Source organism: Gopherus evgoodei, chromosome 9 (assembly GCF_007399415.2).
Source record: "Gopherus evgoodei ecotype Sinaloan lineage chromosome 9, rGopEvg1_v1.p, whole genome shotgun sequence".
Classification (NCBI taxonomy): domain Eukaryota; kingdom Metazoa; phylum Chordata; order Testudines; family Testudinidae; genus Gopherus; species Gopherus evgoodei.
Genome location: NC_044330.1, coordinates 19,627,660 through 20,204,375, shown reverse-complemented (window position 1 = coordinate 20,204,375; position 576,716 = coordinate 19,627,660). Strand labels below are relative to the sequence as shown.

At 40.6% G+C, this 576,716-nt stretch overlaps 3 protein-coding genes and 1 non-coding gene across 8 annotated transcripts; all 4 read right to left on the bottom strand.

Moving 5' to 3' along the window:
* Positions 1–207,170: 207,170 nt before the first annotated feature.
* Positions 207,171–266,661, bottom strand: LOC115657626 (maltase-glucoamylase, intestinal-like). Its single transcript, XM_030575681.1, is given in 46 exon segments — positions 207,171–207,607; positions 212,091–212,264; positions 214,829–214,878; positions 215,770–215,858; positions 216,623–216,747; positions 217,691–217,747; positions 217,858–217,942; positions 218,411–218,559; positions 219,084–219,200; positions 219,295–219,329; positions 220,492–220,625; positions 221,650–221,788; positions 223,656–223,714; positions 224,460–224,569; positions 226,835–226,897; positions 227,334–227,444; positions 227,582–227,710; positions 229,589–229,714; positions 229,820–229,932; positions 230,042–230,138; positions 232,206–232,374; positions 237,093–237,247; positions 240,710–240,763; positions 240,765–240,864; positions 240,866–240,915; positions 242,408–242,557; positions 243,859–244,029; positions 250,340–250,389; positions 251,255–251,343; positions 252,107–252,231; positions 253,175–253,231; positions 253,342–253,426; positions 253,884–254,032; positions 254,552–254,668; positions 254,763–254,797; positions 255,958–256,091; positions 256,944–257,082; positions 257,763–257,847; positions 259,748–259,882; positions 262,131–262,193; positions 262,630–262,740; positions 262,877–263,005; positions 264,854–264,979; positions 265,085–265,197; positions 265,307–265,403; positions 266,614–266,661. Coding segments are annotated over 46 exon segments (4,776 nt in total). The 3' UTR covers positions 207,171–207,529.
* Positions 266,662–267,456: 795 nt separating this feature from the next.
* On the bottom strand, positions 267,457–449,028 carry LOC115657624 (maltase-glucoamylase, intestinal-like). Its single transcript, XM_030575679.1, has 75 exons — positions 448,948–449,028; positions 446,135–446,252; positions 443,617–443,690; positions 438,451–438,571; positions 436,643–436,752; positions 430,948–431,099; positions 423,761–423,932; positions 419,005–419,104; positions 417,755–417,867; positions 415,643–415,768; positions 408,238–408,369; positions 407,932–408,051; positions 405,037–405,150; positions 397,432–397,516; positions 392,712–392,829; positions 391,541–391,712; positions 389,835–389,951; positions 389,151–389,305; positions 388,539–388,623; positions 386,976–387,032; positions 386,152–386,276; positions 385,015–385,103; positions 380,428–380,477; positions 376,615–376,785; positions 375,474–375,623; positions 374,207–374,413; positions 373,061–373,215; positions 367,951–368,119; positions 365,850–365,946; positions 365,613–365,725; positions 365,386–365,511; positions 363,936–364,064; positions 361,881–361,988; positions 359,650–359,712; positions 357,171–357,305; positions 352,177–352,261; positions 350,928–351,066; positions 337,354–337,487; positions 336,772–336,806; positions 336,565–336,681; positions 333,385–333,533; positions 330,916–330,997; positions 330,778–330,834; positions 329,401–329,525; positions 329,018–329,106; positions 325,905–325,954; positions 324,621–324,685; positions 316,287–316,455; positions 314,837–314,986; positions 312,936–313,142; positions 309,342–309,496; positions 304,610–304,778; positions 302,485–302,581; positions 302,263–302,375; positions 302,032–302,157; positions 300,031–300,159; positions 299,783–299,893; positions 299,294–299,356; positions 294,906–295,040; positions 292,899–292,983; positions 292,080–292,218; positions 290,926–291,059; positions 289,730–289,764; positions 289,519–289,635; positions 288,845–288,993; positions 288,293–288,377; positions 288,126–288,182; positions 287,057–287,181; positions 286,204–286,292; positions 285,272–285,321; positions 278,731–278,901; positions 277,279–277,428; positions 275,577–275,783; positions 271,857–272,011; positions 267,457–267,646 (listed from the first exon to the last, which is right to left on the bottom strand). The coding sequence occupies exons 2-75, from the start codon at positions 446,250–446,252 to the stop codon at positions 267,457–267,459; spliced, it is 8,817 nt and encodes a 2,938-aa protein (XP_030431539.1). The 5' UTR covers positions 448,948–449,028.
* On the bottom strand, positions 400,045–400,146 carry LOC115658141. The gene has a single exon (XR_004002175.1). It is a non-coding gene; the product is annotated as a U6 spliceosomal RNA (small nuclear RNA).
* A 63,543-nt stretch (positions 449,029–512,571) lies between the features above and the next one.
* On the bottom strand, positions 512,572–520,535 carry SLITRK3 (SLIT and NTRK like family member 3). Of its 5 annotated transcripts, none has more exons than XM_030576171.1 (4): positions 520,458–520,535; positions 519,607–519,633; positions 518,937–519,028; positions 512,572–517,974 (listed from the first exon to the last, which is right to left on the bottom strand). In XM_030576171.1, the coding sequence occupies exon 4, from the start codon at positions 517,954–517,956 to the stop codon at positions 515,104–515,106; it is 2,853 nt and encodes a 950-aa protein (XP_030432031.1). In that variant the 5' UTR covers positions 517,957–517,974; positions 518,937–519,028; positions 519,607–519,633; positions 520,458–520,535; the 3' UTR covers positions 512,572–515,103. The 5 variants fall into 5 exon arrangements, 4 of the variants coding, with proteins under 4 accessions (XP_030432031.1, XP_030432029.1, XP_030432030.1 ...); XM_030576169.1 differs by lacking the exon at positions 520,458–520,535 and adding an exon at positions 520,259–520,338; XR_004002079.1 differs by lacking the exons at positions 518,937–519,028; positions 520,458–520,535 and having other exon boundaries at positions 512,572–514,544; positions 514,859–517,974; positions 519,607–520,123.
* Between the last annotated feature and the right edge of the window lie 56,181 nt (positions 520,536–576,716).

Here is a 576,716-nt window from a genome sequence, read left to right as displayed (position 1 = left end):
AGCCCGGGAAGACCATATAAATTCTCAGTGCACCAGCATAATTTCTCCTACAGAAAGCCTCACAAGAGCAAAGTGAGAATTTTTTAAAAGTCCTATTCCAAGGAATTGTTGGTCCCTATTCTCAGCACATCCCTTCTTCCTAGTGTGTGGGCTGCAGAGAATGCAGCGTGTTGTTTAAGTGTATGGGCAGAGAGAGAGATCCCTCTTCTCTCCATCCCTTAATCCTCACTGAGGAGAAATCATTGGCCTTTTGGGCCCTGTTAGAGCCTTGACTGAGTCCCAGCAGTGGATGGTCAGTGGTCTATTATAACTGGACCTAACCTTTGAAACCCATGTACTTCCAATCCAGCTCAAATTTGGGCAGAGTCTAGACACTGTTTCTAGCTGTAGCTTCTAAGGAGCATCTCAAGGTGCGGACCACCTATCTGGCACCCCTCCTTGGGACTCTTCAGTCCAACTTCCCTAGACTTTGAAACTAGTGCTGATCCTTCCTGTGGTCTGTCCTTGACATTTTTAGGCCATTATTGTTACATACTCAAAATGTGGGTCACATTCTTAAAAATGGTGGTCACAGCATCAAGAGAAGGACCCTACATGATAAACACTTGTACAGACATTATGCCAGTCTACCACAGGCTCCTCTTCATCTCCTGGGCTGTGGATCTCAGTTTCAGAACTGCAAATGTGGGAGAATGATTCAGGCTATGTAACCCCCTTAACACTGCCTCCCTAGCGGATTGCAGGTTAACCATGTTGAAAGTGCCCTCCCTGTTTTCTCTTCCCCTTCCATTTGGCTAAGATGTCAGGAAAGGTATGTTGCATTCATCAAACTCTGTGCATCTTCAGATTCAATTCCCAGTGGCCTGGTTAAGGTCCATGGGCAATACCCTAGATGTAGTCACAGACTTCATCCCAAGGATATGTTTGTAAATCTGTATAATGCTGAAATTGCTTTATGATGCTGCATTCCTGTCGGGACCTGTCCCCTGAGAATACATACCAGTTGTTGTGGATCTGGAGCTCATCTGGGCTATACAACTGCAGAGGAAATTATGGGCTAGATAGATTTTTATAGAGACTAAATGTTCTGAATTTGTTCGATCAGTGAGACTGAAATAATTCCCTTGCCCCGAGAAAATTATATTGGTTCATTCTGTCTCCGAGAAATATATGGCTATTATATCTAAATTAATCCGCAAAGAAAATAATTAAAAATATTATTATGCATTTATACTGATGCATTTAATTGAAGTGTACATGCCTAGGTTTTGATCAACTCCTCATATCAATTATCTCGTATGAAAAACAGTGAGAAGTTATTCTAATAAATACAAATATGGACTGAAATGACTATTGCTACAAAAGTGTTGGAAGTGGTAATATGTTTGAATCCTGAAAATTTATTTACTTAATTTACTAGTTCTGGGTGGTAGGTGTAAAAAGATTTTATAGCAAACAAAACCATTCATGCACAGAACTTGCTAGAATGCAGCTTAACTATTCGGTTAGGCTTGAAATTTAACATATGCTAGGAATAATGTATTTTAGTAATAATGCTTTTAAAGCAGCTATTACTGCTGTACCAGAGCAGCCTAGAAATAAGAAACATTCACTCATCATTTCCGGAGATTATGGAAATAAAGCATCTGAGAAAACAGATGATAAATTTAAGGCTTTCATGAGACTGGTTTAATTTTCTATCATTTCTCATTTTCATTACAATCATTCCCCGCACCCCAAGAGTGAATATCTCTTGTTCTCAGAAAAATCATACTGCTCCTTCTACAGGTTGTATACTAAAAGCTTTGGCTGGGTCTCCCTGCACTTTAATTAGTGACTTCAAAGGCTGCTCAGTAGGGAATTCACCTTAATCCACTCTCTTCTGAATTCACTTGCAGAAATCACATTGTAATATTGCCCCTTGCATGTGTGCACAGGATGTTGGGAAGGGTGCAAAGAGTCATTTCCACCATTTGGGTCCTCTGTGTAAGGGACAGACCCAGCTGCAGTGCCTGCACTTGGAGACTCAAAGTATCCCAAATGGAACAGTGAATGTTAGGGAATTGATAGGATCATCTCCACTGCACACTGGCCAGCCAGTTTGGCTAGGCACATAGAGGGAGCATGTGGTTCTAATGATGGTGATTCCCCTGCATATCAGTGAAGGCCTGGGAGACATGATGCCAGAACTCTCCTGGAGCAGAGAAGTTGCACAGATCCTTGAGCGAGGTTCTATATGCAGCTTCTCTGCTCCAGGAGAGATCTGGCATCATGTCTCCCAGGCCCCCACTGATATGCAGGGGAATCACCAAATATGGGGAGCCTCAAATATGTACCCTTTGCACATCATTACATGACCCATGGCCATAAAAGATGGGGTAGGAATCCTGTTTCTGATAGATTAGTGAAGTCTGTTAATTTGAAGGCCTCTAACCTGAGGCAGAGGAGCCAAATGCATGAAGAAGGACCTCATCCCCTTTCTTCAGCCACCCACAGCAAGAATTCCACCTCCCTCCCTCAAACAAGATGCCATCCCAGTGAATAAGGTAATGGGAGATGGAGGAGTATTCCTCTCATTCCTTTGTTAAAAGCAGAGGAGACCAGCTGCTCTCCTTAGCCTCAGAGAGTAGCTCTCCCTCATCTATTGCTAATGCAGGGAGAGCTCTTCCTCTTGCTTCAGTCTGCTTTAAGCATTCTCCCTTCTACCTCTCAAACCTTGTCTTAGCCATGTCTGCAAACTCTGAAAGATATCCACTTGAGTAAGCAGAACTTATACTGGCTGGCCTTCTCCTCCTGACACTTCATGGTGCCAGCAGTATACTTTTTCCTCTTTGTTTCTGTTCTCAGCAGTTAATACTGCTTTCCAGACTAATAGAGGAGATAGGACCTATGTGGAGGAGGAGAGGGACAATAGATAAGACATTCATATGGGGGAAAGAGAGAGGTCCTTTCCAAGATGTAGTGAGATGGGCTGGGCTGTTTTCTGTCCAAAAAAACTCCCAATTCTGCCTCATCTCAAATACCTTCTAACTCATCTTCAGAGCCACCTCTGGTAGTCCATCTGAAATGTGAAAAAATAGTATGTGATCATGTAATTAAAGTCTGTCATATCATGCATATGCACAAGGGGAGTGAGTTAAGGTTATACAGTGCTTGACTTTGCCACTTTAATTTTCTTTTAACACCAGGTCCAATCAGGACTGGAAGCCCTAGTGACAGATGTGGAAGTACTTGGTGGGGAATATAAATCTTTACCCCCAAATGTGTTTTTATGTATGGGATTTCTGAGATAGAGATTTGGAATGTCATGGGGAGAGGTTATTTTGGGGAAGTTCTATGTACTATATAGGAGGTCAGACTAGATGATCTGCCCTTGAAATTGAGGAAGATAGTTTTCAGCAAACTTCCCTATGGACACAAGCCCAGTGATTACAAGCCATTAAGGCGAAATGGGTCTTTTTGCCCAACATACAGAGAAAATGTATGATGATAGGGTTCGGCTCCTGTTTCTGCTCACCTGACAAAGGTTCATGTGACACAGTACTGGGTACAGGGTGGAATTGGTCCAGAAAAAATTGGGATGGCGAAGAGTAAGTCTTAAAATCTCTTTTCCTGATCACTTTCAGATTGGTACCAGCAAGAAATTTTGGAAAAACTTGAAGAACTTTAAGTTAGAGGTTCATCAGGTGCAAGAAATGTCTCCTAACCCCTCATGGGGGTAGAATCATAAAGGTGTCAGAGTCGAAAGTTATGGCCCCAAGTATAACTGAGATGCCCGCGTTTTAATATGAATAATAAGGGATATAGCCTATAAATAACTTTCCCAAATCATAATATAAGGTAGTCTCCATTCTATCATCTTTGTAATATGGGTTGATGATATGAGAAAGTTATCACATAGATTTGATGTGATTGTACTATGGTTATTCAAAACTCTAGCAAGACACTTCAGAAATGAACTGACCCCTTTTTATATTTCTCCCAAATACTTCACAATCAGCTAGCAGGGTAACATAAGCCTTCTATAAATGAAAAAACTCTGTTTTCCTATTAAAATATAAGGAAAAAAATGAAGAGCCATTCAAGAACAGCTACTGAAAAACTATAATGGGTAATATGTATCCCTCCCTATGTAGCTTCAGTCATATATTTCGTTTCTGATCTACAAGAATTCATAGGCCATGATTCTCCTTTTGACTGCACACGGCAAACCACTGCAGAGCAGCAAGGATTGGGAGGTCAGTATTTAGAGACTTCAAAACATTTCTAACTGCATTAAGGCTTTTGTGATGTTGTCAATGCCAGACATTTATTAAATGCTACCACCCCAACTCAGTAAAGCATTTAAGCATATACTGAAGTCCCATTGGTATGTGAGCAGATGCTTGAATTTAAGCACATTTATTTTGCCAAATAGGAATGGACTGCAGAACTGGGGCCTGTGGAAAACCAACTGCATCCTTTTATCTGTGAACTTAATAAGAATCAAGATATTTAGAGTTCAGAAGCTATTGCATTAACCTACCTATTACATTGTTTTGTCCTAAAAAAAAGACATTTCACAGCCTTCTGTATTTAATTGTGCTTCCATCTTCAGCCACTCTGCATTTTTTTTCTAGCCTAGAAATGTGAGAAATAATTACAGTATCTAATGAGTGTTATAACCTAATGTGGAAGAAAATTTTCAAAACCATCTTCAATTATGAAAGTTGAGGATTGTACAGAAATTCTTTATTATATATTGCAGTGCACTTTGTGCAGTATGGGCTGTTTAGTACCCATTTATGTCTAATATACAGCACACATTGTCAGCCTCATATTTTAAAAGGGGTAAGCATTGATGGAAAAGTAAAACTGAAATTACTTTCTGAATTATTTAGAACAATGACAGGAGGTAAAAACTGCTTAGTAGTTTCCATCGTGTACATAATGCATCATGATCAATAAATGCAAGCTCTCCTTAACTTAAAACCCAAATTTATAACTGCATCAATAAAGAAATATGAAATTGCTTGGCTTCATTACTTATTCAAATACTCTGGAAAAAGGTATATTTTAAAATTAAATGCAACCGAATTTCTAATGGAGCCTCCAGAAATCATGGGATACATTACAAAATGCTTGTAAATATGTACTATAATCCCCATGTAAGGTTTAAAAGGATACTGTAGTAAAACTATGCTCACTTATACCAAAATGATTGAAAAGAAATCCTGTCTGATTATTATGAGATGACTGTCATTATCTAATAAAAGTATTTTAAGCATGCAAAGTACCGAGTTATTAAGTAGCCTATTTATAAGAGTACAGGAAGTTTCTAAAAATTCTTCTTAGTCAATCATCAACCAAAGAATAAATAAATAAATATGGGAAGACTATGAGACTGTCTTCAAGCATGATATGTCTTTTATTATGACTTTGTACAGCACTTAGTACAATGATACCTCAATGGAGATTAGAGCAGCTAGGTACCACTGTAAGGAAAATAAATAATTCTGATACAATTTACAGTGGCTTTTCGCTGGTGTAACTCTGGTCACTGGAAAAGACATTGAAATCAGGCTTTCTCAATTTTTCTTCTAACCTACCTTAACATCACAAAGGAGGCAAGATAGCACTACAACTCTCTTTGATTCATTTAGTCACCAGAAATGAGTCAGCTGATAGTGTCTTTGCTTCACTTGGCTTTTTGAAAATTGTTAGTTTTGCATTGTAGTGCAACATTTTAAAAGTCTGTAAAACAAATCTATTAAAATGACTGTGATCCCTGACATAATGGCAAGCAGAACCTCAAATTAAATATGACCTATGCAGCACAAATGAATGTCGTTTCAAACTTTTCAGAGATGAATTGAATTCAGTTGGCTAATATTGTTACTTTGTTATAAGAGTTGGAAACATTGAACACTTGGTTTCTCATATTCGCAAGTTTTGTCAATCAGTGGGTGGCACAGAACATTTTAGGACTAGGATGTGAACATTGTTTTGGCTCAAGAGAAGTAGACTGAAATTTGGTCTAGGTCTTCACTGCCTGTTACTCAAATGCTGATCGCTATTCTTAAAGCTGTTTGAACCACTGTGTAATTTCACAGAGCTAGTCTTAAATATAATATTCTCTGTAGGGATGGTAACTCTCCAAGTATCACACAGCACATAATGTTTGAATGTATCTTTGTCCAAGGGCTGTGAATTTAGGTCTGGGACATAATTTAGAAGCTGCTGAATGTTAATCTGTGTTAAAGAAAGCAGATAACAGTGCTATCCTAAATTTGGATGCATTACTATTAAGCTACGGGCACAATTTGAGGATGCTGATTGATTGTTAATATCCACTGCAATTAATGGGATGCTGGTAAACTTTCTGATGGTGCCTTAACACTGCTGAAATTACAAGTATGAGAAAAAATTACAAAGAGGAAAAATATTAAAAATAATACACAAAATGATCTTATTTAATATTTTTACATGGAGTCAGAATTTTTTATTAGAGCATCTCTCTTAATAGCCATGTGCCTAAATAATTTACAGAACTAAATAATATAGATGCAGCATTTTATCTTGTAATTTCTAGCATTCCGCTGATGATATTTAAGAAGAAATGGAGCAGACAGAGTTTTCAAGAGAGGCCTGGAATGAGACGGGTGTGGAACACTTCAGTTCTGGATCTAGGTTATCTTGCCTACTAAGTAGGGTTGCCAACTGTTTAATCCCAGAAACCCTAACACTCTTGCCCTGCCCCTTCTCCTAGGCCCTGCTCCCACTCAATCCCCCACCCTCACTCACTTTCACTGGGCTGGGGCAGGGGGTTGGGGTGCAGAAGGGGTGTGGGCTCTGGCCTGGGGGGTGGGCCTGAAAGGTTTGAAGTGTGGGAGGGGGCTCTGGACTGAACCTGCGACAGGAGTTGGGGTACAGGGAGAGGTGTGGGCTCTGGGAGGGAGTTTGGGTGTGGTAGGGGGCTCTGTGCTGGGGCAGGGAGTTGGGGTGCATGCTGGAACCAGGCGGCTCCCTGAAGTGACTGGCATGTCTGGCTCCTAGACTCAGAGGTGGCCAGGTAGCTCTATATGCTGCCCCTACCTGCAGGCATCGCCCCTGCAACTCCCATTGGCCATGGTTCCTGGCCAATGGGAGCTGCAGAGTCGGCACTCAGGGCAGGGGCAGCATGCAGAAACCCTCTCCCACCTCTGTGCTTGGAGCTAGAGGGACTTGCAGTCTGCTTCCAGGAGTCACGCGGAGCCAGGGCAGGTACAGAACCTGCCTTAACCCCGCTGCACCTCTGGACTTTTAGAGGCCTAATACCTTCCAGATTGACTTCAGTAGCCTTTAGAAGATCAAGCCTGATTCCAAGAGACTCCCGGCCAATCTGGGAGGGTTGGGAACCCTACTTCTAAAACAGGACCAGCTGTTCCCCACAAGGAGAAAACCCACAGAGATGAAAATCACTACTAGAACTCTCACAAAATTCTCCTCCAAGCTTTCTCACTGCACCCTTCCTTCAAGCGAAGGGCTTTGCTGCTTACAAAATAGAAACTTCAGACCTCAGGGATCTACAGGAAAAGCCCAGAGTGTTCCTTCACAATCCAGTTTTAGGGCAGTTTCCTGATGGAGCCATGCTGTAATTAAGTGGATATATAAAAGTATGCTCAGTTGTAGTGGCATAAGGGATTAGTTAATGTTGCTTCTAGCTGCATTAACTTCTGCACACATAGCCACATATTTACAAGGGAAACATGCCATGGAATGCAGCTTGTTCCCAGCTCCCCCAGTTCCTAATAACACGAAGGAAATTCCATAAGCTCTTGCAGTAGCAGTGTGTGCATGTGTAAGGAGATGGGAGGAGGGCAAATGCATGCAGACAGCTCCCTTTATCCATGCTTCCTACCAGTGTATTGCCCACTGTTAGTTCTCTGCAGCTTACATGGGACAATAGCACTGGGTGCTCCAGTTTGTTTCTTTGTTTGTTTATTTTAGTTTTTTGTTTGTTCCTCTGTTTTCCTCTTTGAATAATTAGGTCATGCTACAAACTATATATGTGAATACAATGTAATACCTTCTTTACTCTGTGGGTGAAATCCTGGTTCAACTGACATTAGTGGTAAAATGGGACTAGGATTTCACCCCAATTTTTCTTTGTTCTGCTTTCTCCATAAACTGCCATCTTTGTCTGAGTTTTCTTATGCTAATATAACAACCTAGTTTTAATTAATACAAAGTTTGAATGTGCATGTGCAAAAGATGTTAGTTTCGTAATCGGTCTGTGAGGTTTAATGTAAAGGAATAATTTCACTTTCTGCATGATCCCATTTCAATGTTATTTTTAATGTATATAGTTTTAATTTAAAACATTCTGTCATTGATTTAAAAAAAATAAATGAAAGTCTAATCCGTTACAGTAGTAGCAAACAGTATTTTCAATGCAACAGCTAAATTGACTTATGACCTCCAGAGAGAACTTCAAACAGGGCTGAAATTCTTTTTTAATTAATTTTTTGACTTTTGAAGATGTATTTGCATGTTAGGCCTCAAAGGCCGAGCCAAGTAGTAGGTCTGGAGCTGACTTATGCTTTGTGTTGTTGTAAATCCTGCTGTATCTCATGTATATTAGAATGTGAAACAGTACTATTGTATTTTACTAGGTGAGGAAGGACTCAATTTGTATAGCATTTCAATAAATGTACGGCATGGCATATGGGGGATTTCACAGTTTTCTGAGCCGTTCTTGGAATCTTTGCAGATGTTTTGTTTTATGTGCAGACTTCAATGTATAATGTCAGGATCGAATGCATGTAGCTTCTTTTAAGTGACGCATTCCCTAGGTTGAGCAGAGCTCCAACAAGTTCAGAATTATGCCTCTTTGTCCTTGGGGCTGCTTTGGATATTGCAGGTAGTCAGAAATTAACTAGTTTGCTCCATTTTGATGTGGTGTCTAATGCTATAAATTTCATCTTGGCCTTAGAGACTTATTAGTCATATATATTATGTTGCAGTCTATTGGCTGGTGGTGAGGCAGCTTCTTTCAAGATATGGCCTTTGCTTTTGGTTGATAGTCCTACTTAAATTTGATCCAACCGGAATGTAGTGTATTTTAATTATATGAACATTAGCGGTGAAATCCTGACCCCATTCAAATCAATGGGAGTCTTTCCTTTGCTTTCAAGGGGCTAGGTTTTCACACTAGTTTTGGGTCACTCCCATTTCCACATGCTCCTTTTGGGTTTGGTAGCTCTGGATCTAAATAAATGAACCCAGAAAAAGAATAGCAACACAGGTGGACCCAGAAAAGCTGATTTACAGAACATAAAAATTCTTTCTGTTTCTTCAAAAAGTATTTTAAATACTGGGGGATAAAGCAATTTCTTGATTCTTTTTTAACTATATCTTTGTATTTTTCAAATTTTCTGTTTATAAGCAAAAATTATTTACACTTTTTGACAATTACTTCGGTCAGGTATCAGCAGGCCAGAAACAATTAGACTGGACTTTTGTGTATTTAGAGTTTTCCACAACTCTAATCCCATATATGTCATCATCTGGGACTGATTTATCACAGATTCTGAAATGGTGACAGAAATTTTGCCTTATGCCTTTATACTAGTTTGATAGAATACATGTATTTGTAGTGTTAATTCTGTCTTTTATTATGTGTTTTTACTAGACACTTTCCTATGAAGGCGAGACCTCTGAAAAGGCGCTTTATAAATCTGATGATGATGTTCTGTTTAGTTCTGTATATTATATACAATAGTGTCTATCAAACCCAGTCATACTGGCCTGGCTATTGTATTCTGTTGCGTGGCTGTATATCATGTAATTATAACTTTCTTTTGCATTGTAGCACACAAGCTAATGAATTCTACTTCATACTTACTCCTGTCAAATTTTACAAGTTAGCATTTTTATTTCATTGTTTGCCTCTTCCTCTTTTTGCCGCTGCCTTTGTTCTTGGCATGATTTGTAAGGCTTTATCTTTCCCATCTCCTTTGTTGCTCAGATGCAGAGTAAAGGAGTGCATCTGGGAAAGACTAAAGAATCCTTCAATGTTACAGGAAAAGCCTGTGTGGTGAGGACATTCCATTATAATGTACACTATACACAATATCCTCATGTAACAGAATACCCTGAATGTATAAACTTCACATGAAGTAACTTCCTCTGGTTACAGGATGTTAATTGAAGGCCCTTCATATTCTAGGAGTGCTTTTGGTTCAGTCTCACTTATTAGAAAATAATTCACTATACTAAACCAATAGTGAGAAGTAGATTTAAAAACAGTGAGAATGTTCAGAGCTAAAGTTTCACCTTATCCTACAAAGGAACTACATCACATATAGGAAAAGTTGTAGATGGTCCCATGTGAGTGTGCTGGAAGTGGATGCAAGAAGATTCCTTTCCCCTGGGCAGGTTGCAGGAATAGTTTGGATAGCCCCATTCAAGACAACAAGGTGTGAAGGCTGGTTAGAACTGCTGTTGGTGGTTATCTGCCAAGAGGAAATATGTCTGCATAGAGTTGTTTCAGCCCTGCCTGCCTGAACACCAGGCAGCACAGGCAGGGGAGCACAGAGAGGTAAGCAGTGACTACACTTTTATAAAGGCATGGCATATGCAACTGCCCAGCACAATCCTCCCTTACTGCCTAGGAGGAATTATACCCAATATGGGCATCCTACCTCTCTGCACCGCTGCTGAAATTCTAAAAATCTTTCATAGCACTCTTCCCCGCCACCACCACCACAGTTCTCCAGAGGTTGGTATAGCCATTGTTTCTCCATAGCTCAGTTCTGCCTGCAGAGCACTATCAAGCACAGCACAGTGAGGTGGCAGTTTCAGTGTAGCTTCTTCCTATAAATAGTTTTTAATATGCTACTATGATAGCATCTAGTGCCCCCAGTCAGGATCAAGGCCTCATCAAGGCTAAGTGTTGTACAAACAAATAGGGTAACAGGGACCCTGCCCCAGAAAGCTTCTAATCTAATTTACATATGATGTTATCATAGGTGCTGGAACTAGAAGTGTTGGGGTGCTGCTGAGCTCCCTGGCTTGAAGTGGTTTCCATCATATACAGGGTTTACAGTTTGGTTCAATGGTTCTCAGTACACCCACTATAAAAATTTGTTCCAGCACCCCTGGCCGTTATCCTATATGCCCGAATTCCTGAAACCTTAGTCCCAGCAATCAAATATAAAAATCTGAAGGGGCTGTGCTAATGTGAGTATTGGATGTACAAAGCTTCTTGTAAACCATAATTCAGTTATGGCTCATATGAGCTTGCAGTGCTACAGTTTTGCTTTGAATATCCAGTAAACCTGAAAAACTCAACCTAAGATGTCATGTATAAGGAGGAACGAAAGGTGGAGGAGAGGAAGTTGATCAGGAATAGTCAACATGGATTCACCAAGGGCAAGACATGCCTGATCAACCTGATTGCCTTCTATGATGAGATAACTGGCTCTGTGGATATAGGGAAAATGGTGGATGTGATATATCTTGATTTTAGCAAAGCTTTTGATACAGTCTCCAACAGTATTCTTGCCAGCAAGTTAAAAAAGTATGGATTGGATGAATGGACTATAAGGTGGCTAGAAAGCTAGCTAGATTGTCATGCTCAATAAATAGTGATCAGCTGCTAGATGTCTAGTTGGCAGCCGGTATCAAGCGGAGTGTCCCAGGGGTCAGTCCTGGTGCCGATTTTGTTCAACATCTTTATTAATGATCTGGATGATGGGATGAATTGCACCCTCAGCAAGTTTGCAGATGACACTAAGCTGGGGGCAGAGAGAGATACGCTGGAGGGTAGGGATAGGGTCCAGAGTGACCTAGACAAATTGGAGGATTGGGCCAGAAGAAATCTGATGAGGTTTAACAAGGACAAGTGTGGAGTTGTGCACTTAGAATGGAAGAATCCCATGCACTGCTACAGGCTAAGTTCTGCAGAAAAGAACCTGGGGATTGCAGTGGATGAGAATCATAGAATCCAACCCAGGGTTGTAAGGGATCTCAGGAGGTCATCTAGTCCAACCTCCTGCTCAAAGCCGGACCAATCCCCAGACAGATTTTTGCCCCAGATCCCTAAATGGCCTCCTCGAGGATTGAACTCACAACCCTGGGTTTAGCACACCAATGCTCAAACCATAGAGTTATTCCTCCCCCCAGCTGGATATGAATCAGCAGTGTGCCCTCATTGCCAAGAAGGCCAATGGCATATTAGGCTGTATTAGTAGGAGCATTTCAACAGATCGAGGGAAGTGATTATTCCCCTCTATTCAGCACTGGTGAGACCAAACCTGGAGTATTGCATCCAGTTTTGGTTTCCCCACTACAGAAGGGATGTGAACAAATTGGAGAGAGTCCAGCAGAGAGCAACAAAAATGATTAGGGGGCTGGGGCACATGATTTATGAGGAGAGGCTGAGGGAACTGGGGTTATTTAGTCTGGAGAAGAGAAGAGTAAGGTGGGATTTGATAGCAGCCTTCAACTACCTGAAGTGGGGGTTCCAGCTAGGCTGTTCTCAGTGGTGACAGAGGACAGAACAAGAAGTAATGGTCTCAAGTTGCAGTGGGGAAGGTCTAGGTTGGATATTAGGAAAAAGTTTTTCACCAGGAGGGTGGTGAAGCACTGGAATGAGTTACCTAGGGAGGAGGTGGAATCTCCTTCCTAAGAGGTTTTTAAGGTCAGGCTTGACGAAGCCTTGGCTGGGGTGATTTAGTTGGTGTTGGTCCTGCTTTGAGCAGGGGATTGGATTAAATGACTTCCTCAGGTCTCTTCCAACCTTAATATTCTATGATTCTATTGTTTGTTTATAACAGCTGGAAATTTTGCTAATGGTTATATTAGCAATTTGTATGTTGGACAGAGAGTGGCTATCCTTGAACTCAAGATTTACCTGTTATTGATATTAGTAATTGGATAAATACTGTATGTCTAACCATCCATCCTGTTTTTTTTTTTACATACTACAGATGTTTCTATTCTATGTGTGGGAAAATAATTGTGGCACTGGAGAACCCACCAAGTGGTAACTGGATAAATATTGACTTTTTAATGGCAACCAAAGTAGGAGTAGGTAGGACATGGTTTTCCCATCTGTGATGAGTACTGGATCCAGCACTCTGGTCATTGAAACTCTAATTAATTACTCCAAACCAGACCTTATTAAGAAGAGCTGTGCCTAACTGATGGGCTGAGGAGAACTAAAAGGTTAATTAGGCCACTAGACAGATGATACAAAATGCACAGGAAGGATGGGGAAGAAGGGCAAAGCAGAAAGAGAGAAGGAGAGAGAGTGCTCTTTCCAGCTTGCCCAGGAGCTGCGGGACTCCCTTGGACTGTAGAGATGAGGCTGTTTAGCAAATAAAAATGATGAAAATTAATATTATAAATAATCTATAGCAGGTGTTTTACTAGGACAAAAGTATCTGAGCTGTTGGACTTGGGCAGAGACAGGAATAAGTGAGCCCTGCCACAACATCCCATGAAAATTTAAGATTTCAAAAACAAACCAACCAATCCTGTCCTGAACTGGGAGGAAAATTTAAAATCTTGAAAAATTTCATGAACTAACAAATGCACAAAATATTTTGATATTATTATCAAACCTAAATATTTCACACTGATTTTAACCTTATTTTATAGTATAAATTAAGTTAAATTTTGAAATGAAGTCATCTTGAAATGAAAAAAAATGAAACTTTTCATTTTGAAAATGAGATCTTTTTTGACATTTCTGAAAGTTTTGTATGTGTAGTGTGTGAACTTGTTGGGCCTAGTCCTTTCCCATGAAGAGTTTGGGGCTTTTGGGCACAAATATAAATAAATAAATAAAGTCAAAAAATCTCTGACCAGCTAGAGGTCATGGATTGCAATTTATTTATTGCAACTAACAACCAATGTTTGTAGTTAGGTACCTACGTAGTCAGACATACACAGAGTGTAACCGAACTAAAAACCAGAATCAACCTAACTGTTCAAGATGGGGGAAAATATGCCTTGCGGTTACAAGAGTTGTGCCGGTCTGGGAAGTAACCACTAAGAGCTCATTGTGCTTTGAGTCATCAGTGTATCATTATTGAGTTCCTGCTCCCTGCTAGTCTTCTGTACAGACAAAGATTTAATTAGCTAGCTCTCAAAGTTCACAGGGAAATTGATCAACTTTTTACTGGGAAATCTAGCTAGACCCAAAAAGTTTCTGTGTAGGGATTTTTATTTAAACAAAATAAGCCAAAAAAATCCATTAACATCATAGACCTAAGTAAGAGATGATGTTTGACTTAAATCTGTGAAGAAGTGCCTTTTTCCAACCTGCTCCACAATAAAGCGCTCACACTGTAATCAAAATGCCAGTACCTGAGGTTTGAAATTACCAATAAGAGAAAGTTCAGCTAAAACCTTCTCACTAATTCAGGATAGCTCAGTCTATAACTAGATCCAAAAAGCCACTCCTACTTGCTTTATATCTAAATATACAGCTTGGGGTAAAGAGTCATCTACCTTTGTGTGTGAATTGTACCCATGTATGCCTTTCGCTGCAGGAGGAACACCTGCTATTAGGACATGGAAGTTTCAGGCAACCACTGCTGACCTCTGACAGAACCCTTTACAGTGATTTAGATGGAGTTACATTCCCTTAGACCTACTTACTGAAATCTACTGATGAGTAAGGAAGTCTAAATTGGTATAACTGACTTGTTGAGAAAAAGAAAGAAGGTGCAAGTTAAGGTATAAATTAGTTCAGAGCACCATGCAACTTCTAAAGGAGAACTACAATTCAATAGCAAGTGGAAAATTCCTTAGAAGAAGCATGCTTTACACCTTCTTTCACTAACATAGAGTCCCTTACACCTCACCTGAGGGAATATAAGTAGTCCTAAGGGAGTCTAAATTATTGTAAGGGATCCAATTTACCCCATTTCACATACAACCTTTGAATTTGTCCCCATGACTCCACTGTTTGCCATGACCAACACAGCCTTATTCATTTTTTCATGTGATGCAACTTGTCTCCTCTAAAATCTGATATAGTTCTTGTTCTCTGTTCTGTAAAATCCCACAGTGAGTCCCTTCTAATTCTATTCTCTCTTGATTTGTACTTTAGAAGTTGTAGTAGTCTTTTAGAAATTACATGGTGTTCCTAATTAACTTCTGTGTAACGCCCTTTATTCCATTTGTACTAAACCTTTTCCCCTTATTGTTTTCAATGTCACTATGGCATCTGTTTGTTCTACACCTCCTCTCCCACTCCCCAATTATAGGAAGGGGAAATAAAACCTAACCTTGCAGGGATAAGCATTAATATTAAACTATTCCCCAGATAAGCCTGTACATCTTTAAGCTGCATAGTTTTTGTCCGTACCTTTCACAAGAATTCACCTTTGGAATGAACGTGGATTTATGGTACAACTTAGTTATCATTTCCGGCTTATTTAAATTAACTGTTCAGTTTAGATGCCTGAAGTGAATTTCACCAGTGTTGTCATGCTGAGGATTATCAAGGCTAAGAAGTGTTCCAAGTTTAATGCAAACTAAACAAATAACATCGCAAGAGATTATGTGAATATAGCACTTTAACAAGAAATGTAAAAGCTATTTGTAAGGGTATTGTCTTTGCTGTAAAATATACATCTATATTTTATTAGTAGTATAATCAGTGCTAAGTATATAAGTTTATATCAATAAGCATAAAAACTAAGAGCTGGATACCCTTACTCATACAGAGTAATACCTTGCTCCACAAATAGGTCCATTGATTTCAATGGGACTGTTTCGAGAAATGAGGCCCTTTGTCACAGGTCAGTCAGTCCTCTTCTATTTAAAAGATACAAACTTTAATGGAAAAAAAAACCCCTGAGATTACTTTCTGAATTATTTAGAAATAGCACAGGAGATGAAAACTGCTCAGTAGTGCAGATAATGTATCATGATCAATAAATGAATGCTATCCTTAACTTAAAACCAAATTTATGAATTAATTATTAAAGAGGCGTAAAATTTGGTGGTTTCATTATTCATGCAAATGTTATGGTATAAATTATATGTATGGCTGAGGAGGACATAGAGTACAAAGAAATCATTTGGTTTCCTGCCTTACATTCTTTACAATTTTAGAAGGATGGTTGATGACCAACATTCTGTTTTAATTACTAAGAATTCATCACATGCTTACTAGTCTGGATTCAGTACATGTTATTCCATCAAAACAGTTCACACATAGGGTTGGATTGAAACTAATTGGGATTCAGATTCAGCAACATTTAGGAGAAGGAGACCTAAAACAGAATCTCCAGCTTCCAGCAGACCCTTGCTCACATCCCTACATAACTTTGTTCTCCTTGCCACAACACCCACTCTCTGCACTCTCATATCTTTTCACCCACTTTCTCCATGTTAATTTTTGCATCCAGTAAACTCTTGCTTTCTGCTATGAACAGATCTTCAGCTGGATCATGTTCCCTCATACCACCAGGTCCAGATTTTGTTGATTCTGCCTTATTCTTCCTTTGTTAAAGTACAGGATCTGCTTCATCTCTACTCTTTTTTTGCTCCTAAATATTTTAGACACTGCTATTGCTTTCAACAGTATTAGTCACACATTACTGCTTTCTAGCCTTCCTATGGTTAGCTTTGAGGGGCGAGTTCCAGACTGACTTCTGTTAAACCTCTGTCAGTTTGTTCTTTTAAAATTATTTTGTATATATCATGATATTTATAGAGGTACCTCAAGTATCTGTTCTTGGTCCTGGTGTATTTTCGTTTTATGATTTTCTTTTGTAGTATAGTAAAGTCCAAGAGGTCCTAACCACGATCAGAGGCCCATTGTATGCATGTAGTAAGAGACACTGAAGATCTAAGTAGAGACAAGCCAGAAAAAAAAGGGGTGAAAGGAAGAATGTGTTGAAAATACTTGAGGTTGGTCTACTTTGGTGTCTATGCAAAAGCCAGCAGTTGCACCAATACTGAAAAACAGATACAAGCTTTCTTCATGCAGGTATATCCTCATCTCTGAATTTGGCCCTTTGAGTCATTTTAAGACTTCCCTTCATCTTTCTGGGCTACGATTCCTCCTATTGCTTGGAGAGCAACAGCACTTCCTCAGTAGACTTTAACTTTTGTAAATTTCAATTGTGTTGAACTTTCTTTGCTTGGTACTTCATTGCACTGAACCTGGTGCAGACATTTACACAGTGCAAAGTGGGTGTAACATGCTACCAATTCAGAATGGATTCTCTACCACCTTTGCACTGGTCTAAGTGATTACATGTGACAATGGAAAATCAGGCAGTATCTTTCTTCCAAAGATAGTGTTCGTTGTTCAAAACCAGCAGCTTGATTGATTTACTATTTGCCCCAGGGCTCACTAGTTATATCTCTTTTCACAAAGCTACATTGTAAGACACAGTACTCTGCTAGCAGTTGACTGGTGACAGGTAAACTTCAGAAGGAGTACCCCATAGTGCAAAGTACTTATCTGAACTTACATATCACTAATTGATATCTTGCTAAATCAGACCATCCTGAGATTTCCAGTATTTCTGGGTTCTAAACAAGTAAAAAATTATTGAGATAAAAGGTTTTCTCAAAAGTCACATACAGAAAGGTTAACAACGTGATCTCAACTTTCATGTTAACTATTCATTTTGAAACAGTGCCTGTTAGACTAGACCACTTCCACATTTTCATATTCTTCTGCAGAAGATAAAACCCTTCTGAACATCTCCGAAATATTCAGTTTGCAGTAAAAGTCAAAGAGCTTGTTCTCTGTGATAACATGCAAGACTTTTAAATCTTTTGCAGTATTGCTCACAAAGAAACTTAGAAAATGGACAACATGGAAACTGTAGCGTACATAGAGTATGGTGTATAAATAGCTGAAATGAACAGTCACAGTGAATCCTTTCACAGATAAAACAGAACTCTATCATTTGAATTCCTACAGAATGTGTGATTTATAATGTCAGACCTAAAAAGCTGCATTAAAGTACAGCTAAAGTGCAAGAATGCAAGGACTTTTAAATTGAAGGCTGGTATCTATCATGCCAGTACCATATATTATCTATGTATAATGGGGTTCATTGTTTGTTTGTTTTAAAAGAAAAAAAACACAGTAAACATGGATCCATGGAATCTACTCTGATCCATCACTGGAGTGTTCCTGGATTACCCCAAAAGTGACCTATGCTGCTCCCAAAGTGGCTGGTACAGAGACCAATTGCATATCCATAGAGATGTGCAAAGTCACCTTGAGTGTTTGCCAACATGGGCCTCCTTTTCATGCATCTTGTGTATGAGGCCTTAAGTTAGTGATTCTCAAACTTTTGTATTGGTGACCTCTTTCAGACAGCAAACTTCGGAGTGGGACTCCTGCCCTCCCCCCACCTTAAATTAAAAACATTTTTTTATATTTAACACTGTTATAAATGCTGGAAGCAAAGTGGGGTTTGGGGACTGAAACTGATAGCTCACAACCCCCAGTTTGAGAACCTCTGGCTTAAGTGGTGCCAAATTATTTCAGCTGACTCTCTGCACCAGATGTTAATTTCATGTTGTTGCCAACAAATTTATCAGATCTTTCAACATTTTTTTTTGTTCTTTAAAGCCACATGTCCTAGACTCCTGTGATCTCAAAGACATGTGATATCCATTTTCTTTGTTAATATAACCAACTTCCTGACCCTGGTAGTCATCGAGTAAAGCGTGAAAACATGAACACTAAAGGCTCAAAAAGAAGAAGGTAATATAAAGAACCCCAAATGGTTTTTTTAAAAAATGTTGTGATTTTTAAGCCTATCTCATAATTTTGGGGGCCCAATGCATTATTTTTTTGAAAGGTAGGGATTGGCACTGTCAATTTCACCCAAAATAAATATTAGTCATGATTAACTTCTATTCTCCATTGCTTTTATCCAGTTTTAGGTAACAGTGAACTATTAGTAAGAGTTTTGTACAATTTAAACCTTTTTCTCCTTGAGGACATGGATTGTATTGTCCTCTGTTGTTCCTGTTATGTAAATATAGCAAGGCTAATAATTTGCTTATTTGTTTTAAGTTTAACTCCTTCAGTGCCAGTGGAATTGGACTAATTGTATTGTCCTCTGTTGTTCCTGTTATGTAAATATAGCAAGGCTAATAATTTGCTTATTTGTTTTAAGTTTAACTCCTTCAGTGCCAGTGGAATTGGACTAATAGGATGCTTACTGGACTAGAATATTCCAGACTTTCCTGTTCTCTCTAGAATAGAATAGAAGCTTTGCTGCTTCTTGTGTAAGGCAAGATTGTCCCTTGCCATTAGGCCTGTATGAGGCTCTAGATCTGTAGTGGAGAATGACCTGCAGGGCCATTATTTTTCCGATGAGCAAGTGGATGTGGTGGGGCCAAAAGTAGAGGGAAGAGTAGACAGTTAGACCGTATCCCCTTCCTCAATGAGCCAGCCAGCAGAGCTGTGAGGCAAGGAGAGCATGCTGCACCCTGTAATGAACTGTAACAAAGTAGGAAGCAAGTAGTGAGCTAAGAGAGTAGTTATGACTCCAAGCTGTAATTAATTCCCCGGGTTCTTCCTGGGGCAGTGCGGCTGCAGGCCACCCCTTATTAAGTGCTAGTAGAAATCTCCTGATCTAGTCCTTAATGATGACACTAGAAACAAGTTAAAGAACTAGATTCTGTCAAGAGGATTCTTTCTGTTGTAGGTCAGTTCTATTTGCAACAGTATATTTCACATATTTAATAATACAAAGCACTATTTTTTAAAGAGTGGAGCAAGGTTTAAATAGCACAATTCAATAGCACGATTCAATTCAAAAGGAAGTTACTTATCTGCCTCTATGTGTACTGTACATTTAAGGGAAAATGTTCTGTAATTCCTAGTAAGTAGGTGATTCCTACAATGAAAACATCAAGACTGTTAGACTTTGATCCAGGGATGACTCATTCTCAAGGGCTCCAAATAAAAGTTGAAAAATATAGAAGGGTGGGATTTTCAAACGCTGTCAGGATTTGCCTAGCTCTGCTCCCTTTGAAGTAAAGTTTGAAGCTCCCCAAAGGGAGCAGAATTCAGGCAATCCTGAGGGCTTCTGAGAATCCCACCCAAAATACCATGAGTCATTAACAATAAAAATAAGGATGGTTTTTGTTGATATTTGTATAGTATAAATATTAGTATAGTATAAATAGGGATTTAACTATACAATTGTCTTTTTCATGCTTTTGGAAAGAGTGAGGCTCTTAATAATTCCAACATGGTTAGAAATAGTGGGAGAAAGAAATCTTTATCTGAAATAAGTCTTAGCTCCTTTAGAGAACTTCCAGCCATTCACTGAATTTTCAAAAGTCACTGCTATCGATTAAGTGGAATGTGAATGCCAATAAAATAACAGGCAATGCTTACTTACCTACCTCACTTAATTTATTTTGTGGTGGGGGGATTTGGTTTAAGTATTCTTCCTTTTTGTTCTGCATGTATTATTCACACTGAGAAGTTATCATTAAACATGTGGCTGAAACCAAATTTCAAGTGTGATGGATAAAATTGATTAGGTATTCTTACTAGAGATAATAGATTCCAAGGTCTCTGGCTTTTTCAAGGCCACAAGCTCTGCTGAAAATAGAATGCAGCAATAAACTGAAGGAAACCAACATTTCAACCCTAAGGCTCTCAGAAAGCCTGAAAAGTAACATTTGTGCAAGACTTTTACATATGCTGGTAATGGTTGCATGTGCACATGGATTTTTGATGGTATAAGGATGACAGCAGATCCTGCACTGACCAAAACTTGCTAGCGAGGGAACTAATCTATACAAGACATGAACACAATACTCCCATTCTGGGCAGAGACAGTTCACCTCTGATTGACTGCTTTTACTATAAAAGCAGCAAAGAGTCCTGTGGCACCTTATAGACTAACAGACGTTTTGGAGCATGAGCTTTCGTGGGTGATGCATCTGACGAAGTGGGTATTCACCCACGAAAGCTCATGCTCCAAAACGTCTGTTAGCCTATAAGGTGCCACAGGACTCTTTGCTGCTTTTACAGATCCAGACTAACATGGCTACCCCTCTGATACTTGCTTTTACTATGTATCTACTGTTGCATAAAAAGAAAAAAAGACGCAAGTGGACTATTTTATTAGAAAATAATTTCAGTCTGCAAGCATATAGGATCCTGAAGTGCCAGCTCCTGAAAGAAGGTAGGATCAGGCTCTGAATAGCTGCTTCAGTCTGGAGTTTTCTCTCTGTTCTCCTGCCATCCCTTGCCTCTTTGCCACCTTATCCATCATAGTGTAAACTTTGGGTGTGATGAGATTGAGTTGGTAACTGCTTCAAATGTGCTTATAAAAATCTAAATAAAATAGGAAAACCATCTCTTCGTAGGTGAGTAACTGATCATTATAAAAGTAACGCTGTTATAAAAGTAAGAACACACTAGAGACTTGAAATGGCAATTAGTCCTTGAAATGTTCATGTGTACCTACGTGAAGCCCTTCTTACTTTCCTCCATCCTAATAGCTAGGTCGGAGCTCTATTGTTTCATGTATTCACTAACTGAACCAGTTACCTTGGGTGATTTATGCTGCTTCATTATACTGATGCCTTTGGAAGTATGTGTCATATTTTAATCAACCTTTGTATAAAGATTTTCTTTTTAATTTGCGTAAGGGCTGGTAGCTACAGCTTTCATCCTTGACCCCTTGGCATACAAGGTTTTAATCAGTTGCTCTTATGAACATCTTATTGGCATCAAGATCTCTTATATATTAGCAAATATTCCTCATATATTCCATAGTTCTAGGGTTTAGAGGCTAAGTCTAGCTAATCTGTCCTCATAACTCAAATTCCCTCCCCCAAATCCTGGATGAATTGATTGCTCTGAGCTGCACCTGCTTGATCTCTGCAATGTCTTTATGTAGTAATCAAAATTGCACATAATTTTCCAGATGAGTCTTCAATATATATTGCCAGAATAACTTCCCTGATCTATGCTGTGTTCTCTTGTTTGCCCAATGTACTACCTCCTACTATTGCACAGATGGTTTTATTATCTGAAACCACCACAAGATCTCTCTTCTGGTCTCTGTATCTGACAACCGAGCCCTGTGTTTATTTTTGGTTCCCAGCTTCATTACCTTACTTTTGCTAGCACAGAATAGCTTGAGTTCTCTCTTTGCCCATAAACCAAATCTATTCAGGTCATATTGAGTTTGGTTGTTCTGTTCTGCTTTACTAAGAGGCTACTATTTTTGTGTCATCAAAACTAGTCGCCACATAGCAACACTACTGGCTTTTTGTAAGTAGGAAAATATTTTATTTCATTCCTGTATCTCTGTACCTTTCTTGCTGATTTTATGGATCAGGCATTCATTGTTGACACAGTATCAACCAGTTTTCTGAATTTAAAATCCTATCAAACCTACTGCCTCTTATTTATCCCTCAGTACAGTAAACTATTAAAAGAACTTGAGCAAATTTATTAAGTGTCTTCTTTTGGAAAATCCATAATTAATATCAGATTGTTTGTTTCTGTTATGTGTAAATACATCCATAACTTTCCTTTGGTCATCTAACATGGGGTTCTTCTGCAGTTCAGTCCCAGTTAGCATGGTTGTCCCTTGTCTTAGATAATATAATTTGCTCTCTCAGTGTAGTTATGTATACCATGTTTTAACTCTGCCCCCAAGTCAACCTACATCCTTAGCCACAATAGGAATGATTATGGAAAATGATTAAAATATCTCATTTATATCTACTATGCAATACCAAACATTTTTTAATCAATGGTGGAGGACAACCATGCGGTAACTGGGCCCCAGGACCGGTTTGTTTTTACAGTATAGTCTGGCCCATTGTCAGATATGGAGTGTATATCACAAGCTCTAGATTTGTCACCTTCAACCTCTATAAGCTATCAGATAAGTTTATCAGAAACTTGCAGCTTATCAGGGAATTCTGTAGTGAGGGTATATAAACAAATTTTCAGACTTGATGGTTACTCATATTTATGAGTTCTAGTGCGCAGGGAAATATCAGAACATCCAAATATGAATGCCATCTAGATCTGATTATGATTCTCCCCGAACTCTTACCTAGCGCTGTCTTGTGGAGACAGGGAAAGCCTTAGTAGATATTCTAGGGGGCAGTGACTAGTCTACCTCCCTGCCCCATCTTGTCTTTTTTGGGGGAACTCTGTGTAAATCCATCCTCTCTTTCTGCTGCAGAATGGTCCTACTTCTGTTGGATTTTGTCCTACTTCAGCACATTCTTTTCAAAGATTTCAAAACATATAGTAAATATTAAGTAATTAAAAGGATAACAGCAAGTTATGCCTGCAGCGTGATAAATAAAGACTCAGAAAGCATCTACAGCCCAGGTTTTTAAATTGATTTAGGTGTCACTTCACTCCATGGTATAATGCCTAGTTCCCATTTTCAAAAGTGACAGGAATTTAGGACCTTAGTCTCATTGAAAGTCGAAGAGGATGTAGGAGCCTACAAACCAAAATCACTTCTGAAAATGAGACTTAAGCTCCTAAATCAGTTAGGCATTGCAACACTGAGTGGAGCAATATTTAAGTACCTTCAAAAATCTGGACCTTAAATGCTTTTGAAATCTTTGCCCTCCCTCCCACCCTCTCTGTCCTTAAAAGCAACCAATCTGAAAAGACACATACAAGCTGTAGAAAAGAGATGTAACATGCGAGGAAAGGGTCGGATTTTTAAGAGCACTTAGCATGGGCCTAAACATACTTCCACTGAAATTAATCTGCTTTTTAACCATTATCCTTAATGCTGAGTGCTTTTGAATATCCTACCCAAAATGATTGGGCTGAAGATAAGTACATATTCTTGCTAGTCACATAAATTAATGGAGTTTAATATATAAATATATTTATAAAATAATCTATTCTCTTACTATTGACTAGATTGTAAAACCCTTGTTTATCTTAAATAGTAACCTATTATGCAAATGGTCCTGCTGGTTTGATTACTACTTGCATAGTAAGTTGCTACTCAAGTTAAGGAATTCACAATCTGCCCCTGCATTTGTTTTAGGCTAAGAAAAGCCAATCATGGCCCAGTGTATTTGGTGCACCAGACTCTGTCATGTCTAAAAATTAAGAGATTGATATGTAGAAGCAGTACTTCAGCTCTCTGCAAATTAGTATTCTTCAGTGTTAGTAGAGTACAATGTACACAGATCTCGAAACTGAATAGCTGATAGGAAACACTGAGCAATTGCAGTTGTCTTTGAACTGATTTGATTAATATGGTATTCTAATTAGAACACATGATATGCCTTATAAAATTTTAAAGGACATTATCGATATAAATTACAGGAAGGCTATGTCCTTTCCTGAGGAAATATAAGAATCCATTCTGGAGAATCAGTACACTGATGATAAGGTTGGCTATTAAGCATTATTATGCTGTGCTCTGGTATACAACAGCATTTTGAAAACAAAAAAACCCCCAACATTACCATTAAATAATCATATATACTTGAGGCTAGATGATTATTTGCAATCTACCCTGAGCAAGAGGCAATGCATAGTTATGTGGCCCCTGGACCACTCTGGGAAGCAGATTATGACTCAAAGAATTGTAATCAGCCCCTCCTCGTTCTGTGGAAGAAGTAAGCCTGGCCAGGCCCGTAACCGGTGCAGTATCTGACACCCTATGCAATGGTGGAGCTGTGCTGGCTGGTGTGTTGAGCGAGGAGAGACAACGTTCCACCCAGTTCCTGTCTGCTTTGGGGAAGTAAGAGGTCTGAGGAGCCTGCTTACCCACTGATGAAAGGGGATAAAAGGGTGCTTGTGCAAATATATAAGGGCTAATCGTTACAACACTGAGCAGAGCCACACCTTTAAATACCTTTAAAAATCTGGGCCTAGGCACCAAACTCATTCCATGGGAGTTAGTCACATATCTCTCATTGAATGAATTAAATATCTCAGTGCTTTTGAAAATACCACTAGGCACCTATCTGTATATTTAAATACCTTTAAAATCTGGCCCTAAGATTTTATCTAAGACCTCTATGACCTGAAAAGAGACGACAATCACACAACTGTGTTGCAGATTTGCTAGGAAGTTATAAGTTTGGGAGTTGAATGTCGTCATATAGCATTCAAAAGTGACCAAATATGTGTCAAACTGGCATACCTAGTTCTAGCAATGGACCAAGCCTATTGGTTAGTAGTTTGTATTTAAAAGCATACCACCTACCACTGGCAAAAGGTTTTGCTGTCCATTTGAGCTGTCCATGTTTTAAAGGATTTTTCCCCTGGTGTTAATTATTTGGAAATAATGTTAAGGACAGCTTTTAGAAAATACAGCTGTTCAGTGCTGACCTCTTATAAAACTCTCTTTCAAAATTTGGGCTTGTCCAATGGGTCAGGCTGTCTTTCACAATGGCTACATCTAATTAATAGCATTGGGGGAGGTGCATGCATGTGTGTGCAAGACAGTGAATAAGAAAGAGAAGCAAACAAGGCGATAATGGAAAAAAAGGAAGAAATATGTTAAGATTTCAGGATTTAGTTTCCTATTTGGATGATTTCTCATTTGGATATAATGTTTATGTGGACAGAGGCAGAGGCATGAGAACTACTGCTTTCATAAAGATACTGTGAGGCCAACAATTCATGTCTATCTAGCCTCTGCTGTTTCTCTCCACACTGCGCTCAGGGTCCAAGCCTCTAGACACACTTCAGTATATGTCCATCTTGAAATCTGATCTTCTTTCTCCAGTGTCACTTATGATGTAACATAATGGAACATTATTTGAGACTTTAAGGATATTTCTTGTCTCTCCTATATCTAATTCCAGAACTCTTACATTATTATCTTTACTCTCAATCAAAAAAAAAACATTGGACATGCCTGTTGTTTGATCCCATTTTGCTAGTTTTCTAAACAATAAGATTGCCATTTGAATAAACTCTAAATCTTCCAGTGCTGCATTTGACTATTTCCGATTAGCTTGAGCTTCTGATTTATTTACACCACAGCAATAAAATTTGGCATCGATAATTTCCAAAGCAATAAACAAAATGAGAACCCAGAAGAAGGCCCACAAAGACAAAAAATGCTACACTTTGTGCTCGTATTGCATATTTTTGTCTCTATTATAAAAGCATTTTAACCTCTCAGATGGCCTCTTACATTAAACTGCCTTCCATTTCCACCTGTGCCTGGGAAATATCATTTTATTCATGTGGTGCTGTGTATAAGAAAAATGACCATTTAATCATTGTTGTTGCCACTTTTATACAACTGCAACAAATTTTATACAAAGCGTAACGTGTGAATGGAAAAGTTACAATCTATCACGTATCATTATCCTGGTTAAATCCATGTATTATCTTTTTATCTGAGATTATGAATATTCGCTTTTTATCTGATGACAAACTGACATCCCACGGACAACTGATTGGTACTGCAACTGAAAAATGGGACCAGTTCAAGCCGATGGCGACTGACACAGCAATAACATCTCTTGGACCAAAGAAAAGAACACATCAGGATTGGTTTGATGAGAACCAAGAAGAAATATGCTCAGTTCTGGAAGTAAAGAGAAAAGCCTTTATCGAATGGCAGAATGATCGCTCCTTAGTCTTCAAACGGGACCATTTCAAGTACCTTCAGAGCAAAACACAGAAAGCCTTCCGTCAGATACAAGACAACTGGTGAGAGAGCAAAGCCAAAGAAATCGAGCATTATGCTGAGACCCACAACTCAAAGATGTTCTTCAGTGCTATTAAGACTGTCTATGGACCTTCTAAACTAAGGACCACCCCACTGCTCTCATCAGACAACACAACGCTGATTAAAGATAAAGAAGGCATCAATGAAAGATGGCAAGAACACTTTAACAACCTTCTCAATAGACTATCAACCGTGAATAATAACGTCCTCAATGAAATTCCACAACAACCTGCTCTGACAGATCTTGACTCTCTGCCCACTATAGATGAGATTAAGAAAGCTGTTAGCCAGATGAGTTCAGGAAAAGCTCCTGGAAAAGATGGGATGCCAGCATAGATATACAAAGCAGCAGGTCCAGCAGCACTAGCAGCATTACACAGCATGATCATCAGCATCTGGGAGGATGAAAACATACCACAGGACCTCTGCAACGCTACTATTGTCTCTCTTTTCAAGAAGAAAGGCAGCAAAGCAGAATGTGGAAATTATAGAGTAATATCCCTACTCTCAGTTGGAGGGAAAATCATCGCCCGCATCATCTTGAACCGCCTAATAGCCAGTATTTCCGAGGCAAATCTACCTGAAAGTCAATGTGGTTTTCTACGTGGCCGGAGCACAGTCGACATGGTGTTTGCTGTCAGACAAACACAAGAGAAGTGCATTGAACAGAATATGCACCTGTATGCTGTCTTCATAGATCTGACAAAGGCATTTGATATCGTCAACAGGGAAGCCCTTGGGACTATTCTAACATGACTTGGCTGCCCAAGAAAATTTGTCCAGATTATACACCTTTTTCATGACAGCATGACAGGCGAAGTATTGTCTGATGAAGCCACATCTGCCCCCTTCAGCATCACCAATGGCGTGAAACAAGGATGTGTTCTCGCTCCTGTCTTATTTAACCTGTTCTTTGCATGCGTCATCAACCATGCAATGAAAGATCTGGATTGAGGTATATATTTGAAATACTGGCACTATGGTTCACTTTTTGACCTCCATCTCCTGAATGCAACGACTAAGGCAGTGCAGAAACTCCTTCTTTAGGCACTCTTTGCCAATGACTGTGCCCTCATAGCTCACACTGAAAATGATCTTCAGCACATTGTCAACAAGGTTGCCGAGGCCTTGCAACTCTTCGGACTAACTATCAGCCTTGGAAAGACAGAAGTTCTCCATCAACCTGTACCTGGATCAAATGCTTCTGTCCCAACTATTTCCATTGATGGCACTCAGCTTAAAGTAGTGGAGAACTTTAAATACCTGGGTAGTGTCATATCCAGTGATGGATCACTGGATAATGAGATCAACACATGAATATCCAAAGCAAGCCAGGCACTTGGCTATCTGTGTGTCAAAGTTTTAAACCACCACAACATCCAGATGTCAACAAAACTGCTTGTGTACAGAGCTGCTGTTCTTTCATCTCTTTTGTATGGGTGTGAAACATGGACACTATATAGGCATCACATCAAGCAGCTCAAAGCATTCCACATGCGTTGCCTCCGCAACATCATGAAGATCTGCTGGCAAGACAAAGTGCCCAATCTTGAGGTCCGTGAGAAAGCCCAGATGATAAGCATCGAAATGATGATCATGAAGTCACAGCTATGTTGGACCATCATGTTAGCCTCATGGATGCCAACAGAATCCCCCACCAGTTTCTCTTTGGTGAGCTCTCCCAGGGCATCCGACGTATAGGTCATTCACGAAAATGTTACAAGGACACCATCAAAGCCAATCTGCAGTATAGCAGTATCAAACCCAGGGACCTTGAGGACGCTGCCAGCAACAGAACACAGTGGCGTGCAACAGTCAGAAATACCTGTATCGCCTTTGAGGAAGACCGTTACCAGCGTCCACAACAGTCATGCGAACGACGTCACAGAGCACCAGCAGCACACAACCCACTGACTGCGAACTTCCTATGCATCATCTGCAGCCAAATGTGCACCTCTAGAATTGGCTTGTATAGCCATCAGAGGGCACACTATGAGACCAACAATAGATGATTTGCTCAGATTTGTCATCATTGGATCGATGGACTACCAAGAAACATGTGTGTTGTTCCTGAGTGACACTCTCCAGATAGATTTACAGCAATGCCCCTCTGCCATGTACATTGTCCAAACCAGACAGTCTCTTCGTGAAAGAATAAATGGACACAAATCAGATATCAAGAACTGTAACATTCAAAAACAGTAGAACACTTCAATCTCCCTGGACACTGAATAACAGACTTAAAGTGACAATTCTTCAACAAAAAAACTTCAAAAACAGACTCCAAATAGAAACTGCAGAACTGAAATTAATTTGCAAACTGGACAACATTAAATTAGGCATGAATAAAGACTGGGAGTGGATGAGTTACTACAAAAAGTAATTTTCCCCCTACTGATACTCACACCTTCTTGTCAACTGTTGGAAATGGACCACCTTGATTGCATTGGCCTCATTAGCACTGACTGCCCACTTGGTAAGAACTCCCATCTTTTCATGTGCTATAATATATATTCTGCTTACTGTATTTTCACTCCATGCATCTGATGAGGTGAGTTTTAGCCCAGGAAAGTTTATGCTCAAATAAATTTGTTAGTCTCTAAGGTGCCACAAGGACTCCTCATTGCTTTTACTGACTAACATAGCTACCACTCTGAAACTGTCCACTCTCACAGTGGGTCATTGAAGAAAATCATCCCATGCAGACAGGTCTTCCTGCAAATGCCTCAGACAGCAAGGAGCCAGTGGCATGCCCTGTGATTCAGCAAACCATGTAAGGATATGTGATACGCTCATGTGACCCTGGACTCCATCTTGGGCTAGTAACTTTCCATAAACAGAGGCTGTGGGATTTGTTTGGAACAGTAAATTTCCAAAGGATGTAAAAATACACCTGGGACACCTCCACTTTGCCTTTTTGCTGCTCTAATTTTCTGAACTATGGATTACAACTCAAAGGAGCATCTTGAACTATGGCCTGAGGACCTTCCAATCTTTTGGAAGTTACCAGAGAGACTTTTGCAAGCCGGACATCTATTCCATCACTGCTATGAGGACTTTGCAATCATTTGGTATGTGTATGATCTATTAACCATTTATAACTCTTTTTTTCTTTTATTAATAAACCTTCAATTAGTTTACTAAGGATTGGCCAACAGCATGATATTTGGGTAAGATCTGAAATTCATATTGACCTGGAGTAAGTGTCTGATCCTTTGGGATTAGTAAGAACCTCACATACGGTTAATTAGGTTTTTAATAACCCCTCACCATATTAGATCTTTTTGTCTGGATGAGAGCCAAGGGCTGGACTGCCTAAGGGAGACACTGTGTTTGGTTTCTGGTTAATCGGTGTGGTACTGCAGAAGCTCTTTTGCTGCTGGTTTGGTGAATCTAACTCTAGAAAAAGACACCACTTTGGGGAGATTGCCCTGATTCTTGCAGTGTGGTCCATGCCAGACACCCAGTCACAATTCTTGCAACCGTGAAGCTATTCTTATTTTGAAAAATCATTTGTATCCCTAAGTTACCACAGGTGGTCAGCTTTGGATCTCATCAGAATGATCTGGTTAAAAAGGTACACTTGGTAATATTGCTTAGCCATTATTTTGTTTCTCTCTTTCCAGTAATTCTTTTATCCACCAACTACCTTTATCAGGAGTCCTCCAACATCCAGAAAATCAGTGCACTCTAAATGTCTGTCGAAAATCTATCTGTCCACATCTACTCTCTCTCCTCTCTGCACTTTCAACTGCCTCTGATCTCTTTTCTTGGATGTCCTGCCATGTCCCCAGACTCAGCTGGAAGGAAAATGACATCTGCAGTTTCTCCCCACAATCTATCCCCTCTTCTTTCTCTCTCTCTCACTCTCTCTCCCCCAAGAGAGAGAGAGAGAGTTTCTTCCACCTCCTTGTGGCTCATATTTCCAACAATGGCTCCATTTTTTATGCTAGATTCCCTTTATCCTCACTGATACTTCCTCTGCAGTACGTTACCTTTCAGTCCCTGCAGCCAAATCCTGACTAGTAACTCTGATAACCTCTGGCATTGGCTACTATCATCTGCACCTTTCTCCATGTCCTTCTGGCTCTCAATTTACTTCCCTTCCATCCAATATGCTCCATCTTTCTTGCTTGGAATTTTTCATTGGGTACCTGTACCCTTCCAAAACTATTTTCCAGCCTGCATATCCAATCTCTTTTTGTCCCTAATGCCCTTGGCATCCTTCACTACCTCTGTTTCTGTAATTCTAGGACACCAATTTCCCCTAGTTTAGAAATAGTCTAAATGCTATCTAGTCCATCAAGCTATCATTGCCAAAATGCCATTTCTTTCTTCTTCAAAATGTAATGCAAAATCTGAAGCCAGATCCTTAGCTTTGTGATACCCACTCATTCCAATAATCTTAACATCTGCTAATTACATAAATACAAAATTACATATTTACAGCAATAATGAGTATGTGGAGAATGAGGGAGTTATGTGTATTGCTTTTTATAAACATCATATGCACCTCAGTTCACTTGTTTGATATTATCCTGCCTGACTTCAAGGAGTTAAATCAAAGGAAACTGTTGGGGAGAAGCAAACAGGAAATGAAACAATAGCAGAGATAAGGTTCCTTAAGGGAACTATGTGGAGAACTATTAACTGGGGGATGCCCCTACCTGACTCCCACCAGGCTGGCAAGATTTCCAGAAGGGTAAAGGTGACAAACATATCCCCAAAAGGGTGGGCTTGAGAGGGACTAAAAGGAGTCTAAGTGTAACTCAGCCTGTAATTAAAACAATAACTGCAAATATCAGGAAAGTATAGGGAGTTCCTTATTAATTGTACTTACAGTTTGAATGCCAAGATGTGCAGCAGCAATTTTAAACTTACCAAAGAACCCGAAGGAGACAGGATATAGAGATTTTCTGGAAATCACCGGAAAGTTAATAAGCAAATCCTACTCTTCTAAATCAAGATACTGAAGGGCTGCCAATTTCCATTATAACTTTTGAGATGTAGGCACACTTTCTCAGCCTGTCAAGTAACATCCATTCCTCCCTGTTCTTAACAAAGTGAATTAACCAAACATAATAAAACTTACATCATTGGATTCAGAAGATGTTCTTGCCAGCTGCTACCATGTTATTGAGTAATACATTATCAGGATGATAGTGTGTTTGTGATGATGTATTACACTGATACATCATTAGAGCAATTGCATTCTTATGATATATTAGTCAATAACAACCCCAGCTAGAAAGAAAACATTTTGGAAACTCAAACTCTAAAATCTTATTTTAAAAGTTCTGTACATACACAGTAAACATATTAAAAAAGTAATGGAAAGCATCTATTTGTATGTTATAGAAGCTTCACCTATGGGTGAAAGGCACACTTTTATGTACGTAATTTATGTACGTAATTTTTATATCAAGATGTTAAAAACTTTTGTTTTGTAATTTTTTCCTTGTTATGGCTTCTGGTATAAAGGTGCGAGATATATATATATATATATATATTTCAGTAGGATTTCGATGGCATACTGAGCACCCAGACATCTCCTCTACAACTCAGTATGCCATCTAAATCCTACTGACACTGGGGTGCACAGTCACATATAAAAAGCAACAAAGAGTCCTGTGGCACCTTATAGGCGATGCATCTGACGAAGTGGGTATTCACTCATGAAAGCTTTATGCTCCAATACGTCTGTTAGTCTATAAGGTGCCACAGGACTCCTTGTTGCTTTTTACAGATCCAGACTAACATGGCAACCCTTTTGATATAGTCACATATAAGGCATTCATGTGAGGATGGCATAGGGTGCCAGCCACTGCCAAGAAGTGTGAGGATCTGCAGAGGGACTGGCTAATGGAAAAGTTTGCCTTCTTATCACTAGTCATTTGGAGTATGTTCATGGCCAGGAACATTGTCAGAAAAATAGGTCCATATTGTGACTGATTCACTTCTATTCTTCCAACACTTCTTCCATTCACCCTCAGCCTTTCCTCCTGCCACTATTGAAAACTGTCAGCTCCATTGAAAGAGCTGAATTCAGGGCTGCTCTACTAAAGTAATACTTACAAGTTAACAACCAGGAATCAGAATCCTACAAGATAATATCTTCAGAGAAGAATAAATAGAAGGTAAATAACTTTTCCCTTTCCACTTTTCTTTCCCATTAGAAGACACATCCACCTACAAAACAAGATCCGACTGCCCAAAACGTACAGTGGGTTTTGTTTGAGAATAGTCACAGCATGTGCAGTGAATTAGTTGCATAATTTATTCAAAATATGTACAACTACTATCCTGCTACTGGGTCAAATTCTTCTATGTTATACACATGGAATCTCTTAGATGTCAATGGGGGTTATCCCAAGGTATAAGGCATAACATAAGGTTCTTGGCTATGAATATATAAACTACTAGGGCCAAATCTTCCCTCAGTTACACTTATGCCACCCTATTGAATTTTAATATAATCATGAGTGTGCTAAAGAGCATAACATGTACCTTTTTATCTTGATAAAGTATGACATTCTTGATACATTTAGTCCAGTACAGGGATCATTTGGTAGCACCATAGATTGGCCTTAGTTATGCAATGAATCTATTGACAAAGTGGAAGTCATAAAAAAATGGATCTTCTTCCTTTCTTTCTCCCAATATAATAATCATTTTGGCCCCTTTTGTAGTGTTCTAGATACAATGCTAAATTCTGCATTTGTTTACACTGGTGTAAATATGTAGCAAATTTAAAGTCAAGAGTTTTGTTCTGATTCAAACAAGTATAATGAATATGACCCATTGGGTGATATTGTGACTCCTTTGAAGTTAATGGCAAAACTTCCAATGACTTCAGTGGAATCAAAAATTCAGCCATTGTGTTCTCATCTCTTTTTCTCTACTCATATGTAGTAATGTGCCTGAATTTAAACTCCAAATAAGACACATTTGGATTTTGTGGTGGTTTGATCAGAGCCTGAAACTGAATTTTGCAGGTAGGCCTCATTTCTGCTTTGTCGTGTTGTACTTTTTGTGCTTTTTCTTTTTTTTCTTTTAAAACCAATCTAATGAATTATCAACAGCTTGAGTAGAAAGTTAAGTATTATAAAGGTCAAATCCAAACAGGATAAAATGTCCCAGATTAGCACACTTTGTTTTGCAGTAACATGACTTAAGCTGTAATAGAATAATTAACTGCAATTAATATGTTATCTTAGCAAAACCCAGCTTTGTTAAGTTAATGGTGTCTAAATTATAGGATTTAATATAGATTTATATAAACCCAACATAATTACTAGTGAATGTTTCCATTCCTATGATGTGTTATATTGGTTTCTCTATGTTAATGTTTTATATTTAAAATGAAGGATTAAAATTTAGAAACAGAGACTTCATGAGTACAGAAATACCTTCTTTGTGGGTACTTGAATATGTACAATGGAGATATTTGTAGTGTCCTGGTTACATGATAGCCACATATCCTGAAAAGTGAAAAGGCTAGATTCTTTCTATGGATGCATGTAGATGCCTCCCATAGACTTCCCTTGAGACTGTTTTGCTTGTATTACATGGTAGAATTTGGCCCTGTGTTTGGTGATTATCCAAACCAAATTAAAAAAATCTTCAGATTACTTATTGGGATTCAATTTAGTACTATCTAATCAGCATTCGGTTTCATGAGTATTAAGCAGTATGAAAGTGTTAAACGAAATGGGAATGTGATTGAAAATCCAAGTATAGAAGGACATAATGGCAGAAGTAAAAGAAAATAAATGTATCTTAACTGAGCTTTGGAGAAAGGAAGAGGTCAATCTCCAATGAAATAAGGACCCAGTTCTTCAAAGCCTCATTCAAGTGTCTAGTGATAAAAGAGTGTTTGCAGGACTGGGCCCTAAGTCTGTATCAGGTTGAGCTATGGTCTCCTTATTTTCCTACTTTAAATTATTTTTGCTGAATAGGAGTGGCTTTGACAGATTATAATATACCATCCTCTCTTCCTCTAATTAATGGGCTCTGCTGTTGATTGAATTCTAGATTGTGGCACCCACTCCATTATTTATCTCTAGAAAATTACCATACCTATAGATGTATCTGTTAGAAGCAAATTAAAAGGGATAAATGGAGTTTAATGTATGCACTCATTGCCTTTTACTGAATAGGGCTGAACATGAAGTGCAGGTGAATAATTACACGGGTCAAAATACTCATAAAAGCAAGAGTTTGTTCTATTTATCAGACACAAAGGCTCTTCTCCTTGTGGTTTGTCATCATTTTGAAGACAGAAAACAAAATACTGTCTGGGACTAAGAATTTAACTTTCTGTATGCAAATTGTTTGATAAGCATCATGACCTTATTAAAGCAAAGTTTTCCCTCCATTCTTGGCTCTTCGGGTGCCTTTCAAATCTGGACTGGTGGGATTAACAATAACATTATTCTTCTTGTAAAACTCTGGGGGAAAAAAGTGGTGACGTCTATTTGCTCGTTTTAAGCAGTATTCTTTGCAAGGCTCTTCTAGAGAGCTTCTGATTCAACGGAAGGCTCTCAGATATGTACGCACAATATTATTAAACAATGCTAATGTTCATTTTGTTTTGACTAATAGAAAAATATCAATTAATGCTTGAGCCTTAGTTTTCTTTAAAAAATTGTCATGCGGTTGAACTAGCATTTACTAATTTTGGCTAAAATTGTCAAACCAACATTTCTAAAGTGTTTTGAGATCTATGAATAAAAATTGCTAAATAGTTACAGAACCTCAGAGTTGCGAATGCTTTGGGAATTGAGGTTGTTCGTGACTCTTAAATGTTCATAACTATACAAAACATTATGCTTGTTGTTTCAAAAGTTTACAACTGAACATTGACTTCATACAGCTTTGAAACTTCACTCTGGAGAAGAAAAATGCTGCTTTCCCTCTATTTTATTTTATAGTAGTTTCCATTTAACACAGTACTGTACTGGATTCAGGTTTTTTATTGATTGATTGTCTCTGCTGCTGCCTGATTATATACTTCCAGTTCCAAATGAGGTATGTGGTTGACTGGTCAGCTTGTCACTCTGGTGTTCGTAACTCTGAGGGTCTCCTGTAGTCGTAAAAACCATGCAGTTCAGGCCTCCTTTAGGAATCAACTTACTTCTGTAGCCAGCACCTTAGCTGACTGAGTGCCTCCTTTTAAAGAACGATGAATGAGCCTCGAAAGGATCAGAACTCATGTTTATTTCAGATAAGTCTGTATATATTCAGCTTTTTATATGAGCTAATCAGATAGAAAAATGTTAAGAACAAGTTTTTGTATTTTTTTGACCAATTTCTTGCTCTGCTTGGACAACAGAATTTTAAAAAATTATGTGGTTTTGGTAGGTTTTTGATTGTGGGATGGATGTTTGGGGTGGGGTGCTCTGAACTTTATCCACACCAGTTTCCATATGCTTACCATTTACTGAATTGACATAGAGGGTCTAAAACACCCTTCTTGCTGACAAACTTTGTGGAAGTTCATGTTGTGGTCTGATTCTTGATTCTAGATTCAAACTTCAAGTCTCAGCTGTGTTTCTGTCTTTTAAAAATTATACTCTAATGGCCTGTGGTATTGGTACAAGCATTTGACTGCAATTTTTAAATGGCATAAGGGGCCGATCAAAAACTGTTGTAGACAATTGAAATACTTCCACTGGCTTCAATGGGTATTGGATCAGGTCCATAATAGACCTGGACCCAAACTATTCCTGGTTAGATACAATCTGCTTTATATTCCAATGCTTTTAGCATTGGCAAAGGATTCGAGCTATAATATTTTATATGGCAGGACATCCCCTAAAGTAGAAAGATTTGCTGCTGCCAACTAGCAACATGGCTACTTAGCTACTTACCTTATTCCAATCTCACGTGGCTCTGAGCCGCCATGCTAACTGATTTATTCCAAAAAGAGTAGACAGCGAAGAATAAGCTCTGCTGAAGTTAGGGTGGCTTAAATCAAAAATTGGTCTTCAGAAGTTGTCTTCAAATTTAGCTGCATGCTTTGCACAGAGATTTCACCATCTCATGCCCTGGAACTTAGAGTATTTTCATATTTAGTCTACTTAAAAGATGCTGTGGCCCAATTATAACATAAGTCATATAACATAATGGCATTTGAAATAAAAGAGACCCCCTGGGCCCAGACTGAACACCATATTTTTTTTTTAAATCTGCTTAATTCAGGTCTCTGCTTGCACATGGCACAACTCCGACGTGACAGAAAAGCTTTATTCAGCAGATACTTTAGGCAGAATCCCACAGTGTGGAAATTCATGGACCTAGATATTTTTTTACATTTGGACAAGATCCTAAAGCAGGGATCTTGGCTATGCTGCCGACTCATTTTGTCTGGTCTCTCCAGTTAACTCCCTTTTGACAGCCTGTTGGAATAGAGCCTCCCCTTCTCCTCTGTTACACTTGCGCCGATTCACCACAGCCAGTAATTGGCAGCTGCTCCTGCAATTTTTCAATTAGAGCTAGGTCATGAGCTGGACTACACATTGCATAAGGGATTAAGCACCCCACTTCCACCTGTCCCTGAGGCAAGCTACCTGCAGGCAAGTAGGAGACAGTCAGTGTGCATTACATGCACTTCACCCCCTCCACCAACAGCAGGTGGACAGGGATGGAGAGGGAATGAGTGGAACTGCAGCTAATCAGTAGCATGGCTATTGTAACTTGTTGGTATAGGGACTTACAGCTGGGAGAGAAACTGTTTTCCTATCCCATGAACATTTTCAAGATTTCAACAAAATTTCCTAAGCAGAATTGAGACAAAATGTCAATCTCAAAAAATTATAGGAATGAAAAATCCAAACAAAATTCCGGTTTGGGTCAATTAAATTTTTTTCTTCTGATCATTTTGACACTTGTTTTGATTTTGACCATTTTCTTTTTTTTTTGTAGTTATACTTAATTTAACTTTCAAAATGAAAAGTCAGTTCAGACTAGAAAATCAGATTTGTTTTCATAAATGGTCAAAATGGGATGTTTCAAGAACTTTGAAACTTTTCTCTTTTGCAAAAAAAAACAAAACATCAAAATGAGAAATTGATCAAAATAGACCCTTTACAGAGAGAGGTGGTGGTTGAAAAATTCCTGACCAGCTCTAAAAGTGCTTTTCCCCCAATCTCAATCAGGGAATGAATTGCCATTCAGAAAATTGTGTCTGAGTGACAGTGTTTCCTGGGACTACTCCAGGGGAGATGCAGTTTCTTCAGTGTCTGTTGGGCTCTCTAGAGCACGTGGACAGCTGCTTTGTTGTAAATGCCTTAAATGAGCTTTCTCTTTCAATTCGAATGGTAAAGTGTAAGTAGTTACTGCAGTTGTGTGAAATTCACAATCTTGTGTGCCCTTCAGAGACAATGCTGCCATGTCATTGTGTATTTCACATGACCCACCATTTGTTTTATTTGCAATTTTCGTGTAATATTAGCTTTTGTCTCTCAATTATATTAAAATATGCCAATTTCCATCTCTTCCTGCTGAGTTAGGTCCTTTTTCATGGTCATTTTGACATGCAAAATTAAAATGATTGGAGCATATTTTAGTATTGTTTTCACACTGCTTCAGTGCTTACCTTCTGCATACTTCATATCTACTGGGACGCTAATATATTGATACTTCTGGGTGGGCAACAGTGGATTGTCAATAAATCCACCTGTCATCGCATTCAGCCAGAAATAGGCAGATGTAAAGGTCTGTGTAACAATAGGCTGTTTCCTAACAACTATATACCCACTGTGGTGTGTAGACAGGTAGGAAGGAGCTAGGTTATTAGCAGGGTCACATGTTTATTTGTTTATAGCCACTATATACCTCTTTGAATATCAAAAGTTATGTCTCCTCCTCTGGGGATTGCTTTCAATCTAGGCTCAACTCTCACACCCAACTGTAATGTCTCTACTTTCAGCTCTATAGTCTTTCTTCTTAACTCTTCACTCTGGTTCTGCACCACACTGGCTATGCCTCTAAAACCCACCTTGGCTTTGTCTTTGTACTCTCTACCTCTGCTCTCCTCCTGTATCATTCAGGGTATGTCTACACTATGGGGTTATTCCAATTGTACAGAAACCAGTTTTTTAAAACAGATTGCACGCGGCCACACTAAGCACATTAATTTGGCGGTGTGTGTCCATGTACCGAGGCTAGCGTCGATTTCCGGAGTGTTGCACTGTGGGTAGCTATCCCATAGCTATCCCATAGTTCCCGCAATCTCCCCTGCCCATTGGAATTCTGGGTTGAGATTTGAATGCTTGATGGGGTCAAAACAGTGTCGTGAGTGATTCTGGGTAAATGTCGTCACTCAATCCTTCCTCCGTGAAAGCAATGACAGACAATCATTTTGCGCCCTTTTCCCCTGGATTGCCCTGGCAGACGCCATAGCACAGCAACCATGAAGCCTGTTTAGCCTTTTGTCACTGTCACCGTATGTGTACTGACAGATGCAGTACTGCAGTGCTACAGAGCAGCATTCATTTGCCTTTGCCAGGTAGCAGAGATGGTTACCAGCCCTATATCACCATCTGCAATTGGAAATTGGTGATGACAGTTATCAATCCTTTTGTACCGTCTGCAATTGTAAATTAGCGATGACGGTTATCAATCTTTTTGTACTGTCTGCTGCTGTCATGGGTGCTCCTGGCTGGCCTTGCTGAGGTTGGCCGGGGGCGCATGGACAAAAATGGGAATGGCTCCCCAGGTCATTCCCTTCTTTATGTTTGGTCTAAAAATAGAGTCAGTCCTGTCTAGAATATGGGGCAAGTTTACTAGAGAGCCAGAGAGCCCAGCCGCTCTGGGTCACAGCCCCAGAGATCCCCCAGAAATGATAAGCTGCATGTCATTCTAGGGGGTGCCCCTGCAATAACCTCATCCATTGCTTCTCTCCTCCCACACCCCTCCTGGGCTACGGTGGCAGTGTCCCCCCATTTGTGTGATGAAGTAATAAAGAATGCAGGAATAAAAAACACTGACTTTTTAGTGAGATAAAATGAGGGGGAGGCAGCCTCCCACTGCTATTATAGTCCAGGCAGTACAGAATCTTCATTAGACATGAAAGAGGGGGGTTGAGGAGCTCAGCCCCCAGTTGCTATGATGAGGATGATTTTCAATCCTTTTGCACTGTCTGCCGGGAATGACCAGGAGTCATTCCCATTTTTGCCCAGGAGCCCCTGGCCAACCTCAGCGAGGCCAACCAGGAGCACTCACGGGAAGATGAAGACAGTTTCCAAGCCTTTTGTACCGTCTACCATCAGGAAAGGAAGGGGAAGGGATGCTGCTAGTCAGTGCTGCAGCACCGCGTCTACCAGCAGCATGCAGTAGACATAGAGTGACATTGAAAAAAGGCGAGAAACGATTTGTTTCCCTTTCCTTTCAGGAGGAGGAAGGGGAGTAAATTGATGACATGTACCGTGAACCACCTGGACAATGCTTTTGACCCTTCAGGCATTGGGAACTCAGCCAAGAATGCAAATGCTTTTCGGAGACTGCGGGGACTGTGGGATAGCTGGAGTCCTCAGTCCCCACTCCCTCTCTCCATGAGATCCCTTTGATTCTTTGGCTTTCTGTTACACTTGTCACGCAGCACTGTGTTGAGTCCCTGCTGTGGCCTCTGTCTGGAGATTTATTCAAATGCTTTGGCATTTTGACTTCTTGAACGGAGCTCTGATAGAACAGATTTGTCTCCCCATAAAGTGATCAGATCCAGTATCTCCCGTACAGTCCATGCTGATCAGCGCTCCACGCTGAGCAAACAGGAAATGAAATTCAGAAGTTCGCAGGGCTTTTCCTGTCTACCTGGCCAGTGCATCCGACTCCAGATTGCTGTCCAGAGTGGTCACAATGGTGCACTGTGGGATAGCTCCTGGAGGCCAATACTGTCAAACTGTGGCCACACTAACCCTAATCCAAAATGGCAATACTGGTTTGAGCACTACTCCCCTCGTCAGGGAGGAGTACAGATATCGATATTAAGAGCCCTATTGAGAGTAGGGTCTTTCAGCAACAAATTGGGAAGATGGTGGGACCTCCGGAAGAAGAGGGTCACAGAATATTACTCTGGGAAACAGCCTACTAGAGACTTGTGGTAGGAATTAGTCCATCAGTTTTGTTAGAGTTGGTATGGAAAGTCCCATTTTTTCATGTTCTGTGTGTGTGTGTGTATATATATCTTCTTACTGTATTTTTCACTACATGAATCTGTTGAAGTGGATTTTAGCCCACAAAAGCATATGCACAAATACATTTGTTACTCTCTAAGGTGTCACAAGTACTCCTCATTCTTTTTCCATTGAAGCAGGGATAAACTGGTTCCAACTGCTTCATACAGGCTCCTGGATTGGCACTCAGAGGAGCTGGTGGGCTTGGGTTCCCCTGTCAACCCCAGCAGAAGGGTTACTTAAACTTCTAGGGCAAATGGGTCAGAACCACCCAGGAGGTTAGAGACTCTCTCTCTCCTTCTCTGGGATTGCTAGACTCTTGATTTCCCCAAGAGGGGACAGACTAACAATGACCTAGCTGGAATTCTGACAAGAAACTCCCAGACATGGCTAAATGGTGATTGGCTGAGCAAAGGGGAAACTGAGACAGACTCTCCATAACACCTGCTCAACTGCAAGGGGATCACCAGTATCTGAAAGCCATCCCAGCCACTGCTTCACTACTTCAATCTATCCCTTCCTTTACTCACTTAGGCCTCATTTCCCTTACTCCATTTATCAGTCCTACCAGTTATTTTATATTTACCTTTGACACTGTTTTTGACGCTGTTTTCCCTGGATCCTCTTGCTCTACCTAAAACCATGCTCTCTATCCCGTTTGTCTGAAAAACACCTTCCTTGATTTCATCTTTATCTAACTTCTGTCCAACCTCTCTCTTCCCCTTTGTTCACAAAGTTGTACCATATAATGACTATTCACATTGCCTACACATCCCCTCTCCAATTCTCTTGTTGATCCCCTGTAATCTGGCTCCCATCCTCTGCACTCCACGAAAATATCACTGACCATTCAATTCCAAAGGTCCAATGACCTTCTCATTTTAAAAGGTAATTCTGATAGCTGCTCTTTTTGCCACAAAAGTTAGGTACAAAGTCATTCTTATTCAGTTAGCTGGGGAGATAAAATGAAGAGGTGGAGGGTGAAACGTATTGCTACTTAAATGCAATAATGTAAACAATATAGCAGGAATGCAATTTAAGTTCCAGATGCACTGGATAAATAACAGAAAACCATCTCCATGCCTGAGAGATGGCTTCATTATGAAAGTGAATGCATATAGATGAGAGTAACATGACAAGACTAGCAGAACTCAGCATACTGATATATTAATATAGTATGTTAGGAAGGTAGGGCAGGATGCCTAATAATTGATTATGACAATAGCCCATTAGGATAATAATATATTGACCGTGAAGAAACAGCAGAGTATAGAGGCTCAGATTTAATGGAAATATCCAGCAAACAAATGAGAAATGCTCCAAAAGGACCAGTGCCCATCCATGTCAGGAGAGGAGAACTGGAAAGAAAAACAAGAAATCGCTTATCCCAGCACTTGGTATATAGCACTAGGCAGCTTTCAAATTCAGCTCAGAATGATCATGAATCAGCAGCGGATGATGATATTGATTATTATAATTTGTATTACATTAGTGCCCAGAGGTCCCAATGGAAACCAGTGCTAATTGTGTATGTGCATAATATGAGGCTGTTCCTGCCCCAAGCAGCTTACAATCTGAAGAAACAAGAAATAGTAGAGGAGGAAAAGGGGAACTGAGGTACTGCTTGATTAAATAACTTTCCCAGGATCACGCAAGGAGTCTGTGGTAGAGCTGGCAATCACACAGAGCTCTTTCCCCACTCCCTTTCCAGTGTCTGTATCAAAAGACCTTTCTATCTTCTGTTTTAGAAACAGTGATAGCTATTAACGCCCATCTCTTTCCACTGAGTCAGTGAGATTTTTGTGTTTGATTCCTATAGAAGTAGGATCAAGTCATTAATCAGTGCTCAAGTGTTTATGGTAGTTTTCTAATTTTGCTTTCTTTGTTCACCAGTTTCATGTTTGGTAGTGGGGATTACAAATCATTGTCCTTGAATTTCAGTAATCCTGTGATGAGCCTACATGACGCCAACATTATCACATCTGTAACTATGCTTACCTCTGTATCCATGTATTACAGTGAGAACCAAGAACAAGACATGAGAGCCCTTTATTACCCTTGATCCACATGTGAAATGCCCCGAGCAGTGTATAACCCTTTGCAAATAATCCTAGTTTTTACACACAGTTGACAAAGAGAAGTGGACAGAGTACTAAGGAGGCTGGGATATTGTGTAAACAACAGTGCTATAGGTCCCCTCTGGGCTGACCCACATAGAATATGAGTTGTTAAAGCCATCAGCTGAAAAGCCTGGGTTGGTTAGCTCATGCTGTAACAGCTCATGCTTTTAGCTTTGGAGGTCCTGATGTGTTAGCCAAGATGGCGACTGTCACATAAGTGGGGGTTCATCTGGGATTTAAACTGTGGTGGGCCTCAGATGCTCAGGATTGGCTTGAATTCTAAATGAGCTGCTATTTATGTGATGGATAATGCACACTTCAGGACAAGTCTTCTTCTAACGGTTACTATTGCTCTTGCTGTACTTTTTTTTCCCTTTAGCTTCAGAAATAACTTCTCTTCCATGATTCCCTATTTGTTTTTCAAAATGGCTTACAAAATTCAACTTTCCCTTGGCACAAATTGATTCACAACATTTGGGTACGTGTTGATGGGGGTCACATGACTGAAACACTGCATGATTCTTAGAACATTTATTACACTACTACCATCACAATTACATCAAAATACTTTCCATATGTTGTATGGAAAACCCACTTCTACACTAGACATTTTGCTTCTGTCCTGTATCTTCACTATGCATGTTGTACACAATAAGAGCAGTCATTTCTGCAGGAAGGCTTATATGTATATTTAAAGTGAATTGTTTAAAGTACATTGTTGTTGGTATAAATAGTGGGGGACACATTTTGACAAATAGATCCAAAATTTCACTCATGAAATATGCATGGATTGGCACACAATTACCAGTTCCCCATGATCATCCACTCATGTTGCAATGTGATGACTGCCTGCATCTGCTTATTTGCAGATGCAATTTAGATGCCCAGTTTTGAGAGAAAAAAAAGTGTTTTAGAAATCATTGAATAATCCATTTGAAATTTTAAAAGACATTTCCTGTTTGTAATATAGCAACTGCTAGCTTATATTTGTGAGGAAAGTACAGCATAGACCTGAGCAAACACTTGGAAACATTTCCTTTGACCATTAGCTTGACTAACGCAATTGAATCCCCTTTCAACTGCATTCATGCCCTGTTCCGGTGCACTTTCCACAAATATTTTACTGAGCTTCCTCACTGGCAGGCATTTTAATGGGCAGAGCGAAAAGTGATTATTTGCAGAAAGCAAATATGTAAATATGAATATGAAACATGAGCGATGAATACATTTCAGAAAATCCTAAACTGTGTGTGAATAATCCACAAATGCAAAAGGGCTGTTTTTGTGTTTGCTAGATAAATGATTATTTGCTCAGCTCTAGGATTGTACACAGAACAAAAGAACTGGGCTACTGAAGAAACTGTGAAGTAGTGCAAGTCCTTGCTGTCAACAAAGTAGCTGAAATACTTTAGATATTCTGGAGAATGAAGATGCATGCTCAGATACCACAGTGATGGGCACTGTATAAGAATCCAAATAGAACAGAATAATTCCTTTGTAAGTGACTTGCTATTATATAACTACTCCTGACACTCCGTCCTTATTTAAAAAAGAGACTTTCTAAAGTTTCTTTAACCTCCTCTTCAAGAGGTACCAAATGTAGTTACTATTGCCTAGCAACAAAGCACTGAACTTAGCTCACTTCTTTGTGTTTGTTTTTTAAGCAATACCTGTTTTTACGTACTCATGCATCAAGCTGATCTGCTGGAGAAATTAATATATTAGATATAGCCAGCCAGCTCATTTGTCTACTGTCAATTTTTTCCATGATTAATGCTACAAAAGACTGTTTAGCTCCATTGTAAATGATACTTCTGGTATCACTCAGTACTTGGATGTTTGGGGGGTTGTCATCATTAACTAAAACATAAATTGAAGTTAAACTGCAATGGCAGATAAAACAATTTCCTTTTATTTCTTGTATATTTTTGTATTTCCTTCTGGAATGACTGCATCTACCTCTTCATATGTTTTGAAAATGTCTTGCAACCTTAAAGATCATGCAATTAAACAGCAATTAAACTTACTGTGTTTTATTATTTAGGGTGGATATATTGATATCCTTTTAAGTAGATGTTTTCTAGCTTTTATAATTATTAATGTACTGAGAGAATCCTGGGCCCTGAAATTACTTGCAAATGAAAATCTGTCTCCCATCTCATAAACCAGCTTTAAAGAGAATCAATACATAAATCTATCACATGCTTTGTAAAAATGCGGTGCACTATAACCGAGGGGAAAAAAGTCAAGAAACATTAAGCACAGGAAACATTTCTAACCAGGTTTATTATAAGCCTCAAGGGAGGAGAGGGAATGGAAACATATTGTAAATTGGTTTAAGAGAAAAAAAGAGAGAGAATCTTAATATTGGAATGAATGTTCATGCAAATTCACCTCTGTACGGAGGGAACTCTTGTGATCCCATGCACTAGTTAAGGTCCATTGAAATCCATAATGGGCTTGTACAACAGAAGTGGTGTGGAGGGCCTTACACGAGGGTAAATTATAACAGGGCCTTATGTGATGACCTGAACCATATCCTACCTTTGGTGCAATGGGACATGGATAGGATATTCCCAGAAGAGGCTAGATTGTCACAGCCTTCACTCAGACTTCAGGCGGTAAAGGTTCCCTTAAGTCCCCTGCTCAGATTGTAAATCTACTCATGTGGAGGAGAACAGGAGCTACTCATTCATTGCTCCCCACTCAAAGCATGTGAATAGGAGTGGGACAGAGAGAAAAAGGAGCCCCTAACTCTGACCCCTTACTTGACATCCAGAGTAACTGGCTGGGTGCAGAATGGGAGAGTAAGCTGCTGCACAGAAAGTGGCAAAATAATTTATTCCTCACCAGAGCAAGCAAAGAATAGGAGAGGACTGGTGATCCCGAGTCATAATTAACTTGATGCAGACAGAGTTCAAACCTCCAGTTTTTTGACAAATGTAAGCAATTTATTTGAAATACAGCAAAAAGGAAGGAGGAACACCCCCCACCCCCATCATATTTACAAACAATATCTTGAGATATTTACAGGAAAGAGTAAGACAAAAATTGAGTTATTTTCCTCCACTGCACTCTTCTTTTGATTTAATGAAGCTCAAGAAAGATTTTAAGTTGTACATTTCCATCAGTAGAGAGTAATAGCAATTTCCAACACTTGCAGTTTGGGGGTGCATTTTTAATATTCTCACACAGATTACATTAAAATAGCTTTGAAAGAGATGCAAGGTAGCTAAATGCTTTCAATGATCCCCATTATAAGTCCATAATAGATAATGCATATTATCCACAGTGCATATTTACAGCATACAGTAAGTCTTTTCACCTACGGCTCCTGAACCCACAGGCAAAGCAAAACTTATTAAAGTGTATTACTTCATAAGCAAACTTCTCATCAACTAGCTGGCAAAATAAAAAATGCATTATTAAGGCATATCGTTAATACTAGGGAAACAACTCATCCACCAACTGACAAAAAGAAAATGTGAATTATTGATGTGTGTTATTAATTCTACTCAAAATCCCTTAAAGAGAAATGAAAGGTTTCAGCATTCCTTTTGAAGAGATTTTAGAGTAGTAAGCCTGGTATATGCACAGCAATCTTCTACAGCACATTAGAAAAACATAAATTATGAATGAAGTATGGAGCATCAATCCCCAGGAAAAGCAAAGTGTGCATTGTTAATGTATGTTGGTTTTCCTTAATGAAATCCCAAAAAAGGGGCATTTTTAGGAACTGGGAAATTATTGCAAAATTATTCAGTAATCAAGTGGGAAAGTGAAAGTATATGTAGGCTTGGCAGAATTTGATTTTTATTTTTTTATAATTTTGGTGGATAACATCAGTGTGTTTAAGTATTTTTTCTGTGTTTATTTATTTAAACTTTTTCAGTCACAGGAGATTATTGGGAGTCAGATGGGAAGGTCAGACAATAATTATGTGATTTACGGATAAAAATTAATCCTTCCAAGTCTAAATATGTCATTAATGTGCTTTATTTGTCTTAGCAACAGTGTGAGACGTTCAAAACCACACTTAAAAATTAATTTGACTCAGGGCAATTACTGTTAGATGTCACAGCAGAGAGAGGAGAGGAAAGTCAAGAGTATGTTCCTGTCTTCTCAAATGGAATGTTTCCTACGCCATTGTCAGTGAGGAATATAACTTGGGAAAGGAAGAAGGTAGGGTGCATACAGACAAATAAGTGCAAATGCTGAAACATAATTTGTTAAATCCATGCAAAAACCATATCTATAAGTTTAAGTATATTGGACTGTATTTTAATTTTCATTTCTTAAGATAAGAGTGTGGGAAATAATGAAATGGGGCAGGGTGCATACAGATGCAAACAATGAAAGGAACAATGATGAAGGAGCTGGAATGTGTCCTTCATTGCATTGTGCTGTGTTTCCAAGGAGGGCTTCTACTATCCTTGATGCTAAAGGATGTATCTGGGCTTTGACAGAACAAGAGTGGCAAAGGTGTGCAAACATTCCTAACCAGGGCCTGGACTTTGAATTGCTCAGTACTTACATGAGCAGTTTCAGTGGTATTTGGTTCAGTGGTATTTCTTGTGTGAGTATAAGGTTCAAAATCTGCTCCCAAGAGACAGTTGAGCGCATTGTAACTACATGTGTTACAATAATATTTAATCAAATATTTTAGGTGGAAATGTTATATCAGGTCATATTGATGACATAGAACCTGTTGGTCCCGGACCATTTAGCCCAATTCTTAAACTCTATTGAATATTTTCTGTCATTTTAAAACAAAATAATGAAATCTGTTTACTTTGAAAACCAAGCTATATTCTCAATATAGCTAACGTGTTGACAGTTTGCCCAATACTGAAGTTCCTACTCAGTCTGTAGTCAGTTCTCACTCAAACATAACTCCCAATCATTAGAAACTTTGCCTGAGGAAACACTGTGGGCCAGTTTTTTACAGGTATTGAGGTGCCTACAGATGCAGATAGATGCCTAGTGGGATTTTCAAAAGTGCCCCAGTGCTCAAATTCCATTGAAAGTAATAGAAACTGACATCTAGGCACTTTTGAAAAACTCATTGGGTGCATCCTTAAGGGCCTAAACACCTTTAAAAATCTGGATTTGTGTAAAGACTTCAGGATTTGGCTCAACAGGTGTTTATTTACATTAAGATACCAATATTACCTCTTTCTCTACATTCTGAAGTAAACATTAATATTAGCCTTTGCTCAATGCAGTGGTGCTGTAACTACTAACAGCCAGATGATTGACATCCTTGTTACTGTACTATCTTACTCCACAAGTAGTTCCGCTGATTAAATTCTACTATCATTATAAGCCAAATTGTGGAATACTTACTTATCTGAGGGACCCAATGAAGACTGACTTTTTAAAGTACGTACCTGTCTTCTATTACCATAACAGCCTTTAGTGTATTTATCCTCACAACACTCCTGTTAGCCCTGTTGTTTACATAGGGAACTGAGGCATCAAGATCCTAAATGACTTGCCTATAGTCACTCCCAAAGTCTGCATTGAAGAAGGGACTTGTCCCCAGGTTTCCCGAGTCCAATGGTAGCTCCCAAACCAGTGGACTGTCCTTACTCTCTGGAGTAATTGTGTAAGTAAATCTTGCCAGCAAAAGTAAGGGTGCCATGATTGCACAGTATGGCTAGTTTAGAACTGGACTTGGCTCCTGCTGGGCACCAAGAATTAATATGGGAGCAGGGATGAGAGCAGTCAGGATTTTCAGTCTTCAAATGGTCAGTGATTTCACAGCAACATTTCCTGGGTCTATTTGATAAAGGGAAGTGCCACAAGTGGTAGCACCTATTTCAGTTCCCACTGGACATCCTCAGCTCATGACATATCATATCCCTTATATAAAAATGGCAAGAGGAAAATCTGCCTTGCCTTGTGTCATAAACAGATGGTTAAGGGTTAATGTGTCTTTTACCTGTAAAGGGTTAAGAAGCTCAGTGAACCTGTCTGACACCTGACCAGAGGACCAATCGGGGGACAAGATACTTTCAAATCTTGGTGGAGGGAAGTCTTTGTTTGTGTTGTTTGTTTTGTTCATTGTTCGCTCTTGGGGCTAAGAGGGACCAGACGTACACCCAGGTTTTCTCCAATCTTTCTGAATCAGTCTCTCATGTTTCAAAATAGTAAGTAATAGCCAGGCAAGGCGGATTAGTCTTATGTTTGTTTTCTTAACTTGTAAATGTGTCTTTTGCTGGAAGGATTTTTACCTCTGTTTGCTATAACTTTGAATCTCAGGGTAAGTGGGAGGGGGGAGGTCCTTCTAGGCTATATTAATCTGAATACCTTGTAAAACATTTTCCATCCTGATTTTACAGAGATAATTTTTACCTTTTCTTTCTTTAATTAAAAGCTTTCTTTTTTAAGAACCTGATTGATTTTTTTCCTTGTTTCAAGACCCAAGGGGATTGGGTCTGAACTCACCAGGGACTGGTGGGGGGAAAAGAAGCGGGGGTGGGTTAATTCCTCTTTGTTTTAAGATCCAAGGGGTTTGGGTCTTGGGTTCCCCAGGGAAGGTTTTTGGGGGAACAGGAAGTGTGCCAAACACTATATTTTTGACTGGTGGCAGCGTACCAAATTTAAGCTGGTAATTAAGCTTAAAAGTGATCATGCACGTCCCCACTTTTTGGATGCTAAAGTTCAAAGTGGGGGAAAAACCTTGACATCTTGATGCTGTATTTCATTACTATATCTTGTTTGTAAGCTCATGTTTTACCTTCACCTTTATATTGCAAAGCAGTTTAAATTAGTTCACCTGGTAATGTATTGTTTTCAAATAAAGAACATTGCTTACCTGGAAGGTTGTCACAGCTCTAAGAAACAGGACACATTTCACTTTTTATTCACTTATTTATTTTGCAAAAAAGGAACGAATACAGAACAGATAGTTCAGCTAATAATGGAGATTGAGGGTTCAAGTCATAAAACATTTCTTAGCCATTTCTATGATTTTTGTCAACTCTTTGGCACTCTGCCCTACATTTGCACATTGCCTATCATATGAAATAAAATTTTGCACTAATAGAAATTTGAGCCCTGCAGAGACCTAAGAAGCACAGAGGGTAACTGCCATCTTGAGGGTAAAGCCAATGCTTAATCAAATGTGTTGCCAGCTGATCACAACAGTGCAGGCCCATACTTTCCATGGTCTCTGAGACGTTGGTACTTTTAGAGTTCTAGTGACCCACCTAAGGAAAGTCTGGAGATTGCTAGTTCATCAAGGACTGTTTTCAAAATTCTGCAGTCAGGGAGAGACATCTGCAGTGTTCATTCTGAAGAGCGTTTAGGTAAAGACCTTATGCCACACAGTTTGCAAAGGACTGTGAGTATTTCACTGCATCTTTACAGCTTATTAGTTAAGATTGTGGCACTGGGACCATGTCTGTCTTAACAATTAATTATGGTAGGTCTCATGCCCAACATTTTCTTACTGAAGACTAACCTTTGGTACAGAGAATGGAGAAAAATTTAACTAGGACCCTTATTCCCCCAAAATAATTTCTTATCAACAGTACTTTTTTAATGCATATTTTTTCAGAAGTTTTAACATAACCATACAGACATACTTAAATACAATGACAAAGAAGACACAGCAGGAGTATGGATTTAACAATAACACAGTGAGAAATATTCACAGATGAATACTCCTGAGAGATATAAAATAAATATTTCATAATAACTTTTCCCCGCACCCAGCAAAACAAAACATCAGAAGTCTACCTGCACTATGTTTGTAATGGTCTCGTGAAAGTCCAAGTGTCTTCATAGTTGGACCTTGTGTTTCTATAGATTAATGTCAGTTTTTCCATGAGGGTTGTGTTGGTTAGCTCAGTGAGACAATCAATGGAATGTGAGGCAAATAGTGGATTTCCATTTTCCTAAAATGACACTTTGGGCCATTATAATGGCTTCATCCCTCTCCTGACATCACATAAACAGGGTAAATCTTCCAGAATGCCCAGAACACAGAGGCTTGACATAGAGGGAAGATAGAGCACCACACATTTCCTTCCAAAAGATGGATATACTTTAATTTTCAAAGATTACGTGAGACAGGTTTGCATTGGAGCTGTCATATCTCCAATATTTATTATGTGGGGCAAGTCCAGCTTTATGCAATCACTCGAGTACAATACTATCTAATTAGATTATTTTTTCTGAAAGAAATACAAAAACAGAGAACTGGATGTTCTGTGCATATTGTGCCAGATATTATTCCACCTGTCAGAGCAAGTGGAGATGTTTAACTCATTGCCCCATTTTTCTTTGAAGGAATAGTCAGTAGAATAAATCAAGGAGTTCAGCTATTGTATGTGTTACCCACAAAATGTTTTTGGCTCAGATACTTTTCAAGGTGCACATCAAGTGATGTGTTGTTTGTAATCTGCCAACAATTCCCAGCTCTTTCATAATTTGGAGTAGCAGTTTACCGTAGAATAACCTTGGTCTCTTGGTAACAGGTATTTATTATGAAGATATGTGAAGGAGGCTCAAGTTGTCCATTCAATAATATCTTTATGATGAATATGCCCTGGTTAGTCAAGTGGGTTTGAGTTTTGAATTATTAGCGGATTTAAATCCAGGATTATTCTAGATTGGCATGGAAAGATAGCTGATGAGATTAGAAGTGCTAATGGACTTGATTTTCTGAAGAACACCTCCAAGAGGAGGTAAATATTTCCTTTTTCCTTAAAAGGCAAGTAACTGTTGTTGCTTTTTTTAAAATGGAAGTGCAGAGAGAGAGAGCCAAAGAGATTAACTAATTTTCTTCAATCTCAAATCACACTGGGGGTTTGGGACGTGTTAGTGGGACAGAATGATTTTATTTTTAATTGAAAAGCCAGATAATATAAATACAGATCAGGTAATTTCCCCCACTTTAGGAGAGGGGGCAGATTTATTAAATATCTTGTGGGATGTCTGCGGCATCTTCATATTCCATAAGAATTATTGAATAACTCTATTCTTATAAAAATTGAAGCAGGAAATTTAAGTGGAATTAAGTTAAACATGGACGTTAATCTTAGTCCTTAATTAATCTATAATAGCTTCTACCTTTCCCAATAAAGATATTGGTGAACACCATTTCTCCGTGTCTTTTGTCACTTCTCTGAATATCATCCACATCTGAGGATACTAGCTTTGATAAAGCAGATCATATCATGATGCCGAAGTAAGTTATCTTTTTGCATGAATGAAAGTAGAATGATAGCAATTGAGATGGATTTGGTCTATGAGAAATATTAATCAACTTGAGACTTTTTCCAGCTTATCCAAAATCCTGATAGCTCACAAATTTGTTTATTTCAGACTGTAGCAGTGGAATTGAAGAAAAGGGATTTCTGAGAGTGATGATGGTAAAACCTTCAATGGAAGGTGTCTGTCTGATATGTGCTGTTAGCAGTTCAATGGTTATGTCAAATAGTAGCAGCAACAGAGGGCATTCCAGATGTGTTCCTCAATTTTACTGAAAAGTGGAGGAGATAACACCATTTCTTAGAATAAAGGCAAGGGGTAGTTTGTAAATAATATCAATCCATATCAGAAAATGAGGTCTAAATCCTAATTTTCTCAGAATCACTTGTGGGCATGGTCATTCCACATGATCAAAGACCTTTTCAGCATCTAACATAATATAGCAGCTGAATCATCAGTTTTGTATGCCTGGCAGAATTAAAGGGAATAGCTTCTAACTATTGTATGCTACTAAACTGCTGCAAATAAAAGCCATCTGGTCCTCATGAATGGAAGATTGGAGCAATGTTGTTTAAGTATGAAGTGGGAATCTTTTCAGAATTTTTTCATCTGTACTGAACAGAGAAATCAGGTAGAAATCTCCACACTGAAGACTATCCTTGTCTTTTATTAGAATTAGGATAATTATCGTTGCCCTTATATCCAGTGACATTATTGCTTTTGTAAATATTTACTATAGATTTCTGACGGTGTCAGTACTAATTGATTGATAAATATGTTATAAAATTGTGTTGGAAAGCCATCACACCCAGGTACTTTGCCTGCGTTGAATTATCCAATTGCCTGCTTAGCTTCAAGTAGAAAGATATCTTCCTCCATGTAATCAGTTTGAGGTAGTAGCAACAATGTATTCAGGGGTAGTCCATCCAGGAAGTGGTCAGATAAATTGGAATTGAATTTATTTTGAAATGTGCGAAGGGATTCATAAAAGTCTTTAAATTGTCTATAAATTTCATTAGGTTTCATTTGTATTTGTATTATGAGGTAATAAAAAAGTGTAGCAACTCATCATTCTAAGGGCTTTCAAGTTTTTTTCAAATTTAGTAACCCCCTCTCCCCCTGCCAAAGAATTTCTTTCTTTCTTTCTTTTATTCTTTCTTTCTTTCTGCAAATGTTTTGAATTCTCCCCCTAATATAACCATCAGTGCTTCCCATAAATTTGTAGAGGAGTCAGTATTTGTATTTTCCTTCAAGAAGTTGGTACTGGAAGTTTCAGTTATCTGAAAAAAATTAGAGTCTCTAAGCAGAAGTGCGTTTAACTTCCATCTTGAGGATCTTTTAGCACTTTGACCAGTATCTTTGTGAAGAGAAATTGGAGAAAGATCAGAAATGACAATATTACTTGTGCCTCCAGACCTACAGGAGCTAGCACTTTAGACATTCATAAAAAAATTCTAATCTGGAATAGGAGGCATGAACCATGGAGAAATATGTGTAGTCACGCTTTGTAGGATATTTCAGTCTGCAAATATCCACTAGTGCAGTATACTTTAGTAGGGATAATAGATGGTTTACAAAGGCCTGAGATTTTCACATACAACACAGAGTTCTGTGTCTAGGATATTATCCTTAACAGTGTTCTAACCTCCTTGTCCTAGTACCACTGGGGAATCAGCTCTGTTGGAAATAATATCAGTTATTTCTGCAATACAGGATGCATTCCCACCACTATGATTATATACACCACCCAAAATTAATCTCTTAGCATTGAAAATGCCTTCAATTGTTATGTATCTGCCCTCTGAATCTGACCACAACTGAATATATTGAAAAGTTAGGCTCCTGTGGATTGCTATCACTATTACCCTGCTTCTGGAGTTGAAGGAAAAGAAATGTTCGTATCACACCCATAGATTTTTAATTTTGTCTGCAGCTTCACTCCTTAAATGGGTCTCTTGAAGGAAAGTTATGTGACATGCATTTGATTTTTAAGTGCCTTGAAGTTTTGATTGTCTTGGAGGGTTCATTAAGCCCTGTATATTCTAGGACTAACACTTATTAGAGTTCATGTGGTTGTTCCACTGCTAATTGATGCCTAGTAGATTGACAGCCTCTGTGTGCCTTTCCATGTAAAATAAATAAAAAATACACAACCTTTACTCTTAACATTCCAGACTTCTGATACAAGCCCATTCAGATCCCTGATGGCATATGCCTACACACACCTTCTCCCACCAAGCACAACATGAATCAGTTGGGAATTTGCCAGGAACATACTTATATTTACCAAAATACATACATATGCCAAGGTATATAAATGACTGAAACCTATCGCTTCATAGATATGAATGCATAAGTAATAGTATATAGTACATAAATGCTAACGTGCACATGATATATAAATATTTATACTGATAGACTAATGAAAAGGGTAAACTTGAAGTGACAAATGATATGTGTGCAAATAAATATATATGAATATATCATTACCATATTATAAATATATAAACTTTCAGTATAGGTAGAAATGTAAAAATAAATACACGTGAGCCCATATTAAGAGATATAGGCAGTCACAAATAACATCCAAATAAATGGTTATGAATATATTAGTATCATTTATATATAATAAACATATACATATACTTTTAAATATGATTATGTAAGGAGAAATAAGGTGATAAGAGTATTATAGTTATGAATATATAGATATACTTATGCTGGCTTATCAATTTATTGAGAGTATTAATTACCAAGTTATACTACATATCTTGTCTATCAGTACTAATTACATCCTATAACACTATTAAATATATCAGATATGTCAAATATATGTACATGAGTTGCCTGGTTTTCCCAATCACAGTTCCTTTTCTTCAGGGCTTACACTCTTCATTTTCTTTTCCTTTATGAAAGGATCATCCTGTTACCCATCGTGAGATCTGGTCTGAGTTTCTGTAGTGCTTGCCAAGCCTGCAAAGAGGTATTGAAGTATTTCACAGAATCTGTCATCTTCATTATGAAGATCGAGGATTTTTGAGGCTGTATTTCATATCTGATCCCCTGAGAGTTCGTTTAATGCCATTAAATCCTGCTCTCATCTTGCTTAAATTTACAGGAAAGTCTGGATACAAAGAAAATTTAAAATGCTGGCACTTCAGTTCCTTTTTGCCTCCTGGCAAACATCAGCTTAACTTTGTTTGTTAAATCTTAGCAATTCCAAAATTATGGGTCTGGGGGTTATTATTGTTCTCTCTCATTTGGCTCCTGCCACTCGACGAGCCTTTTCAGTCTCCGGAGAGGCATACAGTGAACTCAATGAATTTATTCATGCAGATATTGTGATATTTAAGTGACTCACCAAGACTCTTAGGCTACTGAGATCTCAGGGACTGTGGGATTTTAGAGGGGGCTGTACTCTTGTGATAAGTTGAAGATTCTCATTTTATCAGGCTCTGCCTTTGCCCACTCCTTCATACTACAATAAGATTATGATGTATACATTGTCTGGGCTATAGATGGTTGTGTTACCTTTAAATGTTTTCCTCTATTATTTCACCCTTATGGGAACATTAGGTGGTGTAAACTATTTCAGAAAGGGGAAATAAAGTCCTCCTCACCCATGCCCCGTCCATCATGCAAGCACTCTATGGAGGGCATAGGTGGAAGTGAATCTTGAGTTTTCTGGTGCAAAACCAGGATACATTTATTTACAAATCTTATTCTACTGTATTATTTGCCAAAGTAATAAAACCCTTGAAAGAATCTTCCTTCTAGAAATAGCTTGAAGTTTACTCAGAGCTTTTTAATACCACTCTCTTCACTAAAATGACTATTCAATAGTGAACATCAATCTTGAACAGGCACTTTGTTTTCCTGGATGGTATGGCCTCACTTCTGCACTGCAGTTGTCTTACGCCTTTTTTTCTCTTTATAAAAGGCATCACAGGTGATATTAATAACACTCAACCTGCTCCCAGGAAATGCTATCAAGCTTTCCGTTAACAAAATAGTATCTTTTATGATGTCAGCTGTACATACACTGCATGTCAGGTAATTATCAGTGAAAACATCTGTATCAGTTATGCCAGCAAGAAGGATATTTGATTGCATCTTTTGTATCTGACTGCTGAATAAGACCTTTGAGAAAATTACTTGGTATCTTTAAGCCTCATACGTGGCTCATGGTATACTATTTATAAGGAGATGATGATCATGATAATGTTAAGGGAATCATTCAATAAAGAATATTGCTAATTCTTGGGCCCAAACCACTTAGGTATGTGATGCTTAAATCTACGCATGTGAGTATTCATTTTCTGAAAGTTAAGCGCATTGTTTTGCTGGGTCCAGACCTTTCCTCCATATGTTGTGGTGCAGAGATGTGAACAGCAGTGAGGACTGTTTCTGGCCTGCCATCTGGTAAATATATGCGGTACTGTTCCAAACCTCAAGAAGCAACACAGTACCTAGATAAGGAATGAATATATACTGTTTTGGAGACACGGCAAAGAGTTCTGTGGCACTTTATAGACTAACATATGTGTTGGGGCATGAGCTTTCGTGGATGAATACCCACTTCGTCAAATGCATGGAGTGGAGATTTCCAGAGGCAGATATAACAATGTTAGTTCAATCAGGGAGGATGAGGCCCTCTTCTAGCAGTTGAGGTGTGAACACCAAGGGAGGAGAAACTGCTTTTGTAGTTGGCTAGCAATTCACAGTCTTTGTTTAATCCTGAGCTGATGGTGTCAAATTTGCAGATGAACTGAAGCTCAGCAGTTCCTCTTTGAAGTCTGGTCTTGAAGTTTTGAAGACTGCACTAATCTTTTGGATGCTTTAAATGCTTCTTTGTGTGTTGGCCTGGGTATTAACTTTTCTTAGTGTAGTTAATGTATTAATGCCAGAAAATGTGCTAGATTTGGCAGCAATTTGGTGAAAAAATTGATTTCACCACTGGAGTTACTCTATTAAGTCCCATCGAGATTGAGTTAAAAATAGCTTTTATTTGTTTGTAATTCTGTTTGTAAGAGGAGATCTGCAGCTGCTAGATTCTTGCCTGTGAATATTTACCCAACAGGAACCATCCCATTTGTTTTGCTTAGAGTCATATAGCTGCCATTTTCAAAAGGTTTGGTTGCTGCCCCAAATTCCCTCTGCCCCCATGTGAGTTTAGTATTATGGAGGAAGAAAGCAGACAGAGAATGTCTCATCACTCCTAACACTCTTGCACAGCCACAGTTATAATTTGGCTGTGTGCACTCATTGATTTATATTCTCAGCTCGTGTAAATTAGCATTGCTCCAGAGGTGATACATAGGGGAGCACCCAAGGTCACATGTCCCCCCAGATTTGCTGCTTGGCTTGTAAGGAGCAGGTACACGCAGACTGAACATACTCAGTAACATCTGCTGAAGCTGCTGCTCTGATTCTATGCCCTCCTCCCCCATCCCCATCAGCAGGTGGGGGTCCTTTCTGCATGCCTCCATTAAGTGCGAAGAAGCACCAGGTTTGCCAGAAGGATTGAATGATTCAGAAGAGGTCTATCTGGGTGTAGCAGGGCCCACAGTCCCTCATGCACCAGACACAGACTGGAGCTGTTCCCTTCGGGAGGGGTAGATGTTAAACCTTTTCACAAGGTGAACATGCTTCCCCAGTGCACTTGCAGTCAAGTTCTAGCTTGCTTTCAGACACTGCTGTGCACATTACACCATCTTCACCCCTTACTTTCCAAGAGTGGCTCCATTTGTAAATATATTTTATTCCTATACTGTCACATATATAGATATGCAGAGAGAGTTTTTAACTCAATATGAAATCCAGAGGAATAGCAGTCAAGAATCCAAATACTTAAACCCTCCTTAGTTTAACTAAGTGTTTATCTCTGTGATTAAAAATTCTGGAGAGTTGTTGTATAGAAAAACCTTGAGGTACTCATTAAAATTAATAGGCATGGGTTATTTGTTCATCTGTCAGAAAAAGAAAACAAACAAGAATGTTTTCAGATCTCACTGCTAATGTGCAAGAGGTGAAAATTGTGATGTAACATGCACCACCAACCTATTTCAAGTCAAAGCCTTGTGAATATGTTTGAACATGCTGACAGACTGAAATACAAGGGAGGGAAAATTTACTAACAATGAAATACCAGAAATAAACATGAAAGGAGACTAATTTAAATGTAATTATAGGATAAACAGAGAAGAGATTCGGGAACGGATGATAAAAGGATTGGAATGGAGGTGTGACATTTCTATACATAAGGACCAGAGCCTCAGCTGGCGTAAACCATTAGTTTCAGTGGAGCTACACCACTTTACACTTTGAATCTGGCCCATAAAGATAAATTGTCCAAAACTGACAGTAAATTTTAAAATCAAGGGTTTAAATAGTAATGCAACACTATCAAAACAGAGCAAGACTCCTTTATAATCATTAAAATTATGAATGCTTTCAATTTGGAAACACACATAGAGGATGAAGGCAGAAGTTTCAAAGGAGTTAAAATTAAAATAAATTTGTAGCTCAGATTAGCAAAAGAAGTGTAAATACATATTGATTGTATAGTAAATATTCTGCTCAGAGGTGAATATCAAGCAATGTTCAACCATGTCCTTTGTATTTCACATGATACTTCTATCCCAGAGACAGTATATATGATCTATCTCCCACCTGTAGAGTTTTTCAGACTACCAACCAAATAATGAGGGCTTAGTTATACATAGCTCATACGTACTATATATATACTGCACACTGACTGTCTGATTAGTCCATCAACTGCATAATATTATCCATACTCTATACAATAACATTGCAAAGTTCTTCCAGAATTTTTAGAGAGAATAGGTTTGTAGTTTGGATGGCAAAAGGATCGTTTTTCTATTATTTTAATCTCCATGATAAAGGAGAGCACAGACATTTTTTTTCTTTTCCTTGGTCTACTAAATTTTCACAACATCTTTATAAGGCTGGTCTCTCGCTTTCCCACTAACTAATTATATATAATGTTTCTGGATAACTCTGTCTAGAGGGTTAAATGTCAAGGTTGTTAATATTGCAATCAAAAACATTCTTACTGTAGGCAAGTATCTCTGTTAGGCAGGACGTTATTACTTTTATCCCCAGCTGAGCTGTCGTCGTGTTATTCTGACATCTGAGTCTAACTGAAATGTTTTAAATAGATTGCAATTTGCTAAATCACAAAACAGAGACAATAACAGTCTTTCAAGGAACTGTGCAGAAAAAAAAGAATATTTAAAATTGGCTTATAATGATTTATAATGTACTAGATTGACGGGGCTTAAGGGTACTTTTGGAAGGAGCAATGTAATTATTACCAGCATTGATGATGATGACAACATGGCTGATTCTAGAATGATAGTGAGGATAAAGAAAGTTTGACGGTCATTTGAATAATTGGATTGAGACATGCAAAATAAGCAGCCAACAATTTAGAAAGGAAGGGATAATTCCAGATTAGAAGTGGTAGGTTTGGGAGTTTTCATTAGTCAGAATACAGAAGAAAGTATAAAAGGTTTAAAAGGTTAATTATTATCAAAACCCATTAAATGGCCTAAAAGTAAAATGAAAAGAATAGGAATTTGCTAGATAAAGTATTAACTTTACAAAATGATTTTACAGTGCATAGATTGGTTGAGTTCCCTATTAAAAAGACAGTACACGTATTTCTTAGGATTCTTGTAAAGGAAGAGTTTTGCTGCTTTACAGATGTAAGGTCCAATAATGGATTTATCAAGGAAATATTGACAAGGTACCAGGATTTCTCCAGGATTATGGTAAAAAGGTACCAAAACAAGTAAGAAATGGGAAATGCAGTGACCATAAAAATTGACTCCAGTTGGACCAATATTTCACTCCTGGAGAGGAAAATTCTGAGAAAGAGATAACAAGAGAGTCCAGAAGGTTCCACCATTATTAATTCTAAGACTACACAATTGTGCAATCTTTACTCACAGTGAGTATGATTTACCTTGCCCTCATGTTAGATACCACTGAATGTCACTGCATTGGGAAAAATGAGATACATTTAAGGTTGATCATGCAACAGTTGACATCAAGGGCAACTCTCCTGTTGACTTAAATGGTGCAGTACCAAGCCCTTACTGTGCGAATAGTCCCATAGACTGGCAAGGCAGTACACATCGAAAGGTGTGCAGCACTGTGTATATTAGGCTCATTTGTGCCATTTAGGCACAGCTACTAGGTTATGCATATGAAGGTGGGCTACATCCTGAGCTTGGGTATGTAGTTCCATTGAAGTCAAGTTTACACCAACTCAGGATCTAGCCAAATGACTGTAATTCAATTTATCACCTTGGAAGGGTGAAGAGTTAGGTTCACATTGTTGGGATTTAAATCTTTGATTCTAGGCAAGCAGGGTAAATTGTTGACGCTGATCTTGGATTTTTTTCCCCCTTATTACAACCGTAGAGTGAGCTGAAATATTGTTGTAAGGGATTGGAGCAATAAAAACAATACTAATGTTTCCTACATTGAATATGTTGTATATTTGAAATGTCATCTAAGTTCCCTGTAAGTTGCCGCTTTGCATAGCTAATAAGCAAAGGGACACATAATGTATATAAACTGCATGTAAAAAGGGGAACATTTAGACTGATTAAACACTACTGTGGTATTTGCAGCAACAAACAATGAGGATAGATCTTGTGTGAATTGGGGACTCCTCTATACTGCAGGGAACTCAAGAACATACGTGCAAGATTGCCTTTTATCTATAAAGGGGAAGACAGTCGGATAAAGCACAGAAATGTCCCCCATATTCCAGAATGAAGAAATGTGCTACCTGATGACTCCCAAAAGTTGGTACCTAAGTGACTGAGGATGAAGGTCACACAATTACTATCAGAAGAGGAGGTCACTTCCCCCCACATACTGCCACGTTTCCCCCCCCACAAGAAAACATATCACTGTACGTGTGATTGATAGGGAGAGGATATAGGGCTTTCTAGGCACCGCCACTAATCACATTTGAGAAGCGGATGGATTGAGAAGCAAGAGGAACAGCCAAAATAGATGACAGTTTTTTAAGCAATAATGTCAAACATCCATATACCCAGTTTTTTAAGTTATGTTTCAGATGTGTGAACAGGTCATTCATTTTTGCACTGTCATTTATATTCCTAGATAACTAAGGCCCCGATTTAGTAAAATAATAAATAATGAGTAGTCCCAATAGGGACTATACTAATAGGAACTACTCATATTGTTAAAGTTAGGCACATGCTGAAGTACTTTGCTGTATCAGTCCTTGAATGTTTATGTGGGTGGCCACACTCAATTTGCAAGCCAACATGTAATTAATAAAACATATATATCTAGCATCATGCAGATTGCTGTGCTAGTATGTTGTATCCTAATCCCTTTTCTTTGTTCAGATGCTGTGCACTTTAGGGTAGTGACTTTCTTTGTGTTGAAAGTGCTAGAACACTTTGGATTCTACCATGATCTAAATAATAATTACGCATCAAACCAGAAAAGACCTTGAACAGTTGTCAGGATCTAGAAGATCAGGAGCTATGGTATTCCAAAAGAATCCTCATCCTCACAGCAATTGGACTTATCCATAATAATCAGTCTTAGTCCAATGACCTTGATGAAGAGGAAAGAGAGAAAACCAGTATTAAGGAAAATGTCTTCAGATGCTGCTTTGGTTTCTGATGCATCAATGAATGCAATTAATTTTTGGCAAGAGCTATAGCATTAAATATTATGTTCAGAATATTACTGTAGCTTTACTTGGGAGGATGGACAAGTAAAACAACTATTGTCATCAAAATATACAGAGAAAAGATGTTTGTTTAGTGAAGCACTAGATGAAGAGGTATTGGACTCAAAGTGGGATGTATCATAGTAGTCAGATCATCTTTTTTGACATTCCCAAGCAGAGGCAAGATAGAAGAGGCTGCTTGTTGTAGGGATAGAGGCTGACCTGCAGAGGAGGCAAAATGGAGGAGAAAATGCAGAAATCATTCTTCAGTTCTATAAAGTGTTTTACTCAGGTCACATTCTACCTCTAACCCATGCCCCCACCCCAAAAAAGCAACCAGGAAAAAAAGGTTAAGAAGACATAATCTGATACATGCAATGTAAAATATGCCTCAGTTTACCAAAATATGTAACAGTTTTCTAGATTTGTTAATTTACTTCAACAGAAGATTAACTGGGCCCTTAAATAATACAGAAAAATGAAAATTTGCTTACTGAGATATTGTTCTTTAGCTAAATCTGTGTCTTAGTATTTTATTAAAATTAAAATGATGTGTGCATAAAAGCAAATGAAAACTCCATAGAGCTTAATGGACCAGAACCATATTGTTTAGAATATATTTTGTCTGACAATATCAGAGATGTAATATTTGTGACCTTAATAGCTTTATGTAGTTAATGAGGTATTTAAAAAAACAAAACACGCACACACAAATACCATAATGAAGTCAATAGGAGCTCTTGGGTGTTCACCCTTTGGAAAATCAGGTAACTTAGACCCCAGTCCTGCAAAAACTATACATTGGCCTAATTTTAAAGAGGTGCATAATCATTTGCAGGATGCAGGCCTTAATTAGGTGACTAACTCATGGTGATAGTTATTTAAAATAAAACATAAACTTAAAATGAAAATAATACTGTACATTTTGCAAATAGAAAGATCAGAAAGAAATACCTAGTTCAAAGATTGGATTTATCAACCCTGAGTGTGTTTCCTGTGATGGTACAGGAATATAAATAGAAATAAGATCTTTTGTGCATTATCTGAACAAACACATTCCATCTACTTCTCCAAAATAATGCAATATACTTGGACTCCACAAGGGGGAAAAGGCAGCTGCATAATATAAGAGTTCCTTGATATTCATATTCACACCCTTTTTACCTCAGCAAGTCATTTATCATCTAAATGTGTTATTCATCACTACTACATATGTCAGCCATTTACTATATAACAATTAAAATATTACATTTGACACCCACTATTAAGTTTTAATATTTTATCTCCCTCAAGCATAAATTCCATGTATTACTTTCATAATTTCTTTTTTTATTAGCAGTGTCTTACTTCATACCTTTCACATCTAATTGTTCACTTTTTCTTCTCCTTGAGTTTCCCACAGAGCATCCCAGACCACGACTGAGTGCGGCAGACCCCATGTCAGGTATAGTTTAAATATCCACTGGTAACATTTATAAGAAGCTTGACAATACAAATTATAAATATTGCCATTTATCTGAAAATGAATTAACTTGTTCAGGGTATTCTGAGAGCAGCACAAAGCCTCCCTGATATTTTTTATGCTACTTTTTTTTCTCTCCCTCCCTCTCTCTCTCTCTTTTGCAATGGGAGAAAATCTTGATATCTTTAAAAAAAATGCAGATAATAAAAATGATGGTCATGATCCTGCGACATTTAGGCATGGAAGCAACTTTATTCACATGAGAATTTCCATTGACTTTAACGGAGTCCTCCTGCACTAAAGTAGTTGCATGCCAAAGTGGTTGTAGGATCAGGCTTCAGGTGTGTTCATACAATGGCTATCATTAAAAACTTCACAGTTTACAGCTCAATAAATGTTAACAACAGTCCCAGCAATCCTGTACATAAGGATGTAGCATACCACAGTAACTGTCCAATTTTTAATGTTGGCCTGCGTGATATCATGAAAAATCAAAATGCTGGAGATCATGTTCCACACATCCCTAATATGTATTAAAATGTGACTTTATTAGTATAAAGATGGTGTTTTGATTTTTTTTCTCCTTTGTTGTATGTTTGCTCTCATTTTGGAATTTCAGTAGCTTCAAGTTTGGTTGGGTCCTTATTGTTCCTTGGGGTAGCATCTGACAATATCAATTGTTCAAAACATAAATTACAGTTGTATGTTCTATATCTAATATTTCAGTCTTTCAAACAACATTTAGTTACTCTAAAGGAAATATGGTTTTACATATGTACCAGGTGACACTGCAGTGTTCAACACAGTAAGAATATGAGAGGTTCAAATATTTAACCCAGCAGACATTTGAGTGAAAATGTTCTTGGCTGGGGTGTTGTACTGGAGACAAGGAACAATTCATTACTTTGCTCCAATGCACCTTCATGGCAGAAGGGAGTGTCTGGAGTGTAAGAAGCATGTGGATACATCAGACCCACTTCCACTCCTTAGCCCATTCAGCCACTGGTAGGGTGCAAGGTGTTTTCATGAACCATTGCTCTGTAACATGCAGAGGTTACATATTTCACAGACAGAGTCCGCTCCCTTGAGCAAAGCTTTTATTTAAAAACAAATCAAAAACCCTCAAATTGTGTTTATCTGAACCTCTTCCTAACTTAAATTGTCCCCGAAAGATTCAAAGTCCCAAAATCTTCTCCAAGCATTTCTCCTGATTATAGGCCTGATCCTACAACTACTGAAGTCAATGCCAAAACTCCAGTTGACTTGAGTGGTGCAGGATTGTGGCTAATAAGAGTTATGCTCCATAATCAGGAAGTAGAAACAATATGTGGCTTCTGCGACTGATCATTACTAACCAATATAGCTTGAATTTTGAAGATAAACTATTGGATAATTGTGGTGACCTGTCTGTGATAAATGCATAGATTAAAACTTGCACTCACAAATGCATCATGTAAATTCAAGCATGGAATAAACTTAAGGAAACTGCAATTTGCTCATGGAAGTTCTGTGAGCAGAGGAAGAGGCTGAACTCACTGAATAATTTATTTCCTGGCATCGGACGAAGTGGGTATTCACCCACGAAAGCTCATGCTTCAATATGTCTGTTAGTCCAGAATGTGCCACAGGACTCTGCTTCTTTTACAGATCCAGACTAACATGGCTACCCCTCTGATACTTTCCTGGCTTGGCGCCCATAATCATGTAAAGGAACCATCTCACTAAAATGGAAGATGGAAGGTTACTATTGTTTCTTAATTCTGTATTGCCTATTAGAATTGTGTTCCTCACTAAGCTTCTCCTGATGAAAGGAGATATGCCTGCAAAAGTTTTATCTTAAGCAAAGAAAATACTTCTTGAAACAGCCATATCTGTTGCAATATTAATTTGATATTGGTGCTATTAAAATATTGATGTGTTAAAGTTCAGCTAAAGACTGTTTCCATCTAAGTAGTAAAACTCATAATGTACCTTGAGCTGTGTAAGCAGCTAGACATTTTTGAAGCCTGTAGTCTGGCCCATAGTATCCCAGAAGAAGTTGCTTCTCCTCTTCTCCTGCTTTATTTTAAGAGTTTTCCCTGTTCTTCTCAATTTCCTATTTAATTTTCTCTTGATGAAGAAACCAGGCTCATAGGCCTAGAACATTCGTAGGATTCTGTTGTAACTATGTATCTGAATCACCCCAACCAGCCAGGATTTATATTGGATATAAACCCAGAATTTTTGCAGAAAAAAAAGGCTGTACAACAGTAGTTCTTAAGCATTAATTTCACTCTAGCAGGCTGTAAGAATTACTGACCAGGTGGAAGCTCCAGAGCAGAGGAAAAGTAGGGAGAATAGAGATCTTGAGCAACACCAAGAGATTGAGGGGACACAGTTGTTCCTAATTCCTTTTTTCTTGGTTTCATTTCCAAATTCTCTTCTTTAAATAGACTGGTTTTTTTCCCCTCAAAATTAATTGTTTTAATTGTGGTAAATGGCATGAATGGCTCATTTGTAAGAAGGGCTTGTAAATATTGGGGCAGTTTAGTATAAAGAGGGGATTTTTAAGTTAGCACACAATGGAGGTATACAAATAATGGCAAGTAAATCTGGTGTTTTTACTTACCCTTTCTCTCACTATAAGAAAAAGGGACTTTTAATGAAACTGAAAGACAGCTAAATTAAAACCATTAATGGAAATAAACAAATACATAATTAACCTGTGGAATTTAATTCCCACAAGATGTCACTGAAGCCAAAAGCTAAGCAGGATTAAGAAAAGGATTAGACATTTATATGGATAATGAAAATATTCCATAGTTGTTTGGGATGAAATAAAAAATGTATAATAGATATAGGGTTTGATTCAGTTCTCATTAAAACCAGTGTGAATCAGATCTGGACCATTAACCCTCATTTTTCAGGGCATAAACCAACCACTAACTGATATGGTTAGGAAGAAAAGTCTCTAAGGATAGTGTAATTGGGTGTGTACCCCATTCAGGCTCCAAAAGGGTAAATCTGGTCGTTATAAACTCTGTAATAAGAGAATTTCCATAGACATATGCTGCCTAAAGTTTGGATTGCATTTTCATGCTGGGGATCTCTACCAATATGCTGAACCAAAGAATTTGGATGACCTAGATGGCATTATTTTAAGCCCATTTCCTCTTTACTAGTAATACTATCTAAACTAAGTTTGTGAAATCTCTATATACAGTGCACGTAGGGAACTGTTCTCCACAAACACAGATGTTGCTGAAGAACAGAAATGTAGCAGACATATGGTAGGCTAGAGGTGCATCCCCATTTCTTTCATTAACCTTTTCAGGCTTTTTGCCAATAGATGCACATAACTTTTTGACATCTGCCCCAACAGTATTCATTAATCCAGTTCTGTTGGGTACGATTTTGTTGATCATTACTACTCTAAATCAGAGCATAATGTCCACTGTACCATGATAAAAATTGAAATAATGAAATCTTCATTAGTGCACAATTAGTCTATTAGCAATATTCATCATCCAGATCACTTATTTATGACATCCTGTATCTTACATGATACTTGTAAAGCTTTGTAAACTTGACAGGTATGGTCTAAGATATCCAGAATCCTCCTCCTGCCCCCCCCCACATAGCTGAATGTCAAAACTGTAATTTCAACTGTTATGTCATTAGCAATACAAACTTGGTTATTTTTTGAGAACTTCAAGAAACAAAATAGGCTAGAAGGAACTAGGTACAAAGAATGTGTAATTCAATTAGCTAACCTCATTTAAAATCCATTCCTCATGTACGTATTTGTTCAGCTCTTTAGATTTAAAACATCTGTTTATCTTGCTGTCATTAAAGCTGAGCTGCTGTAAGTTATTAAACCCAGCGGTGACTGTTTTCACTCTCGCACACTGCCTTTTTCAATCATAGTTGAGCAGAAGCAAGCAACAAATGTGAAGCCCCGTTATCTCATGTATAATTAGAATGTTTAGTTTTTGGAGTACTTGTAGAATTTCCCTCTGGGTTGTCCCTACATGGCTCACTAAAATGCAGTTTTTTTAAATATACTTCTGGCAATATAAACTATTTATGTACTGGTATTCCATCTATTTTATACATTACAAGGCTGATGGCACAGCAATAATGTATGAACAAGGCTATCTGTAGATATGTTACTCATGAATGAAGATACAGTAGTAGAAAAGCTTATCCTGCCTCCTGTGGAACATTTACATGCAAAAGAAGTAACTGACAAGCAGCTATGCAAGTATAAGTAATGGCTGGTCTTGCAATCTGAGTGACATCCAAGTCTTAACTTAGTTATTATTACAATTAATATTATTTTATTTTGGGCCTGTAGGTTCAACCACACTACAATCAAGAATGTCACACCATTGTGCTAGGCACTGTACAAACACAGAGCAAGACAGCTCATTAGCTCCCAGAAGTAAGAGACATGGGATTTCGCTGGTGGATCTTGGGCCTTGAGAAAAGGGGAAACATGAAGTATTAGCACACTGAGATTCTTCTTTTGGTACCTCTGTCCATATCATGGAGGGGGAGAGGATTCAGCAGAGTGAGCTGAATCTTAGGGCTAGGGAGTGGAGAGTTTACCCTGGGAAAATTTTATGACCACAGCCAAGCTGAAACCAAGTTCCCATACAAAATCTTCTTCTCAACATCTTGTAATCTAACTTTTTTAATAATCTGCAACATGCAACTAGCAAGTGTGAGAGAACTTTCAACATTACACTTCACATCTGTTTTCTTCTCTCCATGATACACTACGGAGTTCAGCTGTAATTATCATTACAACTCTACTATGCATGATTATGCATAGATTTTGTAGTCCCCATTTCACAAGCTGAGTTCCATGTTAGTAACATAACATGGGAACTCTCTTTCAGTTCCTAGGATATCTTGCTTCCAGTTAGAAATAGTTAAAAAACCTATCATGGCTCACTGCTGAGTTCTGGTTGAGACATCATGAAAAACTGAGGGCTTGTCTACAGGAGGGGTGGCATGTTAATCTGAACTTTTTTTGCAGAATTTGGTAATATTCATTATGTAAACCACAGTGATAGAATGCACATGGGATAGTGTGCCCTTTGTCAATGCAAATCATTGTGTACACACTCAGGCAGTTTGCTGTGAACTGAGTGTATCTCATGTCTGGTATTCTAGAGTGGTATCCTATGTTGCTTTGCTGCTAAATAGTGTGTATTATGGGATTTTTCTTGTACATTGTGGAACTCATAGCAGAATTCAGGCTAGTTCGAATATTTTTTAACATCCGATGATTTATCTGTCTCTGCCCTGTACTTCCTTTCCAGGCAGTCTAGCACCATTTTAAAAATGTTTTTGGCAAGTGTGTACACAACAATTCTCCACGCCACTGTGCTGGCAATATCTAATATGCAGAGGCTGCTTAGGTTGTATTTTAGCCCTCAAAGCTGTATGAATTTGGTTTAGAACTTCACCAGCTGCACCACTGAGCAGATGTATGTAGCAGTAGGAATATACTACGGACCACCTGACCAAGATGCTGACTGTGAAATGCTCAGGAAGATTAGAGAGGCTATAAAAATAGAAAAGTCAATAGTAATGGATTTTAACTATCTCCATATTGACTGGATACATGTCACCTCAGGAAGGGATAAAGAGAGAAAATTTCTAGACATCATTAATGACTGCTTCTTGGAACAACGAGTCTTGGAACCCACAAGAGGAGAGGCAATTCTTGATTTAGTCCTAAGTGGCGCACAGGATCTGGTCCAAGAGGTGAATATAGCTAAACTGCTGAGTAATTGTAACCATAATGTAATTAAATATAACATCCTTTTGGTGGGGGCGAGAGGGTGATACTATAGAAGCCCAACACAGTAGCATTTAACTTTAAAAAGGGGAACTGCCCCAAAAATGAGGAACCTAGATAAATGGGCATTAAAAGTATGAAATGCCTGCAAGCCATGGAAACTTTTTAAAAACACCATAATAGAGGCTCAAAGTAAACATATATTCCAAACTTAAAAAAAAAAAAGTCAGAGGACCAAAAAAATGCCACTTTGGCTAAACAACCAGCCACTTGGAAAACGGCACTGGACCTAGACTTAGAACAGAGCACTTCCTTAAACAGTGTTTGAACAGTTTGTCTGCTTTGACTTTGTTTTCTGGAGGAGGTGGTTTATATAGTGACCTGGCCTGACAGCCGAGTCACGAAGAGAGGAGAGGGGTCACAGCATTAGTAACTAAAGGCAGGGAATGCCAGATGGAGTGAGAATTAGTTTGCAGACCTACCAACAAGGAGGAGCACCTGCAGTGAATGGAATCCCTTTATTGAGTATTTCAAAAGTGACAAGTAGTTATTGTTCATATTCTGAACAATGAGGCTGTGATAGCATTTCTTAACATGCATTTCTGCCTTTACCTCACTGAGATTTTTCCCAGTCTTGGGGGAACCTTTAAAATGGCAAATAGTGTGTGCATTGGGATTTCTGCCTGTGAAACATATGCTGTTGTACCTTGGAGGCGGGGATGGGATGGAGTGGAGTGGGAATTACGTTCCCACTCTGGGGATGGTGTTTGGTATCATGTTTCTGGTCTGGCTGTGCAGTTTTGTATCACTGTTTCAGGAGTGGAAGGGAGTTGTGAGCTGTATCAGTGGGCAGCTATTCCTCATAATCTCTGAACAAAAACTGAGCAATTTCCAGCATTAGATTTTGATTGTGTCTCCTACAGATATGTTGATAGTGAGGAGAAAAATAGATAGGATTCTGCAAAGGTGGCCTGAAGCAGTCACTGTTACCAGTCCCTGAGAATTCATGTTACAAGGAAGCTATACTCTTTGTGTCTTTACAGGCATACAGTATCAGAATCTATCTCATACAGAGTAAGAATATTACACATACACTTCTCTTCAAATATGGCATAGGGTATTATAGGCTGTGGCTGCACCATGTTGCCGGTTGCTATTTTGAGGTGGAACATGAGGTCTGGGGGAAGCAGGCCAGTGTTTGCCAAGCAGACCAACTGAAGAAAGGGGAAAGGAAAACAAGCCCAGGGTCATGTGTCTTCCATGGCATAGTCATTATTCATGGCTTTAGCATGAGATGGCATAGAGTAGATGTCATTTTGGAAAAGTATACAGGGTGGTTGGTGTGAACAGACCATGCGAGCTGATGTGGGAAGAGAGGCAGGTGTAGACTTCTAGCTCACATCCACCTACAATGGCTGAGGTCCTGTGGTACCCAGAACAAAGGCTAGCACAGCAGCATATCATAATAACTAAGGCTACAATTTAGTCACAGGTATTTCTACTACAAGTCATGGACAGGTCATGGGCAATAAACAAATATTCACAGCCATGACCTATCCATGACTTACACTATAAATCTTAGAGTGGGCCCTTCGGGGGGAGAGGAGGGAGCTGCCAGGGGTGTGTGGACCTGTGGCGCCAGCTGCTGGGAGGGGCACTGCTGGGGTGACAGTGGCACCAGCTGGGGAGGGAGAGGGCCTGCGAAACCAGCTGCTCAGGGGCCGCTGGAGCAGTGGCTGCTTTGGCCACCTGGGACCGCTCCTTGAGGTGTCTCTGGGGCCAGTGGCCGGAGGTCACTCGAGCAGCAGCAGGAGCAGTAGCAGCTGGTGCGGCTGGCTGCAGAACCCTGTAGCCATCTGCTTGGCCAGCCCTGGAGTCAGTCACAATGGCTGCTGTAGAAGTCACAGAGATCATGGAAAGTCACGGAAAGAATCCATGATGTCTGCAACCACTGTGACAGACATGGAGCCCTAATAATTAAACACATTAAAGGTTAAATAATACGTTATTTTAAAAAAAAAATCTTGCAAGCTGAGATTCCCTCCATAGAATCAGCCTCAATCCCAGTCTGGATTTCTGTCTGAGATTTAGGATTGGTGCTGTAAGGAAGGAGTTGGGTTCACCTTCTTCCTGGCCAGCATCAGGGTCCTGATTCCTGAGGGGATCCTGGCTTTCTGGAGAGAACGCTTCATGGCCCCCTCATGCTCACCCCACAGTGACTCTTGCTGCTCATCCTTGGAGAGGAGACTAAAGATGACCAGAAGGTTCTGCAAGCTGATTGGGAGGATAATCATGTAAAATACTGTCTAGTGCCTCAAAAATGGACTAGTTACTTGTGCCCTACTGGATTTTTTTCCTGTTATCCCTGATTTTAACGTAGGCACTCCTGAACTGCTTGCTCTTTGTTAGCACCATTCAGTGTTCCGATGTTTGGACTTTAAAGCAAATTTGCCGAGCAAAAGAGCACAAAAAGGTATTTTATCGCTGTGGCTGGCCACAAGATCTTCTTGCATTGATGCTTCTTCCCAGATAACTGGGATCCAGAATCTCAGGGCAACTCAAACTGGCTACTTAAAGCATGTTGAAGGGCTTCTGGAATAGTATAGGTGTGATAAACTGGAATCCAGGAGTGAATGGACAAAATCTGGCTATGTGCCAGCTTATAAATATGGGGGAGTGGGACATTTTAGTTAGAGCAGGGGAGGGCATGCAGGTAAACCAACAGGTCAGTAATGGTCACATGCAAAGCAGTATGGGATAGCAGCTGGAAGACTGCCGAAGTAGTGTGTAGCAATATTGCATGGACACAAACAGTAGACCGGACTAACTCGCCTAGAAGCAAAATGAGTTCACTTTGAAACAGGCCTATATGGTTCACAATAAATGCAGTCAGTGAGCTACAATGAATTATGTGTATGCAAGTGTTTTCAAAGCAGATTAACTTGAAAGTTGAAGATTAAACCCTCTGTGTAGACAAATCCTGAAAGTTTTATTTAGTACCTCATGTACTTTACACCTAACTTATATTATCAAAGAGATCAAATGGGATACTATAGGGATTACAGAAACATGGTGGAACAGCATTCTTTCACTAGTGGAATATAGATATTGGAGGGTTTAGGAGAGAGAGGAATAAAGGTAGTGGGATACCATTGTACAATAATGAAGCTGTCTGGACAAAACAAAATCTGTTTGGATCAAAAGCACTTTAAGGAAGGATTGTAAAAAGAGGTTCTATTAGAATAGTGTTAGGGGTCCCCTATAGACTCTTTGGGTTCAACTCAGATATGGACAAAGATTTGTTTAGTATTACTAGAGATAAATACTACTGAGAATTGTCAGAATAGAAGACAACTTTCAGGATACAGTTTGGAAAATACATGCTACTAAGGGTGATCCAGCTGCATTGCTCAGAGGTGTGAAAAAAAACATACCCCTGAGTGACATAGTTAAGTCCCTGTGTAGACAATGCTAGGTTGACCACAATTCTTCCATCAACCTAGCTATTACCACAAGAGGAGGTGGATTTCTTATGCCGATAGGCTTAGGTAGTGTCTACGCTGAAGTGCTACAGTGGTGCAGCTGAAGCTGTGCTGCTGTAGCATTTCAAGGATAGACAAGCTCAGTAAGGTAAGGCCCAGTTATTCCTGAATTTGATAGACAACCATTTTCTTCATCAAATAATCCCTGAACCAGCAAGAGGTGATACAATTTTAGAGTTGGTGTTGGTAAGCAGTGAGGATGTCATAGAGCTAGTTGCAGGAAATAACTTTGGATAGAGTGACCATGAGTTGATTCAGTTTATATTAAATGGAAGGATAATCAAAAGCTAGTCATCAGCTGTTTTTATTAGTATTTCAAAAGGATAGACTTTGGAAAATTAATGGAATTCGTTAAAGAGATCAAGTAGACTGAAGAGAAGGAATAAAGTGAGAATTGCTAAAAAGCCAGCTGAAATAACTCTTGCCAAGGAAATTAAAATAAAGAGAATCAGGAAGGAGGGGGTTGGGCTCCTATGCAGTGTGAATGGGACGGAGATTAAAGATAATCTACACATGGCCCCAAAATTAATACTTTGCTTTGGTTTTCAGTAACGACAATAATATGTAACTGGGGAATGAAGGCAGGATGGCTGATGGAAATGAGTTTATAGAAATGCAAATTCCCACATCTGAGGAGGAAGAAAATCTTAGCAGAGTGTACTCAAATGGGGGTTTCCATCCCAGAATACTCAAAGAATTGGCACAAGATTGCTAGTCCAATAACAAGGATTTTCAATAAATCCATCTATTGCTAGAAAATCAATAACATCATATCCCTATTTTAAAAAAAGGAACAAAGTAATCCAGGCAATTACAGGCCTGCTATTCTGACCTCAATAGTATTCAAGCCTTTAGAACAAATTATGAAGGAAAGGATGATTAAACAGTAAAGGGGATGTAATATAACATGGGTTTACCAAAGATGGGATAGAATTCAGTAGTACAAAGTGCATGATCTTGCATTTTGGGTCTAATAAGAATTTCTGCTACAAGCTGGAAGCTGATCAGTAGGAAGTGACAAAGGAGGGGGGAGACCTGGGTGTGTGGGTCAATCACAGGATGACTGAGCCACCACAATGAAATGGCTATGAAATAGGCATATGCAATCCTAGGAGGAATTGTGTGAACAAAACAGTAGAGCTAGAGAAGTATTAATGTCATTGTACAAGCACCTGAAAGGCCTTATTTGGAATATTGTGTACAGTACTAGTCACTCATCTTCAAGAAAGATGACTGCACCTTGTCCAATATTTATTCAAGAACTATTAGGATAAACAGGAGAATCAAAGTCCTATCATAAAGAGGAGACTAGAATTGCTTGGCTTGTTTAGCCTAGCAAAAAGAAATCTGATATGAGTATGTCCATGATCTGTTTATAGAAAGCAAACACCAAAGAAGGCAACGAACTATTTAAGCTCAAGTACAATGTTGGCACAAGAGCAAATGAATATAAACTTGCCATGAATAAATTCAAGCTGAAAATTAGAAGATGTCTCACTATTAAAGGAGTGAGGTTCTGGAATAGCATCTCAATTATGGAGGCTAACAACTGATTAGTTTTGAAAGAAAGTGGACACATTTGAGTGCTTGTGATGGGCAGGGGGCAGCAGCCCTGTGGCCCACCCCAGATGTATTCTGGGGTCATTTTTTATCTTTTTTTTTCCTCTGAAGCAACAGGGATGGCCACAGCTGGAGATGGGATACTGGATGGGATGGATCAATGCTCTGAGCATGCTCTCTCTCAGGTGCTTGACTGGCTGGTTCTTGCTCACATGCTCGGGGACTAACTGATCAGCATAGGTGGGGTCACAAAGGAATTTTCCCCAGGGCCAGATTGGCAGTGATCTTGGGAGGGTTCTGCCTTCCTCTGCAGCACGGATTGGAGGTCAGTTACCTAGATTATCTGTGTCTCTCTCACTTACTCATTTCCTGCCATTTCAGGTGTCTTGGGCATTGGTGTGTCTAGTCCCTCCTATTTTTCCCCTGTTGCACTTTGGTTTCATTCCAGTTGTTGGGTTTAATGTGTATGGGTGCTGGGTGGTGTTGGTGGCCAGCAATGTACAGGAGGCTAGACTAGGTGATCGGTGGGCACTTTTAAGCTTAATTACCAGTTTAAATTTGGTATGCTGCCACCAGCCAAAAATATAGTGTTTGGCACACTTCCTGTTCCCCCAAAACCTTCCCTGGGGAACCCAAGACCCAAACCCCTTGGATCTGAACCCAAGGAGAAATTAGTCTTCCCTCCCTCTTTTTCCCCCCAGACTTTCCCCTCCCTGGGTTACCCTGAGAGGCTACACTGATCCAAACTTCTTGGATCTTAAAACAAAGAGGAATTAACCTTCCCCCCACCAAACCCTGGTGAGTTAAGACCCAATCCCCTTGGGTCTTAAAACAAGGGAAAAAATCAATCAGGTTCTTAAAAAAGAAAGCTTTTAATTAATGAAAGAAAAGGTAAAAATTATCTCTGTAAAATTAGGATGGAAAATGTTTACAGGGTACTCAGATTCATATAGCCTAGAGGGACTCGCCCTCCCCCACCCCCAGCCTGAGATTCAAAGTTACAGGAAACAGAGGTAAAAATCCTTCCAGCAAAAGACACATTTACAAGTTAAGAAAACAAACATAAGATTAATCCGCCTTGCCTGGCTATTACTTACTATTTTGAAACATGAGAGACTGATTCAGAAAGATTGGAGAAAACCTGGGTGTACGTCTGGTCCCTCTTAGCCCCAAGAGCGAACAACGAACAAAACAAACAACACAAACAAAGACTTCCCTCCACCAAGATTTGAAAGTATCTTGTCCCCCGATTGGTCCTCTGGTCAGGTGTCAGCCAGGTTCACTGAGCTTCTTAACCCTTTACAGGTAAAAGAGACATTAACCCTTAACCATCTGTTTATGACAATTTTATTTTATAATTTACTTGCAGTTAGATTATGAAATGATCCTGATCTGTCTCACATGAGTCACTGCCCTACTGGAAATAAACACTAAATAATGTGATGGAGTTGATATACTTCAGAGAAGAATTCATACTTTCCTGTAATGGTTTTTCCTTTATCATTGATGAGTCAATGGGTTGAAGCATTGTATGACTAATTTTATTTCTTCCTAAAGAAAGCTGGTATTTCTTGGTATTTATCAATCTGTTTCAAATCTGTATTGAACCCAACTGGAAACTTTCACTCGATGGGCCAGTGTTCTATTCAGTGGCATCTGCACCTGTGCAAACAGTACCCTATCCAACCCTGGTATTTCAGCTGAATCTGGCTGCCCATCTTTTGACAGCTGGTTCATCAGATCCACATTGTCTGTGCAGTGTAGCTTCATTGCACAGAGAGCCCAAGGCACCTATTTGGCGTTATCTAAATCTGTCCACTCCTATCCTATAATGATGTTCACAGTGGAAACTAGTCACCAGTGCTGAATTATTTCCTTTTGCTACAAAAGAAATATGACTGACTTTCTTTGACAAAGTTCTATCCTTTAGGGCCTCATTAGGAAGGACATTTATAAACTTGTTACACTGAGGGAAAGATTTCTATTAAGGAGGTCTGATTGTTTGAATTCATCTAGATAAGCAGAATATTCAAAATACAACACGTATGTAAATGCTATTTACAAAATCTGATGATAAATCTTGTACATCTCATATCATCTGGAGTAAAAATGCCCCTTTTTGTTACAAAATATCCAAACAGCATTTGAAAGACAAATTTGTTTTGATCTATTCATAATGCAACATTTATTTGCAAAATGCTCAGACCTGATCACAAATTTCATTTGAAGCATATGAGACTGTCCTGGAAAATATTAAAGTTCTTTAGACTGTAAACCCCCCAGAGCAATGATTGCTATTTCTAAGTTTGTGTGGTGCCCAACACAATGTGGTCCCAATCTTGCCTAGTGCCTATTGGAGCAATAGTGTTTAACAAAAGGGATTCTGGAGAAAAATCTGAGACACTGAAGACTCAAATCTCTATTCTGACACTTTTTAAACATAAATTATTTCACAGGCCTCCTATATGTAACTAACATAGTTTTGGAGGAATTCTAATTTTCTTTCATCTCTGTTTCAGGTTTTATTATTTTCAAATATTTTAAACATATCAAGATATCTGTGAAACTCAAATTCTGATGCAGCCTTGACAACAGTCTCAAAGCTCCACCATAATTAATCTCTCAAAAACAATTAGACCCCTGTACTTTACACTTTCTGTACCTCTAGGCAATACAAAAAACAACAATGTTCTGACTCTTGTTCTACAAAAGACATTTATTCAAAGAATCAATTGAAATTTAAAATTTCTCCAGATCATAAAGACATCCTGTAAAATGTTTCTTGGATGAACTATACATGAGAGTCATTAAAAGGTTTTTAAGGTAGTACATCTTTACAGAGAACTATTGAATCTTTTCAGTGATCTAATGTTGCAAATTCTCAATTTAACCAGTCATGGGAGTGCTCTTTTGAGAATCACTGTGGGTGGGTGGGTTGGTTTGTTAAAAAACTGTAGTTGATAAGTTTAAATATTGTAAAGAATTGGTCTTCTGAAAGTAATTTGCCAACACAGCTACTGAAAATTAACCCATCAACTTTATCGTTTGGGAATAATACATATCAGCAACACTCTCCCCCCTCCACCCCGCTCCTCCCTTGCTAATGATTCTGCATCTTACTCAATCAAGTAATCTCATTGAGGTCAGTGGGATTAATCTGATAGGGACTGTTCATATGAATAATGGTTGTAGTCCAATAGTTAGTACAGAAACTGCAAGTTTTTCTTCAAAACAAAATCACTGGGAGGGTCAATTGCAAACCATGAAATGTTTTATTATGTGGTCACCATTATAAAAATATACTGACTCTAGGGATGTTGTCACACCTACTATTTTTCTTGTATATCTTATTAATTATGGAACTTAATGCAGCATAAATAAGAGCTTGGTGTGAAGGCCTTCTGCTGTGTGTGGTTACTGTTTCATTAGGCCTCAATCCAGGAAAACATTTAAACACATACTTAAATTTAAATCTGATTAATTTAAGTGATTAACATTAAGCACATGCTTAAGTGCTTTGCTGGACCAAACCATTATTTCCCATATTCTAGCTCAATGCACATATTTCTGTTGGTATATACTCCTGCTTGTTCCAACAAAAATTAAAGAATAGGAAATGCAACTTTTCCCCTAATGTATTATATAATGTCATTCATTAGAGAAATGAGTTTATCTATAATGTGTTTCTGCTGATAGAGTTTAAAGTTTTCTCAACCCATATTTCCTTGTAATAAATATGTTCAAATATGAACGGACCATTTCCCTAATCCATCAGACAAGTCACGTTCATCACCCTCAGCATATGCTTTTTGATAGCAATTTTGCCAATATTTTATTTATTCTCTCTTGATTTGTAGACATCCAAGGAGCAGGGAAAACAGACCACTTGAAATAGCAGGTAATAGATATGCTAAAGGTATAAACGATTGATATAAAATCTGGGATATGCCAAGCACAGAGTCTGTATTAAATATATTCTTGACTTCATGGGCCTGCTCCTGCTTCTATTGAAATCAGTGGCAGAAATTCCAATAATATTATTGGACTCTTTATGTCCTTATACAGTTTAAGATCCCAATCTGCAAGTGATCTGAGGCCCTAGTCCCGCACCATTAAAGTCACTGGGAACTATACCATTGCCTTCAATGGTAATAGGGGGCAAACCCTAAATGAAGTATCCCCACTGAAGTCAATAGGCATGGGATATATTTTCAGATTGTTTAACTGGGTATAGTTCAGTTGAAGACATGGGAACTATGATTTACACTGAAAGTCTGGCCCCATATTCTTGTATCTATTTCAATGTTGGGGACCTTTGGATTGCTATTTTACTTTCATTCACAGGCTTATATACAGTCAGCTAGGGCCCCATCCTCAGAGGTGCTGAGTGCTTTCAAATATCATTTACGGGTAAATTGTTGGGAGGAGAGGGTGCTCTGTATGCCCCAGGATTGGGGAAGCTAGAGAATTATACACAATCTCATTCTCAGCTTGATCCTGCAAGTTTTAGGGCCAAAAGGAGAGAAGTACTCACAGTGACCCTGCAACCCTAACTCAGAGAAATCCCATCTCTTAAACATCTGTACTTTTTATTTAAAACATTAGTAAACCATTGTGTTTAAAATAGCTGCTGTAATTGGGTAGTCTAACTGGGATGGACAGAAATAGACTAGTGGCTCTATTATTGTGCTCAGGTGGGTACATTATGCTGTATTTATCATAAAAAAACCTTCTGCTTATTGCCCTCCGGCACAAAATTAAATTTACCTTAGTCTTAGAGGGTTTTTTTTCTGTTTTTGCCGATCTCCAGTAAAAAAGCAAAACTTTCTCTACATGATTTCTAGTGTTCATTTCATTATAGGTTTTCTATTTTCCTTCTTAACAATTCCAATACTAGCACACAGTTCATTAGTGAAGGCACGCTAGGCTTTTCAGTGAATAATGCGCCAAACACTTCAACTAATATAAGAGGATTTCCAAACATGGGATAGTCTTTATTAATCAGCCACTCTCTTCATATCTGAATTGCAGATCTCAACAGGTGCTTCACTACAGTGAGACATGCAACATGCTGTGAAATACTACATCTACTTAAAAATTTCCAACCCATGTAGCACTTCTTTTTGTACATCTATTATTAGGAAATAAAACTAATGAAAGGAAATAGCATTAATATGCCCTCCGTGACCAGAGTACCTTGTAATCATTAATGTAGTTATTCTCAGAGCACCCCTGTAGGTTGAAGAAGTAATATATTATGATTTTACAGATGGGGAAGTAAAGCACAGAGAAGCGAAGTGATTTACACAGGATCACTTAAGAAGTCTGTGACAGCGCGAAGTAACCTCAGTCTCCCAAAGTACCAAGTACTCCCAATTACTTGAATAACCCCTTCACACTATGTTGACCAAATCTGCCTTAGGTGCTTTCTACAGCAAACACTTTAAATACAAGCATAGAGCCAACGCCCATAACTTCAGATATAGAAATGATATATGCATACAAATAGGATGAATACATGCAGAAGAACATAACCTTTGCAAAGATATGTTACATGACATATCTAACATAAAACATGTCCAGTTATCATATTTACACTCATAAACATTTCTATAAAGCATTGTGAGGTGCAACATCACAGTCACAGAAACATTAAAGTACTAAAAGCTAGCAGCTGGGCCTATTTACATGTTACAGTACATGCTTTAAAGTCCAGACTGTAGATTACCAGCAGATGTAGAGGAAACTTTCACCCTTTGGGCTTGTGCAGGGGCCAGGCATGGTCCCACCATGTGACTGTATGAGGCTTTTTCCAGTGGTTCAGGTAGGTACATCTCTGCATTTGCCAGTAGAGCTTGCATACTAGATCTTTCAACAACTGTAATGAGATCACACTAGACATTCCTCTTTCAACTAGAGTAGTAGGACTAGAACCTGGATTTTCTATTCCCTACATGAGTGCCCTCACCAGTGGGCTATAGAGTCATTCTCAATTATTATGGTCCAATGCACATGTAATTAGTTATATGCAATAGAACTGCTTCAACAGTGAGACAGACATGGACCCCAGAATACCATAGCAGTGATTAGGACACTCTTTTAGGAGGGGTTGACTCAAATTCAAATCCGTTGTCCACATCAACTGGAGGGTGTGGGAAAGGGGAGAACTGAACCTGGGTCTCTGGTCTCTGAACCAGATGAGGGCTCTAACCACTGGGTTAGAAGTTATAAAGGGAGGCACTACCATCTGCTCTGGTTATTTTTTAGAATGGGTTTAGGTGTGCTCTGGGAACAGCTTCTGGATTGGGACCCACAGGTGATATAAGCAAAGGAATGCGTAATTTGAGGATCCATCTTCAGAAAGAGCATGCATCAATCAGTGCAGAGCAATAGAGATAAAAACAGAATATTAAGTCTACTACCCTTGTTGTAGTACCCAGACCAGTATCAAAACTTCCAAGACGCATGAATCTTCAAAGAGGTTTCTTTTATCTAGCTTTATGATTTCCTGGGATTAAATAACCCTTTTTTAAAAATTAAGGTAACGTAAAATTTCTCCAAACTGATGTTCTTTGCTGTAAACCTCAGATAAAACTACAATGTGATTTTTTCTAAGGATTTATTCTTAATTTTGTCTTCACTTTCCAAGCACAGAAAAAAAAATCTAATGGTTTATCCTTAATCTGCTCTGTTCTGGAGCAATTGTTACAAAAATAGAAAGGATACCATTTTAAATATAACTATTTAGGCATGGAATATATTTTTTATGAGAAGGGTAGTGCAGTAAAAGAACATTTAATTGATTTCTAACTGTGTTACATGGGTAAAAAAGCAGATTAAGATATAATTGTTCAAATTGCAAATGGACAATTTGTATATGAAGCAATTGTATACTGCAATTTATTTGTTACTGCTATAATGTCTTCAAATAGGATTGTATTGCTAGCAGAGGACGGCTAAGGTAGACATAGAAAAATGTAGATGGACAAATTTTATTAAGTCCTAGTGCACATGATAACATCCCTAAAGAAGATGCATTGCTTCTTAAATTAATATTAATATTGATCTTCAGCATAAGGTGATCAAGTATTCATTATTTAATTGTTGCAGTGACTAGGAGCCCCAGCAATAGACCATGATCCCATTGTGCTAGTAGCTCTACTAACACAACAAAAAGACAATCCTTGCTCCAAAGATCTTACAATCTAAGTAATTACACATGTTAGGGAAGCATTTGAGGTACAGTTCTCAAAGAATCCTACAACCACCTGGCTGCAGTCTGGTAACAGATGGCAATCTTGGTTTTGCTGACTCACTGTTGTAGGTGGCATATTAGCCCACTTAACTATAAAGGGAAGTGGAAGTGGGCCAAAAAGGAGGAGAGAAAGAAGAGAGGATATGGATTGAATCCAGAGTGCAGCCAAACTTTGGAAGCCAGCTTGAACTAGACGTTGTGTGATTCATTTTGAGTTATTTTTGTAACTAAAGCCAAATTCCAGGAAGTAGGTCTGATTCAGCCTGCTACAACCATTGTAAAATGTGTTTGGAACAGGGTATGGCACTCTCTTGCCCACAAAACACTTGGAATGCTGTTCTTGAGATCTCAGAGAACTTTAGAGCCTGGGTGGCTCCCAGGGGGAAAAGTGCAGTATCAGCAAACCCATGGGGAAGTGGCTCATGTAAACATAGAATAGGGATAGGAGATTCATTTAGATGAGTGGAATACTAATAAGCCTACACTAATGAATATTTTTAAAGCAATATGCCTCATATTGCTTTTCCTAGGGTGATGTGTGGCTTCATATGCCTCTTAAGAATCTGTGCTGAAATGGCATAATCTAGTCTTTTGTTTTTAAGAGTTAGTTATCACTTTTATACTTCCTGGTTTCAGTTGGCGGAGGAAATAGAAATCTAAATATTACAAAGAACCATGCTTCCAACCAAGGTAATGTCAACAGATTTTATGAATCTAACAATGTAGTCTATGCTGGTGAGGTTTGCAGACTGATTTCTAAGAACAAAGGAATCAGGATATATTTGTATAATCATAGAAGAAGACACATGAGCACTTAAATATCATGTTACAACTTCAAAACATAGTACATATATCTAACAAATCCTCAAAACTTCCTGTGAGGGAAGTAAATATTTCCATTGGCAGATGGAAAGATTAAATGTATTAACAGTGTTTCAAGTAACCATCTGCCTCCATGCCCAGTGTGAGAAACTGAGCCAGATTAGAACCCAGTAGCCCTGTGTTGAATCCATATTTGTGTCTGTTTATCTCAGACCAACTTCTGAATCCTTTGCTATTTGAATCTCAAATAGTTGTTTCATTTATTTGTTTTGCATCCCAGAACAGTTGTGTTCCTCATCTTTGCCCAGTGAGATTGGTCCTATTGTAATCCTGCCAAATTTATGAATGACTTTAGGACTATCACTAATATGTTCTAAATGAGACAATTGTAAAAAATTAATAATATATATTGTGTATTACATATGCAATACACAAGCCAAGCAGAAACTTGTCTCTGTCCTCCTTCCTAATGTAGGAAAGTGTAGTGCTGGAATGTAATTGGAAAAATTGCTGTGCAAGCAGTAAAACCGTAATGTTTGTAAATAGTTTTCAGAGACAGACAAAACGATTCACATATGTCAAACATTTTATTTTGCAATTACAGCATAGAAACAGAGAGATAAGATGACTAAATAAATTAGTTTCCAAAAGATGGAGTTCTACCTGAGCAGAATTGGTTTGATGCCTCTTCTTTTCAATAATTTGCAAAGTAAAACAATGGCTTACAGTCAACTCAGTGGTAGCTCTCTGTGTGTCTACATCTTGTCTAGTGCAGTAACTTTAGAACATTACATCTGATCAATTTCAAAGCTTCAGGGAATGTTCTGGGTATTAGTGTGTAGAATCCTACTGATTTTTTTAGAAATTGTTTACTAAAAAAAAAAGGGAAAAATTGATTTTTTTAGAAATTGTGTACTAAAAAAAAAGGAAAAAAAAAGCAGGGAAAAATGGGGGATACATGAAGCCTTTCGCGTCTGATTAGCTGCAAGCATAAGCAATGTAAGTGACTCCTTAGACAAGACCTAGCCAGACTGGCTTAACTTCCAACAGCAGATAAGACTATGTTCCCACTTGGGATTTTTGTGCCTATTAAAATAATCATGAAGCTATACACTCTATATTGGAACTTCTACCTCTTTGATTTTAGTGACATTCCCAACATACAGAATAGCATGAGGGTGTTTAAGCCTGTGGTGCTAGGAATGCACAGTACTGGTTAATAATTGAACTCTTATGGCACAGTGAAATCTTTGCAGTTGGAAATCACTAAAAAAAATAATAGCTTCTTGCTTGCTTGCTTACAGGAAGTCAGTGCTGCTTTATCCTTTCCCTTTTAGCATACATGTATTGAAGACTCACTAAACCTTGCCATTCTATCACTGATTGTGTTGCATTTTTGAAAATTGGTGCCTGCAAAAAGAAACTTTGTCTAGAATTATTGTGTCTAACCTATAATCTCGAGCTGTTGTGCACCCCTTAGTATGATGATTTGCAAAATAGGCAAGATGGTGTCAGCCTGTGGTTGACATTTAAGCTAATATTACTTTCTACTCCGTTTCCATGTGGGAATACAGTGGAGAAGGCCTCTTTGGGTTGTTTTCCTAAAAGTCTGATCCAAAGTTTGTTGAATGCAATAGAAAGTCTGAGGAGAGCTGGTAGTCTTGAGGAGACAATATTAAAAAACAAAAGTGCAAGCTCTCCTGATGCAAAGGAAAGAGCCATATTTGTCTCTTACTAGTCTTCCTGTCAAAAGCTCTTTAATTTGAAAATCAGAAAGGAGTCCTACAAAAAGTAGAAACATGAAGAAATTGTAAAGGAGGAGTGCAAAAGAATAGTAGAAGCATGTAGGCACAAAATCAGAAAAGCAAAGGCAATAAATGAGTTATACCTAGTAAGGCTTATAAAATGCAATATGAAGTTGTCCTTTAAATGTACTGTATTAGGAGCAAGAGAACTATGAAGGATAGTACAGGTCCTCTACTTAGTGGGCAAGGAGAGCTAATAACTCATATCAAGTCTTCACTGGAAAGGTTAGTGGCAATCAGATACTCAACACAATTAATATTAACCATAAAGGGGAAGGAATGAAGGCCAAAATAGGGAACGAACAAGTTAAAAAATATTTAGATATATTCAAGCTGACAGGGCCTGATGGACCATTCAAGCTTGATGGGCCATTGAGAAGAATCGATTCTCCAGATAGCTCTTCCTGAGGACACTTCAGACTGCAAGGACCAATGGCCACCTCTGTGATTCAGCAAAACATGTAAGGGCATTTGATGTGGACATGTGACCTCAGACTTCATCTTTGTCATAACTTTCCATACATAGGAGTTGTGGGCTTTGTTTGGGACAGTAGCTTTCCATGCATGTGGCAGAGGATGTAAAAGACACCTGCTCCAATTCTCTGGACTGTGGATTTACAACCAAAAGGAATATTTTGAAAAATGGACTGAGAACCTTCCAATCTTTTGGAAGTTACCAGAAAGACTTTTGCAAGCCAGCAGTCTATTCCATCACTGCTACAAACCTGATCTAAGGACTTTGCAATCCTTTTCATGTATATGATCTTTTGTCCATTTATAACTTCTCTTCTCTTAATCAGGGCGGCTCCAGGCACCAGCACGCCAAGTGCGTTCCTGGGGTGGCAAGCCACAGGGGGAGCGCTCTGCCAGTCGCCATGAGAGCCACAGGCAGGTTACCTTAGGTGTCATTCCTGCGGAGGGTCCCCTGGTCCTGCGGCTTCAGCGGACCTCCCGCAGGCATGCTGCCCAATCCACGGGACCGGGGACCTCCCGCAGGTAAGCCACCAAAGGCAGCCTGCCTGCCATGCTTGGGGTGGCAAAATACCTAGAGCCACCCCTGCTCTTAATAAATTCTTAGTTTACTAAGGGTTGGCTGACTGTGTGATATTTGGGTAAGATCTGAGATACATATTGATCTGGAGGTAAGTGTCTGATCTCTTGGGGTTGGTGGAGTCTCATATATGGTGAATGCGGTTTTCAGTAACCTGTTACTATATAAGACCAATTTGTCTGGATGGAAACCAAGGGCTGGAATGCCTAAAGGGGTCTGTTTGTCATCTTGTTAACCAGTGCGGTGCTACAGAAGCTCTTTTTTCTTACTGGTTTGGTGAATCTAATTGTAGCATAAACCACCAGTTTTGGGGGTGTGCCTGCCCTATTTCTTGCAGTCTGCCCTGGGTGTGGCATTCTCAGCATGCTCCATCCCAGGCACCCAGTCACACCAACTAAGATAATTTAGAGGAGGAACCCATTAGAAAGAACCCTTGACACAGATGTTCAGCCTAAATTCCATTACAAAGAAAGATTGAAAGGCAGAGAAAATAGGCAATTTATTGGATCTTTTCCATAGAAATATTTCTAGGTTCCGCATACATTTACATATTACAGTATCACAGACGGAATTGAAAACTTAGCACTTGTATAAAGATGCTATGTTCCATTAAGTAAAATTCTGCGTATCATGTAAACCCTGCAGCTAAAAGTCAAATATAATTTGCTGAGAGCATAAATAGAAAGGACATTAAACTCATCAAGAGATGGTTATAAACAACAAAAAGGAAGTTTATAAAGCTTATTACAAAAATAAAATTCCCTTCTTAACCAATTCAAAAATAGAAAAGGTTACTCTTTTTTAAAATGAAAATATGGATTACCAGGCAATAAAAATAAATTGTCTTGTAAAGATATACATTTCATTTAGAGCATTTTATAATTGTCCTATTTTTGATACAAGTGATGAAATGTGATTCCATTACAGAGTACGACTGTCCATTTGTAGAGTACTTCTGTTTTTACCGTTAATGCTCAGTCTAGTCTATTTAATATCTGATCCAATCGAATGTACTATTTCAGCTTTAAGAGCTCAGAAGAAAAAATACACGTTAGTGTTAATCACTTGTTTTTCGATCTGAGTGTTATTGCAGATGCAAGAGTGGGAAAAAAATACACTGTTCACTTACAGGTTCCAGAAAGTTACCCAATTTTTACATTTAATCCTATGTAGTGATTATCTTCAATTTGTGTTGAGGGATAAATACACAACAACTCATGTGAAGATACAAGATTTGTAATTAAAAACAACCTTTCCGAAGAAACCTGATAATTTACAATGGAAACTTATATTGAAAACCTCTTTTTGTTCAGTTATTTTTCTCCACTATAATTTCTTCTGAAAGATATCCATGCTCCATAATTTCAGAATATTCTTTCTTTAGTATGTATTTTTCCCATTAGTGATTTGGGGCCTAATCTAATTTACTGGAGGAAATGGAAAATCTCCTATGATTTCAATGAAAGGATGATCAAGCCCTTAGAAGGTTGCTTGTTTATCTTTGTCAGTATCTCTAGTATGCCTACCCAAATATCTCCATACACATGCAAGTCAGTACAAAGCTCATGTTCAGATAGAACGCTCACTGATTCTACTGGGAGTTTCATGTACAGGGCAGGCACAAAAGTGCCCCAAAGCAATAATTTCTGAAAGGGGCAAAATTAATTCCAGAGAACAAGTGGGTTACGTAGCATTTATGCCCTCAAAGTAGGGCTTCAGTGGAACATGAGTTCTGCATCATTGTAGTGATGGCCCTCTCAACTGAAACAAATGCCATCCAAACTGGCTGACAATGTGAAATCATGGGGCCACTCTGGTGAACTGTTGCTCACATTTGAGAAGAATGGGTTCACAGTCTGGCCTATAATGTTATAGTCTTTATCCATAGTAGACAGCTTCACATTCATAATGATCATTTTCACGGATTACAGAGAGTCGTCAATGATGATAATCACAAGTTGTGTACTCAATTGTCAAAGATGGGATCAAGTCTTTGGTAGCAACAATTTAATGTTGATGGGACAAATCCTGGCTGTTTATCTCTAGAATGGCAGAACTACCACACTTACCACCCCCCCCCAAAAAAAGTCTTGATGGGATTTCTTTTCTGATAGTGCTATGCTTTGATTACTTCCTATGATTTCACACAGTTTGAAGCACCGCTTACTGTAATCTTAGTTTAACAGCCTCTTCAAGACTGGCCACATTTCCTGCTAAGACACTCTTATAAACCTCAGCTAATGCCTTTTGTCTAACAGTGCTATAAAAGACTTTGTCACCCTTGATTGTAGCTCTAACATAAAGTGGATCAAATATTGCCTTTTTAACACAGTTTTCCTGAGAATTCACTCACATTTTGTCACCTCATTCTTTTCAATTTAAAAAAGCTACCCCTTGATCTATGTTCTTATATATTTATCCATTATTTACTGACTAACATGGGCATTTCACTTCTTTTTCCTTCCTGGTATTTACAAGAGCTTCATCACAATATTGTATTCCTTGCCAGTTTGAACCTAATTTATAGTTTCAAAAAAGGTACAACCACACTCCTCATGTCTTCAACAGCTTCTCCCTTTTTAGAATAACTAATGACAAATGTAGAATTGTTTTAACTCAATGTATAACTGACTCTCAACAGTCAAACCATTTTACAAATTACTGTCCCGATCCTAAAAAGAGTTATGCACTTAGTCAATGGGGTCATACATGCATAAAACTCAGCATGTGTTTTAAGTATCTGTTTGCAGGGTTGAGACCTACTTGAGTAGTAATAAATCTAAAAGATCTTATAGTCAAGCTATAGAGCTTCTGTATTTACTTTAGGAAGACTTATTGGTATAGAAAATAGGGTCCTAAATCCTTAATTCTTAACCAAACTATGAGACAAAAAGGATTAGCCTTAAATTTCTTAAAGCCTTGAAAAATTAAGCTTTTTTTTTTTTTGGCTTGCTGAATTTGTAACCTATAGTTTAAGAAGGTTCCCCCAGCTTACTTTCCCAATCTCACCGAAAGTTGCTTTTGCCAAAGGTCAGTAATTACCCTGCAAGAAATATTTCATGGCTTATTGCTTAACTTTAAACATAAGGATGGATAAACTTGTTCAGATAATTTAAGAAACAACTCAAAGTTTCATTCAGTGCTTATATCAGAATTTTGGTATTTAAAAAGTTCTGTTGTGGTGTATCTTTTTACTGTGTGTATCTGTGCAGTTCTGCAACTTGGTCTTAAGTGAGAGTGGTAATACACTCTGAGCAAAGCTGCTTTTTAGGCTTTCTGGTCTGGCTTGCACTAAGAAAACCGTGTCCTTATGAGGTGTATACAGCGATTTTTAAACTAATAAGGATTAGCTAAGCTTGGCTATGCTTCATATAAATATTGCAGTGCTCTTCAACAGTGACTGAGAAATCCAACTGTGAAAGAGAGAGGGTATGGAGAACTCCCCACTTACAACAGTGCTAGCCTATTCAGACTTCCAGGAGGCAGGGACCCATGATTACACTCTAAACCCACCGTTCTTACTTGCTACCAAGTTAATGAAGCAAAGTTAGCAAAATCTGTTGTTGTCACTGGGCTCTTCTGGGTGGAAAAGAGCTCAATTGCTAAATGCTATTTGAGCAAGAGTAGAAACAACATAGTCTCTCTTCAAAGCATCCTGAACTGGAGATGCCATGTATGGTAGAGCTCTTCCATTATGTTTATATTTAGTCATGGCACTAAAGGCAAGATTATCCCTGTTGAGCATATCCAGGAGTTAAGGGTAATGCAGAGTGGGGATGGGGAAGCACTAAGAAGCTACTACATTCATCCAACTTTCCTGCTAGTCCTACTGCAAAGATTGGGGTGGAGCTATGATGCCACATACCTTCACCCCTCTTCTCTCAGTGTTACAGGGCTAGCTGCCCCAGGGCAGTATAGAGGGTGTAGTATCTGCTCTTCCTTGACTGCAATTCTGCTGACCCATAAGCAGGCCGTGCAAGTGGCAAAGATAATGATATGATAATATACTGGCTCAGTTTGTGTAGTGGTGCATCTGAACCATTAATAGATTTTTTTGTGGATTTTTAATTACCGTCTTAAAATCCATTGTAGTCTACACATGTAGTGAATCAGTTTACATAGATTCAGCCTATAAATCAGACCTGCTTAAGTCTCCAATTCAAGCTGTGGAAGTAGCAATTATAGAAGGTGTGAGAGAAATACAGTTTCATAGCCCAATAAAAAAAAAATTGACAAAGTTTCACAACCAAGTCATTTTTTAATCTTTGAGTTGCTATCACTATAAAAATTAATATTCAATATTTCATTAGTACATGCTCTTTGTTTATAAGAGTCAAATATGCTGGGTTGTCTACATTGTAGTGAGAGGTCTGATTGCAGCATGTTTTTCATAGATTCATAGATTCTAGGACTAGAAGGGACCTCAAGAGGTCATCGAGTCCAGTCCTCTGCCCTCATGGCAGGACCAAACACTGTCTAGACCATCCGTGATAGACATTTATCTAACCTATTCATAAATATCTCCAGAGATGGAGATTCCACAACCTCCCTTGGCAATTTATTCCAGTGTTTAACCACCCTGACAGTTAGGAACTTTTTCCTAATGTCCAACCTAAACCTCCCTTGCTGCAGTTTAAGCCCAGTGCTTCTTGTTCTATCATTGGAGGCTAAGGTGAACAAGTTTTCTCCCTGCTCCTTATGACACCCTTTTAGATACCTGAAAACTGCTATCATGTCCCCTCTCAGTCTTCTCTTTTCCAAACTAAACAAACCCAGTTCTTTCAGTCTTCCTTCATAGGTCATGTTCTCAAGACCTTTAATCATTCTTGTTGCTTTTTTCTTGACCGTCTCCAATTTCTCCACATCTTTCTTGAATTGTGGTGCCCAGAACTGGACACAATACTCCAGCTGAGGCCTAACCAGCACAGAGTAGAGCAGAAGAATGACTTCTCGTGTCTTGCTCACATCTGTTAATGCATTCCAGAATCACGTTTGCTTTTTTTGCAACAGTATCACACTGTTGACTCATATTTAGCCTGTGTTTTGACATGCCCAAGGTAGCTCTGATCTTGCTAGCTTTAATACCAATAGCAAGGAATCTGCAGCAGCATAGGCTGGTTGCTTGTGTATATACCTAGGGTGCTATTGTACCACCTATGCTGCTGCTGCTTCACTGCTATTAATCAAAATAGCTCTATCAAAGCTGCCTTAGGTATGTCTACACCCACTGCAGACAGAGCCTGTATTAGGAGAGTTTCCATGCCGTCATTACCACTCCTAACACTGGTAGTTCCTGAACTATGTAGGTAATAAAATGTTTCCAATAACAGCCCAGCAGCTTGATATGCTAACATGTATATTAATGTGTAGGGATTCAAAAGGATTACATGGGTAATTTATTTAATCTATTAAGGGGAGAGTTCTGGGGGCTCTGGCTCTTCTTGTAAGAAAGATATGTGAGAAGAAATAAGAAAAATCACTCATTCAATGTGGGCAGTAGTAAAACAGGCATACCTATTGTGGGAGACACACTTGGAACTGTTGCAATGGCGATCAGGGAGATGCGCATGACAGGATTTCTGATAATTAGGAGGGGATTGAAAACAGTGCCCTCTGCTTCTCATAATTTCTGTTCTCAAGTACTCTGGGTTTTGCTTTTTGCAGGGGAGAGCTGACATGGTGTTTGGCTTGGATGGTGGGAGGTGTCCTGCCCTAAGGTGACACCTGTCCTTACAGGACTAATGATAGGTCGTTTGTTGAGGTCCTCATATAGTAGTCTGTTACAGGCTCAGCTGATGAGTTTAGCTACAATATCAGGTGCAGCATCTCAATGGTACCTGTAGGTGGCCAGGATCTTATAAAGATTGTGGAGAGGTAGGACCTGTTAGGGAATGGACCTGTAAAATGTAGATAGTCCCAAGTAATGAACAGTTTTATTAATCTGAGCCAAAGTTCTAGAATATCCCAAGCAGAAGAGGAGTTCCAGGCTTTTTGCCTTGCCCAATATAGGGGTTTTCGTAATCATGAGAATGCAGTGGTTCATTGCCTATGCTGCTGATAAGGATTTGTTTCATATAGCTGTTTCATACTTTTGTGCTCACAGCAGTCTCCACTTTGAAGCCCTTTGGGCCAAAATCTGATATCAATGTGGCTGCCTCGGATAAAGATCAGGGCATATTTTGGCCATTTCTTTTGCAAGAAACACCATTATTTTCAGGTGAATATGAATACAGTTTGTAATTTCTCTGGTTTATTGAAACTTGGTATTTCACCCAATTTTAAAGCTTCTATCTTTCAAATTTCTGCTAGTGTTCATATTCAGTCTACTCTATCCCCTACTGTGTGAACTATCTGCTGTTGGTACTTAAGCTTATTACTAGTTTAGTCCACTCACTCTCCAAATTGTCAGCATCCTTTATTACTTTGATGATAAAAGTCCTGTAGCTTTCTCTGTGCTGCATAGCATCTAACTTCCCACTGGTTAAAAGCTTTAAGATTATCGGCAAATGAACAACCCTATCATTTTCTGTGATTGTATTTTAAATATTATAATGTACATCTCCAGTCTCAATATTGTCTCCTGTTCTCCAACTTCTTTTGTAACATTAACTAACCGTGAAACAAGCCCTAGTTTTAAACTCTTGCTATGCTGGGAGTGTTTCCAAAGAAAGTTTAATTTGACATTGCTGATAAGATTAAAAGATAGAGCTTTAATAGAATTGGCTTTTAGCAACTTTAATCTATCAACCTTCCTCCAGACCAAATATTTGTTGGCACTTGGAATAGTTATGGATATTGTTTTTCCCCACTCGCAGCACAAAGGGAATGACTTTTACCTACACCTTGAAAGCTTCATTAAAGGCAACATGGTTATAAAATGATGATCGCACAAGTAACTGATAATTCTAAGGATTTGGGTAAGATTACTTTCATTGTACCTGTTGGTTTAGCAGGAGCATTACAAATACTTGGTGTAATTTCTCATACAGTCTAGTGTGTATTGCCCTATCACATGGTAACCATACTATGATTTTAGGACAAGATTGTCCCCACAGAAGTACATGCTTTACTCATATTAACTTCACTAAATATTAAACTAATCCATCCGGGGGGGCAGTTGGGACCTTATTGTTTCCTATTACATGAATAACTTATCACACATTTTTTATTAATGACCAGGACTAAGCACTGTGGGACCTGTTTGTCAAAAGTGAGACTCCTGAAGATATTTGATTATCACCCAATTAAAGAAAAATACTTGCATTTGCCCTATTATTTATTCTGCCTATTTATGAAACATGCGTTTCATGAAGTAATATCTGCAACAGTAATAAAAATGAAAAGGCAAAAAAAAAAAAACCAGTCTCTGGGAGTTGATTGTGAGAGCAGATGGCTGGCACTAAGTTTTACTCCAGAGCACTCACAGTGAAGCAGTAAATAGGAAGGCAAATGGCATTATTCCCTATGGAGTTCAAATTACATTCCGATTTGTTTCAGCAGGGTATTAATAGAATTCCTATGATAGTTGCTATACTGCAAATCCTCGAGACAAATCTTTAGTTTAGGTTGTTGCAGATTGTGGCTATGAACCCTTCGATGTCAACGGGCAAAGAGGTTAGAATAATATCCTGATTCTGGTATGTATATGCTGCCTCACCAAAGAAAGTCATATAAGGTTTCAAAGGTGTCAGTATCACAATGGTTATGCATATTTTCGTAACGTATGTACTGCTAATATGTAAGAAGTTGTGTGTATATAATGAAAATATGTTCGTATAGTTTATATCAAGGTGTTAATCCCAAGCAGAGGTGAAAAACTGGTTTCCTGCCAGACCAGAGATGTATATCCATCTACCTATTGAACTGTAAATTGAATATTGTCTCATTCACAATCACCAGTCTGAGCTAAATGTAGCTGTAGGGTTGTGAGATTTAACAGGAAGAGAAGAACAACAGGAGGGAAAATGCCTTATCTTGGGGTGTACTTCAGTTTTACTGACCTATAACTAGAGGACAAAGAAAGTACCTGTTATCCTGCACCTAATAAATAAGTAGCAGACCTATGTTCTTGAGAATAGGTTTGCAACCAGCCTGTTCAGAAGGCTTTGGGCCAGATAAGACTGGTCTAGACAAGAGTTTTGCCTGGTAAATTAAGTTTAGGGTCTAGAGAGCATATATAGATTTTGTATTTATATGTAATTCTTTTGTTTCCATTATCCTCACTCTCTTTTCAGTTTTGATCTTTGATGATAAACTTATCATTGCTTTAAGTTTATTTCAGCGCTGTGGTGTTATGCAAGGCACTGATCCTGAGTTGAATTGTTCAAGCAAGGGTGTACACTGTTCTTTCAGGATAGCATACCTGGTATTACTCTGAATTTTCAGTAGCTAAGGGGCTGAATAGTACAGGGGAATGTTTCAAAAGGGCTTGGGGACCGGGATGCAGCTATTGACCTGCAAGGCAAAGTGAGAGCTGGCATAGTCCACAGGAGATTGATTGGGTGGCTTACAGGCTGCAGGTGTCAAGGAGCTGACACCCAGTTAAGCCCCAGCAAGTCTCCATCTTGTGGAGGATAACAAGGTGACTCTCACTCCTGGGCACCCAGAGAACCATCACAGACTACATATTTGTAAATATGTATGTCTCCATATTTGGGTGTGATACTACTTATCAATTTTTGGAAAGCACTGGATTTTTTTTTTACATACTAGAGCTACGTTTAATCCTAAATAAATATTGCAGGTAGTGGTCATTTTAATAATACATTCTGGCAAGATCCACCCTTATTACTTCAGACCTTGTACCACAGTTGACAATTTCATGCTTCCATATCATGCTAAGTTCATACTGCCTGAGTATACGCCTTCTGTAAGTACACCTCTACCCCGATATAACACGACTGGTTATAACATGAATTCAGATATAACACAGAAAAGTAGCACTCCAGGGGGGCAGGGCTGCACATTCTGGGGGATCAAAGCAAGTTCACTATAACGCAGTTTCACCTATAACACAGTAAGATTTTTTGGCTCCTGAGGACAGCGTTATATCAGGGTAAAGGTGTAATTCAAAGAAGGTGCTTTGACTTAAAGTGCTAACTCAGCACAAGTAGAGAACAGCCATTGTTAGCATAGATGTTTCACACTACTATGAGGGGTGTTTGCGGAGGAGGGGGGTTAACAGTAGAGCAAACATCTTGTTTTACAGTTAAGACCGTAAAATAGTTTCTATTATAACATTCCGCTTCATGTGCTCCATTTTCTATTTCATGAGTTTCGGGCTGAAATTTATCCTTGGTGAAATTCTCTCGAAAGTTAGAATAACTCAGGCTGTTTTAAAGCATAGGACCTCTAGGCACATGCTTAGACCCACAGTGGCTTAGAGCCATGTGATAACAAATTGTTTCCAGATTTCATAATTGAGGGGGAGGAATCTTGAAAAAGCTGACAGAGTGCAACTGATGGAACAATGACCGCCTGAATCTGCAAACAGCTACATTTCTGATTCCACGAAGCATGATTGTGTGTCTCTCATGCACACTGGGGTTCTCATAATAAATCTAATACCTCTGGGTATGATCACAAGACAGGATCCTACCAAATTAGTGTTAATTGGCATTTCAAGTTGATCAGCATAACCAATGCCCAATCAGGCAATACCCTGACAGGGCCCGTAAGTGAGTGATGCTGTGATCTGGGTGGCTCTGCAATCCTGCACACTAGTCACAACACTACTTGCTCAAATTTGGCCTGGCTGCTCCTCCATCATGACAGAGGGGTAGCCAAGCCCAGCTGGAGTGGTGAGCTAGACTCAGCCCAGCAAAACAAGAGCCACCACTGTGGGTGAGGTAGGATGGGCTTGTTCTCCAACCCCCCCAGCCTGGGTCTCCCCTAAGTCGTAATTTTGTTTCAGTTTCAGATCTTACCCTGGACCCCCAAAACACCTGTGTAGTTCTGGGGTGGGTCAAGCTGAGGGCTGTCCTCTGCTCTACACTTGTGTATAAAAGTTTGTACAAGCTGCTTTTGGGGGGTGTGTGATTTCCCCCATCTTCCTAAAAGAAACCAAGGTGTTAGACCCTTTGTGTTTACAATAACCTTGGCACTTGCAAATTATGAGCACTTGACCAGTAAATAAGTAAGTTCTGGGACTTTCTTTTCATATAATGGGACTAGTATTGCAATACAGTAGCTTCATAAAGGAAAACAGGAGACGTGAGTATTTATAAAGATAAACCTTTCCCATATTCTAAAAGGCCCTGCTCTATTATTGAAAAACATGTGCTTTCTGCCATTCCAGTGTGTTTAAAATGTTGGCACAAGGAGTTTTTAGCATTGTGTTTGTTTGAATTGAAAAAACATGAGTACCTCAGGGGCAGATAATACATTTCTAATGGAGATTCCTCACAGTTCTTCAATACATTCAACTTGCAGCTATACACTATTGTATGCAGCCAACCTCAGGATGATCGTCTTACTCAATTAAGGACCAAAGAAGCTGGTCATATATATTTTTTGATTTTTTCTCTGGGCTGGAACCATTCTTTATCTCCTAATACTTGGTATCCTTACATGCCTGGCTCTGGGCCATGTCACTGCTTAAAACACCTTTCAATGAGTCTTAAAGGAATAAAATGTAGAAAGTTCTAACCTCAACAGAAAAGAGGATAAATATAGCTAGCTGTCAAAAGACAAATACACACAGAAGAATTTCATCATAATCTTTCCATTCTCAGTACTTTAACAAATGGATTCTTTCTCCTGCAACACATAGCTCTTATGTTGAGGACAATGTTCAAGAATGTCCGTATGGCTTTGACTTGACGGTACTGTTCTTTAGCCATTTGTACTCAGGGCACAGATTACTGTACTCAAACAATTGGCACAAATAATGTGGAACTGGATTTTAGTATTTTATTTATTATTGCTCAATAATACAAAAGATTGCTTGAGAATTCAGCATCACACTTATATTTATACTTTTTTCTACTTTGGGTGAATACTGCTCTGTGATGGACTACTTAATTGAATACAACTTTTTCCTCTTCAAAGAGTCCTCTGACTCCTGTCTTGTACAGCAGTCTGTGTGCTTTTAGTTTAACAGTGATCACTAGCATGGTTATTGTTCTGATGTAGATTTGAATCAGTCTAAGGGTGATAGCAGGTGGTGCTTTTTGTGAGTCTGCAGAAAACGAATAGTGACAGGGGAGTGGGGAAGTGGCTATCTTCTCTTTCTATTTCCTGACTTTCAAAGATTTGTTTCACCGCTGTACACATTCTGGAAAGCCATTGGACATTATTGGGCAACCTGAAGTCTGTATTACAGATTTTGACCATTTAACTTCCTTCGGTTTAAAAAAAAAAAATTCTCCTCCTCTGCATTTACCACTTTAGATAAATCTGTTAATGAACGTCTACTGTTGTAACATCATAGAAGTTGTACTCCAATAATACACACAAACGTAGGATGTGTGTCAGACTCAGGCTGGGAAAACTGATACCAGACTGGTACTAGACTAAGTCCAGGAAAACTGGTATTAGACTAACTAGCATGAAGTCCCACACTTAAGATCTCTTTAAAATTAACTTTTCAGCACATCCACTGTCACTCATGAATTAATGAAAGTATGACAGTTACTTCCTTGAATCACAATAAAAAGTGGAGGGCCTAACCCAAGTAAAAGTTTATGAACTACTTCAGTGACTTAACCTAGACACACAGCTGCTTTTTACATTTTTTTCTCTCAGCATAAATCCCATTGTTTTATTGCGAATGTTTGTTTTTCCCAAGTCCAGCTCTAATATGGGTTTATCTCATTCCCCACAGTAAACTCTTCACAAACCACCCATTGTGTTTTATAAAGAAATTCAAAAACATTCTATGGGCAGAAAAATTCAAGTGATAGAAAGAATCAGAAATAGCTAATGTTCATGTACCACCTTCCAACTGAGGGCAAGTCAATGCTTCAGAAGGGGAAATTTTCCAAAGCGCAAAGGGAATGAGATACCAGTGGTGATTAGATGCAAATTGTTATTTGTACTTCTGAAAATCTCCCCCTATCTACTAAGGATTAGATCAAGAGTTAGTTTTGGATGTTGTGCAAGGTCACATCATTAGGCTGCCACTGGAGCAGCCAAGGAGGGAGACTAAATCTCAATTTGCCTTCTAATCTCCTTATGGTCTGGGGACAGTAGTCTGCACTAGCTCTATACCAGGGGTAGGCAACCTATGGCACGCGTGCCGAAGGTGGTACGCAAGCTCATTTTCAGTGGCACTCACGCTGCCCGGGTCCTGACCACAGATCCAGGGAGCTCTGCATTTTAATTTAATTTTAAATGAAGCTTCTTAAACATTTTAAAAACCTTATTTACTTTACGTACAACAATAGCGTAGTTATATATTATAGACTTATAGAAAGAGACCTTCTAAAAATGTTAAAATGTATTACTGGCACGTGAAACCTTAAATCAGAAAGAATAAATGAAGACTCGGCACACCACCCTAAAAGGTTGCCAACCCCTGCCCTATACTCAGCTTCCTGTATACTTCCCCAGTGTACCAGCACAGCTACTGCTAACAGGGGCATTGAAGGAGCAATGTCAACATAAAGTCTCTGCCCTAATCTGCCCCCTCCCCCATCTGTGTGAGGTGGTACAGAGTGGCTCTATGCGTTTGCTTTCCCTCCCTTGTAGCTACCCAGGATGCAGGGAACCACATAGAGGACCCTCTTATTCCTTTGTGCCACTACAATAACTGATACACAAACTGAAAGTTTAGTTAGGATCGCAATACCCCATGGGAGGGTATAGTGAGTATTCTCCCTACTTAACAGATGGGTACATTTATCATAGAGGTTAATATGACTTATCCAAAGCCACATGGCAAACAAGTGTTAGAGCTGAGACTAGACCACAGCTCTGCTTATTCAGACCCATGATCAAACCAATAGACAAAGGGCCTTCAAAGACATGAGCTCTTAACAAAAACAAAAACAACAACAACAAAAAAAGCATATGGCTAATTGTTGATATACCTATAATTGAAACCACAGAACAGGTTCCTAGGAGTTCTACTTAGTGCCTCTTTATCTTGATTGTATTCCACACCAGTCTTTAGTCTGAAGTCTAGAGGTTAATAATTTTTTTAACTAGTAATCAAATTGCAATCAGAGTTAGTTATAATCCATTCCTGAGCAACGTTTTTTCACATTTTCCTCTAAGTAGTCAAGAGAATTAAAATTTGAAGCACAGACTATAGAATACTTAGTCTCAACTTCAGTTTAAGACTGCTACCAAAAGACACAGATGTTAGCAATAGAACATCTGAAAATATCAGGGATACATTCTGTTTTGCTCATGAATTGTATCATAAACACACAAACAGATTATGAATCACACCTTGGGAGTGATGGTGAGAAGATAAAATGATAGTAAAATAAACTGGGGGGAGAGAATAATTAATTTAGTCTTGCCACCATCTCTTACTGAGATTAATGAAGTGATAATTTGAAATATGTTATGAACATTTGTTTCACACAAATGGTTATATATGTAACTTTATACATAATTTCCACTTTTTGAGAGGTGAATGTATATACTGGCATATTCTGGGGAAAATAACTTATTTGATAAATAGGGCCTGACCTACCCACTTATCTAGAAAAAAGGCAAGAGCTTCGGGAGATTAGTATCTGCACAAAAAAACATGAGTAAAAAGGGTTTCCCCTTTTATTTAAAGAAGCAACATTTTCTCCCTACATTCTTCCTCACCAACATTAGTCAAAGTCTTTGCAATGAATTTAATTTTGAAAATGTTTCAGTAAAAGGCTGAAGAAAATTTTCTTTTTCTGAACCAGTTGTATTTCTAACACCAAAGTTACGTAACCTGAAAACACATAGGCATGTGAAAATCTACTCCATGGAGGACTCCCCTAGAACTTCATGCAAGTGTGTGTGAGTTTCCATGTCTAAGGCACAAAAGTTCTATTTTTGGAAAGCTGGGCAGTATGTGCTATATTTGGGAATATCATTGTAATTACTGGTCTGTACATACTGCAGTGTACTAAACAATAGCTTACATCAAATACAATGGTCACCTATTCAATTTCTGAGTAGAGGAAGAAAGATGTGTTCTGAAAAGATGTGCTTTTTAGAATTTTTCATGTGTCTTTGGGGTTTTAAGAGATTTTGATAGTTTTTTGTATAATACATCTAAGGCCTCTCTTTACTTCAGGGGAGGAGGAAAAACTCTGTTCCCCCTCCCTTGATCAGTTGTACAACCAAAACTAAAAGTGGAAAGAATCTGAGTTACTTAATGTCATTCTCAAATCAAGATGAATACTAAATTGCAAAGCAAACCATGAAAACTTGGGTGGCTTTTTTCTTACTAAAGCATTTTAAAATAATCATTTAGACATGCTTACCATATTTGAGAGCTGACTAAGAAATGAAGCACTGCACTACATCTCATTCTAGACAAGCCTCAGAACTTGAGTTATAAGTGTATATATCTCTTGCTCCTGTTGTCCAAAATCTTTGTAGTCCCCTCAGTGTTGATCGGTTTGCTTTTTGTACAATCATATCATGCATAAGAACCTTGGCATTTAAGTTATTAAAGTACAAATGAAGACATAGCTAGCTCCCTGAATGATTGTAACAGACTGCTGAGCCTCATCAATCATGCAGCAGCCCATGCTGGACTGATAAATGAAGATATAAGTGTGTAAATATACAAAAAAATGCTTTTTGGCTGAAATTCATGTGCCCTCGTCCTCCAGCAAAGCCTAAAATCTGATCTATGCTACATGGCTAGCTCGAAGTAAGCTACCTTGCATTCACCTAGCTATGAAAGAGTCTTCTCTTAAATTTGCCTCCTGCCAACATAAGTGCATCTCAATACCAATTTAATAACACTATCCGGAAAAGTCATAGTCCATGTTATGAGGTCAACACAGTGTCAGTGTAAACATTGCATTGCTTATATCTACTGTCACTGGCTTTCAGGAGCCGTCCCACTATACCCCACGCTGACAATACAATCAATACAAGCACTCCTGGTGAGGCTGTGCACCCTGACACAAGGAGCCACGTGTGTGCACCCACAAGTGATTTAATAAATGGCCTAAGTAACCACAATTTATACTAGGAATTCTTATGTGTGGGGATTTTGTGCCACTGAATCCACATAAGAATGTATCCTGTGGCACCCATCTTTAATACATGTACATCTGTATTAGCATCAAGCATACTGATTTCAATGGGAATCAGGGACCTAAATCCTTTTGAGGATCTGGGTCTGTAATCATTCCTACAGAGCACTGGCTGTGCAGAACATTTCTGGTTGGCTGATCTCAACCAATATCCCTATCCACCATGGTGCCATTGTGGGACTTCAATGTGGAATGCTTGTGTGAGCTGTTTGTGCTTAGGTGAATTTCACTCTTTGTTTTTAAATGAGCATTGAGCTAAATATATGGATGATAAGAGAACAATATAGCTAGGACAACTTTACATGGAATGAAATAATATCCTTCAGAAGAACATCACTGATGCAAAAAGCTTGGAATCACTGGAGTTAGTCTAATTATTCTCTAATATATGTGTCATATGTAACAAATTCGCTTGTAATCAGACTGAGAAATACATGTTAAATACAGTCTGTATTTCACAATTCTATTGGTGTCAGTCAAAAGTTGGGTGTGCCATAGAGAGAAAAAATAGTGACTGGTAAACTTAATCGATTTTGACTGACACCATCGTGGTTGTGATATACAAAGATTGTAGCTAACATGTATTTCTCAGTCTAATTACAAGCAAGTTTATTATAGAATCTTTCTTGTACAACAAGAAATGTAACCCCTTTTGAGCCTTAGACTATTAAAATTGGCCCAAACAAAATTTGTTCATGTTCCTTGTGTAATTACAAAGCCAGAAATATATCAACAACCATGCTGTTCATGCCAAGAGTTCTATTACAAATGCAAATAGTCATTAGAAAAATAGAAACACTAAGCACAGCTCCCAGATAGGTAATTTTCTGAAAGTTAAACTTGACTGATAGTTGGAGGCAGCTCTGCTCAATTCTTATGCAGATTTCAGCAAGTAAAACAGTAGTGTGATAAAATAAGCAGCTGAAATGTGTCTTAGGAAGAACAAAAGAGGCTACATACAGTAAATACTGCATGAACCAGAAACAACTGTATGCTGATGATATTGTTTAAAGGTTTGGCTTTGACTGTAAATGTCAGGGAATTTAGAATTAAAATATAAACAATGGAATTCTCAGTAGGATAGTAGGGCACAGGGATGTAGTCTCAGAGGTTTGCAACCCAGAAGGGCTGTCTTTAATTGGATTCAGAGGCCTTGTTCTTGCTATTTTTTTGAAGTCTTTTACGATGGGTGTAACACACATGAGCTATCTTGAAGTAAAAGACAAGGCATTTTGTTTTTCTTGTGAGGTAAACTCTCAAAGGTCAGCCTTCTACCCCCAGTTGTGGTTGACCTCAGTAAGTTTACCATTACCCTGTGGTGAAATGCCTTGTCTTCATTATCTTTTTACTTCAGGATAGCTCACATGCATTAGTTACCCTGAAATTAAAAACACATCTTTATTATTAGTGGAGACAAGTCCTGAGACTGATAAAACACCATGAAGAGTGACAGGATGGGAATGTATGCTCTTATTTCCTGGAGTAAGACTAATTGAGCCAGTTCATTCCACAGTCTTAAAAGTTTAAAAGGTAGGGAAATATGGTGAAGGCCCATTCCAGCTTTCACTGAATTCAAAGGGAAGGCTTAGTCCCTAAAGATGGATTGTGACTGCTGAGGTGGGAAGCCATTAATATATGGATAAGAATTTCAGCAAGGTAAGGAAAATATTTCAAAGTTTGTGACACAAAGTCAAGGAAAATAACGTCAGTGTCACAGGATGTACTACCCATTTAAGAAATGGTCATGATCCACCTTAGTGTTGTTCTTGTTTTGTTTTTAGACTGGAAAAGAGGCATTTGGGGGTTTGTAGTTTGAGAACAAGGCCTACTGGAAAAGGAAGTTGCATAAAATGGCTCTTCTTGATAAGAAAATCAGCAGTAGGACACTGATGTATTAAAACCTTGAAATATCAGTCACAGCTGTAGGTTCCAGAAGAATTACATGGAAGCATGAATTCTCCAGTAGTTATCTTACTTTTACCTTCTCTAGCAAGTAGCGAAAGACTCCACTTTTAACACTAGTTCCTCTTAAATGAAATAGAAAAAGAAAAATTACTTTTTTAAAAAACCATCTATATATGTGAATTTACTTCTAAAAATATTCAGCCGGTTATACTTCTTCATCATGTCAACAACAACAAAACTCTTTGGAAAATTCAATCACTCAGATGGCATAAATTCCTTTACATTTCTAATTAAATCAAACATCCTGTAATGTAGAGCCTTATTATCTACTTGTATAGATTCTAAACTAGAGTTAAGAGAGCTTTCTTTCATCCAGCATGTTTCAGAGATACATTGTCTGAGCAATCCTATTCCAAGCCTGGAAGCTCTTGATAGATCTCATCCTACAGCCTGCCCCTAGATAAAACTCCTATTAACTTCAATAAGGGTAAGCCTCTAACCTTGCTTCCCAAATAAATTGTTACTTTAAAAAACGTTCCACAAAGTTGCCAAGGAAATTCAAACTGCTCCTAGCATGGAAATCTCTAGAAGCTGTTAACACAAGGAAATAATGTTCATAGCATGATCACTGTGTCATGGTCTCATTCTAAATGTAATTTCTTTGAGATGTGAGCTTTGGAGAGCTTTACGAAGAGGAGAAAATGATTTTAGAAACATGAGAGTTCTTTTCATGGGTTACTTCTTTTCTATCAGTGCCAGACTCAGAGGAGACAGGGAATGAGCTCCCCACAGAGCATTGTCTTGTAGTTATATTTAATTTAGTACTTGAGTGTTTCCAGAGGGAAACATACTTTGATAAGAGGACAAAACACAAAGTGCAGTAACTGGGTATAATATGTTCCTTTGCAGCTCAAAGTCTTATGAGAGCAAAAGTAACTAGTTAGAGTAAGGTGAAAACAAAAACCACCAAATTATCAAATCTGTCTTAAATCTGTGTAATACAAGTAGAGTAGGGGCGTTAGGGGACGAGAGCTGAGGAAGCGTTGTTCTAAGTCAGCCATAAAAATGTTGGTATACTGTGGGGACATGTGGGTACCCATAGCAGTGCCGCTGACTTGAAGGGATAAATTGTCCCCAAATCTAAAAAAGTTGTGGGTGATGACAAAGTTAAACTCTGGCCCAAAATGCCTTTGATGGCAATAAGGAGTGTAGGGCCATATACTGAATTCAGATAGTTTTTCTTTAGTGTACAAATAGTTAGTTTGGCCCTCAGCTCCAGCAGTGGTTTAACTAACACACAGACCAAGTAGCTGAGTGAAGACTTTGATTTCAAGTCTGGCATGGAGTCAATGCACACAGGCTTTGTCTAGATTAAAATTTGTCTAGAAATGTGCAAAGCTATTTAGATGAATTATTTGGTGGCTAAAAATGCAGTTTTGGTCAACCTGAAACCATTCATGAATTTGACACAAATTTGCCAAAATCTGCCCACCATCATCCCAGAGGAGAAGGAGGTGGTACAGACTAAATGCACAAGGGGAATTAGGTGCCGTTTACAAAATGCATGGATGAAGACACGGTGGTGGTGGTGGTGCCTGCTATATTACTCTTAGCCTGGTGGTTTGGTCACTTACCTGGGATGTGGAAGACAAGTTCAATTCCCCCCTCTGCTTGATGTATTGCAGAGATTTGAATTTGAGAGAGCCTTAACGAGACCGTGGTCCCCCTTTCTGTGATGTGGAAGATCCCTTCAGGAAGTTTCTGGTAGCATTTGCAGACCAGAGTCACTTGATAGTGTGGATGCACTGGAGTTAGTCACAGGGTGTAGAGGCTGAGTCAAAGGGTCTTTGATAGGATAGATAGGAGAAATCTGCTAAAGTTACATGGATAGTGTAGATGTGGGCTGCAGAAACCAGTCTTGCACATTGCACAGTGGGAAAGACAATTTGGGATGATTCTCATTCTTGCATGGATGCCTGTCATTTCTTTACAAGAAATGCAAATGAGAAGTGAAACAAAGCAATATGCTGGACAAACCTCATACTCTCAACTGGCTCAAAGAAACTTACCTAAATGGAATTGTTTTTAGGAACTAAAAAGTCATGCTTTCAAGATTTGACAATAAGCCTTTACTTTTAAATCCAGCTTCAGACCTAACATCTTTAAACTTGACTTTAGTTCTGAATGCAGAGCTTTTCTGGTGCTATCAAAAGCCTTCAAAATATTCTCTCTCTTTCCAGTTCTTTCCAAGATGCTTCCCTGGCTATTTTAGCTGCTTTCTCAACCTCCATCCATTTTGACTACTCTCGCCTCTTTCCAGTATACCCCCCATGGCTCCCCCAGAGGTAATAGCATTTGGCCTGAAGCTTTAATTTCAGGATTTTAAAGTCATGTTATTTGAATGAAACAAAAAGTTTCAGCTTGGTTTTGTGATATTCCCATCAATTTGAAAGGAAATAGTGCAGTTCTTTTTACACAATGACAGGTGATATCGAAGCAAGCAAGTGTATTAAGATGCCTCAGACTATTGTGAGGAGTCATACTCCTTTTTTTAAAATGTAATAGACACCAAGAGAAAGTAAGGGAGGGTTCTTCTCTTTGGCTGGATTCCCCAACGCACTTGGTTTTCTTATTGGTTCTATGACCCCTTTTTATCCTATTTTAAGTACAATGGATTTAACATGGTGATAAAGCTAAAACTCTATGGAAAGACCTACAGAAAAGTTCAGGGCTGCCGGGGGAGGTGGGCAAGTGGGGCAATTTGACCCAGGCCCCAAGCCCCTGGAACAGGGTCCTTTACTCACTCCAAGGGCTCCAGAGATTCTTCCGCTCTGGGTCTTCAGTGGTAATTCGGTGGTGGGGACGGTCCTTCCGCTCCAGGACCCGCCGCCAAAGTGCTGGGTCTTCAGTGGCAATTTGGCAGGGGGGGCCCCCGCTGCTGAAGACCCCAGGCCCCCTGAATCCTCTGGGCAGCCCTGGAAAAATTCAGGTCTCACACCTGATTTCAGTTTATTGGCTCTTTGCTGCCTACCTAGTTATAGCTGGCTTCGTCTGGAGGGTTTGTATAGAGTGAGTATTTAGCATTTGGCATCTTTGTGTCACATGTTAGTTTTTAACTGGCTGAGCTGTTTTATAGTGCCTTTCATATTGATATTTTATCCTGGGGAGTAGAACTTCCATTGGAACAGCAAACTGACACGTCACTGGAATCAAATAGCTGAGTATGCTAACTCAGTGGTTCTCATCCAGGTGTACACGTACCTCTGAGGTACATAGGGTCTTCCAGGGGGTACGTCAAATCATTTAAATATTTGCCTAGTTTTCCAACAGGCTACATAAAAAGCATTAGCGAAATCACTATAAACTAAAATTTCATACAGACAATAACTTGTTTTTACTGTTCTATGTACTATACTGTACACTGAAATGCAAGGACAATGTTTATATTCCAATAGATTTATTTTATAATTAGATGGTAAAAATGAGAAAATAAGCAGTTTTTCAGTAGTAGTGTGCTGTGACACTTTTGTATTTTTCTGTCTAATTTTGTAAGCAAGTAGTTTTTAAGTAGGTGAATCTTGCGGTATGCAAACCAGATCAGACATCTGGAAAGGTTGAGAAGCACTGTGCTAACTAAATTCCTTATCTAGCACAAACATTTCAAATTAGTATTTTGTGAAGGAAAATAATGATAGCAAATGGTGTGAAATGGTAAGCATGGGATATTACAAGCAATTTTGCAGTTTTCAGGTTGATATGAAATTTTTGCTCTCACTTCAGAAACCCAGGGTACTGCTTATCAGAGGTACTGGGCATGCAGAACATCAGGTGATTTCATCTGGAGCTGCAGGAGCTCAGCACTTATGGAAACTAAGCCCTAAAAGTTTGTCTCAACTCCAAATCTTAAGTCTTTGTAATTTCATCATTAACCCCTTGTGAAGAATAGTAAAACATCTAATAAAAGCTAATACTGGGAGACAGGGAATGCTGGAGTTATGGCTTGTCTGTTTAAGGTGCTTAGATTGTGATAATACACATCTTGTATCATTTGATCACTTTTGAGTCCATGCAACGGCTTTCATATCGCTACCAGAATGAGTCATGAATGCCATATTTGCCATCTAGTACCTCCAGACCAGATGTAGATAACAATATGAGAACCATAAGGTAGAATAGGGCATGGGTCAGTTGCTTTACGTGGAGTAGTTTGCATGTAGAGAAAGTTTTTGTCATCATTGGGAAATAATGGGTGAAATCCTGGCTCTATTGACTTCAGTGTAGCCAGGATATCACCACCCCCGCTTCCAAAATAAAATAAAAAAATTGTTGCTATGTCCTGAGGGATGTTGGGTTTTTTCCCTTCTACAGAGTATATATTTGTTCATGTTAAAACAATGGACCTGAAAAATGAGACAACATTTTATCTAGGCCCTATCATTCAAAATTAGGTTATTAATAAAGGTACTGAACCAAGTTTTGATTAGGTGAATACTTGGTGGGTCAAGTTACCTGCTTTCCTGAAGTTTATTTGGATGAGTATCTGAAGTTAGGAGATATCTGCCTTAGATAACTTTCTTATGAGAATCTTGTTTGTTTGCTCCACTGCTGGTGTTGCTCAAGACAAGAGAAAGCATTGGAGACTATTCAAGAAGTACAGAAAGAATATAATATGCAGTATAAAGAAGAGAGCAGTTCAGTAATTCTCTTCCAATAAGAAAGTTTGCCTTGGAAAATTACACATACTAATCGTTGCTTAGGGAGACATTGTCTTATTAAAATGAAAACACAGTTGTGTACAAACAGAGAGTGTGTGCTCCTATCACCAGCATATTATATAACAAATACTTGATCCCATCAGACATGCCAAACCCACAACAACAACAAAACACAGAAATTGGGCTTGTTTTTTGCTTAATTGGCTTGTGAGTTGCTTGTTGGTTAGTTTTTGGCTCGTAGCTTGTTTGGCCTGTAGGTTGTTGCTTTTTTTTTTTGGCTCGGCTCCTGGTAAGCAGGCGCAAAGGGGAAGAGAGAGTCAGAGGTGCAAATTGGGCCCACCACAGTCCCAGACTGCATGCTGGGAAGATCTAGTAACAGAGTGTTGGGGTTCTTAGGGATTAGTTTGTTTTAGCCTTGTTTTGAAATGAGATTAGCTTGATTTTTGGCTTATTGTGAAAGTTGGGGTGCTTATTTATTGCATGAAAATAGGCAATTGTGGATCCCATATGCACACATTACTACTGGCAAAAATTGTAAAGAATTATTTTAGAACAACATAGGAAAACTAGACTAACTTCTGTTTTCCAGTTTAATTGAAAGACTTTTTGCTTTGCAGGCTTTCTAACCAATATGTTATACATTTGGATAAGTAGAGCTCATGCAGAGTAATGCCAGCATATAAGGGTCTAACTAGCAACAATGTAAACTTCCTTCAATAATACGCATCAAACCACTAGAAACCAGCAAAATTTGAAATCTCCATTGCACAGGTGATTCCACTATTTCAGCATTTTGTTTTTTCATCCTGAAATGGGATAAAAAGTTGTAATTCCAAAAAATCTTAAATTGGGAAACGTCAGTTTCATTTCAGTATTTTGATCAACACACACTGACGTTCCTCAAATCAAAGGACTTAGTTTCATTTTGGTGAAATGCCACAAAAGGCTTCTTTCTGAGTCAGATTAATTGATTGCATTTCTCTAGTATATTGCCTTATGGGAGTTCTCATTCAGGCCCACAATATGGGCCAGACTCCCTGGAGGACTGCATCTCCTACAATGCACTACGGATTCAGTTGACTAAACTGGCCATATAACAGCTTTCTTCTCAGACTCTTTAAAACAGTAATTAATCTTCACAAATATCTTTTAAAATAGGTAAGACTTACATGTGTCTTGCAGATGAGGAAACAGAAAGGGAGATTAAGTGATTTTTGCCCAGGGGTATCAGGGAAGTCAGTATCAGAGCTGTCATAGATAAGAACAAAGTTGTTGATCCCTGTCCACTGTTTAGGCTGTAGGCATACTAGTGCAAGCCCAATTACCAGGCTGCCATGGTCACTGACTGTGCTACTCAGAAGTTTATTAGCATTCTTGAAATGAAAAATCCAATCTAAGCATTTCACTTTTTGTATACTAATAGTATCTCCAATTCTGTTAGATTAACTAATTAGTCCTTAGAATGAGGTGATGATACAATATGATAAAGTAAGGATGACATATTCATTTCAAAACAATTTACTACTCTCTATTATTTTCTGATAAAGCTTCAATGTGCATAGAGGCAGTGCATAATTCAATATGACCTTGTAACTCTGTTAATATTGTACATCCAAGGCAAGTCATGTAATGATACTTATTTGTTAACTAAATAAGATGGCATAAAATACAAGCATTCACAGTGAAAATAACATTAAGCTTTCTTCATTTCTTTCCATATCTCCATGTAATATGAAAAAAAATCCCTAGTTGTGTTCTCAGCAATCTAAATTTACCCAAGCATAATATAAGTAGCCCACACACTTCTCATTTGAAAATTATATGTGGAAAATGTAATAATGCAGTTTTTCTACTGCAGAAATGTACATTGCTTCTGAGTGCAGCATTTGGACCCAGTATGCAAATATCACATGTGTTTTTTTTTCTGTACCTGAATAAGTATGCTCTTTTTAGTTTGTGTTTGGGTGCAACACTTTGAAAAGTTAGCATGGTATTTAACATAATGATTCAATTTCATTTTTTAATTTCTTTTGTTGTCTTTTAATACAGAGCAAACACAGATGTAATAGTAAATCAGCACCGTGACAGAGTATGGTCTTGCTGTAGTCTGCATTTACTTAACAGGATTTGCTTGCATTTACTTACAGGATTCAAAGTGGGTCGCACTGGAATTCTAAACAGCAGCTCAAACTCATTCCGCTAAAAATTAATATACTGTAGAAAGATCAATAAAAAAAAACTAGGGAAAGTGGGGATGACTTGGTTTGAAACAGTAATGCATCAGAACTGGCAGTCTGTGTCATGTATATGAAACCTGTGTACATCAGACCTATCCCTGAACAAAAGAAAGCGGCCAACTTGTCCACTAACGACTGTAATAGAAGTACAGAACGTAAGTAATTTTACCCCCTTTCCCTCAGGAAATGCAGTTATTAAAGCTGACTATATACATATTTAAACTTAGAATGCCATCCTTCAGCACTGAACATAATTGTGTTATACAATTAATCTTTCATTTCAGTCTAAATGTTTTGGTTTCACCGTATTCTGAAATGAAAATGCAGCCCAACTCAAACCCATTCCAAATATAGCTGCACTTTATTTTTTCTTTGTGACTGTGCGCCATTTTATGCCCAATGAACCATGTTCTGTTCTTTCATATAATCCTCTTTGTAGTAGCATTAGAGCAGTAACATTACATCAATATTTTTTTTTACTAAAGATTCCTTTTAATCACACTTAATTGTTTTCTTATGATCTGTGTTGTTAGACTAAAATCAGGGAAAACCAGAAGTTCAGCTACTGTATAAAGTATTTCTCTTTTCATTCTCATTACCTACCGGATATATGTCTTGTCCTTATGATAAGACTATAAATGGAAGATAAGTAATTGCACGACCGCTGTCTTCCTCACTGGGATTCTATGACACTTCTTTCCATTACTGAACCAACCTTTTCATGTCCTTTACATTGACACCTCTTTCTGATCAATATCTGATATTTGAGCAGTAGGATCCCTTAAATTGCATAGTACAGTCATCTCTGCTTCCCATGAACGCCTGCATAATTCTTAAGTTTTTTCTACATTAATTTTCTAATCAGATTTTTAATATTTTTGCCATAACAAAAATACAATAATTTTACAGTGTTGTATCAATGTTACTAATTGATTATATTTATCATACTGTCTTAATCCTCTCTACACTTATCTGAGATCCATCCACTTAATTGTTGGTCAAATCTCAATTATTGGTTATATCCCAGACTGACTGTGTGTTAACCTGATTGAGGTGCAACAAAAGTGGAAGAAGAGATTGGAACATTCATTTAAACTTTTTTCTAATATGCGATAATAGCATCAAGAGCAACAAAAATTCAGAGTAGGGGGGAAGTAACAGCAATTACAGATTGTGTTATAATAGTTTCCTTGGGTAATACATGTTGAATGCTCACTGTGAAATCACTATGAAATTGCAGTTATTATTCAATATGGTGTGCACAAATTCTCTAATACAGTCTCTGCTAGCAATTTATTTTGAGGGACAAGCAGGTGTTCAACCATGTTAAAATGCAATTTCAGTGGAAATCTTTTTCCTATTCCAAGCCATTCTTGCATTCTCATTGACTGAGTTGTGAGCTAATTTTTCTTTTTAATAAGGGGCACCTGACTATCGTACAAAAAAGCAATTTACCTAAAGTTATATTAAGGCATATAGGGCCCAAATAGCTTTTAGCACACACTGAAAATGGATTTCAAATCAAGTATTCTTCATTTAAATTAAGGTAAAACATACCTTTAGCATGCTTGGACAGACTGTGCGCAGGGAAATGTTCTTGTTAGGCAATCTTATTTATCCTTTAAACTTTACATTTGAAACTAAGTCAAATTGAGGAAACCTATAGCTACTTATCTAGTACTGCAAGGAAAATGTTCCTAGTTGCTTCATAATATCACATAGAATGCATTTGGATTGCAATCAGCGCAGAATACTTGTTTCTGTATATTAACACCTGCAGGATTGTATCAGGGGAAAAAAAATCTGCAACTGAATTTCTCTTGTGGTCTTAAGCAGGTGTGTGCTTCAATTCCATTAATTGTTTATTTCAATTTAAATAAAAAATAGACTTTGGGCCTGATTCCCCATTCTGCTACAACAGTTTTATTCCAGTTTAACTCCATTAAAAACAATAGAGTTACACTTAGGTAAAAATGGAGTGATGGAATGGAGAATCAGACCACCATCCACAGATCTAGGAGCCCAAACAAATATGTACTTTAAATTAAAGCAAAATAATAAAGCACACAGGGGCATAACAAAGCCCCTCCCATCACAAAATTAATTTAACAAGTAAAGTAATTAAAACTTGGAAAATTATACCTACAGCAGGAGTTGGGGGGCTAGATGCCAGGGCCAAAGGTCAGAACAGGAATCCGAAATCAAGACTGAGAGCCAACGGTCAGAACTGGAATCAGTAATCAGAGCCAAGAATCAGACTACCTGCAGTGAGGCAAGGTAGCAGTAGAAACAGGAACAAGCCGCTATTTAGTATTCTCTAGCAGTTCCTGAGACAGTCATCCAGACCATAGCCCTCTCAGTCCACCAGGAATTAAAGCATCCTCCTAATACCCAGAGAGTCGAGGATTCGGTAGACGAAGTACTCCTGCTGTCTGTGAACAGTTATGGGTAGCAGTGGTGGGTTGGAGGAGTTTAGATATGGTCTCTTAGTGTTGGGCTTTAACAGTGAGATGTGAAAGATGATGTGGATCTTCAAGAATTCTGGAAGCTGTAACCTGAAGGCCATTTGGTTTACCCCATTCTGTAATCTTACAGAGGCCCAGGTATTGGTAGTCTAGTTTATTAGATGGGTGACTTGATTTAAGGTTGTGAGCAGAGATCCACACCTTGTCCCCTGAAGCCAAATTGGGGGCAGCATGATGATCTTGATTTGTGTGGTGCTGATAGGTTTTTTTGGCAGACTACACGTGTACATTGAGCTCCTACTGTACTGTGGCTAAATCCATCGTGGGCGGTACTAGGCAACATGTGGGTACATCTGGGTGGAAGTAGGGCAGTGAAAGCCATAGTTTGCAAAGAATGGGCTACGTTGGGTCCGGGCATAGATTGCATTGTTATACACAAAATCAGCATATCACAGTGATGGGGAGCAGTCATCAGGATAGTAACCTGGAAAGCAGCAAAGAGTTTGCTCCAAGATTTGATTGACTCTCTGTTTGCCCACTAGTACTTGATGCCAAGGAGTCTGAGAAATTACTGTCAGAATCAGGATATGAATTGCGTTCCATATCTGATACATCACTTGTTAGTAATCTGTGATCCTGGAAGACGTTTCCATCTCCTTTGCAGTAGGAATAATATGGCATCTTTGTCAGGCGGTCAATGGCAACCAGAATTACCTGGAATCATGGCAGTTCTACAATTAAGTCCATTTATGATATAGTAGACTGTTAAAAGGTGTGGCTCCTCATCTGCCTTCTCCCCACAGAAACTGTAGGGAATCTAGTGGTTGTGCCTTCACCATATTATTTTATTTTAAGTTCCCTCCACCATTTCTACAACAATCCCTGTGCAACAGTCTATTGCCAGTGCCAAAATCACTTTGGCCTTATCCCCAGGATCTCAGGGAAACGGAGTTCTCCCTCCCTTCAGGCTTCGTGTTACTGAGCTCAACTAACGCTAGTCTCCCTTCCCTCCCTGCATCTTTATCAGACCAGCCAACCTGATTGTTTAATTACCCCCATCAGCTTTCTCAAGGGGAAGTAACTAACATCTGAGTGATCAGAGTGCAGATTCGCCTGTTCATACCCTGCACTCTGTCATACAGACCAAGACTACAGAGGTGTGAGTAGAGGCTAGAAGAGACCTAGCGGGGTTGATCATGGGTTCTTGTTAAGGGTGTAGAGTTTGCAGGGTCTTATATAATTCTTAATGTAAACCTGTAGGCATGGCCACCAGAGGTTCCTTGAGACCATATATCAGGTCTTTGAACTGGCTAAAATGTCCCACAAGAAGCAGGAGTCATGATGAGTGGGTTGGAGCAGGAGTCAGTAGCAGGAACAGGAGCCAAGAGTCAGAGACAAGGATCAGAGTCGGGTTACCAGGGGTGAGGCAAGGCTGGGTCTGAGGCAGGAGCAGAGCTGGAGCAAGGCTGGGAACAAGCAGGCAGAGGAGCTATTGCATCCATAAGCGAATGCTTTGAGCAGAAGCTGCTGCTGGGCTTAAGAACTGGTACTCATTCTTCCCACCAATCAGGCAGCCTAATACAGGCCAGCTGCACATGTCAGGTGGCCTGGAGACTGGCTCTGCTGCAAGCCCTGAAATCTAACAGACTGTGGATATTGCATATGGAGAATGATTTGTCTCTCAAGTTCAGTCTCAAGCCATTTAAAGCTTCATAGGTCCTTTGACTGACCACCAGGGTTTTCCTCTTAACAAGATACCATTTAACAAGGAGGATCATCACACTAATGTAGTGCACTAGTCTAATGTAATATGAATGTCTATTTAAATAACTACTATCTTACATTTATAGAATGTGATTCTTAATAATGGCTCCAATCTTCCCCAGGCAGGGAATTCCCAGTAATTTTAACTGGTTTATCTAAATCAGAAATACCACATTCGGCCTACAATTTTGTAAAATACTACAGGATTCCATAAGGTTCAGCTCAACCCAACCCAAACAATTCCATACTATTTTACAAAATTATGTGATCTATCTTGTATTTCATACTCAGACAAACCAGACACTGTTGTCATTGGGAAGTTTGCTTGAGTGGAAATTGGGACATTATCAGGAATCCCTGCACTATATAATTCTAATCTACTGGTGTCTATTTTCTACTATGCATCCATTCAGAAAGTGGAGTAGAGCAAGATCCTTTTATTTAATGGTGTTGCTCATTGGAGTGCAACTCTTTGCCAGTATTGGGAAATGCCGCACACACAACAGAAATATACCCAGACACCACCAGGGTGGAATGTGGCAAGTGTCTTCCAGCAACAGATTAGGATAGGAAGTTCTGAATACTGGGTTAAATGAGAACTGCATAGGGAATGTAGATGGGCATAATGTAACTGGACTAAAATTTATTGTAACTGGACTAAAATCTCTGTACTTGCAAAATCAAGAATATCACTGTATTTTGAAGACTACAAGTGTGTAAGACCTTGGTTTTGTATCTTCCGAAATCCAACAGCACACTGAAGCATTAATTGATGTTAATTTAAATGGAGCAGTAGTACCCCCTGCGTGACCTTTCTGTAGCATTCTGAGTCCTTTCTACTGAACTTCCATTGAAATAGCTAACATCTGTATAGTGCTAAGTACTACAATAGTAAGGCCGAATTATGCTTAACTTGTGAAATTTAATAAGATGAAGCTCAATTCAGGACCTGTAAAAATGATAACGGATGACCTACATTATGTGTGCTAAGAAAGCTTTGCGACCAGAGGCTCCTAACAGGGAGTTTCGCAAGGGAGTTCTCCAGGTAAAGGAGGAACAATTAGAGCACCCTTGGGGTAAGTGGCTGTCTGTAGCATGTGTTTGTGCTTGGGGGTTACTTGCTGTGTGTTGAGCTTGTCTGTTTGCTTGTTTTGGTTGTTTGAAGGACCATGTGCTGTGGCTGGCTAGAAGCCTCTGTCAGTTGGCTGAGCCTTAGACAATGGGTGGAGCCATCAGGATGGCCAGGGCTTTATAAAGCAGTATGCAAGTGACCAGGGGCTGCTAACAGGGAGTTTCGCAAGGGAGTTGGGAAGGGGGCAAGGTTCACTTGCTGTTCTTTAAAATCAATGGGACACAATCATTCCAGTGTACAAAATATATCCGAAGGACAGAACAGGTCATGCTGGGGAGGGCGGGAGTGGAACTATATGTGAAAGAAAATGTAGAATCAAATGAAGTAAAAATCTTAAGTGAATCCACGTGTTCCGTAGAATCTCTATGGATAATAATTTCATGCTCTAATAAGAATATAACATTAGGGATCTATTATCGACCACCTGACCAGGACAGTGATAATGATGATGAAATGCTAAGGGAAATTAGAAAGGCTATCAAAGTTAAGAACTCAATAATAGTGAGGGATTTCAATTGACTGGGAACATGTCACCTCAGAGCAAAATGCAGAGACAAAATTTCTTGATACTTTAAATGACTGCTTCTTGGAGCAGCTGGTATGGGAACCCACAAGGGGAGAGGCAATTCTCGATTTAGTCCTGAGTGGCGCGCAGGAGCTGATCCAAGAGATAACTATAACTGGACCACTTGGAAATAGTGACCATCATATAATAACTAGTGGTGTTCCCCAAAGGTTAGTACTAGGACCAATCTTATTCAACTTATTCATAAATGATCTGGAGAAAGGGGTAAAAAGTGAGGTGGCAAAGTTTGCAGATGATACTAAACTGCTCAAGGTAGTTAAGACCAAAGCAGATTGTGAAGAACTTAAAAAAGATCTCACAAAACTAAGTGATTGGGCAACAAAATGGCAAATGAAATTTAATGTAGATAAATGTAAAGTAATGCACATTGGAAAAAATAACCCAACTATACATACAATATGATGGGGGCTAATTTAGCTACAACGAATCAGGAAAAAGATCTTGGAGTCATCATGGATAGTTCTCTGAAGATGTCCACACAGTGTGCAGAGGCAGTCAAAAAAGCAAACAGGATGTTAGGAATCATTAAAAAGGGGATAGAGAATAAGACAGAGAGTATATTCTTGCCCTTATATAAATCGATGGTGCACCCACATCTTGAATACTGTGTACAGATGTGGTCTCCTCACCTCAAAAAACATATACTGGCACTAGAAAAGGTTCAGAGAAGGGCAACTAAAATGATTAGGGGTTTGGAACGGGTCACATATGAGGAGAGAATAAAAAGGCTAGGACTTTTCAGCTTGGAAAAGAGGAGACTAAGGGGAGATGATAGAGGTATATAAAATCATGAGTGATATGGAGAAAGTAGATAAGGAAAAGTTATTTACTTATTCCCATAATACAAGAACTAGAGGCCACCAAATGAAATTAATGGGCATCAGGTTTAAAACAAATAAAAGGAAATTCTTCGCACAGCGCACAGTCAACCTGTGGAACTCCTTGCCTGAGGAGGTTGTGAAGATTAGGCCTATAATAGCGTTTAAAGGAGAACTGGATAAATTCATGGAGGTTAAGACCATTAATGACTATTAGCCAGGATGGGTAAGGAATGGTGCCCCAGCCTCTGTTTGTCAGAGGGTGGAGATGGATGGCAGGAGAGAGATCACTTGATCATTACCTGTTAGGTTTAATTCCTCTGGGGCACCTGGCATTGGTTACTGTGGGTAGATAGGATACTGGGCTGGATGGACCTTTGGTCTGACCCAGTACGGTCATTCTTGTGTTCTAAAAGCAAAAATCACAAAAGCGGTAAGGCTGCTGAAAAAAGTAACTACTTTCAAATTTCAGTTTCTGTGTATGTCAATGGCAACTAAACTACCAGCAGGTCAAGAATTTTCTCATCATGCAACTGCTTATGAATGTCAATAAATATCATTGCAGTTTGGGGATGAGCAACAGGAATGTGCAATTTTCCTTTACAAAGGGATAATACTAACTATGTTTATTACAGTTTTAGAAAACTTAAACATAAAGAAACAATCTGGCAATCTAGCAGTTCAGCATTTTTTATTACATAGTGTTTGTAAAAAGTTCACAATACATATAGTGCAGGGTGTGCAGAATGGACAAAACTTCACTAAGTGCCTATGAACTAGACAAACGTACAAAAGTCAGTGAACTTTCCTTTTCTGTTCTCTCTCTCTCTGTCTGCTTCCCCATCCTCCTGCCCCTCACAACTATATCGGGTGACCAGATGTCCCAATTTTATAGGGACAGTCCAGATTTTTGGATCTTTTTCTTATATAGGCTGCTATTACCCACCACCTCCATCCCAATTTTTCACATTTGCTGTCTGGTCACCCAACAACTATATCATACTTGTACGGGGGAAAAAAAACTGTTTACACTGCTTTGGTTTCTTATTTTTGGTTTTGTGTGGTTTTTTGTTTGTTTTTCAGGAAGGTTGATATGTGTTGGGTAAAAACTGAGCACTTTGTCAGTTTGTGGGGGGTAAGAGGAGGAGAGAGGGGAAATCCCAGCCTGGTGTTAAGTCTAACTTTTATTTCAAAATATGGAAAAGATTTTTTTAAATAGCTATTCTTAGTCATAACACAGTTTCAATATTACTTAACCAATCTATCAAAAGCAAAGCATTTTATTACGCTGTTGAGATTACACTTTTTTATTTTTACAAAATTGAAAGTAGACTTGACTAGTAAGGAAAAAACAAAAACCTAACTTTCCCTATGACACTCCCATCCTATTCTTTTATGCTCTATTTGGCGTTTTTTTCCAGAAATGACCTACATAGGGTATAACTGTGTAATGTCAAATAATGGGGTTAACTTGGCAAGCAGTTTCAAAAAACAATATTCTACCCTCAGTTACACTGTGAAATCCAGGTAGTAGAGTTTATCCTCTGCTTTTTTAAAATCTTATAACATTAAGGCATAAATACACATATGAAATATTTAGTACATAGATCATTATTCTGAACAATAAATTCTAAGTGAAGTTTCTTACCCTAAAGAGTTGCCTGTCTGTGCTCTCATCTAGAGTTGAACGCATTTTGGTGGAGCCACACAAATTTTCTTCTCTCTCATGGTTAGGCTGACCAGATGTCCCTATTTTATAGGGACAGTTCCGATATTTGGAGCTTTTCTTATATAGGCACCCAATACTCCCCCACACCCCCTTCCTGATTTTTCACACTTGCTATCTGGTCACTCTACTTATGGTCAGCACAGGAAAGAAGACGCAACTGAGCATTAAAAATGAAGAGAAAAGTGAAGTTGGAAGAAGAGGGGATTTAAAAATGGAGCTATGTGGATAACATTCGTTCCTTCTTGCCCCACTGGTTGAACAGCACCTGTGGAGTTCTAAAGATGCAGATGGTATTTGGAGAAAATGTTCAGGTGTAAGGGGCTCATGACATCTTTGAAGTGACAGCTGGGTAGTTCATTTGATGGAGGAGACAATCAGAGGAGGAACAGAAGCGTGGACACTTTTTGTTCTGAGATTCAGAACCTGAGGTCTTGGTCAACTTGGTAGAGGACGCCAAGTCAACTGCACCCAGAAAAGGAGGCATTCTGAGTGAATGAAGGTAACAGAACAAGTTAGCATATCTGGGGAATCCTTCAGGAGAGTGCAGTCTATGCTTTGGAAGATTAAGGTCATCCTCAGCTTTGCCCTTTCCTGACCTGTGAGCGCGTAAACATACAACCATAATGTTCTCTAAACCTCAGCTTCTTATAGAACTTGTGTGTATACACACATACAATTGTAGTCCGAGATGCTGGAACAATTTTTATAGTGGGGGTGCTGAAAGCCACTGAATCAAACTGTAAACTGAGAGCATCCCCAGTATCCCTAGTTCCAGCACCTGTGATTGTAGGAGATTTGGGGAAGAATGTCCATGTCTTTACAGGATTAAGATCTTGTTTTATAATGGGGAACAAGTCAAGTGTTCTTGTCACAGAATATTCAATAATGTATTGTTGCTATAAATGTGTGATAAGAGTGAATCAGTCAAGCAAGTCATGTTAATAGCATGCATTTCTCTCAGATGATGTAATTATATCCTTTGGGACAGACTGTGACAGGTCTTTGCAGAGGTTCATGGCAGTAAAGGGAAGGTATACAAAAAGCCTCATTTCCCCTTGGATAGCCCACAAAGAAGCCTGTATCAACTGTAGTCCTTATGGTTGCTGTCCTCTCTGAACTGGCATTAAAAGCAGCTGCCTGTCCTGAAACAGATTGCAGCACCCTGAAGAACAAAGTCTGCCTACGTACCTGACCAGTCAAGGAACAACTGTACCTCTCTGAGGAATTATACTGCCCCGAGTTCTCCATGAGGCAGTGCAACTCTGCACAACTCTGGCAAATGGCTAAATGCAATTATTCCTCCCCCAGTTTGTGAAAACTGTGACATCCAGGGATTCAAGAAAGGAGCTATGTTCTGTTCTGAAGCAAAATGGAACCTTGGATCTGCAAATACACTAGAGAACTTTTAAATGATATTACAATAGCGATCTTATTATGTATTGTTGAATAGTTTTTTTTAAAAGGTGAACATTAATCATTTATTTCCAGGAAAAGAAGAATTCTATCTCAAGAATTAGTTCTATTTTACATTCTCTCTTATACACAGAGTGAATCAGAGCTGCTTTGCAAAGTTGTTTGCATCACAAACTGAAGACTATGTGAAAGTAAATACTTGCAAACTGTTACATTTTAAAAATCATTTTAATTAATATTTGCAAATCTGAATGTAGTGGAAAATGTCACTTTTGCAGTGAACCTGGTGCTTTTGCAATGTATGATAGCGAAACTCAAAATATTTGTGACTTAGGCCTGGAAGTAGATTTTCACAACAAAATTGAGAGGAAAGTAGAAGCCCAGTAATAGTCTGTTAAGGAATAACTTGCCCTTGCGAGAAACTTATTCCTAACCTGTCCAGTTAGTGGCTAGCTTATGTTCTGAGAGATCACTTACTATTTTTATCCTATGAAGTATAACTCTGGATATTCTCTACCCTATAGAAGTCTAGTATCCCTTAAATTCTACCAAGCTTTTGGCCTCAGTGATGTATTAAGGCCCTGAGTTCCATAGGTTACTGATTATAGGGTGTGTGGGTGTGGGTGTTTATATATATGTATTCCTTTAATGAATTTTAAACTTATTTAAACTTCCTGTTGACTTTAATTTGCTCGTTAAAGTAGAAGCAAAAGACCAAGAATTTGAGGCTACAGACAAAGGCATGGACAGTATGTTATCTGGAAATCGTCCCTTGAGATCTGGGTTGAAGCATATTGTCAAGACTATGTAGGGAGGTGTACATTAGTACTGCCTTATGCTGTAACTTTCCTTTAAGACAACTAGAGAATTTTGGTATCTAGTTCTATTAAAACAGCACTGAAGTAGAAGTCAGTCAATAAAGTGAGACAACTAAATTTCTTTGTGTGGGTCAAAACATGAAGAAAAGTGATTTCTCTAGTTTGAGCAGTATTGGAAATTTCTTCTTGCAATCCTAGAAGATACTGTAATTTTGTAGGAAGTCAAATCTTATTGTACCAAGGGTTATTATAGCTGACCTGTAAGGAGAGGTGTCATAAACAGATGGTTAAGGGTTAATGTCTCTCTTACTTGTAAAGGGTTAAGAAGCTCAGTAAACCTGGCTGACACCTGACCAGAGGACCAATAGGGGGGGGACAAGATACTTTCAAATCTTGGTGGAGGGAAGTCTTTGTTTGTGCTTTTTGTTTTGTTTGTTGTTCACTCTTGGGGCTAAGAGGGACCAGACATACACCCAGGCTTTCCCAATCTTTCTGAATCAGTCTTTCATGTTTCAAAATAGTAAGTAATAGCCAGGCAAGGCAGACTAGTCATATGTTTGTTTTCTTAACTTGTAAATGTGTCTTTTTGCTGGAAGGATTTTTATCTCTGTTTGCTGTAACTTTGAATCTCAGGCTGGGGGTAGGGAGTCCTTCTAGTCTATATGAATCTGTAAAGCATTTTCCATCCTGATTTTACAGAGATAATTTTTACCTTTTCTTTCTTTAATTAAAAGCTTTCTTTTTAAGAACCTGATTGATTTTTCCTTGTTTTAGAATCCAAGGGATTGAGTCTAAACTCACCAGGGATTGGTGGGGGGGGGGAAGGAGGAGGTGGTTAAATTCTCCTTGTTTTAAGACCCAAGGGTTTTAGGTCTTGGGTTCCCCAGGGAAGGTTTGGGGGGAACAGAAGTGTGCCAGACACAGACTTCTGGCTGGTGGCAGCATACCAGATCTAAGCTAGGAATTAAGCTTAGAAGGGTCCATGCAGGTCCCCCACATTTGTACTCTAAAGTTCAAAGTGGGGGAAAAAAACCTTGACAAGAGGGGTTTTTTTTCTCATAGGTGCAAAGCAAGAATATATCTGACTGACTAAACTGCACCTTTCAAAATTAAAATATAATGGTAATATTCTTATGTTAAGCAGTAGCTTTGATTTAACAAGAAATCAGACACATAATTTCACTTAGCAATTATTAAAATAGTTTAAAAATCTTCATAAACATCTATGGGAACTTGAAAGTTTTTGTTTATTTTTTACTTGAATTATGTTTAGGTGATCTCCAAATACTTTTGATTGTAATGTATTATCAATTTTTTCTTTGTGTGTATGTGTATCTGTGTGTAGTGTGTGATAGATTTTTAACAGACTTCAGCAAAAACTACACCTCTACCTCGATATAACACTGTCCTTGGGATCCAAAAAGTCTTACCGCATTATAGTTGAAACCATGTTATATTGAACTTGCTTTGGTCCACTGGAGTGCGCAGCCCCATCCCCCTGGAGCACTGCTTTACTGCATTATATCCAAATTTGTGTTATATCAAGTGGCGTTATATAGAGGTAGAGGTGTAGTTGTAGCCACTAAGGTAATCCACATTTGTCAGCTTGCAGTACTTTCAGATGTCACAATATTACTCTTACTCCTATGGGAATTCTACACCAAAAAATTAAAAATTCTGCATACAATAGTTTTTTTAATTCTGCAAAATTCTGCATATTTTGTTAAACTAATGCAATATAATCACTCTGATTTCAATTATTTTGGTAATCTATTTAAATTATAAACCAATGGATGGAAAATAGCAATGGGGAGCATTGGATAAAATCCCCAGACCCTCTTGCCTAATAGTAATGTAGCTAGGTTTGACACTTTTTTCCTAGTTATTAGTCAACAAATAGATGCATTTATATGCTCAGTGTTACAAAGCAGGCAACTGAAGAGCAACTGAGGGCTGGTGAATCAAACACAATTTATATTGGCTGCTGACCATTTCCAGAAAGGTGGGTATAAAACCATTCTTGTAGTTTCCCTACACTTCCCCGTCAGAAGTCATTTTTCTGCAGAGAAGCAAAGAAATTTGTGAGGGATGTGAAATCTGCACAACCGCAGTGACACAGAATGCTTCCAGGAATAAGTTGCTGTGTGATTTAGCTGGAATAGACTACTTAAAAAAAAAAAGCAGTTGCTATGTTGTGACAGCTTTCTAGTGTGACTCTTATTTTTGCATATTTACTTTAAAAAGCTTCTGAAGAGGGAAAATGATAGCACACATATTCATTCTCTCATGTTATATAATTAGCACTGCGGAAAAAATGACAGTTCCCAGTTCAAATTTACATGTCAAAACTGATTAAGTCAATACTTCTCCTCTACCTGAGTTCACCAATGTTATATTTTGTAAATCTGGTTGGGATTGTAAGATTATATCCTAAATTAGTTAGGTGTTGCAAAACTGAGCAGAGCAACACCTAAATATCTTTAAAAATCTGGGTTTTAATCTCTCAGTATCTCAGTACCCCATCCATTAAAAAAAGCAGGTAACATAAGGATGGCCATACTAAGTCAGACCAAAGGTCCATCTATCCCAGTATCCTCTCTTCCGACAGCGGCCAATGCCAGGTGCCCCAAGGGGAATGAACAGAACAGGCAATCATCAAGTGATCCATCCCCTGTCGCCCATTCCCAGCTACTGGGAAACAGAGGCTGACACTATCCCTGTCCATCCTGGCTAATAGCCATTGATGGACCTATCCTCTATGAATGTATCTAGTTCTTTTTTGAACCCTGTTATACTCTTGGCCTTCCCAACATCCTCTAGCAAAAGTTCTACAAGTAGACTGTGTTGTGTGAAGAAATACTTCCTTTTGTTTATTTTAAACCTGCTGCCTCTTAATTTCGTTTGGTGACCCCTAGTTCCTGTGTTATGAGAAGGAGTAAATACATTTTCCTTATTTACTTTCACCACACCAATCATGATTTCATAGGTTTCTATCATTTCCCCAAGCTGAAAAATCCCAGTCTTATTAACTTCTCCTCATATTGAGGCTGTTCGATATCCCTAATCATTTTTGTTGCCCTACTCTATACCTTTTCCAATTGCAATATATCTCTTTTGAGAACAGGTGACCAGATTTGCATGCAGTATTCAAGATGTAGGCATACCATGGACTTATACAGAGACATTATATTTTTTATATTATTATCTATCCCTTTCCTAATGTTCCCAACTTTCTATTAACTTTTCAGCTTGCTGCTGCACATAGAGTAGATGTTTTTAGAAAACTATCCACAATGACTCCAAGATCTTTTTTTCAGTGGTAACAGCTAATTTAGACTCCATCATTTTATATGTATAGTTGGGATTATGTTTTCCAATGTACGCTACATTGCACTACTTTGCATTTATCAACATTTAGCAGTTTTGTGAGATCCCTTTGTAACTCTTCACAGTCTGCTTTGGACTTAACTATCTTGAGTAGTTTTGCATCATCAGCAAATTTTGCCACCTCACTGTTTGCCTCCTTTTCCAGATCATTTATGAATATGTCAAAGAATACTAGTCCCAGTAGAAACCCTTGGGGGACACCATGATTATATCTTTCCATTCAGAAAACTGACCATTTATTTCTACCCTTTGTTTCCTATCTTTTAACCAGTTACTGATCCATGAGAAGACCTTCCCTTTACCCCATGACAGCTTACTTTGCTTAAGAGTCTTTGGTGAAGACCTTGTATACACTATCCACTGGATCATGCTTGTTTACCCCCTCAAAGATTTCTAGTAGATTGGCGAGATATGATTTCCCTTTCCAAAAACTATCCTGACTCTTCCCCAACAAATTGTGTTCATCTGTGTGTCTGATAATTCTGTTCTTTACTGTAGTTTCAACCAATTTGCCTGGTACTGAAGTTAGGGCTACAGGCCTGTAATTGCCAGGATCGCCTCTGGAGCCTTTCTTAAAAATTGGTGTCACATTAGGCATCCTCTTGTCATCTGATGCAGAAGCTGATTTAAATTATAGTTTACATACCATAGTTAGTATTTCTGCAATATCATATTTCAGTTCCTTCAGAACTCTTGGGTGAATACCAGTTGGTCCTGGTGGCTTATTAGTGTTTAATTTATCAATTTTTGTTCCAAAACTACCTGTAATGACTCCTCAGTCTGGAGCATTTCCTCGTATTTATCACCTAAAAAGAATGGCTTTAGGTTTGGGAATCTCCCTCATATCCTCAGCCATGAAGACCAATGCAAAGAAATCATTTAGTTTCTACACAATGGCCATATCTTCAGTGAATGATCCTTTAGTCATCTCGATTGTCCAGTGACTCCACTGGTTATTTAGCAGGATTCCTGCTTCTGATGTACTTAATTTAAAAAAAAATTTTGCTGTTACTTTTTGAGTCTTTGGCTATCTGTTCTTCAAATTCTTTTTTGGCCTTCCTAATTATATTTTATACTTCACTTGTCAGTGTTTTTGCTCCTTTCTATTTTACTCAATAGAATTTAACGTCCACTTTTTAATGGATGCCTTTTTGCCTCTAATTGCTTCTTTTAGTTTGTTTAGCCACAGTGGCACTTTTTTTGTCCTCATACTATGTTTTTTTTTTTTTTAATTTGGGCTATACATTTAAATTGAGCCTCTGTTATGGTGTCTTTAAAAGTTTCCAGGCAACTTACAAGTCCCAGTAAATGGGTTATGTACAGAGAAGGTTGCGTGGTGTCATAAGATGTACAATCCTTTGCCAGGTCACTCAATTGCAGGACTGTATTTTATCCCAGTTATCTGTCTCATCCTTACACATATGGATGTCTGGTGGATATGCAATGCTCCAGTGCACTCCTCTACCCTTTTCCAAAGTACCCCTCCACTCTAGATAATTATGGGGACCACCCTGTGGATCTGTTATCTGCAGCACCTGGAGGTGCAGACCCTTGTTCAGGCTACCTACAACATAGCTCCCTAGCTCTGTGAAACTTTTGCAAGTCCACCATGTTCAGGGCTTTCCAGGGCTGTGGACGTTCAGGGGTTTGCTTTCATTTTTTCCCAGTGTAATATGTCATTAGTAATTATGTCTGTGCTCACTGACTCTGGAACACCCCAGGACATATACTTTAATGGTAAATTGCTGGTTGGTGTTTTTTGAATTTGTGAGTGCTCACCATGATACCAAACATGTCTCTTAATCTTCCTGATAGTTATTTTAAGCCATTCTGTGGATAAAGAGACTCCAGCAGAAATATCCACTAGAACCTAGTTTTTGCTTTTGTAACGTAAGCCACTAAAAGTTCTGTCATGCCAGTGTTGATAACAATTAGTGCAGCAGATGAACCAAAGTCTTGATAATTTGAACTTCCCCCTGCAGCCTTCTGGTCCACAGATGTCAGGAGTTTGTAATAAACAATGAAATTTACAGAATTCTAAAGCAGCTTTAGGTAAATTTATGACTTGGATTGCGTATTATATGTTTGGTTCTCCTTTGTACCAAAAGAAAAACTTAGAAAGGTCATTCTGATAAGGTAGATGTTTTATCTGTGTTTCATTGGTTTTCAACCATTTTTAAGACTTGTGATGGAGGTCTCCTAAAGCGCCTTCTTTTCCCATCACTGATATTAAATTTTCTTGATGGTATCCAGATGACTGTGAACATTTTTAGGTATAGCACATTTATTTCACTGTTATTCCATCCTTGCTTTTGTCTGTGTCATCTACTTGTTGTGACTGTCATAATCCTAGAAATATGACTTCTCTGGGTAAGGATCTGTCTTTTTATTAATATTTGTTTATATAGTGCCTTGCACAGTGCGGCCTTGATCCTTAATTGGCACCTCTAGGTACTACTATAGTACAAATAATACTTAGTGGTAATTGCTCTCTTCTCACTATTCTAACAGCTAGTGTTGACAATAGCTTTGCACCTAAAACAAGACAAAAGAGAGGGGACTTCTTTTGACATAGTCTCTAAACATAATTCAAGTAGAGAGAGGTTGAATCTGGAGATTTTTCTCTGGATTTAGAACTGATATCCAACATTAAACGAGGTATTTTGCCACATGCCATCCCAGAAATACAGTGCAAATATTTTGAATTGTACTTATGGGTATGTAGATATTCTGGGGATACCCACCATTAATAAGAAACAGATGGAGAGCCACATTCTTTCCATAGTGGCATATCATTGCTACATAATAACTGTTTGGTTATTGCTACATAATAACTGTAACTTACAATTTTTTTTGTTTTTTAATAAAGAAAAACTTTATTTTATTCTCAATGTCGTATTGACCAATATTTTACAGTTGTGTTCTGGGGTCTAACATAACACTAAAAGCAGTTTAAATTTCCAGAAATGGCTTCTGGAAGATGTGGTCTGGTGCTGAGTTCCTAGTAAAATGACTGGCTGCAAACATTGTTCAGCAGCATTTAAGAATTATTTTCCTTCTTGAAGTCCTTTTCTAAATTGGTCTGTAATCTAAATTTAAAAAACTCCAAGTAAAAGCTCAGGGCTGCTATAAGCCAGGAAATTATATACTCTTTAGTTTAAATTCATTAAATAGTTATGTGGAAAAGAGAGTAAGCCATCTGTAATAAGCTAAAATTGCTGACACAGTACTCATAATAAGTTCTTTCCCAGAGGTTTTTATTGCAGTTATATAAGAGATCATTGACTTATGAAGTTCAAAGAAACTTTCAAAATCTTTTTTGTTATATTTTTGAGAGCTGTAACAGGAGAACATGAAGATATTGCTCATAATACTTAGAGCAATGAAACAGTGGGAAAATATGCTAGGGAGTAGACACATTTTGTGTGTGCTCACAATGCTTTTAAACTGAGGGATTTACTTAAAACCTGAATGGAAGTGATCTTTGAGTATGGAGACTACCATAATGAAGTCTCTAGCCTTCCTAGTAAATCACACGAAAATAAAAGATACTAGTATAAACTGGGTACTAAAGGTCTAGATTTGCAACCTTTATACACACTGTTACATACTTACACACATAAATAGTTCCAAGGTGAAAACAGGACTGACTTTACCTATGCAAGTAATATGAATATGGGTTGCGATCTAGTTGACGTTTGTTAATCCTTATTTGTAGTGGAAAGCGCACACTTCATCTTCCAAAAAGGAAACTGGATTTTAATAAATAAACTGCCTTTTCCTTACATATAAGACTGGAAGGTTTTCAGAGATTGAACCACAGAGTGCTGGCAGCCATTTTGTAGAGGAGGGCAGTGGAAAGAAGGGAACTTGAAGGCTTATTTCAGCACATCCAATTTCAGGACAGAAAATGCCATTTAAATTATATGGAGAATTGTGGCTTTTCCATATCTATATTTGTGTAATATTTATGAAAGAGGAAAAGAATCCCAATGCATTGTTTTGTAAACTAATGGAGAATCTAAGTAGATATCTGGCCTTTTTAGTCAGATTTTCTATTTGGATAACTGAACTGAAACCAAGCATGCAAGAAGCCTCCGAGGTACAAGGGAGGTGGAATTAGGCAATCCCTAGTGAGATGCTCTGCACTAGCATAAAAAGTGACTTTCAATTCTTGGCCTCCCTGATTTCAATGCCACTGGTGGAAGTGCACCTGTGCAAAAAGAACCAGCGTTGTCAAGCATATGCCTTTGCTGTCTCAGTGAAGGGGAGCATGCTCCATCTACACAGTCCTGATGTCAAGAGCCTGAAAGGAAAGGCTGGGTTCTCTACTCGCCTTCCTTGAAGGATGAAATACTTTGGGCTTGACTCAATAAATAGGCCTTCTTATTGGACAAGTGAAAAACCCAGCTTGACTTTCACATTCCAGATTCAGTTTTCAGGTCAGGTAGCCACAAAAACATTCTGAACACATTTGATACAGGAATCATGGTGAAGCAATTGTGAGTCTCAGGATGCCATTTTATACTAACTTTTCAGAGTAGAACTCCATTTTAAGTGAATCCATGAGACTTATTTAACATTAAGCCCTTGACCTCCACTTCCAGGTAAAACTCCATGTTTAAGCAGTCAAAGACTTAAATATTGTCTCTGTTTCCATGTGCTTCCTCTGTCTGTTTATGATGTCAGCCTGTTGTTTATAGTCTTATACAGTACTTAGATTGTAAGTTCTTTAGAGCAGGGACCACTGTTGTTTCTAAAGTTTCCTAGAATGGGGCCCTGGCCATTAAGCACTGCACTGCAATGCAAATAACAAAAAAATAATTGTAACTTTAGCATTAGTAGGCTTTGGTATTCACAAAGGAATATCTTGGAAGAGAGTGGAACATTGTACCCAATAATCAAGAAAAATAGGCTGCTCTGGCCATTTTGTTTGATAGTAGAGTTTCCATCTTGCACAGTGGCCTGTCCTTTATTTGCTTGCACTTGCTAGAAATAAAGTGACTGAAACCTATAAGTACAATAAATCTCTTGAACTTTGATTTTATAAAAATTCTCACTGCTCATATCCATTCTCTCGCTATGCTCTGCAGCACAGAAGATCATGGCAACTTCAGCTGGGGAAATAAACCTTTTTCATAAACCTCTGCTTTTCTTTCTCCCTTGGGACTCTGCTTTTTGCTACATTGAACTCCCTGCCACAAATATTACAAATATTTGATCTCCTTAGTTCTTATTATCCCCTGATTCCAAGCACTGATTGCCTTAAATTCCAGTCTGTACTTTCACCCTCCTTAACCATACATCTGTTAATGTTGTTCTTGGGCCAGAATTATAATGCAACTGGAATTAGTGTATTTAAAATGGTCTATATAGTACACTGCACCTGACACCATGACCTCTATAATGCCTAATCATTCATTTGTATTTAAACAATAGCTAGGGGTACATCTACACTACCCGCTGGATCTAGCGTAGACGCGATAAAATTGATCCCCGATTGCTCTGCCATCGACTCCGGAACTCCACCGCGGTGAGAGGCAGAAGAGGAGTCGACGGGGGAGTGGCAGCAGTCAACTCACCACCCTTCCTCACAGCCAGGTAAATCGCTATTCGCGTAGCTGAAGTTGATATCTTAGGTCTACACTTCCCACCCCACCCCCATCCCCCACAGACCTAGCCTAAGACACAGATCATTTCCTAAGGATTGATTAATTTTTGAGGTTTATAAATTAAGCACCAATATGAATCAACAAAAGTCCATCTTTCATTTCCCTCTTCAGGGGGAAAAAAGATCCAACTTCCTTCATTTCACATTGAAAAGCCTGAGTAAAATGATGAACCTTGCTCAAAGCCTTGGAAGTCAATAAAAAAGAATTGAATTCTAATGAATCAACAAAGCAAATTCTGGTGGCTGTTACTGCTTAAACATTTTGTCTCTAGTTTTGGAAATGCAGATTTAGAAGCAGAAACACCCAGCAGGTAAGCAAGATGCAAACAATATAATTATACTAATGTCAGTACCTTGAGTTGCATCCCAAAGGAATCAGAAGTCAGTGTAGTTCACAGAGAACAGGCAAAACATACTTTGCATGGCTCACATCCCTAAGCAAGCATTCTATACTAGTGGAAGGTCCTTTACAGTTTTAAAGGGTAAACCAGTAACAGCTCACTGGAGTCACAAAAACATCAAAGTAATATTTTAAGTGTCTAAAGTCCAGCTGTACACATGTGCTTGGGTGCCTAGCCTTCAGGTTTAGGTGCCTAAGTCCTATTTTCAGGTGCGACTACAAACCACCACACCCCTGCCTAGCTGCCACCTAACGCTGCAGGCACCTAAACTCACTTGACATCCAAGTTTTTGCAGTATAAGGTCCCTTGGTGCCTATGTTTCTGCCTCTTGGTATGTGCGCTGCTGCCTCCCTCTAGGCATCCTGATGCCTATCTTCCACCTATTCCCCAGCACAATCCACTGGACAATAGAGTGATTCTTGCTCTTTCTCTGGCCTCATTGATATTAAATTATTCACTCATTTAATTAAAGTGGAACAAATTCAATGGAGAGATTGAGGGAGCCCTACATCAGAATGTCCATAGCCCAGTGGCATGCACTGGAGAGGTGGCAGATCCCTTTTCAAGTCCCTTGTCACCAGGCAGAGGAGGAACTTGAATTAGTGGTCTCCTATATCCAGAGAGTGAGCCACAACCACTGGGTTAGAGGTTAAAAAGGAGTTGGAGGAATATCTCTCTCCTCCACGCTGCCCCACTCCCACCTGTTGTGTGGAATTAAGTGGTCTGTGAACACAGCAGACTGCTGGATTGGGCCCCAAACACAAGTTAGGCAAAGGAATGTCTGTCTTCCCCAGTTCATGGTTTGCAAGTAGAATGATGTGCCTCCCTGCAGCCTGGATTTCGATACCTATTTCCAAGAGAGGGCAATGCTTAGGACACAGCCCTCTTATTGGCATCTCCCACTGGCTATCTTAGGCCGGCTCCTGCCTGGTATGCTGGGTTTGCGGCTCATATTCTTGGCATCTCACTCCCTATTCATTGTATAGAGAGCCTAGCCATGGAACTCAGATTTTGTGGATCACAGTGGTGTTCTTGTAATTTTTCTAGGTGCCTAAAAATTAGGCATTGTGACACTCTGTGTCTCAATACTTAAGTCCTTTGTGGATCTAGACCACGGACTCAAGACTGCATCAGCTAAGTCTAATGACAAAAGACCTAGACTTGAGTTACCAAAAGGATGAAGATGATGGCCCAAGGCAGAGCAGTGCATTGAGAAAAGATCCTTGAATCAGATCACTGTTATAAATTGAAAACTAAAATTAAACCATTGTATTAGTTGCTAATTAGTTTTCCTAATCTCTTCTCAATTTAAAATGTTACCTTTTGTTACTTTTTCATATGCTAGCTCACCATAGAGCAGTTGATTTGGTATTTGTTTGTGTAATCCATTTGTAGAACATGCCTGTGCATCTTAATCTCCTCCATCAACATTGCCTGTGTACTGATGAGACCAGCACACACTAATACAATATTATTGAAAAATTTGGCCCATATTTTCTACACTTGGCCAGGGCCGGTGCAAGGATGTTTCATGCCCTAGGCGAAACTTCCACCTTGTGCCCCCTCGCACCCCCTTCCACGGCAGCTCCCCACCTCTGCCCTGAGGCACCCCTCTTGCAGCAGATCCCCACCCTCTGCCCTGAGGCATCTCCTCTGCCCCAGCTCACCCCTGCTCCACGCATGAGCACCCCGAGCATGCCGTGGCTGCTTCACTTCTCCCACCTCCCAGGCTTGTAGTGCCTAAGCTAATTGGAGCTGCAAGCCTGGGAGGCAGGAGAAGTGAAGCAGCCATGGCGTGCTTGGGGAGGAGGTGGGGCAGGGATGAGCTGGGACAGGGAGTTCCCCTGCATGCCACTGCCCCTTAATTGCTGCAAGCAGCCCTCCGTGCACTCCCCTGCCCCTACTCCCTCCACCTAAATGCCGGTGGCAACCAGGGCGGCCGAAGAGCCAACTACCACGGTTGCTGCTGAGGAAAATGGTGCCCCTCAAATGCCAGTGCCCTAGGCAACCGCCTAGGTCACCTAAATGGTTGCACCGGCCCTGCACTTGACATCTCTTTTTAAGCATCTGCAATATATATGCACAAATTGTTGCATGTGCAATTTAGGCTATTTAGACATCACAGTTCGTGGCTGAACCTACAATTCATGGTCAGATATGTTACAATAACTTAACTATTGTCCATAATTGTTTGTATTTGCAAAACTGAGGTGCAAAAGGTAGGCCTAGTTAAACCCTGGCTGAAAAATCAGGACATCTCTTTTGCCACTTTAACTTATGAATGACTGAAGATGTGGCCCAGGAAGTCTTCTAGGATTTTCATATGGTGCTGGTAAGGGAATGTCTTCACTCCACGGACTCTATAATATGAGCACTATTATAGTACAGAGTTTCTTTGTTGTATGTAGATGAATTGCCATATCAAATGGTGTATACTATAAGGCACTTTTTGTGTGTGTAAACACAATACTTTGGATTTTTTTTTTCATACACAACTTCAACTTTTCCTGTTCTTACTGTTATGGTTTGTTCAAGTTTTTTAATACTTTCATTTTCTGAAAACTGGCATGCTACAATTTCCCCCATGCATTTAACTGGTCTGTTGCATAAAATCTGGGAAATATTTGCCTGCATCCACAGTTTTTAATCCTCCTATTTTGCCTTTAAGCAACCAGACAGTTTCATTTTGAAGATTTTAAACTTTATTATTCCCATTGATTAGTTTCTTCAGTGCAACTAATAGCCATCCAGTCTCTGCTTCAGTCTCTGTGGTTATTGCTATATCATTGTAGACGGACACCCCACAGGGGTTGCTGTACTCCTGCCAGCACTGTACCATTTCCATCTCCTTCTGCTGATATTACAGCCAAGTTCATTCCTGCTGAAAACCAAATAACTTGCTATGTGTATCATATTATCATTCCCATCTTCACTGCCTACCACAATAGTTTTCTGATCCCTTGTAAACCTTAGAATATTTTCTTTAAATTACATTTTAGCAAGCTGTTGCATTACTATTTGCCCATTACTTGGGCCAAGGAAAAGAGAAGAACTTTTTCTTGATAGCTAAAGGAAGGTAGTGGATTAACATGAATGCAGATGTTTGATGTTTTGTGTGAATTGTTTTCACTGCAGGCAGTAGTTTGAGTGCAAACTTTTTTTAATTTAAGGTTGACAATGTTGAAGAAAGTAATTTTATTTTCAATACATGTCATATAAACTACATAAGGAACTCTTGGAATTATTTTGTAGATAAGACGTTCTTGATTTAAACCTTGGGAGGTCTGATGAAGAAGACAGCCAGTTTGATAATGGACACAACATCAGTCTTGATACCACAAAGACTTTATGAGGAATCTCAGTAACTTCAATGGGACCCATCACAGTGCATGAAGTTTTAACATGTGTGTAACTCTCCACGGGACTGGCACTGTGGTTAGTACCAGTGAGCCAGATCATGTAGTCCTATTCCTCCAAGTAGTCCCATTGAAGTCAATGGGTCTGCCATGTGAGTAAATATTGAATGACCCAGTCCTATAATATGTGGTTCCTATCATCATCTACCTAAAAACATCACCTTAATAATAAAAAAACCTCTCACTCTTTTCCTCTCACCCTACCAATTTTCAGGAAGAGGAAGGGTCCTATTTTTTATGTGCTGTGTATCGCTTAGGCCACAGCTCAGCAATGGTATATTACACGCTTAAAATTAGGCACATGTTCCTTACTCAACGTGAGCCTCATGCTGTGCTTTTCCTGTAAAACAGATCTGCCTATATGTTTTCCGTCCCACTGCACATCCATAGTTGCTGAGGTCTCCATAAGTAGCTGAATCTGTTTGGATTCCAACTGATGGGAATAAGCAGGATTTGGGGAAGGGGGAGGTACCGATAGAGACAATCTGCAAAACACTCTAGCACTATGGTGCTCTGTCAGGCAAGAGACATTTGGCAGCGTGGCAAGAAAGGCACAGTAGTGAGGCTGGCAGTTCTGAGACCACAAAGATCCATAAGACATTACCCCTCCAAGGCGGGGTGTGCAGGAGCTCCAGGGATAGTCTTATGGCTGTAATAGCAGCCCATGGTGGGGCAATGTCACACCATGGTCTGCAGAAAGGCATGGTCCTCCCAGCATGACTTCCATCCTCTGCCACCACACTCCATAGATATCCACAGGTGGGTGCTGGTTCCTTTAGACTGCAGACTGGGGCTAGAATTGGGCCTGAGAGAATGATCATACTTTTAAATATATATCTTTTAACAAACTTTGCCCCATGTTCATACTGTAGCTCCCACCCCAGACCATCCTCTTTTCTTAAGATACTCACTACTAATTATGATCAAATGTATATTTAGAAAGTATTTCTGGTTTAAGAGAAGATCAGATACAGGTAATTTCCTCATGACCCACTTCTTTTAAAAAAAATATTACCATAATGAACAACAATAAAATATCTCTGGCAGTTTTGAATAACAGTCTATTGTTCAAGCAACTGCAAATGTGGCTATGTTATAACCACATTTGATACATAACTTTATCAAAACGTGTACCCTGAGATGAGTTAATTAAAATATTGAAATGGCTTAATTGTTTAGAAGCTTAGCCAACCGGTTAGTTGTGATGTTTTCAAACAACTCATATTGCTGATTAGCCACATTTTGTGTTTTGATTTACCTCTTGAAATATGACATTGCTGTAGTCTTTCAATAGGCGATATCAGACCATTTGATGCCTGAAGAAAGGAACAAATAAAATAAAACACAGTATATTCTAAAAACAGGGAAACTGGAGTTAGAGTTTTCAATTGTCTTGTGTACAGTTTGTGTACATTTGATACAAGATGAAATCTGATAAGCATAAGTTCATGATAAGGTGAATTTAAAAGGCACCAATGACTTTTAACAGGTAAAGGACATATCATAAATACATGGTTGTGAGTAGCACTGTGAGGTTTGGGGATGACTGTATTGTGTCCTACTGCATAGACATCTCACCACTCCCACATCCACATAGCTTTTCTATGACATAGATAGCTAAAAGAATATGTTTTGAAAACATTTAGAGTTTTAAAAACTGTTAAGTACTGTTTTATGATACTTCTGTCTGTTCAACCCAGTTTTAATAATCAGATGCTCAAACTGTACAAATAGTTGGAAAGAAAAATATATATTAACTTACATGGAGCTTGTGAAAGATGATAAACATTTTTATAAATATCTTCAAATATTTTTTTAATTAATATCCCAATGTGTGCTGTTGTAATTCTGAGAGAAAGAACTTGGTTAGGCTTATTCTTTCTTTTTCACCATGTCAGTTTCAAAATGTATAAATTTTCAAAGTCATAAATTATGCTGTGGCCAGAGATGGCTTGGTAGGACGCACATAGATGAGCTGGATGTCCCGTGGTTAAGGTGGATTGAGGTTCAATTCCTTACTTTGTCACAAAATTTCCATATGACCTTGGGCAAGTCATTTTAGTGTCTCTGTGCCTCAGTTTCTCTTCTGAAAATAGGGATAGTAGCATGCCTATCTCATAGCAGTATTTTGTAAGGACAAATACATTAAGGATTGTGCAGTGTTCAGATACCATAATAATGGTGACAATATAAAATATGTTATTAAAGCTGTAAATTTAAGTTTATACCATAGTTACAAAAATAAAGGAGCGTATTCTTTGGTTCTCATGACCACATATGTGGTACAAATAAGATGTCTGAGGCCCTGTTATGACTTCAGTTGACAGCAGTTCAACACCCAATAAGGTCAAAATGTGTGTATCTACCTAAATGTGAAGAGAACTAGGCTCATGGGACAGGAGGCATAGAGTTTATAATCACATAATTTACTTGGTTTGAAATGACACAAAATTAAGCAGATGATCATTTGAGGGAAATATGCTCCTTAGCAAAGAGATAAGCTGATCTTTCAAACAAACAATTATTTGGTTCAAAAGGTCATCTCTCTCTCTCTCTCTGTAGATTGTTATTGGAGTGTATGTTTGAGACCAAACCACAATTAGTGTTTGGATTTGTTTATCCTATTATTTCACAAGACTTCTGCCATCTGTTAGAACTGCAGAGCTGGTATATTCCCCCTCCATAGTTCCCTCCAGTCTATGATAATACAGGAAAAGTAGTAGAAGCCTGGGACCTACAAATTTTGGACCTCAATCCTCTGATCCTCTGTCAGACAAACATTGTCCCTCTGATTTTTCTCTTGTGCCCCTCCAGTAATAGCAGCAACAAAGTAGCCATTCTGTCAGTGATTACCAAGCCATGACAACATCACTCTTAAATGAGAGGAAATTTTAGGGCAAACCTTGATTGTTAATACTGTGACTTCATTAGGAGCAGGATCCTATACTCTCCTTCTCTTCCAGTCAGAGTAGTCTGCTGTCATAAAACTAACTACAGTTATAATTTCAAATAACATTTCTACCTACTTCTTGAGGTAGTTTCATAGCTCCAGTCATGAAGTGTGTCTAGGTAGAGATACAGACATCTCAGAAACACAGTCCCAGTGATCAGTAACTAAAATCAAATATTTTTCTATCCTCTATGTGTGGGATATTTTAGTATTCTCTGAAGAAATGAATGATGTCCTTGACACTGTGTACCTGATTGTAAGAAAATGCTAGGAACTTAGACTTGACAATTGCTCTGTTTAATATAGAGTAGTATTAATAATATTGTTAGTTATATTTTGTATGGTGCTTTTCAAAACAGAGGAAAACTTTGTCTTTATCTCTGAGCTAATGTTCTAAGGCACTGATCTTGCAAACATACATGTGAGTAGCTTCACAAATATGAGCAGTCCCCTGGAATTTATTGTCTCATATGTCAGAGCATGACTGGGATCAAATTTAAGAAGATGGAAGAAAAGATGTGAAGATGAAAAGCTTGACATTTTTGTAAAGATGCACAATCTGTGTTTCTTGCAGATTGAATGAATATATCAAATTGTCAAAATAATAGTGAAGTAGAGCTCTGAAAAGTGGCTCTGTGAGAAAGCACCATGCCATTCCATGCAAATAGTCTCTCAAAATTCCATATAAAAATCATTTTACAATTAAAAAACATTATTTTCTAAATATCAACACTGATAACTCAAACTGGGATCAGAAAGTCATGCTGAGTTTTTTCCTTCTTATTATCATCACCAGTAATAAAGGTTCTGTAGGCCAAATTCTGCCCTAATTTATCCTTCTGCGGCCTTCAGTGTATTACTTAGGTATAATTGATTCACTCTAGAATTGTTTTAACAATGCGTAAGAAGAAATAGAATCCAGCTCATTCTGTTAATTGCATTGGCTCTGATGGATCACAGGAATGAAGGGTATTTTTAAAACAAATCAAAAAACTTATTTTTGTTCCTGAAATCTACAAATGTGACTAAATATACAAAGATAACAGTTCTGTTGAGCATGAAGGGGCCATTTTTTCTGCACACTTTTCACAGTGTAACCACAGTTTAAGGTTGATAAATGATGATGCTCTTGAAAAACAGTTGATTATGCAATGTATAAGCATAAGAGTGCATCTGACGAAGTGGGTATTCACCCACGAAAGCTCATGCTCCAAAATGTCTGTTAGTCTATAAGGTGCCACAGGACTCTTTGCTGCTTTTACAGATCCAGACTAACACGGCTACCCCTCTGATACTATGCAATGTATGTTAGTTGTAATTACAAAGTTAGGTTAGTTTAACAACTGTGGTTAACAGCTATTACTAGAAATATTAAAACTTTTTAATGTATTGTGAATACAATTAATTTACGGATGATACTTTAGTTAGGAGTGGTATTTGGATGTGCCTGTATTTGAATAGATCAATGTAACATTGACCATAGAAAAACAATTACAAGAAAGACAAATTTTGATTCAATTGATATTTTAAACATATATTTATCTAGGTAGGCAGTTGACTTTATAGTTAACTGCATTGGATGTCACAGAAGTTTGAATGACTCTAACATGATCCAGTTCTGCAATGACATTTGAATCTAATTATTAACATCATAGTTATCTTTTCAGAATGGGATTAGATAAGAGTCAAATTTTATTGTTAAAACAATTAATTGCACTAATTTTATAAAACTTTACTATAGTCTTTACTATAGATATAGTTTACTATATCTTAAAAACAAAAATTGGGGGAGAGAGGAAGATTTGAAATCTTATAACATCTTGCTTTTTAAATGTTCTGTCCCTTATTTTAATGTTTATTTTAGTTACTAAAATTTATAAAATCTAGACATATACTGATCTGTTTTCAATGTAAGCAACAAGGATCCAATTAATAACAAAGTTATAATTATGAAATGCTAATAAAATTGAAACTATAAATCATAATAATTCTTAGCTTTATTCATTACTGTTTCTACATATAGCACTTCATAAATCAAAGGGTGCACACAGCTATTCCTACCATCCCAATATGGGATTATGTAATATATTGCTTCAGCATAGTATTGTTACATTCTGTTTACTTTTTTGCTTCTTCAGCAAATCACCTTTGCCCCTCAAGTGAACTCAACAGCAGAGTTCTAATTCTGTCACATGATTAACTAAATAAGATTTATTAGAAAGAGAAATTACAGATTTTGAAATGCAAATTAATTTCCCAGAAATGAGAAGTTATGCAACTTTATAGTTAACATCCTTTTACATTTCAAAATAAAGTGTGTAAGGACATCTTTGTACCGCTTGCCTGTGAAGCATCTGTTTTCCTCATTTGTTATATAAAGGTTTCATTTGAAGATTCAGATTTTTCCAATACATTCATTTTCTTGGGTGGAAAAAAATAAAGTTTCAATCAAAATAAAGCTCTAAGCATAGTATCCCTCTTTCTCCAAGTGGACTGAACTGCAAATGGTTGCACAATTATGTGGAAGTATAAAATGACATACTAGCTGACTCTTCAGTCAGAGACCTCTTTCATCGTAGAGTCAACTCGCACGGCAAAATCTGCACTTGCAGTTGAATTGCTGGTATAAATTGTACATTCAATTCAACTATAGTCATAGCTCTGAGCCGTTGTATCTCTAAGCCTCTGAATGTGAGCACAAATCAGACAAATAAAAGCTCAAATTCTTCACTTTGCACCCACAAGTAACTCTTATGAGCGCAAAGTTTTAGGCACAAATTGTACCATCTTAAACCATTCCTACTCAAAGATATAGAGAAAGTGTGTCCTCAAGATCAGTGGACTGTATCAGACCAACTTGGAAAGAGACTTTCAAAGTAAAAGGTGATTCACTGAAAATCCTTTGCCTCAGTGTCCTTCTAGTTAAATCTGGGACATATTAGCTTGAGTGTCTCTTCTGATTTCATCTTGCATGGTATTACACAGAGAGATATAGTCTGCTGGGTAGTTAAGATTCCTGTAAACAGGGTCTAAATGAAATCTCCCCTGGCATCTAATGATGAATCTGGGGGGAAAGAATGTATTTGAATAGACATACTGGCTTTGCCTAGGTGATCACTAGACAGTCCTGATTTGTCAAAGTGATCATTTTTGGCTGTTTTGGGTTAAAATTCACTTCAGTATTGAATGCAGGGGTAATGAAATGTTGTTGTTATCCTTATTGTAGGAGCAAAGGGCAGCAGAACTATCCTTAGCATGCCTTGATTGAGGGAGTCACCCTAACTTTAACCTCACTCACTAAGTAGGTGGTAGGGATGCCAAATCCAAATGAAAGTCAGAGAGGGTGGGAACAGGTTTTCCTAGATGGCAGTGTGCTACCATTTGACCCTCCCCTTTCCAGTCTTTAACACACAGCTGATCAGACTCTATTGAGAGTCCTTCTTTTTGAAATCACTACAGTTAGGTCTAGGAGCGGAGCCTTACAGCTAGTGTGGCAACAATGTTGCAATGAAAGACAATGCAGAGACTATAATAGTAGAGAGGTTTCCTACTCCCTAGTGAAATCACTAACAGCTGAAGTCACTAGGAGCTGGCCTAAGGGGTGGAAGCTCAGAACAATGCATGTCAGATGAAGCAAGTGGAGGCAGCGGCGACAGGGTGCACAGTGGCAGCAAGCAGCAGCAGCGATGAGCAGTGGCAAGTGGCAGCATAGGTTGTTAGCAGTGATCACTGCAAAAGTGACAGTGCGAGGCAAGAAGTAGCAGAGACAGTGAGCAGTGGCAACAGCAGAGGCATTACTAATTCATCAAGCTGTGGGGTGTGAACCCACATGAATTCACTCCTGAATTTTGGGACTTTGCTGGCCTCTGATAACGGTGAATGTACAGCAGAGGGAGAGGCAAGTGTCATTTTAAAAGGGCATTCGTGGGTCGGACTTTCACACCACAAGGTGAGAAACTGAGGTAAAGACCACTGATCAACATACTATGGAACAGGTGTTTAGTTATGGTTTGTGCTTTTGAATCATTGTTGCAATGTTTTTCCCCAAACTAAAGCTGGGTTCCCTGTCCCTTTTATTAAAACATTTATTTTATTATGCACAGATTCAGTGCTTGTGAGTGGGGAAGTTTTGCCTCTTTGAGGCACCAATGGATGGTGTTTAGTTTTCCAAATTACTGGATGGGGGCTTGAGTCAGTTCTGTTTTGCAATGTTAGGACGAACCCCTAGATACTGAACCTGGCCGTCGTTGCTGCTGACACCACATTACAGGGTTACATTCCTAAGTGATTTGGAATGTACCTGTAGAAATCCAAAACCTGGTATTGGAACAAGAAACAAACTGGAAACCAGCACAGATCTTGGAACATAGTGGTAACATAGTCCCTGTGAGATGCAATTGAGCAACCACTTTCTACGTTCTCTGATATTTGAGAATCGTCTTCAGGAGCAGTTACGTGCACAGCTAATCACAATCCATATGTGAAGTGTCAGAGTTACAGATGACTGTAGCAATGTGGGCTCTGTGAGGGTCACAACCTTATATCCAAGATCAGAAGGAAAAAAAGAAGTCCTGGCATTTGCTGCTACCTTGGCTCTGTCAGAGTAGCAGGGGATGAAGGCTGTAATCTATACCACCTGTTTCAGACCCTCAGGATTGCCAGGGTGCAGATAATACCATGGTTATTCTCCCTGCACCAGGATCCAGTACGTAGGATAAAGTAGAGGCCGCTATAGTGGCCATACACCACCTAAGTGTAGGGTGAATACTTCAGTAGTGTTATCTGACAGCCATAAGGCTGGTTTGCAACAGGAGAGCAGTGCAATGCTGTCTTAGCACAGTGTAGAATCAGGGACAATGTGAGTAAGCTGTGCAGAACTTTAGACTGTGTCTGAGTGGAAGGAATCATCTTGGCGTTTTCTATTCTTCACCAGAGAAACCTTATCCTTATTCAGTTAAATGTGAATCAGTTACCTGTTTATTGATAGAAGTAATTCACCAAAAATGTTTTCTCTAACTTTTTCTCCTAACAAATGTGGATGCTGAGAAGCCAGTATTGGTCGTTGGTTAATGATATTGAAAGTATTTTCCCTATTTTCCTATGTGTGAATAATATTCAGAATAATCAATGTGTAGCCTCTAATTAAATTTAATTGATAGTTTTGTGCTAAACCACAGTGTCCCTAGTGAGTGAGTCTGGTTCCTCTGTTGCTATAGTTCTAAGATCAACAGGGTGAAAGTTACTCTTAGTGATTCTAATTAGATTGGGAGGCTCTAGAAACATACAAAGACAGTGACCACAAACACATCACATGTTTGTTATAAGTTACAAATTACACTCACATACACATATACAAAACTGAGAGAGTCCGTGCAATAGCTAATGCTATATTCATACTCACATACCCAAAGATATCAGAGTCTGGTGGATGTCTCAACAAGTGGTCTTTGACAGAGGGGTGATTCCTGGTGGGTTCTTCCCACCCTATTCATACCAGGGAGCCCTTTTTTAAATCTCTTATTATGTATGACCACCACCTTATGCATATGCATAAGGATTCCAACCTCCTTTTCATAAGACCACAAGAATGGCCATACTGAGTCAGACCAAAGGTCCATCAAGCCCAGTATCCCGTCCTCTGACAGTGGCCAATGGCAGGTGGCCCAAAGGGAATGAACAGACAGGTTACCATCAAGTGATCCATGCCCTGTCACCCAATCCTAGGTTCTGGCAAGCAGAGGCTAAGGACACCATTTCTGCCCATCCTGGCTAATAGCCATTGATACACCTATCTTCCACGAATCTATCTAGCTCCCTTTTGAACTCCCGTTATAGTCTTGGCCTTCACAACACCCTCTGGCAAGGAGTTCCAGAGGCTGAGAGTGAATTGCATGAAAAAATACTTTCTTGTGTTTGTTTTAAACCTGCTGTCTATTAATTTCATTTGGTGGCCCCTTGTTCTTGTATTATGACAAGGAGTAAATAACACTTCCTTATTTATTTTCTCTATATCACTCATGATTTTATAGACCTCTATCATATCGACCATTAGTCGCCTCATTTCCAAGCTGAAAAGTCCCAGTCTTATTAATCTCTCCTCATACAGAAGCCATTCTATACCCCTAATAATTTTTGTTTCCCTTTTCTGAACCTTTTCCAATTCCAAAATATCTCTTTTGAGATGAGGCGACTACATCTGCATGCAGTATTCAAGATGTGAGCATAACATGGATTTATATAGAGGCAATATGATATTTTCTGTTTTATTATCTATCCCTTTCTTGATGATTCCCAGCACGCTGTTCACTTTTTTGACTGCCGCAGCAGATTGAGTGGATGATTTCAGAGAACTATTTCCTCATCTCTTCTTCCACACTCCACACATTTTGGAGTACGCCGCTTCTCATAGTTTGTTCTCTTAGTTCCTCTTATTCTCATTAGCATCAATGTAAACTTGTTCCCGTGGTAACCTGCAGTTAGAGCAGAACTTTCCGTGATGTTACAGTCATGCATCTTGTGGTCTGGACAGGTACATTGTGGCATATTTTCCCAGATATCACCTATTGGCACATTCTTTACAGTAATCTTGTAACTTTATTGGCACAGGGCTATTCCTGGGTCACCTACTTATGTCAAGCCTCCTTAAGCCTGAGGCCTAATATGGCCAAACTGAAATCTCAGCCTGTAGGTCTTGCTTACAACCTTACTTTACTTACATACCTAATACACACTCCTCAGTCCTAAATACTCATCAGTCTTATACTCTTGTAATCGTATACCACTTACTATACCTATAATTGAACTACTAATCACACATAAATTGCATATGAAATAACATGATTTAACCACAACAATAGATGGGCATTTCAATAATATTATGAACTAATTGGCTACAAATGTTCTGCTGAAACTCTAGCTGCTAATTTACATGACTGAACAGAAGGCAATACAATTTCTATCCATTATTACCATTTATTTTCTAATTTTATAACCTGATTTTCTGAAAATACTTGTTTCAGTGTGCACCAGTTCAAATTCTGTAAACTTTATTAAAAATATGGTCCTGATGACTAAACACCTCAGTGTTGCTGCTTTTTAAAACAATCAATCAATCAATCAATCAAAACTGGATTCTTATTTCTGAGGTAGACTCCATTTTTTTCAGATACCAGAGGCCTTTGTTCAACTGAGGATTTTTTGTAGAAAGCTGCTTTTGTGTCCTAGCTACTAAAGACATTCCCATTCAGATAAAGTTCTACAAAGTTTGTAGTACTAGACATGTGTCAAATGAAATTCACCAAAACCTAGAGGTATGGGAATATAGACTAATATTCTTGACTAAACTGTTATACCAGCTGACAAAAATTCTATTAAACCCTGTAGGTTTGTGTCAGTTTTAAGATTAATGTATGTGTAATTCAGAAATATAATAAATCATATTTTAAATGTCACATCACTTATTGCTCACCACGTTGTAGAAACCTCAAGCTACTATAGTTCTAAAATCCTCAAAGTACTGTAATTCACAAAAGTCAAGAAACAGAGTCAGGAAAAAGTCAAATTGCAAGGTCTGAAATGGATCTACACCGTTTCTTGTAGCCAAGAAAAGAAATAGAATTTCTCTGCATAGGTTTTTTTCCTTTATCTCTGTTTTCCACATGTTAGAAAAGTTGCTTCCAAATTTTACCAATATATTTATGCAACACTGTATCTGTAGTGCCTTCTAAGATACCTTTTCATCTGTGATTCTATGATCCTATCTATATTGTGTACAAGAAAAGGGGAATCTTATAGTGAAGCCATAAAAATAAAATTAATTATATTAGAATTGTATACTTTACTATATGTGAAGCATCATGGCAGCAATGCTGCATTGCAGCAAGGGGAATACATGTATTCAAACTGTGCATATCTTACTTTTTACTAGTATAATTTGGGGAATGTTATTTTTGCATTCATAACTTAGAGCAGAACAGATGATGAACATTAAGTTCAAAGTCATTAATCTATTATGTTCCTAGTGATTCCTCACTGTAGGACGAGTTTAGATTGCCATAATGTGCTTTTTGTTCTGCTGGAGAAAATTCATTATAAGAGAATTCAATAAAAGTGGGTAATTTTAATCGAACTGCTGTTTTTCTTCCATACCACTATATCATGAATCCATGCTAGTGGATTCATAGTTAAGGGTGTAACTGTGTTTCTGGTACACAGAAGTGTCTGTGACTCTTATACCTCAAGGTCCTGGAGGGCAAGGGGTGCATAAAAACTGCTTTGTACCTGTAATTACTTGCTAGACAGAGGACAATTTCACTTTCTTAAAGTTTGAAGTTAACAAAAAAGGAAATTCAAACAAAAGTTTAAAACTGAGAGACTTTCACACTAAGAATAGTCCTTAAAATTTATCTTAGTTAGATCTCTATCTAAAATAGCTAGGTCAAGAATTCAAAATGTGTTTTATTCTGATGTCCTCCATGGGAAATACTGTCTTTGAGAACATATATGAAGGTTGAAAAGTACATTTTAGAGAGATTTGCTACAATATGTGAACCTTATAAACTCTGCTAATGGAGTTTTAAAATGACAGTGTTTAATCCTGTACGTCTGTACTGATTTTTTTTAAAAGTGGTAAAAAAAGTTTATAACCTCCTTTTTATTATGGAAGATAATTTTGGAAAGGCTTATACTAAAACAGTGCTTTTCATTTGTAGATCTCGGTGTGTTTGACCAATGGCAGTAAGCATGATTCCCAAACTACGCATTGGGAAAAGGAGGCACTGAGAGGGAAAGTGACATGCCCAAGGACACATGGTGAGCCAGTGCTAGAGGAGGGACTAGAACCATTTATGCTAAATGTCAACTCATCTCTAGAGTTCAAAGTTTGCAATGGAGATTTCTATTAGAAATCATAGTTATTCTCACCAGGACCTACTCCTCAGATCTCTCAATATCTGTCATCTATAAGGGGTCCTTTCCCAAATTTCTAGTTTTGCTATCCTTACTCACTCACTTGCTATCCAGTAGGTGGGGGGAGGGGGAGAATCTTCACACCAACATACTCCCCTCACATCCATGCTCTTTGATTCACTGACTACTCCAGGAGAATCACCACTATGAGAGAGAATACAAGTGCCTCTACTCATTCTTGTGCTGCCACTACTTCCCTGTACTCCTTCCTAAGGCAATGGAATGAACATTTCTTGCATTACAACTAGGGCTGTCGAGTAACTCAAAAAAATTAATTGTGATTAATTGCACTGTTAAACAGTAGACTACCAACTGAAATGTATTAAATATTCTGGATATTTTTCTACATTTTCAAATATATTAGTTTCCATTACAACACAGAATACAAAATGTACAGTGGTCACTTTATATTATTTTCTATTACAAATAGTTGCACTGTAAAAATGAAGGAAAAAGTATTTTTCAATTCACCTTATATGAGTACTGTAGTGCAATCTCTTTATCGTTAAAGTGTAACTTACAAATGTAGATTTTTTTTTTTTTTGGTTAGGTAACTGCACTCAGAAAAACCCAACAATGCACAACTTCAGAGCCTACAGGTCCACTCACTCCAAATTCTTGTTTAGTCAATCACTAAGACAAGCAAGTTTGTTTACATCTACAGGAGATACTGCTGCCTGCTTCTTATTTATAATGTCACCTGAAAGTGAGAACAGGCATTCACATGACACTTTTGTAGCCAGCCTTGCAAGGTATTCAAGTGCCAGCTATACTCAACATTCATATGCCCCTTTTTGCTTCCACCACCTTTCCAGAGGACATGCTTCCACGATGATGATGCTCGTTAAAAAAGTGTGTTAATTAAATGTGTCACTGAACTCCTTGAGGAAGAATTGTATGTCTCCTGTTCTGTTTTACATGCTTTTTGGCATATATTTCATGTTATAACAGTCTCGGACGATGACCCAGCACATATTCATTTTAAGAACAGTTTCACAGCAGATTTGACAAAACACAAAGAAGATACCAATGCGAGATTTCTAAAAATAGCTTAAGCACTCGACCCAAGGTTTAAAAATCTGAAGTTTCATCCAAAATATGAGAGGGATGAGGTGTGGAGCATGCTTTTAGAAATCTTAAAAGAGCAACACTCGGATGTGAAAACTACAGAATCCGAACCACCAAAGGAGAAAATCGATCTTCTGCTAGTGGCATCTGACTCAGATGATGAAAATGAACATGCGTTGGTCCGCTCTGCTTTGGATCATTATCGAGAAGAACCCATCATAAGCATGCATGCATGTCCTCTGGAATGGTGGTTGAAGCATGAAGGGACATATGAATCTTTAGCGTATCCGGCATGTAAATATCTTGTGACGCCGGCTACAACAGTTGGGAGTATAAATGTTGATTAAAATATATTCTTAGCATACAGTCCCTCTAATGAAAATATAATAATGACCAGAAGGGGCAGCTATAATTAGAAATTTAAACAAGAATGATTATATGTATCATTGCAATTGTTGCTTTGCCCTTAGAAGTTCCTGAAAAGGCACTGGCAATGTCTTCCCTGACCTTTTTTAGTTTAATAACAATCAGAAGCACTGTGAGACTAGATTCTTGAAAACAAACATTAATGCATTGCTTTTTGATCAGCAAGGATGTGACTATGCTTGGGCAGTTTAGAGAATTCCGTAATTATTTTGGGTGACTTGAAAACAAAGTATCTGAGTGTGACTGTGAGATGTAAGTAGCCTGAGAAGATCTTTTGTATGTATTCCTTGCTGCTGAATTTTGAGTAATTTCAAATTTCGTTTTGGAAAAGACCTCTCTAAATCAATTCCAAGATAATGTCAAAATGTTGCTTTTCTCTAACTAATATGGTTGACCAAGAGGTAACTAAATTCAGAAACTACTGGCAATAAATAAGGAATAGAGTCAGTAGCATTTGGCAGGAAAAAAAGAATAATGAACATAAAGCAAAACTTTTAATGTTTGAGCCAACTGAAATATTCTGACCACCCAAATTCTGACATACTCTCTATAGTTTGAGTGCTAAATCGAGTGTAAGTGAATAGGAGCTGAAAATGTTTATCCTTATCTGATGTTCTTTCTATAGCAACAGAATGGGAGAATTTTGTTTGTCAAAAGCTGGCTAAAATCTTAAATTGAAGCAGTCTGGGAGATTTAGAGACCTATCTTCTATTAATTCTGCAAAGGTTTGAAAATCTCAGTGCCCCACTGCCATATATCAACAAATACAGAATCCAGGATATGAAACTAGAAGAACTATGCGTTTGATATAAAAAATGCCACTAGCTTAAATTATTGAAAGCCTTCTTTATATCTAACAAGAGTGAGAATTTTTATTTTGAAATTTGCTTTACTGGATTGACAGTAAACTGTAATCCCACAATAGAGCCACAGTATAACCCTGCTCAGGTTAGTCTTTGTGAATAGCGTATAAACAGACATGGACAGTCCACATGTAAAGGGTGAGGGAGCCATGGCCATACAATACTGGACATTTTTTCTTCAAATAAGCCTCTCTGGCAAGGGTGGATTAAGGCATGCAGTATCCTTTCCAAACTAATAAACATTATGGGGGCTAAAAGGGAAGTTAGTGGATCTATCTGAACTGTGTTATCTACACATGGTCTGTGACAATGCACTTCTTCCCTCCCATTTCCTGCTCCATGTGTGGTGGCACAGATTCTGTCACTATATTCTACTCAAACAGACATGTTGAGAGAAGGGTTTGCTGGAGAAGCAGAGAAATGAATGTGTATTAGATATGTAAGTAAAGTAAGATTATAATTAGGGTTATCAAGTGATTAAAAATAATCATGATTAATCTCTCTGTTAATAATAGAATACCAGTTATATACATATTTTGGATGTTTTCTACATTTTCAAATATATTGTTTTTAATTACAACACAGAATTCGAAGTACACAGTGCCCACTTTATTTTATTTTTATTACAAATATTTGCACTTTAAAAAACAAAAGAAATAGTATTTAATGTGTATCAGCAGAATTAGGCAATAATAAGAGAGCATATTGGCACATTTATCTAGCTTTTAGAAATTGGTGGTAAGAGCTGTTTGAAAGGTGTATGACAATACTTTGATATGTACTGGATAATAGAGGGGCTATTTAGAGTGGCAATGTTGTTATAAAGGTGTACAGGGATGACATCTAAGACCTGAGCCTTATTAGAGTTCATGTCATTAATAGTATCAATAATTTAGTTGGGGCTTCTAGAATGTAAAATTAACCAAGTGTTTTTATTGAAACAATTTTCTAGAGTTGAAGAGTCTCTTCGGTTTATGCTTCCAATAGAACATTAAATCTGTGTTCTTTATATTTTTATCATCACACAGAAAAGAAACCTTGTTCAGCAGTTGTATAGTGCATGGAATTATGAGATTTCACTTGTTTTAATTTGAAGACTGATACTTTCTCATCTTTCTCCTACTTCCCAAAATGGCCTCTGTGATCTGAACAGAAAGGCATTTCATAGTTCACATACCTGTTTTAAAAACATGTTCCCAAAGAAATTAGCATCTTTATTGTTCACTTACTAGGGAGTTATTTACATTGTAATCCAGTAATGGACCAAATTCTGTTTTCAATTACACAGAGTAATCCGCTGACTTTAAAGTGGTTGGATTACATAGGTATAATTGGGAGCAGAGTTTGGTCTATTTTACTATTATTTATATTGATTCCATTAGAGTACATTTGAATCTAAGTACTGAAACTAATATGATCATCATTATAAATACAGATGTACTTATCTGAACAGGAGACTTTTCCCTACTTTTTTTTTCTCTTTCCTTCATGAGTTTTGAGCAGATTTGAACTCATGTCAGTCAAGGAATGCAGAGGTGGAACTTTAACCAACTATTCTTGAAAGCAGTTGAGTGGAAAGAGTTTCTTCATGATTCATGAGTCACAAGTAGGTGTAAGGGGTTTCAGCTAAACTTATGCAAAAGCTATGTTCCACAGGGATGTGAGGGCTGCAGAGCTTCTAATTTCCCGAGCCTGGATTTATTCTAAGGGCTGGTCTACACTGAGAGTTAGTGAGCTAGAAGACAGAGTATGCCTTCCCACCCACTCACTCATCATGTAGACCCCTGCTCTTGCATACTAAAAGTTCTCTAGCACACTCTGATATACTCCCATATGAAAGAACACTATGGAACTTCTTAACAGTATGTTAGGAACAATTAGGAAAGGGATAGAACATAAGACATAAAATATCATAATGCCACTGTAGAAATCCATTATGCACCATCCACCCACCCCTTGATTACTGTGTCCAGTTCAGGTCACCCTATCTCAAAAAGGATATAATGGAACTGGATAAGGTTTAGAGAAGGGCAACAGAGATGATCAAAGGTATTAAAAGTCTTCCATATGAGGAGGGACTGAAAAGATTAGGGCTGTTTAGCTTAGAAAAGAGTTGACTAAGGTGGGATATGATAGAGATCTGTAAAATTATGAATGATATGGAAATGAGAATCATGCTGTTTACCCTTTCACACAATACAAAACACAGGGGTCATCCCATGAAGCTAATATGCAGCAAGAGGAAGTACTTTTTCACACAATGCACATTTACCTGTGGAACTCATTGTCATGGGATGTTGTGATGTATATATGGTTCAAAAAAGAACTGGATAAGTTCATGGAGGATAGATCTATCAATGGCTATTATCCAAGATAGTCAGAGATGCAACCCCATGCTTGGGGTGACCCTAAACCTTTGACTACTAGAAGCCAGCAGTGGAAGTCAGGGGTAGATCACTCCATAATTGCCCTGTTCAGTATTTTCCCCCTGAAGCTCTGGTATGGGCCACTGTTGGAGACAGTATATTAGGTAAGATGTTCTGACCCAGTATGGCAGCTCTTATGTTCTTTTAGAGATTACACTGGAACACAGACCTAAGGGGGAGAAATAAGACTGGATAAAAATGGCTATTTCTATCAGTGACCCAATCCTGCTAATGCTACATTGGAAGTTTTGTTATTTGTTATTGATTTCAACAAGAGGAAGGGCAGGCCCTTGATCTATTCTTGCTGGATGAACAGGAATGCCAGTTCATGAATAGTCAGGATATGATTACTGAGTATGGGTGTCAGTTTTATTATGCTAGCTTCCATCTTTCTCTGTAACAAAATTTTCCAACAGCATGAGCATATCTTTTAGATTGCTCAGTAATGCGGTTTCTGCATATTCGTATCCTGTATATGTTTCCTGTGCTTTCTGATGTGCAGCCTTTTAAGCAAGGTTAAGTAATTACGTTCTCTTCAGTTGCATTATAGATGACAACATCCTCCTACTCATCTTTCAGAAGCATGTTGCCCTGTAGAGAAACAGTCCATTAAATAGGCCAGTTTGACTCTCAGACCCCAGAGCTTAGACATATTTTCCATGCCAAACTAAGGAAACAGCAGTGCCTAAAAACTAGGAATTAATTATTATTATTACTGAAGTGCAGCCTTGGATGTCTCTTAGAATTTAAGCCTGTGTCAGTTGTGGGAGCACTGAAATAACCTGATATTGTCATAGTATGAGTACTAAAGCTACCTTAAAGAAAGCAACAAGTGGCCTTAAGTTGGCTAGTCTTATCATCATAAGCAGAAATTGTGAAGAATTGTAAAGGGAAGGGAAAATTAGGTCAGGAAGCCAAAACCAAGATTTTTCTCTTTATTTGATTCTGTCAACTTTCTGCTTCATGATTCCCTCTCAAAACCAGCCATCAATCAGAGCAACTGTCAGAGATGTCATGTTCTTAAGATGCGATAGTGCCAAGTTATGTAGCTCAAAATATCTTGTATCTGTTTGTTCATGATGATCTCAGCTTAACTTTGCTGTCAAAGGAAGACTTTGCTATCAAACAACAGCTTGATGTTTTCTTAGTTATGTGAAAAACGTATTCTAGTCTATTTGACCATTTTCACTAATTTTACTACTGATTTTTTTTAAAAAATGTGTAGACCCCTCAGCCCTTGTTCTGATACTTTTTTCCATGTCAAGCTGACATTCTTTGGCTTGGAAACTACGAAGACTGTCATCTCATTTCCACAAAGCCTAGTCTTCTGGAAATGCTTCCAGTTCATTGTTGTCAGACGTCTTTTTCTACATTAACATTACACAATTTAAGAACATAGGTCTAGTCATAGTCAAATCAATTTTCTGAGTATATTAGGGTGGGGGGATGCTGGAGCATTAACAAATTTTAAGAGCACATTTAAATCATTATATATGTATAGGGTTGCATTACTTTCTGATTCATGCGGCACTGTAAATGGATGATTCAAAGCAGTGCAAAGTCTCTTGCCATCATTTGGAGGCCCATTATTTGAATCTATCACTCTCTGTATCCACCCACAGACACTTCTCAAACTGCTGAGGCCAAAATCATTATCATGTAGATAAGAGTGAGCCTCACAAAACAAGTAGAACAGTTTTAATTAGTCTAATGTATTTAAATTTTCCAAAGATTTTTTTTAAATGAACTTCCAGCTGTTTGGAGCATAACTACATAAAACCCAGAGTGAGGCAGTGGACTGTATTCATCCTAGGGCAAATGGTAGAATATATCCAGACGCACCACCCCCAGTGGCCAAAGTCATCAGAATTCTCTCTCTATGAAGGGACCCTTAATAAGCCAGGATTAACTAAAACAGTGCTGGCAGGGAAAGGACATGCTTAGGATAGCAAAGGTATGTGCTGATTCAGCAGCCCCTTTTGGCATAAATTCTACGTGTCCATAGGTTTAAAGGTGGAAAACCCCTAAAAAGTGTAGCAGAGACAAACACGGAGAACATCAGGGGCTGCAGAAAACCAGGCTGGCATAAGGAATAGTAATTTGCAGCTTTTCATAAGCCATCTTTGGTAAATCTAGCATTTTCATCTACTGGCAGTAAAGACTATTCCTGTAGTCTCTTAATATCACATGTGAGGATAAAGGTCATTTCACTGTGCACTGTTGTTGTTGTTGTTTTTTCCTTTTATTTTCTGTTTTCATTTAGAGATGGGAGAGTATAACCAGGCAGAAATGTGTGTGCATCCAGGAAGGTTAAAAGGTAACTATGAATGGAAATGAAAGTATTTTGTTTCCTAAGAAACAAATAATGTAAATGGCTTCAATTTTATCTCCAAGGATAGGATTAGATAGGTGAAGTGTTTCAGGTAAAATAAGACCTCAAGCTGTGGGAAAAGGAGGAAATTTTTTCAGTAAAATGTTATGTGAACATTTTTGTAATATCTTTCTGAGCTATTACTTGACTCAGAAAGTTTGCTTTTTATTAAATTTCTATACTATCTTTTTTCGCATTGAAAATACAAAAAATGTGAATTTTTTGATGCAAGCTGATCTTTAATTGTCTAAACAAATTATATTTCAAATTTTTAAAATGTTTTAAAAACAATTTATTTGTTCACCCATAAAAATAGGAGCCTATAGTCTTAGTTGCTCTATATCTGATCATAAAAATATTTTTGGAAAACTAAACTGTATTTGAGAACATGTTGGCTATCAGCCGATGTCTGATTCTCTGGGGCTAGGTTCCACATCTATATATAGACTCTTATTTGGCCCCCCAAGCATCTGGTCACCTCACAATCTTAAATGTCTTTTTCCTCACAATGTCTCTGTGAGGTAAGGAAGTGCTGTTAGCCCCATGTTACAGATGCGCAACTGAGGAATAAAGAGACTAAGCCTTAATGAACTTGTGATCCTAAGTCTCAATTCGGAATTGGAGCACTCAGAGGAGCATACATGCCTTTTAAAAATCTGGCCCTAAGTGACTTGCCTAAGGTAATATAAGAAGTCCATAGAAGAGCAAGGAGTTGAACCTGGTTCCCTTAAGTCTAAGCCTAATACCTTGACCAGTGGACCATCCTTTCTTTACTGAGCCTTGGTTAGTCCCTCAGTTTTTCTATTGACATCTAGTTCCATTATTCCTTCTTAGTCTTATGCCATATCAACCTACTCCTCAACTTCAGCCTCAGTTGCTCATTTGATGATTCACTGGGTAAGGAACTAGCTTTTCAGGAAAGTAACTTCTGACTCTTAAACTAAGAAACATGTTGGTTTGCCTAAGGCCTTCTACAGTCATGGGTCTGTATAGTGTGCACTTGATGTCTCTACTCACACAGGATGAAACCAGACTCTGTGGTTTCACTTAGCTTAGTATATAGGTATCATGACTAGAAAAAGGCACCATCCTCCAACATAAAAGTGATTGAAATGTCATATTTCTCTATTCCAAATTCAGTGGTGACATAAACAATTGTGTAACTTAGAGATCATAGGCCAGATAGAGGGGACTCCACTTCCTGCCCTTGACATGACCATGGCCCTCATCTCCAAAAATCCACCTTCACTGAGGTTTTCCATGAATGGGGAGTACAGACAGCATCCTGCACCAGGGGTATTCCTGTGTCCTTTTTACTTGCTGCAACTGGCATAGAGGGTCTACAGGGCAGGGATTAATTCCCCCTGGTCACAAAACAGATGTAAATTGTGGTGACATTTACATGAATATGAGAGTTGAGCGTATACCAAATGACAGAATTTACATTCTCAGCCTGTCCCAGAAACCTCCTTGAGAATTGCACCTATTCCTCTAGGCTAAGTGTGTCCCTATATATTTATAAACATCCAACATAATCGTCAGACAGTAGATGATAGTTAATAGATGGGTGAAAATTTGTTTTTGAGGATAGTGCATGAATAGATTAAATTATTCATTTTTGTCTAGCTTATACTTTTGAATTCATGGCACGATGGTCATAAATTCTGTGAGTCAAATTCACCCTGGCATTAACAGTCACAGTACCATTGAAATCAGTGGATTTATTCCTCTTTACAGTATTATTGAATTTGGCCCAGATTCTTCAAAACTGTGCTGTGCTGCCCTATGAATGTGCTTGTATCTGTTATGGATATACATTATGGGAAAACAGAATTTATAACAAAACAAAAAGCCCACATTATAGTATTATGCAAAATAAATGCCATTTTTTTCACTGTAGAGTCCTTTAGTCCATTGCTTCTCAATCAGTGACCTCCAGGGAAGTTGCTAAAGGTAAAGGAATGGGAGGAAGGAGGGAGGGAATAGTCATGAAGTGTTGAACTTAGTTACAATTAAAAACAAAGAAAAACTTGCTCTCCTACTCCCCACATACCCCTACTGTTCGTGGTTGAGTACAGTCTGTCAGTCTCTCAAAGCAAGTGCACAAATAAATTACACAGGCATATCATTCTCAATGATATATATTATTACCTTACTTTTGTAACATGTAAAGAGGATGTGGAAATTTTTAACTTCATAATAAGGGACCACCAATCTAAAAAGGCTGAGAAACACTGCTTTAGTCTGTGGTACATTCACTATGTGCATGTAACCTCTGCGTGTACAATCCTAACTTCCAGATCTAGGCTAGAGGGCCTAATACAATTCATTCACAGGAATAGTCCCATTAATAAGTGTTTTTGTCACTGCCCACATGCTCATAAATTTTATCCAGTTGTTTAATTCTATTATAATGATAGTTACATTTTTGGCCCATTTAAACTGAAATTACATATTGTACTTTTAACTGATACCTTGGCTAACATTCTTTGTCAATAAAAACAGCTGCTGGTACCCAAGCCTCTGTGAAAGCTATGGTTGCAAACATAAGAATTGCTGTGTTCACCTACACAAGTCTCTTTACTACCAATATTTTGGGGTACCATCATGGTTACATAAAATCTAATTACCGGTATATTTTTTTCTGTTCCATTCTTTCATTTAGTCTACATTTCTACTTCAAAGTCCAAATCAACCCAAAATATAAAGCAGAGAATTTTGAAAAATATGGCTTCTTATTTTAAAGATCTGGGGTGAAATTGTGTTTTCAGTTTCGTAGGTGTAAATCGGGGAGGGGAGAGGGCTACTTTACTAATTTCAGTAGTTACCCCAGTCTTACTGAGAGCAGAATTTAACCCTGGTACATTTAACATTGGGAAAGTTTTTGATAGTCTGTGACTTCTGCAAATGATTTACTTACAGGGTGATATTTTGGCATTTCTGTTATAGCCCCGAGTAGGGGCAGTGTGGAAATGCACAGCCCAGGAACAGCACTGGCAAGTCAGTGCCTTATGCTAGTATAGTCTCTCCCAGCGCTGCTCGTAGTGCATGGGGAGTGAGCTACTTGCTTCATCCGACAGAATGTTCCCCACCCACCACTGCCCTAGCCTTTCTCTGCAGGAGGGTAGTGTAGGTAGACAGTGCCATAACTCTGGCACTTCCCTATCTGGATCCAACCCCATCTGGATCCATCCTCCTTGACATCTTTCTTTGCTGGAGAGCAGGGAACTAGCAGCGCCTGTAGCCCAGCAGTGCTGCTGTTTTGACAAAGCTCTATGTAAGCTACATAACAGAAGAGCTTTTTATAGAGCCCTGTGCAAGGACCTCTCCTGCTACAGCTGTAATGAGCATAATAGATGCATAATGCACCTTGAGATTCCATATCTGTACAGGAGCTAGTTAAGGGAGTGTGGAATATTTTACAATAAACTGCTTCATATCAACTCCATCAAGTGAAAAAATGTGCATAATCCTTCTTATCCACCAGTTCCTTTTAAAACTTTGCAAGCAGTCCAACTGGTAATACCGTAGATGATAGTTCCGCTAATAGACTGTATCTATTTTTCGTTTGTTCCAATTACCTCATAATACTACCATAAAATGAATTAATAATTTTGTAGCTTTTTTCCTCAATCTGTTCAGTGCCAGCTCCTGTGTAAATGAATCTATTATTGCTCTTCCAAAAATAATAAAATGTGCACAAGGAAACAATACATGAATATGCAAATAATACAGAAGGCCATTAATATAATAAAATCTGGTAGTTCAGTGCCTGGGTTCCAAACTACAATGACTCTATCTCATACATAGCCAAACATAGGCAGCAATCCGTGGGTTTCCCCAGGGAGCAGCTGGTTATGGAGAAGTTATATTTTTACTGTATAGTATTTGCATAGAAATGACTGTTCTCTAAATGTGAGCAGCTGTAGAAACAAAGGAAGAAGAATAAGTATTACAGAGGTGGAACACCAACAACAGTCTTAATTTTCAAGGGTTAAAGGGGTGATTTAGCTATACCCATATATAGTAGCCATGGTGGTGTCAGTATGAGGCCACTTCAGCCTATAAAGATGGCCCTCAAACTTAATAAGGGTGAAAGAATTAAAATAAGTGCATTATTGATCAGTAGTGTAGGAAGGCTAATAATTGTCTGGTGTGTGAAAAAATAAGGTTGGTCTTGTCCATTTCCTCATGTACAAGTGCTCACACATCTAGGAAACCATCACTAATTTTTCATTCCTTCTGCAATTTTTCAATGAAAAGGTTGAGAATGAGGGCTGTGTGTGTTTGAATGGGCAGGGCATCATTTCACACTTAGATGTGATCCCTCCAGGCCAGGGCTGAGACACATCAGTGGGACAAAGACTAGGAAGCTTTCACAGATGCTGCCTGTGCTATCAATTTTGTGAATAAATAGAGGAATTCAGTATCCTGGGGTATTTAACCAGGAACATTCAGGTTTTTTTTTTAAAATGTTTAAATAGAAAACAAAAATATGTCCATTACTGAAACAGTATATGACCTTTGAAGGAACCTGATAATGATGATGGTTATTTTATTTTTAACAGGGAACTTACAAACTTAGAATTCTTTAATCTTTTTTTCATAATTTTATATTTTTTGGTCTCATTACTCATACCTGTTACAGTATTTGGATGCCATTTTTACAACCCAAATGGGCAACAGGCCACATCCATGGCAACAAGCACCTGAAGTAATGCCATGTTGATGTTGATTCAGCACTATTGTTTTCTTAATGGAGAGATGACAGACAAATCAATCATCAGATGAATTTCTCGCAGTGTAGAATATGTCAAAGTAGATTAAATTGCTACATAGTCCAGATTGGGAGGCATATGTTGCTATATAGAAGGACATTTAAAGAGGACTGGAATCTTCTCATTGTAATGTTTGCTTTGAGTGCAGATTACATTCTCCTTCTCCATTCTCATTAAATCTCTGTCAAAAAGAAGCAGTTTCTGAATTGTAATGTGTTTGTATTTCTTGTAAATCACAGCGCTTAAGCTGTAAGAATCTGACCTTTCCAGTATTCTGTGATTTGACTGGTTGACTATTTCTTCATCTCCTCACCACCCATTCTTTAAAGGCTGCAAAGAGAGGTAATTAAAAAAGATTTAAATGTCTATCAATTTTTCAATTATGTAGGTTGGTCTACTGTTTGACTAAAGAAAAATACAGTAGTAATCACTGCAGGTGAAATTTAAAACTCTGTTTTTTCTCTCTCTCCAACAAGTGATCTAAACTAAAGCTAAATATGCTAGCATATTATGTACTCATACTATTCATAAAGAGAAAACTAGCACCAGGTCTCAGAACCCTGTTTGTGGCCATATAATGGACTGTATACACGGCAATGGAGCGTATCTCCTTACTGAATATTCCCTCCAAAAAATCGAATATTTTCCTTTAGTATTTTCAAAACTAATTTCTGATAGTACGAAAGCTGATACTTGCCATCGTGCAACTTACTCCCCCTCCTACCTACTTATACATCACCTCTAAATTTTGCCCATTGAAGCTAAGGGAATTTAAGTTGGTTTAATTCATGTGATGGTGTCATAGCATTCCCTCTCAGATCTGAACCTTAGAGTTCAGAAAATGAGATACTGGCACCTGAATCCTCTAAGCTTAATTACCAGCTTAGATCTGATAGCACTGCCACTACCCAAAAATATAGTGTTTTGGGGCACTCTGACCTCCCCAACCTTCCCTGGGGACCCCAAGAACCCACATCCCTTGGGTTCTTAAAACAAGGAGAAATAAACCATTCCCCTACCTTTCCCCCTCCCAGAATTTCCCTCCCTGGGCTATCCTGAGAGATACTGATCCAACCTCTTAAATTACCATACAGAGAAGCATCTCCCTTCCCTTCCACAAAGAGGCAAACAGATTCAAGGAAAACAGAGAGAGATTCTCTCTCTCCCCCCTTCCACCTCCCCCACCCTTCCTGGTGAGTTATCCCAATCCCCTGGAATAAACAAGGGAAACAAGAAAAAAAAATCATCAGGTTCTCTAAAGAAATCTTTAATAAAAGAAGGAAAAAGTAAAGAATATCTCTGTAGCTTCAAGATGTAATAGACAGGGTCCATAGCTTACAGACACCAGAAGAGACTTTCCCCCAGTACCAATACAAATCAAGATATTTCCAGCAACTACACATATAGAAGTTACCACCAGATCCACACTTGCAAATAGAGTAAAACAATCAAAAAGCCTAAACAGCCTGTTTTACTTACTATTTGAAAAGAAACTAGAAGAGCCTGTAGTAATGTCTGGTCTCCCTCAGACCCTCCGAGAGAAGAACCACAACGGACAAAGACACGCACAAAAGCTTCCCTCCACCCAATTTAAAAGTATCTTGTCTTCTGATTGGGCTTCTGGTCAGTGGTCCAGTTCCCTGCTTGTACCCTTTACAGGTAGAAGAGACAGTAACCCTTAACAATCTTTTATGACAGATGGGGTCGAAAGAGACTTCTTAGCAGGAAAAGCATCTAACAGGTGAAAGGTTGTGAAAGTTAAAGTATCTTTACCTTACAGAAAATTGACTGTGGCCTCATGGGATTTTTGTTGCATGTCTCGTAGCATCACAGAGACACAGTTAGGTTAAATAGATATAAAATTTAGGAATTGTATAAACATTAAGTCATCGCAACTTGTGTCTAAAAGGCTATCAACTAGAAAATAAGAGACTTTAGATTTAACTGGTGGACTCCAGGTCTATGAGGAAAGGGGGGACCTGAAGTTCTTGCAAACTGGGGTCACTCTTTGGTAACTTCTGTCCACTCCACAAAGGGGAAAGTGAGAGGATCCAGGAGAGGACACTGAATCCTTGGGGTGAGCTGTGCAAACTCTGCCCTGAGTTATGGACTGTATGAGAAATGCCTTGTAAACCCTTTGCTGGACCCATCTACATCCCTGGCATGGGGACATGGACAGCTAGTGCCCCTTTCTGATGTTAAATTGTAATAAAGTTGCAGCCTGTCCCTTAAAATCTATCCCTGCATCTGTCTTCATTCATTTGTAAGTCCTGATCAAGGAGGCAGAATTAAAATAACTGCATAGTAACAGTGATCAATTGATTGTGGAACTAGTGATCTTAGAAGGGAAATCACTGTATACTGTGTGGGAGAAGGTGTAATCTTGCTAAGGTCCAGGACATAGTCAAACGCATTTAAAACCCCTTAGTAGATAGCAACCAATATTTGAACAGGCATGAGTTGGTGTAGATGATAACCTTTTGCTTACTGTCCCTAAAGTTTGTTGCTGCTGCTTCTCGATGGAATTGCACTGATAAGACACATACTTTGCAATTGACCACCTGGAAAATATCAAGCCCTTTCTACTTGTAAAGAAAGCAAAATTAAACCACTAAGAAACAGTTTTTTTGCTTCTGTTTTTGCTTGGACAAACTCACAATGAAGTCCTTATAGGGTAGATTTCTCTATCTTTCCTCCGGAGTAGTACTGCCTATTCAAGGAGTAACACGGTGAAAAGGAACACAGAACGGCCATACTGGGTCAGACCAAAGGTCCATCTAGGCCAGTATCATGTCTTCCAACAGTGGCCAATGTCAGGTGCCCCAGAGGAAATGAACAGATTAGGTAATCATCAAATGAACCAGTCCCTGTCATTCATTCCCAGCTTCTGGCAAACAGAGGGTAGGGACACCATGCCTGCCCACCCTGGCCAATAGCCATTGATAGACCTATCCACCATGAATTTATCTAGCTCTTTTTTGAACCTTGTTATATTCTTGGCCTTCACAACATCCTCTGGCAAAGATTTCCACAGATGGACTGTATGTTGTGTGAAGAAATACTTTGTTTGTTTTAAACCTACAGCCTGTTAATTTAATTTGATGACCCTTAGTTTGTGTGCTATGAGAAGGAGTAAATACAACTTCCTTATTTACTTTTTCCAACCAGTCATGATTTTATAGACCTCACATTCCCCCCCTTAATCGTCTGTTTTCCAGGCTGAAAAGTCCCAGTCTTATTCATGTCTCCTCATACGGAAGCTATTCCATACCCCCAATCATTTTTGTTGCCCTTTTCTGAACCTTTTCCAATTCCAATATATCTTTTTTGAAATGGGATGATCACATCTGCATGCAGTATTCAAGATGTGGGCAATACCATGGATTTATATAGAGGCAATATGATATTTTCTGTCTTATTATCTATCCCTTTTGTAATGATTCCCAACATTCTGTTCACTTTTTTGACTTCCGCTGCACATTGAGTGGATGTTTTTAGAGAACTATGCACAATGACTCCAAGATCTCTTTCTTGAGTTGTAGCAGCTAATTTAGACCCCATAATTGTATCTGTAGCATTGGGATTATGTTTTCCAATGTGTATGACTTTGCATTTATCAACATTGAACGTCATCTTCCATTTTGTGGGCCAGTCACCTAGTTTTGAGAGATTCTTTGTAGCTTTTTGCAGTTCACCTGAGACTTAACCTTCTTGAATAGTTTTGTATCATCTGCAAATATTGCCACCTCACTGTTTACCCCTTTTTCCTGATCATTTATGAATATGTTGAATAGGGCTAGTCCCAGTTCAGACCTATGGGGGACACCCTAGGGACCACTCTCCATTCTGAAAACTGACCATTTATTCCTAACCTTTGTTTCCTATCTTTTAACTGGTTACCAAATCCATGAGAGGACCTTCCCTCTTATCCCATGACAGCTTACTTTGCTTAAGTGCCTTTAGTGGGGGACCTTGTCAAAGGTTTTCTGAAAATCTAAGTACACTGTATCCACTGGATTATCCTTGTCCACATGCTTGTTGACCCCCTCAAAGAATTCTAGTACATTGGTGAGGCATGATTTCTCTTTACAAAAATCATGTTGACTATTCCCGAATTATGTTCATCTGTGTGTCTGATGATTTTGTTCTTTACTATAGTTTCAACCAGTTTGCCCGATACTGAAGTCAGGCTTACTGGCCTGTAATTGCTGAGATCACCTGTGGAGCCTTTTAAAAAAAAATTGGCATCACATTAACTATCCTCCAGTCCTTTGGTACAGATGCTGATTTAAATTATAGGTTACACACTACAGATAGAGTTCTGCAATTTCACATTTGAGCTCCTTCATAACTCTTGGTGAATACCATCTGGCCTTGGCAGAATCTGGTCCTGTATTAGTTAGATATGGTTTTTAATTTTCAACCTGAGAAGTCAAACACCTGAAAGATGGGATTTTGTTCTAATTAGGAAGAGAAAAACTGACCTTGGGACAAAGCAAGCGTGGAATATTTCCTTGAAAAGATGTTTGTTTTGGAAAGTGCAGTTATGAATCCTTGCGAAAATAGGGTTATAGTCTAAACTGTTTTGCAGCAGCTACAATAAGTGCTATTAAGCACCTGCGTCAATATGACAGTTTCCTGAGATATAGGTTTTATTTTCCTTTTTCATTTACTTGCATGTTTTAAGCAATTTGCTGTTTAACAGGCTGCAAAATACCATGTCTCCCCTTGTTGATATAATCTCACTAAATTGTCCATTGTTTTTAAGGGTTCGGGTTTTTACATTTTTCTTTAAAGTTTACTAGATTACACTTCAAACCTGCCTATGAAATTACCTCTGTACTAAAGTCATTTTCTCAAGAACCAGCAATCTTTGTTTCTTCTTGTTACCTGTAGCTGTAGCAAGGAATTCTTCCCATTTAAACGAATGAGAGAAGTCGTCATAATAGATTTATTCCTGCCTCCCCATTTTTTCTTATTTATTCCTAACATTCTGCCCATTTACCATGAACTTTCTGACATTTCACAAACCACTAGTCGTCTTTGAAAACAAATTATGCTATTTACTTCTCTCCTCAGAGGAAACTAATGGTTTACTGGGTGAAATGTCCAGAACAATAAGGAAAAGTGGAGCTGTGTATTACCAATAGAAGGATACATCTTCTGTAAATAATTCCCTGTTGAAATTATGGGATGTTATAGAATTAGACACATATTTTTATTCTTCTTGTATTTCAGCAGTATCAGAGCCTATCCATGAAAATAATAAATTAACCTGGCCATTGCTATGCAAAGACTTTTTTCTTCATGTGGCAAAAAAGTGCATAGTTGCAAAAGTTTTTTTATTTCACAAAGTATTGTGTGTATTTTCCCATCTTATTAACTTGTCTTTAAAGGGACATCATCTCAGTTCTGAACCCCAGAGGCAAGCTATAACTTCAAAGAGTAACTTCAAAGAGGGGGGAAAAAAGAATTGACTGAAACAAAGGCATTCTTAATTCCACTATGCAAAAGTGCTTATTAGCTATTGCAATGGAAAAGAGAAAAACAAAAATGTTAACAGTAGCAGTTGTCCAACAGTGGCCTATGTCCAATGCAAATTGGACACCATCAAGCTAAGCTTGAATAAAGTCTGGGAGTGGATGGGCCATTACACAAAGTAAAACTACTTCCCCATGCTTATTCCCCCCACCCGCACACACACACACAGTTCCTTACATCTCCTTGTCAATTGTTGGAAATGGGCCATTTTCATTACCACTACAAACAGTTCTTTTTCTCTCCTGCTGATAATAGCTCACCTTAACTGATTACTCTCCTTATAGTTTTCAGTGTAGCAGCCATGTTAGGATATGGCTACACTCACATTTGTACAGCACTGGGAGTTACAGCTGTCTTCGTACAGCTGTGTAGGGAAAGCGCTGCAGTGTGGCCACACTGACAGCTACCAGCGCTGCAGTGTGGCCACATTTGCAGCATTTGCAGCGCTGTTGGGAATGGTGCATTGTGAGCAGCTATCCCACAGAGCACCTCGTCCCATTTTGGCGCTGTGGGTTGTGGGAAGGGGACGGAAGGATGCGGGTCATTCCACTTCCTGTCCCAAAGCTCCATGGTGCATCACTGCACATCCCAGCAGTTTGGCACCATTGTGAGTCTGCAGCGTGATTTCTGTTAGAAATGGAGCCCGAGCTGCTGAGGACTTTGCTGATGAATGTCGCCAGCACGTCACGTTTGGCAGTTGAGCTATTCCTTCAGCTCCAAAGTGACATTGAGGAGTCCAACGATGATATCGATTTGCATGACGTGCATGACAATAAATTGCTTGTGGCAGTAATGGATGTGCTCAGCACCGTAGAACGCTACCTTTGAGCTCGGGAAACAAGTACTGAGTGGTGGGATCACATCGTCCTGCAAGTCTGGGATGACGAGCAGTGGCTGCAGAACTTTCGGATGAGAAAAGCCACTTTCATGAGACTGTGTGCTGAGCTCACCCCCACCCTGCGGCGCAAGGACACAAGATTGAGAGCTGCCCTGTCAGTGAAGAAGCGGGTGGCTATTGCAATCTGGAAGATGGCAACTCCAGACAGCTATTGATCGGTTTCGAACCAGTTCGGAGTGGGAAAGTCGACCGTTGGAATAGTGTTGATGCAAGTTTGCAGGGCCATTAATCCCATCCTGCTAAGAAGAACCGTGACTCTGGGGAACGTGCAGGACATTCTGGATGGCTTTGCACAAATGTGTTTCCCTAACTGTGGAGGGGCGATAGATGGGACGCTTATTCCTATTCTGGCACCACCCCACCTGGCATCCGAGTACATTAATCGGAAGGGGTATTTCTTTGTGGTTCTCCAAGCGCTTGTGGATCACCGTGGACGTTTCATTGACATTTACACAGGATGGCCTGGAAAGGTCCATGATGCACACATCTTTCGGAACAGTGGCCTGTTCAGGAAGCTGCAGGCTGGGACTTTTTTCCCAGACCACATCATCACAGTAGGGGACGTTGAAATGCCCATTGTGATCCTTGGAGACCCATTAATGCCATGGCTCATGAAACCGTATACAAGGAAGCTTGACAGGAGCAAGGACTGGTTCAACTACAGGCTGAGCGGGTGCAGAATGACTGTGGAGTGTGCTTTTGGCCGTTTAAAAGGGCACTGGAGATGTCTTTATGGGAAGCTAGACTTGGGGAAAACAGCATCCCTGCGGTTATATCCGCATGCTGTACCCTCCATAATATTTTTGAAGGGAAGGGTGAAAAATTCAGTGAGGAATGAACATCCGAGGTTCAACACCTGGAGGCTGAATTTGCACAGCCAGAGAGCAGGGCTACTAGAGAGGCCCAGCACAGGGCTACAAGGATTAGGGATGCCTTAAGGGAGCAATTTGAGGCTGAAAGCCAACAATAATGTTTGGTGCCTTGCATGGGAGTGAAGTGCAGTGGTTACAATGATTTGCAGCGCCTGTTTTTCCCTTGGGGTACAGTATGTTTCACTTTCTGCAATAATAAAAACTATTTTAAAAGCCAAGGAATCATTTATTCAAAATATAGTACATAAAAGGGCGGGGGCATTGGGTGCTGAACTGTACAGTCAGAGGTTTGAATATGTCCTGCCTGGAGTGCTGTGCAATGCCTGCTGCACTTCAGGATTAATATGCTGCATAGTGATGGAGGTTGAGTGCATAGGGTAAGGGTCATAGTTCTCAGGGATGGTAGGTGAACATATAGGTGTTGGGGGCAGCTGGTGGTGGTAAGAACCAGGATGCTGGAGAAGGGGATTTTGAGCAAGCACTGGGGCACAAGGGAGAGAGCTTTGGGATGGGCGGGGGGGTTAGCACTGTAGTGATCTGCCTGCATGGCTACGAGTGACTGCATACAGTCCGTTTGGTGCGCCAGGAGGCTTATCAGCTGCCTTGTGCTTTTCTTGGTAGCCAATTCCTTTCTCCTGCTTTGTGTTTCCCTCCACTGATGCATTTTCTCTTTCCAGTCCTGCAGCCTCTTATTCTCTCTGGCATACTGATTCATAACTGCTTTCACCAAATCTTCTTTGCTTTTCCTTGGTTTCCTCCTCAAGTTCTGTAGTCTTTCAGCAGGCTGTGATAGGGCCGGAGGATTCAAGGACACTTAAAAAAAACAGAAATAGAAACATTTATTACAGAGGCTGCATTGTTTATAATCACAGTGAAGGAGTTTGTAGACTATTTGTAGCATCATTTACACATAGCAAACATAGCACAGAGAGGCCACAGCAGTGAAGACATGGTGAGTAATGGGGAATGAGTGATTAATGAATCCATGTTTCTGCCGCGACTCACCTGGGAAGGGGAGCTGCTTGAGTCAGGGCTCACTGGGGTTTCTGTGCATAGGGGAAAGCAGAGAGCAGCTGGGGGGGGACCTACACTGAACACTATCTCTACATTTTCCACAGGATTTTATCCTGCCAGGTATATCGCTGCTGCGGGTTACTTGGGAAGAGCGGGAAGGTCTTCTACAGCAATGTGGATTCCGCCCTGGTCCCTATGCAGCTTGCCTGTGTGCAGCAATGGTCCCCCCACCCCTCACGGCACAGTGGTGCGGACGCATTAGCCTAACTGGGACAAGGACCACGGTGGCTCTCCCTATAAACTTGTGCAAGCGCATTGCCCACACTCTGGCTGAAACTTTTGAAGAGATTACAGAGGCCGATTACCGCGACGTGATAGACCACATCAATGGGCTATTCCACATCTAAGCATGCATGCTTGCAGCCCTAACCCTCTCTGCTCTCCTGAAACATTTCCATCCTGAAAATAAAAGCTGCTTACCGGGAACCCGCTCCTCTGCTTCTTCTTCACCAACAAGTTCCAGCTGCTGCGACTGGCTAGCTTCCTCCTGGCTTGAGAAGAGCTCCTGACTGCATGCCTCCTGGGACTCTGGGGTGTCTCCCACCACCTCAGTAGCCTCACTCTTGGTTTCCTCTACACCCTCCCCCTCCTCTCCCTGCTCTGAACTCTCCATTGTGGTCCTCGGATTGGCAGTGGGGTCACACCCAAGTATCGCATCCAGCTCCTTGTAAAAACGGCAGGTCATGGAGGCAGCACCTGAGCAGCGATTTCCCTCACGGGCTTTGCAGTAGGCACTCTGCAGCTCCTTTACTTTAACCTTGCACTGCAACACGTCCCATTCATGGCCCCTTTGCAGCATGGACTTTGATATCTGGCCATAGGTATCATAATTTCTATGGCTGGAGCGCAGCTGTGACTGCACAGCTTCCTCACCCCAAACACTATGAGGTCCTGCAGCTCAGAAGTGTTCCATGATGGGGCTCGTTTGGGGCATGGAGGCATGGTCATTGATTGATTGATTGATTGATTGCACTCCACACCTGGCTGAGCAAACAGGAAGGGGATTTTTAAAATTCCCGGGGCATTTAAAGGGCGGGTCACCTGAGCTCAGGGCAATGGAGTGCGAAACAACGAGCAGAGTGGCTGAAAAGGTATGCTGGGATACCTCCTAATACCCTGGAGGCCAATAACAACGCTTTTGGTGGCCACACTTGATGAGCAGCGCTGCATCACCAGCGCTGGAATCGCTACACCCCAAGCAGACCAGGTGTACAGCCAGCGCTGCAGCCAGGGAGTTGCAGCGCTGGCTGTGCTTTGCAAGTGTGGACACAGAGTGAGTTGCAGCGCTGTAACCCCATCACCAGCACTGCAACTCTCCAGTGTAGCCAAGCCCTTAGTCTGTATCTGCAAAAAGAACAGGAGTACTTGTGGCACCTTAGAGACTAACAAATGCTGAAATAAATTTGTTAGTCTCTAAGGTGCCACAAGTACTCCTGTTCTTTCTCCTTATAGTGTGTATGGTAATACCCATTGTTTCAAGTTCTCTGTGTATATGTATCTTCCTACTGTATTTTCCACTGCATACATCCAAAGAAATGGGATGTAGCCCACAAAAGCTTATGCTCAAATAAATGTGTTAGTCTCTAAAGTGCCACAAGTACTCCTGTTCTTTTTGCAGATACAGACTAATACGGCTGCTACTCTGAAACCTGTGGTTACAAATGTTTTGTTTCTTCTACAATGGAACTTTGTGGCCTCAATTGCTAACATAATATACTATGGCTCTGATACACAAACTAAAGAGTCTGATCATGCAAACGGTTCCTCCTGGTGAATTGTCAGGATTTTTGGACAATCTGGGCAAAATCCATTTTCGAACTCTAAATAGATGTTCTGTGCAGCATAAGATATTATTACGTACCTTTGAGTGAATACAGTTTAAAAGTTGAGATGCCTGAATTTTGCAGAAAGGCAGCTAGACCAGCTGGATTTCATGGATGAGATCCTTAGAAAAGGGGTATCAGGAATGTTTTGCAAAAGAAGGATAACCTACTTGGGAATGGAGTGAGAAATTTCTGTCCATTGCAGAGTGCCGTAACAGGGAGTGGGATCAGGAAAGGGAGATTGGAATTGGAGCATGTTCTAAGTGCATGGCCCTGCCAAAGCCTTCACAAAGAGTTTATTTATTAGCTTGCACTGTGTCCTACTTATATCTGTTTGCTATTACTTGGTCCTGTAATGTAACGTAAAAAAAAGTTAAGGGACAAATACCTAGCAAAGTTAAGTAGGCTTATGAAATTACTAAGTACTCCATGTCTGCAGTTTTCTATACAGCATTATGTCAGATGCTATATTTGGACAGTTGCTGGTATTTCACAGGGAATCATGATTTTGGATAGTCGCGAACATGGAGTCTTTTCTCTTAAAGCGTGAACAAAGCAATTATTTTAGTTCCTAAAACACTTGAAAAACAGTAAAAAAAAATATATATATATATATATATATATATATATATAAATATAAAAAAAATGAGACGTCCTTGTGGCACCTTAGAGACTAACGAATTTATCTGAGCATAAGCTTTCGTGGGCTAGAACCTACTTCATCAGATGTATGAAGTAAAAGATACAGGAGCAGGTATAAATACATGAAAGGATGTGGGTTGCTTTACCAAATGTTGTGTCAGTCTAACGAGATAAATCAACTAACAGCAGGATACCAAGAGAGGAGAAATAACTTGTGAAGTGGAAAGACAGTGGCCCATTACAGACAGTTGACAAGAAGGTGTGAGTAACATTAGGGAAAAATTAATATTGGGGAAATTAAGTTTAGGTTTTGTAGAAAAATATCAGCTAAGGTCTGCTCTATTCTTTGCCACCTGCCAATTTTCCTCAAGATACAGCATACTCCAGCCATTCTTCCTTCCCAATCTCTTACATTTGTGCCAATAATTATGGGAAGGTGCTAACCCCACCCCATGCTGGAAGAACCTCCAACTATGGGGATGCAGCCAGTCACTACTTGTTTTCTACTGCCTTTTTAGCGTGAATGGAACAAAAGGAGGTCAGCAAATCTGCCCATATGTAGCCTGTGCAATATGAACCATGCAACAGAGACACATTAACTATTTAGTCAAAGGTAAGTTTTTAAGGAACAGCAGATATCTGTATGCTGATTTTTTTGGGTGTCTGCACAAAGCAATGTCTGTATCTTCAGGTGTTGCCTTCTCCATGAAATGTACTGTAGTGCTACACAATCTACGGAGCATTTCTCATAATGAAATAGATTAAGGCATACAAAAGATTACTAACAATTGTTCTGCCTCAAATAGAAAGAAGCATTTGTCTTTTCACTGCATCAAAACTGAGCATAAGTCTGTTAGGAAATGGATAATCAACAGCAAAATTTTAATTTCCCTAGGATCTCATCATCCAGACCATTTCTGCATTAAGGCCCTGATCCTGCAAACTCTTGGGCACATGCTTGACTTTAAGCACATGAGCTGTCCAACTGACCTTTTGGAGTGTTGCTAGGTATTCAGTACTTTTGAAAATTGTCACTTATTTAGGACCATAACTTTAGTCTCCTATTTTTCTGAATTTTGACCTGCAAGTTTTGACACAGAGTTCAATGTCTTAAATAAGCCCCTAATTCATGATCTGATCTCGCAAGTTGCTCCATGGTGGCAGCTCCTCCTCCTCATTGACTTATACTATCCAACACGCAACCTTTTTAGTGATATTTTGCAACTTTTTTATTATTCTGTATATTTGGAGGGAGGAGGCCTTTGTATTCCTTGATGAACAACTTTATCTCTGTTCTCATGAGTATGTGCATTATAATACCATCTAAAATGACATGATGACCTATTATTCCTCAAATAACACAATATGATACCATAGCTTTGTCTACAACCTTAGATATGCAGGTGTACTGACTTCTAGTGGGATGTACTAGAAAAGCTGCTCATGCCAGAAAAGCTTCAGTGAGACTACTCACTTTAGCAGGAGGTACAGGATCAGGTCCCTGTTTGTTGGTTTTGCAAGGATATATTTGACTCTTAAAATCTTCCAATGTACTGTTAGAGACTTGAGAGCTTTAAATTTCATCCTCCGTTCACCTGAATTTAGGATTTACTAACACCTCCCAGAAATCTGTGTGTGTGTGTGTATGTGTATATATCTGTCAAGGTTTTTTCCCCACTTTGAACTTTAGAGTACAAATGTGGGGGACCTGCATCGACCCTTCTAAGCTTAATTCCTAGCTTAGATCTGGTACTCTGCCACCAGCCAGAAGTCTGTGTCTAGCACACTTTCTATTCCCCCAAAACCTTCCCTGGGGAACCCAAGACCCAAACCCTTTGGGTCTTAAAACAAGGAGAAATTTACCATCCCCCTCTTTCCCTCCACCAGACTCTCCCCTCCCTGGGTTGCCTTGAGAGGCTTACACATATCCAAACTCCTTGGATCTTAAACCAAAGAGGAATTAACCATCCCCCCCTGCTTTCCCCCACCAATCCCTGGTGAGTTTAGACTCAATCTCTTGGATTTTAAAACAAGGAAAAATCAATCAAGTTCTTAAAAAGAAAGCTTTTAATTAAAGAAAGAAAAGGTAAAAATTATCTCTGTAAAGTCAGGATGGAAAATGCTTTACAGGGTACTCAGATTCATATAGACTAGAGTGACCACCACCCCCACAGCCTGAGATTCAAAGTTACAGCAAATAGAGGTAAAAATCTTTCCAGCAAAAAGACACATTTATAAATTAAGAAAATAAACGTAAGACTACTCAGCCTTGCCTGGCTATTACTTACTATTTTGAAACATGAAAGACTGATTCAGAAAGATTGGGAAAGCCTGGGTGTACGTCTTGTCCCTCAGTCCCGAGAGCGCACAACAAACAAAACTAAAAAGCACAAACAAAGACTTCCCTCCACCAAGATTTGAAAGTATCTTGTCCCCCTATTGGTCTTCTGGTCAGGTTCAGCCAGGTTTACTGAGCTTAACCCTTTACAAGTAAAAGAGACATTAACCCTTAACCATCTGTTTATGACAATATCAATATACATTATATATCAATCTGGTTATTTCTAAATGTCAAAGTAAATATGCTTCACCCCCTGTTGTGTTGCCATGCCATGCCAGACCATTATTGAATCTGTTTCTCACATGGGCTTTCTAGTACATATGTCCTACTTATTACATCTAGGAAGTCTTTACCTAACAAACAATCCCTGAAAAATAATTTCCCTTATATTTTGTGCCATTTTATTTCCCTTTCTTTGCTAGTGATGTATTTCTTGTGAGCTAATCTATAGCTTCGGTTGTAATCATTATTCAGATTAATGTGAATTAAAATGTGAATGTTCTAGAGTGAGATGTCTACTAAAGACTTGAACTCTGATGACTAACTCCTTGTAGGCTTGCATGGAAAAGCTTGCAGTCTCACTGCTGTGTTAGCCACTGTTTGTTAGATTTCAAATGAAAACCACCCTGAAAGCTACCAGTAGCTGTATAAATGTATTTTTGTAGAGTTGGTTGTCTTATTTGAAAGGATGAGTCAAGGAGCAGAAAAGACATTCATTTAAGCTTGAAACAAACACACCATATTTCTGTGCTTATTTTTTTCTAAAAGTTGTCCATACAAAAAGATTACTGTTCAAGAAGGTTTCTCTCATATTAGAATTGACTAGAAAAAGATGTAGTGTAGGTGTAGCTAACATGACATATCCCAATCCTGTACCAACCCCTTTGTGTTATCTCAGCATCTGGTTCTAGCAAATCCCCTCACAGAGCCAAGGCAGTTGTCAAGGGAAGGGGCATGGCGAAAGCCCTGCCGCTTCTTGCCAGTTCCCTTGTGGGGTTGGTACCAGATGTTGCTGGTGCAGACCTGAGACTGTTTTCAGACAAGGGTTCAAATTGACCCATACAGCTCTGTCAGTCAGAAGTGTGCAAAGAATAAAACTACCCTGCTCAGGTCCTGCACTGTGCCAAATAGTTTAAAAGGTGGTTATTTATTGTTATAGGTATATTGTCAGGTAACAACACTGGTAAATATACTTACAAAAGTAGATATATTTGTTTTAGATGTGTATATAGATACTTGGCGCAGCATTGTTTATCACAAATGTGTTATTGCTAACAATATTTGAAACTACATTGTTGTGGGTGAGCGGGTGTATTATCGTTGCATACAGGTATATGGTGCAACATGATTCTACGGGTATATGCTGAAATATGTTAACAGTGTATTGGTGGTTGGTGGATTGTTTTACACATACATGCAAAGTGGATGATTTCATATGATTATCGGAAGCTTAGGCTATGAAAATGGAACCCCATATCTCAGTGGGTACTTGATTTCCATCCCCACCCCCCTGCCACTCTACAAACACACACACATACTTGATTTTATATAATACAAGTGTCTGGCATCATACTCTGGCAGATAATAATTTAACAAGAAAGACAGACATTTGCATTTTTGGATACCTGATCTAAGTAAATAGAAAAAAATGTACAGTAAATCAACGGTTTTGTTGTATTCCTATTCTCAAGCTATTTTATAAGCTTCAACCTCCTCATCTGTTGTGAAGTCAAAACACCTTGACATTTTGACAACTGACAGGGATTTTATGAGTAAGGGAGACAAAAATTCACACTCAGATGCATCTGACATTAACTGCACTCTGTATTTCTAGTCTGTCATTGTTTACATCTGAAGATTGTGAATTGCCATACTGTTTTTCCCTTCCATGCAGCATGATTAAAATATATCTCTTGCTAGCTATTTCTGTGTGTGTGTGTGTGTGTGTAAACACTCACACACATCAAACACTGCTGCACAGTAAGATCTTGATTTAAACTGACAGAAGACAAGGGATCCCAAGTTAAATCTTCTATGGGATTCACATTTTGAACAGACATTTTGTAGCACATATGGTTTTTGAAGACAACTCCCTGTTCTGAGCTCAAATACCTATGTTAAACTAGATGAACTTGAGATGGTGCACCAATTTTACAACATAATTTCCATGGTTTTGCTGGTTTAAATCAGACTTTTAACTTTATGGTACCCTATATTTAATTTCTTGTATCCAATATATTTTTATCAGGTCTTCTCCTGATAAATAATAAAATTCCCCCAGTTTGTTAATAATTTAATTAATTTTGCCCTTATCAAAAACAAACAAAAATGTGGGAAAATTGAAAGAATAGTATTTTTACAATCTTTTTTTAATGAAGTAAGGGTTGCTGGCAGTCATTGATGTCTTACAAGGTTCCATTAATCCCTATTCCACTTTTCTATCCTTTTTCTTGACTTGCAAACCAACATTAATTTTAAGTAAATTTCAGTTGATTGCAAGCAAAATTGACATGGACTCTCCAGTGTAAAGCCTTATGAAATAAAACTAGAGAGAAATAAAGGAAATGAATGAAATTCACTCCAATGACTTTTCTACTTTGTGCCTTTTACCTACAACTATGAGTGGAACTCATGCAGAGCTATTGGAAGGAACATCTCTGTGGCAGGTTCTTGGATCTGCAATATGCTGTCACTGGAAATCCACTGCATTCGAAACCTGACCACTTTTAGAACATAATGCAAGAAAGTGCAACAGCTACTGTGAATAAGATGAACAGGATTTGTTCTAACTTTAAGTCTTTGATCAAAATTTTATACTATCTGTAGCAATTCCAGTTCTGCAGCTTCTAGATAAGTTGATCATCTCAGAGAGATGTGCAGTGTGCAACTTAACATTTTCTTGATCTCTATTAGGTAAAAAGTGGCTAAACATTAGTGATGCATTGCTTAAAAAAAATCAGCCAATCGTTGTTAGTGATCAAAAAGTCCTGCATAATGTCCATCTCATCGCCAATATAGGATTGTTTCCGATCTAATGTTTAGACACATTTGCATAATTTTAGTGATGTCTGGAGCTGGATAGGAAATTTTCAGTTAAATACTTTTCCATTGGAAAACTCTGTTTCAACAAAACATGATATTGTTCACAAAATCATATTTTGACAATTTTGTTTTGGGGGAAAAATTGGATAAATGTTTTGAAAATGTTATGATCTCATTGTCACATTTTCTGATTGAATTTTTTTGTTTTGTTTGAGAGCTATTTAAATGGGAAACTTTATTTTATATAAAAAAGATTATGAAGGGTCAGAATCAAAATGAAACTTTCCAAATTTAAGATGATTGGTCCAAATTTTTTTTGTTAAATTTTGTTGCATGAAAAATTGGCTTTTCAGTCTGCTTTGGAACAAAACAAAATGCCAAAACCTTTACATTTTTCACTGGATGGCACTCCATTTTTTGACCACGTCAGAAGATGGCCTTTTCACTGTTAAAAATTATATAACTTACAATATAAAACCTTTTCATACTTCCAAACACTGTGTCTTATTTAAGGATTTTGTATGCCAGCTCTTTCTATAAGCGAAGAATGCCATATTGCATGTTCTGTTTATTTAAAATTTTCTTTTTGTTAATGGCATATAAACGTTAAAACGGTAATTAAATTTTCCACAAGAAACCCAATCAAAGTATAATTACAACTTTTATAAATATCTATCATCCCCTGTAACAGTATGTTCACCCTCAGGACCTGTTGCTATTCTATCTAGCATTATATAAGTCTCATCTTGTTATTTAAACAATATTAATCCCATCAAACATGATTCACATAATGTCATAAACTGTGATATTACTGTTCACACAAAAAAAATCTTGCTTGTATTTTATAACATCTAGATAGTTGTAATAAATTGTCAGGAGAACTTCTTCATTACTAATGAAAACTTGCTATTTGATTACAACATTGTTTAATTTCAGCCTAACCCTTCACTGCAAGCATCAGAAGACAGTTTATCTTTTCCTTTCTTGTTTGGAATATTATGATAGCTTTATTCATTCATCCTTATTGAAGACTCTGCCAGCAATTTTATTAGGATGGGAGAAGAAATTTGAGTAAAAGAAAGAAATGGAATTTTTCTTTGAACTGTGGTTACGTGGTGGATCTGCTGAGCATGTAGATATGTTGAATTAGAACAGGGAGAAGATTGATCTCTGGGGGACTCCACGAGTGAGGGGCCTAGTGGCAGAGGTGCAGTTTCCCATCACAAGTTTTTGGGTATATCCCCCCAGGAAGGACTTAAATCACATTAGCACATTTCCCTACATCCCTGCCTGATAGCTGCCTGGTGGTTAGGATACAAGTTCAGTACATGCATTGAATCCAGCAAAATGGGGATTTGAACCCAGGTTTTTCCCACACCAGTGGAGTGTTCTTACCACAGGGATATAGGCACTATCCCCATCTCCTCTTCCAGTGATCTTGTGAATTATGCCTAAGTCCCCTTGTGAATCACTACCCCGTTATTTATTTATTTATTTTTAGAGAGGGGACAAAACTATTTGGCAAATTTTACGCAAATTTGGTTGAACTGAAACTTCATTTTTCAGTGACTAAAATAATCCTCCAAATTTTTTTGCCAAGCTCTAGTTCATCTGTCTTACGTCATGTTAAAAAGTATTTCCATGTATAGTGCTCCAGTTGCTTTTGAAGGTGTGCTGCTTTCTTAAGAAAAATATGTAGTGTCTGAAAGAAACATTATTAGGTATCTTTAAAGTCACTGTATTGATAGCTTATATTTTCAGATTAGTTGTTCATATGGATAAGCCCTAGGGCCAGAACATTTAAGGGGCTGAAATGCTCGGATTTATCTTCAGGGGAAAAGGGAAAAGCCAGCTCTGGTCAGCTTCATTTACCCGCATTATGCTACTTACCCATAATTCCACTATTGAGTTGTTTTGGTTGGAACTTGTTGATGGTCCGTTAGTATAAATGATGAATGTATTACCGGTACTACTGTACTCTTGAACAGATGTAGGAATTGTGCCCTTATGACCAGCAGAGAGTAGGTTGCCCTGACATTACAGATATGAACTTTGGTTTGGTAACAAAATCCAAGTTGAGTAATGAAGTAGGAAAGGGCTATTTCCTAGACACCATATTGTCTAGTTCAAGAAGCAGAGGTTCTGTCTGTAGTGCTCTGGGTTCACCATCTGGAGATTCTACGTTCTCTGTGGAGTGAATCTGTGGGGCTGGATTGGTGATGACAGCCATGAGGCCTGTCTGCACCAGCAGCTGACTGCACAGCAACCCAACAGTGCTGAATTGACTTTGTGCTACCTTGACCCATGAGGCCAGTGGCAGCAGAGGTGATATCACAGAACCGGACCATTTAACTGCACACAGGAATGGGACCTAGCCCAACTGAGCAGACTGACAGAGAACACCAGTGTTTAGGCATCCCTTGATTACTTCTAAGTCTAATTGGACCTGTGGCTGAGGTTTGTAGTGGAACTAAGAATTCTAGACCTAAGTGAGCTGGGCAATTGCTATTTGATCTGTGGGGCTGACCAAACTCCTGATGCACTGATTTGGGTTGCACATTTCCGCTGTGGTTTTTGTTTCTTTAGATTTATTTTTCACAATGGCCCTATGTCTTTAAACTATGGACCCTACTGTGCTCATCTTACTAATTCAAACATTGCCTTGACTTAACTCGGCTGAAGGTCATACAACGGTGCTACTAGTGTGAGGAAGAGAAGCAGTATTTGGTCCCCTGTTAGTTAGTTATTAGTGTAATCAATAATACCAGCAGCTATTTATGTACTGCTAAGTAAATTAAATCAGACATATTACACCAATATTCACTATATAAGATGCCAAGCAAATAATTACAGTTGATGTTTTCTCTCTTTAAAACTTTAATTGTTGCATTTGTCAGTTAGAAAGAGTGTCAGTGTGCTATATCGCATCATTATAGGTGAATAGTTCCTTACTTTCTTCTCTTCATTTTTTTATTCCTGCTGCTGCACAAGTGTCTTACGATGCCCTCATCTACTAAAGATTCAGGTGTCTGTTTAGATATAAAAATGGTGCTTTTAGTACAGCAAAGGCTGTGTCACTCTCTCCTATTGGCAGCCCCTGTTTTTAGGCATTTCAGAAGAAAGATACAGGTGTGTTCACCAGAAATTGGAGCTGTATCAATTTCAGAAATGACAAGTGTTTGGATCGATTTTCTTTTTAATTTTGGGAATTCTAAAGGTAAGAGCCCATGACGATCTGTGTTCAGATTTTGCACATCCCCAAAGTTTGAGGTGTTGAGATCTGGTGGTTCAGTTCATGCCCATCTGTGCTACAAAATTAACGTTTTTTTTATACTTCATCTGATCCCCTTCTTACCATTGTGCACAGTGTGTGTTGTGAAAACAAACTGATCAATTGTCGGGGGGGGGACAATGAGGAGTCCTTGTGCGCCTTAGGGTATGTCTACACTTTGGGATTATTCCGATTTTATGTAAACCGGTTTTGTAAAACGTATTGTATAAACTCGAGTGCACGCAGCCACACTAAGCACATTAATTCGGCAGTGTGCGTCCATGTACCGAGGTTAGCATCGATTTCCGGAACATTGCACTGTGGGTAGCTATCCTGTAGCTATCCCATAGTTCCCGCAGTCTCCCCCGCCCATTGGAATTCAGGGTTGAGATCCCAATGCAAAAACAGTGTCCCGGGTGATTCTGGGTAAATGTCGTTACTCAATCTTTCCTCCATGAAAGCAATGACAATCATTTTGCTCCTTTTTTCCCTGGATTGCCCTGGCAGACGCCATAGCATGGCAACCATGGAGCCCATTTTGCCTTTTGTCACTGTCACCGTGTGTGTACTGGATGCTGCTGGCAGATGCGGTACTGCAGCGCTACACAGCAGCATTCATTTGCCTTTGCAAGGTAGCAGAGATGGTTACCATCCCTATTGCACCGTCTGCCATCCCATTGTAAATTGGTGATGAGATGACGGTTATCAGTCATTCTGTACCATCTGCTGCTGTCATGGGTGCTCCTGGCTGGCCTCGCTGAGGTCGGCCAGGAGCGCATGGACAAAAATGGGAATGATTCCCTGGGTCATTCCCTTCTTTATGTTTTGTCTAAAAATAGAGTCAGTCCTGCCTAGAATATGGGGCAAGTCTACTAGAGAACCAGAGAGCATAGCTGCTCTGTGTCAGAGCCCCAGAGATCCCGCAGAAATGACGAGCTGCATGCCATTCTAGGGGGTGCCCCTGCAACAACCCCACCTGTTGCTTCCCTCCTCCCACACCCCTCCTGGGCTACCGTGGCAGTGTCCCCCCATTTGTGTGATGAAGTAATAAAGAATGCAGGAATAAGAAACACTGATGTTTTAGTGAGATAAAATGAAGGGGAGGAAGCCTCCAGCTGCTATGATAGTCCAGGCAGGACATTAAAGGGTGGCAAGGGAGAGGAGCCCAGCCTCCCGCTGCTATGATAGTCCAAGCAGTACAGAATCTTTTCTTCAGACATGAAAGGGAGGGGGCTGATAGAGCTCAGCCTCCAGTTGCTATGATGAAGACAGTTACCAGCCATTCTGTACCATCTGCTGGAGATGACCGGGAGTCATTCCCATTTTTACCAGCCAGGAGCACTCACAGACTGATGATGAAGATGGATATCAGTCATATTGTACCTTCTACCATCGGGAAGGGGATGCTGGTGTTCAGCGCTGCAGCACCCCGTCTACCAGCAGCATGCAGTAGACATAGGGTGACATTGAAAAAAGGTGAGAAATGTTTTTTTTCGCTTTTCTTTCGGGGAGGGGGAGAGTGTAAATTGACGACATATACCCTGAAGCACCCAGGAAAATGTTTTTGATCCTTCAGCCACTGGAAGCTCAGCCAAGAAGGTAAATGCTTTTCGGAGACTGCGGGAACTGTGGGATAGCTGGAGTCCTCAATACCCACTCCCTCTCTCCATGAGCGTCCATTTCATTCTTTGGCTTTCTGTTACGCTTGTCAAAGAGCACTGTGCTGTGGACTCTGTATCATAGCCTGGAGATTTTTTCAAATGCTTTGTCATTTTGTGTTCTGTAACGGAGCTCTGATAGAATAGATTTGTCTCCTCATACAGCGATCAGATCCAGTATCTCTCGTATGGTCCATGCTGGAGCCCTTTTTTGATTTGGGACTGCATCGCCACCTGTGCTGATCAGAGGTCCACACTGGGTAAACAGGAAATAAAATTCAAAAGTTCGCGGGGCTTTTCCTGTTTACCTGGCCAGTGCATCTGAGTTCAGATTGCTTTCCAGAGCGGTCACAATGGTGCACTGTGGGATACTGCCCAGAGGCCAATACCGTCGATTTGCGGCCACACTAACCCTAATCCGACATGGCAATACCGATTTCAGCGCTACTCATCTCCTCGGGGAGAAGTACAGAAACCAGTTTAAAGAGCCCTTTATATCGATATAAAGGGCCTCATTGTGTGGACGGGTGCAGGGTTAACTCGGTTTAACGCTGCTAAATTCGGTTTAAACGCATAGTGTAGACCAGGCCTTAGAGACTGACAAATTTATTTGGGCATAAGCTTTCATGCGCTAGAACCCACTTCATCAGAAGAACACAAAACTTTAATACAGCAAAAGATCTCAGCATGCACAGGTAATTCATTTGTCTTCATTTTGGAACAGAAGACTTGTCCACATTTGTGCCTACCCTAAACTGTTCCCCAAACTTATCTGAGTGTATGTGGAAGGCATTTGAAAATAATGCATTACCTGAAGTTCGGTGGCAAGCTTTCATTATTTTTAACTGACACCCGCATAAGTTCATGTAGGTTTTGAATGGTTTTTGATAGGCACAGTAGGATATGAAACACTCTGGTTTGAAAAGATGATGGACAAATTAAGACATTGAGAGCCCTAATATTTCATCATCAGTCATAGACTGTCGACTGTGAGAATAATACTTTAACATATCAAATAATTCATAATTGTTTCCTTTCAAATTAGCCTGTTGATGGGAAACATTCAAACTTTTACCATATTATGACTGTGGATAAGGAATAGGTGGTAATATTTTGTGGTGATTCCTGCAGGAAGCTAAACAGAAGTTCTCAGCAAAAGAAATGAAGTGCATAACAGATGAGCCTGCACAGAGAATTCCAAATTGTAATCCCTAATTCTTCCACAGTTTGAATAAATCTATAAAATGTTTAATGCATATGGCATATATTGTATGTAATAAAGCTAATTGTTCCTCATTTGTTTCTCTTTCGGATGTACAACGAATGTTGAAATAGATACTCAAAGGCTAAGGTACTCAAAGGTGGAGAGGGGAAAAAAAGCAGGAACTGCTTACAGTGAGATGACGTTATATGGGAAAATATACCAGAAGAGTCTAGAACTAAGTCTTATTCAGCTCTTATTGACTTCAGTGGGACTTGGATTGAGTCTATGGTGACTAGAGAACATAATATATACAATAGAGATTGAGGAAAACACTCTGCAAACTTTATATCCTTTATCTATGAATAAAATATGCCTTCAGCTCAGGAATTCTTTCCTCTACACACATGGACTTTATTTCAATCCCCATCTAACTCCTTAGACAGAAACATCAAATCCATTAGGGAGATCTATAATCCATAGATAACAGGCTGAAAAGAATGTTAGAATTTCAAATAGCAACTTATATTTCATATGGTTTATAACATAGCAATAAAAATGTATCCTAGCCTGAAATTTTGCATTAAAGTTTTCCACTGAAGCCTGGTGATTGTTTGTTTGATAGGATTATAAATCACTGGGACATTTTTGAGTAATAAAATTACAAAAAATGTAGAGATGCAGATTTTTAAGACTTTTTTAGTGCATGTAGAACATGATGTTTCAAAGTAAAATACAATTTTCTGAGTCTACATCATTGAAAGTTTGAGAAAAGAAAACTTTGGTTGATGGTGTCAACAAGGACTCATTTCCCAGTTCTGCAGAAGAGCTCTGTATAAACTCGAAAGCTTGTCTCTCTCACTAATAGAAGCTGGTCCAATAAAAGATATATTCCCTCACCCTGCTTATATCACAAAAGGACTCATTCAGAAATAATTTTTACAACCATATCCCACTGCTATGGTAGTAATGAAAAGAACCTAACTCTCTTTTGCCATAGATGTGGTAATGTTATGCCTTGCAGAAATTTTGTGCACTGTAAATTGCTTTGTATACACAGATTAACTCCACTCCGTTTCAGAAACACTACACAATTCACAGTGAGGAATGATCTCACCTGCTTCTGGACTTGTCTCAACAGCTGCTAAAAACAAGCCAACAGGAGCACCATAAGAATGGCCATACTGGGTCAGACCAAAGGTTCGTCTACCTAAGTATCCTGTCTTTCATCAGTGGCCAATGCCAGGTGTCACAAAGGGAATGAACAGAACAGATACTCATCAAATGAACCAATCTCTGTCATTCATTCCCAGCTTCTGGCAAACAGAGGGTAGGGACACCATGCCTGCCCGTCCTGGCTAATAGCCATTGATGGACCTATCTAGCTCTTTTTTGAACCTTGTTATATTCTTGGCCTTCACAACATCCTCTGGCAAAGATTTCCACAGACGGACTGCATGTTGTGTGAAGAAATACTTTGTTTGTTTTAAACCTACTGCCTATCAATTTAATTTGGTGACCCCTAGTTTGAGTGCTATGAGAAGGAGTAAATACAACTTCCTTATTTACTTTTTCCAACCAGTCATGATTTTATAGACCTCACATTCCCTCCCTTAGTCGTCTCTTTTTCCAAGCTGAAAAGTCCCAGTCTTATTCATGTCTCCTCATACAGAAGCTGTTCCATACCCCCAATCATTTTTGTTGCCCTTTTCTGAACCTTTCCCAGTTCCAATATATCTTTTTTGACGTGGGGTGACCACATCTGCATGCAGTATTCAAGATGTGGGCAATACCATGGATTTATATAGAGGCAATATGATTTCTTCTGTCTTATTATCTATCCCTTTTGCAATGATTCCCAACATTCTGTTCATTTTTTTGACTTCTGCTGCACATTGAGTGGATGTTTTTAGAGAACTATGCACAATGACTCCAAGATCTCGTTCTTGAGTCGTAGCAGCTAATTTAGACCCCATAATTGTATCTGTAGAGTTGGGATTATGTTTTCCAATGTGTATTACTTTGCATTTATCAACATTGAATTTAACCTGCATTTTGTTGCCCAGGCAGCCAGTTTTATGAGATCCCTTTGTAACTCTTCACAGTCTGCTTTGTCTAAATTATGTTTTGTATCATCTGCAAATATTGCCACCTCACTGTTTACCCCTTTTTCCTGATCATTTATGAATATGTTGAATAGGGCAAGTCCCAGTTCAGACCTATTGGGGACACCCTAGGGACCTCTCTCCATTCTGAAAACTGACCATTTATTCCTAACCTTTGTTTCCTATCTTTTAATTGGTTACCAAATCCATGAGAAGATGTTCCCTCTTATCCCATGACAGCTTACTTTGCTTAAGAGCCTTTGGTGGGGGACCTTTTCAAAAGCTTTCTGAAAATCTAAGTACACTATATCCACTGGATCCCCCTTGTCCACGTGCTTGTTGACCCCCTCAAAGAATTCTAGTAGATTTCTGAAGCATGATTTCCTTTTACAAAAATCATATTGACTCTTTCCCAACAAGTTATGTTCATCTATGTGTCTGACAATTTTGTTCTTTCCTACAGTTTCAACCATTTTGCCCAGCACTGAAGTTAGGCTTACCGGCCTGTAATTTCCAGGATCACTTCTGGAGCCCTTTTTAAAATTTGGTGTCACATTGACTATCCTCCAGTCATATGGTACAGAAGTTGATTTAAATGATAGGTTACAGACAACAGTTAGTAATTCTGCAGTTTCACATTTGAGTTCCCTCAGAACTCTTAGCTGAATACCATCTGGTCCTGGTGACTTATTACTGTTTAGTTTATCAGTTTGTTCCAAAAACTCCTGTACTGCTGCCTCAATCTGGGAAATTCCCCAGATTGTCACCTAAAAAGAATGGCTCAGGTTTGGGATCTCCCTCACATTCTCAACCTTGAACACCAATGCAAAGAATTCATTTAGTTTCTCTGCAATGGCCTTATTATCCTTGAGTGCTTCTTTAGCATCTTGATTGTCCAGTGGCCCCACTGGTTGTTTAGCAGGCTTCCTGCTTCTGATGTAGTTTAAAAAAGTTTTGCTCTTACTTTTTGAGTCTTTGACTAGCTGTTCTTCAAATTCTGTTTTGGTCTTCCTGATTATATTTTTACATTTCATTTACCAGAGTTTATGCTCCTTTCTATTTTCCTGGCTAGGATTTCACTTCCACTTTTTAAAGGATACTTTTTGCCTCTCACTGCTTCTTCTACTTTGTTGTTTAGCTACGGTGTTGTGTTTTTTTGTTTTTTTGTTCTCCTCCTATATTTTTTAATTTGAGCTATACATTTAAGTTAAGCCTCTATTATGGTTTCTTTAAAAAGTTTCCATGCAGCTTGCAGGGATTTTACTTTTGGCGCTGTACCTTTTAATTTCTGTTTAAACTTCTCATTTTTGTGTAGTTCCCCTTTCTGAAATTTAATGCTACAGTGTTGGGCCGCTGTGGTGTTTTCCCCACCACTGGGATGTTAAATTTAATTATATTATGGTCACTATTACCAAGCAGTCCATCTATAGTCACCTCTTGAACCTGATCCTGTGCTCCATTTAAGACTAAATCAAGAATTGTCTCTCCTTTTGTGGGTTCCAGGTCATTGAAGGTGTCAAGAAACTTTATCTCTGAATCCCATCCTGAGATGACATGTACCCAGTCAATATGGGGATAATTGAAATCCCCCATTATTATTGTGGTTTGTATTTTAATAGTCTCTCTAATTTCTCTGAGCAAATCATAATCACTATCACCATCCTGGTCAGATGGTCTGTAATATATCCCGATCGCTATATTCTTCTTATTTGAGCATGGAATTACTATCCATAGAGATTCTATGGTACAGTATGGATCATTTAAGATTTTTGATTCTATAATTTCTTTTACATATAGTACCATTCCCCTACCGGCATGACTTGTTCTGTATTTTTGTACCCTGGTGTTACTGTGTCCCATTGATTTTCCTCATTCCACCAAGTTTCTGTCATGCCTATTATATAATATCTTCATTTAATAGGGGGCATTTTAGTTCTCCCATTTTATTATTTAGACTTCTAGCACTGGTATATAAGCACTTTAAAACTTGTCACTTTTTAGCTATCGGCCATTACATGATGTAACTGAATGAGACTTTTTTTCATTTGACTGTATCTCATCTGATCCTACCTGTATTTTATCATCTTCCATCCTCTCTTCCTCATTAGGACATAAAGAATCTCCATTAGTAAATCCTCCTTTAAGGGATGTCTCTGTCCGAACCACGGGCTCCTCCGCACCTGTTGGCTTTCCCTCAGCCCTTAGTTTAAAAACTGATCTATCTTTTTAAGTGCCAGCATTCTGCCTCTATTTTGGTTTAGGTGGAGCCAGTCCTTCCTGTATAGGCTCCCCCTTTCCCAAAAGTTTCCCCAGTTCCTAATAAATCTAAACCGCTGCTCCCTACGCCATTGTCTCATCCACACATTGAGACCCTGCAGTTCTTCTAGTCTAACTGGTCCTGCAATTGGAAACACAATGCCTTCCTTCCTAGAATTCTGCTGGAGCAGGGTGTGGAAACTTGAATGGGAATTGTATCTATAGGATTGATAAGCTTTTTATTTACTTAGAAAGAAACCTGTAAGCCATTCTCATCTCTGGAATTCCCAGGTCTCTTACCTTTTCTATTGTTATCTTTATAGTGTAAGCATATCTGGCTTTATTTATAAATTCTGCATATTGTTTACCTCTAATTTGCAACCCATGCTTTCTCTTTCCCCAATTAAATGTCTTCATGAAACCCAGGGGTATTTTACTATTGCAAAAAGGGAGCTATTTTTGATAGTTCCATACCAGATTTGTAGATTTGTCATTTTTTTAGATGTTCACATTCCCTATGATGATTACTTTAAGCAAATATGAGAGTAGAACAATTATTTTACATTTTATAGTCAGCATATACAATGGTAGTGATTCACAAAAGAGAAAGAGAGGGGAAACATGTCACAATAGTTAGTGATAAGAGAGTTGCATTTATTTCTGTTGAAAATTGACTTATTGTATCAAGCCCACATAGATCTGTGGATAGCTTAATCTAATATTTCTGTAAGTAAATACATGTTTCAAAGGCTTGTACCTCTTACTGAAATCGTTCTTAAAATCATTAGATATATATTTCAAGTGACATTGCTGTACAATTGAAGTTTAAGTTATAGTTCTAATTTGTTCACCTCTTGGAACTTATTTCTGTCAAGCTTCTATTCACAGCAGATGTGCCATTATCTCTATATCTAAGTCCTAGTTCTATCACAGAAAATGTCTGAGTCATGTAGGGCACTCTTTTTTTATTAGTTCTAACTCATAAGGGTTCATTTTCCCTTTGAGAAAACATAGTCTTTATGGATGTGAGCTCTCCATAATATCAATAAGGATCACCTTCAATTAGAAGATAAGCACCAGTTGCTTTGATGATAGGTATTCCAGGTGCATCACATTCAGTGTTTCTTTTCCCCCCTCTCACTTTGAATCCTTTTATTATGGCTTTATGTGCAGCTGAATGTCATTCTGTATATCCAGTATAACAGCATGGAGAAAATACTCAAAATGACATGGAGGAGAGACTTTAAGCCCACATAGATCTGTGGATCTTTAAACTGCAGAACACTGAGTAAATGAGTAAACTGGTTTAATTATACTTAGAGTGTGTGTGTGTGTGTGTGTGTATATACATAAAATCAATCCTTCTGGGGTGTGAAAGTTTTAAATGGCCACGCTGAGTTTCTGTCTAATCAACCCACCCATTCAAAAGATAAGTAAACCCACTGCCCAAGGAGAGGAGAATACATCACAGTTCCTCTCTCAGCAGAATTTTAGTGCTGTTCAGGGAGGTAGGGAGCTGAGGTAAATGGACAAATAATCCTTGAAGGCCATGAGCATGATATACCTTGGTGAGGTCAGAACATGTAGGGATAAAGTGAGGAAGGCTAAAAGCCGCATTGAACTGGACCTTGCAAAGGGAATCAAAACCAATAGTAAAAGGTTCTACAGCCACATAAATAAGAAGAAAACAAAGAAAGAAGAAGTGGGGCCGCTATACACTGAGGATGGAATGGAGGTTAAGGATAACCTAGGCATGGCCCAATATCTAAATAAGTACTTTGCCTCAGTTTTTAATAAGACTAGTGAGGAGTTTAGTGATGATGGAGGGATGATAAACGGTAATGTGGATATGGAGGTGGATATTACCGCAACTGAGGTAGAGGCCAAACTTGAACAGCTTAATGGGACAAAATCGGAGGGCCCGGACAATCTCCATCCGAGGATATTAAAGGAACTGGCGCGTGAAATTGCGAGCCCGTTAGCGAGAATTTTTAAGCAATCGATAAACTTGGGGGTTGTGCCGTACGACTGGAGAATTGCTAACGTAGTTCCTATTTTTAAGAAAGGGAATAAAAGTGATCCGGGTAATTATAGGCCTGTTAGCTTGACGTCTGTAGTATGTAAGGTCTTGGAAAAAATTTTAAGGGAGAAAGTAGTTAAGGACATAGAGGTCAATGGTAATTGGGACGAATTGCAACATGGATTTACTAAAGGTAGATAGTGCCAAACCAATCTGATCTCCTTCTTTGAGAAGGTGACGGATTACTTAGATAAAGGAAATGCGGTAGATCTAATTTACCTCGATTTCAGTAAGGCGTTTGACACGGTTCCACATGGGGGACTGTTAGTTAAATTGGAAAAGATGGGGATGAATATGAAAGTTGTAAGGTGGATAAGGAACTGGTTAAAGGGGAGACTCCAGTGGGTCGTATTGAAGGGTGAACTGTCAGGCTGGAAGGAGGTTACTAGTGGAGTCCCTCAAGGATCGGTTTTGGGACCGATCTTATTTAACCTTTTTATTACTGACCTTGGCACAAAGAGCGGGAATGTGCTAATAAAGTTTGCGGATGACACAAAGCTGGGGGGTATTGCTAACATGGAGAAGGACAGGGATACTATTCAGGAAGATCTGGACCACCTTGTAAACTGGAGTAATAGTAATAGGATGAAATACAATAGTGAAAAGTGCAAGGTTATGCACTTAGGGATTGATAATAAGAATTTGAGATATACGTTGGGGATGCATCAGTTGGAAGCGACAGAGGAGGAGAAGGACCTTGGGGTATTGGTTGATAGCAGGATGACTATGAGCCGCCAATGTGATACGGCTGTTAAAAAAGCAAATGCGATTTTAGGATGCATCAGGCAAGATATTTCCAGCAAGGATAAGGAGGTGTTAGTACCATTATATAAGGCACTGGTGAGACCCCATCTGGAATATTGTGTGCAGTTCTGGTGTCCCATGTTCAAGAAGGATGAATTCAAACTGGAACAGGTCCAGAGACGGGCTACTAGGATGATCCGAGGAATGGAAAACCTGCCTTATGAAAGGAGACTCAAAGAGCTTGGCTTGTTTAGCCTGGCCAAAAGAAGGCTGCGGGGGGATATGCTTGCTCTATATAAATATATCAGGAGGGTTAACGTTAGGGAGGGAGAGGAATTATTTAAGTTTAGTACTAATGTAGGCACAAGGACGAATGGGTACAAACTGGGGATATTAGGAAGTTTAGACTTGAAATTAGACAAAGGTTTCTAACCATTAGGGGAGTCAAGTTCTGGAACAGCCTTCCGAGGGAAGTAGTGGGGGCAAAAGACTTATCTGGCTTTAAGACTAAGCTTGATAAGTATATGGAGGGGATGTAATGATAGGATAGTTTAATTTGGGCAACTGATCTTGGATTATCACCAGATAAGTCTGCTCAATGGTCTGCGGGGAGATGTTGGATGGGATGGGAACTGAGTTACTGCAGAGAATTCCTTCTTGGGTGCTGGCTGGTGAGTCTTGCCCACATGCTCAGGATTTAGCTGATCGCCATATTTGGGGTCGGGAAGGAATTTTCCTCCAGGGCAGATTGGCAGGGGCCCTGGAGGTTTTTCGCCTTCCCCTGCAGCGTGGGGCATGGGTCGCTTGCTGGTGGATTCTCTGCAGCTTGAGGTCTTCAAACCAATTTTGAGGATTTCAATAACTCAGTCCTGGGTTAGGGGTTGTTATAAAAGTGGATGGGTAGGGTTCTGTGGCCTGCCTTGTGCAGGAGGTCAGACTAGATGATCATATTGGTCCCTTCTGACCTATGAGTCTATGAGTCTACAAAGCAGGCAAACCAAGAGCTAGACCTGCTGCTTCTATCTGCCAAATACCTCAAATTTGCATGGACTCTGAAAAAACACTGGAGTATTTAACACAGTGGCTCCTTGACCTCTGTGTTCCCTAATACCCATCCTTCCTGGAACTGCACAGATGAGGCTATGGAAAAGGTAATATAACCTGGAGATGCACTAGCTTTCCCATGGTGTGGCCATTCTCTGTACCACTGCTCTGCTCACAGTGGATGTTCTATTGGCTCTGACATGGGGACAGTACTACAGAGGAGGCTTATCCCTATTTCTCTTGGAATGATAAGAGATCTAGACATGGATATTCTTGTTCATATGAAGCTCTATGGTGAATGATCACCTCTGGGATGGTAGCTTTGATTAAGAGAAGGGGAGTGAGGATTAAGGACAACTAGTTTCTGTTACAAGTCATAACTACAGATAGCCTACAAATGCTTTTGTTGGGGTTGTTCCTCCATAAATAAGCATTTTCAAAGTTCTAATTCCTGCTGACCCCACTGCCACTGCCTCTATTTTTTCAAACACTCCTGCTATGAGCCTGTACTTGGCTCCCACAGGGTTGGATCATAGGGGTTTCATGGGTCTGCTGCACTTTTTGAGGAATGGCACTGAGTTACAATCACTGAAAAGTTCACAGTTCAGTCCTGCAGGGAATCTCTATTGCAAAGCATTGTCCTACCCTGCAGGAATCTGTATGCCCTGCAGGAATGGACTTTGAAATGGTAATTGCTATGTAATTTTCACTGCATTATTTCAAGTCTTTTAACTCATTTTTTTTTTTAGGAAATAATTGTCCAATCAGCCTCATATAGTGTGTGTGTGTGTGTGTGTGTGTGTGTGTGTGTGTGTGTGTGTGTGTGTGTGTGGTTGGAAGCGCACAGGGGTTGTTCATTAGTATTTTTCTTTGTTTTTTTCTGATGGAACCTTATAAGCAATGGATCAGTCAAAATATTTTGTGTATTATGTATATTGTTATTTAGGGGTGACCTTCACTGCCCACCATGTAAAGCCCAGGTATTCAAACTCCAAGCTAGAGAGCTTGGGGAGGTGAAATTCACCTCTCGATCCAGGACAAGAATGTGGGGCTATTGTATTCATGCAAATTGGAATCTTTTTGAGCCCACCACCAACCAGCCCAAAAATGCGTTCTGTGCCAGCTCTACAAAGGCTTGCACGTAACTATTATTTAATAGACAATGGGAATGTGCTCAGTTTGCTGACTCCCTATGCAGTGCTTAAGGGTCACAGAGGGTTGGCACAAGATCCTCAGCACCACAGCTGAACTGCTACCAATTATATATTTACACTTCCACTATTTCACATATTTCAAATTCACTAGTATGCTCTGATGGTTATGGGCTGCTCCACCCCTGAAAAGCACACAGAGTGTCCTGGTGAATCTCGCCCAATGTACTCAATGCTAGTAACCATTTTTACATGTGATGGATTTGGAGCTGTTTTGTAATACTGATTGAATACTGTATGTTGGATTGGTTTGATATAAGCTGAGGGAACTGAGATTGTTTAGTTTGCAGAAGAAAAGAATGAGATGGGATTTAATAGCTGCTTGCAACTACCTGAAAGGGGGTTCCAAAGAGGATGGATCTAGACTGTTCTCAGTGGTGACAGATGACAGAACAAGGAGCAATGTCTCAAGTTGCAGTGGGGGAAGTTTAGATTGAATATTAGGAAAAACGTTTTCACTAGGAGGGTGGTAAAGCACTGGAATGGGTTACCTAGGGAGGTGGTGGAATCTCCTTCCTTAGAGGTTTTTAAAGTCAGGCTTGATGAAGCCCTGGCTGGGATGATTTAGTTGGGGATTAGTCCTGCGTTGAGCTGGGGGTTGGACTAGATGACCTCCTGAGGTCCCTTCCAACCCTGATATTCTATGATTCTATGGTTCTATGATTGCATTAGAGAGCTGTCCTGAAAAACAGGCAGGAAGGAAAAGAATGGCTCAAGATAGCCACCTCTCATGTCACTTAAGAATTGTTAATAGATAATGCCAGAACCTATTCTCCTTGTCAGTTTTGCCTCCTCTCCAGCTGATGTACAAAACTGATTTGAACTAGGGCAGGAATAGAGCTGTGAACACAGAAGGACAAAGTAACTTGGCCAGGATCCCCCTATTCACGTGTATATGCAAATAGCTAATGCAGAGTTGTATGGAAACAATGCACATCTGCACATTTTGCATAACACTCTTGTTATAGGTTGCTTAGGCAATTTGCCCCATAGGTGCAAATATTATTCTAATTTGTAAAAAGTAAAAAATATTTAACTCAGTAAAATAATTCTCTTCCCGTGCTTCTGTTCCAAGAGGTGAGAGCTGTTTGGGGAAACAAGACATAGACAGGGACTTGCCTGCCTAGGTCACTCTTAAAGGATGGTAGGGCTTTAGATAAAATAAACATGCATGTAGACTGCTGTTTTAAATTCCTTATTCTATAAAAGCTTTGTTCCTATTGCTAAAATAGACATTTTTTTTTGTACAAAAGCTAATTTTTCATTATATTCCACTGGTCACAGATTACAGAAGAGAAGAATTGCAAGTGCCTGAACTAGATCAGACCTCAGGTTAAAAACTGTTGATACACAGGGCCTGGTCTAGGAGTGGGATAAATTTGAAATTCTACCTCAGGTAGTAAAGGTACAAAGCCTGACACCTGTGAGTTTGTACTCAGAGACACCACAAAAGTACACAAGTGCATATAGGCGTGTAAGCATGTCATATTTCATATATTCAGACAGTAAACATCCTGATAGCTCCGCTAACATACAATATTCGTACATTATTGCAGAACAGCTCCAAATCCATCACAGTATTAGTTTGGATTCATTATGATGTATGTACCCTGAGCTGAAACCCTTTCTAGACAGTAGTTCTAATACCTACCTAAGTGATCTTTTGGTTAATCACAGTATCTCACCAATATTTTAAATACCAAAAGAACCAGGATTTTTAGATTCAGACAGTAAGGGAGTCATATAAAATCCCTGAAAACCCCCATACCTCTGTGTATAAACTACTTTGCACATGCAGATACCTAACGTGTGGAAGCAATGCTTGTCTGTACATTTTGCATAACACCGTTGTTACAGGTTGCTTCGGCAATTTGCTAATCTAATTTGTAAAAAGTTAGATGTTTTTAACTCAGTAAAAGCCGTCTTTTCTCTCTGCTCATATTTTGTTTAAAGGTTGCCAAAATACTTTGTCTATAACCTTGTAAACAAAAAAAATCTACTTGTAAAAACTTGGTATGTTAAATTTTCATCACAGGCAGATTACTGTTTGTTTTTATGGCCATGGTACAAAAATTCCTGAAAAAAGTGTTTAGTTACGAGAAAACAATTGTCTATTGACTAGTTAGTTAACAAACTATCACTTCCTCTCCCACGCTTATGCAGTATTGTCATCACTAAGCATTTCAAAAAAAATTATCATGAGTCAGGCTCCAAAATATCATGAGATAGACACAAAAATCATGAGATTTTTAGAAATAATAAATGTAGGGTTCTTTTTATTAGACTGTTTTTTTTCAGCTTTTAGGGAGTCATGTTTTTATGCTTTTTTTCCTGCATCCATTCTTTCTTTTAAATAAAATGAGATTCTTAAATATCACTTAATTCCACAAGCTGGGACTTTTAATAAAAATATTAATATCAAGAGTTTTGAGATTAAAATAATGAGTTGGCAACACCTAGTATGTTTGCAGTTGGCTGTTCACCCAGTCTGTCTTTTAACACTTTTGCTCTAATAAGTGAAGACAGCGTTCCCTTGGTTACAAACACACACCATATGTCAATGATGCAGATGACAACACTAATGAAAATAATATATAATTTAAATACTTTTCACTACTTAGATTTATAACACATCTAAATTTTATATTAGTCTTCATTCTTCTCCCCCTGTATTTACTGAAAGTTTTGTCAGGATCGTTCTCTTTTGAAAATATTTTGTCAATGAATTATAGCTAAATTGCTTGCCAAAAATTGCTATGTAAACTGATATTCCATGCCAAAAATGGTACATTAAAACTCAAGAGTCAGGAAACAAGGTTTAGCGTGCAAACATCACTCTGTACCAAGGACTTTTTGTGCTACAGAACATCATGATGTCAGAACAAGAGCTCCCAAAAGGACCGTTATACTCAGGGTGGGGTTGGAGATGAGCTCCAACACCTGTAAAAGGCTGGCATCTGTGATTGCCTCTGACAGCCAAACTCCTCATTACTTACTTTCACATGGCAGAGGCATTTTTATTAAAAGAGGGGGTGTTAAAGGTGGGTATCTGGCACTTTTAAATTACCAAATAGCTCAGTGCATTTGGAGCCCTTTAGTCTGGGCGGGCAGCCTATCTAGGAAAAGGAAAATTCTGATTGCAACCCCCCAAACCATGGGTTAAATGAAGCCTGGTGTTATGCAGAGACAGGACTATGTCAACAAGGTGGGAAGAGATTGGACATGTACTTAATCTAACTGAGGAAAGACCCTCTCACTGAGACGTCAACTAATACACTACAGCAGTGGTTCTCAACCAGGGGCCCAGAGTTCCCTGGGGGGCCACGAGTAGGGTTTTTTTGGGGGGAGGAAGGGGCTGTCAAAAGGGGCCAGTATTAGACTGTCTGAGGCCCAGAGTAGAAAGCTGAAGCTCCACTGCATGGGGCTGAAGCCCAGGACCCTGAACCCTACCACCCAGGGCTGAAGCAGAAGCCTGAGCAATGTAGCTTCGCAGGGGACCCAGGCAATTGTCTTGCTTACTACCCCCCAAGGCTGGCCCTGACTTTTATATGCCAGAAAACTAGTTGTTGTGGCACAGGTGGGCTGTGGAGTTTTTATAGCATGTTGTGGGGGAAGAGAGGAGAGGTTGAGAACCCCTGCACTATAGAGCTTATTGGTGCAAGGTGACTATGTCGGTGAAAGCAGTTTTCTTCTTTTTGTGCCTAGTTACCAAAGGGCAGTAGTAGATATGGGTATAAGAAGGGGTAAGTCTGTCCTATATGATTCTTCAACAGGAACTACAGCTTTCAACTCCGCTGGCCAGCAGCCACCTGCACAGGAAAAAGCCCCTCCCTTGCAAATTTTTGAATTTCCATTTCCTGTTTGGTCAGCATGGAAAGCTCACCTGCACTTGTTGACTCCACACTCCAAATGCACTCCTGCCAGAACTGACACAGGAGATGGTGGATCTCCTGGGTCAGTAAATAGAAGATGCTGTCGAGGCACAGCTGTAGAAATGTGGACATCTACAAGCAGATTTCTTGGGCCTGGTGGAGAAAGGTTACCAGAAGGACACACAGCAAGGAGCTTTGAAAGCCAAGGAGCTGCATCAGGCATGTCAGAAGGCAAGCACTCGCTCTGGTACAATGCCTCAGACATGACACTTTTACAAGGAGCTGCATTGTATACTCTGCAGAGACCCCCACCATCACCCTGAAGAGTATGGTGAATACCTTAGACAAGTTGGAGTCTTGGGCTACTTCGGGCAACTCTGGGAAGAGGAGGAGGAGAATGGGAGACAGACAAATGAGAGATCCATTGTCCTGGAGAACCAGTCGCAGCACACCAGCCTGGGGGAGCGTGTTACCAGGGAAGGCAACTCAGGTAAATATGTAGTTGCATTAATATCATGGGGGCACATCTTCTCATTTGCTATTTTTTATTGAAATAACCAATGCAGGTACAGTAGCTAATGGCTTCTAATTGCCTGGCACAACTAGGCAGAGGGGAACCTGCAAAACAGATTGTTTATGTGCACCGAGATGTCCCGTGCATTCCCTCCACGAGGTCTCAAGGAAACTTTCCTGAAGGTGGTCTGTAATCCACTGCAGAAGATTTCTGGGGAGGGCTGCCTTATTTCTTCCACTGTGGAAGGGCACTTTCCCACACCACTTCTGTATTAATTTGGCAGGCATCACTGCAGCACACACATACAAACCCAGTCCATAGCCAGATGCGGGCAGCAGATGTTCCCTTTCTGCCTCTGTTATCCTCAGGGAGTGAGATATCAGCTAAAATCTCCTGTAGGAAACTGTGCCTTTATTCAGTTCAATTGCCTGAATCGCAAACACTAGTACCTGTGTGCTCTCCCTCCCTGACTTATGCCAGCTCACCTCTTCCCTGCCCCCGGGCTGTACTCACTATGGCTGGGACAGCCTACTGGTTCAATGAATCCCTGGTAGAAATGAAAATGTACTGGTTTACACTTGCATGGGTTCAGGGGAGAGTTTTCAATATAGCAAGTCTCCACTATAGCCTCTGTGTGTTGTATGTTTTGCAGCTAAAAATGTGGCCTTCAGCTCTCCCTCCACACCAGTAGAGAGTCAGAGCTAGACAAGGAGAAGAAGAAAGAGAATGCACAATGACATGTTTGTAAAAATCATGCCTCTGGAACAGCAGAAACTGAGCAGAGGGTATGGAGGATTGCTTTCTCAGAAAAAATGGACTTTAGCAACAAGAGAAAAGTTCAGGAGAATGAGCATGACACACAGCAGGAGATGTTGGTGATTCTGAAGGACCAGACAGACATGCTGAGGTGTCTGGTTGACCTTCTGATGAAACACCCATCCAGAGCTGCATTCCAGCACCACTCTACTCCCCTCCTGCTCCTGCCCCCTGCCCCGCCACATTCCACATAGTGACAGGGACTGGTGCCCTATCACTTCCATGCCACCCTGGGGAAGGGTGCAGACAATCACAGCTGCAAAGGAAGGAAATTGCTATATTCCATGCAATAGCTCCTCTCACGGCTCGGGAAATACTGCAGGATAAGGCACATGGTGTTTGCAACACTCACCACAATAGTGCAGAGATGTGTGGGATCCATGCTTCTCTAGAGATGGTGGTGGTGCGAGCTTGCTAGCCTTTTGAGAACAGGTTTGAAATATTATGGAATGCAGATGAAATCAGTGCAGAGAGAAGACTGTATCATGGGACATCCACGCCATGTTCCTGGTCACCCCTGCGAGAATGTTTTGCTCCCAGGTGACATTGCAAACCCTTTCCAAAACACCCTGCAGTGAGTTGCACTGTGGGAAAGCTACCCATAGTGCACTGCTCTCTGCACTGATGCAACCGCTACAAGTGAGGACTCATTCCATTGACACAAGAAGCATAGTGTGGATATGCACAGCCAACATAATTACTGTGGTGGCTATATGTTGACTTAAGTCAACTTAAGTGTGTAGTGTAGGCATGCCCATAATCCTTTTGCCTGTAATATATGCTGTTTAAACTTGCATGTTTAAACTGTTAAATATGGAAGCTGCTGTGCTCTAAAAATATTTAAACTGCTGTCTTTTTAGGTCTTTATCACTGCTGTCTAAAGGCCCTTCAAAAGGGTGTTCATTGTTTCTGTAAGCACTTCTTGCTGCTGGGACTTAAAGCTGTATTCCATTTCCTTCTCAAATGTGTGCCTGTATGATGCTGAAGATTAAAAAGAATGCTTATTTCTAATTAATAAGCAGGCTGCATTTTCTGACAGACTATATTCACTAGAGCAATATCATAACATACTTCCTTTGATGTGTATGTTTCCCATGTTGTCAATGGGAAACATTAGCTGAAGAGAAACTGTCACTCTTTCCAGTGTCTTTATTTCCATGACCAGATATTGTCTGGTACATCATTTGTCAAAATGTCAGCTATGTAATTTTTTGTGTCTGTCTGAAAAGATGTTCTTTCATTATCTAATATAAACCCAACGCCTTTGAAGTAATGTTGTTACGCTTTAGAAAACTTCTACAGATGACACTGAGAAAAGACTGTCGAGTACATGAAATTTTTTTTATTATAATAGGGAATATTTTTTCTTTTAAAAGATAGCTAAACATTTCTTTGCTGTCCTCTTGCCCTCCAGCTTTGTTTTATATAAAATTCTCTTTTTCTGGGTTACAGAAATCAAAATATATTAAAGATTTTTATCTTACTGTGGGATGGCACTAAAAACTTTAATTGTGTTTGAAAGTTAAACTAAATATCCTCTGTTAGTCATCCACCACTAAAAGCTCACATGTTATTTTATTTCAGAGATCATGTAATGGTGAAATTTTTCTAAAGTCCTGTATTGGTCAAGAACAAACAAAAATAACCTAGTCAACCATAGCTAGGATTCTGCTACTCAAGGGATTAAGGGACTATGCTTTCTTAAGTATATTCTATTACTTTACAACAGCTTTTCTTTTATCTCTTTGATAGAATACTATCTCTGGTCCTTAATAAAAATAATGATAATTAATAGTGTAATGTGTGTATATATAAAACTTTACATTTGTACAGTACATATAGCCTTCTCTGAGTATCTCCTATAACTGATTAAAAATAATCTCTATTTCTACCTCCTCTTAAAATGTAGCCATACAAACAAACAAACAAAAGCTACAGCTATTTTATTCAACATTTTTTTTAAATCTGGAATATCAAATTGTACAGTATAAAATATTGAAACAGTGTGCTTATTGAATTCCTTTCATCTGAAGTTTTGTGTACACTTTACAGACATCAGTGAATTAGTCTGCCAATACTTCAGTAAGGTAGGCAAGTAATTGTACTATTCAGATTTTATGGGTAAGGAAACTGAAGTGCAAAGAGTGCAGTTTTCAAAAGCATTCAGCATCACCCTAACTCTGCTCCCAGCAAAGTTGCTTTTTAGAATTCCAGTCTGTTTTATTCAACGGCAAATACCAGCTTGTTGCAAAGCCAGGGATAGAGTGCGGCTTCCGTAAAGCAAGACCACCTTTCCCCTACTGCTACAAGACATCCAGCAGGGGGAAAAGAAAAACACGAAAGTTTTGCATGACTTTCCCAAGGAGGAAATTTCCCCTGCTCAATGCATTCAAAATGAAGTTCAGTCAGGGATAAGAATAAGATAGTATAAGGCTAATGACTTACAACACATAGGACCAGTCTACACTGCAGCACTACATTGGCACTGATGCAACTGTGCCGCTGTAGCAGGTCTGCTGAAGACGCGCTATGCTGACGGGACAGCTCTGTCCCATTGGCATAATTACTCCACCTCGGCGAGAAGCGTAAGCTATGTTGGCAGGAGAGCATCTCCCACCGACATAGCACTGGTATGGATAGTGCGAAAATTGTGTTGCTCGAGAGGCAGGAGGGGGGCTTTTTCACACCCTGAGTGATGTAAGTTACAGCAACTTTAGCAGTAGTGTAGATCTGCCCACGGAGAGGCTCTCTGAATTTAAAGAACCTCTATTCTTTTCCAGCATTCCCACTTCAATCAGCAAGAAATCCAAACATCAACCATAGAGTGCCAGGTAATTTGAGATTTAACTCCTCCCTCCATCTTCATCCTCATATAAAAGAAATGTTTTCTTGAAATTTTAAAAAAGGCCTAGGCTAGGAACCCTCTGTCTCCCCTCCAGTGTGACTGTAGCAATTACTGTCAGTAGGGGTTACGAAAGGTAAGAGTTGGAGAACTCAGAATGTAGGAAAGTTTTGTATGTTACCCCCTTTCCTGCTGAGTAGCTTTGGAACTTCTGGCTGCAGAGCCGTGTTTCCTTCTAACATTTTGCCATTGACAATAGTCTGAGTTATGTCCTGGGACTTTTGTGCCTTGGATGGTAACAATTTTTTCTCAAGCTAAAGTCCACTCTGTTGAGAAAGAAGAATAAAATAATGTAGCCAACCCTATTGTCAATTAAAATTATCTTCTGACTTTGAAGGTCAAAGGGGTATTAGAATTTGAGGGAGGGGGAGATACAGAAAAATACTTTGTAGAAAATAACAGCAAATTTAAAAAAAAGCTTGTGATCTTCATGGATCAAAATGGCTTTTGAAAATGCTTTTTAATGTTTCATATATTTTTGTAATCTTTTCCGGAGAACAGTCAGAGCTATCACAAATGTTCAAATGTGCTGTTTTGAGCCTTTACTCTGCAGATACACAGATTGCTAACTTTGGTAGTTTACTCCCGAAAAGTTTCGTTATTCCTGAAAATACTTTTTTTTTTGTAAACTCAGACTGATGCTTGGGAAGCTGTGAAGGTGAATGTGAATATATAGTATTTTTGTATATATATAATTCTCTGTAAATATAGATAGCTACATTCTCCAATGAGTTAAACAGCCGTATTCTTTCACCAGATGCATAAAAATGTTTGTAACCAGATTGTCCCCCCCCATCTTTCTAATTGCTGGAGTAAAGATTATATATGGATCGTTTGTATATATGGATCATTTGTATGTATGGATCAACAGGAAGTGAGATCTTCCCTTCAGTAATGAGCATGGGAGAAAAAAGCTAGATACAAACACTTTCATGCTATGATGGAAGAGTATGGATGATTTAGCCCTTTACATACATATGTATATTCCATGAAGGCCACATTTGTAGTTTATAAATATACAGCAGAAGAAAACTATTTCCTTTGCTTAGTGTCTCCATCATAACTGATTTAAATCCACATATAGAGTGATATGAATCCACCCACAAGCCAAGCAGTCCAAGAGCTTTCAGTAAAGTAGGTTGGAATATATTGTCTGCAAAGCGTAATTCCTCCATATACTTTCACCACAATATAAAAATGGTTTTAGCTCTTATTTTTTCTTCCTAGTTACAGAAGGAAAGCATTCACATATATGGGATGCACATGCACGCACTCACACACAGATGCCATACCTTTTGGTTGATATAATTTTTGTTTATTTATGTTTACTCTGTGCCACATACATTGTAGTTAGTGAATATGTAATTCTAATAATTGAAATTAAAACAAAACCATAAGACTCAGTTAGTAATTAATAGACTATTCCAGTTGTGTTCTTGTCTTGGAAGGACCTACTTAATCTCAGGGGTAGGAGGAACTACCTCTATTTAACAGCAATGAATGACAAGCAAATTGCAGTGCAATGGTGAGAGGCAATAAATCAAATCCAAGTCTGTCTTGAGATTACAATGCCAGTTTTGATGGAGAGTTCTCTCTTCAAGATACTGTGAAAGTATTTAGAAGTCACTCCATTTTTCTATCTGATTCTGCTAGCAAGAGAAGTTTGAAAACATACTGGCTCATCTGGCTGGCCTTTATTTTTTTGAAAGTTACAGAGACATAGAAATGGCTGAAGAAATAGGAAAAGCTTCAGCCTATTCAAATATTGATTTACATGCTTTAGCATAGGTTCCAGTAATGGGAATATTGACCTTAGGGAGAAGTTTAATCATTATATAGATGAGATCACGCCAATTCTTGGGCAAAGTTAAGCTACATCTCAGTAAGGAAGGAAATAGGCAGCCTGAGTTTCCTTTTATGGTGGTTTTACATCAGTGAATTTTATTGACTTTAGTAGAGTCATTTCTGATTTATTCTGAGATAAGAAAATCAACCACTAAAAATTAATACAAAATTTTCTCTGTGAAAATACTCATAGATTTTTTATTAAACCTATGAAAATCACATGTATTTCTACAGCTTAAAATTAGAGCCAGGAAAATTGATAAATTTGCTCTGCTGGGGTTTCCGTCAATAATTCTAATCAGTGTACGTTTGCTTCTTTATTAACTTTCCTAAATGTTATCTCAAGTTTTAGTTTCAATGAAATCAATATTTCAAATCACAACCAATTAGAAACCACCATAGTTCCTTTGGGTGGTACTGAAGCCATGTGCTAATGTGTTTCACACATGATTTTTACTGAGAAACTACTTCCTGATTTTGCTAGCTGCAGAGACTAGCACAGTTTTTCTCCAGTGTGCAATTTGCAGATAAAGCAGAGGTGCAAATTCAAAGTGTTTGACAAAGCAGAGGGCAGTACAGTTAATGAAGATCTGGAATGCAGAGATATTATCAGATTGAGTAAGTGAGTGCTCAGGTGAGTATGGAGCTTCACTGGTAGCTAGAATCATATAATCATAGCACTGGGAGTTGCCATAAGGATCTTCTAGTCTAATCCCTTGCCAAGATACAGAGGGATTTGTTGTTTCTAAACCATCCAAGACAGATGGCTATCCAGCCTCCTTTTGAAAATCTCTAGAGAAAGAGCCACCACAGCCTCCCTAGTTTTAAGCCGATTTCCCGGAATCGGGCCCCTAGTCTAAGAGGGCCTCGCGCTTTAGGCGATTTTTTAATTTTTTGATTTATTTTTTACTCACCTGGCGGCTGGGAGTGGGGTAGGGGTGGGGGTGTCCGCTCTGGATCTTAGGCGGCATTTTAGCAGTGAGGGGTCGTTTGCTGCCAAAGTGCCGCCGAAGTCCTGGACCGCCGCTGGGTACTTGAATCGGACCCCATCATTCATAAAGCTGACCCTGCTCCCTAGCCAGTCTGTTCCATTGTTCTACTGTTCTTACAGTTAGAAAGTTTTTCCTGCGATTTAATCTAAATCTGCTGTGCTGTAGTTTGAAACCATTGCCTTTTGTCCTGCCCTGTGCCTCAAGAGAGAACAATTTTTTCCATCTTTTTATGGCAGTCTTTCAAGTATTTGAAGACCGCTATCATGCTCCCCTTAATCGCCTCTTTTCCATACTAAACATACCCATCCTTCAGCCTTTGTTCATGTGGCTTTCATTCCATCCCTTTGATCATATTTGTTCCTTGCTTCTGAATCCTTTCCAGTTTTGCTCAATCCTTTCTGTACATTGGTGACCAGAACTGGACACACTACTCCAGCAGAAGCCTAACCAGCACCAAGTAGAGCAGTACTATCACCTCCCATGATTTGTATGCTGTGCTTCAGTTAATGCAACCTAAAATTGCATTTGCCTTTTTTGCAACAGCATCACATTGTTGACTCATGTTGAGGCAGCAGTGATCAAGCACAACTCCCAGATCCTTCTCTGCAGTGCTGCTACCAAGCCAGTTATCTCCATTTGTGCATTTAGTTTTTCTTCCCTAAGTGTAGCACCTTACTTTGTTGAATTTCATTTTGTGGGTGATAGCCAGGTTCTCCGATTTATCAAGATCCCTTTGAATTTTAGCTCTATCCTCCAAAGTGTTGCCAACTCACCCTAGCTTTGTGTCATTTGCAAATTTGATCACTGTATCCAGGTCATTAATAAAGATGTTAAACAACACAGGCCCCAGAACAGATGCCTGTGGAACTCTACTCAAGATCTCCCACCAATCTGACATCCTTCCATTAATAGTTACTGTGTTTGCAGTTGTTTAGCCAATTATGTGTCCATTTAATTGTAGTTCGGCCAAGCCTTCATTTCTCCAGCTTACTTAGCAGAATGTCATGTGGGAACTGTGTCAAAAGCCTTGCTAAAGTCCAGCTATAGTCGGTCCAGCACATTCCCCTATCCACCAGACCAGTAACCTGGTCAAAGAAGAAATTAATTCAGGGCTACCCAGAGGATTCAGGGGGTCTGGGGCAAAGCAATTTTGGGGGCCCCGTTCATTAATTAAAAAAAAAGTTGCAATATTATAGAATATTATATTCTCATGGGGGCCCCTGTGGGGCCCAGGGCCTGGGGCAAATTGCCCCACTACTCCCACCCCCAGGCTGCCCTGAATTAATTAGCTTGATTTCCAAGAACATGGCAGAGCTCGTCTGATTAATTTGAAAGAATTCAGTGACATTGATGCATATCCCTACTATCTTCAGCCTTGCTTGCCATAACCCCCATTGACAGCCTTCTGCTTTGTGACCCTGTGAGAGCCTCAGTACCTTGATTGTGGCCCTTACTGATCCCAGACATTTCCTAATTGACATCTCTGTGAATGTCTCCAAACTTATCAGTGACCCCTACTACCCTCAGCCTGGCTCTGTAAGACCCTGTGTGACCCCCCACTGGCATGATACTCAGCCTCAATGCGCTTCCTCCAGACACTCCCTTATTGACCAGTCTGCGTCCAAATGTATTATTTATCAGTGACCACTGTGTGATCCTCACTACCTCACATGTTGCTTTCTGGGAAGTTGTGAGACCGCACTGCCTTGCTATTCAAACCCAGTGACACCTGCATGACCCCCCACTACATTCAGCATTGCTCTCCATGACCCATGTAACCCCAATGACAGCAGACATAGCCTCATTGTCCCATGCATCACTCAACAACCTCCAGACATTCGTCCAATTGCCTCAAAACTTATCAGTGGCCCCCACTGCATGACCCCTTACTACCTCCAATTGTGGTAAGTGTGACCCCCCCCCGCCCCACTACTTGCTACTGGTCCTCTCTAGCCCTCCCAGCTTCATCCTTGAGCTACATGACCCCGCCGCACTGTCTTGCTAGGCAGCTGCTTTGACTCCTACATGACCCTGCTTCCTCCAGTGATTCCCTGACTGCCTCCAAACTTATCATCACTGACCCAAGTGTGAGCCTCACTCTCACTATTGTTGTGCTCCAGGACCTCATTTGATACCCACCGCCCCCACCGTCATTGATACTGAGGTCCATTGACTGATGCATGACTGCCCCCGTGCCCACTACCTTCAGCCTTGTGCTCCATAATTGTGTGTGTCATCATTGACCTGATACTCAATCGCTTTGATCTCCCCACATAACTGTTCTTTCTCTAGAAACGCCCTTACTGACCCCGTCAGCCTACAACCATCTCAGGAGTGATCCTGACCATGTCTTGAGTACCACAAGTGTTGCTTCCTGGGGACCCTCCCCCTCAACTTCCTGGCCCTCACTGACTCCCTCCCCCCTCATGACATCCAATCAGTTGCTTGTCACGACCCCACTGACTTCATACTCAGCCTCAGTGACCCCCTGCTAACCCCCCCCCACAGGGCAGTCTTCTACTGACCCCTTTGCGACCTGACTGGTCCCAAAAGTAACATCATGACCACTCCTGCCTGACCCGCATGAAACCACTTTGCCACGATACTAAGCCTTATTGACACTCCCACTACATTCAGCCTTGTGCCCTTCCTTGACTCGATAGCCTCGTTGGTGCCTGAATGACCCCACTTTCTGCAGCCATTCCCTAAATGACCCCTCTGTGACCATGCCTGCCTCCAAACATATCAGTGACACCCCCGTGCCCCGCCATGAACCGCACTACTTCCAGCCATGCTATCCACGACCTTGTGTGATCCCATACTTGCTGCTGGCTATCATTAATGTTCCCCCTCCCCCCTCCACCGGCCCCCAGCCTTGAGCTCCAAGAGCTCCCTGTGTGAGCCACACAACTGTTGCTCTCTGTGACCTTTGACCCCCCCTTGCTAGGTGGCCTCATTGACCTTTGCATCTTCGCACTTCCACCAGATACTCCGTTATTGACCCCCCCCACACACGCACCCTGACACTATCTGCCTCCAAATGGACCATCAGTGAACACTGTCACAAGTGTTGCCCTGCATGATCACACAGCTGTGATATGCAGGCCCATTGCCACCCCCCCATTCCCCCGCATGACCCCCCCCGCTCTGTGCCTGACTCCCTCAACACTTACCATCAATGACCACCCACCCCACAACTTTGTTTGACCCGCTCTGCCCTGCTATGGAATCCCATTGACCCCTTTTATGACCCTCAGCCGTGCGCTCCATGATCTTTGTGCCCCTCACTGACATGATAGTTTCATTGTCCTCTTCATGACCTTACTTTTTCCAGACAGTTCCTAAATGATGCCCCACCCCCATCCCCACGTGATGCTGACTGCCACCAGACATAATCAGTGACTCCTGTGTGAGCCTCAACTGTTGCTCATCATGCCCACATGTGAACACCCCTTCTGCCTTGATACTCAGGCCTACTGAACTTTGCATGCCCCCTATTTCATCAGAGTTCTTAATTGACTCCGTGACCCTGACTGCATCCATATTATCACCACTGACATCTGCTTGATTCCCCCCACCCCACACACACTCTTGTGCTCCATGGCCCCAACGTCTTTAATACGTGCCCTCACTGAATCCTTCATGACCCCACTCACCTCCCCCACACACTATCCTCAGTCTTACTCTCCTTGACCCCACTAATCTTTATTCTGTTGGCCACAGATTTCTCCTTGTGTCCCTTTGCTTCCCATATCAATTTGCTACAATTTCTAACATCAACGTTATAAGCACTACTAGTGCCTTCATTTTTAATTCTTCTTACAGGGAGCTTGGGTTATGAATACCACTTGCCCACCAGAGTAAGACCCTTATGCAGCCATGCTGCATAAGCACTGTTTGATCAGTCAGTAAGTTATATAGCTTCAGGCAGTAAATTGTCAGAGATTTGTATCATATTGCCATTATGCTAACAATTGCATCATCTGTTAAAAACATCAGCAAGTGAATAGCTGTATTTATATCTGGTGCCTTTGTGTAGCAACACTCAATCAGCTGTTTGTGAGTGGGATGCTCATATCTTGGATCTGTAAATAAAGGGTGATGACTCTCAAAGGGCTGTGATTGGCATTTTTCTCCCCCCTACATTACCACAGGGGAGTTTGTGGTACCAGTAGAAATTCAAGAAGGCAAATAGGCACTTGAAACTCCCAGAGTGGAAATATCAATTAAGTAGTCACCATGCAGGCTTATTATGGTTGTCTCTCTTTTTTTATTTTGAGATGCCTGATGCATAGCATGAAAGACCAGCCTCCTTAATGTGTTTTCACTTGCAGGCAATAACAAATAATCATACAAGTTAGGTGGGCACGTTCATCTATCAATGGAAGCCTTTTCTTTCTTGTGTATTTACTAGTGTTATATTGGGGTTAGGTTTAAATTTCCCATGGGCCAGAGCACTAATGCTTTTCTTGGGTGACATTTCCTCGGTCTACCAGATATTACTATTAAGAAGTTTTTCTTGATATTCAGCTCAAATATTCCTTTTGTCCCTGAAAGCTGGGCGCCAAGACAAGATGCATGGAAAGTGGTTTAAAGAGGGCACAACTTTATTACCTTCACTTATTGGAGAACTATTAGGCCATAAAGTGCAAGCCACCCCTCCACAACTGGTCCAATCCTATTGCTGGGCCCTCACCCATTCATTGGCTTTATGATTTAAGGGATATGAAAGACAGGATTCTCACCTCACTGTACCAAACATTAGGATCCCAGACCCGAGCTCCACTTTTTAGGAAATGCCTTCTCTGAGGTCCAACGCTGAGCCTGGTTTATCAGGGAACCAACATTCCCCCCAACCACTCCGGGAAGTTGCTGTGGACACGCACTTGGATTTGGGTCGGGGTGTGAGGGTGGCAGCTTAGACTAGAAGAATGTGATTGATAGGTCTTTTTTCAGATGACCAGGGCCAATGGCTTACCTCAGTGCCACTTGCCCACGCACCTGCCACATGGAAGCCCTCACAAAGGGGAGCACTTTATTCCCCTCTTAATTACCCTACTGACCAAGACAAAGTCTTAGAGTGCATCTTTATGGAGCTTAGGTGCTAGTCCAGGTGCCACTGAACCAGGCTTGTACAAAGAGAAACCATAAGTTAGGTCAGTGATTCACCTGAAAGGTAGGCCACTCACCTTCAAATCCCTGCTCCAGATCAGGCAGAGTGAGGAATTCAACTGGTATTCTAACACCATGTGCTAAAGGTTCTAAGGGAAGCAGGTGCTGCTACTTTTTCCCCCTACCCTGGCTGCTCTGCAGTGATGCCTTTAGCAACTAATTCCAGGAGACTGTAGTTCCCACAAGGCAATAAGCACCTAATTCCCTGAGGTGTGGGGCTTAACTCACACCCCTCTTTCCTACTGTCAGGCTTAGGCTGGCCTTTGTGAATCTCATTTGTAGGTACCTAACTCTTCCCAGGCATTATATAGGGAGTTTGCACAACTGATTCAGGGTTATGAATTTCACTACCAAGCAAGGCTCCTAAAAGTTAGACAATGCAATGATTAAGTCCCTTTTATGAATTTAGCCTTTAAAAAGACACTTTCTCTCTAATTCGTTAGTGCATTGTCTCTACTATTAATAATAATCATTTAGTGAAAGGTCTTTAATAATCAATGATTGCCTGTTGCTCATTAATATTTATGCCTCACATTAATGAAATCTTGCAAAAGGTGCTCTTCTCTCTTTCCAGTCCCCTCCACCACTGCCACAAACACTTTTGGTCCCTCTTTCTTCTTGGCTCCTCATTGGGAGGGAGAACAGAAGAAAAAAAGATGGAGGTGCACTTCTAAGATCTGCACAAACTAAGCGCCACCCATCTCAGTTGCCAAAATGCTCTGAGCTCTGAGTTTGGATTTTGAGTGCAGCTTTGAACATGCCCATAAGCTCTGCCTTTCACTTGGCTTTGTCCTGAGCTGGCAGAAACAAAGCAGCAAAGGAGCTCAGCCAAATGCCATTCATGTATAGCAGGCCTGCACAACACGTGGCCCGCAGAGGCTCACTGTGTGGCTCGCGACGGGGATTCAAAAGGCTCTGAGCTGTCCGCAGCAGTGGGGAGCCCAGAGCCCTTTAAATCCCAGCTGCGGCCGGGATTCATAGGGCTCTAGGCTGCCCGTAGTGGCGGGGAGCTCAGAGTCCTTTAAATCCCAGCCCTGGCAAAGATTCAAAAGGCTCTGAGTTGCCCGCAGCAGCAGGGAGCCCAGAGCCCTTTAAATCCCAGCTGCGGCCGGGATTCATAGGGCTCTGGGCTGCCAGCAGCTGCAGGGAGCCCAGAGCCCTTTAAATCCCAGCCGCGGCAGGGATTCAAAAGGCTCTGAGCTGCCCACAGCCACCGGGAGCCCAGAGCTCTTTAAATCTCAGCCGCAGCCGGGATTTAAAAGGCTCTGAGCCCTTTAAATTTCAGCCACGGCTGGGAATCAAAGGGCTCTGATATGCCTGTAGTGGCGAGGAGCCCAGAGCCCTTTAAATCCCAGCTGAGGCCACGAATCAAAGGGTTCTGGTCTGCCTGCAGAGATTCCCAGTCGCAGCTGAGATTTAAAGGATCCCTGGCAGCTGCAGGCAGCCCAGAGCCCTTTGAATCCCAGCTCCAGTGGATGGGCTGGGGCTGGGATTTAAAGGGCTCGGGCTTTCCTCAGCAGCAGGAGCTCTGGGCCCTTTAAATCCCTGCCCCAGCCCCGCAAAGCTCCAGTTTCCCCCAGCCACCCGAGCCCTGGGCCCTTTAATTTGCCCCTGACAGCTCCCAGCCACCTCTTCAGCTGGGAGCCCCTGATTGATTTAAAATCAAGTATCACCTCCCCACCCCCAACCTTCCTTTTTGGCCCACAGCTGTTTTGGTCGGGCGGCGCTGGGGAAGGAGGGTTTGTTTTTGCAGGGCTGGGCGGTGCTGGGGCGGGGTGTTTCCGTGGACCGGGAGGTCCGGGGGGGGAGTTTCCGGGGGGTTGGGGAGTTTCAGCCCTCAGCTGTTTTCTTTGGAATAATGTGGCCCTCACCGCTTTACGAGTTGTGCAGGCCTGATGTATAGCATCAAAATGAAATGTTGCTCATAGACAGCCATGAAGCTCTGAAACCCTCCCTCTCCTTTTTTATGTGAGGAATGAAACAGTTCTGCTACATTCAGCTAAGCCCCTTGCTGGTAACTTTAAACTATTATTCCAGGATCTCTGCTGACTCACTGCATCAAGTTGAAAACTACAGTATTGTTTCCACTAGTTAAAGTGGACACAGCAGCAGAAACAGCAATATCCTATTTAACTGAATATTTGTAATATTAAAGATGAACCTGATATCCAAAATTGGTTCAGACCATTATATAGAAAGGATATATGCTGCATCTGTTTGTAGGACAAAGAAGTGTCAGACCACACAGAGTCAATTTAGCTAAGCCTGGCTGAAAGGGTCCACACTAAATACATCTATCTGCAGGATACAACATGAGCTCAGGATCTGCATTCAGATTAGGTCCCTGCCCTCATGGATTGGGATAGATAAAGTGCACATTATGATTTGGACTCAATTCAACTAAAAATTAAGTTACATCCAAAATAAATCAAAATGTATTTATTTATACATTTTTATTTTCAATACATAGTAACTTCATAACTTCAGTTCTTTTGCACACAGTAAGATAAATTATACTATTATATTTCACTGGCTTTTTTCTCCACCTCAATAACCTGCAAAAATTAAGCTCTCTTTATTACTCAGCAAAAGATCTCAGAATTCTTAACATGTGTTTTCATTAATATGACATGTATGTTTCAAAATGGGCTCCTACCCATGTGTGCAAGCTAAGCAAACATCCCTACTAATCATGTCAGAATTAAGTGGCACAGGCAAAATTACATGTCTTAGTGCAGTAGTATGCACAACAGAACTTTTTCATTTCTTTGGTTTTTTTGCTATTAGTATAGCTGAACAAAATACAATAGCTGATGAAAATATGCCTCTGGAGATGCTTTAAAACTGCCTCTTGTCCACAGATGGTTAATTGCTTGTTGTCCATGTAAGTTGTGTAAATTTTTCAATGCTGAATATTTTCTCAGTAAAATCAATTTGTAGCACCTGCAAGTAGAGAAGAGGCCAAAGGAAGAAAATCGGTATGAGTCTATAATAACAAATCACAATGGAGGGGAGCGCAGCCCAGTCATTCTTAGGGATTTGGGGCTAGATCCACAAAGGGATTTAAGTGACCAAACTGCCACTTTAGGCACCAAAATCTAAATTTTAGTTCTTCAAAAAAAACTCTTCAGCTGCCACGTAAGTCTGAAGTCCTCATCCACCTAGATTTCCACTGGTAAACTCCCCTCAGTGCCTACAATTTCATTAGTAAAGTGTTGTAGATATTTAAAAATCTGTTAGTCAGTATATGATGCCTCACTCTAGATGCCTGGCTCCCAGCTCATGTCTAAGTTCCAACAGGATTCTTAAACTAAGCATTTTCCTGCCTAACTCATTTGCTCCCTTCATTTCTAAAGTCTCACCTGAGTGCCTCATTCTCATATTTTCTCCATCCAGTGACTCTTTATTATACACAGAGAGAGATTGGGAGAAACCCATGGGCCAATGGTTGGGGCACTCACTTGGGAGGGGTGAAGATCCAAAATTCAATTCCTTTCTTTATATAAAGCAGAGGAGGGAATTGAACCTGAGTCTCTCTCAGCCGAGGTAAGTGCCCAACCACTGGCTAAAAGTATAGGGGGGCACCACTACTTCCTCCTCCTTTTTGGTGAAAAATGACTATGGTAGCTAATTCCAGGAGAGAGTTCAAATCTGAGAATCCAAAGCAGAGGGCAGCACTTCCCTCCAACCTGAACTTAAAATACCTACCTTCCTTTTGTGGGGGAGGGGGAACCTAATTACTCACCCTTCTCCTCAGCATTTCCTACGGGCTAGCTTAAGTGGCTCTACATTCAATTTGCTGGCTTTTGTAGATTCCGTTCTTCAGCACCTAACTCGCCCCATGCATTGTATAGGGAGCATGGGTACCTAACTTGGGGCTAGAGAGTCCACTAGACTGCAGGGTGCCTAAATGTCAGGCATTGCAACATTGAGTCTCAGTCCCCTTTGTGGAACTAGTCCTTGGTCTATTGATATGTGTTTTCACCCAGGGCTAAATAGAAGTTATGCCCATTTGGAGTTCATTGCAGGACCTTGGCCTAAAAGACATGACTGTATGTTGTGTAAAATACTTATAATGGAAGAGCCTAGGAAAGGATACACTTTCCTAATGAACCAAAAAGGCTACGTTTTCAAAAGCATTTTTTTGTTTTAAAGTTTATATACTTCAAAATTACACAGGATAACTAATCATTTAAACAGATTTCCCATTGAACTGTCAGCATTAGTTATAAGGTGAGTGAGGTAATATCTTTTACTGGCGCAACCTCTATTGGTGAAAAAGACAAGCTTTCAGGTTATACAGAGCTCTTCTCTTGACCTGAAGAAGAGCTCTTTGTTGCTTGAAAACCTGTGTTTTTCACCAACAGCAGTTGTTCCAAGATCTTATCTGACTCACCTTCTCTCTCTAATATCCTGGAACCAACACAGCTACAACAACATTGCAAACAATATTAGTTATGGCTTAATATTCAGTTATAGACAGAAAACTAGGTATGCAATAGAAGTCTAACTGACTTTTCATTTTTAAGTAATAAGCAGTTTGGAAAAATCAGTTAGGTTCCAAAGTTGTATCTCTTTCTCCTTAAGGTATTTTAATTAGAAAATTTATACATTTAGTGCACCACTCTATTCCAGGCTCCTGTAACACTGGCTATATTTAACCACACAGCAAGTAAAAACACCCCTGTTTGAAAAAGGTTGCCCTACTTGTGCGAAATTCTATTGTGTCTTATAAGGTTAAAGTTATGCAAGAGTGACTGCAGAAATGGGACAAGGAAAGGATAGTCATCCAAGTTCAAAGGTAGGTAGATGATCAAAGATTAAATACAAGAAAAGAAATGATTCTATACAAGTTGAAGATAGGACACTGTAACCTAAATAAATGCTTAGCTTTAATTAAAACTCTTGAAAACTGCCTCTGCGCTGTGGTAAGTTCTCAAAGTCATGAAAACTTTATTTATTGCTTGAAATGTTATATGGGAAGAGAGTGAGAGAGATTAGGTTATCCCTAAGGGAGAGGATATCTCTATTTTCATTTGAAAATGTCTCTAGTTATAAGAAAGTAGAGAGCAGGAAAGATTAGATCCATTTTAAATTAGTGTGTACAGAGGTGGCATGAAAATATTTCGTTTTCTCAAGGTAGTTCAAGAGATGGAAAGGGTAGAACCCTTAAAAGCATTTTCTCATGACTGATAGCAGCACAGGATGAACAGAAGGCAGCAAAGGCTGTCAGTGAAAATGAGAAAAGAAGGAGCTGAAAGAGAGCTTAGCTCAGTTGAGAGAGGTATTAGATTAAAGGAATCAAATGAAAACTTGTAGAGGAAGCAAGAGCAGCCTGGTATAAATAAAGAACAAAACATTCTGCCTAGCAGTTACTGCACAGAAAATGGGTTGGTGAATACTAGACCTAAACAAATGAACCTAAGGGTAATGAAATGGAATTCTACTTTCTTTTAATTGATCTCTAATATGAGGAAAAGTATTTTTAAAAGGAAAAACAAATAGCTTGGATTTATTTTGTCCCTACTTAAGGAAAACACTTAAGCATGTGTTAAAAATTAAACACATGCTTAAAAAAAAAATTTAAAGTGCTTTCCTGAATCAGAGCCTTAAATCAAAGATATCATTTGAACACAAATAAATCCAAATAGGAGATAGTTAACAACCCTGAATGTGTGTTTTAATATCTGAGCCTCTATAGGAACTGGAAGGGGGAGTAGATGAGAGCAGAGTGGCAGGAGCAGAAAGGAGGTGAGACAGACTGAGAAGAGAGGCAGGAATAGTAGGTGGGGATGCAGGGAATCAGGAACCAGGATGGGGAAGTCCATAGGAGGAGATGGAGATAGAGTTCAGAGCTGGGGTGAATAGAAGTAGAGACACTATGGGCACAGAGGCAGACGACTTTATAACCACTAAAACACACTCCCCTATAGAACCTGGAATTGAACCTAGGATTCTTGAGTCGCTACGTTTCTTTGCTGTCAGCAAATAGCTGTGAAATCCACTGGCAAAGCATATGTATCACCGCCTCCTTAGTGACTGGTTGACAAAAGAGGACAAGAGCCTGTTACTGCTACAATTACTCCGTGAGCTCAAATAATCTGTTGATCAAAAGGTCCAAGGCCTGCTGAGGATCCAAATTATAGGCCATATGGTTTCACATAATGGATTTTCTGTTTTTCCAATTTGTGTTTGCTTGCTTGAAATTCGTAAATTATATCCAAAGAACCACATTAACCTTTTCTTTATATATCACCACCCCAAAACCTTAAGGTTGCAAAGTTCAGCACAAAAAGTTAGGGAATGCCAGAATTAAGACTGCCTTAATTCAGCCCACTTGTACACATGCATTACGATATAGTTTGACTATTTGATCACACTGTTTTCCCCCACAGGACTCTGCCTCATTCAGTGCACAAGATGCACGGTGCTATTTGAATTAATCAAGGTTATACAGTGAGTGAGGCTATGGTCTGTAGACTCGCATCATTTGTTGCAGAATTGCAGAAGTTTGAAAGTATTTAGGCAGGAGACTGCAAGAAGGGAAAGGATGGTTCCATGGTTAAGGTAGCTGCATGTCATCCTGGAAAACGGATTCCATCCCTTTCTCACGTGCCGAATTTCTGTGTGATGCTGGTCACCACCTAAACAAACATTTTCAGCGAGCCACTAAATGTGTATTCCTCCATTTTTGGGATGTCCCATGTGAGATACCTGGGGCCAGATTTGGAGAAGTGCTGGGCTCTCACAACTGCAACTCCCATCCTGAGGAATTAGAGTCTATCCCTCTCTGCCACCAAATTTGTGTGTGATGCTGGGCCCTCAAATACCATGGTGACAGCACCACAGAAATGCCATGAGGAAATAAACAATTTTGCATTCAGTTCAGAGTTTGGATGGTGTGCATTAAATAGGCCTGAGGGCACACACTCAATATGCAGGATTAAAGAGAAACACTGAATAACTAACCATTCAGTGAATGAGGCAAGGGTCCTGAAGAAAACCAGTATGTGATTCTGTAATTAAAGGCTGTATCATAATGCAAATAAAAATAGGGTCGAATTAAGGTTGTGGTATCGGCCTTAATTCTGGCATTTCTGTTAACTTTCTTTTAATGTAGTGTTTTTGAGATGTAATTCATTATGTAAGCCTTGACGCTATGCTTAGGAAACGAAAACCGAAAGTTCCTGCCTGGAAGAGCTTATTTGCATTGCCTAGGCATAACAGAGAGGTTTAACAATGCAGTTTCAATCTAAAATTAGTATCTTTATGTCTTGGGTTTATATCCATCACTTTACATTATTGGAATATACATTAAGATGCATAAATTGAGAATATACAGAAATGTATAGACTAAAAAGAATGGGTTTATTATAACAGTACTTGAGAATATATTGTAACCAAAACCTTTAATTTTTTCACCTACCTGATTTCCTTGGTTACTGGTGAAGTTAGTAATCGTATGTGTCTGTCCATCATAAGTGACAGTAACACCTGTAATCTGTTGGTTTCCTATTCCCCAGATGTTCATATAGCCAAATTTCAATGGATTTGCGTTAGTTAGGAAGTTGTTATGCACCACACTCATAATAACGGTACTCTGAAAAAATTGACAAAAATAGAGGAGAATAATCAAATGTAGTAATATCAAAACAGTAAAACATATCATCTTCCAAATAGAGTAATGTACAGCAATTTAATTCAAGCATCCAGGGACCATGGGCAAAATTCACCCTTCTGCAATTTCACCGCCAATAGAATAGGATCTACTAATTTCATTTCTGATTTGGTCCTCAAGTACTCTGTAGCACAAATCCTTATTTAAGCTGCAGAAACAGGAGTTGACAGATATGTTCACAATCCCATAATTAATTCCTAATGCTTATTTCTACTTATTTTCTCGGCTAATGGCAGAATTAAAAAAGGAACTGAGCATCTCAGCCATGAGAGTCATCTCCATTTCATCCTCTTCTTACTCTTCTTTCCTTACCATCTGGATAATTTTTCACTAGTTGCTTTAATAAAGTGGAAGGTTGCCATCAAGTCTTCCTTTATTCATTGGTTTTATGAAGTGTGATCATCACATGTAAAACATTTTTTTGTATTTAGGTGATAAAAATACCTTACAGGAGAGGCAGCCTTTTTATTTCATTGTTCCAGGCATATAACAAAAGTATTGTTTCTGCTGCAGTTTGCAAAAACTTCACATTCACCATATTTCTGTTGTTTTCATGACCCCAAGGAAGTTTAAGACAGGAGACAGTCATGGTATTATCCTCGGCAATTCTCCTTGTCCTTTACCTGACTTTGATAGCTGTATTCTTAAGTGGCTGAATTTCAAGACCAGGAGATATTGTGCAAGTTCCTCATTGGGATCACTCCGAGTCTCATAAGGCAACTAAAGCAGAAGTCTGAGGGAGGGCTAGGGAGCATTTATCCTATTACACCTGGGCGTCACTGTGTTTGAACAAAAGGAACATAAAATATTTGTTTCCTAACAGGACAGTTCCTCCCAAGACTGAGCTGCTCTTTCTGAAGGTTCTAATCCAAACTTCCCAGAACAGATCACAAGATAATTGATATATTCAAGTCACCACAGCCCGGCAAAATTCGCCGCAGGGTACTTAAGAAACTAACTGAAGCAATCTTGGAAACCTTAGCAAATATTTCTGAGAACTCATGGAGGATGGCTGAGGTCCCAGAGGACAGGAGAAGGAAAAATGTAGTATTTATCTTTTAAAAAGGGAACAAGGAGGACCTGGAGAATTTTAGACCGATCAGCCTAACCTCAATACCACTCAAGAACAAATCATGCCAAACCAACCCAATTTCAGTTTTTGATGGAATTGCTGGTCTCGTGGATGGAGAGAAGCAGTAGAAGTAATATACTTTGATTATAATAAGGCTTTTGACACAGTCCCCTATGACAGTCTCTCAAGCAAGCTACGGAAATGCAGTCTAGCTGAAACACTAATGTGAGTGCAAAACTTGTTGAAAGTAGTCATATTCAAAGAGTAGTCATCAACAGTTTGTTGTTGAACTGGGAGGATGCATCTAGTGAGGTCCTACATGGGACCAGCACTATTCAACATTTTCATTAATGACTTAGATAAATGTAGTGGAGAGTATGCTTATAAAATCTGCAGATGACACCAAGCTTGGAAGGGTTGAAAGTATTCTTGATGACAGGATTAGGATTCAAGGTGAGCCTGACAAATTGTATAGTGGGTCTGAATTTAACAGGATGAAATTCAATGAAGATAAGTGCAAAGTACTCTATTTAAGAAGGGGAAAAATCAGTCTCACAAATATAAAATGGGGAATAACTAGCTAGGCAGTAGTACTGCTGAAAACGATTAGGGGGTAACAGTGGATCACAAGTTGAATATGAACCAATAGCGTGACCTAGTTGCGAAAAGCCTAAATCATTCTGTGGCATATGAACAGAAGGTGATTGTACTGCTCTACTTGGCACTGGTGAGGCCTCAGTTGTGTACAGTTTCTGGGGTGCCACGTTTTAAGATGTGGACAAACTGGAGGGAGTCCAGAGGAGAGCAACGAAAATGATAGAAGTTTTAGAAAAGCTGAACTATGAGGAAAGGTTAAAACCCCCCTAGGCTTATTTAATCTTGAGAAAAGATGATGGAGGGGAAGCCTGATAACGGTCTTCAAATATGTTAAAGGCTGTTATAGAGAGGACAGTGATAAGTGTTCTCCATGCGCACTGAAAGTAAGACAAGTAGTAATGAGTTTAAATCTGCAGCAAGAGAGAGGTTGGGTAGATATTGGGAAAATGAGTCTAATACAAGTACTGGAATAGGCTTCTACAGGAGGCTGTGGAATCTGCATTTGTGGAGATTTTTAAGAACAGGTTAGATAAACACCTGTCAGGGATGGCTTAGGTAAATTTGGTCCTGCCTCAGCATGGGAGGCTGGACGGGATGACCTCTTGTCCCTTCCAGTCCTACATTTCTATGATATAATTAACATTCGGGAATGTTGCAATGAATGGTGGAAATATAATGGGACACAGTTGAATGGGGAAAAAAGAATGATTGAAGTTAGAATTTTAAACAACACTATTGAGTCTTGAAAAATTTTCTTTGGGAGGTAAAAAAAAGAACTTAAAAATGACAACATATATATATATATATAAATACACACCTGGTTTGCGGCAAATGTTGCTAAGAAATAATTACCATTTTCATATGTGTCTATAAAAGAAGAAAAAAATCAGTAGAATGAAATCTGTTCTACTACCAAAAAAAGATAAAATAACAATAATGCACCCAATTTTTACAGAACCAATACCTTTCCCAAATTTTTCTTTGCTGTTTTCAGTTAAAACATTACAATCAAATGATCACATAACACCTGTTGCTGTTCTCATATTTCTATAAATAACATATTTCATTAGTGTTATGCAGTTAGTGTACAAATTTCTTCCAAGGTTGAACTATTGTATTTCAGCTGACAGACCTAGAATTCTGCACAAATTTTCAAAATAAACTTTTTTGTAGATTTTTAAATAAGGAAATAATTACAACTAACTGTTTTTAGGGATATATGGCAGTTAATTATTTCAAATTAAATTAGAGGATCCTCATGGCCCACTAAGTAAAAGTCATGTATAAATATAGGAAATAACTCAGAGATGGGTGGATAGCTCCTTGCACTCATCTGCCTTAGGCATCTGTGCAGGGCTGGGTACAAACTAGTCCTAGGTTTATAAACCAAATCTAAGCAATATACTCTTGGCCCTGCACCCCCATCTGTGAACAGTTGGTATATGGATAATGCAAAGAGCAGAAAGGAGCACACTGTGTTCTCAGACCATTTGGGGGCAGCAAATAGCCTGGAGGCTGTTCCAACTGGTGCACATTAGGAACAGCCAAGAATCACCCTCTGGAAGGAGGGAGCAGAAAGTCACCTCTACTCCCACCTTCAGACAGCTCTGAGGAGATGGCCCCCAATATTTCAAACATCTTAATTTAAAAATTTTAACTGTTTAAAACAGTTTGGTCTTGATCCTGTTTTACCTGTATGCTGTCACTTGCAGGAGTGGAGCCCGTCTTTGATATTATACCAAAAGTGATCACACTTACCAATGCTTACTCCATCATCCCAGTAAAGCTGACCTTGAGCGACCTCGTTATCATCCAAAGCAACAGTAAGTCCCATAAAGTTTTGTCGGCTACAAAAATAAAAAAGGAAGCCAGAAATCACATTCCTTTTCTTCCTTTCACTGCAGTCACAGCTGTACAGATTGTGACAATTGGAAGTTGACTTCTGGATTCCCTGACACACACTCACAGATATATGCTCGATTCTCAGTGTCAATATAGTTTTCCATTACATCATCAGACTGAGCAGACATTGTGTACTTAAAAAGAAATAGCAATTTGATTCTTATTTAGGACTAATTCTTATCAACTCCTGTTCATCTGAGTAATCTTATACATGTGAGTAAACTCAGTGGGTTCCTCATGAATATCAACATTATTCACTCAAGAGATGCAAGACCATTGCCATAATTTCCAAGCTCAAAATTATGGGGAAAGACAATAAAGAAAAAACAAAGTGGGAGCTCATGCAGCCTTTGTTCTGCATGCACAGCTCCCACACATATCAGTGGGGTTTACATGATTGGCAGCATGGGAGTGCTAAGTGTGTCCTTTAAAAAGAAAAAGATACTGTAAAATAAGGAAACATACAAATATGTTTTTCTTACTGTATTATTGCTAATAAGGGTCCTACAGAGGATACAAATCTCATCCATTTCACTGAGGTCTCAAAAGCTGAGTAAATAAACCTCACTCACTTCCCAAGATACAAATTAACAGATCAATTCAAATTTCCATGTAGACAATTGTTAAGATTGGGTAGAAGATTAGCATTGTTTTTCAAAAATTACTGTCAAATTGTTTTAAAGGAAACACTCCAATTTATTTCTTTTACCTTTGATTAGTATTAAGACCAGGTTCTTGCCAGGGGATGATGTAACCGCCCCGGATATGAAGATTGATATGCTCAAGAGGTGCTGGCAATGTCTGGAATTGTCCCCTTACTTCAAGAGATTTTCCCTAGAAGAGAAGATTTTTTTTTTGAGTCGGAAGGCATAAAAAATTGTGTTGAATGCAATTTTGCTTACAAATGTACAAGTAGTGATGTACATACGTATAATTTTATACAATTAACTCACAGAAACATTAACTGAAATCCATAAATATGGCCATTTCCAAATCCATCTGTGATGCAATATTAATAAACAGTGCTATAGCTTTAAGTAAATATTTGGTTCATGTGCTACATCATAAGGAGCGCTATACCTTGGCTACAAGCTGGTTTTGCTTTCTTTGGTTTTTTTGTTTGTTTTTATAACTTTTCTGGTGCTTCAACTGCAAAATATTCACACTTCAGGGATGACAATTCAGCCACAGGACAAAGAGGAGGTACGCTTTGTGTCTGATATGCCAGGTGCATGAGCTAGCTGTTATCATGCAATGTGCATACATGCATGCGTCTCATTGTCTCAATGCTAGTTAATCAGGCAAAGTAATGAAGAAACTCAAAATAAAATGATTTGTTAACCAGGGATAACCAGACAGTCACTCCGAAACACCTCTGCTTCTCTGTATACTGGCATTTCCATATATTCAGCAGTTCCATTTTAAAATGGTGACAGCAGAACTGGTTGCATGCCCAAACAAAACTTTATTTGATGAATCACAGTTTTCTATTAAAAATGGCAACTATTGACAAATAATATTTGATCAGTCCTATCTGATCACAATTATTTGACCCTTTCCTAGGTTTTGGGGGCTCAGTTAGAGTTTAGGATCCTTTAAAAATAACTGGACTAAAATATTAAGGCCTGACCATGCAAGCTGCTGAGTGCATTCTGAGAGGCATTGATGTCAATGGGAATTAAAGGTGCACAGTATCTCGAAGGAGGTGCTCAGCACCTTCTAGGATCCAATTCTTTTAAAAGGTCTATTGTACAGAGAACAATCTTAAGTTGCTTACCGTGTAATAATCATACCAGCGTGCACTGGGTATATAAGCATTCACTTCTGTAGCTCCCTGAAATGTGAAAGCACACTTATAATAAGAATTAAAACTTAAATCAATGTTTATATACACTTCCTTTTAAATGTTCATTCCATAAAGAACATAAATCTGGAAATGCTTACTTCATCCAATACAGGGCTAATCAGCAGTGCTGGGCCCCACAAAAACTGTTTGTATACATCCCATGTATTTTTGTCTTCCACAAACCTAAAAGAATGAAAACATTGTCAATCATGGCTTAATCTTTTCAGTCTTATTTTTAATTCTGAGCACACACTCAGATTAATGCCGCCAATCAATTCCACTTGCCAGGAGGCCCCATACAGAAGTGAAACACCACCATTTTTCTATGTGGTTAAAGTTACTGACGTGCCATTGAAAGAGCACCATTAGCTGGACAAGCTCCCTTTTTTCAGCTCATGCCACCTAGATTGCACTTCCCTACAGGAAGGGACAGATTGCCTGCTTTTGTGTTCCCGATTAGTCAGAGGTGGGGAAGGGCCAGTCAGAAGAGAGAAGAACAAAGGACTATGGAAAGGGGTTATACCCATAGTCTCATATAGGTCATAGGGAAAAAGCGTAGGTGAGGTTTATGATTGGGCAAAGACTGAACTCCTGCTTCATAACAATTCAGTAATTGTGTATCAATGTTGCTGTCAAACACTTAATACTTACTCAAAAAGCAGAGGACGTGTTACAGTGCTACCAAGAACATGGGATTCATGCATTAAAGTGTAGAGATAAGGTAACAGCGTGTATCTTGTATTGAGTATATCTCTGGAAATATTTTCAAACTTTTCATCAAAGGAAACAGGATCTTGCCTCTAAAAATAAAGATAAAACAGGGTTACTATTTGTATTGTAAAATCTCACTTGTATCCACCTTTCTGCTATTGGGAAATGCATGTGGGCATCCAATAGAAGAATTTGACTTTGTTGACTCAAATTCAAAGAAAAAGTTTTCGGCAATTAGAAACCGGCACATTTAGAGAACTCCAATAAACTGAAAGTAAAGCATGCATTTTTGTGGGTCCAAATCAAGTCCAAATGAAGCTGGTTGTAGATGAAGAAGCTGCTATGCTGGCTTCCTGGGAAGTGAAGTCTGCTCCCTTCCAGATAGCCAAACGGCAGGCATGATACTGTGGTAATGGACACTGTATTTAGGTTCTGATCCAAGCCCCAATGAAGTCAATGGGATTGTTTCCATTGATTGTCATGGATGCTCAATCAGGACCTAGTTTAGGGTTCTCGTTATTACAGAGCACTATCTTGGGAAAGAACTACAGCTAATGCTATTGGAACTGACTAATCTCAGTGCCATATAAATTACAGTGAACCGTCAACTCACCTGAGTTCCTATCACATTATGATTTCTAGAATAGGTGTAAAATGATCCAAGCTGCATCCACCGGGCACACATTTCATATGTTGTATCATTGAAGAAGCCACAGATATCTGCTCCAATCTAAAAGCATTTAAAAGGTAATTCGATCTGAATACTGTAGATTACTAGAATGGTATAAAAACCTTTACGATAGGAATTTAAACTAATAACTTACATAGGAAATTCCAAATAGGCCAAACTCCATTATACCTGCCAAAAAAATCCAAAAAATAAATAAGACAAACTTTCACTTGCATCATTCTCTGTCAGGCCAAATGAGGAGGGATTCTTAGCAGGGGAAGTGGGATTCACTACAGACTAGGATACTGCCTTGGTCCCACTTTCCCATGATATAAAACTGTAAAATGGCACAGTTCTACTTTCTTGCTGTGATGTCATCCAAACTTACTCTATCACTGAGAGTTGCTTTTCTTGGTAGTTTGTACGACAACCCAACATAAACCTCAGCCTAAGCCCTTATAGCTTGAATGGTTCTAGGGTTTTCCCTATAGGTCTTATCCCTCTTTGTTTCTAGATCCATATACCTGAGAAAGCTCCATAGACTGGAGTTTACATTCCTACACTGAAGCTAATCAGACACTTAATACAACCTTACAGTCATTCAGCAAAAATACCGTTGACTCTTTATGCATGGTTCAATCACCCAGTGTCTGCATGACTCAATTAAAAGAGTTCTGCATCCCCATTCAAGCTCTAAGGATTTGTCCCTCTCTTACTGAAACCCTCTCATCTCCCAGTACAAAACCACCTAGCAATTTTCCCATGTCAGTCAGCATCTGGAGACTAGCCAGTATCCCACTGGTTACGTAGTGGTTTTCCAAATGATGATTTTGTACTACACAGCATAGAACCGGGTGCTGTATGTCACAGGAAATGTGAGCTCCTGTAGATCTGTGGCAAGCTCATGCAGTTGATCTTAATTAATCACCTCTCTCAATGCCCTTTGATCTTTTGGTCATGCTAATTTGGAGATTCTTGAAAGTTCAACTCCTTACATTGTACCTTCATTAGTGTGTTTTTCAATATGTGTAGCATTAACTGAACAGCCAGTCTTAGCTGTCTTAGTCTATCTGACAAAGAGATGTTTAATTCTGTTTAAAACAATAGCTCAGGTTGGATACAACTTCACATGTTTAAAGGTTGCATCAGTGCGGAGAGATGTTCTACATTGGGCAATCCTAAGAAGTTCATTCAGGCTTCAGGGCTACTCCCTATATTGAAAATAGTGATAACATCAGAAATAGCTCTAAAAACAAAATTAACTCCTAGTGCAGTCATTGTGCTTCAGCAGACTTTTTTCCTTTGTGATGGTTTAAAGCTTGAGGGTATTAAAATAAGTTACTCCTCCTACCAATAATAGATTTTTCAAGCTGGTCCCATCTTGCATAGTTATCACCAAGCCAGTGACCTGCCCATCGTCCACTAGAGGGATATGTTGATCGGGTGATAACAATTCCACGTTCCCCTGTGGCATTGCGTACAGCACTAATATCAAAAATACAAACAGAAGCACATTAGATGTGGCAACCAAAGAAAAAAATCCTTTCTATAAATTACCTGATTAGGAGACATCAAATGGAGAGACCACATTTCTATGGAAAATGTAATTCATAGCTTCTGAAGCCCTGATCTATAACCATGTATGCACATGTTAACTTTACTCGCGAATAGAGTTAAGAAGAATTAGTCACATGAGAAAAGTTACTTATGTGCATAAAGGTTTACAGGATGAGGACCTAAATCAGAACTACTTCCCAGTGGGGAGAAAGATGGGACTGCTGCCTTTACAGCCAGCATCAGAGCTCTCCAGAACAAACCTGTGAAGCGCTCAGCCCTTCTCAGGGAGCACAAGGATACAGACTGTCCCGGGACTGAGTGCAAGAAGGGGCATAATTTCTTGCATTCCCACATCTTGCACATTCTGGCCCTTAATATTTTTCACACTAGATTAATATTTTAAAAATCTTATATTGTTGTTATATTATGTACTACACAATGAAATGATAACAGGGCTATCGCTTGCACTTCTGTAGTATTTTTTTTATCTGAGGTTCTCAAGGAGCTTTGCACGTTAGAGTTATACAAACGTCAAAAGTTTCATATGTTGGTATGAATTAGATCAATTCTCTCTTCCAAGAACACAAACAGGAGAGGCAATTTAATTATTACAGACCTGCTATATCATTGACCTGCAAAAAGAAACTCAATGGTCACCCTTTACCCTGGTAAAGCAAGTTGTATTTGCCGGGACCACATTTCAGATGTTCAAGGTAGCGGTATTAGAAAAATGGCAACCCGCTATTTGGGACCTGACCAAAGCCCATTGAAGTCCACAAATTATTAATGATCGAATTGCAGATTATTGAGGGTGAGGCTCAATTATTCCACTGAAGCTACTTCCATTGATAGCAATGGAAATTACTCAGGGTTTACATCTCAGTAATTGAGGCCACAATTTTGCTACAAAGACACTAGTTTTTTTGAGAAGAAAAAGGTGAAACTGACTTACAAGTAGGTCGGTTGTGCCTGTGACCATCCATACAGACTATGTACATCATAGTGCCTGACAGGGGTCCCATCTGGCAGGAACTGTTGACTTTCCATGCACAAGGTCACGAGATCCAGCCCTTTTTCCTTTTCTGCCAAAGCTAATGAGGAGGAGATGAAAAGTCAAACCATTAAACAGAGTGCCAACAAGAAACCAGGTAAGTCACTCACTCTTTAAACCTCCATTTTTCCTTTACTACTGCCCTCTTTCAAATGCCTGTGTCCTGATGTATTTTGGCAAGAACATTTAGGGATGAGTTCCCAGCAACTTTGCAACAGTAGTTCCTCAAGTAGAATGATGGCATGATGTATCCCTTGATGGTATCACTCCAATTTTTTGAGAATTTGTCTCCAAATACTATCAATGTCCAACACTCTTGTATACTAATTCATGCCCACAATATTATTACTATCTGGATAGGAGCATCTACCCACTATCACTGTCCTCACTACAAAAGTGCTATTTTAGTATGTGGAATCAGGACCTCGGATTTTTAACTACAGCCCCAAAGCATATCACAGGAAGTATTCTTAAATAAAAGATTATTGTTGATGCTTACAACCCTTTCCTTGCAGCATGGATTTTAATATGAAAAATAAATTAATGCCTAATATTTAATGCAAGGTTGGACCAAAGAAACGTTCTTATTTTGGCCCACAGAGAATAGTTAATAATGAAGGATCTAATTTACAAATCTTTTCTGCTGGATGACACAGGATATGATTTAATAACAATCTGTGTGATAATAAGAATGCAAGTGCAGATAAGATTCCTTACGTGCATATAAGGTGGGTTGTTTAGAAGTGGTTCTCTGCAGCCATCAACTGCTCCATTAATAAGCTTGCTGGTTCATTCATGTCCTGGGGTTTTTTTTTTTGGTTTTTTTTTTAAAGAAAGAACACAAATATTCAGTAACTTTGCCCTGAACCAATGTCAACTCAGATAGTCAATAAACTAAAGTTCCTAAATGTGCCCGTTTGAATCTAAGAGAAAAATATGCCATCTACTTGTAAACGAGGGAGCAAATATACACACAGATTGAATACAAATGGAAAATTCATCAAACCCTTCTGCTGACAAATGCTGTGCTGTTACAAATATTATTTCATTTCCTCACTAGCTGTTGGCCTCTCCCGAGCTCTGACTGAATTAATTAGGGTGCTCCCCAAAACTTGCATTTTATTTCCATACACTAAAGGCCCCTGCTTCTCAGGCTCCCTGGCTGAGAAGCTATGGACGTGGCTGTATAGCTCCCTATGGAGTACATCTGTGTCATTTCTGAATCAGCATGGGGAAGAGAGGAAATCACTACACAGGGCAGGGTGTGCACTCTTTAAGGCCTAGAAGCTGCTTGTGTTCATGTTTCTCACACATCTCGAATTCTAATATCCATATGCCCATTGAAATGTCCCCACAGATCACTGCAATCTGAAACTCTGTGCTTGTCTTCACCAGTAAAGCATTTTACTATTCAACAGGCTCCACTTGCATATTTTACTCGAGCCATACAAAATGCTACCCCTTAATTTGTTTTATATGAACTAACAGACAGACATTTGTGCTGGATACAGAAACACAGACGGTAATAGATTTTTTTCAATGCTTGTCAAAGTATAGTATCATGATATTGATGGTGTTTATCCAAATTGGCATATCATTATTGTACTGTATTAATAGCACAGAAATCTCTGTCTTGACATATTCTTTAGAAGATGGATACAGAGTTATATTTTCTGTAAATGGAAGCCATGCATATTGCAATCTCTTGAGGCTGAGAGTTTTCAAAGGACTCTAGGGAATTTAGACATATCTTCTAATAAAACTAGCGTGTGTCATAATCCCCTAGACTACTTGAAACTCAACCCAACATTTCATATATTAGCCATTGGAAAAACATACTGCAGGAACACAGGTTTTCTTATAGAAGGTTTTCCCTCATGGTAATATACATTAACCCAGTTATTTACACTGAATGGCAACATTATTTAGAAAGCAAGGTGATCTTTTGCAGTGATTTTGGGAGGAGCTGTTGAGAACATTATTTGTCAAAATAATGTTGACTGATATGGCACATTTGATGAATGTGGATATAGATTGTACACTCATCTCATCTACAGATATTCCATGAATTGTCTATGTGGCCTATATTGTTGCATTTTAGGCAATTTCATAACCTGAAATTTAACTTTTCTACAGGGACGAACGTGCACTAATAATGATGGAACGAAGCTTACACAGTGCCCAATTAAATAATAACTCACTGAAGTCAATTTGGTTTTACCCCAACGTTTTGAGCACTAAATTGACTCACAAGATTACACAACTGGGAAAAACCTTTGCAGAGGCGGGCATTAGATTACTCTTCTAGAACTAGTGCTCTGATTTCCCTTCCTGCTAACTTGCGTTTCATCCACAGTTGTTTATACTGGCTCACCACAAAGTCGGAGCTGATCCTTAAACTCCCACAGAAAGCAGAATGTAATGTGGCCGTCAGGCACAGAGTCCCCAAAACAAACAGAATTAAACACATACATCATGTTTGAAGGTGATTGGTGAGGCTAACCCTCACGTTTCGTCATTGTGGCTCAGCCATTGAGATGAAGAGGCAGTCAACTTGGTATTAAAGATAATGAATACTTAGTAGCATAAAAGTTGCTGAAACCTTCTTAGAATAGAAAGAATTTTGTGAACCGGTAACAAATGTCCTACAAAGTGATTACTACACAAAGAGAAGGCATGCACTTACAGTCCACAGGCCATCAAATTTTTACACTCTTCGCTGGATTATTGGATTAGTGTGGAATTCTACTATTTCTCTTTGCCACCACTGTGCTGTAGAATTGCGGAAGAAATCTGGGAAGGCTGCATAAGCTCTGTACAGCTAAATAGTAACAGACAATAAGGGAAAGAGACACAGGTTTGGATATCAATGTATTCACTGCTTTAACAACCTAAAACAAATTAAACCACTGGCTAAGATTGTAATTAAATTACAGAAATCTATTGTTAATATGAACCTACAGTGGTATGAAACTCAATCCTAAAACTCATATTTTTTGTTAACTGTTCAGTAACATGTCTCCGATTAAGCAAATAGTCTCAGGTAAATAAAGCTTAGACTAAACGTATAACCCAAATGAAAAAGAGACAGTAAAAGCACCAAAAGAATGCCACAATGGGTAAACAGCCGAGTAAGGGAGGCCATTAGAGGCAAAAAGGGCATCCTTTAAAATTTGGAAGTCAAATTCAGTGAGAAAAACAGGCAGAAGAACAAACTCTGGCAAGATTATTATGAGAGTATCATAAGGCAAACCATGAAAGAATTTGAGAAGCAACTTGTTCAAGACATAAAAACTAGCAGTAAGATTTTTTAAGTACATCAGAGGCAGGAAGCCTACCATTCAGGCAGTGGGGCCATTGGATGACAAGGTGTTAAGAGAGCACTCAAGGAAGACAAGGCCCTTGTAGAGTAACTAAATGAACTATTTGCATCAGTTTTCACTGCAGAGGAGGTGGGGGAGATGCCCACAATAAAGCTATTCTTTTGGGGCAATAAATCTGGATAAAGATAATTGGAGGGCGGGGGGAAGAGTCTTGTAAAAGTAAGCCATGCCTCACATTCCCTTAGAATTCTTAAAGGGGCTCAGCAAGCATATGGATACGGTGATCCAGTCAATATAGTGTACTTGGATTTTCAGAAAGCCTTTGACACGGTCCCTCCCCAAAAGGCTTTTAAGCAAACTAAATAGTCATGGGATAAGAGAGAAGGTTGTCTCATGGACCAATAAGGGATTGGTTTAGATGGATCAGCAGTCTGACCCACTATGCCAGGTCCTATGTTCTTAAGTCATGTCAGCATGACTCTTAAGAAGAGTTTGAAACCATTCACTCTCCCAGGACTCAATTCTTAATATAGTACGGACTTGTAAACCAGTACTACACATAACCTATCACAAAGAAGGCAGATGTAGAAGGCCCGAGACAACTTTAGGGCCCGATTCCATATATTGGTTTCAGGGGAATTTGATTCTGCTCAAGACTCTTAAGTTTCTTGCTGGTGCCTCGCCACACTAGTAGGCCAGGCCTGACACTTGTATCTGTGGGATTGCTGTAAGGCAATAGGGACAGAAGTTGAAATGCTGTCTCATTGGCTATGTGTTCACTGGAGTAGAAGGTACAATTTCCAGCTCGGATAGACAGAACAGCAGCAGCTCTGATTGAGCTAGTGTCATAAAAATAGAAGCAGAGCTACCACGGTGAAAGCCGCAGAAGTGCCTAGCAGATCTGATCCCATCTGTGACTCTAGGGATTACATAGGCTGCTCGCTCCTCCAGTGCTTGTGCTGAAGTGGCTACACTTCGATTTTTAGTCTATGTGTACTTAATCTGGAAATTACATCTCCTAGCTCTAGCGCAGACATATTCTAAGCCATTGGTTTCTATGGAGTCAGGATTTTACCCTATGTTTCTATAGGATTTTATCCAGCATTAGTACAATTGGGGGAACCAAAATCTAAATGAATGGAGCGAGAGGAACAATAGGGATTACCTCATATGAATGGCTGGGGGGTTTAATAGTCAACAGTGTGTGTGATTAGCAATAGTGTTCGTTAACAATCCTACCGCTGTTCAACTCTCTCAATTTTGTAAGATTTCATTATCCAACTCTTTTTTTATTATACAAAGTGTAGGTTTAGGATGATTAGTTTATAAAATACACTTCATAACTATTGTTTATTATTTACAGTTTGTTTTACAGCCTTACAGACCAACTGGGAACATGGTTTTATCAGTGTATATATAGAGTGCTAGACAGTCCCTGCCCTGAAGATCTTACAGTTTAAGTCCATAAGACAAAGGGCGGGAGGAAGGATACAACACAAAAGCAAAGGGACTTTTTGAAATATTATATTAGTTCCATGATTTTTCCCCTATTAAAATAAAATAAAAAATCTGTGGTGTGTGGGTGTGCGAGGAGGGATTAGCGAACTGGAAAGCCAAAGAAAGGGAGATCATTCACAGAAGGGAAGGAGAGAAGAGGGACAGGGGAAGGAAGGAAGGAAGAAAAGTAGAGTAGGCTGAGGTGGAGAGACTGTGAGAGAGAGGGGGCTGAAGGGAAGATTAGAGGAAGACTTAAGCGAACATACCTTGATCTGTGTTTCTAAATCTGCAGACTCATTAACTACTACATTAGGATAATCTGGCCAAACCTAAAGAGAACGGAGGGAAGAAAATAAATTAAGCTACACTGAATTGATTTTTATGTAGTTTGCGAGACCTCCTACAGGTTTTAAAATATACTCTTTGCAGGTCACAGTGTACTCTCAACTGTCAAGAGAATGTTACATGTTTAGCAGTGTACGTACATTTAGCAATGTACAAATTAAATTCCTTCTCTGCACATTCACATTCCTTCCCTAAGAAAAGATATACAGCTGAAGATCATTCTTATAGTGATCACACTACAGTCTAAACCATCTCACTATTATCTCTCCCAGAGTTACCACAGACACCCTAAACAAGATGGGTGGCGGGCAAAGCCATAAGAAAGTCCTCAATTAAAAACAAATACAATTTATTCAGAACAGTCATTTTTGCCTTTGAAATCCACTCCTCGTGGTTAAACTGTAACTCTCACAACAGTACCTTTGCCCAGACAATCTCAGGGCTGTTAGGCCACTTGATGAAGACATCATCCTGCACACCTCTTGTGAATGGTGGATAAGCATTTGTCTCATTGCCAGAGATAGGTGGGTCCTAAAATACAGAGACAATCCACTTTTACAGTTATTTTAAGAAAGCAAATATGTACATTATTTAATTCATTCAGTGAATTAGGGTATTTCACTATCTAGAAGTATACTAAGTGAAGAAAAAAGTACCAAACTACTGACCAGAATAGCGATAAATCTCATTCCTTCTTCTTTTATTCGATTAATCAGAGCAGGAAGTCCTGCAAAGTTTGGGCTGAGAGTAAAGTCTAACTTCCGCTCCATGTAATCAATGTCTGTATACTGTACATCCTGCAATAAGTGAACACAAGACACAAAAAACCTTAGAAATTAGTTTAGAAGTCAAGGGCGTAATTAACTTTAAGAAAGTCTGATTCAGACCGGATTAGCTTCAGAATGTTCAAATGCTATCATCTGGGGTTCTTAATTTTTTATGAATTAGTTTTCCTGACTGTAAGAAAAGTGCTGGCTTTAACAAAAGTAAAAGGGCAAAATATTGTATTTTAAAGCAAAGACATTGGGCTAGATTCATCAGTATGTTCTATATATTCATCCATACTATACATTTAGTGGATTTGCACCAGGAAGAAGTTGGCTCAAAATATTTAGAGAGAGGTACAATTTAAGATTTGAAGGAAGCATCGTTTTCTATGAACATATTTTTACAACGTTCTTATATAGCAGCTAATAAAAGTTAAGTAAAGAGATATATAAATTGCGGCTCTATATCATGCAGGGAGAATGCCATGAAAACAGAATGGTACAGTAACATTGTGACATGGTGGAAAAATTGTATGGTCCTTTAACTTAAGCAGTAGTTTATGCTGTTAATTCCTGAGATCAAGAATTTAATCTTGATCGATCTTGGTGGCGAGGGTTAGCTTAGTGGTTTGAGCACTGGTCTGCTAAACCCAGGGTTGTGAGCCCAATCCTTGAGGGAACCACTTAGGAATCTGAGGCAAAAATCAGTACTTGGCCCTGGTAGTGAAGGCAGGAGGCTGGACTTGATGACCTTTCAAGGTCTCTTCCAGTTCTAGGAGATATGTATAGCTCCAGTTATAAAATTATATAATCCTGTAAATAAATTGACCAGGGTTGTTGTTACAAGTCAGGGCTATACATAAATGGAGATGAACTATGGTAGCCCTCTGACACCTGGGATAAACTTCCTTGCCCCAGAAGAAGTGTATAAACCATGCTAACATCAGTAGATATTTATCTGACTATAGGCCTTGTCTGCTCTTGGACAATATGATGTGTTCTTAACTCACGTTATCTAATTCAGGTTAATTAATACTAGATAAACTCAGAGTGAAGACAAGGCAGCTTGTAGTTTCCACACATTAGGTGGAAGTAAACCACTAGCCACCAACAGAGTGTAAATGGAGTCAAGAACACACAATGTGTTTTTTTAAAAAGATGCATCCCCTCGTGATCACATATAGAGGTTTACGAGTTTGCTACTCTCTCTAAGATAATGTGCTTGGTCCTTTAATTCAAAAAGTAGAGGCTCGTGCTTTTAGATCCAGAGACGTGGGTTCCATCCTTGCAGACTACTTGAAAAAGCGTATCATTACAAATAGTGGCCAGTACCGGGCAATGATCTAATTTGGACTCCATCCAACTTCTGCTCTTACACAAAACCTTAACAGTAACCTTAGCAATGTTAAGGAAGAATAATTTCCAAATGAACCAACTCTGTGACAGCCAGATGCATGGATACAAGGAATATGAGGCTACTATTAAGGTTCTGCATGAGGACAAAATATAGATGAAGTTAGAGAATGTTTTGCTCCTCAGAATCTGTAGGAGATGGAAGCGAATGCCTTATGGTATGTTGGACAATCTTATCAACACTGTTGACAACACTGTAGGTGATGCGAAGGTGACAAGGAATGATGCAGACTTTTCCCGTAACTTCTTTCATTCTTTCCAGGTTGAGTAGCAAGAGTTGGTACTCATAGGACTAAATTTTGTTTTTGTTTGGTGTAATGATAATATCATCTGTGAAGAGGGCATAAATGGGCTTAAAGCATACAAAGAATACCGTTTCAGTACAGTATGCGGTTTCATTTCTATAAATTATTTCTCATTTCTTTTTCCCTAGAGAACAAATCTGTGATTAGAGAATTCAAATAACATCACTAATTATAACTGCAAACAACATACATAAGGTATCCGAGCTGCCTTCATTGCCTCATAGAGGTCAGAGACTTCGGTGTCATTTTGGTATCCATAACGGCATAACTGGAATCCCAAAGACCAGTATGGTGGCATGACCGGTCGTCCAATCAGCTAACAACAATAAAATTGGGGGGAAGAAAACATTTAATCCTGGTAATATGGAAAACTGGACAAAAATACAATTGATTGTAGAACTTTCAACATAATTAATCCTACTGCAGTGTATTCCTGAACAACCAACTCCGGCGTTGGGCCCAACACCATGTAAAAGTCCAGAATTCCTCCAATAGTGCGATACGTCAGAGCAGGGGTTGGCTGGAATGTGACATCTGCAAATGCAGAGCATACATTCAGGAAGCAAGTAGTTGAATAAACCATTGTTATGAGAAAGTGCACAATAGAGGAAACTATTTCTGAAAGTTTTTCTTTCTTTTTTACCCATTGCATTACTGGTAAGCAAGAGGACTCCATGAGCATTTCCATCATTTTCCAGGCCCATGTAAAAGGGATGGAAACCATAGGAATTGAGTTTGTACTGCAAAAAGAAGAAAAAAATTATGGTTTCACTTTGGAGGTCAACACAATTTGTGAAAGAAGCAAAGAATCCTGTGGCACCTCATAGACTAACAGACAAGGTGCCACAGGATTCTTTGCCCCTTTTACAGATCCAGACTAACACGGCTACCCCTCTGATACTTGACATAATTTGTGGACATTCTACTGGCAAGTAAACAGTCTAATATTCCTAAATGATTACTGATAAATCCACTCTACTAAAATAACTTTCCCACCATTTTCATCTTTTAGGCACTTTTCTTGTATTGTACTGATACATTCAACTGGCCTTTTGCATTTTTGTTTTATACAAAAAGTTCTCAAGGTGTGATTATAAAGGTCACAAGAGTACAACTATGTAAATAGAAGACAGCAAGGTATTTAATGACTAGACTGATGAAGCAGCATCTAAAGGAGAGAAACATGTAACAGTCTATAACATGATCCACCCATGGATTTTCCTATCACACATGTTTAACAATGACAGCTCAGCACTTTACAACAAAAAAACCAATGATTATGGAGCACTCATTTTAAAGAGTCAAGTCATGTAGTTTGCTAATCCACTGAACTTTCATCTCAGCAGTGTCACAGAATTCCTTCACAAAAATTTCTCCATACTGTGGCTTGCTGGAATACTTGTTGTGATTGCTCCCACTGCAATGTGATATGTGTAACATGAACGTACAGTTCTCATTACTGAACCACTTTTCATAACAACACAAGTCAGGGTGAGTCAGTGATCAGTCTTAGTCGTTTTACATATGTGTATATATAGAAATTACTATTTACATTTGAGGCCCCAGATAGACCCACTTCCTTCCCTTTCTGTTGGCAGGCAGAAGCCCTACCTGGGCATACTTCTATATCTTCTCAGGGAGTGAGGCCAGCTTGGGCAGCAGCCCCAGACTATGAACTTGGAAGAGTGGACATTTTTTGTACCCTCTCAAGCCAGAAAAGATCACCCAGGATAATGTCGAAGTCCTCCAGCATTTAGTCACATTTATAGGAGCAGCCTGAAAGTGATATGAGGCTGGTTCCATCTGAGCTAATGCCTGCTCTGCTCACAGGGAGATGTGACAATTGCATTCTCCTTGCTCCCTGCTTCTTGCTGCTGATGTCTTGGTGCCTCAGGTTGGCCCGTGTAGTGGGGGGGTGTTGGGCTTGCATGATCTGGTACTGACCCGTCTCACTCTTGCAGGTGGAACCATTGTGCTTATGTTCTTCACCATTTCTGTCCCAACTTCACCTGCGGGTGTTGGTGTGTGCTTTCAGAATTGCTGGGCACTCTCCTGTAATTCCCATTATAGTCAACGAGAGCTCTCAGCATCCAGCATCGCAGGAAACCTGGCCAATGTATATTTTAACTGTGTGTGTGAGAGTGATTGTCTATGGGTTGCTCTCCCTCTCCCTGTCCTCTTTACACTAGCCATATTTGAAAAGTGGATAAAACTGCTGCCAAGACATGTCTCTATGAAATATTAAAACCACAGTATTTCAGGCTAGAAGTGGATTTCACAAAGTGGCCTTCAACAAAAACATCACACCTTGAAAAGTTAATAAAAGTTAAGTTTCCAGAATTTGGGAAGGAGGAGAGAAAACTGGCAAAAAGTATGGCCTAAAATAGTTCTCCAGCTCTGCTCAGTTCTTGTAGAACCCAACATAGACCATAGAAACATAGGAATTGACACAACAGATAAGAGCAGTGGCCCATATAGCCTGCTATCCCATCTCCAGATGTGGTAAATATTAGATGCTTCAGAGAAAAGTGCAATTATTCCAAAATGGAATAAACTGTTTTAAGAGAGGTTTTTTTCCAAACTCCAGGTTACTTGTTAGGACCTTAACTGTTACTAAACTTTGTTTTGGTTTGTTGTAATGATAATGATATTTGTGACAAGGGCATATCATACACCATTGTTACTGCCTGCATTGTTTTAAAACAAAATATACTATCGTTACCCTGGAAATAAACTCTAAGTAATGTGTACCAAGAACATAGTTGCTGCTTAGAAAAGAATCTAATTCAAATTTTATCTTTACTTACACCAGGGGACTGGTCTTTGGTGAACATTCCCCAGGTCTGCCAGTTCATATCACGCCGAAACGTAGTGTGTTCAGTTTCACCAAAGCCGTAGACATACTGTGATGGCAGACGAGTAGAAATCTGAATGAACATGTCGCTAAAAGTGAAGCCAGGTACCTGAGAATCCCAACTGAAACAGAATGAGAATTATCCCATTATCATTAGTAAAGAGCTGGAAAGATACACAAATAATAGTTGCTGAGAATTTTGAAAGTTACCGAGAATATTCGGGGTAGTAGCCATGCAATTGCTTTTCTTAAGGAAGCACAGGATGACTGTTTAATCTGCTAGAAGACTATCTGTGTCAGAGTGTAAGGAAGTTGAGTATTATTGAATACATTCTGGAATTTAGATAAAATGAACACTAAATACCTATTAAGAAGTTTCTTAGAACTGAAGGAAACTCGAATTAATCTATATATTAATTTCATAGATTCATAGATAGATTCATAGATTCTAGGGTCAGAAGGGACCAATGTGATCATCTAGTCTGACCCCCTGCACAAAGCAGGCCACAGAACCCCACCCATCCAGTTCTATAACAAACCCCTAACCTATGCCTGAGTTATTGAAGTCTTCAAATTGTGGTTTGAAGACCTCAAGGTGCAGAGAATCCACCAGCAAGTGACCCATGCCCTACGCTGCAGGGGAAGGCGAAAAACCTGCAGGGCCTCTTCAAATCTGTCCTGGAGGAATATTCCCTCCCGACCCCAATTTCAATTTCAGTGATTGTTTTAAACCCAGTGTATTGAATGCTTAGTAATGATGACATATGGGGAAACCAAGGGGATGTTAAAGAGGCTGATGATTAAGGTTTGAATGATTTGTGAAGTCAAGGCTAAAGACAGTTTTGTTGGTTTGGATAAGCACCTGAACTTTCAAACACAAATCAAATTGTGAAAATTTTGGGTCTCTTGTGTAATTTGTGCTGCTACTCAGGAGAAAAAGTTTTCATAGATTCAGAAGATTCCAAAGTCAGAAAAAAACATTGAGATAATCTAGTCTGACCTCCTGTATAACACAGGCCATAGAAATTGCCCAAAAATAATGCCGAGGGCATCCGCTTTAGAGAACCGTGCAATCTTAGTTTAAAAATTGTCAGTGATGGAGAATCCACCACGACCCTTGGTAAGTTGTCCCAATGGTAAATTACCTTCACTGTCAAATATCTATGCCTTACTTCCCAGTCTGAATTTGTCTGGCTTCAGCCGTCAGCAAGTAATTGTGTTATATCTTTCTCTTCTAGTTCGAACAGCCCATTATACCTATTTGTGCCTTATGTAGATATATACAGATTGCAATCAAGTCACCCATTGGCCTTCTCTTTGTTAAGCTAAACAGATGGAACTCTTTGAGTCTATCACTATACGGTGTGTTCTCTATTTGTTTAAATCATTCATGTGGCTCTTCTCTGAACTCTCTCCAGTTTAACAAAATCCTTCTTGAATTGTGGGCACCAGAACTGGACACAGTATTCCAGCAGCAATCGTACCGGTACAAATATAGAAAAAAAAAAATAACCTCCTTACTCCTAGGCAAAAGCCTCTCCTTTATGCATCCCAGAAATGCATTAGCTCTTGTAGCCAGAGCATCACACTGAGAAGACCTATTCAGCTGATTTCCCACCATAACCCCAAATCTGTTTCAGAGTCACTGCTTCCTAGGATAGAATCTTGTTCTTTGGTCCTAGATATATACATTTACATTTATCCATTTTATAATGTCCATTTGCATAAGCTCGGTTTACCAGATCACTCTGAGTCAGGAACCTGTCCTCTTCAATATTGAACAATCCCCCAATTTTTGTGGCATCTGTAAACTTTGTCATGACAATTTATGGTTTTTTCCAGGTCATTGATAAAAACATTAAACAGCATTGTGAATAGAAGCATTCTGCTCAAAGTGTATGTGCGCCACATTCAATCAAATCAAAGATGTATTCCAGCAGTACCACTTGTGGCACACACACCCCTGCCTTCCTCATTCAAGGAGCCAAGGGCTTTAAAAGAGCATGACCACTGCCTCCCTCTCCATTCCTTCATACCACTGTCCAACTAATACACTAAATAGTGGGGAAGGGTCGTGGAACATGTATGTGCACAATACAACAGGAAGAACGATAGTTACTGTTTAGGTAAGTAACCATTTTTCCTCTAAAAAGTGATTGTTCACAAATGTCACCTGCAGTAGAATGTCTTTGGATCACTTTAAGATAGATTGCAACAGTGACTGGCCAATACTGGCACCATCTCAGAAAGCTTGAGTGATAGCCCAGTGACCGGAAGAGGTATATGCTAGTGAACATGTTGCTGCCTTGCATATATCCACTCTTGGTATGTTACTCAAGAAGACTGAGGAAGTGGAATGAACCTTTGTGGAATGGGCCATTATCCTCGGAGGGAGAGCAATCTTTACTAGATAATAGCAGAGTCTGATGCAGTCAGAAGTCCAATGAGATATACACAGTTCTCTAACCAGCTGCCCTGCACTCCTACAAAGTGTATAGGAGATAATCTAAAAGAATGTTCAAAGTATGAAGCCTCTCTTTGGCTTTACGAGAGTGAGCCTTTGGGAAAAAAACACTAGAATATGAATGATCTGATTGAGGTGGAACTTCAAACATAAACAAGGTGTGGCCAAAAAGAAACTTTGTTTTTGTGAAATGTCTTTAAAGGGGGCTTGGTTAACAGTGCCTGAAGCTCAGGCTCCCTTTTGGCAGATGGTACCTGACTGCTACCAGAACTGCTGTTTTCATTGATAGCAACAATTATAAGGATGTTGTTGCTAAAAAATAAAAAAAGGAGGACCATCAAACAGGACAAAACTAAATTCGTCTAGTGGATCAGAGACAGGAGGGCACATGAAAATTAGGACTTTAAGAACTGAGACATCGACAGAATTAAGAAAGACAAAAAATCCATCTACCAGTGGATGTATCAGAGAGATGGAGGCTAAGTGCACCCTTAGAAAACTGATGGGAAAACCATATGATATAAATATAGCAGGTAATCTATATATGGGTAATATCTAATATATGTGTTATCTCTCTATTACTTGGTGACAACCAGTGAGACTCAGTCCAGATTGAGAACCTTTTCCATTTCATTGATAAGTGGCTCTTCCTGCTATGCACACCAGCATGGCTTGTTCATCCTAACAGTAAACTCTTTCCTTACTGCCAGTCATCCAAATAAGGAAATATCTGAACGCCTAAATGTTGAAGATGAACTGCCACTACTGCCATACATTTGGCATATCTGAATGCCTAAATGTTGAAGATGAATTGCCACTACTGCCATGCATTTGGTAAACAACCTCAGGGCATGTGTTAGGCTGAAGGGCAGCACCATGTCCCTGGTAGTGCATATTGCCTACCATGAACTAGAATTCATGTGGCAATACATCCTAGCCACAGAAAGTATGTATGTATCCTGCAGTTGGAGGCAGCATACTAATTCCTTGCCTTCAAGGAAGGGATAACAGATGATAGGAGAACCATTCTGTTCTTCATTTTCTTGGTTAATCTGTTTAAACTTTCTTACGTCTTAAATCCTAGGAATCTACATTTCTCTTCCAAACAGGCTTTGGAGCCATGGCACCCAGAGAGGCACTCCTTGTGGAGGAATACTCTGCTCTCTCGTGGTCAGGTTCGGGCTCTTAAGAGGGATATGTTGTCTTTTCAGGAAGACTAACTTTAAGACAGGAATTCCTTTGTTTCCTCATCCTCGTGGGGAAAGAGGTACAGATAGGACATTTGTTCCCCACTTGTCCCTCTCCTACACAAATTAGGCAACATTTGAAACTCTCAGTGACAGCTGTGCATGTGGAACACAGATATTTTGGCTTTTTTTTGCCATGCAAAAATTCCCTGGATTTAAACCATCAGCTAACTAACTAACTTGTCACTATACGAAGTGAACTAAGTATGTACAAATCAGAAAATCTCTGTCACAGATGGCTAACTGAGGCTCAAGAGCGACAGGGAACTCTCACTGTCCAGCTCTCACCACAGATGGTGCAAAGGAATTGAGAGGGAGAGGGGCAGCCATGTCCCTTTTATGGCCTCAGGTCCATGCATGAGAAGGGCAGGAGCACACTGCTGGCAGAAGTCTTGTACTCAAGTGCATTAGGTGCACATACACATGCATTGGAATGTACACGAGCACAACCAGTCACTCAAAGGAGAATGTTTAGCTATCTTCATTTTGTTTAAGCCACAGCTCCAACATCAGTGGGATAGCCTCTCTTTAAGCTAGGTATCAGCTCAGAATCAGCATCTGTAAATCACATTCTTTTTGTTCTCAATTTGATCAGAGAATGAGTTTGATATTTTGCAACAGATTTATTTCTAAGTGAGAATTAATTGCTCTGGAAGCTCTTGAGGATGTAATAATGTTCCCTCTAAGGATATGTCTACATTGGAGCTTGAGGGGTAATTTCCAGCTCACACAGACATACCTGTGCTAGTTCTCATCAAGCTAGCATGTTAAAACTACAAGTGTAGCAGCAGCGACGCTAGCAACAGGACAGGTTAGCTACATATCTAGTGTTTCATATGGGATTGTACTCAAGGCCACCAGCCTGCCCCATATTTATAGGTGCCACAGATACACTTCTATTTTTTGTTTACATTTCCAACTCCAGTGGAGAAATATGGTAAAATAAGAAATAGGTCTTACTGAAACATATCAAGTTAATTAATTTATCATCAAGTACTTTTCACCAGTAACACCATGGCAGCTTAGCAAAATGCAGCCTATTCAAAGCTAAGCCAGTATTTAGGGAATTCCACCAAACATATAGGTTAAAATAAAAATGTCATTTATAGCAAACCAAGTTTTCACTTACATAATTGTTCCAGTGCGTTTGCGCTGAATCTGAATACCAAACGGATTGTTCTTAATGGTCACTTCATAGAGTCGACCTGCTTCTGTACTTGTTGGAGTACTAGGGAGGAATAGTGGTACTGGAACTTCATATCTCTTATTGTTGGCATCATAAATCTGTGAAAAGAAAGGCAGCAGTCTTGAAAGTGTAATAGATAAGACCTGTTTCTTGCGACTGTTGTTTTTTTTTAAAGTTCTCCTTAGTCAAAGGCGATAAAAATGATGTGTGTGTGTGTGGTCATGTTCAAGAATGTAAGTTAACATCATAGGGGAAGTAACAGCAAACATTACAGTTGTGGTCCCTGTACTGAACAACAAACAGGACCTAATTCTGTGGCTATTTTTTCCTGGATTTTGTGGCAATGTGTGGCCGCTTCATTTACATATGAAAAACACAATCAACCAGCACAGTAGCCTTTGTCTTGTTTATTTTGATGTTAAATTCCATTTATTTACGCTGCCTCTACATTTTTAGTTTTCAATATGCCAGAAAATTTCTGCACTGGCCTTAAATAAGTGCATTGTAGAAGATGTTAGGGGCCAGTCTGAAGGTTTTGGCTCCTAGGTATTGGATAGTGGGAGGATGGGGGAAGTGGGAGGTAGCTTTTGATTGTGGAATAAAGCATATTAGCAGGACATTTCTGCTAAAATAAACAATGATAGTTAATTATCACCTTAAGACTTCAGGCTTAACTCACTAAGAGTATGAGGGCAGTGTAAGAGATAGACCTCTACAGAAATTATTAATTATTATTAGTAAAGGTATTCTAATTAATTCTTATAATATTGGTTTATTACAATTTGCCTTCTCTGTTAACTGAATATTAAAAGGTACTTACAATTATTTTTATGCCCATCATGCTTGGAAAATGCAATAATATCTGCTTATATTTTGGTTACATATGTTATTAAATGAAATGTAAGGCTAATTCCAGGAGGCTTCTGCTTCCTGTAAACTAGTGACACACTCCCAAACTGTCAAAATGGATACCACTCTTGGCCATAAAAAATCCAAACATCTGTTATGCAAGCTCTGACATGCAGCTTTTATAACTTATATATTGCTTCAACTGTTTATACTATTTTCTTTTATGTTATATTTTGAATATATATTTGTATATAACTGGTAATTATTGTAATTGTTTACATAGAATTAAGATAGTAGAATGTACAGCCAAGGAAGACGATGCCGCACAAGTGGTTGAATTGTGAAAAGTAAGCGGCTGCAGACTCCTTGATCAAGCTCTTGTACACCTTACATAATGTACCGGAGTCCACTCTCAATCCCTGTCTCCTTTACAAAGGAAACAAACAGGAGCCATCTCTGAGGCACCTTATGAGGGTTACAGCTTTGGAGGCTGATTTTTCACGGCTTGAACTGGTTCCTCATCAATTATTACCTCAGTGCTTCAATAAAACCCTGCACATCTATGTTCATCATTTGTGTTTGTTGAAACTTAGGTAGCTCAACTGACACGCTGAGCTGTCTGTAAAAGAGATCATAGAGGGAAAAAAACCCAAAGAGGTGAGAATAAGCACTTTGGAACCTCACACCACTTCTAATATTCAATATGTCAGACATGGGACACAATGTGATGTGACATTACATATGGAATAGGTCTAATTGCTCAGTAATCAGTGTGTCATGCTACTGCAACAGTATGAAACAAAGCAGTGTTATCCACTTATTTGCACAGCAAGCCATCTTTAGCAGTTTGGAGAAAAGGTGATCACTCTCTTTCAATGATAAAACAAAATATAATGAAATAGTCTCCAGAACAGCGGCTCTCAACAAAGGTAAGTGTACTCCTGGGGGTTCAGAGGTCTTTCAAGAAGGACATCAACTTTTCTAGGTATTTGCCTAGTTTTACAACAGGCTACATAAAAAGCATTAACCAAATCAGTACAAAATAAAATTTCATACAGACAATGACATGTTTGTACTGCTCTATATACTGTACACTGAAATGTAAGTACACCTCTACCCCGACAGAACACGACCCATTAGAACACGGGTTCGCATAGAACGCAGTAAAACTCTGACACGATGCTCCGAGCAGCATGTTAAGGGTGTCAGGGCAGGCCTGGGCTTAGGAGTTTCATAAGGGTCAGAGGGTCTCGGGGGTGGTCAGGGGTTCCCCCCCACCCACCGGGCCTGGGGGCAGGAGCTATGGAAGGGCACTTTTGGGGGCCCCATAGTCCCAGAGTGGCCCGGGGGATTAGCGGGGTGCCAGGAGCAGACCACTCTGCTTCCCTCGCTCCAGCCCCAACCGTGTCGCTGGGGGAAGGGAGCTTAGGGGAAGGGTTCCCCCTCACCTCACCAGCAACAGCGGAAGCGAAGCAGCCTAGCCCCAGATCACTCCACTCCATCTGCTCCCAGCCACAGAGCTCCGCTTCCAGCCACAGCTGAGTGTAAGGGGCATCCTTTCCCCAACTTCCCTGCACTCACCTGCGGTGGGAAGCGAAGCGCCGCAGCTGGGAGGCGGCAGAGAGGAGTGGTCTGGGGCCATGTCGCTATGCTTCCCGCCACTGGTGAGTTCAGAGGGAATCCTTTCCCCAACCTCCCCGCACTTACCAGTGGTGAAAAGCGGAGCAACCCAGCCCCAGCCAGCTCCACTCTGCCAGCTCCCAGCCGTGGTGCTCTGCTTCCTGCCGCAAGTGAGTGCAGGACCTTTCCCCAGCCACCCCCCAATGACACAGCTGGGGCCGAGGGAAGGAAAGCTGAGCAGGTTGGGGCCGCATCGCTCTGCTTCCCACCGCAGGTGAGTACGGGGGGGGGGGGCATACTTTCCCAATGTCTCCGTACTCACCATATGGCAGGAAGCGGAGCGACGTGGCTGGGAGCTGGAAGGGTGGAGCGGACTCAGTCAACGCTGCTCCACTTCCTGCTGCTGCCGCTGAGTGCCTGTCGGGAGTGGGAGGGGTGCATAGGGGTCGGAGCAGTCAGGGGACAGAGGGGTTATGTAGAGGGTGGGATCCTGGGGGTGATTAGGGAGGGGGGTCTCTGGAGGGGGCAGTCAGGGAACAAGGACCGGGGGCAAAGCAAGTTTGATATAACGCGGTCTCACCTATACACGGTGAGATTTGTCGTCTCCCAAGGACCGCGTTATATCGGGGTAGAGGTGTACAATATTTCTATTCCAACTGATTTATATTAGAATTATACAGTAAAATGAGAAAGTAAGCAATTCTTCAATACTAGTGTGCTGTGACACTTTGTGTTTGTATGTCTGATTTTGAAAGCAAGTAAATTTTAAGTGAGGTGGAACTTGGGAGGTGTGCAAGACAAATCAGACACCTGAAAGGGAACATTAGTCTGGAAAGGTTGAGAGCCACTTCTCTAGAAGGAGTCAGATGTGTAGTTGCTCCCAAAAAGATGCAGTCTGAGGGGAAACCCCTGAGCACGGGGCTTCAACTGTGGTGGCCTTTTCATAAGCCATTCAAAAGATGGGTCAATTCTTATCTCCCCTACTCCCTTCTGTAGCCACGTATGGCCTAGTAAACATCTAGCTCACTAAAAATGAAAAATTATCACTAATCTCATCATCGGTTGTCCTAACAGATTCAGACTGAAATTACCTTGAACTGCAACATGTTGTCGTCGTGATATTTCACTTCCAAGCGAAGTGTGTTGAATAGGGGAAGAACGATCCCCATAGCGGTCAGGGATACTAGGATCTCTGGAGAGGTCAGCAGTAAGACCGAAGCGGTGTTTGAATGTTACTGACAGAATAACCATAACTACTTGGGTAGTAACATGATGGTACAAGGGAGTTAGAGGCAACCTGAAAAATATATTGCAGATTAGAAAACAGTACATGAGATCATTCATTTTAAAAGACAATTCCAGAAAAGTCCCATTTTTAACAGGTAATTCATTACATGAGCAACTGGTTGGAAAGGTTACTGTAACAATGCTGACAGTGTGAAAACAAATCCTAACAAAGAACACAATGATTTATGCAATTAAGATCAGAGAAACTTTCCGTCATTACAGTGGTGTCCCTTGGAGGAGGACATCCCATTAAAATTACACAGATATACAGCATTTGACTTGACAATTTCAATGCAGAGTATTTAAGTAGCTTAGAAATATGACAAAAAGAACTCCCTGGGATTTATTTATGAATCCTCATCATTTATTTACATTTAAAACCAACAGCGCTTGATAACTTTATCTTTCCTTTTCTTAAGTGTATTTTAATAGAAGCATCTCTCACTTGTTCATAAAATTATATTATATTGGCAGTGGTAAGGAACACTGCATTTAATGCCGGTGCTTAGCGGTCACTATTCTACATCCACCTGTCAAATTCCTTGGGTTTTTCCTGGTATTTTCATTTTCAGAGTGAGATTTTGTTCATGCACTTTGTGTATGCCCAGGGGTTTTTTCCTACACCTGAAAGCCCATCTTTTATTGAATACATGGACAGGGGAAATAATACACTTTTTCTCACCATTATAAAGAAAAATTACAATGACAACAAAACCCTTGCAACTTCCTCTGAACAGGTGTACAATCAAGCAGGGTTGAGAGGTGAAAACAGCATGCACCAAGTAGTCCTAAATGTTGAGAAGTGCCTTTTATTGTTCAGGAGGAAATGGCTGAGAATTCACCTATTTACTTACGAATTTTATTGACTGAGCATACCGAGAAGATCTTACCACTGAGGACTCAATCTTACTTCCATTAGAATCAAGTGAAATCTTTGCCTGGTGTACAGATTACCATTGTCCTCCTTATCCTAACCAAGCTTAGAATCAAACAAACAGCTAAAGAGAAGGATGGGAAAGAGAGAAAAATAGAATAGGCATGAAGTGACACTTGAGACAGTACTAAGTGTAGAAACCTTAGGTTCACATCCTTGGAGTTGCTCAAGACCCAGCTCTGGGGATGCTGATGTCAGCCAATTTCCTCTTTTGGTCTGTTCTTTTCAGATCAGGAAAAAGAGCTCAGTGGCAAAATGTCAAATGCCTGAGTTCTAGAAGTGGTGGTGATGGGTATAGTGGTAAGGATGATTAATGCTGCCTGCCATGCATAAGCAAGCTGCTAAGTGATCCCCTGAGAAGCAATGTCCAAAATGTGTGGCATCCTTGATCCACATAGTCATACTTATTTTCATCTCTCAAACATTTTGTTTTGTTGTTAAAACAATTCTGCACGCTCATCAAATACCTAAAAACTCTAGTCAGCAACTCTTTTTAATTAGATAAATTAAGTTAGTGTCATTAAAGTAAAGTCCTTATTCTTGCTTCACACAAATCATTTCTGCTTACCTCCCAGATACAGCCACGAGCAGTACAATTTTCCTCTGATGCACCTGAGTCAGGATAACAGTTAAATTTTTCATTGTCTTCAACCACTGAAGACCAGTCCACTGAGTAGGGTTTCCCTAGTTCAAGCTGAAGCCCAGTAATATGCAGCAGCTTTGAAAGGAAACAAAAAAACAACAACAAATCTACCTGAGGCCATTGCATTTTTCAGCTCTCACACTACTTATTAGATAGTTTCTTCTTTTTGTCTTCTTCCCCTAATTCAGATTTGAAACAATTTATCTGTGACTTATTTTAACACTGAATTCCAATCTATGGGCTTCCCAGGAACCCTGTAAAGATCAGAATCCTGCTCTTTCCTTTTATAAGCTTGGAGTCCATTCTGATTTCACCTGTGCACAGGAATTCCTACTTTCCCATCCAAGGAATGAGAGCACAGCTAAATACAATAGATTTTCTTGGCATGTTTCATGTGCAAGGCAGAAAGGCGTGAGACTTAATAAATGATACAGTTTTGTAGAAAGCCTGGGGAAGAGGCTGGGGGTGGGAATAACCTTGCATTTTTCCATCAGAAGAGTGGCAACCCTAAAAGCAGCTACAGGAGGTATGTTTATATTTGAAAGGCAGTCCAGAGGAATGTGTCTGGAAGGCCACCATGATCATCAGCATTTGTTTCAATTGCATTTAAGAGTGCTTGACACAATTATGATTTATAGTTAATACTGACTTCTTCCCCATAATTATACACATGATAGAGTCACAGGGGTGGTTTCTTAGTCCTCAGAAATCTTTTTATTATTTTAATAAGAAGAAATTTGTTGGATATTTCACAAAAACATGCAAGGTCATATCATGGCCCATTGGGAGTTTTGCCAATAGCTTCAGTGGAGATAAGATTTAACCCATAGAGATAGGGTCTTTGCCTTGAACTGCATATAGCCAATATTTGACATAACACAACAAAAAAGGTTAATAATTATACAGGAGCACGGGAAGGGAGGAGGAAAGAAATGGGTGGCAAGAACAGAATCATCTAGCTTTCAGTAAGTACTTGTTGAAGATACCATATTCCCTCTCAGTTCTCTTAGAGCTTAAATAAGCTTTTAGAAGGGTTGAAAAAAAAATCAAGCACTCAGAGTTAGGAATTACCAAAGATTAAGATTTTTACTGCAGCAATAACTTAGCCACATTGCACATACGCTCTGTCATATTGTCTTGCTTTTTTATTTTGTCAAATTGTAACCATGTTTGATTACATTGTGTGTTGTTTACATCATACAACAATTCCAGGTTGTTTGATTTCACAAGGCAATTATTTCTAGTGGTACATTCTTGTATTTATTAAAAAATATAGGACTTAATATTGCAACTGAGATCTGATTCAATGCCAAGTTTAAGGCAGAAAAGTTACATTATTCAGCAGATGGCTTAATACCCTTGAATTAGCTGCTTACCTTTTCTGTAGCACTGTAGCTGACACTATGGAGAGATGGAACGGTCACACCATTTTGTTTTACTGTAACAGCTAAAGGGACTCTGTCAACTCCCAAGACTTTAATTTCATCAAATTTTAAATTGTTTGGGTCAGTGTATCCATTGTGCACAATCGTAATTTCTAAAACACTCTGAAAAGACAACAAAATATATTAGATTCATATTGTCCCAACTTGCCATCAAATTGATGTTTAGATATCATAGTGTCTTATAGTATGATCCTTTATCTCTGATTATCACACTAAAAATCATGGAGTTCCTTCTTTCCAGATCCACTTACGCGTTTCTTATGTTGGATGGCTATGCAACAGGTACCCTGTATATAACACACACAAGCATCAAAATGTAGCTTCTCCAGGTAGGACTGCATGTTAAGAGGGACAGCAGAAGGAGGGTTTTCCTCTTCCCTTCGGTACACGCACAGAGGTCAGCCACAACTGCAGTCCTCCCTTAAGTGTAGACTGCTCCTTGCTAGGGATTCCAGTTGAAAAACTAACCCCAAAGAAGCATGGAAGCAGCACGACCTTGGGCTCTCCTGTCCTCCTCACCCACCAGATGGAGAAAGGAACAGTTGGTACACCCTTGTGAGAGGTGGAGCAGTAAACATATTCTCTGCTGCACAATGATGCCTGCTGTTCCAGCTGAGTCAGATTGCACACACGCCACTAAGGAGACTACAGTAGAGCTAGAGGTTTCATTTCTAGCTTGGGTAGACGTATCCACCTTGCCTCTGACCGAGCTAGTGTGTTAAAGGTAGCAGCATAATTGCTGCTGCTGCTGCACGAGCAGCAGGACAGGTTAGCTATAACAAGTACAGTCCTGTTTGAAACCCAGGTACATACTCGGGGGAGCTAGCCTCTCAACACCCCGGGCAGCTGCAGCTAATACAGCTATTTAGAGTGTATTAACACAATCAGAGCTAGCACAGAGGTGTCTACCCAAGCTGGAAATTACTCCTTCAACTCCAATATACACAAGCCTTTAGTACAGTTTGTAATAACAGGTAAAATCCAGACCCAAAGGTGAGGGAGAGCATGAAAGGTCAGTAACCTCATGTTCTTGATTAATTTCAGTGTAATTGTAGATCTGTTTGCTTCTCTTTTGTTTTCTTCCAAGGGGGAAGAAAGACCAAGTTAGGATACTGGACTGGGATCTAAGAGATCTAGGTTCATTTCCTGCTCTGCAACAGCCATTTGTATGTAAATAGCTCATCCACTTTTCATGCAGCCATTAATCAGGCAAAATTCTTGTTGAAATCAGTGGACCAAATCCTGGTCTCCTCTGTGCAATTACAGCCCTGCACAAGGTGACAAAGAACTCCCTCGTCTCAGAGGGAATGTGTACAGATCACTACCCCTGTACCAGGACTGTTCAGCTCTGCAAACCAGTGTGGAGAGGGTCTGAACCACGTACCTACACATCCCTTACCCACTACATAGGGGTTGAATTGTGCCTCAGATGATGCTAGAAAGGAGCCATCTCTGTACTCTGGAAATGCAGGGTTAGCAATTTTGTCTGGTCCTTCAGGTTATGTGAGGGAAGATTCCACAATCGTTTCCCCACCCCCACCCCCGCATTACGAACTACCACAACAGGCAACAGCAAACAATAAAAACTGGCTTATGAATGTAAGGACAAGCGTAGTACCAGAAACCACCTAGAACTTCTTTTTAAAATGTGACTATATTTCAAGTTGCTTGCGTTCCTTTATAATACATGTTGCTTTTCTCTTTACCACAGGGAATTTGTAGATATGTGTGTGTTTAATGGCATGTTGTCTTTAAAAATATGCAGGAGATGATGAGCTATAATGTACTCATTTAAATAGATTGGTAAAATGACAGCAGAAGTGCAGCTGACAAAATGATACTATTAGTCTCATGTTACTTTGATTTCTGCATATGTAAATGTTTAAGTTTTACAAATAAATTTTATGAAATATAGTTTCACTATCAGAGTATTCAAAATATCTTCACAATACTTCTTAAATATGTATTTATTACAATTTATTCATATAAAAATAGCACATTTGCTGCAATTACAGACAGACAATCTCAATACAACAGCTTATCTCACTCCGATGTATACACCCTCCCCCCACCCCCGGAAACTACAAGTGTTCAGAACCTGGATTTTGTTATAGCTCACTGCAGAGTTAGACCAGCTCTGAAATTAGGAACCATGATATGGGTATGGATTGTGCACCAATCTCTCTCTTTGAAAGTCTTAGGGTAACCACATCTGCAGTTTGAGCCCACCACTAAATATAAGGTAGAACAGTGATTCTCAAACTAGGGCTGCCGCATGTTCAGGGAAAGCCCCTGGCGGGCGAGGCTGATTTGTTTACCTGCCGTGTCCGCAGATTTGGCTGATTGCAGCTCCCACTGGCTGCGGTTCGTCACTCTAGGCCAATGAGGGCTGCAGGAAGCGATGTGGGCCGAGGGATGTGCTGGCCGCCCTTCCAGCAGTGACAGCAGTGATTAGCTAAACCTGCGGATGCAGCGGCTCCTGGTTGGTGGCAGCAGGGAACCCCCATGCTCCCGGCTTCTGTGGCTGCACAGAGTGGCAGGCAGCTCCAGGCTGCTGGAGAGGAAACCAAGCTCCTGGCTGCCATGGGTGGTGGGGAACCACAAGCTCCCAGCCTCCACAGGGGATGCCTGGAGCTGCTGGTAGCAGGGGTACCTCGCAGTCCCCAGCTGCTATAGGCAGCTCCTAGTCCCTGCAGCTGCCCCACTTGAAGTACTGGGCGGATCTGCAGATCCCCATTTTGTCAGGGATATTTTAGTAAAAGTTACAAACAGGTCACAGCTTCCGTGAATTTTTCTGTTTTGCCCATGACCTGTCTGTAACTTTTACTAAAATATCCCTGACAAAATCTTAGCCTTAATTATTAGACGTAAGGGCAAGGGCAGACTGAGGCTGGATTAAGTACCTGGGTAGTTCCACTGACTTCAATGGGACTACTCATGTAGTTAAAGTGACGTTCACGCCTCTGGTAATTTCCTGGATTAAGACCTGTAAAGGATTCTTGGATCCTTTGGATCGGGGCCTGGTGATTGGAAGGGATCACAGAGAGCTGTGACTCAATGAGAAATGAAGCAAGTACTGGGGAAAAGGCTATCAGGGGCCAGGGGAAGAGTCTGTATGAAGGAAGGCAATTCTCCTTGTCCTTTACTTTACTTTGATAGCTTTATTCTTAAGGTCTTGAATTTCAAGACCAGGAGACACTGTGCAAGTTCCTCCTTGGGATCACTCCGAGTCTCATAAGGCAAGTGAAGCGGAAGTCTAAGGGAGGGCTAGGGAGCATTTATGCTATCACACCTTGGCATCATCATGTTTGAACAAAAGGAACATAAAATATTTGTTTCCTAACAGGACAGTTCCTCCCAAGACTGAGCTGCTCTTTCTGAAGGTTCTAATCCAAACTTCCCGGAACAGATCACAAGATAATTGATGTATTCAAGTCACCACAGCCTGGCAAAATTCACCGCAGGATACTTAAACTAACTGAAGCAATCTTGGAACCCTTAGCAAATATCCATGAGAACTCATGGAGGATGGGTGAGGTCCCAGATGACAGGAGAAGGAAAAATGTAGTATTTATCTTTTAAAAAGGGAACAAGAAGGACATGGAGAATTATATCTCTGAAAACTCATGGCGAATGGGGGAGGTCCTGAATGACTGGAAAAAGGCTAATATAGTGCCCCTTTCTTAAAAAAGGGAAGGAGGAGGATCCGGAGAACTACAGGCCAGTCAGCCTCACCTCAGTTCCTGGAAAAATCATGGAGCAGGTCCTCAAGGAATCAATTCTGAAGCACTTAGAGGAGAGGAAAGTGATCAGGAACAGTCAGCATGGATTCACTAAGGGCAAGTCATGCCTGACTAACCTAATTGCCTTCTATGAGGAGATAACTGGCTCTGTGGATGAGGGGGAAGCAGTGGATGTGTTATTCCTTGACTTTAGCAAAGCTTTTGATACGATCTCCCACAGTATTCTTGCCAGCAAGTTAAAGAATTATGGACTGGATAAATGGACTGTAAGGTGGATAGAAAGCTGGCTAGATCGTTGGGCTCAACAGGTAGTGATCAACAGCTCAATGTCTAGCTGGCAGCAGGTTTCAAGCAGAGTACCCCAAGGGTCGGTCTTGGAGTCGGTTTTGTTCAATATCTTCATTAATGATCTGGAAGATGGCATGGACTGCACTCTCAGCAAGTCTGCAGATGACACTAAACTTGGAGGAGTGGTAGATATGCTGGAGGGTAAGGACAGGATACAGATGGATCTAGACAAATTAGAGGACTGGGCCAAAAGAAACCTGATGAGGTTCAACAAGGACAAGTGCAGAGTCCTGCACTTTAGACGGAAGAATGCCATTCACTGTTACAGACTATGGACTGAATGGCTAGGAAACAGTTCTGCCAAAAAAGACTAAGGGGTTACAATGGACGAGAAGTTGGATATGAATCAACAGTGTGCCCTGGGTGCCAAGAAGGCTAATGGCATTTTGGGCTGTATAAGTAGGGGCATTGCCAGCAGATTGAGTTACATGATCATTCCCCTCTATTCGACATTGGTGAGGCTTCATCTGGAGTACTGTGTCCAGTTTTGGGCCCCCCATTACAAGAAGGATGTGGAAAAATTGGAATGAGTCCAGCGGAGGGCAACAAAAATGATTAGGGGGCTAGAGAACATATCTTATGAGGAGAGGCTGAGGGAACTGGAATTGTTTAGTCTGCAGAAGAGAAGAATGAGGGGGGATTTGATAGCTGCTTTCAACTACCTGAAAGGGGGTTCCAAAGAGGATGGATCTAGACTGTTCTCAGTGGTACCTGATGACAGAACAAGGAGTAACGGTCTCAGTTTCCAGTGGGGGAGATTTAGGTTGGATATTAGGAAATACTTTTTCACTCAGAGAGTGGTGAAGCACTGAAATGGGTTACCTAGGGAGATGGTGGAATCTCCTTCCTTAGAGGTTTTTAAAGTCAGGCTTGACAAAGCCCTGGCTGGGATGATTTAGTTGGGAATTGGTCCTGCTTTGAGTAGGAGTTGGAGTAGATGACCTCCTGAGGTCCCTTCCAACCCTGATATTCTATGATTCTATAGACCAGTCAGCCTAACTTCAATACCGGAATTGAAGGTCTCGTGGATGGAGAGAAGCAGCAGAAGTAATACACCTTGATTATAATAAGGTTTTTGACACAGTCCCCCATGACAGTCTCTCAAGCAAGCTACGGAAATGCGGTCTAGCTGAAACACTAATGTGAGTGCAAAACTTGTTGAAAGTAGTCATATTCAAAGAGTAGTCATCAGTGGTTTGCTGTTGAACTGGGAGGATGCATCTAGTGAAGTCCTACATGGAACCAGCACTATTCAACATTTTCATAAATGACTTAGATAATGTAGTGGAGAGTATGCTTATAAAATCTGCAGATGACACCAAGCTTGGAGGGGTTGAAAGTATTCTTGATAACAGGATTAGGATTTAAGGTGTGCTTGACAAATTGAATAGTGTGTCTGAATTCAACAGGATGAAATTCAATGAAGACGAGTGCAAAGTACTCTATTTAGGAAGGGGAAAAATCAGTCTCACAAATATAAAATGGGGAATAACTAGCTAGGCAGTAATACTGGTGAAAACGATCTGCGGGTAACAGTGGATCACAAGCTGAATATGAACCAACAGCGTGACATAATTGCAAAAAGCCTAAATAATTCTGTAACATATGAACAGAAGGTGACTGTGCTGCTCTACTTAGCACTGGGGAGGCCTAAGCTGTGTACAGTTTCTGGGGCGCCACATTTTAAGATGTGGACAAACTGGAGGGAGTCCAGAGGAGAACAACAAAAATGATGATAGTTTTAGAAAAGCTGAACTATGAGGAAAGGTTAAAAAAACCCTGGGCTTATTTAATCTTGAGAAAAGATGATGGAGGGGAAGCCTGATAACAGTCTTCAAATATGTTAAAGGCTGTTATAGAGAGGACAGTGATAAGTGTTCTCCATGCCCACTGAAAGTAGGACAAGTAGTCATGAGTTTAATCGGCAGCAAGAGATGGGTTGGGTAGATAGTAGGAAAATGATTCTAATACAAGTACTGGAATAGGCTTCCACAGGAGGCTGTGGAATCCGCATTTGTGGAGGTTCTAAAGAACAGATTAGACAAACACCTGTCAAGGATGGCCTAGGTAAATTTGGTCCTGCCTCAGAATGGAAGGCCAGACGGGATGACCTCTCGTCCCTTCCAACCTTACATTTCTACGATACCATTAACATTCAGGAATGTTGCAATGAATGGCATGGATTACAATGGGAAACAGTTGAATGGAGAAAAAAGAATGATTGTAGATTTAATTTTAAATAAAACTATTGAGTCGAAAAAATTTCATTGGGAGGTAAAAAAAGAACTTAAAAATGACAACATATATATATAAATACACACCTTGTTTGTGGCAAATGTTGCTAAGAAATAATTACCATTTTCATATGTGTCTATAAAAGAAGAAAAAAATCAGTAGAATGAAATCTATTTTTCTAACAAAAGAGAGAAAACAACATTAACGCACCTAAATTTTAAAAAAACAATACCTTTCCCAAATTTATATTTGCTATTTTCATTTTAAACATTACAATCAAATGATCACATAACACCTGTTGCTGTTCACATCTTTCTATAAATAACATATTCCATTAGTGTTATGCAGTTAGTGTGCAAATTTGTTCCAAGGTTGAACTACAGTATTTCAGCTGACAGACCTAGAATTCTGCACAAATTTTCAAAAGAAACTTGTTTGTAGATTTTGAAATAAAGAAATAATTACAACTAACTTCCCTTAGGGATATTTGGCAATTAATTAGTTCAAATTAAATTAAAGGATCCTCCTGGTCCTCTACGTAAAAGTCATGTACAAATATCTGAGAGATGGGTGGATAGCTCTTTGCACTCACCTGCCTTAGACACCTGTGCAGGGTTGGGTACAAACTAGTCCTAGGTTTATAAACCAAATCTAAGCAACATAATCCTGGCCCTGCACCCCCATCTGTGAACAGTTGGTATCTGGGTAATGCAAAGAGTAGAAAGGAGCACACTGTGTTCCGAGACCATTTGGGGGCAGCAAATAGCCTGGAGGACGTTAGGAACAGCCAAGAATCACCCTCTGGAAGGGTGGGAGGAGAAAGCCACCTGTACTCCCACTTTCAGACACCTCTGAGGAGATCGCCCCTAATCTTTCAAACATCTTAATTTAAATTTCTAACTGTTTAAATCAGTTTGGTCCTGATCCCATTTTACCTGTATGCTGTCACTTGCAGGAGTGGAGCCCGTCTTTGATATTATACCAAAAGTGATCACACTTACCAATGCTTACTCCATCATCCCAGTAAAGCTGACCTTGAGCGACCTCGTTATCATCCAAAGCAACAGTAAGTCCCATAAAGTTTTGTCGGCTACAAAAATAAAAAGGAAGCCAGAAAGCACATTCATTTTCCTTCTTTCTTTGGAGTCACAGCTGTACAGATTGTGACAACTGTAAGTTGACTTCTGGATTCCCTGACACACACTCTCAGATATATGCTCGATAGTCAGTGTCAATATACTTTTCCATTACATCATCAGACTGAGCAGACATTGTATACTTTACAAGAAATAGCAATATGATTCTTATTTAGGACTAATTCTTATCAACTCCTGTTTATCTGAGTAATCTTATACACGTGAGTAAAGTCAGCGGGTTATTCATAAATATCAACACTATTCACTCAAGAGATGCAAGACCATTGCCATAATTTCCAAGCTCAAAATTATGGGGAAAGACAATAAAGAAAAAACAAAGTGGGAGCTCATGCAGCCTTTGTTCTGCATGCACAACTCTCACACACATCAGTGGGGTTTACATGGTTGGAAGCAGGGGAGTGCTAGGTGTGTACTTTAAAAAGCATAAGCTACTGTAAAATAAGGAAACATACAAATATGTTTTGCTTACTTTATTATTGCTAAGAAGGGTCCCACACAGGATACAAATTTCATCCATTTCACTGAGGTCTCAAAAGCTGAGTAAATAAACCTCACTCACTTCCCAAGCTACAAATTAACAGATCAGTTCAAATTTCCATGTAGACAATTGTTAAGATTGGGTAGAAGATTAGTATTATTTTTCAAAAATTACTGTCAAATTGTTTTAAAGGAAACACTCCAATTTATTTCTTTTACCTTTGATTGGTATTAAGACCAGGTTTTTGCCAGGGGATGATGTAACCGCCCCGGATATGAAGATTGATATGCTCAAGAGGTGCTGGCAATGTCTGGAATTGTCCCCTTACTTCAAGAGATTTTCCCTAGAAGAGATTTTTTTTTTCTTGAGTCGGAAGGCATAAAAAATTGTGTTGAATGCAATTTTGCTTACAAATGTACAAGTAGTGATGCACATACGCATAATTTTATACAATTAACTCACAGAAACATTAACTGAAATCCATAAATATGGCCATTTCCAAATCCATCTGTGATGCAATATTAATAAACTGTGCTATAGCTTTAAGTAAATATTTGGTTCATGTGCTACATCATAAGGAGCGCTATACTTTGGCTACAAGTTGGTTTTGCTTTCTTTGGTTTTTTTCTTTGTTTTTATAACTTTTCTGGTGCCTCAACTGCAAAATATTCACACTTCAGGGATGACAATTCAGCCACAGGACAAAGAGGAGGTACGCTTTGTGTCTGATATGCCAGATGCATGAGCTAGCTGTTATCATGCAATGTGCATACATGAACACGTCTCATTGTCTCGATGCTAGTTAATTAGGCAAAGTAATGAAGAAACTCAGAATAAAATGATTTGTTAACCAGGGAAAACCAGACAGTCACTCCGAAACACCTCTGCTTCTCTGTATACTGGCATTTCCATATATTCAGCAGTTCCATTTTAAAATGGTGACAGCAGAACTGGTTGCATGCCAAAACAAAACTTTATTTGATGAATCACAGTTTTCTATTAAAAATGGCAACTACTGACAAATAATATTTGATCAGTCCTATCAGATCACAATTATTTGACCCTTTCCTAAGTTTTGGGTGCTCATTTAGAGTTTAGGATCTTTTAAAAATAACTGGACTATAATATTACGGCCTGACCATGCAAGCTGCTGAGTGCATTCTGAGAGGCATTGATGTCAATGGGAATTAAAGGTGCACAGTATCTCGAAGGAAGTGCTCAGCACCTTCTAGGATCCAATTCTTTAAAAACGTCTATTGTATAGAGAACACTCTTAAGTTGCTTACCGTGTAATAATCATACCAGCGTGTACTGGGTATATAAGCATTCACTTCTGTAGCTCCCTGAAATGTGAAAGCACACTTATAATAAGAATTAAAACTTAAATCAATGTTTATATACATTTCCTTTTAAAAGTTCATTCCATAAAGAACATAAATCTGGAAATTCTTACTTCATCCAATACAGGGCTAATCAGCAGTGCTGGGCCCCACAAAAACTGTTTGTATACATCCCACGTATTTTTGTCTTCCACAAACCTAAAAGAATGAAAACATTGTCAATCATGGCTTAATCTTTTCAGTCTTATTTTTAATTCTGAGCACATACTCAGGTTAATGCCGCCAATCAGTTCCACTTGCCATACAGAAGTGAAACACCACCATTTTTCTATGTGGTTAAAGTTACTGATGTGCCATTGAAAGAGCACCATAAGCTGGACAAGCTCTCTTTTTTCAGCTCAGGCTACCTAGATTGCACTTCCCTACAGGAAGGGACAGATTGCCTGCTTTTGTATCCCCGATTAGTCAGAGGTGGGGAAGGGCCAGTCAGAAGAGAGAAGGACAAAGGATTATGGAAAGGGGTATACCCATAGTCTCATATAGGTCATAGGGAAAAAGCGTAGATGAGGTTTATGAATGGGCAAAGACTGAACTCCTGCTTCATAACACTTCAGTCATTGTGTATCAATGTTGCTGTCAAACACTTAATACTTACTCGAAAAGCAGAGGACGTGTTACAGTGCTACCAAGAACATGGGATTCATGCATTAAAGTGTAGAGATAAGGTAATAGCGTGTATCTTGTATTGAGTATATCTCTGGAAATATTTTCAAACTTTTCATCAAAGGAAACAGGATCTTGTCTCTAAAAATAAAGATAAAACAGGGTTACTATTTGTCTTGTAAAATATCACTTGTATCCACCTTTCTGCCATTGGGAAATGCATGTGGGCATCCAATAGAAGAATTTGACTTTATTGACTCAAATTCAAACAAAAAATTTTAGGCAATTAGAAACCGGCACATTTAGAGAACTCCAATAAACTGAAAGTATAGCATGCATCTTTGTGGGTCCAAATCAAGTCCAAATAAAGCTGGTTGTAGTAGCTGCCATGCTGGCTTCCTGGGAAGTGAAGTCCGCTCCCTTCCAAACAGCCAAACGGCAGGCATCATACTGTGGTAATGGACACTGTAATTTAGGTTCTGATCCAAGCCCCAATGAAGTCAATGGGATTGTTTCCATTGATTTCCATGGATGCTCAATCAGGACCTAGTTTAGGGTTCTCGTTATTACAGAGCACTACCTTGGGAAGGAACTGCAGCTAATGCTATTGGAATTGACTAATCTCAGTGCCATATAAGTTACAGAGAACCATCAACTCACCTGAGTTCCTATCACATTATGATTTCTAGAATAAGTGTAAAATGATCCAAGCTGCATCCACCGGGCACACATTTCATATGTTGTATCATTGAAGAAGCCACAGATATCTGCTCCAATCTAAAAGCATTTAAAAGGTAATTCGATCTAAATACTGTAGATTACTAGAATGGTATAAAAACCTTTACAATAGGAATTTAAACTAATAACTTACATAGGATATTCCAAAGAGGCCAAACTCCATTATACCTGCCAAAAAATCCAAAAAAATAAATAAGACAAACTTTTCACTTGCATCTTTCTCTGTCAGGCCAAATGAGGAGGGATTCTTAGCAGGGGAAGTGGGATTCACTACAGACAGGGATACTGCCTTGGTCCCACTTTCCCATGATATAAAAATTTAAAATGCCACAGTTCCAGTTTCTTGCTGTGATATCATCCAAACTTACTCTATCACTGAGAGTTGCTTTTCTTGGTAGTTTGTACGACAACCCAACATAAACCTCAGCCTAAGCCCTTATAGCTTGAATGGTTCTAGGGTTTTCCCTATAGGTCTTATCCCTCTTTGTTTCTAGATCCATATACCTGAGAAATCTCCATAGACTGGAGTTTACATTCCTACACTGAAGCTAATCAGACACATAATACAACCTTACAGTCATTCAGCAAAAATACCGTTGACTCTTTATGCATGGTTCAATCACCCAGTTTCTGCATGACTCAATTAAGAGTTCTGCATCCCCATTCAAGCTCCAAGGATTTGTCCCTCTCTTACTGAAACTCTCTCATCTCCCAATACAAAACCACCTATCAATTTTCCCATGTCAGTCAGCATCTGGAGACTAGCCAGTGTCCCACTGGTTACGTAGTGGTTTTCCAAATGATGATTTTGTACTATACGGCATAGAACCGGGTGCTGTATGTCACAGGAAATGTGACTTCCTGTAGATCTGTGGCAAGCTCATGCAGTTGATCTTCGTTAATCACCTCTCTGAATGCCCTTTGATCTTTTGGTCATGCTAATTTGGAGATTCTTGATAGTTCAACTCCTTACGTTGTACCTTCATTAGTGTGTTTTTCAATATGTGTAGCATTAACTGAAAAGCCAGTCTTAGCTGTCTTACTCTATCTGACAAAGAGATGTTTAATTCTGTTTAAAACAATAGCTCAGGTTGGATATAACTTCACATGTTTAAAGGTTGCATCAGTGTGGAGAGATGTTCTACATTGGGCAATCCTAAGAAGTTCATTCAGGCTTCAGGGCTACTCCCTACATTGAAAATAGTGATAACATCAGAAATAGCTTTAAAAACAAAATTAACTCCTAGTGCAGTCATTGTGCTTCAGCAGACTTTTTTCCTTTGTGATGTTTAAAGCTTGAGGGCATTAAAATAAGTTACTCCTCCTACCAATAATAGATTTTTCAAGCTGGTCCCATCTTGCATAGTTATCACCAAGCCAGTGACCTGCCCATCGTCCACTAGAGGGATATGTTGATCGGGTGATAACAATTCCACGTTCCCCTGTGGCATTGCGTACAGCACTAATATCAAAAATACAAAGAGAAGCGCATTAGATGTGGCAACCAAAGAAAAAACTCTCTCCTATAAAATACCTGATTAGGAGACATCAAATGGAGAGACCACATTTCTATGGAAAATGTAATTCTTAGCTTCTGAGGCCCTGATTTATAACCATGTATGCACATGTTTAACTTTACTGCAAATAGAATTAAGAAGAATTAGTCACATGAGAAAAGTTACTTATGTGCATAAAGGTTTACAGGATGAGGACCTAAATCAGAACTACTTGCCAGTGGGGAGAAAGTTGGGGCTGCTGCCTTTACAGCCAGCATCAGAGTTCTCCAGAACAAACCTGTGAAGTGCTCAGCCCTTCTCAGGGAGCACAAGGATACAGACTGTCCTGGGACTTAGTGAAAAAAGGGGAAAACTACTTGCATTCCCACATCTTGCACATTCTGGCCCTTAATATTTTTCACACTAAATTAATATTTTATAAATCTTATATTGTTGTTGTATTATGTACTACACAGTGAAATGATAACAGGACTAATCACTTGCACTTCTGTAGTATTTTTTTTATCTGAGGTTCTCAAAGAGCTTTGCAAGTTAGAGTTATACAAACGTCAAAAGTTTCATATGTTGGTATGAATTAGATCAATTCTCTCTTCCAAGAACACAAACAGGAGAGGCAATTTAATTATTACAGACCTGCTATATCATTGACCTGCAAAAAGAAGCTTAATTATTCCACTGAAGCTACTTCCATTGATAGCAATGGAAATTACTCAGGGTTTACATCTCAGTAATTGAGGCCACAATTTGGCTACAAAGACACTAGTTTTTTTGAGAAGAAAAAGGTGAAACTGACTTACAAGTAGGTCGGTTGTGCCTGTGACCATCCATACAGACTATGTACATCATAGTGCCTGACAGGGGTCCCATCTGGCAGGAACTGTTGACTTTCCATGCACAAGGTCACGAGATCCAGCCCTTTTTCCTTTTCTGCCAAAGCTAATGAGGAGGAGATGAAAAGTCAAACCATTAAACAGAGTGCCAACAAGAAACCAGGTAAGTCACTCACTCTTTAAACCTCCATTTTTCCTTTACTACTGCCCTCTTTCAAATGCCTGTGTCCTGATGTATTTTGGCAAGAACATTTAGGGCCATGAGTTCCCAGTAACTCTGCAACAGTAGTTCCTCAAGTAGAATGATGGCATGATGTATCCCTTGATGGTATCACTCCAATTTTTTGAGAATTTGTCTCCAAATACTATCAATGTCCAACACTCTTGTATACTAATTCATGGCCACAAAATTATTACAATCTGGATAGAAGCATCTACCCACTATCACTGTCCTCACTACAAAAGTGCTATTTTAGTATGTGGAATCAGGACCTTAGATTTTTAACTACAGCCCCAAAGTATATCACAGGAAGTAATCTTAAATAAAAGATTATTGTTGATAGTTACAACCCTTTCCTTGCAGCATGGATTTTAATACGAAAAATAAATTAATGCTTAATATTTTATGCAAGGTTGGACCAAAGAAACGTTCTTATTTTGGCCCACAGAGAATAATTAATAATGAAGGATCTAATTTACAAATCTTTTCTGCTGGGTGGCACACGATATGATTTAATAACAATCTGTGTGATAATAAGAATGCAAAGTACAGATAAGATTCCTTACGTGGCATATAAGGTGGGTTGTTTAGAAGTGGTTCTCTGCAGCCATCAACTGCTCCATTAATAAAGCTTGCTGGTTCATTCATGTCCTGGGGTTTTTTTTTTGTTTTTTTTTTAAAGAAAAGAACACAAATATTCAGTATCTTTGCCCTGAACCAATGTCAACTCAGATAGTCAATGAACTAAAGTTTCCTAAATGTGCCATCTACTTGTAAACGAGGGAGCAAATATACACACAGATTGAATACAAATGGAAAATTCATCAGAACCCTTTTGCTGACAAACGCTGTGCTGTTACAAATGTTATTTCATTTCCTCACTAGCTGTTGGCCTCCTCAAGCTCTGACTGAATTAATTAGGGTGCTCCCCAAAACTTGCATTTTATTTCCATACACTAAAGGCCCCTGCTTCTCAGGCTCCCTGGCTGAGAAGCTATGGACGTGGCTGTACAGCTCCCTATGGAGTACATCTGTGTCATTTCTGAATCAGCATGGGGAAGAGAGGAAATCACTACACAAGGCAGAGGGGTGCACTCTTTAAGCCTAGAAGCTGCTTGTGTTTCATGTTTCTCACACATCTCGAATTCTATTATCCATATGCACACTGACTAGCACCATATGCCCAATGAAATGTCCCCACAGGTCACTGCAATCTGAACTCTGTGCTTGTCTTCACCAGTAAAGCATTTTACTACTCAATAGGCTCCACTTTGCATATTTTACTCGAGCCATACAAAATGCTACCCCTTAATTTGTTTTATATGAACTAACAGACAGACATTTGTGCTGGATTCAGAAACACAGACTAGAACAGTAAAAGATTTTTTTCAATGCTTGTCAAAGTATAGTATCATGATATTGATGGTGTTCATCCGAATTGGCACATCATTATTGTAGTGTATTAATAAGCACAGAAATCTCTGTCTTGACATATTTCTTTAGAAGATGGATACAGAGTTACATTTTCTGTAAATGGAAGCCATGCATATTGCAATCTCTTGAGGCTGAGATTTTCAAAGGACTCTAGGGAATTTAGACATATTTTCTAATAAAACTAGCGTGTATCATAATCCCCTAGACTACTTTGAAACTCAACCCAAACATTTCATATATTAGCCATTAGATAAAACATACTGCAGGAACACAGATTTTCTTAATAGAAGGTTATCCCTCATGGTAATAATATATTAACCCAGTTATTTTACACTGAATGGCAACAATTATTTAGAAAACAAGCTGATCTTTTGCAGTGATTTTGGGAGGAGTTGTTAAGAGAACATTATTTGTCAAAACAATGTTGACTGATATGGCACATTTGGTGAATGTGGATATAGATTGTACACTCATCACATCTACAGATATTCCATGAATTATCTATGTGGCTTACATTGTTGCATTTTAGGCAATTTCATACCTTGAAATTTAACTTTTCCACAGGGACGAACGTGCACTAATAGTGATGGGATGAAGATTACACAGTGCCCAATTAAACAATAACTCACTGAAGTCAATTTGGTTTTACCCCAACTGTTTTGAGCACTAAATTGACTCACAAAGATTACACAACTGGGAAAAACCTTTGCAGGGGCAGGCATTAGATTACTCTTCTAGAACTAGTGCTCTGATTTCCCTTCCTGCTAACTTGCGTTTCATCCACAGTTGTTTATACTGGCTCACCACAAAGTCAGAGCCGATCCTTGAACTCCCACAGAAAGCAGAATGTAATGTGGCCGTCAGGTACAGAGTCCCCCAACATATAGCATTAAACAAATGCATCATGTTTGAAGTGATTGGTGAGGCTAACCCTCAGGTTTCGTCATTGTAGGCTCAGCCATTGAGATGAAGAAGCAGTCAACATGGTATTAAAGATAATGAATACTTAGTAGCATAAAAGTTGCTGAAACCTTCTTAGAATAGTAAGAATTTTGTGAAACCGGTAACAAATGTCCTACAAGGTGTATTACTAAACAAAGAGAAGGCATGCACTTACAGTCCACAGGCCATCAAATTTTACACTCTTCGCTGGATCATTTGGATTAGTGTGGAATTCTACTATTTCCCTTTGCCACCACTGTGCTGTAGAATTGCGGAAGAAATCTGGGAAAGCTGCATAAGCTCTGTACAGCTAAAATAGTAACAGGCAATATAGGAAAAGAGACACAGGTTTGGATATGCTTCAACAACCTAAACAAATTAAACCACTGGCTAAGATTGTAATTAAATTACAGAAATCTATTGTTAATATGAACCTACAGTGGTATGAAACTCAATCCTAAAACTCATATTTTTTGTTAACTGTTCAAGTAAACATGTCTCCGACTAAAGCAAATAGTCTCAGGTAAATAAAGCATTAGACTAAACGTATAACCCAAATGATAAAGAGACAGTAAAAGCACCAAAAGAATGCCACAATGGCTAAACAGCAGAGTAAGAGAGGCCATTAGAGGCAAAAAGGCATCCTTTAATATTTAGGAGTCAAATTCAAGTGAGAAAAACAGGCAGAAGAACTAACTCTGGCAAGTTTATTATGAGAGTATCATAAGGCAAACCATGAAAGAATTTGAGAAGCAACTTGTTCAAGACATAAAAACTAACAGTAAGATTTTGTAAGTACATCAGAGGCAGGAAGCCTGCCATTCAGACAGTGGGGCCATTGGATGAAAAAGGTGTTAAGGGATCACTCAAGGAAGACAAGGCTCTTGTAGAGTAACTAAATGAACTATTTGCATCAGTTTTCACTGCAGAGGAGGTGGGGGAGATGCCCACAATAAAGCTATTCTTTTGGGGCAATAAATCTGGATAAAGATAATTTGGAGGGCGGGGGGAAGAGTCTTGTAAAAGTAAGCCATGCCTCACCATTCCCTTAGAATTCTTAAAGGGGCTCAGCAAGCATATGGATAACGGTGATCCAGTCAATATAGTGTACTTGGATTTTCAGAAAGCCTTTGACACGGTCCCTCCCCAAAAGGCTTTTAAGCAAACTAAATAGTCATGGGATAAGAGAGAAGGTTGTCTCATGGACCAATAAGGGATTGGTTTAGATGGATCAGCAGTCTGACCCACTATGCCAGGTCCTATGTTCTATGACTCTTAAGAAGAGTTTGAACCATTCACTTCTCCCAGGACTCAATTCTTAATATAGTACTGACTTGTAAACCAGTACTACACATAACCTATCACAAAGAAGGCAGATGTAGAAGGCCCGAGACAACTTTAGGGCCCGATTCCATATATTGGTTTCAGGGGAATTTGATTCTGCTCAAGATTCTTAAGTTTCTTGCTGGTGCCTCGCCACACTAGTAGGTCAGGCCTGAACACCTTGTATCTGTGGGATTGCTGTAAGGTAATAGGGACAGAAGTTGAAATGCTGTCTCATTGGCTATGTGTTCACTGGAGTAGAAGGTACAATTTCCAGCTCGGGTAGACAGAACAGCAGCAGCTCTGATTGAGCTAGTGTCATAAAAATAGAAGCAGAGCTACCACGGTGAAAGCCGCAGAAGTGCCTAGCAGATCTGATCCCATCTGTGACCCTAGGGATGTACGTAGGCTGCTCGCTCCTCCCAGTACTTGTGCTGATGTGGCTACACTTTGATTTTTAGTCTATGTGTACTTAATCTGGAAATTACATCTCCTAGCTCTAGCGCACACATATTCTAAGCCATTGGTTTCAGTGGAGTCAGGATTTTACTCTATGTTTCTATAAGATTTTTTCCAGCATTAGTACTATTGAGAGAAACAAAATCTAAATGAATGGAGTGAGAGGAACACTCGGGATTACCTCATATGAATGGCTGCGGGGGTTTAATAGTCAACAATGTGTGTGATTAGCAATAGTGTTCGTTAACAATTCTACCGCTGTTCAACGCTCTCAATTTTGTAAGATTTCATTATCCAACTCTTTTTTTATTACATGAAGTGTAGGTTTAGGATGATTAGTTTATAAAATACATTTTATAACTATTGTTTATTATTTACAGTTTGTTTTACAGCCTTACAGACCAACTGGGAACATGGTTTTATCAGTGTACATATAGAGTGCTAGACAGTCCCTGCCCTGAAGATCTTACAGTTTAAGTCCATAAGACAAAGGGTGGGATGAAGGATACAACACAAAAGCAAAGGGACTTTTTGAAATATTATATTAGTTCCATGATTTTTCCCCTATTAAAATAAAATAAAAAATCTGTGGTGTGTGGGTGTGCGAGAAGGGATTAGCGAACTGGAAAGCCAAAGAAAGGGAGATCATTCACAGAAGGGAAGGAGAGAAGAGGGACAGGGGAAGGAAGGACGAAAAGTAGAGTCGGTTGAGGTGGAGAGACTATGAGAGAGAGGGGGCTGAAGGGAAGATTAGTGGAAGAGTTAAGCGTACATACCTTGATCTGTGTTTCTAAATCTGCAGACTCATTAACTATTACATTAGGATAATCTGGCCAAACCTAAAGAGAACGGAGGGAAGAAAAGAAATTAAGCTACACTGAATTGATTTTTATGTAGCTTGCGAGACCTCCTACAGCTTTTAAAATATATTCTTTGCAGGTCACAGTGTACTCTCAACTGTCAAGAAAATGTTACATGTTTTACAGTGTACGTACATTTAGCAATGTACAAAATAAATTCCTTCTCTGCACATTCACATCTTTCCCCTAAGAAAAGATAAATAGCTGAAGATCATTGTTATAGTGATCACACTACAGTCTAAACCATCTCACTATTACCTCTCCCAGAGTGACCACAGACACCCTAAACAAGACGGGTGGCGGGCAAAGCCATAAGAAAGTCCTCAATTAAAAACAAATACAATTTATTCAGAACAGTCATTTTTGCCTTTGAAATCCACTCCTCATTGTTAAACTGTAGCTCTCACAATAGTACCTTTGCCCAGACAATCTCAGGGCTGTTAGGCCACTTGATGAAGACATCATCCTGCACACCTCTTGTGAATGGTGGATAAGCATTTGTCTCATTGCCAGAGATAGGTGGGTCCTAAAATACAGAGACAATCCACTTTTACAGTTATTTTAAGAAAGCAAATATGTACATTTTTAATTCATTCAGTGAATTAGGGTATTTCACTATCTAGAAGTATACTAAGTGAAGAAAAAAGTACCAAACTACTGACCAGAATAGCGATAAATCTCATTCCTTCTTCTTTTATTCGATTAATCAGAGCAGGAAGTCCTGCAAAGTTTGGGCTGAGAGTAAAGTCTAACTTCCGCTCCATGTAATCAATGTCTGTATACTGTACATCCTGCAATAAGTGAACACAAGACACAAAAAACCTTAGAAATTAGTTTAGAAGTCAAAGGCATAACTAACTTTAAGAAAGTCTGATTCAGACCGGATTAGCTTCAGAATGTTCAAATGCTATCATCTGGGATTCTTATTTTTTTATGAATTAGTTTTCCTGACTGGAAGAAAAGTGCTGGCTTTAACAAAAGTAAAAGGGCAAAATATTGTATTTTAAAGCAAAGACATTGGGCTAGATTCATCAGTATGTACTATATATTCATCCATACTATACATTTAGTGCATTTGCACCAGGAAGAAGTTGGCTCAAAATATTTTGAGAGAGGTACAATTTAAGATTTGAAGGAAGCATCGTTTTCTATTAACATATTTTTACAATGTTCTTCTATAGCAGCTAATAAAGTTAAGTAAAGAGATATATAAATTGCGGCTCTATATCATGCAGGGAGAATGCCATGAAAACAGAATGGTACAGTAACATTGTGACATGGTGGAAAAATTGTATGGTCCTTTATCTTAAGCAGTAGTTTATGCTGTTAATTCCTGAGATCAAGAATTCAATCTTGATCGATCTTGGTGGCGAGGGTTAGCTTAGTGGTTTGAGCACTGGTCTGCTAAACCCAGGGTTGTGAGCCCTATCCTTGAGGGGATTACTTAGGAATCTGAGGCAAAAATCAGTACTTGGCCCTGCTAGTGAAGGCAAGGGGCTGGACTCGATGACCTTTCAAGGTCTCTTCCAGTTCTAGGAGATAGGTATAGCTCCAAACTGACCAGGGTTGTTGTTACAAGTCAGGGCTATACATAAATAGAGATGAACTGCTGTAGCCCTCTGACACCTGGGATAAAACTTCCTTGCCCCAGAAGAAGTGTATAAACCATGCTAACATCAGTAGCTATTTATCTGACTATAGGCCTTATCTGCTCTTGGACAATATGATGTGTTCTTAACTCACGTTATCTAATTCAGGTTAACTAATACTAGATAAACTCGGAGTGAAGACAGGGCAGCTTGTAGTTTCCACACATTAGGTGGAAGTAAACTACTAGAAACCAACAGAATGTAAATGGAGTCAAGAACACACAATGTGTTTTTTTAAAAAGATGCATCCCCTAGTGATCACATATAGAGGTTTATGAGTTTGCTACTCTCTAAGATAATGTGCTTCGTCCTTTAATTCAAAAAGTAGAGGCTCGTGCTTTTAGATCCAGAGACGTGGGTTCCATCCTTGCAGACTACTTGAAAAAGCGTATCATTACAAATGGTGGCCCGTATCGGGATATGACCTACTGTGGACTTCATCCAACTTCTGCTCTTACACAAAACCTTAACAGTAATCTTAGCAATGTTAACGAAGAATAATTTTCCAAATAAACCTACTCTGTGACAGCCAGATGCATGGATACAAGGAATATGAGGCTACTATTAAGGTTCTGCATGAGGACAAAATATAGATGAAGTTAGAGAATGTTTTGCTCCTCAGAATCTATAGGAGATGGAAGTGAATGCCTTATGTTATGTAGGACAATCTTATCAACACTGTTACAACACTGTAGGTGATGCGAAGGTGATAAGGAATGATGCAGACTTTTCCCGTAACTTCTTTCATTCTTTCCAGGTTGAGTAGCACGAGTTGGTCCTCATAGGACTAAATTTTGTTTTTGTTTGGTGTAATGATAATATCATCTGTGAAGAGGGCATAAATGGGCTTAAAGCATACAAAGAATACCGTTTCAGTACAGTATGCGGTTTCATTTCTATAAATTATTTCTCATTTCTTTTTCCCTAGAGAACAAATCTGTGATTAGAGAATTCAAATAACATCACTAATTATAACTGCAAACAACATACATAAGGTATCCGAGCTGCCTTCATTGCCTCATAGAGGTCAGAGACTTCGGTGTCATTTTGGTATCCATAACGGCATAACTGGAATCCCAAAGACCAGTATGGTGGCATGACCGGTCGTCCAATCAGCTAACAACAATAAAATTGGGGGGAAGAAAACATTTAATCCTGGTAATATGGAAAACAGGACAAAAATACAATTGATTGTAGAACTTTCAACATAATTTATCCTACTGCAGTGTATTCCTGAACAACCAACTCCGGCGTTGGGCCCAACACCATGTAAAAGTCCAGAATTCCTCCAATAGTGCGATACGTCAGAGCAGGGGTTGGCTGGAATGTGACATCTGCAAATGCAGAGCATACATTCAGGAAGCAAGTAGTTGAATAAACCATTGTTATGAGAAAGTGCACAATAGAGGAAACTAGTTCTGAAAGTTTTTCTTTCTTTTTTACCCATTGCATTACTGGTAAGCAAGAGGACTCCATGAGCATTTCCATCATTTTCCAGGCCCATGTAAAAGGGATGGAAACCATAGGAATTGAGTTTGTACTGCAAAAAGAAGAAAAAAATTATGGTTTCACTTTGGAGGTCAACACAATTTGTGAAAGAAGCAAAGAATCCTGTGGCACCTCATAGACTAACAGACAAGGTGCCACAGGATTCTTTGCCCCTTTTACAGATCCAGACTAACACGGCTACCCCTCTGATACTTGACATAATTTGTGGACATTCTACTGGCAAGTAAACAGTCTAATATTCCTAAATGATTACTGATAAATCCACTCTACTAAAATAACTTTCCCACCATTTTCATCTTTTAGGCACTTTTCTTGTATTGCACTGGTATATTCAACTGGCCTTTTGACATTTTTTTTTGTTTTATACAAAAAGTTCTCAAGGTGTGATTGTAAAGGTCACGAGAGTACAGCTATGTAAATAGAAGACAGCAAGGTATTTAATGACTAGACTGATGAAGCAGCATCTAAAGGAGAGAAACATGTAACAGTCTATAACATGATCCACCCATGGATTTTCCTATCACACATGTTTAACAATGACAGCTCAGCACTTTACAACAAGAAAACCAATGATTATGGAGCACTCATTTTCAAGGGTCAAGTCATGTAGTTTGCTACTCCACTGAACTTTCATCTCAGCAGTTTCACAGAATTCCTTCACAAATATTTCTCCATACTGTGGCTTGCTGGAATACTTGTTGTGATTGCTCCCACTGCAATGTGATGTGTGTAACATGAACGTACAGTTCTCATTACTGAACCACTTTTCATAAAAACACAAGTCAGGGTGAGTCAGTGATCAGTCTTAGGTCATTTTACATATGTGTATATATAGAAGTGACTATTTACATTTGAGGTCCCAGATAGACCCACTTCCTTCTCTTTCTCTTGGCAGGCAGAAGCCCTACCTAGGCATACTACTTCATCTTCTCAGGGAGTGGGACCAGCTTGGGCAGCAGCCCCAGACTATGAACTTGGAAAACTGGACATTTTTTGAACCCTCTTAAGCCGGAAAAGATCACCCACGATTACGTCGAAGTCCTCCAGCATTTAGTTACATTTATAGGAGCAGCCTGAAAGTGATACGAGGCTGGTTCCATCTGAGCTAATGCCTGCCCTGCTCACAGGGAGATGTGACAATTGCATTTTCCTTGCTCCCTTCTTCTTCCTGCTGACGTCTTGGTGCCTCAGGATGGCCCGCGTAGTGGGGGGATGTTGGGCTTGCATGGCCTGGTACTAACCCGTCTCACTCTTGGAGGTGGAACCGTTGTGCTTATGTTCCTCGCCATTTCTGTCCCAACTTCACCTGCGGGGGTTGATGTGTGCTTTCAGAATTGCTGGGCACTCTCCCGTAATTCCCATTAAAGTCAACGAGAGCTCTCAGCATCCAGCATCGCAGGAAACCTGGCCAATATATATTTTAACTATGTGTGTGAGAGTGATTGTCTATGGGTTGCTCTCCCTCTCCCTGTCCTCTTTACACTAGCCACATTTGAAAAGTGGATAAAACTGCTGCCAAGACATGTCTCTATGAAATATTAAAACCACAGTATTTCAGGCTAGAAGTGGATTTCACAAAGTGGCCTTCAACAAAATCATCACACCTTGAAAAGTTAATAAAAGTTAAGTTTCCAGAACTTGGGAAGGAGGAGAGAAAACTGGCAAAAAGTATGGTCTAAAATAGTTCTCCAGCTCTGCTCAGTTCTTGTAGACCCCATCATAGACCATAGAAACATAGGAATTGACACAACAGATAAGATCAGTCGCCCATATAGCCTGCTATCCCATCTCCAGATGTGGTAAATATTAAGATGCTTCACAGAAAAGTGCAATTATTCCAAAATGGAATAACCTGTTTTAAGAGAGGTTTTTTTCCAAACCCCAGGTTACCTGATAGGACCTTAACTGTTAATAAACTTTGTTTTGGTTTGTTGTAATGATTATGATATCTGTAACCAGGGCATATCATACACCGGTGTTACTGTCTGCGTTGTTTTAAAACAAAATATACTATCACCACCCTGGAAAATATCTCTAAGTTATGTGTACCAAGAACATAGTAGCTGCTTAGAAAAGAATCTAATTCAAATTTTATCTCTACTTACACCAGGGGACTGGTCTTTGGTGAACATTCCCCAGGTCTGCCAGTTCATATCACGTCGAAATGTAGTGTGTTCAGTTTCACCAAAGCCGTAGACATACTGTGATGGCAGACGAGTAGAAATCTGAATGAACATGTCGCTAAAAGTGAAGCCAGGTACCTGAGAATCCCAACTGAAACAGAATGAGAATTATCCCATTATCATCAGTAAAGAGCTGGAAAGATACACATATAATAGTTGCTGAGAATTTTGAAAGTTACCGAGAATATTTGGGGTAGTAGTCATGCAATTGCTTTTCTTAATGAAGTACAGGTTGACTGTTTAATCTGCTAGAAGACTATCTGTGTCAGAGTGTAAGGAAGTTGGGTATTATTGAATACACTCTGGAATTTAGATAAAATGAACACTAAATACCTATTAAAAAGTTTCTTAGAACTGAAGGAAACTCTAATTAATCTATATATTAATTTCAATTTCAGTGATGTTTTTAAACCCAGTGTATTGCATGCTTAGTAATGGTGACATATGGGGAAACAAAGGAGATGTTAGAGAGGCTGATGATTAAGGTCTGAATGATTTGTGAAGTCAAGGCTGAAGACAGTTTTGTTGGTTTGGATAAGCACCTGAACTTTCAAACACAAATCAAACTGCGAAAATTTTGGGTCTCTTGTGTAATTTGTGCTTTTACTCAGGAGAAAAAGTTTTCATAGATTCAGAAGATTCCAAAGTCAGAAAAAAACATTGAGATAATCTAGTCTGACCTCCTGTATAATACAGGCCATAGAACTTGCCCAAAATAATGCCTAGGGCATCTGTTTTAGAGAACCATGCAATCTTAGTTTAAAAATTGTCAATGATGGAGAATCCACCACGACCCTTGGTAAGTTGTCCCAATGGTAAATTACCCTCACTGTCAAATATCTATGCCTTACTTCCCAGTCTGAATTTGTCTAGCTTCAACCGTCAGCAATTAATTGTGTTATATCTTTCTCTTCTAGTTCGAACAGCCCATTATACCTATTTGTTCCTTATGTAGATATATACAGATTGCAATCAAGTCACCCCTTGGCCTTCTCTTTGTTAAGCTAAACAGATGGAGCTCTTTGAGTCTATCACTATACGGTGTGTTCTCTATTCGTTTAAATCATTCATGTGGCTCTTCTCTGAACCCTCTCCAGTTTAACAAAATCCTTCTTGAATTGTGGGCACCAGAACTCGACACAGTATTCCAGCAGCAGTCGTACCGGTACAAATATAGAAATAAAATAAATAACTCTTTGCTCCTAGGCAAGAGCCTCTCCTTTATGCATCCCAGAAATGCATTAGCTCTTGTAGCCAGAGCATCACACTGAGAAGTCCTATTCAGCTGATTTCCCACCATGACCCCAAATCTGTTTCAGAGTCACTGCTTCCTAGGATAGAATCTTGTATCATGTAAGTATGGACTTTGTTCTTTGGTCCTAGATATATACATTTACATTTATCCATTTTATAATGTCCATTTGCTTAAGCTCGGTTTACCAGATCAGGAATCTGTCCTCTTCAATATTTAACAATCCCCCAATTTTTGTAGCATCTGCAAACTTTGTCAGTGACAATTTTGTGGGTTTTTTTTTAAGAGTCATTGATAAAAACATGAAACAGCATTGTGAATATAAGCATTCTGCTCAAAGTGTATATTCGCCACATTCAATCAAATCAAAGATGTATTCCTGCAGTACCACTTGTGGCACACGCACCCCTGCCTTCCTCATTCAAGGAGCCAATGGCTTTAAAGGAGCTTGACCACTGCCTCCCTCTCCATTCCTTCATACCACTGTCCAACTAATACACTAAATAGTGGGGAAGGGTCGTGGAACATGTATGTGCACAACACAACAGGAAGAAGGATAGTTACTGTATAGGTAGGTAACCATTTCTTCTCTTCCAAGTGATTGTTCACAAATGTCACCTGCAGTAGAATGTCTTTGGATCACTTGAAGAGAGATTGCAACAGTGACTGGCCAATGCTGGCACCGTCTCAGAAAGCTTGAGTGATAGCCCAGTGACCGGAAGAGGTATATGCTAGTGAACATGTTGCTGCCTTGCATATATCCATGTATGTTACTCAAGAAGACTCAGGAAGTGGAATGAACCTTTGTGGAATGGGCCATTATCCTCGGAGGGAGAGCAATCTTTGCTAGATAATAGCAGTTTGATGCAGTCAGAAATCCAATGAGATAGATACAGTTCTCTAACCAGCTGCCCTGCACTCCTACAAAGTGTATAGGAGATAATCTAAAATAATGTTCAAAGTATGAAGCCTCTCTTTGGCTTTACGAGAGTGAGCCTTTGGAAAAAAACACCGGCAGATGAATGACCTGACTGAGGTGGAACTTCAAACATAAACAAGGTGTGGCCAAAAAGAAACTTTGTTTTTGTGAAATGTCTTTAAGGGGGGCTTGGCTAACAGTGCTTGAAGCTCAGACTCCCTTTTGGCAGATGGTACCTGACTGCTACCAGAAATGCTGTTTTCATTGATAGCAACAAATTATAAGATTTAAAATATAGCAGGTAATCTAATATATGGGTAATATCTAATATATGTGTAATCTCTCTATTACTTGGTAACAACCAGTGAGACTCAGTCCACTGAGAACCTTTTCCATTTCATTGATAAGTGGCTCTTCCTGCTTTGCACACCAGCATGGCTTGGACATCCTAAGAGCAAACACTTTCCTTACTGCCAGTCATTCAAATAAGGACATATCTGAACGCCTAAATGTTGAAGATGAACTGCTACTACTGCCATACATTTGGTAAACACCCTCAGGGCATGTGTTAGGCTGAAGGGCAGCACCATGTCCTGGTAGTGCATATTGCCTACCATGAACTAGAAATTCATGTGGCAATACATCCTAGCCACAGAAAGTATGTATGTATCCTGCAGTTGGAGGCAGCGTACTAATTCCACCTTCAAGGAAGGGAGAACAGATGATTGGGGAATCATTCTGTTCTTCATTTCCTTGGTTAATCTGTTAAACTTTCTTACATCTTGAATCTAGGAATCTACATTTCTCTTCCAAAATAGGCTTTGGAGCCATGGCACCCAGAGAGACACTCTTTGTAGAGGAAAGCTCTGCTCTCTCGTGGTCAGGGCCGGGCTCTTAAGAGGGACATGTTGTCTTTTCAGGAAGAATAACTTTAAGACAGGAATTCCTTTGTTTCTTCATCCTCGTGGGGAAAGAGGTACAGATAGGACATTTGTTCCCCACTTGTCCCTCTCCTACACAAATTAGGCAACATTTGAAACTCTCAGTGACAGCTGTGCATGTGGAACACAGATGTTTTGGCTTTTTTTTGCCATGCAAAAATTCCCCGGATTTAAACCATCAGCTAACTAACTAACTTGTCACTATACGAAGTGAACTGTAAGTATGTACAAATCAGAAAATCTCTGTCACAGATGGCTAACTGAGGCTCAAGAGCGACAGGGAACTCTCACTGTCCAGCTCTCACCACAGATGGTGCAAAGGAACTGAGAGGGAGGGGGGCAGCCATGTCCCTTTTATGGCCTCAGGTCCATGCACGAGAAGGGCAGGAGCACACATACTGACTAGCGGTACTGCTGGCAGAAGTCTTGTACTCAAGTGCATTGGGTGCACATACACCTGCAGTGGAATGTACACGAGCACACCTGCAGTGGAATGTACACGAGCATGACCAGTCACTCAAAGGAGAATGTTTAGTTATCTTCATTTTGTTTAAGCCACAGCTCCAACATCAGTGGGATAGCCTCTCTTTAAGCTAGGTATCAGCTCAGAATCAGCATCTGTAAATCACATTCTTTTTGTTCTCAATTTGATCAGAGAATGAGTTTGATAATTTGCAACAGATTTAGTTCTAAGTGAGAATTAATTGCTCTGAAAGCTCTTGAGGATGTAATAATGTTCCCTCTAAGGATATGTCTACATTAGAGCTGGAGGGGTAATTTCCAGATCACACAGACATACCTGTGCTAGTTCTCATCGAGCCAGCATGTTAAAACTACGAGTGTAGCAGCAGCGATGCTAGCAACAGGATAGGTTAGCTACATACCTAGTGTTTCATATGGGATTGTACTCAAGGCCACCAGCCTGTCCCACATTTATAGGTGCCACAGATACACTTCTATTTTTTGTTTACATTTCCAACTCCAATGGAGAAATATGCTAAAATAATAAATAGGTCTTGCTGAAACATATCAAGTTAATTAATTTAACATCAAGTACTTTTCACCAGTAACACCATGGCAGCTTAGCAAAATGCAGCCTATTCAAATCTAAGCCAGTATTTAGGGATTTCCACCAAATATATAGGTTAAAATAAAGATGTCATCTATAGCAAACCAAGTTTTCACTTACATAATTGTTCCAGTGCGTTTGCGCTGAATCTGAATACCAAATGGATTGTTCTTAATGGTCACTTCATAGAGTCGACCTGCTTCTGTACTTGTTGGAGTACTAGGGAGGAATAGTGGTACTGGAACTTCATATCTCTTATTGTTGGCATCATAAATCTGTGAAAAGAAAGGCAGTAGTCTTGAAAGTGTAATACATAAGACCTATTTCTTGCGACTGTTTTTTTTTTTAAAGTTCTCTTTAGTCAAAGAGCGATAAAAATTGTGTGTGTGTGTGGTCATGTTCAAGAATGTAAGTTAACATCATAGGGGAAGTAACATCAAACATTATAGTTGTGGTCCCTGTACTGAACAACAAACAGGACCTAATTCTGTGGCTATTTTTTCCTGGATTTTGTGGCAATGCGTGGCCGCTTCATTTACATATGAAAAACACAATCAACCAGCACAATAGCCTTTGTCTTGTTTATTTTGATGTTAAATTCCGTTTATTTACGCTGTCTCTACATTTTTAGTTTTCAATATGCCAGAAAATTTCTGCACTAGCCTTAAATAAGTGCATTGTAGAAGATGTCAGGGGCCAGTCTGAAGGTTTTGGCTCCTAGGTATTGGACAGTTGGAGGATGGAGGAAGTGGGAGGTAGCTTTTGATTTTGGAATAAAGCATATTAGCAGGACATTTCTGCTAAAATAATCACTGATAGTTAATTATCACCTTAAGATTTCAGGCTTAACTCACTAAGAGTATTAGGGCAGTGTAAGAGATAGACCTCTATAGAGATTATTAATTATTATTAGTAAAGGTATTCTAATTAATTCTTATAATATTGGTTTATTACAATTTGCCTTCTCTGTTAACTGAATATTGAAAGGTACTTACAATTATTTTTATGCCCATCATGCTTGGAAAATGCAATAATATCTGCTTATATTTTGGTTACATATGTTATTAAATGAAATGTAAGGCTAATTCCAGGAGGCTTCTGCTTCCTGTAAACTAGTGACTCACTCCCAAAATGTCAAAACTGATACCACTCTTGGCCATAAAACATCCAAACATCTGTTATATAAGCTCTGACATGCCGCTTTTATAACTTATATATTGCTTCAACTGTTTCTACTATTATCTTTTATGCTATATGTTGAATATACATTTGTATATAACTGATAATTATTGTAATTGTTTACATAGAATTAAGCTAGTAGAATGTTCAGCCAAGGAAGACGATGCCGCACAAGTGGTTGAATTGTGAAAAGTAAGTGGCTGCAGACTCCTTGCTCAAGCTCTTGTACACCTTACATAACGTACTGGAGTCCACTCTCAATCCCTGTCTCCTTTACAAAGAAAACAAATAGGAGCCATCTCTGAGGCACCTTATGAGGGTTACAGCTTTGGAGGCTGATTTTTCACGGCTTGAACTGGTTCCTCATCAATTATTACCTCAGTGCTTCAATAAAACCCTGCACATCTATGTTCATCATTTGTGTTTGTTGAAACTTAGGTAGCTCAACTGACACGCTGAGCTTTCTGTAAAAAAGAGATCATAGAGGGGAAAAAACCCAAAGAGGTGAGAATAAGCACTTTGGAACCTCACACCACTTCTAATATTCAATATGTCAGACATGGGACACAATGTGATGTGACATTACATATGGAATAGGTCTAATTGCTCAGTCATCAGTGTGTCATGCTACTGCAACAGCATGAAACAAAAGCAGTGCTTTCCACTTATTTGCACAGCAAGCCATCTTCAGCAGTTTGGAGAAAAGGTGATCACTCTCTTTGAATGACAAAACAAAATATAATGAAATAGTCTCCAGAACAGTGGCTCTCAACAAAGTAAGTGTACCCCTGGGCGTACACAGAGGTCTTCCAGGTGGGACATCAACTTTTCTAGATATTTGCCGAGTTTTACAACAGGCCACATAAAAAGCATTAACCAAATCAGTACAAAATAAAATTTCATACAAACAATGACATTTATACTGCTCTATATACTGTACACTGAAATGTAAGTACACCTCTACCCTGATAGAATGCGACCCGTTGGAATGCGGGTTCACATACAACACAGTAAAGATCTGACATGTTGCTCTGAGCAGCGTGTTAAGGGTGTCGGGGCAGGCCAGGGCTTAGGGGTTTCATAAGGGGCAGAGGGTCTCAGCGGTGGTCAAGGGTTCCCCCCACCCACAGGGCCTGTGGGCAGGAGCTATGGGAGGGCACTTTTGGGGGCCCCATAGCCCCAGAGTGGCCCAGGAGATTAGCGGGGTGCCGGAAGCAGACCGCTCTGCTTCTCTTGCTCCAGCCCCAACCATGTCGCTAGGGGGAGGGAGCTTGGGGGAAGGGTTCCCCCCTCGCCTCACCAGCAACAGCGGAAGCGAAGCAGCCCAGCCCCAGACCACTCCACTCCACTCGCTCCCAGCCGCAGTGCTCCGCTTCCAGCCACAGCTGGGTATAAGGGGCATCCTTTCCCCAACCTCCCTGCACTCACCTGTAGTGGGAAGCGAAGCGCCGCAGCTGGGAGGCGGCAGAGTGGAGTGGCCTCGGGTCATGTTGCTATGCTTCCCGCCACCGGTGAGTTCAGATGTCATCCTTTCCCCAACCTCCCCGCACTCACCAGTGGCAAAAAGCGGAGCAACCCAGCCCCAGCCAGCTCCACTCTGCCAACTCCCAGCCGTGGTGCTCCGCTTCCCACAGCAGGTGAGTGCAGGACCTTTCCCCAGCTGCCCCCCAATCACATGGTTGGGGACGAAGCAAGGAAAGCCGAGCAGGCTGGGGCTGCGTCAAGCCGCTTCCTGTTGCAGGTGAGTGCAGGACCTTTCCCCAGCCGCCCCCCAATGACACAGCTGGGGCCAGGGCAAGGAAAGCGGAGCAGGCTGGGGCCGTGTCACTCTGCTTCCCACCACAGGTGAAGGGGGGGGGCATACTTTCCCTGATCTCTCCACACTCATCAATGGCAAGAAGCGGAGCGATGTGCCTGGGAGCTGGAAGAGTGGAGCGGACTCAGTCAACGCTGCTCCGCTTCCCACTGCTACCGCTGAGTGCCTGTCAGCGGGCGGGGAGGGGTGCATAGGGGTCGGAGCAGTCTGGGGACAGAGCGGTTGTGTAGAGGGTGGGATCCTGGGGGTGATTAGGGATGGGGGGTCTCTGGAGGGGGCAGTCATGGAACAAGGAACGGGGGCTAAGCAAGTTTGATATAACGCGGTCTCACCTATAACACGGTGAGATTTGTCGTCTCCCAAGGACCGCGTTCTATCGGGGTAGAGGTGTACAATATTTCTATTCCAACTGATTTATATTAGAATTATACAGTAAAATGAGAAAGTAAGCAATTCTTCAATACTAGTGTGCTGTGACACTTTTGTGTTTCTTGTCTGATTTTGAAAGCAAGTAAATTTTAAGTGAGGTGGAACTTGGGAGTGTGCAAGACAAATCAGACTCCTGAAAGGGGAACATTAGTCTGGAAAGGTTGAGAGCCACTTCTCTAGAAGGAGTCAGATGTGTAGTTGCTCCCAGAAAGATGCATCTGAGGGGAAACCCCTGAGCAACAGGGCTTCAACTGTGGTGGCCTTTTCATAAGCCATTCAAAAGATGGGTCAATTCTTACTCTCCCCTACTCTCTTCTGAAGCCATGTATGGCCTAGTAACATTCTAGCTCACTAAAAATGAAAAATTATCACTAATCTCATCATCGGTTGTCCTAACAGATTCAGACTGAAATTACCTTGAACTGCAACATGTTGTCGTCGTGATATTTTACTTCCAAGCGAAGTGTGTTGATAGGGGGAGAACGATCCCCATAGCGGTCAGGGATACTAGGATCTCTGGAGAGGTCAGCAGTAAGACCTGAAGCGGTGTTTTGAATGTTACTGACAGAATAACCATAACTACTTGGGTAGTAACATGATGGTACAAGGGAGTTAGAGGCAACCTGAAAAATATATTGCAGATTAGAAAACAGTATGTGAGACCATTCATTTTAAAAGACAATTCCAGAAAAGACCCATTTTTAAAAGGTAACTCATTACATGAGCAACTGGTTGGAAAGGTTACTGCAACAATGCTGAACAGCGTGAGAACGAATCTTAACAAAGAACACAATGATTTATGCAATTAAGATCAGAGAAAACTTTCCGTCATTACAGTGGTGTCCCTTGGAGGAGGACATCCCATTAAAATTACACAGACATACAGCATTTGACTTGACAATTCCAATGCAGAGAATTTAAGTAGGTTTAGAAATATGACAAAAAGAACTCCCTGGGATTTATTATGATTTGTCATCACTTATTTACATTTAAAAAACAACAGTGCTTGATAACTTTATCTTTCCTTTTCTTAAGTGTATTTTAATAGAAGCATCTCTCACTTGTTCATAAAATTCTATTATATTAGCAGTGGCAAGGAACACTGCATTTAATGCCGGTGCTTAGCAGTCACTATTCTAAATTCCCCTGCCAAATTCCTTGGGTTTTTCTGGTATTTTCATTTTCAGAGTGAGATTTTGTTCATGCTTTGTGTATGCCCAGGGTTTTTTCCTCCACCTGAAAGCCCACCTTTTATTGAATACATGGACAGGGGAAATAATACACTTTTTCTCACCATTATAAGGAAAAATTACAATGACAACAAAAACCCTTGCAACTTCCTCTGAACAGGTGTACAATCAAGCAGGGTTTGAGAGGTGAAAACAAGCATGCACCAAGTAGTCCTAAATGTTGAGCAGTGCCTTTTATTGTTCAGGAGCAAATGGCTGAGAATTCACCTATTTACCTACTAATTTTATTGACTGAGCATACCGAGAAGATCTTACCACTGAGAACTCAATCTTACTTCCATTAGAATCAAGTGAAATCTTTGCCTGATTCACAGATTACCATTGTCCTCCTTATCTTAACCAAGCTTAGAATCAAATAAACAGCTAAAGAGAAGGATGGGAAAGAGAGAAAAATAGAATAAGGCATGAAGTGACACTTGAGACGGTACTAAGTGTAGAAACCTTAGGTTCACATCTTAGGAGTTGCTCAAGACCCAGCGCTGGGGATGCTGATGTTAGCCAATTTCCTCTTTTGGTCTGTTCTTTTCAGATCAGGAAAAAGAGCCCAGTGGCAAAATGTCAAATGCCTGAGTTCTAGAAGTGGTGGTGATGGGTATAGTGGTGAGGATGATTAATTCTGCCTGCCTTGCATAAGCAAGCTGCTAAGTGATCCCCTGAGAAGCAATGTCCAAAATGTGTGGCAACCTTGATCCACATAGTCATACTTATTTTCATCTCTCAAACATTTTGCTGTGTTGCTAAAACAATTCTGCAAGCTCATTAAATACCTAAAAGCTCTAGTCTGCAACTCTTTTTAATTAGACAAATTAAGTTAGTGTCATTCAAGTAAAGTCCTTATTCTTGCTTCACACAAATCATTTCTGCTTACCTCCCAGATACAGCCACGAGCAGTACAATTTTCCTCTGATGCACCTGAGTCAGGATGACAGTTAAATTTTTCATTGTCTTCAACCACTGAAGACCAGTCCACTGAGTAGGGTTTCCCTAGTTCAAGCTGAAGCCCGGTAATATGCAGCAGCTTTGAAAGGAAACAAAAAAACAACAACAAATCTCCCTGAGGCTATTGCATTTTTCAGCTCTTACACTACTTATTACATAGTTTCTTCTTTTTGTCTTCTTCCCCTAATTCAGATTTGAAACAATTTATCTGTGACTTATTTTAACATTGAATTCCAATCTATGGGCTTCCCAGGGACCCTGTAAAGATCAGAATCCTGCTCTTTCTTTTTATAAGCTTGGAGTCCATTTTGATTTCACCTGTGCACAGGAATTCCTACTTTCCCATCCAAGGAATGAGAGCACAGCTAAATACAATAGATTTTTTTGGTATGTTTCAGGCGCAAGGCAGAAAGGCGTGAGACTTAATAAAGGATACAGTTTTGTAGAAAGCCTGAGGAAGAGGCTTGGGGTGGGAATAACCTTGCATTTTTCCATCAGAAGAGTGGCAACCCTAAAAGCAGCTACAGGAGGTATGTTTATATTTGAAAGGCAGTCCAGAGGATCGTGTCTGGAAGGCCACCATGATCATCAGCGTTTGTTTCAATTGCATTTAAGAGTGCTTGACACAATTATGATTTATAGTTAATACTGACTTCTTCCCCATAATTATACACATGATAGAGTCACAGGGGAGGTTTCTTAGTCCTAGAAATCTTTTTATTATTTTAATAAGAAGAAATATGTTGGATATTTCACAAAAACATGCAAGGTCATATCATGGCCCATTGGGAGTTTTGCCAATGGCTTCAGTGGAGACAAGATTTAACCCATAGAGATAGGGTCTTTGCCTTGAACTGCATATAGCCTACATTTGACATAACACAACAAAAAAGGTTAATAATTATACAGGAGCAGGGGCAGGGAGGAGGAAAGTAATGGGTGGCAAGAACAGAATGATCTAGTTTCTCAGTAAGTACTTGTTGAAGATACTATATTCCCTCTCGGTTCTCTTAGGGCTTAAATAAGCTTTTAGGAGGGTTGAAAAAAAATATCAAGCACTCAGAGTTAGGAGTTATCAAAGATTAAGGGTTTTACTGCAGCAATAACTTAGCCACATTGCACATATGCTCTGTCATATTGTCTTGCTTTTTTATTTTGTCAAATTGAAACCATGTTTGATTACATTGTGTGTTGTTTACATCATACAACAATTCCAGGTTGTTAGATTTCACAAGGCAATTATTTCTTGCGGCACATTCTTGTATTTATTAAAAAATATAGGACTTAATATTGCAACTGAGATCTGATTCAATGCCAAGTTTAAGGAAGAAAAGTTACATTATTCAGCAGATGGCTTAATACCCTTGAATTAGCTGCTTACCTTTTCTGTAGCACTGTAGCTGACACTATGGAGAGATGGAACGGTCACACCATTTTGTTTTACTGTAACAGCTAAAGGGACTCTGTCAACTCCCAAGACTTTAATTTCATCAAATTTTAAATTGTTTGGGTCAGTGTATCCATTGTGCACAATCGTAATTTCTAAAACACTCTGAAAAGACAAGAAAATATATTAGATTCATACTGTCCAAACTTGCCATCAAATTGATGTTTAGATATCACAGTGTCTTATAGTATGATCATTTATCCCTGATTATCACACTAAAAATCATGCAATTCCTTCTTTCCAGATCCACTTACGTGTTTCTTACATTGGATGGCTATGCAACAGGTATCTGTATATAAGACACACATGCATCAAAATGTAGCTTCTCCAGGTAGGACTGCATGTTAAGAGGGACAGCAGAAGGAGGGTTTTCCTCTTCCCTTCGGTACATGCACAGACGTCAGCCACAACTGCAGTCCTCCCTTAAGTGTAGACTGCTCCTTGCTAGGGATTCCAGTTGAAAAACTAACCCCAAAGAAGCATGGAAGCAGCATGACCTTGGTCTCTCCTTTCCTCCTCACCCACCAGATGGAGAAAGGGACAGTTGGTACACCCTTGTGAGAGGCGGAGCAGTAAACACATTCTCTACTGCAAAATGATGCCTGCTGCTCCAGCTGAGTCAGATTGCACACACGCCACTAAGGAGACTACAGTAGAGCTAAAGATTTCATTTCTAGTTGGGGTAGAGGTATCCACCCTGCCTCTGACCGAGCAAGTGTGTTAAAGGTAGCAGCATAGTTGCTGCTGCTGCTGCTGCTGCTGCTGCATGAGCAGCAGGACAGGTTAGCTATCCCTAGTACAGTCCTGTTTGAAACCCAGGTACGTACTCGGGGGAGCTAGCCTCTCCAACACCCCGGGCAGCTGCAGCTAATACAGCTATTTAGAGTGTATTAACACAATCAGAGCTAGCACAGAGGTGTCTATTCAAGCTGGAAATTACTCCTTCAACTCCAATATACACATGCCTTTAGTACAGTCTGTAATAACAGGTAAAATCCAGACCCAAAGGTGAGGGAGAGCATGAAAGGTCAGTAACCTCATGTTCTTGATTAATTTAAGTGCAACTGTAGATCTGTTTGCTTCTCTTTTGGTTTCTTCCAAGAAGGAAGAATGACCCAGTTAGGATACTGGAATGGGATCTAAGAGATCTAGGTTCATTTCCTGCTCTGCCACAGCCACTTGTATGTAAATAGCTCATTCACTTTTCATGCAGCCATTAATCAGGCAAAATTCTTGTTGAAATCAGTGGGCCAAATCCTGGGCTCCTCTGTGCAATTACAGCCCTGCACAAGGTGACAAAGAACTCCCTCGTCTCAGAGGGAATGTGTACAGATCACTACCCCTGTACCAGGACTGTTCAGCTCTGCAAACCAGTGTGGAGAGGGTCTGAAACATGTAACTGCACATCCCCTCCCCACTACATATGGGTTGAATTGTGCCTCACATGATGCTAGAAAGGAGCCATCTCTGTACTCTGGAAATGCAGGGTTAGCAATTTTGTCTGGTCCTTCAGGTTATGTGAGGGAAGATTCCACAATCGTTTCCCCACCCCCACCCCCGCATTACGAACTACCACAACAGGCAACAGCAAACAATAAAAACTGGCATATGAATGTAAGGACAAGCGTATTACCAGAAACCACCTAGAACTTCTTTTTAAAATGTGACTATATTTCAAATTGCTTGCGTTCCTTTATAATACATGTTGCTTTTCTCTTTACCACAGGGAATTTGTAGATATGTGTGTGTTTAATGGCATGTTGTCTTTAAAAATATGCAGGAGATGATGAGCTATAATGTACTCATTTAAATAGATTGGTAAAATGACAGCAGAAGTGCAGATGACAAAATGATACTATTAGCCTCATGTTACTTTGATTTCTGCATATGTAAATGTTTAAGTTTTACAAATAAACTTTATGAAATATAGTTTCACTATCAGAGTATTCAAAATGTCTTCACAATACTTCTTAAATATATATTTATTACAATTTATTCATATAAAATATAGCACATTTAATGCAATTACAGACAGACAATCTCAATACAACAGCTTATCTCACTCCGATGTATACACCCTCCCCCCACCCCCGGAAACTACAAGTGTTCAGAAACTGGATTTTGTTATAGCTCACTGTAGAGTTAGACCAGCTGTGAAATTAGGAACCACGATGTGGGTATGGATTGTGAACCAGTCTCTCTCTTTGAAAGTCTTAGGGTAATCACATCTGCAGTCTGAGCCCATCACTAGATATAAGGTAGAACAGTGATTCTCAAACTAGGGCTGCCGCATGTTCAGGGAAAGCCCCTGGCGGGCCGAGCTGATTTGTTTACCTGCCGTGTGCGCAGATTTGGCCGATCGCAGCTCCCACTGGCCGCGGTTCGCCACTCCAGGCCAATGAAGGCTGCAGGAAGCTACGCGGGCTGAGGGATGTGCTGGCCACCCTTCCAGCAGTGGCAGCAGTGATCAGCTAAACCTGCAAATGCGGCAGCTCCTGGAGGGCGGCAGCAGGGAACCCCCACGCTCCCGGCTTCTGTGGCTGCACAGAGTGGCAGGCAGCTCCAGGCTGCTGGAGAGGAAACCAAGCTCCTGGCTGCCATGGGTGGTGGGGAACCACAAGCTCCCAGTCTCCACAGGGGATGCCTGGAGCTGCAAGCAGCAGGGGTACCTCGCAGTCCCCAGCTGCTACAGGCAGCTCCTAGTCCCTGCAGCTGCCCCACTTGAAGTACGGGGCGAATCTGCAGATCCCCATTTTGTCAGGGATATTTTAGTAAAAGTTACAAACAGGTCACAGCTTCCGTGAATTTTTCTGTTTTGCCCATGACCTGTCTGTAACTTTTACTAAAAATATCTGTGACAAAATCTTAGCCTTAATTATTAGGCGTAATGGCAAGGGCAGACTGAGGCTGGATTAAGTAGCTGGGTAGTTCCACTGACTTCAATGGGACAACTCATGTAGTTAAAGTTACATACATGCTTCTGGCAAATTCCTGGATTAAGACCTGTAAAGGATTCTTGGATCCTTTGGATCGGGGCCTGGTGATTGGAAGGGATCACAGAGAGCTGTGACTCAATGAGAAATGAAGCAAGTACTGGGGAAAAGGCTATCAGGGGCCAGGGGAAGAGTCTGTATGAAGGAAGGCAATTCTCCTTGTCCTTTACTTTACTTTGATAGCTTTATTCTTAAGGTCTTGAATTTCAAGACCAGGAGATACTGTGCAAGTTCCTCCTTGGGCACTCCGAGTCTCATAAGGCAACTGAAGCAGAAGTCTAAGGGAGGGATAGGGAGCATTTATCCTATCACACCTTGGCATCATCATGTTTGAAAAAAAGGAATATAAAATATTTGTTTCCTAACAGAACAGTTCCTCCCAAGACTGAGCTGCTCTTTCTGAAGGTTCTAATCCAAACTTCCCAGAACAGATCACAAGATAATTGATGTATTCAAGTCACCACAGTCTGGCAAAATTCACCACAGGGTACTTAAGAAACTAACTGAAGCAATCTTGGAACCCTTAGCAAATATCTCTGAGAACTCATGGAGGATGAGTGAGGTGCCAGATGACAGGAGAAGGAAAAATGTAGTATTTATCTTTTAAAAAGGGAACAAGAAGGACAAGGAGAATTATATCTCTGAAAACTCATGGCGACGGCGGAGGTCCTGAATGACTGGAAAAAGGCTAATATAGTGCCCCTTTCTTAAAAAAGGGAAGGAGGAGGATCTGGGGAACTACAGGACAATCAGCCTCACCTCAGTTCCTGGAAAAATCATGGAGCAGGTCCTCAAGGAATCAATTCTGAAGCACTTAGAGGAGAGGAAAGTGATCAGGAACAGTCAGCATGGATTCACCAAGGGCAAGTTATGCCTGACTAACCTAATTGCCTTCTATGAGGAGATAACTGGCTCTGTGGATGAGGGGGAAGCAGTGGATGTGTTATTCCTTGACGTTAGCAAAGCTTTTGATAAGGTCTCCCACAGTATTCTTGCCAGCAAGTTAAAGAAGTATGGGCTGGATGAATGGACTATAAGGTGGATAGAAAGCTGGCTAGATCGTTGGGCTCCACAGGTAGTTATCAACGGCTCAATGTCTAGCTGGCAGCCGGTTTCGAGCAGAGGACCCAAAGGGTCGGTCTTGGAGTCGGTTTTGTTCAATATCTTCATTAATGATCTGGAAGATGGCGTGGACTGCACTCTCAGCAAGTCTGCAGATGACACTAAACTTGGAGGAGTGGTAGATACGCTGGAGGGTAGGGCCAGGATACAGATGGATCTAGACAAATTAGAGGACTGGGCCAAAAGAAACCTAATGAGGTTCAACAGGACAAGTGCAGAGTCCTGCACTTAAGACGGAAGAATGCCATTCACTGTTACAGACTAGAGACTGAATGGCTAGGAAGCAGTTCTGCCGAAAACGACCTAGGGTTACAATGGACGAGAAGTTGGATATGAGTCAACAGTGTGCCCTTGGTGCCAAGAAGGCTAATGGCATTTTGGGCTGTATAAGTAGGGGCATTGCCAGCAGATTGAGTTACATGATCATTCCCCTCTATTCGACATTGGTGAGGCTTCATCTGGAGTACTGTGTCCAGTTTTGGGCCCCCCATTACAAGAAGGATGTGGAAAAATTGGAATGAGTCCAGCGGAGGGCAACAAAAATGATTAGGGGGCTGGAACACATGTCTTATGAGGAGAGGCTGAGGGAACTGGAATTGCTTAGTCTGCAGAAGAGAAGAATGAAGGAGGATTTGATAGCTGCTTTCAACTACCTGAAAGGGGGTTCCAAAGAGGATGGATCTAGACTGTTCTGAGTGGTACCCAATGAAAGAACTAGGAGTAATGGTCTCAAGTTGCAGTGGGGGAGATTTAGGTTGGATATTAGGAAATACTTTTTCACTCAGAGAGTGGTGAAGCACTGAAATGGGTTACCTAGGGAGATGGTGGAATCTCCTTCCTTAGAGGTTTTTAAGGTCAGGCTTGACAAAGCCCTGGCTGGGATGATTTAGTTGGGAATTGGTCCTGCTTTGAGCAGGGGTTGGACTAGATGACCTCCTGAGGTCCCTTCCAACCCTGATATTCTATGATTCTATAGACCAGTCAGCCTAACTTCAATACCTGTCAAGAACAAATCATGCCAAACCAACCCATTTTCATTTCTTGATGGAATTGCTGGTCTCGTGGATGCAGAGAAGCAGTAGAAGTAATACACCTTGATTATAATAAGGTTTTTGACACAGTCCCCCATGACAGTCTCTCAAGCAAGCTACGGAAATGCGGTCTAGCTGAAACACTAATGTGAGTGCAAAACTTGTTGAAAGTAGTCATATTCAAAGTGTAGTCATCAGTGGTTTGCTGTTGAACTGGGAGGATGCATCTAGTGAGGTCCTACATGGGACCAGCACTATTCAACATTTTCATAAATGACTTAGATAATGTAGTGGAGAGTATGCTTATAAAATCTGTAGTTGACACCAAGCTTGGAGGGGTTGAAAGTATTCTTGATGACAATATTAGGATTTAAGGTGAGCTTGACAAATTGAATAGTGGGTCTGAATTCAACAGGATGAAATTTAATGAAGACAAGTGCAAAGTACTCTATTTAGGAAGGGGAAAAATCAGTCTCACAAATATAAAATGGGGAATAACTAGCTAGGCAGTAGTACTGGTGAAAATGATCTGCGGGTAACAATGGATCACAAGCTGAATATGAACCAACAGTGTGACGTAGTTGCAAAAAGCCTAAATCATTCTGTAGCATATGAACAGAAGGTGACTATGCTGCTCTACTTAGCACGGGGAAGGCCTCAGCTGTGTACAGTTTCTGGGGTGCCACATTTTAAGATGTGGACAAACTGGAGGGAGTCCAGAGGAGAGCAACAAAAATGATAAAAAAGTTTTAGAAAAGCTGAACTATGAGGAAAGGTTAAAAAAACCCTGGGCTTATTTAATCTTGAGAAAAGATGATGGAGGGGAAGCCTGATAACAGTCTTCAAATATGTTAAAGGTTGTTATAAAGAGGACAGTGATAAGTGTTCTCCATGCCCACTGAAAGTAGGACAAGAAGTCATGAGCTTAATCTGCAGCAAGAGAGAGATTGGGTAGATAATAGGAAAATGATTCTAATACAAGTACTGGAATAGGCTTCCACAGGAGGCTGTGGAATCCGCATTTGTGGAGGTTTTTAAGAACAGGTTAGACAAACATCTGTCAGGGATGGCTTAGGTAAATTTGGTCCTGCCTCAGCATGGGAGGCCGGATGGGATGACCTCCCATTCTTTCCAGCCTTACATTTCTACAATATCATTAACATTCAGGAATGTTGCAATGAATGGCATGGATTACAATGGGAAACAGTTGAATGTGGAAAAAAGAATGATTGTAGATATAATTTTAAATAAAACTATTGAATCTTGAAAAAATTTTATTGGGAGGTAAAAAAAGAACTCAAAAATGACAAATTATATATAAATACACACCTGGTTTGTGGCAAATGTTGCTAAGATATAATTACCATTTTCATATGTGTCTATAAAAGAAGAAAAAAATCAGTAGAATGAAATCTATTCTTCTACCAAAAGAGAGAAAACAACATTAACGCACCTAAACTTTTACAAAATCAATACCTTTCCCAAATTTATGTTTGCTATTTTCATTTTAAACATTACAATCAAATGATCACATAACACCTGTCACTGTTCACATCTTTCTGTAAATAACATATTTCATTAGTGTTATGCAGTTAGTGTACAAATTTGTTCCAAGGTTGAACTACAATATTTCAGCTGACAGACCTAGAATTCTGCACAAATTTTCAAAAGAAACTTGTTTGTAGATTTTTAAATAAAGAAATAATTACAACTAACTTCCCTTAGGGATATTTGGCAATTAATTAGTTCAAATTAAATTAAAGGATCCTCCTGGTCCTCTACGTAAAAGTCATGTACAAATATCTGAGAGATGGGTGGATAGCTCCTTGCACTCACCTGCCTTAGGCATCTGTGCGGGGCTGGGTACAAACTAGTCCTAGGTTTATAAACCAAATCTAAGCAACATAATCCTGGCCCTGCACCCCCATCTGTGAACAGTTGGTATCTGGGTAATGCAAAGAGTAGAAAGGAGCACACTGTGTTCCGAGACCATTTGGGGGCAGCAAATAGCCTGGAGGCTGTTCCAACTGGTGCACATTAGGAACAGCCAAGAATCACCCTCTGGAAGGAGGGAGCAGAAAGTCACCTCTACTCCCACCTTCAGACTCCTCTGAGGAGATGGCCCCTAATCTTTCAAACATCTTAATTTAAAAATTTTAACTGTTTAAATCAGTTTGGTCCTGATCCTGTTTTACCTGTATGCTGTCACTTGCAGGAGTGGAGTCCGTCTTTGATATTATACCAAAAGTGATCACACTTACCAATGCTTACTCCATCATCCCAGTAAAGCTGACCTTGAGCGACCTCGTTATCATCCAAAGCAACAGTAAGTCCCATAAAGTTTTGTCGGCTACAAAAATAAAAAAGGAAGCCAGAAATCACATTCTTTTTCTTCCTTTCACTGGAGTCACAGCTGTACAGATTGTGACAATTGGAAGTTGACTTCTGGATTCCCTGACACACACTCACAGATATATGCTCGATTCTCAGTGTCAATATAGTTTTCCATTACATCATCAGACTGAGCAGACATTGTGTACTTTACAAGAAATAGCAATATGATTCTTATTTAGGACTAATTCTTGTCAACTCCTGTTTATCTGAGTAATCTTATACACGTGAGTAAAGTCAGCGGGTTATTCATGAATATCAAGACTATTCACTCAAGAGATGCAAGACCATTGCCATAATTTCCAAGCTCAAAATTATGGGGAAAGATAATAAAGAAAAAACAAAGTGGGAGCTCATGCAGCCTTTGTTCTGCATGCACAACTCCCACACACATCAGTGGGGTTTACATGGTTGGAAGCAGGGGAGTGCTAGGTGTGTACTTTAAAAAGCATAAGCTACTGTAAAATAAGGAAACATACAAATATGTTTTGCTTACTTTATTATTGCTAAGAAGGGACCCACACAGGATACAAATCTCATCCATTTCACTGAGGTCTCAAAAGCTGAGTAAATAAACCTCACTCACTTCCCAAGCTACAAATTAACAGATCAGTTCAAAATTCCATGTAGACAATTGTTAAGATTGGGTAGAAGATTAGCATTGTTTTTCAAAAATTACTGTCAAATTGTTTTAAAGGAAACACTCCAATTTATTTCTTTTACCTTTGATTGGTATTAAGACCAGGTTCTTGCCAGGGGATGATGTAACCGCCCCGGATATGAAGATTGATATGCTCAAGAGGTGCTGGCAATGACTGGAATTGTCCCCTTATTTCAAGAGATTTTCCCTAGAAGAGAAGACTTTTTTTTTTGAGTCGGAAGGCATAAAAAATTGTGTTGAATGCAATTTTGCTTACAAATGTACAAGTAGTGATGCACATACACTTAATTTTACACAATTAACTCACAGAAACATTAACTGAAATCCATAAATATGGCCATTTCCAAATCCATCTGTGATGCAATATTAATAAACTGTGCTATAGCTTTAAGTAAATATTTGGTTCATGTGCTACATCATAAGGAGCGCTATACTTTGGCTACAAGTTGGTTTTGCTTTCTTTGGTTTTTTTGTTTGTTTTTATAACTTTTCTGGTGCTTCAACTGCAAAATATTCACACTTCAGGGATGACAATTCAGCCACAGGACAGAGAGGAGATACGCTTTGTGTCCGATATGCCAGGTGCATGAGCTAGCTGTTATCATGCAATGTGCATACATGAACACATCTCATTGTCTCAATGCTAGTTAATTAGGCAAAGTAATGAAGAAATTCAAAATAAAATGATTTGTTAACCAGGGAAAACCAGACAGTTACTTCAAAACACCTCTGCTTCTCTGTATACTGGCATTTCCATATATTCAGCAGTTCCATTTTAAAATGGTGACAGCAGAACTGGTTGCATGCCAAAACAAAACTTTATTTGATGAATCACAGTTTTCTATTAAAAATGGCAACTATTGACAAATAATATTTGATCAGTCCTATCTAATCACAATTATTTGACCCTTTCCTAAGTTTTGGGTGCTCAGTTAGAGTTTAGGATCTTTTAAAAATAACTGGACTATAATATTAAGGCCTGACCATGCAAGCTGCTGAGTGCTTTCTGAGAGGCATTGATGTCAATGGGAATTAAAGGTGCACAGTATCTCGAAGGAGGTGCTCAGCACCTTCTAGGATCCAATTCTTTTAAAAGGTCTATTGTACAGAGAACACTCTTACGTTGCTTACCGTGTAATAATCATACCAGCGTGCACTGGGTATATAAGCATTCACTTCTGTAGCTCCCTGAAAAGTGAAAGCACACTTATAATAAGAATTAAAACTTAAATCAATGTTTATATACACATCCTTTTAAATGTTCATTCCATAAAGAACGTAAATCTGGAAATGCCTACTTCATCCAATACAGGGCTAATCAGCAGCGCTGGACCCCACAAAAACTGTTTGTATACATCCCACGTATTTTTGTCTTCCACAAACCTAAAAGAATGAAAACATTGTCAATCATGGCTTAATCTTTTCAGTCTTATTTTTAATTCTGGTACATGCTCAGGTTAATGCCGCCAATCAATTCCACTTGCCAGGAGGCGCCCATACAGAAGTGAAACAACACCATATTTCTATGTGGTTAAAGTTACTGACGTGCCATTGAAAGAGCACCATTAGCTTGGCAAGCTCCCTTTTTTCAGCTCCTGCCACCTAGATTGCACTTCCCGACAGGAAGGGACAGATTGCCTGCTTTTGTGTCCCCGATTAGTCAGAGGTGGGGAAGGGCCAGTCAGAAGAGAGAAGGACAAAGGACTATGGAAAGGGGTATACACATAGTCTCATATAGGTCAAAGGGAAAAAGCATAGGTGAGGTTTATGACTGGGCAAAGACTGAACTCCTGCTTCATAACAATTCAGTTATTGTGTATCAGTTTTGCTCTCAAACACTTAATACTTACTCGAAAAGCAGAGGACGTGTTACAGTGCTACCAAGAACATGGGATTCATGCATTAAAGTGTAGAGATAAGGTAACAGCGTGTATCTTGTATTGAGTATATCTCTGGAAATATTTTCAAACTTTTCATCAAAGGAAACAGGATCTTGTCTCTAAAAATAAAGATAAAACAGGGTTACTATTTGTCTTGTAAAATCTCACTTGTATCCACCTTTCTGCCATTGGGAAATGCATGTGGGCATCCAATAGAAGAATTTGACTTTATTGACTCAAATTCAAACAAAAAGTTTTAGGCAATTAGAAACCGGCACATTTAGAGAACTCCAATAAAATGAAAGTATAGCATACATTTTTGTGGGTCCAAATCAAGTCCAAATAAAGCTGGTTGTAGCTGAAGTAGCTGCTATGCTGGCTTCCTGGGAAGTGAAGTCCCCTCCCTTCCAGACAGCCAAACGGCAGGCATGATACTGTGGTAATGCACACTGTAATTTGGGTTCTGATCCAAGCCCCAATGACGTCAATGGGATTGTTTCCATTGATTTCCATGGATGCTCAATCAGGACCTAGTTTAGGGTTCTCGTTATTACAGAGCACTACCTTGGGAAAGAACTGCAGCTAATGCTATTGGAATTGACTAATCTCAGTGTCATATAAGTTACAGAGAACCATCAACTCACCTGAGTTCCTATCACATTATGATTTCTAGAATAGGTGTAAAATGATCCAAGCTGCATCCACCGGGCACACATTTCATATGTTGTATCATTGAAGAAGCCACAGATATCTGCTCCAATCTAAAAGCATTTAACAGGTAATTCAATCTGAATACTGTAGATTACTAGAATGGTATAAAAACCTTTACAACAGGAATTTAAGCTAATAACTTACATAGGAAATTCCAAAGAGGCCAAACTCCATTATACCTGCCAAAAAAATCAAAAAAATAAAGACAAACTTTTCACTTGCATCTTTCTCTGTCAGGCCAAATGAGGAGGGATTCTTAGCAGGGGAAGTGGGATTCACTACAAACAAGGATACTGCCTTGGTCCCACTTTCCCATGATATAAAACTGTAAAATGGCACAGTTCCAGTTTCTTGCTGTGATATCATCCAAACTCACTCTATTACTGAGAGTTGCTTTTCTTGGTAGTTTACAAAACAACCCAAGTTAAACCTCAGCCTAAGCCCTTATAGCTTGAATGGTTCTGGGGTTTTCCCTATAGGTCTTATCCCTCTCTGCTTCTAGATCCATATACCTGAGAAAACTCCATAGATTGGAGTTTACATTCCTACACTGAAGCTAATCAGATACTGAATACAACCTTACAGTCATTCAGCAAAAATACCGTTGCCTCTTTATGCATGGTTCAATCACCCAGTGTCTGGATGACTCAATTAAAAGAGTTCTGCATCCCCATTCAAGCTCCAAGGATTTGTCCCTCTCTTACTGAAACCCTCTCATCTCTCAGTACAAAACCACCTAGCAATTTTCCCATGTCAGTCAGCATCTGGAGACTAGCCAGTGTCCCACTGGTTACGTAGTGGTTTTCCAAATGATGATTTTGTACTATACGGCATAGAACCGGGTGCTGTATGTCACAGGAAATGTGATTTCCTGTAGATCTGTGGCAAGCTCATGCAGTTGATCTTAATTAATCACCTCTCTGAATGCCCTTTGATCTTTTGGTCATGTTAATTTGGAGATTCTTGATAGTTCAACTCCTTACGTTGTACTTTCATTAGTGTGTTTTTCCAATATGTGTAGCATTAACTGAACAGCCACTCTTAGCTGTCTTAGTCTATCTGACAAAGAGATGTTTAATTCTGTTTAAAACAATAGCTCAGGTTGGATACAACTTCACATGTTTAAAGGTTGCATCAGTGCAGAGAGATGTTCTACATTGGGCAATCCTAAGAAGTTCATTCAGGCTTCAGGGCTACTCCCTATATTGAAAATAGAGATAACATCAGAAATAGCTCTAAAAACAAAATTAACTCCTAGTGCAGTCATTGTGCTTCAGCAGACTTTTTTCCTTTGTGATGGTTTAAAGCTTGAGGGCATTAAAAGAAGTTACTCCTCCTACCAATAATAGATTTTTCAAGCTGGTCCCATCTTGCATAGTTATCACCAAGCCAGTGACCTGCCCATCGTCCACTAGAGGGATATGTTGATCGGGTGATAACAATTCCACGTTCCCCTGTGGCATTGCGTACAGCACTAATATCAAAAATACAAACAGAAGCACATTAGATGTGGCAACCAAAGAAAAAAATCCTTTCTATAAAATACCTGATTAGGAGACATCAAATGGAGAGACCAATTTTCTATGGAAAATGTAATTCTTAGCTTCTGAGGCCCTGATTTATAACCATGTATGCACATGTTTAACTTTACTGCGAATAGAATTAAGAATTAGTCACATGAGAAAAGTTACTTATGTGCATAAAGGTTTACAGGATGAGGACCTAAATCAGAACTACTTGCCAGTGGGGAGAAAGTTGGGGCTGCTGCCTTTACAGCCAGCATCAGAGTTCTCCAGAACAAACCTGTGAAGTGCTCAGCCCTTCTCAGGGAGCACAAGGATACAGACTGTCCTGGGACTGAGTGCAAAAAGGGGCATAATTTCTTGCATTCCCACATCTTGCACATTCTGGCCCTTAATATTTTTCACACTAGATTAATATTTTATAAATCTTATATTGTTGTTATATTATGTACTACACAATGAAATGATAACAGGGCTAATCGCTTGCACTTCTGTAGTATTTTTTTATCTGAGGTTCTCAAAGAGCTTTGCAAGTTAGAGTTATACAAACGTCAAAAGTTTCATATGTTGGTATGAATTAGATCAATTCTCTCTTCCAAGAACACAAACAGGAGAGGCAATTTAATTATTACAGACCTGCTATATCATTGACCTGCAAAAAGAAACTCAATGGTCACCCTTTATTCTGGTAAAGCAAGTTGTATTTGCCGGGACCACATTTCAGATGTTCAAGGTAGCGGTATTAGAAAATGGCAACCCGCTCTTTGGACCTGATCAAAAGCCCATTGAAGTCCACAAACTATTAATGATCAAATTGCAGATTATTGAGGGTGAGGCTGAATTATTCCACTGAAGCTACTTCCATTGATAGCAATGGAAATTACTCAGGGTTTACATCTCAGTAATTGAGGCCACAATTTGGCTACAAAGACACTAGTTTTTTTGAGAAGAAAAAGGTGAAACTGACTTACAAGTAGGTCGGTTGTGCCTGTGACCATCCATACAGACTATGTACATCATAGTGCCTGACAGGGGTCCCATCTGGCAGGAACTGTTGACTTTCCATGCACAAGGTCACGAGATCCAGCCCTTTTTCCTTTTCTGCCAAAGCTAATGAGGAGGAGATGAAAAGTCAAACCATTAAACAGAGTGCCAACAAGAAACCAGGTAAGTCACTCACTCTTTTAACCACCATTTTTCCTTTACTACTGCCCTCTTTCAAATGCCTGTGTCCTGATGTATTTTGGCAAGAACATTTAGGGCCATGAGTTCCCAGCAACTTTGCAACAGTAGTTCCTCAAGTAGAATGATGGCATGATGTATCTCTTGATGGTATCACTCCAATTTTTTGAGAATTTGTCTCCAAATACTATCAATGTCCAACACTCTTGTATACTAATTCATGGCCACAATATTATTACTATCTGGATAGGAGCATCTACCCACTATCACTGTCCTCACTACAAAAGTGCTATTTTAGTATGTGGAATCAGGACCTTAGATTTTTAACTACAGCCCCAAAGTATATCACAGGAAGTAATCTTAAATAAAAGATTATTGTTGATGCTTACAACCCTTTCCTTGCAGCATGGATTTTAATATGAAAAATAAATTAATGCTTAATATTTTATGCAAGGTTGGACCAAAGAAACGTTCTTATTTTGGCCCACAGAGAATCATTAATAATGAAGGATCTAGTGGACAAATCTTTTCTGCTGGGTGACACAGGGTATGATTTAATAACAATCTGTGTGATGATAAGAATGCAAAGTACAGCTAAGATTCCTTACGTGGCATATAAGGTGGATTGTTTAGAAGTGGTTCTCTGCAGCCATCAACTGCTCCATTAATAAAGCTTGCTGGTTCATTCATGTCCTGAGGTTTTTTTTGTTTGTTTTTTTAAGGAAAAGAACACAAATATTCAGTAACTTTGCCCTGAAACAATGTCAACTCAGATAGTCAATGAACTAAAATTTCCTAAATGTGCCCATTTGAATTTTAAGGGGAAAATATGCCATCTACTTGTAAACGAGGGAGCAAATATACACACAAATTGAATACAAATAGAAAATTCATCAGAACTCTTCTGCTGACAAATGCTGTGCTGTTACGAATGTTATTTCATTTCCTCACTAGCTGTTGGCCTCCCCGAGCTCTGACTGAATTAATTAGGGTGCTCCCCAAAACTTGCATTTTATTTCCATACACTAAAGGCCCCTGCTTCTCAGGCTCCCTGGCTGAGAAGCTATGGACTTGGCTGTATAGCTCTCTATGGAGTACATCTGTGTCATTTCTGAATCAGCATGGGGAAGAGAGGAAATCACTACAAAGGGCAGAGGGTGCACTATTTAAACCTAAGCTGCTTGTATTTCATGTTTCTCACACATCTCGAATTCTATTATCCATATGCATGCTGAATAACACCATATGCCCATTGAAATGTCCCCACAGATCACTGCAATCTGAACTCTGTACTTGTCTTCACTAGTCAAGTATTTTACTATTCAACAGGCACCACTTTGCATATTTTACTTAAGCCATACTAAATGCTACCTCTTAATTTGTTTTATATGAACTAACAGACAGACATTTGTGCTGGATTCAGAAACATAGACTAGAACAGTAATAGATTTTCTTCAATGCTTGTTAAAGTATAGTATCATGATATTGATGGTGTTTACCCGAATTGGCATATCATTATTGTACTGTATTAATAAGCTCAGAAATCTCTGTCTTGAGATATTTCTTTAGGAGATGAATACAGAGTAACATTTTCTGTAAATGGAAGCCATGCATATTGCAATCTCTTGAAGTTGAGATTTTCAAAGGACTCTAGGGAATTTAGACATATCTTCTAATAAAACTAGCGTGTGTTGTAATCCCCTAGACTACTTTGAAACTCAACTCAAACATTTCATATATCAGCCATTGGATAAAACATACTGCAGGAACACAGATTTTCTTAATAGAAGGTTTCCCTCATGGTAATAATACATTAACCCAGTTATTTTACACTGAATGGCAACAATTATTTAGAAAGCAAGCTGATCTTTTGCAGTGATTTTGGGAGGATTTGTTAAGAGAACATTATTTGTCAAAACAATGCTGACTGATATGGCATTTGGTGTATGTGGATATACATTGTACACTCATCACATCTACAGATATTCCATGAATTGCCTATGTGGTCTACATTGTTGCATTTTAGGCAATTTCATAACCTGAAATTTAACTTTTCTACAGGGACGAAAGTGCACTAATAGTGATGGGATGAAGATTACACAGTGCCCAGTTAAACAATAATTCACTGAAGTCAATTTGGTTTTACCCCAACTATTTTGAGCACTAAATTGACTCACAAAGATTACACAATTGGGAAAAACCTTTGCAGGGGCAGGCATTAGATTACTTTGCTAGAACTAGTGCTCTGATTTCCCTTCCTGCTAACTTGTGTTTCATCCACAGTTGTTTATACTGGCTCACCACAAAGTCAGAGTCGATCCTTGAACTCCCACAGAAAGCAGAATGTAATGTGGCCGTCAGGCATGGAGTCCCCAAAACAAATAGCATTAAACACATACATCATGTTTGAAGTTATTAGTGAGGCTAACCCTCAGTTTTCCTCATTGTGGGCTCAGCCATTGAGATGAAGAGGCAGTCAACATGGTATTAAAGATAATGAATACTTAGTAGCACAAAAGTTGTTGAAACCTTCTTAGAATAGTAAGAATTTTGTAAAACCAGTAACAAATGTCCTACAAGGTGTATTACTAAACAAAGAGAAGGCATGCACTTACAGTCCACAGGCCATCAAATTTTACACTCTTCGCTGGATCATTTGGATTAGTGTGGAATTCCATTATTTCTCTTTGCCACCACTGTGCTGTAGAATTGCGGAAGAAATCTGGGAAAGCTGCATAAGCTCTGTACAGCTAAAACAGTAACAGACAATATAGGAAAAGAGACACAGGTTTGGATATCAATGTATTCAACTGCTTTAACAACCTAAACAAATTAAATCACTGGCTAAGATTGTAATTAAACTACAGAAATCTATTGTTAATATGAACCTACTGTCGTATGAAACTCAATCTTAAAACTCATATTCTTTGTTAACTGTTCAAGTAAACATGTCTCCGACTAAAGTAAATAGTCTCAGGTAAAAAAAGCATTAGACTAAATGTATAACCCAAATGAAAGAGAGACAGTAAAAGCACCAAAAGAATGCCACAATGGCTAAACAGCAGAGTAAGGGAGGCCACTGGAGGCAAAAAGGCATCCTTTAAAATTTAGGAGTCAAATTCAAGTGAGAAAAACAGGAAGAGGAACAAACTCTGGCAAGTTTATTATGAGAGTATCATAAGGCAAACCATGAAAGAATTTGAGAAGCAACTTGTTCAAGACATAAAATCTAACAGTAAGATTTTTTAAGTACATCAGAGGCAGGAAGCCTACCATTCAGGCAGTGGGGCCATTGGATGACAAAGGTGTTAAGGGAGCACTCAAGGAAGACAAGGCCATTGCAGAGAAACTAAATGAACTATTTGCATCAGTTTTCACTGCAGAGGAGGTGGGGGAGATGCCCATAATAAAGCTATTCTTTTGGGGCACTAAATATGGATAAAGATAATTGGGGGGGGAAGAGTCTTTTAAATGTAAGTCATGCCTCACCTTAAAGGGGCTCAGCAAGCATATGGATAACGGTGATGCAGTCAATATAGTGTACTTGGATTTTCAGAAAGCCTTTGACAAGGTTCCTCCCCAAAAGGCTTTTAAGCAAACTAAATAGTCATGGGATAAGAGAGAAGGTTGTCTCATGGACCAATAAGGGATTGGTTTAGATGGATCAGCAGTCTGACCCACTATGCCAGGTCCTATGTTCTATGACTCTTAAGAAGAGTTTGAACCATTCACTTCTCCCAGGACTCAATTCTTAATATAGTACTGACTTGTAAACCAGTACTACACATAACCTATCACAAAGAAGGCAGATGTAGAAGGCCCGAGACAACTCATAGACTCATAGACTCTAGGACTGGAAGGGACCTCGAAAAGTCATCGAGTCCAGTCCCCTGCCCTCATGGCAGGACCAAATACTGTCTAGACCATCCCTAATAGACATTTATCTAACCTACTCTTAAATATCTCCAGAGATGGAGATTCCACAACTTCCCTAGGCAATCTATGCCAGTGTTTAACTACCCTGACAGTTAGGAACTTTTTCCTAATGTCCAACCTAAATCTCCCTTGCTGCAGTTTAAGCCCATTGCTTCTTGTTCTATCATTGGAGGCTAAGGTGAATAAGTTTTCTCCCTCCTCCTGATGACACGCTTTTAGATACCTGAAAACTGCTATCATGTCCCCTCTCAGTCTTCTCTTTTCCAAACTAAACAAACCCAATTCCTTCAGCCTTCCTTCATTGGTCATGTTCTTAAGACCTTTAATCATTCTTGTTGCTCTTCTCTGGACCCTCTCCAATTTCTCCACATCTTTCTTGAAATGCGGTGCCCAGAACTGGACACAATACTCCAGTTGAGGCCTAACCAGCGCAGAGTAAAGTGGAAGAATGACTTCTCGTGTCTTGTTTACAACACACCTGTTAATGCATCCCAGAATCACGTTTGCTTTTTTTGCAACAGTATCACACTGTTGACTCATATTAAGCTTGTGGTCCACGATGACCCCTAGATCTCTTTCTGCCATACTCCTTCCTAGACAGTCTCTTCCCATTCTGTATGTGTGAAACTGATTGTTCCTTCCTAGGTGGAGCACTTTGCATTTATCTTTATTGAACTTCATCCTGTTTACCTCAGACCATTTCTCCAATTTGTCCAGATCATTTTGAATTTTGACCCTGTCCTCCAAAGCAGTTGCAATCCCTCCCAGTTTGGTATCGTCCGCGAACTTAATAAGCGTACTTTCTATGCCAACATCTAAATCGTTGATGAAGATATTGAACAGAACCGGTCCCAAAACAGACCCCTGTGGAACCCCACTTGTTATACCTTTCCAGCAGGATTGGGAGCCATTAACAACTACTCTCTGAGTACGGTTATCCAGCCAGTTATGCACCCACCTTATAGTAGCCCCATCTAAATTGTACTTTCCTAGTTTATCTATAAGAATATCATGCGAGACCGTATCAAATGCCTTACTAAAGTCTAGGTATATCACATCCACCGCTTCTCCCTTATCCACAAGGCTCGTTATCCTATCAAAGAACGCTATCAGATTAGTCTGACACGATTTGTTCTTTACAAATCCATGCTGGCTATTCCCTATCACCTTACCACCTTCCAAGTGTTTGCAGATGATTTCTTTGATTACCTGCTCCATTATCTTCCCTGGCACAGAAGTTAAACTAACTGGTCTGTAGTTTCCTGGGTTGTTTTTATTTCCCTTTTTATAGATGGGCACTATATTTGCCCCCTTCCAGTCTTCTGGAATCTCCCCCGTCTCCCATGATTTCCCAAAGATAATAGCTAGAGACTCAGATACCTCTTCTATTAACTCCTTGAGTATTCTAGGATGCATTTCATCAGGCCCTGGTGACTTGAAGGCATCTAACTTTTCTAAGTGATTTTTTACTTGCTCTTTTTTTATTTTATCTTCTAAACCTACCCTCTTCCCGTAAGCATTCGCTATACTAGACATTCCTTCAGACTTCTCAGTGAAGACTGAAACAAAGAAGTCATTAAGCATCTCTGCCATTTCCAAGTCTCCGTTACTGTTTCCCCCTCCTCATTGAGCAGTGGGCCTACCCTGTCCTTAGTCTTCCTCTTGCTTCTAATGTATTGATAAAAAGTCTTCTTGTTTCCCTTTATTCCCATAGCTAGTTTGAGTTCATTCTGTGCCTTTGCTTTTCTAATCTTGCCTCTGAATTCCTGTGTTATTTGCCTATATTCATCCTTCGTGATCTGACCTAGTTTCCATTTTTTATATGACGCCTTTTTATTTTGTAGGTCACGCAATATCTCAAAGGTAAGCCAAGGTGGTCTTTTGCCACATTTTCTATCTTTCCTAACCATCGGAATAACTTGCTTTTGGGCCCTTCAGGGCCCGATTTCATATATTGGCTTCAGGGGAATTTGATGCTGCTCAAGACTCTTATGTTTCGTGCTGCTGCCTCGCCACACTTGTAGGCCAGGTCTGAACAGCTTGTATCTGTGGGATTGCTGTAAGGTAATAGGGACAGAAGTTGAAATGCTGTCTCATTGGCTGTGTGTTCACTGGAGTAGAAGGTACAATTTCCAGCTTGAGTAGACAGAACAGTAGCAGCTCTGATTGATCTAGTGTCATAAACATAGAAGCAGAGCTACCATGGAGAAAGCCGCAGAAGTGCCTAGCAGATCAGATCCCATCTGTGACCCTAGGGATGTACGTAGGCTGCTCGTTCCTCCCAGTGCTTGTGCTGATGTGGCTACACTTCGATTTTTAGTCTATGTGTAATTTCCATATTAAGTACATCTCCTAGCTCTAGCGCAGACATATTCTAAGCCATTGGTTTCAGTGGAGCCAGGATTTTACCCTATGTTTCCATAGGATTTTATCCAGCATTAGTACAATTGGGGGAACCAAAATCTAAATGAATGGAGTGTGAGGAACACTAGGGATTACCTCATATGAATGGCTGGGGCGTGTGTGTGTTTATCAATGGTGTTCGTTGACAATCCTACCACTGTTCAATGCTCTCAATTTTGTAAGATTTCATTATCCAACTCTTCTTTTTTTATATGAAGTGTAGGTGTAGGATGATTAGTTTATAAAATACATTTTATAACTATTGTTTATTATTTACAGTTTGTTTTACAGCCTTACAGACCAACTGGGAACATGGTTTTATCAGTGTATAGAGTGCTAGACAGTCTCACCCTGAAGATCTTACAGTTTAAGTCCATAAGACAAAGGGTGGGAGGAAGGATACAACACAAAAGCAAAGGGACTTTTTGAAATATCATATTAGTTCCATGATTTTTTGCCCTATTAAAAAAAAATCTGTGGTGTGGGGGTGTCCCAGGAGGGATTAGCGAATTGGAAAGCCAAAGAAATGGAGACCATTCACAGAAGGGAAGGAGAGAAGAGGGACAGGGGAAGGAAGGAAGCAAAGTAGAGTAGGCTGAGGTGGAGAGACTGTGAGAGAGAGGGGGCTGAAGGGAAGATTAGTGGAAGGGTTAAGTGTACATACCTTGATCTGTGTTTCTAAATCTGCAGACTCATTAACTACTACATTAGGATAATCTGGCCAAACCTAAAGAGAAAGGAGGGAAGAAAAGAAATTAAGCTACATTGAATTGATTTTTATGTAGTTTGCGAGACCTCCTATAGCTTTTAAAATATACTCTTTGCAGTGTACTCTCAACTGTCAAGAAAATGTTACGTTTTGCAGTGTACGTACATTTAGCAATGTACAAAATAATTCCTTCTCTGCACATTCACATCCCTCCCCTAAGAAAAGATATACAGCTGAAGATCATTGTTATAGTGATCACACTACAGTCTAAACCATCTCACTATTATCTCTCCCAGAGTTACCACAGACACCCTAAACAAGACAGGTGGCGGGCAAAGCCATAAGAAAGTCCTCAATTAAAAAAATATACAATGTATTCAGAACAGTCATTTTTGCCTTTGAAATCCACTCCTCATTGTTAAACTGTAGTTCTCACAATAGTACCTTTGCCCAGACAATCTCAGGGCTGTTAGGCCACTTGATGAAGACATCATCCTGCACACCTCTTGTGAATGGTGGATAAGCATTTGTCTCATTGCCAGAGATTGGTGGGTCCTAAAATACAGAGACAATCCACTTTTACAATTATTTTAAGAAAGCAAATATGTACATTATTTAATTTATTCAGTGAATTCTGGTATTTCACTGTCTAGAAGTATACTAAGTGAAGAAAAAAGTACCAAACTACTGACCAGAATAGCGACAAATCTCATTCCTTCTTCTTTTATTCGATTAATCAGAGCAGGAAGTCCTGCAAAGTTTGGGCTGAGAGTAAAGTCTAACTTCCGCTCCATGTAATCAATGTCTGTATACTGTACATCCTGCAATAAGTGAACACAAGACACAAAAAACCTTAGAAATTAGTTTAGAAGTCAAGGGCGTAATTAACTTTAAGAAAGTCTGATTCAGACCGGATTAGCTTCAGAATGTTCAAATGCTATCATCTGGGGTTCTTATTTTTTTAAGAATTAGTTTTCCTAATTGTAAGAAAAGTGCTGGCTTTAACAAAAGTAAAAAGGCAAAATACTGTATTTTAAAGCAAAGACATTGGGCTAGATTCATCAGTATGTTCTATATATTCATCCATACTATACATTTAGTGGATTTGCACCAGGAAGAAGTTGGCTCAAAATATTTAGAGAGAGGTACAATTTAAGATTTGAAGGAAGCACCGTTTTCTACGTACATATTTTTACAATGTTCTTCTATAGCAGCTAATAAAGTTAGGTAAAGAGATATATAAATTGCAGCTCTATATCATGCAGGGAGAATGCCATGAAAACAGAATGGTATAGTAACATTGTGACATGGTGGAAAAATTGTATGGTCCTTTAACTTAAGCAGTAGTTTATGCTGTTAATTCCTGAGATCAAGAATTCAATCTTGATCGATCTTGGTGGGGAGGGATAGCTTAGTGGTTTGAGCACTGGTCTGCTAAACCCAGGGTTGTGAGCCCAATCTTTGAGGGGACCACTTAGGGATCTGAGGCAAAAATCAGTACTTGGCCCTGCTAGTGAAGGCAGGGGGCTGGACTCGATGACCTTTCAAGGTCTCTTCCAGTTCTAGGAGATAGGTATAGCTCCAATTATAAAATTATATAATCCTGTAAATAAACTGACCAGGGTTGTTGTTACAAGTCAGGACTCTACATAAATGGAGATGAACTGCTGTAGCCCTCTGACACCTGGGATAAACTTCCCTGCCCTAGAAGAAGTGTATAAACCAGGCTAACATCAGTAGCTATTTATCTGACTATAGGTCTTGTCTGCTCTTGGACAATATGATGTGTTCTTAACTCAAGTTATCTAATTCAGGTTAACTAATACTAGATAAACTCATAGTGAAGACAGGGCAGCTTGTAGTTTCCACACATTAGGTCGAAGTAAACCACTAGCCACCAACAGAGTGTAAATGGAGTCAACAACACACAATGTGTTTTTTTTAAAAAAGATGCATCCCCTAGTGATCACATATAGAGGTTTATGAGTTTGCTACTCTCTCTAAGATAATGTGCTTGGTCCTTTAATTAAAAAAGTAGAGGCTCGTGCTTTTAGATCCAGAGACGTGGGTTCCATCCTTGCAGACTACTTGAAAAAGCGTATCATTACAAATGGTGGCCCGTACTGGGATATGACCTACTGTGGACTCCATCCAACTTCTGCTCTTACACAAAACCTTAACAGTAATCTTAGCAATGTTAAGGAAGAATAATTTTCCAAATGAACCTACTCTGTGACAGCCAGATGCATGGATACAAGGAATATGAAACTACTATTAAGGTTCTGCATGAGGACAAAATATGGATAAAGTTAGAGAATGTGTTGCTCTTCAGAATCTGTAGGCGATGGAAGAGAATGCCTTATGGTATGTTGGACATTCTTATCAACACTGTTGACAACACTGTAGGTGATGCGAAGGTGACAAGAAATGATGCAGACTTTTCCCGTAACTTCTTTCCAGGTTGAGTAGCAAGAGTCGGTCTTCATAGGACTAAATTCTGTTTTTGTTTGGTGTAATGATAATATCATCTGTGAAGAGGGCATAAACGGGCTTAAAGCATACAAAGAATACCGTTTCAGTACAGTATGTGGTTTCATTTCTATAAATTATTTCTCATTTCTTTTTCCCTAGAGAACAAATCTGTGATTAGAGAATTCAAATAACATCACTAATTATAACTGCAAACAACATACATAAGGTATCCGAGCTGCCTTCATTGCCTCATAAAGGTCAGAGACTTCAGTGTCATTTTGGTATCCATAACGGCATAACTGGAATCCCAAAGACCAGTATGGTGGCATGACTGGTCGTCCAATCAGCTAACAACAATAAAATAGGGGGGAAGAAAACATTTAATCATGGTAATATGGAAAACTGGACAAAAATACAATTGATTGTAGAACTTTCAACATAATTAATCCTACTGCAGTGTATTCCTGAACAACCAACTCCGGCGTTGGGCCCAACACCATGTAAAAGTCCAGAATTCCTCCAATAGTGCGATACGTCAGAGCAGGGGTTGGCTGGAATGTGACATCTGCAAATGCAGAGCATACATTCAGGAAGCAAGTAGTTGAATAAACTATTGTTATGAGAAAGTGCACAATAGAGGAAACTATTTCTGAAAGTTTTTCTTTCTTTTTTACCCATTGCATTACTGGTAAGCAAGAGGACTCCATGAGCATTTCCATCATTTTCCAGGCCCATGTAAAAGGGATGGAAACCATAGGAATTCAGTTTGTACTGCAAAAAGAAGAAAAAAATTATGGTTTCACTTTGGAGGTGAACATAATTTGTGAAAGCAGCAAAGAATCCTGTGGCACCTCAGAGACTAACAGACAAGGTGCCACAGGATTCTTTGCTGCTTTTACAGATCCAGACTAACACGGCTACCCCTCTGATACTTGACATAATTTGTGAACATTCTACTGGCAAGTAAACAGTCTAATATTCCTAAATGATTACTGATAAATCCACTCTACTAAAATAACTTTCCCACCATATTCATCTTTTAGAAACTTTTCTTGTATTGTACTGATACATTCAACTGGCCTTTTGACATTTTTGTTTTATACAAAAAGTTCTCTAGGTGTGATTGTAAAGGTCACGAGAGTACAGCTATGTAAATAGAAGACAGCAAGGTATTTAATGACTAGACTGATGAAGCAGCATCTAAAGGAGAGAAACATGTAACAGTCTATAACATGATCCACCCATGGATTTTCCTATCACACATGTTTAACAATGACAGCTCAGCACTTTACAACAAGAAAACCAATGATTATGGAGCACTCATTTTCAAGGGTCAAGTCATGTAGTTTGCTAATCCACTGAACTTTCATCTCAGCAGTTTCACAGAATTCCTTCACAAAAATTTCTCCATACTGTGGCTTGCTGGAATACTTGTTGTGATTGCTCCCACTGCAATGTGATGTGTATTACATTAACGTACAGTTCTCATTACTGAAACACTTTTCATAAAAACACAAGTCAGGGTGAGTCAGTGATCAGTCTTAGGTCATTTTACATATGTGTATATATAGAAGTTACTATTTACATTTGAGGCCCCAGATAGACCCACTTCCTTCTCTTTCTCTTGGCAGGCAGAAGCCCTACCTGGGCATACTACTTCATCTTCTCAGGGAGCGGGACCAGCTTGGGCAGCAGCCCCAGACTATGAACTTGGAAGACTGGACATTTTTGTACCCTCTTAAGCCAGAAAAGATCACCCAGGATTATTTTGAAGTCCTCCAGCATTTAGTCACATTTATAGGAGCAGCCTGAAAGTGATATGAGGCTGGTTCCATCTGAGCTAATACCTGCCCCTCTCACAGGGAGATGTGACAATTGCATTCTCCGTGCTCCCTGCTTCTTCCTGCTGATGTCTTGGTGCCTCAGGATGGCCCGTGTAGTGGGGGGATGTTGGGCTTGCATGACCTGGTACTAACCCGTATGACTCTTGGAGGTGGAACCATTGTGCTTATCTTCCTCGCCATTTCTGCCCCAACTTCACCTGCGGGGGTTGATGTGTGCTTTCAGAATTGCTTGGCACTCTCCCGTAATTCCCATTAAAGTCAACGAGACCTCTCAGCATCCAGCATCACAGGAAACCTGGCCAATATATATTTTAACTATGTGTGTGAGAGTAATTGTCTATGGGTTGCTCTCCCTCTCCCTGTCCTCTTTACACTAGCCACATTTGAAAAGTGGATAAAACTGCTGCCAAGACATGTCTCTATGAAATATTAAAACCACAGGCTATCATCACACCATGAAAAGTTAATAAAAGTTAAGTTTCCAGAACTTGGGAAGGAGGAGAGAAAACTGGCAAAAAGTTTGGTCTAAAATAGTTCTCCAGCTCTGCTCAGTTCTTGTAGAACCCAACATAGACCATAGAAACATAGGAATTGACACAACAGATAAGATCAGTCACCCATATAGCCTGCTATCCCATCTCCAGATGTGGTAAATATTAAGATGCTTCACAGAAAAGTGCAATTATTCCAAAATGGAATAACCTGTTTTAAGAGAGGTTTTTTTCCAAACCCCAGGTTACCTGATAGGACCTTAACTGTTAATAAACTTTGTTTTGGTTTGTTGTAATGATTATGATATCTGTAACCAGGGCATATCATACACCGGTGTTACTGTCTGCATTGTTTTAAAACAAAATATACTATCACCACCCTGGAAAATATCTCTAAGTTATGTGTACTAAGAACATAATTGCTGCTCAGAATAGAATCTAATTCAAATTTTATCTCTACTTACACCAGGGGACTGGTCTTTGGTGAACATTCCCCAGGTCTGCCAGTTCATATCACGCCGAAATGTAGTGTGTTCAGTTTCACCAAAGCCGTAGACATACTGTGATGGCAGACGAGTAGAAATCTGAATGAACATGTCGCTAAAAGTGAAGCCAGGTACCTGAGAATCCCAACTGAAACAGAATGAGAATTATCCCATTATCATCAGTAAAGAGCTGGAAAGATACACAAATAATAGTTGCTGAGAATTTTGAAAGTTACCAAGAATATTTGAGGTAGTAGCCATGCAATTGCTTTTCTTAATGAAGCACAGGGTGACTGTTTAATCTGCTAGAAGACTATCTGTGTCAGAGTGTAAGGAAGTTGAGTATTATTGAATACACTCTGGAATTTAGATAAAATGAACACTAAATACCTATTAAGAAGTTTCTTAGAACTGAAGGAAACTCTAATTAATCTATATATTAATTTCAATTTCAGTGATGTTTTTAAACCCAGTGTATTGCATGCTTAATAATGATGACATATGGGGAAACAAAGGAGATGTTAGAGAGGCTGATGATTAAGGTTTGAATGATTTGTGAAGTCAAGGCTGAAGACAGTTTTGTTGGTTTGGATAAGCACCTGAACTTTCAAACACAAATCAAATTGTGAAAATTTTGGGTCTCTTGTGTAATTTGTACTGCTACTCAGGAGAAAAAGTTTTCATAGATTCAGAAGATTCCAAAATCAGAAAAAAACATTGAGATAATCTAGTCTGACCTCCTGTATAATACAGGCCATAGAACTTGCCCAAAATAATGCCTAGGGCATCTGTTTTAGAGAACCATGCAATCTTAGTTTAAAAATTGTCAATGATGGAGAATCCACCACGACCCTTGGTAAGTTGTCCCAATGGTAAATTACCCTCACTGTCAAATATCTATGCCTTACTTCCCAGTCTGAATTTGTCTAGCTTCAACCGTCAGCAATTAATTGTGTTATATCTTTCTCTTCTAGTTCGAACAGCCCATTATACCTATTTGTTCCTTATGTAGATATGTACAGATTGCAATCAAGTCACCCCTTGGCCTTCTCTTTGTTAAGCTAAACAGATGGAGCTCTTTGAGTCTATCACTATACGGTGTGTTCTCTATTCGTTTAAATCATTCATGTGGCTCTTCTCTGAACCCTCTCCAGTTTAACAAAATCCTTCTTGAATTGTGGGCACCAGAACTCGACACAGTATTCCAGCAGCAGTCGTACCGGCACAAATATAGAAATAAAATAAATAATTATTTGCTCCTAGGCAAGAGCCTCTCCTTTATGCATCCCAGAAATGCATTAGCTCTTGTAGCCAGAGCATCACACTGAGAAGTCCTATTCAGCTGATTTCCCACCATGACCCCAAATCTGTTTCAGAGTCACTGCTTCCTAGGATAGAATCTTGTATCATGTAAGTATGGACTTTGTTCTTTGGTCCTAGATATATACATTTACATTTATCCATTTTATAATGTCCATTTGCTTAAGCTCGGTTTACCAGATCACTCTGAGTCAGGAACCTGTCCTCTTCGATATTTAACAATCCCCCAATTTTTGTGGCATCTGCAAACTTTGTCAGTGACAATTTTATGGTTTTTTCCAGGTCATTGATAAAAACATTAAACAGCATTGTGAATAGAAGCATTCTGCTCAAAGTGTATATTCGCCACATTCAATCAAATCAAAGATGTATCCTAGCAGTACCACTTGTGGCACATGCAACCCTCCCTTCCTCATTCAAGGAGCCAAGGGCTTTAAAGGAGCTTGACCACTGACTCCCTCTCCATTCCTTCATACCACTGTCCAACTAATACTCTAAATAGTGGGGAAGGGTCGTGGAACATGTATGTGCACAACACAACAGGAAGAAGGATAGTTACCGTATAGGTAAGTAACCATTTTTTCTCCTCCAAGTGATTGTTCACAAATGTCACCTGCAGTAGAATGTCTTTGGATCACTTGAAGAGAGATTGCAACAGTGACTGGCCAATACTGGCACCGTCTCAGAAAGCTTGAGTGATAGCCCAGTGACCGGAAGAGGTATATGCTAGTAAACATGTTGCTGCCTTGCATATATTCACTCTTGGTATGTTACTCAAGAAGACTGAGGAAGTGGAATGAACCTTTGTGGAATGGGCCATTATCCTCGGAGGGAGAGCAATCTTTGCTAGATAATAGCAGAGTTTGATGTAGTCAGAAATCCAATGAGATATATACAGTTCTCTAACCAGCTGCCCTGCACTCCTACAAAGTGTATAGGAAATAATCTAAAAGAATGTACAAAGTATGAAGCCTCTCTTTGGCTTTACGAGAGTGAGCCTTTGGAAAAAAACACCGGCAGATGAATGACCTGATTCAGGTGGAACTTCAAACATAAACAAGGTGTGGCCAAAAAGAAACTTTGTTTTTGTGAAATGTCTTTAAAGGGGGCTTGGCTAACAGTGCTTGAAGCTCAGACTCCCTTTTGGCAGATGGTACCTGACTGCTACCAGAAATGCTGTTTTCATTGATAGCAACAAGTATAAGATTTAAAATATAGCAGGTAATAATATATGGGTAACATCTAATATATGCGTAATCTCTCTATTATTTGGTGACAACCAGTGAGACTCAGTCCAGATTTAGAACCTTTTCCATTTCATTGATAAGTGGCTCTTCCTGCTATGCACACCAGCATGGCTTGGACATCCTAAGAGCAAACTCTTTCCTTACTGCCAGTCATCCAAATAAGGAAATATCCGAACTCCTAAATGTTGAAGATGAACTGCCACTACTGCCATACATTTGGTAAACACCCTCAGGACATGTGTTTGGTTGAAGGGCAGCACCATGTCCTGGTAGTGCATATTGCCTACCATGAACTAGAAATTCATGTGGCAATACATCCTAGCCACATAAAGTATGTATGTATCCTGCAGCTAGAGGCAACGTACTAATTTCCCGCCTTCAAAGAAGGGAGAACAGATGATTGGGGAATCATTCTGTTCTTCATTTTCTTAGTTCATCTGTTAAACTTTCTTACATCTTAAATCTAGGAATCTACATTTCTCTTCCAAAATAGGCTTTGGAGCCATGGCACCCAGAGAGGCACTCTTTGTAGAGGAATGCTCTGCTTTCTCGTGGTCAGGGTCGGGCTTTTAAGAGGGACATGTTGTCTTTTCAGGAAGACTAACTTTAAGACAGGAATTCATTTGTTTCTTCATCCTTGTGGGGAAAGAGGTTCAGATAGGACTTTTGTTCCCCACTTGTCCCTCTCCTACACAATTTAGGCAACATTTGAAACTCTCAGTGACAGCTGTACATGTGGACCACAGATATTTTGGCTTTTTTTTTTTGCCATGCAAAAATCCCCTGGATTTAAACCATCAGCTAACTAACTAACTTGGCACTATATGAAGTGAACTGTATGTACAAATCAGAAAATCTCTTTCACAGATGCCTAACTGAGGCTCAAGAGCAACAGGGAACTCTCCAGCTCTCACCACAGATGGTGCAAAGGAGCTAAGAGGGAGGGGGACAGCCATGTCCCTTTTATGGCCTCAGGTCCATGTACGAAAAAGGCAGGGGTATGCAAACTGACTAGTGGTAGTGCTGGCAGAAGTCTTGTTCTCAAGTGCATTGGGTGCACATACACCTGCAGTGGAATGTACACAAGAACAACCAGTCATTCAAAGTAGAATGTTTAGTTATCTTCATTTTGTTTAAGCCACAGCTCCAACATCAGTGGAATAGCCTCTCTTTAAGCTAGGTATCAGCTCAGAATCAGCATCTGTAAATCACATTCTTTTTGTTCTCAATTTGATCAGAGAATGAGTTTGATATTTTGCAACAGATTTAGTTCTAAGTGAGAATTAATTGCTCTGAAAGCTCTTGAGGATGTAATAATGTTCCCTCTAAGGATATGTCTACACTGGAGCTTGAGGGGTAATTTCCAGCTCACATAGACATACCTGTTCTAGTTCTCATCAAGCTAGCTTGTTAAAACTAAAAGTGCAGCAGCAGGGCCAGAGCTACCATTTAGGCAGCCTAGGCAATCGCCAGGGCGCCAGAATAAATGGCGGGTGCCATTTTGCCGGGGGGGGGGGGCAGGCGGCTCCAGTGAAGCTGCCTTTGTGGTGCCTGCGAAGTGTCCGGTGCTCTGCAGCTCCAGTTGAGCTGCCGCAGTCGTGCCTGCAGATGGTCGGCTGCTCGCGCGGCTCCAGTAGACCGCCCGCAGGCATCACGGCGGCAGCTCCACCGGAGCCACGGGGCACCGGACCCTCCGCAGGCACCACTGCGGCAGCTCCACCAGAACCGCGGGACCAGCACGCGGGATGGCGAAATTGCCGTCCGCCTAGGGCGCTCAAACCCCTAGCGCCGGTCCTGTAGCAGTAGCAATACTAGCAACAGGACACGTTAGCTACATACCTAGTGTTTCATATGGGATTGTACTCAAGGCCACCAGCCTGTCCCACATTTATAGGTGCCACAGATACACTTCTATTTTTTGTTTACATTTCCAACTCCAATGGAGAAATATGCTAAAATAATAAATAGGTCTTGCTGAAACATATCAAGTTAATTAATTTAACATCAAATACTTTTCACCAGTAACACCATGGCAGCTTAGCAAAATGCAGCCTATTCAAAGCTAAGCCAGTATTTAGGGATTTCCACCAAACATACAGGTTAAAATAAAAATGTCATCTATAGCAAACCAAGATTTCACTTACATAATTGTTCCAGTGCGTTTGCGCTGAATCTGAATACCAAATGGATTGTTCTTAATGGTCACTTCATAGAGTCGACCTGCTTCTGTACTTGTTGGAGTACTAGGGAAGAATAGTGGTACTGGAACTTCATATCTCTTATTGTTGGCATCATAAATCTGTGAAAAGAAAGGCAGCAGTCTTGAAAGTGTAATACATAAGACCTATTTCTTGCGACTGTTGTTTTTTTTTCAAGTTCTCCTTAGTCAAATAGCGAAAAATTATTTGTGCGTGTGGTCATGTTCAAGAATGTAAGTTATCATCATAGGGGAAGTAACAGCAAACATTATAGTTGTGGTCCCTGTACTGTACAACAAACAGGACCTAATTCTGGGGCTATTTTTTCCTGGATTTTGTGGCAATGTGTGGCCGCTTCATTTACATATGAAAAACACAATCAACCAGCACAGTAGCCTTTGTCTTGTTTATTTTGATGTTAAATTCCATTTATTTATGCTGCCTCTATATTTTTAGTTTTCAATATGCCAGAAAATTTCTGCACTGGCCTTAAATAAGTGCATTGTAGAAGATGTCAGGGGCCAGTCTGAAGGTTTTGGCTCCTAGGTATTGGATAGTGGGAGGACTGGGGAAGTGGGAAGTAGCTTTTGATCGTGGAATAAAGCATATTAGCAGGACATTTCTGCAAAAAGAATCAATGATAGTTAATTATCAGCTTAAGATTTCAGGCTTAACTCACTAAGAGTATTAGGGCAGTGTAAGAGAGAGACCTCTATAGAGATTATTAATTATTATTAGTAAAGGTATTCTAATTAATTCTTATAATATTGGTTTATTACAATTTGCCTTCTTTGTTAACTGAATATTAAAAGGTACTTACAATTATTTTTATGCCCATCATGCTTGGAAATTGCAATAATATCTGCTGATATTTTGGTTACATATGTTATTAAATGAAATGTAAGGCTAATTCCAGGAGGCTTCTGCTTCCTGTAAACTAGTGACTCACTCCCAAAATGTCAAAACTGATACCACTCTTGGCCATAAAACATCCAAACATCTGTTATGCAAGCTCTGACATGCAGCTGTTATAACTTATATATTGCTTCAACTATTTATACTGTTTTCTTTTTGCTATATTTTGAATATATATTTGTATATAACTGGTAATTATTGTAATTGTTTACATAGAATTAAGCTAGTAGAATGTTCAGCTAAGGAAGACGATGCCGTACAAGTGGTTGAATTGTGAAAAGTAAGTGGCTGCAGACTCCTTGCACAAGCTCTTGTACACCTTACATAATGTACAGGAGTCCACTCTCAATCCCTGTCTCCTTTATAAGGAAAACAAATAGGAGCCATCTCTGAGGCACCTTATGAGAGTTATAGCTGTGGAGGCTGATTTGTCACACCTTGAACTGGTTCCTCATCAATTTTTACCTCAGAGCTTCAATAAAACCCTGCACATCTATGTTCATCATTTGTGTTTGTTGAAACTTAGGTAGCTCAACTGACACGCTGAGCTGTCTGTAAAAAGAGATCATAGATTTAAAAAACCCCAAAGAGGTGAGAATAAGCACACTGGAACCTCACACCACTTCTAATATTCAATATGTCAGACATGGGACACAATGTGATGTGACATTACATATGGAATAGGTCTAATTGCTCAGTAATCAGTGTGTCATGCTACTGCAAGAGTATGAAACAAAGCAGTGTTATCCACTTATTTGCACAGCAAGCCATCTTTAGCAGTTTGCAGAAAAAGTGATCACTCTCTTTGAATAATAAAATGAAATAGTCTCTAGAACAGCGGCTCTCAACAAAGGTTAGCGTACCCCTGCGGGTACGCAGAGTTCTTCCAGGTGGGACATCAACTTTTCTAGATATTTGCCTAGTTTTACAACAGGCTACATAAAAAGCATTAACCAAATCAGTACAAAATAAAATTTCATACAGACAATGACATGTTTATACTGCTCTATATACTGTACACTGAAATGTAAGTACACCTCTACCCCGATAGAACGCGGGGTTCGCATACAACACAGTAAAGCTCTGACACGCTGCTCTGAGTAACATGTTAATGGTGTTGGGGCAGGCCGGGGCAGAGGTGTTTGAAAAGGGACAGAGGGTATCGGGGGCAGTTAGGGGTTCCCTCCCCCCCAGGGTCTGGGGGGCAGGAGCTGTGGTAGGGCACTTTTGGGGGCCCCGTAGTCCCAGAGTGGCCCGGGGGATTAGCGGGGTGCCGGGACCAGCCTGCTCTGCTTCCCTCACTCCAGTCCCAGCCGTGTCACTCGGGGGAGGGAGCTTGGAAGAAGGGTTCCCCACCGCACTCACTAGCAGCGGCAGAAGCGGAGCAGCCCAGCCCCAGACCACTCCACTCCACCAACTCCCAGCCGCAGCGCTCTGCTTCCAGTCACAGCTGAGTATAAGGGGCATCCTTTCCCCAACCTCCCTGCACTCACCTGCGGTGGGAAGTGAAGAGCCGCAGCTGGGAGGTGGCAGAGTGTAGTGGGCTGGGGCCATGTCAGTCCGCTTCCCTCCACCGATGAGTTCTGAGGGCATCCTTTCCCCAACCTCCCTGCACTCACCAGTGGTGAAAAGTGGAGCATTCCAGCCCCAGCCAGCTCCACTCCGCCAGCTCCCAGCCATGGCGCTCCAATTCCTGCTGCAGGTGAGTGCAGGGCCTTTACCCAGCCGCCCCCTCAATGATACGGCTGCTGCCAGGGCAAGGAAAGCGGATCAGGCTGGGGTCGTGTCGCTCTGCTTCCCACCGCAGGTGAGTACGGGGGGGGGGCATACTTTCCCCAATGTCTCCGTACTCACCAATGGCAGGAAGCGGAGCGACGTGGCTGGGAGCTGGAAGGGTGGAGCGGACTCAGTCAACGCTGCTCCACTTCCTGCTGCTGCCGCTGAGTGCCTGTCGGGGGTGGGAGGGGTGCATAGGGGTCGGAGCAGTCAGGAGACAGAGGGGTTGTGTAAAGGGTGGGATCCTGGGGGTGATTAGGGATGGGGGTCTCTGGAGGGGGCAGTCAGGGAACAAGGAACGGGGGCAAAGCAAGTTTGATATAACGCGGTCTCACCTATAACACGGTGAGATTTGTCGTCTCCCAAGGACCGCGTTATATCGGGGTAGAGGTGTACAATATTTCTATTCCAACTGATTTATATTAGAATTATACAGTAAAATGAGAAAGTAAGCAATTCTTCAATACTAGTGTGCTGTGACACTTTTGTGTTTGTATGTCTGATTTTGAAAGCAAGTAAATTTTAAGTGAGGTGGAACTTGGGAGTGTGCAAGACAAATCAGACTCCTGAAAGGGGAACATTAGTCTGGAAAGGTTGAGAGCCACTTCTCTAGAAGGAGTCAGATGTGTAGTTGCTCCCAGAAAGATGCATCTGAGGGGAAACCCCTGAGCAACAGGGCTTCAACTGTGGTGGCCTTTACATAAGCCATTCAAAAGATGGGTCAATTCTTACTCTCCCCTACTCTCTTCTGAAGCCATGTATGGCCTAGTAACATTCTAGCTCACTAAAAATGAAAAATTATCACTAATCTCATCATCGGTTGTCCTAATAGATTCAGACTGAAATTACCTTGAACTGCAACATGTTGTCGTCGTGATATTTTACTTCCAAGCGAAGTGTGTTGATAGGGGGAGAACGATCCCCATAGCGGTCAGGGATACTAGGATCTCTGGAGAGGTCAGCAGTAAGACCTGAAGCGGTGTTTTGAATGTTACTGACAGAATAACCATAACTACTTGGGTAGTAACATGATGGTACAAGGGAGTTAGAGGCAACCTGAAAAATATATTGCAGATTAGAAAACAGTACATGAGATCATTCATTTTAAAAGACAATTCCAGAAAAGTCCCATTTTTAACAGGTAACTCATTACATGAGCAACTGGTTGGAAAGGTCACTGCAACAATGCTAAACAGTGTGAAAACAAATCCTAACAAAGAACACAATGATTTATGCAATTAAGATCAGAGACAACTTTCGGTCATTACAGTGGTGTCCCTTGGAGGAGGACATCCCATTAAAATTACACAGACATACAGCATTTGACTTGACAATTTCAATGCAGAGTATTTAAGTAGGTTTAGAAATATGACAAAAAGAACTCCCTGGGATTTATTATGATTTGTCATCACTTATTTACATTTAAAAACCAACAGCGCTTGATAACTTTATCTTTCCTTTTCTTAAGTGTATTTTAATAGAAGCATCTCTCACTTGTTCATAAAATTCTATTATATTGGCAGTGGTAAGGAACACTGCATTTAATGCCAGTGCTTAGCGGTCACTATTCTACATCCACCTGTCAATTTCCTTGGGTTTTTCTGGTATTTTCATTTTCAGAGTGAGATTTTGTTCATGCTTTGTGTATGCCCAGGGGTTTTTTCTCCATCTGAAAGCCCATCTTTTATTGAATACATGGACAGGGGAAAAAATACACTTTTTCTCACCATTATAAAGAAAAATTACGATGACAGCAAAAACCCTTGCAACTTCCTCTGAACAGGTGTACAATCAAGCAGGGTTTGAGAGGTGAAAACAAGCATGTACCAAGAAGCCCTAAATGTTGAGAAGTGCCTTTTATTGTTCAGGAGGAAATAGCTGAGAATTCGCCTATTTACCTACTAATTTATTGACTGAGCATACCAAGAAGATCTTTGCACTGAGGACTCAATCTTACTTCCATTAGAATCAAGTGAAATCTTTGCCTGATTCACAGATTATCATTGTCCTCCTTATCCTAACCAAGCTTAGAATCAAACAGCTAAAGAGAAGGATGGGAAAGAGAGAAAAATAGAATAGAGATGAAGTGACACTTGAGACGGTACTCAAGGCCGGCGCTTGCATTTAGGTGGCCTAGTCAATCGCCTAGGGCGCCAGGATTATTAGTGGGCGGCGTTTTGCCAGAGGGGGTGGCAGGCGGCTTCGGTGGACCTACGCAGTCGTGCCTGCGGAGGGTCCGCTGGTCCGCGGCTCTGGTGGAGCTGCCGCAGTGGTGCCTGCAGACGGTCCTAGCGCCAGTCCTGATGGTACTAAGTGTAGAAACTTGAGGTTCACATCTTAGGAGTTGCTCAAGACCCAGCTCTGGGGATGCTGATGTCAGCCAATTTCCTATTTTGGTCTGTTCTTTTCAGATCAGGAAAAAGAGCCCAGTGGCAAAATGTCAAATGCCTGAGCTCCAGTAGTGGTGGTGATGGTTATAGTGGTAAGGATGATTAATTCTGCCTGCCATGCATAAGCAAGCTGCTAAGTGATCCCCTGAGAAGCAATGTCCAAAATGTGTGGCAACCTTGATCCACAGAGTCATACTTATTTTCATCTCTCAAACATTTTGTTGTGTTGCTAAAACAATTCTGCAAGCTAATCAAATACCTAAAAACCCTAGCCAGCAACTCTTTTAGTTTAGATAAATTAAATTAGTGTCATTAAAGAAAAGTCCTTATTCTTGCATCACACAAATCATTTCTGCTTACCTCCCAGATACAGCCACGAGCAGTACAATTTTCTTCTGATGCACCCGAGTCAGGATAACAGTTAAATTTCTCATTGTCTTCAACCACTGAAGACCAGTCCACTGAGTAGGGTTTCCCTAGTTCAAGCTGAAGCCCGGTAATATGCAGCAGCTTTGAAAGGAAACAAAAAACAACAACAAATCTACCTGAGCCTATTGCATTTTTCAGCTCTCACACTACCTATTAGATAGTTTCTTCTTTTTGTCTTCTTCCCCTAATTCAGATTTGAAACAATTTATCTGTGACATATTTTAACACTGAATTCCAATCTATGGGCTTCCCAGGGACGCTGTAAAGATCAGAATCCTGCTCTTTCTTTTTATAAGCTTGGAGTCCATTTTGATTTCACCTGTGCACAGGAATTCCCACTTTCCCATCCAAGGAATGAGAGCACAGCTAAATACAATAGATTTTTTTGGTATGTTTCAGGTGCAAGGCAGAAAGGCGTGAGACTTTATAAAGGATACAGTTTTGTAGAAAGCCTGGGGAAGAGGCTTGGGGTGGGAATAACCTTGCATTTTTCCATCAGAAGAGTGACACCCTAAAAGCAGCTACAGGAGGTATGTTTATATTTGAAAGGCAGTCCAGAGGAACGTGTCTGGAAGGCCATCATGATCATCAGCATTTGTTTCAATTGCATTTAGGAGTGATTGACTCAATTATGATTTACAGTTAATACTGACTTCTTCCTCATAATTATATACATGATAGAGTCACAGGGGAGGTTTTTTAGTCCTGAGAAATCTTTTTATTATTTTAATAAGAAGAAATGTGTTGGATATTTCACAAAAACATGCAAGGTCATATCATGGCCCATTGGGAGTTTTGCCAATGGCTTCAGTGGAGACAAGATTTAACCCATAGAGATGGGGTCTTTGCCTTGAACTGCATATAGCCTATATTTGACATAACACAACAAAAAAGGTTAATAATTATACACGGGCAGGGGCAGGGAGGAGAAAAGAAATGGGTGGCAAGAACAGAATCATCTAACTTCTCAGTAAGTACTTGTTGAAGATACTATATTCCCTCTCGGTTCTCTTAGGGCTTAAATAAGCTTTTAGGAGGGTTGAAAAAAAAATCAAGCACTCAGAGTTTGGAATTACCAAAGATTAAGGGTTTTACTGCAGCAATAACTTAGCCACATTGCACATACGCTCTGTCATATTGTCTTGCTTTTTTATTTTGTCACATTGAAACCATGTTTGATTACATTGTGTGTCATTTACATCATACAACAATTCCAGGTTGTTTGATTTCACAAGGCAATTATTTCTAGCGGCACATTATTGTATTTATTAAAAAATATAGGACTTAATATTGCAACTGTGATCTGATTCAATGCCAAGTTTATGGAAGAAAAGTTACATTATTCAGCAGATGGCTTAATACCCTTGAATTAGCTGCTTACCTTTTTTGTAGCACTGTAGTTGATATTATGGAGAGATGGAATGGTCACACCATTTTGTTTTACTGTAACAGCTAAAGGTACTCTGTCAACTCCCAAGACTTTAATTTCATCAAATTTTAAATTGTTTGGGTCAGTGTATCCATTGTGCACAACCTTAATTTCTAAAACACTCTGAAAAAACAACAAAATATATTAGATTAACATTGTCCCAACTTGCCATCAAATTGATGTTTAGATATCACAGTGTCTTATAGTATGATCCTTTATCCCTGATTATCACACTAAAAATCATGCAGTTCCTTCTTTCCAGACCCACTTATGTGTTTCTTGTGTTGGATGGCTATGCAGCAGGTACCTGTATATAACACACACATGCATCAAAATGTAGCTTCTCCAGGTAGGACTGCATGTTAAGAGAGACAGCAGAATTCAGCCACAACTGCAGTCCTCCCTTAAGTGTAGACTGCTCCTTGCTAGGGATTCCTATTGAAAAACCAACCCCAAAGAAGCATGGAAACAGCAGGACCTTGGGTTCTCCTTTCCTCCTCACCCACCAGATGGAGAAAGGAACACTTGGTACACCCTTGTGAGAGGTGGAGCAGTAAACACATTCCTTGCTGCACAATGATGCCTGCTGCTTCAGCTGAGTCAGATTGCACACACGCCACTGAGGAGACTACAGTAGAGCTAGAGGTTTCATTTCTAGATTGGGTAGATGTATCCACCCTCCCTCTGACTGAGCTAGTGTGTTAAAGGCAGCAGCATAGTTGCTGCTGCTGCTGCACGAGCAGCAAGACAGGTTAGCTATCCCAAGTACAGTCCTGTTTGAAACCCAGGTACATACTCAGGGGAGCTAGCCGCTCCAACACCCCGGGCAGTTGCAGCTAATACAGCTATTTAGAGTGTATTAACACAATCAGAGCTAGCACAGAGGTGTCTACCCAAGATGGAAATTATTCCTCCAACTCCAATATACCAATACCTTTAGTACAGTCTGTAATAAAAGACGGTTACTCACCTTTGTAACTGTTGTTCTTCGAGATGTGTTGCTCACATCCATTCCAGGTAGGTGTGCGCGCCGCGCGTGCACGTTCGTCGGAAACTTTTTTACCCTAGCAACTCCAGTGGGCCGGCAGGTCGCCCCCTAGAGTGGCGCCGCCATGGCGCTCTATATATACCCCTGCCGGCCCGCCCGCTCCTCAGTTCCTTCTTGCCGGCTACTCCGACAGTGGGGAAGGAGGGCGGGTGTGGAATGGATGTGAGCAACACATCTCGAAGAACAACAGTTACAAAGGTGAGTAACCGTCTTTTCTTCTTCGAGTGATTGCTCACATCCATTCCAGGTAGGTGACTCCCAAGCCATACCTAGGCGGTGGGGTCGGAGTGAGAAGTCGCGGCACGGAGCACTGCAGTTCCGAAGGCCGCATCCTCCCTCGACTGCTGGACCAGGGCGTAGTGGGAAGCAAAGGTGTGGACCGATGACCAGGTCGCTGCCCGACAGATTTCCTGGATGGGCACACGGGCGAGGAAAGCCAGCGACGACGCCTGCTCCCTGGTAGAATGTGCAGTCACACGGCCCGTAGGGACATGGGCCAAGTCATAACAAGTCCTGATACAGGACGTAACCCAAGAGGATACCCTCTGGGAGGAGATAGGAAGACCTTTCATACGATCTGCTACCGCCACGAAAAGTTGGGGGGATTTCCGGAAGGGCTTAGTCCTCTCTATGTAGAACGCGAGAGCCCTACGGACATCCAGCGAGTGGAGCTGCTGCTCCCTGCCTGAGGAGTGAGGTTTTGGGAAAAAAACCGGAAGGAAAATCTCTTGGTTGACATGAAAGGCTGAGACCACCTTGGGCAGAAAAGCAGGGTGTGGCCTCAGCTGCACCTTGTCCTTGTGGAAGACCGTATATGGGGGGTCAACCACAAGAGCTCGGAGCTCCGACACCCGTCGAGCTGAGGTGATAGCCACTAGAAAGGCCGTTTTCCAAGAGAGGTAGAGCAGGGAGCAAGTAGCTAACGGCTCAAAGGGGGGTCCCATGAGCCGGGACAACACCAGGTTAAGATCCCAGGTTGGAGCAGGGGGACGGACGTTAGGGAATAAACGTTCCAGCCCTTTAAGGAATCTCGACACCGTCGGGTGAGAAAAAACGGAGCGACCGTCCGCACCCGGGTGAAAGGTGGAGATAGCTGCTAGGTGGACTCGCAACGACGATAAGGCCAGACCTTGCCCTTTGAGGGACAAAACGTAGTCTAAGATTTCGGAAACTGAAACTTCCATAGGGCGGAGATTTCTCTCTACGCACCAACAGGAGAAGCGCTTCCATTTCGCTGAATATGTGGCTCTTGTGGACGGTTTCCTGCTGCTCAAGAGCACCTCTCTCACAGGTGTAGAGCAGCGCAGCTCTGAACCAGTCAGCCACGCAGGAGCCACGCCGCTAGGTGCAGCGACTGCAGGTCTGGGTGACAGAGGGTCCCGTGGTCCTGGGTAATCAGGTCCGGATGAAGGGGCAGGGGAACTGGGTCGGCTATGGCCAAGTCCAGCAGCATGGTGTACCAGTGCTGCCTGGGCCACGCCGGGGCCACCATGATCACGAGAGCCCTGTCCCTGCGCACCTTCAGGAGGACCTTGTGGACCAGAGGGAACGGGGGAAATGCATAGTACAGGTGGGTCGACCACTGGATGAGGAAGGCATCCGCTATCGACCCCGGCTCCCTGCCCTGAAAGGAGCAGAATGCTTGGCACTTCCTGTTCCCCTTGGACGCGAAGAGGTCCACCCGGGGATAACCCCACCTCCGGAAAATGGAGAGAGCGACGTCCGGGCGAAGGGACCACTCGTGTGACAGGAAGGATCTGCTCAATCGATCTGCCAGAGTGTTCCGTACTCCAGGGAGGAAGGAAGCCCTGAGGTGAATGGAGTGGGCTACGCAAAAGTCCCAGAGACGTATCGCCTCGTGGCACAGGGAGGAGGACCTGGTGCCGCCCTGCTTGTTGATATAGTACATGGTCGTCGTGTTGTCCGTGAACACGGCGACACAACGACCCTGAAGCTGATGACAAAACGCTTGACAAGCAAGGCGGACCGCTCTCAACTCCCGCATGTTGATGTGGAGCCCCACCTCCTCCTGGGACCACAGGCCCTGTGTCCGCAGGGTCCCGAGGTGGGCCCTCCAGCCTAGATCTGAGGCATCCGTTGTCAGGGATACCGATGGCTGAGAGGGGTGAAAGGGAAGACCCGCACATAATACGGACTGGTCTAACCACCAGCCGAGAGAATCCAAGACCTTCTGGGGGATTGTGACTAACATGTCTAAAGGTTGCCTTGCCGGCCTGTAATGACTGATAAGCCACAGCTGGAGAGGCCTCATGTGGAGCCGAGCGTAGCCGGTCACAAAAGTGCACGCCGCCATGTGGCCGAACAGGGTTAGACATGTCCTCACTGACGTCAATGGGGCTGACCGCAAACGTTGAACGATCGCCGCCATGGTCTGGAACCGTTGCAGAGGCAGCGAGGCCCTGCCCACAGTGGCATCCAAGACGGCCCCGATAAATTCCACCTTCTGCGTGGGCCTCAGAGTGGACTTGTCTGTGTTTATCAAGAGGCCCAGACTTGCAAATATGGCGGTGATCATGCGGACATGGCTGTTGACCTGCTGTTCCGACGTGCCCCGAATCAACCAGTCGTCCAGATAAGGGAACACGTGGACACGGTTGCGCCGAAGATGCGCCACGACAACTGCCATGCATTTTGTAAACACCCTCGGGGCCGTGGACAGGCCGAATGGGAGGACTGCAAACTGATAATGAAGAGCCCCCACAACGAAGCGGAGAAAGCGTCTGTGGCGCGGCCAAATGGCAATGTGGAAATACGCGTCCTGCATGTCGAGGGCGGCGTACCAGTCTCCCGGATCCAGGGATGGAATAATGGTCCCCAGGGATACCATGCGGAACTTCAACTTCACGAGGTATTTGTTGAGTTCTCGCAGGTCGAGGATAGGCCTGAGGCCCCCCTTGGCCTTGGGGATCAGAAAGTAGCGGGAATAAAACCCTTTGCCTTTCTCGTTTTCCGGAACCGCCTCTATAGCTCCTTTGCTGAGGAGCGTCTGCACCTCCTGCCGAAGGAATTGCTCGTGAGAGGGGTCCCTGAAGAGGGACGAGGAAGGAGGGCAAGAAGGAGGAAACGAAACAAACTGCAGGCGGTATCCCGTCTGCACCATGCTTAAGACCCAGCGGTCCGATGTTATATGGGACCACGCCGGGAGGAAAAACGAAAGGCGGTTTGAAAACGGGGGGAAAGGATCCATAGGGGAAACTGTTACCGCGCCCTCGGGCGCACCTTCAAAATGAAGGCTTAGGACCAGGCGGGGGTTTTGAGGAGCCTTGGTTCTGCCCCCCTTGGCTCCCAGACTGCCTGCGCCTGCCGTTCCTGCCGCGGCGCCTGTAAAGGTCCTGCCGCTGGCGGAACTGGGAAAACGGCCTACGTTGTTGCTGTTGTTGCGACCTAAAGGGTCTACGCTGCGTCACGGGGGTGTGCATCCCGAGGGACCGCATGATGACCCGGTTGTCTTTTAGACTCTTGAGTCTGGGGTCTGTCTTATCGGAAAACAGGCCCTGGCCTTCGAAAGGAAGGTCCTGTATAGTGTGCTGGAGCTCCGGCGGAAGGCCGGAAACCTCCAGCCAGGAGATGCGACGCATCGTAACTCCTGACGCGAGGGTGCGGGCAGCCGAGTCCGCAGCGTCCAAGGAGGCTTGTAAGGCCGTGCGTGCGACCTTCTTGCCTTCGTCCAAGATGGCCGTAAACTCTTGGCGAGCATCCTGTGGCAGCAGCTCCTTAAATTTGTCCACTGCCACCCAGGAGTTAAAGGCGTATCTGCTCAGCAGGGCCTGCTGGTTAGAGACCCTGAGCTGCAGCGCCCCAGCTGAATACACTTTACGGCCAAGGAGGTCCATCAGCCTGGCCTCTCTGGACTTGGGGGCCGGAGCCTCCTGGCCGTGACGCTCCCTATCGTTCACCGATTGCACTACCAGTGAACCGGGAGTCGGGTGAACATGTAGATATTCATAGCCCCTAGAAGGGGCCATGTACTTTCTCTCGACTCCTTTCGCTGTCGGAGGGATGGAGGCCGGGGACTGCCAGATAGTATTGGCGTTGGCCTGGATGGTCCGTATGAAGGGCAGGGCGACCCTGGTGGGAGCATCAGAAGAGAGGATGGTGACAATTGGGTCCTCTATCTCCGAGACCTCCTCTGCCTGCAGACTCAGGTTTTGAGCCAATCGCCTGAGGAGGTCCTGGTGCGCCCTGAGATCCAGCGGGGGGGGACTGTTGGAGGAGGTACCCGCCACCGCCTCATCCGGGGAGGAGGATGATGAGACCCCAGGCACGATAGTGTCCAACTGAGGGTCTTCCTCAGCCCTCGCCTCTGCCTCCGGAGCCACAGCGGAGTCCTGCTGTTTGGACCCTTCCTCCCCTTCCGGGGAGGGAGGGGGGCGAGACAAGGAGGCTTCAGGGGCCCTACGCTCCGCAGTCGCCGGCCTAGCAGGGAGCTGCTGGGGGCCCTGGGCCTGATGGTATGCCCAGGGTGTCCAGAATCCCCACTGTTGTGGGCCTTGGTCTTGCAGCGGCGGATCCCCGAACAGCGCCGCCTGCCGGTCGGTGCCCAGCGCATACCCACTGTCCGTCTGGGAAGATAGGACGGCTGTCTCGAGGGCCACGGCGGGGCCGACCCCGGATGGTAAGGGTCTGCGCGGGCCGGCACGGAGGATCGTCTCGGTGCCGGGGACCGGTGCCGGGAGTCATATCGGTGCCGGGACCGGGATCGGGACCGGGATCTATCACGGTGCCGGGATCCTGATCGGTACCGGGTGCCGCTTCGGTACCGGGACCTGCCACCAGCTCGGTGCCGGGAGGTCGACCGGGACCTGCCACCAGCTCGGTGCCGGGAGGTCGACCGGGACCTACCACCAGCTCGGTGCCGGGAGGTCGACCGGTGCGGCGAGTAGCATCGGGACCTGCTCCTGGAGTCGCGGTGCCGGTGTCGCCGACTGGAGCCTGACCGCGACCGTCTCGATGCCGACCGTTGCCGCGAGTGCGACCGGTACCGCTGAGGGGAGCGATGCCGGGACTGCGAGCGGCGTCGGGATCTGGAGCGCCCAAGACGTCGGGACCTGGATGGCGAACGACTGTCTCTGGGCGGCGCCGACAGCATGGGCTTGCCTCTGGACACAACCCGCACCGGAGGTACCGGGGGTGGCAGCCGAGTGGGCTCAGTCAGGGCAATAAGGTCCCGAGCCGAGGCGAAGGTCTCCGGTGTGGATGGGACCACTATCTCAACCCCAGATCTCATGGGGGAGCTCGGCGGCACCGGACTCAACGGACCCGCCGGGCCCGGAGTCAACGGTGCTGACGGTGCCGGCGGCGCCGCGGCCGATGTCGAGGCCGGGCGCTCAAGCCGGGTCTGCCTGGCCGGAGTATCAGACTTCGACGGCCTTGGCTCTGATTCCGGTGCCGGAGAAGGTCGGTGCCGGGGAGTCTTCTCGGTGCCGAAGCGATCCGGTGCCGGTGCCGATACCACGGCCTGCGAAGCCGACGGGTCAAGTGCCGCCTCCATTAGGAGAGTTCGGAGCCTCTGATCCCTCTCCTTTTTTGTCCTCGGCTTAAAAGCCTTACAGATGCGGCACTTGTCAGATCTGTGCGATTCCCCGAGGCACTTCAGGCACGCTTCGTGGGGATCGCTGGTAGGCATGGGCTTCTTGCAGGCCGCACACTGCTTGAAGCCCGGCGAAACAGGCATGAGCCTGGCGCCGGGTGCCGGGAAGGGCTAAGCCCCCGGCAAAGAACTACTTAACAACTATTTAACTAAACTATCTACTTAACAAACTAATTAACAACTATATGGAACTAGAGATAAACGATAGACAAGCGATAGAGAACTAGGAGAGCTAGGGACGTGGAGGACAGCTAAGCCGCGCTCCACAGTTCCAACGACCGACACGGCGGTAAGAAGGAACTGAGGAGCGGGCGGGCCGGCAGGGGTATATATAGAGCGCCATGGCGGCGCCACTCTAGGGGGCGACCTGCCGGCCCACTGGAGTTGCTAGGGTAAAAAAGTTTCCGATGAACGTGCACGCGCGGCGCGCACACCTACCTGGAATGGATGTGAGCAATCACTCGAAGAAGAACAGGTAAAATCCAGACCCAAAGGTGAGGGAGAGCATGAAAGGTCAGTAACCTCATGTTCTTGATTAATTTCAGTGTAACTGTAGATCTGTTTGCTTCTCCTTTGTTTTCTTCCAAGGAGGAAGAATGACCCAGTTAGGATACTGGACTGGGATCTAAGAGATCTAGGTTCATTTCCTTCTCTGCCACAGACACTTGTATGTAAATAGCTCATTCACTTTTCATGCAGCCATTAATCAGGCAAAATTCTTGTTGAAATCAGTGGGCCAATTCCTGGGCTCCTCTGTGCAATTACAGCACTGCACAAGATGACAAAGAACTCCCTCGTCTCAGAGGGAATGTGTACAGATCACTATCCCTGCATCAGGGCTGATTGAGCCCTGCAAACCAGTGTGGAGGGGGTCTGAACCATGTACCTACACATCCCCTCTCCACTACATACGAGTTGAGTTGTGCCTCACATGATGCTAGAAAGGAGCCATCTCTGTACTCTGGAAATGCAGGGTTAGCAATTTTGTCTGGTCCTTCAGGTTATGTGAGGAAAGATTCCATAAGATTCCTCCGCCCCCCTGCCCCGCATTATGAACTACCACAACGTACAGCTGCCAACAATAAAAACTGGCATATGAATGTAGGGGCAAGCGTATTACTGGAAACCACCTAGAACTTCTTTTTTTTTAATGTGACTACATTTCAAGTTGGATGAGTTTCTTTATAATACATGTTGCTTTTCTGTATATCACAGGAAATTTGTAGAAGTGTGTGTGTTTAATGGCATGTTGTTTTTAAAAATATGCAGGAGATGATGAGCTATAATGTGCTCATTTAAATAGACTGGTAAAATGACAGCAGAAGTGCAGCTGACAAAATGATACTATTAGCCTCATGTTACTTTGATTTCTGCATATGTAAATGCTTAAGTTTTACAAATAAATTTTATGAAATATAGTTTCATTATCAAACAGAATATTTAAAATATCTTCACAATACTTCTTAAATATGTATTTATTACAATTTATTCATATAAAATATAGCATGTTAAATGCAATTACAGACAATCTCAATACAACAGCATATCTCACTCCGATTTCTACACCACCACCACCACCACCCCGGAAACTACAAGTGTTCAGAACCTGGATTTTGATATAGCTCACTGTAGAGTAAGACCAGCTATGAAATTATTAACCACGATGTGGGTTTGGATTGTGAACCAATGTTTCTTTTTGAAAGTCTGATTGTAATCACATCTGCAGTTCTGGTTTGAGCCTACAAGTAAATATCAAGTAGAACAGTGATTCTCAAACTAGCGCTGACGCTTGTTTAGGGAAAACTCCTGGAGGGCCGGGCTGGTTTGTTTACTTGCCGCCAGGGCTGGTGCTTCCATTTAGGCGACCTAGGCAGTCGCCTAGGGCACCAGGATTTGGGAGGGCAGCATTTTGCGGCCCTTGGCGGCAATTCAGCGGCGGGGGGGTCCTTCCACGCTCCAGGTCTTCGGTGGCAATTCTGCGGTGGGTCCTTCACTCGCTCTGGGACCCACCGCTGAAATGCCCCGAAGACCAGGAGCGCGGAAGGACCCCTCCGCCGCAGAATTGCCGCCAACGACCGGGAGTGCAAAAGGACCCCTGCCTAGGGCACCAAAAACCCTGGTGCCGCTCCTGCTTGCCGCGTCCACAGGTTTGGCCGATCGCAGCTCCCATTGGCCGTGGTTCGCCGCTCCAGGCCAATGGGGGCTGCAGGAAGTGGCACGGGCAGAGGGATGTGCTAGCCACCCTTCCAGCAGCTCCCATTGGCCTGGAGCAGCAAACCACGGCCAGCTGGAGCAGTGATCGGCCAAACCTGCAGACATGGCAGGTAAATAACCGGCATGGCCCTCCAGGGGCTTTCCCTGAACAAGAGGCAGCCCTAGTTTGAGAACCACTGTTCTATCTTATATTTAGTGGTGGGCTCAAACCAGAACTGCAGATGTGATAACACCCAGAACCACTGAAGTAAAAAGATAAAGATCTGTGTTGTAACACTGAGAGTTAAGGAAATTACCCCATGTTTACATCTGAGTTTTTTGAACACTAACTTATGAACACCAAACCTAATGTTAGGAACAATTAGGAAAGGGATAGATAATGAAACAATAAATATCATAATAACACTGTGTAAATCCATGGAACACCCACACCTTGAACACTGCATAAAAAGATATATTAGAATTGGAAAAGGTACAGAGATGGGCAACAAAAATGATGAAGGGTGTGGAACAGCGTGCATAAAAGGAGAGATTAAAAAGATTGGGGCTGTTCAGCTTGGAAAAGAGATGACTAACGGTGTGTGGCGGTGGGGAGGAGGGGAATATGACAGAGGTTTATAAAATCATGAACAGTGTGGAGAAAATCAATAAGGAAATGTTAATAACCCCTACACATAACACAAGAACCAGTACCCACCTGACTTGCATTAAATGTTTCTAACAGATAAGCACCCTGTTCATATGCATCTGTAACGAGAAAGCAGTAGAGTAAAATGTAACCCACTATAATTTTATTTTGGTCAATATTCCTGACCATTTAAAAAAATATATTCTAAATACCATTCTAGTGTTAATATATAAAACATGCCACTGTTTCCATAATAAACACACTTAGAATCCTCAATAGAAACATATGTTGTAGAAGTGAGAGAAAAATCTCTAAAAGTTTTCTGTTTGTAAATAACTTAACAACAACAACAAAAAAGTGGTACAAATGTTCAAAACATAGTTTGACAATTTTTAAATATCATCTGTGCCAAATGAAATTCAATTTGTTTGTTTTATTCTGTCCCAGGTTACAAATGGGTAAATTATTAGTAGTAAGATTGTGATTTAGTCATGGAGGTCGTGGAAGTCATGGAATCTGTGACTTCAGCTTGTGGTGATCGGGAGCTGCAGGGTCCCCTGCCACCCACTGGGGCAGGAAGCTGTGGGGTATCCCCACCACCTCTGGTGTCCCCCTCCCTGCTGCCACAGGCGGCAGAGGAACCCCCCATCTCCCTGCCACTAGGACAGTGGGGACACCACCACCCCTCCCCTGCTCCTGGCGGGTGGCAGCGGGGAACCCCCAAGCTCCCGGCTTCTGTGGCTGCACAGGGTGGCAGGCAGCTCCGGGCTATTGCAGGAGAACTCAAGCTCCTGGCTGCAATGGGTGGTGGGGAACCCCAAGCTCCCAGCCCCCGCAGGGGATGCCTGGAGCTGTAGGCAGCAGGGGTATCCTGCAGTCCCCAGCTGCTACAGGCAGCTCCTAATCCCTGCAGCTGCCCCACTTGAAGTACTGTGCGGATCTGCAGATCCCCATTTTGTCAGGGATATTTTAGTAAAAGTTACAAACAAGTCACAGCTTCCATGATTTTTTCTGTTTTGCCCATGACCTGTCTGTAACTTTTACTAAAAATATCTGTGACAAAATCTTAGCCATAATTATTAGCCGTAAGGGTGAGGGCAGACTGAAGCTGGATTAAGCACCTGGGTGGTTCCACTGACTTCAATGGGACTACTCATGTAGTTAAAGGGACACACATGCTTCTGGTACTTTCTTGGATTAAGACCTGAAGAGGATTCTTGGATCCTTTGGATCGGGGCCTGGTGATTGGAAGGGATCACACCGAGCTGTGACTCAATAAGGAACAAAGCAAGTGCTGGAGAAAAGGCTATCAGGGGCCAGGAGAAGATTCTGTATGAAGGATGGGCACTGAAAGGAAGAACCCATTTGAGGGCCAGCAATAAGAAGAGTAAGTTGCGAGGAAGACTATTTATTCCATACTTGTGTGGGGCAAAGTTATGTAATGAAAGCTCCAAATTTCTATCCACTCCGTTTGACAAAGGGAAAGTAGTTTAGTACATACAAGGTCAGGGTCAGTAAACTAATATTTGACTGGGCTTCAGTCTGAGCTTCTTATTTCTCCCTGTATTTTGTAAAAGACTATTGCATATGAGCTTTAATGTTCCCTTTGGTAAGTCTCATGCTGTGGACATGAAGACCTCAAATCAAAGGTAAAGCAAACAACTCTCTGAGAATCAGTACATGGGCTCCTGTTTCTCAGCCATCTCCCAAATGTCAGGGAAGGAGTGCTCCTAATCCTTCAAACAGAGATTTAAGGGTTTGTAAGCCTCCCACAAGGCATGCCAGAAATTCCCCACCTCCTACTTTATTCAGTATCAATTTACACATTACCGTGATGGATAGGAAAACATCAGTGTCTATTTTCTCTATAAGCCTCAGATTGGGTATCTAAACTACCAAACGATAATGCTGATAACCACACCTAGCACAGTTTCCTGATTTCTGAAAAATAGATCACTGAGAGATGGCTGAAGTGCACCTTGCAAGCTAGTTTAATTTAATTAAGCTACAATTAAACTCTATGAACTTAGCAAATAGTTCCAAATCCGAGTCACTCAAAGCTTGACATATTTCAGTGCACCTCACAGCACGCTGATAGTACCCCAGGCACTTCTACTGAGAGCTACTGAACGCTAAGAGGAGACTTACTGTGGATAGTGTGAGATACACACTTGATATGATGGATAAATTTTAAAATTTACTAATGCTAGGAAAATCAACTCGGACTTCTCACTCCATTCTTAACTCACATGGTTATATTTACCATAGATTTAGTCTGAGGATAAAGCATCATCTCTCTTATTACACATGCTAGACCAAGTTTAATGACATAAGTTAAGGTATGAAAAATCTGAATTCTGAAAGCAATAATGTCATAGGACTTCAGTGAGACAAAATCAATATTATTGTACTGTACTACAGTTTTAACTTGACTTTTTGTTTTTCAAGCACTGTTCTTTAGAGCTTTCCAGCTGTGGGCCCTGATCCGGAAATTTATAGCATATGTATGGGAGGGACCCCTGTGCTCATATGGAGTTCCCTGACTTCAGTGGGGCTCTGAGCAGGTTCAGGTATTCAGATATGCATGGTAAATTTTATTTATTTAGGACTAAGATCCTGCAAACACATGCGTAGGTACATATATTCACATGTATAGTCCCATTGAATACACCCAGGGGCGGCTCTAGGCATTTTGCAGCCCCAAGCACAGCAGGCAGGCTGCCTTTGGCGGCTTGCCTGCAGAGTGTCTGCTGGTCCCGTGGCTTCGACAGACCCTAGGCAGGCACGTCTGCGGGAGGTCCTCCGAAGCCGTGGGACCAGCGGACCCTCCGCAGGCAAGCAGCCAAAGGCAACCTGCCTGCTGCCCTCTCTGCGCTGGCAGAGCGCCCCCCGTGGCTTGCCACCCAAGCACGCGCTTGGTGTGCTGGGGCCTGGAGCCGCCCCTGAATACATCCGTACTATGCACACGTTTAAGTGTTTGCAGATTTGTTGTATATGCTGAAATACATGTATCTACAAGTGTTTGCACATCAAATACTTAATAAAAATGACATTTCATACATTCAAAACTTAAAACTGTAAAAATAAGAAACACCAAGAAGGAGAAAAAAAATATGCTATTTAGGAAACTTTACTCTTGATGTAAGTAAATCTTCTCACTTCAATTTACTATTAAAACTTACCGATGCTGTTCCCATCATCCCAGTAAAGCTGACCGTGAGCGAACCCATTATCATCTAAAGCAATAGTAAGTCCCATTGAGTTTTGTCGGCTGAAAAAAAAAAAAAAAGTCAACAAACACATTTCTATTTGTCTGTTTCCTCAGAGTTGTAACTATTTAAGCTATATAGGAACATCCTTAGACTAGGTTGACCCTCTCCCTCTGTTTCTCTCATTTTCATCAACCATATGATCAATAGAATTCATCTCATACCTCACCTGCAGTCTGTCCTCTAGGCCATTTTAACTGGGTCTTTAATATTCCAAACCACTAAGCAGCTTTCAGAGAGTTCCCATTAAAAATAAAAGAAACCAGTTTTAAATTTTCCAGTTAATTTCATAGTACCTGTAAAAGGTATTATTAGCAGGGTCCTGCCATGGGATAATGTAACCTCCACGGATATGAAGGTTGATATGTTCAAGAGGAGCTGATAGGTTGTAGAACTGTCCCTTGAAACCAATATATTCCTCCTATAAATGAAAATAATTGATTTCAAACAAGTTACTTCTAATTCATACTAATGTAAATGAACAAGGAAGGAGATCCTAAATACGTTAATTACTTTTTGCCACAGAAATACTGATTTAAATGTATAAATAGGGCTGTTGTTTTCAAAATTTTATTCCATATTTTGAAGAACATGAAAATTGTGGACTTTGGGTGCAACAATGGGGCACAGATCAAGGAGCTAAACCACAAGGTAATTATAATTTTGGTGCCTTTTTTTCTGCCTCTTTCTCTCTCCAGCTTCTTTCTTCCCACTCTTTTCCCTGCCTCTGCAGAAGGTAGATGCAGCTAAAGCTGCCCAACTTTTGCTCTCTAGCCAAAGACTTCAGATAGAATATTTCAGGGATTAAAAATGAATAGAAGTGTTTTGGGGCTAAAGGTGTTTGAGAATGTAACATGTTTGTGATTTTCAAACACCCTGAGCTTTTAGCTCACTCATAAGTAGGCACTGGGTGAAAATTTTGTAACAAAGTTAGGTTACACTAAGCTAACACACCATATTAGTGTGAACTTTTTGACCAGGTTTGCAAACCTGGGTGAATAGTTTGGAAGAATTTGAGAGAAAATTCAGGTCAGACCAGACCCTTCCTAACTCTCACACAAGTTCCTTTATCTCTCTATGGGGGAACCTGGTGGCTTGTAATCCCCACTCCTATCTTGACATCTTCAGGGGCAGGTTGACGTGACAAGTACCCTTAATTCTAATTGATGCTCAGTGGCTCACTGGATTGGATTCAAGGTCTAGAGCTTCATTTCCAAAAGGATATCATTTCCCAACAAAACCTTAGTTTTAAAAGCCTCTATATCCTATCTCAACCACCTTGTTAATATATATTCCCCTTCCTGCTCCTCTTCAGCTCTCTGTGGCCTCCTCTCTATCATTTCACACCATCTCACAACTATGTGCTTCTATAATTCTGCTGATGATATTAAAGTCTATATCTCTTGCCAACTTTCACAGCCTTCATACTCCTCTCTTTGTCATTGGCTAGATGTTTTTCTTCCATTTAATTCTCTCACTTGCTTGTACTACTTAAGTCTATAAAAAAATACTTAGGGATGTAGTTTGCATGAAAAATATGAACAAAGTATAGTGTAAAGTTGTATTTAAAACACAAAAAAGTGAGGAATTCCACCACCACCTTTGGCAGATTATTCTGCTAATAGTTCTAACTATTAGTTAGAAGGTCAATAGAAAACATTTGTGTTACTTACCGTGTAATAATCATACCAGCGTGCATTGGGTATATAAGCCAACACTAATGTAGCATTCTGGAATTGAAACACATACATGTTATCTTCTAAGGATATCTAAAAGTACTCTCATATATAATCAAATACCTAAATTCTTACCTCCAGTACAGGGCTAATGAGCAGTGCAGGTCCCCACAGAAATTGTTTGTATACATCCCAAGTTTGCTTGTCTTCCACAAACCTTAAAGCAGTAAAATCATTACCATATATATGTATCAATCTTTTCAAAAGAGTTTCCTTCTTAAAACACACTGGGTGATTAAAATTTTTATCTATCTCCATCATACACACACACACACACAGCCTTATTTATGTTAGTTCTTTTAATAACTCAGATTATTAAAAGTGGACCAATTTTAAACATTTAATTTACTTTTCCTAATTCATGTATGCCAAGGGTTTACAGAGATCCTCCGATGAAAGACATTATAGAAGTGTAAGGTATCACTATTCATATAAGTTGTAGTTTAGATCTTGAAACTAAAAGGGTCTGTTTCTAGTCATTTTATTTTTTAGGTCCTTATTAATTAACACAATAATAGTAACATTATCTAAGGGCTAGACTGAGAATCTCTTTCTCACGTTGTTGTACAGCTGCTTACATAAATTGCCACACTGAAATCAATGAGTTACTCAAGTGAGTTATACTCATCAAAGGGAATAACGTGGTCACAGTCTAGCACTAATATTTTTAAACCTTTACGAAGTTGGGATGCAGTTTGATTTTGAAAACAAAATTTAGGTCAGTTCTTATTGTATTCAGTCTAGTTTACCATCTCTAAACAACACCAATGAAAACATTCATTTATCTTGAGGTCAAAGAAACAGTAAGAACCAAGGATCTACAAATACTGAAGCAAACCAGTGAAATCTATTGCTAAACCTGGAAATGATTCCTATAATGTATTTTTTTTTAATGCTGGGATTGAAAGGTTTGTAACAGGAGAAACAGTGACTCAATTTCCTCATTGTGATGATTCCACAGAAATATAATAAAATGTTTGACATAAATTAATGCTGAAGCAAGGGAATGGATAACTTCAGTCATCTATTCTGATAGATGCTGAAAATCCAATATTAAGGAGAGAGTATATTACTGTCAGTGAAGGCTGAAAGCTACAAAATGATCAATCTCCTTATTTTTCCCCACCCTCCAAAAAATCATAATGTACTCACATCTGAAAACTCAAGGGGAGCCCTATATTTTAAACATAATTACACTGCAATAATTACATAATTCAGAGTCCAATAGGTCAATAGGTTGTTTAGAATCATAAACCTTCTACTGATGTGCATATAACAAACGATACGATATATAACTCAGATCTGTATCATATTATAACAGCTATAAACCCTTTATAAACGATTGATAACTTAAAATATAAAATGTGATCTTTATTTTGTTTTTAATTTTTCTCTATTGTGTTTTCAGAACAAATGCAACAAGAACAATAGTAGTATCAGAGATAAAAGAACAATTAACCAGCTTCTAGTACAATCATCCTGCCAATGGTGAATTTCATGATTTTCAGTTTGATCATTTTTAATAATCATGGCCATGATTTTCAGGAGAGCACAGTGACATGACTGCACACATTTTAACCTAAATCTGTTCTTAAAAGGATTTAGTTAAACCAGGCAAATCTCTGTGTGGTCACCCTTATGTCATATTGAGTTAGTCTGCACCTGCAAACTTAAAAGGTGAATGCTACAGATTTTAATCAATATAAGATTGTCCACACAGACAATTGCACAAGATAAGCAAAATCAGTTTAAAAATCACACCTTTTGTTAAACCGGTGTAAATTTGGTTGTAGACACCAGACCTAAGTGTTCAGATAGCTAACTTGAGATACCTTAAAGGACCCTGATTTTCAGAAAAGGCTGAGCACCCACCCTTTGCAAACCAGGCACTTTTAAGGTTTCTCAAGCTAAGCATCCAAAACTGAGGTATCCAAAATCACTAACCATTTTGAGACATTTTGGACTACATTTGTCCACCCTCTAAAGCAGACAGAACTCCCATCAACTCAGTAAAGACTGACCCCTAAAACTGAGACACATGTTACATAGAGATATAAATGTAGAGTTTTGCATAGAGCCAGATAATGGGTTCTTGCCTGACTCACAGAGCTAGGATTTGAATTAAGAGCGTCCATGAGAAGGAAAGGAACAGGAAAACTATTAAAAGTGGTAGGAGATATGTATAAGAGGACTCTGCCAGTAGCAGAGTTATAGTAGCAACTGGTTGTGAGATGGTATGAAGAGAGAGAGAGGGAAATCACTATAGATGACAAGGGGTAGGAAGAGGAATAGATAACAGTCAATGAGCTAGACTAGAGTCTAGGGAGGATTGTAAAAGCAAGAAATGGACCCAATCCTATGAGTTGCTGACACCTTCAATAGGAACTGAGAGGGAACCTAGCACCTTCAAGCTACTCCTGAAGATGTGGAGTTACATGCCACCAGATTGCCCTCTAGAAAAGAAAAAAGCTAATTTCAGGAAAACTCATGAGTTCAAGTTAAAAAACAAATTGTTGTCAAACTGATAGAACCTGTCATACTTACTCATGGAGGACAGGCCGCACTACAGTGCTACCATGAACATGGGCTTCATACATTAAAGTGTAGAGATAGGGTAACAGTGTGTATCTTGTATTGAGTACATTTCTGGAAATATTTTCAAATTGTTCATCAAAGGAAACAGGATCTTGCCTCTAAAAATGGAAAGAAACTGTTACTCAACTGCAGAATTCTCTAATGTCCCTTTTCACCTTGTTTTTAATTATTCATTTATTTAATTTTAAAAGCACATTATGGACCTGATCCTCCAAGGTACGTTAGCATTTCCTGAAAATCCTAAATAAGGCATGCTTGACTACCTGATTTGCACATGCAAGTTCCTTTTTACACATGTATATGCATTTGGGAGGCATACACTTTTCAGCTGCCAGTTGGAAAGTTTGGCCCTAGATGATGGAAGTGATTGCAGTGACCTTCACAAGAGAGTGAGAGGAACTGATTCATCATTGAATTTATTACATTTAAATTATAATTATTATAACCTCTGGTCATATCCAGCTTTTGCATTAAAACCACAATTATTAATAAAAGCACCTATTTCACAGCCACTTACAATGATATTGGTAGTATTTTATTGTTTTAGAACCTGAGAGAATGGCTATATTTCTGATTCTGTGAACATTTCCATTGACAACTCTCTTTTTGGAGGGAGCTGTAAATTACTATTATTAACTGGCCACAACTTGAAATTTGGTTGAAAAGTTCTTTGCCAAAGAGTAATATTAAATGATTTTTCAACACCCTCACCTTTTGCAGATATTTCCCTGACTTAAGCCTAGCATTTGTTTTTTATTTGAAGTAATAAAATAGTTGAGATAATTGGCAATATTTACATATGGACTAATATGCATGTTTCCTATTTTTTTATATTATACTTTTATTGTAAATTCTTATTAGCTGTGTGGTAGTAGCATCAATAATTGAACATATGAATCAAAGTCTACATAAAGAACTATTCCTAGCTGAAAAGATCTTTCTGAGACTATGTAATGTAAACACTTTTTCTCCCTAAACTGCAGTGCGTTTCACTCCTAAGGACAAAGTGGTATTAAATAACAGTAGGTGTCACTGTGGACTTAGAAGGAGGGCTTGAAAAACTTGGTGGGGGAATGGGAGGCTGGGGAGGAGGGGAGTTTAATATAAACTCCACTGAATGTATGACACATTGTGCTGTATATAATTTATTATCCTTCTTTCCTGCAGAGCAGCACTCAGGACTTTCAAAAAAGCAAAAAGAGCACTAATGAGTGATGTCAGGGAGCACTTTTAATCTTTATTAAATGTACTGAGCTATACGTTGGCAAATTGGGTAAGAATGGAAGCAACATGATGAACCTGAATCTGCATTTTCAAAGGCTTTAAAAGGCCTATTGAAAGGTGTGCTGCTGCAAGATAAAGCACACTGTTTTTAAAAAGGAGACTTTAATCCATTAGATATATGTCATATAAATAGTTCAACTCTACTAGACCTGAAGCTCTAACTAGAACATAAGTACTGTTTCTATTTTTTTGTTTTCCCACTTATCTTGTTTTGCAGCTTTCAACAATATATTCCTTAGCTAATACAGTCTACAGTTAGACAATTATTTTGTTTTTTACTCTTTAATAACAGTAGCGGATGGAGGCAGAATATGCACACACTTTCTACAGTCTTAAACTATTCTGTTTTCTGATTTTTCCTCTAATTGTGAACTATTAGGGGAGGAGAATGCGAAGGTCATTCTTACTGCATTAAGGGTACTCTAGAGAGGAAAAAACCAAAAACAAAACAAAAACTTTACTTGAACATCATAGGTGCAGATTTTTAAAAGGCATACAAGTAAAAAAAAAAAAAAGGATGAGCTTGCTTCAGTCCTGGAATATGCTGGTTTCATTGTCATAAATCAGTCTGCAGGCCCTTTAATGCTGTAAAACCTGCATGGAGGGAGTAGTTATGCCACGCACACAGGGCTCCCACAGATGCAGCAAATTAGAGCAAGACTAAGGAGCCAGGATGGGCACATCCACCTTGCAGCACTGCCCAGGCACCACCCAGCGGACCCAGTGACAGTTTAAAACTCTCTTTCTTGGCAAATGGCCCATGAAAGGTGGCAGTGTAAACACCATATAGCCACCCTGGGGTTCAATCACTCTATGAGCACGGTAGCCGCAGCAGATACATGAGAGTGCCATTGACATTACTCTATATCAAGCACAGTGAAACAAGTTTCATGTGTAAATTAGGGTGACCAGATGTCCTGATTTTATAGGGAGAGTCCCAATATTTGGGGCTTTGTTTTATATAGGCACCTATTACTCCCCACCTCCATCCCGATTTTTCACACTTGCTGTCTGGTCACCCTATGTGTTATTAAGAGTCTGTCTTGCTGCATCTTCACAGCAATGTCTCAGTGTAGCTAACATTAAATACCAATGTACTGGTTTCCTGAATCACTAAGTTTTGATGGGTCAACACTGGGAGGGAGAAAAAGAGAACGGAAATAACTAAGGCACAAAATCTTCCAAGATTAGTTGAAAGGTAGGTCACAGTGACAGAACCAGTTTGCAAAACATGAATTTCCAAAAGGTTTGTGTTCATATAGACTTATTTTTTCCTAGTTGAATCTTGATGCAAACCACACCCAAAACAGCTTAATGAATGGTCACAGGCGATCACAGGAACCAAAAGCTTGACAAGAGGCCATATCGGAGAATAACATGGAATCTGTGATCAAGATTCCAAGGCCAAAAGGGGCTATTGTATTGTGTAGTCTGACATCCCATACAACTCAGGCATTAGAACTTCCTTGTATTAATTCCTAATCTAATTCCTTAATCTAATCTTGGTTTAAAAATTGCCTTGGTAAATTGTTCCAATGGTTAATTACAATCATTCCAGTTTGAATTTGTCAAGCTTCAACTTCCCAGAAAACACACTTTGAAAATGAAATGCACTGGAACACAGAATACTAGCATTAGCTAGAATTATTTCGCTTCTGATAAGTGAGTTAATAATGACAACAACATTTAAAAACAAACAAACATTCTTTTCACAGTGTGCCCTCTCTACTTTGTATCTGTTTTCTTTAGATTGTGAACTCTTCAAGTTTGGGGCTCTTCATATCTTATGTGGGCCCAAGCATATTATTGATGTATAGTAAATAATAGAAATAATCTATGACCCACCTTTGTGCCTATGGTATTATGATTTCTGGAAAATGGATAAAATGCTCCCAGCTGCATCCAACGGACACACATGTAATACTCTGCATCATTGAAGAAGCCACAAATGTCTGCTCCAGTCTGAAAGTTTAAAAAAAATAAATTTGAATGCTGTAGATTATTGCACTTAGGTAATGATGTTATAAATGTGTAGTAACAACACTAACTTACATAGGATATTCCAAAAAGGCTGAATTCCATCATACCTGCAAGAAAAGTAAGGCGACTTTACTGGTTGCTATTTTCTTTGGTAGTCTAATAGCCACCTGCAGCAGCATTGATTTAGCAGAAAAGAATGAAAATAATATATTTCTGTAGTTTCTCTAACATATTGTTCTTCTTCCCCCTGCAGGATATGCTGGCAGCTGGCTCTGCAGGAGCAGATAAAGGCAGCTGGGCAGGGACAGGGAGAGAGAGAGAAAGAATCGCTAGGGCCTGGGGTCAACAGGAAAAGGCTAAAAGTAATGGGTGGACATTTTGTGCGGGAAAGGGAAGTTGACTTCAGTGGGAGTTGGAAGCATTCAACAACCCCCAGGATCAAGCCCAATATCTATTCTAAAGAGTTGCTTAGCAGCCATTAAGAGAAGGTTAAAAAACAAGCAATTAAAACATGAATGCTGATTGCTAAACTGAGCAGCCTGTATTGCCTACAATTAGCTTTCTTCTGATCTAAGCCTAGTAAGAGACAAACATGTCCAGAAGCAAGTTACTGCATAGGATCAATTGACTGCAAATCCTATTGCATCCACATACCAATTATAGATTTATAAAGTTGATCCCAAGCTGCAGTGTTATCACCAAGCCAGTGTCCAGCCCATTTTCCACTAGAGGGATACGTTGAACGGGTGATAACAATTCCACGTTCATTAATGGTGCTCTGTAAAGCACTAAAAATGAAAACACAAAGAATAGTAAATTAGATGTGGAAGAAACAGTTCCAGTAAAAAAAAACTTACATAAGGTTTCCTTTGAAAATAAAAGTCTTTTCTTATATTTTGATATCTAAAATTAAAACTGTGTAGTTACTGGTATTATGGATAAGTATACGCACCAGATTAAAATAATGTTTTCAGAAGTTATAATGGTTCACCTTTGCACTAGAATATACTATGGTTCAGACTGATGAACTTGTACAAATTTAAAAACTGAAAATCAAGTGCAAATAAAGCTGAGGTATAATCAGAAATGTAAATGCCAAAAGAGAGGATGCTAGAATATGGAATTTCACACTAAAACCAGCTAGAATTCAGAAGAATTGGAGGGAAGAAAAACTTGTAAATATCTGTAAAATTGAATGTATGAGTTGATGCACAGTCACTGCAGAAATACATACCAGTGACCTAGTATTAGGCAAACTGGAAACAATAATTAAAGACAACTTTGAAAACACACACATACAAATGTGACATCAGGACAACAGCTGGGTGAAAACTCGTTATGGGATTGAGTTAAAACTTTGTTCAAACTGATCTGTGAATAGACCCTTTATTTGAGACAGTTGTGAGAGACTGTTAAGCTGTTACACCGAAAACAAAGCCTATTAGCATCTACTTAGGCCTGGTCTATATTAGGGGGGGATCGAACTAAAATACGCAACTTCAGCTACAAGAATAGCGTTGCTGAAGTCAACGCATCTTAGGTCAACTTACCTCGCGTCCTCACCGCATGGAGTCAACTGCCGCCACTGCCCCGTCGACTCCGCTTCTGCCTCTCGCAGCGGTGGAGTACAGGAGTCGATGACAGAGCGATTGGGGATTGATTTATCGTGTCTACACTAGGCGCGATAAATTGATCCCCGATAGATCAATCAGTACCCGCCGATCTGGCAGGTAGTGAAGACATACCCTTAGAAACTAGAACCAGGGACAGGGGCTTCACTGGGTGTTGATCCATGGTGATGTGTGGAAGTGGGTGAGAGAAAACACAGAAACTGACAACAGACACAAACAGAGAGAAAGACAGAGGCAAAATGCAAGAAAGTCAAGAAATAGCCTGTGAGCACAATGTGACCGTGGAAAAGCTAGTGATAGCTTTTGGGTTTGTTGGCTAAAGAGTCTTGAGGCTGTACACTAAGAAACTGCTCTTTTCCTCCTGTGTTTGGAGAAGCACAACTTCATATATACTTTTAAAATAAACAAGATTGCATCAAAGAGAATACCAGCCTCCATCAATTTCCACTTCTAACTGGAATATACCCAGGGCCCTGAAATTTGACTAGCCACTCAGCCTGAAAACGGGCTAAACTTCTGTAAAAGAAAGTTTTGTGCCACTGCAAACTACTCTGCTAAAATTCTTAGTATCATAAAGTCCAAGCAGCTGCGGGTGGTAAACATAGATGCATTAGGGGCAAACCAATTACTAGCTGACACGTTAGGAAGAAATTTCCCCTAGGGGTTGGTTATTGCATAACTGTCCATTTTGAGTATTCCTCTGAAGTCTCAGATATAGCCTCTGTTCTGCTAGCAGAGTAGATAAGTCACGGGTCTGACCTCCTTGGACAATTCCTATGATCCTATGTAACATTGTGAACAAACACATACTGTGAATCATTATACAAAATAATAAAGTACTAGTTTAAAAGCTGCACTGATGAAATCACATTGCTTTCTAATGCTATCTGCACAATAATAGCTGAACAGCTGCTTCAATAAGGCAGTTTATTTTTTTCTTCTGCAGGATTTACAGCTTTAGTGACCTATAATTATAGTAAAAACACACAAGTCACTTAAATTACCATAGTAATTAAACTAGACTAATGCATTTAATTATTTCTTCTAAGATAAACAGTAAGTTTCTAGAATCTTCTACTTCTTTGTCATGTATTATCAAACACTTTCATACTCTGCTTGTATTACTCTATTTGTGGAGTGACTTGGAAATTGCACATAGCGCTGTGAACATAAAGAAAGTATATGCAAGAAAAAATGTCTTTATGGGACTACAAACGTGTAAAGTTAGTGTGTGCTTAATTGCCTTGCTGGATTACCTTGAGAGTCCTCAGTACCTTGCAAGATTGACCCTGATACATACCTGAACATCAGTTATATGTGAGTAACAAAAAATCTAATTTAACCTGGAAGCCTATGACTGGCTGGTACATTGTACTTGTAAAGACTGTCTTTTTTTAAGTCTGCCTGAAAGTCTAGTAAATAGAGGATTGCAGTAAATCAACATGGATGCAATAAAGGGCAGCCAAGAGACTTCACACTATCTAAACATTCTCAAAACAGGTTAGGGAGGTCAAGTAATGTAAAAAGCTGGTGTTCGTGGTTGAGGTTATGCAACCTATGCGAATGTTGTGATTTCTGAATTTGCTCCTTGGCTGATCTAGTTAATGGCAGCTTAGGTATAAGTGATCATGACTTGATCACATTTATCATGTGCAAGCAGAATAAAGTCCAGACTACTACTATATCTACTTGGTGCTTTAATGTACCAATTTCAAAAAGCTAGGGAAAATAACCAGCTGGGAGGAAGAATTTCATCAGAAAAATGTACATGATAATTGGGAATCACTAAGACCACCTTACTAGATGCTTAAAAAGCCACAATCCCACACCTGAGGAATAAGGCTGCGCTAGTTTTAAAACATGGTTTGGAGGTGAAGTGAAAACAGTTGTTAAAAAAAAGACAAACACAGAAATACATAAGAAATGGAAGAAAGGGGAAGCTGATAATAATGAATATAAATCAGAAGTTAGAAACTGGTAGAAAACTGATAAGGAAAGCCAATGGATACAAGGATAAATTTATAGCCAGCAAATCTAAGGATAATAGGAAGTATTTTAAATATATTAGGAACAAAAACTAACCGACAGTGGTGTTGGTCATTACTAGTGGACATGGTAGAATTATCCTAGTAATGCCGAAAAAGCAGAAATATCCAATAATATATCTGTTCTATATTTGGTGAAAACATAGATTCTTAGATTCTTGGACTGGAAGGGACCTTGAGAGGCCATCGAGTCCAGTCCCCTGCCCTCATGGCAGGACCAAATACTGTCTAGACCATCCCTGATAGACATTTATCTAACCTACTCTTAAATATCTCCAAAGATGGAGATTCCACAACCTCCCTAGGCAATTTATTCCAGTGTTTAACCATTCTGACAGGAACTTTTTCCTAATGTCCAACCTAAACCTCCCTTGCTGCAGTTTAAGCCCATTGCTTCTTGCTCTATCCTTAGAGGCTAAGGTGAACAAGTTTTCTCCCTCCTCCTGATGACATCTTTTTAGATACCTGAAAACTGCTATCATGTCCACTCTCAGTCTTCTCTTTTCCAAACTAAACAAACCCAATTCTTTCAGCCTTCCTTCATAGGTCATGTTCTCAAGACCTTTAATCATTCTTGTTGCTCTTCTCTGGACCCTCTCCAATTTCTCCACATCTTTCTTGAAATGCGGTGCCCAGAACTGAACACAATACTCCAGTTGAGACCTAACCAGCGCAGAGTAGAGCAGAAGTCATCGTATGGTGATAACACTCTTTCCATTCCACTAGAATCTCTAGAGGATGTTAAGCAGAAGTTACTAAAATTAGGTCGTTTTAAATCAGCATGTCCAGATCACTTGCATTCAAGAGTTTAAAAAGAGATGGCTGAGGTGTTCATTGGACCATTATTGCTGGTTTGTAATAAGCCTTGAAGCAGTGGGAAAGTTCCAGAAGACTGGAAGAAAGCAAATGTTGTGGTAATATTTAAGAAGGGTAGACATGATGACCTGGTAATGACATCAGTCCCAGGTAAGATAATGGAGTGGCTGATACAGATTTAATTAATGAAGAAATAAATGAGGATAATGTAATTAATGCAAACCAACATGGGATTTTGGAAAATAGATCCTGTCAAACCAATGTAATGTCTTTTTTTGATGAGAGTACAAGTTTGGTTAATAAAGGTAACAGTGTTAACATAATAGTCTTAGACTTCTGTAAGGCATTTAACTTGGTACTATATAATATTTTGATTAAAAAACTAGAATAATATAAAATTAATATAGCACACATTAAATGGATTAAAAACTGATAAATTGATGGGTCTCAAAATGTAACTGTCAATTGGGAATCGTCATCAAGCAAGTCTATTTCCAGTGAAGTCCTGCAGGAATCCTTTCTTGATTTTACACTATTTTAACATTTTTACCAAAGGCCTGGGAAAAGTTTGCAGCTGACACACAAATTGGGGAAGTAGTAAATAATGAGGAGAAAAGATCACTGATTCAGAGTGATCTAGATTATTTGGCAGACTGAGCGCAAGCAAGCAACATGCATTTCAACACAGCTAAATATAAATTGTATACACCTAGGAACAAAGAATACTTACAAAATGGGGTACTCTATCCTAAGAAGCACTCATTCTGAAAAAAATTTGGGGCTGTGATGGATAATCAGCTGAACATGAGCTCCCAATATGAGGCTGCGGTCAAAAGAACAAATGTGATCCTGGGATGCATAAACAGGGGAATCTCAAGTAGGAGTGGAGAGGCTGTTTTACCTCTGTATTTGGCACTAGTGTGACCACTCCTGGAATACTGTGTCCAGTTCTGGTGTTCACAGTTCAAGAAAGATGGTGATAAGAGGGTCCAGAGAGGAGCCACAAGAAAGATTAAAGGATTAGAAAACTTTCCTTATGGTGGTAGTCAAGGAACTCAATCAATTTAGCTTAACAAAGAGAAGGGGTAACTTCACTATAATCTATAAATACCTAAATGGGGAACATATATGTAATAATGGGCTATTCAATCTAACAAAAAAAGGTATAACATGTTCCAATGACTAGAAGTTGAAGCTTAACAAATTCAGATGGGAAATAAGGCACAAATTCATAATGGTGAGAGTAATTAACCACTGATACAATTTACCAAGGGTTGTGGTGGATTCTCCATCACTGACAATATTTAAATCAAGATTGGATTTTTTTCAAAAACCTCTGCTCCAGGAATTATTTTGGAGAAGCTCTATGTCCTGTGCTGTACTGTAGGTCTGATTAGATCAGAGGTCGGCAACCTCTGGTACACGGGTCACCAGGGTAAGCACACTGGTGGTCTGGGCCAGTTTGTTTATCTGCCCCATCCGGAGGTTTGGCTGATTGCTTACTCTGGTGAGCTGTGTGCCAGAGGTTGCTGACCCCTGGGCTAGATGATCACAACAATTCCTTCTGGCCTTAAAATCTATAAAATACAAAAAACAAAAGTTGCAATTTGAGCTCTACAAAATCATAAATGGAAACTCTGTTTTGGAGGCCACTGCCTAGAGAGTCCTGCTGAATGGAGATTAAGGTCTCTTGTTTACCCATTGAACAGTTACAGCTTGGACAGAGGAAATGGGGAAGTGGAGGACAAGCATACTTGTCCTCAGTTTTTTTCAAGAGTTAGACCCCTTTCGGTGATGACTTAGGGGGTCTAAGACTCAAGTTTGAAATATCTAAACTTTCTCGAAGGGCCAGCCCTTTATATGAATGTGAGAGAGAGCGAGAGAGAGAGAAACTGAGTTTCATGCAATTTATAGTTTATGCAGGATGTTTAGATGTGAGTTTAAAAAAAGTGATCTTGACTGCTCTTCACAGACATTGATAAGCCCATGGCACTTCCAATAGGGTAAGCCCTGTGTCTCTGTTGCCTCACCAGTTTTGTGCACTGCTCTGTATACCAACTAATCTTACACCTTTCCATACCAAATGTGGAAGGATTTCATTGGTGTAGTGCTTTGGATTTTTCAGAATAAAAAGGTGGTATACATATATACATAATGCTGTTATTTTTCTAATCCCTGCATAATGATGTGCCGGCAGATTCTTCCATGAACCAGTAACATATTAGGAATTATTGCTTAGTGACTAAAAATGCACGACTCAGGTATCCAGAGAATATAATGTTATAGCCCCATCTTTCTCATCTTTTGATAAAATGAACTTCAGTATTGCTGCTCCATTCAATAAGTATTTGTACCAAGGTTGCCACTCTTGTTGATTTTACTGAGTCTCACAATATTTGATATTTTACTTAAAGACCCAATTCTGACAAACATGTGCTTACTTGAGAATCTCTGCTTCTGTTAAAAAAAATAAAAGCCAATTTTTAGCTCTTGTGGTTGCAGAGAAAACTTTAAAAAACATGTGACTCGAGTGTACCACAAAGGTTTAAAAAACCACAAGGCAAATAAAAAGAATCCATTTTTAAGATAGTATCTTTAAGACAGGGAGGCTGTGATCATCAGTACTTTTGTTCTTACATTTTAGGGAAGTACCATTGAAAAAAGTACTGCCAGGCAGTACACTAGTATAAATAATTACTGATTGCCTATATGTTTTAGATGTTCATTTTGCTGAAATGCTTTTGTTATCCTGAAGTTTCTTGCTGCCATATGGAGTATGAAAGGCACCAAGATCATCTCTGCTTTACCTTCCCATCTTGTATCACACAAGACCAAGGAAGAATGCTGCAGCTAGCATTTCCTTAGCATTAGCGATAGAGTAGAGACAACTAGAATATCAAGGGGTCATGGATAGCCAGGGCTCTGATCCACCCGTGCACCTGGTGGGGTCAAGCAGATGGTCCTGTGGGAGGAAATGCTCTCAATTTCCGAAACAGCAATAAGCATCCTCTCTCCCCAAGTCCTCCTGTCTGTGTCTGATCTGTGCTGGCAGAAAATGCTCAGGAAATAACTCGTCTCCTATCCCATTCTTTTCCCCGGAGAAAATGTCAGAATTTTGCCCCTGGATTGTGCAGATGCTGTACAATATAGTCTAACTTGAAGCCATTCCAGAATGATGACCAGAAAACATCATTCACTAGGTTCATATATGTAAGCTATATTGCACCTCCTGATAAGAAAATTGTACTTGCATCATTATTTCTTGACTCTGATTGCTCCCATGTGTACTACTATGGCACTTCTTTAATTATGATATTACACTATCTAATGCTGGCATAGAAGATACATTTGGAACATTAAGATTTTTAAAAAGATGTTTTGACCATACTTTCAAGTATAGAAATGTTTGAATAAACTATCATTTATCTTAGTCATTTCTGCTGCTCAGGTGAACCTTTAAAAACAGGGAAAAAAATCACTAGACTTAAATTTTATCCCTAATACTCAGAAGCAATGATAATACACCCATCAGTGTTAAGTTATCGTCTACAGACAATTTCCAAATTTTACTTTGATTTGGCTGACAGTATAAGAATCAGAAATTCCTTACTGTCCTGTCAGCAATTCTGCGAGTGCCTTGATTGACAGTGATGCCCTGGCATACTGCCAGTTATAACATCCACTCAGTCAAAAATTCAAGTGGCCTTGATATTTTCTTTCTTTATGGTAATATCAATGTTACCAAGGGCTTTAAGGTCATTAAGGCCCATAGAAAAATGCTGTTCTTTGCTTGCTCATTGAATTGGAATGAACAACCTATATATATTATCATTAGATCAGACATTATCTAAAATAGGATAGGATATTACTCAGTAAGGAATTAACATATAATAAGTTCGCCTTGGAACTGAGAAAATAAATTGTTATGAGAAAGGCTTATGCATATCATTTACAGAAGAAGTTCCACTAATTTCCCGTTTAATATTATATCTTATTTTTGGTTAAGGATGTTAATTCAGTAATGCATATACGGTGCCCTGCATTTAACAAATTCACATACCGTAGCCTGATATATACATAAGACCAAAACAATATCAGTGCTATAATTAAAGCAGTCCATCATGAGCTTACCTGGAAGCAAAAGGTATTTCATATTTAATTACTTTAATTACTTAGGTTATTGTTGGGTAATTACTGTTCTTAACAGCTGATCGAAATGATGAGGATAGTCTTGTAAATGACAGCAGAGTGTGCGCTTTTATGATTGACTGATCTTGTTTAAATGCAGAACACTGTCCCAAGATAGCCTTGGGTAGCTGTCTCATAATAGACATCTCAGTTGAAAATGCAGCATGTTGTGTCTGAATGTGTTGGGACAAGAAAACATTTGATGGCATCTAAATTAAACTATATTAGAAATAGCAACATGACCATGTTCTCTGATAAAGCCAGGCAGTGATTAAGGTTGCACAACATAAAAATTATATGGATGAAGTTATTAGAATCTGTGTAAAACTAATTTCTGCCAGGTAGGTGAGAAAATAATCTTCTGTAATATCAGACTTGGGTAAACTCTTTTTAAAATGTGACTTGAAAATTGCATCTGCTTGGAGAGGGTGATTGTGAAACTGCTGGACTAAAACCGAGACACTGAGTTTCTGTTGAAGAATTAAATTCAGCAATTGAAAAAAAGATTCTGAAGGACACAAAACAATTTTGCTGCTTCAGATTCCAATTATCAGAGTAGAATCCTCTTCAGTAAGACACACTCATGAGCACCTTATTTTGATTAAGGGGTTGGTGCAAGCAAAAGAAAAGAACAGTCAGTATTGTCTATCCGGTGCAATCATCGTAGTAACTAAGCAATAAAATGAGTGAATAAAAGCATCAAGAGTCCAACATGTAGAATGTATCAGTGGCTCTCAAACTTTTTATCATCAGGCCTCACTTTTGTCAGTCCAAATGAGTTCAGTTCCCATCTTCACTTGTGCTAGAGACAATATTGATATATATCAGCTCTTAGTAAAATACTGGGACACTAAAAGTACGTACACTTGTAACAGCCTCACTGTCTCACATTTCAGTGAGAGGCATTGCTTGTTTCTGTGAATACAACTTTCCAAAGTGTGGAAGGACTGACACAAATTGAAAGAGAGAATGATCTGCAAACCTCTCCAAGACGATCACAGGCTCCTGCCACCTAGAGTCTCCCATTCTGCCACTGCCCCCACCTCAGTTTGTCCCCTTTGAGTCCCCAGCTATTTCCTCCTATAGCTCCTGACCTCTTTAATTCCCTCTTAGCAAATATGACAGCTGCCTTCTTGGTCAATATCAGAGACTGATCAAGGATCTCCTGAAATAAAAAGCAGAAGTCTCTACAGCTTGAGATAAACAGGCAAGCTCACTAGCAGAAGGTTCTAACAGACCCATATCCTTTGTAGATTTAGGCAGAGAGGAGATCACCTCATACACCAGGTATGTCTACACTGCAGAAAAAACCCGCAGCAGTGAATCTCAGAGTCTGGGTCAATTGACTTGGGCTCACACTATGGGGCTGAAAATAGCAAGGGTAGACATTCCTGTCTGGGCTGGAACCCAGGTTTGAGACTCACTCCCATGGGGTTGCGAAAGGGAATGTTGCAGTGCAGACATACCCACTGACTATGAATACACAAGCCCCTATGACAGCCCTTCTTGCACCCCCTTCTTCTTACTGTTCTCTACTCAAAGCTGGCTAGGCAAGGCTAGGCATTCTTGTAGGTATTATTAGTGACACGCAAACCCTTGGTTGGAGAAACTGTGTTGGCAAAGAGAGAGAGAGAGACGTTAGAGCTAGAACAAAACACATAGAAAATCTGCTATCATCTTCCACTTAACTGTTCTTCCAAGGCTAGACTAAAGCTTGCACTTAAAAAAATTTTTGTGAAGACATAATAATTATTTTAAAATCCCATATCTACAAAAAAGAATAAATTTGAGCTTTTGCCTTTTTTTAGTCTTAATGATTTCATATGTTTCTCTGCAACCATAAGTGATATAAAAACTTATTTGTTTTTAATGAATGCTGAGTTCTCAAGTAACCATATAATTCCATGCTTGAAGACTCTGTAGCCTATACCTAGCAATATGGGGGATTGATTCTCCTTTTCCATTAAAACACCCCTCTATTGCAGGGAAGGGTATATATGGACTCCTGTAGCAGGGCAGCAGAATACCATCCATCTATACAGGTATTCATATGACCTTCATCATGGTAGCAGCTGAATGCCCCATAATCTTTAATGTATTTATTCTCACAACATACGTGTGAGGTAAAGAAGTGCTATTGCCCCCCATTTTACAGATGAGATGTGTCTATCAGGACACGAGACCTAGGTAAGGAGGTTGTGGAGTGGTGGAAGGAAAGGAGAGTCCGAGGAGTTTCAAGAGTGAGTGGATGATAGGGAGGAGGCTAGGGGTGCAGCTGGTTCCCTCCCTAGCTAAGAGCAGAGGCAGTGTTCTGTTTGCTGTCCTTTCCTCAGGTAGAGAAAGTATCACTTCTTCCAGTACTCTTCCTGATGACCTTTCAGAGGTCACCTGACAGGGAGAGAAAACTTTCTGGGGAGACAGGGTCTCTCAGGTATGGTCACTGCAGAGAAAAGAAAGAATAGCACCATTTCCACCTTGCTATGGAGAGGTCTAGTGAGTTCATCAACTTTGCGGTGAGAGGCTGACTAAGATAGGAATATAGCAAATCCATGTCTCCCAGAGAGATTTTTGAAGAGGTCTTGGGTTTCTGCTGAAAACCTCCAGTTATTTCAGGGAAGGTCTGTCATGACTGGACAGAAATTAGAAAGAGAACACAAAGGCAATAGAGAGGTTTGTTCAAGGAAATGGTATGACTGGATGCTTTTTAAAAAAACACTAGAAAGGAAGTCAAACTGTCAAATGGCCAGGAGAAAAGATAGAGACCTAAAGTTGTTGGTCACTGATGCAGTTTGGGAATACAGGTATTTTTCTAGTATAGACCAGAGCGTAGATGCTGTAAACCTTGTGTACGTATCTATTTTTATTAATGAGATCTGATCTTTTGTTCGCAATTTCCGGTTATGCATTACGCATACTGAAATACAAAGCTACTTTACGGTTCTCCTAATCTCTCAGCTACGTTTTCCAGCAATAAACAGCTTTCATGCAGTACCTACACACATACACACACTTGTAAGACTGTTTCCCATTGATGTAACACCCAGCAATAGAAAAGTACAGTATGTGGTAAAGGATTAGATTTTGTTTAAAGGCACAGGTGATCATAGAAACATAAGATACTGAAAGAGGTTTGTTTTGGTTTTCTATTTAAGCACCTGCTTTGGCTGAACCCTATTTTCTTCCAATAAACAATGCAAGTCAGCAACAACAGTGTCACTCGAAATTCTGCTCAGAGAAAAAGAGATCCCAACTTCTTGAAAGCCTACAGCTTTTTTCTCTTTTCTCAACTATTAGCACTAGGCAAACACTGTAATGAAACAAGTACATAAACCTAATCCATTTGTCCTTGACATGTATGGTACTTGCATTAAAAAATGTGTTACATTTTCCAGCTTCTGACTCCAATTAACTGTGCTCTTACAAGCTGTTTCTGGATCCTTTCAGTCTGCCCTTTGCGTAAACCTCATGTCAGATGAAAAGCATACTGCCAAGCAAGAAACTTCAGAAGTGTGATGTGTGAAACAGAAAGATATGAGAAAAACTGTAAAGGAAACTATGAAGAGGGAAAAGAGAGAAATACAAAATAAAGCAAACTTCATTACATGTTAGATTGTGTCTATTTTTGTGGTGAAAGAATCAGCCAGATGAATGTGAATTCTTCATCCTCAATACATGCATGGGGTTGACTTGAAAATGGATGCAGAATGCAAGCAGTGATTTGTTAGGTATTTCTTTTCCCTTATAGAGCTACCTTTGACTGCTAATATTCCCATGCATACCAAAGTCAGTCCAATGTGGGAGTAAGGAATGCAAAAATGGCTTTAACTCACATTTACAATACCCTGATCCTACACCCATTCAAATACTATGCTGGTCCCAACTTTAAAATTAAAGCAAGAATGATCTATCTTACACTGGCTGTCAACAGCCCCCAAAAGGCTCTTACAGCAGTTGGGGCTAGTCAGGCTTATGGGCACCCTCTTTCCCTTTGTCAAGGTTGCCATACTGAGGATGCCCTTATAAAGAAGCACCAACTACATCAAATTTACGGTTGTTCTGCACAACTGAAGTTTCTCCTAGCAAGCTGCCATAGTAGCTTTATGCCATTCCCTCCTGTGGGCCAGTCCCTCCTGGACACAAAAGAAAACATGCAAGGTTCGTGTCAGGGCAGAGTTGGGGTGGGAAGAGAGCATTTCAGTGTGGCAATGGCTATATTAAAGACAGGGCTGAATCACAGTGGAAATCCTTCCAGCCAGAGTAAGTCAGAACATCACTGTGGCTGTGAATACTGAGCTCATAATATTACACTGGTGATGCAACTAAAGCCAGAGAAGTCTCCAGGTTACTGCTAAACTCAACACCACCAATCAGTCACGCTCCTTTTATATTTGAAACAATTAATCTTTCAAGTCATGAAAATAGAGTATCAATTAAATATGATAAGGTGGGTCACCGATATAAATAGCTGGACACAAAACATTAATTTGAAGTACATTTTGCCCAAGTCAAAGTAAATAGAAAACAGAGGGTCACACACTTCATAGCTTCTATAGACCGAGCTCATTGCACACGTTAGGGACTCCTTGCTTCACTCCATGGCCCCCCACAAGCTCCCTATGTACCTTCTTCCCATCCCTCTCTACTGAAGGGAGTCCTTGCAAATCCCTCTGCTCTATTCTTCATGCCTGGGGCTCCGAGTCCCCCTTTTCCTCCCTCTATGGCAGGGGCTCTGTGTTCCCTCACCACCCCTTTCCACCAGAGTTCCCTAGAGCCTGCAGCTCTGCATGTGCCCCTATTCTCCCTGTCTCCCCATACCAGGCTTGCTCAATCCCCCATGTCCAAGACTGTGTGCCTCTATTCTCCCATTATTGCTTGCCACATGGCATGGGCTCTGCATGAACCCACCATTCCCTCCTCCCTTATTTCCATCCACATGACACCGGGGCACCCTATTCTCCCTCTCCAGACCATGTGTACATACCTGCATTTCATCCCCTTCCCTCACAAAACCCCTTCCTCTCACACAATTGTTTGTCTTCATTCTGTCTGGGAGAGAACTCTTTCAGGGTGTCAACAAGTTAATCTCTACTGAGAGGATAGGCAGAGATGAGGTAAGAGCTGGAAGGATGGGTGTGGTCAACCAGTTCTTTGGTCTACAGACTCTTGCAGAGGTGCTTGAAGTTGTGGCTCTGATAAACAGAGGAAAGAAGCTCCATGTACCCTGCATTTTCCCTCTTTTGGTTTTTCAGTTTCCCCAGAAATTTCTCGCTGATGCCTAGAATGTTCCTTGAAATTTTGGAATTGATTGGATGTGGCTTTCAAAAGTTATTGAGTACATACAGACAGGACTGCCTGTACGCCCTTTGAAAACTTGCTAATAAAATATTAGAAGTTTGTAACTTTACAGAGATGGTGTTTAATTTTGTTATATTTTTAAAATTTTCCAGTTGCTAACTGTTTCCAAGTATTACTGTCACTAAAGAGGTGTCTGAATTATTGTAGAACAACAAAAAGACTAGCCTCTCAAGAGGAGAAAGAAACAACTTACTCGTAGGTAGGTTTTACATGTGACCATCCATAGAGATTATGCACATCATAGTGTCTAACAGGGGTTCCATCTGGCAGGATCTGCTCGCTTTCCATGCATAGAGTTTTGTGACTCAACCCAAGTGACCGCGATTCCAAACCTAATGAGAAGGAAATTTAAATATCTGTATCATTAAATCATACCAAATTGTTTACCATATTTAACTGCCTGTGCAGTGGCTTTTGTTTAGTTAGCTTGCTTTGTTTTTCATAAGAACACCATTCTAAATTTTCTGACCATTTAGATTTTGAATACTGGCTGTCACAATAATCCTATATACTAATTTGGAACTACATCAGTACTATAATAATCCTCACTGGAGATGCTGTTCTCAGCTGTATGAACAGGATCTCTTAACTCAGAGAATGCTGCAGATCTTTAGAAGCATCCTCCACATCATCCATATAACCTGAATAATGGAAAAATATCTGTAAGTATTAAGCTAGGGACAATTACACAAATTAATACTGAGAAACTGTGTATGGAAGACGTGAAGGAAGAAGTAAGCCATGATAGGTAGTCTACATGAGGTAGAACATTCGGAGGAAAAATTTTGAGCACACAAAGGACTTTCAAAAGGAAGTTGGGCATCTAACTACCTTTTTGTGTCTTTGAAAATATCCTCCTGCATAACTATTTGTTAAGGTATTCTCTGCTAAAGTCCCATATTTTACAATGGCTCTAGCACAAGCTCAGCCAATAGTGTACAAGCTATGGCCCTGAAGTCTCTAAACTGTGTAATGAAGAAAATTTTTAGTTGATTATGAATTCGGTGTTTTCCCCCAGGCCAGGCTCTGTGATTTTTAAACTGAATTGTTTAAATCACATCTATTGCTAAAAGGTAAGAGGTAGGGAAATATTTTCCAAATACTTGAAACTGCACTGCACTGTTCATGTGAAGAAACAAAGTAAATGGGTAAAATGCTTGGAGCCATTTTCCTCAAACATATCTAGACTTAGGCCTCTAAATCCATGTTATGTAGGCACCTAACTACAAGTGGCTTTATTTCAGAATTCCTGAGCAAGCACAGCTCCTCACTACAATCAGGAGTTGGGTGTGCACAGAATCTCTGAAAAAAAATCAAGCCCCTTGTATTTAGCTGCTAAATAAGCCATCAGAGTTTGACAATTTTGGGCTCAGATGAAGTATAAGTGAATGATACAATAACCAGAGTCAGTTACAGAAGTACAAGATAGTTACTATACTTACTGGGCATATAGGGAGGATTGTTCAGCTCTGTGTTTCTACAGCCTTCGACTGATCCATGAACAAAGCTTGCTGGTTCGTTCATGTCCTAAAAAACAAAGAAAAAAATGAACATTTTAAAATGAATTTTGTTTGTTTCAATGATGAGACATATTAACTGTTATTTGCAAAGAGATGCATAATAAAACTCCTTCAAGAGCATTTACAGTTGCATTTTTAACATTAGTATTTCAGCCAATTTACATTTTCTTGACATGATAGTGATCAAAATTTATTTTTGTAAAAAAAAGAAATGGAAAGGAGAAACAATGCACCTGACTGAGATCTAATATGCAAGGCTCTAGCTTGCAACACTTTGTTTATGCTCAGTTTATAACCCCCTGAAAATGCAGGTTACAATGGATCTACTGACAAACCCAGCTACCAAGATATTGACAGAATAGCTTCCTCCATGGCAGATCCTCTGAACTCACAGAGACTTTGGGTAAGCTCCTTCTTAGTCATTGGAATAAGGGTTTGAACTGGGGTCTCCCACATTCCAGATCAGTGACCTAAGCAGAGGCCTGGCTATAGAGCGAGAGTGACTCTTTCTCTGGCTCAATGCCTAGTTCATTATTTATATATTGTGGAACAGCGTCAACGGGAAAGCTTGAGCAAAACTAACCCCCCAGCCCAGTGGTTAGGGCACTTCTCCTGAGACACAGGAGATGAAGGTTCAAATGCCTTTTCCACACAGGGCCGCCCAGAGGATTCAGGGGGCCTGCGGCAAAGCAATTTTGGGGGCCCCTTCCATAAAAAAAATTGCAATACTATACAATACTATATTCTCGTGGGGCCCCTGTGGGGCCTGGTGCAAATTGCCCCACTTGCTCCCCCCCGACAGGCGGCCTTGGGAAAAATAGACCTTGTGCATCACAGCACAAACCTAGTTTTGAGAAACTTCTTACAAGGTATCACTGGTTCTCAGCATCAGCTAGTGCTAAAAGGCACTAAAGCTCATTAAAAGGGTTGGAAAAATACTTTCATCAAAACTTTTTCTGGATCGAAAACTAGGGGTTTTTAAAAAGCAGAAAAAATATCACGGACAATATCTGCTTTCCTTCAAATTTGTTGTGGTTTTTTTTAATTGAAAAGCTGAAATTAGTCTTCCAAAACCTGAATATGGTTTAGGGTTTCAGAAGTGTGTGGGCCAAATATTTGCTGCTTGCTGTGTTTGATTGTTTAAGAAATAATAAAAAATTCTGCTTAAAAAAATCCAGAATTTTGAACCACCTCAGCTTGTGACCAAACGCCTGAGCTCATCCAGTCAGAGATTTTTCCAGGTTTCTGATACTTTGCTGGCTTCCTTGACTCATATCTGTCTCCATAACTTTGGGTTCATTTAGGTTAGAACATAAGAACAGCCATATTGGGTCAAACCAAAGGTCCATCCAGCCCAGTATCCTGTCTACCGACAATGGCCAATGCCAAGTGCCCCAGAGGGAGTAAACTTACCAGGTAATGATCAACTGATCTCTCTCCTGCCATCCATCTCCACCCTCTGACAAACAGAGGCTAGGGACACCATTCCTTACCCATCCTGGCTAATAGCCATTAATGGACTTAACCACCATGCATTTATCTGTTTCCTAGAGATTGGCTCCATGGGTCCCTCACAAACTGGAGACTGTTCCTGTGGGTTTGTCTTTAGTATAGCTTATGTACATACTCCACAAACTGAGCATTTGAGCTTGTTCCAGAATCTGGGATGAGTCTATGTTGTGAAAATCTGAAATGCTCAAAATAGCACATGCATGTGAATGGACACAGGGTGCTAAAATTAAATTAACCCAGTGGTTCTCAAACTGGGGGTCGGGACCCCTCAGGGGGTCACGAGGTTATTAGTGGGGATCAGGAGCTGTCAGCCTCCACCTCAAACCCCGCTTTGCCTCTAGCATTTATAATAGTGTTAAATATTAAAAAAAAGTGTTTTTAATTTATAAGGGGAGGCGGGGGTCGCAGAGGTTTGCTATGTGAAAGGCATCACCAGTATAAAAGTTTGAGAACCACTGAATTAACCCCTCTGGAGCCTCAGGGAATGTAGAGGAGGTTGGGGTCTCCGTTGGTAGGGTTGGGAAGGATATTGCTCTTCTCATGTGATCCCTCTCCCAGTGGCTAATTTTAAATGAAGCTACCCTCTCCTGACATGAATCTCCCTATGGCACTGAAATTAAATACAGACTGTAATTTGGCATTTGAGAAGTGAAAGGGATGGTAGCCCTAATAGAAAAGCTAACAGCTTGGCTCTTCTGCAAGCCTCAAACTGCCGAATGAGCTTTAGGGTAGGGAAGACTGTGCCTCTTAAACAGCCAGGCTGTGCCTCCCAAACAGCCTGGCCCTGCCCCCTATCTGACCCCTACCCACTTCCTGCCCTCCAACTCCCCCCCCCTCAGAATCCCCAACCCATTCTGCTCCTTGTCCCCTTACCATCCCCCAGACACCCCACCCCCCCCACCACCCTGGGACCCCACCCCTGCTCCCTGTCCCCTGACTGCCCCAACCCCCTGCTGAGTCCTTACAGACCCCTAGAATGCTCATAATCCAACCCCCCCTATTCCCTGTCCCTGACCGCCCCCCCAACCTCTGCCCCATCCCTGTCCCCTGGGACTCCCTGCCCCTTAGCCAACCCCTTCAGCTCCCCTAAAGCTGAGCGGAGGGAGCTCAGGCCCCGCTGGAGCTCGCACCCCCGCCCTCTTACCAGGCGGATCTGAGCAGGGCGGAGCTCAGGGGCCCTGTCGGAGCCACGCTGCAGCGCTGTTCTGGGACACTGCTGGATGCACTGAGGCTCTGGGAGAAGGGTGGATGCGGGGTCAGGCCAGGGCTGGGGAGGGAGCCTCAGACATTCTTGTGGGAGCCCCGGTGGAGCCCAGGGCCTGGGGCAAATTTCCCCCTCTTGCCCCCCCCCCCGGGCAGCCCTGTTTCCACATCAGACACAGAGATGAATAAACATGGGTCTGCTATATCCCAGCTATGTGAAGAAAGGGCTTAAATTCAAATATGTGCTTAAGTGCTTTCCAGAAGTAGTGCAATAGTTTATTACTGGGCATACACAGGAGTGCTGCCTGCAGAGGTTGATGATCTGATACAGTGGATCAATGCATCCTCCAAACACAGACACCTCTCCTCTTATCGAGTAATGCATACTTTTTGGTATGTGTTCCCCCTTCTGCATGGCTCTGGCAGAGCAGAGATTACAGTTACATTTCTTTGTGGCAAATTCCCCAGTGACAGATTGTCAGGATCTTGTGGAAGGGTTTATGCCAGCAGAAACTGGTACAGAACCCAAGATGAACCCATACCTTAGAGTTAAGGCTGTGATTTTTAAAGGACTCTAATGGAGTTGGGTGGCCAACTCCCATTGAAATTTGGGCTCCTACCTTCCTCTTTCGTATTTTGAGAAATCACAGCCTAAATGTTTCTTTTCCAGAGGGCCAGCTGAAAAGAAACAGAGTCTCCACTGGGAAACTTCCTTAATATCCTGCCTCCTAGAAATGAAAGCATAGATATAGGTACAGCTAGAAAGTCTCCAGGAAAATAACAAATTCTGTGATGTGATCATTGAGATGCGGCCCATGGTAATTATTGAAGGTACTGGACTAATTTTTAAACAAACTCATATATATTAACTGAAAAGGCTAATTTTGTACATGGATAAATAAATTATTCATCTCTGACCTTCAATATGTGTAATAGTTTGTGTGGCCTTGGTTGGTACATTATGTTGTCCACTGGTTAAAATAATACAACAAGGGTGGCATTATTGAAAGATACCAAACATTTTACTGGATGGCTAGGTATTTCTCTTCTTTGAGACAACAATATATTAACATTAGATATCTCCCACAGCTATTGCATGTCTATTCCATTTTAGAAACAAACAACACACTCCATCTAGCATTGTTCTGCAGTTGTGCAGCAGAGATGGCAGTTTTAGCAAACTGTTTGGGAGACTTGTTCTGTGAACAAGTATTTACAAGAAAAATCATTCTAAAAGGGATATTTAAATGGGAGAGGAGGAAAATTGAGATAATGTTATTTAGGTAATGAAATTAAAATATATCACTAATAAAAGAATTAGGACTTGTTCTTCAGCAGATAATGTTGTATTAATATTCCTAATAAATTCAATTGAACAACTACTTCTTCATGCTTACTTTCTGAAAGGAATGGGATGTGAAAAGGAGTTAGGCATGATTGGATTTAACACAGAATTCTTTGAATCACAAGGTATTATGGGAAAAGTCAGTCAGATAAACTTTCATATTTTTAATTTCTTATGCTGAGGGAGACTGTAACCTTCATAATTGTGTGAAGTGATCATTCCATTGCATATCAGAGCAAAATATGCAGCATGCAACAACCACTCCAGACCCTGGCATGAGAGAACATTGTAATGGAGCTGGGAGAGGCAGGTGCAGATCCATCACAAACTGAGGAGGTCTCTCCAACCCCACTGTCCTTAACATACAGTAGCAAGTAAGCAAACCCATTGAATTTGCAGGTGGGATTAACATGCAGGTTTCCATGGTAATTTGGGCTCTGCCACTGAGGCTATAGAGCTAATCTGCTACAGCTATATCAATACAACATGTTAGTTTTCAATAGGTTAGTTTTCAAACTAAAACCATGGACATGAGCCCCACCAAATTGAAGGGAGTGTAGACTTGCAGTATAAACATTGTGCTTGGCTCCTATCTCTATAATGAGCAGACGCTAAATCCCGAATATGGACAGGACAAAGTTCAGGAAGTTTTGATCCAGAACTGGTTCTGAACTTTGAGAGTCAGGCACATCTCCACATTCTTCAAGACTTTGAACCAACTCCTACAAATGCTAAAAAAGAGTTTAAGTAATTTAAAATACTTTTTTACTTCAGCAGAATTTTCCTATAATTATTAAAACCAAAGGTAAACAAAAAACATAGCTATAAAACAGAAAATATATATATATATGCTTACAATCCACAAGCCATCAAACTTCACACTTTTCTCTGGTTGATTTGGGTTAGTGTGGTATTCTCTTATTTCTCTTTGCCACCACTGAGCTGTGGTGTTGCGGAAGAAATCTGGGAAAGCTGCATAAGCTCTATATAGCTGTAAAAGTAACAGACAACATAGAAAGATATAGATTATTGAAATGAAATTATAGGATTTCCAACCGTGCAAATTTTGCATGGTTTCTGATGTCCTAGGTAATGGTTTGCACAGTTCTAACTATAAATGCCATTTTCTGTGATTCTTAACATGCTAATGGACTTTTATATGGGTTGTAACATTTAGAGAAATGGTGTGATTACTTTTGAACTATAATAGGAACATAAAAAAATAAGAAGGGTTATATGTCAATGTGCATTTTAGGTTTTTCTTTAAAAATAAATGTGGATCACTATTCCATTCTTAACCCCTTCTGGAATTTCCACAGAAAGGCAGAGTGAATTGTGACAAACAACACTCCAAATCAGTGCAGAGCCTGGAAACTAACCCAGCAGTTCTGACTCTTAGGCCATGTCTACACTTACAGTTTTGCAGCGCTGGTAGTTACAGCTGTGTTCTTACAGCTGTGTAGGGCCAGCGCTGCAGTGTGGCCACACTGACAGCTACCAGTGCTGCAGTGTGGCCACATTTGCAGCACTTGCAGCGCTGTTGGGAGTGGTGCATTGTGGGCAGCTATCCCAGCATTCAAGTAACTGCAACGTGCTTTTCAAAAGAGGGGGTGGGGTGGAATGTGACAGGGAGCGTGGAGGAGACAGACAGAATGGATTTTTGGAGTTGACACTGTTCTCAGCTCCCTGCCTTGCAAGTTCTAAGGACTGGAAGATACACAGTGCCTACCTTCAATCATTTTAAAAGTTCTAACTCCCTTCCCCCACTCCTCTCTCATTCACTAAATGCAAATTATGTACTGCTAAATACCCATCAGACCAGATAAGCAACTGCTCAACACGGACTTCCCCCTCCCCCTCTGCCGTGTGAGAGTGCTGTTTCTCTCTTCAAGCAAACAGCTGTGAACATTCCAAAGTAATTCCCCTGCCTGCCTCCGCTCACTCAGCAAACAGGAGCTGTGTTTGTTTTTTAAATAAGCAGTTTGGCTGAACTCCGAGCTCTCCCTTTCTTCCGGTTTGTTGTGGACAGGAATTCTGGAATACCTCCTTATACCCCGGAGGTCAATAAAAGCATTGGTGGGCGTCCACACTTGCTGACCAGCGCTGGATCACCAGCGCTGGAATCGCTACACCCGAGGCTCGACCGGGTGTACAGCCAGCGCTGCAACCAGGGAGTTGCAGCGCTGGCCGTGCTTTGCAAGTGTGGACACATCCTAAGTTGCAGCGCTGTAACCCCCTCACCAGCGCTGCAACTCTCTAGTGTAGCCATGGCCTTAGAGTCTGATTTGCATTTACACAAAGACCTCTTTACAATGCTCTAGCTGTAACAAGGGACCTTAGATCATAAATGTGCACTCACTTTAAGCCCCTTTACGTTGCCAGAGCCTAAATGAGCACCAATGGCTCAGATATTATGGAGATGGGCAGTAGTATAACCCCCCAAAAATACAATGGCATAACTAGACTTAATGTAAATGAAAATCAGGTTCTTACCCTCTGCTCTAACCCTTAGATAACACACACTTTTTATCAGATTGTGTCTGATCATACTGGTTACTTGGGGCCCAGAGGAATAGTTTGCCTAGAGTGGCAAAATTTAACGTCAGTGAGACTATACTTGAATAGGGAAAAAAATGATGTTCTCAATGAATGAGAGGACAACAAAGGATTATAATCTAGCCATATAAATGGGAGATTTCACATCAAATACTTGGTCAGAGCTTTTCAATTATGTGTTTATAATATTAATTTTAATATTTTCATTAGTTCACCATTTTACACTTAACTGAGTCTAGATCTGAATTTTGCATGGGTTCAAATCCTACAAGGAGTTGTTTGCCCTAAACTCCTGCTAAAGTCAACTAAGGGTATTGTTGTAGGGTTGAGCCTTAAGCACACGATGGGGTAGGATAAACTTTATACAATATTTAAATGAAACAAACATCACATCAGGGCACTGAATTGTATGAACTGTATGAAGATTTGCTAGGCAAAGACTTATTTTTTCCAATGAAGTATACAGAAACAAGAAATAAGGTGACACAACATGAATCCCTTTTACAATACATGACAAAGATTGTCAATAGAACAAGAAGCATTGCTAACTTTAAAATGTGGTGGGGCTTGTAAAAGGCTCTAGATTGTCTTATGCTTTTTCTTAGATGCTATAGAAGATTTGGCTACCCATTTTCTATGTTTCTACCTCACCTGTTAAAATAGATTACATCTGATAACTGCTTTGCTACTTTCCTTGAAACTCAATACCCCTTCTGGTTTTGCCAATAGCTGTCAGTAAGCAATCAAAACATTTCATTGTAGCAATGCAATACACTTACCTTCACTTGAGTGTCCCAGTCTAGCGATTCATTAACAACTACATTGGGAAAATCTGGCCAAACCTAATAAGAGGAAGGACATTTAAAAAAAAAATTCAATCATTCTAAATTACACAGGCTGGTACAAAATTTATGTCACACACTATGTTTTAGGCACTATGATGGAATTCTAATAAACAAAGCAGCTGTTTTTCAAAAGCAATACCCTAATCACCCTCTTTACAAAATTTTCTGATCCTCCCTTCATCTCTAATTGCTTTCATGGCCACTATGTCCCACCACACATGATCCTTTCCATGCAAATCATCCCTAAAGCTGATGGATAACCATATTCACCTTTTCATTGTTCTGCTGCAAATGATTTTGCATTAGAAAAGCATGAACCTCATTTGAGCCAAACTCAAACTTGAAACATAATATTGTATATAATTAACATGAATTGCGTTCTGTTCTCTGCTGTTTCCAACACTGAAGATTTGGACTTTCTTACAACATGCAACTATTTTTGTTTTGTTTATCAGAGACTACTTTTAAACTGAATTTTAAAAGGCGCCCTTAGGCTTTATAATATATAAATGGCTCTGCATGGAGCATGGCATAGGCTCAACTGTGGTAATACACAGAAAAAACAGTATTCAAGGCATACTGAGTGCCATGGTGTCCCCTATAAAGGCAATCTCACAGAGGATATAGGAAAGTACTTCCCTTCAGAACTAAAGACTCCCCAAAACAAATCCAAGCCCATAGATCCCTCCAGATCCATGCAGATCTCAGAGAAAACACTAGAGGTCACAGCCATCGTCATGAAAACAATATAGTTCCATACTGCTTCCCAGCTTTCCTACTCTGCCCCTCCAGTTCCCTGACCGGATCAAGGGCTTCTCAATAAGCCAATGGCATTGCAAAATTTTGGTCAATAGAATAATTCCACAGTGTGGAGGCAAAAAGAGCCTACGTTGATATTGTGGCATTCAGCTATTAATAGGAAAGAAATTGCTGTGGCTATAGAGTGAGACATATCCACAGAAGACTGTCCATCACCCAGCTATTTCCTCTTATGCCCGGCCTGTCCCTTCAGCAGCTGCTATGCTGACTCCCATGTTTACCTATAGCTTGCATGTTTCCCTCCAGAGAGATCTGTTGCTGTGCTCTCTATCCACAGAGCTGGAGAGAACAGTTTGGGTCACAGATACATGGGTGTGACATTTGCACTTCTTTCATGTGCAGATGCACCAGATGATGATTAACCCTGTCAGAGGGCAAGTAATAGTGCCACTGATCTCCCTAAGGGGAGGGTAACTTTAAATATCAGCCCCAACTCTACTGATTGAATCAATGCATCTCAGGTGTCCTGGCCCCAACCTCCCACTGGATGGTCCGATCCACTTTCAAGTTACACTGGCCAACTCTGGGCCCTCCAGTTGCTTCAGAGATGCTGACAGCTTGTTCCAATGCAATTCTGCTACATGTGGGCTTACTGCTGCTGGATGCCTGCAGCTGGCTTCCACCAGCAGAATCCAGTCATTGAACTTAGCTAATATTTGTAGATATTTTCCCAAGAGGAATTTACTTTTGCAGGTATACTGTGGGGTGAGAACATGCACATGTCATACAAATGGCTATTGTTGGAGTATTCCTATTTAATTTGCTAACGGATTTAAGTTTTAAGAGGAATACTTTCATTTGAAGAAAACTCTGGCAACTAATGAAAATAATCTCTTTCTTCTACTTATGGAATAGCTTACTGTTCTCTTTGATTTGTTACTTCCAAAGTTAGATTAATAGAGCTTTAAGGCCAAAATGGACCATTATGATCATCTCGTCTTACTTCGTGCATAACACAGGCTGAAGAATCTCATGCAATAATTTCTGAATCAAGACCATAACTTCTCTGTCTGCTAAGCATATCTTTTACAAAGATTTTCAGTCTTAAATTCAGGACTTCAAGCGAGAATCCACCATATCCCAAGGTAAGTTGTTCCACCAGTTAATTATCCTCACTGTTGAAAATGTGTAGCTCACTTCTAGTCTGAATATGTCCAGCTTCAGCTTCCAATTACTGCGTCATCTTATACTTTTTTTCTAGTTGATTAAAAAGCTGCTTACTATCAGAAATCTCTTCCCCAGGTAGGTACTTGTAAACCATGATCAAATCACCTCTTAAGCATGCTAATATGATTCATATTTGGAAATAACATCTCAGGTGTTATCAAGTAATCTAAAAACAGTACCTTTCCCCACACAATTTCACTGCTATTGGGCCATTTAATGAAAACATCTTCCTGGACACCTCTTGTGTAGGCTAGATAATTGGTTTCGTTGCCTGAAATGGCTGGATCCTAAAATTAAAGATAATACAACTTTACATTTGTACGGAGAACAATTTAATACTAGGGCTGTCGATTAATCACAGTTAACTCATGCGATTAACTCAAAAAAATGAATCACAGTTAAAAAAATGAATCACGATTATTTGCACTGTTAAACAATAGCATGCCAATTGAAATTTATTACATTTTTGGATGTTTTCCTACATTTTCAAATATATCAGTTTCAATTACAACACAGGATACAAGTGTACAGTGCTCACTTTATATTATTTTTATTACAAATATTTGCACTATAAAAAACAAAAGAAATGGTATTTTTCAATTCACCTCATAAAAGTACTGTAGTGCAATCTCTTTATCATGAAAGTGCAACTTACAAATAGGTTTACCCGTTATAAAACTGCACTCAAAAACAAAGCAATGTAAAACTTTACAGCCTACAAGTCCACTCAGTCCTATTTCTTGTGCAGACAAATGCTAAGAGAAACAAGTTTGTTTAGATTTATGGGAGATAATGCTGCTCACTTCTTAATTACAATGTCACCTGAAAGTGAGAACAGGCTGTAGGGTGACCAGCTGAGAGACATGAAATATCAGGACATGGCAGGGGAGGGATGTTCGCCAGCAGAGGGGAAAAAAAGAGAGAGCTGGCAGCGGAGCAAAAAAACAGAGCCAGTGGTAGAACAATAAACAAATAAATAAATAAATAAATAAAAAGCCACCAGAGTATAGGAAAAATTGGTGGGGGCTGAGCACCCACCAGCAGCTCCCTGCCCCACCCCCCACTGCACTAGCTCACCTCTGCCTCCCCTGAGTGGGCTGCCGCATCCTGCTTCTCCCCCCTCCCTCTCAGCGCTTACAGTACCATACAGCTGACTCTTAAGCCTGGGAGAGAGGGGGGAGGAGGAGGAATGTGGCATGCTTGAAGAAGAGGCGGGGCTAGGGTGGGGATTTGGGGAGGGATCCAATGAGGCAGAGAGAGGGTGGAGTCAGGGCGGGGCCAGGGCTGGGTTGGGGGCACGAGCCCCCTCCACCTGTGCTCCGAAGTGCAGAACATTGGGACAATTTGCATCCCAACTGAACATCAGTCGGGATGCAGGACAAATAAGTACATATTGGGACAGTCCCGATAAAATCGGGATGTCTGGTGACCCTAACAGGCTGTCGCATGGCACTGTTGTAGCTGGTATTACAAGATATTTACGTGCCAGATGCACTACAGATTCATATGCCTTTCTGTGCTTCAGCCATTGTTCCAGAGGATATGCTTCCATGCTGATAATGCTTGTTTAAAACAAGAAATGCATTAATTAAATGTGTAACTGAACTCCTTGGGGAAAATTGTACGCCTCCTGCTCTGTTTTACCCACATTCTGCCATATATTTCATGTTTTAGCAGTCTCAGATGATGACCCAGCACACGTTGTTCATTTTAAGAACATTTTCACTGCAAATTTAATAAAATGCAAAAGAAGATACCAATGTGAAATTTCTAAAGATAGCTACAGCACTAAACCCAAGGTTTAAGAATCTGAAGTGCCTTCCAAAATCTGAGAGAGATGAGGTATGGAGCTTACAGAAGTCCTAAAAGAGCAACACTCTGATGCAGAAACTATAGAACCCACCAAAAAAGAAAATCTGTCTTCTGCTGGTGGCATCTGACTCAGATGATGAAAATTAACATGCATCAGTCTGCACTGTTTTGGATCATTATCAAGAAAAACCTGTCATCAATATATTTGAAACTAGAAAATATCCAAAAATATTTACATAAATGGTATTCTATTCTTGTTTAACAGTGTGATTAATCACAATTAATTTTTTTACTCGCACAATTAATCTCAATTAATTATTTTAATCACTGGACAGTCCTGTTTTATACACATCGAGAGTATTATGTGAAGTATATAACTTTTTGATCTGTGGCCAGGGAAAAAAGGGGAAAAAAACACTCACCAGGATAATGATGAATCGCATTCCTTCCTTTTTCATTCTGTCAACCAGAGCTGGTAGTCCAGCAAAGTCTTGGCTGAGGGTAAAGTCTAATTGCCGTTCCATGTAATCAATATCCGTGTATTGTACGTCCTGCAGTTCACAAAAACAATGGATGTAAAGCAATCATCCTTTTTGCTAGGTGTGTATTTATAACACTGCAGTCAAATTAAGATAGCTGCTGCTTTTCTCTAAGTAAAATTGGAAGCTGCTGCATCTTAAAACAAAGATTGTCAAATGAATGTACTTACACACTCCCAAAATCAAGACCACTATGAAATTAGACATTTTATCAACTAACTCATTCTGAAGTTTGCTATCACTAAAAAAAATTGCTATACACTAGCGAAGAATGATTTCCCATTTTAATTGAGGGTGGGTGGGTGTCAGTGCCATGAAATAGTGAGGAAAATGGCTATGTACATCAGTGCGTCACATATTGAGATGCTTCCATGTCATGTATTGATCTGCATCATAAAGTGAAGGAACACCTTTAGCCTGATGGATCATTATGCTGGGTCCTTTTGAAGATTCTCTTGGGTGAGTGCCCAGCCATGGTCCTTCAATGATACTTCAGGATGGAAAAGTATAACATAGAATATATTTTGCATTTTCCCTCCTCCTCCTCCATCTCCTGATCCTTCCTACTGGTTTCTGTAACATTATACCATTGTGCCTAGGCACAAGGGGGCCCATTTCTGACTGGGCCCTGCAGGTGTTACTGTAATGCAAATGATAATTATATGAGAAAATCCAAGGGCTTTGGGGTATAAGCTATACGCCAAAGCTGTTTGTCTCAAAGCATTTTTTAAAAATGTTACAAGCCATGTCTGTGTGGGAGGCACGGAATAATTTTCACAATGGCATCAACAAAGTCTCATTCTGTGGAGCCCAAGGGAGTTAACAAAAATTCTTAACAGGAACTCCAGCTGCATCACTCCCCAGCCCAAGACGATCCTGCCTTCAAAAGGCTAAATCTAGCCAGTACCCCAATTTGTCTGCATTATGAACCAAGTCCTGCATTTCTTGCACCTCCATTACGCCCACTCACTCAGTAAGACTTTTAAGAGCACAAGGAATATAGGATTGATCTCAACGTGGGGGCAATGTGTGTCCATATTCCATTGAATTACATCAGCTCCTTAATTGCAATCATGCCATATATAAGCTAATAAGATTTTAAAATATGAAATACAATAGTACAAAATAGCTTCCATTAATAGGTCGAGCTAATAAAAAGCAAAGAGAGCACTATTGTTATTTCACTCATAGTAAACAAAGAAGATTAATTACAGTTTAGTGCCTACAGTTGTTTCTATTCTACAGTGGTTGTTTTTGTTCACCTTTTCATCAGAGGACAGTCTGAAAAATCAGAGTTCAAACAGTAGCATACACTTTAATTGGAACAACATACATAAGGTATCTGAGCTGTCTTCATTGCCTCAAACAGGTCAGAGACTTCTGTGTCATTTTTGTATCCATAACGGCATAACTGGAATCCCAAAGCCCAGTACGGTGGCATGACTGGTCGTCCAATCAGCTAACAACAACAAAATGGGGGGAAATATAGTATTGAAATATGATGAAAAAAGATATCAAGACTAAAAAATGTAATTAATTGTGACATCATATCAATCCTACTGCAGTGTATTCCTGAACAACAAGCTCTGGCGTTGGGCCCAACACCATGTAAAAGTCCAGAATTCCTCCAATAGTGCGATACGTCAGAGCAGGAGTTGGCTGGAATGTGACATCTGAAAATCCAGAAAATGAAAGCAGAAAGAGAATGTTTAGATAAATCAGCTCTTAAGGAAAAGGACACAATATATGAAAACACTTCTGGAATAATAAATAAAAAAAGGTGCTTTTTTTTTTTACCCATTGCATTGCTGTTAAGTAAGAGGACTCCATGAGCATTTCCATCATTTTCTAAGCCCATGTAAAAAGGATGGACACCATAAGAATTCAATTTGTACTGCAAAATAAATAAAAATACTTTAAGTGATCATAATAAATGATTGGACAAATAACTTGAAGAGAATTATCAGAGAATCTCTTCCTTTGCCTACACACACACACACACACACACACACACACACACACACACACACACACACACACACACACACACACACACACACACACACACACACACCTAAAACAGACGGAGGTAAATATTTAAGTTTCCTACCAAAAGATTATTTTCAGTTTGAAACTTTTGAACTCAATATGTTTGAAAGCTTTTGAGTATGGAAAAAAAATAATTATATGACTTTAGATCCCTGAATATCTATTGATAAATTCCTGCTAACATGCAGCACCTTTCCCAGTACAAAGCATTCCTGTTTTCAAGCGGTTTTTTTGTAATCAGTATCCACATTGGTGACTCTTATTTGAAAGGCATTAGAGCTGAAATTGTAATGATCAGGAGACCATAACTGTGGTGACTGGAGTTGTGGAGAAGCAGCATATACAGGAAAGAAATGGTACAGAGCAATTGAAGCTAGATGACAATTTTTGGCTGATTTTTTTTTTTTTTGAGAAGGGGAGAATGCAGATTCGTCAAACCAAAACATTTCACAGATTCTTGTCAGTTTCACTGAATTGTTTTAATTAAAAAAATTAAAATATATGTGTGTGTCAAAATTTTTGAAGCAGGACCTTTTGATTTTTCAGTCTACAGCACCTTTGTTTCATACATTTCTTTCACTTTATTCTTTAAAAATGTAAAAAAAAAACTTTCAGGTCTAACAAAACATTTAGTTTGACTCAAATTTTTAAAAAAATTAGATTCGCTGAAAATTTAAAAAAAAATAAATTTCATCTGAAACAATTTTTTTTCTGATTTTTCAGGACTGCAAAGGAATCAAAATATCTGTTGTGTGGGACAGCTCTAAGATAAATATGTCACCACTTTCATTGTTCACTTTATAGGGGCTGCAAACCTCACATCACCATGCAGAAAACAACATATGCATACACAAGTATCCATTAACACTGATTTACCTGTTACAAGATACTGGTTTGCTCACACAGGTCTGGGATTTTGCATGCAGAACAGGTGTGTGAGCAATACTGTGGGTGCAACCTTTACATTGTTTGGAAATGTGACTATCCTATAATATGCAAATTGGCATCACATTTGTTTAGCTTGCAATTAAACAGCTGAAAACCATGAAAAGCAGCGATGTACTTTTGCATATGATGCATTTGCCACTGTTCAGGTCTGTATCAAGACTTGAGTTCCAGTCAGGGTCTTTGATCATAATTAAAACGACAGGATTAGAGATGGCCATAGCCTATTCCTGAAATACATTTTTCCATATGGGGGGAGAGATAGCTCAGTGGTTTGAGCATTGGCCTGCTAAACCCAGGGTTGTGAGTTCAACCCTTGAGGGGGCCATTTGGGGATTTAGTTGGGGTGGGTCCTGCATTGAGCAGAGGGTGGGACTAGATGACCTCCTGAGGTCCCTTCCAACCCTGACAATCTATCACAAATTGCACTACATCCTGGGCCTGATCTAGTGTCCAATGGGACTCTTACATTGACTTCAATAACCTTTGGATGAGCACAAATACTGGTCTCTCAACTTAACAAAGGCCTAGGACTGAGATATGAAGTCTGCAAATCAGGACTGACTGGGCTATGTGGGATTTCAATGTTGGGCCTGCCTGCATATATAATCACGCATTTAATCCTTCCCCTCCAAGCCAGGGGAATGCAAACGTAATGTAATGCCACTTTGCCCCTTCCTCAGTTTCTGTACCAAGAGTAGTTCATTCAGATCGGTCCTACAAGCCATAGGCAAAATGAGCCTGCCACTCCCCAGGCAGAAATCAACGGAATGTATATTCAAGTTCTCAAAAAGTGTCTGCCTTGATTCAGTTTAAGTGAATAGCAAGCTACTAAGACCCAGAGGCATATAAAGCAAAGAAAGCGTAGCTACTTAGAGAAAAAACAAAATCTGTTTCTACTTACACCAGGGGGCTGGTCTTTGGCGAACATTCCCCAGGTGTGCCAGTTCATATCACGCCGAAAGGTAGTGTGTTCATTTTCACCAAATCCATAGATATACTGTGATGGCAGACGGGTAGAAATCTGAATGAACATGTCGCTAAAAGTGAAGCCAGGTACCTGAGAATCCCAACTGGAACAGAATGAGAATTATCCCATTATCATCAGTAAAAAGTGGAAAGAATGAAGCAGCAGCGGAGAATATTGAGGAATAGAGGTTTTCAATGCTGTGAAGGGCTCAGAAACAGCCAGTACATGCCCTTGTACTGCATTACCACTGTACTGATGTTTCCATCTTGTCCTCCAGTAATGCGCCTTTCCATTTACAAAAAAAGAAGGATGTCTCTTACTGTTATAGTTGCAAAGAAAACATTAATAATGTGACCCAAATGCAACCGATGCAGAGATGTGTATGAAAGTTTGCAAAAAGCCTGAAACAACAGCTCTGAGAGGCCATCGATTTTAGTGAGGCGTTTGAACAATTTATCATGAGTGTCCTCTCATTTTGTCAACATGTATGAGCAGAGATTATTTTGGTTGAGGTGCTTGAAACAATATGATCACCGTCCCCATCTGCCCCCTCTACAGTCCAAGCCCTGGTGCCACATGTGATTTAGTAAACAAGGAGGTGTCATTACTGTTTATAGCAGATTTTTGCCCAGTGTTGAAAATCTACCTCTGAATCTCATTCACTGCAAGTTATGTGCATTTCAACTCATTCTTTATTGTTCATTTAATTATGATCTGATGATAGATCTTCTGAATAATTATGCAGTTCCAGGAAAGTGAGCTGCGGATATGAATGGTTTTGGGTTTTTTTTTTTCTGGTTGGCCAAGCATTCACTGTACAATTCAATTTTAAGTACCTCAAAAGAACAAATTGTATTACAAAATAGATTTTTATAAATGAGAAAGTAAAATATATTTTAAGTAATATAAGCGCTCGCATCAATGTTCTCCTTTATCCTTCAATAATGTGTCATTGGGGGAAGAGGGAATGCTCCCACAAAATGTGTTTACTGTCAGGTTACTGAGATCTATCTGCAAATTAATTGTGGCATTTAATCCATTAAATATTTTTCTGCACCTGTAATTTTAACAACTTCCAGAGTAACATAAAAACCACAATGAACTTGGTTGTGTGTTTAAAATTATGTTCTGGTAAGGAAAAGCTTAGCATTCATATAGATTCTGTCTAGTCAATGTGTAACGTATTAGCCATGATGGCAATTTTCACAGGGGGGACCCTTAGGTTTTTCCTGAAGTCTTCAATTATCACTAGTAAGTACTTGGTGCTTTGCACTGCTTTTTCTTTAAGATTTCCTCTTACATGCAAATATTCTCCTTAATTAGAGATAAGCAAAAAGTTTAAAAATGAATGAGGTGAAAGAGCTAGTCTGACCCTAGAAACCACAGCAATGGGCACAACATAAGTATTATCTACATTTCTACTTATCTGCTTTCTTATAAATATATTTCTCATTATGGTATCTGATAACCTAAATGAGCTAAGTTATCATATTTCTTGCTGATCATAAATAAACAGAATAGACACTTTAATTCATAAAGCATTCTCTTACAAACTTAAAACTATATCAAAGTAGTTCCAGGGGTTTTAGCTCAGAAACTCCCATATCCATTTCTAATTCCCCCCCCCCAAAAAAAACCCAAAGAAACAAAAAACCCTGTTCACTAAAAAGTGTACAGTAATTGAACCTATTATCCGATCTATGCAAACTAGTCCAACCCTTCCCCCTCCTCCTCTAACCTGTACTTTCTGGTCTTCCACATTGTCTAAATTATAGGAGTCCTCAAACTTTTTAATAAAGTGGACCACATTTTGGCATGAAGGCTATCCAGTGAACACCTCTGATTCCATTCACAATCATGCAGATCATATCCCCTCCAACTCTGTCATAAACAGATAGCTAAGGGTTAATGTTCTTACACCTGGAAAGAAGTTCCTGAAACACCTGACCAGAGGACCAATCAGGAAACCAGACTTTTTTCAGATCTGGGTGGAGGGAAGTTTTGGGTGTGAGTCCTTTGTCTTGAATCTATCTCCCTCGGCTATGGGAGGATTTCTGTTTCCTGCTTTCTAATCTTCTGTTTCCAAATTGTGAGTACAAATATAGTAAGACAGTAAGGTTTCTATTGTTTTCTTTGTATTTACATGGATATAGCTGCTGGAGTGCTTTAAATTGTATTCATTTTGAATAAGGCTGTTTATTCATATTTCTTTTAAGCAATTGACCCTGTATTTGTCACCTTAATACAGAGAGACCATTTGTATGTATTTTTCTTTCTTTTTTATATAAAGCATTCTTTTAAGACCTGTTGGAGTTTTTCTTTAGTGAGGAACTCCAGGGAATTGAGTCTGCAGCTCACCAGGAAATTGGTGGGAGGAAGAAGTCAGGAGGAGATCTGTGTGTGTTAGATTTACTAGCCTGAATTTGCATTCCCTCTGGGTGAAGAGGGAAGTGCTTTTGTTTCCAGGACTGGAATTAGAGAGGGTGGACTCCCTCTGCTTAGATTCCCGGAGGTTGCTTCTGTGTATCTCTCCAGGAGCACCTAGAGGTGGGGAAGGGAAAAGGTTTATTTCCCTTTGTTGTGAGACTCAAGGGATTTGGGTCTTGGGGTCCCTAGGGAAGGTTTTTGGGGAGACAAGAGTGCCCCAAAACACTCTAATTTTGTGGGTGGTGGCAGTAGTACCAGGTCCAAGCTGGTAACTAAGCTTGGAGGTTTTCATGCTAACCCCCATATTTTGGACGCTAAGGTCCAAATCTGGGACTAAGTTATGACAAACTCACAAATCATAGAATCATAGAAACTTAGGGCTGGAAGAGACCTCGAGAACTCATCATGTCCAGCCACCTGCATTGAGGCCAGACGAAGTAAACCTAGACCATCTCTGACAAATGTTTGTGCAACCTCTTCTTAAAAACCCGTAACGATGAGAATCCCACAACCCACTTTGGAAGCCTATTCCAGAGCTTGTCTATACTTATAATTAGAGAGTTTTTCCTACTATTTACCTAGTCTCTCTCGCTGCAGATGAAGCCCATTATTTTTTTATCCTACAGTCTTCTTTTATAACAGACCTCAACATATTTGAAGACTTATCGGGTCCTCCTCAGTCTTCTTCTCTCAAGACTATAAGATGCCCAGTTTTTTAAAACTTTTTCTCAAAGATCAGATTTTCTAAAACTTCTATCATTTTTGCTGCTCTCCTCTGGTCTCTTTCCAATTTGTCCATATTTTTCTTAAAGAGTGGAGCCCAGAACAGGACACAGTACTCCAGCTGTGGCCTTATCAGTGCCAACTACAGCAGAATAATTATCTTCCATGTCTTAAATACCAGAGTCCTGTTAATACACTGAGAATGACATAAGCCATTTTCATAAATGCACCAAGTTGTTGAATCGCATTCAGCTTGTGGCCCACCATAACCCCAGATTTTTTCTGCAGTACTACTGCCTAGCCATTTAGAAGTTGTGCATTTGATTTTGTCCTTCCTAAATGAAGTACTTTGCATTCATCTTTACTGAATTTTGTCTTGGTGATTTCAGACTAGTTCTTCATTTCATCAAGGTTTTTTTGAATTCTAGTCCTGTTCTCCAAAGCATTTGCAATCCCTCCCAGCTTGGTGTCATCTGCAAATTTTATGAGCACATTCTCCACTCCATTATCTAAGTCATTAAGGGAAATATTGAATAGTACCAGACCCAGGAATGACCCCTTTGGGACCCCACTAGATATGGCCTCCCAGTTTGACAGCAAACCATTTATAACTACTCTTTGAACACAGTCTTTCAACTGGTTGTGCACCCCTTTTGATAATAATTTCACCTATACTGCATTTCCCTAATTTGCTTATGAGAATTCCTTATAAACCTATTATCCTCTAGGTGCTTACAAACTGATTGTTTAATAATTTGTCCCAGTATTTTTCCAGGCACTGAAGTTAGGTTGACATGGCTTTATTCCCAGGGTCCTCTTTGTGTCCTCTTTTAAGCATACTACACTCTTGTAGCAACAATAGAACTTATTTACATTAAAATAATATTTTAATGTATTTTCCTCTGTCTCTAATATAATGCAACAGCTAGGAACAAGGAAGAGAGTCTGTCTGATGTGAACTGTACCCTCTTACCAAAGCCCTGCCAGAGTCTGAACTGCAGTCTAAAGCAGCAAACCCCCAGACATTCTTCAGTGTTAAAGAGGGGATCAGAAACCCACTCTTTTCATTTGGAACACCAGCTTCAGACCATGAACAGAGGCAGCTGTTTGGGGTTGCTTTCTACAATCCCTGGGGTCCTCCTGAGACATTTTCCTCTCTTTGACCACCAAAGGCAACCCCCTGTCCCCCAGGTATGACCCTGGGGGAAAAAAACTGTTAAATGGGGTAGTGGACCAAGACGGTTACCCTCCCCTGCCACAGAGTCCCAGTGTACCCCATTACACTTATACAGCATTAGACTAAGTCCTTAGTTATCACACTTGTGTGCATCTTCCAGAAAACAGCCCTAGAAGCAACATTGCTTAAAAAATCTCCTCTCCTCTCTTCTCAGTTCTTACACATCTAGGTCTGTCTCACTCTCAGGTGTAAGGTCTCTCCATTTGAATGTGTATCAACTTTGAACAGCTGTATCAGCATTCGTAATCCAAAAGATTTAAGCAATCCAGACTCAAAGGATAGAGGATATTAGCAAAAATCCCTCAGGATGCAAGGCTAATTTCTCTTTTTTCTGAATTTGATTAGAAGGATGAGCCTGAAACAACTGCATTCAAAGTGCAAACAAATTTTTAGGGAAGTGCCTGAAGATAATCTCTCAGATATATTAATGGTCCCCCTAGAATAAAGGGTTTCAACAAAACATGTAAAATTATACAAACATCAACAACAACAACAACAACAACAACAAACTTTTCAGACTCCTGCCACTGGGGGAGGGCGGGGAGGAGACAAGAGGTAATTCACCTAGCACAATACAGTGGAAGCTAACATGATTTGCCACAACCTAAAATAAAAAAAAATGTTACTTATAGCAAAAAAAGAAAAAGATTCACTTACATAATTGTCCCTGTGCTTTTGCGTCGAATCTGGATGCCGAATGGATTGTTCTGAATTGCTACTTCATAGAGTCGATTCTCATATGTACTTGTAGGACTGCTAGGGATATTTAGTGGTACTGGAACCTCATATCTTTTATTGCTGTAATCATAAATCTATGAAGCAGAAATCAGTTCACTTGAGTGCATATAACAATATAAAAAAGATTGATACATTGATAGCACTTAAAAATTCAATCCCTTTTTAGAAAATATTATTATTTAGAAAGTTCAATCACTATTCCTCATATTAAATACACGGTACACCTCTCAGACTGGTAAAACCTTAAATAGAGGAAGATTTCTGACAAACTTTTTCAAATGCAACCAATATAGTTAAAAGTCTTGAATAAACATTTAGCTAAAACAGAAAAAGAATTGTAGTGTGAGTGTGTTGTGTGAGGTATTCTCTTTCAGTATCAGTTTTCTTACTTATATCATTATAATTAAAATAATAGATATATGGACTGGTATATAAGAAGTAATGAATGTTGAAGAATCTTTTGTTTTGTTCAAGAGATTACTGTTGGTTAATGTGGCCCTGAATTTATTTTTATACATAGTAAAGAGAATTTTCACTTTTTCACATTTTTAAGCCACCTTTATACGTTTTTTGTTAATGCTTTATGTTTTTTGCTATGCATACATACCAAATCTATGTTCTCTTTATTCTATAGTCTGTCTTAATAGGTGAATTCAATATATGCAACATGCTCACTTTAAAAATTTATTAAAGTTATTTTTTAGAATATAGTTTTATAAGTGTCATTAGCACAAAAGTTATAACTACAGTAATACTTACTGCTAATGCATAATACTTACACCCTAATGATAAAGTTCCTCCAGATTCTCCAAATTCTGATTGGTTGTTTGGGCGCTTATACACTATTACATAGGATTAAGTTATAAGAACTAATACATAAACTCTTGTGAGAAGAGAGGATTTGGCTTGAACCCAAATAACAGCTATTTAGCTAAATGAAGAAACCTCCCTCATCAGGTGGAAAAGTCAGGGTTGTCAACCAATGTACAAAAAGCAGACAACTGATTTTAAAAAATGTAACCAAAGGAATAATCTCAGTTCACAACATTTTCAGAATGAATTTACCTTAAATTGCAGCATATTGTTGTCATGATAGGTCACATCCAGGCGAAGTGTATTGATAGGAGTAGTAGAAGTCGCAGCACGATTAACATAATTACCATTTCTGTTGAGGTTCACCGATAAACCTGAAGAGGTGTATGTAATTTGACTGACAGAATAACCATAGTCAGAAGGGTAGTAACAGGATGGAACATTATCAGTGGAGACAGGCTGAAAAGTCAAGTATATTGTAGATCAGTAAACAGTATTTGGGAGCCTGAATTGTATATTTATTTGTGATTGCATCTGTTAATGTAGCTTAATGCAGTAAACTTTCACCTAGCTTCAAACTCTGCCTAGTTGATCTCAAGTGAAAATAAGTTTGCTGGGCACATCCCAGTTCCCAGTGGAGATTTAATCAACTGCACAATGCACAATTTGATAAGATTAAGTTACTCTATTTTTAAAAAAAGTCCCAGCACACAACTGGAATAAAATTTCATTTTACACAGAGACAGAAAGCCCTTTTCAAATGGTCATCATCCCAAAGCATTTCACATAGTTATACACTGGATACTTGTAGTACAGCAAGTGGAGGTAAACACATCAGCCATCATGGCTGTTATGTTCTCAGGAGTGGCTTGCACAGAATCTTAGACTTCAGAGCTAGAGATGCACCCAAGTTTTAAAGCATAGATTTAGATCTGGAAAAGAAAGTCACCCACGTTTGAGGAACTTCATATCAGCTTTTCCTGTCTGGATCCATTTTACAAAGACAGATCCAAAACATTAAGTTAAAAGCTGGATGAAAACTTCTCTAAAGTTCAAGGGTTTCTGCAGATCTTATGTGCCAGTGGAACTAATTTTTAATCAGAACCTGTTTTAGTGAGAGTATGGAATGCTGACAAAGGCAGATTGACCTGCAAAAGGCACTCTGAGCTGATGTGCGGGGGAAGAGCTGTATGTGGAAGCATAACTATAAGTATTATTTGTCCCTGTTTTTTAAGAATACCACATCATCTTCTATTTTTAATATATGTTGGCCAGATTCTCAGCTGTTCCAAATTGTCTTGGCTCCATTGAAGTCAACAGTGCTATGCTATCACGCAGCAGCTGACAATATGGCCCTTTGTTTAAAAGAAGTCTTGTAAAAGGAGAATATTGTCAGACTAATTCCATTCTGAAATTGCCTTGATCCATCTTTTTCACAACAGTAAACTATAAGGAAAAAGATAAACATTTCTTAATTTTTTTACTCCTATTCCCCGTTAGAGAAATAATTTTTGCTTACGTTCCAGATACAGTTCAAGGCTTCACATTTCTCTTGTGTTGCATTGGGACTAGGGTGACAATCAAATCTTTCAATGTTATTTAACTCTTGATTCCATTCCAGTAAGTATGATTTTCCTAGTTCAAGTTGAAGCCCAGTTACATGGGTAACCTGTAAAAAATTGAACAAAGAACAATTTTTCAAACTGACCTCAACCAATGTTGTCTTCAACCCATATAGGGGCAGATTTTCATTGAGTATAAATTGTCATAGCTCTATTGATGTTAACGGAACTATGAAAACATACTCTAGATGAGACTCTACCCCATAATACTTAGTTTATTAATATTTTTTAAAATGTGTGAAAATTAAAATTTTCTGACTTGAATTCTATAATAAGCACCTAAATTAATACTTAAGCAAGTAAATAAAAGTGGCTGAGTACTGACAGCTTCCACTGAAGTTTATAATGAGCGAATATCAGACCACTGTTAATTGGGTGCCTAAATATGGATTTAAGTGTCTAATCTAAGATACAATTACTATAATCAATATTGGGTCTATTTGTTTTATTTCTATCATTTTAATTTAACGCAATCACCTGTAATAGTTAAAAGATGGTGCAGAAACCAGATAGACAGCAGTGGCAGGATTTTCAAATTCCTTCATAAGATTTGTCATGAATGGTAGTTCAATGAGGTTTTAAAGTGACTGCTTATTCAGCACATACATCTGCCATGTGGCTGCCACTCAGAACTCATCCTGATGAGGAGTGCCTGTGGCACTGATGCCTGAGAAGCTTTCAGAGCACACACATTTTAGTTTTTAAAAGGACTCTTTGAGCATTGATGTTAATGTCAAATATTGTTTACCTTGTGCAAATATGACACTCTACTCTAAGTCAAATCCAGCCATCTAGGGTTCATGCACAACTTCTACTGGCTACTGAGAGTTGTAAGTGTGTGTCTGAGGACAAAATCGGCATGCATTTTTATACATTTTTATTGAGCATAACACAATTGTAGCATTAAGTGCCTTTATTCTGCAACAAAACAGATTTACTATACATTATTACATCCATGATCTCATTCTATTAAGCACCTGAAAGAAAGTTTATAAAATTCTTAAGAAGGTTCTGTCCCTGCATTCCAATATTATTTACCTTATCTGAAGGATTATAGCTGATATTATGAGGAGAATTCTGCACCACACCATTTACAGACACAGTAAGAATTGTAGGTTGAAGGGGCAATCCAAAGATTTTGATTTCCTCAAACATTAAGTTATTGGGATCGATGTAGTTCATGTGCAAAACATTCATTTTCAAGCTATTCTGAAAGATAAGATATTCAGAGTATTTTGTCACGCACTGTCTTGTATGATTTACTGGTAAGAGTCGCTTTTTGTGTTTCTAAACATTTCTTTACAACACAATTTATAAAATGACACACACACTTTTTTTCCCCTTCTCCTTAGCAGTTTCTTTAACTGGATAATATTCTTTCTTAAAGGCCATGATCTATAATATAACATATGTTTAACATAAATAAATATTACATTATGGACACTGTTACATTCTTGTAATTTGTACAATGTACTTCAATCGTATCTTTTACTTTTTTAAAAAAAATAATTTTTAGAAATAAAGAGCAAATGAGGAACATGAGCCAGAGAAGCGTTGAAGTAGCACTCTGACTTGTATCCTATTTACTTTGATACAGCAGAACTGAACTCTGTTCAGTCAGAGCAGGTACCCAATTCAGAGATGTACCAAGTGTCTTCTGTCAGGTGCCGAGTGCTTTCAACTTCCACTGACTGAATCACTGAATTGAAAACAAACACTAAATCTAATGGCTTAATCATCATCTAGGTCAGCAGTAGGCAAACTTTTTGGCCTGAGGGCCACATTGAGTTTCATGAATTGTATGGAGGGCCGGTTAGGGGAGGGAGTCGTGGCCTGGCCCCCATTTCCTATCTTCCCCCTCAGGACTCCCCATCCAACCCCTCCGTTCCCTGACAACCCCTCCAGGACACCTGCTTCATCCACCCCCACCACTCCCTGTCCTCTCACTGCCCCCGGAACCTCTTTCCCTGACTGCCCCCTCCCGCCTCATCCAACCCCCACTCTCCTTCCTGACTGCCCTCCCGGACCCCTGCTCCTATACAACCCCTTGTTCCCCCCCGACCCCTACACACACACACCCCACCCCCTGACCACCACCCCAAACTCCCCTGCCCTCTATCCAACCCCTCCCCCAACCGTGCCCCTTTACCATGCTGCCTGGAGCACAGGTGGCGGTGCTACAGCCACACAGCGTGGCTGGAGCTCGGCCATGCTGCTGTCACCAAGCAGCACAGCTGCCTCAGGAGCTCACAGCCCTGCCGCCCAGAGCATTGAACTGGCAGCAGAGTGAGCGAGCTGAGGCTGCAGGGAAGGGGGCTCAGCATGGGAGGGGCTAGCCTCCTGGGCCAGGAGCTTGGGGGTCAGACAGGACAGTCCCGAGGGCCAGATGTGGCCCAAAGGCCATAGTTTGCCGACCTCTGATCTAGGTGACTGTGGAACCACCACCAGGATAGCACTATAGTTGTCACTGCAGCTATGAAATCATAAATACACTCCGAAACATCACTCTTGTGAAGGTTGAAACGCATAGTTAATCTCACAATCTCCAGCCTCACCATGATCTGTCAATGGTTTGGCTAATACCCAACCTTCTCAGCTTCAATCCTAACCCACATATCAGATCCAGAGTATAACCAGCTGTCTGAGTTCAGAAGGGAGGGAAAAGCCATCAATAAAACAGAGGTTCTCCATTCTTTAATTATTTCAAAAAAATGATTAAAACTTTAAAGGACCAGATTCCCACATAGCTCCATTTACTTGAAGCTCCGTGCTCACTTTGGGAAAGCATATGGTGGAGAGGAGGAGAGCATTTCTGGTTCAGATGTATTTACCTTGCCTAAATAGGGAAAAAACCTGGTCTCACTGAAGTCAAGGGCAGAACTCTTATTAACTTCAGTGAGACCAGGATTTCACCCCTTATTTACAGTCCATAGCACAAATGTACCAGGAAAATGAAGATAGGTGATGCAATATAATTTTTTTTTCCATTCTTGAACAAGTCACTATATTTTCTTAGCAATTTACCTGTTTAATAAAATGTCCGTAATTTGTTTGTTAAAAATAGATGTTCTCCATTATTGATTGAATTGATATATGGCAGCTTTATGCAATGAATTAACCTTTCTTTATTGATTTTCCATAAAAGCAGGAAATATGCCCTTGATTACAATGTCTTTGTAACCACAAAGAGTAAATGATTATAAAATAAATTATGTTAATTACTAATAAACTTTTGATTACTTATCAAAAAAAACCAATGCTTGTGTGTGGATTCAGGGCTAATGGAAGACTGATAGCCCAGTACATAAACCTGTGGTTATGCAGCGATCCTGAGAACAGGTGCATCACAAGTAGCGACAGAGAAATTTTCCCCATAGCATCCAACAAGTGCATCTTAACTATGACCTGGAGGAACCAGTTATATAAATTTATTCTCTGCACACATCAGGTCCTTGGCCTCTCTGCTAAGAATGCAAACAAGGCTACCATTTAATGCACTAGGGGTGGTTTTTTATGGTGTGAACTTTCTCCACTCATGTCATAGAGCAATATTAAGATATTTACAGTAATCACATTACCATCAGTCAGTAGCTTTCAGTCACAACGGAGCTGTGCTAGTATCAAACAGATGACACACTAGTAAAATGCTCTATATCCTACTACTAGCCCCTTGAACCACTCAATCACCAGGAAAAGATACTGTTAAATACTATACACGTCAGTGTCATGGTAGCTGTAATAATAATACAGACGTATTATGAGAGACAATTAGGATTTTTTAACATTATTCACTCTCTTTTTGAGTGAATTGAATGCATCCATTAAATAGCTGCTAAAAATTCTTGTTTAAATCTAGAAAAAATAGACAAAAGAGACTATCAACTATCCATGTACTGACAGCCTAATTAAATTGCTGACATTCACTCCTTAGAATAAAAATTAAAAATTGACACCTCTAAAATGCCAGCTCATTGGCTTCACTTTGCACCACTGATGTAGGGAAAATAGATTAAAAATAAAGAAAAGAAAAATGATAATCAGATCTACGAAGGTATTCATTCTTCTACTCCTATGCTTCCTGTGAGTTTCCCCTCCACCAGCTGTTCCCCTGGGTGAATTTCAGCACAGCAGAGAAAGAAACATGAATTAATTCTTACCCAATCAGAATTATCTAGGTTTGAAATCCCCATGGATTGAGGGGGACAAGGTTTTATGTAGTAGTTCTGATCCTGTGCCCACCGCTCCCTTAAAAGACCCAAGTCCAACAGAGGATGCATGAAGGGGCTTCTTTGGGGTCAAAGGAAGGAGCCAATGATGCAATAGATGCAACACTCCTTCCCTACCCTAGTTCTTCATCCTCATAGAATGGACACATTCAGCCTTATATGCAGACTTCATGATGCTTTTTAATATGTAAGAAATGATAGAATTGCTGTCCTAATAAAAGTATTATTTGTTAGCAAATACATGTGGGATAGTTACATTTATTTCTACTGACAGAGTATCTGTCTAGAGTCTAAAACCCAAAAAACCTTGTGCAGAAATAAATTAAAATACACTTAAAGAGTCCACTACTGCATTTTTAAGAGAACTGCATCTCCTCCCTTACTCAGGCAAAACTCCCATTGGTATGATGAGAGCTGAAGGCAATCGCCACCTTACTGTTCTTCTATTTGATAAATAGTTGTATGTCAATTTTATCATCTGTCAGGAAATATGGGTGCTTTTATGATATCTAAAAGTTAGGAAAAGAACGAACGAACAATCAATGAAACATGATGCTCTGATTAACTGAAAACATTACAGATTAATATGAACACAATGAAAATATCATTAGGAAAAAATACTTACACTGGCTACTGAAAACTGGTAATAAATGTAGGTTTCATTTTCCACTGTACCTAAAATGTTGAGAGAGAAATGAACACTTTCTAAGCACAGTGCAGAAATTACCCAGCATTAATGACAAGTTTAGCATAGGATTGTGTCACAATTAGAAACCAATAGATTGCTACATTATTATTATAGTAACACCAAGAAGTCTGAATCAAGATCTGGACGCCAGTGTGCTAAGTGCTGTGCAAACTGATATTAAGAAATAATTCCTGTCTTTCATAGCTTCCAATGAGGGATAAATGAAGATTTACTAAACTCTTTTGCCTACCCTGATGTCCATGTAACTGATCCTACATTATGGGGATATTTACCTGCTTTAAACTTATGCTCTTTTTCTATTCTTTTTGAAGAGCAGAATGTTAAAGAATGATTACAGTAAAAGCTGTTATAAAGGCAAACCTGTGGAAACATACTATGAAATCAAAGCACTTCGCACATGCTTAACTCTAAGTAAATGAGTAGCCCATTGTCTTCCTGTGGTTAAGTGCTTTACCAAATCTGGATAGAAACAAGGCAGGGGGTCCTGTAGAAAAAACCAGCACGTAACTGTGCCTATGTAAAGTGTGCAGCCTGTGTGTGTGCGCGCACGTGTGTGCGCGCAATCTCAATTCTGATATTTCCTAACTTTTGAGTGCTTGACTTTGCAAAAGTAATAACATTACTTGATCATAGTTCTTTGCCATGCAATTGACATAAAGAGAGCCTAAACTCGATATTCATCTACAGTGCAGTTAAAATGCTACTTGACAGAAGGACTGCATACACTTTCTTTTAATCTTATATCCATATTTCAAAGCTAACTCTTTGAAATATTTTGAACAATTATCTATTATGCAAAGAGTTTCTATTATACTCTATCTAATGTAGAATGAAATACCTCATTGGTACCAAATGTAAGAGTTGATTACTAAACACTGCAGTGTGGGATTTAAAAAAAAAAAAGAAAAAGACAGACATGAAGAAGGTTGTGGTTGCTAGGAAATTGTGAACAATTTCTAAGGACGATGGAAACTCATAAGTTTTTAGGAAGACTTGTTTTAGAAAATGATCAAAAAATCATAACAGCTCATATAATTTTGTTTCTTAATATTAGTACAATAAAATCTGAGTTATTTTAGATCTTGAAAATGAACACGTTCCCTCTGTAGAAATAGCAGTAGCTGCCCAGGGCATTCGATATTTATTGCAGCAATTATCAGCTAAACCACAACGCGTTTTCTTTAAGGCAGCCCAGAGTTTCATGAGACTTAAAAGAGCATGGACAGTTCGAAAGGTTTTGCATGACTCAGGACTGGCAGAGTCAAAACAATAAGAACTGGATTCTATAAGTAGGATACGTATCTATTATTGCATAGATTTTTTTTAAAAAAGACTTTCAACAGTATAAAGCAAAATCATCATACCATAAGCTTTCGAAGCACAAGCAGCCCTCAGGGTCGGTGCAAGGAAGTTTCGCACCCAAGGCGAAACTTCCACCTTGCGCCCCCCCCCAGCCCTGCAGCAGCTCCCCTCTGCCCCGAGGCGCCCCCGCGGCAGCTCCCCCCCCTGCAGCAGCTCCCCATCCCCAGGCCCAGGGAGCCCTGTGGTACCTCCCCACCCTAGCTCACCTCTGCTCCGCATCCTCTCCGAGCATGCCGTCCTGCTCTAATTCTCCTCCCAGGCTTGCTGCGACAAACAGCTGATTGGCGCCGCAAGCCTAGGAGGTGGGAGAATCGAAGCAGCTACTGCGCAGTGGAACCCCTGGGCTGCCGGCGGTGGCGCGCTGACCTGGGAGAAGCCCTGGGCTGCTGGATGCCAGTGGCGGCGCACTGACCCAAGAGGATCCCTGGGTTGCCAGCTGCTGGCGCGCTGATGCAGGGGAACCCCTGGGCTGGCAGTGCGCTAACCCAGGGGAACCCCTGGGCTGCCGGCTGCGGCCCGCTGACTCAGGGGAACCCCTGGGCTGCCGGCAGTGGCACGCTGACCCAGAGGAATCCCTGGACTGCTGGTGGCAGCTCAGACTCCCTCTCCCTCCCAGGGCAGCAGCCGCTCAAACACTTAAAAAAAAATTGGAGGGCATTGCTTTTTGGAGCCCCCAAATCCTGGTGCCCTAGGCAACCGCCTAGTCCACCTAAATGGTAGCACCGGCCCTGGCAGCCCCACTTTTTGGAATCCAGCTAGCTTGGTGCCCTCCAACTTGAGGTAGTGAAATAACTTCCCCTTAAATACCCCAGTTCTTCAATATCAGGACAGATAGACTCAATATTCTGAGTTAAGATTTACAGAGTACAATGTGATCGTAGGGAATTGTAGACTGGGCACTTTATACTTTAAAGGAATAGCAGTGAAAACCCAGAAAAGAGTCCAAGTCCTTCACAGCTAAAGTACGTGGATGAAGGCAGATTCCTTAGTACAATGGCAGCACCTTGGAATTGGGACTGAGAGAGAAGTTAGGATGATGTAGTCAGCCAGGTGTCCCACAACAGGAGAATCAGATAGGCAGCATCTCACAATTAGGTCTACCACTGGTATTTCCTTACAATTAGGTCTTTCTTCACAATTAGGTCTACCACTTACTGAGAAGTTTAGGGTTAGTGTGGACCATTTTGGGACCTCTCCCATCTCTCTCTCAATGAAAAACTGATCTGTAAACAGGTGAGTTGATGACAGGGGAACAGTAGCAGAATCCCAGAATCTTTTTACAGATAGGCTTGTTAGGGAGACTATATTTAAATTTTCTCAGAGTTCTCCAACTTGAACACATTTGTAGAGGTCAATGATGATCTATTTAACAGTTTTAGTGATCAAAAGATGTGTATATCTGAACATAGAGGTTAGAATGAATTTCAATTTTAGACAGTCAGTATCTTACAGAATCATAGACAGAAATCAGAACAGTTAACACAAGTAATCCTTTAATCCCACCACCTTTAGATCTTAGTCCTGAAAACATTTATGCACAAGAGAAGTTCTATTTCACTGTGAGACTTGTGTATAAAGACACTCAAATGCACAAGTTCAGGGCCATATTTTGCAGGACTACAGATGAAACATTAATGGAATGACATAGTGTAATCTATGTCATGGTCATGGTGGAGCTTTGACCATCTTCTTTATGCATAAGCCCTCATTGTTGAGACATTTCTTCTTAAATTCCTTCTTAAACCCATCCAGCATGGTTAAATCATGCTCAATTTCTTTTTCTATTCCCTTCTCTCTATGGATAGCATGAGATTGTTAGATTAAAAATGCAAGGTCAGAATTTCCTGAAAACCAAGTATTCTTGAAATACGTTAGTTTTAATGGGCATATGCCATAAACCAAACTCTTAGCTTTTTTAATAAGGTGCTACAATGGGTTACAAACAAACAATAAAGACCATCACATACAGGTCCTTAAATCTTTTTTTTAATAAAAGCTTGAGTGTGAAATAAAAGGTCTTCAGGAAGTCATTTTGGAATAAATATTTAAACTGCTTGCTGGTTTGTCTAACAAAGGTAAAATAAAAAGGACAAAGGCTGGAATTGTCAAACAAAGGATTTAGGTGCCCAGATCCCAGTAAATTTCAACGGAATTTGGGTGCATAACTTCTTAGGTGCCTGTAGAAATCACAGCCAGTTATTTTATAATTCAAAGTCCAAACTCCCTTTATTTTCCAAATTAGCTTTAATCTCAACCTTACCATCACTAACTATGGTATTTTAAAGGGATGAAACTCGGATATTTTATTTAGCTAAGTTGGACATGTGATAGAAATGAATATATTTATAAATTATTTTGATTAAATTTATTAAACAAAATCCTGCTACATAGGTGCACTTAGATCCTCCTATTTTTTGGTTTGTATGTGTACAGTATCCAGAACAGCTGGAATCTCATCTTAGATTGGTGGCTACATGTGCTGCAACAACAATACAGCAACAACTCTAGAAGGCAATAAGGTTTATTGACATGATCAGTCATGAAATGTTTGTTTGTTTGTTTGTGGATTTAGACACACTTTTGACCATGGATTTAGACCTCACTTTTAGCACCCAACTTTATCCCTGTCTGTATTTATGCCCACATCTAAGGGTATGTTCACAGTGATTCAGATGTGTGACTGTAGCATGTGTAGACATATCCAAGATAGCTTTGCATCCACTGGAATTAATCTGGATTTACAACAGCAAATTTGAGAGCAGAATTCAGTGTATTAAAAATATGTCAGTAATATGGTGTACAACTTTGGACTTTTTTAAAGGTTAACATGAGCCTCTTTTTTTTCATATTAACAAGCAAACAACAATTCTAACAAGCCTTTCAGTCCCTTCTGTGAACAGAACATTACATTTCCTCCACTTGAAGTTGCATTCCCAAACCCTCACTAATGTCCCACTGAACTATTCAAGTGAGTAAGAATTTGCAAGACTGGGCCCCCTGATTGTAACATTTATAATTTGTAAGTATACCACTAATTTGCATAATGTAAAATTCTTCATCCATGAAACCAATGAAAAAATTAGGATTATTATTTTCAAATATACTAATACTGCAAATGTTACAGGTATCTAATGTGCCTACCTCTAGATTCTCCATCATCCCAGAATAAATCTCCAGCTGCTTCTTTATTGTCATCTAATGCAATTATAAGTCCCATCGAATTCTTGCGGCTGTAAAATGAAAGACTTTCTCTGAAGAGCATAAATGATATCTAGACGTTGTTTATATTGATACATCTTGAAAAAATATTGACTACTAATTTTCATTTCCAAAATCTTCATGTTAAAAACTGAGGTTTGTGTTTGCAAAATTTTGCAGATTTCCTTTCACCGTATTTTGGCGAGAGATTTTAATAATTTCACAACAGAACAGATTTTCCCTAAGCTACTTTTCACCTGGAGAAATTGCCTTTCATTTTCAGGGAAATGGATGAAAATGTGTGGCAGGACTAAAAATTATTACACAAAATTAACATGTGATTAACCAGTAATTGTATTATTTCATTAATCATGAAAGTATGTCAATGCTTTCAGCTATTACCAATCTCAAAGTTTAAATACTAAACCCAACAGGCCATTTTTTCCTCCTAATTACATGGGTATCAATCTGTTATTCCAGATATACACTGAGAAAGGAATTTGGTCTAGCATCCACACTTTGTCCCACAGGCAGTAATCAGCCTGAGCAACTCATCCTTCATATTCACACAGGGCAACAAGGGAGCATCCCTTTCATCAGTAGTAGAGATGGACAATGGTATTTGCCACAGTGCTGCTAATCACACATATGGGCTAGTAGGGAGAGGGACACATTGGTGCAGACTACTTACCCCCACTTCTCTGGAGCAAAGGGGGACCCAGAGATCAGATTGAGAGTCTGTGTCTTAGTCTGGTTCCTAGTCTGTTCCTTGGGCACGTTGACTCTTACTCAGGACTTGTGACAAAGCTATAATTTAACCCTGTGTGTGCAAACTGACAAGCAAACTGGGCCATATATTTGACTGTAGAGCTTCAGGACCTGATCCAAATACCACTGAAGTAGTGACCCTGCACCCCTGGCTACAGTGGGACTTTAGCCTGACTAAAGAGCGTCGGATGCAATTGACTTCAGACATTCCCGTATGATACACCCAATGGTCTGAAATCTGACAATTCTGAGCCCACTCCTGAAATCACATTACAGAGTAGTGTGATCAGAGTGCTCAGCCTTAAAATGTACCTGTACAATGTTGTATTAGCTGGTTGCTGAATAGGAAAAATGTAGCCTCCTCTCAGATGAAGTCCTAGTTTGTCTGCTGGGAGATACATCTCTGCTTGTTGTTTTCTCCATACTACTCTTCCACCCTAATTTATGGGAATGGAAGAGAAAATGGATATTTTACATTACTCACTACAGAGAATGGTTTCTCACATCCTGAGCTTCCATTCCAGTTATAATACATGAATGTCTATTCAGACACTATCTGCCTACTATCACAGAAAATCACCCTAGATTACACCACCAAACAAAAAACGTTTACTTTTTGATTCCAGCACGATCAACACACAAAGAAAGGCCAATTCATCTTGGAAGGCTGAAAGTAGACACTGTCCTGTATCAGGCACAAGGTAGAATCTTACCTTCCTTCTCCAGCCAACAGGCAGAAGAATTGGCACAGAAGTAGTGAACTTAATTTCTTTAGAAATAAGAATATCATGCCAGTGTTTGAATGCTCATAAGAGACTGCAAGTATTATATTTTACTATTTATTTACTGATGTTGGTGTTAACAGCACTGTACAGAATGTAGAAGAAACATAAACCTTGCTTAACATTTGTTACAAACTCTCTTCTCTTTTTTCTCTATCTATTCCTCTTCTCTTAATTATCTCTCTCCTATCTTCTCCTCCATTCCTCCCTTCTCTCTCTCTCTCAACTTTCGGCTTCCTTCATGTTTATCTCCTCTATCAGGTCTAACAATCACAACCCATCCCATAGAGGACAATGTCGAGAAGAACACACAGACATGGACTCAGCCCAGCATTATTATATGCATTTACTTACTGTTTCATAGTCATACCATACTGCATCAGGAATATATGCAGTCACTGTTTCCACACCCTGAAATGAGAATAAAGAAACATCTTTCATATTTGAAGACAAATCAAAGAGCAAGTAAAGCAACATTTCCAAAGTGACAATTTCAAGCTGACAAGAGAATTTCAATTATATTTGTCCTGATTTTTGTTTACGAAGAAGGACCTCTCTCTACAATGGTCTAGTCAACGTATAAGACTTTTTCCCCCAGTATCACAGAAGTTAGAATAGAAAAAAAATGTCCTTGTTCATCCATGTGCAATGAAGATTTATGCCCTTAAGTAGGCTTATTACTGATCCATCTGGTCTCATTTTAAATGTGTCATGCAATGAGGCTTCTGTCATGTTCCTTGTAGATTGTCCCACAATCCAGTAGTTGTCACTATCAGAAATTTTTCCTGATATTTAGCCTCAATTCTTCCTTTTTTTAATCCCATTTCTCCTAGTCATATCCCCTTGTACCAAACTAAATAATTCTTTTGGGGGGTATCTACACTTTCAGATGTTTGTAGACTATCATCATAGTTCCTTTTAAATGTTGTTTAGCTAAGCTATGCACAGCTCTTGCTTTTCACTTTTCTTCACAAATCAGTCCTTCTACGCTCCTAATCAATGTTGCTTTTCTCTGAATCCCACCAACTTGTGAAAATGTTAGTAGAATGGAGGTACGCATAAATGCATATAATAATCCTAGCAAAGTCACATCAGAACCATAGAGGGACTATTACCTCACTGCTCCATGATATGATACTTCTGTGTGATATGCAGCCCAGAAATCACACTGGCTCATTTTGATATCATATCATGTTGCAAACTCATGTCTTATTTGATATTTACAATTACCCCCAAATCTCCTTTTGTGTTACTTTGTTCCAGATATTTCTTTTCAGATATGCCTTGTTTTGTACATTTAACAAATATATTGATAGAGCTTGAAAAATGTGATTGCATATGTGAGACTGAGGGCCAAAGGGGAAATTTTGAATTAATGAGGGTCATCACTGCAATAGGAATAATCCACGATCTTGGTGTTCTCCAGTGAAATTACAAAGAGATGAAGAGAAGATGCTTGTGAATTTTAGAAACATGGCTTGACAAATAATTGTATCATGTCCTCTCCCTCTTATCTACCTGCTTGTGAATGGTCACATTCATAAGTGTTTCTGCATTAGTTTAGCTATAACTGATGTTTGCTCTGCTAGGTCATGGTTCACTGGTTACTTGATGAAATTATCTGGTCAACATGTGTATGTTGGTAAACCTATCCACTTTGGTTAAACCATCTTTTTGGAGATCTGCTATCAGCTATAAGAAGAACAGCCAGAAGTCAGATGTATTCTTTGCAGCATAGAAGAATCCAAGCAGACAAATGGTCTAATGTAAAGACAAGGGTGTCCTCCATTGTATTAGCGGTTATAAATTTTAGAGATACACAGTGATGATTAGGGGCAAAATTGAGTCCTAAATAATATGAATATCAGCGCTCAACAAAGAGTTCAAAGATTGATTATATATTAAAATCTAACATACTGGGTCCAGTACAGGAGTGATGAGAAGACCAGGGCCCCACAAGAACTGTCGATCAATAGCCCACGTTGCTTCATCTGAATAGAACCTAAAAGATAGAGAAAGTAGCAGAATTTATTTTGTTTGTTTGATTATTGCCATGGGTAACACAACATTGCCTGGAATCAACACAGAAGAATGGCAACACTGATAACTGGAAATTTATAGCACTATAGCTTGTTTTTATTTCCGTATGAAGAAAATCAGACAATGCCAGAAATACATTCCTGTGTTTCCTTATTTAGTTTATAAATGTATTTTTCATATATTTCCTGTTTAGAAATAGTTTGTTCAAAGAGTTTAAGAGCTAGGACATGCAACTTCTAGAATGTGCAGCATGCCAAAAAGTCATTTATTTATTTACCACTGACATTTCATACCATTCACAGCAGGTGTTAGAGCAAACTATAATAATTTAGGAAGCCAGATGTTATTTATGATTGATATTTTTAAAAAGCTATTGTATTATAAATGTGTATAAATATGATGTATACAATAGCATCAAACTCTGCCCTATTGAATTCCCTCTTTCCCACAAAAAATACTGTTTATGCATATTTTGATCAGTGAACTTACTCATGAAGAAGTGGTCTTACTACTGTGTCTCCTTGCGTATGAGCTTTGTAAAAAAGGGTATAGAGGTAGGGCAGTAAAGTGTATCGAATGTTCAAGTAGTTCTTCGATGATCTCACCAAAACAGAATCTGCCCCAAATACAGCCGGATCCTGAGGCTGAAAATAAAGGTTGGATTGTTATTGTTGTCATGAGGAAGGAAATGTGTTCTGGCAAACACTGTAGGCCAAATCCACTATAAGCAGCTGCAACTCCATTGGAGTCCACATGAACAGTGACACAATGAGGTTGCAGCTGCTGATGCCAGTGGTGAACCTGACACAGTATGTACAATTATTTCCAATGGAGATGACTCTTTTGGAGTTAGAATTTCATTAAGACCGCCTAAGAATGTAAAATATCAGTTACAATGCAGTGAACTATATAGCTCACTTCGACCAGAAAACCTGATTGAACAGAGTATTAGAATGCAGGAGACAGAATGTCTACACTATGCCAGTAGGACAGCAGTTGTTTCAATGACTGAGTAAATATTAACTAAGGACAACAGAAATAATTACATTACAGTGGATTTGTTCCAGTTCTTTTGTGCTAGTAGTCTACTTGTAAGTTCATTGATAGAACAGTAGTAGGAAATTGGTAATGTAAGGATATCTTTAAGGAACTTTAAGAGTATTTGTAACCTACCGCGTAATTTTCAGCATTGTGATTTCTGCAAAATGGATAAAATGCTCCAACTTGCATCCATCGTCTGCAAAGTTCTTCTGTGACATTATCAAAGAAACCACAAATATCTGCACCAATCTAAAAAATTATACACAAGTAGTATGTGTATCAAAATGCTGTATATACCCTATATGTATTATACAACACACATATTTTTAATTGGCATACTACCAGTCTTACAAAGATGATATACAAAGTGAAAGGAAACATTTCCAGTGAATAATCAACATATCCTTAATTGCCACAATAGGCAGGCTGAGAGAGGTGTTCAGCATATTTCCCCCTGACACTTTTCTTCTTTCAGATCTAATTTCACTCAGACCCAAAGCTGTCAATGGCTTCTGTTCTGAATAACACAGAGACATTATCAAAGATTATTATTTGAAGGGGGGAACGTCAGGTATATCTCCTTTTTTTAAAAAATGCTCTAATATTTTTCAAAGTTTCTTTTAAAATTGATTTTAAGTTTATATGCCAAATGTTATAATGTAATAAAGAAACTTAAGCCCCATTTCAAACAGGACCATGTTAACACAAACTGGGTACTTTTTAGTTCTCTCAAGAGTCTACACAGGGCACTTTCAGTGAAACATTTTAGTGTGCACTGCAATTCACACCTCCAGTGTACCACAGCGCAAGGCCATGTAGACGACCCCTTACATTCTTTAGCACACTGGTAGCAATAATACAAAGTATTTTTCCAAGTAGCTCTGATGGAGCCCACCTGAGTGTAAAGGGCTCAACCTTGCACATCATTTCTGAAATTTGTCCACCTTTTAAAAAAAAACACCTTCTTTTTCCTATTTCAGTGTGAAAGGTTCATCAGAAGGGACTAGCGGGAAGTTACAAGGGAAGAGAGTGGCATGATGGGGAAAGGAATGACTTGGTGTTAAATACATTAATTTGAGTATTTTTGTTTTGTACATGCACATATAGGGCTTTACTGTGCAATCTGTAGTCACATGGGTCAGCTTACAGTGAATGAAGTTGACTTGTTGTATCTAAATTGGCTATTATGATTCTCCTTCTCCCTAAACTCCATCTTGTTATCCTTAGATCACGAGATCCTTGGAGCACCACTTGTGAATGTTTGGAAAACATTAACACACAGGGGGCGCTACCATAAATAAATGATTAAGAAATAAATAACATTAAGCAATCTGCAAGATGGCAGCACAGTACAATCACAGAAATGCAAATCCTGAAGATGGAATTTGGCCATTTGATTCATTTATAAATGAGCAATCCTATTCGATTGCATTGGCAGTGGGAAAACACTGTATAATGTCAGCTCGTAGAGCTAATCACTTAAGATAAAACAATAATAAAGGGTGACAGATAGCTTGAAACATAGGACATAGTACACTCGATCACACCATAATTCCATCTAGTCAGAAACCCAGCTATGGGAGTGGCCTATACCTGATACTTCAGAGGTCATCAACAGCCCCATAAATAATCCAGCCAATTGTCTAAAGCTGTGCATGGGGGATGAGAGTTTCTTGTTTGTTTTTTCTGGACTTCTGCCAATGACTATTTATGTTTTAAAGAACAAGGTCATTATTTATATTGGTTTTGATTAGATAGCAGGCAACCATATGAAAAGATTGCATTGTTAATTCTTAATCTGTTGCTTTGAAAGGTGATGCCAAATAACTATGACATACATAAGGTATCCCAAAGAGGTTAAATTCCAGTATTCCTGGTATCGCCCATCTCAGATCATTCCATGTAGCAGCATTATCCCCTAGCCAATGTCCTGTGTATTTGCCTGATCCAGCAAAAGTAGACCTAGAAATAGTAAGGCTTCTTTTTCCAGGAAAAACAGCTTGTATAGCTCTGAAAATTAAATGAAACTGGAATTAATACCACGTAGTAAATGTACTTGAACTCTGATAGATTATCTGTTTTCCATATTGCCAATTCAAATTCATTAATTCATAAAAATAATAAGGCCCAGGGATGTTGTTTCATTTCCAGTTAGCCAGATGTATTTTAGCTGAGCTCCTGATATTCACTCTAAATAAGCTCTCTTTCTGAAACTGTTTAGCCCACTGAACTTTGGGCCAGATATTCAGTTGGAATATACTGGCTTTACTTCAGGACACTGCACCAATTTAGATCCGTTGAGGGTCCAACACGTTAACTAGTTACCAGTTTGAGTGTTTGGGAGAAAGGAAATGTTGGAACCTATAATTTTTTTAAACCCACTGCCTAGAGAAGCAGAGAACAAAGCACAGAGAGAGCTCCTCTATTCTAACACTCCACAATTCAGAACCTGTCATGCAGGAGATGTGTGAGACTTACTGGAAACTTTAGATGCAAAATGGGATGAAGTGAAGACACTTATGTACCGGGATAGTGGTCCCGTGGGCTGTGTTAGCCAGGACCAGAACCATGGTTTTATTTGCTCTTCTAACAGAAATAAACTTGATTGAAATAAATAATCTTGAAATTACACCAAGTTTGAAAATTATTCAAACACGGTTGGCAGGTCACTAGCACTTTTAAAGACAACGTAAATTTTAAGACTTTTTTTTGAGTTGAACTTTAAATAGTAATGCAAGGTCTTCCTTCCATTAACTGATTCTACAAGCCACATAGTCCACATGGCCACATAGTCCTAAATTTTTATAACAGGCTAGTGAATTTTGGTGCTTTAGCGTTGGATGCCCAGCTTCAGAAACCATAGAAGGCAGATGCTCAACAATCTCTGAAAATCAGACTCCTTTAAAGAGTTTCAAAGTGGGTACCTAAAAATCACTAATCATTTTTGCAACTTTAGGCCACATACTCTAGTGTACCTTTATGTAACAATTATTAGAAAGCAGTTCTTACTTATCAGTAGACAGAGTCATGGAATATCCATATAGACTGTGAACATCATAGTGTTTTCCCCAAGATTGCACTGCATCCATGCAAAGTGTCTTTGAATACATGAGTCCATCGAGAATACCTTTAGAAAATGATATGACAACATTGGAGTACGCATTTATTTTGAATATTTGCAATCTTTTATCTTAATACATAACAAAATGGAGGGGCACTTTTTGTTTAATATTTACATTCACCAAAGTGCTTCAAGAATGAACAATGGGTGATTGTCAATATCATATCATATGACAGTAGGTTAAGCTAGATTGAGGTACACTGGCTTTATTCATCTGTGTTTAAACTGTGGTACTTTTCTGCTTTGGAGCTCCCTATACCTCATGGCAATCAGTATGCGAACCCAGAACAATTCACTTATTACCTCTAATACTTCTATAAATTCAGCTTTTGTATCAGAGTGGAGTTTAGTGCACAATAGGGGTCGGCAACCTACCAAAAGTGGCACGTGAGCCAATTTTTGATGGCATGTGATGCAAGCTAAACCAACCAGCCTGTCGCCACTCTGAGGTTCCCTCTGCTGGTCCCTTGCCAGCTGGGGTCCCGCCGCGGGTCCCACTCACCTTGCTTCCGGTAGGAATTCCAGCACAGGTCCCCTGCCAGAGAGGATCCAGGCCTCCAGCCCTGCTCAGCCCTACCTGCTCAGCTGTCAATCTGGGGTTCCAACCACTGACCTCCTGCCAGCCGGGGTCGGGATCTCCAGCCTCGCTCAGCCTGCTTTCCTGCCTGGAGTCCCCGCAGGTCACCCCGGTTCTGCTCCTGGCCTTGGATCAGTGCTCTGCAGCCTCCCCGCTGTGCCCATTGTCCCCAGCCTGGGACATTGAGGGTTGCACATGAGGCAAGAGGGGGTGCAGCTCAGCCCCCTCATATTAAAATTGCTTTTATAAGACCACACTGCATTTGATCTTGTGCCTGCCTTCTATCGCCATTTTTTTTCCCACTGAGAGTTGAAGGGAATGTTTGACAAAATGGCAACTCCTAAGAAAGCAAAGCTAGATGTCCGATCTTTCAGCCTGCTTGGACAGACGCATTTGGATTTCTTGAAAAGAAGGACCGTGTTATTTGCGCTTTCTGTTATGAAAGTGTTTGTTGCACATCAAGTGTTCGAAGACATACTGAAATGAAGCATGAGAAAACCTTTCTTGACGAAGCAGACAAGACTGAATCAATCAAAAAGGCAGTAGTAGCCTATGAGAAGCAAAGCAATGTTTTGAAAAGCTTAAGTGTAAGTAAAAATCAGACTACAGAAGGAAGTTACAAGATTGCACAGTGCATTGCTAAAAAAGAGAAAGCCGTTTACAGATGGGAAATATATAAAAAGTTTTTCTCAGCAGTTTGGAGATTTTGTTCAATGATTTGCCAAATAAAGATACAATCATATCTAGAATATAAGAACTGCCCATCTCTGCCAGAACAGTTGAGAGACGCATAAGTGAAATGGTAGAAAACATTAAAGAAAAGCAGACAACTGCATTGAAAGACACAACAGTGTTTAGTGTTGCAGTTGCTGAGAGCGTGAATATAAATGATGTTCCACGTTTGGCAGTTGTTGCAAGACATTGTGCTGCCGGTGAAAACCAAGGGGAACTTTGTTGCCTAAAACCCCTGCATGGCACAACAAAGGAGGAAGATTTGTAAACCATTTTGAATTACGGGGAGTTGACATCAGAAAAATATTTTGCGTTTTGTCTGACAACAGATGGTGCTCCTGCCATGGTCGGAAAACATAAAGGATTTGTAAAGTTACTTGAAGATCAAACTGGCCATCCAACAGTCAAATTTCACTGTATCATCCATCAAGGAAACCTGTGGGCTAAAATTTCTAATTCAGAACTTAATAATGTGATGAATACAGTGGTGTGAATTGTGAATTTCCTTGTTGCTCGATCTGCTTTGACTCACAGACAATTTCAAGCACTTCTAGAAGAGATGGACAGTGCTTATAACGACATCCCACTTCACAACAACATTCGGTGGCTAAGTCGTGGCAAGGTTTCGGTGCACTTCGTAAACTTTTTGTTGGAAAAAGAACAAAACTACCCTGAACTGGATGATGACAAATGGCTGCGTAAGCTCACGTTTCTAACTGATATCACCACTCACCTAAACAAACTCAATCTCTGTCTCCAGTGTTATATCCCTGGGGGCACCAGTTTTAGGAAGAAATCACTGGAGAGACAGAGAGCTGTAAATCTTGAAACAGCCATTTACTGCCACACACAGAACTAACCAACAGCTACTCAGAACTGGCTGGGCTATCCCCTAATAATCTAATTCAGTTGCCATAGCAACACAAGATTCTATTACCATGACAACCAAATACACACCATCCAGAGTGCAGGGCAAACAGTTCTGGATCTTTATGAAGCCTGGAAAGCATTTGCTGTGAAACTAGCAGTTTTTTTCCAGTTCTTTCCACTACTTCCAACTCATAAAAGAGCTATTGACACGTTGCACTGTCAATGTCGATGAGACTGGAAAGTACATGCATGAACTGGAATCAGAATTTTCTGACAGATTTCAAGATTTCCAGCAATTTGGCCTAATAACTTCTTTTCTAATTAAAAGTTCAATGAAAGCGACTTGGATTTGTCTGTATTTCAGCGGATGGGTGTTGAAGATTTCGAAATGCAGCTCATTCAGTTAAAAAGCTCAGAATCAAAGTCTGTAGATCTGCGGCGCGCACTTGAAGCTACCAAGAGAGATCTTGGGGCCTCTATTCTGACCTGCTGGACGTCCCTGCCAGCGAAATTTAACTGTTTGAAGAAAATTGCGTTTGCAATGCTTTCAGCATTTGGATCCACATACCTGTGTGAACAGGTATTTTCACACTTGAAATCTGTCCTCTGTCCCTCTCGGAGTGGTTAACAACTGATCACTCAGAAGCCTGTGTGCAGCTTAAAGTATCCAAATATGTTCCAGACATTGGAAAACTCCACAAGGAAAAGCAAGGGCAAGTATCTCACCAAACTGGTAAGATCTGCATTTTAAATAAAGCTTCTGAAACATTTTAAAAACCTTGTTTACTTTACATATAACAGTAGTTTGGTTCTTTATTATAAACTTACAGAGACACCTTCTAAAAAACGTTAAAATGTATTACCAGCACGCAAAACCTTAAATTAAAATGTATAAATGAAGATTCAGCACACCACTTCTGAAAGGTTGCTGACCCCTGATATATAATCTGATTACGTTTGTCCAGGACATACAATTATTAAATATATTATCATATTTCTGTAGGTGCTATTAAATAGTAACCACCATCTCTCTTCAGAGCCATTGCCTTTCAGCACTTCTCTTACTAAATCTTGCTTTATTTTGCAGAACTGTAGCTCAGTATGGGCTTAGCTGTCACCTGGATTGCATGCCTGTGTAGGGGAGTAAGGAGGCATAAGGAGCTTCCTTATTTCCCTGCATGGGTTATTTGCTTTGCTAAATCCTGCAAAGAGAAGACCCACTGCTGAGCTACTACTCCTTCTCCAGCACAGGTGTGTGGCCTCCTCAGTACAGAGGGAGAAGTAAGCTCTCAGAGATTCAGTCTGGATCCTGCCTTGGGGTATGTCTACACTACCCGCTGGATCGATCTATCGGAGATTGATGTACTATGTCTTGCCTAGACGCGATACATCAATCCCTGAACGTGCTCCCTGTTGACTCTGGAACTCCACCAGGGCAAGAGGTGGAAGTGGAGTCCACAAGGGAGTAGTGGCTGTCAATCCCGTGCCATGAGGTCACGAAGTAAGTCAATCTAAGGTACCTCAACTTCAGCTATGCTATTCTCGTAGCTGAAGTCGCATATCTTAGATTAACACTCCACCCTACTCCCAGTGTAGACTAGGCCTTGCTCACAGAGCAGCACAGCCATGTGCTGCCCCTTGCTTCAGCTAGAGTGCAAAGTGCCAATCAGCTCTGTACAGACATTCCCTGCTCTTGGTTTCTTTCCCATTTTCCCCACCTCCTAAATACTGCACTGGAAAAATGCCCACACAGGTTACAACTGTATTTCTGATAGAGCAAAATCTTTCCACTCTTCATTAGAGCCTGTGTGATCAGAAAAAAATAAACAGATATTTTTTACTTTCAATGGAGTCTAAAATTCTGTACTAAGTACTAGATTGTGCAGCCCTTCATCACCTTGCTGACCGCTTCTTTGTACAAGCAGATGCACTGATGCCAATGGGACTACTCCAGTGAGCAATCGCTCACAAGCATGTGGAAAGATTGCACAACTTCACCCTTAATTATTGGACTAATGGATCTGGCAAGATACTGCGACAGGGTTACATAAGTTATTGCTTGATAAAACATTAGAATTCCAGTTTAGTTATGCTTACGGGCCTAAAGCTATTAATGATAAAGGAAAATCAATACTATTGCCTGACTTAATTAAAGCAATAGCAACATTTACTTTAGCAAATGCAGCTAATAATTTGAAGAATGATGAAACATTTTACTGGAAAAAAGACATTTGCCTTCAGGAGTTCTGGAAATAGTACCTAAGCTACTGAGGATAACATACTATATACTCATCTTTTCTGTCATTAGGAATGTTTAGAACATAAAACATTTAAAAGTGGTAAAAATTTCCCTCATCTCATTATAACTGATTACTTGTATCTCACACACACTTGGATTTTTGCCACATGATTAAAGACTATAGACTTACTGGGAGTGAAAGGAGGATAGTTTAAGTTGTTTTGCTGACAGCCAAGTGTTGAACCTCTTATAAAGCTGGATATTTCATTCATGTCCTGGGGGGGAAAAAGATGTAGATTATGATAGGATTTGCTTAAATATCTTTCCCTAATGAAATCCTTATATTTTATTCATCGAATTATTTAGGAAAGGAAAAAAAAAGTTTAACTAAAGTCTCACTACCTAACATATAGATAGTATAAATAGAATATTATACACATTTATCCACATAATAATATAGATCCTGATGCTGCAGAGACTTATTCATGTGACCCCTCTCAGAGTATCTTGTGCAAATGTTTATTTGCTGTTTATTTGCAGGACTGCACCCAGGATCGGTACAAAACAGTGGGTTTCAATCTTTTTTTTTTAACTTGCGGACACCTGCAAAATTTCAAATGCAAGTGAGGGTCTTTTTGAAAATCTTAGTCTGCCGAGCCCTTGAGTCTGCAGACCACAGGCTAAAAAACACTAGTATCAATGGTATGTATATATTATATTTCACTCAAGCTGTGACAGATTCAGTCCCAGAATGACACTTCATAATGCACAGTCTCTCACTAAACATTTGAAAGAATTGGGCACAAATTTACCTAAGAGGTATGAACTAAAGATATTCATAAAGAATTGTTGTTTTTTTCATGTAGTAGTATTCAGAATCAAAGCACCTCAATCTTTTTTATAAACCCAACTGTTTTGCAACATACAAAAGATAACGGGCCTGTCTCTGATATCACGTATCCTAGTATAAATACAAGGCAACGAACCTAAAGTCAAAAGTAACCCCAGTGTGAAAAATTTTATCTTATTCTATGCCATTAATTGGAGTTACACAAGTTGTAGCCAAATCAAATATTAGCATGTTGCTGTATATTAAGGAAAGGTTTCTGTGAATCATTAAATAGCAGTATGCGCAGGTTAATTCCCTTTATGTTTGTACTTTCTCTTGAGAAAAGAATAGGTCAATTTTCTGAGGCTTTATTGATTGAGCCCATCTGTCTTCCATTTATTTTCTCACCCCTGGATGTATTCAAAGAAAAGGGCTCAATTTTGTAAATCTATAAGGCCTGAATCACATCACCACTCTCTGGAAATGTTAAGGAATCTTACAAGTGAGACTTTAAATACCTTCACACATACACTTAAAAGTATATTATAAAAAAAAAGGGTCTCTTTTTCATCAATTACTCAAAAACAACATCACTTTGTTTCAAGGGATTGCAAAATGCAAAGATCTTACAGACATTGAATCATTGGGAACTGGTTCCACAACATTAAAGGAGCATCAAGCACTATAGACCAATTTATATTGGAAACAATTTGCCACCATATTAACCTTCTGCTTACTAAAAATGAATTATGGTGGTAGTCACCAGAAGATGGTGCTGTTATACATAGACTAACAAGGGTTTTATTTATTTTTTTGTTCTTGTTTTTCTTTTGTTGGGAGGAGTGGTTTGTTTTGCTTTGTTTTGACCTCATGTGCTGAGTACCTCGTGTGCAGTTTTTGAAGAAATGCTGTGAAGTTGTAAGTATTTGTGATGTCGTTTCTTGGGGGCGGGGTGGGGAGCAGTTGCTACAAGCACATGCAAGTTTGGTCTCTGACTTAATTTCTATAGAGTCACTTCTTGCGGCAGAGTTGCTTCCTCAGAACCAGAAACTGAATTTGAGCTAAAAGAGGCAGCATTTGTGTGCCCTTTCTGGACATTTTTGTTCAAGGACGAGTGGGTATATGATGTTAAATAAACCACTTACTCTAAGAAAATAGCAGATTCACAGATTTCTGCTCCATCAGAGGACTGGTCTACTATGTCCCAACAACTATTACTACTTAGCAGAGAGACTATAAATATAACACTAAATAATGAGAATCAGATCCTCCACACACACACACACACACACTGCACCCTGTGTCAAACGTTTGGTTTGCCCTCGTTTAAGCACTCCTGTACAATCAGAAAAGGGTTTTGCTCATTTTTAATATAGTATCATAGAGTAATAATCTTAGGCAGAAGTTTATGCATACCTCATAGCATAGCTCAAGCAGGGCAAATTTCAAAATTCAAATGACCCTTTCTCATTTTGAGTAGAACTTGACTCCGTCAGCTTTTGTACTGGGACTGCTCAGTGCATAAGAGAAACACTCTACTTGCAATATTGCAGGCTGGGAACCCATGGTTTTATTCACCTACCTAATAGAGCAGAGAGGGGAAAGCAGTACACCCACTAACAGAAAATGAGAGGGATGGAGCATGAGTGCGACCCATCATACTCTGAAACCCCCCAGTAACCCCTTGATGACAGCTTCACTATCTCAGTAGTTCTATTTAAATCAATGAAGCTACATGCATAAAGCTAAGGTAGAGCCTTGCACTGGTGAGCAGAATGGAATCTCACTACTCCAGGCGGTCCACTGGGGGCAGATCACAGTTTTCTCCCTTGGTGTGCTGTGAGTGTTTCACAAACTGCTATCCCCTGTGAGGGTGCAGCATTCTTCCCCCACCCATGTGGCTAGCCAGCTCCACAGGCCAGCACACTGGAGTGGAGATATGGCTCCAGCAGTTTCCTTCCCCTCCCATCTTTGGATGCATATAAACGCTTCACGAATTTGCGTGTCATTCTTGCGCAGGGGCCATGCTAATCTTCTCTGTATCATTCTAATTTTTTTAAGTATATGTGTTGATAGGCAGCTCCTTGCCTCCTCTCTTCATTCTGTGCCTGCATAAAGAGCAACCAGAATCTAGCCATGGGAACTACATCAGGCATATAAAGGGGGCAAACTGAACCCTGAGATACTTTTTGCTTCCATATATAAATCTTCATGGTGCCTTCAGCACAAGTGTTGGCTCCCTGCCATATCGTTTGAGAGAGATGAAGGGTCAGGAGGGGTATTTTGTGACTGTCTGTTAAATTCTGCAGTGTAGCTAGAGATTGTTAAAGATGTCTCTGATAATATTTCCTACAACTGGTTACTGACATGATTTTTAGTTGACATCACAGTACTGTGTTTTCATATGTATCCCTAAATACGCTACGTAAAAGGTATGCATGGAAGAAAACTGCAAATTGATACTGGAGAAACTTTACTCTGGTGGACAAATCCTTTACAGAAATTTTTTGCTCTCATGAAAAGAGCAATACAATTTATACTTGCTAACTTGACCCAAATGAGCAACAGAACCACAGAGTCAGCAAAAATAAACAAGAAAAATATATTGTCACTTAGAAACAGAAAAGGGTGGTTTTTTCAGTGGTTAAGAGCGAGTAATTTAAAATGGTAATAGTTTGGGGATTTGTTTATGTTTGCTGGATTTTTTTTTCCTGAAATTAATGTTGCTTATTAAAAAAAGAAAAAATATGGTCTCACAACCCTTTTTATTTCTAAATAACATGCCAGGGTGTGTTTATGCTGCTGTAGAGAACAGGAATCACAAATCAGCTGTTTATGAAACAGAAACATTCACCTATTCTTACACCAGCATTAGTAGTGGATTATCCGAAGCACGGCCAGTGCACGCCATGAACTATCAAAAGGCTGCCAACAGTTCCACATTCCCTCATCAGATGCAAAGTAGCAAGACAGTAGAGTGCCAAAGGGAGAAAAATAATTTTCGAAATAAAAAGTATCAAATTAAACTTGAAAGACACTAGAAACCCATGTGCATGTGCTCGTACACATGAAGTACAGCAGTTAATTCACTTTTGATGCTGCCGCTGCCACATGTTCTCTTTGGATTTGTCATGCTCAGGAGGAAGACCCTTTTCTGTCCCTCAGAAGAAAGCCTGTCCAGCGTGGTTCTCTTTCATTCTGCCTAATGGCCCTTTAATCTGAAATATTATTGGCCCCAAAACAAATGGGATTTGACTTCCCACATTGAAATGTAGTGCAATCCTTTCCTTTTCAATTTCTACCCATTCTTTTCCATTCATGCTATTCAGCAAAGCCTGATCTCTGGCAACTTTGATTTCAGTCATGCAAGTACAGTAATTTTCTAGTCATCTCAGTCTACATCTTCACTACTCACCGTATCGGCGGGTAGCAATCGATTGCTCAGGGATCGATATATCGCGTCTCATCTAGACGCGATATATCGATCCCTGCGAGTGCTTATATCGATTCCGGAACTCCACCAACCCCAACGGAGTTGCGGAGTCGACATGGGGAGCCGCGGACATCGATCCCACGCCATGAGGATGGTGAGTAATTCGATCTTAGATACTTCGACTTCAGCTACGTTATTCATGTAGCTGAAGTTGCGTATCTGAGATCGATTTTCCCCCGTAGTGTAGACCAGCCCTTAGATAATCAGAAACTATTATGCAATATACTAGAATTACGATGGTCTCAGATACTTATTTGCTATTAAACATATTTTAGGTTGTGAATTCCTGAGTCTTAGAACTTAACATGAATTGAGCTACAATGTAAGGAGAGAGTATAACAGACTTGGCAAGTCTAAGGGCCCTAAATCTAGTCGAACTCCATACAGACTGTCTGAATGAGACCTGAATAAAAACTGGGGGAGGTATACAGAACATATGCATTACTATATTTAATTAAACATATAGGCCAACATTTTCAACCCTAGAGTGCCTAAAGTTAGATTGCAATATCCATATTTAGGAACCTAAATACAAGCTGGAGCTGATTTTCAGGTCTGCTTAGCAACCCACAAATCTCACTGACCTCATTAGACGCTTTAGAGGTGTTTATCATTTTTGAAAATTGTCACTTTTGTTTACGAACCTAAATATGGATGTAGAAGCCTAAGGTTTGAAAAGTTTTGCTATGGTATTTATCTCCAGTAGACTAATCTGCGGGGGTCAAATCTGGCAAACCTTGCTCAGCTCTACGTGTCTTAAGTAAGTTGACAACTGGACCTAAACTTGCACGGATTCTGTGCTGGACGAACCCCTCCAGAGGGAGCACCAGGGTTCTCTGCTACTTTTGCCGCTCCTAATCTGAAATAGTGACTGCAGAAGGACTGAGTTGAAACCCCCTGACCTATCTGGATTTGGCATGTGTGAATTTTAGTCCTTCACTACCAACACAGGACAGCTCCACATTGTCCAATTAATCATGATATAAATAGGTTTCCAGAATTTGCCCATGGTTTATATAGGCAATTATCCCGACATACTAGCTATGGGTTTTGTCAATGGTTAATAAACTTGGCAGTGTGTTAACTCTCAGTGAATCTCCACAAATAAATACACTATTCCAGTTTGAACAACTATATCATTTGCCAGGTAGAAATTTGGCTAAAAAATGATTTGCAAGAAAATTGAAATAGCACTTGTTGATTTGGAAAATATTGATTAACCATTCTAATTTGAAATCAGAAGGGAGATTAGTCATAATTGCAATATGTCTTAGACTCTTTTCTCCGAAGCCTACTAGCTTGTTATGGGCAAGGAAGAGAAAGATTAAAATTGTTGCTTAATGTTTTATAAGAACCCACTTTCCAGTAATCCCTGCAGCTGAAAGTAACAAATATGGATAAAAGGATTTTCCTCTCTAAACAGTGGATTGACTAGCATTGCTATTCTATACTACACCCACCGACACGTTAACAGCTTGATTGCTTTTCACTTCCTTTTGCCCCTTCATTGGGTCATGCATGAAATGAGACTGTAAGCTCCTCTAAGTACCTAGCATAATTTGGGATGCTGCAATATAACTAATAGTAACTTCTGTTTGCACTCCTGCCCAGAAAACAGGATGCAGGAATGTGAAATAATGAAAGAAAGATTAAACAAATATTATTTCTGAATGTTCAAATGAAGTGAGAGTTTGTTTTGGAGCCAAAGTTTGGAGCCTGGGTCCCACATCAGTTGGAGTATTTACAAACTTGAAGTTAACACATGCTGAAGTGCTTTTGTCATAAACAGATAAGAAAAGTTAATAGCACAGAAGTACTTTATATCTCTTTGACTATAAAGGGTTAACAAGTTCAGTAAGCCTGGCTGTCACCTGACCAGAGGACCAATCAGAGGACAGGATACTTTCAAATCTTGAGGGAGGGAAGTTTTTGTGCTATGCTGTTAGTTTTGGTGGTTGTTCACTCTGGGGGCTCAGAGGGAGCAGATGTGCAACCAGGTTTCTGTCCAATACAGGCTCTTATAAGTTCAGACTAGTGAGTACTAGGTAGATAAAGCGAGTTAGGCTTATGGTTGTTTTCTTTATTTGCAAATGTGTATTTGGTTGGAAGAAGTTCAAATGTGTATTTGGCTGAAAGGAGTTCAAATTGATATTTTGCTGAAAAGATTTTAATTTGTACTTGAATACTTAGGCTGGGAGGGTGTTCCCAGTGTCTATAGCTGAAAGACCCTGTACCTATTCCATTTTAAATTTACAAAGATAATTTTTACTGTTTTTTCTTTCTTTAAATTAAAAGCTTTTCTTGTTTAAGAACCTGATTGTTTTTTTATTCTAGTGAGAACCCAGGGGACTGGGTCTGGATTCACCAGGGAATTGGTGGGGAGAAAGGAGGGAAGGGGGAGAGAGAGGCTGATTTCTCTCTGTGCCAGGATTACTTTCTCTCAGGAAGAGTCTGGGAGGGGGGAAGAGAAGGAGGGAGGAAGGTGAATTGTCCTCTCTGTTTTGTGATTCAAGGAGTTTGAATCACACAGTGATCTTCCAGGGTAACCCAGGGAGGGGAAGCCTGGGAGAGGCAACGGTGAGGGAAAGGGTTTACTTTTCTTGTGTTACGATCCAGAGGGTCTGGGTCTTGCGGGTCCCCGGGCAAGGTTTTGTGGGGACCAGAGTGTACTAGGCACTGGAATTCCTGGTTGGTGGCAGCGCTACAGGTTCTAAGCTGGTAATTGAGCTTAGAGGAATTCATGCTGGTACCCCATCTTTTGGACGCTAAGGTTCAGAGTGGGGAATTATACCATGACAGCTTTGCTGGATCAGGGTGTGTGTGTTAGAGAATTTTACTGCAGCTAAACTGGTGCCTAATATAAAAAAGGCGCATTGAAGTCAATGGAAAGATTCCCATTTGCTTCAGTAAACCTTGATTTGCTCATTCCTAGACTGAGAGAGTATAAAACACAAGTTTGGTCAGTTAAAAGTTGTTTTTCACCAGCTACCACATTTTTCACTAGAGGTGAAAATATTGTTAGCCTTGTAACACTCATAACAGCAGTTTGGAAGAGTTATTAAAAAGGGCAAGAAATCTCATTCACTCTCCCTCCTTTATTATTTTAATACTTTTTGCCAGGGTAGGGTTTTTTGTTATTGTTGTTGTTTGCAGACATTGAAGCTTCCTCTCCCATTTACACAGTTGTGAGCTAAGTCAAGTTACTTTAGATGCACCGCAACAACATCCATAAATATAAATAGACTAAATACATTGGATGAAATCCTGGCCCGATCAAAGTCCAATGGCGTCAGTGAGGCCAGGATTTCACCCAATATGTTTTATTCTCCAGCTAAAAGATTAGGAAATAAGTAGTATTTTGATTTTAGTTTTTAATAAGAAACATCCCTACAGTACAAAGAGATGAGATTGAAAAGATGTTTCATCCTAAACTCTCACTAGCTTCATATAAAAAAAAAGGATGAATGACTTACAATCCAAATCCCATCATACTTCACTTGATCATAAAAGAGCTCACATTCTTCTATCCACCAGTTGGTACATTCTGGGTTGGTGTAGTCAGGGAACACAGTCACTCCTGGCCACATCTACAGTGTAAGAAAGTAAAGAGCAATTGGTTAAACTGGCTATTCCATTAAGAAAGATTTAGCTTTATGATTTATTTCAAACATTTCCATTAGTTTCTAATAATTCTCTCCAAGACATAATTTGAACCTAGTCCCGTAAGAATCTTAGAAAACTCAGTGGAATATTTTGTTCTCCAAATGAGGTGGGGGGGAATTACACGGCAATCTTCAAAACTGTTTCAAGCTCTACATTCAATGATTAGTAGTTTGTATTGTTTTTTTGTTCAGTTATTATTTCAAAGAAGCTATAACGGATGCCGGAACTGAAGCCAAGAGTAAATGTCCTGTGTGTGCATACATTTTTTCAACTTCATTTGCCTGGCAGTCCACTTCCATTTGAAATGCACTTCTAAATAATAGTGCAAAAACTTTTGTGCCAGTTTCTGGGAGCAGCTTCCTAAGATACAATCATCAAGGATTAAGTTGGTGAGGGAGAATATTAGCATCTAAGAATATCCATGTTCTTGCATTAATTTAGATGTGGAAGTTGAGCTAATTGTTTTTCCTCACTATAATAAACCATATTCTACTTTTACTCTATGCGTGTGTAACTGCATTGACCTTAAAGAATAAGAAAGAATAAGAATAACATACATTCCAAGCACTTCAGGCCATATCGGCAAAGGTATCTGTCTAAAGGTGCAGAGAGTCACCTAGTGGTATTTTCAAAAGTGCCCAAGCAAGTTAGACATCTTTCATCGATTTCAGTGGGAGTTAGGTACCAGTCTGATTAGTCAATTTTACACCCTTAGGCAAAATTTAGACATCTGGCCCCTGAAATGAATGGCAAGAGTCCAGTGAGAACAATATTGGGTCTGACACTGTATTTTATATAACCAAGAAAACCTCACTTCAATTTTTTTTCCCGCCTTAATATTTTTAGCGTATGTATTTCACTCTCTGAATTAAAGATTTCTCCTAAAATCTCTTTCAGTTACTGTATTTTAAGGTTTGGGACCCAATCAGAACAAAAAAAAAATCAGGCTAAATCTGACATTCAGTCCTTTATTTTTCATCACACTTGTCACTAGTTTATATCACAACATTAATATTATTTACATTTTAAACAGTTAGAGGGAGGAAGTTGTTTTAATTTCCTTTGATTTTTTTCACTGATATCTGTCTTTTCATCAAAGTAATGAAAATGTTTCATAGAAATATATGAGAGTTATATGAGCCTATAACATATGAGCCTATAACATCATAACTGTTATAGGCTCATGTAAATGCTTAGTTAGGTATTTTAAATGTGATTCATCAGCCCAACTGCTTCAAACAGCTCTCAGAATTACTAGGGTCTGCAATATAAATACCTATTGAGGGAGTTTTTAAAACCAGATTATCAACTTGATAGAATGTAATTGTACATATATCAAGTAAATAGTTATGCAGGCAATTTAAAAAATGCATATTCTTTTTTGTGAGAGAGGCTAACAACTGCAAAGGTTTGTTGTATTATTATTTCTTTAGACTATTTAAAATATGTTGACATGCCTAATGTAGTTGATTTAGTTGCTTAACATTGACTTAAAGCAAAAAAATTAATGAGTTGGAACCATCAAGTTGTGCACACAATTGGCTCAGTCTTCAGTTGCCCTAAGCATGAGCTTTAGGCAAATTGGAGGAAGAGGCAAAGATGATTCTAAATGACTTTTCCACATTCCCTGATCCTGGGGCTTACCAGAGCACAAATTAGAGCAGCCACAGGGTTCTTCTACCTCAAGTTTATTGGAATGGTCCCCTGGAGATCATTCTGCCAGCATAGGGATGCCCCTTTCTACCCTGACACCGCCTTCCTATACCTCCTCACCACTGAAGAAAAGCAAGCAGATGGATTAAAGCAGACTAACTGGGGGTTTACTCATGCCGGGTGAGAGGCTTATGTACCAACACATTCCTATCAACGTTACCCCGGGTACTACTAAACTCCCACCCTACCTTAGTACCTCCACTTGTTGGGTCTGTCTTTAAACTCGCATCCCTATCCTGCATGTATGTATGTTTACTCATGTGTGGTTCTGCTGGAGAATATGGTCACATGGGGACTAATTATCAGCCTGTTGAATAGAAAGAATCAAAGTTACTTCAACAGGCTTTGAATTAGATAAACCTCTAATTGAATAAAAGTTTGGAGCATTAGACTATAAACTCTTCAGAACAAACCCCTGCTTCATACTAATCTTCATACAGCTTCTAGCACTTTGGAGCCCTGATCTGCATGGGACTTCTAGGTGGTTCTGCCTAAACTAATCCACAGTAACAATAAACTGCATTCAACGAGTCCAGAATGAATCTGACCTTGTTATTTACTTTCCAATTTTCATCATCTTTAAGTCAAAGTCATTTTTGAGTTATACAAGTACAAATAAGCAATTTAAATGGTTAAACATTATGTGGGAGATTTTCAAAGGCATAGAATGGAAGTCAGGTGTCCGAATACCATTGAACAATCAACAGGAGCTGGCTGTCAAACTGTCCTTTGTGCCTCAGAAAAATCTCCCCATATCTCATTGTTTCCCTTTTAACACCTAACAGCGTAAATATGTCTTTAAAAAAATCAGTAAAAATGAATACCTTTTACATTCTTAGATACAGCTTTATAAAACAATTTCCGTGAACATCTAATTTTACTGAAAATTTAAAAAATGGAGTTTATAACAAACACAGTGACCCAACCTTATCTGCTGTGACAACACATAGTACAGATATAGGCTGTTGCAATTTCCATAAGTAGCTAGTTACCTCTCCAATGAGTTCTGTTAGTCCATCTGATTCATTTACCCACACTTTCTTTTTCATTCCTCTATCATAGGAATGATATGGAGTATTATTAAGGCGAGGGGAGTTTGCAATGGCAGGATCCTAAGAAAAATAAACACAAGAGAGAGTTGGGAAGCTCTTCCATTTTTCTGAAGCATGGCAGAATTAAGCAATAGATATATACACTACATACAATCTACCCCAAAATATTATAAACAATTATTATATACAAGTAATTCTGATAGCAACATTTCAGCGGTAAAGTGAAATAGTTAATTAGTTCATTACCAGTATAATAATATATTTTTGTCCGTGGTTATGCAGGTCCACAGCAAAGTTAGGAAGATCCTTAAATTTCACTTCGTCATAAGTAAAGTCTTTTTTTTCCTCCATATAGTCAATATCAGTGTATTGAATTTCCTGAAAGATAGCATAGTTTATTTTGTACATTAGAAACAATAGGCTGGGGCCCTGAGTATTTTGATATGATTATGTTCTGTTTACTCTGGAGCAAACTTATTTGTGTTATTTTATTATAGATAGACAGTAAGAACTTACGATAATTTTCATACTAACTGTGAAGCAGCACAGAGATCATGTAAACTATGAAATTTATTGCAGAGATTTTCAAAGGCATAAATGGCAGTTCTTCTTCGAGTGATTGCTCACATCCATTCCAGGTAGGTGTGCGCGCCGCGCGTGCACGTTCGTCGGAAACTTTTTTTACCCTAGCAACTCCAGTGGGCCGGCAGGTCGCCCCCTAGAGTGGCGCCGCCATGGCGCTCTATATATACCCCTGCCGGCCCGCCCGCTCCTCAGTTCCTTCTTACCGCCGTGTCGGTCGTTGGAACTGTGGAGCGCGGCTTAGCTGTCCTCCACGTCCCTAGCTCTCCTAGTTCTCTATCGTTTATCTATCGTTCATCTCTAGTTCCATTATAGTTGTTAATTAGTTTGTTAAGTAGATAGTTTAGTTAAATAGTTGTTAAGTAGTTCTTCGCCGGGGGCTTAGCCCTTCCCGGCACCCGGCGTCAGGCTCATGCCTGTTTCACCGGGCTTCAAGCAGTGTGCGGCCTGCAAGAAGCCCATGCCTACCAGCGATCCCCACGAAGCGTGCCTGAAGTGCCTCGGGGAATCGCACAGATCCGACAAGTGCCGCATCTGTAAGGCTTTTAAGCCGAGGACAAAGAAGGAGAGGGATCAGAGGCTCCGAACTCTCCTAATGGAGGCGGCACTTGACCCGTCGGCTTCGCAGGCCGTGGTATCGGCACTGGCACCGGATCGCTCCGGCACCGAGAAGACTCCTCGGCACCGACCCTCTCCGGCACTGGAATCAGAGCCAAGGCCGTCGAAGTCTGATACTCCGGCCAGGCAGACCCGGCTTGAGCGCCCGGCCTCGACATCGGCCGCGGCGCCGCCGGCACCGTCAGCACCGTTGACTCCGGGCCCGGCGGGTCCGTTGAGTCCGGTGCCGCCGAGCTCCCCCATGAGATCTGGGGTTGAGGTAGTGGTCCCATCCACACCGGAGACCTTCGCCTCGGCTCGGGACCTTATTGCCCTGACTGAGCCCACTCGGCTGCCACCCCCGGTACCTCCGGTGCGGGTTGTGTCCAGAGGCAAGCCCATGATGTCGGCGCCGCCCAGAGACAGTCGTTCGCCATCCAGGTCCCGACGTCTTGGGCGCTCCAGATCCCGACGCCGCTCGCAGTCCCGGCACCGCTCCCCTCAGCGGTACCGGTCGCACTCGCGGCAACGGTCGGCATCGAGGCGGTCGCGGTCAGGCTCCAGTCGGCGACACCGGCACCGCGACTCCAGGAGCAGGTCCCGACGCTACTCGCCGCACCGGTCGACCTCCCGGCACCGAGCTGGTGGCAGGTCCCGGTCTCGGTCGACCTCCCGGCGCCGAGCTGGTGGTAGGTCCCGGTCGACCTCCCGGCACCGAGCTGGTGGCAGGTCCCGGTACCGAAGCGGCGCCCGGTACCGATCAGGATCCTGGCACCGTGACAGATCCCGGTCCCGGCACCGATATGACTCCCGGCACCGGTCCCCGGCACCGAGACGATCCTCCGTGCCGGCCCGCGCAGACCCTTACCATCCGGGGTCGGCCCCACCGTGGCCCTCGAGACAGCCGTCCGTATCCTCCCAGACGGACAGCGGGTATGCGCTGGGCACCGACCGGCAGGCGGCGCTGTTCGGTGATCCGCCGCTGCAAGACCAAGGCCCACAACAGTGGGGATTCTGGACACCCTGGGCATACCATCAGGCCCAGGGCCCCCAGCAGCTCCCTGCTAGACTGGCGACTGCGGAGCGTAGGGCCCCTGAAGCCTCCTTGTCTCGCCCCCCTCCCTCCCCGGAAGGGGAGGAAGGGTCCAAACAGCAGGACTCCGCTGCGGCTCCGGAGGCAGAGGCGAGGGCTGAGGAAGACCCTCAGTTAGACACTCTCGTGCCTGGGGTCTCATCATCCTCCTCCCCGGATGAGGCGGTGGCGGGTACCTCCTCCAACAGTCCCCCCCCGCTGGATCTCAGGGCGCACCAGGACCTCCTCAGGCGATTGGCTCAAAATCTGAGCCTGCAGGCAGAGGAGGTCTCGGAGATAGAGGATCCAATTGTCACCATCCTCTCTTCTGATGCTCCCACCAGGGTCGCCCTGCCCTTCATACGGACCATCCAGGCCAACGCCAATACTATCTGGCAGTCCCCGGCCTCCATCCCTCCGACAGCGAAAGGAGTCGAGAGAAAGTACATGGCCCCTTCTAGGGGATACGAATATCTACATGTTCACCCGACTCCCGGTTCACTGGTGGTGCAATCGGTGAATGATAGGGAGCGTCACGGCCAGGAGGCTCCGGCCCCCAAATCCAGAGAAGCCAGGCGGATGGACCTCCTTGGCCGTAAGGTGTATTCGGCTGGGGCGCTGCAGCTCAGGGTCTCTAACCAGCAGGCCCTGCTGAGCAGATACGCCTTTAACTCCTGGGTGGCAGTGGACAAATTTAAGGAGCTGCTGCCACAGGATGCTCGCCAAGAGTTTACGGCCATCTTGGACGAAGGCAAGAAGGTCGCACGCACGGCCTTACAAGCCTCCTTGGACGCTGCGGACTCGGCTGCCCGTACCCTCGCGTCAGGAGTTACGATGCGTCGCATCTCCTGGCTGCAGGTTTCCGGCCTTCCGCCGGAGCTCCAGCACACTATACAGGACCTTCCTTTCGAAGGCCAGGGCCTGTTTTCTGATAAGACAGACCCCAGACTCAAGAGTCTAAAAGACAACCGGGTCATTATGCGGTCCCTCGGGATGCACACCCCCGTGACGCAGCGTAGACCCTTTAGGTCGCAACAACAGCAACAACGTAGGCCGTTTTCCCAGTTCCGCCAGCGGCAGGACCTTTACAGGTGCCGCGGCAGGAACGGCAGGCGCAGGCAGTCTGGGAACCAAGGGGGGCAGAACCAAGGCTCCTCAAAACCCCCGCCTGGTCCTAAGCCTTCATTTTGAAGGTGCGCCCGAGGGCGCAGTAACAGTTTCCCCTATGGATCCTTCCCCCCCGTTTTCCAACCGCCTTTCGTTTTTCCTCCCGGCGTGGTCCCAAATAACATCGGACCGCTGGGTCTTAAGCATGGTGCAGACGGGATACCGCCTGCAGTTTGTTTCATTTCCTCCTTCCCGCCCTCCTTCCTCGTCCCTCTTCAGGGACCCCTCTCACGAGCAATTCCTTCGGCAGGAGGTGCAGACGCTCCTCAGCAAAGGAGCTATAGAGGCGGTTCCGGAAAACGAGAAAGGCAAGGGGTTTTATTCCCGCTACTTTCTGATCCCCAAGGCCAAGGGGGGCCTCAGGCCTATCCTCGACCTGCGAGAACTCAACAAATACCTCGTGAAGTTGAAGTTCCGCATGGTATCCCTGGGGACCATTATTCCATCCCTGGATCCGGGAGACTGGTACGCCGCCCTCGACATGCAGGACGCGTATTTCCACATTGCCATTTGGCCGCGCCACAGACGCTTTCTCCGCTTCGTTGTGGGGGCTCTTCATTATCAATTTGCAGTCCTCCCATTCGGCCTGTCCACGGCCCCGAGGGTGTTTACAAAATGCATGGCAGTTGTCGTGGCGCATCTTCGGCGCAACCGTGTCCACGTGTTCCCTTATCTGGACGACTGGTTGATTCGGGGCACGTCGGAACAGCAGGTCAACAGCCATGTCCGCATGATCACCGCCATATTTGCAAGTCTGGGCCTCTTGATAAACACAGACAAGTCCACTCTGAGGCCCACGCAGAAGGTGGAATTTATCGGGGCCGTCCTGGATGCCACTGTGGGCAGGGCCTCGCTGCCTCTGCAACGGTTCCAGACCATGGCGGCGATCGTTCAACGTTTGCGGTCAGCCCCATTGACGTCAGTGAGGACATGTCTAACCCTGTTAGGCCACATGGCGGCGTGCACTTTTGTGACCGACTACGCTCGGCTCCACATGAGGCCTCTCCAGCTGTGGCTTATCAGTCATTACAGGCCGGCAAGGCAACCTTTAGACATGTTAGTCACAATCCCCCAGAAGGTCTTAGATTCTCTCGGCTGGTGGTTAGACCAGTCCGTATTATGTGCGGGTCTTCCCTTTCACCCCTCTCAGCCCTCGGTATCCCTGACAACGGATGCCTCAGATCTAGGCTGGGGGGCCCACCTAGGGACCCTGCGGACACAGGGCCTGTGGTCCCAGGAGGAGGTGGGGCTCCACATCAACATGCGGGAGTTGAGAGCGGTCCGCCTTGCTTGTCAAGCGTTTTGTCATCAGCTTCAGGGTCGTTGTGTCGCCGTGTTCACGGACAACACGACGACCATGTACTATATCAACAAGCAGGGAGGCACCAGGTCCTCCTCCCTGTGCCACGAGGCGATACGACTCTGGGACTTTTGCGTAGCCCACTCCATTCACCTCAGGGCTTCCTTCCTCCCTGGAGTACGGAACACTCTGGCAGATCGATTGAGCAGATCCTTCCTGTCACACGAGTGGTCCCTTCGCCCGGACGTCGCTCTCTCCATTTTCCGGAGGTGGGGTTATCCCCGGGTGGACCTCTTCGCGTCCAAAGGGAACAGGAAGTGCCAAGCGTTCTGCTCCTTTCAGGGCAGGGAGCCGGGGTCGATAGCGGATGCCTTCCTCATCCAGTGGTCAACCCACCTGTACTATGCATTTCCCCCGTTCCCTCTGGTCCACAAGGTCCTCCTGAAGGTGCGCAGGGACAGGGCTCTCGTGATCATGGTGGCCCCGGCATGGCCCAGGCAGCACTGGTACACCATGCTGCTGGACTTGGCCATAGCCGACCCAGTTCCCCTGCCCCTTCATCCGGACCTGATTACCCAGGACCACGGGACCCTCTGTCACCCAGACCTGCAGTCGCTGCACCTAGCGGCGTGGCTCCTGCGTGGCTGACTGGTTCCGAGCTGCGCTGCTCCACGCCTGTGAGAGAGGTGCTCTTGAGCAGCAGGAAACCGTCCACAAGAGCCACATATTCGGCGAAATGGAAGCGCTTCTCCTGTTGGTGCGTAGAGAGAAATCTCCGCCCTATGGAAGTTTCGGTAACCGAAATCTTAGACTACGTTTGGTCCCTCAAAGGGCAAGGTCTGGCCTTATCGTCGTTGCGAGTCCACCTAGCAGCTATCTCCACCTTTCACCCGGGTGCGGACGGTCGCTCCGTTTTTTCTCACCCGACGGTGTCGAGATTCCTTAAAGGGCTGGAACGTTTATTCCCTAACGTCCGTCCCCCTGCTCCAACCTGGGATCTTAACCTGGTGTTGTCCCGGCTCATGGGGCCCCCCTTTGAGCCGTTAGCTACTTGCTCCCTGCTCTACCTCTCTTGGAAAACTGCCTTTCTAGTGGCTATCACCTCAGCTAGACGGGTGTCGGAGCTCCGAGCTCTTGTGGTAGACCCCCCATATACGGTCTTCCACAAGGACAAGGTGCAGCTGAGACCACACCCTGCTTTTCTGCCCAAGGTGGTCTCAGCCTTCCACGTCAACCAAGAGTTTTTCCTTCCGGTTTTTTTCCCAAAACCTCACTCCTCAGGCAGGGAGCAGCAGCTCCACTCGCTGGATGTCCGTAGGGCTCTCGCGTTCTGCATAGAGAGGACTAAGCCCTTCCGAAAATCCCCCCAGCTTTTCGTGGCGGTAGCAGATCGTATGAAAGGGCTTCCTATCTCCTCCCAGAGGGTATCCTCTTGGGTTACGTCCTGTATCAGGACCTGTTATGACTTGGCCCATGTCCCTACGGGCCGTGTGACTGCGCATTCTACCAGGGCGCAGGCGTCGTCGCTAGCTTTCCTCGCCCGTGTGCCCATCCAGGAAATCTGTCGGGCAGCGACCTGGTCATCGGTCCACACCTTTGCTTCCCACTACGCCCTGGTCCAGCAGTCGAGAGAGGATGCGGCCTTCGGAACTGCAGTGCTCCGTGCCGCGACTTCTCACTCCGACCCCACCGCCTAGGTATGGCTGGGAGTCACCTACCTGGAATGGATGTGAGCAATCACTCGAAGAAGAAAAGACGGTTACTCACCTTTGTAACTGTTGTTCTTCGAGATGTGTTGCTCACATCCATTCCACACCCGCCCTCCTTCCCCACTGTCGGAGTAGCCGGCAAGAAGGAACTGAGGAGCGGGCGGGCCGGCAGGGGTATATATAGAGCGCCATGGCGGCGCCACTCTAGGGGGCGACCTGCCGGCCCACTGGAGTTGCTAGGGTAAAAAAAGTTTCCGACGAACGTGCACGCGCGGCGCGCACACCTACCTGGAATGGATGTGAGCAACACATCTCGAAGAACAACAGTTACAAAGGTGAGTAACCGTCTTTTTTGCACCCAGCTACCGTAGAAACTCTGTGGAACTTAGGTGCCTAGGTCCTAACTGCCATCTCTGCCTTTTAAGAACACTCTTTACAATAGTATCCTTCAACAACAGTAGGCAGCTGTACAGGCTGTATGTCTCTGACACTGCAGGGTAGGACAGCTCTGGGTGGTGACGGGGAATATGATGTGGAACATACTTCAGTGATGCTCCGCAAAGGAGCAGCAAGTATGCTAGGCACTAGCTCTGGGTGTACTACAGCATGTAAGCATGTATATCACTTTCCCATCTGCAAAATGGAGATAACACTGCTTCCTTGTCTACCTCATACACTGAGATTGTAAATTCTTGAGACACTAACTGTCTCCTAATACGTGTTAAAATAGCACAAACAGGTACTGATTTCAACTGGGGCCTTTAAGAGTATGTCTACACAGCTGAGCTCTCAGGCCAGGTCCACAGGGGCCCATGTCAGTGCACTAAAAGTAGCTGTTTAGACAGTGCTTTGAAGTTGTGGCACAAGCTCTGAGGTTCACTCCATTCCTAGCATGCAAGCTCATGTCGAAATGTCTACACAGCTATTTTTAACGCTAACCCGAGTCTGCCGACCCGTCTGGGAGACTGTTTAGACATACCTCTTTGTGCTATGGTAATACAAAGAATAATAACTGTAACCTCCCCAGTTCTGACTCTCAATCTAACATTAAAGGTCCTAAAAGATACTGAAGTCTCTATCAGGTTTGTTAACAGCAGTTTCTATACGTTAACCAGAACTGACTTGTAATAAATTATTCCAGGACTGTAAAAGTAGATCCTAATCTAGGATTTATTCCTGACCTGTTTAAGTACCCTCATTCACTCCCAAAAATATTTTACTTACATAGGGTATCCCAATTGCTCTGTTTCTTTCTACCACAACTTTCAACTCATCAAGAGAGGTATAATTCCAGCGACTAAGCTGGAATCCAAGACTCCAGTATGAAGGCATTGCAGGCATTCCTACCAGCTGAAAGTTAAGAAATGAAAATTAATTTAAAAAAGGTGTGTTGCATTTGCAATTTGTATGTCATTTGTCAGTGCAAGATTACCTAGTTCTTTACTTCTCTGAAACTGCTTATAAATTACTCTGATTCATGTCTAGCACTTGGAACCATAATGGATATTATGCAGTCACAACTGTAAAGTTTTTCCATATTTACTTTTCAAAACTACAAACAAATTATTTGAGTCAATTAAGTTGTGTATATTGCTAGTAATATGAGACGACATAATCCTTATACCTATTACTCATCTTCTTTCTCCCTCTAGCCCTTATTCCATTTGACAATCACTTGTTGCTTCCTATCTCAAACTACACCGTGAACTCTACAGGGTTGAGATGGACTTTTATTATGTGCTTATACATCACCTAATAAGTGGGAGTTTTGATCCTGAATTATGCCTTTGGGCACTATCACAGTACAAATTATAACAACAACACCTATGATTTGAGAAGCAACCAATCAGTTATTGGAGAGGGATATCAGATGTTAAGTCATAAAGACAAACAATAGAGGAAGAAATATCACTATGGAAAGGGCAGCAAGCATACATAAAAATACTGTGGATGAGAAATATTAATAGAACTTGGGGCCAGAGCCACAAAAGAACTTAGGCGTTGCAACACTCAGCATGGCAATGCTCCCAGCCGGGAGCGGGGTCCAGCTGCCCAGCTGTCCAGAAGCCGTGAAATTGACAAGACAGCCAACAGCCCATGCAGGTAACACAGACACTGTATTGCCCTAACTACACCGACATAAGCCTTACGCCTTTCGCGGAAGAGGAATTATGTTGGGGTAGTAGGGCACTTATATCAGTGGGGAGAAGGCTGCCTTATGTCGACCTAACCGTGTAGTGTAGACCAGCCCTTTGTTAGGCACTTAGGTGCATTAGAATGTGATCCACAAAGCCAGCACGGTAGGGGAGGAGCTGCCTAAAGTAACCAGTGGAAGATGCCATGAGAAACGTGTATTTTAAGCCCCAACCCTCTCACAAAGACGGTTGCCTAAATCTAGGCTGCAGGGAGGTGCCTATATGTACTGGCAATCCATGAACCAGGGGAAGATAGGTGCTTCTTAGCCTAACGTGCATCTAGGACCCAATCCCATAGCATGCCCACCTAACTCAACACAAAACAGAGTGCTGGGGAGAGGAAGGAGGCAGCCGTTCTTTATAACCTTTTGTTCCACACACTGGGGATATGGAAGACCATGGGTTCAAGTCCCCCCTCTGTTTGATGATGAGAAGAAATTTTAATGGAGATCTGCCACCTCTCAGGTGAGTGCTGTAACCACTGGGCTATGGAATATTCTGATGCGAGTCTCCCTCCATCTTTCCCATTGAAGTTGCTCTACCTTAATTAAATAATTGAAATAACTGAACTAAATATTAATTTGGCCACAGAAACAGGGAAAATGACTCTATAGTCCAGTGCTTTGCCCAAGCCCACTCAGCACTCGAGTCCCAGTTCCAGAGCTCTGTGCACTAGGCTATACTGCCTCAGTAAGTTTTCAAAAGGGACCAGGTGATACCACTTCACCCACCTTGTCTCTTTAATATCTTGAGTGTGACACGGCTACAACTACCCTAAGTTTTCAAAAGGCATTTTATGTTATGTGAGAGCATTCCTTGAAAATGATGTTGACCTGAACAAATAGAAACCACAAAAATAATGGCTAATGTTGTTTGACCAAAAGATACATTAGCATTACGAGAGGTTTAGAGTAGCATTGGCGGTTTGTCATTGCTAATGAAATCACTACACTATGGAAAAAAGGCTAGGAACAAAGGGAAGCACTCTCTTTACAGACTGATACATGCAGTCTTTAAGCATGCATTGAAACATTTCATTGCAATATAATCACAACAAATATGAAATGACTGATAAGAGCCTGATCGCAATATATCAGCACCTACATTATTTATGGTACTACCTCATCTGATATAAACATACCTTTACATATTCTTGAACAACTTGCTCCGGAGTGTCTCCTAAGAAGACATAAAAATCTAGAATTCCACCAGTTGTTCTGTAAGTTGCTGCTGGGGCAGGTTGGAGAGCAAATTCTATCAGAAAAGGAATTTAAGAGGAAAGTTTAAACATAAGCTAAACACTCAATGGATCCATGCAATGTTCACATTAAGGATAAGTAAATGAGTTCAGAAAAAAACAAGGACATCCTGAATCATCCTTGAAATCAAATGGAGGTTGTGAAATATTCAGATTTTATTTTATTTGACATGCCTTTGCAAACAAAAAGGAATCTCTAGCAAGCCAGCACATCTTCACAGTCTCAAAAGGCTTAGACGGTTCTGATAAGCAGAGACAGTTGTGTATGTTGCTCTGATGAAAAGCAACACTATGATCCTTTCATGACCTGTCATTACAATTGAGGCCTTGATCTTGCAATGCATTGCACTTGGGCAGATACCTGTGTAATGCCAACAGGCCCCGGTCAGTAGGATCGAACTGGGGACTTCCGGAGTTTAGTGCATGAGTGTCTATCGCGTGAACTAAAAGCCAACTGGCTGTTAGCTAAGGCTGTAGAAGGGACTCATTTAACTCTCTTAAGTGGTCTTGGTGCCACTAGTTGCACAGAACAGCACACTCAGGAGGTGTGTGAGTTACAGCTGCACAGAGCACTATACTCTTCAAAAGGGCTCCAGCCAGGGACAAATACATTGTGGAACTGGGGCCTTATATGTGATTCTAAAGCTAGTTTTAAAGTAGCCATTGTTCACCTTAAATAGATTTAACATTGCTTCTTTAGGATATATATAGCTGCTGCTTGATATTTTTAAAGACAGAGTTTCCCGTCAAGTTTTACATGTGTAGTTGTGCTAAAACACATGCCTGATTCTGACCTTTAAATCAACTCACTTTTGGTTCACTGTGTAGCAATCCAGCAGATACACCTCTATCCCGCTATAACGCAGTCATGGGGAGCCAAAAATCCCATTATAGCTGAAACCCTCTTATAGTGGGGTAGGTGTGGCAGGGCTCTGGTGATGATTTAAAGAGCTCTGGGCTCCAACTGCTGCGGGGAGCCCCAGGCCCTTTAAAGCGCCATCAGAGCCCCACTGCTACTGCGCTATACTTGAACCCATGTTATATCGGGTCACGTTATAGCGGGGTAGAGGTGTATTTTTTTTTTAACATTAAGCTATAACAGTTGGAAATAGTTATAGTGAAGTCTTTCTTACCCATGGCATTACTGTTCATTAAGAACACACCAAAAGAGGCTCCACTGTTATCTTCCAAGCACAAGAAGAAAGTGTGAGCTCCATACAAGTTATGAGTGCCCTTAAAATAAAAGACAAGGAAAAGAAGTAAATTAAAACCCATAGGCACACACACTGATACACTGTGAAAATTTCCTGGAGAGATACAAATTGAAACCGCTGATCACTCCTGCTAAAGAAACAAACAAAACCCCTGAATTTTTCCTATATTTTCTTGCATTTTTCTCCTTGCTGGGGATGTTTTCTATTCACCAGTAAATGGAAAATCAGTACACAGATAGTTGCTTAAAACATGCAGATAAAATAGGTAGACAGATATGACAGACCTTTTGATGAGTGTGCATGCATCACAAAAAATGTTTTTATGCTAAATGTGCACATCAAGCAGACAATATACTTCATATGCCATTCAGGGCATACATATTTCCATGTGTATTTTATGTAAATCAGAGATTTTTGTTTCTTTTAAATGACATTACTATCAATATTTGTTTCTTCTATCATTAGCAACAAAAAGAGCTTGTGAAGTGATAACAGACTTTGTCATAGTCCTCCTTTCCTGCAAAAGAAAGACCAGCACTGTGGATAAGATCCTCAGAAAATGCAAATCAGTGCAATTGCATTGATTTCAATGGAGCTACACTGATTAACACAAGTAAAGATCTGGCCCCACAGCTCTACCCACCAAGAATCAAAGAGAAGCAAATCACAGTAGAGATGGACCAAAACCAGAATCATTTTTCCAACTGCCACTGAAATTTGTAATGGGCTAGAGACATGCACTATCCTTGATTTTGGTTTTACAAAACAAAATCAAGACTTGGGGGTTTGCTGAGCCATAGTGGTTTTGCTGAGTGGGTTTGCAAAGAGAGTGGGTCTCTAGTAATTAGACCAGGGGCGGCAAACTTTTAGATCTGAGGTCTGCACTGGGTTTCAGAAATTGTATGAAGGGCTGGTTAGGGGAGGCTGTGCCTCCCCAAACAGCCAGGCATGGCCCGACTCATGCCCCAAATCTGATCCCCCTGCTTCTTGCCCCCTAACTTCCCCCCTGGGATCTCTGACCCATCCACTCATCCTGCTTTATGTCTCCTGACCACCCCCAGACCCCTCGCCCCTAACTGCCCCCTGCCATCCCATCCAACCCCTCCTCTCTTTCCTTACTATCCCCCCAGGACTCCTGCCCCATTCACACACCCCCTTCTCCCTGTCTCCTGACCACTCCCAGAACCCCCACCCCGACTGCCTCCTGCTGCCTCACCCAATTCCTCCTCTCATTTCTGACTCCATACACACACATACACACACACCCTCCCTGACCGCCCTTGGAACCCCTGCCCCTATTTAACCCCACTGTTCCCCGCCCTCTGACCATCTCCACCTCGGCATACCTCAGAGCTGGTCCTAGATAATACTTAGGAAAAGCAGTGGCTATATTTGTTCTACCAATGTAGTCTACACTCCTTACAGAACAGTGGGAGAGGGGCCATGGACATACCTCCAGACCCTCTCTATGGCCTGGTTGCTGAAGTCAGCACTGGCTGGCTTTCTCTTGCCTCTGCTAGAGAATTAGGACCAGATTTTTTTTAATGGAAGTTGGGTGCCTAGTGATATTTTCAAAAATACCTAGGCCCCTAACTTCCACTGGTGCTTTTGAAACAACTTCTTGGGACCTACATGCATCTTTAGGTGCCTCAACATCTTTTGAAATCTGTCCCTTAGGCCCAGATCAACAAAGGGATTTAGGTGCGTAAGGTCCAAATTTAGGTACTACTGTGATCTACAAAACCCCTGCTCATCTATCACCTAACCCCTTAGGTGCCTAACCTCACCAGGCACTTACATTTCCACTGTAGAAAGCCCCTAGATACCTAAATTTCTGCTTGTGGGCAGATGCACTACTGCCTCAGGTGGGCTTCCAGATGCCTCTCTCATGCCTAAACCTTATTGTGATTCACAGACAAAGTGGAGATAGGCATTGCCTTCCCAATCTTGCCCGTGGGGCCCGATTCAGTAGATGTGCTCAGAGCACAACTAACCATACACAAAACAGCTGGAGGAGGGGGAAAGAGACAAAGTCATTTATAACCTTTAGCCCAGTGATTAGGGCACTGAGCCGGGATGTGGGAGACCCTGGTACAATTCCCTCACTCTACCAGGAGTTTCTTACCGTTCAGATGAGTGCCCTAACGCCTGGACAGTGGGATATTCTGAGATGGGCCTCTCTCAATTTTCTGTTGTTCCATTTTGTATTAAATAACCATTTAAACGTTTATTGGGCCAGAGAAAAAGTGAGTGTGACTCTACAGTCCAGTCCTGAGAGGTAGGAACCTCTATTCAAATCCCTTGGCACAGTGGAGAATTGAACTGGGGCTCCAGTATCTTGGATGAGTACCCTAACCACTAAACTAAAAATTATAGGGAGGCCACTATTTCCCTCCTTCACCCTTCATGACCCCCTCCCCCGGCACACACACACACTATTTTGTGAGGAGTTAGGTAGGCACGGAGGCTGTTTCTAGTGCCTAAACCATTCTCACAAGAGCACCTAACTGCAGTAGAGAGATTCCCAGCAGTTGACTGCAAGGAAACATAGGCAGCAAACTCTATGAGAGGGGTGGAGCTTATGAGACACCCTTCTCATCAGCATCTCCCACTGGATAGCCTGGGCACCTCCCCACATAGTGTGCTAACTTTTGTGGATCCCCTTCTCAGCCATCTCACTCTCCGTAGGCATTGTATAGGTGCTTAAAAAGCTCAGCATTGCAACACCAAAATCCCTTTCTGGATCAAGGCCTAAGTGACCAAACAATGCTGCAGCTGTACAGTGCAATGAGGGGGAAGGGACTCTATGCACTGACTCCTCCTCTAGTACACTCATGCAGGACAGCCATAATTTAGCTGTATAGCAACCCAATCTTCCAGTCCTTGCTCAGCCAAAACTCCCACTGAAGTTTTCCTTAAAGGCTGATGGTCAAAGAGATAGAGGCCCTGATTCAGCAAAACACATGCTTAAAATTAAGCACCTGCCTCAGAGCTTTGCTGAATTGGGCCAAAATGATAAATAGACTTCCTTAAAAGTTACACTGATTAGTTATAAATAATCTAGTTTAAGGTCCATAAAGCTATGTCTACACTACGCATCTTTAAGCAACACAGCTATGCCGCTACAGCCGTGCTGCTGAAAGGTGCACAGTGCAGCTGCTCTTTGTGAGCGGGAGAGAGCTCTCACACCGACAAAAAAACCTCCAGCCCCAACACGCGGCAATAGCTTTGTCAGCAGGAGAACTTTCTTGCTGACAAAGCGCTGCTCACACTTTTTGTTATTTGGGTGGCATCTTTTTTTCACACCCATGAACGACAAAAGTTTTACCAAAAAAGTCCAGTGTAGATAAAGTCTAAAAGATTTTATATACGGCAAGTGATATGTTTGTTATTAGTAAACAGTCCTTCATTAATAATATATATTATTTTGTTGATTCATAATGTCTAAAATCTGTCTACATACCAACACCTATCTAATCCTTAGCTGTTTATTTGCAACTATAGTTCATTAGAGTGCTTACAAACCTTTGCAGACATTTCCCCTTGTAGGCTTTGTCTACACTGGACTTTCATCGGTAAAGAGAACAAACATCAACAACCACCACCACCACCGTGAGATTTGATTATCTACACCCCCAGAAGAGCAGATGAGGTTGAGTGTGGGAATATACGGTCAGAAAAAAATGACAATCAAAAATCAATAGCATATTTTTTAAATCAGCACCTCATATTTGGCACAACTGACTTTACACCAGTGATACTCAGTAGTCTTTTAGTTAATAAGGCATTGTGGGTCAGGAATCTGAAAGTGCAGTACGGTTCGTCTTTTGTGTGCCAGTGTCAATAAAGCTTGGAACAAAGCCTAAAAGGGTTTCAAAGCTGCTAGCAAGAATTTTCTGTTATATTTATTAGAAAATGGGTGTTCAGGAAACCAAGATTCAGGGCAGACAGTAATAAGGACTGGAAACAAATAGTTGTTGACATCCATGACTTACTTTGCAAAGATTCAGCCACTAAATGCAACTTTACTATTATGTGCTTAACTCTGTTGTCATTAAACTAGGGGTGGGCAAACTTTTTGGCCGAAGGGCTACATCTGGGTAGGGAAATTGCATGCAGGGCCGGGGCAGGGGGTTGGAGTGTGGGAGGGGTTACGGTGTGCAGGAAGGGGCTCAGGGCAAGGGTCTGGGCAGAAGAGGAGTGCGGAGTGCAGGAGGGGGTTCAGGGCAGGGGTTGGGATGCAAGAGGGGCACAGGATGCAGCAGGGAGTTGGGGTGCGGGGTGCAGGAGGGGTTTGGGCTCTGGGGTGGCAGTGGCATGCACCTCTTTGAACATATTGTTATCTGGTTTGTTTAGCAGCTGAAACTGAAGACTCGTATTAATGTTTCTCCACTTACCCACTGATTCTCAGCATTTTAAATAAACATACAAATCAAAATATTTCTAACTGTTCCTTGTGAGGCTTTTTTCCAATCAGTAACATCAGGCATTTAGCAACCGCATAGTGTAGCTGACAAGTCTTTAGAGAAAAGCTCAACTAGACCTTGCTAATCACTGGCTTTTAAGAAATATCCAGTCTATTGTGGAGAGCAAAAACTAACAACATTTTAAAATGTGTTTAATGCATAATCAGAAATTGCTAAGACCAAAGCATAATAAATGAATCATTCCTTACTCCATTGGGGAAAGCATCTCTGGTAAAGATGGGCCATGTTCTCCAGTTAACATCATGCCGGTATTGTGTGTGGACATGTTCTCCGATTCCATAAATGTTGCTGCTAGGTAGTTTGATTGAGAGCTGCAAATACTGGTCAGCATACTGAAGTGGTCCTATTCTAGTATCGAACCTGATTAAACAATGTAATAAAAAAACAAAAAAACCCACATTAGCTTACTGATACATGAAAGGACTGCTATGGCAAAACTACGTGCTATGTCTCCATAATACACATGTATTATCTGCCAGTTTTATGGGTTTTTTTCCCTCAAGGGCTCTTTTTTTTTTTAGTACAATTAACATATGTAAATCCAAACAAACAAAAACAATATTTAACAAAAAGAGTACAGACATCAGTCTTAAATAAGCTATCACTAGGGGCTTTCCCACAAGCCCCAGGAACAAAGAGAACCTATTCCCCTCTATGGACTATGGACCTAGGAGGTCCAGGTATGGAACAGGGACAGCAACCTGTATGGGCTGCTATTCTCCTTCTTGCACAGATGAGCATGGAGTAATCAGCCAGTAGCGGTGTGAAATGGGCAGAGCTGTGGTTCTGCCCCCTGATGTGCCGGCCAGCGCAGCCATGCCATCATGGAGGGGAAATGATTTGCTACTGGTACAAATCTGGACCAGGTCAGGTCAGAGTTATGGCTCTGTTATAATTCCCTCACTGGTGTGCTCCTTCCTCAGGGAACATTATGAAATGAAATTTTGCTCCTTGATATTTAAATGCTCCAAATCCATTAGACTGTTATCATAATCTCTTAGCAATTTTTGGCCAAAGCAGCAGCTAAGCTATTCAATTTGCCTCTAAATTTCTAAAACAACATTAAAAATACTGACAGGTTTCAGAGTAGCAGCCGTGTTAGCCTGTATCCACAAAAATGACAGGAGAACTTGTGGGGGATCTGTTGAGACAAACCTGGCAAAATGAGAGACCGCTGGGAGAAGGAGAGGTACCAGCTCATCCCACTTTAAATATTTAACACCATTGTAAAGTCTGTCTTACAGCCTGGCACAAAAACTAGAAGACCTATTAAACTCTAAGTTTTCATAAACAGCTGCCTTAGACAAATCCTCAATATCAGAGGCCAAAAATCCCTCACAAAAGAAGGTGGCTAGGACATACATTGAGGAAAGACCTGACTAATGTAACAGGGCAGACGTTGGATGGGTACCCCCAGGGCAAGAGGTGATGAGGTAGACCTAGCATAACATGGAAATGCACAACAGAAGCAGAACTGACAGCTAACAAAATGACATGGGAAGAAGGGAAGACTGCATCAAGAGACTGTCTAAGGCCAGGTCTACACTACCCACTTACTTCAGTAGAACTACATCCCTCAGGGTGTGAAAAATCCACACCTCTGAGTGTCATAGTTATATCAGCCTTAATCCTCCCCCCCCCCAGTACTACGTCAGTGGGAGAGCTTTTCTCGCTGATATAGTGACCACCTCCAGCAGCATTTCTAGTGTGGACCTGCCTTAAGATAGAGTCTTAAGTGGTGAAGGCCCTATACTCCACATGGAATAAGAAGAGGCACAAGTCAAGTAATTCATACCAGTGTAAGCGCTTACACACTAGGGCAGGGGTCGGCAACCTTTCAGAAACGCTGTGCCGAGACTTCATTTATTCACTCTAATTTAAGGTTTCACGTGCCAGTAATACTTTTTAACGTTTTTAGAAGGTCTCTTTCTATAAGTCTATAATATATAACTAAACTATTCTTGTATGTAAAGTAAATACATTTTTTTAAAATGTTTAAGAAGCTTCATTTAAAATTAAATTAAAATGCAGAGCTCCTCCGGACTGGTGACCAGGACCCAGGCAGTGTGAGTGTCACTGAAAAATCAGCTCACATTCCACCTTTGGCACGCATGCCATAGGTTGCCTACCCCTGCAATAGGAGGATAGTAGTGCTTTGTGTGTGTAGACAGCCCCTTAGAACATTAACCTTTGTATTAGCAATTAAGAATAAATGATGCATAATAAGTGAGTACAATGGACAGAGTTTGGGCTTTTTTCAATTTTGATCCTTTTATTTTGTCCTCTACCCTATTTTGTCAGTAAAGATAATAGTAATAATAAAAATAATAAAATATAACAATACTGTGCGGTAATATAGGGCACTGTGGATCAGATCCTTAGCTGGAAGAATTTGGCATAGCTTTAATGATTTCAGCAAGGATCTGGTACATATATACACTGATTTTTATAAATATTAATTATTCCATGGGAACAAAATATGTACTGTTAAAGAACTAGACCAGTGATCTGTGCATTTTGTCTTGGACAATAGTGGTAGTTATTGGACTATGAAATTTCAGTTATTAATTGGTGGGACTTATTACGGTAATGAAAGATGATGGAAGTTATTAGGTTACTAGCTCTAATGATTTTCATTTTAAAAGTGAATTACGAGTCACAAGTGTTGTTCCCCTCCAAGGAAGAAGATTTTTATTTTTAATTATTGAGTCAGGTCCTCATCTGGTGTAACTCAACTGAGCTCCATGAATTTCATGGATTTACACCAATTGACACCACCTGAGGAGCTGCCCCTTTTTTAATAGTGGCCTATGATTATATAATCATGTACAGGAATAATTGAATTTGCTGCTTTTTGTGGGAACTTATGGTAAATGCAGTGGTATGTATTCAAAAAAAAAAATAAAAGAGTGAAAAACAATTTATGCATTCTTCCAACAATGTTTAATTCATGTGATTTTTCCATACTGGTTCCCTTGAACTAGATTTACAGTCCCCCGCCACGTCCCCATTCAAGCAGTCATCAACCATTCATCGAATATTAAATCTGCCTATTGTGCATTTAATAGTGGTCAGTTGATCATTTTGGAGGATTTTAACTTCAATTGGGTAAACAATACTAATAATAGCCTAAGATTAATAGCCAATGAATTAAAGTTGAAGAGTTGATAACAACCTCAACTCATAACTGATAACAACCCTAGCTTTTCACAGGTACTCATTCTTTGATTGATTTAATAAGCACAGTAACCATGACACTTACTACTACCGGATTTCAGAGTTAGGCAGTAAATTTCTTTTTCAGAAAATAAGGGGGAATTGAAGTATTTAATGTGTTTATAGGCTTAAGAACTTTTAAACATTTTATCTACATTTTTATATCACCTAGTCAATGTTGACTGGCACCAGCTTTTCCTAGATATCAAGTGCCCGGCAGCAACATAATTTGGTCATTCAGAACTTCAAACTATTTGTAACAAGCACTTTCCATAATATGCAGTTTCCAGGGTTCACGTGTGATTTTATTAAGCAATGGTCTGGCCCCTGCTGTTGCCCTCTCTCACTGGTAGCACAAATGGTTGGAAAGCTCCCCTAAATGGGCAGATGAGGGTTCCCTATATGGAAGAATCCCCAGGTAGCATAGGCAGGGGTGCTGGAACAATACTTATAGTGGAGGGTGCTGAGAACCATTGAACCAAACTGTAAATCCTGTATATAATGGAAACCACTTCAAGCTGGGGGTATGGCAGCATCACCAGCACTCCTAGTTCCAGCACCTATGGACATAGGGTTGGCTTAGCCAGCTGTATATCTCCCCCTCAGCAGAGAGGCTATGTTAAGGAAGAGGAGACATGGCTAGATTCCCTTGGGAACAATTATTAGCAGGCATAGCTTAGAGAAGCCCTGATCTCCTAAGGCTACGCAGCTGGAGGCTGGAAGCCGGACAAGGTGGACCAGCACTCTGGGGTGATACCGTGAATCCTCTTTCTTAAGGTACATCTACACTGCCTGCTTCTTTTGTCAGCATGTAGAGTATGTATACAGATAGCCCCCCTAGCATGTATATAACTAGCAATGTAGACAGTGAGGGACTGCTTAGGCTAGTAGAGTGAAGACATGTTGGTACATTCCCTATATGGCTCTATCCTCACCCAAATCATGCCTCTCCATCTGCACTGCTATTTTTAGCAGTGTGTAGTGTCCTACTGCCTCCCCTCTGCTGGAACCCTTCTCTGCCACAGAAAGCAACTCAGGCAGTGGGGAAAGTCTAATCTTTCCTGATTGCCTCCCCCTTGCCAGACCCTTTAACTAACATGTATATCTACATTCTGCAGTGTGACCCAGCTTGCTTTTTAGTGCAGCATGTAGCTATGCATATTTTACATGCCACAGCAACAGGTGTGTAGTGTAGCTATAGCCTAAGATGCTTGGTTGGTATGTCTTGCTCACATGCTCAGGGTCAAACTGAACACTGGATTTGGAGTCAGGAAAGGATTTCCCCCAGGACAGATTGGCAGGGACCTTGGACATTTTTTTTACCTAATTCTGCAGTCTGGAGCATCAATCACTTGGGCATATCTGACATAATTCAGTTCCTGCAATTGCAGGGGCCTCAGGCATTGGTGATCGCTCAGTCTTTCCTGTTCTCTGCCTGTCACACACAACATTTTAATCTAACTCACGTTATTGGGCTCAATTTAAGGCTATCAGGGTGAAATTTAACGGCCTGTGATATACAAGAGATTAGATGAGGTGATCTAATGGACCCTTCTGGCCTTTAACTCTATGAAATTTAGACCAGAGGCCAATCCACTGCCAGGACCACCAGTTCAAAGATAGTTTACGTCCATCTTTTCATGGCTATCTCTTGTGGTCTGCATCAAGTGCAGCTTTGCTGAATCCAAGGATGTTAGTGGCTTTTATCTGTTCAGATCTTCTGTGAAATATTTTAATATAAAAACAGTAAATTAAATGAGAATTAAATAAATTAACGTGGATGTAAAACAAAGGAGGTGGTCCCATAAACCTTATGGAAACAAAATTCCTTTCCTGATTGGGAGTTTTGCCTGTGGAAGTTGCATGATGCAGAGCATGAACCTTTGTCATATTGGACAAAATATTACTCTGAGCAAATGAGTAATACTGTTGAACCAGAAAACTCTAGAAAGATTTTATAAATTGAATAAGCCTCTCAAAACGTAAACCAGTCTCTTCAGTTCCTTCTGAAGATACAACTGTAGAACTTTTGAAGTGACAGCTATGTTCTTATGAATATTATATTTTGTAGTACATTTCCTGCTTTTACTGGTTGCACAATTCCAGCTTCTGCACTCACAGCTTCCTCTGAAATATCGAGGTTGTTGCAGCATCACTTAGAATTCTGCAACTTCCATCTCTTCCTACCCCCACTTAATTTGCCTTTACCCAAATCAAAATTGTTAAAGTTCAACTGAATATCAGCTGACACAAAAGGCACTGGATGTGTCATCCTCTGTTCGACACTTTAAGGATGACCTGAAAAGGAAACAAAATTGTGTTTCTGCCCCTTTTTGCTTATGACATATAAGAAAGGCCAGTTCTTTCTTTCTTTCTTTCATCCCTCCCCCCGGCTTTGCGTGCAAAAGAAATTCTCTCTCCACTGTGGAAGCCGGCTCTGTAGGCTGATGTGGAATGTGGCAGGGCCCTCTACACTTCCTTGTCTCCTTTGGGTCTGACCAGGCCCTGGATCCAGCAAAACATTTCAGAGCGTGCTTAAAATTAAGCATGAGTAGTCTCCTCTGAAGTCAGCTGGATAACTCACATACTAAACCAAACCACATGCCTTAGTGATTGGGGCCCAAGCAAGTAGTTAGTATCTGTAATCCCCTGAGGACAGACACCACATTGGTTACAGATGCATGCAAACAGATGTAAGAGACTTTAAAGGTCTGGCTCATAAACTTTAATCTATTTTTTAAAAGAGATTGAGGAATCCTTACTCTGAGTAGATGCTTATACAGCCCTCATCACCATAGTATCCAAGCTAGGACTCTATCTACCCAGAAAAAGCCATTATGTCTGCCAGCCCTTGTAATACTAAGAAAACACCCTGTAACAAGGGGATGCTTCCTTAAACCAGTATTACCCGTTTACCCAATCCTATCCCCATGCATATGACCTCATCCATTCAGATTACAACCCTATGTCTTGAAGTGGCTGGAAGCTTCTTCCCTGCCTGGCTTAATGTCAGGCAGGAGAGAAATTTTAAATGGATCCCAGGCCTCATCTACACTAGGAAATTAGGTCAATATAACTACATCACTCTGGGGTGTGAAAATTCCATACTCCAAATAACACAGTTAAACTGACCTAACCTTTGGTGTAGACAGCATTAGGTCAATGGGAGAATTCTCCCATTGATTTAGCTTCCACCTCTCAGGGAGGTGGATTACCTATGCCAATGGGAAAAGCCTTCCCATCGGCAAAGGTAGGATCTTCAATGAGGTGCTAGAGCAGCACCACTGCAGTGTGTTAAGTGTAGAAAAGCCCTCAGGATATCTCCCAGGCTGAGCTCTGTAACAGAATTATTTGATCAGTCACTTAACAAAACCTGGTGCTTTGCCTCCCAAGAACTAATATATTTCATTACCAGTCCTGCACACTGTCATTTTTAGGCAAGGGTCTTCCAGCCATCTTCCTTTGAACAACCTGGGGTAAAAGATGCACCTGTCCACTTCTCCTTCTAAAAGCCTCCCATCAGACAGATATGATATCCTTGCACTGCTGAATCTGTTCTTAATTGTCTCGGGCTAGTGCTCAAGGGTGTTACTCCAAAAGTGGGACAACAATGTCTTGCCACATAATATAGCCCAGAAAATTATGCTAGCTGCAACTTGGTTAGTTGCATATAACTGTTCCTACATTTCCTGGTTCAAGCTTGTAGTCAAATCTGAAAATTCTTCAACTGGATTAAAAAAAAACAACAAAGGTGAATGTGGAAAATATAGCTACGTTTCTCAAAGAAAGGCTTGAAATCACTACGTGAAAGTACATGGATTATATTTGCCCATGCAAATCACTAGACTGAGCACACAGATTGTTTGTGTAATTGAATGTAATTATGCACACAAATGTCAGCAATGTGCAGTTGTGTGGGTATTTTTGAACAAAGACCTCACACCTCCTTATCTGCACATTTGATCCTTAGTTAAAGTGGACAAAGTACTACTACAAACAAGGAACAAACCTACAGTGGCAGAGAAACAGACTAGATAGCCTAAGTGGAGTCTTCATCCCATCTCTAACAGGTATTATTTTATCACGTGATTTTATGACATGCTGTTCAGCGTGAACACCTATTGCAGAGTTATCTATAAAAGGCACAAAAATTACTCACAACATTTTGCCGCCGCTTGTTCTTGTCACAGTGATACCAAAAGGGTCCTGAACGATATCGACTTTATACTTTAAATTGGAGGCTGCAGGTCCACCAAAAGCTTTTACATTCTCATGAGGAACTTCGAATCTTTTTTTATTAGGATCAGTGAGCTGCACAGATTAAACAGGTACATTTAAATTATTAGAGGTCCAAAAATTAACTTCTACTTTCCTACTAGAGCATTTTCCTGAATCACAATAAATATGGAACACAAAAACTAAGGAAAAGACTGTTCAACTTGAAATGTCAAGCACCTGAAAGTTAAGAAATGCCAGAAATAAGACTGCCTATGCAGCCTTAATTTGCCACCCCATATGAACAGATTCTGATACAGCCTTTAACTATATGATCACATACTATTCATTCCACTCTCTCATTCAGTAGCTTATTGTCCCAGCCTCCTTGTGCAGCCTGTCCCAGTCTTATCCTGCTCCATCAGCTCCTTTACTTGTTTTCTCACCCAACCCCAACACACACACTGCACTGGATCCCACCCTCAACTCTTCCCCCTCTCCAGCTCCCAGTGTCTTGCCCAGACAGGCAATTCCTCTCCTTTGCCCCATCAGCTCCCAATCCCAGTGTCCCATTCCCAGCTCCACCAGGCTTCTTGTCCTAATTTACACTCTCTGCCTCTGCTGCTGTCCCACCTTCACTCTCCAGCCCAGCTCCTTCCCCTTCTACATTTGAATCTGGCTAGTCCCCTCCACACTGTGTTGGTCAAGCAGGGGGAGCATTTAAGAGCACTGCACAGATGGTCACCTGACTCTCAGTTGTGGATAGCAACAATTGCAGGGGAAAGTTCTGTTCAGTGCCTAGAGCCCTGGGATGGAGCATACTAAACACAGGTGGTATCTATGGAGAATTTAGTTGTCAAACTTTAAGCAATTCTCTATTGTGTAGATACAAAACTGAGATTTTTCAAAGGCATAGAACTTGACCAATTTCACAGAAACACCAAGAGGCAGCCCATGGACTTACTTCAGTGTCTCAGCAAAATGTCTAACTTTTTTAATGTGGGAAAAACAATGCATTTTCTCTAACCTTATTCTCAGAAACAACTGAAAAAAATTAACATTATAAGCGCATGTAAACAGGATCTTACAATGAGAAGTGTCTAGCAACCTTAACTATAGGTCACACTACAAACTCTGTCTACTATGCTACAGATTTTATTAATGTAATTAATTATGTTAGACTGATGTTGAATTTAACACCATATTCATTAAGAAACCTCTGTAGCAGTCATGCATGAATGTATATATATCTTTCCTGATTTTCTAAGCAGTCTATGAAATAATTAAAATCATATTTCACCAGTATTCTATCATTACTATGAATTGAAACTAAATAAAGTATTTGCCCTACCCAGTTATATTAAACAGCCATTTCAGCATAATTAAATGTGTCCAGGGAAAATTTGCACAAATAATTCACTGATAGAAAAGCTGAGATTTTCAAAACACACCAAGAAGACTTAGAGGCACAACTCCCATTGGGCTAGGTTATCCTATATCACCATGCAAAGCTTCCCATCACTCCCTTGCATGGGCTACCCATACAGCGCAGTGTGGGAGGGGAAGTGGACCCTAAAGAAGTGCAGGTGCAGGTGGGTGAGAGGAGGCAAGACCTGGCTGGAGTCTGGGCTGTGCCTCCTCAATGTCAATCAATATAGTTGCAAGCGTGCATCAGGTGACCTATGCTCTGCCAAATATCAGCCTAGTGCAATTTACTTATTCCCTAGAGTAGTGGGGAGACCAGGAGGCAGAATGTGTCCATCCAGGCAGACTGCAGAGTGATGATCTAGTCCACTGAAATTAACAGGCATTATGCCTCTCTATCTCCATAGCAGCTCTGAAAAACTCAGCCATAGTCTTTAAATGGATTTAAAGTTGCATAGCTAGGGAAGTGTTTATCCCACAGACTACTGGCCAGATTCTGCCCCTGGATGCCCATGACTACATGCAGAGGTGGCTCCAGGCACCAGTGCACCAAGCGGGTGCCTGAGGTGGCAAGTCGGGGTGTGTGTGTGGGGGGCCAATTTGGCAGTGGATATACCAAAGGAGTAGGACCAGTGGACCTCCTGCAGGCATGCTGCCAAAAGCCGCCTGACTGCAGTGCTTGGGGCGGCAAAAAACATAGAGCTGCCCCTGACTGTATGCACGCACTTCAGAGGGAGTCATGTGAGTGCAACAGAGGGCAGACGTTAGGTAGGATTCTGTTTTAAGTAAAAGGCTTCACTACAGTTCCTACCACTGATTTTTTTTCCAATCTGCTATATAAAAATCCAAATTTATATGCAGGATATTCGCCTGAGAATATTTTTGAATGCAGCATTCATTCTAAAATGATTCCACTTTTCATATTGTTCCTAGTCAATCTGACACCAAACTGACATGTAATCCTGAAGGGGATGAGGTTAACACAGTACAGTCACATTATAATTTTAAGGGCCTCCAAGGTTTACTAATGAATAGAAAAGGTCTTTGGCTTATAAGATTCTCCTGCAGATACCCAAAAATCAATTTTGCAGCAGTTCCAGAATATGCAGTACCAGAGCTCCTATAACCTAGAGAGGCAGGTCCTCTAATGTTTGGAAACCAAGGGAAAGAGAATACAACCCAATACAAATAAAAAGAACAATTTTAACAGTGGTGCACAATTGCATACTTGGCACCAGGTTGTGACAATAGAACTTTTTTTTTTAAAATTGCATAGAATTACATCAATTTGCAAAAAAATCATACTGATTAGCATAAAGTAAGGTAGTGCAAAGGGGTCCAGCTTCTCCCAAAACCCCAATTAAGTAATTCAGTGGCCCTCTAGCTACGATGACCATATTTCGCAAAGAAAAACATAGGACACCCCCTGCTGCTTACCCGAGGTACTCCCACCACGCAAGACTGTTGCCCATGGCTGGAACCCTGTGGGAACCCCCTCAGGAGGCTGTCACCCATGGCTGGACCCTGTCTCCCCCTCTGCATGGTGGAATGCTGCAGACTCTTCCGCTTCCCTCTACAGGGGCTGGCATTTCTGCTTGCTCTCTCCACACTGCACCCTGCTTATTTGACAAAAGTGGGCATTTGTCCTGTTTGTTCTTGCCAACTGATCAAGTCAGCAAGAGCTGACAAATGCCTCCTTTTGAAAAAAAAGTCAGGATGGCCGGGACAGGGCTTAAAAAAGGGACTGCCCTGGCCCAAATGGGATGTATGGTCACCCTACCTCTAGCCCTCTGTATACCTGTGCTGCAGCCCCACATCAATTAATTATGTACCCCTAGCACCTTAACATCAATCAATTATGTGCCTTCCAGCTCCATATTAATTAATTCTGGTCCTATTAGCCCTAAATCAGTTTTTTTGTGTGCCCCCAACCCCAAACCAATTAAGTTTGTGCTTCCCAGCCCCAGCTTCCAACCCCACTCCACACCAGTCCCACATCTTGCCCCCTAGCCCAAGACCGGCGCTACAGGTTTGAGCGCCCTAGGAGGACGGCAATTTCGCCGCCCCGCGCGCTGGTCCCGCGGCTCCAGTGGAGCTGCCGCAGTGGTGCCTGCGGAGGGTCCAGTGCTCCGTGACTCCAATGGAGCTGCCGCAGTGATGCCTATGGGCGGTCCACCGGAGCCGCACGAGCAGCTGACCGTCCGCAGGCACGACTGCGGCAGCTCCACCGGAGCCGCGGAGCACCGGACCCTCCGCAGGTACCACTGCGGCAGCTCCACCGGAGCCGCGGAGCACCGGACCCTCCGCAGGCACCACTGCGGCAGCTCCACCGGAGCTGCGGAGCACCGGACCCTCCGCAGGCACCACTGCGGCAGCTCCACCGGAGCCGCCTGCCGCCCCCTCCAGCAAAACGGTGCCCACCATTTATTCTGGCACCCTAGGCAATTGCCTAGGCTGCCTAAATGGTAGCACCGGTCCCGCCCTAGCCCATGTGTTTCCCTGAAGCCCCCCAGAGGATCTTAAACCCACTTTTCAATCTGTGGGAGGAAAGCAATTTGAGGAGCTCTTCATCTTCCTCTGAGGCCCAAATGGGAAGCAGCAGCATGGCACAGCACCAGGGGTTCTTTACCCTTTTCCTAGGCTTGAAGTTTCAGTGGAGGGGAGAGGGGAGACAGGAGCAGAAGGGAGCCACGTCATTTTTCACAGGAAGGGAGGAGTGGATGGAGCAGAGATGCCCTGAGCTGCCGAGCTCATACTGTTTCCAGTTCCCATCTTGTAAAAATGGTATCAGCGGCTCTCTCTCCTCTGCTACCCCAAACCTCTCACAGCTCCTGAGGGGATGTGGAAGAGCTCTAATTGCCACCCCTAATTGCTTCCCCAAGAGGTGGGAGGAGTGGGAAAGGTGGCCAGTCAGAGTCAATTTTTCCATATAGGCTGATGGATTTTCCCTGCAGACCTCTAAAATGGTTTGGAAACCCTAGTGTTGGTGTAGGTCTGCAATTGTTAGGACAAAAATTTAAAATGGCTTGTATTTGACTGAAACTACAAAGGGAACTTTAGCCAGAAATTTGTCTAAGACTACATGGAAAGTGCTCCTTAGTATCTGAAACGTGCTATGGGCTCTTTAACGAATACAAGTAGTCAAGAACTGGATTCAATCTCTCATCCAAAAGATGACACTTCCATAAACTCATTGGCTGATTCGGGCATTGGTTCAGTATTGACTTTCAGAAAAAGGGACTAAGCCCTGAATAAATAATGCTCACTGTAGTTCCATTGTTTTTCTTTGGCAGTCTCTCCTCTAACTACTAACCAGGCTTGACCCTCTACAGCCGAAGATGATGCAGTTGTTAACATTTATTTTTACTCTTAGATTGTATTTAATCTCAACACTACTGGATTTTTGCCTTAAGGAATAATGGGTGTTTATATCGGTATCACTCAAATATTTGTTTTTGAGCCACTACCCAGTTCTTCATTTCAAATTAGATGGAAAAACCAAGCAGCAGATGATTTCTAACGACTACAGATCCCAGGCTGTTTTGGGAGGAGAATGGGGGGCATAGGAGCTGACTCCATGGAAACTCCAGGGTCAGAGAACCTACAGGGGAAAAAAAATAGTGAGTGCACAGCAGTGTCGGCCCCACAGAACAGCTCTTCCATCCTGTCTCCCGCACCCAGTGTTTCCCACCTGCTGCTATCAGCTGTTCAGCAGCATGCAGGAGGTGCTGGGGGGGAGGGGGAGGAACAAGGCAGGAAGAGGGGGCAGGGAAGAGTGAGGGCAAGAAGAGGCAGAGCGGGGGCCTTGGGGGAAGGGTTCAGTGGTGGCTGGCCCTGGGGTGGAGCAGGGGTCGAACACCCTCCAGGAAATGAGGAAGCCGGTGGCTCTGTTGAGAGTGAGGGTTGCTCAAATGCCCTGGTCAAACAAACAGATAATAATCCTGACTATTCAGATTCCAGTCGGATATAGTATTGCTCTTCACTACCTTTCCCACATTGCTGTAGTGTTGTGGTGTGCTGTAAAAAAGCTAGAGCACCCATTCTGATTCTGGAAAGCACTTGGACCATCTTCAGGGTGAATTAGAACAAGCTGAGACTAGAGAGAAAAGGAAACTCTCCATGATCCCACTACCAGTCTCCTCTGCCATTTGCATCTCCTGTGTTATGAGGCAGTGTAAAATACTAATCTTAAACAGCATAAGAAACAATTTAACCTTGAACCGGAAGCGATTTGTTGTCTGATATTCTCCCGTGAGTTGGACAGTGGTAATATCATTTCCAAATAGGGAAGGTGAAGGCAGCCTCGTTAACTTAGCTACAAAACCTTAACAAGAAAAAAAATAATATTACAATGTTGCTTTATTGCACCATGAAATCACAGAAATGTAAAGCTAGAAGTGTCCAGAAGCAGGGCCAAGGATACCTAGACCCTCACTCTCCGGTGCTTTGCTAGCCTGTTCTTCAAAACCTCCGATGATGGGGATTCCACAACCTCCCTTGGAAGTCTATTCCAGTGCTTAACTATCCTTAAAGTTAGAAAGCTTTTTCCCCAATATTTAACCCACATCTCTCTTGCTGCAGATTAAGCCCAATACTTCTTGGCCTAGCTTCAGTGGACATGGAGAATGATTGATCACAGTCTTCTTTTATAACTGCTCTTAATGTATTTGAAGACTTATCAGGTCCTTCCCACCTCCTACCCAATCTGCTTTTCTCAAGATTAAACATGACTAATTTTTTTTGTTGTTTTAAACTTTCCTCAGGTCAAGATTTCTAAACCTTTTATTATAAACAAGAGCTACTCCTTGCAGTTACTATAGAATCCCTAAGGATTAATGCAGCGGTCGGCAACCTTGCAGAAGTGGTATGCTGAGTCTTAATTAATTCACTTTAATTTAAGGTTTTGCATGCCAGTAAGACCTTTTAACATTTTTAGAAAGTCTCTTTCTATAAGTCTATAATATAGAACTAAACTATTGTTGGATGTAAAGTAAATAAGGTTTGTAAAATGTTTAAGAAGCTTCATTTAAAATTAAAATGCAGAGCCTCATGGCCCGGTGGCCAGAACCTGGGCACTGTGAGTGCCTCTGAAAATCAGTTCATGTGTCACCTTTGACACGCATGCCATAAGTTGCCTACACCTGGATTAATGCATTTGGTGTGCATCCTTTGAAAACTTACTATAAAAATCATTACATGTACTATAAAGATCTACATGGTAGGTTCATATACAGAAATGTTTATTCAGACCTCAAAAGGGTTCAGGGAACTTTACAGCACAAATGTAAAGAGATGGCCCCTCCTCCAGGGAGCTTTCTATTTAACTTTACCCATGATACAATAAGACTAGGGATAGCTCAGTGGTTTGAGTACTGCCCTACTAAATCCAGGGTTGTGAGCTCAATCCTTAAGAGGGCCATTGAAGGATCTGAAGCAAAAATCTGTTTGGAGATTGGACCTAGATGACCTCCTGAGGTCCCTTCCAACCCTGATATTCTACGTATCGAAGTCAATAACTAATCCTGAAAAGAACAGGAGTACTTGTGGCACCTTAGAGACTAACAAATTTATCTGAGCATAAGCTTTTGTGGGCTATAGTTTATGCTCAAATAAATGTGTTAGTCTCTAAGGTGCCACAAGTACTCCTGTTCTTTTTGAGGATACAGACTAACACTGTAAGCTACTCTGAAATTAATCATGAGTGAAAGGAAGAGTAATAAGTGAAGGGGATTGGGCAAGAAAGGACAAGGGTTTCCACCATGTCATGTAGTTACTCAGGGTTAAATTATGGCTTTGCCACAAACCCTGGGTATGGGGTTGTGTGTTATTGCAGTGCTCCAGGAACAGGACACAATTTGCTTAATAGTTCCCCCTGCTCTGGATAGATGGGAAGTATCCTTCACCAGCTTGATTCTGCCTTGGTGGGTATTTCTAACCTCCACATGATGCAGGTAACTGACGCAGACAAGCAGAATGGGCACCAAGGACATATTTTACTGCTTGAGCTCAGTTTGCTGCTTACCTGTACTTGTTTGCTTCACACCTCCTTCTACCTTATATCCATGACTCTTGGAGAAGTAGCACCATGGTATGCTTGTTTCATTTTGTGGACTCCAGCAACAGCCACGCAGGGTACATAAGCTCTGTTTCAAGGGCAAGAAGAACTTGATTATATTAATAGCACTGATTAGCACCAAAAAACAATCTAGACGGAAAATCATGCATCATGTGTATTTCAAATACCAGCAAATTTTGTTATAACATTCACAAGCATTCCCCTTTGGGGAAATCAATAGTTGTTTGACTGTATAAGAACATGATAGAAGCAAAGAATGGCTTTTCTAAATCTAAGGTAGAAATCAGTGATTTCGTTCAGGAAAAGAAGGAAGTCTGACTTTTAAATCATTCTGAAAACCACACTGAAAGGGAGTCTTTTTTTAAGGTTCTGAAATGTTTGGATACTATTTTTTTTAATGATTTTTTGCATTTATTTCCAAATTTCAGCTAAGACCAGAAGTGGACATATTGAAATATTTCAAGAAAGCTTTTTTTAAAAAAGAAAATCAGATTTCTAATCCATTTAGGAAGATGCATTAGTTTCACTCATGGTTCAGATAAGTATCAAAACATGTGTGTGTACTTCTGGACCAAAACTAAACTCCAAACCTTCTTGACCTTTTCCCACTGATAGTTTAATATGGAAGACTTGTACTTTTTAATGGGAGAATTCACATAAACTTAACGCTTTCTGTTGTTAAATTTGTGCTAAATAATACAGTGATATCAGCATAAATGAGGAAATACTCACTCCACAATATTTCACTGTTCATCTGCCTTCCATTAATGTAGTGGTCTTTTCCAAAATTTAGAAAAAAATGTACAAATAATTTAAGCAATTGGCAATTTTCTCATCTGTTCATGGACCAATCACACACAAACTCTTGGCAAGAAACAGAACAGACTTATTAGTTCCTAATTTACTATAAGATGTGAGTGGATAGCAATCAGCCCACATCATACAGTAAATTGTGAACTAATAAGTCTGTAACTCTGTTTCTTTGATCTGAGTCATGAGTAAAGTTGTGTGAATAACAGTTTGGTGGCCGAATTAAAAAAAAAAAAAAAGTTTCAGCTTAACCCCCCCCCCTCAAAAAAAATTAGTTTTTTAGTGAAGTAATGTTTTCATTTGACAAAAATAAAACAGTGGCATAAACATATACTCTAGCTCTGTGTGCATGTTAGCTTGAATATTATAGCTTTTCTGTTAGAAATTAATTGCTTTACAGATTGTCAGCCAAGTGCTATACATTCGTAAGTAAAAGCAGTTTGGGGTAACTTCATATTGTTTCTGATGTCTACATATTTTCTCTCAGTACAGATATAACTGACCATTTGGGTCAGAGTGCACTAGTGATACTGTAAACTCATCTCAGTGGAAATTAGTAGCAGAATTAGACAGCCATCTACCCTAACAGATCCTAGAGCTGGTAAAAAAATGTTGACAAAATGAAATTGGAATTAAACAACATGGAAAGAATTTTATGAAAGTGGTTTTCTGTTTTCAAGCCAGATCTAACAAATTCCTTTAGAATACTTTTCAACTGTTGTTGCAGAGCTCAGCAATGTTATGATAGCTAGACCTGATTCCATATAACAGAGTTTATATCACCAAGCGCTCTATTGCTTTTGCTGGCTTCCCATTCATCTCCGAATCCAAATAGCTCTGTTGGATTTCAAACTCTCCCTGAGCTTGCTTCACTTAAGTACAGTTATTAACTAATGACTTGTCTATACTTACACCGGTGCAGCTGTGCCACTAGAGCGCTTAGTGAAGACACTACCTACACCAACTGGAATGCTTCTCCTATCAACATAGGTACTTCACCTCCCTGAGAGTTGGACCTATGTCGACAGAAGAAACTCTCCTATCAACATAGCGCAATCTGAACACGGATTTTGGTCAGTGAAACTACATTGCTCAAGGGTGTGGACTGAAATTTTTTTTAATCCACACCCCTTTTTTCAGGCCACTTTCCTAATGAAACATTACAAAAAATGTGGATCGATACTATTGCTGATACTTCATTTTAGGGTACTATAGAAAAATAAATGAATTGTTCTGATATTATTAATTATTATTATTACCACCACCACCACCACCAGTTTTAATAAAAGGATATTAGATCAAAAAATGTCTGTACCTTAGAGAAGCCTAAGGATCACATATACAACAATCATCCAAATCTTTGACTCAGCATTGGTTCTCACCTTTCAAATCCTTTCTATTTAGTTTTCAAACAGAGCCTTCTAACCACAGTGGGGGAAAAATACAACCCTAGAATTACCATGGGACTCACAGTAAACAAAGTGCTGCATGCGTGCATTCATCTCCTACTGAAGGATGAGTGCACCATTTAAACATGGGAAGATTAGATCAAAAGATACAATTAAAGATTCAAGTGACTTGCATGACTGCACCTATATTGTGCACTACCTCTTGAGCAAAATAGGAAACCAATTTGTTCCCTGTGAAAGAACAGGGGAGTACTATATGTTTACCTGCAGGATATTATTGAACCATATAACATAATACAACCTATCGAATGACAAGAGCATTAGCAACTGTGAACTTTGGGACTCATCAGGGAACTCTCTCATGTTAGTGATATTTTGATTTTGAATGGCTGGAATTAACCATCACATACAAAAATAATCCCACTGGTTGATGGGGAGAGAGGGGAAGGAAGATACAAATCACCAGCTTCTAACAGAAGAGAACATATAATTTAAAGAGGAATAAAAATGAAAGTCAGGAGTTTAAGGGCGAAGATAGAAAAACTGAAACGACAGTATTTCCATTGCATAAGAAAAGAATCGAACAGTAGATTCTTAACCAGGAAGGTCTCTGTGATCATCTGAAAAAGAGAGAGAGATTGAGAGTAAAAACTTAATATGGAGGCAAGACGCAGGCACACAAGATGCAGATCTGGTGCATCTTGAGAAGATTATTAACATCTAATTAACTATTATTCTTCCCTGGGGACTGCACCTTGAAACGGTAGGAAGATATGTTCCAATGACTGAGCTAGGTGGGTGGGAGGGTAAGCTCCTAGTAGGACCAGCCAAGCCAGATAGGGCAAAGAGTAGGTACTAGATGAAAAGCAGTCAATTGATCCTCCAGGCTGGGGGTTCAGTGACAGACCAACAACCTATTATTGTAAAGAAGATGTTATAGAAACACAACAAGGTAACCGTTCTGGCAAGCAGCATGATAAACAGGGAGGGAGGAGCCTTGTTCATGCTCTGAGTGATATCTGATGACATAGGAAGGATTCAGACTCAGAAATCTCATATGTAGCTTGTGGAGCACTGGGAAATATTTGCGTTACTTTTTATAAATTTCATAGGTCCCTTAGTGTATCTGTGTGATCCTACCCTGACTGAATGCACAGTTAGATCAACATTGTTAAAGAGATAGGCAGGAAGGGTAAAACAAAGCCTAGATAAGGAGCTTCCCCTCAAATCACATTAACCTGGTTTATAGCCCTGAAATATCATCCTGAACTCAGCAAAGAATCCTGTGGCACCTTATAGACTAACAGACGTTTTGGAGCATGAGCTTCGTGGGTGAATACCCACTTCCTCAGATGCATGTAATGGAAATTTCCAGGGGCAGGTATATATATGCAAGCAAGAAGCAAGCTAGAGATAACGAGATTAGTTCAATCAGGGAGGATGAGGCCCTGTTCTAGCAGTTGAGGTGTGAAAACCAAGAGAGGAGAAACTGGTTCTGTAATTGGCAAGCCATTCACAGTCTTTGTTCAATCCTGAGCTGATGGTGTCAAATTTGCAGATGAACTGAAGCTCAGCAGTTTCTCTTTGAAGTCTGGTCCTGAAGTTTTTTTGCTGCAGGATGGCCACCTTAAGGTCTGCTATAGTGTGGCCAGGGAGGTTGAAGTGCTCTCCTCTCCTGCCATTCTTATCCTGAACTCCTCAGTTTCAACCAGGTGACAGGGTTGTTTTGCCATGCGTGAGAAGGAGGAGATCAAAAGACCCTGATCTGTGAAAAGAGGGGTAGGGGGAAGTTGTCGGCTACTACAAAAGCTTACTCAGATTGACTGAGCGCCAGGGTCTGCAGCAACCAGGCTGTAACTTGGCCCCCAAGAGAACAGGAGATACCAAGGCTAAATCAAGTCTAGCTGGGGGCTGGAGAGGAATGTCAAGAGTAGGTAACAGGTTTCAGAGTGGTATCCGTGTTAGTCTGTATCAGCAAAAAGAACGAGGAGTCCTTGTGGCACCTTAGAGACTAACAAATTTATCTGAGCATAAGCTTTCATGGGCTAAAACCCACTTCATCAAATGCATGCAATGGAAAATACAGTAGGAAGATATATATACACACACATAGAGAACATGAAAAAATGGGTATTGCCAAACCAACTCTAAACAGACTCGTCAATTAAGGTGGGCTTTAGCCCATGAAAGCTTATGCCCAAATAATTTGTTAGTCTCTAAAGAGTAGGTAAGACAGTATGCATGTAGGTCTGTGTTATCTTAACATCCTTTGTCTGAGCACTGGCAAAATAAATCATGCTTTGTTTTGGAGAAGCTGCATATCGCTACTGATTACAGGCTCCTGAAGGGGAACTCTTGCTAGTGCCAAGTCCACTGGGCTTTCGAGGTATCACAGTTAGCAAACGGGGGTGTAAATTGGACACCCTGTTGGAGAGTGGTGTGATTGTGGGATCCCACCCCAAAGAGAAGTAGAGGCACAAGCCTGCCACTTGAAAGGGTTGTACTCACGGAGAGGAGGACTGGAAAAGGGTTTCAGGTAGGGCAGCCTATCCAGGGACTGTGCCATTATAAATGTTAATATTTGAATGTCAGAAAATGAAGGAAGAAATGGTTTCAGCAGGGCAAGGTTGTATTATATATCATGGGTGAGATTTTCCAAAGCACCCAGCGTGGATCTACCTTTGCTTTCACTGACATCAGTAGCAAAACTCCCAGATTCCAATGTGAGCAGAGGTAAGCCAGCATTGAGAGATTTTGAAAATCCCATCTCACAGCTCCCAGATCACAGGCTTTAGTTTTTCTTGTGTACACAAGGTTGTTTTTGTAGTCAAATCTCAAGTTTCATTGTATATGGCCCATTTTCTAATTAACCTCCCAAGTATGGGTTTCAGACCTTTGTTGCCCCTTGATCAGGAATGCAGTCAATTCTCTCTGAGAAGCTTACTGCTGGACAGTTCGGAGAAAAGTCTGTTAAAGAAATGAATGGATTATTATTAATAGTGCTGAATTATAGAAATAGCTTAATTAGATTTTTAAATAATTTAAATCTAAAGGCCTGATTCCCCATTACCATCAAACTTGTGCAGGCATGTACCTCTTAGCAAAATAGGTATAAAACACTGCCATTCTGATGTAATATTGGGACCTATTTCTCTCAGGTGTATATAACTACACGAGGCGCAAGACAGCACAGAATTCTTCCTAGATATGCCCGACTTTTTTTAATGTTATGGCTGAAAATAAAGATGCAGAATGTGATAAAGTTTCAGAGAAGTCTTGTAACTCTCATCACACATCACTTCATTTAAAATTCACCCAGTACTAAAAATGGAGTGACTTTTGTTCCATATTCATGATATTGTTCTGCTGCTCTTATATGTGCTTCCTACCTTGTGTATGCCTCCTTCCACAGTATCCAGAGTTTGGGCATCCTCAGAGACATGAATATCCCAGAGATATTAAGATGTTCCATGAAGATTTTTATAATTAAATTTGTGGGGCTCTAGCAGAGGTGAAAGTAAGCAGGTATGGTCCAGTATGGCGTCCCGACCAGACTGGCTTCCTCAGGCTGGTGATTTAAACAGCAGCAGCTGAAGCCCAGGGCCCTTTAAATCACCTTCTGAGTCCTGCTGCCGGAGCCCTGGGTAGCGGCGGCAGGGCTCTGGCAGTGATTTAAAGGATCCAAGGCTCCTGCCACTATGGGGAGCCATGGCCCTTTAAAGCGCCGTCTGAGTCCTGCCACCGCTACCTCAGGGCTCCGGCAGTGGGACTCAGGCGGCACTTTGAAGGGCCCTGGGCTTCCCACAGCGGCCAGAGCCCCTGGCCCTTGAAATCACCCCTGATCCCTGGGACTCCCAGCCACCTCTGCAGCTGGGAGCTCTGAGGGTGACTTAAAAAGTCCTGGGGCTCCCAGCCACAGCTGGATCCTCGGAGCCTTTAAAATTTGATTTCAAGACCCCGCCTCTTCCAGTTGAGGTCATGCCCCTGCTCAGGACTCCAGTGTACCAGTAAGTCCTTTAACTTACTTTCACCCCTGGGCTCCAGTCACTAGTGAACTTGAGGAGTCCAAGAGCCTCCACTGCCAGATAGTATCATAAGGGGTGTTGCACGCGCCCATTGGAAGTTGTGGTCTTTTTTTCAGTTTAGTTAGTTAGTTAATTAGGTTCCAAATTGAGGCCTACAACTATTACTCCAGCTTGAGCCTTATATAGTGGGGTTTTGTTTGTTTCTTTTTTTAACGGCTAGGCCAGGTAGGTATGTTCAGGTCCAAAAGCTGATACAAATAAATGCAAATACCTGCCTCCGTGAGCAGCAATACCTGAGCAACAATACCTGAGCACATTCACTCTGTGTTAGCATTCATCACTTCCCATGATACACACTGCCATTTGCATGCACAAACTGTGGGCTTGATTACCCAATCTTCACATACAAGTGAGGATGCACGCAGAATGTGACCTTGTCAAAACAGAGGCTCCTTGCACATTTGGCTCTGTATGCTAGCCTACCTCTAAACAAAATTTTTTTCTAATTTGATTCATTAAAAGAAAACTGTTGTCTTTTACGATATTTTCTTCCACACTTAACAGAATCTCACTGAAAAAATTAATCAGTTTGGATTTAGTGACAAATTAGGGTTTACAAGCCATTCTAAATGGTATAACTAATTAATTAAAAGTATAAAATATGGGAAGACTTACATCAAAGGACCAAACTATATTTAATCATCTGATAAGATATTAATGTATTTTACCAATGCAGTTATCGAATGGGCCAAAATGTTTGAAGTAAGTTTCATTCCTACACAGTACATATTCATGGAGTTATGGGCTGGAGCAGGAGCTCTTAAATTTTCTCTCTCTTTTGGAGAGCTATTGGTTGTTACTTGCAATATTAAAATTCCACCTTCCTCATTAAAAAGTAACTTGAAGAAATACACAGTGCAGGTGTTGGGAGGAGAGGAGTTGCATTTCCTTGTAACTGTTCTAAATTCTTAATCTTTCTAGTTTTTTTACTAATTATAAATATTAACGTTATCTGTAAAAAGGGAGAAACCACTGTGCTTTGTCAGCATCAGGGCCACATTGTGCTAGACACTACCAATACACAGGAAGATGCAATCTGTATCGCAAAGAGTTTACAATCTACACACAAAAGCACTGATTTTGTGAAGGACACCATATAAACACATGGAGAGTTACATGCTCTCATGCTTGAATTTTGTCTATAAGCCTGATCCATCATCCTCTGGAAAGGCTCCTATTGACTTCAGTGGGCATTGATTAGACTTGTTTCGGTTCGTTTTGTTAATCAAATCTAATCCATTCCCTCCTTGAGCAATTCAAATTCAGAGACTATTCCTGGCTTGACCTTTGAGTTCTACAATAATCATGATGAATAACAACTGTTACCTTGGAGTCCAGATTGTCCTGTTGCTAAAAGTGCAACCAGAACGCAGGCTACAATCACCACCAAACAGAATAGGACAATCAGGGAGATTTCTAATCCGCTGAACTTCTTCTTTCCCATCTAGCCACAGATAAACAAACACAAAAACAGTTTCAGGAATGTGCTTTTAAGTAAATATCTAGCAAATAATTGCTTTAAGAATGTGTCCTTTGACCAAAGAAGTTAAAATACAACCACAACTCACAGACAAAGTAATATTCTGATGTTCAGATCCATTAAACAGAGTAAATTACTAAAGCTGGTCAGGAAGTGTATTTAAATTTTCTGTGACAAATTTCTAGGAAACCCCCAACAATAATTTTATACAATTATTTCCGTGAAACTTTTCAGCTTTTCCTTAACTTTCCAGGAACTTTTTTTTGGTTAAAGCTTTCAATAAACAAAACACCCCAATTTTTGGTTATCAGTTTAAAAGTTGTCAGGATGTATTTTGCCACAAAAATTGACAAAAAATGTTGAAGAGTTCTATTGTATACTGCTTTGCATAGTGGAAATAACTATACTACAGATCAATGATGACATAAATTGTGGTATAAGTTACAAAACATTAAGTCAGGGGAAACTATTGTGAATTAAGCTGGTGTAATTACTTTAGTGGTGTAATTCTGAGAAGGCAGAAGTGACTACTGTATAAAATTCATGTATTTCCTTGTGTAATTCAGTTTCTATATTCAAATTTTGCTTTACTGCAGACAGTACACACTAGCAGAGCAAGGCATGCCTATTGACACAGATGTATGCAATATTCAAAATGATTATCTGTAGAATTTGTATTAATATTTTGGTATGCATATCTGATCTTTTAGCATGTGATTTCAAAGGGTGACTGTGCCAGCTGATCTGAAAAGATCCCCAGAGCAACACCCCATTTAGTAAAGTTAGAAAAATGCCATCATTGACAAATAGTATGGGCAAGTCAATACTGCAAAATTAAGTCGACTAAGTTACATCGATGTCCAGTCACCACAGCAGTTAAACTGCTTTTGCATGTCCACACTATGCTGCTTGTATTGGTGGCACGCATCCTCACCAGAAGCACTTGCACTGATTTAATGGTCAGTGTGGAGCATTTGTGGGATGGCTTCTGAAAAGCAGCAAGTCAATGTAGCATCTACACTGGCACCTGAGTCTACCTAACTACATCAACTTGAGGGCTAAGCCTCGTCAATGTAGTGGGTGAGTTACATCAGTGGAAGCTGCATTTTACTTTAGACATTTACAAAGTCAAGTCAATGTAAGATGCCTTACTTAGACCTAACTCTCTAGTGTAGACCAGTGCCTACTGTTGAAATATTCAGGCTACTACACAGTCCACTGCTTCATCTCATGTGAAGAACAACAAGGTACCATTAATGTTTAACTGTATGCCAGCAATAAAACTCATTAAAACATCTCCAACCTTCAGATCAATATATCAGCAACAGTAGCTGCATTTTTCATTTGTTTAAAAGCATTTTACCTGACAAAACTGGCTTAAATACAGGGAAATAACTTTCTTTTATTTAGTTAAAATAACAACAAAATGCAGTTTTGCCACTGGAAATAGTATAGTCCTGCTCATCGCACTGATCTTTTAAAACACTTAGACAGGTGTTCCAATAATCTGCAGTACTGGGGGAAAAGCTTTTTGACATCAGAACAGTTTAAACTTGATGCTTTTCCCCCTGCAGCCTCCATGTAACTTGCCCTGCCCTTCCTCTGCTCACTCAATAGCCTCACGGTCATAGGAATGAAGAGGTAGTTTATTAACTCATTGAGAAAGACCAATCTCAAAACAGCAGCAGTCTTCAAGGGAAAGTGAAAGCTAGGATAAAATTCAATATGCAATTTTCAGAATATAATCAAACAAAGATACTTTTATAAACTGCACAATACATTCATATCAGGTTTCCTAGACATTTTCTGTACCATAACATTGTTGGCTTCCCAGGGAATATTGTATTTTCAGCCTGCAATTGTTTTACTATATTTAAAACCATATTGTTCAATGCAATAAAGAAATTATAATCCAGCTGTTCCTGACTGAAGTTCTCAATTGACCCTTTCCACAAATCTGTCGATCAGGAACATTGCAAGGCAACATTCAGCATTTTGAGATCTACTGTAAGGTTAAAGGTTTTGTCAAAGAACACAGAACGAAACAAGGTATTGGAGCTCTGCACTTCTCCAGGACTGAGAAGTTGAAAATGAGGATTTACAGTACAAATCCTATTGTGTGATATATACTCTTGAAACTTGAAAACCATGAATACAAGCACATACCTCAAAACCCCTTTGTTTCACTGTCTGTGCATTGCTCCTGTTCCAATCCTCTGGCAATGAAGGTTCAACTTGAAAACTCCAGCTTTATATTGAACCCCTATCAGTTTATTGCATTATTTGTTAACTAGTCTATCAGTGGAAGGTACATACATACTCACAGGCAGATTGTAAAATCTCTTTGCACTGAAAATTGTTGCCATGGATATTACATGTATATTGCAGCTAGAGAATGGCTAGTTAATTAATAATCATTTTCTCTGAGATATCACTCAAGTCACTGTACCCAAGTAGAAGAGTAGCAACAACCTGATGACAACATCTATTATCAGGTGACATGCCTGCAGTATTTTGCAGCACCATTCAATTTGTTTTCATCTAAACTTTATTTTTCTTATCTGTTATTTCTGCCTTCATTACATTATAAACCACTTAGTGTTCCATAAATGGAAAAAGCTATTTAAAAATCACACTGTAAAAGTGGGTGAAGTCATACCTTTTATCGGACCAACTTGGTGAGAGAGAACAAGCTTTCCAGTGACATGCATCGGACGAAGTGGGTATTCACCCACGAAAGCTCATGCTCCAAAACGTCTGTTCGTCTATAAGGTGCCACTGGACTCTTTGAAGCTTTCCAGTGACACAGAGCTCTTCCTCGTGTCTGGGGATGGTATTCTGACTCACAGCTACGTTCAAAATCAAACAGATAGTTTAGCATAAGTAGTTAGCACATATCCTAAGGAACGGTTCAAGAGGAAGTGACACGTTGACACCTCGTTAGTCATAGGACAAAAAACGAGGGGGGGTTAATGGGTTACAGATTGTGTCCTTATTAAGACTACGATTTTTAGTGTCAAGCAAAATTTTGAATTTAAGTTCTCAGGCTCTGTTGTGCCTCTAATCTATTTACGCGAATCTATCTGTTTGATCTTGTATTTAGCCGCATCGCTCTGAGTACCTTTCTCCAGGCCTGAGGAAGAGCTTTGTGTAGCTCCAAAGCTTGTCTCTCACACCAACAGAAGCTGGTAAAAGATAAGACCTCACCTACCTTGTCTCTCTGATAGTCTGCGGCCAACATAGCTACAACGCTTCATACAATGCTGTAAAGCTAATAAGATTTTGACCATTAAAACTTTGTCAGGAATCATCTGTAAATTAATTATTGACATTATTATTAATATTATAGCAGTAAGAAGACACAATATCTATCCAAAGAGTGAGAAAAAGATGAAAGCTTACGGGGGGGGGAGCACTAAAATGTCTGTAGGGGACACAGTTTTACCTGTTTTTCTCACTGAGAAGACGTGAAGGTTTTTTGTTTTCCCCCTTCTACAGAAGTCTCACTTTGAAATCAAACGCCTGTTCTAGTCTGTTAAAACGTACTTTGCAGTGCATACTGAATGCAGTCCACATTGCTAATTAAAATGTGTTATTTAATCAGTCTATTGAACATTCCACCTCCTAGTGGCAACCACTGAAAAGTGAAGCATTCCCAGAACCCAAATGGAACGTTTCTCTTTTTCACTAGTCAGCACTTAAAGAAAAGAGAATCAATCGTACACGTACAGCATTGTGGTGCTCCAGTAGTGATCCATCTCAATCTAAAAGTGTCAGCACTCACACAGATTCACTGTTTTTGAAATGCAGCCTGTTTTAATCATTCAACTGTCTTGCCCTCTCTCTCTCTGTGTGTGTACTATTCTAACACACTTTCTGTGTATTAGTTGTATAAGCTCAGTGAAGCTGGTTCTAATGTGCACCTCTCAACAACATCACAATATGGCATTTCAAAGCAGTTTTGTCTGGGTTAGTAAAAATGCAAATTTTTGTTCTGCTTTGGGGAGTAACAGTTGGATTTTTGTTCTCTGTATCTGTTTGGATGTATAACTTAATTTTAGCTGAACGTGGGTTGATCCTGCAATTCTGAGAACTCTGACCCCAATCCACCAAAGCACACAAGCATATGCTTAACTTTAAGCATGTCAGTGGTCCTACTGCAGTCAATTTAAGCCTACGACTAAGTGCTTTCCTGACTTGGAACAGAGTGCTAGTAACTTGCAGGATCAATTTCCTGGAGAACATTTTCCAAGCCATTTGAGGGCATGAGCAACACAGCAGGAACTGCAAAAGGACTTGAAAGAGGGCTAACCAATCAGAGTCCTCAGCAAAATGTATTTCCATAAATCTACAGAGTGTAACAGCAGCCAGGATTTCAGGTTGAGATGCACTGTTGATTTGCAGGAATGGGAAGATTACAGATAGAGATAGACTGAGACAGTAAAAAAACCTGAGAAATCAGTGAAGCTGAGAACTGAAACAACATGGACTCTGCTGTGCCTTAATTTGGTTTTAGGGAATTAAGAGTTGATCGTTCAGTGACTGGAACTGTTGGAACTTTGTGAGTTTATCTAGAGTAGGAAAATAGGCTGTGTTTCAAAATGTATTAGCTAGCATGCTTTAACTAATACATTTTTAAAAACTAATGTAAACAGCTTTAACACCTTTAAAAACCTGTCAGCTGGCTACGGTCCAAACTAGGGTTGCATTTACTCAAGTACCTCCAACAGCAACTACTTGGGTGTTGCAACACGTTTGGATGAAGATGAATGGCTACTGGAGTGCCGCTTTGATCAATAATGTGATACATATGACTGATACCCTTTAATGTATATTGTGCCTGCCTAATTACGCACTGTAGCACTAGCTGTAACACTGAAACAAACACTGGGTGCTTGATTCAGCAGATAGAGAGTTTCTGTGCTGTCAAGACTCATGAGAAAGGAAGATGGCTAACCACTTTCCTACAGTCAGTCCTGAAGAACCCCATGCTCAGTGACCTCAGCGCAGGAGCACAGGCAAGAGAAAAAAGCTTTGTCTGGGTTCCGCATATGTGACAATTAACTCTGTTGTCAGCAGCTGAATCTAGTCCCCACCCAAATACTGCATCAACAGTCAAGTCCTCTGTGTCATTTCAAAATCAGCAGAAGATTTCTCTTTGTCTAGATACTCATTTTAGGTGTGTGTTTGGAGCAAGGGACATGTTACCAGATTTACCCATTACTTTGGGGCATGCTCATTTATTCGAATTACTCTTCTGGGGAAGGAGATTCTGTAATTCTATCATTGTACTGCTTGTGTCACTTGTGTTTTCATTTGGCACCTTAGAGACTAACAAGTATATTTGAGCATAAGCTTTAGTGGGCTACAGCCCACTTCTTTGGATGCATAGAATGGAACACATTGAGGAGATATATATACACATACAGAGAGCGTGAAAAGGTGGGAGTTGTCTTGCCAACTCTGAGAGGCCAATTAAGTAAGAGGAAAAAACTTTTGATGTGATAATCAAGATAGCTCAGAACAGACAGTTTGATAAGAAGTGTGAGAATACTTGCAAGGGGAGATAGATTCAATGTTTGTAATGTGCCAGTACACTTCTTATCAAACTGTCTGTACTGGGCTATCTTGATTATCACTTCAAAAGTTTTTTCCTCTTACTTAATTGGTCTCTCAGAGTTGGCAAGACAACTCCCACCTTTTCATGCTTTCTGTATGTGTGTATATATCTCCTCAACATATGTTCCAGTCTATGCATCCAAAGAAGTGGACTGTAGCCCACAAAAGTTTATGCTCAAATAAATGTGTTAGTGTTTAAGGTGCCACAAGTACTCCTGTTCTTTTTGTGGATATAGACTAACACGGCTGTTACTCTGAAACCTGTGTTTTCATATGGAGCTCTACTTCTCCCTTCTGCAAGTCCCCTCCCAATGGAACTATCCTGCAGGACCTAGGTTCCCCAGGGCTGGGTTTCTCCAGCCCCAAAACCAGATGAACATCCACACACACATTATCAGAGCAAGTCTGAGTGGACCAGGTCAATCAGCACTGTCAAGCTGATCCCTTATATGTTTCTGGACTCACTGGACTGGATGAAGCAGCACTTTCACGCTGTTACCCTTATGCATCCCAGACTCAGCATGTCCCTATCCCCACTCTCACAACACAATTGTACTGGCAGTAACCTGCTTGCTGAGCAAACCCCACAGTATTTTGGGTGCTGCAGGGATCTTTAGCTTAGGTAAAAGAAGCGTTGCTGTAGAGTGAATGGGGGAAGCTAAAAACACAAAAGAGTAAAGTTCAGCAAGAGAGAGAGAAGCAACCAACTTATTCAATAAATAATTTTATGGTTAATAGTGATAACTGCACAAGGAGGACTAAACCAACATAACATACATTATTAAAGATTAATACCTAAGGTAGAAAGGAAAACGAAGGGAGAGAGAGAGAGAGAGAGAGAGAGAAAAGGGGATCTCACTGCTCCCTGAAGCATGAACTGGTCGGGGTTCCCAGATGATGGTGGTAGCTGAGGGTCCTGAGGGCAGGAGACAGGCATAGTCCCCAGCACGGTCAGTCAAGAGAATATGGAGTCCCAGTAGAACTGATGCATAGTTTGGATCTAAGCATCAGAATACTGACTGGAGGGTGAGTGGGGATTTTTGTAGATAAATTACAATGGTTGAAGGGAGAACACTAGATTTGTTTATAGGTAAGCTGATGATTCAAGGGTTTTCTTTAGGCTAGACAATAGGAGCTGAACACTCGGCTATGGGTGGTGTTTTCTTCTAGGGAGCTTACAATGCAACTAGGCTGCTTCACTATTCGGATATCAATTAAGGATTCACTACTAGAATTGGTCTGAGAATTGCTGAGCTGAGTGTGTTCATTAGCATCTGGAGCAGAGATTCCCATGATGCAATGCTTCCCTGCTTTTTCTGGTCCCAAAGTTCAGTGTGGTTCTCTGTTCTCCATTCTGTATGTAAATTGAAATGTCTTCCTGTTCATCTTTCATGCAGATGAGGCTAGGGAAGTTGCCTCGGCTCTCCATTCTGTATGCTAATGGAGATGTCTTAATCTTGTCACCCTTTTTCAGGAGGGGTCTAGATGTGTCTCCCAATGCCCTTCACTGCTCTCTGCAAGTTTTTTCCTCTGATAGGTTTTGGATTAAGCAGAGGCTGAGGGGAGGTGGGTCTTTCATGAGTCAGGCTGGATACCGCACTCTGGTTCCCCAAGAACACAGAGGTGTCTGGTATCAGACAGGGAGTTGGGACACCTGGGTTCTAGTCCCAGCTCTGTCATTAACTAGTGATGTAATTTAAGCTGAAACATTTTCCCTCTCTGTGCCACAGTTTACCTATATAGAGACATATAGGGGCAACGATATACACATTCTCTCTCTCTCTCTCTCTCTCTCACACACACACACAAATAAATATTCCATGCCTGGTGTCCGTCAAGAAGTGATTAGAAAAAAAAAACTCACTTAATGTAGAAAATTTTTGCAAAATAATTTCAGGCACTTTTGAGCTATTACTACTATTCATAGTGGTAGTGGAAGAGCTAGCTGAATTTTTATTTAGGCAATTTGTTTATTCACCAATTTTTTCCCTTTTTTTTGGATTAAACAAAACCATTCCTGAATTCAGGCCAATTTTGGCATATAGTTTCAGCAAAATAAAATGGGGAAGGGGACAAAATAGCTCATTGAAACATTTTCTAAATTAAACATTTTGACTTTTCATTTTGAGATGTTTCATTTAGAAATTTAGCTAGATTTCTTTAAAAGTAAAAGTCAAAAGTATTGGCTCAGCTCTAATTATTATTATTGCAGTAGCACCCAAAGACTATAATCAAGTCTGAAAGCCTATCAAGCACTATAGACTAGACTCAATCCCAGGCCCCGATCTTGCAAACAATTGTGCATGTTAACTTTAAGCACAAACAGCTGCTTTGGTGATAATGGGTCATGCCCCTCTCCCCACTGGCAGAGGAGCTGATCCTCTGTGTGAAGGGAGGACATGTTCAACTCAGCCAAAGTGAGGTACAGCACAGCAACCACAGTTCCCCTGCCCTCTCTGGAACTCCAGGAAGCTCTGCAACTTCCTTGGTGCAGTGTCTATGGGACCTCCTTTAGTCCTTAGTCTTGAAGGCCCAGGTAACCCCAATAGTATTCTTTAATAAATGACTCTACGTGACATAAAATAGATATGCTAAATGTACCAGGTGCACAACGGAGTCTAATTAACATTGCTATTGGAACCTCAACGTGTAGGTTATATGAATGACTACATTACTGGCAATGAACAAGATTCATCCCTGCTGTAACTCCACCGCCTTCAAGATGACTTATATTGAACATGAATTTGGTCCAAAGAGTTTACTGACAAGTTGGAAGATTAATGAGGAAGATGCAAGAAAACTGGTTCAGGGCTCCTGGGAGCCTCTTGATAAAATTCCACCATCAAATTGAAGGGAAGGTGATGTTGCTGTTTCTGAACTTTGTGACTTTGTCCTCACCCACAACTATTTCACATTTGGGGACAATATATACCTTCAAGTTAGCGGCACTGCTATGAGTACCCGCACGGCCCCACAGTATGCCAACATCTTTATGGCTGACTTAGAACAACGCTTCCTTAGCTCTCTCTCCCTAATGCCCCTCCTCTACTTGCGCTATATTGATGACATCTTCATCATCTGGACTCATGGAAGAGAAGCCCTCGAGGAATTCCACTGTGATTTTAACAATTTTCATCCCACCATCAACCTCAGCCTAGACCAATCCACACAAGCGGTCCACTTCCTAGACACTCCTGTGCTAATAAGCGATGGTCACATAAACAACACCCTATACCAGAAACCCACTGACTGCTATACTTACCTACATGCCTCCAGCTTCCATCCAGGACACACCACACGATCCATTGTCTACAGCCAAGCTCTAAGATACAACCTTATTTGCTCCAGCCCCTCAGACAGAGATAAATACCTACAAGATCTCTATCAAGAATTCTTAAAACTAAAACTTCACCTGCTGAAGTGAAAAAACAGATTGACAGAGCCAGAACAGTACCCAGAAGCCACCTACTACAGGACGGGCCCAACAAAGAAAATAACAGAACGCCACTAGCCATCACCTACAGCCCCCAACTAAAACCTCTCCAGCACATCATCAAAGATCTACAACCTATCCTTAAAGATAATCCCTCACTCTCACAGATCTTGGGAGACAGGCCAGTCTTTACTTATAGACAGCCTCCCAATCTGAAGCAAATACTCACCAGCAACCGCACACCATACAACATAAACACTAACTCAGGAACCTATCCTTGCAACAAAGCCCAATGCCAGCTCTGTCCACATATCTATTAAGTGACACCATCATAGGACCTAATCACATCAGCCACGCCATCAGGGGCTCATTCACCTGCACATCTACCAACGTGATATATGCCATCATGTGCCAGCAATGCCCCTCTGCCATGTACATTGGCCAAACCGGACAGTATCTACGCAAAAGAATAAATGGACACAAATCTGACATCAGGAATCATAACATTCAAAAACTAATGGGAGAACACTTCAACCTCTCTAACCACTCAGTGACAAACTTGAAGGTGGCAATTTTGCAACAAAAAAACTTCAAAAACAGACTCCAAAGAGAGACTGCTGAACTCAAATTAATATGCAAATTAGATACAATTAACTCAGGCCTAAACAGAGATTGGGAATGGTTGGGTCATTACACTATCTTCTCACACCTTCTATTATCACTTCAAAAGTTTTTTTTCTCCTGCTGATGATAGCTCATCTCAATTGATTAGACTCTTCCTGTTGGTATGCATACTTCCACCTTTTCATGTTCTCTGTATGTATAAATATCTCCTGTCTGTGTGTTCCATTCTATGCATCCGAAGAAGTGAGCTGTAGCTCACAAAAGCTCATGCTGAAATAAATTTGTTAGTCTCTAAGGTGCCACAAGTACTCCTGTTCTTTTTGCGGATACAGACTAACACAGCTGCTCCTCTGAAATCTGTTTCTGATGGACTTTCTCTCGACACTGCTCAATCATCCCTGTCAGAGAGAATTTATTCCTATGTTTCATTAAACAAACACTTCTGGAAGTCCAAATTCATAGATTCCAAGGCCAAAAGGGACCATTGTGATCATCTGACCTCTGGTATAACACAGGTCAAAGAACTTCCCCCAAAGAGTTAATATGACCCTTTCATAATGAGTAGATTGCATCAAAGGGGTGGAATTTTCAAAACATGTCCCCCACACTCTCATACTGTACACTTTGATACTCTGTTTTATACACTCTCTTAAGTGCGGATACAGACTAATACGGCTGCTACTCTGAAAAAAGTGCAGCTTGACTTCTTTCCCCAGACAGGGAGTGCTGCTATCCTCTTTGGTTGTGGTTATAAGAGTGTGTTTGCCGGGGGGATAGATTCCCAGTGATCACACACCCCTTGCTGTGAGCACATGCCTCTGGACATGAGGTCTACCATAACCTAAAAGAAAATTTTTCTTTGTGGGATCCCCTTGTTAGCACCTTGGCAGCACATCAGAGACATTTAAATGTGCAGCTTGTACTGTGCCTTATTTGGTGAGCTGTAATTAGGTGCCCTCTTGCTTTAGGCCAACAGAAGCAACAATGCGTCACTGGAGAACTGAAAACCATTCAATCCGAAACACTCTGATTGCTACTTCTCACTTTCATTCCCCTCTAGATGCCCAAACTTTTGTTTTGTTTTAGCAAAAAAGGGTGTGGATGTGTGAGGGGAGAAGGCAGGAGAAAGGAGAAATAATAGAAACGGTGAGAAGCAGAGAAGGCAGAGGGGAAAATAAAATGGGTGAACTCTGAGACAGAGAAAGATTGAGAGGATACAGTGAGAAAGACACTCAAAGGGTTTATGATACAGGAAAACCATCACTTGGCTTTGCAACACTTTCAATTGCTCCTGATACTCAGTAAAGAGCCCACTGAATTGCAGCACGGACCAAAAAAGACTTTAAGGCTTTGTCTGCAGTAGAAATTTTGTCGGTAAAACTTTTGTCGGTCTGTAAAAAAAACACCTGAATGACAAAAGCTATGGTGTGGACAGTGCTATGTTGGTGGGAGACACTCTCCTACCACCCACCACTTGGTAGAGGTGGTTTAATTATGCTGGCAGCAGAGCTTTCTCCCACCGGCATATAGCAGCTACATGGGAGACCTTAGAGCGGGCACAGCTGCAGCAGTACAGCTCTGCTGCTGTAAGGTCCATAGTATAGACATAGCCTAAGAAAGAGACTGAGGATTTGTCTATACGGGAAGTTATACCAGTATAAGGTTAGATGTGGATTCATACCACTATAGTTACACTGGTTTAATTCCCCCTGTGGACACTGTCCTTTGGAATAAGAGCAGCCTTTGGTCAGTTTCTTTAATTAACTTCCAAAGTAAATTAAGCTAAACCAAAAAATAGGCCACTTTTATTCCAAAGGACAGTGTCCACAGGAGAAATTATACTAGTAATTATAATGCCAGTAAATTGCTTTGTTTAGACAAGGCTTGAAAAACAGTGTTAAGGAAAACCCTTTGGGACAAGAAGAAAACTGAGGACTTACCCAAGTAGAGTGAAGATTTAGTAGATACTAGCAACTATTAGAGATCTCAGCCATCCTCAAAATGTGCTAAAATGAAGGAATTTTCAAGTCACAAGAACTGCAGAGAATCAAGAGCAAGAGACCAGGACATGGAACTACATTGGAGGAAAGTAAAGACACAGAGCTAGATCCTCAGCTATAGCTATAGCTGAGATACAATCAGGAGAAGAGGGGCAAAACTGACAGAACCAACCATGTGCTCCTCCAATCCTAGGGGCTCGAAATCAGCATAAATGAGAGAAAACATCTGTGTTTTATGAGAGCCACCTAACCAGATTATCTTGTCCTGCCCCTATGCCAGTATAGACCTTTGATTAAATAATTAGTACTGACCTGTGTGCTTATTGGGGGCAACCCCACAGCGGAGGAGGAGGAATATGGGTTACAGGGCTATGGGTAATTTTGCCCTGTCCTTCCTGGTCAGGTGACTGAGCTAAAAGATATGATATAAAGAGCTTAGTAGTGATTAAAAATGACATGGTGTTCAAACTACTGTAAAAGGCAATATAATTAAGATAGATCTTTGTCCATTTAAACTACTATACAACCTGAACCTGTAGGTTACGCTATACATTTACTTTAGTTAAAGCTGCTGGGCTGATTATAGCAATTATTAGGAATACAGATGGTTATGTTGTCAATTGTAGATACATAAACACTGTTTGGCCTAAGTGGTTAGTCAAAAATTAATTGGAAGTCTTGAAGATTGCTTCTGTTAGGAGGAGCAAGTGATGCTGGAGTCAGGTATTTCTCTAATTCAATCCTATTTATTTACAAAGAATGTACAAAGTCCTTTTTTCCCAGAACACCACAGAAATCAATCAGGAAACAGTTTCTTTGCTCACTGAATGAAGCCCCTTTCCAGCTAGCACTCTACCCAAAAGCTCCCTCTCAGGGTCATTCAACAAATGCTTCTCTGGGATTGCTATGTTCATGGTGCTAGGTGCTATGTTCATGGCATACATAGTGCGAAATTAGATAAAGCATATACTTTTGGTGGAAGGTTGCAATGTATGCTATTTCTTAGAATTTAACAACACATATTAACCCTAAAACAGAGAGAGAGACAAAGTAGACTGTTCCCTAAACAGAGAGGTACAACTCAATCTACCTTATTCTAGGCTGACTCTCCACAGTCTGACTCTGATCACACACTTCCTGATAAAGCCCCCTAGGCTGCAAGCAGGACCAGGAAAACCATCACAAGTTTAACTGATAGCTTTTAATTTTAACACCATTTTCAATACTCCACACTTCTGTGGTGTTTTATCTGCTTCTCTCTCACACAGAGCTTGATCCAGTATTATCTAGCTCCTGTGTTTGCATCCAGTCCTCAGTCAAATCCTTCTGCCCACAGCTCAGATTCCTGAACAGTCTTGCATGTAGCCTATGTTTTGGCTTGCACCTATTGTTTCAGCTATCTATTCACAAAGGAGCTTAATTGCCTCTTACAGCTGGCTTTCGTTCAGGGTAAATGTCACACCCACCAGGTTCAATAAGGTTTCACCCAACCCACAGAACAACAAACCCCCAACATTAATAAATTGTGAATCAGGCCCCAGAAACTGAGATTGGCTTAAAAATCATGCTGTATCTGGGGGTGGAGAATGGGTTTAAGCATTTAGGATGTACTTGCGTCAAAGTTTTTAACCTTCTCTCCCCAACCATGGGGGTTGAGATACTTAATTCTTCTTTTATAATAAAAGCTAAGTTTCACCTCACCAGATGCATCGAGAAGATGTGACTTCAAGAAAAGCATCAAATTTTGTGAGATAAAATTCACAAGAGTTGGCAACTCTAACAAGACTTGCTTTGATTTAACAAAAACTGGTACTTAAAAACCACTTGATACATGTCTTAGTAAATCTTAATTTCAAGGATCTTTGTGAATCATAATTACGCAAGCTACTGTATTTTTTCTGGTGACTATTGCCCCAAACCTGAAATAACAAGCTGTGTCCCAGGCCCTCCCCCACTTTTGGAGTATGGGAAAGACATTTCTGACTGAATCCTTTTGGTGAAGTCACTGCTCTGACCCTTTGCATTTTTTCCTCAAAGCTTCATAGCTTACTTTTTTCTCTGACTTTCCTCATCCGTGCTGCAGATGGTCCTCCAGCAATGCCTGTGCTTGCTGCTACTGAGAAGGAAACAAAGCAGATACAAAGCTCTTATTAACTGATTCTCAGCCATTTTTTTATTAGTAGTAGCATTAATAATAATTTTCATTACTTTAAAATTCTTCAGGAGTGACAAATATTTGAAGAAAAATAATTAAAATATGCAAATGTTTGGAAAGCCAGTGGAACAATGGTATTTTTAATACACAGCAGTTGAAAGACATTAAGTGTAAGTGCCAGTGTTACCGAAATGTCGGGTCCGCCTAGCTGAAAGCCAATGACAGCCAGACAGGGATAAGGAAAGGTTGCTTTATTCTGCAGAAGATAGGAGAGTTCTGTACCTTGATACAAAAAAACCTCTACTCCATACAAAAACCAAGAATCTTTTATACACACTCACACACAGGCTTCAGTCGTGTTAGCATTTGATTGGAGGTTAGCAAACTCTGCACTTCTGCAATCTGCTCAGCAAAAACCGGCTTAGGACCAGCTTCAACTGCCTCGAGACTGATAAGTGAAGACAGTTCAAAAGTTCAGGCTACTGTGTCCATGAGGTGTCCAATTTCCCCTAATGGTTGCCAGCTATTATAAAGCTACTAGCTGTTAGGGGGTCGCTGCTGACTGTCACACCAGGACTCAGTCTTCTTTCCTGTCTCTATAATATTTAGTAAGCACCCAGGAGGCAGCATGGTCAGGAGAAAAGGCACAACAAAGATTTTAACTACATGAGCAGTCAGCTCACACTTAGGCTTGGTTTACATTAGTAATTTATGTCAGAATTACATCATCACTCAGGGGCGTGGAAAATCCATACCTGAGCAACGCAGTTATACAGACCTACCCCCGGTGTAGAAAGTGCTATGTCAACGGGAGAGCGTCTCCTGTCTACAAAGCTACTGCCCAACAGGATAATCCGCCCCATCAGCATAGGTAATGTCTTCACTGAAGTGCTAAAGGGCTGCAGCGTGCTGCTGTAAGCATAGACAAGCCCAGACTGATAAAGCTGCTGGACACCTCTAGTTCAGTGGTTCTCAACCAGGGGTCCAGGGTTCCCAAGGGGTGTGGGGGGGAGAGGCACAAGCAAGTTTCAGGGGGGCTGCCATGCAGGGCAGAAAGCCAAAGCCCCACCACAGGAGGCTGAAGCCTGGGCCCCTGAGCCCTGCCACCCAGTCTGAAGCTGAAGCCTGACCTTCATGGGGGCCCCGTGGTGTGAGGCCCCAAACAATTGCCCTGCTTGCTACCCCATAACACTGGTCCTGGGTTTTATACACAGAAAAACAGTTGTTGTGGCACTGGTGGGCCATGGAGTTTTTAATAGCATGGGGGGCAGGGGGGAAGGGGTCTCAGAATGAAAAATGTTGAGAACCTTTGCTCTAGTTCAGACTGGGTATGTTCAAAGGCTCACCACCTATATTAGTATAGTCACTCTCATAGCGACAGTCTAATTGACATGGTCACCACTGTACTCGTAACAGCTATCGTAGCACTTGCCTCTACCGAGCTTCCTCTCTTCAGCATAGACTGTACACATGAATTACTGACCACCCAACATGTTAAAAAATCATGAGATTATTTTAATGATCTGAAGATTTCTAAGCCAATCAAGGGTGATGCTTTTATTTGCCTTCTGTTTTTTGATCCTTTAAGGTACTATTCAGGTTACATTTTCAAGGTTGTCTCTGCAAGCATGAGGGCTAGAAACTTTTATTTTATTAATTTATTAAATGAACACTGAGATTCTCATGTAATCGTTTATCTCCAGGAGCTGGGAGTTTAAATAAAACATCAGAGCTGGTAACACTGCAAATGTTACTGAGTACAATCAGCATATTATGGCCTAAACAGGGACTTTGAGAACTATTGGTCCAAAGGTTTTTTGCCTATGGCCAGGCACAAAAAGGGCCAGATCTTCAACTGGTATCGATCAACATAAATCCATTCACTTCAGTGGAGCTGCACCCATTTACACCAGTTGAGGACCTCTCTTAGAATGTTCACAGCACACTTATATACACACTAGGAAGCTGTATCAACTTCTGAACTGTCCTGGATTTGAGTCAAAGTTCACTTTCTACAGTCACAGTTACAGGGCTAGCTGCACCTCTTAGCCCATCCCCTCAGGTATGAGGCCTCATTCCTTTACCTCCTTAGGGTGGAATCCTTATCCTGTGATTCTCCTACTCTTAGACCAAGTCCTGCCCTACAGTACCTTGTGGATCCACCATGCTTACCCCACCAGGTCCAGCTGGGTTTGTGCACTTACAGTTCTTCAGAAGCTTGTGGTCAGCAGTGAAATCAGTTACTTACAACAGCCTTCTCAAACCAAATTTAGGAACCAAACATAAGAAAAAAAAGACTTATTAAAACAATAAAAGATCTACTCATGTCTACCCTACCTATACCCTTAAATCGGCCTATCTTATCTCAGATCCCCATTCTCTGGGGGTCTGGGTCTCTGTCTGAACCACTTAATTCCCTTTTATGTCTCTCCCCTATCTTTCAGGAAATACCTCTCAATTCAGCCAAAGTCCTTGGTTCTCCTGTGCTTTCTGAGACAGGTTAAACCAGTTCAGCCATCTCAGAAGGACTTGGAGTCCTGGGTGTTTGCTGAGAGGCAGGGCTATTGTTCTTCTCTTTCTGCCTGGGTGCTTCTCCTGACTATCCTGCAATAGAATTAACTCTGTATACGCACACAGCCAACATTGCACTAATCCAGTCAACATACTGTATTTCTTTAAAGTAAATTTAGTGATATTGTATTATACCACTGATTGCTACAGGTTCAAGCTCAACAGAGTGAAAATCACTACTGGTCCTTGTCTCCAGTTTGGACTCTAGGAACACAAAGACCAAGGGCAAAGACCACAGACATGCTCACAAGTACAAATTGTTATTTGTAGTAAAGTTACAATTATCTATGCATATATAAATTCTACCAAAAAAAAATGCAAGAGGTATAACTGAAGTCATGCTCACATCCTCAAAGATATTCTAGGGTCTGATGGATCTTTCACCAGATAATCATCAGTAGAGGGATGATTCCTGTTGGGGTTTCCCATGGGTCTTCCCACTTTGTACCCAACCAGGGAACTCTTTATATTGTAATTCTGACTACACATAACGTCTTATGTACATGCATGAAGGCGTTAACCCTCTTTTCCTTACCTGTACTTCCACACCCCATGAATATTGGCATGCCCTTTTTTCATAGTTCTTCTTATTCTCCTTAGCATCTATGCACATGTAACCTGTGGTCAGGACAGACATTCAGAGATGTTACAATCAGGCATCTCTTGGTCTTGACAGTCTATTGTGATCTACTTTCCTGTAACTTTGTGACCTTATTCATAGGTCATCCATGTGCAGCATTTTTAAGCCTATGGCTTAGTATGGCTAAGCTAAAATCTTACAGATCTCAGCCTGTGTAGGCCTTGTGTTTCAGCCATGCTTTACTTATACAACTAAGATAAATGAATAATAAAATAAACTAAATGGCTGTACCCCCCTCTTAAAGCCTGGCTTATTCATTCTTGAGCAGTTCAAGCATTACACTTTCCATATAATGAATCTCTCAGTGCAAGTATAGTCTTATATGAATTATTTGCTATAGGAGGTATCAGCCCACTTTTTCATTTTCAGACTCTCTGCCCAATCCCCTCTCTCTCATACAGAGCTGCTGTACTTTGGATTCAAACTACAGCAACTCTAACATTAAATGCCTCAGACTCTCACAGTAGCCACTATAATGAGCAAAGTGGGGAGGGGAAAATATTCTATTGACTGTCAGCCTAGGACAATATGCAATAGCTACCAGCCAACAATATTCTCTTCATCAAATGCTTGCTGGGTGACTGAGGCTCTGAACCCAGCATGCCAGCTAAATGGTCTTGCAACTTTTGTGGCTTCATGCTCCAGCTGAGTCTCTGATCAGAGTGTCACAGGCTGTGGAGACAAAAGCAGCGGGCCAGAAACAGAAAAATCCGGATAACACAAAGATGGATAAAGAATGAAAAGGGAAATAAACTCAGACCAGAAAAGCAGACTAATGAAAGTTCAAACTAAAAACTGAGCCTGAAAATGTCATACAAGCATACAGATAGAGACTAAAACATAGGTGAAATGACAGATCTCAGAAATGGACACAAGGGGGACTGAAGAAAAAAAAATGGGTTTTGCAGTCATGTCACAGGGTATTCAGAATGAAACCGTGTGTGTGTGTGTGTGTGTGTGTGTGTGTGTGTGTGTGTGTGTATGAATCTCTCAGTGCAAGAGAGTGTGTGTGTGTGTTTGTGTATATATATATAGCGGGGAAGGAGTATCTAAATGTGCTCATCAGTCAAGTCTGTCTTTTTCATTTTTTTCCTTCACATTTTTCTACCTTGCCCTTGTATTTTTCTTTCCTCAAAAAGAGGAGTTTATGATACATTAAATGGAGGGGAAAGGTGTCTTTTAAAAGCCAGCTCGCTTTCATATATCTCCAACAAATGTGTTTGCTGTGCTTGACACCAAATTGCATTATGGGGGGAGGGATAGCACAGTGGTTTGAGCATTGGCCTGCTAAACCCAGGCTTGTGAGCTCAATCCTTGAGGGGGCAAAAATCTGTCTGGGGATTGGTCCTGCTTTGAGCAGGGGGTTGGACTAGATGACCTCCTAAGGTCCCTTCCAACCCTGATATTCTATGAGTCTAACAAAAACATAGACCAGCAAAAATAAAATTATTGCTCTTAGCTGTAGAATTCACTGACATTAAACAAACAAACAAAAAAAGAAAAAAAGAAAAAAATTGTGTTAACAGTTTGTTTTCACTTTTCTGAAAGCAACACCCATGCCCCTCTTATGTACACTATTGCTAGCCTCATGTATCAGGGTTAATCCTAGGGAAGAACAATCAATAATTGTTCCCTTTTGTGTGTGTGTTTGAGTAAGGGTTATAAAGACCTACCTAAAGAGACTCCACAGAAGAAATTGTTAATGCCAACTATCAGGAATAGGAAAACCTGAACAAAATGTTAACTAATGTGCCAATGAATGGCATTGAAACAGTTGCTGGGGTTTTTGTGGACTCGTGATTTATAATAATAATATAATGTGCCCTTAGAGTATATGTTTGAGGAGTTTGTGGCTACTCAAACTAGACACCATATTTTGTATAGCTCAAGACTTCAGCCTTTCCATTGTAAAGTATCTAGGGGGCACTTTGTTCATATGGTGGGTTGGTGCTGGGTTCTCTTACTTAACACACAGGAAATAAGGAGCTGAACTGTAACTCTATTACGAGAAACCAGGGTTTGATCAATTATAAAAGTCATCCTACAAAGAGGGGAACAAACAGGAGTGGGAGAATGGGAAAGGCTAACCCAGACCTAAGACAATGTGGCAGGTTTTGTTTGCGGTCACCTGGATACAAGTGGCAACCCTGTTTTTAGGGAAGATCCCATAAACCTCAAATTAGTATGATACTGGCTACAGTAACAGGTCCCTAGGGACCTAGTCAATTGGGAAGTATTTATTTTTAGAGTCTGTATTGTTTCATTAAGAACATTTACCGAATGAAGTGATCTGATCTATTATTAACCTTATAGAGTGGGCAGTGTGGTGTCAGTGGTTTCAGAAATCCTGGCTCTGAACAAGGGGTGGACAGGCCACCTGTTAAAAATTGCCCCTTAACTTCAGTTTAAAGGATTTCTGTTCCACAAACGTAATGAAGAATGCTGGAGTGGCGGTCCTTATTCCAAGCAATGGCCTCTATCCTAAAGCCACTCCAGGAACACATGGATACCCTCAGAACAAAACAAGAGTTTACTGGGAAATAAACCCACAAAACTCTCTCAGCACCTTGGTACTGGATCTATTATGGATGGGGACCAGGAGTCACCAGAGGTAAGCTTGTGCCCCAAAACCGCACCCCAAGCCCCTGCCCAAAGCCCCCCCAACCCCAGAGCCCCTTCCTGCACCCCAACCCCTTGACCCAGCCCTGAGCCCCCCGAAACCAAGCCCCCTCCTACACCACAAGCCCCTCATCCCCAGCCCCCCAGAGCCTGCACCCCCAGCCCAGAGCCCTGACCCCATCCTGCACCTCTACGCCGGCCCAAAGCCCACTCCCACACCTGAACCACTCCTTCCCAGCACCATCCTGCAGCCCTCACCCCCGCATCCCAACTCTCTGCCCAAACACTGAGCCCCTTCTCATACCTTAAACCCCTCATCCCCAGCTCCACAGGGTCACGGGCATCAACAATTTTCCTTCAACTGGATCACCAGAAAAAAAAAGTTTGAAAACTGCTATAGAGTCCTGAGAGGGTAGTTCCAGTCCTGAGAGGGTAGTTTCTCTTTAACCAATAGAGGTCCCCTTGTAGCCTACAAACAGTACCGGATCCAGCTTTTTTGCCACCCCAAGTGGCAAAGAAAAAACAAACAAACCCCGATTGAGCTGCCACCAAAGCGCCGCTGAAGAGGAAAAGAGGGAATGAAGGACGTGCCGCCGAAGTGCAGCCAAGGACAGAAGTGGAGTGATTGTGTTGCTGCCCAGGACTGAAGGACCTGCTGCCAAATTGCCGCTGAAGACCCAGACGTTCCGCCCCAATAACGAGTGAGTGCCACCCAGAGGTGAAGTAAGCCGGTATAGTCCGGTACAGCATACTGGGAAGAGCCAGTACGCCACGCTGGACTGCATCGGCTTCTATGGCGGGGATTTAAAGGGCTCTACAGGGAGCCCCAAGCCCTTTAAATCCCAGCCTGCAGCTCTGGCGGCCAGGCTGGGGCTGGCATTTAAAGGGCTGGAACTGGGTGACGGCTGGGCCGGGTGGCAGGGAACTCAGAGGAGCCCTTTAAATCCCAGCCCCAGCCACAAGTGTTGGGGAGCGCGGAGGAGCCATTTAAATCCCATCCACAGCTTTGGCAGCCGGGCTGGGGCCAGCATTTAAAGGGCCCGGAGATCCACAGTGGCTAGAGCCTCGGGCCCCTTAGTTTGCCCAGGGGGCTACCAGCCACCTCTGCAGCTGGGAGGCCCCTTGGCAATTTAAAGGCCCTGGGACCCCCAGACACAGCTGGTGCCCCAGGACCTATAAATCTTGAGGCCCCCCCTCTTCCAGTTGAGGCCACCCTGTAACCCCCCAGGACTCTGGCCGTACCGGTAAGTCCTGTGAGTTACTTTCACCCCTGGTGCTGTTAGGTAATAAAGCAAGTCCTCACTCACCTCTCCAACACCCGAGGTTGTGCGGAGTTGGAATATGGGCCCACAATTCTGTCAGAGACCAGACACAAATGCGTTGATCAACGGGCTCACACTAACCCCAAAGCTTTAGAATAAGTGTGGCCCCTTTATTAGGGGTGAGCATCAATATTTATACACAGAAGTAAACAAAGTGATTAATAAAAGATAATGGTCATGCATAATCAATCAAGATTTTACAGGAAGAGCAAGTTTAACAAGTAAATGCATAGAGATAAAAAGGCTAATGGCTACTTGAGGAAGGGGGTGTCATGAGTAGTTTGCAGGTCAGTGCTTTGTTCAAAAAAAGGTTCAGAAAGGATTATGCAGAGACGGCCAGTCTGGGTGTTTTTTTGGCTCCAAAGTTCACCAAAAGTTTAGACCCAACATTCCTCCATTTGTAGCTTTGAGATAACTATTAATCAAAAAGCTACACCCTATTTCAAGATCTCAAGGGCCGCTTGGCAATTTCAGCCTGGGCCAATTCGAAGAGAGTAAGGCTTTTAGCTGAAGTGGGAAAAGAATAAACTGACTTACATGAGTTTATGAGGGAGGGGACACACTGAATACAGCAACACAGTATTATAAGGACTACCATGGCCCCAACAACACCCACCAAGAGGTTTTTAACCCACCCAAATCCGGGCAGCCAATTCCATAAGGCTCCCCACCAATCATAAGGTGGCTGGCCAGAGGAGTAGTTTTTAGCCATTTCCCTTAGGTGTTTGGTACGTTGAAAAGTGTCAGAGTAGGTGTCATTTACAAAAACACAGCATTCTTCATTTATGAGGGCGCAAGTTCCTCCCTGGGCTGCTAACATCATATCTAAAGCCATTCTGTTTTGCAAAGCCAACTGGCGCAGCTGGGACATTTCCCCGGCCTGGTTCTCAAATAGGGTTGCAGTTTCATTGGTCAAAGATTCTAATAGTCCCTGTAGACGGATGATGGCACCCTTCAAGCTAGTGTGACCAGCCCACCGCTGCCAGGACAAACCATCACGGAGATTAATATCTCTGTCAGTTTCACGGATGTTACGAACGTGGGGAAAATGAGGGGGAGTGAGGGAGATCCGAGAAGGCGGTGCTAGCCATGCCAAATAACATGACCCTGCCCAATCAGGGGAGAGAAAATAATAAGCCTTGGGCCCGCACACCCAGTATGTTCCATATAATGCGTTTTGGGTATTCCATTTTTCAAAGTAGGAGGTAACCCACCACCCGTTGTACCACTGTTCCCCTGGTAACGCAGAGGGATCGTTGTGTGAACTGCAGAGACACAATTTGGTAGTGTTGTCCTCAAAGGGCAGTGTAGTACTGCTTGAGCAGTTGTAGAAGGCAATTGTGTATCCTTTAACAATTAGTTGGACACCTTCGAGATCTGAGCAGGGCTTTTTAAAAACTGACTCTGAAAACCTGCCCCTCCATGAAAAAGTTGAAAAGGTTGGATCGGGGTGAGGGATCCACATATGGGATAAGTGGGATGCGCAAGGCTTGAAGCCAAGATTTTTACTAAAGGCGGTGCCATTAAAATATATGTTGCATTTACTTGTTCCCACAAAAGTTGACCCTTTTTCTTTAACAAAACACAGTGATCCTGTTTGATTGGTTACCCTGAGATATTTGTTAATTGGCACTTCTGTTTTGTCCCATGTAAGATTGGGTTGGACTGGATCTTTTATTCTAGTCGGTGGCATCCAAGTCATATTAGCAGTGGTTAGGGGAATGGGTGTGAAGGGGAGTCCCTGTGCTGCATTTACTGGAAATTGAGTACATACCCAGCAATCACTTCTATTTCCTAAAATACGAGTTTTAACCTCGTGGGAATATCTAATAAAAGCATTATCTTCATAAGCAGAAAATAAACTGAAAAAGCATAAAAAACATACAGTTGTCAGAATAAAGGGTCCTCTCATTTTTTTCGAGTTAATTTAAGTCTAATGTCTGAGAGAGGTAAGCTGGTCCACTGGTCGAAGGCAGTGTCCTCAGTGGTGACAAGAGCTGCTGGTCCGTCACTGTGGTCCACTACGGCTGGCTTGACGTGGGAGTGGTGGATTCAAGATTTGCGTCCTTCCAGGAACACTGCAGTCTGGGTTGTCAAAAGAACCTGGTGGGGTCCAGTAAACCTTGGCTGGAGGGTGTCGTCACGAACGAACTTTTTGGCCCAGACGAAGTCCCCTGGTTGGAACGGGTGGATTTGTTCCTCCAGCGGCACGGTCTGGGAAAACTGCGAGGCTTTCCAAAGGGTACGGAGGCGAGCCTGTAGGGAGAGAAACTGACACGCAGTCATATGATCCCCTCCCAATAGTGAAACATCAGCACGTGGTAGCGCCCCGCCTTTGAAAGGGGGGTGTCCATAGAGCAGTTCAAAGGGGGATAATCCCAATGCGCGGGTTGGGCGAGTACGAAGGTGAAACAGGACCAAGGGAAGTACCTGAGGCCACTTTAATCCTGTTTCCTGACAGTATTTAGCCAATGTAAACTTAAGTTCCCTATTCATACGCTCAACTTTCCCGCTAGACTGGGGGTGGTAGGGTGTATGAAAGGAGTGTGAAATGCCCAGTCCTTGTTCTAAATGGCCAAGGACATGACCAGTAAAGTGAGGTCCGCGATCTGAGTCGAGCACAAGAGGGATGCCAAAACGGGGTACAATATCTCTAAGGAGAATCTTCGCCACTGTGGCAGCAGTACAATTAGCAGTAGGAAAAGCTTCGACCCAGGAAGTCAGAGGGCAAACCAAAACAAGGAGGTGCTTTTTCCCAAAAGCCTTTGGCATATCTACAAAATCAATTTGAAGATGTTGAAATGGAGCAGCAGGCGGAGGTCTTCCACCCTTAATTTTGTTAAGAGGTGGAGCAGGTCCATTACGCTGACATGTGCTGCATGCTTTCACTATTGATAGGCAATAGGGTTGAATGCCTGGAGCATACCAAAAGCGAGCGATAGTGTCCACGAGGGCATGCGTGCCGTAGTGACCCCCTTTATCATGGTGCCAGCGAACTGCCACAGGGTATGTGGAGCGAGGGAGGCAGGCTCGGCCATCTGGCATAAGCCAGGTCCCTTTGACCAGAGTGGCCCCGAGGCTTTCCCATGATTTTAGTTCAGCAGCGGGTACTGGTACGGGGTGCGGTGGAGTAAAGGAGGAGGTTGCAATAGCCAATGTGGGCATGGCTAAAGGTAAGGTGGCAGCCTTCTTGGCGGAGGCGTCAGCCAGGGCATTCCCACGGGTAACGGGGCTGCTATCTTTAGTATGGGCCCGGCAGTGAACTACAGCCAGGACGGAGGGTTTTTGGAGGGCGTCCAAAAGCTTGTGGATGAGGGGGAGGTGCTGAATGGGTTTACCGGCAGCTGTCTGGAAACCTCGAAACTTCCAGAGGTGGATATGACAATGCACAACTCCAAAAGCATATTTGCTATCAGTAAAAATGGTAACGGTCTTACCAGCGGCCAACTGGCAAGCTCGGGCCAGGGCATAGAGTTCAGCGGCTTGGGCTCCCCAGTTGCCTGGCAGTGAGGCGGCCTCTTGAATGTCCCATTCAGAGGTGACAGCATAACCAGTGAAACGCTTGCCATCAACATAGAAGGAGCTTCCGTCCGAGAAGAGGATGCAATCGGGGTTGTCCAGTGGCACGTCAAACAGGTTGTCTCTTATCTGTAAGATGCTGTAAACTACTTCCACACAGTCGTGCTGGTCCTGGGGGACTGGCAGGTCAGGAAGCAAGGTAGCTGGATTAAGGGGTCCACACCTTTCAAAAAGTAGGTTAGTGTCTTCTAAGAGTTCGGCCTCTAGCTGTTGCTGACGATGGGCCGAAAAGACTTGGGTTGTGCCCCTACGCAGAAGGGCTGACAAGGCATGAGAGGTCCAAACCGTGGTAAAATGACCCAGGGTTAGGCTCTTTGCCTTTGTGATCAGCAGGGCAGCTGCTGCCAGAGTCCGGGTGCAGGATGGGGTTCCCTGAGCGACAGGGTCGATTTGCTGAGAGTAAAAAGCAAGCGGGAAATGGTGGGGCCCGCTCAGCTGGGTAAGGACACCACTAGCAATTCCGCCCCTCTCGTGGACAAAAAGGTGAAAGGGTTTGCTGTAATTGGGGGGGCGGAGAGACATGGAGGAGGCCACACTGTCCTTGAGTAACTGAAAGGCTTGAATAGTGTCCGGGGACCACTGCAAAGGGTCAGGAGCAAGGTTAGCAGTGAGTCGGTGGAGCGGTTTGCTTAACTCCCCGCAGGACGGCAACCAGGGGCGACAGAAGCCAATTAATCCTAAGAAACCTCGAAGTTGTTTCTTGGTGTTCGGTAGAGGGCAGTTTTGAATAGTCTTTATGCGGGCTGGGTCCATCTGTCTTCCTTCTGGGGTTAACAGGAAGCCCAGATATCGGACCTTCTGTGAGACCCACTGAATCTTTTTAGGGTCTACCTTGTGGCCTCTGGTGTGTAGGTATAATAAAAGTGCCTTACCATCGATGCGGAGGGCAGCTTCTTCGCGATTACCTAATAGGATGTCATCTACGTATAGGACCAATGTGGATCCCTGCGGACTGGTGAAACCTTCCAAGTCGTGGCGGAGGCACTGGCTGAAAATCGTGGGGCTGTCTCTGTAGCCTTGAGGAAGTCGTTGCCAGACATAACTTTGTCCCTCCCAGGTGAAACCAAAGAGATACTGAGAGTCTGGGTGCACAGGAATGCTGAAAAAAGCTGATTTTAAGTCAATAACAGTGAACCACTCAGCATCCCAAGGGATTTGGCTGATGATAGTAGCTGGGTCAGGAACTACTGCATGAAGAGGGACCACATACTGATTAACAACTCGTAGATCCTGTACAAAGCGCCAACGAACAGGGTCTCCGTCCTTTTTAGGAGGCTTTTTGACAGGCAGTATAGGGGTGTTACAGGGAGTGCGCTGAGGGCGGACTAGCTTTTGCGCAATGAATCCCTCGATAATGGGGCGGATGCCCTCCCGGGCTTCCAGCGACAGGGGGTATTGAGGGACTGACGGGGGGGTTAAGGAAGGCTTTACCTGAATCCTTACGGGCTCTGCCGAAAGGAGCAGGCCAACATCAGTGTCAGAAATTCCCCAGAGGGTTGAAGGCAAGTCAGTGAGGTCAGGGGAGAGAGAGAGAGGTGTTTCCCAATTACCCTGAGTAGGGGCCGAATCTCCTAATACTGTCATCAATAATCCTACCCCTTCAGGAGTGCAGGTTAAAGTAGCCTCAAGCTTACAGAGTAAATCCCGGCCCATCAAAGGGATCGGACAAGCTGGGGAAAAAAGAAAACGGTGAGAAAAACATTTATCAGCATAAATAACATTCAAAGGCAAAGTGAGTCCCAGAGACTGTGGGTTGCCCTCCACCCCAGTCGCAGTTTTAACCTCAGAGGATAGCCAGGGAGAGGGGGCATGATTTAAAAGAGAGAAAGTAGCCCCAGTATCAATGAGGAAAGAGACAGGCAGTCCCTGGACTGAAAGGGTTAAACGAGGCTCTTTGCTGGGAGGGCAGAAAGCGAGAAAGGAGCCGGCTAAAGACATTAAGGAAATAAGACCATCACATTGTTTGCCTTCGCCCCCGGGGTACCGTCATTGAGGAGGCTGAGTTTGCTGCGGCTGCTGCTGTTTCCCGTAGTTGATCCAGGCCTGGGGGATGGGCTGAGCTGGTGGTGCAGGGGTGTATTCCTCACTTGTATAAGCATCTGCGGATGCAACCAGACCCTCTGGGCGTCCCCAGGGGCATTCACGTTTAAAGTGACCAGGCTGTCCGCACTGAAAACAATTTCCTGATGGCTGGGGTCGCCAGGACCCTCTTCCCCGGGCACCCTGGAATCCCCTGCCACGGCCACGGCCTTTGCCTCGAACACCACCGTGAAAAGCTAAAGCCATCAGCTTATATTCTTCCTTTTTCTCTTTCTTTTTACTACTTTCCCTTTCTTTCTCCCAGGCAAAATCAGCTACTTCCAACACTGAAGTGACTGACTCACCTCCCCAACCAGGGCGAAACTTTAAGAAGTAATCCCTTACAGGGGGCACCGACTGATTCACAAAAAATGAAATAAGAGTAGGGTGGTCTGCTTCTCTCTCAGGATCCATCTGAGTGAACATTCGGGCCCCCTCCAATAGCCTCGACCAGAACTTTCTGGGCGGCTCATCAGATTCCTGCCGAATCTGCATGAACTTAGCCTGATTAGGCGAGCGGCGAGCCATTTCCTTGAGTCTCTCTAACAATCGCTCTCTATCTGTTCGCAGCTGAGTCAGCCTTAGCTGAGTCCAGTCTAGGGGATTCCAGCCAGCGGCCAGATCCCGCCTATCCATCCAAGTAACATTAGCTGCATTGCTATCTCCCCATGTCCTTTCTGCCATCCACAATCTACTACTTTCTTCTCCAGTCAAAACTCTACTTAACAACTGATCCACATCCATATAAGTAGGATTATAACTTAAAAACAATCTTTCTAGAAGTTCTATGATCTTTCGGGGATTTTCCCCAAAAGACCCTGACAACTGTCCCCACTCTTTCAAATCCCATTCTAGCCATCCTTTATATTCCACAATACTAGCATGTTGCAATCGTCCATCATTGCTCATATAAGGTTGATCGTGCACCTGTAAAGGCATCTCTATAACCATACTTTTATTATTCGCAAGAGATTTGACAGAGACATCCTCTGGGCTATCCTCAGGGGGGGGGCATGCACCCTGCTGTACCTGCTTGGACCTAAGCCTAGTAACTACTCCTCCCGAGGTTTGCCCGTCCAATTCCTCCTCATCCTTCTGCACAAATTCCAATCTGGGATCCTGCAGATTCCCCTCTGCTACAAGGAGAGAGTTCCCCTGCGGAGGAATAGGGGCAGGTGCAGAGGGGACCAGCTGACGAGTCAAAACACGCCGTGGTCTACACCCTTCATCGAAATAACCTGGAGGGGGTTCACTCTCGGGAGAGTACCTGACTGCCATAATTTTTAAAGATTTCCACAGCTCTGCTGCTGTGTCCCAACAAAACCAGTAACATAACTGTCCCGGATGGTCTTTTTCGATCTGGCTCTTTACTCCTCTTAAGGCAGCCTGTTCGAAAGAGCCATACGAAGGCCACCTCATCTCCGAGTCGGCCAATACCGCGGTATACCCAGTCCAATTCCTTACACATAGTGTGTACAACTTCTTCCTAGACATTCCTGTCTGTACTGGGAGTTTCCCTTCGTTCCATAACTTATTTACAATCCCCAACGGACTCTCAAGAGGCACGCTAGTCCCTTGACCCATGGTGTCTGACAGGAGCCCTCCAACTGGCGTTTACCCTGCTGTCCAATACACGACCCCTCAATATTGAATTGGCTAGGAGAAATCTCCTGTGGCGCCTTGCCAATTCATATATGAGTGGTCCGACCACTGGACAGAGGTACCGCACCAGAAGGAATCCCGGACGAGCCCCCAAATTGTTAGGTAATAAAGCAAGTCCTCACTCACCTCTCCAACACCCGAGGTTGTGCGGAGTTGGAATATGGGCCCACAATTCTGTCAGAGACCAGACACAAATGCGTTGATCAACGGGCTCACACTAACCCCAAAGCTTTAGAATATGTGTGGCCCCTTTATTAGGGGTGAGCATCAATATTTATACACAGAAGTAAACAAAGTGATTAATAAAAGATAATGGTCATGCATAATCAATCAAGATTTTACAGGAAGAGCAAGTTTAACAAGTAAATGCATAGAGATAAAAAGGCTAATGGCTACTTGAGGAAGGGGGTGTCATGAGTAGTTTGCAGGTCAGTGCTTTGTTCAAAAAAAGGTTCAGAAAGGATTATGCAGAGACGGCCAGTCTGGGTGTTTTTTTGGCTCCAAAGTTCACCAAAAGTTTAGACCCAACAGTGCCACCTCTTTCTATTGGCCACCCCAGGCACCTGCTTACTTCGCTGCCGTCTGAAGCCAGCCCTGCCTACAAAGGGCTCCCTTTTCACAGGGGACTTGGGCTCATGAGAGTGATATTAAGGAATAAGATCTCCTGACACCTTCATATAATGTCATTAGGGAGGAGTAATGCATAACCTTTCTTCTCCACAAAGAACACTACTAGGGTTCTTCTGTGGCTACACCTCCTCCCCATGCACCTGAAATCCAAAACCTGTTGATTCTTCCTTCTCAACATGCCAAATGTTAGTCTGGTTTTCTTTCCCTACAACTGAGACAGCTGTCTAGGTCCTGGTCACCCACCAACCACATAATCATCCTCGGAGCCTTCCCTGATCCCTACTTTGCACTCTTCCAAATCATTACCATCAAAAACATTATGGTCAAATGACTGCACCCACTAATCCATCTCCACAATGTCACAGCCTAAAAATATGATTTTAAAACATAGGTTGTAAGTGTGCCCATCCTCTAGCCCTACCAGTGTGATTTTGCTTAAAGCTGGGGTTTGGCAATTGAGATTATTGCTATGTCAGCCAAAGTCATGCCAAAGGCATTAGTAAACTCCTGTGTAAGACCTTGGTGGATAGAAGAGGAAGGTATCCTGACATATAATCCTCCCAGAGATTTAAAGCTGATGCAGAGGCTCACACATCACATATCAGCATGGTGGGGGTGGGGGGTGGAAGAGCTATGGTAGAGGACATGTGGTTCACAATGCATTTCCAACCCCTTGAGTTATTTAGAGCAGTCACCAGAATATTGTTATGCACGGTGTGTGTGTGGGGGGGGGAGAGGGAGGCGGGAATGGCATTTATAAAGCAGCATCATGATGAGGACAAGGCAGAGGACTTTTGCGCATTTTTTCTTATTAGAAATATCCCTCCTCCCCACCCCACCAGATGGGTCATTATTGGATGATAATTGTGAAGAAAATGTTTTCCAACATTTTTGAACGACTAGAAGGATTTGGGGAGAGTTATAAAAGGTTGTTTTTGCACAAAAACTATCACAGAGTTCCCCGACCCCCGTGAAATAAAATGCAAGAATCTGAGCCGACACACTTCTATGGAGTGACGCTAGAATTCTTCCTCAATTCTTTGAGGGAAGTATTTCAGGAAACATGTGGCTATATTTTCATATTCTCTTTGAACTGCTCTCAGTTTGTGACAGAATGTCAAGAAATATCTTTGCATCCCTTCAGGTTATAATGATTATAAAAAGTAAACATGAAAAAATAAAAATCATTGCAAGTAAACATGGGCAAATCACTATGTAAATTAGATTCTTCACAGCTTTATCAAAAACAAAACATTGCCAAAATGCTTCTCTGTTCAATTCACAAACTTTTACAGTGACAACCCATCCAGTATTTCATCTGCCTTTGGAAGTTCATCTGCAGAGTATGTAGTTTCCACAGTTATATTAAATTAATTCATTCAAATTAGGCATATTTATTTAGGAGAAAAAATACTACAGTCAAAATATGTCCTTTGCTTAAAAACAGTTAATGGGGTATATGACGCTGTATGGAATCTGGGGAACTCTTTAGGATATTATGAATACCAATATTTTACAATATTATGAATACCAATATTGTAAAATTGCAATGAGTGATGCCAGATATGCCAGGTAAGATATCTGCAAAAATGTTATAATTTGCCAGATATGATCATCTTATTTATGTGTTAGTATCACCTTTGTATTTTGGTTGTAGATACTTTTGTATTTCTGTATTACAAAACTTTTGCTATGCTTCTGGGTGACACCCCCAGACAGTTGGCCTCAGCCTGCTTGATGGCTCATTAAGGACCATCAACTCTCTCAATGGGTCAATAGTATAAAGCAGGGGATACACCTTATGACTAAGGCTATGTTTCAGTCACGGGTATTTTTAGTAAAAGTCATGGACAGGTCATGGGCAGTAAACAAAATTCACAGCCTGTGAGCTGGCCATGACTTTTACTAAAAATACCCGTGACTAAAAATGGGGTGGTGGGGTGCCTGGGGGCTCCACAGCTGATGGGGGAGGGCAAGCAGCAGCACACAGTCCAGGACCCCCGCTGGTGCTGGGGCGGAAGGTTTAGCAGGCCAGCAGGCTCCCTACCCCTCTGCCTAGAAGCTGAGCAAGGGGGATGGCACCACTTCCAGGAAGCCCCCCCCGCAGCAAAGCGCCGCCCAGAGTCCGCCTCACCCCCGTTCTGTCCCCTCCCACACCCAAACTCTGTTGCTGGGGGTGGACCTGAGCTGCCCCTGAGCCAGGCACACTGGCCGCTGCAGAAGTCACAGAGGCAATGCGTGACCTCCGTGACAAACTTGCAGCCATACTTATGACTCAGAAAGGCATGTCTATGGACAGAATCTAAGGCTTCCAAGCCATGTGCTGGGCAGCTTGTGTTTAGGACAAAGGAAGCACAAGCCGCATCATGGCAAAAGATTATAAAAATGCAGCTGCATCTTCTCCATTTTGTCTTCATTCCTGCTTCATGCCTCTTGAGTAACCTTTCTACAAAAAAAAAAAAGTTCTGAACAAAGGACTGAATGATCCATCCAAGCTGTGGATGTGTTCCAGAGGGACTTTCAAACCAACAAACTCACCCATACTGCTAGGAACCTCGTGGACTTTGAATCTTTGTATGTATGGCACTGCTTTATCGTTTAACATCTCTCTACTTGTTTTTTCTTCTTCCTTTATAATAAACCTTTAGTTTTAGACACAAAAGGATTGGCTGGCACCTTGGTATTTTGTGTAAGATCCAAACCTATACTGACCTGGTAGTATGGCTGACCCTGTGGGGTCAGAAGAATATTTCGTATAGTGAGCAGAGTTTTTTTAAAATACTTCTCACTGCATAGGATCCATGTGCTGATTGGGAGCCAGAGAACTAGAATGCAATAAAGGGGGCTGTGTGATTTTTTTTTCTCCTTCTTGATAACCGATCTGGGGGATCAGACGCACAGTTTGACCCTGGTTGGGGAGTTAACTTCAATGTTACCCACCAGTCTTTGGAGTATCTGCGCTCCCTTTTGCAGCCTGCCCTGATCTACGCATTTCCAGGGAGGGCTGCCCCAGCCACACCAGGTCACAGGGTGTTCATTATGGGTTCCAGAAGGGAGAACTGGAAATAAATGAAAAGTTAGCAGCTAAGAATTAGGAACAAAATTATTGAATGCAATTATGACAGCAAGAAGGAATAAACCATGGCCCTACAATAAGATAATTAAAAATATATGCTTAATTTGTAAGTAATTCCCTTTAATAACGCAAAAGACAGAAAATTGATTCCATCTACATTTTTCCACTAGAGTTGGGGAGGACAGGAGGGATGAACCTATTGTTTACTATGTTGCTTCAGAGCAAGATGAGAGACTCATCAGGTCTCACTTATGATCACTGTTCTCCACATGCACCTGGACAGTAGATGAAAATAGTGCTCTGAAAACAGTTTTATTAGTGTGAAAAACAAGGAGTTAAACTTAATCATCTAGGTCCTGATCCTCGTCCCAGTTTGATCAGTGGTAGTTTTGCCACTGACTTAGAGTAAAAATAGGCACATGGGGCGCTTTGGATCAGGCCCTTAATGCAGCACTTCAGTTGTTCAATTTCAAAACTTTAAATTAAAAACCATGAAAGGAATTAGAGCAGACATTATGGGGAGAGAAAATGGGCTCCAGATAACATCAGCATCACACTCATTTTGAAAGGATAGCAACTGATATGGAAAAGCTAGAAGAAAAGATTCCTTTATTTTGTTTCAATCGTGGCCTGACTTGCAGGTGTTTCACATATGGGATATGAAAGAGCTAAGCCTTCATATAATCAGTGCACTAGCTCCTCACTGATTCATAATCAGGCTTACATTGATGACATCAGCCCTTTCAAATATGCTTCACTGAAAAGACATTTATTTTCTTTTTGTACCTCTGTGCTGCTTCTGTACATGCACATCTACTAATGACGTTTATCTTCATAGTCTGAATCCATAACATCACTCTTGTTGCCCTTGTTGCTCTTCCCTACTGGTGCCTGCTCTGGGTCAAATCCTGCTTGCCTTATTCATCCAAGCAGTCCTGTTGATGTCAATGGAACTACTCACATAAGTAAGGAGAGCATGATTTGGCTCAATATGAGTATACTCAGACCATTCTGGTTGCAATTAATTCTCATTGCTTTATTCCACATGATCTACACTGATCAAAAATGACCCAGTCAACAACTAAGGGTTTTTTTCCATTATAAAGGGAATGATTCTCTGCCTACATCAAGCTATTAGCAGAAGTAAAGAGGGTAAAAAGCAGCTACTGTAGTCCATTGAATGAAAATTCTGCTATAGCAACTCATCCTATTTTTCTCTAGCAGCCTGTGCAGCCTTAACCATATCACTCAGTTTCGCCAACTCATTTCCTCTTTTTTAGCAATTGCAGTAGATGCATTAACAATTTCTTCCCCTCTGGTATTAGTTCTGTCTTCAGGGGTGATCAGAAGGTAAAGAGAAGTGGAGATTGTGTTTGGTTTAGTTTAGCTTCCTGAACAATCCTTTTGCAATAAAGATAATCTAATTTGAAAGTGGTTTACTTTCTATAAGTGTGAAGGCAAAAGTTTGCCCTTTTCTGCACCATAGCAGTAAGCATTCTGAAGAAGATGCAACTGTTGATGAACCTGGATCACACAGTTGTTAGTCTTAATTTCAGCATATTCATTAAACTGAAAAATCAAAAAGTCCTCAAAATAAGCTGTCAAAAAATCACTTAAAGTGATTAAAGAATGTAATAAAGGACTTTTAAGTACTTGTAATATAAATGTAGGCTAGTTATACTGAAAGAAGAAAGACTATTCTATAGCCAAATTAGAAATGCATAGCTGCAGCACATGATGCAGACCAGGATTCAAATTCTAATTTGTGTTATACATGAAAATAAGGTTTCAGACTAGTCTTAATCTATATTTTAATCTGTGTTTTAATAGTCTTAATCTGTAAAGTCAGTTCAGGGAAAATGTCTATTGAAGTCAATGAGAATCTTTCAATTATTTCAATGGACTTTAGATGAAGCTCTTCATGAGGTGACAATCGTTGGATTGACCAATAGGCCAAAGACTCTCAGATCCATACCAATGTCACATCCAATCATTGCAACTCCACCTGTGTATTCTTCAGTTGTCCAATTGAGATTTCAGAGTGGATTGTGATGTAACTCATACTAGGCACACTGACTGAGGAATTTTCTGATAGTATCTCTGCATTAGAGCCCCCAGTGTTGATAGTTCTTAGTGTCTTCAATATCCACGTAGATGAGGATAGTTTTAGATAAGCTCAGAATTCCATGTTTACCATGACAACCTTAGCCTGTCCCAAGATCCAGAGCATGCCTAGCGGTAAGAGTCAAATGCCACTCTTATAGCTGGGCACGCTCTGGTTGGGATTTGAGCAGAGAATGGATGCTGAAGAGATGGATTCATCATTCTCTCTTTCAGCTTCAGATTCAAGCACACCTATCCTGATGGTCCACAATAAGGGACTCTATACGGCGGTATACCATCCCAAGGGGACACTGGAAAGTTCCTCCCAAGATTCCATTAGTACTGTGAATAAAGAAGTGACTGAGTAATTTATTACACTCCTACAAATGGTGCAACATGCTTCCTCTGTGTAGCCAGCCAGGTATACAGGATGAGGCGTGGTGAGGTGAGGCAGAGCTATGACTCTGCCTACTCTCTGCCCATCTCCACTCATTAGCTGTTCCTAGAGATAAGCATCCAGGATGCAGCCTTGCACTCCCACCAGTACTGTGGCTGGCTCTACCCTGAGTCTTGTACCAAGGGGTGGAAGTCTGTGCCCTGGCCTCATACAGCGATAAAATCTACACCATGGTATTTATTGTGGTTTTGATTCTGAAATGCTTATTTACCTTATCATACACATAAATTACCTTTGGAGCCAAAAGGTATCAGCACAAAGCATTGCACTCACAAAGCTGCACATACATAAACAGAGGTGATTTTCAGAAAAATCAGCCTTAAATGGTCACCTGCCCTGCTGGAACAGAGTGTCTTTTCAACAGGAAGTGGAATGGAATTGCCCTTACAGGGCTGGAGAAGTCTTGTAAGTTGCCTTCATTTTCAACCAAGTTAAAAGGACAAAAAACAAACCAAAAAAAAGAAGACTGAAGTTACTTTTCATGATTAATGTATATGACTGTTACTGAAGTAAAGTGTATAATCAACTGTAAAGCATACAATTTGTCCAAAAAATGTTTAGAACTTCAGTTTAGGGGGGAAAATGATGTTTCATGCAAAATTATATTTACTTTTATGTGGAGAGTTTTGTGTTTGTTGGTTTTTGATTGAAGTTTGAAATAATTACCTGAGAGAAAATTCACCATACTGAAAATCTTGAGTATTAAAGCTTCTGGGAAAACTGTATCCATGGTGAAGGTGTCCAGTGTAATAGGGTAATACAAATTTTCAATATAATTACAAAAAATGTTTCATATTAACGCTAGAGATTGCACTGCTTTATAAAGGGGAAGATACTTCAGCTTGCTAACTATAATTATTCCTAATGCTTCCTAAAAGGTGAAAGCATAAAGGCAAACTACCAATGATGAGTCAGAGTCCATTTTGATAGCAGTATAACCTGGAATATTTTCCTCGACAGATTCTTTTTTATTATTGCTTCGATCTGTATTACAAATAAGAGATAAGAGACCGTGGTTAGAGTCCAATGGCCATATTAAAACAAAATAAATTGCAGAGTAACCACGCAGTGATCATGACATGATCCAGAGATGATCACATGTACCTCTATTATGAAATATCTTGGTGACCTTTGCTCATACCCAGGTCACAGAAATTGGCTCCTAAATGGGACATTTTTTCCTAGTTAACAAAAGGAAGCTCTGTGAAAGCAATTGAACCATGTGAAGAGGCTATGAACCAAAATGTTATAAAAAACATTATAGTGGTAAGAGATTCAGCTTTACCTCCTGGTGCCAGTCTCAAGAGTCAGGTCAGGGCCATGTGGCAGGCCTCAAAATCCACTGACTACTGGGGCTATTGTTAAGGACCAGTTATTAGTGTATTCCTCATAACTCCCACAAATGGTAATTGTATGTCTCTTCTTCATATGGTAAACAAGTGTTGCTTCTGATACCACACAATTACATATAATTAGATTTTAGTAATTATGATTTTTAATTTAAAAAAATGGTTATGCACAGGTAACTTGTTAAATGAATCTAGTAATCCAATGCTCATGAGTGGTTTTGACCTGATAACACTGCATGCTGAAATTTAATATTTAAACAGAGAACAGGTACAGTATAAGTTTCCCCCAGCATGCCTCAGCCCTGACTTGGACAGAATGCTTTTAAAAATGAGATGGTAGTTCAGTCTCCATGTTGATTCCATATTTAGCCTCTGCTGAAGCTTCCAAACAGGTACCCATAATAAGGTATAAATGTGCAATTATATTGGTGGGTTTGTGACACAGACACCTGTAGAGGAGGAATTGCACAGACACACATTTTTTTTCCTCCATGGGTCATGAAACGGTCTCCTAGAATATCAATTTTGTGTCAGGCTTTAACTTCACAGTGTGTTACACAGTCTAATTAGTTTCTATAGTAATCTGAAAACAAAGCATCATATAATTTATTAAAAAAAGGTGAAAAGTTATTTATGCAGTCCCTTGAACTATCACACAACTATTATTTTGTTGGTCTTAGAATTAGGCTTTCAGCTTTAATCACATCAACAATAATGCTCCTTCTAAACCTACCTCTGCTTGTTTCTTAGCATTTTCTATTTTATTCCTATTTGAAGGCAAAAAGCTAAGTGTCGATAGTCTCTGAAAAGAGCACAGCCTTTGAGTGAATAAATAGAAGCTGCATTATTATGCATTAAGCTCTGAATACAATATAAGACTAGAGATGTCATCTCTCTCATTATTCTTAATCATTCCACATATAATTAATGGCTCTACTCTACATGTACCTGCATCTGAAGCTGAAGTGTAGCTGTATTGCAGAGCAGCAAAAGTGCTGCCTGGCCTTCCTCACATCAAATGGTATCCATCAGCCAATGGCAATTCGCTTTTGGTCAGGAGGAGCCCAGCTGTTGGCTCTGCCTTCACAATTAGCCTTTCCTAAGGTCAGCTGTGCTGGGGAGTCTCCTTTTCCCCTTACAACCAGTAAAACTATTTCAATCTCTGTGTAGCAGGCATACCACTTGGATCTATCTGCTTCTTGAAGCCACTGCCACCCTGACCCTCTCCTTGGTCCACTCTAAAGGAACAAAGCCCTGGTGCTTTACTTCTCCTTCTCCTCCCACTCCCCATACTCCAGCAGGGTAAAGTTGATTCTGTTCCTCCAACCTGCTTGAAAGGAACAGAACTATCACATCATAGTCTTGTGAAACTACCTATACTTCCCAATCTCTTGACACTCCAGCACAAACAGCTCACACTTCCCTGGAGCTTTTCATTCTTTTCTGACCCAGGTGACTCTCCTTTGGAAGGTTTTGGCCTTCCACATGTGCACTTGATTTATACTCGTTCCAGGTTTAGGTGGCAACAGCTGTGGATGGTCTATCTAATTAGTGCGTTCAAGCATTGGGCCAATGAACTTTGGATCACCTCAGTTTTTAAGTATGCCCCCATGGTTTTCTTACCTCCAACCCCCCTCTCCTTCCCACACACAAATATAAACACAAACTGACAGCTTTGAATGGCACTTCCACTTCTTTCCCACATCTACTCCCTAGGCTCTATAATGTACTGTTTCTTTCACAGGTCTTGTCAGTCTGAATGCAAACACAACAGGTATCCTACTAATTAGTGTCTGTATCCTTAGACTCAGCATTATCCACTGGGCCCTCAAGGATCCCATCTTGGCTTTCCCTATGACTTGGGGATGACAGCACATGGGCATGACCAGAGACACTCACAAACACAGCCTGAAAATAACTGAACAATAGAGCAGATGCTGTTCTCACCCAGGGCCGGCGCTACCATTTAGGTGGCCTAGGCAATGGCCTAGGGCACCAGAATTTTTGGAGGGCCCTATTTTGGCAGGGGTGCGGCACACGGGTCTGGTGGACCTACCGCAGTCATGCCGGCGGAAGGTCTGCTACTGGAAAGGCTCCGGTGGAGCTGCCACAGTCATTTTGGCGGACAGTGCACTGGTCTAAAGGCTCCGGCGGACCTACCTCAGTCAGGCCTGCGGCCGGTCCACTGGAGCGTTTAGACCAGCGGACCGCCCGCCGGCATCACTACGGCAGCTTGACCGGAGCCTTTCCAGCAGTGGACTGTCCACTGGCATCACTGCGGTAGGTCCACCGGGGCTGCGGGGGGGCGGCGAAATGGCCGTCCGCCTACGGCGTCAGAAACCCTGGCGCTGCTCCTGTTCTCACCCAGTTCATGCTTGTTAAAATATGTAAAACCAGACTGAGGCTATGTCTACACTACAGCAGCTACAGCAGCATGGTTGCAGTTGTGCTGCTGTAGTGCTTCTGGTGAAGAGTTCTCCCATTGGTTTAATAACTCCTGGCTACATGAGAGACGGTAGCTATGTTCTCCCACCAATATAGGGCTGACCACAACGGTGCTTAGGTAAGTATAACATATATCTAGGGCCTACAAAATTCACGGTCCATTCTGATCAATTTCACAGTCATAGGATTTTTAAAATAGTAAATTTTATTATTTCAGCTATTTAAATGTGGAATTTTATGGTGTTGTAATTGTAGGGTCCTGACCCAAAAAGGAGTTGTGAGGGTGTTACATGATTATTGTAAGGGGGGTTGTGGTACTGCTACCCTTAATTCTGCATGGCTGCAGGTGGCAGCACTGCCTTTGGAGCTGGGCAGCTGGAGAGTGGCAGTTGCTGGCCAGGATCCCAGCTCTGAAGCCAGAGCCACTGCCAGCAGCAGAACAGAAGTAAGAGTGGCATGGCAGGGCATGGTATTGCCACCCTTATTTCTGTGCTGCAGCTTGCAGAGCTGGACGCCCAGCCAACAGCCGCCACTCTCTGTCTGCCCAGCTCTGAAGGCAGCACAGAAGTAAGGGTGGCAATACCATGACCCCTCTGCAACTCTTTTTTGGGTCAGGACCCCCACTTTGAAAAACTGTGGTTTCCCCTGTAAAATTGCAATAATATAGGGTAAAAGCACACAAAAGACCAGATTTCACAGCGGGAGGCCAGATTTCATGGTCAGTGATGTGTTTTTCATGGCCGTGAATTTGGTAGGCACAACTTATGTCACTCAGGGGTATGGATTATTCACACTCCTGAGCAACGTAAGTTATACTGAAGTAATTTGTAGTGTAGACATAGCCTGAAAAACAAAACAGGTCAAAAAAATCATCTGTTTCCAGCTCACTCTTCCATCTTCGTCAAAAATATTGCTCTGGCCACTGCAGTGGTCAGAAAAAAGAAAGCGGTCAGCCATGAGGAGATTTCATTTCCTCCATGAAGTGTCTGATCATTAGCCACAGGTCTCTGACTTCCCTGAATTTGTTTAACTCTGATACTATCTGCTCTCAGGGTGTGAATCAACACTGTGGTAACATCCTGTGTCGACACTGCTACAGTGTATTAAAAGTTACTTAGTGCACTCTGACATACTGCTGTTTAAAATGGAAGTACATCAAAGTGCACTATGGAACTTTCTGTGCACTGTAGCAGTGTCCACACGGGCGGTTACTGTGCAGCAAGCTACTATGCTGCAGATTCACACCCTGGCTTGCCGTACACTAATATCCAAGACTAATAGACAAGCTCTCAAGCATCTTTAAACTAGATCTCTAGTCCCGAGTGGATGGATGGTTGGCAGATAAAAGGATAGAGAATGCCAGACAATCTGACTACTGGCAACATCTTGCGGAGGTAGGCGCTGGCAAAAGGGGATCAACATCTTATAGGTCTACCAGGTCTCCCGGCACTGCAGCAGTTGCTAGACAGGGACACATTTCCTCACACAGAATAACAATTCCTGATATTGGCTGATGAGGGTTTGTTTTCAGAATGATCCCATCTCTTCCACTGAGGGACAAGGGCTGTTGGCACCAATTGCTGGGTGCAGTAGCAAAGGACTGCTTATAGATATTGGGGCATGAACAGTTAGTGGATCAGTTGGGAAACCATGCAGGATGTCTTGTATGGGTGTATCTGTGTGAAAGAAAGGGAGAAGCAGCAAACAACTGAGGGCTCCTGACTCTTTCAACTGCCAGGACTTCTTGCCCAAGGGTTTACAGAGTCAATTGAGCGGGGGTAACAAAGGTGCAGCTTGGTCAGCCATTTCTGTAATGGATGAGTCAGTTTCATTGTTCAGGTGTGCCCTTAATGTACGTAAAAATAATATAGAGTGCAGTTAACAATGCTGTTGGTGATGTATTTTTTAATTGGAATAGTGAAATGACATTTAACAGGAAGAGGGTCCTGCCACAATAAATACATGGGTCAATACAGATCTCATTCAGTTGTGCATATAAATATGTGCCTAGTGAGAAAGTAGTGGCTAGTGAGTATAGTTCTCTTTATCAACCTTTGTTTCTTATACACCTGTTTTGCAAGACGCTTACTTACAAACTGCAGTACAAAACAATGAAATATTTCTGATACAGCATTTAACAGATCTCCTAAGAGCTGTCTCCAGCCAAAATATTGTGGTGTTCCAGGCAACAAGACCCCAAAGTGGTCACTTGTTCTGCCTCAGCAGCTGTAATCCACCCTGGTCCCTTGGCCCATCAGGGATATCAGTCAGCCGCTCCTACACTGGACTGTGGGCACGGATGTGTACTTGGCACAGTTCACCACCATCCCTGACTCTTGCCCCTTTTTGCGGTGTAAAAGAGACCCTGGCACACATTGACATCAAGTACGCCAGGTTGCAGCCCCTTTTCCAGCTCTTCTAGAACCTTCTCCTCAGGTTCTGACAGCACTTCTCCATCTCTTTTATGCACTGCAGTTTCCTATTCAGAATCAGGTCCTCTTCCTGCTGCCAAGGCCATGTAAAACCATTAGGAGTGTTCAGGAATGGTATGCTTTTCTGTTTTTTTGTAACCTCTAAGAAATCATTAATCCAATTAACAACAAAATTATCTGCCTGATCACTGGAAGGCCTGCCTCAATCCACGTGCACCTTCACATATCCAGTGGAATCTCACCAAGGTTATAGTAAATGAAGCAATTCATATACACTCCCAAAAATTGAAACTTTCACTCAATTTCAATTTTTTGAGAGTGCATATGACCAAAATGTAGATATTGTCACTGCTTCCATACTCAAAACTGGCTGATCATCCTTGAGCAGACAACAGACTTGAATAATTTCAGCTCAAAGGATGAAAGTTTGAGAATAACCCTTTAGCACGAGATTGTAACATGCTCTAGCTATAATAATTAATCATTTATTTGTGTCTGCTGCCAGAACTGAGGGTAGAAAATTGCACAGCCACAACTTTATTCTTTGACTTATGGTATAGTTACTAGACATCCAGCCGAATCCCCTCCTCCAAAATTTATTTACTGTTATATTGATTCTCCACTGTAAAAAGAAAAAAAAACAGAGCTACCATTAAATGTATGACCATACTTAACCACTAATGGTGCCTCCACTGGGGAGACTGGGACTCATAATTCACTAGTACAGTGGTGGTAGCAATGGTGAAAGCTGTAGCGTACACAAGACAAAGATATTTTTACCCTGATGTCTCTAATCCTGACCACGTGGAGCTACACTGCCGGAAAATTAAAGTTCAATTTTTTTTTCAGAGATTTAAGGGCCACACTTTCAAGAGTGGTTCTAGACAGCTTTTATTTGTGGCAAATAGCTTTGAACACATGGTCAACATGCAAGACCAAGTTTTGTATGTTTGGTCATTTGTGTACTGAATATTCCACATGCAAAGAGAAAGTTAATAAGTAGATGCTACGTTTTGGAAAATTTGGTCCTGAAGAGCCAATGCTTTGCAGCAAAGGTTTTTTGTTTCTTTTTTAAGTTAAAATCACTTTAATTCTATATGACTGTTTGCTTTATCGCAGAAAGTTCTAATGTCCAGGATTATAATTTGAGACAGCTGAGCAATAAGAATGACTGAGAGACTGGAGCTATATTGACTATATTACTGTATCGGGGAAAAATGTGCAATCTAATGTAAAGATTATGATTTGAGAGAAAAAATACTCCACCAATATTCTTGGCTTAGCGCATTGCATGTGTGGGACTCAAGGCTAAAGCAGGACCTTTGTGCTGGCTGCCCATGCAACAGCTGTGTATTTCACTCAGGGTGAGACAGACGTTTCCATACTAATTCAGTTTTAGCCACTACTGAAGTTGCCCGAAAGAGCACCAAGCAGTGCAAAATTATGATGGTATTTTTTGTGATGTGGACAGCTGTTCACAAACACTTGACTGATCAGCAGCTATTCACAGACATCATGAAATAACCATCAAAAACAGTAATGATATTGGTCACTATTTGAAGCAGCCAGACATAGCGGGTGGGGAGGCTAAGGGCATGTATGCCCTAACCCCTCAGTTAATATGCACAATGGTGTTAAAAAGGTAATGCTTTTCATGTATGTGCTGTTTCCTAGGAAAGGTGAGTTTGTTTGTTTTTAATCCTGAGCTATTCCTAATACTTGAGCCAGTCAGTCAGCAAGAGAGACATTGTTACATTCTTACAAACAAATGTTAAGTTATGTGACCCTGAGCTAGCTTCTCCTGGCTGACTCTTTAAATTACTGCCACCCATATGGACAAAACTTGAAACAAAACCTTCATAACAAAGTTAACTTTTCCTGCAAGGCATCTCTGTTGGGGTGCAGTTTTCCAGTGTTCATCCACAGCTTGGAAGTAGAGGGGGGGAGAAAAAAGAAATACAAAACAAAACCCCATAGCCCCTCATTCTCCTTGACCAGGAAAATGTTACCAGATAGCCCTCTTCCGAGGTGGAGGAGGGAAAGCAGGAAGCAGCTCACATGTTGTCCTTGTTCCAGAACCTGCCCTGGTTCACTGAGAGGGGAGCCTGGCCCCACCACTACAAGGCTCCTGATCCAAGACCCTAAAAGGAACAGTGGTCTGGTTTGTTTCTCCCACTCCCCGCCCCAACTGCCAACACATCACCACTCCATCACTCAGTCTCTGTCCATTCTCTCTGTCCATTCTCTCTGTCTGGGTCGCTGACTGCCCCCAAACTCCTTGACTAAGGTAGGTTAGCCCCTTAGATTTCCCCCTTTGGCCATAAAATACCAGCATACCCTATAACAAGGCTAAACTTATTCATACTTACCCCTTATATAGAATTTCACATCTGCTGATCTCCAAGTGCTTTACAAAGGATGTATGTTACAGATGGTGAAACTGAGGCACAGAGAGGTGAAGCCCAAGGTCACCCAGAAAGCCAGAGGCAGAGCCAGGAACAGAACCCAGGTCTCCTGAATTTCAGTCCTATGCCTTCTTGGGCCATGCTATTTTCTTAATATGTTCCTTCTTATGAAGAAATGTTTTATTCCTATTTGCAGAGTAAAGCAAAGTGACATGCTGTTATCTAGAAGTACAGCTGCTGAGACAGTAAATAAAAGCTCTATTATTCCGCTCCGGCTACTACCTCAGAAACTCACAATGACATGTCTCTCATTACTCGGCAGCATTTCCTTTATAATTCATGAATCTATATTGCATGTACTTTAAATTGTAAATGGTATCTACGTCTGTATTTAATAAAAGGCATAGAAAGGACAGTTCACAACAGTGTTGCTAGAGTTCTAATCTTTTATGATCAGTTACAGTAAATGACTCTTAATATGAAGTGTCTTTTGCTACAATAAGCAGAAAAGTGAATTCAGGTTACATACATTTGTCTATATTGAGACTATTCCCAGTGAGGGTGTATTGAATAATGGTTAGATCAGGGGACTGGGAGTCAGGACTCCTGAGCTCTTTTCAGTTACTCAATCTTCACCTATTATGCATCTGTTCTACAAAGACACACTGCCGGTAATACACTGTAATAGAAAATACAATATAAAATAATTCTTATACTCCTGTTAAACTAGATCTTAAGGAATCTATCCACACAAAATAACATGTAGCCTACTGTGACGCATGGCTAGAAAGGGTTAAACATCCTGCACAATAAATAATCCACAGAAGACATGTGGGGAAATAATGTTTGTGTTTTTGTGTATTTACATATGCATGGACAATGTGATCAACAGTCCCTGTCTATGCTGTATTCTGATAAATTTCAGAGGTCAAAAGAACATCCTATCATGTAAATGAATTGTAAACATGGGGTACCTTAGTATTCATCTCTCTTTGAAATGTACTGTCAATGGTGGAGGAACAAGCAAATGGCCTTATGTTAATTTGTATAGCTAAGTACTGATGGTGGACCTCCTTCAAAGTCATCCTAATTACCTTTTGTTCCCTGAGGAATTCCAACTTGTCAAAAGACATGAAATTGCATAAAAGATCCTTGGGTCCTGATTCTGTCATCTCAGAACTGCTTAGACTTCATCGGGGGAAGTTTGAGTCGCAAAGCTGAGGTCCCAGTTATGCTGGTACGTCCTGAATATGAGATATGGACATTGGACTATGACCTATGAACTGAATTCTAAAGGAACTCTTTGCAACGATAAACCTCACCATCTCTGCTATTAATCTTAACCTCAATGAACTGAACTCATGTCTGTATGTATATTGATCTTTTAACCATAATCTCTCTCCCTTGTTTTTTAATAAATTTTAGTTTAGTTAATAAGAATTGGCTGTAGTGTGTATTTGATCTGAAACATTCATTAACCTGTGAGGTAATGGGTCTGATCCTTTGGGACTGGTAGAACGTTTTCTTTTATATGATGAAGTAAGATTTACAGAAATGTTCATATTTGATGGGGGTACCTGGATGGAGGCCTGAGGCTGGATCACGTTAAGGGAACTGTGTTGTTTGGACTTCTGAGTAACCAGTAAGGTAATAAAGAAGCTGTTAGATTCACCGAGCCAGCATATACGTATTGAAATATCCACCAGCTTTGTGGGGATTGTCTGCCCCATTCTTTGCAGTTCACTCTAATTGAGTGACCACAGCTGGCTCCCCACTAGGACTCCGGTCACACCTACCATACCATGTAGGTCCCAGGCCACAAGTGCAAGCCAACCAATCTAGGAGAAAGGTAGACGTGCTATATAAAGCTGATCAATATGAACAGAACACTTCCATGCTGGTCAGTTATAGAGCTGCTTGGAAAGTAGAATGGGGCTATTGGGAAGATGGAGAGTGTGGCTGAGAGGTCTCTGGCTCTCAAGCAATGCAACTGTGTATCCCGGGCTACATCCTCTCCCTGCTGCTGAAAATGTATAAGCCAGTTACTATCCTAAAACAAAACATGCCCTTGTCTGTCCTCACCCCTTATGCTGCTCCAAGACAAAAGAAAAACAGGTTCAGACAACAAAAAATGGTTGTTCTGTGGGGTGGCTTCTGCTTCCAACCCTAGGAAAATTGGTGGAGGTGGGACTCAGTCTCTGGAGAGGAGTGAGAGCCCTCACCCAGCACTGTAGGACCCACATCTAATTATCAGAGTGAGAAGGATCTTTCCACCCCAATTGTTGATGGCGTAGAACCTGTCATCCATTCGCACCTCCCCTCTAACTGTGTGTTTTCTGAAGATTCACAGTGGAGACCTTCACCTCAGTGGTTTTACCGTTCTCTTCTCTCTGACAGAGCTCCTTATCAGACTCATATAGTGGGTTATTAGGTCTCATAGTCTTTTCTTTCTGGGTGGCATTTGGGATGGGTGAGTCACAGGATTCCCCTAGGGAAGACAAGCTTGAACAGTCACATAATGGAAGTGCCCTCTCTCAGTAGAATGTATTCCGCATGGTTATATAGTACGGAGTCCCACAGGGCTTCTGAGGAGCAGCAGCCACAGGTGCCATTTTTGACTAGCTCAAATCCTAAATAGTTACAAATTTTGCCTTTTTAATATATGAAAAGCATTGGAACTAAATTCTGCTCTAGGTTACAGCCAGGTACATTGGAAGTATCTCAGGGCCAGATCTTGCAAGGTGCTGAACTCTCTCTATTCCCATTGGAATCCTTACTTGGAAGGATCAGGCCTTGTGAGTTGAATTTAGCCCTCCCTCAATGTCTAACAATGGGAACATTTATTTCCTTTGCTAAACAGTATGCTTTTAAAGGATCAGTCCAGAGCAAAACTTCCTGTGTGTGATTCCTCTTTCAGTGTTGCTCACGATATTCATCAGGTCAGGTTCAGATGTTCCCTGACGCTAACTTTCTGGTGAACATAATAAAGGTTTAGAAAATTTTCATGTGGTTTGGAGTTTTTGTGTGAATATGTCGCACAGCACTATATATAATATTCCATATATATTTCAAGGCAAGATCACTGTACATTTCTACCACCCCTTTGAGGTAGTGAGATAAGCATTTTATAGATTGGTAAACTGTGGAGATGAGATTAAGGGATTTGCCAAAAGCCACACAGCAAATCAGTATCAGAACCTAGATGATAATTTGAGAATCCCAGCCCCTAACCCTAACAGCTCTGTAATGATTCCTGATTTATGCTTTCACAATTACTACCTAATCCTTTCCCATTTTTTAAAGTTTCTTCAGCCTTTGTATTCTGCAGACCACACTATAAAACCATGGACAACATCCCTTCCCAACACTTCAGCCTTGCCCCCCAGTATCTCATTTGCTGAAAAAACCAGGAAGAGTTCCACAGGTTGCTTCTACATCTAATTTATAGTTTGAAGGTAGCTTGACCCTCTAACCAAGATTTTCAAAAGTGACTACTGATTTGGGGCGTGATTTTGGGATGCTGGGTACTCAGCACTTTGTCTCAAGTTAGACATGCAAAATAGAGTCACTCTAAAGCACCAGTCACTTTAGAAAATCCAGGTCTGTTCTAATTTTTCTACCTTAGATTCATTACCTTATGTTTCTTTAGGAAGAACTGCATGAGTCACCTAGCTACCCATAAACCCAATCTATGCATATAATTTTGAATGTTTTCAGTGTTCTGCTACAGAGTTTAATGCCAAAACTTCATCATCAGCCATGCTAGCTATCTTGGAAATGATACAACCCCCTTTAAGTTCAGTACTATACAAGGTGAATAAAAGTGAAATAATGCAGCTCTTTTCAGCACTTGTCTCGCTATCACCACGTTTTCTTTTTGCTGACCCTTCCTCTTTCATCTTCGTAAGATTATATTCAGTCTATGTCACTGTTTCTCTCCAACACTGTGCATTCTTCTCCTGTACATCAATCTATTTATCAAATATTTTTGAGTCCACATTAAAAGATGGTGTTGCCGGTTTCAGATGACCCTTGATCCTCAGACATAATAGATTTTTTCCCTCTATTACGGCACCTTTATGTACAATGTTGGCCTACTGATTTTGTAGAGGGTTATCATAAATACATTGAGATACGGAACAAATATAATTTGTCATTTTACATTGTTTGTATATGGAGGGAGGGAGGCAATATTTAAGTCTCTCCACACCCTTCTAATGTAGAAGTCTAGCACAAATACTTGTTCTTTTCAACCACGTGGATATATGTTTTCAAGTGTATTAACACAAATTAAAAGGGATAGAACATTTGGACCATTTTTTCCAAAGTAGTCACTGATTTGGGGTGCCCAACTTGAGACCCTTAGGACCTTGTCTTCAGAGGCACTAAGAACCTGCATTTTCTTCAGAGCCAGGCTATTAACTAGTTGGAAATGAAACAAAACTGACAACCAATTTCACATAGGCCACCAAATAGCTTTCAGATGGTATTGACTTTCAGTCACTAACCAACCTAGACTCAATTCATCTACAAATGAAAGACTCAGAACCTGATTACCTTCTCCTTGAGCCATCCAGGCTCCTGGCAAATATATATATACACCATTTTTTTTAATCCTCTAATGACTCCAATCCATTTCTGATTAGCAAAATTCTCCCATTATAACCATGCTAACGTTACACTATTTTAATGTCTTCCACTCAAGTCACTGTGTTCATTTAAGTGACCTTGACTGAGTTATATAGCTGCTTTATTCTCTGGAACATCTCCAACCTCCATTTGTAATGACTCCACATTTTGCCAGTGTTACCCACACACCTTCTGAGTGTGGTGTTCTGTTCCCTCCAGTGGCACTGAGACCACTTAGAGATTAATGAGTCTGGTCTACAGCCTCAGCTAAAGACCAGTTGGCTTTTATCTCAGGCAGTCGAGGCTCATGCACAAAGCTCCAGAAGTCTGAGGTTCAATCCCACCCGCTGACAACTGTGAGTCTGTTGGTGTTATACCAGTATCTCCCTAAACCTCTCTTCCAGGATGTAACAAATCATCAGCCACCAAAAATAGGGTTGTACCTCCACATCGTAACTTCTTTCTGTTTTTCCAAATCATTTGCAGTATTTCTCTTTATCAGTGATTGTCATCTTCCAGCCAAGTTTATGCTCATAATGTCAAACCTTTCTTTATGCCTCAGTCACTTTTATTTTAGTCACTAAATTTAGCAATTTTTTTTGCACTTGTATTTATATTGTAATAAATCACTGTAATAGAACCTGTAAACACCTAAATGAGTCTTGTACTTAGCTTTCTGTGAGGAATCTCTCCACTGACCTTAAAAGACTCTGGATCAGGCCCTGGACATGCATACTTCCCTGTCTGATTTATTGATGAAATTGTCAGTTCACTACTACAGGTTGCAGCCAAATGTCAGAATTTTCATTTCAGGATAACTCAGTGAAATGCATTCTCCAGCAAAGATAGCTTGTCTATATAGCACAGCTGTCACATACTAATATCTCTGATGGGCCATTTTAGCAAATTTAACAAAAAGCTATCACTGTTGCTAAGATTTCTTAAATATCTTGCATGTTAATTTACCCCCTCATACCCGGAAATGCAACTTTAATTTAGAAGTAACATTACATCCATTTTTTATTTGTTCCAGTCCTTTCAAAGGGAGAGACACACTGACAGCAATCAACAAGAACCTAATTCGAAGCTCAATGAAGTCAAAGGAAGGGATCTCACTGACTTCAGTAGGCTTTGGATCTTACCCCTTAAAAGCAGAATAATTTGGCTCATATCAAACGCATACCAGTTTTATTCAGAAAAACTGAACAGACACATCAACAAATATACTCTAAGCCCCAATGTCCAAAGCTAACAATGTCAAAGAGAGGGTTGGAAGACTCAAAACATCATAGAAAGCAAAAATATCTTTATCCTTTATTAAAAAATAAACACAGACATAATTTTACTCTCTTTAAGCTAGACAGATTAGTGACTTGTTTCCAAAATCCCAGTGCATGACTTCAGCAAACATATTTGGAGTCTGATCCAAAGCCCACTGAAGTTAAAGGGAGACTTTCAATAGACTTAAATAAGTTAGTTCCACACTGAACATTGCTTTTAGCACCCACCCATCAACCACTATGTTTTTGCATGTCCACAGCTCACATGTATCTGCTTTTTTATTTTCTCATGCCTAAGGCTGCAATTAGTTTTAATGGGTTTATAGGGTTACAATAAAAATTAAAACAACTATTTTTATATGAGATGAGAATAATGTGGATTTAATAACTATCAGTCAAGATGATCCTTTTGGATAACAGTTGAGATTGTTTAGAAAATAATGTAGAAAAAATTTACTTTATTTAAGGCTGTCTATTACAGTAGCTCTGAACCTTTCCAGATACCGTATCCTTTGCAAGAGCCTGATTTGTCTTGCGTACCCCCATGTTTCACCTCGCTTAAAATCTACTTGCTTACAAATCAGACATAAAAATACAAAAGTGTCTCAGCACACTATTACTGAAAAATTGTTTCCTTTCCTATTTTTACCATGTAATTATAAAATAAATCAATTGGAATATAAATATTGTACTTACAATTCAGTGTATAGTATATACAGCAGTATAAAAAAGTCATTGTATGAAATTTTAGTTTGTACTGACTTTGCTAGTGCTTTTCATGTAGTCTGTTGTAAAACTAGGCAAATATATAGATGAGTTGATGTACCCCCTGGAAGACCTCTGCGTACCCCCAGGGGTAAGTGTACCTCCAATTCAGAACCACTGGTCTATTCCATTGCTTGCCTTTGAATGAAAACATTCTGCTTTTAAGACTAAACTTCCCATAGCCAAATTCATGCATTATTAATACAATAAATAAATAATAAATCATAGAAAACAGAACTAATTATGTCTCAGAAGCATAATATTTAAATAGTAATATTTGCTGTGCTAACACACTAACTGAGATATTCAAAAGTTAATCATAAGCATTCATTTGGCTGGCAAGCATCTTTCTAAATTAAGAGGGACCAAAGCTGCAAAATACTAGATCTAGATTTTAAAGACACCAGGATTAGAGGGTGTCTGGCAGTTTGGTTCAGCTTATTATAAAGATTCGAAAAATCAGGGACTGGGAGTGGAAACAGATCTGAATTTAAAACCAGAACTGGGGAGTATTAGGATCTGAGGCTGTCATTCAGACAACTCTCTATTCCAAAGGGTTCAATCCCCATATCTTTGTTAGTGTCATTTGTTCTTGTATTGAGCTACAAGTTGGGAAGCCACTTTGAAAGGTTAAAAAAAAAAAACCACATTAAACCTTTATTCCTCCCCCTCAATTTGTTATCTCTGGCTCCCTCTTCAACAGTGGCCCATCATTCCAGTACTTCCCAGCAACTTGATTCAGCTGTTAAAAGTGATAGGCAAATGTAAAGAACACAACAGTCAAAGTGTAGTAATGTGCGGAATGCCAGCCAATAAACTAAGGTATGAGGGTAATTCAATACATTATCTTTCTTTTAAATTTCAGCTCTACAAAGTCCAAGCATGATGCAGATTGCTGATTCATGCTTAATGTACAAATAAAAAAGAACACACTGCTGAGGACATGACACCCACAAAAGAACCCCATAGCATGCTGGAGTTGGCCTACATGGATAATGTCAGGTTGAATTTTCTCCAGTGTCACGGCCCCAATTTTCAGAGTTAATTGGGCAATTCTGTACATTTGCTGTGACTAATTTGTGCATGGAAAAACCATGTTTTTACATGCAAATAACCATTTGCATGTCCACATGACCATGACAAACCTAATATATCTATGTGCAAATACCCAATTTGTATGCTGAATCATTTGTATGCACAAATGAAGGGCCAAATCCATCTCTGAAAATCTTGACCTGTGTGGTTTTGCAAAGATTTTAATATTATTACAGAAGTCTACAAGTTAGAGATGGAAAACGACTTACTAGGTCATCTAGTCCATCTCCTTGCCATTGCAGGATAGATTCTTACTGTGTAAAATAATAATATTTTAAAAGGACTTGCAAAGCCATGATACACTGAAGAAAATTCAGACTTACCTTGCTCCTCCAGGCCAGCTCAAGTCTGCAGTGGGATGCCATTATGTAGAGTGAATGCTGGTACATCAATAACAATAAAAACCTGCAATGTTTGGTAGATCTGGACTTTGCAGATGTAAGAAAAAGAGTCTGTGTTTTATTTGCTCAATCTCTCCCCCCGCCCCCGCCACAGTTATATGGATCACTCAGCACAGAGTAGTAATGTTATGAGGTTTCATATTTTCTAATCACCTGAAAAAGCTGTTCATAAACCAGCATTGCTGCCATTTTCCTACAGCTCTACTTGTCACATACTTAAATTTTCTTATATGCATTATTATTTTTAATGGGGACAAGATGGAATATAAGAAAGATGAGTTCATATTATAGTATACCTTGGGACTAATCCAGTGTAGTAAGGGACAAAGTCAATGAAGATGCTGACATCCATCCAATTGGAGTGTGCACTCATAAGCCACCCATTGACTATATCTACATTGTCTCTGTGTGTTAGATTTTTGCATCTGCAAGCCCTTTGCCAACTATTGATTTGACAAGTGCCATAAAGCACAAAAAGACTAATGTTCCCCACCCCTCACCCTGGTAATAGCCAACTTGTAATGTTGATCCTAGTTCTGCATAAAAATTCTATGTGGGCTACTAGAAAAGTTTCTGAAACTTTTTTTTGAAAGAAAATGGATTTTCAACAAAATGAAAAAAGACCAAGATTTTGCTTTCCTCAAAAATATTCAATTTCTGTTGGAAAACCAAGTCTAAAAAATTTCAGTTTGGGGGTTTTCAGTTTTTTGATAAAAAGTGTAAATTTTCCACTGAAAATATTAATGAAAACATATTTTTCATCTTCATGAATATTTTTCATAAGAAAAAAAAACATTTTCCAACATAATCTATATTCTATTCAGGTTTATATTGTGGCCATTACCATGGTATTGAAATGTCTAAGCTTTTTCCCCACTCAATCTCAATATTATATTTCTTCAGCATATTTTTAGAGCAATATGAATCCTTTCACATATTTTACATAGCCCAAAATGCATCTTTATACACACACAATTTTTTCCGTTAGGACTCATTCAACATACATTTTATGTAGAAGCTACACACCACTTAAAATCTGCTGCTAAAGCAGGAAACAAATGACAGATTTCCCCCCCACACACACTTTTTCCATCTATAGTACTTGAATGGTCTCATCACCACAGTATCTGAGCTCCTCACAATTTTTAATGTATTTAGCCTCACAACACCCCTGTGAGGTAGGGAAATGTTATTATTCCCGTTTTACAGATGGGAAACTGAGGTACACAGGGTAAGCGACTTTCTCAAGGTTACACAGGAGGTCAGGCTAGCACCTAAACCACTGTACCACCTTCATTTTCTGAGAAATGGTACCTACACTTTTTTATTTTTATTATTCTGACAATCTGATAGCTTGTTTGACACCTCAACATATGTCTCTTTGCTTTAATTGGTATTATATTTTTTGTTTTACTTAGTGCTATATTGGTGAATCAGTGCCTGAGAACCGGCATTATTAAATATTTTGTACCATAATGGCTTCTGACCATAATATTAGCTTCGAGATCAGAGACTGAAAAAAACGGGTAAGTGGTTAATGGTGGTTCTTCTGGGCCCCAAGAGGGACATAGGGAAAAAATAAGCACTGTTTTCAGATACAGACGATGGCAAGTTCATATACAGAATATCATTCAGTTCTGTGCTAGCCCCACCATGTTCTCGTTACTTCCCAGACTTCAGTCTTTGCTCATTAGCTACCTTTATAACCATTAAAACTGCAGTTTTACGAGTTCAGCTACTGTGCCAGAAGACCCATATCTTATGCTATTCTATTTTACAGATAGGAGTTATAACCATTTACATCATTTTTTTTAACAGAGGCCAATACTCAACCTGATTAGTCATTAAATGTTTTTAAACAAAAAAATATTATTTTAAACCAGCCTGGAAACATCTTGCTTTACACAAATCATATGATTTCTAATCCCTATAATTTTTCAATGGCACATTCTACTAGAATGTCACTGGACTTTTTAACAACTAATTTAAATTTGGCATAAGTAACATTTGTAAAAGGAAAGAATCAGAGAATTTGCATTTCTTTTCTTTTCTTTTTACCCAGAAAGACATGAGCAGGGTTAAGTCAGAGAGAATACTCTTGCAAAAAATCAAACATAAACCTGGTACACTCTTTGTGAAGGATTAGTGAGCTATTCACATGCTAGTCAATAGCTGAAATTTCTACAATTCTGTAGGCAACAAAGCAACTAAAGCTTTATTTTACTGCATTCCCACGAGTACAACAACCTCCAATGTGGTAAGGGGAGAATAGCCACCTACAGGGTTAAAATCTCAGCTAGTGTAAATCAGTTCCATTAACTTGCCGCATACTGCAGTACAGATTCTGGTTGGAACTCAGGGTTCAAGAATTCCTAATCTGGGGTTACAAATGAGTGTAAACACTGAAGTCTTATTTAAAAAACACAGGGTCGTGTAACTTGAGTTCTGCTAACCTTGGGCTTACTCTAGACATACCTGACTGATGTTAAATGTCTTTTCGTCAGAGCCTCCCTGGTGTAAATCAGGATAGCTCCACTCCTGTCAATGGAGCTGCACTGATCTATACTAGCGATCGATCTGGTCCTATATGTCAAACAGATAAGAGTCTTGTGTGTTTGATCCTGAAAGCAAACTGTATATTTTCTAAATATTAAAGAGAACAGCAAGACTCTTGTATTCAAGGCATTTTTTAACTGAACAATTTATCTATAAGCCAAATGTATATTGAATTTTATTTGCCCCTGTATGGTGCACCTGCAAGACCTAAGCACTATTTGAGCTTTCAAAACAGGGTTTAAGCAGGATTTAAGTGATCTATAGGCTTTGTTTGTGAGCCCCTGCAAAAAGGTGAATTTCATCTCATAAACAGGTTCCTTTGTACAGGCTTTGGGGAGATGTAGAATTAACCACATGGAACTATCAGATTTGCAAATTTTAGAATGCAGTCAACAGGCTCTTAAAACATGAGCTTCTTGTGAAAGTGACTGTTCTCCTAAGGACATGGAAGTTTATGCACTTTCTTTAATGAAAAGAAAATAGACAAGCCCACCATTTTACTAAACCCTCTGAGTACCCTAGATGCTCAGCAGAGCAGCACTCATCTAACCCTATGCTGTACATCTGATGCTTCCCTCTAAAAAAAAAGCCTATTTGAAAATGATGTAACTTTGCATAGCCAAGAGATACTGCACTCAGGAGTTAATGTGCTATTTTACAAATGAATTGATTAAATAATAATGATTTTTCTGCACCCCTTCTACAGCAGTCCCCACTCAGGTAAATATACACAAACATAGTAAATGACTCTCCTTGCCCAAAATATACACTGTGCATTCAGCACCTTTTCTGCATAAAAACACAACATGTATATGGAAATGACCTATTTTTACCTGAACAAGGCTGCTAAATATCACACAAAGTTTCACTGTAACATTTATGTAAAAACAGATTGTAAAGTGCTTTCCCATTAGATGCTTACTTCCCTCAGATAGATTAATAAGGTAAAGCACAACCAAGAAACTTGAAAGAAAGATTTCACCCAAGACCACATATTTTAAAACCCCATGTAATTGTTTTCATCTCTGTGATTAATTTGTTTGTGTTTTTTTCTGCACTGAATGGAGCATAAGACTGAAAATGAAATAACTCACTTCTCCTCCTCCCCCCACCCCCCCACTAATAACATTACACTTTGCAAATGATGATAGATTGGCAGCACGACAGATTCATGCTGCTCTAGTAGCCATGAAATAGAAGGTCTGTTCTATTTAAAGGCTGAGAAGCATATTTTGTGTCTGTGATACTTACTCAAAGACTGCTTGCATGCCACAGTATGTGGTCAGATTGTGCCATGGACTTTAGTACATAGGAGCTGAACTTGCAATGACAAATCCATATTACTATGACCTACTTTTAATCCAACATAAAGCACGTGGCAATTTAGTGATCAGAAATCATTTAAAGTAGATGGCTTAGGGAGCTGCTTGAAGAGAACATTACTTTACAGCCTTGCCTTTGAACTGCAGCATATTATGAATGCATTAACCGAGCGTGCTGTTATAGCACCTAATCCTGCTCCTACTGAAATCAATGGCAAAACTCCTGTTGACTTAATCTAATGGCACAGGATCAGGCCTTTAGTCAGTTCCTTGCATCTACTGAATCTGTTTAAAAATCTCGTTGCTATAAATATATTGTAATCATTATTTAGGCTCTCAATTTATTACACAAGCATTATTATTGATGAGCTCTATTTCAATAATGCTCCACAGTTAGGGAACCATTTCACAATAGTAATCCTGCAAAACTCTGGGCCTGATGCAGCTTCCACTGAAGTCAAGTGCAAAATTCCCATTGACCTGAATGAGACCAGGTCAGTTCCTTCACGAACTGGGAATTCTCTTGAGTACATCATGTGCATTTTCCGATTATTTGAAAGGAACACAACTTAAGGGCCAGATAATCAGCTAGGATAAGTGGGTAGAGTCAATGGAGTGCCACTGATATATATCATCTGAGAATCAGACCTACCTGTTTCACTGTACCTTTACTGTCACTCATTCTAAATAACAACACTTCAGGTCATTTACTTTGAGGCAAAGACTTTGTTCTCCTCTGTTTTTGAGAGCATTTAACATATTCTTGGCACTGCAACAATCTAAATAATCAAGATACTTAGCACTTACAACCAAAACTCTTTACAAAAGTTAAGGGGGAAATTGTCAAATGTACAAAGAATATTTAAGTTCCCAACTCTATTGATAGTCAATAAGGTCTGTGCCTTTGAAAATCCTCTCTCTAATTAACTAGGACACCCCTCTTATTAGGAAAGTATTTTATTTTCTCCATTTAACCTGGAATACAGTCTAACAAATGTCATACCTAAAATGCAAAGAAAAGAAATAAACACACAATATTAAAATACATATTTTAAAGTGCTGCAAAGCCAGTTGAAAGGCTATCACATTTTGGGCTGGAGAACACCTTGAACCCATGGAGATGAAATCCAAAGCAGTGGAAGATGTAATGTATTGCTATTATCACTCTTATGTTTGCTATGTGAGAATCCTAAATGCTAGTATGTCTCAGAGATTTCCTATACCTACATATACTAGGAATGTAAGGCTTCTAATAGAGATGAGTGCAAAACAGAACATTGAATTCAAACCCAGGAGATGTTCAGCTTTAGATCCAAACTTTACAGTTCTATTTATACTGCATCAAAGCAAAACCACAGATTTGAACATACTAGACCTTTTCAAAGTTCATCTCTACACTCAAGGCTTGTCTATATGGTGGGGTAATGTGCACTATGGGGGTGTCATTCCTAAAACTCACAAACATATTGTGCATTAACTGGTCTACTGCATCCTGCTGGCACACACTAAATGTTTGTCAGCTGACTGGGAAAAGAACGTGTAGCCTAGTGGTCAGAGAGGGCAGCTGGCCTAGTGATCAGGGTCAAAGCCATAGACAGTAGCAAGGAGACAAAGCAAAGGTCAAACCAGAAGGCAGAAACCAGATATCAGGGCTGAGGGATGAGTCAGAATCCACAGCCAGAGCCCAGGGTCAAATTGGAGAGCAGGAACTGAAGCAAGCTGGGTATCAGGCAAGGAGGGGTTCAAGGCAGGTGCAGGACAAAGGAAAGGCAGGCGCAGCAGGAACCAGATATCACAGGAGAAGGCACAGCGATGGGTATGAACACCAATAAGCCAGCAAGCTGTAGCTGCTGCTGGCTTAAGAGTCAGCCTGCTGGCCTCTGCAACCAGTCAGGTGGCATAGCTAATCAGGCAGCCTGCTGCAGGCAAGCTGTATTGATGAGGCTCTCTGGAGACTAGCTCTGCTGCAGGCCCTATTTCCTAACAATGTTTCACTAGTGTGCTTTAATGCTGCACTATGTTAAACCACAATAGGTAGGGGCCTACCAAATTCTGTGCTGTTGTGGACGACGGTGCTGCCTTCAGAGCTGGGCAGGGGGAGAGTGGCGGCTGCTGGCGGGGAGCCCAGCTCTGAAGGCGGAGCTGCCACCAGCAGCAGCACAGAAGTACAGATGACATTGTATGATACTGCCACCCTTACTTCTGCGCTGCTGCTGTCAGGGCACTATCAACAGTCGCCACTTTCCGGCCATCCAGCTCTGAAGTCAGCACAGAAGTAAGGGTGGCAATACCGTGACCCCCTAAAATAACCTTGTGATCCCCACCTCCCCGAAATTCCCTTTTGGGGCAGGACTCCCAATTTGAGAAATGCTGGTCTCCCCCGTGAAATCTGTATAGTATAGGGTAAAAGCATACAAAAGTCCAGATTTCATAGTCCATGATGCATTGTGCACCAGCATGGCCTACGCTGATCAATTAATGTGCAACATGTTAGTGTCCTTTAGAAATCACATCCCCATAATGCATATTACCCCAATCGTGCAGACAAGCCCTCAGACTTCACAGGTTGGGCCCATTTCCAGTTTTACAAAGATATGGTATGTAGGTACAGATTTTATATGTTACCACTTAGAATGTTCACCTGCATTAGCCCCATCAGTGGTAACAACAAAGGAGGCACTTATTCCTGATCTGGGTCTACAACAACAACTGAAACATCTCTGCTTTGCTCCTGATACATCCCTTTTACACATTCAGCATATCCCATATAGTTCCTTGAATACTCTAATACACTGTGGATAGATTGCAGATGTGTTCGCAGCATATAAGGCATTGTAAAATGTGGAATTACCACTGCTGCCCTATGAAGCCTGCTTGCACATCAGAACTAGTGCATAGGCTGGCCAGTCCAGTTAATACATCTTGCAGGATGGAGTCTGTCCATGGAAAACACGACTCTGCCAAAAAATCTGACATGCATTGTCATATTTTCAACTGGCTTGTTTTCTGCACATGCCGAATTTAAAAATGCATCCTGTTACATGAGCAAATCAAGGTACTGGAAGCGCTGTTGCCTGACCTACATTTATAAATGCCCATCTGTGCATGCAAATAGGTAAATGGAAATGCTTTGAATACAAACTGGAAGGTGCCTGGAAATTTGGCTTGAAAAATTGTACTGGTTTCTTTTTAGAGACTAGGGAAGAAGATCTGCTTAACTGCTTTAAGAAACAGAGGTCTTTTTCCAGGACACAACTGATTTCCCCCAGAAACTCTGCAATGTTAACAAACTCCCTCAAACTCCTCCATCTTGCCACCATGATTGTCATCTCCCTCACAATGACATTGCCGCCTGCCTCAAATATCTACGAAATATGATGAGAATGACCACGGGTACTAGGATGGCTCTCAAATAGGCTAACCTCTTCATGGGCCATCTTGAAGAAGAATTTCTGGACAAATGCATCACAAAAGCAATGATATATCTGAGATACATCAGTGATATTTTCATTCTCTGGACAGATGAGCTAAACTCCCTCGCAGATTTCTACCACAACTTCACCAACAGCCACCAATCCATCAAACTCTCTCTAGAACACTCCCACTCCAGCATCAAACACCACAATCAGATTCAATGGAACCCTACAGACAACTATATACAAGAAACCCATAGGTCACCACACTCCCCTTCACAGATCCAGCAACCACCTCAAATACATCAAGAAATCTGTTATCTACAACCAGCCACTCAGATATCACAGAATATGTTCTGAAATGAAAGTATGGGATACATACCTTAACACATTTAAAACTGCCTTCATCAAACAAGGACACTTCACTAGAGAAGTGAATGGAATGGGTCATGATATTTTGGAAATACCATATGCCCTGAGATAATATGTTTCTATACAGAAAAAACAAACCCTTGACTGCACAACCCTGATTGTCACTTACCCACACTGGAACCCATATGTGGTATCATTAAACAATTAAAACCCATACTCAGTGGGGACCACATCCCGAAATAAATCTTTCCTGAACCCCCTCTTCTGGCCTTCAAAGAGCCCCCAGCCTCGCCAAGCTCATCATCAGAAGCAAGCTCCCCACAGACCAGGACACACCAACTCAAAGCAGCAGCACCACACCTTGCCAGAACAACAGATGCAAAACCTGCAGATGTATCTCCACTGCTATGATGATCAATACACCCCACAACACACCTTTCAGGATCCAGGGGTTCTACACATGCCTATCACAACATGTGAGGTACCTCATCCAGTGTACTAAATGCCCCAATAACAACTATGTGGGTGTAACCAGACAATCGCTATGCTCTTGAATGAGCTCACACAGAAAAATGATAAAAGGCAAAAACATCCTTTCACCCATGGGCAATCATTTTTCAAAAAAATGATCACTCTCTATCTGACTTCTCAGTCCTAGTCCTCAAAGGAAACCTGAAAAACACCTTCAAAAGACAAACCTGAGAACTTAAATTCGTAACTTTGCTAAACACTAAAAATCAAGATGTTAATAAAGACACTGGATTTATGGCTTATTTATAACAACCTGTAACACCAACACACTTTTGTCCTATGACTGCAGACATATGAATGGGCCACTTCACCTTGAATAGTCCCTTAGAATGTGTGTAAACTTACTTATGCTAAATGATCTGTTCTACCCGAGATTTAGTGTGACACTGAGAGTATCTTCCCCAGACCTGAAGAGCTGCGTAGCTGGACAGCTTGAAGTTGGTTCAATAAAAGATATTACCTCACCCACATTGTCTCTCATTAGAGACTTTCATAGTCTTCTAACTCAACAACAATTTTGTTTTTAGGCTGACATTTTGCATTTTGGTACTGTCTGTTAGTCAGAGCTTGGTCCAGCTACCAATAGAATTAACGACATAACTCTCATTGACCTCAACAGCAGCAAGATCACAGTCCATTAGTGTTCAAATTGAGAAGGTTTTCTAAAGCGATTATACACATATTCCTCACCATTGCTGGTTGAAAAACGGGAGAGAAACTGAAAAAAGACTGAAAGTCTAGTGGGTGCTTTTGAGTGCTTATTACAATTAGAAACTTAGATGTTTTCAGTGAAGGTTGCCTAGCTAGCAAAGAATAGGCATCACTTGCCCTGTCTACAGTCAGATATCATAGCATCTTTACATGCCAGATTTCTTTGACTGACTATTATACCCATTAGACAGACACGATTAGTGATTTAATATTTTATTGGATCAACTTCCACTGGTGAGACAGACCTGAAGAATGGCTCTGTGTAAGCTTTGAAAGCTCACCAACAGCAGTTGGGGCTAATAAAAAATATCTCTGTAGTATCCTGGGGCTGACACAGCTACTACACTATTATGCCCATTTTCAGATATAATCAAGCATTATGGGATACTGCAGACAAACATAGTAAAATTACATAAGAGAAAAATCCATGCTGTCTAATCTAGAAAAATGCACGGATTGTGCATATTTTTAGTGATGTTGTCAGGAAGATTTTTAGGATGCCCATGAACAGCAGTCCTAATAATATGAGAGAAACATAGTGACAGGCTTTCCAAAGAGCTCAGGGACATTTTAAGTGCTCTTCAACCATAACTAGAGCCAGATTTTCAAAAGAATTCAGCTCACATCTAGGCACCAAAATAAGGGTCAGATTTTTAGAAGTGTTCCCATTGTGACATGAGGCTGGGATTTCTAAGAGCTCAGCATGGTGTGTACCATATTCAGGATGAGACCTATTATGGGGACAGATTACGACACATCTGCTGCTGCAGGGTTTTTACATCTTCCTTTGAAGCATCTGATGGTATTCACTATCAGAGGTGGGATACTGGTCTAGATGGGTCTCAAATCTGGTCCAGTGTGGCAATTCCTATGTTCCTATGCAAATCAGGTCCTTAGGTCTCCAAAGAAAAGAGTAAGAACCACTAGGTTAAAAAAATGGTTTCTTGGTGAGGATTTAGGAACATAGGGCTAGAGGACACACACACACACCCTCGGGGCCATCAAGTCCCGTCCCCCACTTTTGCAGGCAACCCAGTCATATCATCCCTTTCATAAACTTGTCAAGGTCCATCTTAAAACTAGTTAGGTTGTTTGATTTACATGTTATACTACAAATATGCTGGTGTGGCTGTTTCAGTTTGTTTGTTTGTTTGTGTGTGTGTTTTAAACAGACCAAACAAATGAATACAAGTAAGTCCTGAATAGCTGAACCCCAATTATACAAAATTCCTTATAGCACATAATAATGAAGAAAATAGCTGGCAAAATTTAATTTAAAAAATCACTTGCACAGCCTACCAGGTAAACAATCTCACCTCTAGTACAATTACTTCCATAGTAGATTTGTTTCACTTTAAATTATTTATGTTCAAATACCATTAACTGATCCTGCAGTTCCTCCGCACATAAAACACCCCCTAACTTCAGTGTAGCTACAAAACTCCTATTAAGGTGAAACTGGGAAAAACAAGAGAACAATCCTGTTCATAAATAAACTCTTATTGCCTACTCCACATCTGGGCACAGATCAGAAACCTCAGGCAGAGTGATCCATATTCATGCCAAACTCCAATCCTTACAAACCAAATTCACTAGAGTGGATCTTTCTTTGGAAAAGGTGCTACATTATATGCTATACATATATAGTTAGGTGAGCAGGATTTTCCTGTGAAATTGGTGGAAGGATATGGGAGGATTTGACCCTTAGTTACATTAAAATGTTTCTTTAGAACTAACAGAATATGTGAAATGCTCTAAGAATATTTAAAGAAGTTTACTACTAGGAAAAAAAGGTAAATTTAAAAAGTGAGGTGATAATTATCATCTTCAAAATGCAATGCGTGATTCTGAACTGTTGACATGTTTTATGTATCATTGTGCTCTGCTATTTTACAAATAATGTATTTATTATTAATTCATTATTATTATTTGAAGAATCCAACATCCTGATTCTGCATATGGCTTCTTTGTAGTATCTAGGCATAATTTCAGTGTACACTGGGACTATTAACATTCCCAGATACAGGCCTAATCCACTGAAGTCCTTGGGAATTTACCCAACAGAATGATCTGCTCGGAACTCTGTGAGAAGACTCTTACAGGGATTTCCTCCCCTTTGACCTTCCTCCCACCAATTTTCCCTGGGAAGGAATTATTTCAGTCTTTGTTTTGAAAACCACCACAATAACCGTCAATTTGACAAAAAAACGGGGAACATGACCTACTACACTCACCACAGCAAACGGCAAGTAACCAACAAAATTTCATTCCTACAGTTGTCCTCCTGATGCAATCCATGCACAGACAGAAGATTAAATGGAGCTACTGACTCTTGCAGGGTGATAAATATGCCCCCCGCCACACACATTCACAAACAGTTTAATTAAATGAAAGTAAAAAACATGTAAAAGAGAAAGAAAATGTTGAGCTCCTTAAAGGGTTCTACAAACGAAGATAAGCCAATAAAAAAAACTATATCAAAAACCAATTGACAGTGTCCATTTAATTTCACAACTGCTGGAAAAAATAAGGTACTAAAAATACTAATACAGTATTTTCAAATATTTAAATAGCAGCCATTATGTGATGAACTTGGCTAGCTAATAAACATCCTGATATTAGGCCTCAACCCCCAAAGGCTGGCTGAATTGCACCAATTTTAACTTTTCTAAAATCAATTCAGCTATTTCAGTACAAGTGTGTGTAAATACTCATATTTCAGAATAAAAATGGCTAAAGTCAATTTGACTAATGCTGGTCTGTTGGCAAACAATTTAATTCAAATGGTACAAGTTTGTATGCAGACCTGCCCTTTCTCCTTATAGAGGCAAAACTCCATTTGACTTCAGCTGGGCACACTGAACCCAAAACTGCATCACCGAAGTCAATGACTTCAGTGGGAACAGGATGATGCCCACTGTGGATATCTAGTATAAGGATCTGTTCCAAACCACACTGAGTCAGGCCCTAGTTGCATAAGCCAGGGTGGAATAGCAGGAATAGCTGTGTGAAGAAATTCCCACTACCTAAAAAATCCTATTTTCAGGGAGAATAAAATCATTTCCAATCTTGCCTCAAACATACCAGAAGAAAGAAAAGTATCATTTTACTTCAAAGAGCTGATTTTTAGTGTGGAAAAGTAGTGAATCTGTGTATTCAGCAAATTCACAGTAAATCATATTTTTCCATGGGAAAAATGTGGTCATTTTCACTACAAAAATCTCACAGCTACAGGGAAGTGTCACTCAGGAACAAATTTTGGAATAATCCCAAGAGGGTTATTTTTATCGTTTTAACACTCTCAGAATGAAAATACGAAAATTCACAGAGCTCTGATTGTTCCAACAATATAGGCAACTCCATGTTAGAAAAGCAGATGACAACTTTGGACAAACTGCAATTCTGCAACATTTTCGCACTTGTCAGGTGCTTGAAGGAAGCTGTACTTTGCCCATAAACCTCATGATAGTTAAGGAATGGAGAAAACCAGTACACCTACACATAGAAGACTACATTTTGTACACCCTATTCATGCAGACAGTCCCACTTATATCAATGTGGCTACTTTCTTGAGCAAGCTCTAATTTTACATATCACTCATGAGTTACTGCTTACGTGCAGTAGAGCTTGAAAAACCTATGGCAGTTCAGGAGGACATTTTGTAGTGAATTTTGTGTGCCACTGACTTAAATGTTTATAGCTAACAATATTGATGATTATTGTACATTTCTAGATCAAAATTAAATGAACTGCAATCACAAAATAAAATACATAAAGAAATAATAAAAACATACAACATTTGTTAAAAGTGCTTTGACATAATCTTGAATTGAAAAGGCTGTGTTATGGCAACCAACTCCATTGAAATACTTCACAAACGACCCCTTTGAAATACTGAATATAGCCCGTTCGTTTATAAGCTGACCCCACAAAATGGATAGGTAAAAATAGCAAAAACTGTATGACCCTTTCATAAGCCGACCCTATATTTCAAGGGTTGGAAAACTTTGGCTCCCGGCCCATCAGCATAAGCCACTGGCGGGTCAGGACGTTTTGTTTACCTGGAGCACATCGCTCCAGGTAAACAAAACAACAATATATTAGATATTCAGTTCAATGATTCCATAGAGCAGGGGTCGGCAACCTTTCAGAAGTGCTGTGCCAAGTCTTAATTTATTCGCAGTAATTTAAGGTTTCGTGTGCCAGTAATACATTTTACATTTACAGGGGCCGGCGGATGGAACCCCAGACTAGCAGCAGGCTGAGCGGACCGGTGGCTGGGACTCCAGGCCAGCAATGGGCTGAGCGGCTCAGCCCACTGCCAGTCTGGTGTTCCGTCCATCCAGGTTGGTAGCGGGTTGAGCAGGGCCGGCGGCGGGGACACCAGGCTGGCAGCAGCATGCCACAGTAAATCAGCTCACTTGCCACCTTTGGCACACGTGCCATAGATTGCCATCCCCTGCCATAGTTTAAAATCATCAAATTTTGGTGTAGACCCGTTTCTAAGCCAAACCCCACTCTTTGATGCATCACCTTTTTACCAAAAATATTTGGCTTATGAACGAGTATTCACTTAACTATAACACACATTTATTGGCTTACAAGAACAGCCTTTTAGAGAAGGAATACTCTACTGAACTCAGATTTTGCATTAGGAGAAGAGTATTCATACCATTAGAAATAAACACTTTCTGTTCTGTTGATGCAGTAGGAGAGACCTTTTATTTCCCAGGCTCAAACACTTCTTTTTAAGTGGGATTTTCTTTATAAGAATTGTATGAAAAGTCCTAGGAAATGGGGAGGAACTCTGACATTTAGTTATCTTCCCTTTCTAGCTATACATTTATTATAAGCTATGACTGTGACTTACCTGGACTTTTTTCCCTTTCACCTGTAGGAAGAATTTCAACATAGTAAATTAGTGAATAAAAATAACCGTATGATGAATGTTTTACCACAAGATTCTGAGCATTAGCACATACATTAACCTGATGTTAACTACTTGTCAATACAATACTGAATTAAGTTAAAAAAATTATTTTTATTTAAAATATTGTTCCATTAAACATCACTTATGTGAATGTGGATAATTTTATTTTATTTTATTCCTTCCAAATAGTATCAATTTTATGAATAATACTGCTAATAATGATAAATAATCCCTATTAATTAAGTTCACTCAGACTGATGGATATGAATATTCTCCCTTCACAGATCAGATATGACAGATCCACATTTGTTTTCTAAAGTGGACAGTAATTTTACCATCCCCTCATCCACAACTTATCACAATAAAATAAAATAAAAAATAAAATAAGCATCATCGTATTACACATTAGATATCACAGTTAAATATTCTGAACACTTTTACAGATATTCTCCCCCAACTGATTTCAAAGAGTTTATAATCACAGAAAATAAGTTTCCTGCACAATAAAAAAAATAACTCAATATAAGCCAAAAAATTATCTTTTAATACAAAATTCCATTCTCATAGAATAAATTTATTTCCACTGAATAAATAGATTCCCTCACCAGTTGCAGGCAAGATGCTCTTGCCTTTTTGTAGTTTAAATAAAATATAAATATTATTTATAATGATTGGCTTACACTTTGATATGACTTATGAACACTCAGGTTTTGCTTCCCCCTCCCCACCACAAAATGTGTACAGCACCAGTCACACCAGGGATTGTACTTTAACCTGACATATCATACTCCATGTTCTGCATGCTGCAGCATTATCAATGGAATTATAACGATTATCATCAGAAGGATCTGGCCTTGCACTTTGATGTTTGTTTTTTTGTAAATACCAGCATGCTTTTCTACTATCCATTAAAAGCAGATTAGTGCTGAATGCAGTAATAATGAAACCCAACATCAATACTATAGAAGGATCTGAGAAGTTGGAAGTTCATAACATTAACCAATAATATGGAGGTGATGCAAAGATTTACAGACTTTTGAAGCTGTCCCCTCACCCACCCGCCCCGCATTATCTCTAAGGTCCAGAGGGCTATTACTGATTCACAGAAAATGTTTTCTACTTCCTCCACATAGCTGTCAGAGACAGACAGAGAGCCTGTACTGTGCATACCTGCCAAACCTATAATTAGGGCCATCTGAGGAGAACATCCACCTTTTCACTCCATTGGACGACAATGTGCTGGGTGGAATAATTTTGTTACACAAGAGAAAGGGAAGCAGCCTTTCCTGACCAGGATATCTGGCATGGATGTGGCACATCAGTCCATGCAAACATAGGCTCTTTCCTCACCCAATCCAAAAAGTTGCAACTTACGAATGGACATTTAGTCCCATAACAAATGCCCAAAGGGACAAGAATATTAGATAAAGGGTTTGGGGTGTTTTTAAACAGTGGAAACATTTTTCAATTTACCTTGATAAACTGCCACGATTGTTGTTTTTATTAACACTAAATATATTTTGATTTATTATTTCTATATAAAATTCATTATTTGAGATTTTTAGGAGAGGGCCTCAGCGACGTAACTGCACGGCTAAGGAGCTGACATTCACATTCCCATTTAATTTGTTCCCTAGCTTGATGTAAGGCATTAGTGATGTCTGGTGAATTACATTCAAAGTAACGATTTCATGCTATTAAGGACACACTCAGGAATCCAAGCGGAAAGTACCGGACGGGCGGCACAACTCAGCAGCAGCCTTTGCTGTGCTCGGTGGAGTTCCGGCGCCATCTACTGGCCACATTGGGTAACTCCCCCCAAAAAGCTTTCCCTCGGCTTTTTCTGTGCGTCAATCCAGATCTATCTGGAACAAGATACCAGCTAGTACCTTAAAAGAAAAATCCGTTTTTCTTTGGTTTCGCTCAGATCTAAGTGGGTTGTAAACTGGGTGACGGGGCAAGTCTGTTTTGCAGCATGATTTTAATGACACACATTTTGTAAAATCAGCCTAACCCCCCTAGTTGTTCTGATTGCAGCAAGGCAAGGGAGAGACCCAGCAAACCTCAGCTATTGGGCCTGAATTTCCCATATTGTTTCAGTCTTTTCCAAACGAGGGGAGAGAACATTCCAAGTGCAATTGTATCAAATACTTAAATTTACATCTAAACCTTTCTCCAATCTCTACTCATTTCCTTATATAATTGATGTGAATTTAAACTCTGAAAAGTTCTAATACTAATGCCTTATTTTCTCCTAGGTTGTAGCAGAACACAGATTCTACTAGCAATATTAGTAGAAAAAATTGGGTTAATTCTGCTGCTTATTTTTAAATAGCAGAAACTCTGACATAGTTACAGTGCAATGTGGAAGAAAAATAGGTTTCAAATCGGATTTTTAAATTCCTAAGTGGTATTGTGGCAGAAGTTGTACAGATCCCCCCCCCCCCCGGTTAACGTCACAGTGCACTGAACAGTGATTAATAAAATAACTTTCAGGATTAAGGTGGGAGAAGTAATCATTGGTAGGGGGAGGGTAAGCTAAAATTTTAGGTTCAAGCTTTGTATCCTCTATATATCTATATGTATTTTTTTCAAAACTTTTTATTAGGAAAGCTATACCAGACGCATCACTGTACAATGAATGATTAAACATTACCTTTACAATGTATATTCACTTGAAATTACAGAATAAATATATGCACATTGTTGTTTGTATTTGTGTGTGTGTGTGAGAGAGAAAACATTAAAAGTGCTTCCTACAAAGCCGTTAGTGATAGGTACCCAGTATTTTTTTTTATTTTTATTGTATATTTGCATGGGTTTGTTTTAATAACGAAGTGCGGATGTCCTCCAAAAACTCATGGCGTCATGAAGTGTCATTGATCATCCCTAGGTGTGTGTGCGTGCGCCACGTGGTTACATCCAATGGGCTTCTTCCTTCCGGATGACTTCACACTGGATATGGAATTCCCCCCTCCAGGAGGAGAAGGGCGAGCGGAACGGAAGGGGAGCCGATCGGAGTGGCTAGGGAGGGGAGCTGTGTGGACGCGTCTACGTGTGTGTGCATGTGAAAGAGAGAGACGAGAGTGAGAGAACATTCGAACAAGACCCCCCGCCCCTCCCCCTTGCAGTTTCCAGCATGCAGCAAACTGCATTTGATTGTTTTAAATAAATGTACAGGATCTGTGCCATGATGGGCAAGAAGAAAGAAAGCCACAAAATGCCATCTCCCCCTACCCCAAGGGAAAAAAAAAAGAAAGTAAAAAGTTTACTGCAACAGAAAAAAAAGAGACATAGAATTTACTTAGTTAGGATCAATACAAAGATCCCCGTAGTAATAATAATAATAATTAATAATAATATACCTTAGACATGGCACAGTCAAAGTCTCAGTTTCAGTATAAAAAATAATGATTAACATCTGCTGGCAAGTCTGCGAAGGCACTTCATTGATTAATGATCTGAGAACGGCCCTTCCCCCAAACACACACCTCTGGTGGGGGAGAGCACACAGCTGTATTCTCTATTCTCATCATGCGCTTGCACGGGGGCTGGAGAAGAGGGGCCGGGGGCGCTACTGGCGGGCCGGGGAGGGAGAAAAGCTATCGGGTCAGAACCTATAGGTTGTCTTCTCCAGGACTTCGAGGTAATCCGGCTTGGTTTGGAGTTTGGCCCTTAACTCGAGGTATTCGCTTGGGGGGGGTTGGTCTGTGAAGCCCTTGCCGGCCGAGAAGAGCAGGGTTTCCTTCAGCCTGGCGTCCTGCTGCAGGTCCGGGTACTGCATGCCCGGCGGGTGGACGTGCAGTTCCTTTAACTTGGGCACCGTGCCGTAGAGGCAGTCCACGAAGCCCACCGTGCAGGGCAGCGGCGGCCGCTCTCTGTCCAGCCCGGCGCCGGCCGGCGGGAAGAGCAACACCCCGCCGTTCTTCTCGTGGGGGAAGCCGGCCGGCGCCAGCGCCAGCTCCCCGGCCAGCGCCAGCCCGCCTCCCCCGGCCGGGTGGTGGTGGTGCGGGTGGGTAGCGGCCACGATGGTGTTGAGCTGGGAGCTGGACACGGCCAGGCTCCACTCCTGCTCCTTCTCCAGCAAGGTCCGGTAGTGGGTGCTGTTCTCCTGCTGGCCGGGCTCGGCGAACGGCTCCCCCGCCCCGCCTCCCCCCAGGCGCTCGCCGGCCTCGCCGCCGCCGCCGCCGCCATCCTCCCGCTCCGCCTCCTCCTCCCGCGGCTTGTAGATGGGGTTGTTGCACATGTGGGTCACCGGGTGGGGGATGTAGTCGTAGACGTGCCCCACGGGGTGAGCCTTCTCCGGCGAGGCGCCCCCGCCGCCCGCCACGCGGCCGCCCTCCTCGAAGAAGCGGTGGCACTGCATGTGGATGCCGCTCAGGTCCCCCGCCTCCGGCCGCTTGCTGCGGAAGGGCAGTTTCTTGCGCCGCCGGCGCAGCACGAAGGCGAAGAGCCCCGCGGCGATGAAGACGGCCGAGAAGAAGAGGACCAGCAGGCTGAGGATGAGCACGGAGAGCGGCACGGCGGCGGCGCCGGCCGGGGAGAGCTCGTAAGCCGAGGGGCTGCTGGGGCTGGGCTTGCCCCCTGGCGGGGCGGGCGAGGCGGCCGCCGCGTGCAGCAGCTCCGGACACAGCGCCTCCAGCTCCACCGAGCGCACGTCCCGGCGGGTGAGGTTCTCCGGGCTGGCGCACAGCACGTCCCCCACCACGATGACCGAGCTGATGGTCTCGATCCACTGCTTGAGCGGCACCAGGTCGCAGGTGCAGTCCCAGGGGTTGAGCTTGAGGTCGATCTGCACGATGGCGTGGAGGTGCTCCAGCACCCCGGCCACGGGCAGGTAGAGGAAGTGGTTGTTCCTCAGGTTGAGCCTGGCCAGGGAGGTGCCTGCAAAGGCATCGGTGGGCAGGGTCCGCAGCAGGTTGTCGTTGAGGAAGAGCAGCTTCAGATTGGGCATGAGGCTGAAGGCTGCGGGCTGGATCTCCCTGATCAGGTTGTACTCGAAGTACAGGTAATGCAAGCTCTGCAAGCCCCTGAACATGCCCGGAGTCAGCCTCTCGATGTCATTGCCGTTCAGGTACAGGCTCTTCAGGTTAGGCAGGTTAATAAAAGCCCCATCCTGCACGTAGGAGATACGGTTGTTCCCAAGGTGTAAGAGATCCAAGGAAGAAAAATTCCAGAAATCGGAGCGGTAGATTTTCTGTATCAAATTGCCGCTCAGATACAACTTCTTGGCGTTCAAGGGCCTTGGCAGGAGCTCGGAGATGTTGTGAAATCCTCTCTCCTTGCAATTGACTGTCAGGCCCAAGTCGTTGATGTGCAAACTACAAGAGCACCCAGTAGGGCATATGATGGGGATCGGGGGCCTTGTCTGATATGCAGCTATAGGAGGCTGGTTTGGCCCAGGATACAGGCCTCGGGATGTAGGGGGAGGTTTGGGCACTCTGGGCTGCTTGGTGGGTTTGGGCTGCTTATTGGATGTTTTGTACTCAACGGAGGAAGCAGTGAAATGGAAGGAGGATAGCATGGAGGAAGGCTTAGTAGGCCATGCGTTCTCCTTGCTAGATGACAACTGAGGAATCCCCAGACTGGCCTCGACTTCGGAGTCAGACAGCATGGGGCAGAGTTTACTCCTTTTGATTTCCCTCAGGTCCTTACCATGGAAGTGGAAGGGGGTCTCACATGTTATGTCTCCCACAAGGGCAGTGTAAGGGATGCGCTCCAGCCAACTTTTCAGCTGCACAATCTCACAGGTACAGTTCCAAGGGTTCTCCTCCAGCTGGATTTCCATCAGGCTCCTGCCAATATGGTCCAGCATCCCTCGATAGGAAAGGACTTTTAACCTGTTTCCTCGTAAGTCCAAATGGGTTAAGGACACAGATTTAAATAGGTTGGTGGGAAGCATGGGGATAAGGTTGTCATTTAAGATCAAGACTCTCAGTTTGCTCAGATTTCGAAATGCCCCACTTTCAATCCGTTTAATGACATTATAATCTGCCTGCAGATATTCCAGACTTTCCAAACTCAGGAAAGTGTCGTTTCTGAAAATGTCTAATTTATTTTCGTGCAGGTACAATCGCTTCAGAACTTTGAGCCCATTAAAGGCTCCTGTCTGAATGTCCTGCAGTGCATTGTTCCCAAGGTTAATAGACACAGCATTGTTCAAATGAAGAAAACTGTTAGTGTATAATTTCCTCATGGAATTCCTCTGCAGATAAAGTTTAAAAGGTCTTGACCACGACTCCGTTATCTGACTAATATTTATAAATCCTTTATTGTCGCAATGTATATGGAAAAGGCTCTCTTTTACTTCACAGTAACATGGATCAAAGCAGGGCTCGTCAATTTCCTCCGAGTCCTCTATCAAGGGAATTGGTGTAGTCCATGCTAGAGCAATTGTGCTTAGAAGAATTACCCACAACATCCTTTCTTTATGGAGAGTCTCTGCTGTGGGAGGTGTCATCATTTGTGGCTGATTACAAAACTGTAACAGAAATAAAAATACAGAATTTTAGTATTTAGTCATGTCACTGTTCTTAATAAACTCCATTCTTGCTAGACTTTTATTAGGCTCTTGGAAAGTTCAGCAATTGTTGGGTAGACTTCAAAACAAACTCTAGCAGTGCTTGATGTTCAAGGCTGGTTTCAGACTTAAGAGTTATAGAAATCTCTAATCATAAGATGCCATATTTTCCCTTCCCATATGATATTTAGTAAATGTCATCTATAATGAAAATAGCATGCACATACCATATAGCAAATGAACATATAGTCTCAGCGTATTGCATATATACATATTTTTCACCACATGACCAGTGTTTAGAAAAACAGTTATTTGCAGCTTACCTCTGTGCACATCATAACCTGCATTGATTATAGGAGAAAATACCAGTGGATATCTTTCACCAGCATCATACTACATCCTTTATATATACACATACACACACACACACAAAAACCCTCCCAAAGTTGCTAGATTGCATTGGTCGGATATTCAGTGCACCAGCTCAGTATATTCTATATGTAAGTTTGCAGGAATGTGCAGGGTTTGTAAATGTCCCTGATCTAACAGTTTCCATTAGAAATTTTCACAGTGTCTTTAATAATGCTTAACAACCGTGATTTAAAATAAAACCTCCCCCTTCCAGACACACTGATGGATTAATGCTGCTGGTATGTTATCAGATAAATACATACTGCATATTAGTCATTTTAGCTGATTAAAGCATTTAGAGATGATTAATCTTTCTAAAGCACATGCCCATGCGATCATCAGATCTAAGACGAAGTGACAGCTAAAGAAGCATTTCGGACTGAAATGCTCAAGCTGGTTTGGATTATGACATTTTGCGCCCCCAGGATCAACCAAGAGACCCGGTTAAAAAGCTGAAAGTGGAAGAAAAATGCCTTGACACCAGCTGATAAATTATCTATCCTACTGTCTACCTTTCAAAAAGAAGACACCATTCTTCTCCACTCAGAGGAAACGAATACTGTTCTGATGAGATGCAGCTCCCCAAGATACAGTTTTGCCCTTCCTTTTGCCAGATATTTCAAACGTGTGGGGATAAATAAACGTTAATAATTATGCTAATAATAATGATGGTGATGCAGCCCTTCTTGAGTCAGTGAAATATCAGATTGAAATTGTTCCAAGGGATCGTTGATTTTAGTCCAAATTTATCAATAAAAATGACCTTTTTCTTTGCCTTTCCAAGGTACAGCTAGAGAATTCTCTCCCACCCCCCTTCCCCGCACAAACTTAGAATCGGAAAGACGCATTTAGGGAGAGAAATGGGAAAGGGATACAAAGCCTTCGGATCAACTTGCCAATGCAACCCTCAGCTGTAGGAAAGGGGAGATGGGAGAAAAGAGAAATACCCTGTGCAATTAAAGCCGTGATCTAATTGGGAAGAAGAGAGAGAGAGAGAGAGAGAGAAAGGAGAGCTATATTGCAGTACCCGTCAGTCCTATCTGTCTCTTTTGCAAAATAGCGACTTAAGTTCTTTCTGTTCTGCAAGGGCTATAATAAAATGATGTGGGGGCGGGGGATAGACAATGGGGGGCGTCTTTGAAGCTAGGCAGAAAGAAGAGGATCAAGAACGCTTGTACTTACCGGTTTGCAGGAGAGATTTTAGCACATCTGAAAATAAATAAATAAATACAATTTAAAAAAGCTCGAGTTTAAGGATTGCTGGTTTCACTCTGTCTCTTTCTGTCTCTCTCTCTACTCCGGCTGAGGCTGAGGCAAAAGGGAAGGAAAAAAAAGGCAAGCAAGCCTGAAACGTGCTGGGAATGCAATGAGCTCCTCAATGAGCTTCTTTAGGATGCAGAGCTGCTGTTTGGCACACTCAATGGAGGAGGGAGGAGAAGGGGGTTGCTGCAGGCTCCCAGCTCTGGGGCTGCTGCTTTCTCTGGGCAGCAGCAGCACATCGTTGGGAGGTGGAGGGAGAGGGAGGGAGGCTCAATCACAGCGGAGAATCTCGGGCTTCTCTCTCTTTCTCTCCGTGTGTGTGTGGTGGTGGTGCCCTGGATCAGGCTTTTCCACGTCATGAAAATGAGCTTCAAGAAGGGGAACAAATGAAGGGGGCGCGCTTGGCACCAGGTCGGGGGCGCGCATTTGGGAAGCCCTGACTGTACAGCTTTTTTTTCCTTCGGGGGGGGGGTGGTAAGGTGGGGTGGGGGAGGAGTGGGAAATAAACTGGGGAAAGCCTAGAAGAACGAGGAAGGAAGGAGCAGCCTCCAGAAACGAGCCACAGTCCCCTCACCCCAACTCTCAAGGAAAAAGATCCCCCGATTGCCAACTGCAAATTCCATCAAGGCGCTCGCGCCGCGGGTAGATCATCGGGAGAAATGTATCTCTGGCCAGCTGCCCCCAGACAGGTCCCTCTCCGCGCACAGACACTGCTGCAAAGCCAATAGATTAGTTGATGCGGAGCCGAAGGTAGCCGCTCTCCATCATCACACCTGGGTGTCCCAACGTGAGAGCTCGGGAAGCCCCAGCCTGGGTGACTTGAACAAGGTGGTTCCTCTCTCCTCGCATTTCCTCGCTCTCTTTGATCCCTTTGCACCACGAGCGCCCCTTTTTTGGATCGTCGTGCTGCAGCTCGAGCCTTCAATCTTCCCCAGGATCCAACAGCCTCCTGTTCGCTTCCAGCTTTAAAAGGAGGCAAGGCAAATGGCTGGGAAAAGACCCGGAATCACTTGGGTAACAACGGCACATTTTGCATTCTGTCACCGAGCAAGGCATCAAAAGCGAAGAGGAGGATTTAACTCCTTAACCGCCGCACGATTTTTCGGTCTGGCTTTGTGTGTGTGGCGTGTGCCCGAGAAGAAAACCATGCCCGATGTTGACTGGATCCGGGAAGAGAATACAACTCAGCGGACATCTTTTCACGACAGAGGCAGCAAGAAGGTAATACAGTTTTGCTGAGAAACCGGGGCGAAGGAAAGTGACACTGTGTGGGCGGGAGTAGATTATTTGTTCGTGAAGAGCTGCCAGCCGGTAGCAGGTCACTGGAGGGAGAGCCTTGCAGCTGAGACTCGAGAGTCTGTCCAAATTTACCGTTGGCTTAAATTTAGCTGCCAAGATCGGTTGTCAGGGCGAAGTTTTTTTAAGCAACAGAGGGGCTATTGGGTCAGTAATACACGTCTCAGTCCCTGTCTGTGCATTTCAAAACTCAAATTCAGATTTTTGTTCAGCGCTGGTCAACGTAGTTTGTGTAGGGAGATTCAATATGCTCCGTATGCTTTATTGAACAGGCTGATTTTTTTTCACTACGACATACATGGCAGACACACTACATTCACCAGGAAAGGGGCTCGCTCCCTAACTTTAAATGGAGTGGCATTCTGGCCTCCACCACCCCACCTCTGCTGGGAGCTGCAAGCGAGCCTCCAAGCAGGGGGCGGATCTACCATCCCTTCTGGAAGCCATAAGCCCCTAGGTCCAGAGAGTCACAGCAGCCTTAAACCAAACCTTTAACACTGCTATTGTAACAGTCCCCCTCTCCGCTCCAAATGTTTGGGTGGAGAGAGGCTTGGCTGGAATCCTTGAAGAGGCAGCAGGTTGGTATCAAAAAGTTAGTAGGGAAAAAGCCAGCTGTCAGGAGCAGAGATCACTCCCTGGTGACTCCCAAATAGGGTGCTAGTGCCGACTCTGTTAATAGGAACATCCATATTCCTTTACCACCTCTTCCTCTCTCCCTGACCGTTTCCCATACCTGTCGGATCAGTAACATTCCCCATATGATTTTAAACATCCCAAGGGCTCGTTAAACATTTCAGTATGGAAGCAGCACTACTTGCTAATTAAAATGCTGCATCATTCATTTGCAGAAAGCAAAATTTGGTGCCGTCAGGCGAAATGCACTTGAGACTTCTAAAAAGGTTGGGGGATGGGGCAGAGTAGGGAAGTGAAAACAGTTTCATTGGATCTCTTAAGAAATGAGAGGGAAGAAATACCGAAGCAGATTGAGAATTTCTGTTTTTCTTGCCGGGGTCTCTCTTTCGCAGCTGCCTTAGCAACGCACCGGGGTTTGAAATACATTCATAAAAGGTCTGTATTTTTGCTCACACCACGTTGCCATGTCAATAGATCTTTTCGCAGGCCGCTTGCAAGTCCCGAACACTGCAACCAGGCGAAGTTATCCTGCGCTAATGATTCTCATTAGGAAAGTAGCAAACGATCGCGGTTAATACCGATCCATGCGGAGTGCTAAAAGCTCACCGAGATTTGCTCTGAATGGCTAGGCGACGTCAGGCGAACTCTTTAAGATGTATTACATCCCTAATGCCATAACCTTGTACTTTCACTTCCCCCCTGCCAGCAGCTTTCAGCAATGGCACCGAATAAGGCTTGTAATCCGTTTAAGTGGTTCTACCTTTAAATTTTGCAGATGAATTGGGAAAGTGGGGGCGGGAAGGGGGGGATGTTGGTTGAATACAAATAGAAAAGCATTGCATGGCGCCTACAGTATCACAATACAGAGCCCTGTGAGCCTAATCTTCCCAGATTCAGTCGCTGTCGGATCGAAGCTTTCAAGGACACCTCTTTTTAGTTTAAATCGGAGTCCTCTCGGATGCAGCAGTAAAGGATTTGGTCCGCAGGAGTTTAGCGGTGGGCTTCTCCTGCTGCATGTCTTTTTTCCTTCCTGATAGGATGTCACACAGTGCAATCCCTGCCTGGATCCTCCCTGAGTCCACTGGAGGTGGGATATCTCCCTTCAGCCCCACTGTATCCTTTACCCGTGTGCCTCGGGTGGGGGGGAATCCAGCGGCTTTATCCCAGCATCAGCCAGGCGGCGAAATGGCACGCAGGGGAGGGGGGGGAGGAGAGGACAGTCCCTAGGGTTCTAGATGCCAATTTCGATGTAGGGTACTGCAGTCAAATCACACGGCTAAGGATGACAATCGAGCAGCGTGTCAGGTAACAACTCCGCGCTGCTTGGCTAGGGGGATCTTCAAGGAGGGAGGGGAGATAGGGAGATAGAGACGCCTCCCAAGGCAGAGCTGCTTCAAAAGTGCTATTTATCGGCCACGGATTAAGCGGGAGGGGATTCGATGTTATTTACCAGCGGCTGTGACTAGCCTCCTGTGCGAGAGAGATTGTTATGAAAAAGGAGAACTTCTTGTCTGAGATCGGAATCGTACTCACCAGATCCGTGTTTAGCTCCTGTTCCAACACAGTGAGAGCGACCTCTCGGATGAACTAGAAACGAGGATACCCCTACCCCGCCCCCCAGAATTTCAACCTTCCCTCCTCCAACATAGGAAAATGGAAATCGCCGAGAGGTCATTTCATAAACATCTCAGCCCAAGCAAAAAAAGGCAGAAATGCTTTTACTTTTCTGCTTGTTTGGTCGACATACAATCCGCTCAGCACAAGAGCCATGTTAAATGATTGGCAGGACTCAGGAGCATATGGCAGAGCGATGTTGCCTGGTCTGGGACTTTATACCTTTTTAGTATTTTGACTGGTAAACGAGCTGCTTCCTTGCAAAACCGAACCCAGTCCTAGGGCTATAGATTCAGCTAAGGAGCATCTGATGTGTGTGGAGGTTGACGGATGTCCTTCTATCTATTTGCAGCGCATTCTTCCTCCTTAGCTGTAGCAGGTAAAATGTGAAGGAAAAAAAAAGAAACCGTGGACAACTTTTGTGACAAATGAGACAAGGGCACTTGGACAATGGTTGCACCTTTTTGAAAAGTACCATTGCAACATTACATTTCCACTGGAGGCGACCATTTCCCCCACTGCAGTCATTCTAATGCAGTCATTGAGTCCTTCGTTCAATCTGCAGTGTAAACCAGCTCCTTTCCTTTTTAATAGATCCCCTACAACTACATAAATGACAATGGTTGGGAGAAAGAGGGAGCTTTCTACCAAGCCTTCTCCGCCTGACTAGGAAGAAATATTCCGAGGTTTAATAGTCTCCTCTGCCTCCAGCAAGCTATGGCCAGGGTGAACGCAATAAATAGTGCAAGGACAAGGGAAACTCATGGCTGCTTTAACTATCATATAAGAGCTGCTTTCTAGTTCTCTCTATATTTTGGAAACCCAGCAATGCAGCTTAGGCTTTGCAAGAATGTTGTTGATCTTTATTTAGCAGTAGTTTAGGAACAGCCAAAAAGCACATGCAGTGTTTCAGGGTCTTTATGAATTTCTTCTTAATAATCGCTATATAACCACACATGTGGCATGCATCCTACACAGGCACAGTCTGCATAGAGAGGACATAGAGTGGGAGCAGTACTGAGAAGAGATTCATCAGTCCAAGTGAACATGCGGTATCCAAGTGGGAGGAGGTGAAAAAAAGACACAAGTGGGCTGTGAAGCTGATTAATTTGTGAAGCAAATCCCACATGCAAAAGTGCTTGGGAAAGATATCAGCTGACAGGCTTGGAGATTGGAGATCCACAGACCAGGTACCACAGGGACAGTACAATCTTCCCTAAGCCATCCAGTGTGCTTCTACATTCACCTGGAGGGACCTAACTCTGGGAGTAAGAGCATACTTAACTCTCATGTCCACTCAGTTTTGGGGTTCAATCTTGAGAATGCTAACAAAGGTGTCAGTCAGTGCCATGGTGATTTTGTGCTGTGGATATCTTTCCATTAGGAGCTCAGGGCCAGATCCCTCTCCCACTGAAATATAATGGCATGACTTTTAATGAGTTCAGATACAGGAGGAATTCCTAGATGGAGGCCACCCCTGCTTTTCCCAGGCCACAAGACAGCAACCATGTGATAATGTCATTAGTGACTATAGGCCTGAGCTAAATTCAAACCAGTGAGGAAGAGGTAGAAGGCTTCAAATCCTATTACTAGTCCATTACTGAGCCATCCATTTGCCCTGTAAGATACCACTTTGTCTGTTCTGTTAAGACAAATGCAATTAAAATAGATTTTATTTCCTAAGGGGGAAAAACTGGTTTTAGGGTATGCATAGACAGTTTAGACTGAGAAATTCTTGAAAAAGAACCACAATATTGTATTTTTTTGGCATAACATGTTAATTCAGCACTTTGCACGGTATAAACTTGCTTTTTCAACATGATTTAGTTCATTTATCAGATGGAAAAAAATTTAGCCAATGGGATTTATCCACCCTGCAGTAGGAAAGAACATTTAACCTAGAAACTGAGTCAAACTGGTCTAATACTAATTTAGAAACCAAGATCTCCTTGGTACTATACCAACATGTCAAATCAATTTAAAGTGGAAATGAACTGTGCTACTGGTGGTGGGACATATATGGTCAGACACAAAGGACTGAATCCTCCAGTTCGGAACTCACTGAAGTCAATGTAAATATTCCCACTGACTTCAAGGTGAGAAAAACTGGACCTTATGAACCCAATTCAACTTCCACTGAAATTAAAGGGAATCCTTCTACTGATTTCAATAGGAGTTGGGTAAGGCCCTAAATTAAGATTATTTCAGCCTCGTTCAACTGAAGGCTTCCTTTGCACTCTACAGTACAGATATCTAGGTTGACATTTCATTTATAAATCCAAACACAGATTAGTTTAATTATATAAATATTTTTGAACACATATGATATTTATGATACATAATATGTATAAATTTGGGATTTTCTAAGGGAGTTAGGTATCCAGCTGCACGGAAATTCTTTAGGATTTGGGCACTTAGTTTCCTATGGGCCATTTGAAAAGCCAAGCCATAATTTTTATAATTATATGATTATTCAGTTATTAACAAATAATTACACATTACCCTACAGAGTAACAGTCTACTATGTTTTCCATGGTAGATCCATCGTAACTAATATAGCCGAATGACATGCAGTGTACTTCTGTTACATGGGATTAAAGATACAGAAATATAAGTTACCACACATTACCTACTAATGAATAGGTCCTAAACTAATTTATGTTGAATTTAAAGACAATTTTCATGTATTTTACATAGAAAAACCCTCACACAAAAGGACCCTTAGACAAATTACATGACATCAGTAACAGCCATAGGGATTGTTTACTGCAAAGTATTTGAAGGTATGTGTGAATATTAAAAGGAGCTGAATAACAGGGGAAAATGGTGAGGATTCAAACTGAACAGCAAACACCATTAAATTATTAATACAAAATGTTATTTAATGCAATATTATTTTTAAGGAAGAGAAAGAGGCCACATGCCAATCTTTTGCACATCCTCTATACCCGTCAAAAGATACATGTGTTCTGAAACACCATATTCTCTCAAAAAGTTTGTGTCAATATCTTTCCTTCTCCAAGCTTGTGTATTTTCTGAGTGCTGGAGGAGTTGGTATTACCAGATAACATTAAGAAATGGATTGCAGTAACTAATTAATAGCCAAAGGAGTTATTCTGAGAAAATGGAAATCTGCAATTCCTTCCTCATACACAGACTGGCTTAGTGAGCTCTCTACTACCTGCCAATCCACCAGCAATAACCAGCAATCATTTTATTGGAAGACGATTATCCTCAAACTCCAAGGGATTGCTAACATGTGGGGAATTGCTACTTTGAGCAGTCCTGATCCTACTCCCAATGAAGTTAATGGCAAAATTCCTATTTTTTTCAGGGGTACAGTATCAGAACCATAAGCAGTTGATCAAATGACCAGTTGGACAGTGGCCAAACTGACGTTTTTTCAAATGCTCATTGGAGTACATGGCATAAAACAGAACATACGCTGTATATTGCATGGGATGATTGTGAGAAAAAACACTTATTTGGCCAGCTATTCATATCATCTATGTGTTTATATCACGTTAATCACCATGGTGTCTGAACTACTTAGTAAAACTATCTAAAGTCAGCAACTAAAGAACTAGATTAAACACACATTCTCTCTGTGATGGGTTGGATCACAGAAACCTTCTTGGGAACTGCCACCCAGTTTGCCAAGATTACTTCTACCCCTGCTTTCCCTGCCAGCTCAGGACTCCAGCACCCTGTCTTGCTGAGCCAAACACTCCCATCTGCTCCAACACAGACCCAGGTCTGAATTACTTGCCCCAAAGCTGCAGGTTTACTGGAAAGCAGCTAATAGAAGTGTTCTTGTCTTTAACACTGAGATGCCCAACTCCCAACGGGGTCTAAACCCAAATAAATCCATTTGACCTTGTATAAAGCTTGTACAGGGTAAACTCATAAATTGTTCACCCTCTATAACGCTGATAGAGAGATATGCACAGCTGTTTGCCTCCCCAAGCATTAATACATACTCTGGGTTAATTAATAAGTAAAAATTAAATACAGAAAGTAGGATTTAAGTGATTCCAAGTAGTAACAGAGAGAACAAAGCAAGTCACCAAGCAAAATAAAAAAATGCACAAATCTATGTCTAATCAAACTGAATACAGGTAAGATCCTCACCAGTTCCAGAATGCTCCCTTCTACAGACTAATCTCCTTTTAGCTTGGGTCCAGCAATCACTCACACCCCCTGTAGTTACTGCCCTTTGTTCCAGTTTCTTCCAAGTATCCTTGGGGGTGGAGATGCTCTCTCTTTAGCCAGCTGAAGACAAAATGGAGAGGTCTCCCAGGGGTTTAAATAGACTCTCTCTTGTGGGTGGAGACTCCCTCCTCACTTGTATGCAAAGTCCAGCTCTAAGATGGAGTTTAGGAGTCACTTGGGCAAGTCAAGTGCAGGGCCAGCTTTATGACCCACTGGGCCCAATTGGAATACTCGGCGGTGGTCTGCGGCTTCAGTGGCATTTCGGTGGCGGGGGGGCACTCTGAGTCTTCCGCGGTACCAAAGGATCCCCCTCTGCTGAAATGCCGCTTAAGACCCCCAGAGCAGGGCCTCCTCAGGCGCAGGGCCCTCTTCAGTGTGGGGCCTGATTCCGGGAAATCGGTGGAATTGGCATAAAGCTGGCCCTGGTCACATGTCCATGCATGACTCACAGTTTTTACAGATAGCTCTCATTGTTTACATGCTGTTGTCACGGTGTTGTGACTCACCACCTGGTGTCTCCTGCTGGTTGTCTCTGGGAATTAGCTCTGTCCAGTGGAGCACCCCCTCCTGGTGGTGTCCCATTCATCATTCCGCCCTCGGTTGGCATATGGACCCACGTTGCTCCCAGCTCCCTTTTCCGGGACCACCGCCCTCAGGCAGTGACCCTTTAGTCCAGCCACATCCCCTTCCAGGGGGGGTTGATCAGCAGTCCTACACCCCAGCCACTATGTCCAACCACACCCTCTGAGTCTAATCCCTCTCATCAGGGATCTGGCGTAGTCTATAATGGCCACTCCCTATGGCCAATGGCTGGGTGTACTGCAAGGGGGGAAGAGGTGGAACCATGCCCACCCTCTACTCTAGGTTCTGGCCCAGGGACCCTCTGGCAGCAGCCTTGCTGTCCTCCTTCCCTCCCCTCATCTGTCTGATTCCCTGGGCCGCTTCCCTTATGGCCCCTTGCACCCACTAGGCCCTTCCCTTCAATGCTGGCAGCCTGGCAGGCTCCAGGCTAGAGCTCCCTTTTGCTCCTCAAGCCTAGCCAGCACTGCGCTGTCCGCGGTGCTTGTCTCCCACCCTCAGAGACTGACCTGCTCTCAAAGGCCTGGGACAGATTGACTGCTCCTTTCCTGGGCAGCCTTCTTATAGGGCTGAGCCTGGCCCTGATTGGCTGTCTCCAAACTGGGCCCTGATTGGCTCACAATAAGCCCTTCTCTAATTGGCTCCCTGTCTGCGCAGGTGCCCTGGCCTGCCGCAGCCCACACTTTGTGCAGCCGCCCCGCTACAGCTACCATGAATGTCCTCAAGTAGACTTCTTATGTGGATTGGAGCATTCCAAGATCCATTGTCCTTTAAGTGTTTCTTGATTAGGTACTTAATTTCAACATTCCTTTCTCCAGGAACTGACCAAATGCTCTACTATGGTTATTTAGAAATCAAGCCAGTACACAGCCAACATTCATAACTTTGAATACAAACATGATACATGCAAATAGGATTAATACATTCAGTAGATCATAAACTTTGAGATATGTTACATGGCATATATAGCATAAAATACGTTCTAAGCGTATTTCCATAAAGTCTTATGGGGGTACCGTCACACTCTGCTCCTTTCTCCCTGCATATAGCTGAAATCGTAGCCTCACTGAAGTCAGTTGGAGCTTCACCCTTGACTTCAATAAGGCCAAGTTATAAGAGTTACCCTCTTTCCCTCTTCTTCCATTTCTCCTTCTTCTTTCTCTTAGAATCTTCTGTTAGACTTAGGTATCAGAGGTGTAGCCATGTTAATCTGGATCTGTAAAAAGCAATAAAGAGTCCTGTGGCACCTTAAAGACTAACAGATGTATTAGAGCATAAGCTTTTGTGGGTGAATGCCCACTTCATCAGATGCATGCTAGACTTAGTTACTCTTTACAGTTATTAAAAGCTAGGATGTAGATGTGGGCTTTATATTTCATCCCAAAAGCAGCCAGACGAATAATCACTATAATCTCTCACAGAAGGTCATGGGCCAGATGCTCATATCACCTTCTCCTGCAAGTCTCACCCTCCTCTCTTGTTCTTGATGACACAGCTGTATAATAGAGTCTGATCTTGAATACAGAGGCAGTAGTATCTGATCCGACATCAAATCAATTCATTTCATTAAGGTTTTGGAAATCAAGAGAGGTTTGCTGATTCTGACCTAAGTTGTACTGAAGTAATTTAAATCAAAGGAGTTCTGTTGGTGTAAAAATGAGTAAAAGAGTGAAGAATCAGTGCTTAGGACCTTGAATATCATCTAATATTTGACAATAGTCACCACAGTATTCAGATTTCTAGCAGTCAATGGCTAAATACATGATCATGCTTTAGAGTCAATATTTTTAAACCTAAAGGCAATAATTTCCTGCTTTCTTGTCTCAAAGAAGGTCCTTTAAGTTAATACAAATTGGAGGATTCTTGAGAAAAACTTTTTGATTTATTCAAATAGTCAGTGTATTTTCTTACCAATTTACTTGGTCTTTTGACATTTTAAATAATATATACCTTGAAATTCTGTTAAGAGCAGCCATTCTTTTGATTCATGAACTTCCCTAAATGGACATGTTCATTGGAAGAAACTCTATCATGGAAGAAAAGAATGACTTCTTTCATAATGCCAAAGGAAGTGAAAAAACCAAAAATAAACAACAACAAAAATTGATTTTAAATGAGATACTTATAATCTGCACTAATTTTCACCAGGTACCAAAAAAGTTTGTTCTAAGATTTTGGGGGGAAAATATCAAATATTTTCAACTCTGATCTTTCCAGCCTCACTGAACCTTGTATTTAATATTTTGTCCATATACCCATATGCTACAAGCAGTAACCAGTAATAAGGAATTCTTCTCTATTGTCTGATGGTGGGTTTTTTTTTGTTTTTTGTGGGGAGAGGGGAAAGGGTCAGATCTTATATTCTTTTTGCTCCCAAAATTCCCATTGAATTTAATGAGAAGATGAGTACAAATGAAGGATCAGGCCCAGTATTTGTCACTCTCAGCAGTCATTATTCACTATACATTAAGGAATGGAATGTACATGATCCCACATTCCATCCTTACAAATGCAAAATTCCCATAAAAATTAATAGGAACTTTGCATGAAAAATAGATACAGAGTGTAAGTAGATACAGCGACATTAAAAAATAATACAGTACACCAAACCACAAGTGTTAAAAAATCATAATTCAAATCCCTCCAGAATCCTGAGACTGGTTTTAAAATCTTCAAATATATAAAATGTACATTTCTCGCCCTTATGGTTGCAGAGAAAAGTTTAAGTGCCTCCTGGTTTTTGAGCTTTAGAGTTCACATTTGCAAACTTTTCTCTGCAACCATAAGGCTAGAAACTTACATTAAAAAAAATTAAAGCTGAAATGTTTATGTAATAACCTGATTCCAAGAGCTGGGGCTCTAAGAAAAGTACCAAATATCATAAGACTTGCAACAGAATCATAATTGTTGGTAACTCTGAAGATAAACAAAAAACTCTGCCTTCTTAATATATGAAAAACATTGGTATGCTGTATTATAAATGTTTTAATAGACTCAAAATTGCACAAATACTTTTGATGTATTATTTATTAGCTATTCTAAAAGAGAAATGAAATTTCCTGTTATCTGTTGATTTAAGTAGTCTTAAAATCCAAGGAATAAATTGTATATAATTCATTAGTTTATGGGGTATACAATGCCTAAGCATCAAATAACATACTATGTCTTCCACTGTCAAAGGTTTAACAGGAACACTGCTGAGGAACAGTGTAAATAAAACATACAATGGAATCGTAAATGAAATGACCAGATATTATTTTAAAATACAAGAGCATAAATATATCAGATCTGTCCTCTGAACAGTCAGTGAACATGATATCTGTTTTATTTTGAAAGGATTCTGGGGCAGACTCTACCACTCTTACTCACATTGAATAGCCCCTTACTCCTTGAGTAGTCTGATTGAGGAACCAAGACAGCTTACTGATTATGGAGGTGCTACTCAACATAGGCTGGCCTGATCTCACCCTGCTAGACTACAACCAGTACAATGATACTACTTGCTCAGTTTCAAGCCAGAAGATGTTTTGTAGAACTGGGAAAACTCAGTGTCCATTATATTCTGCTATATTAACTGTGTTTGTTCTGTTTTACAAAATGAGTGAAAATTAATGTACAGCAATTATCTCTTGCAACAGGCAAGCTGAAGCACCCACCTGCAGAGGCCAACTTGGAGCAAGGAAATAGTTTGCCATGATAATTGATTGTATATTATAGAAATGCCAAAGACCCCCAGTTATGGGCCAGGGTTCTGTTGTGCTAGATTCTTTTTAAACATGGAACAGGAAAGGCAATCCCTGCCCCCAGAAAACATTCGATTTAAATAAATATCTATGTGAATGCATATATGGTCATCCTCTTTTGTGCTAAAAATTCTGGCACTGTATTCATATGCGAGATCACCCAGCGCCTGATTCTGGTCTCTCACCAGTTTTTTAAACCCCAAAGCTCATTAGTTTCAAGAGCAATTATTTTGTTATTAATTTCCAGTTTAGCAGCATCTCTAGTAAAGCCACATGAATATATAACTATCAGAATATCTTCTATACATGTATAGTGTCTCCCTGTCAGGTATTCTTTCAGTGCTGCTGTTTCTAGCTAGGCTCTGCTTAGGTTTAGCTGCTTCAGCCCATGACAGCTGCTTAGGTCTTTTGTTACTTTCTTTACCACTGGAATCCAAACTAAGAGCAAGCCCCCTATTATGCTAGGCTCTGTGCAATCACATTATAAGAGATGGTCCCTACTATGAAAACTACAATCTAAACAGACAAGACAGACAAAGGTGAACCAGAAGCCTGGAGAAGTGAATTGGCTTGACCAACGTGCCAAAGCGGCTCATTGGCAGAGCTGGGAGTAGAACCCTCCTCTTGTAACTCCAAGTCCAGTCTCCTACCCACTAAACTTTATCCAGGCAGTTAGTTTTGTCTTTGGTGACAGAAGCCTTTTGTCAATTAGTTAAAAAAGTCTAATGTAAAATACATTCATTTGTGAGGATGTCCAAAGCCAGACAGCCCTTTTGTTGGGTACATGCAATCTCCCTCCCTGTAGTTTAACGTTAGAGCCACTTCACATTTCAGTAAAGTTACTTCTATTTTACAGTGGTGTGAGATCAGAATCAGATCTCCTGTCCTCATACTCACACAGGATCTACTCAGTAATGTCCAGTTAAAAAAGTATAACTGAAAATCACACAGAAACTATATCCTTAGCTACAACCAAATTAGGCAAACTCCTGAAAGCAGAACTGCAAAAATACAGACAGTCTATGGGTCACACATACCTTCCCAATTCTCCCCTGCCTTGCACCTGTGCAAAGTAGGTGAACACTTCTCCATCAGAATGGCAGCATTTTACACTCAGCTTGCACATGTGTAAATAATTATACAAAGCAGTAGAGAATGAGGTCCACCAGGACTGATTAAAGAGAAAGGAAAAGGATATAGGCTTTTGCATTCTGGTTTTCATTTTACAATTTAAAACAGTGGCACCTCTCACATTTCTTTATACATTTTTTTAATGTATCAACATTCTAAATAGCATATAATAAAATTTTAAAATGCACATTACCCTAGCCTTACACAAAACAATGCAATTCTATTTTTATAGCAATAATTAATGTTTTATCTCATGCAGTTTTACAAATTATCCATATAAAGCTCGTTTTAGGGAAAGCTGCTTAGAGAGATTTCAGGGGACACTAATCCACAGGACTATCATTGAAATACTAAACACAAAGTCATATGAAAACCTTATCATGGCAAACCTAATTGAAACATATTTGCAATAATATAGTCCCAAACTATAAAAATCTCAAACACACGATATAGGTTCAGAATGATGGATTTGCTATTTATATTTGTTGGAAGATCTTTAAAACTGCATCATTTCTGTTTGTTTGTACAGAGGAATAAATGTCATTAACACACACACACACACACACACACACAATTTATATATAGAAACCCTGATGATCTTTGTGTTTTCCCCTTTTTTCTGCTCTTGCAGAAAAATAATTAACAATATTTACACTATTAAACAGTCACTGTTTACACTTCCAGCTTTGTGGGTGGCCATCTATTTATGTTGCAGGACCCTAAGCAAGAGAACTGTGAGGAAAGAGCACACATATATACCACAAACACCAGAGTACTGTTTTGTGCAAGTTGATTTTAATTTAAAGTGAGAACATGGGTTTTCCACCCTCTGAAAATACTTGTGAATATCAAACTGCACCATAACTATCATGTTAGGTTCAGTTTGCTGCAAAAGCCTGCAGGCTCCCCCAGATGGTGCTTTCATGTCCTGTTCTCCCAGTGCTGAGATTGGTCAGTTACCCTCAAAAGGTTAGAGCTAGCAGAGCAATTTAGGTTTAGGAGCTCAAAAGGCTGATCCCAGAGCAGCAGCAGTCTTTTGGAATTAGTCACAAACTATTCCCAGCACTGGGAGGAAGAGAAAGCAACAGCTACTGTGTGAGCTGGACTTCAAGTTTTAGCAGACAATTGCTCCATTTCCAGTTCAATCTATCCGAAAAAACTGAATGGAATAAAGCAGGTATTCTCAAAACAGGCTTCTTTCTTTGTATATAACTCTGTTTGCTTGTGTGTGTGTGTGCACGCTTCATACAGTTGTGCCTATGGTGCAGTCATAATAATGCACACTCTCACTAGACCTGGATCATTAATGCATACTTTATTTTTCTAGCAAAATACCTTCTTGCTCCTGGCTTTATGTTTTCAGCATCTGCTAGTGTATGTAAAATTGAGACAAAACTAGTTTATAAAGCATTTTTACTTCTTTATTCCCTTAATAACTGACTTGTATCTCCTGTTCATCCATCCTTTTTGCATTATTTGATTTTTGCTAATGTATTTAAACAAACTGTATTTACTTCTATGGGCTATTATCCACACCCATATTCTTTTGTATAATACACTGTGTGCGGGCTGAGACAGATATAGATCAGATCATCTCTTCCTTTAGTTCTGCATGTGTGTGGAGGGATGCTCCATGAGCACTTTCCCTTATCCAGGTTCCTTGCTCCTCATACCCTGAAGATGGCTTCCCAGAAGCTATAGAGTTAGTTTGGGGATAGGGAGAGTCAGGGCAAGTGTGTGGAACAGTGGGTACTTCAGCAATGAGGTCCAGGGTGACATACATCATCCTCCCCTCCAACTTATGGAAGTTATCTAGGCTATATTATTTTTTTCTATGGATTTCTTCTCCTTAGGAGTCTTAGTGCCCTGACAGGGCAGGGGATGGAAAGTATTGTGTGGGAGCACCTAGGAAAGCAAATGTAGTCTCTAAACTCTTGGCCTCATATACTGCAAAAGAGTAAAGGAACACCATGTATGTTCAGGGGCTGAAAGAAGGCTGCCTACTCATGGAAATGACAGTCCTGGTTTCAAGTGGCTTGCATGACCATTAAAATCTACCAAAGGTTATTTCAAGCTATTGCAACATCATAACCTTACCATGGTGTATTACAGCTTTGTGGAAAATCAAGGTGTCATGTTGCATCTTGCAGATGTTAAAAGAAGCAGTCCTTAGCAAGTGGAAGGAGTTAGATATGTGTCTTTTCTCCCCTCTCCTCATCAGTTACAACATATTTTGAATCTAATTTGAGATAGAAAAGATTAGAAAGGAAACAAGAAGATTCCCCCTCTGCTCAAACTCCAGCTGCATAACATGTAATCCAAACAACATAGCAACTGGCAATTTAAAGGTTGTTTCAGCAGGAGAGTCCCACCAAATTTATATGTTTTTTTTGTTATTATTTTATTTAGTTCTGAGTAGCTTTATTTTAACCAAAGATACCTACTGGAAAATTTGCAAATGCAGGGCCAAATTATGCCCATTTAACTTGAGTGTAAATAGTGAGTAACTCTTCAAGTCAGTGAACTTTCTCTCAGATTGCACCAAGGTAAGTGAGCAAATACTTTGGCTTGAACTGTACAGAACAGATAAAAATAAAACAAGCAGTGAGCAAAGCCAATTATGTTCCACATTGCCTAGGGATGGTCAACCTAATTTACAGCTGACAGTGATTTGATGGACCGAATCATATTTTCTGACCTAGCATTTGGAGTAATTTTTATTGTAAACCAATCATTACAATATAAGACTTTCAATACCATCAGTGTCACCATGACAAATGCCCACACAAGCATTAGCCTTGCTGCTAGGGTTTTTCCTCCCATTTTTCATTGCTTGGTATGTTCTAGAAGGTAGCTGGACGTGTTGTTCCCTGATTCTATCCTCAACACAAGCCCCAGGCATGGCAGCTAATGGGTCGTGTAAGGGCTGCTATGCCAAACACTACCTTTTTATCAGTCGGGAGATGTTACCTGTCTCTTTGCTTGTAATTTTTTCAGTGGCACCGAATTTAGCTCATTTGTTCAGTTTGTAACTGAAGAACACCTGTTTGGGGGCTTGGTAGAACATTTTTTCTTCTCTTCCTCATCTCAGATCCAGTGGTGCAAGTAGAAATCATTTCTTGCTGGTACTACACTCATGGGAGAGACACAAGAGGGGGGCACCTGACCTCTTCACGTGACTCTCCATGTGACTCCTTCCTGCCCCACCCTCAGCCTGGGGCCCCAACGCTCTCCCCATCCTCTCTGTCACCCCTATTATAAATAGAAACATCAATATGCTTAACTACTCACTTTCCCCCCACATATGTAGTGTTCAGCTTGTTTATATGGAATATGGGAGTTGGGTGAGGAACCATTTCAGCATAAGTATGACTTATTAAAAGACAAATTTTAAGTACAACTGTATCCTAAACTGCTTTATGGTATTGTACCCAAATCAATGGGGGATTCAACTTCCTTTATAGGAACAGACTCCTGAAATTCTTAGCAGTCACAAAAGTGGTCCATAGTCATGCAAATTGTCCCATTGTCTTCAATGGGATTGATCAAATAATTAAGGGTTTACAGGATTAGGTTCCAAGTTTGTAAATTGTTCTGGATCAAACTGACAATGCCTGAGCTGTCAGATCAGAAGGAGCTTCATTTGAATAAAGTTGGACAGATGTGTGATAAGTCTTAGCTCCGTTGCTAAGATGAGGAACATCAGCAAAGTTCTTGGCAGATTCCTGAGACAGCTGATTTAAGGCCGTCAGTGTCCAGCATTATAATCTTCACTTATAGTTCTCTCACTCACAAAGCTGGAAAATGAGGCATTTGTTTTCTTTGTTTTGCTGCTCCAGTTCCCATTAACAGAATGCATGTAAGACTAGTTTGGCTGAAAAGAAGAATTCTGTGTACACTGGGGACAACACCTAATACCTGTCAGGCTGCAGAACTGGGCTGACATCAGAATCCAAACATTCTCTGGTCCGTGTAAGCAGAGGCATTCCTCTAATGATTCGGACTTGATGTGATGCAGTATGCATGCCATGGATAATTCAATGAGGTTAAACAGAATCAAAAACACTGTTTTAAGGGCGTGGCTACACTGGCGCTTTACAGCGCTGCAACTTTCGTGCTCAGGGATGTGAAAAAACACCCCCCTGAGTGCTGCAAGATACAGTGCTGTAAAGCCTCAGTGTAATCAGTGCCACAGCGCTGGGAGCGCGTTTCCCAGCGCTGCAAGCTACACCCGTAGAGGATGTGGTTTACGTGCAGTGCTGGGAGAGCTCTCTCCCAGCGCTGGCGCTCCGACCACACTCACATTTCAAAGCGCTGCTGCGGCAGTGCTTTGAAATTTCAAGTGTAGCCATACAGTTAAACACCTTCCATCCCCCCTAAACCTTCCCCTCTTGAGGACTCCTGACCAACAATATGTATGCTAACAAACTTAAACAAAGCATTTGTTAGCATATGTATTTGTGCTGTTAAAACCGTTTAAAGAATGAAAGCCCTCCCTAGCCACTTTCTGCTCCTTTAAGGAGCAGAGTACAGCCCTGGCTAGCCCCAAGCCTTTCCGGTACCCCATACCCACTAAAAATCTCTTGCCGGTACTGTGACTGGCGGGTACCACCCTACTTGCATGCCTGCTCAGATCCTCTCTAACTTTTCCCCTGTTTGTGATTTTATTCTTTTGATAGATTGATTTTTATCCCCACTAAATATGTTGGGCTAGATTATGTCCCACAGTGCACTGGTGTGCTGCCCAGGAGCATGCAGGGAGGGAACTACAAATCATTGGCTTGCTTCCCTGCTCTTCCCTTGCTTCAGGGGGGTAGTAATTTGCTGCTGGGCTATGCCAATCACTGTACTGTACTGATCCAGGTCTGTGGGCTGGCATGCTGGAGTGCAGAGACAAGGCACTATCACTCCCTCCCACCTGCAGGAAGCAGCAGATGTGACACCCTCTTTAACCTTGCATTCACTGATCCAAGATCCAGGTTGTCAGTGTACAGGCTTCAAATGTTGTCTTACTTCCTCTTACTCCCCTGTTTAGGCACACAGTCTGGCCTTCTGCTAGCCCTTTATGAACAGAACACAATGACACCCGATTTATTTTCATCCATTATTGACAAATTACCGGTATTCTTACTGTTTACTCAAGAGGTCTGATCTTTGATTTTTCTAAGATGTTGGGGCTGGCTACTGTTTAGAGGACATATCCTATGCTAGGTGGTAAGACCCAATGTATGGAATATAAATAAAGGAAAGCTTAGTGAAAGCTATTAAGGGGGTAAGGTGGGGGGCGGGGGAAGGTGGGGATGAAACATTCTGCTCTTGAACATGGGAGATTTTGCATTACACACCTGCTCAAATCAGAGGCTGATAATTAGGATGTAGTGCGTGTGCAGAGGACTTTGCCTAATTATTTTGATCTTATTTTTGTTTGAGCTGTTAAACCTGGGATTTCTTTTTTTCCTGTCCAATATCTGGTAAAGATTGCTTATCAAATATTAGATAGGCACCCTGCTACATATAACCAGGAGGATAAAGGACCATAATTTTGCAAACCTCTGGTATTGAAGGAATTGGGACATATTGCCAAGATTTGCTGTAATGTATTGCATACATATATCAAAACCTATAATCCATCCAAAAAGCTATGTGAAAAAAACATTATTAAGGGTTGTAAAGCAAAGCGCTCAGAAGCTAGGAAATGCCAGAATTGTGGTAACCAATGTACTCTTAATTCTGCTCTTTATGTGTTTGAAGTTTAATAGGGGGTCTAATTACATAAGCACATTTTTTTCCACCCAGGACCAAAAAACAAACAAACAAACAAAAATAAATTGGAGGTGGAGAAATAAATATATTTGGGTGACCCATCTAAGCATCAATTAATTGGTTTGGTCACATGGGTTTATGTACTTGGAGTAAATATTGAGGTCCTTATGCTTTACTCACGCTTTACTCAGGGTATGTCTACACTACGGGATTATTCCGATTTTACATAAACTGGTTTTGTAAAACAGATTGTATAAAGCTGAGTGCATGCAGCCACACTAAGCACATTAATTCGGTGGTATGCGTCCATGGTCCAAGGCTAGCGTTGATTTCTGGAGCACTGCACTGTGGGTAGCTATCCCATAGCTATCCCATAGTTCCTGCAGTCTCCCCGCCCATTGGAATTCTGGGTTGAGACCCCAATGCATGATGGTGCAAAAACAGTGTTGCGGGTGATTCTGGGTAAATGTCGTCACTCATTCCTTCCTCCGTGAAAGCAATGGCAGACAATCATTTTGCGCCCTTTTTTCCTGGATTGCCCTGGCACACGCCATAGCACAGCAACCATGGAGCCCATTCAGCTTTTTTTTTACTGTCACCATATGTCTACTGGATGTTGCTAACAGAGGCGGTACTGCAGTGCTACACAGCAGCATTCATTTGCCTTTGCAAGATAGCAGAGACTGTTATCAGTTGTTCTGTAACGTCTGCCATGCCATTGTAAATTGGCAATGAGATGACGGTTATCAGTTGTTCTGTATCATCTGCTGCTGTCATGGGTGCCCCTGGCTGAGGTCAGCCAGGGCACAAAGACAAAAATGGGAATAACTCCCTGAGTCAATCCTCCTTTATGGTATCTAAAAATAGAGTCAGTCCTGCCTAGAATATGGGGCAAGTGTACTAGAGAACCAGTGTATCAGAGAACCAGAGAGTACAGCTGCTTCGTGTCAGATCCGCAGAAATGATGAGCTGCATGCCATTCTAGGGTGTGCCCCTGCAACACCTCCGCCCGTTGCTTCCCTGCTCTCCCAACCCTCCTGGGCTACCGTTGCAGTGTCCCCCCATTTGTGTGATGAAGTAATAAAGAATGCAGGAATAAGAAACGCTGACTTGTTAGTGAGATAAAATGAGGGGGAGGCAGCCTCCAGCTGCTATGATAGTCCAGGCAGGACATTAAATGGTGCGGGGGAGAGGAGCCCAGCATCCGACTGCTATGATAGTCCAGGCAGTACAGAATCTTTTCTTTACACATGAAAGGGAGGGGGCTGATAGAGCTCAGCCCCCAGTTGCTATGATGAAGACAATTACCAGCCATTTTGTACCATCTACTGGGAATGACCAGGAGTCATTCCTATTTTTACCCAGGCGACCCCGGCCGACCTCACCTGAGACCAGCCAGGAGCAGTCACGGGCTGATGGTGACAACGAATAGCAGTCATATTGTACTGTCTGCCACCGGGGAGGGGAGGGGAGAGGATACTGCTGTTCACTGCCGCAGCATCACGTTTACCAGCAGCATGCAGTAGACATAGGGTGATATAAAAAAGTCAAGAAATGATTTTTTCCCCTTTTCTTTCACGGGGGGGGGAGGGGAGTAAATTAATGAGCTATATATACCCTGAACCACCCCGGACAATGTGTTTGACCCTACAGGCATTGGGAGCTCAGCCAAGAATGCAAATGCTTTTCGGAGATTGCTGGGGACTGTGGGATAGCTGGAGTCCTCAGTACCCCCTCCCTCCCTCCATGAGCATCCATTTGATTCTTTGGCTTTCCGTTACGCTTGTCACGCAGCACTGAGCTGTGGCCTTTGTCTATCTTAGCCTGGAGACTTTTTTCAAATGCTTTGGCATTTCATCTTCTGTAACGGAGCTCTGATAGAACAGATTTGTCTCCTCATACAGTGGTCAGATCCAGTATCTCCTGCACGGTCCATGCTGGAGCTCTTTTTGGATTTGGGACTGCATCGCCACCCGTGCTGATCAGAGTTCCACGCTGGGCTAACTGGAAATGAAATTCAAAAGTTCGCGGGGCTTTTCCTGTTTACCTGGCCAGTGCATCCGAGTTCAGATTGCTGTCCAGAGCGGTCACAGTGGTGCACTGTGGGATACCGCCCGGAGGCCAATACCGTCGATTTGCGGCCACACTAACCCTAATCCGATATGGTAATACCGATTTCAGCGCTACTCCTCTCGTCGGGGAGGAGTACAGAAACCAGTTTAAAGAGCCCTTTATATCGATATAAAGGGCCTCGTTGTATGGATGGGTGCAGCGTTAAATCAGTTTAACGCTGCTAAAATCAGTTTTAATGCGTAGTGTAGACCAGGCTTCAGACAAACTTATATTCCTTGTATACAACCTGTCATTAAAATTTGATTTAAGACAATCTGAATTTGGTCCAACAACATCTCTTAATGGATTGGCAGTCACAAATGGGTGAGGAGAGCTTCAGTAGGTCCCCAGGCTCTAGTACCCCAGGTCAGAGTGGCTATGAAGAAGGAAAGCTGCACCAATGTGCTCCAGGAAAGTGAGCTCTGTGCTAGCCTGAAATACAACTGTATAAAGGGGATGAAGCTAGGGCCACACATACATGGGATTAATGCCTGAGAATCTCTTCACAGAGGGTACAAATGGGAAGCAGGTGCTTTTTTAGCCCCTAGTTTGGTGTTGTATATACAAAGAAGCTTCATCACCTACATAGAGTCTATTTATTTTTGTACCTGAATTTATGCGCTTGTGTCAGGAAGGTCAGTGAGTTTCAGCCAACTACGCAGGAGATCTGGCTGTGAGGGGGATGGATGGCAGAACACAAGCAAATTAGCTGTTTGTTTGGGATTGCAACATTCAATACCCTGTGTAGACCTTTGTGTGGATCTGAGATCACAATTTTGCCCAATAAGCCCCTTAAATGGCTGCAACTCCAATGGCAAATGATAACAAACAATCCTTGCAGACTGGTTTCAAGAGCAAACATGTTAAAGAGATGGATTGCTTCAGGCAGGGCATTTAGAAGGTCTTACTCTTCTTGCTTTATAAGTGCCTGTTCGTGTTCCCAAATAAATATTTCTTCTCTGAAATAAGCACGCTGTTCAGGAAATGTTCAACTGAAATGAGTTACATTAACTTATCACATGCCTGCTTAGAAAAGCTTGCCGCTCTGAGAGGAAATTCATGACAATGAACAGAGTTCCTCTAAGAATGTCAGATAATGAGCTGACCACAAAACAAAGAGAGGACTCAGCAGCAATGTATTTAAGCCTGTGCTCAAGAGAAGTGTACTGCTGTCCAGTTTATGCACCTTATGAGCTGGGTCTTTCTCCCACTAACTTCAAGTGTTTTTTTAATTGATGTCAGTGGGAACAGGAGCAGGTGCTTTGCACTCATACAGTTGATGAAATTCATATTTAGATTGCAGAAGCAGTTAAAGATGCCCATAAATATGCACTAAAGCCCCCAAAGACATACACTGAACAACTATTAGCCTGGTTTGATTGGGCAAAGTGTGTGTACAGCAGTGCTGTCTGCATTTTTTAGCCTGAAGGCTAAACATATTGTTTCAAAAAGGTCAAAAGGCCACAGTCAATAACCTGGAGCAGATTCCCTGCCCTGACTTTTTGGCTGGCAGATGGCACTAAGGGCACAGGAACCACCCACAGATCTCCAGATGGGGATTTCACTAGTGGACGTAGTGCTGGTGTGGCTGGCTCCTAAGCTTCCCTCCTCACACCTTGGCACAGTGAAAGTAGAGAGGGGTATTTTCTAAGGTGAAGAATTGGAGTAGTTGGAGCTTGCTGTACTCTAGCTGTCCCCAGCTGGCTGGGGCAGAAAACCAGGGAGCCATACTGGGTTGTTATTTCTCAACTTATTGTCTGCTATCACTCTCCTTGGCTCTCCTGGGTGATAGCTGGGGCAGCCAGACATCCTTTGTTAAGTGCTCTCATCCTCATCGGCTTAGTTCAGTTCCTATCCTGCTTTCCCCGTGGCTCTCACAGCCTGGCAGGAGTGCAAACAATGAAGCAGCCAAAGCTATTCTCTTCTCTCTCCCCTACAGTGCAATAGGAAGCCAGCAGAGGAGCTGCTGAGCAGCTGCAGTAAGTAAAGGACAACAGCTGGCTCACAGCATTGTTGCTCCTGGGTTTGCAGGGACAGTTTTGTGAGATAGTGGAGGAGATGCTGCCTGCAGCGATAAGGCTGATTCAGACACTTCTATTTAGAGATTTGACACAAGGAACACATCTTCAATTGATAGTCAAATGCAAATGGATGGCCCTCTTGCCAGCCACAGTTTTGAGACTGGAGGGCCACATCTTGGAACACTACTGATATATACTGTATGTAAATGGTCATGAATAATATGTGCCTGTATTCCACTCAGCATAGTATACAGGAGAAACCGTTTCATCAAATGACTTTCTGCTGTACAAGCAGACACCACGAAGCCCGTCATGCCAATGGCATCATGGTTTCCATAGCAACTGATATACTTCAGACAGAGAAAATCAGAGAAAGACTGAATATAAGGGTAACTCTGAACAGTGTCAGAAGAATATAGTTTTAGACTGCAGATGGCAGAAACAAATGATGGGAAGAGTGCATGGGGACACTAAAGTATTTGTTGACAGCTCACATGGCTTCCCCTCTTATCAACAGAGTGATCACCCTAAATTTATAACAATGAAAACTTTATAGAAACAGGCCTCCAGGGTGGGATTAAACTATCACTTGCCCTAGGTGAGCACAAGGTTGCAGCACTGCTCAGGTTTGGCCTGACTACCATTATGATGGAGGGGTGGCAGGGTCAAATTTGAGTGAGTGGCATTGTAACCTGGTGTACAGGGTGACAGTGTCTCTTGGGTTTCTCCCTTCCCCCGAATTTGAGCCCTATGCATGTGCCTCATTTGCTTATGCATTAATATGGTCCTGTACTCCTCCATAATACAGAGATAATTTTTTCCTCCTTTCTTCCCCTGCCCTTCCTCATCCTACTCTGTCATCTCTCCTTCCTCTTCCCCATTCTTGTTCTTTAGACAGACAGAAAAAATCTGTTGTATTATGGTGGTAATTCCCGTTGTACTGACTAGGAGGAGTTTAATCCCGTCATTAGATCTGGCTGTAAGAACTTTGACAGAGCCATTTTCCACTTGAGAATGCAATTTCATCAAAAGTGAAATGTTTTGTGAAATCATGTAGATTTTGCCACAATTTCATCTAGGAGTTAAAGCCAGGAAATTTTTTTTCCCAACAATGTAAAAACATTCCATTTCAACATTTTTGGAGTGAAAATTTAATTTTTTTTTGTTTTGAATGACTTCATTTATTTTTTTTAATTGTATTATATACATATTATAATATAATATAAAATAAAAACTCAAAATCCAAACATTATCCAAAACAATTTTTTTTCCTGAATTTTCTTTTGTGGAGAATTTTGAAATTTTGGGGTTTCATTCAGATTTGGAACAAAGGCAAATTTTAAATCCTTCATAGAATGGAATCTGGCACAGGTGTGTCCTTCATGTTGAATTTGGCCAAGATTTTCAAAGTAGGAGTCTTAAATTAGGTTCCTAAATTCATGCTTAAGCACTTAACTAAATGATTGATATGTAGAGCATCTATGCCTGCCATTGACTTAATGGCCCTACACTTTCCATTAACTCAAATCAGACCATAGGAACCTACCTACCTATCTTAGAAGCCTAACTTTACGAACTCATTTCTGAAGATTTTGGCCTGTATTTTTAATCCTTTTTTATTATAATAAGAAAGGAATTTGCTCAACAAAGACTGGCGTCTCCTGTATTTTTCTTAACAGTTCTAGAAATATGGGGCCATGTTCATAGATCAATACATTTTTAAGGCCAAAAGGATTCATTCTGATCATCTAATCTGACCTGCTGCATAACACCAGTCATAGAACCTAAAGTAGTAATTTCTGCATCAAGCCCATAATTTCTGTCTGAGCTAAAGCATATCATTTAGAAAGACATCCAGTTATGGTGATCTTATGGATCTTTTTCTGTGGTTTCCTACTCAACAAATCATTGGAAAAATACCAGTTACACATCACTGATTGACTCCACAATAGAGCTCCTGTAACAGACATCTAAGTTATGCCAGTAATTTCCTCAAAATAATTTTCCACTCTAATTAATTACATTGCTGCAGCATCAACTAACATGTTGATTCTTAAATATAAGTACCAGTAAGTAATTTTATGAGGATATCGCTTGATAGTAAGCCTAGAGGAGCTTGATCTTATTTTAATTGATGCAGAAATTGGTAGTAATTATTATTACATGACTACCTTTCCACACGAGCTATCTTTTAGCTAAATTTTAATAGGCCCATATACTGTGACACTTTTTTTTGAAGGGGTGAAAAATCCTTTTTAACTCATTTTGGGGATTACAACCGCAGTAATTTTCTTGGAATTGGTCCTTGATATATTGGATTGCTCTCAGCTTTACCTCAAGATGGTTAACAAACCCATCATTAACTGTGTTTAATGAAAAATTATAGTTTTTATCTGAGTAATACTGAGTGACAAAGCATTATAATCATGACCTTGGTTATTCATATGTCAGTAACATGAACAAATGAGCTTCAAAATTCATATATATAAATACAGTACTGTATGTGGAAATAAGCTATATCTTGCCAGTTGTTACCATTTATTTCTTCACTATATCTTGAAATTTCTTCCTGAAATTTTCAGAACAGTGCCTCATGACCTCCTAAACTATTGTATGAGGAAATGGAGCATGATGAATGACTGAGGATACAATTTATGAAGATCTAATAATAAATATTAACACTTCATATAATCAGGAAACATTATATCTACAGTAGAATTATTCGCACCAAATTTGAAGGTAATAAAGCACAATTGTGAAGATTAAAAAAACCTGGCAAAACCATTATAACAGGATATGATACATCACAAAATTACTTGGCTGGATTTTCATCTTTTATATGCTATTGATAAAAAGCACCTACTGGAACATGTGAAATTGCTCTGGTTTAATTTTACCTAAAACAACACACACACAAAAGATTACAAGGATGATCAATTATTGATTTTGTCCTAGAAACTGTAATTAAAAAGAACTGTCAAGGGGGAAATTTTCTGTGCGTGAGGCAGGGAATGAAAAATTCACTATATTTAAAAAAAAACTTAATATATGTAGCTCATGTTCTGATAAATGAAATAATACGATATGATTTCGCCCCTTCAAAACAGAAGGAAAAACTACAGAACCTTACTTCAGGTTCTTAACATGTGGAAAGAATTCAGTTGATCTAGGAGAGCATTTAATAGGCAACACTGTTGACTCTCCGGTCTTGTCAGACTCATCCTCCCACCATAGCTCAGGTTTCTTAATCTTCTTCCTTTGTCTTGTTGGTAATCTCATACAAGCTTGTGATGTCTTCTAAATAGCAGTTGAAGAATGATGGGTTTGGGGATGCTAGTTGGGTCAATTTTGCCAAGTGGGTACAAAGGACGAGAGTAGAATTTATGCAACATGCTCTTCTCTGTATATTGAGGGCACTTGATGTGAACAATATATTTCTCAGAGTCTGACATTCTTTGGTGAACAGGATAAATCTATGGAATAGCTGAACTCTGGTATGTTCTCCAAGCAAATCAAGACCACCATGTTTAAAAGCTCACTGAGCATTAATTCTGATTCAGGTCTTCTCCCTACCTTTGAGGGAACTGATGTGCAGGTTTAGTGAGGCCTCAGTGGCAATATTAATACTGCTGATGATCCAGCCTTGCTGCCAGGTAGGAAAGGAACTCTGGAGGCCTCATGGAGGAGCTGGACTTTCATGCAGATGACCTGAGATAAACAATTTTGAGATTGCGATTTGCTGTGGATCCTCAAGCTCTGTGCAGATGAGACTCCACACTCATTTCCCCCATTTCAGCCACTAATCTCTCCTTCATCCCGCAGTTAACATAAACTGAGTTAAAATATAGGAAGTTTTTACTTATTTTTTCCTCATTGGAATGTTTTTGTGCAGAAGAAGACAAACTTGGTGCTTATTTCTAGCTCTTCATCTTACTGTGCCAGAATATAGAATGTAACCAGCTCCATCTTTATGGTAAGTGTCAATTAGAACTGGATGAATAGTTAAAAACACATTTTGGAATGTTTCCATGAATAAAAGACACTGAGTTAGGGTCCCTATGAATTATGGTGTGACACTATATGTTACTCTTGAGTATTCAGGTACAGGGTAGGTATCCATAAAACATTTGTTAAAACCGTGGTGTCAAGAAATTTAGTATGACTGGTTATTCAGCCAAAAATTCTATTATTTATTCTCCTGTTCATTTTTCCAATCAAGGAACAGAAAAAATGCCATGTGACTTAGACACAAAACACCAACTATTCTAATATCAGAGGGGTAGCCGTGTTAGTCTGGATCTGTAAAAGCAGCAAAGAGTCCTGTGGCACCTTATAGACTAACAGACATTTTGGAGCATGAGTTTTCGTGGGTGAATACCCACTTGGTCAGATGCATGTAGTGGAGATTTCCAGGGGCAGGTATATATATGCAGGCAAGCTAGAGATAATGAGGTAATTCAATCAGGCCAGTGGAGTCCTATTGGTTTCTTTCTTGGGTTTGTCTTGCGGTAGGAGGCTTCTGAGTACACGTCTGGCTCTGTTGATCTGTTTCCTTATTTCCTCATGCGGGTATTTTAGTTTTGAGAATGCTTGGTGGAGATTTTGTAGGTGTTGGTCTCTGTCTGAGGGGTTAGAGCAGATGCAGTTGTACCTCAGTGCTTGGCTGTAGACAATGGATCGTATGATATGCCCGGGATGGAAGCTGAAGGCATGAAGGTAGGCATAGCGGTTGGTAGGTTTTCGGTATAGTGGTAAAGTGACCATCACTTATTTGCACCGTGGTGTCTAGGAAGTGGACCTCCCGTGTAGATTGGTCCAGGCTGAGGTTGATGGTGGGGTGGAAGCTGTTGAAATTGTGGTGGAATTTTTCCAGATACTCCTTCCCATGGGTCCAGATGATGAAGATGTCATCAATGTAGCGTAGGTAGAGCAGGGGCGTGAGTGGACGAGAGCTGAGTAACTCTAGCTCAGGAACCAATCCATGCAACAAACCTCGATGTCAACTCTGCTCACATATCTACACCAGTGACACCGTCACAGGACCTAACCAGATCAGCCACACCATCACCGGTTCTGTCATAAACAGATAAGAAAAGTTAATAGCACAGAAGTACTTTATATCTCTTTAACTGTAAAGGGTTAACAAATTCAGTAAGCCTGGCTGTCACCTGACCAGAGGACCAATAATCAGAGGACAGGATAGGTTCAGATCATGAGGGAGGCAAGTTTTTGTGCTGTGCTGTTAGTTTTGGTTGTTGTTCACTCTCGGGGCTCACAGGGATCAGATGTGCAACCAGGTTTCTCTCCAATCTCCCTGATACAGTTTTTTATAGATCCAGAATAGTGAGTACGAGGTAGATAAAGCGAGTTAGGATTATGTTTGTTTTATTTGCACTGTGCTGCTTGCCAGCTGGCCTGCAAACTTTTTGGGTCCAGTGTGAATTACTGATTTTCAGGCTTTTAGTTTCCAACAAAAAATAATAAAAATTGAGGAAAGTAGATATTTTCTGTTATAATTTTCATTTAGTTGAAAACCCAATTTTCTGTTGAAAATAGTTTCAGTAGAAAATTTTTAACTAAACTTACTTATGACCAGTCCCCAAAATGTGCTTAATTCTGATCAAGATATTTAATATGATGCGGATGCCGGGGCTATATTCACCCCGGTCTATATAGTGTCATATCAAACACACGTATTGCATAATAGATTATATGAAGTAAAGTTTATCATTCACATGACTGGTTTTCAAATCTTACTGAATATGATATTTATTAGAGACTTTTCTACATGGAGAACATTGTACCAGAACATAATACAAAAATCACTTCTATCATGCGAAATGTGCAATCATGATAAGCAGATATTTAACTCATAGTGTGCTCTTGGGCTCACAATGACAATCAGAGGCTTAGAAGGTGTAATTGTTTCATCTGCAGATATACTGAGGCTGGTGGCAAAGCTGGTTTTGTGGAACAGGAAATGTTTGCACCTGGGTAGTAAATGCAGGTCAGTATTTGTTTTGTGATAAAAATATACAGGACAAACCAAAAAATTCAATGTCAGAAAGGTCAAATACTGGGAATATCAGAAGAAAAGAATCCTAAACTAGGTAAAATACATATGTGTGCTGCCTCCCCTACCCCACCCCACGGGTAACTTTCTTGCAAAAAGGTATAAAATTGTACCTCCTCTGGGGCAACTTTGGGAGAGACTGGATTTTTCAGGAAATCCTCTGACACATAGAGGGAATGGTTCCTGCATGCCTCCATGCACAAGAACTGCAATTGTGCTCTGCTGTTGCATGGGAATGGGAAAAAGTATCTTTGTGACTGCCTCCTTAATCTTCCTGTAAGGGCTTGGGACAATCCAGCATGAAGAAAGAGCCTGATACCAAACTTAAATCAAAATCCCAGTTCTGGAATAGCTGTTTTCTTTCTTACTGACTAATGATGTGATGTATCATTATTCATGAGTATTCTTAGGAGGAGAGAGATGTATGAACTCTCATTTTCTATGGAAGGGTTCTTATGGAGCCAGCAGGGCTGGCGCTTCCATTTAGGCAAACTAGGCAATCGCCTAGGGTGCCAGGATTTTCGGGGGGTAGCATTTTGCCGGGAGGGGGGGGCAGCAGGCGTTTCCGGTGGACCTGCCGCAGTTGTGCCTATGGAGGGTCCGTTGGTCCGTGGCTCCGGTGGAGCTGCCGCAGGCATGTGTGCAGACGGTCCAGTGGACCTCCCGCAGGCATGGCTGGGGCAGCTCCACAGGAGCCGTGGACCAACAGACCCTCTGCAGAAATGGTTGCGGCAGCTCCACCGGAGCTGCGGGAGCGACGCGCGGGGCGGTGAAATGGCCGTGTGCCTAGGGCGAGAAAAACTCTAGTGCCAGTCCTGGGAGCCAGCATTACCATGCCATGATGAGATAAGATGATATCACAGGAAATTCAAGATGGAAAAGGGCCAGAGCCAGGTCACTGCAGAACTGAAATCTGTCAGTCTGAATTTCAATTTAAGAGGCCCTCATTTAAGACAGATTCTTCCATTTAGAAGAATTCTTTTAAAGGCACTAACTCTTAAATGAGGCTTAATAATCTTTGGTTTGACAATAACCAGCGGTCAAACCTAAATGCATGCTTAATAGGACTGCAGCTGTACTCTGCCAGCCATTTGTATTTGTAGCTGGAGATGTATACATTTTTCTTTTTTGTTTTGTGGCATGGGGTAGGGGAGGCAGGACATGTATATATTTTATCTGGTTTAAGTTTTTTTCTTCTGATATTCCCAGTATTTGACTTTTCTGCCATTGAATTTTGTTATTAAAGTTTATGGACCTTTTACAGGAATGGGTAGGTGAGGTTCTGGAGCCTGCGATGTGCTAGAGGACAGACTAGATGTTCATGATGGTCTCTTAAAGTCTATAAGTTTTTTTTTTCTTGGAGCCAGCGCTGCAAGGAATATATTAAGTAACACCACAGGAAACTCAAGGTGGACAAGGGCCAATGCACCAGTTCACAGCAAAGTTGAAAGTTTGTCAGACTCCCATTTATATATCCAAAATCTTTTAATGAAAATCAATTATCTAATAAAAACAATATCCAGTGACTATAAAAGAGCTGGCATGTCAGCATATATCTGGTTGAAATCCTTTCCTAGGGATTGTGCATGGGCATGTGCGTGAGCACCTTTGAGTGAAGGAAAGACGGGAACCCACAATCTGAGGAGCCATAAAAATGAAAAGTTTAGAAGAGGAAAAGTAGAACACAAGAATTAAAAAAGTGAGAGAGATTATTTTAAAGAAGAAATAAACAACATACAAAGAGAAGAGAAAAATAGAGAAGATATAACAGTTTATCAGAATAAGATGCCAGAAATCCTTGCACCCACCTAAATAGAAGATATTTAATTACATAAAGTATTTACATTACATGCTCACATAGGCCCCAGGCAACTGTTTCCATGAAAATCCCGTGTTGAAGTCAATGGGATCTGCCCAAGCAGGGGAAGTTAGTGGATCAATACCATAAATATGCTGTGAAAATAAATATGGATTTAATGGGTTTGATCCTTCAAAGTGCTGGGTACTCTCAAATCCTGTTGACTTCCAGGTCAGTACTAATGTATGAATGAGAGTTGATGCATCAATGGAATTGCAATATATGGATCAATGGAAAGTAATGCATTGGGAGGAGCTGAGAGAGCTCAGCATCTTGGAAGATCAAGTCATATATATTCATTTTTATTAATTTAACAGTATTGAACATATATTGTTAAACACATATAACCAAACTGGTAGTAAGAAAGTGAAGGGCATGAATTTAAATTCTGAAATTTCCAAACATTTCTGATATAATATTACAGAAAAATTATCAGAACTTTGCTTTATGATGCTATCATATTAATAACTATGTCCCAAATGCATCGTGGCAAGGAGCACTGAATTATGGATTAAGTAAACCAACAGCATGTATGCGATGATTATTGCATATGGGAAGTAGGCATTTTGAAGCAACATAATTAAACACTTTTGTTAGGTTAATCCACTTACCTCCCATGCACCGTACTGAATATTCACTTTATAGAAATCCAGGACTGTGGAATTTCAGCAACAATAATATGATACAAAATAATTAGCTTGTTTTGAGTGCTTAAAAAGTCATTAATTTGTTGTGAAGTCTCTAATTAAGCTAATCCAAGTTTATAATGCATTAGCAGCAGCATTTTCTGTGGAAGTTACTTCTTGCAAGATTAAAAGGACCTCTTCAAAATGTAAAACTGCTCAAAATCAGAAGTAGAATACTGGAGGTTGGGATATGAACAGTACAAATGAAAGAACTAAATTCACTAAGGATGATAACTGATTTGTTCCTTTGTTCCCATATGTAATTTGTCCAAATGAGGTTTGCAGCATTCTCCTTGCCCATGTGAATGTTTGAAGGTTCTAGTGACCCATCTCCTTTTCTGGTTTGAAAAGCTATGACAATCTATCACCATCATCTACTTAGGAGATCCTCTTATACCATTATCCAATTATTCACTAAACTGTGTAAAGGTCTCCTGACTCAGACTACAATAGATGAAAAAATGATTTTTGATTTGATGTTGGACTTTAGTGGAAGAAAAAGAGCTGATGATAGTATAAAGCTGACACAGAACAAAGTATAAAGCCTGAAATCTAGAATATGATTAGTCTTGACCCTCCGGTCACCATGAAGAAAGCAATGAAAAAGTGGAGAAGAGATATTTTGGCTAAAAAAAAAGGAAAAAGAAAAAAGAAAAAAGAAAAAAAAAAGTAGAAGTTTATACCTAACACATTCCTTTTTTCACTATGTGCAAAGTTATTGCTTTTTCCAATTTTGTGTCTTGTTTGCAAACTTAACCAGTGAGAGTGAGATATGATTAATCTTTAGTTGCAATGCTTGAAAGACATTAAGGAATAATTTAATAAGTTTGCAATAATAATGGAATAAGCCTAAGCGGAAAATTACATGGTGATGTGGAAAATAAAATATTCCCTCTCCCAGTTGAAATGGACAATGGATCAAAACAAATACTGAAAATTCAGTCAATGAAGGCTACAAAGAGATATCAAAATGAATGAGGGAAGACTGAGCCCTGGAGCATGGCACCCTTTAATTTATAAAAGGCAAGGATTTGCAAATTTTGTAGACACAGAGATGTGAACCTGATATTTAAATACTATGTAGAAGACTCGGTATCCAACTATTTCATACTCAAGAACAAAAATAGGAAAAGATAGCATACAAAGTCAATAAAGCTACCTCAGGTCAACACTATATGCACTGAATAATGAGCTGCAAGATCTGTTACAGATCTACTTATAGATGCAACCTGCTAAAATGTGTGATTGGTATAATAACTGCCATATCATGTAGCATTCTTTCTGTTCCGCACAGCAGCTCTTTCACAGGTAGAACAAGTATCAATATTTCATGTACACCTCCCACAAGCGCTATTTAATTTGTTGTAAAGAGCAACGTATACCTGGCATGTAAAAAAGAAATCCTTTACCCTGCAAAGCTCATTTAATAGATCAATGAAACTTGGAGATGGGGAAAATGAGAGATGTGAGGACAGCTGTCATGTATGCACCATGATAATTCTCTTTCAAGCTCAATTTTTCATGGGTGCTACAAACCTGACTTCTATAAACATTTTATTTGAGAAGAATTTGAATGAATCCCATTTTTCAACCTATACAAAATGAAGAAAAAAATCTTTCATATAATATTATAGTGCACTGGGAAAAGTAATAGCAAATATACTATCTGCTACCTCAACAATGTTGTTATCCACATATTGTAGTGAGAGTCAAGTCTTCTGAGTTAGTGGCTAACAGGTGTTGCTGGTGGGAACTCATGTTAGCATTGCAGAGCCTACACCACTAAGGGAGAGATTTAGCTCCCACTGAATCCAGTGGAAGGACTCAGATTGACTTCAGTAGGGGATGGATCAGGCTCTAAGAGAGAGATGACCCCATGCATCAACAACAGAACTGTCAATTAAGTTCCAGAATCTTTATTGCTAATGGTACAAGAGACAGAAAGAGCACTCGCTGGCTTTCAGATATAACGCTGAGTTCATAATTAGGAGTCCACACCACCGCCAATGAATTTTATTTGTAAACTGAGCAGATTTAATTTAGCTATGCCGGGGGGAAGTACATATGAAATCCTGCAATGCTATTTGTACAGAGTCACTTTTCAGAACAGAACCACACTTTAAGGGACAGTTTCAAAGGGCTGCTGTAGCTGTGTCTGTAATACCTGTCATTGCATTTGTTTGCATGTACACAAAACACTTACATGACCATAAAAATGGCTGTGTGCCCAAATCAGTCATTTGTGTTCCTGTCAACAATTACCTAGTTGTTTCACTCACATTGTGGAAGTAATTATAGGTATTCTGTCAACATTTGGTCTTAGCTTGTGACATTTAAAAATAGTTTAGCAAACCTGACAGGTAAAGGTGTGCTCAGCCTCAGACTCTATGTATACCAGGAGCAGTAGATAAAAATCATACAGCAGCTGACTGGGGCAGACCTTGAGGAGACTTCATTGGCCCTAGGGATCTGCCTTAAACACATAAAAGCAAGGTCATTTTCTCTTAATGAGGCATCTCCTTTGCCATCTATAAATCACCCTAATATGCCTGCATATTACTGTTTATATAGTTAAATAACCAGCAGTTCGGGGAGAATAAAAAAAGGAGAATAATGCTGCTGTAAGCACTATAGGGAGAGTTGCATTTGAGTAAAAAACCCAATATGATCAATGAATGAAAATTTAGGATCTCAATCCCTTGAGGTGGCAAGTGGCTCCAGGCACATACTCATTTCCTTCAACTCTCTTGGAAGCAGAGAATCTTCTAACAGATGCTCAGAATCTTGGATCAGTCCCTGACTGGGGAACACACCTTCCTTAACTCTCACTTTCTTAGATTGTTATTATCATTCATAGACAAAGGCAGAAATGGGCAGAAACTGGGCAGTATCTCCCCTGCTGGATATTCTTGTATGTGGGAGTCCTCAGTAGGCACAGAACCAGCATAGCTGATTCCTACACTACCTGCCCTTGATAGGCCCTGTCACAGGGGACATGGTATGGGCAGAGTGGGACATGTGTGAAAAGAAGTAGGAAAAGAAGGGGCTGGGGAAAAGAAAAGAAGTTGGCCAGAGGCACCCCAGCAATCCCTGGATACCTTGGAATCATCAGTAGTTAATGTAGTTCAGAGCAACCTTGAGGCTGTTGTACTTTACACCATGGACCAGATTGGCAGCTGGAAGGCCCCAGGGTGCCGGTGGAGGAGGTGGCATAAAACTGGTTTAAAGCCATCTTTGGCCCTTTGCCTTGGTCGGACCAGAGATATTCATTCATTCCACATATTGACCACTGGTAGAGAAATGACATCTGACTTCATAGACCTATGTTGAATTACGATATTTTATTAAAAATGTGTTCATACCAAGGGTGTTGTTTAATCACTTTTTGGCATCCAATAGGGTAGATCCATCTTCTTCATATGTTTTCCAGATATCAGCTTCTAACAGTAACTTGTAGCTCATAGAGATCAAAATACAATTATGTAACGGATGTGTTTTATTTAAAATGGAAAGAGATAATTTTTAGTTCTAGTGGAACAATCCGGCGATAGGCGGAAGGGTTCTAGTTTGGTAGCCATAGCCACACAGGATTAGAGGTATGAAACATAATATATACAAGGACTCAAGGGTGTGATTATGTCAGGATAAATACACCCTTTAGGGTTTTAAATTGCATCCACTGCAATCAAACCTGTTACCATAGCATTTATTTTAATGCACAGATACATTTGTAGTTCTTGTTTATATAGCTCATCCTCTGGAGGCACTAATATGATTTCCTTTAAAACTCAAGTTAATGAGAAAATAATGGAGAATTGTAGATATAAGCAAATTTTTTTCATTGTCACTGTCATCATCTCTTATACAGCCAGAGGGTTCTCTGAAAAATATAAGTTGGATTTATTTTATGTACTGCAAAACCTTTAACAATCTTTCTTTACACCAAGCTTTCTGATTTAAGCCTAAAGCCAAAAAAACTTAGTCTAGACAGATTTCTACATCAGCATATCATCCATAAGACTTACTTTATCCCTAATAGGAAACTTAAAATTGTAACTCTTAAAACTTCACCTTGGCAAAATACATTCTCATTTTATTGACTTTTCTGGGCTGAAATCACTGTTGAGATACTGTATGTGACCAGGAAATAGGGATTGCATATCAGTTGCTGAGTGTAGTGAACTGTGTAATGAAGCCATGTTTGTTTACTTTTCTTTGTATATAACGCTGCAGTGAATCTCCATGCATTTTCAGCTGTTTGGTGATTGCTTTTTACTTTATCATTTATTCAAAATCCTTTGGTACAATAGGTGAACTTCATTCTCATGGAATTTCACTTGGTTTCCTTTTAATGTAAATGCAAGATGTTGACTTAAGTGGATCTGATAGGAGTTGGCATCACACAACAGTGATAAATTTCATCTGGGAAATAGTTTATTTTTAAAAAATATATAAATTAAGCAAGCAACTATAGGGATTTGGGCTCCTGACACTCCAAGCTCCATTAACACTATATTTCTCTAGCTCTACTTGATTGGCTTGGGCATATACAGTTACACAAGAATTTTCATTGCAATCCCACTGGCGGGTGGTAGGTACTGAAATACCTGCTATCCCTTGGCAAGACTGAGGAAAAAGCCTGCTTTCGGGGGCAGGATGGAATTGCTTTGTCCCAGAGCATCTGCCTCTCAGAGCAACTTGGTTGACAAAGGAATGCACAAACTACATTGTCTCTTTATGGGATGTAGACTACTCTTCTCCTAGGTGATTGAATAGTTCTGTTATCTTAGGGGATGGCTAAGGAGCCTGGAGTCTAGAATGGGTGTCCTTGCTGGACCACAGAGAGGGAATACATGTACAGTTGCCTTGAAATGTGACATACATGGGGCAGCATGTGTGGATCAGTAATAGCATGAATTGCACAAGTACCAACAGCAATGTAAGCAAGTACCCTAGAAGGGTGTGTAGGGTGGGAAGGTAGAGTTAGTCTCTTCCCCTCACTGCCCCATGCGACAGTTAAGGGAGTGGTATCTTTTTGCCCATCCTTTACATGGGCAGCTCAAAGCTTTTTGTTTCTGCTGCCTCTCTGCATACTTAGCTAAAGACCAGGCAAAATCTAGCCGCCAGTGTGTTCCTACTGGTTCGATAGCAGGGGCCAGCAACCTTTGAAAAGTGGTGTGCCAAGTCTTCATTAAATTAAGGTTTCGCGTTCCAGGCTGGCAGCACATGCGGCAGACTGAACCCCAGACAGGCAGCAGGCCGAGCTGGTCAGCTTGCTGCTGGCCCCTGCCAGCCAGGGTCCTAGCCTCTGACCCCGCTCAGCCAGCTGCCAGCCCGGGTTCCGTCCATCCAGGCCGGCAGTGGGTTGAGCCGGGACCCCGGCTGGAAGGGGTTGGCTGCCGGAACCCCAAACTGGCAGCGGGCTAAGCGGCTCATCCCACTGCTGGTCTGGGGTCCTGTAACCCAGGCCAGCAGCAGACTGAGTGAGGCCGGCAGCCAGGACCCCAGCTGGCAGCAGCGTGCTACTAAAAATCAGCCTGCGTGCCGCCTTTAGCGCATGTGCTGCAGGTTGCTGACCCCTGTTCTATAGTAACACTATGAACTGAGTGAAACCTTGTCATGGGTTGACTTCAAACTCCATTGAGACAGATATGAACTCACCCTTCAGTTAACATAACTGTAAGCATAAGCTCTTACCTAAGACAAAAAGGAGTATGATAATTCACTGAGGAGCTTTTGCTGAGTATTGGTGTGTGTATGTGAGTGTGTGAGAGACAGAAGGCAGAATGGACAAAACTGGGAAAGCCAAAGAGAGAAATGAGGCAGAAGGAGTAGCTAAAATCATGGTGGCTGATTTTGGGTCAAGGATGCATGCTGAAAGGAGTGCTTTTGGTGCTGTGAAAAAAGAAGCCATTTCCTGTTATTTGATTCCTTCTGTATGCAGAAACCTAGACCATGCAAGGTGGAGAAAGGTGCCCAGTGCATAGTCCTAAGAGTAAGGATCAGGGACAACTACAATCCTAGTGCTCTTTGGAGCTCAGGGATGGCTCCTTCCTTACTCCCAGGCAGGAGGCTGGGTCATAGCTCTATCCTCTCATGCACCAGCCAGCAGAGCTGGCCAACTGTAGAGAGTGTAGAAAATATACTTCCTGAACAAGTGCAGCAGTAGGCACCTTGCCTCTGCCTCCTGGAGCTCCAGGGTGCACATTCCAGTGTACAGAGAAAGCCTCTTGATACTTCTCCAAGGATTGTGCAGCTCTCCACTGCCCCCAGTGAAGGGCTGTGACTTTCAGGCACATCTGAGGATACAGAACTCCTGCTCCCATTGAAGTGTAACCTATTGACTTTGATAGGAACTCAAGAATGAAGTGAGTCTGGAATGAATGGATCAGAAAAATGTTTCATTTTTAAACCACTGAGAAATGTAAAGCTGAATTGTCTCTAATGCCAAGAGAAACAAGAATGCAAAGCTGCAATCATGTTTAAAACAGAAATACGTTGTGATTGGGCTAACTAAGATTTAGATAATCTAGGAAACAGGCTGTGAATATTAAAAGGCCAGCACAGAGGATTTAATAAAAGGCCAAACTTAATGATTTCTCCAATTCCTAAAGGCCCTGATGAACTAACCAGCTTTCCTGGCCAGTTCACTGCCACCAGATTGCTTTACTGCTGTTAGCCCTTGCAATGCTAAACATCCTGTTCTGCAGCAGCATTTTTGCTAATACCATGTATTTGACACAGTTGGAATCAGACACAGCCTATACCTTTGAGACCTGATTGGGAAACCCATTCAAATTTTCCTTCTGACAGATTTACTTTGTTTTGAATTGCCTTTGGGATAAGAATTATATCTGGAAAAATCTCTAGGGATCAGATTATGGCATAATGCTGGACTCCAAAAGAAAAGCAGTACTTGAGCTACTTTATACGAACACAGGTCGAATATATTGCCAGGATTTTTTCTTTTTTTTAATTCTGCTTGGTGTGGAAGAATTTTCAAAACCTGGCCATAAAATGGAATCTGATTCAATCTTCATATTCTATCTAAACTATCTACCAACCCGATCTAATGTGCGCATTTCTAGTGAACCCATGACTATAGTAACTGGTGTTATGTAAAGATGGAGAAGGATTGGAGCAGAAATAGCCCCTAAAAGTAATACAATTATAAAGGTTAGAAATTAAATAAAGATCTTTTAGGTTACCCGATCCATCTATCTATTGCTGTATGAGTGTATCCCACAGTATATTTTCTAATTCTTTGCCGATGCTTCTAGCATTTAAGAAATGTCTACACTGCAATAAAAAAGACATGTGGCTGTGGCTGTAGAAAGACCCGGGTTTGTGGAGCTTGAGCTGAAGGGCTAAAAATTGCAGTGTAGAGGCTTGGGATTGGGCTGGAGCAGGGCTCTGAAATTGTGGGTATCCAAGCCTGGGCTGCAGCCTGAGCCCAAATGTCTATGCTGCAATTTTTAGCTCTGCAGTCTGAGCCCCTTGAGTCTGAGTCAGCTGAACAAGGCTCTGAACTTGGTGCTGCTGGGTTTTTATTGCAACGTATCCAAAAAGATGTAAAATGACACAACGTCTACTATTTCCTTTAGGAGGCTATTTTAGTCTAACTGTGTAGATATTCTCTCTATTGTGAAATATTTTTTTCTTAATATTCAACTGTATTTTCCCTTTAATCCCATTAATCCTAGTTATACTTCTCTATAGCACTCAGATAATTCCTCCTCTCCATTGTGCTTGCTCTTCAGGTACTGCTAGACCAATATCACGTCCTCTCCTAACGGTAGGTTAGCCAAGCTACGCATATTTTACATGGCTTACTCTTTGGAGCTCACATAATTGATGAGTCCTTTAAACCCCTGGATCATTGCTCCTGAGCTTCCATCAGTCCCATACAGTGTACTTATATGTTACTTTTTGGTTTTGTGTTACCCAGAACTGAACACAGTATTCTAGGTATCATCAGAAAAACATACTGTATAGCTAGAGCTGGCAGAATTTGATTTTTATTTTTTTGTTAATTTAGATGGATAATATCAATGTTTATTTTTAAGGTTTTAATAAACTGAAATTTTCACTGTGCACAAAATGATGGATTTTTAAGCTTTTTTAAATTTATTTTTAGCCATTTACATTTGCACAATTGTGGGAAATTCTGAGGGGGTGGGGTGTCAAACAATTGGGAATGTGGGTGTCAGTCAATAATTATGTAATGACAATAGATGTTAAGATTAAGAAAGTTTTATAATGATCACATCACAAATAGTCAATGTTACATGTCAAAATGTAACAAGCAAATATCCTTAAATCACACTCTAATTATTTCTCAAGCAGTATTTTTCGTACTTTGCCTAGCTGTAAATTTCAACTATTATTGGTGGAACTATATTTTCATCAGTTCTTTTCTACAGTGAAATCTACATTTATTGACATTTAACAATAAAAATCGAATCCATCCAAGGCTGTGCACAGACAGGGACTATCACTGGAGTTGTATGAAACTTACTTGCTCTCCCCACTAACTGTTTTTCTCTTCAAGTTTACATGGGGCTCACAGCCCCTGAATTTTGCTTTATGTTTTGGCCTCTAAGGGCTTGGACCAAAGCCCATTGAAGTCTTTCAATTGACTTCAATGGGTTTGGGGCTAGGTTCTTAAACCCTAGTTCTGCAATTTACACTGGACAGGCAGACTCTCCTGCATCCATAGATTTCAACGGGGGTTCTCCTGAATGAAGTCAATTAGCAGGATCAAAGCCTTAATGATTAAGTTGCAACTTGCAATCAGTGGACTTAAGCACATGCTTAAATCCTTTGCTGAATTGGGGGCTTATAACAAGTCATTCTGTGGTTCAACATCAGAATATGGGAGCTGTTTTTTAATACCACTTTGAGAGTTTATATGGAAGATATTAGAAAAAGAACAGTTTGAATATGGTAACAAATTGTTTTACGATAGGAAGGCCAGCATGACTAATAGACTGGCCTCAGACAGAGAAAAGGGTATTTAATTTGCAAGTTTACAGAAATACTAAGTCAGTGTTTCTCAATCTTTTCAGACTGGTGATCCTGTGTACAAAGTAAAATATTTTCATGACTCCTCACATTTATTATAAAAGTAAATGTAAAAAATGTATCAATAATAAGCCTACATAATTTATTTGTGTATGTGTTTTGAGAGGTTGACAGAGAATACTTGACCTTGGAGGGGAAAGGCGTGTGGGGAGTGGGGCAGCTGGATTTTCTATACCTTACATTGTAATACTGTACCATTTTCAATGCCTTGTAATCCCTCTGATTACTTTTCATGCCTGTTGTTGAGGGTCGCAATCAGCTGGTGGAGAAACACTGTACTAAGTAAATCAAATTTGGCTTACTGTATGAAAAATTTGCTCCAAGAAAGTGATCTTTTTCATCTTTCATTCTGGAAATTATTATTAGAGCAAAACAATACCCAGATCAAGGATGGAAGAGACTCAGGGTGAAATCTTTCACCTTTGTAATTAACAGGAGATTTGTCATTGATTTCAACAGGGTCAGGATTTTGCCCCCAGTTTTGATTGTTTGCATATGTGTGTTAGTATAATAATAATAATACATACATATGGTGATATCATCCATGTGGTAAATATGTGATAAGTTGCCTTTACAATGAATGAATCACCTGTACTCAGCCAACCAATATCTTTCCACTGAATCTATTTCTGGCCTTCCAGATCTTTGAACAATTTTCAAAGAGTTTCATATGTATGTATGTATGTGTATATATATAAACTACTTACCTCAAAAAGGTTTCCTGCTTTCCCACCTACTATGAAATTGACCCTCAAAATTATACTGCTCTGGTGCAGGTTGGGTAATATTAAATTCTGGGCCAGTAACAGATGTAAATTCCAGTAGCTCTGAAACCATCATGGCTAGAAATGGGTGCTTTATACCACTGGAAAGAAGATAATAATCCTACTTTTTCTGTGGTAGAAAGGTTGTAATTATTTTCTTAGGTATGTCATAAAATAGCAGACCCTAAATTCATGATCTCCTGATATATAATATAGGTCTTTTAGATCACCTTTAGAAGTTTCTAAATTGTATTTGTTATATATATTCTCTCTCTTCCTCCAAGGCCTGTAGAATAGCATTTTATATTTCAAAGGCAGACTGGCTTTACAAGTGGAGGGATACAAAAACTAGTTCAAATATATTTTTTTTAAACTCTCAAACATATCCACAATTGTAACACATGAGGCATAAACCAAATACCCCATGGTGTGAAATAGAGGTTTGATTAGATTCTGTTTGGGCTAACAGGAATAACACACTTATGACTTTCCCAGAGTAACATAAACAGGCTGTTAAAATCACACACACCACCATATATTACACACACACACACACACACACACACACACACACACACACACACACACACACACACACAGTATTTCTTGGATGATGGCAGAAAGAGCAAAATTTTCAAATGGAGGAACAGCAAATAATAAGGCAGTGGATACAGAAAGATCTGAGTTATATAAATACATGGGCAAATAAATGTTGATTGCTGCTCCATGCAGATAAATGTAGCCTATCGAAATCTTGGAGAAGGGGAAATGTCTGCTAAGTAGAATGGTGGTGCAGAATACTAACCAGGAAAGAGATTTCGGCATTATTGTAGGGAAATCCCCGAAGTCTTTTCTGTGCTGCTTCAATATGCAGCTGTAGTGTGCACAGGGCAAACAGGATGCTATGTGAAAAAATAAGCATCATTCAAAGGAGAGGGTAACATACACTAATAGGTCTTACAGCCAAATTCAGCCCTCTGTAACTTCACTGATAGAACTGGAGTTGCACCAGGAATAAATCTGATGTGTGACATGAAATATTACCATTAAGGCTGGCTGAATAGTATTCATCTAATACAACATTTGGTGAATTTGATTTTTTGTTTAGTAATTTTTTTGAAAATGAGTCTTGTGTTTTGTAAATACATTTTATATTTGAAAATATATAATGAGTGAACGTTTAACCGTCTATAGAGTAATTGTGAAGTTCCAGCAATTATATTAAATATTTGATATTAGAAAAGCCGAGAAAGCATAGAAAACAGTAATTCAAAGTATATGGTTTTGTTTCTGGTCTGTTTGGGTGAATGAAACTTTCAAACAAGAAAATACCAAAGGACAAATAATGCACTTCCAGTAGAAATTTCTAATTTGAACAAACATTTCATGAATACAGTGCAGCACCAAATATTTACAAGTACTGAATATTATGACCTCATAAATAGGAGCCAATAAAACTTGAGCTGTTTATTCTTCAATATAGTTTTGAAATTGACTTTTTTCATTATTTGGCTGGATCTAGTTACTGTGCTTTGGAAGAAAAAAAAATCTCTTGAGGAGTCTTCAATCCATGTGAAAAAAGAGTAAAGAAGATAATATTAGACCCTAATGTTTCCCTCAAAAAGGAAGTTCTACATTTCAAAATGTAACTAGATCTGGTCAGGAAATGTGTAAAATGTTAACAAGCTCATGAATTTTTCCTGTGAAATGTTTTGTTTTCTTACTCGCTGTCACTTTGATGAGCCTCTGACTTTTAAAAGTTATTTTAAAGGGGACTGATAAAACTGAAATTTTGTATAGCTCTGAAGCACGCATTCACAGGAAGGATGGTCCAGTGGTTATGGTTTTAGTCTAGAACTTTTGAGTCCTAGGTTCAGTCCCTTGGTCTACCACACGCTTCCTATATGAGCCTTAGTCTCCCTCTGCCTCAGTTCCCCATCAGTAAAATGGAATAATAGGCAGCACTGCTCTACCTCACATGGGTGTTAGGAGGGTAAGTACGTTTAAGACTGTGAAGTGCTCAGATACAGTAAGGGGGGGGGCTATAAAAGTATTAAGATATGTGTAGATTTAGTTATAAAATATGGATTACAGGGTTGCGGATGTTTAAACAAATTAGTTTTAGCAACAGCTTTTTTCCATTTTACACAAAGGTAACTAGGTTAAAACTAAAACCATATTGAAAACTTGGTGAATAAGGAATCTCAAAAAACAAACAAACACAAACCCTCACCTGTCAGAGTCTCCAGGCTGGTGACCCTGAATGTAAGATTTATACATGTGATGTTTACAAACAGGGTCACTAACAGAATGCCAGCGTAGGAGCAGGTATACTCTACTGGGAATGGTCTAAAAAATGATGCTCTTCCTTTGCTGTTCCTATGATCCCTCACCTACAAAACTGATCTTAATTAAACTGTGAAACAGTGATCTACTTTACTGTTCCTGCCAAAACTACACATTGCACCCCCAATTTAGAAATCAATGGATTAAATATTAAAATAAAGATGGGCCCAAACTGGAATCCCAAATCCATACAGTCTGAACCAGGATCCACATTTTTCAGCTGGGTCTGTCAAAATATTGTTTTCTGTTTCTTACCCTGCCTACAGCAAAATGAGACTCTGATTTTCACAGGTAGGTTTATTTATAGTAACACATAGAAGCATTGAAAAATCTTAAATAGCCTGTTATCTTTTTCTTATTTTTTAAGCTTATTATCCAACAGATTCAAATGACAACACTGTGACAAAAGCAGACAGGATCAGAACAGAATGCTTGCAGTAGGGTGACCATGTGTTTGGTTTTTGATTGGCCAATGGGAGTTGGGAGGGTGGTGCCTGCATGTGAGAGCAGTGTGCAGAGCCACCTGCTGCGCCTCCGCATAGGACCCAGACTTGCTGGCCACTTCCAGGGTGCAGCGCGGACTCAGGACAGGCAGGTAGCCTACCTTAGCCCCTCTGCTGTGCCACCGACTGGGAGTCTCTGGAGCCCCAACTCCCTCCTCAGCCCTGAGCCCCCCCAAACTACGAGCCCCCTTCTGCACCCAAATCCCTCATCCCCGGCCCCAGCCCAGAGCCCGCACCCCTTCCCACACCCCAAGCTCCTGCCCCAGCTCAGAGCCCCATCTCATATCCTGAACCCTTCAGCCTGGAGCCCTCTTCTGAATCCCAAGCCAGTTTTTCCTACCCTACCCCAGAGCTTGCACCCCCAGGCATAGCCCTCACTCTCTCCTGCACCCCAAACCCCTGCCCCAGTCCAGTGAAAGTGAGTGAGGGTTGGGGCGAGTGAGCCACCGAGGGAGGGGGAATGTAGTGAGTGGGGGGCAGGGCCTTAGGGAAGGGGTGGGGTTAGGGTGCTTGGTTTTGTGGAATTAGAAAGTTGACAACCCTAATGCTCTCTGACATCAACAGCCTATTGCCCTACGCAGGTCTATTGAAAGACAGGGTCTTCTGAATTTATAGAAGCAAACCATTAGCTGCAACACCTTAATAAGGTCACAGAACAGAGTACCAAAAATTCACTTAAACTGGGAGAATATATGTATTTGAAACAGGGCTGGATTAACTTTTTGTGGGCCGGGCTTCCAACATATTTGTGGGCCCCTATGAGGGCAATGGAACATGGTGCAGGGAGGTTGGTCCTTGGAGTGAGGGACATGGCACGGTGGGGGTGACCCTACTCCACCCAGAGCGAGGTAACTGTTTACAAACCGTCAATCACCAGACGCACACTGGCCCACCTAGCCCTGTGCTGCCAGCTTGTCCCTTCCCCATGGGGTTGGATCCATGCCATGCCACACAGCCCCCTCGCCCAGCACCCTTTGGACCCATTATCCCAAAGTTTCTCAAATAGGGGTCACCGCTTGTGTAGGGAAAGCCCCTGACGGGCTGGGCCATTTTGTTTACCTGCCCCATCTGCAGGTCCGACCGATTGCAGATCCCGCTGGCCGTGGATTGCTGCTCCAGGGCAATGGGAGCAGTATTCCATGGCCAGTGGGAGCCGCGATCATCCGGACGTGCAGATGGGGCAGGTAAACATATCGGCCTGGCCCGCCAGGGGCTTTCCCTACACAAGCGGCGACCCCTTTTTGAGAAACCCTGCACTATGCCAAGCACCCCCATTCACAAATGCACAGTGCTCTGAATACCACCACCCCTGCCCAGCACTGACTCAGCCCCACCACAACTGCCCAGTACCCTACACAGATCCCCAAGTGCCCAGCACCCCAACATGCATAGATCTTCACCACCCCCACTGCCCAACCCTTCCCCGCAAGTCCCCCACAATAACTACACAGTGCCCCCCAACAGACCCACACTGCATAGCACCCCAAAATACACAAACCTCTCCCACTGCCCAGCACCTCCCACCCCCTCACATCCCAGCATCCCCACCACACGACCCACTCTCCATGCCCTGCTGAGCCAGCGCAGATCAGAGATCCCCCCTCCCAGCACAGTGCTAGGGGGAAGGACAGCTGAGGCTCAGGAGCACAGAGCGGCCCCGTTCCGCAGGACCCCACAGAGTCCTATCTGCTTGGCATTGATGGTACTTGTGATAGAGGAGGCGTTTCCTTGCATGGGCGCGGGGGGGCAGCCTCCAACTTCCCCAGCCCACTGCTTCCACAGAGCTGCAGGGAGAGGTGGGCCCCACCCTTGGGGAGCCCAAAGAGGATGGTCACTGGCCCAGAGTGGCAGCAGCTGAGGGCTCCTCTCTGCCCCCGGCTCCGCTGGTGGCTGTCTGCCTGCCTGCCTGCCAGTGATGGGGGCAGAGAGAAGTCCTCAGCCAGCCACAAGGAGCAAGCAGTGGTTGCGGGGGAGGGGTTAGACAGGGGCTGGCAGGTGGGGTCGGGCCAGAGAGAAGCCCTGGCTGGCCAGCTGAAAGGAGCAAGGGCAGGTGGCAGGAGCCAGGCTGTAGAAAGGAGCTAGCTGCTCCAGGTGCAGCGCAAGTGGATCGGGCTGGGCTGGGCCAGAGCCCCCTTTGAGCATAGGCCTGGCAACCTGACGCCATTGTAAACCCAGTACTGATTTGAAATGATGGATTTCTGAACCCAGTGAACAGAGAAGTAGGCAAACAAATGCAGACCACTGGTATGACATATGGAATCACAACTATTCTTAAGCAGGAGATTTTTACTAAACAAAAAAACTACAACTACAGTCACAAACTATCATACTTCCACATTGCTTGAATTCCAGCTTTATTTACCAAAAACCACACCCTGCCTGGAATTCTAAACAGCACACAGAGACATCTAGTGGCTGGATAGTATATTACAAGTAAACATACCTCATTACAAACTGAATTCTTATCGCCCGCAAGCGCAGCTCATGTTCAGGAGAAATTCTAAAACGTATGCAAAATAGATTTTGGAAGAACTGAAGTGTTTTGGGGGCATTTAAGAGAAACTAAAATGTTAATGGAATTTATTCCTTAAACACCTTTATTCCCCATGATAACAGATAGCTAAGATGTCAATATGTTGCCAAATGCTTTCCAAGGTTACAGTTTGGGGATGTGTTATTGCAAGTTGTCTGAAACATTTAGATAAGGTATTTGAGAGAGATGGGAAAGGAGAAAGCTTGATTCTTCAACTGTTAACCATGTGAGTAATACCTGCTGGCTTTGGTGTTCTTCAATGGGAATTCTCACATTTGTAAGAATTACTCAGATGTGAATAAGGGGTGCATATTGGCCCAGAGGGTGATAGAGAGATTCCAACCATTGCCACTTATCTCTCATAGCTAGTTCTATTGTCCCCTTGAGTGCAAAAATAGCACCAACAATGCACACAAGCATGCACAGTGAAACATACCCCTGACTCACTCAAATGTTGCTGCTCCTGCTCCCATTAAATCCCATGTCTGATGTGTCATAGTCAGTGCTTAATCTGTAATGAAAGAGGTGCTGGGGCTCAAGCAATTTTTTTTTTTACTTTTCATAACTGGTGTGGCAAAAGGCAGATGCTGGGGCTCAGCCCACACAAGCTCTGGAACAAAGTAAGCGCTGGTCATAGTGAAGGGATGTGGAAGAAAGGCATCCAGAGCAGCAATCACAAGGGCTGCCACACATACCAGTGCAGGACCAAGGGGTCCCAGGTAGAAGTATTTAAGAGTTGCATGCAGCAACAAGTGGAATGTAGATGTCTATCAAAAGCTATTTCCCGCCTTCCACTGTGCATGCTCAAGTCACAGTTTGCACTGCTAGGTACTTTTAGGCAGTTCCTGTCTACTTTCACATATACTCCTCCTGCCACACCCTATGTAGGGCAGTCATTGTTAGAGGGAGGAGTCTGGAGATTGTCCTTTGACCACAACCTACTTTTGGGTTGCCATACCCACTGCGGCCTTGTTCACTTCTCTGCACCCAGGTGTGACATAACAGAGTCGTGATTTCCGTGTAAATGATTCCTTCTCGGTGACTAGAAGGTGTAAGTTGTATGTTCTTTCTTCACAGTTAATGGGCTACTCATCCCTTGCTTCTGCCCTTCCCCCTCTTTCGATGGAATCAAGCAATAATGGGTAAAAAGTCAGGTAGGTTCCAAAAAGCTCTACAGCAGAGGAATGCTCTCTAATTATCAGACACTCATCAAGCAGAAGCAACGTCAGTCAGAAGAGAGCAGCAGTGAGTGATCTGTCCATGTTATGCATTCCCTCCTACTGGCAAGCATTGTGGCTAGTAGTGGCTGCAAAATCCAGGAGAAAACTGTGATGATAGGACAGTAGACACTTTGGCAACAGAATGCAGTCAGCTGGCTAACGGAGGCAGTGTCCATTTGCAATACAGGGGATGTGTATTAGTCAGGAGTACTGAGGAAACCATTACTGAACCAAATGGTGCTGTGAGAGCCACTACAGAATAGCTGACAGGCCACACCGTTCACAGCTAGTGCTGGGCTCACAGCATCATGATCTTGGGCACCAACATAGTGTTGCTGGATACCAGAAACATACAGCAGGCCACAAGCGCTGTGGGCAGCTTTGCAGAACACCTTCCTGACAAGACAATGAGCTGCGGTCCTGTAGAAACAGCAAGGTCAGATGTGCAACTTTACAGCGGGCTGGACCAGGTCCACTCTTTACAGTAGATAGTATGCCTGATGAGAAAGAGAACTGGATGCACAGTCCATTTGTCCCTCATTTGTCTTGGATCATGCCCACCTTGGTAGCAAAGTACCAGCCCTTGATCAAGATGCACATCTCTCAGTGCTTACCTGAGATCCAGTGTACTTTGTGTGCTTTGCATAACACCTGCTCTCTTCCAATGCAGTGTGCCACACAATGATGGAGACGACTATATTTTCTTATCGAATTAGTACTCTGGTGTGTGGTCTAGTAGCCTAAACATAGGCCTAAAATCCAGAAAATCTCAATTTCTAATCCTGGATCTAGCAATGATTTCCTCCCTTACCTTAGGTAAATCACTTAATCTCTCTGCCTCAGTCTCCCCATCTGTAAAATATGAATAATAATACCTGCTTCACAGAGGATTAAAGTTTGCAGAGTACTTAGAAGATTTAAAAGCTTTCTCTAGATTTTAAGTATTGTTATTACTTGATTCTTCTTGGCTTCCTTGTTGCTAGTGTACCTTAAGGCTGTATTGTTCAATGCTGACAGGGAGACCAGCAGGCCACACTCATAAAGGTAATAGATAGTTTGCAAAAATGATTTATGAAGACCCAGAGAGCCATAAATATTAAAAGTATTGAATAACAAATCCCCAGCACTTTAATCACGGCACAACAATTGATATTTTCAACAACAACAAAATCTGAGCTTTTTAATCTCTTTTTTTAAACCCTCGTCCTTAATGAGGGATAATGCTAGATTGAAGAGGGCCAAACAGATTTATTAATACAAATTCAGAGACATTGGTGTAAATCAGGACAGTGCAGAAGTATGCCACTACTGGCTTATGTTCTTTTCCTGCAAAAGGATGGGGATGAAAGAACAAGTGTCTGAATGAATGACTGAATAGATGAATGAATGAAAGAATGAATGCAGAATCAAATAACTACATTAAAATACATTGCTAACTTGTTGGACTGGCATAGCAAGGGAACTAACTCTTCAGGGCCTCACTATAAAAACAGTCGACAATGTCTCCATTTTTAATATAAAATTAAAATCCGCTTTGCCCAATCTCTCTGAGTGTTTAACTGCAAGTGAAGGTCAAAAGAAGGTTTGCATTTGGAAAGACAGCGGGATCTGACCTGCGGTGCTATCAAATGTATGCTATTGTATAGCTTAGTTATTAAAAAAACAAACAACAAACCAAACCAACCAAAACAAAAAACCCAAACCCCAGATTATCTGAATGCTACATTTATGAACTACAACACTATGTACATTAATATTCATTCCGCCAGTGTTACCTCCAGGGCTGGCTTAGACAAGCTGACAGCCTGCAAGTACATGGGGTCCTGGCTTGGTGTGTATATGTGTGTGTGCATGCTCATCAGGCTTGGGGTGGGAGGAGTGGTGTCCCACCAGGGACAGCTTGCCATGCTAGTGTGATGTTTACTGTTCATGCCTCACTGCTGCATGGTGTGGAGTTCCAGCTACTGTGAGCTGACAAAGCTCTGTGGTAAAAATAGCTTAAGCCATTTGGGAAATTAGGATGTCTTCTCATTTATTACAGCCCTAGCTAGCCTGGGGCACAATGAAGGTTCCCCTTCCTCCTATCTCACAGGATCCTCTGGCCCCATCTGAAACACACACATAAGCTTTTGATATATTTATTGGGCTGCCCCTCCAGCCCACTGAGTCCCTTCAGGACTAAATCTCTCCCTCCAGGCCCCATGCTAACATTTCAGAGCAGTTGGCAGCAAATGGGATAGGATGCTGAGCGGTGAAACTTTTGCCTTGCAGCTGCAGGAGCCTAAATGAAGGGCTTTGCAGGGGGCCTCAGAAGTGCTTGAACCAGGTCTGTATACCTTATATTTTACTTATTTCATACAATATCAATACACTACACAGTTCTTCAATGGAGGATGTCAACCCACTTTACACACATGAATTCGTTACACCTCACAACAAGCCTGCAAGAAAGGCATCATCATCCCTATTGTATAGATGGGAAAACTGAGGGACAGAGAAATCAAACCACTTGCTCGAAGACAGTCAGTGGCAGAGTTGGGAACAGAAGTCAGGAGCTCTGACCATCTACCAACACAATATGGGACTAATTCTCCTTTCACTTATACTGGTACAAATCAGAAGTAACTCCACTGAAGCAGGTGAGAGAAGAATCTGACCCTGTATGCCAAATTGTCTCTTGTTTGTAAATGAGTGCAGCAGAATTTGGCCCTTCATCTATATCTTTCTACATCAGTCTTGCAAATTCTGCTAACTTGAGGCAAGTATGTATTTTTTGATCAGTGAGTCAAATATCTTTAGTTTTCTCATTATTTCTAATCCTCATAGTAAAAGGCAGAATAATGTATTTTGTGCCTAGGCTGGTAAATTTTCATAACAATTTTACATGGCTGCTTTACATATATATGCACTACATATGAATGCAACATTTAATTTTGATTCATTTGAAAAGTTCTGTTCTCCTATTACCATACTTCAGCCTTAACCTTGTAAGGACAAATGACTGCACCTGCATGGATCTGATTGTAGGATCAGGTCCATATTAGTAAACATCCATTTTCAATTTTTAATTAGTACAGCACATAATACACAAGTGTGATATTCTTCATTCCTGGGAAGGAAGGGGAAATATTGCGGATAGAAATCTTGTTTGTAGACACTGACAGTTGTAGGTTGTTCATCAAAGGATTTAAGATATTTAAAGAATACACCAAATGCCCTCTGCTTGCTTCTACCTACAGATACTGCTTTTCTGCCTCCTCAAAAATAATTTTATTGCTTTTGAAGACAGCATGGTGAGCTAAGCTCATGCTTTTCTGAAAACCCTCTGTTTTTGACTTTCCTGATCTGATGAGACGAAGGTCACTAGCATGTCCATTTGGTTCACCATCACTTCAGTGTGTAATAATACTGGTAAAACTTGGCATAAAGAATCACAGCAAAGGAAATTCATCCTGAAGCTTTTTGGGATTATCAGATATTACTAGTATCAACAAATGAGCAAAACGAAGGTCAGAGACAATCTGAGGCTGTTTTTTGGCCTAAAAATGTATATTCTTTTGCTATATAACAGCTAGGTCTTCTTATTATTATTTATTAATGTGGCATGAGTTTGGTGGTCACAGCCAGTTCCCAGTGGACAGGCATTCACATCACAGACAACTACCACATTGATTAGTGTTGGCAATTTCATCATACAGATCTGTGACCTCAATGGGCATGGTAACCAACATAGTCTTCCATCCATAGACATGGACACTCCAAATCACGAGTGGGGCAGTGCAGCTTTTATGGCTGCCCATCTGATCCTTTCATGAATTTACACACACACGCTATATATTTCTGAGGGGGAAAGTACATTAAATAAGTTTATTTAATTCAATACAAATAAGATACTGTTTTTTTTAAATGAGTAACATATCCAAATTAGTTATTGGTGCTGATGCTTCTATTTCCAGAATAGACTAACACCAAGTGTTCTCAGTGGTATCAAATGACAGAACGAGGAGTAATGGTCTCAAGTTGCAGTGGGGGAGGTTTAGGTTGGATATTAGGAAAAAAAATTCACTAGGAGGGTGGTGAAGCACTGGAATGGGTTACCTAGGGAGGTGGTGATTTTTAAGGTCCACTTGACGAAGCCCTGGCTGGGATGATTTAGTTGGGGATTGGTCCTGCTTTGAGCAGGGGGTTGGACTAGATGACCTCCTGAGGTCCCATCCAACCCTGATATTCTATGATTCAAGTTATTTGGTTGGTATGTGGACCAACAGTTCCCAAAAGCTCACATAATCCTTTAAATCTATGGATATAAATGGTTGCACTAGTAAAATGTAAATTTGCACTTATAAAATGTACTGTTAACTATCTACAGTACACATCTCTTTATATACCTATTCTAACACAGGTTTTGCTACCCAGTTTTCAATGATAAATTTTCAGGTGCAATTTTAGAGCCCCCCTTCCCCTTCTTTAAATCTGTTTGTTTGTTTGTTTTTATATTGCTACTAATGGGTAGCTGTATTATTTGCTGTCAGCACTGTACATATTTTCATTCTGTTATACTAGCTTTTTCCTTAAGTGTCTCTATTTGTATTTTGAGTAGATTTTTTTTATACACAAACTATTTCCTCTGGGGGAAAAAATATAGAGGAGAGACGTTCCGTGATGTAAAAGATTAAAATCAAGGAGTGTGTTATGGAATATATCTGAAATGTACAGGTAGCAAAGCACAATATAGTCTCTTGGTACCCGAACTACACATTTTATGTAACTGCTTTCAGCAGGTTCAGAAGCTGCTAAAAGCAGGTGTTTATTCTGAAAAGGCAGCAATGCTTTTCTGTCATGTTGCATTAAATCACTTATGACGCATCATGTTATATGGCACCACGTCATAGTGGTGCATATGGCAAAGAAGCCAAAGCAGAATAACATGATGTGACAGGCAACATTTAGTAAAAATATTCACTTATTTGGCTCAGATACTTGCTATATGTTTGAATCAGAGCATGTTGCCCAAAATGAAGCTGGCAGATTGAGGTGAATGGTTAAGTGTCTGTAGTTCACAAGCAACTGTACCTGATGTAAATTTTGAAGTTTCTTGGCATGTTCCTGGTATTTATTTTATTGTCAGTTATTATACTGCCTCATGTTCTTTCTCTCTCAGTTTAACCCCTTCTGAACTTTTTCCTCCTCTCATTGCTTTAAGAAGGTTAATCGTTTATTCCTTAGTACCTTTTGTTAGTTTGACATAACACAAGAATTCCTGAATCAAGGAATCAAGATCACATTTTGAATCTGTTTATATAGAAAATTACATAGCATTGTTAAAGGACTGACTGGCTAATCCACAAAATCCAGATTTAAGGTTTTTAACAGTACTGTAGAAGTACTCTTCATTACAAGTCTTCCAGATTCCAAGTTTAAATAAGTACTTTTTATTTTGATGGCATTGCCTTAAGTGCTATTTTACATCAGAGTGAAGTTATTGTGAACTACACAAAAACGAATGCCTGGCAGCTGTTTGTTTATGCAGTCAGGAGGACTAAGGCACCTATATTTTATAATGGAAGAAAGTGTTTTTGATGGACTAAAAAAAGAATATTGAAACTTTGTTATTGCTACTGGGATTTTTGTAGCTATTTCATGATAATTCTTTTTGTAAAATGTAGAGCTCTCAAAAATGAGGGGCTAAGAACACTTACTGGAGTCAGGAATTTAGGATGAGGGGACATCACAGTCATTATCACCTGTGACTTAAGAAACATTTTTAACTCAGGTCTCCAGAAGTAAATGGCTAGTGCACTAATCCATGAAGCAGCGTCATCCATCAAGTTAGTAATACATACATATAGGTGCAGGGAAAAGTCAAAAGCCACAAGTGCAACAGATACCAGGAATATGGCACTTCATGTTAGCTAAAGAAACAGAGAAGTGTGCTGCCCTCACTGTTCTTTGGTAATTGTTAAGCACACATTGACAGACTGTTATGAACTCGATGAATTCCATCCACCCACTAGGGAAGACAGGGAGGACAGCATGGTCCTTTACCTCTGAAATCCAAGGTTCTGACTCAAATAAACTCAGTATTTATATTTTCACAGGATCAGAATCAGAATGTTCTGTGGCAAAATCTCACTCAGTAGATGGGAAGGAGAAAAGAGAGAGACCCGCAGGTTGGAGGGCTGGATATCACACTGCCAAACATTTGCATGGATTTGAAGACCACACTGTCTGTAAAAGCTGGTGGAGCCCAAGGTGGTAGGCCAAATTGCCATGATATCATGTGATATTTACTAGTAATTTCCTTATTTATATATCATAGTCTTTTGATTTGACTAGTAATGCTTTGCAGATAAATGTAACTCTAATGAAAGGAATAAAACAAATCCTATTGATAATGGCCAAGATTTCCAAAAGCTATTATTATTATTAATTATTTGTATTATGGTAACACCTAAGAAACCACTCATGGATCAGGGCCCCACTGTGGTAGGCACTATACAAATACAGTCCCTGCCCTAAAGAACTTACAATTTAAGGAAAATTGACTAATGATTGTGGGTACCCAAACTGATACACCTTAAAGGCAACTGATTTTCAAAGTGCTCAATATTTTGTGAAAATCGGGAGTGTCTCAAGTTGGGCATCCAAAATTAGAGGCACTTGGAATCATTACTCCCTTTTGAAAATCTTGGCCTATACCATTTAACACCATTGTAAGAGACAACTTTATGTTCTCTGGGGAGGATATTAATGACTAAGGAATCAGCCTGCTCTGTTGTTCCTGACTAAGGCAGGAAGGGTGTTGGGAGCATTCTCCTGCGAGAGGCTGTGAATCCTGTGCTCACATTGATGTTGGGTTCCCTTCATTCCTGTGATGTTTTTAAGGTAGACATGTAAGGTTAAATAGAAGTATTGGGCTGGTCCCCTGTAGAAGTTGCTGCAAGCTATTTTGATGGTTTGAAATGTTTGAAATCCAAACTTTTGGATGTTTATTTGCACGGATATCAATGTACCTGAATCTCTTTGGCTAAGAAATCAAACAGGAAATCTTACAAGGCTAGGGTTTTTCTCCTGAGAGATCCAGTATTTCCTGGTTTCAGTCAAGTCAGAAATATTGAGAAGAAAAGCTCTTCATGAGGTATCACCTTATTCCTTCTCCTGATTTTAGCTGAAACCAATAAATGCAGAGGCAGCATAAGAAACTGAAACAATAAAGAGGATTTGACTAAAATTGTTTTGAACTTCTAAAATAGTTTCAGGTGCAAATCGAGTTTTGAATGATTGGTTTGGGTAAAATAGGAACCCACAGTTTGCACATCTATATAGAAGATATAAATTGAACTCCTCATCAAGATGATCTATTTTTGACTCTGGTAGGCTCACATTCATAAAACATCCTACTGTCTCAAATTTAATGCATTTACTTTTCAAAGAAAGCACATCCTTCACGGTTCCTGTGCAACAACTTCCAATTGCAGTATAAGTTAAATTGATGGATACTTTCTGGACTATAAATTAAGGATGTTATTATTTATTCGCGTAGGTTGAATATGGCATAAGCACCCTTGTCCTCAACTGGATGGATAAGGTGGGGAAAAGGATGAGGAGGAAAATCATCCATAAAAAAAAGATGAGTGGAGGGGTTGGGTATGGAAAAGAGGGGAAAGGAATTTTCTTTTGGATGAAGAGTATTAATACTAGTCATTTCCCCTTCCTCTTTTACTCTATTCCTCCATTAGGCCTTCCACACCCACACAGGTTGGTTCTTTGTTTTCTCACTTCCTAGAGATGGACTTGTCAAGGCGGTTCTCACTCAGTCAGGCACATCGCTGTTGGGTTTGATCTGAAGTTTGTGCAGATATCTCAATTATATACATAATAAAATAAGTAATAAATAGTAAGTGATGCATCATATATAAAAAACATATAAATGGAATATTCGCTTTGGTATCATAACATGTTTTTTCTTTAATCCTCTCCCCTTATCTTCACCAAGAATCATTAGTAACTGACAAAGAACAGCATGTCTACTCCAGCAGGATTGTCCTAATTTCTCCTTGACTGAGGCCAGCACTGAGGTATTGTCCTGCCAAGGACAGAAATATGATCATGTGGAAAAGTGATATTCTCAGTTGTTTTGACTGGCGCTGATCAGGGACCATTATAATTGTCACATTCTTCTTTCTACTTTCTTAGAAAGTAGGCTCCCTATCCTGAGCTGCGCATTCTTGAAAACAAAAGGCTGCTAACTCAGATCAATTTCCCATGTACTAACATACTGAGATACTTGCATTAAATGTTTATAAAGTTGTAAATCAACATACATGCACACACAACCCCATAACCAGCTGACACAAAATATACACTTTCAGAAGAAACAGATTAGTATAAAAATGTTATAAAGAATAAGACAATGCAGATCAAATCAAATCTAACAAATACAGTTACATGTGAGTTATGTTTATTAGTGTTAATTCTTTATAAGCAGACTTTATTCATGTCTGATCTACTAGACATGAGGGCTTTGAAAATCCTACTCATACTGGTTCCCATGGCTTTGTGAACTATAGCTGGTAGCTGAGGTTCACCTTAATACACAGCCCTTCAGTTCTGCTTGGGTTCTGGATTTGCATGAACCCCAAAATGGCAAGTGTAACTAGGCATCTCCTGAGCACCCCTTGTCATCTAGGCTCTGCAGCACCCTGCCAGTTTCCCTCTCCTCTGGGCTCCTTAAGAACAGTCCAAAAGTTATAAGCCTAAAATCCTCCGATGGGCATCTCCTTTATTAAGTCCAAATACACTCAAAAAAAGTCTCTTTCCACTCAGAGTCAAAATATAATATTTTCTGCCCAGACTCCAGC

What these genes read in the sequence shown, in the direction of transcription:
- LOC115657624 (XM_030575679.1), bottom strand. Translation starts at nt 446,252, where the DNA reads ATGGGAAAGAAGAAGTTCAGCGGATTAGAAATCTCCCTGATTGTCCTA. An exon ending in CTGATCAAGGGGCAACAAAG is followed by an intron (nt 438,572 to 443,616) that starts GTCTGAAACCCA and finishes CCCTTGAAACAG; the next exon opens with AGCTTATGTACCCTGCGTGG. An exon ending in CTCGTGGCTGTATCTGGGAG is followed by an intron (nt 313,143 to 314,836) that starts GTAAGCAGAAAT and finishes TATATTTTTCAG; the next exon opens with GTTGCCTCTAACTCCCTTGT.
- SLITRK3 (XM_030576171.1), bottom strand. Translation starts at nt 517,956, where the DNA reads ATGATGACACCTCCCACAGCAGAGACTCTCCATAAAGAAAGGATGTTG.